Source organism: Argiope bruennichi, chromosome 11 (assembly GCF_947563725.1).
Source record: "Argiope bruennichi chromosome 11, qqArgBrue1.1, whole genome shotgun sequence".
Taxonomy (NCBI): Eukaryota; Metazoa; Arthropoda; class Arachnida; order Araneae; family Araneidae; genus Argiope; species Argiope bruennichi.
Window position 1 is genome coordinate 50,801,120 of NC_079161.1, and position 576,716 is coordinate 51,377,835.

At 30.2% G+C, this 576,716-nt stretch overlaps 2 protein-coding genes across 4 annotated transcripts; both read right to left on the minus strand.

Annotated features, from left to right (window-relative positions):
• Positions 1-51,619: 51,619 nt before the first annotated feature.
• On the minus strand, positions 51,620-114,062 carry LOC129957166 (hemocyte protein-glutamine gamma-glutamyltransferase-like). Its single transcript, XM_056069347.1, has 15 exons — positions 113,922-114,062; positions 83,426-83,616; positions 82,271-82,474; positions 79,341-79,613; positions 78,060-78,178; positions 71,599-71,706; positions 70,671-70,854; positions 67,570-67,708; positions 66,275-66,378; positions 65,108-65,276; positions 62,108-62,205; positions 58,448-58,750; positions 56,499-56,659; positions 56,092-56,228; positions 51,620-51,877 (listed from the first exon to the last, which is right to left on the minus strand). Exons 2-15 carry the CDS (start codon positions 83,565-83,567, stop codon positions 51,736-51,738), a joined length of 2,283 nt encoding a protein of 760 aa, XP_055925322.1. The 5' UTR covers positions 83,568-83,616; positions 113,922-114,062; the 3' UTR covers positions 51,620-51,735.
• Positions 114,063-121,873: 7,811 nt separating this feature from the next.
• On the minus strand, positions 121,874-451,384 carry LOC129957034 (cell adhesion molecule Dscam2-like). Of its 3 annotated transcripts, none has more exons than XM_056069149.1 (26): positions 451,230-451,384; positions 348,407-348,733; positions 320,700-320,861; positions 298,310-298,459; positions 228,741-228,858; positions 217,709-217,887; positions 215,199-215,468; positions 199,958-200,365; positions 191,445-191,606; positions 183,277-183,564; positions 181,976-182,101; positions 156,105-156,278; positions 153,304-153,451; positions 152,261-152,409; positions 147,885-148,016; positions 144,338-144,508; positions 144,039-144,109; positions 141,317-141,554; positions 140,832-140,930; positions 138,527-138,712; positions 136,913-137,209; positions 135,796-135,963; positions 128,460-128,555; positions 125,273-125,331; positions 123,875-123,950; positions 121,874-122,114 (listed from the first exon to the last, which is right to left on the minus strand). In XM_056069149.1, exons 1-26 carry the CDS (start codon positions 451,273-451,275, stop codon positions 121,960-121,962), a joined length of 4,455 nt encoding a protein of 1,484 aa, XP_055925124.1. In that variant the 5' UTR covers positions 451,276-451,384; the 3' UTR covers positions 121,874-121,959. The 3 variants fall into 3 exon arrangements, with proteins under 3 accessions (XP_055925124.1, XP_055925123.1, XP_055925125.1); XM_056069148.1 differs by having other exon boundaries at positions 144,338-144,511; XM_056069150.1 differs by lacking the exons at positions 136,913-137,209; positions 138,527-138,712; positions 140,832-140,930 and having other exon boundaries at positions 144,338-144,511.
• Positions 451,385-576,716: the final 125,332 nt, after the last annotated feature.

Below are 576,716 nucleotides of genomic sequence, written 5' to 3' on the forward strand. Positions count from 1 at the left end.
ACCTTTGAAACTGAAAAAACCCAACTCGAATATAAAATAATGTGGATATGATGGTTGAACATTAAACTTGTGCAAATATTCATCAGTCAATTTTTATCACGTTTCTTGGATTGATTGCTTTCTAGAAATGGGCTGTAGTGGTTGTAATTCCCTCTATGCTTGCGTTGAATAATTGAGAATGATGGACCAAATAGATGGCCGATATAATGGTCACTTATTGTAATCAGGGTGTTTAACGATTATAAATGGCCAAGCAATAATTAACGAAAAGTGTGCCTTTCTATTTTCATGTTAGAATTTTTGTATGAGTATTTGGAACACTAGATTATTTAATTTTGTTAGTATTTTAAACTCTAGATGGCCCTGCAATTAATACAATTATGCTTTAAATTATGTTTAAACACTAGATGGAACTGCATTAGTCAAAGTAAAGACAGATGTATCGATTTTGTGGTTTCTTTTCTATTCTTTAGAAGCAGTGCTATCAATCAAATGAAACACTTTATTACTGACTTCTAATTATAATTCTGTTGAATATGTTTCTGACAAATGAAAAAAAAAACATTCTTAAAGCTTTGAACAGGGAATGGTATTAATTTTTGTGGTTTTAATGATTGTATTTAAAGAAATCAATAAGCAATGGATACAAATTCAATCCATTCCACATAATAATCAAAGGATTGTTAGTTTATGGCTTTAGAAAAGAATTAACTATTCTTTAAAATAGTAGCCTTTCCCCATTACGCAATTCTATCTAGCTTTTTTTTGTTTTACTTTATGCAAGCCATATTAGTAGGTTTTATTAACGAATCTTAGAATTTTTAAGCTCTATTCAGAAATAAAATATATCAATGCTTCTATCGATTTTAAATATCATTCAGGAAGCAAATTTTTAACATAAATAAGACAAATGTTGCTGTACTGGATTTTAAATTGACCGATTAGATGAGTAACAATTTTATCTCAAAAATATTGTCTGGTAGATGAAGTTAGCGTAGGTAAACTGTGTGGTAACTAAAGTCAAAGATAACACTCACTAATCTCAACACGAGACTTTATTTAAGGAACTAAACATTACATCCGTTTTTATCCACAAGACGAAATGGCTCGAATCGTCCATATTTAGAAAGATACAGAAATTATAAGAAGATTCTAGAACAAACGAGAAATAACAGGAAGAAAATCAAAATATAACAATTTTAGGCTACTTGCCGGCAGTCAGATGAGAACTTCTGAACTGTCTCTTTCAGTTCATTGCATTCTAGCACTGAGCCATTCAGTCCGAGCCAAGGTAGAACACGTTTTTTTTAACAATATTTATTTAAAAGTAAATAATCGAGTTCTTGAAAATTATTACTAAAAAGAATACAAAGATAAAAATTATTCCAACCAATTCTTCGGTGTTGGTTATAATTTTATAATTAGACAAACTGTTTTTCTCAAATATCTAACATTATCTATTCTTAAACAACAACCCTTTTGAGATATTTCACTGAAAAAAGATTTTACAAACTGTGTTTACGTGAGGCTTGCTTGTAGATTCAAAATTCATTAAATATTCAAGTTTGCCCCAAGCTCTTAAAAATACGCCATGTTTATGGTATACTTTAATTCTTGTTCTATAAAAATATATATTTTATGTGAATAGTTTTTTGTACAGATAGAATAAAATTAATCATATTATTCAGTTTAAACATAAAAATTAATTATTAAATTTCAATTAATTCATTGAGTAAGCTTTAAATAAGTACATGTTTCTTAAAGTGCAGAAGCAAACACTTCAACTTCATCAAATAATTTCAAATAACGGAGGAGTTACTTTATTAATTTTGTAGTTTGAACATTGTTTATTTTTCTACTCAGGCTGTTTGTTTCCAGTGATTTTTGAACAGAGACTTTAAACTACCTTTGAAAATTTGCATTTAATTAAACATTTAAGATTTCGTAAACAACTTCTCCAAAGAGACAAGAAAATGAAACTGAGCACATATAATGTCAAGAAGTTTTACTCACGTGTAACGTGAGGAATCAATTCTATGAACTGCAAATTTAATTCAGATAGCACTTTTGGAAAATGTAGTGAACAAAACAATTTTTCATTAAGCCTGTTGTTATATGCAAGACGTTGAAATAAATTAATTACGTTTATTAAAATTTAGAATAAGCTAATTAACAAAAATCAAGTATGTATGAACATAACAACTTCTTGCTAATAAATTTAATGGTTTCTTTATAATAAAGCATTGTCATTTCTGTCAACAAGTTATTTTAGTGCTTTTCATTTATAAGGCAGCAGCCATTGCATTAATTTTATTACAGTGCAATAAGCTTAATTATGTATGATTTCACATTGCAAGTTATTTTATACTGAGAAGTGGCGCATCCTTTACTGTGTTATATTTTCCTCCCTGTAGGACTCTTAAGTTATTTTGAAATTGAATCGGCACGATCTGGTTCTAGTTTATCATGTAGAGATGCATTTTCTTCCCTTATTTAAAATGTAATTGTCACACTCTGCGTATATTTGGCATGCAAAGCATAAGTATAAATAAATTAAATGACACAATGTTAGATTTTTTTGTATTTCGTTAAAAATAAAACTTTTTTTCTGGCTTGCCTATTTTGAAACACTTGGTTTAAAATTTCAATTTTTTGTTTGAAATTTAATTAATTTGAAGCGCAATTTATTTTTTTTTAAATCAACCATATTAGTTTTATTAAAGTAGTAGCTTCTGATTAAAAAAATATCCTTATTAAGGAAACAGAAACTTGCCAGAAAATGTCTGCGTATAAATATACAATACACATTCAAGAGCCAACAAAAGCACACTGCAGTCGCTATATTAATTTTATTTTTATTTAAAGTATTTTTTGAAAAATGTTTTAAATGTCAATGACAATTTCAGAAATATAACACACATTGTTTTAAAGTAATAATTTAAAATTACACAAAAAGTTATCAGAACAAGTTTGCGTACAGGTACAAATTACAAAGATATTTGCAAACTAATTTTCATCTTTTAGCCAACATAAAGTTACATGAAGTGGAATATCATCTGCATTTATTTTTTGCTACTTATTAATTCTAACTCTGGTGGCAATACAACAAATAAAATTTAAAAAAACATAGTTTTGTTAATATGATACACACTTGCAAACAAGTATTTAGTTTTGTAAACTAAAACCGTTTTAAGACTAAGAAAACTCTTCAAGCAATTGGAAAGATAGTTGGAAGAACTTATTCTTCGATCCAGAAAGTGATCAATAATTCCAAGTCATCGAAATCTGTTATCTGAAATCCATGTAGTGACAGACAATCTAAGTTGACTTTAGGAGAAAAGAGATACAAACTGAAATTCATGCGTTTAAATCCAAAGATTTCTGCTTCTCAAATAGTAATTGATATAAGAGAAATATTTAAAAAATCTCGAAATGAAGGCACTATACGGAAAATACTGGAAAATGGCTGACTGTCATGGCCATATAGGTCGTAAAAATTCACACATTTCAGTGGTCAATAAGAAAAAATGTTTAAATTTTGCCAATGAATATGTAAAGAAATCTCTCGAGTTTTCGAAAAACGTAATATATAGAATATGCCAAATTAGTTCTTAGACATAAAGATTATCCTACCAGATATTAAAGTTTAATTGACAGTCCAAGGAAGCTATTTTTTGAAGACTTTCTTCATCTGTACGAAAACCGATTCTGATAACTTTTTGTGTAATTTTAAATTATTATTATTTCTATAGTAGTCGATTGCAGAAAAGAATTTCTGTGTCAAATGGTATCTGAATTTTCACGAAAAAGGTTTGAAGATTCCTTTGTCATTATTTATATGGAAGATTTGTTTTGCTCTTTCGTGTTATTGTCTTACAATCCAGAATTTTTCCAAGTTATTTTATCAGTAACAGATGAAAAAAATTTCTTTCTTATTTAAATAACAAAATTATTGAAAGTTTCCATAATAATATACTTTCCCGATAAAAGAAAACCCAATGAATTTAAAAACATTAAATAAAAGTTATTTTATATTGCTAATGGCTTTGAAAAATTAATCAAGATATAAGTAACGTGTATCGGTATGAAAAAGTCATAGATTCCTTTGCATTTAATTTGTTCGCTAATTTGAGCTAGCTGATGGAGATTTTCAGTTCAACTATGCACAAATATCGATCTTCCACCAGTAAGATGATTGATAGCCATGTATTGGAGATAAGTTATATTTTTGCTTTGAATTATCACTGAACAACGGGTTATGCACACTTCCTTATATGGAGATCCAGTCTTGTACTCTTGACCTGGACAGATGAGATATTAAAAAATTATGTTGTTATTGTTTCTTTTGGCACTTGTCATGTCAGCGATTTTAAGCCGAAGATTTTAGCGTCTCTTGTTCCATTACCGCCATCGCGCCAAGAGTACGACTTAGCTACTTATGCGTCACAGCCCTTTTTACGTAGCGGAATTCACTCATACATTTCATTCACTCATCTGAAGATCGTAATTTAGACCTGAATCAGAGAACGATCACCTCTAAACCAGCACCCCCAGTGGTATTATCTCGACTTGGAGGACTTTGTGACCGAGACACATTTATACGTGCACCAGCCACCTTATACAAAAAGAATTTTTGGTACATGGTTGGAACTTACTATCCCAGGAATGCAAGTCCAACGCCCTACAAACCAGGCTTTTCTGGCCTTGGTTTGGAAAAATCATTATACCAGGTTGAATAGCATATCGACGCTAATTACATTATAAGAGTTAAAATAGCCACTTAAAAAATAAGGGTATTCGAAATATATATTCCAAAACTTTCACTTTAAAGGACATGTAGCAAGCAAGATAAAATACGTTTTTATTGCTAATGACTCTTTGTAAAGAAGTAAGTCGGCGAATAATCAATTTTATATCAGAGAGCCGGATTCGAATATGCTGTTTCGAAGGAAATTAGTGTACAAATTGTATAAAAACTAAATGTATCAGTGAATGATTCATCATTAAAAAGAAAAATATATATTTGATTTTGGGAAATAGAAATTAGATTTGAAATTTTAAAAAAAATAAGCAAATTTTTATGAGTTTGCAAAATGATTTTATTTTATCACTTTCTAATTTGTATTCTTTACTATATCTCATTATTGTAAAAATAAAACCAAAGTTGTTATAGATGGCGCTACATGAGTAGAAAAAAATAATCTAATTAATTGATTCAATGATAATGCAGCTTTCGCAAAAAAGCAAACTTTCACAACTGTTCCACAAAAGGAAGCCAGTTAAAAAATATGTTGATAAATTTCACCTTTTTATGGAACGACATGTAAAACACGTCAATTCAAATAAAAATGTATTAAACGTAGATTATAATTGATATGATAGTTTAAATCGTTGATTACAAATTTGATTCTGAAGACGATGATAAGAAATGTAATAAATATTCATCAGTTGAACATGCTAATGGAAGTTAAATTAAATCAATTAAAATTACATTTTATATTTCTGAAGAAAAGTGCTGTCAACGATGCAAGCGTGATACACAAATTGCTCCTTAATCTTGGCCCAATACTTAATTTCTGTATCCAGAAAAATGAAAGTGTCATAACTCTTCGTATTTACAAAATAGAACATTGATTGTTCTATCCGTAGAATACGTTTCTAAAACAAAAAACAGATGTAAATTTCTGCTTGAAACTAATTGTTTCTACCATTTGGCCACATGATGGCGCTACGGTAAGTTGGCAGGTTCATTTCATGATGTACTATGAGATTACGATGATGAACTTGTTATAAAGGATCATAGTAATTAATCAAAAAAAAATCTCGTATTTGCATTAATTGTTAAATTATGGAAATTAATAAATTATCACATTTATGATGAATTTTTTTTAATGATTACCACGCTAAAATTATCAAGAAGTTATATATTTATTTGAAGCTCGATTCTATATTGCATGTTTCTTCAAATATCGCAATTCCACGGCTTTAATGAGAAAAGTTTTATAACTACTTTGACTCCGAAAAGAGTTAATATGAGGATAATTAACTCTTGATTTTAAATATAATTTTCCTTCGGTTGTATTTAATACTTAAATCAACTGATTGAAACAATTTTCCCTTAAAATTAGAAACGCAATTTTAAAAAAAAGGCATTTTTTTAAGCACTTAAAGTAATGTTAAAAGCACGGATTTGTCTAACAATCCTGCATTTAACGAAGTATCAGAGAAAAAGGGGAAAAAAAGTGCCTAATTAAGTAAAATTTAAGGCTCGATTAGCTTTACTATCTCAAAAGACATTATAATGCAAAGCAACAAAAAGAAGAAGAAAAAAAAAAGCCAAGGGAGACTTTTTCGGAAAAAAGAAGTATCTGATATACTAAATCTTGCAAATGTTTCGCCGTTTTCCTACATCTGGATTCTTATGTCTTAAAGAAAAACTGTAACCTTTCTTCAGTTAATTAACGGAAGAAAGGTGCTGATGAAAACAGTGTTTCGAACACACTGAACATTCATTGTTCTTTAAATATGTTTTGCTTTTATGACTGTTTCTTTGAAAATAATTAACGTTTCCATGAAAAGAAGAAATCTGCAGAAATGAGGTGAATTTGACTTTAAAAAAAATCATGTAGCACTTTGTTTTAAAATATTCAGAAAGCTCTGTTTTTTGTCATGTTAGTGCCGTTTTTTTTTTTTTTTTTTTTTTAACTTTTAAAAAGAAAATGTGACAATTGGTTAGAAAAATAACAAAGAAGAGTGCACATGGAACTGTAAATAACACATTTAAAAAATGCTTTTAAGTCTAAAATAGATTTAATTCAGACAAAAAGAATTTTAAATTTAAACACAGATTAGCAGAATGGTGTGTGTCTCACTGATTTTTACTTTAAAACATTTTTTTTAAACAAACAAACAAAAAAGGATTTTTAAGGTTTGTAAAAAACGCAATTCATATATAATGAATTATATGAACTTACATGAACATGAAAGTAATATTGAATCTATCACTGGCGGATATTTCTCCGTAAGCATTATATAGGACTAAATGGTTTAAGACTCAAAGGAAGGCTAATTTTGGCCAGATTAAAATTCCAGACGATTATATTTAAAAAAAAATGCCTTTAAAAGCTATAATTTCAAAATAAAGCGCGTAACTATTTTTTATTTTCGTTATATAGCACTGATTCGGTAGCTAATTAGTAATAACGCGAAACAATGAAAATGGACATTCAAGATCATTTAGATTTCTTGTTGTTTTTATGGTTCTTGTCACGGACAAGCCCGCTGACTGAGTCAGCGGTTTTATTAAGCCGAGGCTTTTAGCACCGTTTATTTTAATAGCACCATCTAGGGTCAGGAGTACGACTTATCTCGTATTTGCGCGTAACTATTTTTTATTTTCGTTATATAGCACTGATTCGGTAGCTAATTATTAATAACGCAAAACAATGAAAATGGACATTCAAGATCATTTAGATTTCTTGTTGTTTTTATGGTTCTTGTCACGGACAAGCCCGCTGACTGAGTCAGCGGTTTTATTAAGCCGAGGCTTTTAGCACCGTTTATTTTAATAGCACCATCTAGGGTCAGGAGTACGACTTATCTCGTATTTGCGCGTAACTATTTTTTATTTTCGTTATATAGCACTGATTCGGTAGCTAATTATTAATAACGCGAAACAATGAAAATGGACATTCAGGATCATTTAGATTTCTTGTTGTTTTTATGGTTTTTGTCACGGACAAGCCCGCTGACTGAGTCAGCGATTTTATTAAGCCGAGGCTTTTAGCACCGTTTATTTTAATAGCGCCATCTAGGGTCAGGAGTACGACTTATCTCGTATTTGCGCGTAACTATTTTTTATTTTCGTTATATAGCACTGATTCGGTAGCTAATTATTAATAACGCGAAACAATGAAAATGGACATTCAAGATCATTTAGATTTCTTGTTGTTTTTATGGTTCTTGTCACGGACAAGCCCGCTGACTGAGTCAGCGATTTTATTAAGCCGGGGCTTTTAGCACCGTTTATTTTAATAGCGCCATCTAGGGTCAGGAGTACGACTTATCTCGTATTTGCGCGTAACTATTTTTTATTTTCGTTATATAGCACTGATTCGGTAGCTAATTATTAATAACGCGAAACAATGAAAATGGACATTCAGGATCATTTAGATTTCTTGTTGTTTTTATGGTTCTTGTCACGGACAAGCCCGCTGACTGAGTCAGCGATTTTATTAAGCCGAGGCTTTTAGCACCGTTTATTTTATTAGCGCCATCTAGGGTCAGGAGTACGACTTATCTGCTCATGTTTTACAATCCGTTTTACGGGGCGGACTTCATTCATAGATTATAATTTAGATCTGAATCAGAGGATGATCAACTCTGACTCAAAACCTACAGTGATATTGTCCCGGTTTGGAGAACTTTATGACTACGACAGATTTATACATGCATCAGCTACCTTATACACGAAGAGACTTTGACCGGTGAGGTTCGAACTTACTGCCCAAAGGATGCAAGTCTAACGCTTTACCAATCAGACTATCCAGACCTTGAATAGACTTATTTTGTAAATATGTGCGTTTAGGTATTAAAGTGCATTTGGATACAAAAACTGCAATTTTTCAGATTTACTTTCTGTGATCGATACAGTTCAGCCTTTCACAAAATTCTCAAATTTATTCAGATTTAATAAGAACTATTTGTGAATTTAAAATTAAATGAAATTTGAATGCTTTTATAAAACCAAAAACATTATGAAGTAAAATTTATAATTCTATAGCATTATTATGCGATATGTTTACATTATTTTTTCAAATTCATTTTATGTAATTGATATAAATATAATATCTTTTCAAAATAGTATATTTTCACTTGGTGTTTTTAGAAGAAAAATTTCATAGGAATAACAACTACTTTGATAAAAGCCAAAATATATTTTAAATAGCTAAATTTAAAATTTGAAAACAAAAAAGTGAATTTTAACTTCAATAAATTTCAGAATTGATGAAGTGCTTTCTATCTAAAATGTTGTTTTACACGAAAATATAATTACGTTTTACGCATTATAAATTCATCAAATTTTCGAAATTCTGCCCAGATTTTTAGTAGAATAATTTCAGCTTTATAAATGCATTTTAATTTAACAGTTAGTATTTTTTTTTCCCTTCTCAGGTTATATTATTATTTGTCTTCTATTAAGGAAAATATATATATATGCAAATTTATTTAAAATTATTTGTTTGCTTTACTGTATCATAATTAATGCTTTTGAACTTTTGAAGTAATGAAGCATTAGTATATGATGTATTATACAGCAACACGTAGCATTTAATGGTAAAGAACATTAATTACTTACTAAATTTTTAAAAATAAATATATTGCTGATTTAAAATCAATCGGTTGTTCTAAATGAAGTCATACCCCCTTGAAAATCTCCAAAGTCTTTCTCATGAATAATTTTCTAAATTTTCTTAAAAATCAAGAAAAAATTTCGAAACCGCAGGCATATATTTTGATGCTGGTGAAATTTTTCAGTTTCGAATCGCTTATGACTGTCTCACATTTTCCATAGTTATTATTTTAGAAATTTCATATTTTTTCCAAAGCTCTTACTATAACTGAAATAGTCAATCATGTTTTATTCCAGGAAATAATGATATACGACAAAGAAGGTATTTTTTGTTTAAAATTTATGATAAATAATGTTCCCTTCAGAGGCTATGCATTCTTCAAATATAAATCCCTTCCTCCGTTTTTTTTTTTTTTTTTTTTTCTTATCTCTTGCGTCGATCGATTCAACCATTTTTATTATTATTTTTGCACCTACTTTTTTTATTTAACGCTAAGTGAAGTTTCCATTTGCTTCTAATTTTCCCTTTTGTTGTATTAAATTCAAAACTTCCCACTTCTAGCTTTTTTTATATATCATCCAATTTTTCACCGAAGAAGGCACCTAAACAAAAATAATTTTTGTTTGTTGATTGATCGCTCTGATAAGTTTCCACATATAAGATATACTTCGGAGAAATTATTCATTTTAATTAATTACTTATTTACCTGCTTGATCCTCTAATACATCTTCGAAGATGAAACAATATGAAATCAAAGTGAAAATCAGTTTCCCCACCAATCTGTTCCACGTCAAATAGCAAGTGAAAATTTCAAAGAATAAAAGGAATTTGAATTTGAATTATACCTTAAGCTAATTGGGGTGCAAAGACGTTAAAAGATAAATCTTTATGTATTACGAAATTTCCCAACAATTTCTCTTTTTTGTTATTCTTCTATGTGAAATTCATTCTTGCTACTTTGAAATGCCAATGAAAATAATATTTTACTATGGGTCTAGCTTAATATAGGCCTGCTATAATTAATAATCACTATTTTTGATTTAACGACTCTGGAATACTAACAGAAGAAATGTTAATCAAATCAGCACATTATATGAAAGTAGAAGAATTTATCAAAAGCTAATTAAAAGTTTTATTTAGTATAAAAACGATTAGCAATTATATAAGAATCCAAAGACAATACCAATGACAAATTAGCTGTGAACGGAATAATATTTCAATTTTCTCAATCAAAATATGTATTATAAACGTCTCTAAAAAGAAAAGGTGTTAAGTGACACATGGATTCATTTTCTACGTAGACGAATGATGCATCAACAAAAATTACATTGGTAACAGCGTATAAGAATACATATAGATAGACAACTTGCTGTCTGACAACTCGATTCATGCTTGACAAAAATTACATTGGTAACAGCTTAGAGGAATACGCTGTATACGTATAGGTATACTCAGACAACTAGATACATGCTAGATAAAAATTACATTGGTAAGAGCTTAGAAGAATACGTATAGATATACTCAGACAACTAAACTCATGCTTGATTCCTATAAAAAAGATTCAAAGTATAAGTAAGGAAATAATGTAGTAATATTTATGTAGTGGTAGTGTTGATTGAAGGATAAATTTTACCCAAAAGTAACTCACATGTCAGAAAACCGTACGATGTAACTAAAAAGGTAATTAATAGTTACTTAATAACTTATTGCTAAGGCCTAATCATTTTTAGGTTCAGTTTATTCTTGAAATGACCCTGTAATGGTCAATTTAGCTGCCTTCTCATGAGAGTCCCCGTCTCTTCTAAGAGACAGAAATCTTAAATCTAACCATCCGGAAAGTATATTATATATTTTCAGGTCGAAACAGCTTGCAGCGTAATCGGATCTAACATAATATAATGCTCCAGGGGTATGTGGCCACACAACATTCCTACAACTATTTGTATCAAACTCGTATTGTATCGTACCTTGTTTATTGCTACTATTTGTATCAAAATCGTATTGTATTGTACCTTGCTTGTTACTACTATTTTGGTATTATGACGTTTGTGAATAAAGATTCGCTATTCTAAATGGCTAATCCACCATCTACATTAGTGACCAAGTTTCTTTGACTGTTCTTGCTGTGTGGATTAGGTGCTCACTCCAACCTCGACTCTGCTCATGCCTCATTTTCCCTGACCGCTTCTGTATGTCGTTACCACCGATGCAGCACTCCTCTCGGCTAACTATGCACTTTTATGACTCGTTCTGGACGACATGTAAAATGTATGGACTTTCTGCGCAATATTCCTACCACTATTTATATCAAACTCATATCATTTATAATCACTATTTTTATATTAAAGAATGACTCGCCATTGAATAAATAGTTGCATAAGTCGAGAGGAAGCCAAGGACATAGGATGAAATGTCTTATTTCCCAGGACCATATCAGATCATGACTACGATTCCTCCCCAGTCTAAAGCTAGAATAGAATGGGGAGAAATAGTTGTCCCAAAGCAACAAGCTAAAGATGTATACATGTCATTCTTTTGCCCAATATCAATAACGCTGCCATCACGCCGGGCTACAACCTTATGTCATGTGATTGATAGAACATTGATAGTTGGCTGTCGTCAGAGCAACCTTATTTCACAGAAAATTGCTTTTTTTGCATGATTTGTTATATTTATGATTTTATTATTTCCTTCGATCAGAAAAAAAAACTGAATTATGCAATAATTTCTTCAATCTATTAAAAACTTCGTAAAACTTACTTTACTTAAAATAGGTGAGGACTTCCAGCGCTTGGTAGCCATTCAGAAACTTTAATGTCATAAATTTGTATACCTATGTGAAATAACAGAAGAGAAACACTTGTTGATTAAATCATTAAAGAAAAAAAAATTACATGTGTCTTATATCTAAATGATTGCTTTTGAAATTAGCATTCACGAATTAGTATTGAAATCCAATTGTCGGTCTCAAATTTAAATAATATGACATGGCAATCAGGGATTAGTAGTAAATTGAGGAATTTTAAAATGCAATATTCTTCGAAATTTCAATTTTCTGTACTTCCCATCGTATGCCGTCTAAGAAAATGAGACTTGACTCACGACGAATTAAATTTCCTCATCAAATATTTCGTAAATGAGGATTTCACCACCGTATACTGGAAGGTGACTGAATAAACTGAACCGAAAAACAACTGATGTGTTTAATGGTTTAAATTAATTTCAAAATGATATACCATTGCTATTATCTACTAGAAATATGAATTTCCAGATTTTGTTTAATTAATGTGTTCTTGTATTACATGAATAACATTTATTGATTTAAGTTGAAATTATTATTTATTTTGATATTTTGAAGTCCAATAATATTTGCATTCAATGATGTGGAGCTTAATATGAGAAAAAAGTATAATTTAGAGCTGTTTACCACTATTCAAAAATCTTGATACTTACAATGTTTAGAATCGGATAAATAATTAATGTATTGTTCAGCTCAGGAATATGTCTGTTAATAATAATTATTATGTGAATACACACAAAAAAAACTTTTTGGTAAACGCATTACGCCGTACATGATGACCATATCTCGAGAAATGAAGTGCTCGATGAAGGAAATAAAAAATTGGAATTGACCTATCAAATGTCCAACGTGGATATTTTCATATGAGGTCATAAGACATGTGGCGAACCTTCATCCATGACGACAGTTTTGCATGCTTTCTGGAAAACTACCCGTTTTCTTAAGCTTCAAACTAAAGCTAGCAGAGCATCTTAAATTCTTAAAACTAAAACAATACTCCAAGCAATTTAGAATTCCATCGGCTTGTTTATTCTTTCAACTTAACAGCGTATCTTACAAACATTGCCAGATTCCAGAAGGTTGACAATGGATCATCAGCTATTATACAAAAAATAAACGAAATAATATTAATAAAATATGTTTATCAAAGAAAAAATCGTTTGCTTTCACTTTTTAATAATATTTTAACTGAAATACAAATAGTAGCAGTTATAAAATGTCTGAAATGCAATCGTCTGCTAAATGTCAATTAACATATTTAGATTATGATATTTACCGAACACGACAGGCTCTTTGATTCTGATGAACATTTGGTTTCTAGAATTTCTAGATTATATTAGAAAATATCTGATGTTTCTCTAAATAAAAAATATGCAAATGGTTAAAATCTGTCCCAATATAGTGTACCATGTATTTAATAAAACTATGCCAAGTTTATTTACAGCCGTTGGAGTTGGCTTGAAGTTTCAATGTTATTTGTTTGTAAGCCTCAGATTTGCAGATGAACTTGCCAAGTAATCAGTATTGTTTAAGGTTTCATTTAGAGGGTTATATTATTAGAAATAAATATTATATAAGGCTTATATTATTAGCAAGATTTATTGCAAGCTGCAAAATAATGTAAAACAGAAATCCTCAAAATTGTTGGGGATTTTCAGGAATCAACTAGAAATCATAACGTATATAATAAAATTTTGTTGGAAATTAATATTGATTTTTTATAGTATAAAATACATTTTTAAGCCCCGACATATATATATTTTTAAGTAACTAGGCAAATGCAATGTACTATATTTCATTATATTACTCACAAAAAGTTTTAAACTGTGATACGAAGTTTGACAAACTGAAGGAGCTGAACTCTTGTTTGTAGTTCAAACTTTTCTTCTTCTTTTATTTATATAGTTCACTCACGAGTATCCGGTTCGTGACTATTTAGCTTCCGTACTATCCGGCCTAGTTTTCTTTTGTTGTAATTAAATGAAGAAGGTGCAGGTTGAGGTTCGAATCCCAACGTTAGGGTTCATAGTCGAGTAACATAACCACTAGACAAAAGAGTACTCTCTTCTCCGGAAGTTGTTATCTGGCTTATAATATTACCACCACAACAGTCCCCCACCAGTGAGTCGGTAGAGTTTATCGCGCCAGTTATGGCGAGCGACGAACGTGATTATCGCGCCAGGCGTTGTGGCGAGCGACGAACGTTGATATCGCGCCAAGTGTTATGGCGGGCGACGGCGAGCGTGTGTGAGTGGTTGCTGCCGGTAGATGGAGCCACGACAGCAGAATGAAGGATGCGGTTGTTCAGAACCAGGGTCACCAATGTGCAGGTTGAGGTTCGAACTCGCAACGTTAGGGTTCATAGCCGAGTAACATAACCACTAGACAAAAGAGTACTCTCTTCTTCGGAAGTTGTTATCTGGCTTATAATATTACCACCACAAAGGCAAGGCTTGCATTAGCAACATTATCAAGGCATTTTGACTACGGCGTCTGCTACGATCCTCCTGCGTGTCGTGTGCAAAATACAAGTTGTGACAGGAAAAGAACAGCATTCCACTCGTTGTTCATTACTTCGTAATTTGTAACGGACTTCAATTGTTGCTGCTGTATAAACGGTATTTATTAATTGTTCTTCGGATATGCTTACAGTTTTTTTTAAGTATACCGCAGCGAAGATTTCAAAATGAGTGATAATCGAAAAAGTTATAGTGACTATGGAGGAGAAATAATGCGCCATATAGCGACTAAACCCTGCTATAACAGCAAAAACCGGCAATTTCTTTTATGATTCATCGGGCTGCGTTCACATTCTACTTGGCTTTAAATACATGGAAGGCGTAGCACTCAATAAGTGAGAAAATACGCATTATAACAGGGAGTTTTGATATAAAAACTTTATAATCTGGTATTGGTGGGCAAAGAATTCAGTTTATAGAGCTCCGGAATTTCCGTCATTTTTGTTATCCGGCGTAGCCTTCCACCACATTAGAGCGAATACTCAGAAGTATACTGTAATTAGAAGCAAGTGCATTATGAAGAAAATATACCACGGAAAAAAAGATAGAAAAAGATAATTATGACAAATTTATACTTTGTGTGAGGTTTTAAACATTTAAACTTTTGTTTGAAAATTGGATTGATAAATAAATTACTCTTATAATTTTTACTTGATTGCATTTTTTTAGAATGCTATGTTTTATTTATATAATTCTTTAAATGGCATCGGTATTAAGATTTTTAGACCAGCTTTCAACAAGATTTTTTTAAATTTAAAAATACCTTATTCCACCTACTTTCCACAAAAAAATAACCACTTGAATTTTCATTAATTTTTTTTAAAGTACTCCAATTAAAAAATGCAAGATTTTACCCACAAAAGAAGAAAATAAACATTAAAACACCAGATAAATAGCCAAATGTATTAGATGTCTTACTACTTTCTTCAAAACATGGTTTACAAGAATTAGACCTCTTACTTTGATTACAATTCCCTATTGTTGCAAAATCGCATTTAGGAAAGGGGAGGGTTTTATTTATTTTTGCAGGCTGTATTTTAAGAAAATAACACTGCCCGGATAGTTTTCGGGGAACATAAATGCTGGAAGGAAAGAGATATTTCCTAGGATTTCACGCCCAGTCCTGCTTTTATTTCTTTTCCCGCTTGCGGCCGAGTGTGAATTTTTGAATCATTATGAATCGGAAAGGAAGAATATTTTCTTCCGTGTGTTTACTATGGCGATCCAGTTAAAGTAATTTTCCAGTGAATCTTTTCCGCTTTCCCGCAATAAAACTGTAATGTGTATCCTCATATGTTTTCTGGAATGCTTTGCTATTAATTGTCTTGGTTTAATAGAATATTTCACTTTCTTTCAAACCCCAATATTTATTTATTTTAAATCTGTTTTTGTCTTTATTCCAATCACCGTCAAGGACATTTCATCGAAATTCAGCGAAAAATAAATAAGTTAAAATGAGAAAAAATAATTAATGCATTCTTGTTCTGAAGCATCATCTTTATAGATGAAAAAACTTGCATATCAATGATTGAATTACAGTTATTATTATACGCTGACGATATATTGATATACGGGATTTTTCTTGATATTGTTCGAAAATTTCTACAGCTCGAATCGAAGGTTGAACGTTAAAAAAGTACAACAGGTTCAATAGCAAATAAATACACTATATTCTGTACAAAAACGCGATACACAGGTTATAAAGCACAGCTGAAGCGTACAGAGAAAAATGTTTGCAGCAAACACAAGCATAAGAGTAACAAATCAGTAATAAACAATAATAACAAAATAAACATCATACTTGCTTCTTTCATCGATTCTTCTGCATACTTGATTGGCTGACTGACTTTGTCACTCAGGATTATTTAATTTTTATAACAGGGCGTCGGAAGTTCTAGAAAGACAATGCTAGAAATCAAATTTAATTAGGGCTATCGTCAAGGTTCTTGAATATTCGAGATCCTTCAATTTCTTCTTCAAAGTCGAAAAACTTATCACCAATTCGTCAAATAATCGACAATGCTTGTGATTACTGACTGGTCTTCTATTAAACAGTCATTACTATACCAGCAAAACTATCTTCCTTCCCAGCAGATATAATGCAGAGAAAAGCAATATTACAAATTCGTAACAATACAAAGATGGCATTTTAAAACAGGAACAATTTTCTCCTATCCTTTTGATGCCCTTTTCAGCAATAAATCGATTTATTAATTCGCTTCTATGCTTTGTAGCCGAATTTTTATGTTACTTCTAAAAGAGTTTAATTCTTTTTTTTTCGTCAATTCCATTTTGACCTGTGGAAAGACAGCCTTAATTTAAATTAATCATTAATAATAATTAAAAAAATTTCATCTCTTTAATTAGACATCCAAGATAATCCACTATATTCACTTTCGGATGCAGGATTGAATAAGAAAGGGGAAAGGTGGAAAGAAAATTGGACTTGCGGTTTACCCTTTTAAATTTTGTTGCTAGTCTAAGAGAAAAAAAGTTGTACAAGAAAATTATAAATATGAATAAGTCGATAAAATAAGCCACGAAAAATTAAGATAACTTATCTAGGCCAAGATTGGATTTTACAAAAGCACTTATTTCGGTTCAGTTCAGTTATGTTAACGTCTCGTTTAAGGCAACACTAGGGCTATTTTGGGACGGACCTCGTAATTTTGAACCTCGGTCAGATGACGAACACGACCTTGAGCTGGCACCTCTCTCTCCACAGCGCGCCACGCCAGCGGGAGGACCTTTGGTCATAACGAATTTAATGTGCAACAGACCCCCTTCCACGACGGTTCTTCGGTGGAATCGGGACACGAACCTGAAACCCTCCGGTTCCGAAGCCGAGACCTTACCACCAGGCCACCGCGGCCCCACTTATTTCGGAAAATATAATTTTTTTTTTTCTAATTCCGCTTACGTGGTGCACAGGAAAAAGTACTACCTGCTAAAACTTTCATATAAATACTTTCATCATTTTAAAATAGTTCAGCTTTGTCAGAAAATATCTAGAGATACTTTTCCATGCATCAGAATTCTCGAACCAAAAAAAAAAAAAATGATAGTGGTTTTTCCAAACATTTCTGGTGTACCCTAAAAATTTTTTTTCTCTAATTAAAATTATTTTTCCAAATTTACACTCTTTAAAAATGACCTACTTAAGATATATTAATTTTCTATGACACATTTTACTGTCTTCTCATTGCCTTTATCTTATTTATCTAAACGCTTTCTCCCTGAATCATAGTCATTTATTTGAATGTGCAAAAATTTGCATCTTCTTATCATCCCGCCTTATTCTGCATGATTTTGCTTATGTGGTGCAGTGGAGAATGAATTTCAAATTGCCTTTTCAATTATTTATTATTAAAAGTTATTTGTTATGATTTTGCTTATGTGGTGCAGTGGAGAATGAATTTCAAATTGCCTTTTCAATTATTTATTATTAAAAGTTATTTGTTATGATTTTACTTATGTGGTGCAGTGGAGAATGAATTTCAAATTGCCTTTTCAAGTATTTATTAAAAGTTATTTTAAATTATATACAATATGTTCAGTAAATTTACTTTGGTAGCAAATTATATTACTTCTACACCTTCCATCCGTAGGCTCCTTAGCGGTTACACCATTAATGCAAGGTTTTCATCCAATGTTGGACGGTGTTCAACAGCGCCATCTGGAGGAACAGAAACCTGTAACATACGATAACATGACCAAATATAATTGTGGGTTTTGGATAGCTAACTCAATAAATAAAAATAATGTTTTTGTTTATCTTCCCCTCATTTAATTACCCTTTGTGATATTTCGACTCAAGTAAATAATGCAGAATATTCACCTTCAAAATGGTTCCTACATTTCGCTACTTGAGGGCGCTGTAGTAAGTACATAAGTATATATGATAATGTTAAGTTCTCTAGTAACCTTACTTTAGTTATTACGCATTATTGCAGTGTCGATCCCTATATATATATCTCTAGTACCACAGCCCGTTGCACAATATTGTGCGATATTATATGATATTAATCAATAGTTCACAATATTATACAATATTGCGAATATTGGTCAGTGTATATAATATTGGTGTGTTACTAGGAATACTTACTATGACGTAATGATAATTTTCGTTAAATATTTCAAACAATATTGGCAAAACAAACCTCAAATACTCTGGGTGAGATGTCCCGCTGTCTACCAATTACAAAGCCTATAAAATACAACGGCCTACTTAAAAAAAAATTTATATGATATTTACCAGAATAGTTATTTAGTAGATTGTCTTTTGTAAGCTTAATAATCGAAACAGTTTTTGATTCAATACAAACAAAATAAATTGAACTAGATCGTCATAGTGAGGAAAAAACAAACAAAGCAATTAAATATATCAACTGGAGTAACGAAATCATTAAAAAACAACTAAAAATCGCAGAAATTCATATAAAAGTAATTTACCAGAAAGATCAACATTTCATAGAGCACTCTATAAGAACAGATCGATTATTCGCAAAACAAGTATTTAATGACTGTTCATTTAAATAATTTCATATGTAAAATAAAAATAAATATTTTAACATTTAAAAATTTTCTTAAAGTATATTATCTTCTCTATAAATAATAAACATTCAATAAAAATGATTATTAATTATTTTCGAAATTTTGTGTACTATATTAGTAAAATGTGTTTACAAATCATGAGAAAAGTTCTAAAATATCTCTTTTTCGAAAAAAATTTACTTTTCTCGTCGTTCAGGTAAACTAAAATTCATTATCTTTAAATTATGTTTGACCCATTTCAGTGCCTCATTAAAATGCATATGAGAAATGCGGAATTTTATATTAAAAACAATAGTGGTAATCTACAACATTATATTTTTGTGAAATATTTTTATGTTAATAACAAAAGTGTAATATGTAACCTTATATTTTTGTGAATAATTAATATTAATTTAAATTGCTCGTCCTTGGGTGGAATCAATACAAGATTTATTTTGAAATTCAAAAACAAATGTTAAATGCGTAGTCTTCTGATATCTGAAATTATTTCTATTTGTATCATTTATCTTAATTATAATAAAATTAGATATTATTTGTAATATTTGAAATTTTTCTAAGATATTTTGTACTTATGAAATAAGAATCAATAAATATTAAATGAATATTTTGGAACATTAATCAGAACACATTTTATTACAGAAAGGTTATCTTTGCTATTAGTTTGTACATTTGTGCATCCAGTGTTCACTTATGCTTCTATTAATATATAAAGTATTCACAAATGAAAAGGAAACCATAGCTGTTAACAACAACAACAAATGAAAAGGAAACCATAGCTGTTAACAACAACAACAAATGAAAAGGAAACCATAGCTGTTAACAACAAGAAATGAAAAGGAAACCATAGCTGTTAACAACAACAAGAAATGAAAAGGAAACCATAGCTGTTAACAACAACAACAAATGAAAAGGAAACCATAGCTGTTAACAACAACAACAAATGAAAAGGAAACCATAGCTGTTGAAGTATTCTATCAAATCCTAGTGAGTTAATGTATTAGCCGATAGATGGTGCGGTGATACTGCCAATTACATATGTTATATCTTTAAACGAGAAATTCTTGTGTGTATGTATATATATATATATATATATATATATATATATATATATATATATATATATATATATATATATATATATATATATATATATTTCGTGTATCTCGGAAACGACTCTAACAATTTCTATCAAATTTTACATTTATATAAGGTTTTGGTTTTTAAGTTTATCCATGTAGATGTCTTTCCTGAAAAAAACGCGATTTTACACACACACACACACAAAACATTTTTTTATAACTAATAGAGTCCAAGCCCAGACGTGTGTTGCAGGTTCTCGGTTCGGGTAGAGCTTTTTGCTTTTTATTTTTACTTACGCATTTATATTTAACACTTTTGTTTTTATTTTAACCTAAATAGGTGTCTTTCCCGAAAAAACATAATTTTGCACACACACGCACGCACACGCATACACACACACACAGAAATTATTTATAACTAACTGTTAGAGCCTTTTTTCATCTGCTGTAATATTGAAGCGCCATCTAGCACCCGATTTCATTTTGGTGAAACAGAGTGTAAGTTCATAAGTAAGTAATGATAGAATAAACTGTAAAATGAATGCTGTAAAATATAGCAGATTGCTTTTAACAGCATGTTAAACTAAGTGCTTTCTTGTTTTTTTATTATTATTATTATTTAAATGACTAGTTCATATGCATGTAAGACTGAAAAATATTGATATGTAATCAGTTTGCGATTCATATATAAACAGTTTCTAACCCCTTCCCCCTAAAAAACCTGCCGAATGAAACTTGATATTCCAGATATTCTGTAATTAAAAGCTTCATATCAATATCTGCATTTCTGAAGAGTTGTTTCATCAATTCATTGTATCATAGATTCCTCCAGATCAACACAAAGAGTAGTTATTCAATTTCTACGCACCAAGAAAAGCATCTCTGCAAATTTATTGCAGGATTAAAGATGTGTAAGAAAACAGTGTGTCATATTCCGACATGTAAGTTCGCACGGCAGAATCTCAAAATCACCACAAATATCTTTTGAACTGCCGATAAGCAAAGGAACTGTGCATCAGATAATATACAAAAAGCTTCGTAATTCAATAATCATATAATTCGTCAATATTTTAATGTTAATGACTGACTTATTTTTATAGAGCTCCACACGAACTATAAAATATAGCATAAAAGCTTCTTTATATGCCACGTAGATGAATTGCGTTAACCAAAGTCAAAGTTAACACTCGCTAAGCCCAATTCGAGACTATTCAAGGAATTAAACCTTACGTCTGCTTTTTATCCACAAGACGAAATGTATCTAATCATCCGAATTTAGAAAGCAATAGAAATTATTCGAACTTAATGGAACAAACCGAGAAATAACAGAAAGTAAATCAATAACAAGACAATTTCCAGACAACTTGCCTGCAGTCAAACACGAACTTGCAAACGGACGCACCCAGTTCATAGCATTCTACCACTGAGCTATTCAGCCTGCGCAAAGTGCACACAAATTTCTTTACAATATCTAACTGTAGACCCTTTTTCATTTAGGCGCACCAATTAATGTCATTACCGGCGTCGTGGACTAGGGGTAGCGCGTCTTCCCCGTGATCTGGGCGTCCCGGGATTGAGTCCTAGTTCGGGCATGGTTGTCTACTCTGTGTTCTATATATGAGGTGCGTGAATGATCCCCCTCTAAAAAGGGATTGTGCAAGCGAGTGCGTGTGTGTGCTGCCTTCATATGAGCTAGAAGTCAGACTTCTGCCTTCGGGTGTTCAAGGGTCTTTACCTTCAGAAGCTACTGCTCTTGGCTTAAAATAGACACACAACAAGAATTAATATCACTATATTAAATTTACTATCAGAAAAATTTTCTTTCAAATACGCGCTGTTATAAAAATGATTTTAGACTTTCAGCTATTCAAAAGTTTTATAGGCACTTTCAAAATGAAATTTTAACAAAAGTAAAAGCATTCAAAAAAGAAAAATGCGAAGCAACCCATTTACGAAACGAAGAAAACTGTTAAATATTAATCTTGAGATTATTGCCATTTAGCAAACATATTCTCTTAGGTTTTCTTCAAAAGTCGCTGAAATACTAAATGGGAAATTTAATGCCCTCGTCTTGTGGAACCTTTCTAGGCAGCTTATTCATCATCGTCGCTTACGACACTTCTAATTGTTTTCGTATGGGACCCTCTTTAATTTTTTCCCACACATATTCAATCTTTTTTTTTCTTTTTTAATTAGCTATCGTCAAATGAAAAATTTTATACTTTTTAGCAGCATCAGCTTGTTTTAATCCTATAATAAATCTCAGAAGTATTTATACAATTTCTTCAAACAATGTTTTACGTCCCTCTATAGAAGATTTGAAGGGAGAAATGCTCAATCCGGAATGCTAACTATGTTTTACGTCCCTCTATAGCAGGTTTCAAGGGAGAAATGCTTAATCCGGAATGATAACTACAAATGAGTAGACTTGATATTGCAAATGGAGCCAAACCAACAAACACAACAAATATTTTTGGCTTTTCCAATTATTAGCCACTTATTTAAATTTTTCTGTTAAAATATGCCCTGACTTTTTAATTATCTTCCCGATTTCCTAATTATCTTAGATTTTGAAAAAAATGTTTTGATCTTTTTTTTCCAAACATACTTTCTATTCCAAGGGAAAAAATTCTAAATACTACTATACTAACTTTCTAAAATTTTAAAATAATCCCTCGGAAAGTGAAATAAAAAGGCAATTATCGCTAGATAGGCCAAACACATTTTTCTTTGCAAGGGAAAAAATTCTGAATACTACTATACTAGCTTTCTAAAGAGGCAAAATAATACCAAGGCAAGTGAAATTTTAAATTCAATTATCGCTAGATAGGTCAAACACATTCTGCTACCCAAGGGAAACAAATTCTGAATACTACTATATTTTTCAAAGTGGAAAATAATCCCTAGGCAAGTGAAATAAAAAAAGTAATTATCGTTAGATAAGTAAGTCAAACGCATTCCAAACGCATTTTTGCATCCTAAGGGGAAAAAATTCTAAATGCTACTACACTAACTTTCTGAAATAGTAAAATAATCCCTCGGAAAGTGAAATATAAAAATCAATTATCGCTAGATAGGTCAAACACATTTTCCTTTGCAAGGGAAAAAATTCTGAATACTACTATACTAGCTTTCTAATAAGGTAAAATAATCCCTAGGCAAGTGAAATAAAAAAGCAATTGTCGCTAGATAGGTCAAACACATTTTGCTACCCAAGGGGAAAAAAATCTGAATACTAATATATTTTCCAAAGAGGTAAAATAATCCCTAAGCAAGTGAAAGAAAAAAAAGTAATCATCGTTTGATAAGTCAAACGCATTCCAAACACATTTTGCATCCCAAGGGAAAAAATTCTGATTACTACAATACTTACTTTCTAAAGAGGTAAAATAATCCCTAGGCAAGTGAAATAAAAAAACAATTGCCGCTAGATAGGTCAAACACATTTTGCTACCCAAGGGAAAAAATTCTGAATATTACTATACTAACTTTCTAAAGAGGTAAAATAATCCCTTATCAAGTGGGAAAAAAGCAATTATCGCTAGATTGATGAATTCAAAAACAATTGTTAGACAGGAGAATTTAACCAGCGGCAGTGGTCTTAGAAAAACAATCGCGTACTCTCTAATATGCTATGTCAGAGTACACCAATTACGAAACATCGTTGAATTTCTTTCTGCTGTGGAGGATTGTTAGGAGTGAAGATAGAAAGTGAGACCTTGTGGTTCGCAGTGCATTAACAGGACCATGATACAAAAACAAGTGCTCGGGTAGCGTAGTTGTTAACTGGCTTATAAGCTTTCTCCACAGACTATTACTCCAGTGAGTCGGAGGTGAGACGAACGATATGGCTTTTGAGCGGTAATGTATTAGCAGTTGATTGTAATGCGTCTGTATCCATTTAAGTAGCGCCAAGCGTTATGGCGAGTGTCTGTGGGTGAGTGGTTGCTGATGCGTTTGCTGCGTCAAGTGAGTCTGACGACTTTGCTTGCGGGTAGAGGGCGCCACAACAGCTGTACGAAGATTGAAGGTTCATCGTCCAAGGTCACCAATGTGGAAGATTGTGATGAGCGAGGATAAAACCTGGGACCTTGTGGTTCAAAGTCCAGTAACATGACCATGATACGAAAGCAAGTGCTCGGGTAGCGTAGTTGTTAACTAGCTTATAAACTTTCACCACACTGCCAAAGTGAACCAAATTCTTGATTCAGGAAAAGTTTCGTATTATTATTATTATGAAAGAAAAAAAACTTAAATATTCTAAGCAGAAAGTTGATCGCACGAAAACATGAAATGTCAAAACTCTGCAAATCAATTCATGGAATGTAAAATAATTCTTATCGTCCTTTTACATTTCTCTCTTAAAAATATATATTTGTGAAATCGAAACAGTATACTTCTGACAAAAATTGAAACAATGCGTAATACAGCAAATCCTTAATGAATTTTTAAATATAAAACAACTTTCTTTGCATTATTTTAATTTTTATAAACTATTTATGTGGCCTTTGGCTCACTATGTAATTTGGAAAAATGCCAATTCTTTCTGCTTTCTACCAATATGCGTTTTATGCTCAATCTATTTATCAATACCATTTTATCTTTTTCGCATATAGTTGAGAAGGGCGCGCGTAACAGGTTGAGACATGCTGTTCCAAATGACAGCCGGATGATGCTGAGCCGTATTTTTTTTCCCCTTAACTGTCTGACTAATGCACAAAATAAGTTAAAAATCTCATTTGTAAGAACGAATGACTAAATGTGCACAATCTAAGAATGAATGTTAAAATAAAAGTCACTAACGTAAATCCCCTGATTGAAACAAGTAGATTCAAACTCCCACTCATTCTGTCACGAAGCAATGCCATTGTTATTAACTGTACAACATACTAATCCGAGCACTGCAGGTTTCTAAGCACTTAAATGATACTATTCCAACCTACTGCAAGATTTAAATTTCAAACAACTCATTTTGGCTTTAATTATACATATTTATTATAAAAAAGTGGTACAAATCATAAGAATCTATTTTCACATTCAAATAAATATAGCTTAAAAGTAAAGGGATTGGTACATTAGGATAAAATGCAACATATTCGCTTGATTCACTTATTTCATTAATATTTGATATTCATACGGCTGCACGTTCAAAATTTATTTGAACAGATACAGAATAAAAATACCTCAGAGCTTTGTTTCCAAAGTTTATTTTCTATGCAGAAGATACGCACTAATTTGAACGCTGTTGTTGTTACTTATGGCACTTGTTATAATCAAACCGGCTGACAAAATCAGCGATTTTAAGCCCAGTTAGTACAGTAACTTCTGGGGGTACAGGACCCTAAGCACGCTAGGATAGAAGTCTGACGTCTAGCTCATATAAAGATGATACTCGCTTGCACAACCCCTTTTTGCAGGTGGTCTCTTTCACACAACTCACATATAGAATACAGGGTAAAGAGCACCCGAACCAGGACTTGAACCCGGGACGCTAAGAACACGGGGAAGACGAGCTACCCCTATGCCAGGACACCGGCTACAAATCAAATCATGTCCAATTATTGAGTACCTAGCATATTTATTATAAACTTACAATTGGACTCATTTTAACTTTTAAGTGAAAGCCCCTTTTAAATATAAAAATAGTTTGCTAAAGAAATAGTAACATTTTATTTATATATTATTTGGACGTGGAATATCTTAGGTTATATATTGAAGTTATTTATTATGGAAAATATATCATAGAGAGAAATTTGGCATTTTATATTTCCAATTGGTTATTTCAAAATGCTCTATTTTTTGTCAGCATTCAAATTTTTTATTTAATTGATACTTTTAACGATCATCTGACAAGTTATGATCCCAATATAAAGTATCAAACCCATTGCCCTAAGGAATTTCCTTGTAATCCAGTAAATACTAGAGAGTAAATTGTTTAAGAAATTTCCCAACACAGAATCTGAAATTTCTCTTTAAACGTAAAATATACATAATCCAAAACGTTACACAATAATATTTGTATTACATCATTGTATATTTGCTTCATTCACTGTTATGAATAGGTTTCGTTAATACATATATTGATTATAACTTTTAGGATACTTTTCAAATATCAAATAAATAAATGAAAAAAAAATAACTACGAAAGCGGGAGTTAGTGATGTTTCAGTACCTACTGAAACTGATACCTACGTGGAAATTTTCTCGAATGCTGAAAAGCAAACTAAAACCACTTGGCGTGTCTCACCAGTACATCACTGATACAAGAGTAGGGGGCTTTCTGACTCTTGATTGTAGTAGGCAGGATCGTTTCAAAATTCCGTTTCAATGTGTTAGTTTCATTATTTTGAGACGACCATTTTTCGACGATTCTACCTCATTCTATTCGACGATTCTATCGCGGAAGGATAAGCGCATTTGTTGCGATGCGATAAAATATAAAACTTTCACAGAAACCATCAAAAAACTGTCAACTAAATTTTACAATAGCATGTGCAGCAATGAAAACGAAGCAATAGCCAAAATTGGCAAATACACAACAAATATTAAAATTTAAAGACCCCGTAACGTGCTACTTCTCCAATAACCCACCTAAAACAAATGCTCAGAGTTCTCATGTCTAGCTCCACCCACCTCACTAAGAAACGAATCTGATTAGCCCACCAGGAACAATAGCCTAGTCTCAGCAAAATACATCTTAACTGCCAAATAACAACACTCTCTTGGGTATCACTACTCCACAGGCTGACTCCACCCCCTTCCTGAAGAACGGATGACCATTGAATGCCACTGCTCGCTCCCGCTCCTACACCCTTGTTTCTGGAACCGGCAAAGATCCGTACCAATTTTCCTTCATTAGCCTCAGAAGATCAGGGCAACTATCAACGCCAGGTCCTAAAAGCACCGTGATCATGGAGATAGCCTTGCTCCGCAAAGCGGGTGCTCCAAATAATCTTCCACTTCCAGGATAAGCGCATTTCCGAAATTCTACCTCATTCTTTGGCCTTGATTTCCGCCCTATTAGATACTTTTTTGTTCATTTTTTTCATGTTTATATGAATCTCTAGTCGTTTCTGATCGTATTATTTTAATTCAGTCAGCGTTTAATCCGAGTTTATTTTATTGTTAAATGTAAACATCCCCTCCTTTCATCTTTCTTCTCATCCTATTTTGACGAATTACACCCATCCTAACGCAAACGCAACACCACGAAGGGTTTTCGTATCCGTTGTCAACATTTCTTACTCACTTTCACAATGAGCCTTTTAGAGCTATGAAATAATCTGGAGGTTCTAAGCGTTTTGAATTTTGCCCCAAGGATTTTTAACAGAGAATAGTGGAGATTCTAACTATTTCAATATGGAATTTATCCTGTTTATATCGTAAAAAAATGGCAAATATTTCTGGGTGCTATAAAGTAAAATTTATGCACATATAAGTTTTTCATGACCAGTTTATTTATGATAATAAAAAATTGTCGTCAAAAATTTTAAATTTAAGACAATTAATTTTAAAATAATAATTTAAGATTTAAGTTAACAAGATAATAATTTTAAATAATTAACTTTAAATTTGGACACGACACCTTATGCATAAAATTAATACAAAGTGGAAAATATCTGAATATTATAGCGTCTAAAAATAAGAGGAAAAAAAAACTGAGACAATGGATACGGTCTGAAGTGTTTATCAGAGATTATCTTCCGGCAATGATTTAAACCAGGGATTTTTTTCATCTCAGAACAATAGCAAATGGGGTGAAGTCTTATCAAAACCCTAAATTCATCATTGCCTTATCCCTTTTGTCAATGTTCTGAGCTTTTCCAAAAATAATTATTTTTTAAAGTGACAGCACTTAGAGTCTAAATTGTGTTTTTTTTTTCATGAACTGTTTGACAGAATAATTTGAAAATCTCATTAGTAGAAATGGAAAGTCTAATTAGCACAAGCTAAGAATTGCACTGCATAGCAAAACAGCCTCACTCCTCTCCAGAATCGAATGAACATTTTTGAAGGTAAAAACTACATTCCAATTACTCAGTCAAGCCTACAACACGGCCAGAACATAATTAACTTTAATACATACTGTATTCAATACAATGCTCAATAAAATCACGAGCACTTATATGAGACGGTCTGACTAAAGACAGCGATAACAAGAACATTTATAATGCATATATTATAGTACATGTTTAATATAAAAAAGTGGTAAATACGATAATCTTTTTTTTTTTTTTAAATTCAAATAAATTTGAGGCAGAAACAAAAGTACTGGTACTTCAGAATATAATGCCGTATATTCGCTTGATACTCTCCTTTTCTTAATTATTAATTTCATTCGGCTATACTTTGGAAATCCATTTGCACAGTTAAAGGATAAAATAACCTCTGCACTTTTATTTTCACTGTCGTAGCTCTATATGAAAGCTACGCACGATTTTAAAAAATATTCTGTCTCAATTTTGCGTCTCTAATATTTTCATTAAGGATAAATTATAAACTAAAAATTTGTCAGCTTCTCTTTATGTATCGAAATAGATTATAATGAATAAATAGTAAAATATTTACTTATATATTATTTGGACATGGAATATTATATGTTATATATCGGAGTTAATACATTATTGGAGTTATATCATAGAGATTGATTTGGCATTTTATATATTGAATAAATTATCTCCAAATTTTCTTAATTATTGTCAGGATTAAAATTTTTATATATGTTACATTTTTAAGCCACCTGACAAGTTATGATCTAATATAAAATTTCAAACTGATTGTCCTAAGGAAATTCTATGTAATCCGACAAATAATATAGAACAATTTTTGTATAAATTGTTCGGTAAATGTCATAATCTAAATCTGTTAATAGACATTTAGCAGACGATTCCTTTTCAGACATTTTATAAATGCTACTATTTTTATTTCAGTTAAAATATTATTAAAAAGTAAAATCAAATGATTTTTTCTTTGATAAACATATTTTATTAATATTATTTCGTTCATTTTTTTTGTATAATAGCTGATGATCAATTGTATACCTTTTGGAATTTGGCAATGTTTGTAATATATGTTGTTAAGTTGAAAGAATTAACAAGCCGATGGAATTCTAAATTGCTTGGAGTATTATTTTAGTTTTAAGAATTTAAGATGCTCTGCAAGCTGTAGTTTGAAGCTTAAGAAAACCGGTAGTTTTCTAGAAAGCATGCAAAATAAATATTCTAAATTAGTTTTTATAATTTCTGATTAAACATAATTATTAATAATAACCCACAACGTTAGATAAAAAAAATTGTGTTACATGGAAGCATATTTTCTTCATCCATTCTTATAAAAAGGAATCGTTAATACATGTGTTGATCGCAACTTTAAGGATACTTTTTAACTATCAAATAAATAAATAAAAAATAGAGTACAAACATTTAGAGAAAAGATGGACGATCAACTATTTAAATATGGAAACTATCTAATTTATATCGCAAAAATAAAATGTCGCACTTTCCAGTAAGGTAAAGCAAAACTCGCATCGGAGACAAATTTTCCAGGAGAAATTAAAAAATATTTATATTATTGGAAATTTTAAATATAATGTAGTTTTAAATATGAAGATAACCACTTATGCATGATTTCAAGTAAAAAAAAATTTGAAGATTATATTCTGATCTTTTGATTCTGAGTTGTATTTTTTTCAATAATTGTTTGATTGCTGTTTAAAATAATTTTAAAATCTCCTTCACAGAATTGAAAATTTAATTCGGCACAATATAAGAATTACATTCTAAAATAAGGAAAATTCACTTTCCTTTCGTCTAAAGGAACCTCTTTTCCTTTACAATCCATTTTAAGTTCAAATACAATACGTACTATCTTTCAAAAATCTTCAAAATAGAATTTTAAATTTACTTACAAAATACTTGTTTGCAAGTATGTATCATATCAACAAAACCATGTTTTTTTATTATATTTTTTGTATTTCCACCAGAGTTAAAATGAATAACTAGCAAAAAATAATGCAGACGGTATTTCAGTTTATACAAGTTTTTAAATTTAATTTGCTGTTTGATTTGAATGCAGACGTTATTTCGTTTCATACAAGTTCATGTAAGCTAAAAAATGAAGCTCAATTTGCAAATATCCTTTTAATTTGTACGCAAACGTTTCCTGATAACAGTTTGTGTAATTTTAAATTATTATTGTTATTACTTTAAAACAATGCTTGTTATATTTCTGAAATTGACATTTAAAAAATTGTTCAAGAAATACCTTAAACAAAAAATAATTTAATATAATCTCTACAGTTCGATTTTGATGAATTTTGAAAGTTTATTGTGTACCTGTATGTAAACATTTGCTGTCGCTTCCTTGAGAATACTAAGCTCAACATCCTTCTAAGCGATTTAATGATGTAATCTAGAAAACAACTATCAAACTAAACTTTGAACAAAAACTTTGCTATTTAATTGCATTTTTTAAAAGTTGTATGAACGGTACGAATTTCTTTATTTTAATTTAAATATTGCGAAGAAACATAAGTACTGGTACTTTAGAATAAAATGCAGAACATTCGCTTAATTCATTAATTTTATTAATATTTGATCTTTACTCTGTTGCACTTTGAAAATCAATTTGTACAGTTACGAGATAAAGAAACCTCTCAGCTTTATTTTCAAATTTGCTGCTCTGTATAGGCTATAATGAAACTAGGCATCATTTGAAATGATATACTGTTTCTTATTGCGCACCTAAAAGTTTCATCAAGGATTCTTTATAAATTTAAAACTGCTGTAATTTTAAATTCAAATTAAAACCGTTTTTAAATATAATAAATAAACAAAATATAAAATTAAAATAAATAACTAATTAATAAAAAGTAAAATTTTACATTGACATTAAATATTTTAAATTATATATTGGAGTTAATATACAATTGGAATTTTGTCATGGAGAAAGATTTGTAATTTCATATTTTCGATAGATTACCGAAATTTTCTTTGGTCTTGTAACCAATAAAATTTTTTTATAAGATGCTTTTTAATCATCTGATAAATTATGATCCTCATATAAAATATTCACCTCGTTGCCTTAAGGAATTTCTTTGTGATCCAAGAAATAAATTAGGCATTTTTTTAAATCCCAAATTTAGTTTTTATAATAACTAATTAGGCATAATCATTAATGTGGGAAGCGCTGACAGATCCCGTATCCTGTATGGCGCCATGCTGGCCATGTTGCGTCACGTCATTAATCACGTAATGCTTTCCCGCCATTATTGGCAGACGAGAGAGGCAGTGAGACTGCAAGACGTGCAGCTCACGCTCTTGAATCTTTTATGTTCTATGTAGTAATGTTTTGTCCTTTGTACTTTAATCTTAATAAATATATTTCACATATTAATGCTGGTCGTTGCCTTTTCCCACATTTTGGGGGGCTCGGCCTTTCTCGTGAATACCCCTAGCAAATCCCGCCAAATTGTTGAAAAAGCTGTGGACGTTAGTACAATTTAAGACGTTAAATTGATGCTAAGAATTTTGATAAGAGTAGATTTTTGCCGTGGATATTTTACTGGACTGGTGAATGGAAGTTAGTGCACGTTTTGGATGGATATGATTCAAGTGAAAACGTTAAAGGTTTAATTACTTCGTGTTCTTGCGCAACTGTGCTGACATATACTGGCTGCTTTAAAAAAAAGGAACTTTTAAGAGTGAATAATTCGACTGCTCCCAACCAGGTAGGCGCAATTTTACAAAGTAAGCCAATAATAGTTTTATTACATTTACGAATATATCCTTCCTATACTGTTAGGAATAACAACCGTTCAGGTACGTGTTGATCGTAACTTTAAGGTTATTTTTGAACTATCAAATAAACAAATAGAAAATTCTATATCAATGTCTAGAGTACAGTAAGGATATTAAATATCTAATTATAAAGGCCCGGTTAGCCAGCTTAGTAGGGCGTTTTATTCGAGTGCTTTGGGTTGAGACTTCGAACCCCGCCGGCCGAAAACCCTTCTTGTGTGTGGTGGCTGGCGCACGCATAAATATGTCGTGGTTACAATGTCCTCCATGTCGAGAGCAATGCTACTGAGGCTACTGTATCAGGGGTGACCGTTCTCTGATTCAGGTATAAATTAAGATCTGTGGTAAAAATTCAAGTCTAAATTACGATATGTGGCTTCATTTATGTGAAATACATGAATGAGGTCCACCCCGTAAAAAGGGTTGTGATGTGTGCGTAGTTAAATCTTCTGTTCGCGCTTGATGGCGCTACTGAAAAACAAGATCGAACCCTTTGCTAAAAATCACTGACTTCTAAAATCAGTGGACTTGTCTTTGACAAGTGCCATTAGAAACAACAACGATATCTAATTATGGAAACTATCCCATTGATATGTAAAAAAAAAAAAAAAATGCCAGACATTTCCCAATAATAAAATGTAAAATTTGTGCCACTAATAATTTATTCATTAACAGCTTGTATATAATACTTAAAACTGGAAATTTTGCTTCTGTTTTGAATAGGTAAATACACATATCGACAGATAGATATATTTGTGAAAATAAAGAAAGGCGACGATTATAATGTATAAAAATAGGAGGAAAAGCTTAAAAAAATGGGTAAATTGAGACTGTCTGTAACACTTAAGCAGTGTATATCCTAAGGCAGGGATTCCAACCAGAGAATTTTCAACTCTAAACAAATGGGATGAGGTCTTATCATAACTCAAATAAAATAAGCTTGACCTCTTTTTCAATGTTCTCAGCTTTTTGATAGATTATTTTTAAACTCTTCGTGAATTCCCTAAATTTTAGATGTTTGTGTTATTTTTGTTATTTGACGTTTTAAATTCCTTAATTTTAATTTTCAACAACTTCTTTGCTTGGTTCCGATAATTCTTCAATTTTCTTCTTCTTTTTGAATATTGGTTTCTTTTCGTTTTACGTATTTTTCTAGTTTTAACTCGACTCATTTTTTTATTATTTTTTTTTTCCTGATTGCACATGTTAGTATTATATATTATTAATTTTATGCTACTGTCACATGGAACATTTTTTTTATAAAAATACTACATTTTTTTTCAAGTAACTGTGTCTATATATATATATGCGTTAAGACCACTCTGAATAAAATTTTTGTAAGCAAATAATCGTCGCTTTACAAGGAGTAAAATTTCAAAAATAACAGAAGGATTAAAGATTGAAATTCAAAATCCATTATTTTGTAATATTCTTGCCTTTATATTAAAATATTTTCCCCTGTTATATTTTTTTCAGAAGGCAAAAATAGAACTCACAAAAATTTTAATGCAGGTTTTAGTAGAATTTCTTTAAAGGAATCATAATTATACAGTCACATATTTTACTGTAAAAGAAAATTCCATGTTAAGATATTATTGACTACTTAATCATGATTTTAAATATATGTGAGATTGCTTAATTATGCACACCATGCAGAAGTCGTCCGCATGTCATCATTATACAACATTTAATGTTCTTTCTTCATGAAAATTTAAAGAAATTATTTTATATATTTAGAAAAAGGAGCGCAAAAACTTCAATATCAGAAGATGATGCAAACATAAAATGTTAAAACTCTCATTACAAAATGCGCACGACTTTGCACTATCAATTATAGTTTACTTTAGAAATACACTTTGTTATACCAGATTCTTTGTGTTCAATCTATTTATCAGTGTCAAAATTAACTCTTTTCCGTGTACCTCCCGAGACCATATCAGGTACTACTAAGCGTACACGTATCACAGGTTCGAAAATGCTGTTCTAAGTGATGGTTCAATGATGTTTAGTTGTATTTTTTCATTCATTATTTCACTGTTGCTTAAAATAATTTTAAAATAACCTCAGTAGGACTACAAAGTTAAATCAGCATAACCTAAGAATTAAATTGTAAAATAAAAAACTCTGATTCTCATCAATATCTTTCGAAAGAAAGTAACCCAATGAAACTCAAGAGGATAGAATATGAAGTTAATAGCCACATCTACAAACAATTCCAGAAAAAAGCGCGTAACATGACATCAAGCGCTTCCAGAAACATGAAAACTAAATACTAATGAGATCGCTTGTATCTCTCATAATAATCATTTTATAAAAAAAAAAAATTCTATTTTAAAAAAATGGTAATAACTAAGAATCCATTTTTTTTATATTCAAATAAATACAGAGAAAAGTTAAGATAATACCTTATGCTTGAAATTAATTCCAAGTGAAGAAAGCTTAAAGATTATAGTGTCTAAAAATAAGAGGGAAAATATTCAGAGAATGAAGAGGTCTGAAAGGGATCAAATTTGGGCAGTGATTCAAACCAGGATTTTTTTTCATATCTTCAATTTTCGGCAACGACAAATGGTGCGAAGTCTTATCAAAACCCTAAAATATCATCCCTTTGTCTCTTTTGTCAATTTTATGAACTTTTTGAGAACTAATTATTTTTAGAAGTGACAGCACAATGAGTCTGAATTGTAACTTTATTCATTAAACATTTGACTGTTTTTCGAAATAATTTTAAAATCTCATTAGTTTAATTGGCACAATTTAAAAATTACATTGTATAATAAAACGCACACATATTCCTTTATAATCGAATGAACATCTTTCGAATGGAGAAACTACTTTCAAATCTCTCACTCAATCTGTTACAGCGCAACCATAACGTAATTGGCATCAATAAATACTGCAATAAACTTACTTACTGCAACATACAGCATCTATCACAATAGAACGCTCAAGAAATACTTCAGCGCTTAGTAAAAAACCAGATCATCTTTGAAAAATCAAAATACAGCGGCATGTAATGCTTATTTTATAACAATTATTTAATATAAAAAAGTGGTATATATGATAAAACTCTATTTTTATATTCAAATAAATTTGGGGCAGAAACAAAAGTACTGGTACTTCAGACTATAATGCTGCGTATTCATTTTATACTCTCATTTTATTAATATTTGATTTTTATTCGGCAACACTTTTGAAATCCATTTGTACAATTAAAGGATAAAGACACCTATCGGAGCTTTTATTTTCATTGTCGTTGCTCTATATGAAAGCTACGCACGATTTTAAATAATATTCTGTCTCAATTTCGCGTACCTAATAGTTAACGAAAAATTTAAGTCAACGGCTCTTTATATATCAAAATAGATTACTGAAAAAATTGTAAATTTTTAAAATATATTATTTGGACATGGAATATGATATATTATATATTGGATTCAATTCATTATAGGAGTTATATCATAGAGAGATTTGGCATTTTATATATTCAATTAATTATCTCGAACTTTTTTTTGTTGTTGTCGAGATTAAAATGTTTATTTATGTTATATTTTTAAGGTACCTGGCAAATGATGATGCTATATTAAGTATCAAACTGATTGCCCAAAGGGATTTCTCTGTAATTCCTCTGATACAAAAATCTCCCTACAAAATACGTGCGACTTTGCACGATGAATTATAGTTTACTTCAAAAATACCCCTTGTTATAACAGATTTTTTATGTTCAATCTATTTATCAATGTCATAATTAAGTCTTTTCCGTGTACCTCTTGGAACCATATCAGGTACTACTAAGAGTACACGTTTCACAGGTTAGAAAATGCTGAAGTGATGGTTCAATGATGCTTAGTTGTATTTTTTCATTAATTATTGCACTGTTGCTTAAAATAATTTTCAAATCACCTTAGTAGGAATACAAAGTTAATTCAGCATAATCTAAGAATTAAATTGTAAAATAAAAAACACTCATTCTCATCAATATCATTCGAAAGGAAGTACCCCAATGAAACTCCCACTGATTTCAGATTCCATGCAATTGGAAGATGGAAATCAAAATTATTCGCCACATCTACCAAGAATTCTATTAAAGGGCGCTTAGCTTGACAGGAAGGGCTTACAAGAACACGAATAATAAATACTGAATTAAACGCTCAGTTTGATGATGGTAAGTTGTCCGGAGCACCCGCCTTGCGTAGCAAGGCTATCTGCATGATCCTGGTGATGAAGGCCTGGCGTTATGGTATGCCATTGACTTTAGTAGCAGATTGTGAGCTGTAGCAGGGAGCTAGTCGGGTAGTCGTTTGCATTGGTCTGTAAAAACTGTGCAGAAATAGTATAGGATCAGCTATCCCCTGCAGGCCTTGCCTCCTCTAGGAGGTGTCTAATCACTCATATTTAAACGCTAACTTTTCTCATAATAATCATTTTATAAAACAATTTTGTTTTATAAAAGTGGTATATAATTATGAATCCATTTTCTTTATATTCAAATAAATATAGAAAATAGTTCAAATTCATATATTCAAATAAATATAGAGAAAAATATAATACAGCATATTCACGTGATTCTCTTATTTTAATATTTTTTGTCCTTCACTCCGTTGATTTTGAAATTCAATTTGTACAGTTAGAGGATAAAAGAACCTCTCAATTTTATTTTTAAATTCCTTTATGTGAAAGCTATGCACCATTTTATATAATTTTCTGTCTAAATATAGTGTACCTAACATTTTCATCAAGAATTAATTATAAACTTAAAAATGCATAAATTTTAAGACAGCATATTTTTTTAAATATCGAAATATATGACTAATGAATGAATTGTAAATTTTGTGTTAAAATATAATTTCGTCATGGAATATTATTAGTCATATTTTGGAGATCAAACACTATGGACTTTTTATCCAACAGATTATCATTTCATATTTTAGTAGGATTATCTCCAAATATTCTCTGATTTTGTCAGAATCAACTTTTTTAAAATTTATGTGACAATTCAAAAGGCATCCAACAAGTTATCAAAATATAAAGTTTCAAATTGATTTCCCTTAGGGATTTCTTTGTAATCCAGCAAATAATAGAGAGCAAATTGTTCAGATGACTTCCAAACACGGTATTTGAAATTTCTTTTTAAACATAATTATGCGTAACAACCCACAAGTTTAGACACTATTATTTATATTACATCATTGTATATTTCCTTCATTCATTGTTATGAATGGTATTCGTTAATACCTATATTCATTATAGCTTTAAAGGAACTTTTTACTATCACCTCGAAATGAAGATAAGATGCTTCCGGCATGGTGGTTGGATCTCGACACCCTGGAGGTTACATAAATAGGTAGGGGATCGGACTTCTCTCATCGATGCTGGGACGTACTTCCTTTGGGTAGTGCTGTACCGTAGCCGGTGAAGGCTCTTAGGACTCAACCACAGTTCCCGATGATGTTGATGTTGCGGCGGTCCGGTCATTCAGCCTAATGGCTTAGATCCATGTGCTTTCGTGGTGGGTTGGAGAGTCAAATGGTTGGCTTACTATCAAGTAAATAATGAAAAAAACAGTACCTAAGAAAGCGTTAGCTAGTGAAGCCTCTATACCTACAGAAACTCATATCTACATGGACATTTTCTTGGGAGTTGAAAGCCGAAATAAAACCATTCGGCGTGTCCCACCAGTAATTTGATGGTATAAGAGTAGTCGTCCAGGGGACCCTCTGACTCTTCACAGTATTAGTAAGAAGTATCAGACTACACTTACTCACTTTCTCTGTGGGTATCTTAGAACGATGAAATAATTAGAGGGTTCTAAGCGTTTTGAAATTTGCCCCAAGACTTTTAGAACAGAATGGTTGAGAGCATAATATTTCAATATGGAATCTATCCTATTTATAACCTAAAAAAATGCCTAATATTTCTAGGTACCATAAAGTAAAATTTATGCGAAGATAAATTTTTTGTGACTAGTTTATTTATGATAACAAAAAAAAATCATAATTTGAAATTTGCGGATATTACCTTATGCTTGAAATTAATTCCAAGTGGAAAATGCCTGAAGATTATAGTGTCAAAAAATAAGAGGGAAAATATTCAGAGAATGAAGAGGTCTGAAATGGATCACATTTGGGCACTGATTCAAACCAGGAATTTTCTTCAATTTTCTGCAAGGGACAAATGAGGCGAAGTCTTATCAAATCCCTAAAATATCATCCCTTTGTCAATGTTCTGAACTTTTTGAGAGCTTATTTTTAGAAGTGTCAGCACAATGAGTCTGAGTTGTAACTTTTTTCATTAAATATTTGACTGTTTTTCGGAATAACTTTAAAATCTCATTAGCAGGCACAGAGAGTTTCATTGGCAAAATTTAAAATTTACATTGCATAAGCAAACGCACTCAAATTCCTTTATAATCGAATGAAGGAACTACATTCAAATTTCTCACTCAATCTGTCACAGCGCAACCGGAACATAATTGACATCAACAAATATTGCAACAAGCTTATTTACTGCAACATATTCCATCTAACATAACTCAACGCTTAGAAAAATTCATAAGCGTTTAGAATAAAAAAAAAGTCATCTGCACATCAATGAAGAATCTGATTCAGCAGCATGTAATGCTTTTTTTATAACAATTGTTTAATATAAAAAAGTGGTATATATGATAAAAATATATTTTTATATTCAAATAAATTTCGAGCAGAAACAAAAGTATTGGTGCTTCAGACTATAATGCTGCGTATTTGTTTAATTCGCTCATTTTATTAATATTTGATTTTTATTCGGTAACACTTTTGAAATCCATTTGCACAATTAAAGGATAAAATAACCTGTCGGAGCTTTTATTTTCATTGTCGTTGCTCTATATGAAAGCTACGCATGATTTTAAATAATATTCTGTCTTAATTTTGCGTACCGAATATTTTTAATAATTATTAATTATGAAAGAAAAATGTAAATCAACAGCTCTTAAAATATCAAAATAGATTACTGAATAAATAGGAAATTTTTAAAATATATTATTTGGACACGGAGTATTATATGTTATATATTGGATTCAATTCATTATGGGAGTTGTATCATAGAGAGATTTGGCATTTTATATATTCAATTAATTATCTCGATATTTTCTTTGTCAGGATAAAAAATTTTATTTATGTTATATTTTTAAGGTACCTGGCAAATGATGATGCTATATTAAGTTTCAAACTGATTGCCCTAAGGGACTTCTCTATAATTCCTCTTAATCAAAACTATCCCTACAAAATACGTACGACTTTAAACGATGAAATATAGTTTATTTTAGAAATATTTGTTATTATAACAGATTTTTTTTTATGTTCAATATATTTATCAATGTCATAATTACGTCTTTTCCGTGTGCTTCCTGAGACTTTTTCAGATAATTTTGACAGTGCACGTATCACAGGTTCGAAAATGTTGTTCTAAGTGATGGTTCAATGATGCTTAGTTGTGTTTTTTTCATTAATTGTTCCACGGTTGTTTAAAATAATTTTAATACTTTCAACGCTACTGACGAGATATCTCGTCTTTCAGATATTTCCATTGATATTTGTTTTTTCATGAAGTTTTTATCTAATTCATCCTTAGCGATGATTGTGTTAAGATTAAAAAAATAATAATAATAATCTTTTTAATGGCGACAATTTAATTAGAAGTAACTGAAAGACGAGATATATCGTCGGCAGTGTTGAAAATGTTAAAATCACCTCAATAGGAATAAAAAGTTAATTCGGCACAATCAAAGACTTAAACTGTTAGAAGAATCAAATTTATTTCTAATCATCTTTCAAATGAATAAATTGCAATCAAACTCCCGCTGACGTCCGTTGGAATACAACAGAAAAATAAATAACAGTGGAAACAATTCACCATACAGACATGCATTTCTATGAAAGAGCGCTCAGGAACCTAGCAAGCGCTTACCCAACTGCTAATTAAATAAAGACAGAGCAGAATTCACCTGCAATAATACACTTTTTATAACCAAATTCTATTTTTAATAAGTGGTATATATGATAAGAATCAATTTTTTTATATTCAAATAAATATAGAGAAATGTTCTGGTTTTTTAAAATATAATACAGCATGTTCACTTCATTTTCTGATTTTATTAATATATGATATTCACTCGGTTGCACTTTGAAAGTCAATTTATACAATTAGAGGATAAAAGAGCATCTCAACATTATATTTAAATTCATTCCTTTATGTGGAAGCTACATATTATTTTAAATGATGTAGTGTCTAAATAAAGTATACCTAACATTTTCATCAAAGATTCCTTAAAAACTTAAAATTGCACTAAATTTATGATAACACACTTTTTTAAATATCAAAATAGATTACTAATGAATAAAGTGTAAAATTTTTGATAATATATTATTTGGTCCTGGATTATTATAGGTTTCGTACTGGAGTTCCTACAGGGTGATTATAATTAAACTTACAGTATAAACAGCATCCTACAACACAAAAGGGTGAACGGATTGCAATAAAATTTGTAATTTAGACTATACATAAGATGCGCTTATGGAATTTTGGGAAAAAAAATTAGTTTCAAAATGTACACCAGAGGGCGCCTTTTCCGGAAAAGCATCAAATTTCACACCATAAACGACCAAAATGGAATACAGAAATAATTTTAACATTCCATAACAAGTATTATGAGTAATAAAATGAAAAAAAAAAAATAAACAAGAAATGCTGGAAACTCCATAACGTTTCATGGGCGAAACATCACAATGGATCAGTTATGATCTACTGTTGAACACATTGTCCACCGACTTGAAATTTTGCAGGTGAATGAGGGTGCATTGGAGCATATTTCCTTACATCGTCCTGGACACGGTTAATAACTGTTCCTCTTGTGCAACTTCGTCCTAATCTGTTCTTGTTTCTGAAAACTGAGCTGACAGTTCAGTTTTCAGAAACAGCGTTCTCTCTCAAACAGCGTTCTGTTATTTTTTCCTTAACTTTACTTAGTGTGGCTCGATGACAAGGTTATCAGAAACTAGTCGATAAATATTAACATTGTTTCTGTATTCGGTTAATGTCTTTTATTGTATTAAATTTAATGTATTTCCGGAAAAAGCGCCCTCTGGTGGAAATGTTGGAGTATTTTTTTTTCGAAACTCAGTGAGTGCATCTTGTGTACAGGATATATATATATATATCAAATTTTGTTGCAATACGTTCACTCATTTGCATTGTAAGATGCTGTTTATAGAGTAAGTTTAATTATTACCACCCTGTACAGTACGGGAGTTATATCCAAGAGATTCGGCATTTTATATTTTCCATCGGCCATCTCAATTCCAGTCAGTGCTGAAATTTTTATTTATGTGACAATTTTAAGACATCTGGGAAGTTACGTTTCCTGTATAAAGTATCAAATTCATTACCCAAATGAATATATTTGTCCTCCCACTACATCTCCTGCTGATACTACTTAAAGAACTTCCTTGGACTTTTTCGAAGAAGATCACGCAAATACTGAACGCAAGGTTCTTGGCAAGTCTTTTCATTTACCGGAGATGAATCCCCAACCCTACGAGCTAGGCGCTCCATTAAACATATCATTAACCCAGATGAATATATTTGCAATCCAGTAAATAATACAGAGCATATTTTTTTTTTTAAATTTCTTAGCACGTTTTTAAAATTTCTGATTAAACATAATTATTAACATCATCCTACAATGTTAGACAGTAATAGTTCTATTGCATCGACGCATATTTTCTTTTTATTTGTTATGATTATGAATTGCTAATATTTGAATTAATAATAATTTAAAGGATACTTTTCCACCACTCATTAAGTAAATGAACATTTTCATACCAACGTCTAGAAACTAGTGAAACTCTATCTAAATATGGAGACTAACCCATTTATATCATAAAAAATTCCAAATATTTCCCATTAACATGAAGCACAATTTGTACCACACATAAAGTGAGCAGTTTAGTTATGAAATAAATTTTAATTTGATGCTGCTTGAAATGTGGAAGTAACGACATACATGAGACAGATTCGAAGTGGAAAATGCCTGGAGGTTATAGTGTATAAAAATAGGAGATAAAAAATTGAGAGTTTGAAAATGATCTGAAGAGTTTACAGAGTTCATCTCTCGGCAAACATTCAAATCAGGTTTGTTTGTTTTTACACAGTACAATAAAAAATAAGACGAAATCTTACAATAACCCTAAAAAAATAGATACACTTCTTTTATCAATGCTCTGAGTTTTTTGATGGATAAATATTTTAAAACTGTTTAGGAATTCTCTAAATAGTGGATGTTTATGTACCTTTAGCGTTTAAAAATTCTTAAATTTTGTTATTATAAGACGCAAGGACGAGACAGTTATAAAGAGAGACATTTTTAATATTTACAGTTATTTACAAATAGTAATGTGGGGAAAGAAATTAAAAGAAAACATAAGCTTTACCAAAGGGTCGGCCACAACACAACATATTGTATCCTTCGTCTAACATTTTCTCTTACACTCAACTTTCAGTACTGCTCAGAGTTCTTTAATTCTTTCTGATGGCAGCGCCACCTACCTGCAGTTCAGAGTTCGGCAAAATATATCTGTCACAATATTTAAGGGTTTTTCTTTTTGATTCTAATCCTCTGTAATATTTTTAATTTTCCAGTTTCTGTTTTTTATTCTTGGTTTTTTTTCTCCTTTTTTCTTTTTTTTCTCCTTTCTCCTGTGTATCCCCCCTCCCCCCAATTTTTATTATCTTGGGATTTTCGGGACACGTGGTTTTTATTTTCGAAGAATTTTGAGACCATTCAATAATAATAATTTTAAAAAAATTAAAAAAAAAAACATTGTTTTATTTTTATCTCTAAAGCTGACCCTTGATGAAATTTTGGGGTCGATTTGTTTTTTCCTTATTTTTTTTTCTGCTTGTCCTATACATAATAAATTTCATGCTATTTCCATTTGGAATAAGTTGTGTGTAATCTTTATTTATTTATTAAATTTTAATGCTGCAGATTGTGCGCGTTCTAATTGCAATGTTTTACCTCGAACTCTTTTCCTAATGATTTCTATTATTTTAATGATTATTTTTAATTCAGAGCGTATTTTTTCGATCTACATCTACTAAATTCAATACTTGGATCGCTTTAAGAAATGTATTTTAAAATTTTAATTTACACTTTTCATTTAAAAAAATGAATGTAAATGCTAGTATTTTTCCTACGTCACTGCATAAAAAAACCCGTTTTACTCTAATTTATAATTTAAATAATTAACACGTTTAGAAAAAATATTTCTAATGACATCGAGCTATTCTTTATAAATTTTACTGACTGAAAATTTTTTATGTATATTTTTCCATACATTTCATTTTTTCAGTTACCGTGTCTATATACATGTGCTTTGCGACGAAGTAAACAATGCAAATGCACATTTGTATGCACTCTATAGACACTAAATTAAGGATCAAAATGTGAAAAAGTAACCGAATGGTGAATGATTCAAATTCAACACCTTATCCTTTTGGTTTGTTCTTGCTATTCTCTTAAGATTTTTATTTCCTTTTTACAGTTTTTTTAAGAAGGCAGATATAATATTCTTCAGAACTGTAATGAGATTTTTAGTAGAATTTTTTTTAAATGATTGATAATTATTCAGACACAGTTTTTTCTAAAAAAGTGTTTTATGTTAAACTATTATTTGTTATTTAATCACAATTTCTATTAGAGGGAAATTACTTAATTATGCTATCTAATTACAAGCCCTAAGCATTTCTTCTTTATATAGCATTTCATTTTTTTTTCCATGAAAGTCACTTTTTCATGTTAATATTTTGCATGTTGGAATTTCCAAAATATCGAAAGAAAAAAGACAGTAAAAAAAATGATAAAGAAAGTACCATTTTCCATCAATAGATGGCGTTGTGCTGGTACCTAACGTAAGTCGATTTTTCCAGATTGTTTCCAGATTTCTAGACTCCACGCTTTGTGAAAAATATTAGTTTTGGAAGGAAACTCTCTTTCCGTAATATTATTTCATAAAATTAACAACAAATCAGTGTACCGGAGCCAGAAAAATTTTGCACACACATGTACGGAGACATACACACACATGCACAGACACACATACACACACATGCACAGACACACATACATGCACGGACGCATGCACACGCAAGCACGCATACGTGAGCATACCTGAAAGTAAAACACATACACATACACACGTGCACATGCAATCACATACACACATACAATCAAATATACACATACACATACGCACATACTAATACTCATGTACACATATAATCACACACACGCACATGGCACATGCACTCACACACACACATGCACGGACACGCACACATGCACGGGCACATACATGCAATGAAACACACATGCACGGACGCACGCACACGCAAGCACGCATACGTGAGCATGCATGCACGCAATACACATATACACATACTCATACACACGTACACACACATATGCGCACATACACATACTCATACACACGTACACACACATATGCGCACATACACATACTCATACACACGCACACACACACATACATACATGCACACATACACACACGCACACAATTACTTTTCAAAGTATTCCTGGCCTATAAGGTAGCATTCCTGGTCTATAATTCCCTTCTATAATGTAGGTTTGTGATTGTATTAAGGCAGATAAAGTTTTTTCGCTCTCGCATTAGATTCTACTTTCTTCCATGAAGGTAATAGCAGTTTCAGAGGCCAACGGGAGGCTTTAAGGCAGTTAAAAGATCGACTTTGGTATACCTATCTATTTAGGAAATTAAATAATAATAGTTTTAACTAGCAGACTTAACATATCAGCCATAATAGGATCCTGAATAAAGAATTGGGTGTTCAGATGTCAAGCGAACCGATTACTTCAAAGTAATATCACAATTCAAAAGATCTTTGCATAACAAAAGAGTAGAATATAAGAAATAATATTAATTTGGAGAGTAAAATAAAATATTTCAAAATAAAACTTCACCATTTTTATCCGCATTAATTTTCTTTATTTAATATTAATTTTGTGTGTCATTCCTCAGTTTATGATAAACAGTTGATAGTAATTTTTAACTCAGCTTCGTGATCCCGAATAAATAGATTGATGAAATAGGTATTGATAACATGTTATAATATTTTAATATTCGACTCGGTTAGCTATTCTATTAGAAGCGGATATCGAATTTTGTTCTTGTAAAAGGAGCAATGGCTCGAATAAGACTCGGAGCGTCTGACCTATATGATTTATAGTTGGATGCAAGGAACACACACAAATTGATTTCATGCGCATATGCTTTCTCTATGAAAGAAACTTCACATCGTATGACTTAAGTTTAATTTTAGTTACATACTGTTTTAACCCATTAACCGCTGGTGTTGCGTTGACGCAACGTTCTATATAAATAAATATAAAAAAATAACCATTAAACAAATTTTTGAATAAATTACAGTTTTATGTTAAAGAATAGCACTACTAACAAATCAGTGAAAAAATTGACTTAAATAAATTATTTTACACCTAGTAACCGATGTTTTACTTTAAGCATTTTTTTTTTGTTCAAATTTCCAAACTCATTATTTCTCAGAAAAAATAAAAATTAACAAATTGGGATTTGTTTGTGAAATACATTAGTCAAGGTCACTCTTTGTCAGTACATTCCACAAAGCAGGTGTTTCTGTGGGGGAGGAGGGGAAAGTAAAAACAGGTGTTGCGTTCGCGCAACGTCAGCGGAAAGGAGGTAGACTGTTATCCTTCTTGAAAGATTTCATTTCAGTACTGTGCGTCTTATTGGTAGCAACTTTTTTTATCCTCTGTGGATTAAAATGGGTAGAACAAGATATCTTACGTTAGAAGAAGTTTTGGAAAAAAATTTCGAACGAAATTCCGATGACAAAGATGCAGATTGGACCGATATTGTTCTCGTATCTCCAGAAACAGCAGATGCTAGTGATGAAGAAGAAGGTAATGAAAATATTTTAAATAACGATAATGAAGTTTTACCTAGAGATACTGCAGGGGAAGTTGAAGTTCATGTAAAGAAGTTAGATACTCCCAAAAGTTCTGTTAAAAAAACGGAAAAAGGAAGAATTACGATTCACAAGAAAGGAACCAATTGATAGGCCTCAACGAAAAAATGAAGAAAAAGCTTCAATTGATCGCATCAAACAAATCATAGAAGATAAAACTAGTGCAGATATTTTCAATGTATTTTTTTCAGTATGAAAAAAACAAAAAAATACTTGTTCGGTGGAACGACAACTCTGTTGTGACAATAGGGTCAAAGCTTGAAAACAAAATTGAACCACTAAAAAATGTTTCTCGATACTCTAAAAATCAGAAGAAGAAAATATTAGTAGCCCTACCTCACTGCATTGAGCAATATAATCAGAAAATAGGTGGTGTAGATTTGTGTGACAATTTTGTTTCCAATTACAGAATTAGGGTCCGTGGCAAAAGATGGTGGTGGCCGATATTTTCCAATTTTATCGATGTTGCACTAACAAATGCTTGGAGAATATCAAGATTTTCCGAAGGAGGAAGTAAAAAGTCACTGTTGGATTTTAGACGAGAGGTTGTGTTTCATCTGTTACAGACGCCCTTGGATAGTGAGATAAATAATAAAATATCAGCTACAGGACGTCCGAGCAAATTCAGCCGTACAAAACCAATATCCGAAGGACATTTTATTGTTAAGTCTACAGACAGTAGAAGACTACGTTGCAAGTATTGCCACAGCCAAACTATTTATCGCTGCAATGTTTGTGAAGTTGCTTTACACCACAATTGTAGTGAAGCATATTATACTTGAAATTTATATCATCTTATTCTTACATAATAAGCTTGTCAACTACATTTATTTGTTAGTTTTTAATAAATTAAAATTTTCAAAGAAGTGCTTTGACTATTTTACACACTTTAATAAGCTCACAAAAATTTCTAGTTTTTAAAACGTGAAGAAATTGCGGCGTAGTGCTCGATGATAACGATCAACATTCGTACTTCTTTTCCGCTGACGTTGCGCCAACGCAACACCCTATATTTTTAAAGGGAAGTGCAGTTTCCTTATTTTTACATTAAATTACTATTATAAGCTGTCAAAATAATAACTTGTATTGTTTGCATCGAAAACAAATAATGATTTTGAGTTTTGGCGTTTAATGGGTTAAGGCAACACTAGGACTATTTTGGGATGAACTTCGTAATTTTGAACCGCGGTCAGATGACAATTACGATCTCTGAGCTAGCATCCCAGCTCCAAGTTTCCACACCAAACAAGCGGGAGGAGGGGACGGTTTTAGCGCTAACCAAATCCGCTTACACGACGGTTCTTCGGTGGAATCAGGCCTTGAATCTGAAACCTTTCGGTTCCGAAGCAAGCACCTTACTGCTAGGCCATCGGATTCCTTATTATGCGTTTAAACCTTTTTTAAGGCGGTGGTGAATATTTTATCACCACCTTAAAATATCTTGCAAACATTGTACATCAAAACTAATCAGAAACGAATAAAAGGCTCATGTGTAAACATGAAGTGTAGTGTGCAGATCCTTGTTTTATGTTGTTTCACCAGAATAATTAAAAACAAGTAATATAAAAATAGTTTTTTTAAGTCTATTCCTATTTCGCAAGAATTGAACTCGCATTCTTCACTTTCACGAAGAATATTGTAATCCTTGCATTTTAACCGATTGGGCTACTTACTGCCTGTTGATTTCAATTTTCATTACAAGCTGCTAAAACTTAATTTAAAGTATAAAAATTAATTAAATTTAACAGCTAATGAATTAATATTTGAAAAAAAAACTGTATTAACATCAAGTGTCATCCACCACAAGTTTAAAAAAATGTATTTGAACTTAAGTGGGTGAATAAAAAGTATTTTCTTAACGATTGAAAATTTGAACAAGATATATAAATATATATAGGGAGGATGTAAACAAATAATAGGAATTGAGTAATGCATTTGGTAATTTACATTGTATTTGGTTTTTCTACCACTTATTTCATGTTATTTAATTAATATATTTTAAATTTCGAACTAACTAATAGTAAATGGTTTTACAAAAACCTATATTTGTTTGTAAATGTATTTGTATTTCCTATTTGTTCTACTGAATAAATCAGTAAATTATCATTGCCTTAAAATGAGTGATAAATATGTTGCCACTCATATTATAAACAACAGTCGCAACAAAATAATTAAAAAAATGCTTTTATTGGTTATAAATGAGGTTCTTTTCTTTGAGTATAACGTAAAGTGTAAAATTTGAAAGAAAACGGTTTGTGTTCGTTAAAGAGTTAAAGTTACGAGGCCGTTTAGTTATTCTTTTTACTCGAGCATTATCTGGACAATTTATTACTTTTATGATTTTTCTAAAGTTCCATTCTCTTAAATGCTCATTAAAACACATTTCTATTCCTTTAAGAAAAAACATTAGAACTTCTCTTATTCAATTAAAGCTTAATTTTCAGAATTAAAAAAAAAAAAATGCTAACTTCAAATGCTTATTTAGAAAACATTCAGTAAAGTAAATATCTTTTCTTTTAACTTATTTTAAAATTTTCGAATGAAATCTGAAAATGTTTTACCAATTAAAGCTTTCAAAATGTCTTTTTTTTTCTATTTAAGACTTAGCTTTTCCCGGCCATAAGAGAAAATTCTTTGAGTATTATTTTTTCAGAAGACTTTTCACTAAGATAAACAAAATCATTGCAAAAAATGGGAAGGAAAAAAAGAAGTCAAAAATTCAATAAGAAAGAAAGTACTTTCTAGGAAAGTTTCCAAATGTATCTTTTAAAAATCAATTACTGATTTTGCTAAAAACTCTTGAAGATAATGCAGAAAAAGATTCTTGCTACATTCACGCCTTTTTATCCAATATTGTCTATTTTCTTCAAAATGTCTATTTCATTCTCCTAATCCATTTTCAAAGCTGAAAATATTTCAATAATTTTTTTCGCTAGTGCATTACGATTCAATACATATTTTCGGCTTTTAAAAACCTTTTAAATGTATCTACAGTCTTTATCTCTGTGAATTAAAAATGATGTATGCTTTTTTTAATCGAATGAATGCATTTTGTGACATTTTACTGTACCATTTATACTTTGTAACATTAAGGATATGATATATTATTTTATTTTTTTCCTGTTTAGCACTGTCATTTGGAATTTTCAAACAACGGAAAATTTTAATGGTGATTTCCATACCATTAAAATCTTGAAGAGATATATTTAGCTGCTTTTCCTGTCTCTCTTACCATCGGTAGGAGGTCGTGGTGACCTCTTGGTAAGGTCTCGGCTTCGGAACCGGAGAGTTTTCAGGTTCGTGGACCAATTCCACTAAGCAACCGTCGTTTAAGCAGGGCCTAGTCCACGCTAAATCTGTCGGGCCAAACGTCCTACCACTGGCATGACGTGGCAGTTTGGGAAGGCAGCTGCCAGCTCAGATGTCGTCCTCATCATCTGACTGCGGTTCAAAATTACGAGTTTCGTTCCAAAATAGCCACAGCATTGTTTTAAAATAGGACGTTAGTGTGACCAAACCAAATATGCCATCTTCAGCTTCAATATAAGTCTAAAATGCCATCGTTTTTTTTTTTTAATCTTTATTATACAGTTACTGACTATATGAATTAAAATTCAATTATTTTGCAGATAGATATAAAGACCAAAAATATAAGCATCTGCATAATAATAATAAATACAATTTGCATTTTCTAAAATCAGGTATTCAAAACATATTTAATATTTTTTCTTACATTAATTTTCTTATTTCTAAATAATTTTTAAAATTTAGTTGACTTATTAATTACGAAAACAATCACTCATACAGTTATTACAAATTCTAAAGGCTATTTCTTATCAAAAATTGTATTAATTTTTTTTAATTCGAAGTTGAAATTTTCAAGGAATTATATATAAAATTGAATTTTGATGGAAAATAACATGCAAAAGTAATTAGAATATTTTTTACCCAAAAGTCAAGTTTGGCTATGCTGTTCTCAACATATTTATTCGTATTGAAATAAAGAGCTTAGTGAGAAGGGTGAGGAATCAAAGGGTTCCAGGTGCGAAACCATATTCCACTATACTCCATGTCGGATACATTCTAGAATTGACAGCATATACAGGGAAAACGCTTTCCTTCTGGTGCGGCTTAGAAGCTAGGAGATTGGGTGCCATATCAGGCATATACTTCATTATCTGACCATAGCTCGTTCCAAAATAGACGATGAGTTGCGTTTACAAGGGATGTTAATACAATTAAACTAAACTAGTACGGAATCAATTTAATTAAAGTAATGATTAACAGACAAAAAGGTAGTGAGAAAACCTCTGAAATACGGCGTTGCCACAAAGAACGCTAAAATATATAAAGTTTAAGAACTGTAGAATATTAGCGGATGAATAAAAATTTAGATTACAATCCAAAAAAAATTAAATAAAATGAAGAAAATATCCTTATTGAATATACAGCAAGATTCATAATACTATCTCTAATCATCTTCCAAGTTGTATTTAAGTTAGAAAATTAGGTTTTAACAATGAATCTTCAAAAATGCGCATTGTAATGTAATGTAGGAATCATCCCGTTGATGTATGGTGATAAGTCCAATAAGTTCAGTAGCAGACAGTAACACTTTATTCCACAATTAAACGCAAAGCGTGGCAGAAGCATATGTAAAATCAGTACTTGCTAAGGTCAATAACAGAAGCAGGTAGAGAGTTCGCTTCGCGATCAATATTCGACCGACATGTTTGTAGTTGTCTCAGGTTTTATAATATCAATGATAAAGAATCGAATATGAGAGAAGGAACTACAAACTTTGAGTCTTAATGGAGTTATTGCCAAAATTCCTGCTGTTTCTAGAATATTCATTTTTATAACAAAGGTGCTAGGGGTAATGATCTGAAATCTATTGATTAGATATATCTGCACAAATCTCTTCCTTGCTGTGAAAATAGCTTGGTACAGAAACAACATAACAAAGTCAAAGCAAACAATTTCGGAAAATTGCATAGCCCAGACTGCCATCGTGAGTGATTTTTTTTAATGAAGATTTATCAATGATGGCATGATGTTAAAAGTTCTTTTTCGTAGAAAGACTTCGAAAATTATTCATTACGAATATTTAAAAGAAGTTTTTCAAAGAAAACTTTGAAATTCTTTTTGAAACTGAATACATTTTTTTCCAATCCATCACATTTCATATCAGTCACTATGCTTGTAGATAGAGTGTAGGAATAGTTAACCAGGATGGCGCGAAAATAATAAATTACTTTTCAATTACGGAAAGATATGCGAATCGGAGAAAAATAAGACTAGTATTGCTTCATAAGATCTATCAGTTGAATCATCATCAGAGTACAATTGCAAAATTAAACATAATTATTTCAATTGCCTTCTGATATTTGTATGGTGCCATGAGAAATATAAGTGCCATATTGAGACATTCAAAAACAGTTTGATCATATTTTATTGTATTCAATGCAATATTATAACAAATTAATGTAATAAAAATTTATTTAAACTTTGAGATATGACTGAGAGAATAGTATCAGTGGACGAAGTCTCTCAAGGTACAACATTGACGTGCTTCGAACCGAGCACTTCGATGAGCTGTCTGGAACTGAAGTTGACCACGATTACTCGCTTTCCGGGCCGCTGTGGTACCAAACGTTCGACGTGAACTACAGATTCCAAGGGAGAAATATCTCTGCAAGAAATGACATATTTAATGGATTAAAGGAAGGATTTTATGGATTAAAGGCACAGATTAAACGGATTAAAGGCATGTATTTAATGGATTAAAGGCACAGATTTAATGGATTAAAGACATGGATTTAATGGATTAAAGACATGGATTTAATGGATTAAAGGCATGGGTTTAATGGATTAAAGGCACAGATTTAATGGATTAAGGCACAGATTTAATGGAATAAAAGCATGGATTTAATGGTTCAAAAGGCATGGATTTAATGGATTAAATGCATGAATTCAATGGATTAAAGATAGAAAAGATAATCGTGTTTATTTCATTTTTTCCACAAAGGCATTGCTTAGCATTTTGACATTATTCCTTTTATTGATTTTATGTTAGGAAGTCACATACAATATATCTTTTATAAAACAAAGATCTTATAAAATCAGTTAGGAAAAAGGATTTGTGTAAAACCCCATGATAAACGAATTCCTGTTAGGAAAATTTTGATTTTTAAATACTATACTATTATTTTTATATAGTATTTGGGTTCAATTATTATACTACTGTTTTTAGATAGTAGAGCTTATAGTATTTTGGTTTGAATACTATACAACTATTTTTAAATAGTATTTTGGTTTAAATACTATACTACTATTTTTAGACAGCATTTTGGCTCAAATATTATACTTCTATTTTTAGATAGTATTTTAGTTTAATTACTGCAATACTCTTTATTGATATTATTTTGGTTTGAATACTATGCTACTATTTTTAAATAGCATTTTGGTTTAATTACTATACCTTTATTTTTAGACAGTATTTTAGCTCAAATGCTATCTAAAAATAAGAATATGTTTAGTTATCTTTGGTTTATAATACTGTTCTGCAGTTAATTTTATTTACATACAACACTGATACAATGCCCTCTCTAAATATTTTAAAATTATAATTCGTTTAAATGAATGTTTTAGTCACATTCCAAATAATGTAATTATTTCATTTAAAATAATACAATCACTATGAATAAAGACAACTGTAATATATATAAGATTCAGAACATTTAAAGAATTACTTTGCTTACGCAGAGCAGTACCACTAATTTTATTACAAAAAACTTCAAAAAAGACTCTAAGGATTTAATTCTGCTTCCCAAAATAGCGCATTGCCTTCAATGTGCCATTTCATGAAGTAAAATTCGGGAAAGGGCAGCTAAAGAAACGGCTGTTAGCATTCCTTGAAGATAGTCTATAATTACTCTTGAGAAAAAGAAGTGAAATACCTTGGACTGAACCTAAATAATACACTCACTTCTAAAAGTCATATCAACAACAATGAGAAGAAGTTCTGGATTAAAATTATCTTCATTATCCCATTCACTGCCAAACGTTTCCCCCCTTTACTAAAGAATCAAAAGTTATTATATAAACACGTTTTAAGGCCTATCCTCACTTATGCTGCTCAAATTTGTGAACTCGCTGCTAAAACAAACTGTTAAAAAATCCAAGTTTTACAAAATAAAATATTTCGCATCATTCTCGATGTTCTCTGGTTTATCCAAAATTATATTTTTCACAGAGATCTTAAAACTCCAAGCTAGATGATTTCACCAAAGAACGTTAAAGAAAGTTTATTAATCAACTCAAAACTTATGAAAATTCCACAATCAAGGAACAAATTAACAATGGAAAATACGCCTTTCCTTACCCTTACTGAATGAACTTTGCCACTTAAACCTCCGTAGTTTCTTCAGACATTTAAATTGCATCTAAAAAACTGCTTCAATTTTCACCTTAAGCGCTTTTAAGCAATATTGTTTCTACTCAACTGACGGACCAATGATACATCATTTATGTTTATTCCCTCTGCTACTAACTATCTCAAACTGAGTAGAAGTGCCCAGGCACTAAGGTTCTTCACGCATCTAATTCAAGCAAATAATTGTTTTTATTTCAAAAGTGATGGATTGGATTGAAATGGCTCATTTATTTCTCTTTGTAAGTACTTCATCAAACTCAGAAGGAAATCGATCTTTTTCAATATTAAATCGTTAAACATCCTCACGAAAAAAAATTAGCAATGTCCTAAAAAACAGAAGCAATAGTATAAGAGAAATATATTTCATATCAGTTGCACAACATTTTTTTGTGTGTGTGAATTGCTGTTTTAATTTTACGTTATGTTTTAATACGTTAAAACGCCTGTTTCCACGAAACGTTTTTCTCAATATCCTATTAATTTTTGCAAAATATTTCTCTATAGTTTTACGCCTCTCAATCAGAATTTTTAAGGTCAATTCCTTCAATAGGTTAAAAAAGAAAACCTAAATGTAATTTTCAAATGCAAGGCGGAAATCTTAATTTTAACATTAGTACAAAATATACTACTGAACAAACAGTATAAATACATCAGTTTTATGCATCGTAGATCGGAAAAAGGTGAATTATAGTTCAGAAACTATCCTCTATCATTGATGGCTCAAACTGCTGGAAAGGTGTGACACACTCATTGACTATTTTAAAACGGCATACAGCTCCATAAAGAGCATCTAACCAATCGACAATATGATGTCAAAGGCACATTTACTGACAGACTTTCAACATAATAGATAATAAGAATCATTAGAAAGTGGATAACATCGTAGATCGAAAAGAGGTGAACTGCAGTTTAGAAACTTTCCTCCATCATTGATGGCTCAACCTATGGGAAATGTGTGACGCAGTCATTGACTATTGTAAAAAGGCATACAGCTTAGCTCCATCAATAGCCTCTAACCAGTCGACAATATGACGTCAAAGGTACACTTACTGACAGACTTTTCAACATAATAGATAATAAGAATCATTAGAAAGTGGATAACATTGTAGATCGAAAAGAGGTGAACTGCAGTTTAGAAACTTTCCTCCATCATTGATGGCTCAACCTATGGGAAAGGTGTGACGCAGTCATTGACTATTGTAAAAAGGCATACAGCTTAGCTCCATCAATAGCTTCTAACCAGTCGACAATATGACGTCAAAGGTACACTTACTGACAGACTTTTCAACATAATAGATAATAAGAATCATTAGAAAGTGGATAACATCGTAGATCGAAAAGAGGTGAACTACATTTTAGAAACTTTCCTCCATCATTGATGGTTTAACCATAGAAGAGAGAGGTAGTTGTTGAATGTTGTAGACTGGCATACATTCAATCAATAACATGCAACCAATCGACAATATGATTTCAAAGACACACTTACTGACGGACTTTCAATATAATATATAATGAGAATGTAGATAGGAAACCGTAGATAGGAAATAGGTGAATTAGAAACTTTCCTCCATGTTTAATAGCTTAACCATAGAAAAGATATGACTCAGTCATTGACTGTTATAGGTAGATAGATCACATAACCAATCTACAATATTATACCAAAGATACATTTACTGGCATACTTTCTACATAATAAATAATGATAATGTAGATATCAATTCTGTTTAAGCACATGTCTCTTTCGTGACGTTATGTTGGTGACTGATCATGCACGTTGCAAGCGATTGTTCTAGTACAAATGCAAATTTAGCGGAGAGTAAAAGGGAAAGAAAGATCGATTTTAACTACAATTCTATTTTATTCTTACCTATTTTTAAGAACCCCCGGGGGCACCTCGAAATGAGGAGGAGATGCTTCCGGCATGGTGGTTGAATCTCGCCACCCTGGAGGGTACACAAATAGGTGGGGGATGTGACTCCTCCCATCGATGACGGGACGTACTTCCTTCGGGGAAGGTTGTACCGGGGCCGGTGATGGCCATTAGAACTCAACCACAGTTCCCGCCAATGTTGCTGTTGCGGCAGTCCGGTCATTCAGTTTTATGGTTTAAATCCGTGTGCCTTCGTGGCTGGTTGGAGAGTCACATGGCTGACTATCTAAATTTAAGGGACGTACTTCCTTAGGGAAGAGTTGTACCATGGCCGGTAGTAATTTTTTTTTCGTTTTTCTACTGTAAATATTTTGTTACTTCAATAAAATTCGCGTAACATGCCCACCAAACCGTTCAATGACCAGAATGGTCACGTATACGGGGGTATGAGACGTCGTTCTGTTCTCTGCACCATGGCCGGTGATGGCCCTGAGGACTCAAACACAATTCCCATCAATGTTTCAGTTGCAGTGGTCCTGTCATTTAGTATTATTTATCTGTGTGCCTTCAAGTGGGTCAGAGAGTCAGTGATATGACTTACCTAAATTTAACTCTGTATGGTCCGCTGAGTCCAGGCCCTTCGATGGTGAACAAGCAGTCTGTGAGATGACGGTTGAGAGGGTTCGTCAATCGAATGACCAGTTGAAATTCGTAACTCACACGCAGAGTATCTGGGCACTGAAAGAGGTAATAGATATTGTTTATTTCTTATTAGATTTCATTTAATAACAACTAATTTTTTTAGAGTATTTGCATTACGTTTTCAGCGGGTCAAAAAATAATTTTAAAGCATAAGAGTAGTTAAGATCAGTGAATTCCTATCCTTTAATTCAAAAGTTTAATGACGAGAGTATTGTATTTTGTACAGATTGAATTTTTTGTATATATTCAGACCGCAAATGGATGGGTAATGAAATTTTAGATAGCATCCAGTAGACAGGTACAAACCTCCAATCGCAGCTTAGGTTTCTGCACTGTGAAGTCGTCTTCTTCTGCCCAGGTCTGCTGAGTTTCCTGCACGGTGGCAATGGCGTAAATTTTCATCATCGAGTAATCGACTAGTTTGTCCAGGTAATCATCTGGTGTCACAGTGATAGACAGAACTTCCGCTGCAAACAATAAACAGGTATTTCTTTAAAATGCAGTAAAAAAAATCCATTATTTTATTTATGTCTCAAAGTCAACAGTGTCAATGATATATATATATATATATATATATATACAGAAGTTGAGAAGATTAAATTAACACATATCTTATTAATGAAGTATATTTTTATTTTACTTTTGTTTTCTAGAGGAGAGTGACTGACTGCTCTTTTCCAATCCTAGAACATGAATTTTTCTTGGAAAGTTGATGGTTTCAACAGATGGCGCTACGATAAATACGGAGATTATACACTGATGTAACAAGAAGTCAACCTAAGTGAACACTAATAGAGCCAAAAAGTTGAAATGTACCGAATTTAAAAAACGAAATTCGGTTTCAGTTCTCAAAATTCAAGTAATAATTAAATGCGAGCTAGGAAGAAGTGCTTACCAAAGTAATAAAAAAAAACGTATAATTCATGCATAATTCACGTTTATTCGTTGTTGTTGCTTATCCCCCTTGAACTGAACTCCAATTCAAACCAAATAAAAAATCAGGGAAAGAGGGATGCAATAGTTTCTGAGGAAACAACTTTAGCTCATATGAAGGCGACATTCACAGACTCGCTTGCACACCCCTTTTCACAGAGGGGGGTTCTGCTCTTTCACACACCTCACAGATGGAAGACAGGGTTATGAACAACGATGCCCGAACCAGGACTCGAACTCGAGATATTCAGATCACGGGGAAGGCCAGGACGACGCCAGTTTATTCGTCCACAGATATTAGATAATATACGTTAGCTAAACGTTTTTTCTAATGTTAATGCAACCAATTACTAAGAATTTATTTTAAAAAAAGATCGATTCCTAATTGTAAGAAAATTAGATTTCATATATAATCAAGATAGTAATTTAGCAGACTTACGGTAGTTGTGGACAATTGAAAGATGTGATTTTTGTTTTGTGAAATTTTATCAATAAATCAATCAATGAAACCTCATTCAGTAACTGCTTCGACCTCTTCGGAAAACACGTATCTAAACTCTGCTGTAAAATTTTAGTGATGGTGAGTATACTAGTCAAACACAAAGTATGTGTCATATGAAATTATGTTGTAATGAAATGACTTTTGTTTTTTTTATTTCAATAATCACATCTATTTATGTGTTTAAACTAACATACTTTTTTTTGCATAGGAAAGAAAAAATATAAAAACAATTAATTTATTATTTTAATTTGCTGTTAGAGAATGGTATTGAACAAAACATGGTACATGGTTCACTGCATAATAATCTTTTATTCGCTCCTTTGATTTCGACTTGGCCTAAAAATATTTTAAGCAACTCGAAATCTATGAGTATATTTAAGTTTTTACTAAAATTGTAATTAAAACTAAAAATTGTCACTACGCATTACTCCTGACGAATAAACACGTCATAACGCAAAATACTGCACTTTTTCCATGACAAGTATACTTGTCAAAAACAATTAACTGTTTAATACCGTAAGGCAATAGTTATGTAACACAGACACTTTACTCTAATATGTATCTTAGTATGCAAGACAGCAACATTTGCAAATAGAATAATGCTGATATCATGAAAAATATATGAAACCGATCTGAAAGAAAACACTTAAAAAGCAGCAGCATCAATCACCCCCCTTTTTTTTCGATAAAATCTGTTTTTTTGTTTTTGTTTTTTTTGGAAACATTTTAACTAATTCGTAAAATTGAAACGATGATCATAGAAAGTATGTGTTAACGGAAGCAGTTATTGAGAAAATATTTCTTTAATAAGACAACTTACACTGATTGGGCTTCAGTGTGAAATTTCCTCTCTGCCTGGTGACCTTGCGCGCTAGAACTCCAGTGTAGTAGACAGTGCTGGCAGACAAGACTGCTCCCACTGTTCGCATTTCGGACTTGTTCTTGTTGCGCACCTTGACTGTTACCGAGAAAGGCTGTCCAATCATGACCTGGTCAATTTCCACCAAATCGAAATCCACATCCTCGGCCTCTGGAGGGGGCATGTCGTAAACAGCATACCGGATGCTTGGGGCGACACCGTAACGAGCAGCGTTCAAAACGGCCATTCTTTCTTCCACAGTACCTAAAGAATAACAGAACGTATTTAGGTAAGTGTTCATAATCTTTTATCTGTACAACTGTCTACATAGACCTAGTGGATGTAAGGAACTGAATATGTTCACATGTGCAAACATGTCAGGTGAATGGTCTAAAGAAAGACATGGCAAAAAAGAAAGAAAGAAAGATGAAAAAAAAAGAGAAAAAAAAGCAAAGGCTAGAAAGAAGAGGAAGCAAGCATCGTATCAAAATATCTGCATACGGCCGCTTAAGGAAAAGATAAGATTCAGTACTATTTCTAATTTTTCTTGTTTTGTTTTTTAATATAAAGATTGAAAAGATAAAATTTCTCAAGTGAAAACTTTTGAACCATATGCGTTCAAATATTTAATTGTTCAAATATTCTTAATGTTTCAAAAAAAAAAAAAAAACAGTAAGAATGCTTTATTAATAATACATTTACGTCAGAAATTCTATGCAAATTTTTATGAATTATTTTCATGATCCATATAAATGACAATAATCCTTTATCTATCCATTTGACTACATCGACCTGGTGGCTGTAAGGAACTGAATATATTCACATGTGCAAACTTGTGAGATAACTGCTCTAAAGAAAGACATGACAAAATAAAAGGAAAGAAGGAAAAGGAAAAACGTAAATGAAAGAAAAAAGCAAGTATTGTATCAAAATTTCCGCAGAGGGCCTCTTAGGAAAAAGATAAAATTTCCGATAAAATTTTTAATTTTTCTTAGTTTGCTTGTTAATATAAAGATTCGAAAGTAAAAATTTCCCAAGTTTAAATTGTTGAACTCTACGAGTTCAAATATATAACTGTAATTTTTCGAAAATTAATAATGCTTCTTTGACGGCACTTATACATTAGAAATTGTGTGCAAGTTTTTATGAATTATTTTTATGATCTATCTAAAAATCTGGTGAAATGTAATATTTTATTTCATAGCATCATCTGAAAATTAAAAAAATATACAATAAAAATATTTCAGATTTTTTTTAAAAAGCTTTAAAGGCAGCAATTTATAATAAATAAAAATATTAGAATACTGTAAAATTCTCAGAAAAAGAAAGATAACTCGTCATTGAAAAATCATGCTATAATAGAGAATTCACAAAAATCCTCAACAAATCAAATTGGTTTTCCATTAAAATCTACCTAAAAAAGTTTATTTCGGCAAGCTGGTAGGCAAAAGAAATATCTTTACATCTGAGTTACTTTTGGCAACATAAATTTATGATTATTAGAAACAGTCAAAATTAGGGCGTGAAAATCCTTTTAAGCTTATAACTTCTTAAATATTGCAGTTATTTAAAAACTTTGAATACAAAAGTTGGTTATCTTAATGAGGCGCTAATGTTGGCTAATTGGATTTATTTTTATGTCTTCAATATTAAGAAAGTTATAGAGAAATGAAAATTTCACCCTCACCATTTCCACCCCCTTTGAGCTAGAGCTAGATGGTCCATTTAAGAATTCATCCGGAGATTTTTACATTTCTAACAACATACTTTTTTAAATTCTTCTATATTTTTATTTTACTTTATAATAAATATAGCTTATTTCTTCTATATCTATTAAATTTCACATCAAATATGCAACTAAAAAAAAATCTTTTATTTACAACTGGCCTTTTGACAATTTTTATTGTCTATGACCCAGGTGCCTTCACTAAGATTTATATTATAATTTATAATGATAAAAATTGTTATGACAATTAAAATTACTTGAATTATTGAAAACATGCAATGACATTTAGTTATAAGACAACTAACTGTCACGGGTGAGAGAGTGAAATATGTCCAATTCACATTATTTAAAAATATGAATAACTGTGAATATCAAAATTCAGATATAGACTGATTTTTGCATATTAAATAGAGCGATTCCTTTTTTCCCTAATAAAGAGATTTCTTAAGTAAAAATATTTTAAGAGAAAAAGAAAGAGAAAATGCAAATATTAACGATTTTAGTTAATGCAGAGAGGGAAAAAAAGCGAATCCAATTAAAAAGAAAGGAAAAATGGTCATGAAGCGCCCATTAACTAAGCGGCCAAACACAATTAATGTGCCTTTTTTTTTTTTTTGCAAATGAATTAGTATGTACAAAACTCCTCAACAGATAAGTGTTTTCGTATAATCTTTTTGCAGAATTAGTTGTTCATCCCCATATTATTATTTATATCTAATTCTGCCTTAAGCATTTGTTCTGTAGTTATTTGAACTGTTTCTTTCTTGCTTGTGCTTGCAAACTAATTAGCAGTACAACAGCGCCTTCAAGCGGCCTAAAGTGTCAACGAATACAATTCATAGTTTGACGGCACTTGTTTAAGGGGATAAACTATCTGCTAGTAAATCAATTTTTTTGCATGGTTGTTTTGCTGTGATATATTATTTATAATTTCTTTTTTCATCTTAAGCATCGTATTGCGATATTTGAGCCGTCGCTTTCTTCAAATGATAACTCTCTAATTATATTCATTGCTTTATTATATTTATTAAAGGTAATTCTCGCTCCGTATCTTAAATCTAATACTACAAAGCATGTGCAATTGATTTTGGTATGACCTAGGATATACATTTTGTTTTTTTATATATTTAAAAATATTGCTATTTTTCACAATTAGTTTGTAGTGATCGTAGCGCCATCTTTTATTTATGCCATTCTAAAGCGCTACCTATCTACTTTCCCTAATACAATCTATGTTAATACTTCGCCCGGGGAATCCCCGTTCTATGTATGCGTGCTCTAAACAGTGATGTTCCGATAGTTGTTAATGAAATAAAGAGTTTATTTTTCTAATAGCGATGAAGTGCTTTATACAACACGTCATCGTTTTGGTGATGTTCATGTAGAGTGTTGTATAAAGCACTTCAAGTTTATTTATAGATGGTTAACATGTGCATGGAAGATTCAACATGTAATATGTTCTTATTATTTTAGGTATAATTCATAAATTCTTCATCACCGTATCCATAGGACAAAAGGATGGATTTAATTTTTTATCACCTTTTACATATCAACAAATACTCAAGGGCATGATTTCACCCATAAAATACCTATTCTTTATAAAAATAGAAATTATTTTAATTTTTAAGTATTTATCAATAATATGTTAAAACGTACAGATATTTGAACATTTTTATCTCTAAAACAAAAGTGAATGCATTTGTAATGCTTTGTTGTGCTCAAAAGAGAGGACCTGTAAATGAAATATTGTTGTATCTAAATGTAAAAATTCGTATGAGATGTAAATCTCAAGAGGGATTTATATACCTGAAAAGGTATTTTGAGAGCAATAAATATATTTTCATTCTTTTTCTAACTAAGCGGCAACTGTGCATACAACAACAACAACAAATTACCTTCTTGATCCTTATATTCGGCAACTATATTTTCAGCATCTGTATCTCCAACATCATCATCTACTCCAATTTTTTTCGTCAACATAAACTGTCCAATTCTGAAAGAGAAAAGAGTATGTGAGTATGTTATTAAATGAAAAATGAAGGGTATAAAAGTTATAAAATCATTCTGGTATTGTATATCTGAAATAGAACTGTTACAGATTTTCTTCTTAGAATGATAATCTTTTCTTTTAGAATCATAATGCTTTCTCAATTCATATAAGTGACCTAATTTGAGTTGTTAACGCCATTTGATTTGGAATAGAATATACATTTTCCTTGCAATGTTTAACAAACGCCGTCAATTGTGAATATTGAAAAGAAACAACTCTCAGAAATGTGACTTAAATGTGTACATTTATTCTTTTTAACATTCGATGCAAATTTTCATACGCTGGAATGTTTATTCTCTCTTCAAGACAAAGGAAAGAAATTTTTCTAGTTTTGAAGTTTTTTCCGAAAAGAAATAACAATATAACACTATAGAAAAATAGTTGAATTTTAATACAAATAATGACTAAGAATGACCAAAATATTTTTAATCTTAAAGTTTTCATTTGAAATGCATTATTTTCAAGCCAATAAATTAATGAAACAATTGATGAAATCTTGAAGAAAATAGATATGAACTAGAAATTAAGCAAAAATTGCATCGCTTTATACTAAGCAATGATATCAAAATGTTTTAAAACATTTGGAAGGATTTAGATTCTAAAAGTATCTCGATTTCTTAAATATCATAATTTCAACACCTATATTTTGGACAACTCGAGATATCCGAAGAATCGTGAGGTACTGGAATCTGAACAGACAATAGATTTTGATCTCTGGCGTCAGCAATAAATAAGGTTACGTCAAGCAGATGTAGAAATAAAATTATGAATAATATATATAAAAGTCATTGAATTACGGCGGCAAAAATGTACACATTTGTCCTTGATGACTGCCGAGGTCACACATCTTGCTGCACGGTATTATACAATATTGCGCAATGTTATATTATATAATTTAATATTTAACTATATTATACAATATTGCGCAATATTATATTATATAATCTAATATTTATATATATTATACAATATTGATAGTATTATTTAATATCATACAATATTGCACAATATAATATGCTACTAGAGTCACTAAGATCTGAGAGACTGCTTGAAAAATCTTGACCTTATACCATATAGGCATAATCCTGAATTCCTAAAACATTTTTGATTTTATTGTCCACAATACGAGGATTGCCTTTCAAGTTTTTACAAACGACCAATAGAAGGCGCTACTGGAATTTGTCTTAAGATATTTGTAAAATTCACATTGTTTTTTATCTTGGAATCAGTGGCATCTTAGAAATCGTCTGAGAATTTTGTTTACAGTCAGTGTTTAAGAGAAGCAAGTGAGTGAAAAAATGGAAGTAACTCGTAAAGGTTTCCATTGGAGGATTTTTTTTATGATTTTAAGAAAGGCCTCTCTCAACAAAAAAGCCTAGATTCGCTCCGAGAAACTTTTGGTAATGAAACATCAGCACAAAAGACTGTTTGCAATTGGTTTGCAGAATTTCGTCGAGGTCGTGCGCCCATCAGTGATGAATCTAGTAAAGGACGACTAAAATCAGTAGTAATTCCAAAGAACATCGATGCTGTGAGCAAAATGACTGAATATCGGCATGTCACGTATCATCAGATAGAAGCATACCTTGGCATTTCACAGACTGCCATACATTCGATTTTTCACGAACTTTTACCTGTTAAAAAGATTTGTCCCAGATGGATCCGCGCAATTTGACAGAAGCTCAAAAAGAGTCTTGTGCAAATTGGTGTAAGGAAATGCGAAAAAAAATTCTAATTGGGTGTTCCCAATTCCGTATTCCGCTAAATCCGTATTCAACATCGTTACAGATGACGAAGCTTGGATATATTCGTCTTCGGAAACTAAACACAATCTACTGTTTGGGTGTTTCAAAATGAACTGAATCCTACGAAAGTTGCTCGTTCATGAAACATTTCCAAGAAAATGATTGCTTGTTTCTTCACCCTTACAGGACATATCGCAACCCTTCCTTTAGGTGATCGAAAACCTGTTAACACTAAATGGTATACAGAAATTTCTTTGCCAAAAGTCATCAACGAAATCTGGAAAAACCACAAAATCTGGATGCCAAAAATCGCCGTAGCATTCTTCATCATGACAATGCCCGCTCCCACACAGCATGTGTAACATTTGATTAGTTGAAGGATAAAAATATCGAATTAATGTCTCATTGCCCATATTCACCTGATTTGTCACCTAACGACTTTTTCTTGTTCCCTTATGTCGAACAAAAAGTGAGTGGGCAGCTATTTTCATCACCTCAAGAAGCTGTTGATGTCTTCCAAAACCATGTTGCAGAGATATCAACTTGTCTCATTAATGTCTCATTGCCCATATTCTCCTGATTTGTCGCCAAACGACTCTTTCTTGTTCCCTTATGTCGAACAAAAAGCAGCGATTTTCATCACCTTAAGAAGCTGTTGATGCCTTCCAAAACCATGTTTCAGAGATATCAACTTCAGAGTGGATAAACTATTTCAAGAATTGGTTCGAACAGACGGAAAAGTGTATAAATCTTAAAAACGAATATTTTGAAAAGCAATAAAACAGTTTGTTCCCAAAAAATTCTTTTTCTTCCATCTTTTTGTAATAGCTTAAAAGGCAACCCGCGTATCCCCTGATGATAAAAAAAATGGAGTTGAAAATGAGATTTAATAAAATAGTTATAAATTATGGATTTGCTAGAAAAAATAGATAAGTATTGCCAATCAGAACGATTCAAAACAAGTTTAATATGACGCATTAAAAATAGAAAATAATGTTCCAACTTCGCTAGAAAATAAGAAAAATAAATTCCATATCAAGAGCAATAGCTACATTAAATTGAATTTTCGTTTTTAGCAAAATGATGACAAAAATAGTTACTTATATTTGTCGCTGGCTGCCTTCCGCCAACCACCCTCAACTGTCTCATCTCGTGTCCACTTGATAATGTCCGCATTTACCTCGGCGAAGACGAAGGGGCAGTCGAAATCGAAACCGACTTGGCCACGCTTCACGGCTTCCACAGATGCTGGCCCCATTTGGAAGACATCTAGAGGGGAAAGAAAATCAGGTCGTTTGATAAGAACCTGCGGCTGCACAACATTCTTAAAACTATTTGTAACAAAATCGTATTAATTTTATACTATGTGTATTACCACTATTTTTAATCATTTATGTTATATATATAAATGTCGATTATAAATAAGGTAGTTAATGTAGACTTGTTATATCTAATTGGAAACCACCTATTTACAAATCTTTAACAAAATGCTTTTTTTTTTTTGGCCATTTCGTTCAGGTGTTAATAATAAATAAGGGAAATTGCGGAATATTGTATGATGTAATTTTCTACATTGAAATATAAATTATTAGCGTTTAAAAATTCTTAACTACATGAATAAAATATATTTTAATCTAAAAATAACCATTCAGTCTTCCATTTCCGATCCTTTCTTCATTTGATTTATGCTATATGTAACTTAAGCCTTGCGACAATAGTTTTATTCCATCAGAATCTAGAAGCTTCAGTTTTCATTATTAAATAATAATTTTGCAAAAAGTAGAATTTTCAAAAATGGATATCGAAATAAAAATCCACGTCCCAATCCGCGTGAATGCAGATTACTCCGAAAAAAGACCATACTGATATAGGTTTTTGCTAATTTATATCATTGACTCTCCAACCCGCCCGAAGGCCCACGGATAAAAATTATGGAATAATCGGACCGCCGCTACAGCAACACTGGTGGGAACTGCTGTTAAATAATAAGGAACACCACCGGTCACGGTACAACCCTTCAATAAGGAAGTATGTCCCGTCATCGATGGGAGGAGCCAGCCCCCCTCCCCACCTTTTCGTGTACCCTCCAGAGTGGCGAGAACCAACCACCATGCCAGAAGCTTCTCTTTTTCAATTACCAGGTGCACACCGTTGGGGGGTTATGTTGAGAGGAAAAAATAATTCTTATTTCAACTACTACTCTACTTACAGAACCACGTTATATAAAAATCTACTGTTATCATTGATAAATATGATTTGCAACTCACTTCCGCTGGTCTCTTGCGGAGTCGAGTCGATCGACTGCCATCCACCGTATCCAGGTGGCAGATCTGGTCTGGCCATCCACACATCGTTCCATACATGAAAGTTCCTAAAATAAAAAAAAAGCAGCATTGATTAAATTGAAAAGAAGATAGTCAAGCGCTGAATTTAGAAATTCAAGGATTTTAGTTTAAGTGAGTTTAGTAACCAAGTATTCTTTCTGGAATAGTATCAAAGAAATAAATCACTATTTTTACATTCTTACTTGATATATCGTGGCTGTTTTCCACCAACCCCTTTCAACAGTATCTTCCCATCTATAAATCTTTGTATATGTATATTTTTAAGCCAATCAAACGGGCGGAATGAGAAATCAATTAAATATTGTGAAACGAAACAAAACAATACTGAAAAAAATGTAACATCCTTCACATTAATCTTATAACAAATTTATGCTTTATTTTAAGAGAATTTTTTTTTTCAGTTTTTAATAATTATTTTGCAATGAAAATTTCTTTGTAATCGGTTGTACAGTTTTTCTTTTTAATTTTATATTCGATCTACATAGGTGCAAAATGTTAAGATGGGAGATGTTGCATATTTTACTTATACGGTGGAGGAGTTCATAAGATGAATCTTAGAATCAATAGTTTAAATAAAATGAGTCTTAGAAGCAATAGTTTAAATAAAATGAGTCTTAGAATCAATAGTTTAAATAAAATGAGCCTTGGAATCAATAGTTTAAATAAAATGAGTCATAGAATCAATTGTTTAAATAAAATGAGTCTTATAATCAATAATTTAAATAAAATGAGTCTTGGAATCAATAGTTTAAATAAAATGAGTCATAGAATCAATTGTTTAAATAAAATGAGTCTTATAATCAATAATTTAAATAAAATGAGTCTTAGAATCAATAGTTTAAATAAAATGAGTCTTAGAATCAATAGTTTAAATAAAATGAGTCTTAGAATCAATAGTTTAATGCATTTCTATAAAAAAAAAAATTCTGTAAAAGGACAGTATATACGCTGAAGGTTTTTGTAAAGGAGAAATGAATTATTCAGAAATGGGTTTTGACAAGTTTTATATTTTGTATTAAGAGAGTAGGTAGAGTAGGCTTTGTATCTAGTTAATAAATAGAATATTGTTCTTTGGAATTGATGAATATGAATGTAAATGTAGAAAACATTATTTTTTAGAATTGATCAGAATTACAATAATTTTAATGTCTGAAAATTGCTGATTTAATGTATTGATTAAATCATCAATTATCATTTAGGCATATGTTGCATCTTACCATATGGAATCGTTGCTGACGCCTTCTATCTTTTCTCCCTTCTCGTCGAAGTACTTGTCAACTGTCAAACTGCGATCTGTGTCGTGGGCTGACACGAAATTTGTGACAGTCCGGCATGGAAGACCAAGGGTCCGGCAGACTGAAAAGAAAAGAATAAAGCACCTCTTTTTTACCTTGAGCAGAAAGCGCCCCCTTGTGGGGTTTTACAGAAGGCAAGCAGTTGAACTGCAGACCTGCTTCCTGAGGTCGACTTTTTCCCTATGAGCAACCTTTATGCTAACGCCGAATGCTTTCGGTTGGAAACGATGGTATCCCTCCACCATACTGTTTTCTTTAACCTAATTGTTTATGTGTGTTTGTAAATTTCGTAGTGTAGCTGTGTTTGTGGAAATTAAAACTAGTGTATTTAAAACCGGGCAGTTCATTAGAAAATCACAACACACTCACTATAGTATTGAAATTATTTTTATTTTGTTTGTCATTATGAGGGCAATCAGAAATATTCACAAGTTATTGCTGCAAGTTCGGTATTCAATTTATTAGGAATTTCTAAATCTTAACACAAAAAAGTGTTAAATAGATAAATAATATTCAATAGGTAAACAAGCATAAACCTTTCATATATCAACGATTTTATTTTTATTCCTTTAATTTTGCTATAATTTACGCTCAGACTAAAAAAAAAAAAAAATCTGATTTGCCTTTTAATTGTCCATGTAATATTTATAAGGAATATTTTCTGCTTATTGATGCCTTCTTCTGGTCGAGTGTTCACTGCCCTAATCCATTGAAAATTCGTTATGTTATTAAGTTGACTTTAAATAAATTAACAGATGGTGAGTTGAAAGAGTGCAGAGAATGAGTTGATAGTTAGAACTGTTCAGAATTATTACTGTTTAGAACTGTTCGAAGTTTTCTGAAATTAGAACTATTCAATGTCTTCTGTTCAAAACAACTTTTAATGTTTATTTCCCACAACAATCATAAGATGAATTTTGTATGCGTTAATTATTTTCATTTTGATTCAACGAGTTTGATAATATATATTGGGAAAAAAACCTTTCGCAACCAAAATATATTTACGAATATTTTTTGTTATTAAATTATCTCCATTCATGTTAAGTCGCGGTGGCCTAGTGATAAGGTCTCGGCTTTGGAACCGGAGACTTTTAGTTTGAAGACTTGTTTCCACCGAAGAACCGTCATGTAAGCGGGTCTAGTGGATGCTAAATCCGTCAGGGCCAAACATTCTCGTGTTGGTGTGGTGTGGAAGCTTGAGCTCAGGTGTCGTCATCGTCATCTGACCGCGGTTCAAAATTACGAGGTCGGTCCCAAAGTAGCCCTAGTATTGCTTTAAAACGGGACGTTAATATAACTAAACTAAACTCCAGTCATATTAAGTTTTTTCAAAACAATTAATGATAATTTTTTTCACATAAATAATAAGTTTTAAAATTACATGAATTAAATAATTATTAATACATATTTTTCTGACGAGTGCGAAGTTTGAAAAGAAACATCCTCTTTTGTCCCCGATTTGATGAAATTTTAGTAGAGTAATTTTTAGTTTATATGCGTTACTTGTTAACTCACTTATTTTTGTGTAAGGGATATATTCGTAGAATTAGAGTTACCTTTTCTGGTACACGACTAAAAGCTTTAAATTTATGCATTTATTTTTTGTAATAGTTATCCTATTTTATGCAACATATATTCAAGTTTAGTTTCCATTATCTATAAACAGTAAGTTAAAAATTTTTAATTTAGAAAAGAGGAAAATACTAATTAAATGGAAAGTTATATAATTTATAAGATAGATTTTATATTTTGTATCTCAATTACCTTTAAATTGTACTGTTATTTGTGCTATAATTGGTCATGTTTCGTTCTTATTCCATATGCGTTAGAGGGGAAAACCTGATCTCCACAATGCATCTTCGAGAACATTTTTAAAGCCTACAACGATCTCCCCTACAATACTACTAAAAGATATGATAAATGGCAGAAATGTTTATTCGAACAAACATTGTGAAAAAGAAAATCGTGAAAGAAGAACATCACACATATCATATTCTTTCTTTAGAAGCATCGTTTATTGAAATTATACATAAATATTGTATAATTGAACTGTATCAACTTCATTTCTGCCACTGAAGTTAGATACGTTTTTTTTTTTTTTTTTTTTTTTTTTTTGAAAATTACAAATTTATTATTTTGTTTTCTAAAGCCACATCCTAAAATGAGAGCAGATTGAATGAAATAAAAAGAAATTCGGAAAGAATCTCAAAAATTATATTTTTGAAATTGGAAAAACTGGATTCAGGAAAATAATTTTTCTTTTTGTTTCTTAGGGCACTTGCCACGGACAAGCCGGCTGTTATGAAGACAGCAATTTTAAGTCAGTGGGGGGAATGTCTCTTGTTTTTATAGTAGCGCCATCTAGGACCAAGAGAACGACTTAGCTACACACACGTCACAACCCTTTTTACGAGGCGGACTTCATTCACGCGTTTTCATTCACGGATCGCAACTTAGACCTGAATCAGAGAACGATTACCCCTGATCCAGTACCAACAGCGGTATTACTCTCGACATTTTGACCACGGCAGATTTATACACGCGTCAGCCACCAAGCACGCGGGAACCTTCGTCCGGCGGGGTTTGAACTCGCAACCTAAGGGACGCGAATTCAACGCTACACCAACCAGCCTATACTGGCCTTATATACTTTTCCTTAAAACTAGTTAATAGATGATAATTAGCAGAAAAAAATTTGTGTTACTATGTTCATAATTCAACTACAGACTTCATTCAACAGCAGATTTATAATATCCAACGAAGAGTACGCAGCACTGTAAGAATATCAATACCCAAGATAAAGGCGCGAAAAAATACATGTTGGCATATTATTAATTAGAATTCATCTCTGTTAATTTTAATATTCTATTTCTTTTTATATTTTTTGCTATCTGAAGTTTTTCGCTTCTATACTTTACTTGAACAATAAGCTTGTACAATTTTTCTCAATTGTTTAGTCAAAGTTTCGGACATTATACTTAATATCTGTTAAAATGCATTAATACCCTTTAGGATGTAATTACCTGTGGTAGCAACTCCAGCAAAGACCCAGCACTGTCCATACTTGACCGACTGCTCTCCTCCATTCTTGAAGTACTCGTCCATGATGGCGGCACTGCCGGTCCACATCCAGGGTGCCATACCATCATCATACATGCCTGACCAGTTACCTACCACGATACCCTTGTCGTCGTTCTCGCTGTTTACCTGAAAGACAAAAGAATAAATGACTATTAGTCCTTTTTACTCAGTAGATTATGACACTTTAATTAAATAGTGAAAGTTGCTGAGAATTTAAAGATTTAACTAGTTATAAGCCATTATTCAGCAGAAATCAGCAGAAGAAACTATTGTTATTAATGCGAGCTAACCACAAAGCTCAAATACTTCATTTCATTTTCAATTTAGTAAGACAAACTCAAAGATATTGCGCACACAGCCGTTGTCTAAATGATGATAAATTCTGCTACTTTGGAAGACATCCCGCTTTCGGAAACAAATAACACTACAAAACAAACTATAATGAATCATAAATTAAATAAAATAACTTTTTAAATACAAATCAGAATTCTCTAAAAATAATAGAAACACTTATTTATTTATTTTTCTAGCTGAAAATGAATTTATTTTTAGTTTTTATTTTAAAGACAGTTAATGAATAGCTGTAGAATTTCATTCTTTTTTCCAATTTCTGCACGACTTGTAAATCGCCTCTTTCAACTTATAAAAAGAAAAAAAAATGTAAATAGCAAAGATATGCGAACAAAACTGATTATATTTTTATTTAATGGTATGTTTTTATTTTAATGCTAGATTTTAAAGATTTATTTTACTTCTTTATAATATTCTTAATGTATTTATCAACAAATGTATCCAGAATGAGAAACTTTTACTTCCTTATAATATTCTTAATTCATTTGTAAATAATTGTATTAAGAATGAGAAACTTACCAGCTTGGAGATAGCTCGGGAAACGAGTATAGGACTAGCTCGGCCTGTGTAGTCTAGCTTGGAGTGGTTCAACATAAGCATCGCCGCAGGCAGCACAGAATCCGCAAACTGTCATATAAACAAACAAACAAAATTATTATCATTGTAGAAAGAATGAGATTCAAATAAAATATTTTCAATTGAAAGACAACGCCAAAAACATTTTCATCAAGTCCGTGATCCGCATGACCTTCGGAGGACTCGCAAATGACCAAAGGAAAGAAAGCACAGCCATTTTTTCTCCTCCCTGAATAGTTAAGCAATTGTTGATGCATTCACTCATAAAAAAATAATTAGAGCAGATTGTACTTGGTTATGATAAAATCAATCATAATTTTGTATAATCTGCTCCATATTGTACAAGAGTATGATAAAATCGATCATAATCTTGTATAATCTACACTAGATTGTACTAGATTATGATAAAATCAATCATAATCTTGAACAATCTGCTCTGTTTCTTATATTAATTAAGAAACAGAGCAGATTGTACAAGATATTTTTTTGTTTCTTATATTAATTTTACCTATCGACTTTTGTTATTGGGGGAACATTCTTAAGTTAATTTTACAGATTCTTGTGGAATTTCCTCGATTTTCTACACAACGACTTACTTTTTTTCAGTAATCTGACCCTAATTTGGGCGAGTTGCTTTCCCAAACTTCTCATTTTAACCTTTTTAATTTTTTTTTTAAATATTTGATTTTATAGTCATATATAAACGTTAGCCATTCTTTTTAGTACTGTTCCATACCGTACATCATTATTGCACTTTTTCCTGACACACATTTTTACAGTTTTAGACATTTGGATTTTGTAGACATTCCATATTTTGATTTTATTATTAATTGATATAAATATTTAATTCCATGAGAGTGGCTCAACTTAGCCAAAAATAGCTTTTGTGCCATAAAATGCAAGTGAACTTAAACTCATACTCATATTAATTCACTCTTTCTTATTCTAGCAAATTTCCATCTTATGCTGCCTACAGCATTAAATGAAATGTTCTCAACCTATCCTCTGCCATCGTCGCCTTAACAAGGGAAAAAATTTCAACGCCTCTGTCTTCCATAGTAGTTAATGATACCAAATATTATAATATTGTTTATAAACTATTTTTGATGTTTATCTGTTAGTCGGAAAGTGCGGAAAAATAATCAACAAATTTAGTAAAAATATGTTATTAAAAAATAAAAACAAAATCATTCAGAAATAAAAATAAGTTGTTAGATGATATAGGCTGCTCGAGTTTTAACACTTAATTAATGTCTATTTCCATTTTCTCTAACAATAGTGCAAACTGCTATTTTCAGCATGAACAATTTGTTTCTTTTAAATAAGCTTTTGAACTGAACGTTTAGGCAATTGCGAAGAAAGAAAAGCGATTAAAAATTTCTGTATTTTTGCCCCTGATTCAAGGTAGAGAGACAGTACTGATTTTTGAAGCGAAATCTCTGTATATACATTTCTGAATTTTGCTTTTAATCTTATACGGGTGGTGAGTTCTTTGAATTCCTCTTTTAAATTTTATATAGAAGATTCCGCTGTAGTTGCATTTTTGAAAGACCTCAATCTCATTTTGGTTAATTCATGTATCCACATCTGATATGTAACCTCTTGATACGCTACCCCCAAATTGAAGGCTTCTGGGGGTTTAGGTGGTATTGCCCACATCAAGAACATACAACTACGGGAATTACCCCTCTGGACACGCTATTGCTCCAATTGAAAGCTCCAACATCCACTGGGGGGGGTACAACCCACGTTGAGAACTTTTGTATCAAATAACGAGAAACATTCAAACCTCAAATCTAAAATAATGAGTGTGATCATGCATAAATTATCACGATACTCGTAATCTTGCTTTATTAAAAAACATTAATTAGTATTAAAAAATAGTCTGACTCATATATGTTTTATTTGCAAAGAACAGAATGTGAATTAGCAAGGATTTCTTGTCAATTCCGCAATGAAGACGTCATAAGATGATTTAACGTGGAAAGTACAGACGCTTCATTCAGATGTCCTACATTATGAAACCGCAAAACAAATACCGTTCGCCAACTTTCTTTTTCATTATTTGCAAGTAAAAAGATGTCAAAAGACAAAAGAATAAAGATTTAAAATTGTAGAAATATATCACAAGGACAGAAGTTACGCTGTCTGATCTATTTCTGATTTGAATACAATAGTTTAACTTGTTTTCCGGTTCATTCAAATTCAGGTCGTTTCTCTTAGAAGACTTGTTTGCCATGCATCCAAATCAAATTTATCTTTTTCATCTCCACGTTATTGTCCGTGTTGTTAGATCGGTGCAAGATATTTTAAAAAGAAAGGAAAAAAAGTATTTAATTATAAATTATTAATTTTTCAAAGGAGAATCATTAGGAATGTTAAGTGATGAAAGGCATTGCAAGCGACGTATCCCACAGTAAGACTGTTTTAATGTGAAAGTCTCTTAAAAATTATCTATTTCTTTTTCTTAATATTGTCCTAAATCAAATTAATTGTTTTAAAATAACTAGATATAAATAATTAGTTATTCATGAATTAATTGAACAAAAACATTTTCGAGAATAAATTGTTTGTGTCATTCAGAAATAATAGCACTTTCCATCTATTTTCTAGTATGAGCTGTGAATTTTTAATCTGCGGTTCCATAAAAAAACAAATTAGAATATTGTAACTCCTCAGTCTAGTTTTTCTCTATGTCAGCGAAATCCAGACTTCTGTTCCGTTTTTAGAAGCGAACTTTTAGCAATCGATGAGGGACTTAAGAAAATTTTACACGAATATAATTATAAGAACCTTTGGATTCTTACTGATAGCCGCAGCTCAATGGAACACCTTAACAATTGGACCTATGTTGCAGATAAAGCAAGTTTGTCTATTCTTCAGAAGTTGAAGCTGATTTCACTTCAACATGATATTCATTTCCAGTGGATCCCATCTCATGTGGATCTACTTGGTAACGAAATAGCAGACAGGCTTGCAAAGAAAGGAAGCAGCCTAGCGACTTCCTCTTCTGCTGAGCTCACACACTTAGAACTGTTCTCTCAGGCGAAATTCCTAAATAAGAAGAATTGGATGGTTCCCCCTACTCATAAGTGGTATAGAGCCAATAAGCCGGGGCAGTCCTTAAATCTTCCTTGTGATAGAAAAACCAACACTTGCCTGTCGCGCCTTGCCAGTGGCCACCTTAAATGTCTTTTCTTTTCTCAGGGTGAAAAGTTTTACCCTCTTTGCCCGAAATGCTGCCAGCATCAGGCCTCTGCTGAACATATTCTGGACTGTCTAGGATTTCATTGGGGAGAAATTTATTCTTCTCCCTTCCTCGTTTTTGACTTTCTTCTTGCCAACTGATTTTTGAATTTGGTCTGACTACGTCAGACCATGGAGATTAGCAACAACAACAACAAATTAGAATTATTAGTCGTGCTTAGATTGTAAAACTCAGGGTCGTTAGTCATGCTATGGCCATGACTAGATTTAAAATTTGTTTTCTTATATAAATTCAGAACATTGCTGATTAAAGAAATGAAAAGTAGGTGAGTATAATTTAAAATTCTTTAATTCCTTCCTCTAAAAACCAGTATCTCTTGTACAAGACTTCCGAAAAATTGAAACAAGCTTCTGTTTACTTAAATATTTCTGCTATACGTATGCATTCTGTTATATAATTCTATATATTAATGTTCTTTAAAATATATAGGTAAAACCATATAAATTCTGAGAACATTGAAAATTTTTTATAGACTTAAAATTTCATTCAATTTTGATGATATAAAAATACCAGTATGGAAATGGTTCCACTTGTACTCATATGTACATGAGGAACTGTACTTTACACTATTCTATTCACAAAATTTGCAAAAATATTGTGAGGGAAATTTATTGGCTTAGAGCACTAATGATTATTTCTGATTTGTATGTGATCGAAACCTTCGAGTATGTATTAGGAATAATATATATATATATATATATATATGTTTTAAAAGCTAATGGAATCCTATTAATAACGCATTGATAACTTTTATCAAATAAAATTGATCAAATAATACGTTAATTGGAATATTTTTGAAAATTATTCAAAAGGTGAACGCTTGACATTGATTACCTATTACGAGGATGGGATGAAAAGTTTCCGGTCTAACCTACAGGTGGAGCTCGCGGAATTATTTTGACTTAAGCAATTCAAATGTATCCTCTTTGTTTAATACTTCTTGTGTATTTTAAAAGATTTGTGTTTGGTTGTTTTTTTACTATGCTGTTTTAAAATTTTCTTCTTTTGTTTTTAGCCGAGTATGGAGAAAACGGAAGCATGAACTGCGATAAAATATTTTTTTATAAACGGTTTATCTCCAACGGATATTAAAACTCAGCTAGATATTACACAGGTGGAATCTGCGACAAATTTAATTTTAAAAATTTTAAAGACATAATATGCAGTATTATGCTCGGAAGTTGCTGAAGAAAAAGTATAAAATTTCAATAAATTTTTAATTTTTTTTTTTTTTTTTTTTTTTTTTTACAAAACATTTTTATAGTGTGCAATAATTTCCTATGAAGTAGCTAGTGAAAAGTTTAAAAAACTTTATGTTCTGCATTTTGGTGTGCAAGGGATGTTGAGCAATTTTTTTATTACGCATGCCGAAATTTACAAATAGATTTCAACTATTGAAGAATCCAGCTAAAGAATAGTATACTTGATTAGTAATTATTAGTCCAGTCACGGTTACTTAACCCTTAACTGGGGAGGTGAAATTTTAAGACTTCACTGGGGAGATGCGGTCTACGAGACCGCATTTCATTTACACTCAAATTAAATTTTCTAATGAATGTATTAGTATGAAAAACTTCCAATATATTTTGCAGATATTTTTCTTGATATATAGATATGTTTTAGAAATTTTTGAAAATATATTATCATTGAAAAAAGCAAATGCGTTGGAGCATACATTTTCTTCTCACAATACATGTTACGATAAATAACATTCTTGAAAAAACATATTACTTTTTTCTTTTTAAGTCATACTTATTTTTACAGTATATGAAAGTATATAGAAGACAATATAATGTAAATTTCATTAATTATATAAAAAATAAAAAAATGGACAATGGGTAAAATTGGCCCCTTTTTTATCGGCTTATGTGACTTTCATAGCACGGTTTTGTAGGACATTTTAAACATACAGGTTAAGAACAGGTTATATATATGTGTGTGTGTGTGTGTGTGTGTGTGTGTGTGTGTGTGTGTGTGTGTGTGTGTGTGTGTGTGTGTGTGTGTGTGTGTGTGTGTGTGTGTGTGTGTGTGGTATATTTATATATTTTATAAATTTTTCAAAATACATTATCACTAGAAAAATGAATTATGTTCGAACATACATATTAGAATCAGTTGAATGCGAACTTTCATCGAAAAACTCTTCTGTACAATTATCCTTATCACTAAAACAACTTTCTGCTTCACTTAAAAGTGTCTGGAACATTGCTTCATAATAGGATCAGTAAATTGGAAAATATTTTGGGGCCCAAGTTTTAGAGCCATCCACTAAGCCTTGTTTATCACTGGGACACTAACAGGGGGGTGCGGTCTTAGAGACCGCGCTAAAAGAAATAACTGAATTATTTTAAAAATCATCCGCTGAAGTCGGTTGTAAAAGTGCACGTGTATTGAAGGTCACAAAACAGGAAGCTACAGGATAAAACCATTCAATTGAGCTAAAATTGGAATCGCTAGCGGTCTCACAGACCGCACGTCCCCAGTTAAGGGTTAAAGATATCATTAATTGATAAATATCAGGATATAGTATTTTTTGTTTTAAATAAATTTGCAAATTTATAATAAATATCTCTATTTAAATGCTTTTAAGTCACTTTATATTATAAATAAACACATGTAGGTATATTTTGCAGATAGTAGCATGAGATGCAATCCATTTATTTATGAGTGCATGAGAAATATTTAACAATTCAAGCTTTAGCTGTATAAGAAATCACATAAAAGAATTCAGGTTTTGAAAAGAATTTTATCATCGATATCCAAAGAAACCAAAATGTGTTCTTACATTTGTCTCTTTAATGAAATCTTTTTGCATAGAAGAATAATGTAGGTGCAATACTTAATGCGCTGAATGCATGTTCTACATTTGGGGGATATCCTATATAAAGTACAGAATTAGACCAGTTTGAAACTCTCGTGAAAGGCTTTTGATGAAGTATGTGAAATATTTTGGATAATCAAAATATTTAAGGAAATAAAAAAAATTCCCAGAGAAAAGAAGATTTAACACATACATGCATGTACGTAAATACAGGCATGTGCGCATATGCTTTGATAAAAGATGTATTTTGATGAATGGGATGTCAAAAATAATAAATGATTTTCTATAATAAGAAGAGAGGAAAATGAGTTTTACCTGACCATAAATCCACCTTCGTCCTCTGGGTTCTTTTTGTGTGCCAACAAAAATTTTTCCGACATCATTCAAAACATACTCTCTCCTGGCGTCTTCCCTGTCCAAAAACACGGTATCCTCTGAAATGAAAGGGCATTTAAGTACGTTGTTAAGACGCAATTAACTCATTTGAGCTATGGCAGGTGAACGTTTCTTGAATACTTGCAAAATTAAACCTACAAAGTAGGTAGCTATGTAGTCATACCTACAAAGAATTTTATTCCTTTGTATAATGAAAGGTTTCAAGAAAGAATGGAGAAAAAAAGAATAAATATTTGCTTTAGAAATCTGCTGAAAAAATCATAGCATAAACATGAGATGACATTTTATAAATTAAAAAACGCTCTCTAGGAATCAGTTGTCAAAAAATACTGTCTCTTTTAGTGTTAGGTGGCTTTTAGCAAGGTCTATATTTGTACGCCACCTTTTCAAAACGTATAGAATTTATATACCTGGCAAAGCATTAAACATGTAAATATTCTGTTTCAAAAGAGTGCTTACTTGTCCTTACAAACTCACCTGCTTACTAAGCTTGCCCATTCTAATAAGAAATTAAATCTCACACCATCGAATGGTAAGAAAGGCATTTAAAATGTCTGTCTAATGATCAAAAATATATTTTATCTCAAGACCAAACTCCATGTGCATACAAGAATACACAATCCTCGCTCATCTAAGAAAAAGTTGTGGTCATTGGGTATCAAGTTTACATTCGGATATTATTAACATTTCGTTCGGAAACGTTTTTCAGTGATATTTTATTGTGAAATCACTCACAAAAAACGTTTTAATGAATAGGAGATGAAACTATGATGCCACTAGAGTTCTTACTATCGAAAATAAAGGAACTTTAAATGTGCAGAACAGAAACAACCACTGTAAGAAGGAAACAACCATTGCAATTCACAATCTAAGCGCATAGTTTAGTTTTCAGAAAACTACGCTCATGCGAATGGCGAAGCACTATGACATCTTCTGAATAGTCTGATATTCATAATAAAGCAAAAGCTGCTGGATTCTACATAAAATTATCAAAACAGAAAGATCAACAGCAGAAAAAACTATGTTACTAGAAAGATTTTGATTCTGTTGCACCCATGTGATGCAAGAACAAATGCCTAATAATCTAAGTTCTCATAACATGGATTGTAAAACTTAGGGGAAAACAAGTGACCAGACATTTCTAGCAGTTTCAAAATAATCTTGATTTGCATTTAGAGAAAACAGATGTGAACTTTTTACCTTTGCTCCAGGGATTGAAGAGTATATACACATTCTGTGGTATTTCAAAGACAGCCGGTTCAATGCTCATGTTTCCGGGTACGTATGAGTATATCTTCATTTTCCAAACACCGACAGGAGCTGTGCCAGCCACCTGTATATCGAGAGTGATAAGAGCCCCTTCATGCTGGTGGGTACGGATGTCCCACATGGCCTTTTCTCTAGTGAAGGCAGACTGATTGGTGATAGGCAGACTCACTAGGTTGCCCTTTTGCATGAGGTACGGTGGAGGACCTGCGCATGGAAATTTAATCAGTCACTGAAATCTAAGTTTTGTCAGATTTCTCTTAAAGTTCAAACACCCCTATTATATGAAATTACATGTTTAAAATAGATATGAATATAGCAATAATATACATGCAAAAGAATAATAATAATCAAAAAAGAAATTAATGTAGGATTTATTTTCGTTATATGTGCATCATAGTTTTTAGTACGAAGTAAAAACAAAATTGCACAAAATACATTGTTCCAAATGATTAGGGCAAACGAGTTTTTGATATAAACCATTGACGACATAATTCTTTATTGGTTGATGCATGAGAAAATCTAGAATTAAAAAAAAAATTTAAAGACGAAAACTTTAAAACAAATGAACGATACCATTTGTTAATAAAAAATAAGAAAATAAAACATTTTAATTTTTGCCACGACAATGAATTTTTTAGGATTACAATTTACAATAAAAATCTCTCAATTTCTCTGCCAATGGAGAAGTGGCACTTAAGGTTCTAGGTAGAGCAATGGCTTATGAATAATCAGTGTGCTGCTCTTCGCTGTCTTGCGAAATGCCAAACACAATTCTTTTTTAACCCTTAACTGGGGAGGGTTAAAAACTGGGGAGGTGTGGTCTACGAGACCGCATTTCATTTACACTCAAATTAAATTTTCTAATGAATGTATTAGTATGAAAAACTGTAAATATATTTTGCAGATATTTTTCTTGATATATAGATTTAGAAATTTTTAGAACGTTTTAGAAATTTTTCAAAATATAATTGAAAAAAGTAAATGCTTTGGAACAAACATTTTCTTCTCAAATTACATGTTATAATGAATAATATTCTTGAAAAAACATATTACTTTTTACCTTTTAAATCATATATATTTTTACTGTATATGAAGGCATACAGAAGACAATATAATGTAAAATTCAACAATTATATGAAAAATAAAAAAAAAATGACATAGGGCAAAATTGGCCCTTTTTTCATCGGCTTATTTGACTTTCATAGCACGGTTTTCTAGGGCATTTTAAACATACAGGTTAAGAACTAGTATAAAAATCAACCTATAAATTCTGCATAGATATATATCTTGGTATATTAATATATTTTATAAATTTTTCAAAATACGTTAGCACTAGAAAAATTAATTATGTTTGAACATACATATTAGAATCAGTTGAATGCGAACTTTCATCGAAAAACTCTTCTGTACAATTATCCTTATGACTAAAATCACTTTCAGCTTCATTTAAAACAGTCTGGAGCACTGCTTCATAATAGGATCAGTAAATTGGATGATATTTCGGGGCTCAAATTTTAACGACATTTGCTAAGCCTTGTTTATCACTGGCACACTAACAGGGAGATGCGGTCTTTGAGACCGCACTCAAAGAAATGACTAAATTATTTTAAAAAGCATCCGCTGAAATCGGTTGAAAAAGTGCACGTGTATTGAAGGTCACAAAACAGGAAGTTACAGGGTCAATCCATTCAATTAAGCTAAAAATAGAATAGGGGTGACCGAAAATACATCGCTAGCAGTCTCCCAGACCGCACGTTCCCAGTTAAGGGTTAATATAAAATCGTATTTGTTGATTACTATTATAAAGATATTCTTTTAATTATCGTATTATTTTAAAGGTGTGCTGTTATTGGATACAAAGAATGGCAATTATAATCATACTATTTTTGTTTTACATATTTAGCAAATGGAACACAATACAGCATAATATATGGAACACAAATAATAAATGATCCTCTTTTTTTGTATGTTTCTACACTCTTTCCACGTTTACCCATTCCTGCAGCTCTTCTCCATGGTTGACGAATAATTTACAAGCCAGATTCAAGGAAATGTCACTATAATGCAAGGAACACCTTACAATTCTCTATCATCCCATAAATTCGGAGATGTTATCAATAATGAGAAATGAATGTATTGTTACGAATCTGTAAGGCGGCTTCCCAGCATAGTTGGTTCCATAGGAGGTCCCAGAGCTTGGCGACAAACTTGGCGACCATTTGGCGACTTTGGCGACATTGGCGCCAAAATAGATTATACCCGAAACATTGAGAATTTTCCCGATCTGACCAATAGGACCTGAGAAACGCCTCGAACGTTCCTGATTGGTTGAGAGGTTTCTAGCCCCGCCTCCTAAAACCTATAAAAGGAGCTGCAGCTGCCGGGGAGTAGACGGTGAGTGGAGTAGTGAACCAATGGTGAATTGAGTAGTCCGAAGAGACAGAGAAGAGTGGTCGTGGACCAGTGGAGTCGAAGAGTAGTCGGAGGCGACGGTGAAGAACTCGTCTTCCAGGGACTAGCGGAGCAGCGACGGAGTAGAGCTGCTCTACTGTGTATACTATTGTATGCTGCACGTCCTGGCTGAAGATAATCGTCTTCTGTGCTGTATTTAGTTGTCGTCTTTGTGCTGTCCTGTGTGTCTTCGTGTAAAAAACTTCGTTGTTTTATTTTCTACTGCTTCCTGGTGATTGAGTGTTCTTAACACCATATAACCCCCACTATCCAAACGAACCCCCGGAAATTTCGTAACAGTATTTTCAAATATATGCAAGAATATATTCATGTACATAATGCGACTGTATAAAATCATGCTTCGTAGCATGAATAATAATAATCATATGCCATGAGAGAAAAATGCTTACCGAATTCAAAGTGCAGGCGAACCGAATCGAGAACGGGGTTGAACGTCTTTTTGAATCGAACTGCCATGTAGAATGTCTGTCCCCTTCGGATAATCAGGGAGGAATCCTTGCCGTCCAGCAGTTCATACAAGTGGGTATTGTGGAGTTTCGCATTCTCTCTGGGGTAGAGCTCTACTCCTTGCACAAGAATGGGTTGAGGTCCCACTGAAAGAAAGTAAGATTAATGTATTCCACCTTTGCTTAAAATACTTATGTTTGATTTTGTGTACAAATAAAATAAAAACGCTATTTCAAAATTTTCCAAGCCATTTTAAATCTAAGCTTTATAAATCTTATCGAATATACTCTTTTGAATTATAGCGGATTGTTAATACATAATATGAAAGAATAATTCCTTTAAATACAGCAATATTTTCAGATTTATTATTTGTGATTTTCACTATCTCAACCGAAGTATCAAACTGAGAGCCAAATAAATAAAGCCTTGAAATCCAATTTGAAATATTTTTCCAATTTTTTTTTTTTTTTTCTTTTTCTGGCGGTTGACTCAGTCAATTTCAGAAGTCAAAACTCAGAAAAGTTGAAGGAATTTGAATTTATAAATATTTGCCAAATAGATTTGGTAACATTTATCAATATGAAATTTTCCTTACGAATATGAAATATATTGTTTCTTTTAGAATTCCAAGTATACAACATTTTCTTTACATCAACTTCTTAAACATTAAGATAAGATTTCTCTCTTGGTTATTGAGGAAACATGCAAAAATCAAAAAAAAAAACATTATCATTATATTAAATCGTACTTTTAGCCAACTAGGTCCCCACCTCGAGTACAAGAATAGGAAATTATAGAGAAAATAAGTTGTCTTCATTTCTGCTATAAATAAAGCTGTGTCGTGGCTCACTGTTTCACTACAGATGGCAAGGGTCATCACCGTTTTAAAGTTTAGTATGCGAGAAGATCTATTTTTATAATTTTCAATATCTACATTATTGTATATAATGGTGACATGACATGCTTGCGGTTTATTTATTACTATACAGAACTTTTAAAAACTAATTGAAGTTTACATAATAAATGTGAGCAATCTGTCGTATTTTTGAGCTCAGATTAAATTTTTAAAAAAATGTGCCTATAATGTTTTAGCTTACCTCTGAGGCCGGGCTGGGGAGCTACCTGCCTCCGAGTGCGTTCGATGTCTTCCCTTAACCTGTCATATTGCTCTCTCCGATAGGTTTCTTCATTTGGGGCATCAATAGGTGTAAACCTCCCGATGAGATTCGGTCTAGACATGATTGAATTTGAATATCAATTGGTGATAGATCAGGTCTCTCCACCGTGCCTGGAAAAAAAATCGGAATTAATGAAAAGCACCAAGAAAAAATAAAATAAAATCTTTAAATGATGATTAGACAATATTTCCAACAAGAGAGCGCTTCTGTTTCTTACTTATAGAATGTTCCAATAGTTTTAAGGAATACGAAGATCATGAACCTTGTAATTTATCGTTTAGGATGCGTTTTATACGATTGCATGCTAAAATTGCTGCGACAGCTGTCAACTGTATAAAAACATTTCAATAATATTTTTGTTCATCATGATCTAATAACTCATTTTAAAATTATGTCAAAATATTTTTCTTCCCCAAAAGAGATAGAAGTGAATGAAATTCTCACCCAGTCACTGAGGTCAATCGATAGTCAATTACATCATTGATTGAAATTTTCATCTTCGTCACTGAAGTTAATCAATAGTCAATTATATCAGTGATTGAAATTTCAATCTCCGTCACTGAAGTCAATCAGTAATCAATTACATCAATGACAGAAATTTCAATCTCCGTCACTGAAGTTAATCAGTAATCAATTACATCAATGACAGAAATTTCACTCTCCGTCACTGAAGTTAATCAGTAATAAATTACATCAATGACAGAAATTTCACTCTCCGTCACTGAAGTCAATCAGTAATCAATTACATCAATGACAGAAATTTCACTCTCCGTCACTGAAGTTAATCAGTAATAAATTACATCAATGACAGAAATTTCACTCTCCGTCACTGAAGTCAATCAGTAATCAATTACATCAATGACAGAAATTTCACTCTCCGTCACTGAAGTTAATCAGTAATAAATTACATCAATGACAGAAATTTCACTCTCCGTCACTGAAGTCAATCAGTAATCAATTACATCAATGACAGAAATTTCACTCTCCGTTACTACTACTCTCCGTCACTTATCATACCAATATTTATAAAAATTCAATTTAGTTGATAAACCAGAGTTGCACGTGACCGAAATTTTCTCACATGTCCATTTTCTTTTTTCAAATAACGTCTCTAATTTCCTTCAATAAGATATATTTCATTTTAATTCTTTTTTTTTCAAATAATGTCTCTAATTTCCTCCAAAGAGCATATATTTTACTTAAATCCCTTTTCTTCAAATAATGTCTCAAATTTCTTCCAATAAACATATATTTCATTTTAATCCCTTTTCTTCAAATAATGTCTTTAATTTCTTCCAATAAGCATATATTTTAATTTTAATCCCTTTTCTTCAAATAGTGTCTTTATTTTCCTCCAATAAGCATATATTTCATTTTAATATCTATTCTTCAAATAATGTCTCTAATTTTTTCAAATAAGCATATATTTCATTTTAATCCCTTTTCATCAAATAATGTCTTTAATTTCCTCCAATAAGCATATATTTCATTTTAATCCCTTTTCTTCAAATAATGTCTTTAATTTCCTCCAGTAAGCATATATTTCATTTTAATCCCTTTTTCCTGAGTAAAAATTCTTAAATGTAACTTGAGAATGGACTTTTTAAAAGTTAAATAGTTTCAAGAAGCAAAGTGATTTCATTTTCCGTTGGTGCAACATATCTGAGTACTCTAAGGCATTTTTTTCGCATTGCAAAGTCGATGAATTATTAAAATTGATTTTGCACACAATGCTTTCACATCTATAAGCATAGATGGAGTTATAAGCATTCATTCTTTTTTCTACAGCATTTAACGCGTATGAGTTTCTCTTAACAGATGTTCTGATCTTTTAAATTACGTTGCTTTTCAGTTTCTAGCTCATCTTTATCATTTCCCTTTTACATTTAAATCTTATCTTCCTTTTCATCTTTCTGCAGATTCTCGTTTTTTACTTTCTATCATACAAAATATTCAAAGAGATAGTAATGTAAGCTCGTTAAAAAAATTCGAATTTGTGATTTTGACGAATCTATATGTTTGAGACATTAATGGGTACACATTTACAAAATTATGTATGTCTTTCTGTGAAAACTCAAAAACACTTTAAGCTAGATGAATGAAATTTTGTATCGAGTTCTGAAATAATAAATTTAACAATCTTTAGAACGAATGAAACATTGTCAAAAAATTCATTCTATATACAATGCTACAAAATAAAATGTCTAGAGAATTAGGATAAAAAGTAATAAAATAAAACAGGAAAAATAATATACCATCTCTCTCGCAACAAGAATTATAATTAAGTTAAAATCGTATGACACTTGACATAAATATTAACAGAGAAAAAAATCTGGCAGACATCGACTGTTGATAGTTGAATGAGTTTGAAAAATATTATTTTAAGAATAATTTCCGTCTGTTTCGGAATAAAATAACTCAATAAAGCTTTCAACTAGATAGATTAAATTTGGTATATTTTTTTAAATTTCGAATTTAGAGATTTTTATTACATTTTTGAACGAAATCCATTCACAAGAAATCTCTTTGCCCGGCTCCCGAATGTAAGTTAGCATGCCAACTATAAGACGAAGACAACTTATTGGATAAATTTTGATACATTGGATAAAATGTTGGATAAATTTTGATACATTGGATAAAATGTTGGATAAATTTTGATACATTTAACATTTACAATGTATATTTGTATGAAATTTGTTATCAAATCCGTTAAGAGGTTTAACCGTCTTTTGATCTGTAGTTTCATAAGCATGCAAACGCGATAACTCAAAAATGCAATAAAATTTGGAACGTAATCTTGAGACTACAATTGTAGTTCTGCGCCAGATTTCGTTTTCATTCTCTCTCTCTCACTCAAAAAAAAAAAAAAAAGCATTCATAATATTGGTGCTTATGTAATGATCGCATTCCAACAATTTATGACCCCCCCCCCAAAAAAAAATCGCCAAAATCACAATTTAATAGGTTTTTTCCTAACTATTGTTCGCCAATGACATGCGCTTAGTAATATATAAATATATTTTTTAAAGGAATGTATGAGACCATTCCCTCAAGTTTTAAATTTAAATTACATTTTAGTTTATAAAGTTTCTTTTGTTTTCCGTTTATACTCTTTTGAGGCTCTTACATAAGTTTTCATTAATGACTTGCGGTAACGGCCACTACAGGAGAAAGTTTTTTAAAAATTTCATTCCATCTGCTTCATAATCAATCAAAGTTGTTATTCAATTAACATTCTTTCATTTAGTTGAAAAGAGGCCTTATGCAACTCCGCTTCTCTGACCATTTAATAATGAATTACGCAACGCATTATTTGAAAAGTGCCGCTTGTCGGCTTGAAAGATAAGTAACTTATTTTCGCAATAATTTTTTATTTATTTATTTAAACAGGAAGAAAGTTTCCTGTTAAGCCATTTTTACTGAAGAATAATTACTCTTTATATCTTAATTTCCATCTCCTTGACATATTGTGCAACTTTTTTTTGAAATACCCACTCGTGAGACAGAGTTGTTTCAAGGCATGATCTCAACCACTCCCAGATCTCCATTTACTAACCGCGAATCCGATTTCATCCCATTCCTTTAACTATGAAACTATGATTCGTCGACAGTAAAACGAAATTTGTTTCTTATGCTTTTCAAAAAATTCATGAATTAAACAAGATTTCTTTGTTCGCAAAGCAACTGAGCGTCCTTCAAACAACAACAGTCTCATTTCCGCATTTTCCTCTTGCGTAGAGCGGGCAATTTCGAACCTTGCTGCTTTGACCTCGGGTCAAGACGAAAAAAAAATTAATGCCCCAGGCAGTTCTTTGATGTAAGTTGAGACGCCGGCTATTTTGATATTATTTTCATTGTTTAAAGATATAACTTTCCATCTTTCTTCTTTTTCGATGTAAAATGGAACGAAAACTGTGGTAATGAGAGCGATCTTTTATTCGCTTGTGCAAAAGGGGTTGTAAAAACCCGTTAATGAGGAAAATCTTACTTTCATAAAACCTGTGACGCATGGGATTTTTATGAAAGTAAAAAAATATAATGTAATGAGAGGATTGTTTTGAAAAAGACTGAAAATATTGAATTCGAAATTTGGAATATTCGAAATATTTCGTGGAATATTTCGAAAAGTGCCTTTTTCCCCCTGGAAAACCAAATAAATGCACTATTTTTATAAAAATCAGCAGAAATGCTTTGGAGAGGGGAGTGCCAGCTCAGATGGCGTCCTCGTCATCTAACTCGGTTCTAAATTACGAGGTCCGTCCACAAATTCTAAAACAGGACGTTAATATTACTAAACTAAACTAAACAGGCGAGATCCAAGAAAATAAAATTTTAGTTTAATTGTTTTATTATGTATAATAGCTTATGTTGCATTGCGTTTTCAGCTTGTTAATGCGAAACGATTTGCAAAAAAGTAACAGGAGGGTCATATTTATTTTTTCAATAGAAATAATTCCTTCTATACAGCATGAATGGTTCAGGAGTAATACGATTTTATTAAAAATTATTTATTTTTTTATAAAATAATTTTATTTTAAAATGTACTGGTAAGCAGTTAAAAGTAATAAATATATTTTCATCAGAAAGCTTCTTAAAATTAATTGAATAATAATAATAATAACATGACATTAGAGTTTTTAAAAAATAAAATATAAAAATAAGTTTTTGAATTTGAAATATAATTTTGCTTTTTGTAAATCTAGTCTGCTCTCACAATTACTTTTTTCTTGAAATATTTTAAGAGAGCTTCTTTATATAAAACAAAAATATCATCAATTTTACTCTTGTTTCATATCCACTTAGTTTTCATTTTGGTGTAAGCCAAAGATTTTGCAGAAAATATATAATTTTATACAAACTATCCATTTTTCGACTTCGGACTAATTTTTGGCCTCATTATTGTATAAAAAATCAGGCTACAAATAGATTTTCAATTCAATGCAAGACAAGAAAACTGACACTCAATCCGGAAATATATTTAATATATAGTTTTGCTGATTGTAAAGAACTGTAAGTTCATCATTTACAGATATACACCCCATTGTTTACAATTTTAATGCTACCAAATACGAAATCAACCGCCGCAAATAAACCCTGCATAGTATTTGAGTGTTTAATTTGAATTGATTCCATCTAGTTTATTTCGGATTTTAATGCATATCATATACGCTAAAGTTTACCACGCATTTTTTTCAACTTCAGTTAATCCTTGAAAAAATACATGTGGTTTAAAATCGGTAATTTAGGTACTAAAAATTGCATTTCGATTGCATTATCATTTCCAAATCAAAAAAAAAAAAATATGCTGTATTGGAATGAAGATCATTGTGATCCGTGCAGCGGAAGCGAGAGGACCCATGTTTTTGAAAACATTTCTTTAATGATCACATTTTGCACAAAACACGGAAGACAAGCGCACACCTTAACAGAACAGCATCTTTACTCATTATTACAATCGCAATGCATTACGGGATGCGTATCTAATTAGGTGTCGCCATCTATTATCCAAAAGAGAAGATAAAATAATGCAACTGCTACAATACAGTAATTATGCAGTTATTTCATGCTACTGATGAAGAAATGCGCAATTTTAAAATGGAATTCGGTATGGAACCTCGTAGCTTTACATAAAACAGTGTATGATCGATATTTTTCATATTACTGCGTTTCGACTTTGATTCCTTTCTTTTCAAAGCTGGAAGTGGATAAAAATTTCTTTCTAATAATTTCGCAACCAGAGTCTCTTAAAGAATTTCTCGCGTCCAAAGCGTTATTCACCTTTAAAAAATATTCTTTTTAAATGATTTTAAACAAGGTAAAAAAAAAAAAAACAACAAAAAAAAACAAGGTACATTCATTCTGATAAGAAAACACATCCTGCTGTGTTTGATGTTTTTGCCAAGGGTTATATTAAATGGATTTGGCTCATAACTTGCATGATTTGAAGCAGTAGAAGCAGTTCCCTTTGCTTCAGTGATATTTAAAGAATAAATACTTATCTTCAGACTAAGATCCATTCATCTGTAAAAAAAATTCAGTATGGCGGATTCACGTGTGCCTCTCAATGTAAGTGGTGCCGGGCATTCAGTGCTTTTACAATATTGAATACGAAATATTGTTGTTAGGGAAAGTACGGTAACCGGAAAAAAAATCGGACTCCTTATTTTGACAATTTTTACATTTCAATCCTTATTTTAATTGAAAAATACATTTTTGAATATATGTCTGTCCGTCTTCTGTCTCTGTCTGTTAACTTGATATTTCAAAAATGCTTCAATCTAGAATGATGAAATTTTGTGCGGTATCTTTACGACCAGAATTTAGGGTCATGGTGGCCTGATGGTAAAGTCTAAGTCTCAGCTTCGGAACCGGAAGGTCTTAAGTTTGAGACCCAATTCCATTTAGCGGGTGTGGTGCACGTTAAATCCGTCGGCTCAAACGTCCTCCCGCTGATGTGATGCGGAAGTTTAGAGAGAGAGGAGTGCCAGCTCAGGTATCGTCCTCGTCATCTGACCGCGGTTCAAAATGACGAGGTCCGTCCTAAAATAGCCCTAGTGTTGCTTTAAACCGGGAAGTTAATATAACTAAACTAAACTATGACATAATTTTAGACTTCTCACAAATTTTCAGCAAAATCCATTCACAATATGTTTGCCTCTTATAATAAAAATGAACATGATAATTATAAACACTTAAATATTGGACAAAAAAAATTTAGTATACGGGTTTAACACTTTAAAGGGCCATTTTTTTCTAGTCATATTATGTTAAAATATTTTTAGGCTTGAAATTAGAATAAGAAAAGGGGTTCATTTAACTTATTAGATAAATTTTATTTGATTAATTCATTAATTTGGTTAATTAATAATTAAGTAACAGATCAAGACACACCATTTTGTGTGAGATAAAGAACTGAAGCATCTAAGTTTCTGTCTTTCTAAAAAAAATTTGTCAGAACTGATGCCAACCTACATAATTTCATACAAAGATTGATAAATTTGGTAGGAAGCATACTTCCTACGGCCCTAGAAAGGGTTAATATATAAAATGCAAATATACTGTATTAAATTTTGCATCAAAAACGTATAATGATCTGTTCTTTCGCATGCATATAAATACGACAACTCAGAAATGTAACGAGTTGGTTAAAAATTGAATTTCGTACAGCGTTCTAAGGCCTAAATTGTAGATCGTATCAAATTTCAAATGAAATTCGTCGAAAGATTGGTCGTTTGTTGATCTGTAATGCATGTAAGCGCGACAGTTGAAATTTAGTTTAGTTCTATTAACGTTTAAAGCAACGCTGGGGCTATTTGGGGGCGGATCTCGTAATTTTAAACCACGGTCAGATGACGAGGACGACATCTGAGGTGGCACAAACTCTCCAAGCTTCTGCATTATACCATCGGAGGACTCTTGGCCAAGGCGGATTTAGCGTGCACCAGACCCGCTTATACGACGGTTCTTCTGTGGAATAGGGTCTCAAACTAGAAACCTTCCAGTTCAGAAGTCGAGACCTTACCACCAGGTCATTGCAGCCCGCGCAATAACTCAAAAACACAAATGAAATAAATAGCAGCTTTGTGTCAAAGTATGTAGCCGACTACGTTCGAAGCAATATTTTTCAAAAATTTGATTTTTTAAAAACTATTTATGGTTTTTAGATGTATTGTCAATTATAAACACTATATATACAAAAAAATTATTTGGAAATATAATATATTTTGAGAAATAGGAAAATTTGTAGTAAATTTTAATGAAATTTAACCTAAACGGCTAACACTCTACACAAAATTGTAATGCAGTTATCCTATTTTTCTTTGTACACAAGTTATAGAATATAATGATGAATGAAATGAACCAAAATCTAAGAAACATTTTGAGATGCAAAGAAATTATGGGTAAAAATGTACGTATATATACATTTTTTCCATAAATTTACAACTTAATTTTTCTAAAAACACCTATAAATAAAAAAGTATTTCACCAACAATAAAACTTTTGGTTCATTTCATTGCCCACAGTATTTAAAACACACGCTGAAATTTTTATGTAAATACCTCTATTAGTTTTTGAGATATCATGTTAACGGTGGAAAATTTTTATAAAAATTAAAGTTTAAGAAAATTGAAGTTAAAGAAATATTTTAGCTAAAAAATTGTTTAAAATTATCCTGGATGATAGATCAGACCTTCCTTTTCCTAGAAAATACTATTTTGGAAAGAGGAAAGCCTGAACTACAAGAAATAATAATAAAAGAAGAATTCGCCAATGTGGTCGAAAACCAGTGTTTTTAACGTAGTCGGACCCCTTAATTTCAATTCGTCGGGGGAAAAAAGCTCCCAAAATGAACATTTGATTTTTTTTCCCCTATATTATTAAACACAAAATTCTTAAATGCAGGACTTTGGAAACAAAAATTTGGCCCCTTATAGCTTTCACAGCCTTTCCCAAGGTCCAGAATTTTATGTGAAGGAAGGAGTAAAGATAGCTTTATTAGAGTGTGTACGAGAAAGTTTTAGGTTTTCATGCTCAGCTGCTTAGTTTTCATGCTCATGCTTAGGTTTCCATGCTCTAGTTTTTAAAGTTTTCATGCTCAGCTGCTAAATTCCAAGTATAGATCATTTCCATTCACATTTATTTGAAAATAATGGATATAATAATGCTTAAAGGGACAGCGGACTTTGAAATAAGCAAAAATGAACGAAAACGTATAATTTTAATTTTATCTTTTCATCACCAAAATATGTATTTATATTCAACTAAAATAGTGTTATAAAATGTATTGTTCCATAAAATAAATATTTGAAGAGTTAAGAGGGGAAAAAGTACATCTTAATGACTTTTCTCAAAATGATGTTATTAGATTTAAATATATTTGAAATGCTCCAGGTGTCTTAGTTTTTGAAGAAATTAAATGAAATTGATAATAAAGATTTCAATCAAATATTAAAGGAAAATGGGGTATGCATTTTATGTCTTCGAGTTTTCTCAGATAGTTAAAAGTTAATTTCAGTTCAGAAAAACATACAATTTCTATGAAAATTCAGTTAGTGTGCAAAAAAATATTTCTAAAAATTTAGCATTTATTTGGAATTACAAAAGCATTCGCTGTTTTGTTCCAAATAAAAGAAAAAAAAGAAAAAAAAATTAAGACGCCTGGAGTATTTTGAAATTTTTTAAAAATTACATATCTTTGAATTTTTTAAAAAAAATAATATATTTTATTTTAAAATGTTTTTTTAAAAGAAATTTGACGCATTTATATTTTAATAAATATGCGTAAAAAATTTCATAACTCTTACTGAATAATTCACAAAAGCGTCTAATAGAGGATTGTCCACTGTCCCCTTAAGTAACATTGCTTTGATCACAGACAAATGCATAAGGTAAAATAAGATAGAAAAAAACATACAGTAAACAGTGTTTTGCATTTTATGTAAGTTTTATCACAATTTTATATTAAAATTTGACATTGTAATTCGCTCCGATGCATTTTTGTGCAATTGGGGTTTTAAATAATCCTGATTCATGCACAGAGGTTTGAAATACTTTTATACCTAAAATGAGAACACGGGAGAAAATGAACCCTTTTTTTAATAATATCATAGGGGTAAAAGAATTGGAAGAAAATGGTTACCCTTCCTCAGTTCCTTGGCTACAAAAGAATGTATTAAAAGCAATGCAATTTGTCTTTTGAAGGCGCACCCCAAGAACGCCTTATTTGACAACCTCGTAAAATCGAAAGGATGGCCCCAGGCACTGGGTCATTGACTTAACCCCACGAAAGTGACAACATCCTCGCAGACCGAACGAGCATCCTTTGAGTGCCGAGCAGAAGAGGCATGTCTTCCAGCTTTAATGACCTTGGTCATATCACCTCGATGAATGACCTCGTTGGTTGCGAAGCTGGGATTCCCAGGTATTTCTTGCCCTAGGTGCCTATGTGGCAGCGAAAACAACTAAAAGTTGAGTATTGACGTATGTGACGTAAATTACCACATTTTATTTTTATTTTATTACTGTTTTTTCGCTACTGGATAAAGAAACGATTTTGAAACTACATCTCCTGTTCCGTTATCATCTTGCTTCTTTATCTATGAATTTTTGATCTTAAATACCTGTAATATATTTATTTCTGATTGTATAAATTTTATTGTTGCAGTTTTGTAAAAAAATAAGTAGATAATTAAGTCAAAAATAAAATAACTAAAGCCATTTAAAATAATTATTAAAAATAATTTTTTTTTGCATAGATTTAAAGTTTGAAAATATAAGCATTAAGTATTTAGGAGGAAAATAATAAATAAATAAATAAAAATAAAATAATATTAAGAAAACAGATAAAATAATATTAAGAAAACAGAATTAAGAAATTTTTGCTTTGACTCATTGTTTTCACAAATAATTACGCTTTGACAATCAGTTTTAAATGATATATTATGATGCTGTTCCCACAAATATGCATCACAGAAATAAAAAAAATTTGTGCATTTCTCTTACCTACATTTTTTTAATACCCTTTATAGGATTTTTAAGGTATTTCTGTGATGTAAGTTCCTATTTGAAGTTCCTATTTTGGGTGATCGTTCTCTGATTCAAGTCTAAATTACGATCTGTGGATGACTGAATGAAATGCGTGAATGAAAGTCCTGTAAAAAGGGTTGTGACGTGTATGTAACTAAGTCGTTCTCTTGGCCCTAGATGGCGCTACTATAAAAACAAGAGACGCTTCCCCACCGGCTTAAAATCACTGTCTTCGAAACGGCGGGCTTGTCCATGGCAAGTAAGTGCCATAAGAAACAACAACAACTAGTTCATAATTCACCATTCTATAGGAAATAAATTAGCCAAATGGCGAAAAAAAAGTCGACAATTACGATTTTTTTTTTTTTTTTTTTTTTTTGCAAGTACATATAATCTAGTTTTCTATTTCTGAAATTTTGAGCATCGCAGGGGGTCCTAGGGCAATTGTTTAAAGAACTGAAAAAATATTCTAAGAATGATGCTTCTCTTTAGATCATTATTGAATTAATTTTGTTAGATATGCCCATTTTAAAAAGTGGACTTCTATACTATTTGGGAGAACAACAAGGAATCATTCAATGTTCGGATATCATTCCTAACCACTCCTTTTTCAAAGACGTCGCTTCACAGCTTATAGTAACGGACATTCATAAATTCAAGAGGATATTCTTTTACATTCAAATAAATTTTTATCAAACAAATATACCAATATGCAGTTTCAAATGCATTTAAGAAAAATAACACTAATAAAACTAATAAATAATAACTCTGCAGTTTTAGGTACTACTCAAGCTGATAAATAGCATTTACGTTTCTTCAGCAGCTGCAGTGAGCAACTATGACTGAAACTTGATTAACCTTAACATCCTGAAAATGAATACGGCAGATGAGGGGATTTGAAACAGGCATTAATTGATTTCAATATTTATGAGCTGGATATGTTTGTGTATAAAAAGATATTCTCATGAAAATATTTCTGTAAAGTGTCAGCATTCACATTATAAATAATATTATTACATTTGAAATAAAGCACTACAATTCGTAAATTGTAATGCAACCTATAACACAATTTAATAAAACGTTATATATTGTGATTAAAGAATTGTCCTATGATATTAGACAGAAGCGTGTAGCTGCTTAATTTATCAATGTTTTTAATTCAATCACATGCATAATTAATAGTTTCTTCATGAATTTTCCATGTGAAAATATTTTTTGAATGCAGATATTTTTCCAACATTCCAAAATCGATGACTGTCTAGTTGAAACATAAATCATATTTTTGCATTTACTGTATTTAAAATCATAATTAAGGAGTACGTATACACTGGAAGATTTTTTTTTTAATTTTAACTTTAAAAATCCAGTTTTTTCTCAGTAGGTCATTAATATATGTTTAAACTTGTTTCAGCGAGAGAAAAAAAACATATTACACTCACTATTAATTAATCAATTAATATTTAATGATCTAATTAGCATATTTTTCGAAACATGATATCTTAAATTCTAATTTGTACAGCCACACAATTCTAGTTGGTAATTATGCCTAATATTAGTCTTCATGTTGTCTGGCTCAAACAAGTTATAAAAATATATAGTTTTTTTAACAAATTTTTCATCAACGATGAATAGAAAAGGCGAGATTTTTTTCTGTAATTTTGACTTTTAAATAGCTATTAAAAATTTATTTCTATAAATATAACTTTGATTGAGGCACAAAACTTCCACTGTTTCAAACAGATTATTTTGATTTATAAATAATTTTATTTGGTTAATTTTTTATTGAGTTATGATTGTTTGAATGAAGCAACATAGTGTAAAAATATCATTCTTCATAAAATGAGTTTTAAAGAACCGAACCTAGAGTTTTTAGTGAAAGTTCCCCAAGAAAAATAATTATAACTCGAGAAATATTCCGAATATTGATACATTTTTGGTATCGTTTGAAAGCTAAAGGATCAGAGAACATTTTGAAGCAATAAAAAAAATATTCGATATTTTGAACGATTTTCGAGGTTTCAAGTGTGTACGTACACCTTAATTTTTTTATATAAAATTAAAATAAAATGCACCTACAAAAGTAAACTACTAGTAAAATTTTAGGTGCACCTACAAAAACCACACCCTGCAATCAAATTTGCCCTTTTGATAAGACGCCTCTTAATATACTCAAACGATATAATATTTTTTCCTCGCTTAATGTAAGGCTCAAAAACTCAATATTTCCATTTTGATGATAAAAGAAAACGCTCAAGGCTGCATTTCTTACAAATTAATTTCTGCATTATAAGTCGGTTCAACTATGTATAGAAAAACTACATTATTTACTTCCTGCATTTTCATTCGAATTCGGGAATTCTTCCCGAGAGAGTGGCCTTCAAGCCCAAATCATTGAGACACGTCCACCGCCTTGACACCGCACTTGCAGCTCACTTTTATTTATGGAGTAACCTTCAATGTAATTCTGCATTTATGATTAACTGCATATTATTTATTATTAATAATGACTCTTCGATTAAGAAGTTTATTTTCTTTCGGAATTCCCTGACGAAGATTAGAATTCCTAGAATTCCCCCTAGAATGTTTTACTCTGGAAGTGAGCTGGTATAGATTGTGTGTACCACAACTCTACTCCCCTGAAATCGAAATTATGCATCTACCTGGATACAAACTTATTTAATTTTACACCCAAATAGCAATGACTATATTAATTGATAATGATAATGATTGATGATTAATTGATAATTGATAACGATAAAGAATATGAATTGTCCAAAAAAAGGACCATTTTGCCAAATGAAAAAAAGACCCCCCCCCCCTTTTTTAAAAAATCTCTTTTAATTGTTCGTATATGAAACATACGTAATATTGTAATTGTATTGAAAATATTGTAATTGTAAAAAAAGAAAATTCAAATTCAAAATTGGTTTGAGCTATATGAAAGAAATTGGTTAAATAGATTTTACGCCACATTTGTAGATTTCTAAATATTTTTTGAACAAAATCTATTCAGAGGGAGTCTGTCTGTCTTGCTATTCGAGTACAAGCGAACTCAATAACTGCGAAACGTAAAGAGTCAGATAGATAAAATTTGATACATGTGCTAAGCATGCCAAATTTAGATTCAAATGAAATTTTTAGCCAAATTAGTCAATAAGTAATAAGTTTGTATATCGATTACATCGAAGTACAATATCGATTTGTACTTCGCATGAATGTAAAGGCAATAATTGATAAACATAATGATTTGATGAATAAAATTCGGTTTGTGATCTTATGACTATAATTGTAATTGTAGTTCCTTGTCAAATTTTGTTTCAATTGATCAAAAAGAAAAAAGAAAAAGAAGGGGGGAAAAAAACTCGCCAATGATTACTAGGTTGACTCAATAAAAATGCTAGATTCACGCCAAAGAATAATATTTCGTATCTATTTTTCGCCAGTGCTATGCAATGCATTTGTAACCTAACCCAAGATCCATATTTTTATGCGAAGGGAGTGGGTAAAAGTTTTATTAAAAGGAGACAGCACCCCCACTAGATCAGTTGTGTCATCTAAAAATAATATACTTTGCTTCTTCTCGATTTTTTTTTTCTTTCAACAACACTTCCCAAATGTATAGAAAATTTATTTCTGGGTAGGAGAAGAACTTTGAAATAGCATTGAATTCAAAGTCCTTGTCAATTGCTAATAACTAAATTGAAATATCGGTGCATAACAGACATTTGCTCCTTCTAGTGTCTTTCACCTGGTAAATAATAGAAACTATTTTAATAATTTTGCTTTCATTCATCTTTTTATCTTTATATTAATTAAAAAAAACATTATATAAAGTTTTTTTTTTTTTTTTTTTTTTTTTTTTTTTGTAAAAATTAATCCAAACCTAGTCGGATACTTTACGTTTTCAAGACGTGCGGGGAAAAATATTGCATATTTGACTGCATTCTTTCCGTAACTCTAAAAAGTGAAGATATGCGCTAAATTAGGAGTTAAAGAGATTAGTTTCACAAAAATAAATACATAATATAATTGTTTTTAAACTGAATAAATACAAACTAAGAATTATTTCAAAAACTTTTTTTCCCCGCAATGTTTGAAAAATACTAAACGCACATGGAGAGATTCCTAAATTGAACTGATAAATTTTTTTTTAAAGTTAAGTTTCAGAGATAAAATTATGAATTTCAAACAACTGTGACACTTGGTATTTGTAGGAAAAAGGAATTGTCAAGACATTGTGTAAAAAAAGAATTGTTTTGTCAAAAAAAGGACTCAAAAGAAGAACGAGACTACTTCTTGTATAAGACACATAAATGGAATTTGTCAATTGAGTTTGTAGACGGTCTATAGGCCCACAAAGATCTTTCAGACACAAATAGAACTAGTCAATAAAATACACGAAAAAGCGCATTCCATAAGAAGAGAGAAAGCATAAATTTTAAAATTCAACATTACAAGTTCGCGACGAATTTTATTCTGGAAATGACATTATCAAATGCAGAGAGCGAATCCCTTCTACTTGTCACAAACATAAAAATCCAGAATATAAATGAAAAATACATATTAAGCCAAAATTTCATTTTATCTAAAATGTGTTAAGGATTTATTTAATTAATTTCATTCAACTAAATAAAAATTATAATTTAATATATATATATATATATATATATATATATATATATATATATATATATATATATATATATATATATATATATATATATATATATATATATATATATATATATATATATATATATTGCTTAAAAAACTTGCTCCTAATTTATTAAATTATCCTATTAAATTTCCACAAGTATCTGTCAGATTTATAATTAATTGTTATTTAAAATTGGATTTTATATTCTTGCGTCAAAAAAGTAATCTTTCTATTTTATTTTTTCTGTGCAGCAAATTCCGAAAGATTAAACAAGGTATATGAAAGATTAAGAGTGGCCTTTTTCTAATATGATAAATTGTAGGTCAATCAAAAAGTTAGTTGCCTTCTGTAAAAAGTTTTGTTGAAAAGCTATTCTGATGGAACTTTGTGGCAACACCTGAGATACTTATTTGTAACATGTGACGTAGCGGCTTTTAATCGATAATTACAATTTGTCTGATAATGAGTCATAAACAAGTCTCAGCAGCCGCAAGTGGAGTTCAGATTGAAACTGCTTGCAATGATTCGCTTTTTTTTTTTTTTCGGGCGAGAGAAATTAAATTTATCGACAATTGCATGAAGTGTACAATGGCGATACAATGTCACGCCAAGCTATCGCGTTGTGGTGCAATGTGTTTGAGAATGAACGTGATTGAAAATCTCTAATTTCGACAAATTCTGAGACTCGCGTGAATGACGTTAGGTAGATTTCTTCGCAGGCGATAATGACAAACTTGCGCCAAGTCACTCCAAATGTTTAAAATATGGCGGTAATCATAGCTAAAAGTGGATTTTTCATGAAACTTTCAGATACAAATAGAGTTATAGTAGAATTTCAATCCTGTTTTGTTTTTTTAAGTAACTTTCCTTACTGGCCTTCGTAGTTTATTAAAATAAAAACGCCACATCGAATTCCAAGATTAAATGCTTAAATTTTTGAATGGATTCACACCTTTTAACAAATGTTTTGAAATTCTTTTATAATATAAGCAATAATATATATTTGTTAATCGTCTAATTCGTTTATCATTATTTTTGTAAAAATTCGGTTAAGGTATTTAGTTTGAAAATTTTTAACTTTGTTTAAATATTCGTTAAAAATCAAAAGAAGTTTGTTATTCTTAATTTTTTTGCAAAAACAGGCTTTTTTTTGTCCATGTTTCCCACAATGCATCCATATTAATACAGAGAAATCTGTTTTATCTTTCGTATTTCAAAAAGAAAGAAAAAATGTATTCTCATTTGTTTATTTATTTGATAAAAAAGATAAATTCATCTCTGAAAAATATCATCTGAATATTTCATGGAACTAGGCTAAACAATAACTATATTTGTTGTTTTGTACTCTTTGAAGATGCCTCTGTACTGTGCTGGCATTTTAAAAAAATGGCGAATATAGGATATAAAAATTTCAATTTTGGCAGGGGATGGGGATGGAGAGGGTCGAATTCGCGAAAAATGTGAAGAATTTGATTTCGAGAAAGTTTGTTTTTTCTGGTAATGAGGGTTCAAATATACCGGTAAGAAATCGATTAGTTAAGATGAAAGCTAAAATAAGATGCCGTGAAAATCTGGAATTGTAGCGAATAGGTACAGAACTAGAAACTACACTGAGTCGTCGGTTTCACTGACGGAGACATGTGTCAAAACAAATTCACCTATAATTGATTGAAGTGTTCCGTTACCTCAAACTCTCTACTTCTTGCCTTCTGATCGTTTCTCTAAGTAGACCACCAGTAATTTATCATGCGGTCGAGTTAACTAGTAGATTTAGACCTACCAGGAAGAAAGGAGGTGGGGTGTTCCAGCTGCAGGAATGAGAAACGCATTTCAGAAGTTGGTTTTCGCTTCTGTTGTGAATATGGCAATGTTATGGAGAGCATGTAAGGAAGCCGTTGACGAAAACACTCGGAATCAAACCGGAACGCATTGTCGCAACAAAAGTCAATCAAATTACCGTGTGAGCATCTATAAGTTGAGGATACCTTCTTCATGATAATCAACAAATTTTCGCTTACCACAACGTGCATTGCTGAAACCGTTTTTCAGTATAAGTTGTCAGTGACTGACTGATTCTATTTTAACAGCCATATTTTTTTTAACTTCCACTATCATATTAAACCCCCGCACCTTTTAAATCTTTCAAAATGATGCCAAACACTTTTATTTACTGTTGCCATAAAATTTTGATAATATAAATAAATATTTGACAAAAATATAGATAAAATAATAATTGCAATCATATTAAAAAAATTCTACAATATTTAAAAACAATGAACAAATGATAATCTATTTTTATTCATTTCTGTGCGATAATATATTTTTAAGAGGCTATATATAATGTAATATACAATATATTTTCTTAGAAATTTCAAGTTAAATTCACTGTAATATGTCCTAACTTTAGAATGTTTTTTTTTCCAGAACTTTTTTTCTAAGAGTACCGATTTTTGATTATGAACTTGAAAATTATTTCAAGGCAATGCATTTTCGATTTACTATTAAAAATAACTTTAAGAAACAGATATTTTTACGTTGTTTTATAATCGAATAGTTAAATATTTTCATAATGCTAAATCTGATTTAGATATAATACTTAAATGAAAAAAAAAAAAAAATCCCTCAATTTCCAATTTAAACTGCGACGTTTTTATTTGTGGAAACTGACCCAATCCGCTTTCATAAAATTAATTTTGCTGTCAGAAATTTAATTACTTTACTTTAATTAATTACTTTACTAAATTTAATTACTTTACTAAATTTAATTACTTTACTTTAATTAATTACTTTACTAAATTTAATTACTTTACTAAATTTAATTACTTTACTTTAATTAATTACTTTACTAAATTTAATTACAGCATGCTCAATAAACTTCTGAAGTTCCAGCAAATAGCTTCATATATTAACTTTAGTTTTTCGTAACCTACTTTTTTCTTAAAGACATTACCCCAAACCGTAGTCATTAGATTCTCTTCTGTTTAACACACATTTATGTATGTAAACACATGTAATAACTAAAAACGAATTAACCTTTTATATCCCGGAGGCATTCAATTACACCGCTTTAATTATACTTATTTCTTTGTGATATTAAGGTTTTTCTTGACTGGTATTCACAGAAACATTTTAACTGTTTGGTCTTCCCAAAAACTTCTTCATATACTCTCTCATAAAGTTCTCATCCTTGTCAAGGCTTTACATGCCATTAATTTACAATAGTTACGAAATTTTGACTTTTGGCTTTAATTTAGCATTTTGGTTCAATCTTTCGTATCATCCTTGGCGAGTTTTCTGGCGATCAAATCTGTGGCATGGGTTTAGTAGTATCCAAAAACCAAATTTGTGTTTTAAACATGTTTTTCTCAAACCAACTGAAATCAAATTTTGGCACAAGATTGCTCTCACACAAAATTCCATACCAAATTTTATATATTTTTATTCCGTTTTTGAATTACCGTATTTACGTGTTTCTAAAATTGCAGACCGGCAGACGATCAACCCCTTTTTGGATTTGGCTCAAAATTAAATTGGTGTCTACACTATAGATGCTATATCTGTATACCGAATCTTATCTATCTAGTTGTCTTCGTTTTATAGTTTTGTTGTTAAATTATATTCGAACAACTGGACAGACAAACTTCCTTTGATCTGATTTTGCTCAAAATTTGATAGGAATCTGCAAATTTGGTATAAAGACCGCATACCAAATTGCAGTCGTGTAGATCAAAAACGTTTTCGAGTTATCTTTATCACAGATAGACAGAAAGACATTTTCTAAAAATGTGTTTGCAGAAAACAGAGAGGTTTAAAGCATGCTTTGTTAAAATCTCGTGTTCAAATTTCTGACGATTAGTATACTATCACTATACTGCGTATAAGAGAAAGTAAAAATGGTGTTTCAACAGCAAACAGTGCATAGGTTAAGGTAGAAATTTAATTATTTCAATTATTAATTTATTTTATTAAACAATTTTTTATTTAAATCGAAAAACTCCCTCTTTACTAGACTTTTTTTTGCGTAGAAAATTATGTACTAATTTAAAATCAAAATTTAAGAACTATTTAGTAAATTATTTCAGAATAAAATAATTATATAATTACAAAACCTAGAGTATCTGAGACGTTCTTTGCTGACCTCTAAAGGAGAAATCAATTATTTTTATAGCATCATGCGATATAAATAAATAACGATACAAAAGTAGTTTTTTTTAAAATTTCTAATTGCTCTAAATATCTAAAATAATAGAAAAGCACTAACAAACCTAAGGCAAATGCACTATCTATTTTCACATCACTATTTTTAATTTTTTAAGGAAAGTAAAGGAGGGGGGGGACTCCATTTCCCCTAAACGAGATATGAGAGATTGTACACCTGTGACTACATATTTACAAATTAATTTTTATTCTTAAAAAAAACGATTAGTTACAAAAATTTTTTTATAAAAGTTAAAACCTTATTTTAACCAGTGAATCAGACGTACCATGTTTTTTTTATATAATTTTAAAGAATATTTCTTTCAAAATTTTCAAATAATGAGTAAATGAGATGGAATAAAAGGTGTTTTTTTTCTTTTTATCTAAAACGATGGATTTAAAAGAAAAATAATTAATTATAATAACGACGGAAATTTGGTGAAAGTAAAAATCTCTAATTAGAGACAAATCAGATGCTTTCTGTTGCATAATAAAAGGTAACAATTTGTAGCTGTTGCGTAAAAAGGTTTTACAAAATTATTAAATGAAATCTTTAAATAATACAAAAATCTTTAGAAAAAAAATAAAAATGTTACCAAAAACATGTGAAAAATAAAATATCACAAACTATAAAATAAATTAAATCAAAAATGATTCGTTGTATCTTGGAAGCCTAACATATTATCTCGTAATTTTTTAAATACATTTTAATATCGCGAGATTCATATTATATCAAATAATTTGATTTTCATTAACGTAACATCATTGTAAATTATAAAAAACTGTTGTTCCTAAAATTGTATACAATCAATTATGTAAAAAATAAACCTTCTTTACCATTAAACAGACGACTTTTTTTTTTTTGGTTGAAAAATATTTTTAAAAAGTGTTGAGAAAAAACGCCAACATTTTGCTTAGTTTTTAATTAATTTTTGGAATAGTTAGACCAGTTAAAAGAATAAAGATTTTTAACCACTTTTTTCATTAGATCATTGTAAACGAAGAAAATTATAACTATGAAAATCTTTCAAAAACAGAATAAATTTGTGATGGTGAATTGGTTTTCACTTACCTTACTTTACCTTAAACACACTTGAATTCAGTTTCTACTGAAGTTCGAAGTCCACAATGTGATATTTAATTCTCAAATAAAAATTTGCAATAATTACAATACTATAGCTTTCTTTAGTTAATTATCAAACATAAGTGGCCGAATAACTAACACAAACTATCTATTTTTAATAGTATTGAATAAAATGACGGATTGAATGAAGAATTAAAGAGTCATGCAAAATTCTCGAAATTTACGAATACGCGTTTTAACGGTAAGCTCTTCGAATAATTGCCGCAGAATTAGCCGTAAATTTATAACAATCATTCATCCTTTAGTTGCGTATTGTTTGTTTCCTCAGAAAAACAAGCATTTCCTGCGCTATGTAACAGATTTCGATATTTCCGGAACATTTTTTTTTCGTTCGGCGTCTGACAACGAGGAAGCAGATGAGGAAATGCTTCCCTAATCCTACAAGTTACATGTTTGCAGGTCTAACCTGCGGTTAAGAATAGAATTGACCTTGTTACAGAAGAGGTGTCGTTGCATAATCTTCAGGTGGGAAATCTTTCTCCATGTCGCCTGTTTAGGTAAAAATGGCTTCTAGAAAGCGACATTTTGAACGAGTTTGGGAAGGATTACATTGGGCTGTAATGGAAAGAGGAGAAATTCGTGTAACAAAATTAATATACTTTTATCAATTTGTTGTTGTTTTAGCGATTATTGTTAGCGCCAGATTTTATTAATTAATAGTTATATGTATCGCACCAACACACACGGTCCCTCAATGTGTGTTTCTTATATAAAACCAGTTTTTGTTCAATATTATTAGATTGTTGTTAGTTCTATATTTTATTAATGATTATTTATACACATCACGAGAAATAGAGCGTCCCTAAGTGAGTGTTTCTTATATAAAACTGCATTTTTTTGTTTAATTTTATTGGAATTATTATTATTATTATTAGCCTTTATTAATTATTATTTATATATATCATTCCAAAGCAGAGCGCCCCTCGGTGCGTGTTTCTTATATAAAACCAGTTTTTGTCCAATATTATTAGATTGTTGTTAGTTCTAGAATCATTATTTATATATATTACGAGAAATAGAGCGTCCCTAAGTGCGTGTTTCTTATATAAATCTGCAGCTTTTATCCAATATTATTGGACTGTTGTTACTTTTAGATTTTATTAATTATTTTTTATATATATTCTTGTATAAAACTGCAGTGTTTGTTTAATTTTATTGGAATTATTATTAATATTATTAGCCTTTATTAATTATTATTTATGTATATCATTCCAAAGCAGAGTGTCCCTCGGTGCGTGTTTTTTATATAAAACCAGTTTTTGGTTTATTAGATTGTTGTAAGTTCTATATTTTATTAATGATTTTTTTATACACATGACTAGGAGTAGATCGTCCCTAAGTGTGTGTTTCTTATATAAAACTGCAGTTTTTGTCCAATATTATTAGATTTTTTCCAGTTCTAGATTTTATTAATTATTCTTTATATATATATTACGCCAAAGCAGAGCGTCCCTCGGTGCGTGCTTATATAAAACTGCAGTGTTTGTCGAATATTATTGGATTGTTGCTAGCTCTAGGTTGTATTAATTATGATGATTTTATTGCACATGTAATATAGAAAAGGTATCTTCAAAAAAATTGAACTCAGAGGTGCCATGAATCTTCAAGTTTTAGAACTTCTTGAGTTCGAAAAACTCCTTTTAATAATAATATTAATAATAAATTTAAACCATCTCACTGACTATCTGTGACAAAGATAACTCAAAAACCTTCGAGTTAGATGTTTGAAATTTGGTATAAGATCTTTATACCAAATTTCCAAATTTCTTTCAAATTGTCAGTAAAATCTGGTCAGGGGAAGTTCGTCTGTCCGACTATTTAAACATAAGTTAAGACGATAACTACAAAATGAAAGAGAGCTAGATGGATAAGATATTCGGTACACTGATTTAAAATATATCGTGTGGACACCTGTCAAATTTTGAGCCAAATCCAACAATGATCGGATTGTCTGTCGGTCTGTACTTTCAGAAACATGCAAACGCGATAATTCAAAAACGGAATGACTTAAATATATGAAATTTGGCGCTGGATTTTATGACTACATGTGCATCTTAAATAAATCTTCGTATAAATTAGTTTAGAAAAATGTGTCTAAACTATAAATTCGGTTTTCGTATACTATTAATGGCTTGTTAAGGATTAATCGTCAAAAACACACCGAGGAATGACGTAATAAATTCAGTGCAAATGCTATGCAAGGCGTTCTCTCGTATGACAAGTTTATTAGAGAGTATGCGAGAAAGTTTTACAGAGACCACTCCCACTTGTTTATATATATCAGACCAAAACAGAGCCTCCCTTAGTGCTGTTTCTTATATAAAAATTCATTTTTGGTTCGATATTATTAAAATTTTGTTAGCTTTAGATCTTATTAGTTACTAGCCGCCTTTGGCGACCAGCCGGTTCGCCAATCTTAATGCTCGTTAACATTTTAATAATTAAATATTTTATGTAATTCCTACTTTAATAGCTTCTTCATTAAAATATTTTAAAACTTCAAATTTCAATTCACTCATAATATTATAAAGGCCTTCAGTCATAACGTAATCTGTATCTCTCTAATTTTCTGCTAGCTCCCGTAGAATTTATGCTTTAAATTAAAGTGTAAATGATTAATCTGCAATTAATATAATAATATTTTTTACTGAAACAAAGCATTTTTTTAATAATATGACTACTGAAAACAGAGTCACTGAGCATTTAAACCTTATGGGCACTAATTAATATCTTTCTTAATTTATGAAATATCGCAAGAATCTGTCGACAAAATTTTTTTCCATTTCATCATGAGCAGGTCAATTAATTAACAATGTTTAATTTTAAATGTATCAAACACTAAGAAAATAAACAGAATCTTTTAAAATAATCGGTCGAAAACAGGTTAAAAGCATTTCTTAAAAAATGATGAACTTAAACTAATATAAATACAATTTAATTACAAAAGCACATAACTAACCTAAAAATAATTTAAATCAAGTTCGCTTCCGTTGAAAATAGTTGTAAACAATCAGAACAGAATGCGCATGCGTGAATTTTCAACGCCAGTTATGGTGACGCAAGTCCGTGAATTTTTCTACTCCAGTTGGGATAACGCTATGCAGATTAGAAATTTTTAATTTCCTTTATTCTGTTTTATTTTAATTCAAAAGTACTTCAGAATGAATATGAAAGATCGATTAGTTACCTATGTTTAATTTTAAATGCATCAAACATTAAGAAAATAAACAGAATCGTTTGAAATAATCGGTCGAAAAATGTTAAGCCTAAGCATCATTAGCGTGGGAAAAAATGCTGAAGCCTTACTCATTTGGCGGTGGGGGAATTAAGATTCTTTTTTGGAGGGAAAGTTAGTTTTTAATTAATAATTAAAATTATAATTAACATTTCAAAAAAAGGGACCCCAGGTGCACATTCCCGACCTCCAAGGTATACATGTACCAAAGTTGGTAGCTGTAGGTCAAATGGTCTGTTGAGCGCCAATACACACACACACACATTGAGCTTTATATAAGTATAGATTATTATGACGTCTAGGTAAAGTGTTCCTCAGTGTGTATTTCTTATATAAATCTACAGTTTTTGTCCGGTATTATTGGAATTATTTAAAAGTGTTCTTCAAAACGATGCAAAGATGACTGTCAAATTTTCAAAATCCAGAAGCTAATCGTGATATCATTTATCAGCCCCCCCCCTAAAAAGTATATTTGTCTAAATTTTGTCTAGGACAAATTATTATTCTACAGAGCAGAAAAACACACACTCCAACATTACAAGTAGAAATTGCAGGCTGATTAATTTATGGAGAAATTAACTATGCTGATTAATCAATTTAAATCATTCATTTATTTTTTACTTGTTCCCAGATCATACTTTTTCGGTCCCCGTTAAGCCTTCTACAGTCAGAACTAAAAGCAGAAAAGCATTGGAGAAAAAAAACATTACTCTGAGGATGCCATTTGGCCATGAGAGATTTAAGTATGGTGATTTCAATGTAAGTGCAAAATTTTTCAAGCTTTTAATCGCAATTCGAAGAAATTACGAAATGATAAATGCAGATGAAAACATGAAAACATGAAAAAAAAAACTAGTCTTTCTTAACCCTTTACCAGCCGAGGATAACTTGCGAGATTCGGTTCCCAGTGCCACTTATATATATATATACGTATATAGTTGCGAGACGTATATATACGCCCGCGGCAGGCAAGGAGTTAAACTATCTGGGTCATTTAGTGAATATATTTAAAATCAGATTTATATTCACTTGTCTTCACATCAATGGCAATAAATAGATAATTTCCCGTCTTCTCTAAATTGAGATGATTGCGCTCTATAATTAGTAGAAGCTGAGAAAGAGAATTCTTCAGAAGCTAAATTTTTAAAGTGAAATATAATTGATTTTTTAAATTATTTTAATGAACTTTTTCTTCATACTTAATACGGGTCGATATATCTTGTGAATGTTGCTCATTTTAATATTTACATATGAAGAGGAAATTTTAAAAAAATAAGAAGAAAATGTTTAAAGTGGACAAAACCAATTCAATATCAGCATGAATTGTGTTAGACATTGAATTTGAGAATGAATATTTTATTACTATGCATATTATAAATTTGATATATCATTTACGGATAAAGATAAAAACTTGCTTTGCGCTGTAAACCCTGGTGTTTTAAGTTTAAATATGAAAATATATTTCATATATCATGTACTTTTTATACAATGTCATTGACAATTCGGCAAAATAAGACCGATGATTTGTTTCGAATACAGTGGATGCCACATAATGTAATATTGGTTATTGTTATCATTCCGTCTATGTTATCAAAATACTCGGGCCTCAAACCGATGGCTCTAATGCACTCAAAAACTCCTTGAATGTTATCAGATTTGAAGTAGATTATTAACCAATAATTTATTTTTGATCAGCGTTAACATTGATTTTCGTGGAATTTTTTGCCCTTCTTTTATGGAAGCATCTCAAAGTTATCTTTCAGATGGTTGGTTCACTTTCCTTTGTCTGGACTAGAGTGATTTAGATCTGTTTAAATTGTCAATTGAGCTACCAGATCTAGCTTGAAATCTGTTGAAAAGTCATAAGCCTCTGTCACCTGTGATTGAATTGTGATAGTAAAAGGGATTAGGAAAGAGGACTTATTTTAGTCTTAAAAGAGAAACTGAAGTTATTAACAGTGATAAAACTTTAATTAAAACGAGTGAATGCCACACTATAGCACAGCTGATATTTTCAATGTATATGTGCTCTTGTAAAATTTTGAGGAATTGAGATCTTTGTGAAAAAGTTCAAATGATAAGCGTTGATGATTTCGACGGGGACGAATGTGCCGAAGAAAATTCTCTAACGAACGAAGGAATGAGTTACGCTCTTGATATTTTGAGACCTGACAAACAGAAACCCTCCCCCTCCCCCCAAAAAATAATAGTAAATAAATAAAAACACTAAAAGTATGACACAATATATAAGTGAGTCATTAAGGAATACTTATCACAGCAGTTATAGAACATTTTCAATCGATACACCCGATTCGGTTAGTAAATAATTAACGAAATTTTTACGTCTTGAAGTGATGGTATTATTGGTATTTACTGCATTTTATTTCGCTCTCTTTAATGGGAGAGGTATTAAAAAAATTAATTTAAACAGAAACCGTTATTTTCACACGTATGATGATAACCCAAATGGGGGATTCCACCAGAAAATAAATAAATCTTCATTCCTTCTCCTTTCATAAAATGTGTATCTCAGACACCCAAAGGTTGCATATCTATATGAAGATTAATATCTGTATAACAAATCTTCAAAGATATCGTTCCCAGTGAATTATATATCTGTCCTTTGTAACTGTGAATTTTAAGAATTCACAATCTTAAATTTTTTGGGTATCCATACTGTCTCAGCGAAATTATTTTCTGTTTTTTAGACTGTTTTAAAAACGCAGTATATTAATTATTTTTTTATATTTTTTTAAATTTTAATTATGATTTTCAGTTTTTTAGTCTTGTGTATATGAAAGTGTACATTTTTTTAAAAACTAGTCAGCCCATAAGTTACTCCTGAAGACAAAATTTTACAGAAAAAAACATCAACAAGAAAGCTTGTTAATATTGCATTGTCATCCAATGCCGAGCTATGTTTCTACTTGGCCTATCTAGCTCATCAGAAAATTGCATATTATTAAACTGTTTTCAAATCGATTGTATAATTTGCATCGAACAAACAAACAGGCAAACAGAAAGACAGTTAACAACACATTGTCAATGGGTTCAGAGCATTGTTTAAAGTGTAATTTTTTTGCTCACCGAGAAGTTAGTTAAAAATTGATCGCAAAATTTGAACACAACATACAGACTTTAATGTGAGCTAATAAAAACAAATTAAAATAGATTCAATTATACGATTGAGAATCTTTTCCAAAATATACAATTTAAAATAGGTTAATATTCAGTAAGGAAAGCATAGATGTTGGAATTTGCCATTTTTACAGCTAATAATAGAGTATATGGGTACATTTGGGCATGTTTCGAGATTTTGGAAATTTTAATTATAATTTGAAATAATTAAAAATTAAAAGGAATGTATCACCTTTTTAAATTTATATATATTCATACTTTCAACACTTTTTTAAATGAATTTTTAAATTTTTTAAAGCATATTTTACATAATTTTCAGCAATGCATTTCATTGTTGCCATAAAATTACAACTTTATTAATCGTTTTGTTAAAAATTTAACACCATTACATTTTTTACCATTGTTGAAAACAATGGAAAAGTTTCTCTATTACGTGAGCAATTCATATGTTTAATCACAAGCATGAAGTTACAATACAGTGAAAGAAAATGTGCAATGAAAAATAGATTAATAACACGGTGAAGTCTCGATTTCATTAGGAGGGTTCATCTACATAGCAAGCATAAGACATGAAATGCCCTTAAAACAACATGATTTTATTGTCTATACTTAGTTTTATGCTTAAAAATAATTTGTAGAGAACTTAGCATAGCAAGCATAAGACATGAAATGCCCTTAAAACAACATGATTTTATTGTCTATACTTAGTTTTATGCTTAAAAATAATTTGTAGAGAACTTAGCATAGCAAGCATAAGACATGAAATGCCCTTAAAACAACATGATTTTATTGTCTATACTTAGTTTTATGCTTAAAAATAATTTGTAGAGAACTTAGCATAGCAAGCATAAGACATGAAATGCCTTTAAAACAACATGATTTTATTGTCTATACTTAGTTTTATGCTTAAAAATAATTTGTAGAGAGCATAGCAAGCATAAGACATGAAATGCCCTTAAAACAACATGATTTTATTGTCTATACTTAGTTTTATGCTTAAAAATAATTTGTAGAGAACTTAGCATAGCAAGCATAAGACATGAAATGCCCTTAAAACAACATGATTTTATTGTCTATACTTAGTTTTATGCTTAAAAATAATTTGTAGAGAACTTAGCATAGCAAGCATAAGACATGAAATGCCCTTAAAACAACATGATTTTATTGTCTATACTTAGTTTTATGCTTAAAAATAATTTGTAGAGAACTTAGCATAGCAAGCATAAGACATGAAATGCCCTTAAAACAACATGATTTTATTGTCTATACTTAGTTTTATGCTTAAAAATAATTTGTAGAGAACTTAGCATAGCAAGCATAAGACATGAAATGCCTTTAAAACAACATGATTTTATTGTCTATACTTAGTTTTATGCTTAAAAATAATTTGTAGAGAACTTAGCATAGCAAGCATAAGACATGAAATGCCCTTAAAACAACATGATTTTATTGTCTATACTTAGTTTTATGCTTAAAAATAATTTGTAGAGAACTTCATAAATACGAATTAAAGCATAATGGATGTAACTGAAACTAAACATAATCATTGTTTTTACGAAACAGCTAGTCATCAAAGAGGTTTGTAATTAATAATTATATTAAAGTTTATATATAATGCAACGGTTTTTTCAAACAACTCATTTTTGAATAGCAATACATTCACTTTTAAGAACACTTTTTTATTATACAAAAAAAAAAAAAAAAAGAATAGAAAATTAGAGGCTTCCGTGCATACCGAATATTTTCATCGATGATGCAAGCAACACACGTGTTAGAGACGTGTCACACGTGCTGTTGGGAAAGGACCATCATAAACATGAAAATTTGCCTTCATTATAATTAATACATAAAAAACAACCTCCAATTTATAAATGAGCGATGGTTTTTGCATATATATATTAATTACTGGACTATAAATATTTTTAAATGAGTAATTTTATGATATATTAAGGAATATGTAATATCTGTTTGGGCATACATATTGTTAATTACCGGAGTATATGTATTTCCAAAATAATTAAATTTATGATATTTTAAGGATAATGCAGGATGTATTTTTGCATACATCTGTAAATTACCGGTACATGTATATTTAACAATAATATATTTTTTCATATGTTTAGGATCGCCATTTAAATATAATACTAAAATAAATAATTCATTCAAAATTTAAAACTGGTAATTTCTAAATCTAAATATATTTTGCATTTTTCTTGTTAATATAAAAATCTGAAAATCCTCTGATCAAATATAAAATGATCGCTGCCTTATTTGACGTTGTTTCAGGTTATTTACTGACAAATGGACGTTGTTGACTTCTTTTCTTTTTTTTTTTTCTGTTTGTAAGTCGTAAAATATAAAAACCGCCCGAAAAAGTTATTGTTAACAACACAGAGTGAATTTTGTCTGTAATTAATAGCTATGAAAATCAGTAAACTTTCACTAAATCCCTTAAATAAAGAATTAATTCAAAAGATAAAGCTAGTAATTATTAAACATATATTTATTTTGCATTTTTCTTGTTAATATAATATTTTCTGATCAAATTAAAAATGATAGCTGCCTTATTTGACGATGCTGCAGGTTATTTACTGACAGTTGTAATTTACTTGGTTTGTAAATAAGTCGTAAAATATAGAAACTGCGCGAATAAGTTGTTGTTAACAACATCGAGTGAATTTTATCCGTAATTAATCGCTATCAAAATTGGTGAACTTTCATTATATCCCTTAAAATAATATTCCTGATCCAGAAATCTTTCACCTTCACATCTAAATTAATTAGAATTTTGGGAATTAGAATATGAAATGAAACTGCAATACCAATATCAGTATTCCACAAATACATTTGTGCAATAGTAGCAATTTTCCAGTAAAAAATAAAAAAATTAGTCGTGAACTTAATATTTCCAAAAAGAATTAAAAAAATAATAATTTAAGGGTGTAAGAACCCAGAGCAAAAGATTGATTGGAGTTTTTTTCGGGTTATTTATTGACAGATGGACGTTTTTGGCCTATTCCCCTTGGTTTGTTCATAAGGCATAAGTATAAAAACTCTTAGAAAAAGTTGTTCTTCAGATTGCCGAATGAATTTTATTTGCAATTAATAATTATCAAAATTGGTAAACTTTCATTAAATCCTTTAAAATAATATTCCTGATTCAGAAATATCGCACCTCCACATCTAAATTAATTAGAATTTTTGGAATTAGAATATTAAATTAGGCAGTAATGCAATTATCACTATTTCATATTGTATTCTGCAAATACATTGGTACATTAGTAGTAATACTCAGTCAAAAAAAATTCGATCGTGTAGTAAATATTTCCAAAAAGAACGAAAAGATAATAATTTAAATGTATAAGAGCCCAGAGCAAAAACGGAATGAATAAATAATTCATGCCAAAATTAGAATTTTTGGAAATACTTTTAAAAATATAAAATATTCTAATTACAAAGTCTCATTAATGACCGATTTGCGCGATTTTAAGTCGAAACAATTTAGTAAGCGACTTACCTCGGCGAAGAGCCACTCAGATGAAGATGCGCGAGCTGTGAGGGGAAAGAGTGACTTTCCCCAATTAACGAGACGTCTTTCCTACTCAAAAAAACATTCCGCCAATCGCAAGCTTGCGGCCAGAAATACCTCATGGAACCGGTTCCCCTCATCGGACATTCGTCCGACTTTACGCAAAAAAGAGTTTCATTTCAATCCAAGTGGACTAAAAAAAAGATATTAAATGTATTTGTTTCTCTCCTAGTTGCCCCCGACATAAATTAGAAAAAGAAAGAGACAAAACAAGAATGATCGTAACCAAATTCTAGTACATTTTATAGTTAAAATTACAGTTATGATAAGAAAATAAATATCAGTTCAAAAGTCGTCAGAAAATGGTAGTAGATTGGAAATCGACAGTAGCAGTAGCCTGGTAATCAGGATATAGTTTGAATAGTTTAATCTGATTGAAATAATTATTTAGATAAATATAGCATTATTTCCATATTCTCCCCCCCCCCAACAACAACAATGGCGTAACAATTCACCCCTTCCATGAAGTAATTTTTGACCGTGGTAATTCAGAAAGCATAGATGGCATTAATTTTTGTATTTATTAGAAAAAGGGACAGATAAAAAAAATTATCATACATATATTGTAATGAATTTTATTGTTAAACTTACAGCTATTATAAAGCAGGACAATTAAAGTAAGTTCGCTTTGCTACCGTTCACAAGTCTTCATACAGTCATAGTGGCTTACAGGCAATAGTGGCAGTGGTTTGGCGACTATATTATGATTATTTTAATCTCTCCATCATCGATAGTTTAACAAATGTGAGTGATGCAAGGGGTAAATTTAATCCTCCACCCACCAGCAGTGGCGTAGCGATTCACCTGGGGCATAATGTAACTATTTTCACACCTAGTGCTCATCAGAAGTATTTTAGTCAGCATGGATGAAATTATTTTTTCGGATATATTAGAAAAGTGGAGAGATAAAAAAAAAAAGTAAACATTTATCGTAATGAAAATCTACTATATTTCATAGTTATAGTTATTATAGTAAGAAAATAAAAGTCATTTCATTTTCCTAACTTTCACAACTCGTCAGGCAATGATAGCGTCAGTGGCATGGAGACCAGAACATAGTGTGGTTATTTTAATTTCTCCATTATCGATAGTTTAACATATGCAAATGATGCTAGAAGTAAAGTCATATCACTGACTCTTCGACCCTCCAGAAGACACAAGAATAAATAATACTAAATGACCGTACCACCGCAGCAGCAACTGAGGTTGAGTCCTAAGGGCCACCACCGACCACGGTACAAACCTTCCCGAAAGAAGTACGTCCCGTCATCGATGGTTGGAGCCAGATCCCCACCTATTTATGTACCCACCAGAGTGGCGACATCCAACCACCATACTGGAAGCATCTCATCCTCATTTCGAGGTGCCCCCCGGGGGTTATGCTGGGAGTAAATATAATCCTCACCAATTGTAGTGGCATGTTAGTTCTTTAACCCCTAGTCGTCATCAGACGCATTTCAATCAGCATAGATGACATTTTTTTTTTCTGAATATATTAGGAAAAGGGAGAGATAAAAAAGTAAACATATATAGTAAAAAAAAATTCAAATATATTTTATTGTTTTTACGTTTATTACAAAGGAGGAGAATAAAAGTCAATTCGGATTGTTAGCGTTCATAAATCACCAGTCAATAGTAATGGCTTGCAAGCGATAGTGTCAGTGGCATGGTAACCAGAATATAATTTTTTTTTTAATTTTAATCTCGCCATTATCGATAGTTTTACAGAGGCAAATGATGCTAGAGGTAAGTCATATCACTGATTCTCCGACCCGCCAGAAGGCACACGGATAAATAATACTGAACGACCCGACCGCCAGAACACCAACACTGACGGAAACTGTGGTTGAATCCTAAGGACCACCACAGACCACGGTACAACCCTTCCCGAAGGAAGTACGTCCCGTCACCGATAGGAGGAGCCAGATCCCCCACCTTTTTGTGTATCCTCCAGGGTGGCGAGATCCAACCACCATACCGGAAGCATCTCATCCTCATTTCGAGGTGCCCCCACCGCCTCGTTTTTTTTTTTTTTTTTTTTTTTTTTTTGCTATAGGTAAATATAATTCCCGCCTCCCAACAGCAGTGGCGTAGCAGGTCACTCATGGCATAATGTAATTTTTACGTCCCTAGTCGTCATCAGACGCATTTCAGTGAGCATAGATGAAACATTTTTTCCCCGGATATATTAGAAAGGAGGTGAGATAAAAAAAATAAGCATTTATCGTAATAAAATTCTAATATATTTTATTGTTTGACTTATTATAAAATAAGAAAATAAAAGTCAGTTCACGCTATGGACGTTCACTAGCAAACGGCCAATGGTAGTCGTGGCAGTGGCATGGTGACCAGGTTATAATATGTTTATATTAATCTCTTTATTATCGATAGTATAATAGATGCAAATGATGCAAATTTGGGGGAGGTAAATACAATTTTCTTCCCCCAAACTACAGTGGCCCTGCGGATCACTTAGGGAATCATGTAATTGTTTCCCACTTAGTTGTCATCAGACATATTTCAGTAAGCATATATGACATCCCTTTTTCCGGATATATTAGAAAATGAGATAGATAAATAAATGAAAGTTTATAGTAAAAATATTCTAATATATTTCAATGTTATCGTTATTATAAAGTAGGAAAATAAAATGTCAATTTGCTTTGCTTCATGAGAGCATGATTCAAATGCTAAATTATAAGAAATCTAAAAATTGAATGCATTTCTGTTGTAATTTCAAAAATATTTACAAAAAAAAAAAAATGCAAAATGTACCATTGTTGACCGGTAACGTCTTCTATACCTACTTGTTGATGGACCATATATTATTTCTAATTGTTTATATCGATTTACTCGTCGTTGCGAAACAAGAGTATTGAAACTGGTATTATGAAACCCATGTTAGATAATTTTTAGAGGAGACAATTTTAATATAAAATGAAATTCCCTTTCTTATAAAAAATAAATCTATTTAATTTGTTGAAATAAAAGTTGCAGAACTTCAACAAAAGTAAAAGGAAAGAATAAATGTATTTAATTCAATTTAAGAGTTGCCGAACATCAACGGCAATAATAGGAAGTAATAGATATATTTAATTAGTTGATATAAGCGTTGTAGACCATTAACGACAATACTAGGAAGGAATAAATACGTTTAATTAGTTGACATAAAAGTTGAAGAACTTCAACAAAAATAAAAGAAAATAATAAATGAAATAATAATTCAATTTAAAAGTTGCCGAACATCCACAACAATAATAGGAAAGAATATGTAGATTTAATTAGGTGATATAAGAGTTGCAGACCATTAACGACAATACTAGGAAAGAATAAATACGTTTAATTAGTTGACATAAAAGTTGTAGAACTTCAACAAAAATAAAAGGAAAGAATAAATGTATTATTTCAATATAAGTGTTACCGGACATTAATTAGTTGATATAAAGGTTGTAGAACAATAAGAGGAAAGAATAGATATATTTAATTAGTTGATATAAGAGTTGCAAACCATCAACAACAATAAGAGGAAAAAATAAACATGTTTCATTAGTAGATATAAAAGTTGAAGAACATCAACAACAATAAGAAGAAAGAATAATTATTCTGTAGAAAAATGGTTTTTAAGAAGTAAAAAGTAGTAGAAAATGGCAAGAAAATCAGTTTGTTGCTTAATATGCAACAGATAGCAACATGCGCATGAAAACATTACGCAACCGATAGCACGCTCATATAAAATAAACCCTTCCTGATGTTTTTGAGGTATTTGACCTTATTAAGTGGAAGATTAGCATAATGTTTTGGCTACTGTGGTTTCCCACTTTCAGATGTTTATCTTACTGTCTGAAGAAATTATCAACTGAAAACGTGAGGAAAATAAACAGGTTGCAATTCCGAACTTTCTTCATCGTCTGAAAATAACGAGTTGCCAGGATTTCGAAAAGCCTCATCTGGTCAGAACTAGTTTAAAGATCGTCTTGTCTCTAAGTGAGTGAGTGACCTTTAGCTGCCCGGCAATATCGGTCGAAGGGAAGGTTTCCATTTAACACATCTTCACATTGAATTGAAGGAGACAATTCAATGTGGAGACGTATTCGTCACACCTCAACTATTTAAGGAATAAAGTGTTATAAATTATTTTGAATTTTAATCTAAGCCACTTATCTAAGGCGAATAGCAGAGAAGCTATATATGGTAAAATATTGAATATAACAAATAAATAAACAAATTATTTCAGGCATAATGAAATACGTCATTATAATTATTTTTTCTTAAAATAGTAAGATACTACAAAGAAATAAATATTATATTTTTATTATTATTTTAAAGTATTCAAACAAGACTGAGTCATCCATATACGCTAAGGCAGAATGACGGAATTCTGCATATGATGAAAGCAGAAAAAATTAATTTTTCAGAAACTATCCTTTTTTACAAATGGATTTAGTTAATACATTGAAATATGTACTTATATAATGAAAAATCTCGAATAATATGAGATATTTAATTCATATTTTCATTAAGAACAAAAAAACTTGGATTTTTTTTTTTTTTTTTTTTTTTTTTTTTTTTTTTTTTTTTTTTTTTTGTTTAAAAAGATGTCAGGTCACTTTATAAGTGGAGTCATGGAAATAGAATTTTGAATAAAATTGCTTAAATAGTTAGAAATATTCACAGGCTTAAAAAATATTAGTAGAATATTCATATGGGAATATTCGAAAGACTCTAATTCAATTTCAGCAATTCGAGTTTATTTATTTACCTTGTTCTTAATTATCTTTCGGTTGATTGATAAAAAATTGAAAAGGTTCTTAAGATTAAAGAATTTTTAAATCCTTGCAAGACCAGACAGTTGTAAAAGTAGCTTTAGTTTAATTTAGTTATATTAACCTCCAGTTTTAAGCAAAACTAGGGCTATTTTTGGACGGACCTTGTTCAGATGACGAGGACGACACCTGAGCTGGCATACCCCTGTCCACACCACGCCACACCAGCGGTATGACGATTGGCCCTGACGGATTTAGGTGGAAAGTCCCCTTACACGACGATTCTTCTGTGCAATCGAACCTGATACCCTAAGGCTCACGAGCCGAGACCTTATCACCAGGCGACCGCTGCCCGAGAAGAGATAGATGTAAAAGTCACAATTTAAAGTCATGAGGAATGAAAAACTGTCCATCAGTCTACCATCAACATGAATCCAACTGTATATACAATCCATAAAATATCTGTCCTTATTTGAAGGCGCTTGCAAATTAAACTAATAAACAGAAAGAATCCAAATTTTGTAAGCAAACTGCAAAATGCATGGCGAGATGAAATTTGAAATAAAAAAAATGTATTAAAAGTTGCTATCGTATACAAGGGAAGGTATCGTATGGATTGAAGATGTTATTTGTGACGAGAGTAATACCACTGGGAGTACTGAATTAGAGGTGATCGTTCTCTGATTCAGGTCTAAATTACGATTTGTGGTTGAATGAATGAATTGCATGGATGAAGTCCGCTCGTAAAAAGGGTTGTGACGCGTGTGTATCTAATTCGTACTCTTGGCCCTAGATGGCGCTGCTAAAAAACAAAAAACGCAAAAAAAAGGCTTAAATTTGCTAACATAGTCAGTGGGCTTGTCTATGATAATTGCATCAGAAACAACAACAAAAAGTAATAGAAGTTACAATTAAATGTGAAAACAATAATGATAAAAAGTCAAGATCAATTGAATTATTACTGAGTTATATTCATTCTTTTAAAATCAGCGTGATTGAGAAGAGATATCTTCGTTTGTTGATTTTGCCAACATCTTTCCCACTCATCATCTTTCCAATGTTCGGAAAAGTCAGGCAGTTAGTTACAAGCAGAATTGAAAAGCCAGTATTAAACTGTCGAAATTAAGAGAACATTCCATTCAGTTTTTCGTCGTATTGTGCTGTTAGTTGATTCAAATAAATCAGATCACGGTTAGAGTAAAAGTTATTTATTTAATCATGCTGAAAAGAAAAATATTATTATAAATAATGTGACTAAAGATAAATTTCTGAATCCAGTAATAAATCTTGGTAATTATAACGATCATAATTACTAGCTTCCAATTTTAATATTAATATATAATTATTGTGATTATTTAGTACATGTACTTGTTTCTACTCTTAAAATTATCGACTTTTTTAAAAAAACAATCATTTTAATTATTCTTTAAATTAATTAATTTTAATTTTCTTTTATAATTTATTCTTGCTTATAATTGTCAAGAGCAGGAATTTTTTTTTTTTTTTTTGGTATATTCATATTGCTCTAAGCAAATTCCTTTGAAATTTTAATCAGGTTGAACATATGTAAATCTTACGCATATTGCTTAGATGTATGCAATCACTGTATATTCATAAAACCAATCCAAGAGCATTTTTCTAACTTTATTTCCTGTTCCAATGTAAAAATCAAATAATTTGAATAATACATATTATTTGGCTATCAGTTGCTTTATTTCTTATTTTTTTTTTCTAAAAATAAGAAATATTTATTTGATCTTCTTTTATCATATATCTTCTTCTATACTGTTGAGTTTATTATGTTTTAGTACATGTTTATGTCTATATTTTTCAATATTTTAAAATTCATTCATTCTTTGAATCGAACAGTACGTTTGAGCTTACTGATCACCTTTTGATATGGTTATTTACATATTTCATTCCATCAGGAACAAATCCTTAGAAATTATTTTTTTTAATTTTAAACAGTTCGTTGAATTTTTAATGAGGTTGCACATATGTCAGTCAGTTTTGCATAAAAATATGCAATCACTGCATATTCTAAAAATGTATTTGAATTCTCGTGTTTGTGTGTTTTTCTTACTTTATTTTCTGTTCCAATATAAAAATCAAACAATTTGGATAAAATATATTATTATGTACGAAAATATTTATTTAATCTTCATTTATCATGTCCTTTTATATAATGTTGAGTTTATTTTATTTCAATTCTAGTAGTTGCTTATAGTTATATTTTTAATTGTATTAAAATTTATTCATTTTTGAATTCGAATAATACGATCATGCTTGATAATCAAGTTTTGATGTTGTTCCTAGCATTTTGTTTTATTTTTTACCAAAAAGAAAATTCTAGAATATATATATATTTTTTAAATTTTAAGCAGTTAGATGTTGACTTAAAATAGATCGTGGCAGCAATCAAACTAGTATATTCCGAATGTCTTTTTTTTTTTTTTTGACAAAGCACTTGAAGCGCATTGTTATTTTCAAAATTATATCACTTCATATATGCATGCGTATATAGAATTAAAAATATTTACTAAAAGTTGTCATGGTAATAATTGATTGATCACTGATTCTACAATAAACGCTTAACGCCGGAGGTTATTAATCCGTTTTTGTTTTGTTTTTTAACTTGAGTCACACGTACAAAAACAAACGAAATGTGGTTTTAACACGTACATACAGTTGCCGTTTTGTAAAAAGTGAACCAACTGCACTGAATTTCTGGAATTTATTATTTATTGAATCATAATTCGAAGAGCTTACTGTAAATAAAAAAAGAGTCAATTGTATATTCATGTTGACTTATATCTTTTTTCTGTCATTTTGTGGAATTTCGACATCAGTGATTGACGCGCCACCTTCTATAGTTTAATACATTTAAAAAAAACGTCAATATAAAGAATGAATAAGACAAATATGCTTTGTATTATTTGCTTGATTAGTTAGAAATTATTTTTTGTTTCTTTCAGCTGTTGATTTAACCAATAAAGACATTCAAACAGCAATTCTGTGTTGGAAAAATAGATCGACAAAGAAGATTTTTAAAAATACATTTATTTCATCATAATTTATCGTAATAGTTTGATTAAGAAAAGTAAAAATTCGGTTTTGGCACGGTTTTTCACACATATCCAACGAATGTTAAAATTCCAATGAAAACTGTTTACATGAAATGGTGAAAACATCAATAAAATTTGTCATCGTATAGGGTTGTGGCCAATGTTGGATTGACTGCTCTTGCACCATTTATTGGTGTCTGCAAGATCACTGTTTTTCTTATTTGGGACTTTTTGTTCAGTAGCGCCATCTTCTGGTGGGCATTGGAAACTGCCCTCGTGAGATTGAGAAATTCCTGCAAGAAAAATGACATTAGTTAATATATAGTGTATAACTCATTGAATTACACAATTACTTGCAATGCAAGACATCCAATACGTAACTGAAAATTGAAATGAATCTTGTAACTAACTGTACGGGAATCTAATTTCGCAGCTCGGCTTACAGATGATCAGTTTTGTAATAATTTGAACGAAAATAACAGCTCCAAATTGTATATAAAAATTGATAATACAATAAATTATGCAAAGTTATATGTATGCACCTTCCAGTTACAACTCAACTCCAAATGGAATAATTCAATTCAGATTTGTTTTTGTCGATGTAAATACTTTATCAAAATTTTTTTATCTAAATATTCGCACTTAAACTTTTCTCTCATGTCATTATCCTTAATTATACGTAATCACTTATTTATTACGTTTACCGTAACATATATAAGAAAAGCATTAGACATCAAAATCTAAAATCGACCGGATTCTAATAGTGTTTTTATGATGGCTAAGAAATAATCTGGCCTTGCTCCAAAGGGAATTTCCATTCGCCTTTCATATAATTCAAGATTTGCCGGCGTCTTGGCTTAGGGGTAGCGCGTCTTCCCAGGATCTTAGCGTCCCGGGTTCGAGCTCTGATCGGGGCATGGCTTTTCTCTACCTTATGCTCTATCTGTGAAGTGTGTAAAAGAGCTCCCTTGTAAAAAGGGGGTTGAGCAAGCAAATGTGTGTGGCATCTTCATATGAGATCGAAGTCAGACTTCTTCCCTCGGGTGCTCAGGGGCCTTGCGTCTTTAGAAGTTGCTGCACACACGGCTTATATCGCTGACAGTTTGTCAACGAGCTTGTAAAGTGCCATAAGTAAAAACAACAACATCATTTAGGATCGGGTAATAAAATAGTATTTTTTTATATTTAAAAGTCAATTTTTCATTATTCTTTTAATTAACTGCAACTTTCTTTGACATTATTTTCTGAGTACCACAACGTTTTGGTGTCTGGTGTGTTAACCGTCATACTATAATGCTTTTAGGCATCACAATTAAACATGGAATCACGACTTCAAATTTAATTGTCGTAATATTTTCTTGACTCACCACAACTTTTTCTCACTTATCTCAGAAATGAAAAGACTGCCGCTTACTCCAGAAACTAAAGAAATATTATTCTCCCTCAAATTTACGTTCATTAAGAAGGAAAAAAGAAACATTAGACATATCAAAATCCCGCCCATCCATTTTGGAATAAAATAAGGCTGCATGACCGAAAAAAAGCCATTAATTAGAAACACCATCGCCAATATGTCGCCAAGGGTGTCATGAATCTACCTATCTTAATAGCAACTTTTCACCCCGCATATTCACCATTTCCTCCAGGCATGCCAATTTTTCAAAATCGTGTTCATCCATTTTGGAATAAAATAAGATTGCATGACTGAAAAAAACCCCCACCCTCAATGATTAAACCAGCTTTGTAAACTGTGCAAAAATAAAAGAAATAAGAGCTCTATTTATAAGAGCTTAAAGTGTTTTAGGTAATAGAAATTTCATAAGAATATACGACTCATCATCAGCATTGATTAGGAAAACCAGCTTGAATATGTCGCCAAAGGTGGCATGAATCTAGCTATCTTAATAGCCTAATCGAATCCACATATTCGATTAGGCTCTAAGAGAAGGTTGTATAAAACAAAATACATGCACATTCAAAGAATTTAACTTAATGGCAGAAACATTTGTAATTCTCCCTATTTTCAATTAGCCTGTAATAAACATGAACTTACCCTTGTTATAAGATCCCGATACATAGATTGGTCTGGTGGGACAACGTTTAATTGTAGCAAAGAGCTCATCTGATGCCTGAAATAAAATATTATTCTGATTAAATAAATATCTGCTGAACATTATAGGAAAAATTCCAAATGTTAGTTAACAATATAAAATATCACATAATCGAGAATTAAATTTGAAATTTCTTATTTTATATAACATGGACGGAAAAATTGTATGACATGAGAGGAAAATGGTATGCAAAAATAAAATAGTTCAAATATGATTTTTTTTTTTTTTTTTTTTACTAACTCCGGATTTCTGTGCATTTTTATTCAGCATTTAAATCGTGACAAATTATTTAACTTTTTACTTGATATATTTACTTTAGTAATTCAATATCTCATTTTTAATTAAATGGGGTATCAGAATTCAAACATTTTTTCCCTATTTTACAGGCAATTTTTCAATTCTATTATAACAGAAAAAGAATTAAAATATATTAATGAACTCGAGAAACACATATCACTTCGAAAATTTTATTACTTTATAAATAGGGTTTAAATTCTTAGTCATCAATATATATATATATATATATATATATATATATATATATATATATATATATATATATATATATATATATATATATATATATACAACTCATAAACGATTTGGGCTAGACGGTTAAAATTTGATATATGGTATTTGCACCAAATTAACAAATTTCTATCGAATTTTGAGTGAAATTGTTCAGAGTAAATCCATCTGTCCGTATGTTCGAATATAAGTTAATACGATAACTACAAAACGAAGAGAGCTAGATAGATAAGATTTGGTTCCCTCATTTAATATCTACAGTGTACATACCTTTCAAGGACAAAACTACTACTGGTACTTCCCGGAAATTACTTAACTACGGGTTGATAGTTTGCCGGTTTGTACTTTCAAAAAAATTAATATTTCGTGCTTATTGTACGCCATTGCCGTGCAAGGTGTTCTCTGGCATGACAAGGTTGTTAGAAATTATGCGAGAAGGCTTTTTGTTTTAATTATACGGTTATATCGTTTTAAAGCAGAGTAAATAATTATTTATTCAGTTCCTTTCTTTTCAGGAAATTAATACGCCTGTTACAATATTTTAACTATTTATATATCATCTTAAGTATATAGATAAAAATAAAGCGTTAAAAATCTCAGAATCTGCATACAGACATTAAGGTAGTTTCAAGTATTCAATTATATTCAGATTAATATTTTAATTCGAATTTTATGAATGGTCGATAATGTATTCAAAAATCAAACCAAAATGTTTTAATTTAATTTCTGTGGTTTTCGGTAAATGCATTTTACTAATTTTTATTTTTAAATGCGAAAATGCATCACATTAATTTAGAAAAAAAATTTCTTACCTGCCTAGGTGAAACTGTATCTATGTAAGTGTAGGGCTCTGTGTATTCACCCTTTTTACCTAAAAAAATAAAATAATCGATAATAATAATAAAAGTAAAATGATGTATAATGTGTATGATGTTTTGAATAAATGATGTATATAACGTGTATAAATGTGTATATAAATGATGTATTTAACGTGTATTAAGTAGGTATATAAATTATGATGTAATATGCATATAAATGACACGTGATATAAATAAATGATGTATATAAATTATGATGTAATATGTATATAAATGACACGTGATATAAATAAATGATGTATATAATTTGTATGATGATTTTGCTTCTTTTTAATAAAAAATCAAAATCATCATACACAAAATGTGATTGATATTGCGAAATTTGGACTTATTTAATTGTGAACTGGTCTTAATTGAAAAAATCTTATGAATTTGGTCTTAAGAATTTATGAACTACGAAAATCATATGATAAATTAATTTAGGAACCTAATAGGAATATAAAGTTTCAACAGAAACATGAGAATCTAAAGGAAACAACACGGTTTTCATCTTTATTGTATTTTTATTTTCTTCAATTACAGACGAAAATAATTAGAAAATTAAGATGAGTGGCATGAAGGTTTTATGAAGAATATGATCTCGGTTCTCATCCTACACATTTTCAGTAAAGTATACTTGTTAAAAGAAAGTTCAGACACTATTCATCAACTTTTTTTTTCTCATCGTGTAAGTTTTCAATTGAGTCCAAATTAGAATCCAAGAATTGAGAATCAAAAACTCCAAGAATTGAGTCCAAACATTGCTTATCCATTTTTGTCTCCTCCTACACGCTTTCATTAAAGTATGCTTGTCAAAATAAATGTATTCAAACATTATTCATATTTTTCACCCATCCTACACGTTTTCTTTTAAACATATTTGATATTTAATATTGGACTCAGAGCGATAAAAATAAAAAGACCAAATTAATGGAATTAGATACATCATTCAAATAATTCGTAAATTATACTATGAAGCGGAAAAAGCATGATTGCATATAATAAGTACAATGTTTTAAACATTGTTTCGCTTCATTAATGCTTGTAAAACGTCTAATACGTTTTCGACAAATGTATATCGTATTGTTTATGCTTATTATGCTAAAATAGCAAGAACCGAATAATTTTTTTAATTACTTTTGCCTTGCCACTTTTCTTTAAAATATATTTAATATTGGAGATAGAGAGATAAGGATTAAAAGACCAAATTAATGGTAATTAAATACATCATTCAAATAATTCGTAAATTATACTATGAAGCGTAAAAATCATGATTGAATGTAATAAGTACAATGCTTCAAACATTGTTTCGCTTCAAAAAAATTTCTTTTTAAATCTAATACGTTTTCGACCGACATTAATCGTGCTAGTAAATGATTAGTAAACAAAAAATGCAAAATTGAATGTATTTTTAAAAATTAATTTCACCCTACACGTTTTCATTAAAATATATTTTATATTTTATATCGGACTTCAAACGATAAAAAAACATTACTCCACAGAATTTTATGCACATCATTCAAATAATTCGTAAAATATACTATGAAGCGTAAAAATCATGATTGAATGTAATAAGTACAATGCTTCAAACATTGTTTCGCTTCAAAAAAATTTCTTTTTAAATCTAATACGTTTTCGACCGACATTAATCGTGCTAGTAAATGATTAGTAAACAAAAAAATGCAAAATTGAATGTATTTTTAAAAATTAATTTCACCCTACACGTTTTCATTAAAATATATTTTATATTTTATATCGGACTTCAAACGATAAAAAAACATTACTCCACAGAATTTTATGCACATCATTCAAATAATTCGTAAAATATACTATGAAGCGTAAAAATCATGATTGAATGTAATAAGTACAATGCTTCAAACATTGTTTCGCTTCAAAAAAATTTCTTTTTAAATCTAATACGTTTTCGACCGACATTAATCGTGCTAGTAAATGATTAGTAAACAAAAAATGCAAAATTGAATGTATTTTTAAAAATTAATTTCACCCTACACGTTTTCATTAAAATATATTTTATATTTTATATCGGACTTCAAACGATAAAAAAACATTACTCCACAGAATTTTATGCACATCATTCAAATAATTCGTAAAATATACTATGAAGCGTAAAAATCATGATTGAATGTAATAAGTACAATGCTTCAAACATTGTTTCGCTTCAAAAAAATTTCTTTTTAAATCTAATACGTTTTCGACCGACATTAATCGTGCTAGTAAATGATTAGTAAGCAAAAAATGCAAAATTGAATGTATTTTTAAAAATTAATTTCACCCTACACGTTTTCATTAAAATATATTTTATATTTTATATCGGACTTCAAACGATAAAAAAACATTACTCCACAGAATTTTATGCACATCATTCAAATAATTCGTAAAATATACTAAGAAGCGAAAAAATCATGATTGCATGTAACAAGTACAATGCTTTAAGAATTGTTTTGCTTAATATTTTTTTTAAAAAACCTAATACATTTTTTATCGATATAAATCGTATTAGTAAATGCTAATTATGTAAAAATTGCAAAATCGAATATTTTTTTAATTAATTTCATCTATAAAACATTTTAATTGTTGACATTATAAAAGCTTTTTTTACAAAAAACAATATTTTTTTTTCTTCGAAATGCGGGTTATTTTCACAAATTTACCATTTTATAAGATTTTTTTCATCGCTTTTATCATGCATTTATTTAAATTTTCTAACTTTACAGGTATTTTTTTGAATTAATTGCATTTAATAAAGATTTTGAATTTTGGCATTATTAAAACTCCTGTAAGAAACAATTTTTTTTTTCAAAATACAGCTTCCCCCCCCCCCAAATTTGTTATTTTATCAGATTTTTCTAAAAACAAAACCATTTTTTTTTTCCTAAACACAATTTTTTTTTAATTTGCTATTTTATCAGACATTTACAGTTTTTATCATGCATTTATTTATAAAAAAATAGCTTTAAAATTTTGAACTTTACAGATAGCAACAACAGTACAAATCAAATGAGCTCTCATCCTTTATTTTGTTGCAAATGTTTTAAACATTTTTTAAGTCTTAAAAACAAATAATGGCATTTCCGATTAAATAAACAAAGAGACATATAAACAAAATGACGTATTCGCTCACCTGCTGGACACGTGTAATGCGAAGGCTCGGCTGGTTTCATGTTCATTTGTTTGTTTAAATCCTTCATCATTATGCCATCTTTCCTATTTTCATAATCTTTAAAAGTAGACAGTTATCATTAGTATAGTGATTCAACTGCAATAAAGTGAAATATTCAACTGCATAATGAAAAAGTATTGCAAAAAATGTTTTTAAGGATGATAGTTTTTAACTTTTGCTTATTTCACGTAATTTTGTTGACAGATGCATCCAAACTCAAGCTTTTTGAGAGATCATACATTCATTTTTGATAAAGTATTTAGCAATTAATCTGCAGTTACATTGATTTTTTTTTTACAAACCATAAAAAATTGTTCCCACTTCTCATGAAATTCAAATATTGGAAAATAAATAAAGACAACCATATAAATACAGCTAATTAAAGATAGATACCAGCTTGGAATTTTTATATCACCTCATTTCAATTACCAAATAATGGACCAATTTATACATAACTTGTTTCCAATTATTTGAAATCATAGATTATTTGAATCAGTGGTAGTTTCAGAGAGTACCAATTTTAATAATGTGTTTGTTTAGTTTAGTTTAGTTATATTAACGTCCTGTTTTAAAGCAGCAATAGGCTACTTTGGAACAAACCTCGTAATTTTGAACTACGATCAGATGACGATGACGATACCTGAGTTGACACCCCCTTTTCAAACTTCAGACCCACATCAGTGGAGGACATTTGGCCGAGACGGATTTAGCGTGCGCCAGGCCCGCTTACATATCGATTCTTCTGTGGAATCGGGCCTCGAGCTGAAACCCTTCGGTTCTGAAATCGTAATCTTACCACCAGGCCACCGCGGCCTGGTTTTGATGAGTGATGAAGCGAACTATCACTTTGAAAATCGTTGGAATATCTGTAGTGAATGCCACAAGTTGATTCCTTTTACTTTGAGACCAAATAATTATGAAAGGAGTGTAAAGCAGCTTGGAATCTCAGTGAGAAAAAATTTGTCACCAGCTACTATCAAACATTTCCAAATCTTAATTTGATGATCTAGTTGTCACAGACATCAATAGAAATGATTCTCTTGTAGTATGCCATAATTGTCACACCGCTTGAAAAATATTATGTATAGCACTATTGAAAATTGCAAAACCCAAATCGTTTGAATTTTTCTGTCATTTAAAACGTAAAAAAGCTATAAATGTATCGAGATAGTAGTTATGATGGTTCATATGCAATGATCAAGCTGCCACTATGGAATTTCCAACCCTTGTACAAATGAATGACATGATTATTGTAGATACAATATACGTGGAAACAATAACCAACTCCATCGAGTACTAATCAATCCTTAAGGCGGATTGATCTGTTAGGTAAGTGTCCATGCACAATTCTGCAAGACGCACTCCACTATGAAGATTCCCAAAGCGGGAATCTTCCTAAGGCGGTAGATAGTATCACCATAGGGAGGTTCGTCATCAGTAGACAGATAATGAACCTACAATGTAAATATGTCGTCTGGAGATCCAGAAACCTGATCATTTAGTCTTCGATCTCCCCTCCTTGTACGTGAGAGAGCTTTACGGCAGATGACTTCATAATGAAGTCAAAAGAAATTCTACGACAAGCTACAGTTTCATACCTACGCAATTCTCAGCACTGCTGCATCTGAATATAAATCTGTTAAGAATAAGAATTGGATCAATAACAAAGTTTCAACAGTCGATGGTAATTTTAGTTGACATCAGAAGCAACAGAACAATCATGAATGAATGTATGGCTGCACAACATTCATACCACTATTTTTGATGAACAACGTTCTTACCAGTATTTATAACAAAATTGTATGTATAATTTTGTATTTTATACTTACCACTATTTTTATTTATTTATGTTGTATATATAAATATCAAATGTAGGCTTAAACTTATCTTGCTTGAATGGTAATGGCTACCTATGAATGATGTAATGTGCGTTTCTTTCATTGGAAGAAATTGTAAGAAGTAAAACAATTTCATTCAAAATAATGAGGTATATTTTACAAAAAAAAATTATTTGAATTTTAACGAAATTTATTATGATCATTATTAAAAACATCTTGCATTGTTTGATGAATCATCCAAACCTTCTTCATACAGATAATCTGAATTGTCATGAATTATAAATCATTTATTCCCGATATTGAGGTCTAACGACAATTCCCTCTACAAAAGAACTGCCTGGGGATTTAGGATAGTCTGGATGACAATTTCCGTGATAGTTAAATCTGAAGTAATGATGTTATAAGGTTAAAACATTAGTCGTCTTCACCAGCCACAGCTCTATACATTCCTTGTGAAGCACACTCCTATGCAGCTACAACATTGCTAGTTTAGTTTAGTTGTATTAACGTCCCGTTGTAAAGCAACACGAGGGCTATTTTGGGACGGACCTCGTCATTTTGAACCGCGGTCAGATGACGAGGACGACATCTGAGCCGGCACCCCCCTCTCCACACCACACCAGCGGGAGGACGTTTGGCATGACGGATTTAACGTGCAACAGACACCCTTACACGACGGTTCTTCGGTGGAATAGGGTCTCGAACCTGAAACCCTACGGCTCACAAGCCGAGACCTTGCCACCAGGCCACCGTGGCCCCTATAACATTTCTATACCTATGAAAGAAGCAAGGTCAAATCCCTGAACATAAGATTTCTCATCCTCATACTTGACGTGATCGCTTTCAAATTCCTTATCCTAGTAAATTTAGCGTTCTATTTTTATGTAAGCCAATTGTTCCAATGGAATTAATTTATCTAAAAATCAGATAAAAGATGCCCATATAAATCTCTTACACTTTCTTCGCTAACTTCTGAATGACAACATGTATAGTCATGAAAATGGTGTCCAGGAATAAATTCCAATCTTTCATGTCATAAAACAGCTGTGCAGTGTGAGATGAGACTGCTTGCAGAACCATCTGAGGAAAAAGTTTGGAATTAACGTTCTGAGCTCGAAAGCGATACAACCTAGGAGGGGGAGGGGCGGATGTTAATTACTAAGTTGTAGAACGTAATCAATTTAGAACAAAAAGACACCACGTTCCTTTTAGTTCTAAGAATGAAACGGTAAAAAAATATATTTTTTACTCGCTTTTCCGAGATCGTGACGTCACAAGATATAAATGGGAAAGAGCTACTTTTAGCATAAAAAAATTAACTCAACCTACTTTATCCTGTGGAAGTAAATCAAAAGCAAGTATATGAGATATTTCTGCCAACATTGCAAGCATTTCGATGACTCATTATTGCTGCTTGTATTAACACACCAACTAATACGGTAAAAAGCAAGCAAGGTGAAATTCAAACAATAGTCCAAATCTGTATTGTGGACGAGGTAGTGTAGTTTGGACAACGAAAATACAGGTATTTAAAAGTACTGTGATATTAGTTGGCTCTTTATTCTTTATAACACGTTTTGTATGGTCACAATTAGGAAAACTGCGCACGAACAAACACATATTCTGAGCTTTTGCTTTTAGAGTTACTGCACTTAAGATGCCTTTTTATACCAAAAAGAAAGCGCTCAATATGACTTTATAATTCATATTTTACCCCTTTCATGTACCCTTTTTTGACAAAGAACCGTTTATAAAGGACTTCTTACAGCAACAGGAAACTGAAAATTTCCGAGTTTTTCAATTTGTAATATGTAAGCAGTCTCATCACATAACACATAGTAAGCGATCTCATCACATAGCCATTTACTATGCATATACACCTCTTTTATGACTATAGATGTTGTATTTCCTAAGTTAAGATGGATTTAATGAATTTCATTGAGTTCGCATTATATTTTTGCATTCATCGGAATATTATGAAAAATTAATACCACAATTTCTACAGTAACAGAGCCTCAGTTTCAAATAAAAAAAAAATATTTATTACTTTTTAACCAAGTAACCTATGACTGATTACAGTTTTCAAAATTCTATTCTTATGAATTCCTCAATCTTAATTTGATTTATAAATTAAGTCTCAGAAGAAATCTAAAATTTCCTTTTAATTAGAGATTTTAAGATAAATTCTTTTTTTAACCCATCTTTTCAGTATCATCCTTCTAGCTTTTGTATTCATTCGAATATGAAATTCATCTCGAATTAGAACGCTTTTAAATTTGCCTTTTCTTGTCTTCTCCGTTTTACCTCACAAAATGTGATGGAACAAGCAAGTAACATTAGGGATGACGAATATTTTCAGAGCGGTTATTACGTAACCAATATCAAAAAGTCACAAATACAAGTGATCAATACTTTTCAAAGAGGGGTGTGATTCAAATCCTTGATACGATCTTACTGATGATATTTCGATTACAGGTTTGGATCACGATAGAAAGTAACAATCGATACGATATCACTGAATTTTGCCGGAGCGGTGACTTTACTGGAAAGTAAGAATTGATACGATCTGTCCAATGGAAGCTCTCGAAAGAAATCTGTGATTGGATTGAAAAGTGAACGGACCGGTTATCGGAATTATCGTATCGTATCATTGAATTGCATATCACTGAAATTTATCGGAGCGGTGATTTCACCGGAAAGTTCGAGGCTTCACTGGAAAGTGCGAAGTCACCGCTCCACTTTACGGGAGTGACCGATATTCGTATTTGATGATGCGCTATTCCATACAGATCATTTTTAATTGCTCCTGACATGATTGACTTTGATAACATGTACTCTGTTTACTGCTGGCGCCATCTATTGGTAGAATATAGGACTAAAGTAAACATTTTAAAGAAATGACATATATATTTAACTCATCTTTTCCAGAAAATGGTTCACTCTAATAAATAAATTAAATAAATAGTTTTGAGAAAAAAATAAAATTTAAGAAGTAAGCTGAAACAGATAAATTAATTCAATCACACGTTAATTAAATTAGTAAATTAAGTATTAATTACAATTAATAAATTTTATATTTAATATTAAGTAATAATTTTTTATTAATAATATGATTGAAATAACAGATATATTCCAAAAATTGTGGATTATGCATCTCTAAGTAACATTACCTGTAGTTTACCTGAAAATCTAGATATTAAAAACGAAAGAAAAAAAATGGCAATTCAACTCACTACGTATAAAAGAACATTTCATTTTATTCGATTCCCAAGCTTTTTGGGGAATTGCTTTTCTTCTGGTCTGCAATATTTTAAAGAATGATTATCCATGCTTATGAGCTTATAAATACACTCATTTTGCGACATCCGAAAAACATTAAATATTGATGGATTGATGGCAATGAATAAGACAAACACTGGGTTACAATAAATGGAAGGAGATTATAAAATATGATAGCAACCAGCAGAGATAACAGCAGCTACTGTTCTCGGATTAGAAAACCCTTTTTGCGCATGCGTTAGGATGTGTTCATTTAGTCAAAATAGGGGTGAGATTGAAAGATGAAAAGAGATTTTTATATTTAACAGTGAACGCGGTTATTCACGGATTCAGAAGGAATACAAATTGAGGATAACTCGTAATATTGGCGGGAAAGAATACAAATTCACAATAAAATACACCAGAGCAATTTTTATTTATATTAAGAGTTGAACATTAAATTATGATGAATAAATGTTAGATTCCTGTTCCAAAAATTTAATAATTCACTTTTTGCAAATTATCAGTATTTTTTTTATTTTAAAACATTTTTTTTATTTATTATTGAAATTTTTGGTAGTATTTTGAGATTAACATTGGTATATAATTTCTGTCATATTTAATGATATTATATAAAATATTCTTCTGCGAATCATAAAAGCTTTTTTGCCACTTGAACTAGTCTTTAGAAGCAATTAATATGCAATTTTTAGTTAAATTAAAGCAGCGCGATCAGAAACGATACGACAGTTACATATACTTGGCAAAACTACAACCTTAATAATAATTTTTTAAAAAAAAATTATTGAGGAGAAGATCAAGGTCGAAGAATGACGACGAAATCCGTAAATCCGAACAATCCGCGTCTCACCCCTAAACGAGGTAGAATCATTGAAAAGTGATAATCTCGGGATACTGAAACTAACAGTAATTAGGTATCCCACAAATGGATTACGGATGGAAGGAAAATCCATCGCAACAAATTTCATTTCTACTGTTACAGAATTAGAAGATATTTATTTCCCTAAAATCTGCAAACAAAATTAAATTTGGAAACAAAAAGTTTGATGAGTTATTAGTTGTACAGAAGGTAAATGATTTATTGGCACAACCGTTATTAGAGATTTATGCTCCTCTAGGTGGCGATGTTCAGTGTCGTCTTATAAATGATGTAAGATTTGCCTTATTTTTGTGGCAGACTAATGAAAGGCGGCGGAATGGCATAATAATTTATTTTCGAAATCAAACTGAAAATAATGTTTGCAATTTCAAGTAACTTTTAAGAATAAATAATTGAAAAGGCAATTAGAAATTCATGATCCACTAGAGTACATTGCAACAACCGTTGTGCTCCTCCAGGTGGCGCTACTGAGTGCGGTCTTATAAGTAATGTAAGCTTTGCCTAATTTTTGTGCCAGGCAATGAATTGTAAGAATGAAAGGCAGTTGAATAGTCTAATAATTTATTCTCAAAATCAAACTGTTAATAATTTATACAATTTGAAGTAACTTTTAAGAATAAATAATTGAAAAGGCAGTTCGAAATTCATGATCTAGTAGACTACATATGCAACAACCATTGTGCTCCTCCAGATGGCGCTGTTGTCATCTTATAATTGACGTAAGTTTTGTCTTATTTTTTTGGCAGGCAATGGAACGTATGAATGGAAGGGGGCGGAATAGCCTAATAATTTATTCTCAAAATCAAACTGTAAATAATTTATACAATATCAATACACTTTCAAAAAGAAATAATTGAAAAGGTAATTAGAATTTCACGATCCACTAGACTAAATACGCAACAACCGTTGTTCTCCTGCAGATGGCGCTATTGAGTGTTATCTTATAAGTAATGTAAACCTCGCCTTACGTTTGTGGCAGTCAAAGGAACCTAAGCATGGATTGCCCCAGAATATCCCAATAATTTACACTCAAAATCAAACTATAAATAATGTGTACTATTTCAAGTAACTTTTAAGAATGAATAATTCGAAATGCAATTTGAAAGTGATGATTCACTATACTACATATGCAACAACCATTGCGCCAGTTCATAAACAGAGGAATTAAAATCGCCTGTAAACAAAGATTTAAAGTAGAAATGCGATAATTTTTTTAAAAGGGTTAGTATCTTTAACCGAAAATAGAAGTAATATGGTAATTTTAAAATAATTATTATCATAAACAAATAGTATACTTTACCTAATCTTTCCTCTCTGTCTTCTGAATGCTTGCGGAGGCACACAACCACAGTAAATATAACTATAATGAGAACTAATGATGACACGACAACGGGGATGATTAGGTTGACGTTTTTGTAAAATGGTAAATCTGTTTCTCTCTTTCCAAACGCTGGCGAGGATGTTGGTACTGAAAGAACAATATAAAAAAAATGGTCTCTGTAGAATATAACTAGAAACACACGATTCAATGGCGTAAATTTAGCAGCAGGGCTTCTTTTAAATTTCTAATATGAAAATGACCCATAGTTGCATTTTTTTAATTGAAAATATTTCATTCAATTCACAAAATATAAACATTACAATTACGGCTAATTCTTTTAAAAATTTATAACCATTTGTAATAAATATGAAAAATTAGGTTTCTGAATTCATTTATAATTGAAAGAAGCACTGCTTTTTACAATAGCACGACCGTATTCATAGAAATGCTTATGGTTTATCATTATAGATAGGAATGTAATGGAATAAGATACTTACTTTTTAATATATAATGAATCGAAATAAGCTTTCCGTAATAATTATGAAGAAATATAAAAAAAAAATAATATTTAATACTTTCATTGTGTGTAGTTAGTAATAATTGAAAATGATTTTATTTATTGTTGAATAACAAATAAAATAAATAAATATTATTACTCAAACTGGATATTAAATACAATGTAGGACGTTTTAAAAGAATTTATTAAAAAAAATTTACGCTAGAAATTTTTTCCAAAATTCCGATTTTTTTTTAAATTTTTTTTATAAGAATAAGCAAAATTTCAATATTTTAATTTCTCGTTTTTTAAATGTAAGTTAAAATAAATAATCTCGCATTTAAAGATCAGAAGATATAAATTTTGATTTATTTCAAACATTATATTAATTGAAAAACAATAAAAATCAAACTTCTAAAAATATTAATCCTTTTTATGTTTTAACAGAACGATTAATAAATTTTAAAAATGATATTTTTAACTTAGCTAATCAAAAATCTTAATTTAGTAAAAAATTCAAATCTTTTAATTATTGCATTAAAAATTATAGAATTATTCCAAATAATTCAAAGTTTTATAAAGCCTGTCTGAAAATTATACCTATTATTGCCACAGGCAGTGTTCTCACTAAATATTCAGCTTGTGTAAGTCCAGCATCGCTATGAGCTGTTACCAATATAACATAATCTCTATCAGGAGCTAGATTTCTAATAACATATGTGTCCCTAGGCATGTCCAGTCGGTCAGTGAGGGTAGTCCACGTGTTCAAGTAATTTGGTCGATACTGGACAACAAAATGCTTAATTGGGCATCCGCCACTTTGCCAGGCAACTAAGTTCAAAGTGACTGATGTCATGTTTGGTAGTAGAAAAGATGACTCATGAGCTGACATAGGAGCTGCGAAAAATAGTTAAAAAAAATCATTAACAGTATTTTCAATAAATACACAATTTTTAAAGTAAACCATTAAATAATAAATAGGGCACTCATTGCAATAAGAGGTATGAAATATAATAATAGCTATAAAACTGAAAGAGCAAAGAATTTATTAAACAGAAAGATAATTATGTTCGTAATTACATTCAGAGATTTATTATATCATTAGATATAAGATTTTCAAAGTAATTCATTAAATGTAAGCTTATTTTCCATGAATCCATTAAAGAAAATTTGGCATTGTTATTAATTATAAGATATAAAACTAATTTTCTTATTGTTAATTTTGTATTTGATTAATTTCATTAAATCATAGTTATTTCGAAACTTTTTTCAATTAGAGGTCTCGTCAGGGTGTAATATAGGTCATAATTAAAAGTTATTTGAGAGATAGATATTTTAGAACATGACATTAATATAAAAAAAATTATCATAAACAATTGCAAATAGGTAGAGCTTTAAACAATCGCAAATACGTGGCGCTTTAAATAATCGTAAATAGGTGGCGCTTAAGATTAATCAAAACAGATGGCGCTTTAGATTAATCAAAATAGATTTTGAAAAACGGAAATATTCGGATTTGTATATTTTTGTAGAACGTATCGCTGACACTCTAACAAAACAATAATTTTTAAAGCCTTTTTTTTTTTTTTTTTTTGTGTGCATAGATCGCCGATGCATTTTCTGCAGCAATTATTGCCCATATTTCATACAATTGTCTATATTACGCCATAAAAGGCATTTAAGTTGCGCAAATTTAATTCCGTCAACCTTATTAATCAGGACATATTTAGTTAAAAGTTCTACTATCTCTTATTTTAAAAAATAAGAATAATCAATTGTGATTCTATTCTATATAATTTTAATTGGAATTCCTAAATTTTCAAGAATTTAGTTCTCCTCTTTAATGAAGAATATTTCAGTATTAAATCAATCCTTGCTTTAAAATGAAAAAAATATGTATTATTTCAAAATTATTATAATTTCAAATAGATTTATCAATGCTAATACCGATAATCAATTGTTTGTATAGACTTTTTTTTAATATATCAGTAGTGATAAATCAATGAAAATTGGCTTAATATAAAATTATTAAATTATTTTTCAATTGCACTGTACTTTTGTTTTTCATTTTTCATTAATTTATGTGTGTTTATTAATAAGATTTCTATTCGAAATACCATGCATTATGCAACATTAGTGAAAAACTGAAATTTAAAGCCTATGCAATGAGCAAGCTAGCATTAATAATTTTTCAGGTTTAAATAGCAATATTACCCGCTCCAAGTGTTCTGGCTGTCACTTGTTCACTTGGTTCACCGGTTCCTAAGCTGTTAGAAGCAGTCATGTATAAGTGATACCTGGTGCCACATTTTAATCCATCTAAAGAATAATGATCTTGCTTCTTATTTAATCGCAACTTTTCCCAATCTCCATTGTCTGGTTTATAGTGGAGCATATATTCTACCAAAAATATAGGAAATAGTTTAATTTACTATGGAGCTGCAGAACATCAATGACAATTAATTCATATTTATATATTAGATATAATAATTTTACTATGCCATTAACTTTCGCGCAAGTATAAGCAATAAGTTGGCAAAGTTTTATTGCAATTGGATGAACGATGCGGAAGTGCATAAGATACAAACAAAACTTGCCTATAATCTTCGCGACCTCTATGCAAGCAATAAGTTGGCAAAGTTTTGTTGCAATCGCATAAACGGTATTGCCGCGTATGAAATACGAACAAACAACTTTCATTTTTATATATTACTAGCCGCCTTTGGCGACCAGCCGGTTCGCCAATCTTAATGCTCGTTAAAATTTTAATAATTAAATATTTTATGTAACTCCTATTTTAATAGCTTCTTCATCAAAATATTTTAAAGCTACACATTTTGATAGTCATATAATTCACTCATATTATAATGGCTTTTAGCCATAACGGAATATGTATTTCTCTAATTTTTTGTTAGCTTCCGTAGAATTTATGCTTTAAATTAAAGTGGAAAAATAGTTAAATTGCAATTAATATACGAACATTTTTTTACTGAAATGAAACATTTTTTTTAATATGAGTACTGAAAAAAAAGTCGCTGAGTATTTAAATATTATGGGCACTAAAGAATATATTTCTTAATTTATGTAATATCTCAAGAAGGTTTCTACAAAATTTTTTCAGGTTCATCATGAACAGATGAATTAATTAATAATGTTTAATTTTAAATGCATGAAACTCTAAGAAAATAAACAGAATCGTTTGAAATAATCGGGCGGAAACTATTAGGCCCTCAAAACCAAGTCAGTATCCGTTGAAAATAGAGTTGTCAACAATCAGAACACAATGCGCATGCTTGAATTTTCAACGCCAATTATGGTAACGCAAATGCATCAATTTTCTACGCCAGTTGGGGTAAAGCTACTCAGATTAGAAATTTTTAATTTCGTTTATTCTGTTTTATTTTAATCCAAAAGTACTTTAGAATGAATCTGAAAGATAGTTTAATTAACAATGTTTAATTTTAAATGCATCAAACACTAAGAAAATAAAATGAATCGTTTAAAATAATCGGTCGAAAACAGGTTTAAAAAAACTATTTAAAAAACGATGTACTTAAAACTATAAGCATATACAAAAAATATATATAACTAACATAAATACAATTTAATTACAAAAGCATGCAACTAACCTAAAAATAATTCAAATCATTGAAAACAGATTAAAAAAACTACTTAAAAACGATGTACTTAAAACTATAAGCATATACAAAAAATATATAACTAACATAAATACAATTTACTTACAAAAGCATGCAGCTAACCTAAAAATAATTTAAATCATCCGTTGATAATGGTTGTCATGGCAACAATCAGAACATAATGCGCATGCGTGAATTTTCTTCGCCAGTTACGTTAACGCAAATGCGTAAATTTTTCTACGCCAGTTGGGGTAACGATATGCAGATTATACATTTTTAATTTCCTTTATTCTGTGTTATTTTAATTCAAAAGTACTTCAGAATGAATCTGAAACATGGATTAATGAACAATGTTTCATTTTAAATGCATCAAACATTAAGAAAATAAACAGAATCGTTTGAAATAATCCGCCGAAGAATGTTAACCCTAACCTCTTTGCTGTTGGGAGAAAAAAAAACTGAAGCCTTACTCATTTGGCGGTGGGGAAAATGGAAGATTTTTTTTTTGGCGAAAAAGTTGACGGTGGGGAAAATGGAAGATTTTTTTGGCGGGAAAGTTAGTTTTTAATTAATTATTAAAATTCTAATTAAAATTTCAAAAAAAAGGGACCCCAGGTGGACATTCCCGACCTCTAAGGTATACATGTACCAAATTTGGTAGCTGTATGTCCAATGACCTGGCCTGTAGAGCACACACATTCAGCTTTATTATAAGTATAGATAAATATAGATTATTATTATTATATTGGAGAAGTTGGAGATTAATTAAAAAATTATTTCTTCAAAAAACCCAAATATACGGCTTGTTTTGTGATATATTGGTTTTTATGACACATAACTTAAATGAATTCAAAATATTTATAATATAGATATTCATTTACCTGTGATAGCTGACTTATCCTTGGGGTCTTTTTCCCATCTAAATTCAATTGAAGAAGAGGTTGTTGTTAAAACCTGAACTATTGGAGAAGTTGGTGGAGCTAAGAGGTGCAAAAAAACTTAGTAAACTTACTTTTAAGCATTTATGAATGGGCTGATTTTATATAATGCTTTTTATTGTGATTTATAACAAAAAATTAAATTAAAAAAACAGGAAATATCATGAGGAATATAAATGTTATCCTAAATAAATATCAGAATAAATGGTATAACATATGATATCATGAACTGTTAATCGATATTGAAAATATTTTTATCAAGTTAGAAGATATTGGATTATAGAATGAACCATAAGCAGTAAACAGAATACGATCGTGCTATCAGAAGACTAAAAAAAAAAGATTGTGATATATTGGAAATGCATCATGGGAAATAGAAAAAAAGAAAGAAAGCGTTGTCGAACAAAAAACACATTTTAGATAACTACCTGTTTCTAAAGTCTTTCCCATTATTGGCGGAGATTCAGGGCCAGCGCCAGCAGAATTGTAAGCTTTGATTATGATATCATATTCCGTGAAAGGCTGTAAACCGGTAATATACGTGGACTGCTGTTCGGAAGTGGATTTTTCAACTTTTTTGAAAGTATATTTATCCTCTCCTGATGACATTTTGTATCCAACATAATAACCTTTGATGTCACCATTTCTTGTTTCTTCAGGAGGGGCCTAGTAGAATGAAAGAAAATTATTCTTTTTTTTTTTTTTTTTCCAATGCGTGAGTGAAAACACGAGAATTGAAAAATTGATGAACTTAGTTTATGTGACAAAATATAAAATATTTTTCATATAATATTTTCGCTATTTTTTTCAATTTGTTTTTTTTTTAAAGTTGGTTGGTATTATTTAATTTTCATATAAAAATTAAAAATTATACCACTCATTTTAAATAAGTGGGGAACAAAATATTATCAGTATCTCGCATAATTTTTATTTATGCAAAATTATTATATGTAGGAAATGCTCGAAGATTTCCTGAACAGTAATTTGATTTCTCAAAATTGTTAAGCATCCCACTAATATAGCTCGAAAACTCATTTACCATTTTTGATTAATTGAAATTTAATTTCTCATTTCAAACTAATTGAAACGTCATTTCACATTTCAAGCTAGTCATTTGATTAAGATTCACAATTTCGAGACCAATCCTGAAATAGCTTACTGTTTCTTTGATACCTGATGTTTGAATGATTTTAAATAATACAAAGTTTGTTACCATCTTAAGTAATATATTACCACAATACAAATTTCAAAATAAGCTTTCTAATATATCAAAAGCCCATATATATCAAAATAAGGCATTTTAAAAAATAATAGTTTGTATCTGTAAACCCTAAGATATCTGTTGAAAAAAATTACCTAGTACATTCAAAGGTAATTTTGCATGCTTTCTAGAAAACTACCCGTTTTCTTAAGCTTCAAACTATAGCTTGCAGAACATCTTAAATTCTTAAAACTAAAGCAATACTCCAAGCAATTTAGATTTCCATCGGCTTGTTTATTCTTTCAACTTAACAGCGTATCTTACAAGCATTGCCAGATTCCTAAAGGCTTAAAATTGATCATCAGCTATTATACAAAAAATAAACAATTAATATTAACAAAATATGTCTATCAAAAAAAATCGTTTGCTTTTACTTTTTCATAATATTTTAACAAAATAAAAATAGTAGCAGTTATAAAATGCCTGTAAAGGAATCGTCTGCTAAATGTCTATTAACAGATTTAAAATATGATATTTACCGAACAGGTAAATAAATATCTTTAAATAATCCATTATACGTTAAAAATCAAATAATTATTTAAAGTGGAAAAAAAAGACAATAATTTTTTCTATTTATTTAATATATGCTTGTTCATCAGATCGAACAGAAACCCATATTTTTTATTAGTTAATTTGACGATTTTATTACTTTTTTGTTCAAAATTGTTTTTTTTTTACTCAGAGATGGAAGCGAATAATTATTTAGAATTTTCAGACAGGGATTATAATATAAAGACCGAGTAAGACAGATAAAACAGATGTTTTTCAAGGAGAACATGTTCAACTTTGAAGAGAAGAACAGGTATTAAGGAGATGATATTCTTTTCCACTAATTATTTGTATTTCAGTTGTAATGTGATACAGAAAGATTCAAAAGTTTAAAGACATTTTAAAACCGATAATCCGTCAACGAATGTAGAAAACCAAATTTACACAAATAAAAGGAAGGAAATCAAGGGTTTGTTTTTGCGAATCTGGAATTTATATATAGCAACATTTAAATTTGCCTGCGCTACATGTTACATAAAATAACATAATGATGAGAGTAATGGCCAACTTATATTCCATGAGTCGTATTTCTTCCAAAAGCCCAAGTATCAGACGAGAAATCTGGTTTACTGACATTAATCATTATTTTTGGAATATGGCATTGTATAGCAGAATATAATGAATAAACTTGTTTCATTTTCCTAAAATAATTTTTTGTCTGACAGCTGAGCGCTTGAATGGATTTGTATTTCGAACATTTAAAGACATAATTCCAACCATTGTCTTATTATATATAATTCCTAAATCTGGTAGCTGTAAAATCTTTGATTGTTTCAAATTGATGATAACATGCTATAAAAAATAAACCTTTTCTCTATCAATGAAAATATTTTTTTTTTATTTTGTCATATTAAATGGATCCTTTAATCATTATTAATTTAAGAGCAATGGATTTTTCAAAATTAATTCTGAATTTCTCAGTTTTTTACAAAGGATAATAATTTAGTAAAAAAAAAAAATCATGATACTAAAATTAAGTAAACATAATGAATGTGTCGTCTTAAAAAGATAAACTGATTTTTTTTTTTTTTTGTAATTACATGAGCTTATCCGATACTTTGGAAATTGTCACAACTATAGAAGAGGCGACATCTAAAGATGGAAAAATGCTCGCTTATTTTTGCCATATTATCAATGCATCATTTTACTTTTGGCAGGAAAAATCTTTAATTGATAATAAATTTAGCTGTCTGGAAGTGAAATTCTATTTGAAACGATAAAAGATCAGAGTTAAAACTGTTTCTGTAGGCTAAACATGCAAAAAAAAAAAAATCTTTTAAAAAGGAAAATATAAGGAACAATACTAAAACTACATTATAAGAAAGAACCATTTCAATTACTTTCCACATCACTTTCATTGACTGAGCACCCGTTGAATGTACGTGCACCTCCGTGGGACTTCCAGATGGAACTGTTGAGGATAATAAATATAAAATCATGTTTAAAAATTCCGGTAAGAAATTAATTTTTAAATAAATTTTACAATTAATAAGTAAGAACGAAATGGCTAAAAAATTCAATTGGCAACAATTTATAAATTTTCATATAGCCTTTATTGATAAATTATTTACAAAACTCAAGAAACACTATGTATATAAATTACAACATTTGGTAATATATATTTATAAATATTTTTTACCTTCTTCTTTTGTTGTCACTTCAATAACTTCGCTGGGTTTGCTTTTACCCAATGCATTTTCAGCTATGATTCGAGCATAATAAATCGTAACGGGAGTTAATCCACGCAAAGTGGCAACGGTCTCGGCACTGGAAACAATTAGCTGAGACGTTTGGCCATCCCAGTCTTTGTCTACTGGTAGTAAGAGAATGGATATTAATACACTGATTTTGGTTAAAAACTAAAAGCTTATGAAATTTTAATATGAAATATTTTATAAATATTGATATTATTTTTGAACTTAGTAAAAAAAATGAATGAAGGAGTTTAGTTTATACTGCTTGCGAAAGTATCTTACGAAATCTTACAAATGCTTTTTCTCAAATTCTACACTAGATGGCGCCACACATATGTAATAAAAATCCAGATAATGTCCGGATTAATTGATAACTAGAAAGAGAAGGGTACGGGTTTGGGAAATTCAGTAATAAGACTGTCTCGGCACTGGAAATAATTAGCTGATTTGTTTGGCCCAGTGTTTGTCTATTGGTAGCAAGGAATGGATATTAATACACTATTTGGAGTGATAGTTAAATGTTTATGAAATTTTAATATGAAATATTTTATAAATGATATTATTTTTGAATTTAAGTACAAAAAACGAATGAAAGAATTTAGTTTATAATGCTTGCGAAAATATCTTCCAAAATCTTGAAAATGTTTTTTTCTCAAATTCTACACTAGATGGCGCCACACATATGTAATAAAAATCCAGATAATGTCCGGATTAATTGATAACTAACTATAAAGGGAAGGGTGCGGTTTGGGAAATTCAGTAATAAGACTAAATTCAGTAATATTTATCTAGGATGAACACAAAATAAAAAATTAATGTGCAATTACCAGCTTACATACTATGAAACTTTGTCGTGTATTTCCGAATGGGCTGCCTCAAGCAACTGCTTAGTAAGAATAAGAGGAGGAGGTTCCAAAATGCCTTTTAAAGGATTTCATTTTCCCAATTACCAAACAATTAGGATCGTAAAAAATACGAATTCTATGAATCATAAAATGTTAAGATTATATTAATACTTCATCAAGTACAATTTATGAGGTTCTAGTATGTTTCATGACATTCACTATATTAGAATATTTATAAATAGCAAAAATTTGCATCATTAATGTTTAGAAGAAAGGGTTATGCAGGGATGACTGAAGTCATAAAGGATAAATAAAAACAAATACGTTCCCACAAATTTTATATAATAAAAATCATCCTAATAAAACATTAACGTGTTGAAAATACGATGAAATGTGAAATTACTTTGACCAGTTTATTAAAAGTATGGGCTCATGACGTGCTTTGTCTAGAGGCGCAAAATATATTTTGAGTGGACTTTATATATAAGTCCACTCTGTTCCTGTTTCTCCGCAGGTTGGTTTGGTTATATTAACGTCCCTTTTGAAGCAACACTAGAGCTATTTTGGGACGGACCTCGTAATTTTCAACCGCGGTCAAATGACGAGGACGACACCTCAGCTTGCACCCCCCTCTCCACACCACACCACACCAGCAGAAAAACAGCATATGTGAAAAAAAATGAAGGAAGGAATTTAATTTTCGCTGCCTGTAAAGGTATCTTAAAAAATCTTAAAAATATTTTTTCTCAAATTCTACACTAGATGGCGCCATACATATGTAATAAAAATCCAGACAATTGCCGGATTAATTGATAACTATAATGGGAAGAGTGCAGTTTGGCAAATTCATTAATAAGACTTTCTCGACACTGGAAACAATTAGCTCAATGTTTGGCTGTAAGAGAATTAATATTAATACCATGATTTTGAGTGAAAACTGAATGTATATGAAATTATTTTATAAATATTGATATTATTTTATATGCTGTTTTTCTCCGCAGAAAAACAGCATATGTGATTGCGTTCAATCGTGCATGGAGTCTGCTTAATTTTCAAACTAATGAGTTTAATTTAAGTATTTATAAATATTTATATATTACACATTTTTATCTACAAAATATCTTTTTATTCATATAATACATGAATTAAGATTGAAATTTAATTTTTAAGGAGGTTGATAATATTATGTACAGTTTTAATGACAATAAATCATAACCAAAGTGTTATAATCATTAACATATTAGAAATTTAGATTAAACTACTTAAACTTTTCTTTCTAAATTTATGGAGTGGTTTGCAACAAACGAGGAATGGAGAGCAATTGCATCTATTAAATACATAGGCAGGAGATAGAAAATATAAAATTTGCTTTTCTACAGTTCTTTTGATACAGCTTTTCTCTTGTGAATACGCAGGTTATTAACCGTACAAATGTAATTGTTTTCGTTTGTTTGTTTATGTGTTTCCGATATTTTTAAGATCACTATAATTCTGTTCTTAGTTTGCTATTAAAAACTTACAGATTCTGAAATAATTTCTAAAATTTATGAATAAAAAACCCTGTTCGATTTTTTTTCAAGGTGAGAGTAGCAATAGTTATCATTTATCTCCATTAAAGTTGTATTTAAAATTATTAATCTGCTTAATGATTTTATTTTAATTATTATTCAAATATCATAAAATGAGTAATTATTTTATGCTCAAAAATGAATAATATTTCATTAAAAATATCTTCAGTGCCCGCTTAAATTTGAAATTATTAATTATAAAGTATACCGAAAGAAATCTTATTAGGCGGTAGGCGGCTACCTCTCATGCTGCGTTACCATTATTAATATATAAGTTATGCTTGGAACTAGTTAACTATTGCGCTTTAATAACTTTTATGAATAACTATTCTATGCACCATTAATATTTCAAGACATAATACGAATTTCCTACACCTTGCCCTTCCGTTGTAACTTCTGGAAACATTAAATTTGTTTGTTACTTGTGGCGGATTGGGATGAGCGAGGATAGAACCTGGGACATTATGGTTTGCAGCCCAGTAACATGACCACGATACAAAGGCAATTGCTCCTGCATCGAAGTTGTTAACTGGCTTATATGCTATTCACTACAGACTCTCCCTCCAGTGAGTCGGAGGTGAGACGAACGATATGACTGTTGAGTGGTGATGTATTTTACCTGTTGTTTCTAATGCGCCTGTACCCATTTGAGAAGCCCCAAGCGTTATGGCGAGCGTGTGTGGTTGCGTCAAGTGAGCCTGACGGATTTGGTTTACTGCGTGTAGATGGCGCCACAACAGCTGTACGAAGGTTCATCGTCCGAGGTCACCAATGCGGCGTTCCTGATGCGCAAAGATATAACCTGGGACATTATGGTTTGCAGCCCAGTAGCATAAACACGATACAAAGGCAATTGCTAGTGCAGCGTAGTTGTTAACTGGCTTATATGCTATTAACTACATGCTAAAGTATTTCAAATTAATTTATTTTTATTATGTAACTTAAACCTTTAAGATTTTTTAAAATTTTTAATTACATTTATTTAAATATAATTTTTTAGATATTCTGTGAGTTGATTTAAAGAAGTAAAGATGCTAGGAATATAATTAGGTCAAGAATTGGATGTTTCTTTGGCTTACCTGTATGGGTCTGGTATTGGACTATACTTCCTGTAATGTGACTGTTTCCATTGTCCAAAATTTCCCAATGCAAGGTGAAGGACCTGCTCGTTATGTTCATCACGGTTACATTGGAGGGTGGATCAGGTATTCCTAAACAATGAGAACGATGTTTAGGAATTGAGATTGAATTTAATATTTGAGAAAGATTTAAACAATTCTTATTTGAGATATTGAAAATAATTTCGAGTATATCTATCTATTACTATTGCCGGCGTCCTGGCATAGGGGTAGTGTGTCTTCTTTGTAATCTGAGCGTCCTGGGTTCGGGCATGGTTGTTCTTCATCTGTGTTCTATCTGTGAGGTGTGTGAATGTACCCGCTTGTAAAAAGGGGTTGTGTGAGCCTCAAGACAGACTTCGGCCCGCGGGTGCTCAGGGGTCTTCATTCTCAGAAGCTACTGCAACCCCTTTCCGTGGTAACGCGGACACTACATCATCTCTTATTATTAAAGTGGATAAAATGGGATTTTTAGCAGCAAAAGCTGTCATCCCTTAATAAAAGAGATTCTGAGTTAATAAATATCAAAAAACTTCATTGAGCGACGAAGAAGTTGAAGAAAGCGCTTATGGAAAACAGCTTTTTTTTCGATCAAAATTTTAAGACACGAAATTTTTTGGAGGTTAAAAGAACTCTTGCTCCAAAAATATATCTATCATTACATATATATATATATATAAATTATGTAAACATTGCGTCTTATTCGCTTTCTGATCGGTAGGGTGCAAGTCACGTGATTTATGACATTTGAGGGGTTTTTTTTTTTTTTGGAACATTGTTTGAAATGTTTAATGCAAATAGTTATTGTGTCGTATTTATTTTTTGTTACATTTCAATTGAAATAGTGAGAAAAAAAAAAGAAAAATAAAGGTTTAATTAAAAACAAATCATAAGTAAATGAGTTTAAAATAATATTTATTTGTTAATTTTACAATTAGACACGTCGTTTGGAGTAACACTCATGAATTACTTTCCGGTTTGTTTATCTTCGTTGAGTGATGGAAAATTTTCATCTCTCGGTTATGAATATCTAAACAATACACTTGTTGACCCTGCATCGTGTTTTTTAAATAGTAATGAGATATGCAGCGATATCAGATGAAAACAAATTGCGGAAGAAGACCGAGTGACAGTATGGCAAATTGAAAAATAAAACTACTAAGTTGGCAGAAAAATGTGAAAAATTGATTCAATATTTAGACATGGGAGATATAAGCAAATGATGTTCTCATAGTGAGGTTTTAAGTTTTGAATCGGAAGTAGGCTGATCGGAAAATATATGTTTCTTCATGGAAAGATTAGGCTTCCGACACTGAATGAAAGGCCAGTGGAGTTTAAAAGTTTATTAACTTGAATTGATGCACATCGGGGTTGTTGAGTAAAAGCGAGCAGAGAACAAAGCCCCCTTGTCTTAATTAAAAAAATATATATTCAAGACTGATATCTCTTGTCTACGAAATTGAAAAGATAAAATACTTCTACCACAATGTGAATCTTGCCGTTAAAGATTTTGAAATATCAAGTTTAAGTTAAATATTTTTTTTATTTTTATTTTCATGAATTCAACTAGAAATTTTATTAATTTAAATTTAACTTATACTAAATTTTCTTATATATTTTGCAAAAGTGTGGCGATCAAATACTGATTTTTAAAAAATAGGGTTTAGAATGCTTGCTAATATGTACCAAGTGTTATTTTGCACTCGAGACAAAATTATTAAATAAATATTAATCTTCAATTAAATGGCATACTTCTCGAAGCAGAAAATTAGCATAAGTTTTGTAGTTAGTATTTTCTTTTTGAGGAAGCGTATTCATCAATGTTTTATTCCTTTTAAGAAATGGTCAATTCTACCAGTTAAACATTTTCTTACTCAACAATATGTGGAACTATATTAATAAATTTCGTATTCAACAAGCGCACATACATAATTAGAATGGAAGTCACAACAGCCAAGCCTATATTACAGGGTGTGAAGTCCTATCACAAAGGCTTGGAATAGAAACCACCCACCATCATACCAGAGGCATTCTGGAAAATCCGGCGCAAATAAGCAGAGGGTACACAAGTAGAAATTATCTAATCTGGAAGCAAGTGAATTCATGAGCCGTAGGGTGCAAAAAAGTATTCCTCGCTATTCTCCGAGGCGGATTTATTAAGTCATTAAACTATACATGCATTGCCTTGAACAAAGGAAATATTTAACTATATTTAATGTTAAAGGCAACTGTTGAATCCATTATAATGAGGAGAAAGAATGTCTCCAATTGTTGTACTCGCCAAATTTGGCGAAAATCTTCCCATAGTTTTCTTTAGAATCTTATAATAGGTCTTCCGATGAATAAAAGAATATCTGATTGAAACGCTGAATACTTATAATGACTGATATAATGACTATATAATGAATGCTTTATAATGACTCTCTCTCTCCACTTTTACCGTAGCATAAAATATAATTTCTGAATCTTTAGAGATATACAAATAGTTCCATTTGGAAAAATCCTTTAATATAACGGGAAAAATTTTATTTTATGTTCTTTTAGTCAATAAATATATTTCTCAAAAAAATTATGGAATCCAATTTTTTATACAATTCCTTGGTCCTGTCAATTTGGCCTGGTTTAGTTTTATTAACATCCCGTTTCTAAAGTAACGCTGGGGTTATTTTGGGACAGAGCTCGTAATTTTGAAGCGCCGTCAGATGACGAGGACGGCGCCTGGTCTGGCGCCTCCCTCTCCACACTTCCACACCACACCAGCGGGAGGTCATTTGTCCCGACGGATCTGGGGTGCACCAGGCCAGCTAACACGATGGCTCTTAGGTGGAATAGGGTCTCGAATCTCAAGGCATCCGGCTCCGAAGCCGAGCCCTTATCATCAGGCCACCGCGGCCCCCTGGTCTTGTGAAGCATATTTAGTAAAATATTCTTGACGATGTAACATTTTAAACGAAAAGAAAATAAAATTCCTTTTTCCGAGACAGAAATTGATCAATTTATGAAAAGTTGGAAATCACAATTTTAAAAGATTTTCAAATAACTTATTAGCTACGATAAAAATCTGGATTGTTTCGCTTGTCTGCAAATTGAAATTATTGCATGCTTGTGCAACTTTTCTAAAATTGTTGCTTGAAATAGTTTTTTATACAGTTATAACACGGTCAATTAAATGGTATTTTTTAAATAATATATTTTAAAGTGTCGATTATTTTTTCTTTTGCTAAATAAGACTGATAGGACCAGGAACCGTTTATAAGTTATATTTTATAATTTTTCGAGAACAATATTTGTTGACTCAAATAAAATAAAAGACAATTCTTCTCGTCATTTTGTGCATATTTTTCCCGTTGGCTTCTGGGCCACAATAAAAATGGGCATACTGTATGCATATTAATTTCTATTCTTTGATTTTATTGTTATGGAAATCATTCTGAGTCTGCAAAATTAAACTAAAATCGAACTACTGGTTCGCTGTAGTGGGTATATGGTGACTCAGTCTATTGGCATCAATAACAAATAAAGATGTTTATTAATTGAAGGCACGAATACGCACCAAATGGTAAGAAGACTAAACACAGCCGTACACAAGCAATAAACTGCATCACTTCTTGCAAAAATACTACGCTAGCAGCAAAACAATGGCGAACATCTCAAAGTGCTCAGAGAGAGAACTCTTTCAACTAATAACTTGAGCTGAACTCAAGTGTCTGATTCTATTTCTGTCTCACGGCTTTTCATAGTTCCCAAGACATGGCAGTTCAATTTAGTTTAGTTATATCAACGTCCCGTTTTAAAGCAACACTAGGCTATTTTGGGACGGACTTCGTAATTTTGAACGCGGTCAGATGACGAAGATGACACCTCGGCTGGTACCTCCCCCCCCCTCTCCACGTCACACCAGTTGGAGGACGTTTGCTCCGGACGGATTTAACGTGTACCAGACCGGCTTTCACGACGGTTCTTAGGTGGAATCAGGTCACGAATCTGAAACCCTCCGGTTCCGAAACGGAGACATTATCACCAGGCCATTGCGGTTCCGAGACAAAGCAGAGAAAATTCTTTAAAGATCACATTAAAACGCATCTTAATTAATCTATCACCCAAATTCATGAAAATTATAAAATCTTTCATTTTTTCGCCAAAGTCGCCAAGTTCGAAGGTCATTGATCTGGCATTCCTACAGCAACCGATAGAACTATCTGTCAAACTGTTTACCTTGCTATGGAAATATCTGAGCAGGGAAGCAACATTAAAAACTCGTAACAATATTTATTGTCATAAATTTGATTGCAATTCGATTATTATACTTATTCGATAAATAAATTTGGCTTACTCACCTTGCACAATGAGCTTTATTACAGCTTCATCGGCACCAATATCGCTTGTTGCAGAGCAAGTATAAATTCCTGTGTCCTCCCTAGATGCATTTAATACCTGGAGCTCCGACTGTGTGAGCGTATTTGTAGATATCTCCTCAATTGTATATCTGCAAATATAAAAATAATGTTTCAATTAATATACAATATGCATTTGGAATAAAAAAATCACTGAGCGCTGTTTTATTTTAAATTTTTTTAAAAGTTGTTAGCCGAAAACGAGTAAAACAATCAACCCAATTTAAAAAAATTTCTGCAAAATATGCTATATATTTGTTTTGAATAGTTTTTTAATTATCAATTATTATTTTATTTCTTATTTTCCAATTTGCAACGGAAATGACGATTAACTGAACTGAATGAACGATTGACTGAATCCCCATGAAGATATGCACGACTCAAACTATGAATTGCGATCTGATTTGGGATAAAAACATTCTCATAATTATGTTTTATTTTAGAATTTTATAAAAGTCTGCTCGGGGAAAATTAATAAAGCAATTTAACTCACCTTGAAAGTTTTCTGTAAAACATGCTATATATATATATATATATATATATATATATTTTAAATGGATTTTACTTATCCTTTATTAATATTCCTTTTTTTTTTACCATTTTGTCAATGAAAATGTGATTTCTAAAGTCTTTTTTGTTTAATAAATGGTTTGGGAGATAAATACTCAAGAATTATGATGTAAACATTATCACTATTATTTTATTTGCAGTTCATTTTAAAAAAGAAATTTTGAGCCACTTTTAATTATATCAAATAAAATTTAGCTTATTTGCTAAAAGCTTTTTAAGATGTTCAGTTATTCAGATATTAAACTTATTAAAATGTTCAGTTATTCAGATGTTGAAGCTTATTAAGATGTTCAGATGTTAAAGCTTATTAAGATGTTCAGATGTTAAAGCTTATTAAGATGTTCAGATGTTTAAGCTTATTAAGATGTTAAGTTATTCAGATGTTAAAGCTTATTAAGATGTTCAGTTATCCTTACCTTTGATTGGTCTTAGCTTCCAGTATCGATTTGTTCTTCATCCACTTTATAACAATTGGAGGATCGCCTACAGTACTGCATGCTATACTGATGTTGGTCCCTTCAGTTACTGTTTTGCTTTGATAGGGGTCCTTGAATCGTGGGGGCACTGATGAAACAAATCAAATTATTATTATTTGGTTTGCATACAAATAAAGTGCTTAGAGGAAATCAGATATTATGCATCCAAACTTTAATTTATTTCCCCTATTCTTCTTTGGATATTTAGTATATTTTTAGGATTTTTTTATTGATTAACTGTTAAGCATAACTTTCTCTGATAATCTCAGAAAATATTACTATGCAAATAAGATTTGCAAACTATATAAGAATTTAAGCAATGTTATTTGATGATACCAATTTACCAGGGCAATTTTAACTTCTTTCTAAATTTTGACAAATATTTTGAAAAGCTGTATTTGTATAATTTTTAAAAATAGTTTTCCTTGTTATAATAATATTTAAACCGTCTTTATCGTTTAATAGAATATTTAATCACTTGATATGCTTCTATTATTGAAAGTTAAAGAAGATCGTTACCTGATAAATTTACATGAAAAGTTAAAAAAAAAAAATGAACTTACAGCAACATAAAATACAACATGTAATTTGATGATAAGTTAACTGAGCAATTAAATGGCGCTATGGTGCCATTTATTTAATTCTATTAGGAATATACATGTACAGAATAAATGAAATATATGTAGTAACATGGTATTATTATTTATTACAATTTGATGCATAAATACTTGTTTAGATAATCATTATTATCAAGTTATATATAGGAGATTTAATTGAAATTAAAAACAAACAATATTATTTTGAACCAATTGGCAAAATCTTAATAATTAAAAATAAAGGAAAATATATTAAATTATTTGGACAGTTTCAAAGCAAAAAAAGTTACTTTATTCCGTAAATTTTCCCAAATAACCAGAACCAGCATGAAGCCGGAAGTAATTTTATATGTTAGCAAATATAAATAGTACTAGGATATAAATTTATTATACCAAACGGGTAACACTAATATGATTGAAACGTTATTTTATTCTACTCTCTGAAAATGGTGAAAGTATTAATAAATTATACTGCATAATAAACAACTGGTACATTCGGAATGAATTAGAAAGTGTCTTCAGAAATTTTCGCAGTCATTTACTCACTATTCTTGCCGTCCAACATGTTAAAACCCCAAGAGATATTATCTGCAGTCATACTAAATATATTTAATGCAAATTATGAGGTAAATGACAGTTGCTTCATTAGTATTGACAGTCCATCTATAACGGATGATATATTTACATCCAACTGAAGTGTAGATGACTTTATGACAATTAACCATGGCAAACACCGAAATCTTGTCAAAATGATTTATTCCCATTTTCATAAACAGTATTCAGCAACAAGGGTAAACTCATTAACTATTTTAATGGAATTATGTCAAAAGAATGACAAATTTAGATTGGTTTTACTTGATGGCATGTACAATGCTGCTTGGTTGTAGAATTCATAAAGGTTTACAAATAAATGAAATGTTTCGAATATTTGTTCGCTATTTAATTGGTTGAAATTAATTTAATTTATTTTGTGTAGATGCTTGAAGAATACATTATTCAAGACATTCTACAATAAAATCCTAAAAATTCTTTCATATTTCACCTGTAGCTTCTCCTTTAAATTTTCCTTTTTGTTCATAGATATGCAATTGCCTTAAAATTTCATTATAATAAATATACTTTGTTGTTTTTATAAAATTAATATATTTCAATCCTATTACTATGAATTTTTTCTCCTCAGGACTATGCATAAGTGAGAATGAAACACAGAGTTTATAAATTAATTCTGATAAAGGTGATCTGATGTGGTCTAAACAAACTCCTTTGCAGTTTACTGGGGCAAATTATTAGGATTTGGGCTTTGATAAGATTAAAATATATAAATTTAATGGAATAATATTTAAAGTCAATTGCAAGTTATCAAGCGTCAAAAAAAATTATATACCACGAAATAAAAACTAAAGTTAAAGTTTTACTTCAGAGTTTAATGCTAAAGAAAGAAATTTTCACACTTGATAATAAACCCTAATATTTGTTTTAAATTATATCCTAATATTATAAGAATATTATTTAATTATATAACTTAATACTAATATTTATTTTTAAAATATTGTTCAATGATTTACTGTAATAATGCAACTAGTTTAAATTTCATTATAGTGAAACAATTCTACAGAAATTAAATTGAAAAAATTACTATTAAAATCATAAATTTCTAGATTATTGCAAAAAAAACCCCACCTATTTTGAGATAATATATTAGGAAACTTGTTGAAAGCAGAAAAAACTTGCTTAATTTTTACTGTAATTATATTTTAATTAAGGTTTGTACTTTTAGAAGTCACAATGACCTTCTTCCTGTTTTGAAGGGCAAGTCTGAAAGATTTCATAAAGAAAACTGCAGGTGTGGATAAAATGCATTCAAACAAGCATTCATCTTTATATATAGATATTTAACGACTACATACTTTATTCTAGTTAATAAGTATTTTTTATTTGTAGATATGGGATTCCTTATTATTCAGTATTTCTTTAGTATATTGATGTGTAAAATTTTGCAATCGACAGAAAGCCGAACATTTTCAACGCATTTTTTATTAAAATTATATTTATTATTAGTATTTTTATAAAAAAAATAACTTCCATTTAATTTTGTTCACAATTTTAACAGTATAATATTATTTATTATTAATTAAAATAAATTACCTAAAACTTTCAGGCCAATAATTTTGCTCAGGCCTGATCCAATGCCATTGCTTGCTTGACACAAATAAGAGCCAGAATCATTTTCTTCCACGTCAGATAGAACCAGCGTCCCATTGTTGTAACGATGAGCGCGTGGGCCGGAATGAACGTAGGTAAAATCACCAGCTGTGCTCTCTGCAAATAGAAAAAAAGAATATCAAAAATAATAATAATGAGTTGATTGAAAATTAAAATTTGAAGATGTAGAGGAAAAAAGCGAAAAACCCAACTCCATTACCATGGTACGATAGTTAATTAGTATTGTTATTACGAATTTGCAATATTAATTACTGTTATGTTGCTGAAGTCGCTGAAAAGAGAATTTAACAAATATTCTAATGGATGGCAGATTAATGATACCGATCATAACAACAAATTTAGTTATTTGGTGACAAAAATGAAGGTTCTGTAAAATACAAGAAATATGGCGATGTATCTACGGGGGTCCGAGATCAGAAAGTCCTTCTAGATAATTCCATACCTATAACAGGCAAAACATTCACAAGTGAGAAATAGACCCCCCCCCTCGGAGTTTGATCTCCAGAAAGCTAACTAACACTATGCTTGAAAAACTATCTAATAAAATTTAAGTAACATTATCTTACCAATATATAAAATTTTAATGTTTGAATAAAAGCAAGTGTATAATAAAAATTATGATTTTTTTCAAAAAATTCGTAATCTTTTTTTTCAAATCTAAAATAAATTATATCTCCCAAAAGGAGAATAGAGTGAAGCATCCTTAAATACGATGTTAATTTGTCAGTATTAAATCATTAACAATAGCATCATATTATAAAAGTAGTACTAGTTTCCGTACTTTTGGCTGTATAATTCTTAAATAACTAATGAATTTTTTCATATCTAAAAAAATTATATCCCAAAAGAATAATAGAGTGTAGCATCATTAATAACTATATTAATCTATCAGTATTAAATCATTTACAACAAAATCATGTTATAAAAATAGATATTATATTTTGTGTACTTTTAGCTATATAATATTAAAAATATTCCAACAAAATATTGCAATCGCGATAAAAACATATAAAATTGCGACACGTTAACCGTTAATTTCATTGCAATAACGTGTAAATTTCTTTGTAATAAGGTTAATAATGTAGGTTTATTCTTTTTTTAATAACTTTAAGGGATTTAAATTTTTAAAAAACTTTAAGGAAAACAAACAAAAAAAAATAATACAGAAAAATGTATTGTTAATTACAGCGAGAAAATTTTTTATTCCCAAATATATTATAAAATAAAATATTTCCAGAGGAAAAAATATTTCTTATAAATTTAAATTTATTATGAATTGCTAACTCCAGCATTCCATGTATGAGGAATTCAGGTTGAATATTGTATAATTATGAAGTAAGTAATTTCTCTGCAATTCTGCGATTAAGACACAAGTTTTAAAAAATTATTCGCTTTAGAAGGTAGTATGTAAGATTATTTAGGAAAACAAATCTAATTAACATCTACTGAAAATCGTTTTCAGTTTTGTAATCCATGGAAGTTCTCTTGTAAACTGATAATTACTTTTCTGCGTTTCTTTGGACGAAAAGAAATGATTAAATTTTAATTAAAAATCAGTCTCTCTACTTCTATAATCATGCTTCATTTACAAACCAAATCACGTAATTTTTTTTTCCATAGAAGCGATGTAGGAGTATTAATGAATTTAATACAGTTCGTCACAGTTACAATTATTTTGAAGCGCGGAACATAGAAATAGTTGTGAAAATAAATGAAGAAAATGAGCATAACAATGTAAAAACTAGGTGAGGTTTATACATAAAAATAAATAATTAAATTGTGTAAAGAAATTTTCTTTATTTTACCTCAATTAGGCATTTGGAACGAAATAAAGAAATTTGTATATTCGTAGAGATGGAAAAAGCCATTAATTTTTAAGCTTTTTATTTTTAATATATTTTTTTATTAAAAGAGAAAAAGAACACTTGTTTTTTTTCTTTTCTTGAACTTTTCTGTTTGAATTGACTAATGTAATTTCATTCAGAGGAAGTATTACATACCGAATGTAATCTGTTTTTCTGTTAAACCATCTTCTTTCTTTCTTTCTTTTTTTTAAAGAAAAAGATCAAGATTTATTATTTTTTTCTCTATTCCGGAGTGCTTATCTCATTGAAAATTTTATTACTATTGACTAACTTCCTAGAAGACTTAATCATGTTATTAAAAAATAAGTTGTTTGTTTCTCAAACAGACGTAAAATATTATAAATATTTATTATCTTCAAAAGCAAGTTTAATTAGAATTTTTGTTTATCTAAAGTTAATAAATTTTAATGATCCGCAGATACGAAGAATAATTGAACATTGTGACAAATGTAAAAATTTAATTTGTTTAGAATACATTCTGCATTCAAAATTGTATGTTCCTCCATTCAAATTTAAATTACTTTAAACAAAATAACGCCCATGTAATAAAGTAGATACAATGATTAAATTCTTATTCAATTCAGAAAAGAGTTTTAATAATACATTGTAATTTATAAGCATGTATAAAATTAGATATTATTTTTTAAAAAATATATTATTATATTGAGATGATAGTAATTTATTTATTTTTCTAAAAATAAACAGAAAATACTTGATTATGTTTTAACCCAAGCAATACGTTTTATCAAAATCTTATTCGAGATATTTGCATATTAAATGAAATAGAATTCAAACAAGCTTTATTATCTGGCTTCACGCAGAATTCAGATTCATACTCATTTATTATTGAATAATCATTTTTATTTAAGGCTTTCACAAAAACCTTTTCCCCTGCGTTCTTAAATACATTTAGAAATAATTACATTGACAGTTAAAATAGGACATTTCAATTTGAGATGCGTCTTAGAATGAGCAAATACAGTGCGTAAAATATGCGGAAGAAATGCAATGCAATATGAAAATTACCCGAAGGTAATTGATAATGTTTAGCGATGATCTATGATTTTTAAAATGCATTTATTGTTTAGAGAATTCTTAGGAAGAGGAACAAATCTATTATTTAAATACTTAAAACTCTACGGTATATCTGAAAAATTCAGTATTTATCGCTCTTCTACATGATTGTAATTTTCTTAATCATATTTGCCTTTTAATATGACTTCATAACATCTTTATTATATCAAAAATGAATTTTTTCCGGGCGCAAGCCTTTATCATTTATAATTGATGTGTTATTTAATATGAAAATATAAAAAGAAAATCATCTACTTCATAAAATTGTCTTTTTTTATCATGTGAGAAGATGGCGTTGTTTTGGTTAGAGATTTTTGAAATCTCAAAATACACGGCCAGAAAATCAATGATTTATTGCTTTTGAGGCATCAATTTTTCACTTTTAGGGCTATTAGAAAATGATAAAGAAAGTTGTCCTATTTGGCGACTTATCTCTAAAAAAGTTACAACTTGGCGCGAATGTCCGCCATGTACCCAGTTCTACTTCTGGCTAATAAAGGGCTGAGTCGTAAGAAGTTAACGCCAGAAAAAGCATAGAGAAAAAAAATGACAATGAGAAAAGCGAGGATATATATATATATATATATATATATATATTGGCCTCGAGAAAAAATATTTAAAATTCGATTGATTTTATGATGGTCAAAAACCAACACTTTTCTATATGTTGGTTATTACGAAATATGAATCATGTGAAAACATGATATTTCTCTCTCGGACTAATACCACCTGATTTAAAAAAAATAATGTTCTGAAATGATAATTTGAAATTTGAGTATCAGATTTCAATTATTTTTATTATGATAATTGTGTTAAGAAGACACATCAAAAATTCTCTTTTAATAAATATGTATAAATTTAATAGATCTAATAAAATACTTATTTTCCTTTTCCTTTATTTGTGCCTTTAAAATTCGATTTGTGAGTTTTTCCCATTATTGAATATATTTAGTAAATGCGTACAAAATTAAGAAAAAAAAAATCATTTCAAAGCCAACAGCTGTTGTTTTTTACTGATTTAAGTTAAAGTATCAAAAGTAAATCCTTTAAATTCTGTTATGATCATTGATTCCTTATTGCTCTGTTAGGACGCAAAGTGTCCGCTTTCCAAAGAGAAAAGCGAGCAAATTTATATGTGATATGAATCTGCAATAATACCTTTCTATATTGTAAGGAATAGGAATTAACATATATTCTTAATAGCTGCTGAATGAATGCCAAATTAATGATCAGTAAAAGAATTTTCAGGAAAATTGAAGGTTCTGGAAAACGCAGGAATTTTGGTGATATTCATTTTAGAACTCGAGATCAACAAAATGTTCTAGAAAATTCTATGTCCTAGCAGAAAGCCTATATAAACGGGAGAGAGTTAAAGCGAGCCAATTCACTGAATTATCTCTGAGTGTTGATTGCAAAGCGAGTCTCCCTTGCTGCATTAACAGCGCATTTGCTATTTGAGAACATGTTGTTGATTTCCATAAATGCTGTTCTTCGCGGATGCCTCTACTGTGTTTTTGATACTTTTGTTTCTCATTTTTCTGAAATAAGGCTTGTTTTCCATTATTTAGCTTCTTGAATTTTTCAAGATACGTCTATTAGACAATTTCTGCAACAATAACAAATCTGGCAGGATTAATTAGCAATCCTTAGCAGGACGAGCGTTAACGAACAGGGAAATAGAGCCATATAGATAGCCATAGATCTTAGAAGAAAGAAACACAAGGAAACGAAGATGGATTATTCGTCTCAGAAATTCTTTTCTGCAACAGCAGCGTTGCCACTCCCATAAGATTTTCTAGAAGAGTGATTGTGATTGCATTATATTTTTCTATAATGGTAATGGGAAACCGAATTTTCCATTCGCTTTTCCAATACTTTCTTAAAGAAATCATGTGACTTTTGGGGCATTTAATATATTTATTTTCAGAAACTACGAGCCATTCTTCACAAATATCGAGTCAATCAACAATATAAATGAAATATCAAATGATCTTGGGTATTAAACGCAGGCATTGAACGAGCTTTACGCTTAATGCATATCAGTTGCGAACATAGCCAATAGTTTAACAGGAAATCTTGGGTGATTTAATCACTGCATATGGTAAATGTACAAATGCCTAATTTAACAAATATCGTTTCAATTAATAATATACGTACATGAAATATTCTTAAATAAACAATTAATTAAAATATACTCTACATAAAAATGAGGATTATGGTATCTAAAATTTTTAAAAAGTCGATATAATATTCAAATATAGTTTCTAAATTTTTAATATTGTTTACTTTCAGTAATTTCATTGAAATAATATATTTGAAACTATCCTAAAAATATGCACATTGAATAACTGATTTAAAAAAAAAAACCATGAAATTTTTGCAAAAGTCTTATGTGGAAAACATGTCGAGTAGTTCTCGATGAAGTCAGTTTAAAAATATAAAAAGCTAAACATTTAATTATGCTAGGTATCAAATGAGAAACTTCAAAATATTTTTAACTGTATAACTCTAATTGTTAATTTATTAACATAAACATACTCCATTACCTATTTAATGCGAAGAAAATTTGAATAAAAGTAATTTCCATTTTTGCCAATACTCGTAACGTTTTGCATCTATTTGCTAGTTTGCTAGTTCGTTAGTTAATTAAAATGAATAAATGAAAATAAAATTAATAATTGAAATCTGCTATGGCAAATTTCTAGTTATCATATGATGACATGGTTTTTTTAAAGTCATATAGTATCAATCCGACAGAAAAGCATCATGCTCACACATGATTTATATTTCACAAACGTCTGCATTTAGAAAATCCATGGTTTTTGACCATTTCAAAATCAATTGAGTTCAAAAATTTTTTTCTCAAGTCCAGAATTTTTTGCAAAAAAAAAAAAAAAAACAATGTAAGTTTTAAACAATCACGGGACTACCAGATTACGCATGTGTCAATATCTTGGAAACGATTTTTTTCCCTATTTCAAAATCAAGCTCCAAAACATTTTTTACCAACGAAAAAAATACCTAGTTTCATGCAAATTTATAAAAAAAAAATTATTTCATGCATATTTGCTATTTTATTTTTATCTTATGGAAATAATATTTTATATTTTTAAATACATATTGCAAGTAATTATTCCATTTTATTTTTAAAAATACATTTTTTTAATTTCTGGAATTCTGCAGCTAATACTGAACATAAATTTCAAATTGCTTTATTGAAAATTTAATCATTCCTCCAATATTCAATTCCACATATGAGCCTCAATTAAAGTAAAATGTTTCAAGAATGTGATCTTTCAATTATGAAAATAATTTATTTTTTTAATCATAAGAATGGATAGCCATATGTAAGCATAAAAATGAGGATTACAGGTTTCATTCTAATGGTGATGACATTTATAACATGAATGATACAATTACCATATGAATGGGTGATACTATTAACTGTTAAATTTATGCTTAAAAGTATATTTTCTTTTGAGATTAAGAATTTCCAAGTGTGCTTCATTCGAATTCCAAATTAATTCAAAATGAATTAGTTTTGTATCAAAAACATAAATTTTGAAAAAAATTTCTAACTAGTGAAAGAAAAATAGTCTTTGGATTATCGAGAGAAGGGGGCTTTAATTTCATCTTCAATATGTTATTTTCTCGAAACATTTTAATGCGTGTTAAAGAAAAGTATCATATAATAAGCTGAATTGGAAACTAGCTTCTTGTAATTTTCAAATAGATTTCAATCTTAGATGTAATTTCAAACTAAGTGAAAAATATTAAATATCTGTAATATATTACAAAGAAAATTTTTCAATCCTTATTTATATAAAATATTCAAATAAGGCATCGTCCTTAGGATTTGAGCAACAATTCTTTAAATTAAAAAATGGCTTAATAAACAACTTTTAAATGAAGATATCTGAAGAGATTTAAAGGATTATGATTTCATACAATGAAATGTATCCTTTATTGAAATTCAGTATTTTAATATAAACAACTGCTAAATTTATTTGATGAATGTATATACGTATGAATTAAAATGTCACAAAAATTCTTATAATATTCTTTCTCTGGGAAAATGGGAATTCCTTTTATATTTCGGTAATAAATATTTAGGCACTAGAAACAAAGTTTTATTATTTTTGATCTATTTTTTCTGATCAAAAACTCGGAAAACAAAACATGATGATTTTTTTAAACGCCATTTGGGTATTAAAGTACTTGAAGGGATGCATTTTCTTTTCACTAGGGGGGGAATTTTTTTTTTTTTTTTTTTTTACTCCTAAAAGAAATATGATTCATATTCTAGAAGTAAAAAAAATCCCGAAACAAAACAACATGCATTTGTGTAATAAGTTAGACGTCAATTTATTTAATCTAATAAATATCTCAATTTTTATGCGCAGAAAAAGATAAAAACAAAAGCAAAAAAATATATATATTTCATATATATTTACAATCCTCTCTTTGAAAAATGTTTATTTTATTTATTTCAAAAAAATATATTTATCTGGAAACTTTTTTTTTTTCATTTTCTTTCTCTCTTATCTGTTCAAATTTGCGCCAATTCAGAATGCTTAAAACATCCGATTCTGCTTTTTTCAACACTCTGTTTTTTTCTGTGTGTTTTTTTCTAAACTGTCCCTTTTCAGAATTAAATTATTCTCTTCTGATTAGTCATTCGTTAGAGGCTAAACTGCATAAAAAAAAGTCTTTAGCGTAACAAAAACAGATGTAAACGCTGAATTCGTAACTTTTAATGATGAGTAAAAGTTTCCGAGATAAGCTTAATTGCGAATTTTAGAATCAAGCAATTAAAACGTTTCCTTTCTATCCTTTTTACTTTTTTTTAAAAAAATTCACTTAGCCGTGTTCATTAAGCTAACAATGTCATATTTACAAAAGTGAAATAATATATGTAATAAAATAAATGTTTGAGACAGGAAAAACCATCGAGACAGCATGTTTTCCAACTCAAATTATTTCTTCTGTCGTGAAATTTGGAAGGCTGTGGTGGAATGAGGATCATTATGATCCATGCAGTGAAAGCAAGATGGCGCATGTTTTCGGGAACATTTCTTTAATGATTACATTTCATACAAAACAAACCCAAACACGAAAGACAAAACATTAACGCGCTCATACCTTTAACAGAACAGCATCTAATCATTATAATAACAATCGCAATGCACTGTGGGATGCGTACCTAATCAGGCGTCGCCATCTATTATCCAAAAGAGAAAATAGAGTAACGCAATTGCTACAAAGTTCATTATTTATATAAAATTTTTATGTCTTTAAAAAAATTTAATACGTTTCTTTAAAAAAATGTTAGACATTTAAACCAGTGGGATTGATTTTCATAAAACTATTCGCATATTTTCCAGTAAAAGTCATATCTCCTTTCATCCTCATAAAATTGTGGACCTTGGGTACGGCTGTAAATTTTTACATGGCTTTTGGCGAACAATTGTTGAAAAATGTAGATTATTGGCTGAATCTAGAATTTTTAGTGAATCTATCGTGCATTTTGGACACCCTTTGGTCGACCGATTGAAACAAAAATTTGGCACACAACTGCCGTTGTAATCACATGAGAACACACCGAATTACATTGATTTAAGTCATTACACTTTGAGTTATTGATGCAATCGAAAGTACATATTGGCAGATTGACTTCAAAACTGGATAAATATCTATATTCTTTGTGCTAAACCTGTATGGAAAGTTCTTTGGGTTTTGTTTTATCGAGTTCACTTGTACTCAAGGAATCAGATAGACAAAATAATTGTGAATGGATTTGGTTCAAAATTTGATAAAAATTCTACGAATTAATTGTAAGTCCTTATTATCGTGTGACACATGATGTTGTTTTAGTTTAGGGTTTTTGAAGAGTCCAAATGTACTTGCAGAAAATAGGCGATTTATCGCTTTTGGAGCATCGATTTTTCGCATTTAGAAAATGATGAAGAAAGTTGTTACATTTGGCGACTTATCGCCAACAAAAAATTACAACTTGAGGCGAATGTCCGCCGTTCTTAGAAATGTCCTTAAGATAAATATTTAACTTGGGACTTAAGTTGGTTCTTGCAAATTTTAAGACATTTATCAACATTTTATGTATTTAAAAAATATATAATGCATCATCAAATTCCAAGACAAAAAAAAATCAACTAACGAGTATTGTCTCCGCAAAACTTTATCGTATATTTTCTAATACAAGTATTATCCTGGTCACTCGACACAAATTTTGAAACTTTTGTAAGGTCTCAATACTTTGCATGATAATGGCGAATAATAATACAAAATATTGATTTTCGGAGTGAATCCAGCATTTTTATTTGACCTATCCTGTCATTTTTGTCGATTAGTCGCTGAAATACAGTATTAATACTCAAAATTTAAATTTGTATTTTAGGAACTTCTTTTTCTAACAAAATGAAGCCAAATTCTGGCTCAGATTTACAATTATAGCCCCGAAATCACATACCGAATTTTATATATTTAAGTCATTGCATTTTTAAGTTATCGTTAAGCTGACCGCCAAAATGTCAATTCCTTGACAAATTTGGTTCCAAATTTAATACATTTGTATATTTTAGATACTAAATCTTTGCACCAAATTTTATCTATTTAACTCATTTTGTTTTATAATAATCAATTTTTGCCGAGACAATCGGGCGGACAGATTTCCTTATGAATAAATTTCGTTTAAAATAAGATAGAAACATACAAATTTGGCATAGAAATCATACACCAAATTTCATCCGTTCAGCTCGAAGCGTTTTTGAATTATCTTTGTCACTGACAGACACACATATCGACATGCGTAATGCCAAAAATGTGTTTTGAACTAGAGGAGTTCTAAAACGTGGAGTTTAATAAAAATTTTGAGCTTGAATTTTTTAATGATTACTATATTTTCCCTGTATCTTGTACATAAGGATGTAGAGATATGTAATTATTTTTAAAATATTTGTTTCCGAAAATAAATTTTAAGAATTAATTCTTTAACTCAGAAATTTGAAGTTATTGCATAAAATCAGATTTAGATTCTTTCCGAAATTTTCGAATAATTGTATTTGTCTGATATAAAATGGCGAAGCAGTCGATCATTCACCTTAAAGTATCCTTGTAGGCAGCGGAAATTAAGAATAACTTTATATCTCTGAATTGCTTAACAAATGAACTTATCGACTTAATAGTGGATGACTGCCACAGAGAAATTTCTCCATTAAAAAATCTTCATAAAATTGAAAAAAAGAGAGGATAAAATATTTATTATCAAAAGAAATGCTTTTTTTAAATTGGTGAGATTTTCAAAATAATATCTCAGTTCCTGCAAACTATCCTAATAAATGAGAATGCTAATTTTCATTTTTCATTTAATACACATAATCGTTCCCCCCCTATTTTTTTCCTTTTTCCGGCATTTTATTACACACATATTTTTATTTCTTATATTGAATTAAAGATATCGTTTTCTTTCTTCTTTTAATTGCTTTACAGACCGCGATTTTTTTCCTTTACGTTTTTGTAGGTATTTAAACCTCTTGTTCTTATTTCCGGTTAAATGTGGTTTATAAATTTGAATATCTGTACATTTTTTATTTTTTTATTTTAGCAATCTATAAATTTTATTAAAAAATTGCTTATTATCTTGTTTAATATTATGTATGTTTCATTTATTCAATATTGCTTTACTATAAGTCAGGGCTGGGCATTAAAACGACCACGATCAACCGGTGGAACACTAAGACATTTTGAGGTGACAGCTTTTACTAAGACCTAAGATGCCAATACTAAAAGAAACATCTATGGAAATTGTGTTAAGGAAAACAAAGTTTTTCTCCTTTAAAACGACATAATTTCAAAAGCACATTGTTCAGAATCTAAGAATAAATTTTGGAATCTAATGGACGTATCCTAATTTTAATATAATTTAACATCGTTCTTTGGTTTTACCATCTGTGTGAATCTACATTTTCAATGATGTATATAATTAAGATAATATATCGTTCGGGTGTCTCAGACGACCATTTAAGATCTAGTTCAAGATTAGCAGTTAGTAATCATATAATGAGATATTGGCCGAAGTCTCCGACTAAGTATAATTACGAGAACTAACATTAGATGAAATTCATGTTTTTTTTCATTTTTCTGTTTCAAAATATTGTGTTATTTAATTTCCTTCCATTTGTGGTGGCTGCAATATGTTTATTCAGAACGTTTCCTTTTCTAATTGAGGCCAAGCTTTCACAGTGGTTTATATAAGTTGTGCCTGATTAGGAAATTAAAAAAAAAAAAAAAAAAAACTTAAATACCATTGTTATTCGCATCGTCGGATCATAATGCTGCATGCTTGAATACAGCTTTAGGAAATAAAATTCTTAATTATGGTCGACTTTGAAAGAAAAGAAATTAGAATTTTTGTGAGAGACATATTTCATTATTGACAAGAATTATTTTTTCAGAGGAATATCAAAATTCTGAAAAAAAAATACTGGAAATATATACAACCTTGGATCAAAATAAACCGTTGTACATTTAATGTATATTAATTGTAACATTGCAATTAGGTTTTATTTACAGAAAAAAAATCCAATTATAATAGGGAAATGCAAATAAAAATAAACTCAGGGGCAGCAAATAAGCAGAAACAAAAATCCCGAATCATTAACCATCAAATGAAGAAGACATCATGGTATTGATACTTCAATGGAAATCTGGAGTGAAATTGGCTCCAACTGCATAAAAACATTTTATTATGAAAATAGTTACCAAAGTTGAAAGATATCCTACTAAAAAAAGCTATTTACTTCATTCAAATACAAAACAAGTATCGTTTAAATTAAAATTTTCATAAAATTAAAAATTTGAATTTTCTTAGCAATTAGTCTTTCATGTCTAGGCTGCAGCTTCTTTTAAAAAAATTATTTTCCAATTAAATTGTCTTTATTTTACAAATCTGAGCTATATTATAATTAATCACATCTCATAAATTAGATTTATATAAAAAAGGAGAAAAAATTATAATTAAGCTGTCTTTATTTTACAAGCGCTGAGCTACAATATGATTAATCACATTTAATAAATTAGATTTATGTAAAAAATTAATTTAAATTGTTTTTGTAGTATAAGCACTGAGCTACATTATGAATAATAATATCTCATATATTGGATTTATATACAAAATGAGGAAAGAAATTCCAATTAAACTGAGTTTTTTTATAAACGCTGAGCTACATTATGAATAATCACATCTCATAAATAGGATTTATAGAGAAAAGGAGGAAAAAAATTGAAATTAAACTGCCTTTATTTTACAAACGCTGAGCTGTCCTATGAATAATAATTGGATAAATTGGATTTATATACGGACGGAGGGAAATTTTTTTTAATTAAACTGTATTTATTTTACAAACGCTATGTTATGATTAATTATATCTCCTAAATAGGATTTATATAAGAAAGGAAAAAAAATCCAATTAAATTGTCTTTATTTCAAAAACGCTGAGCTACATTATGAAAAATCACATCTCATAAATAGGAATTATATAGAGAAGAAGGAAAAAAAATTCCAATTAAACTGTTTATATTTTATAAATGCTGAGTTACATTATGAATAATCACATTGCATAAATTGCATATGAAAGATTTTTTTTTGAAAAGCCAGTCCTTTGATAGCTATTTAAATTCTATTTTTAAAAATTTTAATTATGAGCTTTTTACCTGTGTAACGCCACTTTTGGCATGAACCGTATCTTCATCAGAATACAAGAGGAGGAAAAAATTCCAATTAAACTGCCTTTATTTTATAAATGCTGATCTACATTATAAATAATCACATCTCTTAAATAGGATTTATATGCAAAAGGAGGAAAAAAAATGTTCACCAAAACTTGGAAATTAATAACAAAAAACTATCAATCTAGGAGCACTTAAGAAAAAATGAATAATAAGTTTTTTTTTTCTTTTAATGATTGAATATTGGCCAAATTATTATTTTCTATTAAATGTTAAATTAAACACAAGCAGAGTAAAATTATGATAAACAACAAAATAAATGAAAACTAGATTAGTTTTTATATAAGGGTTAGAAAATAACTTTGTAAGAAATTTCTATTCTCATCAACCTTGAGAATAAAGCAGAGTTTCGAAACGCCAACGTAGGTTACAACTACACGCTATCATCGGAAAACGGTATTAATATATTATGAGAAAGAAGATTACAAACGGAGACGCCGTGTCACACAAATGCTCCAAATGATGACAGCAGCAACATAATAGAATGGATTTTATCATTAACGTCATGAAAGAGATAGCTGATCCTTGGCGAAAAACTTTTGTAATGGCTTTCAGGATATTCCTTAGAAAAACTGTAGATAGAGGCAGACTTTTAAAGCTTCCTATTTTCGAAAATATATTTTCTGGGGCAAAGTAATATAGAGAGGCTGTTTTCTTGTAGCCGTATAACAGAGATTTCATTCTTTATAAAATTTGTCAATTTAAATTTCATTTTAATATGAAAAAGGGCTTTCTGAAACACGCGTATTTTGGCTTATTTTGATCTATGAAACACAGGTATTTCTTTGAAAAAAGGAAGCTATCGACATGTTTAATTTCAATCGAATGAAAAAATGAGAAATATTCGAAAATTGTGACAGTTTCCTTGTTTCATCAATCATAATCCATCAGACATTTTTCCTGATTTTCTATACAACAAATATAGTTTATCGCCTTCGAAAATATTTTTAGAGAGGTGTTCTTTACTTTTCTTTTTAAAATCAATCTGCGCAATTATTTAACATATTTCAAGCTCATATACCTTTAAGAGCATCTTTGAATTACATTAAGCATGGCTGATAAATATTTTTAAAGTTTTAGTATTAGATGATAAATAATAATAGCTCAAGGAGTTTTGTTTTCTTATTCTTGCTTTGTTTTGTCTGATGGAGATAAAAAAAGAAGAAAATGTATTTTTTAATTCCCGCCAATTAAGATATCTAAATCAATTAAAAGAAATTATTTTATTTTCATTTGAGTATATTCATATCTAAAAAAAATATTCAAACTCAAAAAGAAGAAAAATTATAGCATAAACCAAATTGCATTTGAATAATGAACTCGACGTCAATTTAGTTAATCTAATAAATCATTTGTTTTCCATATCTAAAACAAAGAATTTCTTATAAGATTATTTTTAAACCTCTGCTGAAAAACATTTTTTTTGTATTTATTTCGAAACAAAAACTTCTCTTTTTTTTTTTTTTTGTTATCTCTTTGCAATTGTGTTAATTCAGAACCCTTAAAATATCATATTCTTTTTCAATCTAGCTCTTCTGTTGTTTTTCTCCTAGACTGTCTCTTTTTAGAATTAATTCTCTCGCATACTTTTAGTCGTTCATTAGAAAAGAAAACTAGATAAAAAAAAAACTTTTTTTTGTCTAATAATACCGAATGCAAGCCCTGGATCCGTAAGTTTTAATGATCAGCAAAATTTTCCTAGATAAGCTTAATTGCGAACTTCAGTCATGAAGCAATTAAAATATTTCCATTCAATATTTTTGTGCCTTTTTAAATTAACTTAGTTTCCCTTTTATTAAGATAACACCATTATGCTTAAAGAAAGGAAATGTTATAAATGGTGTAAAAAATAATATTGGAAATAAAAAAATGCGATTCAGAGTTTCGTATATCTGGCCCTCCCCCCCCCCTCTAAATGCCGTGTTTCTTTGCCAAAAAAAAATTATAGATTAATAATTTTGGCGAGACATTTCGGCTATAAACTCTTACACAGATCTAGAACATACAAAAAGAATTTTAAAAAGAAACGAGAAACGTGAAAATGTAGCATCATTACAAGATAAATAATAGAAAGAATATAAAAGATAAATAAAAGAAAGAACATATGTTATTTCTACTCTCTACTTTCTAGAGATTTCATATGTTAGTTTTATTTAGCCTTAAAGAATATATACATTATTAAATATTTATTCTGTAAAATAATATTTCACAAATTTCGGTTCAACTCTAAATTTTAAGAAGAATCTTTTAAATCGTTGGGTTTTATACAGGATAAGTCAAATGAATGCCTCGCTTCCATACAAGCAGTACGCAAAATGTAATAAATGCATTCATTAAAAATGTATATGCATGCAGAGGTAATAGAAGCAGTTTTGAACGTTCTGTTTTTGTTATACGGCATACATCAAGTCTGCAATATAATTTTTGCCTAACAATTTGTAGCATGCCGGCATCGATGCTGGCGATAGCAGCTGTGATATGGGCTTTCAAATCAATCATGATCGTTGGATCTGGAGCCACATACATTCTATTTTTCACGATTTAATGGAACAATTAATAATAAAGAACATTATTGTTACGAAATTTCCGGGGTTCGTATGGATAGTGGAAGTTATATGGTGTGAAGAACGCTCAATCACCAGGCGGCAGTAGAAAATAAAACGACGACGTTTATTTACACGAAGACACACAGGACAGCACAAAGACGACAACTATATACAGCACAACAGACGATTATCTTCAGCGGAGATGTGCAGCATACACAGCAGCATACAAAACAGCATAAACAGCAGCATACAACAATTCTCTACTGCAAACAGCAGAACACAGCTTAGTTCAGCACTAGCTTCACTCCGTCGCTGCTCCGCTTATCTCTGGAAGACCAGTTCTTTAGCGTCGTTTCCGACTACTCTTCGACTCTACTGGTCCGCGACTCCAATTCACCACTGGTTCACCACTCGACTCACCGTCGGTTCACACCACCCTCGGCAGCGGCAGGACTGCTTCCTTTTATAGGCATCAGGAGGCGGGGCTAGAAGCCTCTCAACCAATCAGGAACGTTCGAGGCGCATCTCCGTTCCTACTGGACGGATCGGGAAAATGCTCGATGTTTCGGGTATAACCTATTTTGCCGCCAAATCACCAAATGGTCGCCAAGTTTGTCGCCAAGCTCTGGGACCTCTCATGGAACCAACTATGCTGGGAAGCAGCATTACAGATTCGTAACATTATATTACTTTCAAATGTACAAAATTAGCACAAGCTAAGTCTGTGATTTTTAATAAAACTGTATGCAATGAAATTATTAAAATTATTTATTCAGTTACTAGACCCGAAAATTTATAACAAAAAAACTCTAAATAATGTATGGCAATATTTTTGTTTCAGACCTGAATCATTTATATGCAAGAAATATTGAACTGATATTAGGAATATATTGTTTTATATAGGGATTCAAAGTGTATCTCCTCGTCAAAATAGAGTACTTATTTTCTGAAACGAATAAAAAATAATGCTTGCACATTGACAGTCTAAACTTTTAACTTCCACACAAGTTAATTTTTATTTTTATTAAATAAAATGAAAAACTTGTAAAGGAAATTGATGTAACCAACATTCTAAAAATCTAAATTTGCAGTTTTTTCAAACATGTTCGACAAAACAGTGTATCTATAGAGTATGATTAAGACATGAATACTGGGAGTTAAACAATGAAGCTTAGTTCTAATAAAAACGGAAATAAAAATAATATTTATTGGTTTATTAACATTTGTCTACATACATTAAAGCCAAAACCCTGTCTTGGCTTTAAGCCAGGATAAAATATCTATATATTTGTTTTTATAAATTACCAATAAGAGGTTAGAAAAAAATTCAGATTAATATTCACAGAATATTTTAAAAATTCAGAGTAGAAATTAACCATACGCATAAATGTGACAGCATTAAAATTTTGCTTTCGACATTTCAAAAATCAAAGCATAGCTACGATTGAAGAGACATTATTTTCGACTTTCGAATAATAAAATTATTTTTCCCCACTCACAGAGAAAATAATCGTAGAAATGTTTAAAAATATTTCAAATGAAAAAACTATATTGTATTAATTCATTTTTCGTTTTCAGAATGGAAAAGATCGTGAAAGTTTTTCCTATTTTAAGCGATTAAGAAAAAAAGAATTAGAATGAAAAAAAAAAAACAGATTTCAGAATGTTTGCTGAAAACTCTATAATTAATTTCCTAAAGATTAATTCTCCATTGTTTTCCCCTCTCTAAAAGCTTTTAGTTGGTTTGCAGATTCGTACATTGTTTTAATATTTTTCGAAATAAAGTTCCCTTTTCTCTTAGAGTCTTCATTATTTTCCAAATAACTTTTATTTGTGACAAAACACATTTATAATGATTACATTCAGCGATGCAGAAATTTCAATACATAATATATAAAAAAAAATTCAAAACAGATATTTTGAAAGAAATAAAAGATAAAAATCAAACTAGAAAAACATTCCGAGAATTTTCTGAATGCTTTTAAAAGTTTATGATTTGTTAATGTTTTGCAAATGTGCTTTGAGAGTTAAATTTCTTTTTCCGCCAAATCAACTCTGTACTTTTTTTTAATTCTCATGCATTGTATATATTTTTTATAGTTTAGCCCTATCGGTTTATGTCTTCAAACAATAACACAAAAATTTAATTGTAACAAACGTTTGAAAAGGAAAAATTTATTTTGATATTCGATGAAATTTTTTCATGACTTCAGCTCATAAATCTTAAGAACAAATAGTGTTATTGTCATGTTTGCATTATTATTTGCATTTTTGTTTTTGTAAAAAGGATAGTACTTAATTTATTAAATAAAATTTATAAAGAAATAAATTAAAAATAAAATAAATTGAAATTTTAAATTTTTAAAGGGTTATATACTAATAATTTGATCGACTTATTGATTTGATAGTGTAAATAGATGTGTCATTTTTTTATTTAAAACTAACTCCCAAATCATCTATTAATTAATATTTTTTTTTTGAATTTGGCAATAGACCATGGCATTTCAGATTGTTTATGTTTTGTTTCTGGCAACTGTAATTCAAACTGGAATTATTTTAACATTTCGTCTTATGTTTTTGTTTCATCTATACAATGTTGTTTCTTCTTATCCGATAATTAACACTTCTTTCAATCCATAAAATTATTATAATTCGATATTGAAATTTAAAAGGATTCTGTGATTATGTAACTGTTGTCGAGTAAGTTAATTCAACGTCGGTATATATGTGAAGCTTATAAGGGAGACTCTCCTATTACACGACTTATTATTATTCTGATGCTGTATTCTGATGATTATTTCAGATTTATTTACATTCTGATGATGATTAGGTGTGAACCAAAAGTGGAGTTACACCTACAAAGAGCTCATAATTAAAAGAAAATAGAATAAATAAATGTCAAAAGACTAGCCATTCAAAGAAAAAAAAAACACACGCTTTTATGCTCATGTGTGTTAACTGCAAAAGAATCTAGATACAGCCAAATAAAATAAAAAACGGAAAGAAAATTGCTGGCATAAAGATAAAATGTGGAGTAGGATTGAATGGCTACTTAATAATACGTAATTTAGTATGTGTTTCTTCATATAGATGGCAGCTCAAAAAAGAATGTTTTTTTTTTTTGCCAAGTCATGTGATCTTCTCTCATACCAATACTTTTCTTTCGCAATTTGAATTAGGAAGTGAACAAAAGAGACCATGGTTCGATAGAGAGTTAAAGAGGTAGGTTTAAATTTAGCAAAATAGCTAAATTATTGCGCTGAAAGTTTTAATATACCCTGTACAAATAAAAGCTCTACATATTTCTAAGGAAATTTATCTGTTTAAAAGAAATTTAAGGCATTCAAACAGAAAAATGAATGTGAATTTCTGATCCTTAGATAATATATCGAGAATAATGTTTTTATTTATAATAATAATAATAACATTATTAATTACAATGTATATTGTAAATTGACATAGACATATTAAGTCATTTTGATTATTATAGCAACGATGTAACAAAGTTTACGGCGGCTCAATAATCTTTATTGATACAAGACAACAGAAAATTATTTACTTAAAATTTCTCGAAGACAGAGTGATTATGAATATGCCCAGAATTCATTATCTTCATTTAAATAGTATTTAAGTGTTTAAAATTGTTTAAATTGAAAATTTTTCTAGTCGGCTGTGGCTTTTAATAGTGATCACATTTTGTTTAAATTACTATCAACTGATAAGGATGTAGCGTCTTCTCTAGTCGGCTGTGGCATTTAATAGTGATCACTTTTTGTTTAAATTACTATCAACTGATAAGGATGTAGCGTCTTCTCTAGTCGGCTGTGGCATTTAATAGTGATCACTTTTTGTTTAAATTACTATCAACTGATAAGGATGTAGCGTCTTATCTAGTCGGCTGTGGCTTTTAATAGTGATCACATTTTGGATAAATTACTGTCAACTGATAAGGATGTAGTGTCTTATCTAGCCGACTGTGGCTTTTAATAACGATCACATTTTGGATAAATTACTATCAACTGATAAGAATGTAGCGTCTTCTCTAGTCGGCTGTGGCATTTAATAGTGATCACTTTTTGTTTAAATTACTATCAACTCATAAGGATGTAGCGTCTTATCTAGTCGGCTGTGGCTTTTAATAGTGATCACATTTTGGATAAATTACTGTCAACTGATAAGGATGTAGTGTCTTATCTAGCCGGCTGTGGCTTTTAATAACGATCATATTTCGGATAAATTACTATCAGCAATGAGGATTTAGTGTCTTATCCAGTTGGCTGTGACTTTCAAGATCTCAAGAATTTTAATATAACAGGAATCCATAGCATTTCTAAGCCCTCGAAAAATATTTTATATTTATGCATGGATCTATATGCACTTACTAACTTATCAAATGCGATTCAAAAATTTTTTAATAAAAGTCGTTGCCATTCCGGATACTGCCTAGGGCTCAAACTGAGAATTGAAAATTAAAAAAATTGTAATTGAAGAATTTCAAGGCACAAGAGAGATATCGCAATCTAGTAATATTTTCATGAACATGTCTGCTTAGTAGTCCGAAAGATTGCTGGAAAAAAACTCAAACTCAAACTTTTAAATTATTTTCAAGCATTATACATTTACAGAAAGTAATAATGAATATAAATATTAAATATTTCCCTTCTACTTTACACAATTACATAATTCATTTAAATCAGATAACAATACAAAACAGATGAAATAATCATCTCCAAAAATAAAATACTTTGTAATTAATAATTATTAATTTGTGTAGTTAATTTTCTAATGGCTCTACTCTGAGTTTCAAATTACTTAGTTATGTTGTTGTTTGAATTAGTGTATTTTGAATGTCTATTCTCTATATATACCTTCTGTATGGCTTCGTTTGAATGTTTTAAAAATGTTCAGATGGGACATTATTATTATATGCTGACTTTGAAAACTAATCCTCAATGTAAGTAGTTTTATTAACGTTATAACAACAAAATAACTTTTATTGTGAGGATTTTATCAAACGACCCGTCTTCATAGAGTAATTTTTAATTTTCTTAAGTATTGGCATATTATATAGAAATACAAGTTTAAAAAGTGAGAATTAAAAAATTCTAATATTTCAGGGAAAAAACTAAATAATTTATTCAGAAAAAAGAGAAAAAGACCATTTGAAATTTTGCAGATATATATATATATATATATGCAAAATTATAAAACTCTTTTCAGTGGTTCCTCTGTTAGAAAATAATAATTTTTCACGGTTTTGAAATGTAATGTAAAAGTTTCCATAATTTATCTCTATAAGAAATTATTTTCATTCCTTCCTTTAAAAAAATTAATTTTGAGAATTTTTATGTGTCTAAATTTGCCTGATGATATATTCTTTTTTCCTTTTTGATATACGGATTCTAAATTCAGTCCATACCTATTTTTAAAAATAACAGTGAATTGATTTTTTCAAAATTTAATCAAAGAAGTTTAATTTAAAGGAAACAATTTTTTTTTCTATTTTCAAAGATAGTTATATAAAATATTAAGACTGAAAAAAATGATACTTAAGTCTATTAAACATTAAAAAAAAAATGACTTTTCTTAAAAGCAATATCTTTTCTAATTGAAAACATTTTAACTAATTTTAAATTTTATTTAAACTGATATTTTTCATTGCTTTAAAATAATTTTTATTAATTGCACTAATTCGCATGAATTTTAATTATGTGTCTTCCTATGTTGCTTTAACTTCAGAGAGGGGGGGGGGTGAAACTTTTATAGATTTTCTTCTCTAAAGAAAGACATAGCATGTAATAGATGATTTGATAAATTTATAGTACGGTTGAATACTGCCACAAAAATAATTTTTTTAAAAAAAATCAAAGTTTTTTAAGTTGAAAAGTGTAACATTTTTTTTTCCCTTATCGTGCAATCGCATAAGGCCTGCCAAAATATCTAGTCGACTGTAAAAAAATAGCTATTTTTTTTTAACATCATAATGTCTTTATCGCATATTTTTATTTAACCAACGAGAAGGAATGAATTCTAATTTTAAAAAAATAATCGACCAATTTATTCTTAAAATATCGCGCTGAATACGACACCTTCAAGTGCTTTGATGCTATTTGTCAAATTTCGGTTTCTTTCTCTGTGTCTTAATTTCTAATTTTTATAATTAGAAGGGGAAAAAACCATTTTTTTATTTATTTCAATGATTTTGTAATCCATTTATTTTTTTTTCAAGATTTTTTTATTCTTTTGCTTTTTCACAATTTTTGTTTCCTTTATGTTATTGATATTTCCAGCATTTGATGAAGTTTGTCCTCTTCGTAAATTATCTCTGTTTATTATAATTGGGAGGGGGGGGGGGTTCGGCGTCTGCTCGCTTTCGTTCGCTAATTTCGATGTTGTCTGATGCTGTACACGATGTTAATTAGTGTTATATTTCGCAAATACGTTTTAGGAAAATGATATTTCATATTTATTTAATTTGCACTAATATTTAATTATATATTATTATATATAATACAATATATATTAATATGTATATTTATTTATATTATGTTTATATAATATTTAATTATATATTGCACTAATATTTATATTTTAATTTGAGCTTTTGCCAATGTGATGCAACTCGTTAATAAAAGCGAATTTTCTGCCATTCACGCATAACGTTCTCGTGCAGATTAAATTATATTTTTTTTTATTTCGTGCGAACTAAATTGCTGATAAATATTGTTAAATTATTTTTAAAAAATCCTTAAAAATAGAAATTTAATTTGTTGGTAAAACATTAGTATCGTTAAAAAGCTAATTTTTTGTTGATAATTCTTCAATATTGTTATATTTACTCTTGTAATTCAAAATTTTAAGTGAATGGCAACGTTGTTACAATTTTTTTTCGTTTAGAGAAATTGGCAACGCTGTTGTAATATTCCACAAACAAAAAGATGTCGATTAATAAAAAAGGTTGTTAGCCTCTTACTTTTATTAAGAATATCTACTTTATTGCGTAGAATCTGGGATTCAAATAAAATGAGTAACATTAGCAATCAGATAATAGCAATCAAAACATACACTTTATTTTGAGATAGATAACGTACTTTTTTTGTGACTGTTTAGTAAACGACGTTTTCGATTTTACGTTAAAATTAGTTCCAGTTAGCCAGTTTTTAAACTCCACTGGTCTTTCGTTGAATACTGGAAGCTTAATCTTTCCATCATGAGATTATACATTTTCAGATCGGCCAACTTCCGATTTAAAGTTCAAAGTCCCAAAATGAGAACATTCTTTGCCTACATTTACAATATCTATATATTGAATCAGCTTTTCTTATTAAATTGCTACATTCTCATTTGATCTTTCTTCGCTTTCTTTTTCATCTGATATCGCTTGATGCCCCATCTGTGGCGAATTTGCGATGATCGGGGATGGAACCTGGGACATTGTGGTTTGTAGCCGAGTAACATGACCACAATACAAAAGCAATTGCTCGTGTATCGTAGCTGTTAACTGGCTTATAAGCTTTCACCACACATTATTATAAAAAAAAATGCAGGGTTAAGACAGTATTGCTTAGATATTCAAATAATTGTTAGCCGAGAAATGAAAAATTCCCGAGAAATGAAAAATTCTTTTTCTACTCGAAAAAGTTATTCATTAGTGTTGCCAGAAACGGTTTGTCTGAAAAAACAGAATTAACAAATAATATTGTTTTAAATTTCTGTTGTTGTGAATTTGGTATCAATTAAAGCTTTACTTCTCCTTTTTTTCACCATTTCCATGTTAAGTGTAGCATAAATACTATAAAGTAATAATAATTTTCATTAAAAAAATTAAGCAATATTGATTAAAATATCAATTGTCATGGTTCAAGTGACTCACTATCTATCAATACCAAAGCGAATAAAACGCAATATTTCCATTAAATTTTTATATATGCATACATAGTATAAAATGAAGTCTCCTGAAAGCGTCTGTACGTTTGAAAGAGAAAAACTCGAGAAATGCTTTACTGATATTGGAGATATATGTATCATTTTGTAGGGCATTTATTGGGGAAGTTTTCAGTACATTGAAGTCATATCGAAATTAAAAAAAGGCGTTTTACAATCGCGATTTTAATTACTTTTCTACTACGATTCGCGCATGCGCAAAACAGCAGTATATGTGCTGGGCACTTATCCGCGCATATGCGAAAACCTCAAACTGCGCATGCGCAAATAGCAAGAGCTGTGGTATGCATATGAGAACCATTTCTTTGTTTACGGTTGACTTTAAACAGTAATTTAAAACTCATTATGTCCACAAAAAAAAAAAAAAAGGAAAAAGCAAGAGGCATTAATGTCTGTTTTTCACATGTCCAAGGTCATTCTGGCATTTTAGGGAATGAAAGAGCCGATTGGCTTGCAAAGCAAGCTACAAAGCTAAACATCATTGATCCTGTGATCTACCCCGAATCTCATATTCGTAAATGAGAATCCCAAAAAGACCATTCTCTTATGGAATGAGCTGTACCAGAATTTATCAACTGCCTCTTTAACTAAATTATTTTTCCCACAATTTCTCAAAGGTTAAATAACAAGCATTTCTTCAATGATTTTCACTTAACAAAAATTCTCACTGGCCACGGTAATATGAATTACTATCTCAAGAATCGACAACACCGACCCACATGTGTATATCGATGCCTGTAATATTAAGTTTCCACCTTCGCTTCATATTTTGGTCGACCACAAAATGGCTTTTTTCCCATTCTGTAAATTTATTGCCTTTGCTGCTTCAGTTTTTAATAAGTCTTGTTTGCTTTTTTGATTTGTTTTTTTCCATTGTTTTTATCTTTATTTTTATCTGCTTTTATCCATGTATGTTGTTGTTTCTACTTACTTCTGTAAGACTTGTGTTGTACTTTATGGTGCACAAGGATTGACTTATTACTAATAAAAAGAAACTGAACATATTAAATGCCAAAACACTTCGTTTGTTGCTCGATAATGAAAATGTAGAGGAAAGAAACGGCCGGTTAGTGAATATCAGAGAAAGAATATCCACACTTAGGGAAGGAGAGGTTATGCCGCGGGCAACGATGTGCGGGTACTGCAAGTATATAATAGATAAATGCCATTATGGACAGCTGGTGTATATCCCCCGCGAACTTCTCGCCGAATTCTCTCTATCCCGCTGATCGGAAATAACTAAATATTTAGCTGAATGGATCAGTATGGCTTCTGTTTTATTCCAATAATCTTGGAAAAATCCATCCCAGTTTTCTTGTAAATTGATCTCATCGCAATCGTATTATTTCCCAGATCATCGTGAAATTGGGGGGGGGGGGGAGAAAACCTTCTGATTTATGCAATCTTTTAGAATCTCAGTGGGAATTCGTTCGTTATGATAAATTCAACTCATATTTAGCATGCAACTTAAACCAGTAGGAATGGTCTCCCAAAACTTTCTCAAAATATTGTTTGATAAACTTGTCATGCCGTACACACCTTACATGACATTGGTGCACGATAGTTACAAAATATTATTTTTTGGCGAGAATTTCACATTTTTACTGAATTTGTTGTATTATCATTGGAGTGTTATTTGGCGATTAATCTCTATGGCATGCGATTAATAGTATCAGAAAATAAAATTTTCACTTTAGACAAATTTTTCTTAATCGATTGAAACATATATTTAATACAAAATGTACTGATAGTTACAAAACCCCATCCCAAATTTAAAATATTGAACTCATTGTGTTTCTGAGTTATCGAGCTTATATGTTTCTGGAAGTACAGACCAACAGACGGTCAACCCCTCATTGGATTTGATTCAAAATTTGACAGGCATCTACACTATATATGTTAAATCTGTATACCGAATCTTATCTATCTAGCTGTCTTCATTTTGTAGTTACCATGTTAAATTACATTCAAACAGCAGGACAGATGGACTTCCTGTGAACGGATTTTGTTCAAAATTTGATAGAAATTTTAAAATTTGGTGTTAAGATCGCGTACCAAATTTGATCCTTCTAGCTTAAAGCATTTTTAGAGTTATCATTGTCAGAGACAAATTTATATATATATATATATATATTTTAAAGTGTTTTTAGACCTTAGGAAGGTCTAAAATGCTTTATTCGCTTCGTCGAAAACGCTTTATTTGATTCGTCAAAATCTTGAGTTCAAAATTTTTAACGATAGCTGTACTTTCTCTGTATTGCGTATACAAGAAAGTAAAAATTTTGACAATAAAGGCGCTAAAACATCTTGGCATAACAGGTGGGTGATTTCGGAGATTGAAACGGCAGCTTCCAAAGAGTGATTAAAAGGTGATTAAATGGGTAGTTTTTTTTCAATCCATGTGACTGAATGAAAACTAAAACGTACAAAATATATTGAAGCGATATGAGAGATTATCCTCTTTGATGGAAGATTAAATATCCCGACATACCCCATGATTAGATCAGATGCAGCTGAAAGCGACAGGTTGAAGTAACAGTAGAATCAAACAAAAACTTACCAGTGTATATCATTTTCTTCCACAAAATATTTGGGGCAGGAAATCCTACAGCAGCGCAGTCCATCCAAACGGTATTACCAAGAACCACAGAAATGTTTTGTGGCTCCACTGTCCATTGTGGAGGCACTGAAAAAATGTAAATAAGAACTATTTAATATTTATTTTATTTTACATATCTTAAATATTCCATCAGATCAAATTTAGTTATCGATTAGTCTTTATTTTCTTGTCCAGAATTATAAGTCTGATTTTTAAAAAGGTAAAAAATATAATATAGAAATACTTTGATTAATCGCCATTTGTTAACGCTTAGCTGGGGAGGTGAAAATTTAGCACTTAACTGGGGAGGTGGTTCTAGGAGACCACCTTTTCTTTACACTAAAATAAAATTTTTTAATGAAAGTATTATTATGAATATCAGCCAATATATTTTTCTTGATATATAAATATGTTTTAGAAATTTTTCAAAATATATTATCATTGAAATAAGTATTTGCCTTTGAACGCACATTTTCTTCTCAAATTACATGTTGCAACACGTTACTTAATGAAGTTTAAGTGAATTTCGTAGATGTCACTACGCAGATAATATTTCATGGATCGCTTTAAAGTTACGTTTAAGTGAATCAGATTTCACTTATATATACCCAGTTTTTAATTATTTTCTTTATTTTAATATACTTTACTATTGAAAGCTCATTACTTCTATCATTTCATTAGTGAGTCATATTTAATTCATTGAATGAGTCATTTCCATTAAATATATCTAATATTTACCATTTACTACTAGCTGTGTTATCATATTAGTCGAGGAAGCCATATTAAATGTAATTGGCATGTGTAATGTTCTGTTGTTGTTTCTTATGGTACTTGCCATGGACAAGCCTGATGTTACGAAGGCAGCGATTTTAAGCCGGTGGGGGAGTGTCCTTGTTTATTTTAGTAGCGCCAACTAGGCCAAGAGTACGACTTAGCTACTCACGCATCACTCATTCGCTTGCACAACCCCTTTTTACCGGAGGGCACATTCACACATCACAGATAGAACAACGGAAGAACAACCATGCGAACCGGGACTCGAACCCACGGGGAAGACGCGCTACCCCTATGCCAGGACGCCGGCCGTGTAATGTTCTTTGTCACTGGACCACACTTCTTTTGAAAGTTAGAATTGACCAATGATTGACTATCCATTTTTTTCAGTGTACTTTATTACTGAATGCTCATTAGTACTATTACTTAATGAGTCATATTTCATTCACTGAATGAGTCATTTTTCATTAAATATATCTAATATTTACCATTTACTACGAGTTGTGTCGTCATATTAGTGGAAGATGCCATGTTGGATGCGACGCACGTATAATGTCCTCTGTCACTGGACGACACTTTTTTGAAAGTTAGAATTGACGAATCATCGAAAGTCTGGACCGTCGTGTCACCGTGAGCAATGAAAGGTAATCCGTTTTTCAACCAATGAAAGCGAAGAGGCGGGTCTCCTTTCACGACAAGACACATGAATTTAGCACGTAATCCTTCATCTGTAACTACACTATCTCGAAAGAAGTGGGGGTCTATGACCGGTGACACTGGAAAGAAAGAGAAAAAAAAGACAGCAAATTAGAAAATAAAATGTTTCATATATCTTAATTTGAAAAATAAAGATCATAAATAATTTTAAAAATGTACAAATATAGTGATGCTGTACAATGTATGGTATTAAAAAAAATAAATTGACAAATAAACGCAATTAGAAAAAAAATCTTCCATTGTATGTGTTTTTGATCTATCAGCAGCATAAAACGTAGCGAAACATGGAAATCTCGTGCTTAACTTTTTTAATAAAAATATAAGAATGGTGATATTTTTTTTCAAGAAAGTGAAGCTGCTGCTTTGTGTCATATAAGTAGAAGATCCTCCAGTAATATTTTATTCGGTGGTAAAGGAACATAAAACAAATTCGATTTTCTTTGAGAAACAAGTTAACATCAATTTTCTTTACGTTTACGCGAGAAAAATATTGACAGGAATTCCTTAGGTAGCTTTGAGGAGCATATGAAGTAAATAAAGTAAAAAAGGCTCGCTATCCAATAATTGGATAGTGTTTTACTTCGACATCACCTGGTTGAGCGCTTTTATCCCTCAAGAAAAAACGGTCCCTTCGCTAATACTTTATTTCATATAGAAAATGAAAATAGGCTAGAAGAATATATACCACTGAAATAGCATTTTAGTTATATTACAAATAGTTCTTTTTGTGTGTGTGTGGTATATCGGTATATTTTAAAAACATCACATAATATATATAAATATTTTTATATTATACAACATCGGTGATAAATTCAGTGGGGGGGGGGGACTTCTTTGAGAAACAAGTTAAAATCAACTCTCTTTACGTTTACGCGAGAAAAATATTGACAGGGATTCCTTATGTCGTTTGAAGAGAAGATGATGCAAACAACGTAAAAAAAAGGCTCACAACCCTATAATTTGATAGTGTTTTACTTCTACTTTACCTGGTTGAGCGCTTTTATCTCTCTAGAAAAAAATGGCACTTTCGCTAATACTTTGTTTCATATAGAAAATGAAAATGGTTTAGAAGAATATATATCAGTGAAACAGCATTTTGAGTTATATTACTAATAATTCTTTTTTATTTTGTATTCCAAAAGAAATATCTGTATACTTTAAAAGAATCACATAAGATTTGTAAATATTTTTTACATTATACAACATCAGTGACAAAATCAATGGAAGGGGGTGCTTCTTTGAGAAACAAGTTTACATCAATGCTCTTTACGTTTACTTGAGAAAAATATTGCCAGGAATTCCTTAGGTAGCTTTGAAGTAAAACGAAGTAAATAACATAAAAAAGGCTCGCTATCCAATAATTGGATAGTGTTTTACTTCACCTGGTTGAGTGCGTTTTCCCTTCTAGAAAAAATGGCACTTTCGCTAATACTTTGTTTCATATAGAAAATGAAAATGGTCTAGAAGAATACATATCAGTGAAACAGCATTTTGAGTTATATTACTAATAATTCTTTTTTATTTTGTATTCCAAAAGAAATATCTGTATATTTTAAAAGAATCACATAAGATATGTAAATATTTTTATATTATACAACATCAGAGACAAATTCAGCAAGGGGGGCAGAGACTTCTTGTGTACAGCTGACCACTCCGCCACCAATGAGCAAAGCAATATCGCCAGGATTTGTTGTGGCAGAGGAGGCTATTGTGCTGCAATTTCCCCCTAAAATAAAATTATAATTCTTGATTTCTTTAAAAAAATGATTACATTTGTATTTTCTTAATCTTTTTTTAAAAATTGGCTGTATAGTTTTCTGACTTTGCAGACTTCTCAACTTGTAGTCATTCTATTCGTGAGAGTTTGAGAATATTTTTTTGACAAATTATTCCATCATTTTTTTTTATTAATTATTATAGTGTCCTCTATGATGTTTATTGGCAAAGTGCAAATGGTCTGTAAAGTGTTTCGACTTATATAAGCCATATGGTTTGATAATCGATAGCTTTGGCATTTTGGTTTTGAGATAAATATTTTGCCAAATTTTTTATAGCGTTTATTGTAATGGATCAAAATTTTATTCTTTTACAATTCGCTAAAATGCATGATTTATAAATTCATGAAAGTCGATTAAGAAAACACCTTTGCTGATTGCTGTAAAATTTGGTGACAACAGGAGAAAATATGATTTTTATGACTTCAGCCCTTCCTCCTGATTAAATTCCTTGATTGGTCATAGCACAATTTACAGAAAAAATGTCAGAGTAGAAACATTATTATGTTAAGAAAAGTGTATGTGGAAATTCTGCTTTGGTATTAACATAAGACAGGAACAATTTTTTTAAATCGTAATAACGTAAACCATTTTGAAAAACACAACGGGATTCAAAGATTAAGTCAATAATGATATTGGCCTTTAATTCCATTACAACAATTAAAAGCATTGTAACAAATAGTGTTAAGAAATATTTTTAAAAAAATTATTGAAATTAATAAAAAAAATTCAAAGTAGTGTAACATTCCCCGTTTCCCAGTAATGATAAGACATTGTGTTGTACTGATTCATTGTGTCGTCGCTGTTACTTACTCAACTCCTCGGGATAGCCAGATGGTGGATCTTTCCACCTGGGTGGTCTCGCATCTGCTCATTAGCAACTACGATGGAAGACCACATAGGGAATTCCTCGTCCAAGAGGTATTGATAGTACCTTCAAAGAGAAAGGGGTGTCCAAGCATCTGTATGCTAGATGTTTCTCTTTATGAAAGGACCTTCCCACGACCCACTGGCGCCACTGAGAGAGAATATGGCTGAACCCCGATTGGCCGAAGGAGAGCTCAAATGACCAATGTAAATTAAGTGGCGGATATTGTCGTCAAAATAAAGCGCATAATTTTTTTTTTCTTTTTAGAGGGGAGAGAAGAAACGAATTGCAGAGGACGGTTAGACTACGCCCACGAGTTCGGAGTCTCAGAAACTACCCCTGGAGTTCTGGAGTTCGTGTTGCCATGATGGAGAACTGAGTTCCAAGAAAAAACCTTCGAATTTTGCTATTGTTTCTCCTACTACAGGTGTAAATATCTATTTATTTAACCAAGATTAGAACAAGTTGTTCTTTGTATATATAGGACTGTAAAATAAAGAATTGTCTGGAAATTCTGCTTCGTTATTTGATCAGTCTAGATCAGGAAATTACAGTAGCTAGAAAAGATTATTATAGAAATAATAAATTAACTTTTTGTAGTATTGTAAAAGTGGATTTTGTGCGATTATATGCACTAAATTGTTGTAATTACCAAAAATTATTACAATTTTGATTACTTTTTCATTAATTAAAAATCTTATTGAAATTTCAGAAATCCTGTTTTTAGTGAATGTTTACTTTCCAATAAATAACTGCATTATTATGTAGCTTTAGATACAGTAGTCTGGTCTGTAGAGAATTCTGTTTCAAAGAAAATGGCATTATCTAGTTTACAAAGAAACATTCCAAATTAAAAACATAATTAAAATCCACTTTCTTTTGAATTTTATAAATTTACCAAAGCAAATTCAGAAATCTAAACAGAAAAAAAATGGTAGTTAATCATTGCAACGTATCATTGGTTTTTTTTCCATGGCATGTGAAAAATATTTTTTTTATCTTAAGATTTTTGGAAAATTGTACTTTTAAACACATTTTTTGAGTATTTCAGCTTCTAATTCTGAAGTTAAAAGTATAATTAAAGCAGATGTAGAAACGAAAAAATACTTTTTTTTTCACGGTCCATTATTTAAAGGTAAAAAGGTTGATCGATAAAGTCTTGGAATGCATTCACTTTGAGCTTTCGAGTATTCATTTTTCTTCCATTTTCAGCTACTTTTTATTTCCCCTCTTTACTTATTTCTTCTTTTAGAATAAATCATTTTTCTTTTCTTTTCTTTTATACATTTCTCCGAGAAAGGGGCAATTCCATCAGTTCTACAAAAATTCTTCGTTTAACACCTTCTTTTTTTTTGGGGGGGGGGATAAAAGAGAAGTAAAAATTCGGTATTTTTCAAGACCTATTCATTGATTTTTTTATATTTATTTCGTTTCTGTCATTTTTGCAAGGCAAGTAAAATGCTTTTGATCTGGGTCTTGAAACGTCTCAGTAACTCGGATAAAAGGAATGACAATTTATTATCAGAAAATTTTGGAGTTTAAAAGCGTTCTTTGAAAATTCCAAAATATAGATTAGACTTATATTCCTGCGTTATTTACCATTTTTTAATATTTTTTGCCATTTGATGTCGAATTAAATTCGAGATTACTTTTTATAAAGTTTTTAAAACTTTTTGTAAATTTCTCTACATTGAACATTATTTTTCATTCATTTTATGAATATATTAGCATGAAAATTATTATCATAAATTTCTTTACCACCTATATTTGAATTAATTTGGAAATTTAGATTCTAGAAAAGAAAAGAAAAATCATATTCCAGATTAAATTTATTTTAGATGGTTTAAAAAAATTTTAACACTGAAAAAAAGTAACTATCTTGACAATTATTGCCTCAAATGTATAAATAAAAACATCTTCATATACTTCAGAACATTACGGTATAAACAGTTTTGATACAGAAATACAGTTTTGGATAAATATTTTTTTCAAAAAATTCAATTTGCTCAGTTGATAAGATTAATTCAATTTGTTAATTAATTAATGTATTTCTGATTGCTTCTGTGACAAGATAGTTAGAGTAATCTTTATACTGTTCTCTAACGGGTTTTCAAACCCTCCGTGCTTTTGCGCATGCTTTAGGATAGGTTTAATTCTTGAAAACAGGGGTGAGATGAAAGATGAAAGGAGGAGATGTCTATATTTATCAATAAAATAAACTCGAATTACTTCCGAAATAAAATAAATAAATTTTGAATTAAAATAAAATGATACGGTCAGAAATGACATGACTCATGCACACATGAACATTTTAAATGAAATAATATCTAAAAGGGCGGAAATCAAAGTCAAAGAATGGCGAAGAATTCCTGAAATGTGCTCATTCTTCCGGTCTCACCCCTCAATAAGATAGAATCGTCGAAAAGTGGTAATCTTAGGATACTGAAATGAACAGTATATATGTCAGATCTGCATTGAAATATGAATCAAGCGATGTACATCACAGAAATATGAGTTATGATGCGTTAGGTTGGTCATTTAATCAACTGTATTTACATGTACTACTAAGCATTCAACAAATAGTAAATTAACGACAGCAATAGAGGATTTTAACCCTTTACCTGCCGAGGATAACTTGCGAGATTCGGTCCCCAGGGTCACGTATATATATACGTATATAGTTGCGAGATGTATAAATACGCCAGGGGCAGTTAACACATTGACTTCGGGAGACGTATATATACGCCCGCGGCAGGCAAGGGGTAACTATAAACCAATCTTAGCTATTCATTAATTTACATTTTGCCTCAAAAATGTGAAAAGTTTCACAAGGAAAATGTCTTTTACATCATTAACCTTCAGAACAAACAAACTATTTTTTTTTAATTTGAAGATCACAAATTTGAATAATAAATAGTTAGAATCCTTCTTCTTCTTCTTTTTATTTGTTTGTATTTGCTGCTGCTAATGAATTAATTAAGCTTATAAGCATAGATGATCTTCTCAACACTTAAAAATCTATTTCTTAGTTTCCATATTTTCTGAAAGACTCATTTAATTGATAAAACAATTGATAAATTTTGTAACATCCTGAAGCAGAATGAGAAATAAAACATGTCTGCAACTACTTTAAGCTCATTTAAATGTTTACACCTCCTGGAAAGCACAGAGTATCATTTATCTATTTATGAAATTTGACGTTGCAACAGTTGCATTTACTCTATCTTCTTTTTTGGTTAATTGATGGCAATACCTGATTAGGTATGCATTCCACAGTGCAGTGTGATTGTTAATAAGGTGATGAGATGCTGTTCTGTTAAGGTGGGTGCGTTAATGTCTTGTCTTGTCTTCGTGCTTTGCGTTTGTTTTGTATGAAATATGATCATTAAAGAAATGTTCCTGAAAACATGGGCCCTCTTGCTCGGATCACGGATTATAATTATCTTCATTCCACCACAAACTTTATTGCGAATTTATTGATTATATATATTTTTGTACTACGATTTCCTGCAAGATTAAATTCTACTTGTAACTTAAACATGCATTTATAAAATTTGAAACTGGCCAAATTTTCCTTGTTGGGAAGAGTTAAACACTGAATTGTGCACCCAAAACATTGCCATGTAAGCTGCTCATACAAACTCTATGCTGGCAGGCCAGTTTATGTTTTGAACAAGGGGTGTAGGATACAAAAAGAGTTATCACCAATTATGTTCTCATCCTGTCCCCATCGTTTGAAATAGAAATTGGCCCGCTTGTATAGAATTTGCACGGTCAATTAGGCCGGAGCACGGGTGAAAGAGTTAGGCAAGAAGATGAAGCAATATTAATGACAGTTAGTGGAAGATTATATTCTCAATTTGGCAGAATTCCAAATTCTGTCTCACAACGATACAATACAATCAGATGTGTTCATTCAAAAATTAAAAAAAAAGAAAAGAAAAGAATTTTGCATTTAAAGATAAACCGCGTTTGTCAGCAGATCAAAGAAATATTGTGCTTCATCATGGTGAACAAAGCTTCATGTATCCTACGACATTAGTAAAAAGACTGGAACTTATTACTAGAACATCTTCAAAACTCGTCAGAATTTGGTAATTAAGTCATTTTATGTCCACCATAAATCTTGACATTTCTCCATCAGATTACCATTAATTTTTATCTTTCCAAATTTTTTTGAATATTTGAAATTTTAATACTGATGATAGGGTTAAGTTCAACTTCAAGAACTAAATGAACCAAACTGTGTCTTTAATAAAAAACCGCCAATAATAGCAAATCAAAGAAATAATGTGCTTCATCATGATGAAGCGAGTCCTCATGCATCCTATTTCAATGGCGAAAATACTGAATGCCAAGCTATCTTTAAAATTCTTTAGAACTTGGTAAGGATGTACTTTAATGTCCGCCATGAGTGTCAATATTTCTCCATTAGATTACCATTAAGTCTTATCTTTTTCAAATTTTTTTGAATGGTGAGAATTTTATTAAAGATGAATTTGTTTAAATTCCTCTTCAAGCGTCTTAAACTCATCGTGTCTTATACATCTTACGTTATTGGTAAAATCAGTGGAACTTAAGGCGAAAACATCTACAGAAATCGTTAAAACTTCCTAGGGATGTGTTTTTATGTCCACCATAAGAGACATTTCTTCATCAAATCACCATTAATTTTTATCTTTTCATGGTTCACTTCTTAAATGGTTGACATTTATAAATGATGATTAATTTAAATACAACTTCAGGAATTAAACAAACTTTACATTTATCAATGGTGGCAAATCAACGTATTATTGGATTCCATCACGAAGATGCGTGACTCATGCATCCTTTTTGACTCATGCAGTAAATGTTACTGGAACCTAATGTGAGGCCTTCAAAAATAGCTAGAGTGCGGTAAGAATGTATTTTTTATCCAACATAAATGTTGATATTTCTCCAACAGATTACCATTTATGGTTATCATTTCAATATTCCTTGAATGGTTGGAATTTTAATAATGATTATTAGGTTAAATTCAACTTGATTTGAATCCCCTCCCCCCCCCCCCCCAAAAAAAAAAAATTAAAAATTTTATGTACATGGGGTTATTATGCTACTGAAAAATATATAAATTCCATAGACAAAAGAAAGACTGACTCTAGGGAAATAGATAAATGGTTTGGTAAATTTCAGTTCATGAAACAATAACTATATATTTTGATTTAAAAAAAAATCTACACTCATTTAGTGACCAAACCAACAGTTTTTCTGAAATAAAATTCTTCACAAACTGATGGCAGAATTTGTTTCTTACCCACGACTGATACATGTGTTGATGCAGTGGCAGTCTCTCCTTTGTCATCCCTTGCCATACAACTGTATTCGCCCTCATCCCCCTTGCGCTCCACACTCTGTATAGTCAGACTACCCCCGTGGCTGATCTTTTGACGGTGGTTGAGTGGAAGATAAGCAACGCCTAGAAAAAAAGTAGATAAAATTAGTGGCAAAATAATTTATAAAATAAATCAATCTGAAATTTTCTAATGGACAATTAGCAGAATGTAGAAAAAAATCTATCTGAAAGTGCTTTTAAGTATTAAAATTGTTTGTAACAAGCTTCTGGTAAAGTCTGTTCTTACGAGTAGGCGATTGTGACTTAAGAATTACATGGCATCAGATAAAACTACTTTAAAATTAGAAGACGAATTTGAACCAATATCTGCTAAATATGGTCGTGTTTCTCTCCTTCCTAAGAAGCGACTGGCGACGCATTAATAATGAAAAATAAGTCAAAACTGCGGGGAACTCAATTCCAGCGTATTTAATATGAAACTTTTAGAACTATGCGACTCGCTCTTTGCTTAATATCTTTCTTCCTCTCTGTAAATTCACTCGTCTGCTTTTGGTCAGAGCTCAGAGACGACTTACCAGAGCCTGATGTGATCATGTGCTATCAAATTTTAGCGAACATAAACAGGATGGCTTAGGGAATTTAAATAAATTCAAACATCAGTAACTATCAAATAAATGAAGATAATGTTATAGAAAATTAGCGCAGTGAGATAAAGTGAAAAGTTTTGCAGTAAGCAGCATTTGCAGAAAACAACAGCGCACAAGCAGCAAATCTCTATTATCAATCTTAATAACATAAAGCCTCCTGAGAAAATTCGTCGAGGATCAGAAATCCAAAGAGAGAATTCACTCGACTACTCGCTTGAGCTCAACTTAACTATTACTAAATCTCTTTTTTTAGCTCGAATCAGTTTTTATTATTTTCGTGACAATGCAATAAATGTTTTAAAACAAGCGCTCAAACTCGAGAACTAATGGATTCAAGATTCACGAATATTATGGATCCTTCATTTTTGTAGCCATGTTTATCCCAACACCAGTGGTCATTGACCCGGCATCCATTAAAGCTAAAAATAAAACTATTTCCCTTTTCAAGAAACTAATTCGACAGTGAGGCAATATAAATTGGTAACAACAATACATGCCAGGCTTTTTAATCTATGCCGTGCTTTTAACACTTGCCGGGGTAATTTTCTATTCGTACGGCTCCATGTTAACCCTTAAAGGATGGAACTAAACTTTGGCTTTTTTACCGTGATTTAAAAATGAATTTTTAATCTTGAAGCTATCTTTGTAAGGGTTTTAAATTTTATCATTTGGCATAATATAATATATAATTATGCCAAATATAATATATATTTGAAATAATATATAATTTCTTCTTAGGTTATAGATGTTCACTCCGAAATGATATTTCGAAATTTTAATTGGATTTTTAAATTAAAAATCACTGCAGATTGTAATATATTTTCGATTTTTTTCGATGACATCGAAGCATATTACTGAACAAAAAACATTCTCATATTGCTTTAAAAATAAAAATAAATAAAATAAATTTTCTCCGTGCTTTTTATATCTGCTATGAAGTTCTGCATTTAATTTACGGACTAATTTTCATTCATTTTAAATTCATATTGTTACTTAAGTACTCTATTGTGGAACTCAATGACACCCACAAGAAGTAGAGCTAAGCCAATTTATTAACTCAATTCTGAACTGAGAACACAGTGACTGACAGATCTTAAGCTTTTATACTAACAGGGAAAGTTCCAGAATACTTTTCTGGAGACAGTAAATAAAGTTCAGTACACTTATCTGGTAAACTAAAGAAAGGTCCAGAATCTTCTGGAACATGAAATAAAGGAAAACATTAAATCAAGGAATTAAATATTTACACAAACTGTGAATCGCATTGTCTCTGGCGGGATTCGAACGTACGATCTCTTGATTATGAGATCAGTGCTATGTCCATTCGGCCATGGTGAGTCGACGGCCTTTGTTCTATGCGGCATTATTGGCTTTTCTATTTTTTATTAAAAGATTTAAAGCATTATTTCTTCAAGATTTTGCGTTTTTGCTTTGAATTAGTCACTTCATTTGATACCCAAATGCACAGAATGCACAAATTATTTATACGAATCATCAGATTTTGTTTATACCATAACCGCAGCTGATATGTAGATCCACTAAATGTTAGCAGATTATATATGCTTGTCTTCACTATGTATCTTGAGGTTGTGTATGATTATGTGCCTATGAGTGTTTCTATTACTGTAGACATAATGATACAAATATTCAGTCTGTAAGGTGATGTTATAATTGTAAATATTTTCAGAAGGTGTCTTCATTCTAATAAAATGTATTTTAATGGGGTTTTTTCCAACCATGATAAAATTGAATCGTTCTATCATTTGTTAAAATTCCAAGCAAGGGTTTGGAAGTTTTCAGCCTATTATTCAATAACAAGTCTTTCAGTAACATAATTATAAATCAAATTGCATGTCTGTAATATAAAGATTATGACCCTTTGAGATATAAATAAAATAAACGTAACCAAGAACTTTAGTCATCTCATTTTTCGTCCCTAAAAGTATCCATATATTTTTGTCTAACCTTAATAAATTTTGCAATACATTTTTAAGCATTCTTTACAGCTATGCTTCCCTTGATTAAATAATTCCGCTTATACATGCCCGCCATACAAAATTTTTATGTACATTTTTTTATGCGCACGTTATTGATAATACTATAAAATTAAAAGCAAATTCTTAAAAGTAAAGTAAAGATAAACGAATCAATTCTAAAACATTGTCATTGTCCAGATTAGAATTTAGACTATTGCTTTCTCTCTTTAATTATTTATTTTTGCTAATTTAATTTTGTAGATTTATAAATTATTCTTTTATTACATGTTACTGGATGAATGAATAATTCGAACAAATAAGTTACGAAGTAATGGTAATAAGTGCTTCTACAGTTTAAAATGTGTGTAGAATTTCCTAATCTTTATCGCTAAAGTGTATGTCTTGTTTCCTTGTAACTATAATGTTTTAAAAAATGTCAGTTATAAAATATAAATGTAATTGGTTAGAATCTAAATGTTTGGCGCGCTGTGTTAATCGCCAACGTGAAAGACTAAACAATCGAAATAATAACAGGATTAGCAACTTCTTGATGTAAATGTTGGCGTGAAAACATTTCATTATTGAGCTATTTTCACATACTATACTAATCTCATTAATTAGTATAGTAATTAATGAAATTAGTACTAATTGATGAAACTAAACTTAATTAATGAACTAAAATTAAAAAAGAATTTCTATGCAAAAATTAAAGAAACACTTTTTTTAAATTAATTAATTTCAAATTACAAAGTACGAGAAAAATTATCGTGGAAAAAATTTTCAAAATGATTTCGATTTATCCATTTATTTTGTTTCCTTTGTATTTAAATGGAGAATTTTTATTGGCTCCGAGTCTTAAAATAATTTATTTTTCTCGAGTTGCTGAAAATCGTTTGGTTTTAATACGCCGTTTCATTTTCCGCTCTTGTTTGATTAAAACAATTTTCATTCCTCTTTGAGAAAAGATGTTGAATGAATGAAAGAAACTGATAAAATGATGAGAAAATGCTACTAATAACAAAACTCAGCTAGTTTCTTTTCCTTTTGGTTTTTCATTTATTCTTTGCGATTTTTTCTTCAAACTCATGGCTTTCAATAAGTTAGGTACACTATTATATTCTCATTACCTCGTTATAAAAAAATGTTAAACAATTTTTATGTTTAAAAAAATCTGCTCGGTTTTATCTTCAAATGCTACAAACATTGTAGTCTTTACCGATGCTCTTTATAACGGATATTAAGGAACAATGATGGCCTTTAGAAATTTAAAATTAAGACTAAGTAAATATAACAAGCACTGACGATAACGGTTAATAAATAAATATGCTTTATTTGCGTTAATTTTTAAGCAGTCAATTTTTAAATACATTATTTTGGTTGCTTTATTTACATTAGTATCTATTTTCTTCTTAACATTAATGATTTGGCATTGTTTGGCGAAATGAAGTGAGAAAGATTTGCAGACTTTCCTCCTTTCTTGTTAAACAAATAATTCTGCAGATGCAAATATTTGTTTTTCGAATTAAAATCAGACCTGATTAATAGACACAAAGGCTTCGCCATTTTATTAAACAAACATATTTATTATGTGTCTCCTTTTAAGAATTTTTATTTAAACTGTGCAGCAATTTCATTTTCTTTGCAGATAGTGACAATAGATGATCAAACAATTTAGCTCAAAACAGTGCGTTGAGAAATCATTTTCTAATAGTAAATCCAATCAAATTGTGGTTAAATAGAATTTGAAATATTTAAATAGAATGAAAAATTATTATATAAAAGATTTTATAAAATCATTTTTTAAAAATATTTTTATTTCTTTTAATACGTCGAATATACCGAAATTGGAATTGGATCACGAAATAAGAGAATATTTTTAGAATGAAGTTACTATGGGCTAAATTAGGAAAAAATATCTTGGAAATTAATTAAATTGAAATTAGAATTAAAATATCATTACACACACACACACACACACACATATATATATATATATATATTCATTGGACCATTCAGATCATAATGGTTCAATTCATTGAACCATTATGATCTGAACACGCAACCATCTGAACTAGAAGAAAAACAGTGTTTAAAAAGGATTTTTAAAAAATATTTTCTCTTATTCGTAGTATAAAAAAAGTATAGAAATTGTCAAAACAAAAAGAAAAATCAAACTCGAGATTTTCCCGAGTTTTCACGGTTCAGATTTCCACGAGTTAGAAATGCGCACTTTTGGAAAAGGCTCATATGTCTGTCTGTGGCAAATAGATGGACTCAAACTCATTTTGAACTAGACAGACAAAATTTGATATATGGCCTTTACACCAGATTTGTAGAATTTTCATTAAATATTGAAAAAAATCCGTTCAGAACAAGTCAGTCTGTCCGGTTATTTCAATATAAGCTAACACGATAACAATAAAATGAAGAGAGCTAGATAGATAAAATTAGGTTCCTAAATTTAATATCTATAATGTAGACTTTTATCAAACTTTGAACCAATTCCAAGAATGATTTTACTGTCTTCTGATCTATATTTTCAGAAACATACAAAAACGATACTTTAATATAAAAATAAATACATAAACTTAATAAAAAGAATAAATATATAAATTTGGTATGGAATTTTCTGACTATAAATGCAATTTAGTGTCAAATTTTTATTTCAATCAACTTCGAATTTCGTACATTATTACCCTCATGCCAAGGATTAATCGCCAAGAAATTCACCAAGGATTCATAAAGACGCCAAAGGTTGATATTTCGTGCGCCAATATTATGCAAGGGGTTCACCTTTATTATAGAGTATACGAGCAAGTTTTGTGGTGACCACTTCCTCTGGTTTATTGAATGATAAATTTGTGAAATTGGTCATTGAATATATCATAAAAAATCAAATAAAGTTATTGTTTGTTCAAAAAAAAAATGCTCATCAACTCATTATTTTGGACTTTTTTTCTTTGCGCATGAGTATGTACTTGTAATGTGCACTTCGCAAAGAAATCATAAATATGCACTATTCCAAATTTATTTCAGATTTAACTTAATTTTTAATTTTGCCACGCTGTAACATGATTAGCTTTGATAACAAATATGAAAAGGCGAATATCAATTAATGGAATAACCAATAACCTTCCAAAATTAATCCACCAAAACAAAGGCGATAGCTAACATAACAACTCACTGTACAAAAAAATAACTTTCCATGCGAAAATAAACATCTGGAAATATAAAAGTAAAATTTTCAGCAAGGAAAACAGTTTTGAAACGATAATTAAATTAGGAAGCCATGAGATGAAAAGATTCACTTTTATTAAGAAGTAGAAGAAAAAAATTCGTTTGGCTTTGTTTTAAAGAAATTTAATTTGAAAGCTCAAAGAAGCCACGCAATTGCTTTATAATCTTTTTTAAAACTGTTAGAGGTGAGTAAATTCAAAGAATTTTTTTAAAACGAAGACATAATTCTGAAATAACTTTTAAAAATCTTTATTCTAATGATTTCGTGAAATCATTAGAATCAGTGTTTCACAACACTAAAAATATCTGATTTCTAATAAAGTAAATAAAGTTGCAAAAATTAAAGATATTTGATGGTTTGAAAATATAGAAAAAAATTATAGCCCGAGATCCTTTACTATCATTTTTCTGATTTTGCGTAGAAAAATTCATGTTTCGAAGTATCTTAAGAAATGCTTAAAACATACTACAGCTGTATTTTAATTCATGAAGAATGATAACAGAAATGTACACTCTTTTGCTTTACTTTCAAGATACTAAGATGTTATGATATTTTACTTAGACATTTTTTTCTGCAAAAAGTCAGAAACAATATCTCCTAATAAGGAAAACTACTCATACGCATAAAATTCGGATAACTTTGGTGGAATTTTAAATTTGTATATATGATTTTGATATATATAAATTTAAATTCGGATAATTTTGCTGGGATTTTAAACATATATATATATATGTATATATAAACTTGATATATATAAGTTTAAAATCCCAACAAAATTATTCGAATTTTATGCTTGTGAGTAATTTTTCTTATTATGAGATACTTTTTCTATTTTTTTGCAATTCCAAATATACATATTTGTCTACTTGAATTAAAAATATTTTTTTCTTCTAAGCAGTATAAACACTGTAGCTTAAAGAGTTTTCACTGTGGAATTTGGAAGATCTTTCTACTTAGAAATACTTTTTTTTTGCGTTAGAATTTCGTTCTTCTCAGCGAACAATTCTAGGTGAATCTTTAATTACCTCATAGATATTTTCATCGGCTAGAATTCTAACGAAAGTGAGTCGATATGAATAAGCAGAGATATTCATTAAGGAAAGCTGTCTACAGTTGGTAACATATCATTAGGAAAATATGAAAAAGGTTTGAATTATTTAATTCCTCTCAGCGAACAATTCTATGTGAATCTTTAATTACCTTGTAGATATTTTCATCAGCTAGATTCCTAATGAAAGCGAGCTGATAAGTATATGCAGGGATATTCAGTAAGGAAAAATCTCTACAGCGGTAACAAATCATTGGAAAATTATGAAACTTAATAGATATAATAAAAATATTCAACGTATTAAATACTACAACTAGAGATTGTTTTGCTGTGCAAACTAACTGTATTAGATATTCCTTTTCACTGGCATGCAGTTGATGTCATAAAACATCAAGTCATTTACGAAGCTTATGATGGATACCTATGCTGGCCTGAAAGTTTGAAACTTTATACTCCTGTATTTGAATTTTTCCTAAGTTGTCTATAGCGGTAGCAAATCATTAGGGAAATATGGAACTTTGTGGATGACATAATAATAATAATAATAATAATAAGGCGTTGTTTCTTTGAATTTCACTTTCATTTTTCTGTGTCCTTCAGTAAGGATTGTAATTGTTGAGAACTAATCAACGGCTAGATTGCTAACGAAAGCGAGCCTATAAGAATATGCGGGGATATTCAGTAAGGAAAGCTATCTATAGCGGCAACAAAGCTTTAGGGAAATATGGAACTTTATGGATGACATAATAAAAATATTCATTGAATTAAATACCGCCACTAGAGATCGTTCTGTTGTGGAAATTAATTAAGCAATTTATTCGAATTCTTTTTAAGTGGAATTCAGTTGACATTATTAAATATTAAAGTCCTTTTCGAAGTTCATGATTGTTACCGATGCTGGCCTGAAAGTTTGAAGCATTATACTCCTTTATTTGAATTTTATCGCTTTTTCTACCTAAAAAAATATTTCTTCACTTTTAAAAGCGAATAAAAAAGACTAGTTTCTTCAAATTTCACTTTCCTTTTTCTATGTCTTTCAGTAAGGATTGGAATTGATGAGAAATAATCAAAGTCAAAAATTTGCACTGAATATTAGTGCCTAATCAGTTTCTCAAAAAAAATCAAACAAACGAAAATTGGCCCGTCTCACCGTGAATATTTGTTGATATGGAGAAAAATATTGAGTATACACTCTATGTTTTTGCTGTATTATACTCTCTGGATTCCCAATTTTTAAAAATATTTTTTTATTCTCTTAATGTCTTCTAATCACTTCATTAAGTTTTTCACAGAGATCTACATTCCCTTGATGACTGGTTAAGGATAAATGGTTACAGCGGAATTTGCGAACTTTAATTATGGAAACCCTGTACTTCTTTCTTTGATGATCAAATAAAGAAACGGAATATCTTTGATTTAACAAATACGATGATGTCGGAAATATTCTTTTCTCTATCTTACCTGTCATTAACTGTTCAGCAAGATCTCTTGAAATTTCATATATGATTTTTCGAAATCTGAGCAAATTACATTTTAAAAATTTATAATTATATTGTGTTACCTACCTTTCAGCCATCGTATTCCTTTGACTGGATGTCCACCATATGGACACCTCAATACCAGATCTTCACCAGATATGGCTGTTATGTTCTTCATGCGTCTTATAAAAGGAGGACCATAGACATTCAGTCTGTTGGAGTGGTACACAGAACCGACATCATTTGTCACATGACACTGGTACTCCCCACTGTCTTCAACCAGGATGTCAGTGATATTCAAAAAGCTGGTAACGTGGCCAATGTCACTGGCGTAGTCACCAGCTATTATTCGTGGATTCTGACCCAAAATTGAGTCATCTAGATACCACGTAACACTTGGGATTGGATTGCCGGTAGAGATGCATTTTAATGATATCGAATCCCCAGGATGGACTGTGTGTTCCGAGAATACTGATATGAAAGTAGGAGCAACATCTGAAAAGAAATTTTCAACAATTATAAGAAATAAATAATCTGATTTGTTGTGATATCAACACATATAGAACTATAGCGTTAAATTTAAGCTTACTTAGAATAGAATTTGAAATACAAGTGTTTGTACTGAAATTTGGATAAAAATAGATTATGGTGTTTAAGCTCGCGTTTATAGAAGATGAAAATTTTGAAAGATCCTGAAAGAATACATTTTGTATACCGTTGTTGTTCATGAAGAGAAGAATAGTTTTGAATATAATTTTCATCAATTTAAAATCACTCATTAAAAAAAATGAAACTCAATATTTTCGTCGACGAATACTTAATACTGTAATTGTAGTAGAAAAACAGAACAGATTGTAGTAGAAAAACAGAACAGATTGTAGTAGAAAAACAGAACAGATTGTAGTAGAAAAACAGAACAGATTGTAGTAGAAAAACAGAACACATCTTTTTCCCAAATGTATAGTAATTTAATATTACTTAAAATTCTTCTATGTCAGTCTGTTTAAAGCTTTTTTAAATTTCAACTTGTCTCTTTGTTAATCAGAAGTAAGATGGTAAAAGTGAAAAAAAGCAATATTCTGATATTTGTCTAAACAATTTTAAAGGGGAAAAATATCCGATTGTCAAAATTTAGTTCAAGAGAATCTATGTCAAGTCTTCAGAAAATTCAAAGTGAATTTATTAATATCAAAAATATTAATATTTTTTCCTTTTTCTAAACCTTTAACGTACATCTGTCTTATGCATCAATATTTATTGCTGTCCACGAATAAAACTTTGGAAATTAACAGAATGTCAAAACTTTGAGTTTCTGTTAATTTCCAATATCTTTTTTTTCAAAAATGCTGGTAATCCTACAAAAAATTAAAAAAAAAATGCTGGTAATCCTACAATTTTTTAAAAAAAATGCTGGTAATCCTACATTTTTTTTAAAATGCTGGTAATCCTACAATTATTTTTAAAAAATGCTGGTAATCCTACAATTTTTTTTAAAAAATGCTGGTAATCCTACAAAAAATTTTTAAGAATGCTGGTAATCCTACAAAAAATTAAAAAAAAAATTTAATGTTATGTAAAACTTGGTAAATAAAAATTGGATGAAAAATTACGCTGGAGTGAAAATCAGAACAAACTCCATCATTTTCATTATAAGAATATTATGAAGCAAGGTTATTTAAAAATGATGATTCACATATAATTATAATTCTCTATTTTATGCCAATAAATTTGAGTCATTCTATATAATAAAATTAGTGCAGAACCCATGGTTTGTTGAACAAATGATTGTGTCATGTCTTGAACCATAGATGATATTTTCTACTTTTATAGATAAATGTTAACAATATTTGTTATATGAATTGCAATGGAATGAGTTACTAAAATTTGTAATTCATAATAATTAAAATCTTTAAGAAAAAGAAGTCGAAGTCAGTGCAGAATATATATGGTACGTGTCTAGATTGAATAAATGCGAGAAATTTAGAACAACATCTTCTTAAAATAAGAAAACATAATATTGGTAGAAAAAGTTTTTTTCCTGATGTTGTTTGGATCTAATATTCCATCAATTGAAATTTTCTTGATTAAGACTCATTAAAGATGAAATTTTCTAAAATAAAAAAGCCTTATTACAAAAAATGTCCAATTTTATTATTTGATTATTAATGTAGAAAGCTATAAAATTATTAATATTAATAAGAAGACGTTAATAGTTATTAATTACTGGTATTTTAGTAAATTATTGGCATAGCTTATGAAATTATACCAATTTTTTAATAATTTAGCCCTGTAGATAGAAGACAATAGACCCCTATAGACAAGAATAATACAGATATAACAACAGATATATAAAATACGAAAAAAGGAAATGCTTTAACATATAGCAACAAACTTAGAAATGATTCGCTAAGATACGATAATCAGTAAACTAAGAAATTCACTGAACTTGAAAGAAAGGAATAAAACACTATTTTTATTTCTAAATATATATTTAATTTGCAATTGAATTGTTTATTGTTTTGCCAACTGATATTTTTAATGCTTGTAGAATCTTAGAAGAGGCAATCAAATTAAAAAAGCAGCGAAGTTTATTCGGAACTATGAAGGCACTTAGAAACATGATGTTAAATGTAAGAAGTTTAAAATATTACTTTTGCTTTTCTTAGAACAACAAAGAGAAATATTGTCACGAAGATTGGAAATAACAAGGCTGTTAGGTTGAACAAGTAATCAGATTTATTCAAGCAAAGTAACTCTCAAGCGTACAGGACCGATAACTCGATCACAACTGGTGACACTTGACTTTATATACACTCTCAGAATGTTCGAGAAACATCCAGATAGAACATTTAAAGAAAGATCTAGAATCAACTAGAAACTAGAGAAATAATAAATAACATTTTAAATTAAAATTCCAGTCTTTGGATAAAACTGACTTGGCTGGTATTCGAACCTGGGTCGTGAAGGTCTACAGTCTCGTGTCTTGCCAACCAAGCCACAGGAATTGATATCAGTAGTTCATTATGCGGCATTACTCCCCTCCAAAGAAAGACAGCGCCCCGCTGTCAATCAGGTTAAGGGCTTTTACTCTGGAACGTGTCATGGGACCCTTGTAAATTTCTTGATTTTCGGCAGGTACGACATTTTCATTTTGACTGTCCTCAATTTCAATTTGCTTGTCGGGATCATGGTACGGTTTCATTCGCAGTACATGGACAACGTCTCTTGGTCGTCTTCTTCGGGATTCAGGGTCAAAATCTTGCACCTCGTATGTTACGTCTGATAAACGGCGTAAAACCTGGTAAGGCCCAAAGTACCTCCTTAAGAGCTTCTCGGAGAGTCCAACTTTTCGGACTGGAGTATAAATCCATACGAGATCTCCAGGAGCATAAGATACCATTCGGTGTTTGGCGTTGTAACGTCGACGGTCTTTATCTTGGGCACTCAGGGTTCGCACTCGGGCTAACTGTCTTGATTCTTCAGCCCTGGCAACCATCTTAGCGACGTAATCATCATCTACATCATTGGGAGAGAATGGCAACATTGTATCTAACGTCGTTTCGGCGTCGCGTCCATGAAGTAAAAAGAAAGGCGTAAAACCTGTCGTCTCCTGTTTAGCGGTATTATAAGCAAAGGACACAAACGGTAAAATTTCGTCCCAATTTTTCTGCTCTGTATCCACATACATGGACAGCATGTCGGTCAAAGTTTTATTAAAGCGTTCTGTCAGTCCATTTGTTTGAGGGTGATACGCCGTCGTGAAACGATGATCGATATTGCACAGGTCAACAAGGGTGGAAACAAGTCTTGCTCGGAAAACGGCTCCCCGATCCGAAATAATTACTCGTGGAGCTCCATGCTTTAGAATAATTTCTTCGAGCAAGAACTTTGCTACTTCTTCGACTTCGGCGGTCGGCAGGGCTTTTGTTATGGCATATCGTGTCAAATAATCTGTGCAGACTATGATCCATTTGTTTCCCCGACCAGATTTTGGAAATCTTCCGAGGAGATCAACCCCAATGCGATGGAAAGGTGCTGTAGCTGGAGGGATGGAAACTAATCGTCCAGGTGGTCGTTGAGGAATAGGTTTTCGTCTTTGGCAATCCCGACAATGCATGACATATCGGACAACATTTCGGTACATCCCTGGCCACCAAAATCTTTTGCGGATTCGGTCGTAAGTTTTTGCGAAACCAAGGTGGCCTGCCGTAGGAGCGTCATGGAAGTGTCGAAGTATGTCGACTCGTAGATGTTTCGGAATGACTGGTAGCCATTTTTGTCCAGCTGGATCAAAATTCTTTCTGTATAGAACCCCGTCAATTAATTCAAATCCTTTCTTTTCTATGGATCGGCTGTTGTTGTCAATGTTAATTTTTACAAGGTCTGGATCTTTTTTCTGTTCTATTGCAAGGTTCATACTCGTGGTAACGGCTAGGGATTTGTCTGTTGTATGAGTCTCATCTTCCACTGGATTTCTCGAGAGAGTGTCGGCATCCCTATGCTTCTTACCGGTTTTATATTGAATGGAAAAATCATGTTCTTGAAGTCGAAGGGCCCATCTTGCAAGCCTTCCTGAAGGATCCTTTAAACTCATAAGCCAGCACAACGAATGATGGTCGGTTTTAACTGTAAAATGTTTTCCGAATATATATGGCCTAAATTTGTTGATTGCCCACACAATGGCGAGGCATTCCCGTTCGGTAGTGGAATAATTTCTTTCGGCTTTTGTCAAAGTTCTGGAGGCGTATGCGATTACTTTTTCAGCTTTATTTTGGATTTGCACCAAGACAGCTCCAATACCATAACCACTGGCATCCGTATGAATTTCTGTAGGGGCATTTTCGTCGTACATTCCTAATACAGGATCAGACGTAAGCGCTTTCTTCAGACTGTTAAAAGCTTTCATTTCTTCATGACCCCAATGAAACTCCACACCACCTTTTAGCAGCATCTGCAAGGGTTCAGCGAGATAACAAAAGTTCTTGATAAATCGCCGGAAGTATGAGCAAAGGCCAAGAAAACTCCGTATATCATGTGCGTTTTTGGGGGTAGGAAAATTGCTAACGGCTTTCACTTTGTCAGGATCAGGACGAACGCCACTACTAGATACAAGATGGCCCAGTATTTTTACTTCTCTGGCCGCGAAAAGACACTTCTTCGGGTTGAGTTTAAGACCAGCATCTTGAAGGCTTTTTAAAACAAGTCTTAATCGAGTGAGATGGCCATCAAAAGTTTCCGAGAACACTATTATATCGTCTAGATAACAGAGACACATAATCCATTTGAAATGGCGCAACAAATTGTCCATCATTCTCTCGAATGTCGCGGGGGCATTACAAAGTCCGAACGGCATGACTTTAAACTCGTATAATCCTTCGGGTGTTATAAATGCCGTCTTTTCACGATCAGCCTCGTCTACTTCTATCTGCCAGTATCCGGAGCGAAGGTCCATGGAAGAAAAGAACTTGGCTCCCTTCAGACAGTCTAATGTATCATCGATACGAGGAAGAGGATACACATCTTTCTTCGTGATCGCATTGAGCTTGCGATAATCAACGCAAAAACGCCAGCTTCCATCTTTTTTCCTCACGAGTACAACGGGTGAAGACCAGGGACTTTCAGACGGCTGGACGATATCGTTATCGAGCATCTTTTGAACTTCTTCACGAATAATGCGTCTTTCGGTCGATGAGACTCGGTAGGCTCGTTGGCTGATTGGAGTATGATCACCCGTGTGAATCCGGTGTCTCACATTCGTCCGTGCAGCTGTCTGCTTGTCAGTCTTCGTGAAGATTGCCGTAAAACGTCGTAGCAGTTTAGCTAGTTTGTTTTTCTGTTCATTGTTCAACTCTGGTGACAACATCGGTGAACAATCCATTTCGACGTTTGGCGTCTCTTGCTGTGCATCGATGTCATCTGACTTGCTAGAAATTACACATAAATGTCCCCCATCCAGTGGTTCGGCTTGGCCTATGCACATTCCTCTAGGGATTACTCTGTTCGTGGACTGCAAGTTGGCAACCCAAATTTCACTTTTCCTGTTATGGTATAAGGACACCATGGATGGCACGGCGATGTTTCTCTCAAAGAGCAGCTGCTTATTACCATCAATGACTACGTTTAGGTCTCCTTGAACATGGTATCCTGATACTGCTACCTTTGTCACAGAATGGGGTTTAAGTGTGCAGTCTTTTGTGGCATACAATTTCCATGTGTCTGGTGTGGCAACGTCTTGGCAAATGTCTTCTACGTATAGTTCACTTTGACCACAGTCGATCACGGCTTGCGAGGCTTTTAAAAAGTCCCATCCAAGGATTATTTCGTGACTACAATGCGGCACAACAATAAATTCAAACGGCAGTTCTCGGCTGTTTATCCGAACACGCAGGATACATTTTCCGATCGGTCGGATGAAACTTCCATCAGCGACTTTCAGTACAAGGGTTTTGGTGTCAGAAAACAAAACCTTCTTTAACGACCGTCGATACTTATCGGAAATGATCGAAAATGAGGCTCCAGAATCGACTAGAGCACGTATAGGTTTCTTATCTATAATGACGTCCAGTTGATTTCCCGTCATCTTGGCGGCCGATGGAGGATTTCCGTTGCATGCGGCCTCACCTCCTAGGAAGGTCGCTCCGTTCAGTTTTCCTCATTTCTGCGGCTTGGCGACTGACTGGATCGACGATACGGTGACGGTGATCTGAAACGGCGTGTAGGGGATCGGCCTCTAGATGGACTGGGTGTGGAACGGCGGATGGTATTTGGTCGGCGGTATTCTTCTTCTTCAGCGTCAGTTTTGAAGTTCTGTTGGCGGCGTCGATAATTGTCAAATACAGCTTTCCGTTCTCTGCAATAGCGCACAACATGTCCTGGACGGCCACAGTGGAAACAAACTGGTCTATTGTCGGCAGTTCTCCAAATATCAGTTTTTCTTGACTGTACGGGCAACCTCTGAGCAGGGGCTCTGGTTCGTCTGGCCACAGCTGCATAAGATGGTCTTGGTCGAGGTTCGATTGGTTTTGCTGAAACCGGTGCCAAAGCTTTTACGACTTCGTCTTGCACCAGGTCCTCTAACGACTGGGAATATGGTTCCGAAGGTGCTTTAAGTTCGGTAACCAACCGCTGAACTTCCTCCTGCACTATTCTGCGAATGAGGGACGTCAAATCTGGCTCGTCCTCCATGGATGCTACAGGTACGACGTTTGGTAGCCTCTCAAATCTCTGTCGTTTTACTCTCTTTTGCTTCATATCCTCTATATAGTTGCACCATTTTGTGAAATCAGCTATAGTGGTGATTTCTTTCATTAAAAGGGCCTGATAAATGTCTTCGGCAATACCTTTCATTAGGTGTGACACTTTTTCGCAGTCAGACATCGATGGATTAACCTCTAGGCAGAGACCTAATACGCTCTGAATATAGGACTGCGTACTCTCCCCTGGGCGCTGGGCTCTGTATTTAAGTTGTTCTTCGGCTTTCTTGGTGTGTTTTTGACGGTCACCAAAAAGTCCTAGTAATCCATTTTTAAACGCTTCCCAGGAATTCAAGTTGTCTTCGTTGTTTTCAAACCACTGCTTAGCAGTGCCATCTAGGAAGAAATATACATTGGCGAGACACACCATGTCATCCCACTTGTTGAAATGGGCAACTCGATCATACTCCTTTAGCCATTTAAGAGGGTCCTCTCCAGGCGTTCCGGAGAATGTCGATGGGCTCCTCAGTTGTTGGGGCGTAGGAACAGTCACTACTACGGGCTTGGCTTCTACCGACATTTTTGTCCTTTTTCTGCTTTCTGGAGAGTAAAATCCAAATTCGGGAGATAATCCTCTCAATCGAAGGCTCCTCCGTAGGTTTTCGCTATCGTCCACGGTTGCAGGAATAAGTACCCGGCGCCTCCACCAAACTTGTCACGAAGATTGGAAATAACAAGGCTGTTAGGTTGAACAAGTAATCAGATTTATTCAAGCAAAGTAACTCTCAAGCGTACAGGACCGATAACTCGATCACAACTGGTGACACTTGACTTTATATACACTCTCAGAATGTTCGAGAAACATCCAGATAGAACATTTAAAGAAAGATCTAGAATCAACTAGAAACTAGAGAAATAATAAATAACATTTTAAATTAAAATTCCAGTCTTTGGATAAAACTGACTTGGCTGGTATTCGAACCTGGGTCGTGAAGGTCTACAGTCTCGTGTCTTGCCAACCAAGCCACAGGAATTGATATCAGTAGTTCATTATGCGGCAATATTTACTAGTGTTCAAATAAAATATTCCTTTGATATTAAAATGAGATATTTTCTACTATTTAAAATATTCAAGAATTAATTATCATATTCATTCTTATTATATAAAACAACTTTTAATGTCCAGATAGTATCAAAATTCCTCTTAAGTCGAAAAACACGATGAATGTAAGTGCTTTATAAAATATTCAAAATATATATAAAGAAGTTACATTAAAAGAACTTTTCACACTTTCTTTTAAAATGCCGATGAAAGTTAAAGGCAATAGCAGGAGTTTATGCTCTGTTCCAAAAGTACTGAAAGCTCAAGCTTAATTCTATACTTGTAATTCAAATAAAAATTTATACATTTAAAGTTCTAGCAAAGTCACTGGAGTGGGAGGGATCTTTTAAGATTAATTTAAGCACTTAAATTCATCGAAGGGACTTTAGAAAATTTAGTTTAACTTACCGAACCTCTATGAAGAGGGACTAATAAAATCTTTTAAATTAGTCCTCACTTAAGCAACTTCTGTTGAAAAGATTTAATTTAGCATTGGTAAAATCTCGTTTTCTATAGATGATGTACAACAAGTGAGGAGCGACGGAGAAAAGTCAAGTTTCGAAGTGCATCATTGGCTTTTAAAATACGTCATGAACTCCCAATCTGTTGCAACTTTAAGTGTTGTTTAAATGAATTGCGAAACGATTTGGCGAAATTTCGAATTATTGATTGTTAAATTTTGAATGCTAGATTTATTGGTGTAGAATTAAATTCTCTCTCTAATTCTTGCTATTTGTAGGGGTCATTGAATTTCTTAATAAGAATTGTTGAATCTATTGATTGAAATTAACTCCCGATTTTGTTAAAGCTTAAGGTAATTTTGTGCTCCCAGATTAATTTTAAACAGGTTTATGATGCACGCTTAGTAAGAATTCAGCTACATGATGAAGAAATTAAAATTGTAATGATTCAAAACAATTTCGGATTTTATTGAAGATAGATGAAAATGCTCCTTACATATTTATTTATAATATTATATTGAAAAGAATTACTTATTGATTTGAAATGGTTGATTAAAAACTTAACGTTGAATGAAACTTAAAAACTTGATTCATTATATTTTTCATTTTTATATTTAGAATTGTTTTTTATAAAAATTAATTCATTTTAATTTTGTTATTTGAAGCATTTGAAAATATTTATTTTATTAGTTATTATACTGTTAACTTTTATATTTTGTTATTAATATCTATAATTTAACATATATTTAAAATTGATAAACATATTTATTACATTAATATTATTTTAAATCTTATTTTATAAATAATGTTCATGATTTTAAATTTAATGATTCAATTTTTTTTAAAAATCATAAATTATTAATAATATTTTTAGTCTGTACCAATGCTTTATGATGTGATATATCACCTGAATCATTTTTTCAACTAGGAACATACAGGATTCAATCGATGACATTTGAGCATTCAATTTTAATTAGTTAGTTGGTTATTTCATGCATAATATTCGTTTTTCATTCAAGATTTTATAAATTTTATTACTTTTCAAACAATTAAAATCAAATGAGATACACATTATTGAGAAAAAAGGTATTGAATTTTCTTGTAAGTTATTTTTAATTTTTTTATTAGTATTTATGATTTAGTAATTAATTAAATAGACTTAGATGAAATATCATTGAATTAGCAATCGAAAGAGTTTTTAGAAAGAGTATAATTATAATATTTTTAGTTCATCATTACTTAAAAATATAATAATGAAAGTAATTTTAAAATGTATTATTTTATTAATCCACTTCAAATTAATTTATGATATTTTTAGAACAAAGCAATTATTTTCTCCTTCTCCTAGGAAATAACTTAGCCAATTTAAGATACACAAATGAAAGGAATGCAGCAGTTTTGTTAATATTTTTGATTCAGTAATTGATTAAGGTGTACGTACACACTTGAAGAATTTTTTTTTTAAATTTTAACTTTAAAAATACAGTTTTTTCACAGTAAGTTATTAATATATGTTTAAAATCATTTCAGTGAGAAAGAACCATATTACACTCATTATTAATTAATTAAATAATATTTAATGAGCTAATTAGCCTATTTTTTGAAACATGATATCTTAAATTCTAATCTGTACAGATACACAATTCTAGTTGGAAATGATGCCTAATATTAGTCTTCATGTTGTCTGCCTCAAACAAGTTATAAAAATGTATAGTTGTTTTTTAACAATTTCTTCATCAACGATGAATAGAAAAAGCGAGATTTTTTCTGTAATTTTAACTTTTAAACAGCTATTAAAATTTTATTTCTATAAATATAATTTTGATGGAGGCACAAAACATCCGCTATTTCATACAGATTATTTTGATATATAAATAACTGTATTTGGTTCATTTCTTGTTGAGTTATGATTGTTTGAATGAAGCAACATAGTGGAAAAATATTATTCTTCATAAAATAAGTTTTAAAAACACCGTAACTAGAGATTTTAATGAAAGCACCTCAAGAAAAATAATTATAACTCAAGAAATATTTCGAATACTGACAACATCTTGGTATCGCTTGAAAGCTAAATTATCAAAGAACATTATGAAGCAATAAAAAAAAAAATTCGATATTTTGAACAATTTTCGGAGTTTCAAGTGTGTATATACACCTTAAATAGACTTAGATGAAATATCATTGAATTAGCAATGGAAACAGTTTCTTTATAATTACAATAATTTTAGTTCTTCGTTACTTAAAAATATAACAATGAAAACAATTTTAAAATGTATTATTTTATTAATCCACTTCAACTTAATTTATGATATTTTTAGAGCAAAGCAATTATTTTCATCTTCTCCGAGGAAATAACATATACTTAGCCAATTTTAGATACACAAATGCAAGAAAAGCAGTAAAGATCCCATTTATTAACAAAATCCGCCATTTTTCAACTTTAATTAGCAATACCCTTCAAACTCTGTTCTAACTTAATTCCCAAGATCCCTGTTGTTTATATTCCCAATTCTCTTTTGTTCATGTACTTTAATCTTGATTCATCTTCTCATTTATCAAAGAATTTTTTTTTCTTTTTCCAAACTGTGTCCTCAATTCAAAATAATCATAATAACCCGAGTTTTCATTTCCTTTATAAGAGTTATTTTATGAGACATCGATTTTTCATTGTTTTGAAAGTTGCTTTTGTTTATAACATGCAAATCGGAAGTCTTTTATTTCATTCAGAATTTATACTCACTACAAATATTAAATTTCGCTTTTACTCATTTCAGTTTATATTGTAAAGGGTTGTCCCAAAATGAACACAAGATTTGAATTTCCCTCTTTTTGTGCAGTAAAGTATGGACAAAACTGTTAAAGAAACTACTTGGCAAATGATAATTTTAGGTTAGTAAAAATATAGTTTACACGATAGAACAATGTGTTTTCATTGTTTAACAATATATTTTTTTTTGAATGAAAGTCTGGCAGCCACAGTATGAAAATTTGATAATTGGCACCATAAGATTTGTTTTAGGGAGTTATTTGAAGTTAAATGTATACGCTAACAACCCACAAGCACGCGTGAATTAAAAGAAGAAATTCAATGCTGTATCAACGAAATTTAAACATATTTATGCAAAATGGGCATGGAAAATTTTGACAAAAGAATGAGTAGATCCCAGAAAAGCAGTGGAAGCCATTTTCCCTATGTGTTATTATATATATAACCCTATCCTATGTATTTTACGATTCAATAAAAATATAACAATTTAAAGAAAAAGAAACTGCATTTTTTATTTAATTCAAATCTAGTTTCACAGAAATAAAACAATAAATTATAACTATAATAAATATAAATTGTTTTATTTCTGTGAAACTAGTTTTTCTCTACGGTCTCAATTTCAGGGGATTTTCGGGTCAATACTTTTGGACGAAAGTCAGACGCCTCACAGAAAAAATCCCTTGTTTGAATCCCTGCCTGAGGGTGACCCTTGAGAAAGTCTTCAGGCCAGATTCGTCATTTCTTTTCCTTTTTTTAAAATTCTTTTTTCTTATATTAACTTAATATTTTTACTAATATGATATTAAAATGCTAATTTGATTGAACTGAAGAAATTGTATTATTTATTTATTGTTGAACATTTAAATTTTTTTCCCATTTATAATCCGAAAAGAAGTTTCAGTATTCCACCCACCACTGTATTAGTTTTCGATTCAGCGCTTTCAAAAATAACTCAAACTCTGTATTTTTCATTAAAATATTTTTACTTCAGTTTCACGGGTTTTTTATTTTGCATTTTTTTTACGTTTTGCAAATGAAATGTTATTTTAACTATTTATATTATATTTTAAAGATTCCTTTCATGTACTTCCAGATTTTATTTGCTTGTGTAGACATCTCCTATTCCTTCTGATAAAAATGTAACATTAAATTGGAGAAAATAGTCATTAAAGCCTATTGACAAAACCATTTCAACTAAAATTATCAAAATAATAAGGACAGAAGACTGATAAACCTTCATTTCAAGATAATGTTGAATTTTTAGGCATCAAATAAAGCATAATGAACTGAGAATTACTCGATTGAAATAATAATTTGCCATTTTGTATAAAAGATATAACAAGACAATTTTCTTCCTTTATATTTTGTCTGAGAATCAAATTCCTAAAAGTAACTCTAAATGTGATCAATTAGTGTCAAAAGAATTATAATTGACTGTCTAGACGAGTTTCTTTTATACGAGTTTCTATAGTTTGATATCTCAATATAGAAGCCCATATAAAGGAGATATTTAACACATGTTTTTCTATTTAACTAAAACGCGAAAGCTTTTTTTCGTTGTCAAATTCTAGTATCAACTTTCAGATACTATCAGAAATCATCAAATACTATCAGAAATTTTTATTTAAAAATAATTTGCAATGTCATTTATTCTTAATTTGTGTAATGTAATAAATAAATAAACAACATTTAAAAAAAATCTCCCATGAATTATTTTCAGGTGCAACAATATTATTTATCGTCTGCGATTGAAGCGTTATAAAAATGAAATTGGTATGCGATATAGAAATACATATAATGATAGAGAAATATGGTATTAAAAAATACAGTACAGAAAAAAATATAGGTAATCTAGAAATAAAATTGCATTAAAATGTATATAAATTGAGAATGCTTAAAATTAAAGCTATCAATATTAAATTTAAATAAATAATAAATAATTAAATATAGTTGTCTTTCAGAAGTAGTGAAATTTTTAAATTTCGGACGAAATAAATTCCAAATAAAACATGTCATGTGACTAAGCTTATTTTGCAATAAATATACATTTCTGAATATTTGCTTTTATATTAAAAATGAATCAAAACAATTGAATTATATTTTTTTCTTCCCTACAAACTGTCATTGGGTAACTTTGTATTGATTGTTAATGTTTTATTTATATTACATTTTAAAGATTCCTTTTATGCACTTCCAGATTTTATTTGCTTGTGTAGACATCTCCTATTCCTTCTGATAAAAATGTAACAATAAATTGGAGAAAATAGTCATTAAAGCCTATTGACAAAACCATTTCAACTAAAATTATCAAAATAATAAGGACAGAAGACTGATAAACCTTCATTTCAAGATAATGTTGAATTTTTAGGCATCAAATAAAGCATAATGAACTGAGAATTACTCGATTGAAATAATAATTTGCCATTTTGTATAAAAGATATAACAAGCCAAGTTTCTTCCTTTATATTTTGTCTGAGAATCAAATTCCTAAAAGTAACTCTAAATGTGCTCAATTGATTGTTAATGTTTTAATTTTCACAATAAAACAAAGCTAAAACTAATGAATTTTATGATATAATTTTAATTCCTTATTTTTGTGTTAAAAGAGTTTTATTTATTTTTTATATTTATTTTTCTAATATTTTCATACAAATATTTCACAACAGTGTTTGAAATTACTAAAATGAAGATCTGCTGAAAAAAATTAAAACATAGATATCAATATGGTTTTGAATCACTCGAAACTTCTGAATAATTTTGTTTAATTTTCTCTAAATTAGTAATTTTTTCATAATTTGAAAATTAGTGGGAATTTCAAATCATGTAAAATTTAATAGAGTTTTTTCGTCGTTTATAAAATTTGTATCACTTTTACAGAATTGTTTTCAAATTATCTTTTCTTATTCAGTCTAGTGTTGTGAAATTATAACGAACTAATTAATTGATTCTTTGAATATTTATAGTAAGAAAATCGTTAATAATGTCTTTCTCTTTTTAATAATAATAAAAGATAAATGAAATTATAATAATAATAAAAAGAGCAAGTATTATAAAATTTAAACAACTACTTTCAAACCTTTTTATGGCAATATTTAAATTGTGTTGTAAAATCTGAAATAATATTTGAGAATGCGGTATCAGGGTAAATCGGTATCGAATTTTGAATAAAATTATATAGCTTACTTACATTTTTATAAAATTGTTATTCGATTCATTATTGTTGGATTTGCTTCTGGACTTCAAGAAAGACCAGTAATTTTTATACATTTTTTTTTCAATTCACCTAGATTTTACTTCGGAATCTCAATAATATTTTAATTGTGTCCAATTATTCACAAATATATTAAATGTTTTGCAATTACTTATCTGCATCAAATGTTATTATTGTTTTCTATTAATTAACATTTACAACATATTTATTATAAAAACAAAATTTAAATTAATGTGAAACACATTCCTTAACATTGCAGTAAAGGCTATATCGCCCTTAATAATGCACGATAACTCTCCAGTCAGCCGGAGTCCTGCCCTAGGGGTAGCACGTCTTTCCCGCGATCTGGACGTTCCGAGTTCGAGTCCTGGTTCGGGTATGGTTGTTCTTCTGTGTTCTATCTGTGAGGTTTGTGAATATGCCACCCCCCTATGAAAAGGTGTTTTGCACGCGTTGCTGGAAAAACAAGAAGCACTCACTCAGCTTAAATCGCTCACAGAAAATTGTCAGCGGGCTTATAAAGTACCATAAGTCACAGCACAACTCTCTGATCAGAAATCACTGATAATCCACTTTTGTAACTGAAAACCATACCTGATATTTTTAGCTCTCCAGTTCCTTGAGCTCCTTCTTGATCATTGAAAACGAAACACTGATACATTCCCCTATCTTCTCTGCGCACCGAGGATATGTGAAGCACATCACGTGAGAGCAGCCTTACTCGACTAGAAGGGGGAATCTGACGTTGATCTTTTTTCCAAGTGACCGTATGTACTGGGTAACCAGTGACGTTACAATTGAATGTCGCCTCCTGTCCTATGTTTAGTGCTTGATATGGAGGCCGGAGATGTACTAGTAAAGGAGCTGGCATATAGAGAAATGAAAAAAAAAAAAATCAGTCATTTTAAATGAATATTATCTATATCTGGATTTTGTACTATCATAATACATAGTCTATACATACTAGAAAGAATTTATATATGTGTCAGCGGTGATTATGCCCAAGTCTATTATATTGTTAAGAATATATAATATTGCTTCTCTACGTAGTTAGTCTCATAGAAAGGAAAATAATTTTACAAATACTTTTAATAAATATTTAATGGATATTTGGTCTATGATTCCCGAATTTTGCAATAAACTTTATGTCTATTTTGGGATTTGGTGTCAAATTTACAGATAAAAATGAAGGTTCTAGAAACTGCAGGAATTCTGGAAGTATCTCTATAAAGATTCGAGATCCACAGATTCTTCTATAATACTCTATTCCTACCAGAAAATAAAACTACCAGATAAGAGTGAAGGATCTAGATGTATTACTAAAGCAGTTAGAATATAGAGAAATGAAAAACAAATTCAGTCAATATAATTTATATTTGAATTTTTATGTTATCACAGTACAAAGACGAATCTATAATATTGTTAAGAATGAGTAATATTGCTTTCCTGCGTAATCACTCATATTAAGGAAAAGAATGTCACAGATACTTTTAATAAATGTTGCATGGATATTAGATCTACGATTCTCAACCTTGGCAATACACTTTGTGCCTATTGCGCAATTTGGTGTCAAATTTGCAGAAAAGGAGCTAAAATATAGAGAAATGAATAAAAATCCAATCACTTTAAATGAATATTATTATATTTGGGATTTTATAATATGATAATACATAGTCTATATAAAAAGAAGCATTTATGCTTGTATTTGCGATTACAAGACGAATCTATCGTATTGTTAAGAATGTGCAATACTGATTCGCTACGCAATAACTCATAATAAGTAAAAGAGTTTTACAAATACTTTTAATAAATATTGAAAGGATATTGGGTCTATGATTATCAACCTTGGCAGAGAGCTTTGAACCTATTTCGCAATTTGGCATCAAATTTGCAGATAAAAATAAAGGTTCTAAAAACTACAGGAAATCTGGAATTATCTCTATAAAGATTCGAGATCCACAGATTCTTCTAGACTAATCTATGTCCTACCAGAATATCTATATAAACGCTAGAAAATTAAAGCGCGTAAATCGAGTCGAGAATCGAGTTCTCCTTAGAAAGTTGATCATGTAGTCTCTAGAAGCACTCCGAGCTCTATCTTGTTGTTGCGATTGTATAAAAATAATTTATTGCCTGCTTGTGCGTTGTTAATTTCTGTAAGATTTGTTTTTGTACACGCTTCGTTTATGCTTCACTGCATGTGTTTTCGTTTTTACTTGAAGAATAAAACATCGTTCTCCGTTAGTGAATTTTTGTACGTCTTGTTCTACTCATATCTACTTCAAATCTCAAAATTGGAACAAGAATCATTCTTATTTAATGTATTACGTTATTTTCGGTAATTTTTAGAATGGATATGCCAGTACTATACAGTGATAGTAAAAATAAAAATGCAACAAAGGATAGAATGAACAGTTTTCTGTCTAATAAAGATTGTTTTGAAAGTTCAATGCGATTTAGTGTATTTTGAGAACCTGTTAAAACAGATAGTTTTCCTAAAAAGTTTTAAGAAACTAAAATGATTCCATTTTACATAATTGTTTTCTTTTCATTTCTTTATCAATTTTTTGATGATTAGGGTTTTTACTATTTTTCCCTTAATTTAAAGCGTGTAAACAATTTTTTAAAAAATATTTCAACTTTAATTTTTTTAAAAATATTTCAATTTTGAAATATTTTTATAATTGACTTTAACATAAATGTCGTTCATGAAAGAGTCTAGATATTTTTTTGCCGTGGATATATGATAACAAGGGATAACATAGAGTATTTCGCTTCTTTAATAACTTGCCATGGAGCCAAATGACAAAAAAAAAAATTCTAAGAATCATAAAAAACTTATTTTGCACATTTAAATTTATAACTGCATCCCTTGCAGTAACTTCTAGATTTATTTGTTTCATTTTTAAATATATTCAGTTTACAATTAATTGTAAATATTTCTATGACTTGAAGTTCAATAAACAATACCAGTGTCCCGAAAAAGAATAAATGTCCAAATTAATTATTAGAACATTTATCGTTTTAATTTTGGGTAATACTCCTAAGGTCACAAACAGTGCTCAAACCATGATCTAGTGTACTGTAAAATTTTGAAAACGTACCTGAAACAATCAAAGCGCTTTCTATCCGTCGTTCTCCTATGCTGTTACGAGCAATGCACTGGTATTTGCTACCATCCGAATGAAAGACTTTCTTTATGTTGAGAGTTCCTTGACTGATCCAGATGCGAGCATCTTCTTTCACCGGCTTCAAAATACCATTTGATCCTTCTTTCATCCATCTGAAAGAACCAAGAAGAACAATAAAGTTATGTTCAATACTAGATTGACTCGATCCTTGATGTTTAAAACAACGATTGCAAACGGTATTGAAAGTTATTTTAGACTATCTGCATTTGGAGATCAGATGTTTCACCATGAATATTGGCCGTTTCAGTTTGAATTAAATGTCTTGCGCATAATTTTTTGTTAATTGGAGACATTCCAAATTATCAGCCAATTTTTAACTAACAAGATCCTACTTCATATTTTAAAACACACTCCGAGCTGCATATTCACACCCTTCAAAATTTATTTTTGCCGTATTCGGTAATTATTGTTCAAACGGTCTATTCTCTAGAGCGTCACCGCAAACGCTCTCATACACATTCTCTAAAACCTTTTTCTCTATGAAATAAACAATTGTATTATTTGCCAACCGACTCTAAAACTCTCCGCGTTTTTGCGGAGGCGATAGGATGGCGTAATGTCTTGATCCTAACCTATCAAAGAGATAATTTCTTTGCTTACAACCTTATATATGTACACAAAAACAACTTGTTCTCATCTAGGTTATTATTATTTAAAAAATTCACACAACAGTTGAAGGTTAGTCACGAAATTGTTCCTCTATCAATTCGGAGAATAAACACCACGACTTAAGACTATTAGCTTAAACGGTTACTCCAGGGGTAGCTCCAAAAATCCACCGATCTTTATTGGGTGGTTCTTAACATAAAAGCCCAAATCACAGGGAGTTTCACACAAAATCAGGAACACCTTCCAACACTCACGTCTCTCCGACTGCACTTTTTAACGTCTCTCAATGTTCACTCCTTCTCTTCAAACAATACCGTATTTTATTTCCATCAAATCTCCACCTCTCATTTTCTCATTGGTGCACTTCACCCAACAGCTGTTCAGCAATGCTTCCTCAATGGTCTTCAGTCGATAGTGGGTCCTCCCGCCTGAGTGATGTGGAAGTTTTAGAGAGGGGGGTGCCAGCTCAGGTGCCTTCCTCGCCATCTGACCACGGTTCAAAATTAAGAGGTGTGTCCCAAAATATCCGTTTTAAAATAACGGGATGTTAATGTAATTAAACTGGACCTATAAAGAGTATCGAATTTATATCTCGTGTAAGTTAATTGCATGCAGAAGGGATTAAATACCATTTCGCTAGGATAATATGGAGTTTGAAAAGGAGACAATTAGTTCAGGCGTCATTTTCGTCATCTCACCATGTGCAGAATTAATCTAGAGCAATTTCTAAATGAGGCATTAATCTAAACTCGATGCCCTTTTTTACATGGACGGATAAAAGCTTTATCAGATAACTTCTGCCCCTTTTGCTTCTACATTGTTTAAATAATTAAACCTTCACCTGATTAGGAACTAAAACAACCTCATAATATTATCTGAAATAATAATATCATCTGCCACTTCTCTAATTAACAGACAGAGTACTTTATTTATTTTTAAACTATTCAGACACCACATATTTTACAGATATATTGAAAAAAATATCAATAAAGGATATCCTTATTGATTTAGTTTAATTTTCAAAAAATTTAATCTATATAAAAATCAAAAGGTTCTACATGTGTTATTTACTTATTATGTGAAATGTTCCATTTCTTCTCCAGATAATTCTAGCTTTAAAAGATTTTTGAAATTTTACCTAGATTGCAATTTAAAGATAAACTATATAACTTTTAAATAAAAGTTGCTATCTCTTTATTTAAAAGCAGATACAATGCATCTTATGATTCTTCATGTTGTTGTTTCCAGCGAAAATTTCGATTCAAACAAGCATTGTCTCTGCAATGTATAGAACTTCATTATAAAAAAATGACTTCAACTCGGGAATACATTTATAGAAAGGCAGAGTTATTTGTAATAGAAAAATTTATAACATATTTGTTCAATCGCTTGAAAACTGTTACTTTTTATTTACAAAATATATGATACACTCGTTTATAATGAAGATAAAATATTTTGATAGCTAATTATAAATTGCACCAAATGAATTTTTAAAAATGTCGAAATCTAATATTCCATGCTACAACTCATTTTTTAGCATTAGTTATTAATTTATTAGGAGGCAAATAAAGAAAATAATTCAAAGTTTATTTATAATAGTTCATTGCATATAAATGATAAAATTTAAGATTCAAAAATAGATGTGGAAACACAGATTTTAATTTTTGAAAGTAATTAATTATCACAAACATTGATTAATACTTCATTATGTTTCAAAATAATAATTAAAAATATTTCCTCTAATTTGGGCTTCTATAGTTCTTCGTTCGAAACATTTATAAATGATTACATTTATTTGTACACATGTTTTTGCATGCTTTCTAGAAAACTACCCGTTTTCTTAAGCTTCAAACTATAGCTTGCAGAGCATCTTAAATTCTTACAACTAAAATAATACTTCTAGCAATTTAGAATTCCGTCGGCTTGTTTATTCTTTCAACATAACCGCGTATTTTACAAACATTGCCAGATTCCAGAAGGTTTACAATTAATCATCAGCTATCATACAAAAAATAAACGAAATAATATTAACAAAATATGTTTATCAAAGAAAAAATCGTTTGCTTTTACTTTTTAATAATATTTTAACAAAATAAAAATAATAGCAGTTATAAAATGTCTGAAAAGGAATCGTCTGCTAAATGTATATTAACAGATATAGATTATGATATTTACCAAGCACATGTATTTATTTAAATTCCTGAAATATGAGGAAAAATCGCCGAAAAGATAAAAGAAAATATATTTCTAGAAAAAAAATCTGTCACATTTGAAAAATTCGGAGCTACATATAAATAGCAAGCATAACATATATTTCTTCCAGTAAAAATACGTTTTTATTCAATAACTTACAAATATTTCGATAAAAAAAACCTATTCAGTACCATACATCCAGTGAATATTCTATTTACATATTTTAGCCACATTTGAATTTCATATAAACGAACAGGCTTCATCCCTGCATTCCATCTTTACGTGTTGGATTTTCTGGGACATATTTATCTTATGTGATCCTACATAAAGAATACACCATTTTTTGCATTGTCTCAAAACAACAATGATATAAGACATCGTCATTCATATCTTATGCTTCCAAAGATTTAATATTATTTTTATGTTAAAGGTGGATGATATTCTGTTGAATAGAATTCAAGTTCTTCATGAATCAAAACGAATTATTTTCGAATCTGGCATCAGCTAATTACCACAAACTGATGAACAGCTTTTATATGTATCTGGCAATGGTGTAAGAAGGTCTTTCATTATATTAAGTCATTTAATTAGTTTTTAAAGGCAAGCTGATGTATGCTATTTATGAAATTCGAGCAGGGAAATTCTTATTATTAAATTATTTTTTACTATTATCATGGTGAATGAAAGTGTGTTTTCTTTGTAAATTTTTAATAGTCAAATTTGCCTACATATGTCGAAACTCCAAGAATTTTTCAAAAATTTTAAAGTTATTTAAAAATTTAAAGCATGAAATTAAAAATAAATTATTAATCACATTTTATATGATAAAGCAGAATAAACATTGAAGCTTTCTTTGTATTTGTTATAAGATTTAGAAAAGCATGAGGCATTAAAAATGAAGGGATAGCATTGTCTCATTGGATATAGCACTTTTTCTAAATAAAGTGCTATATCCGATGTTGGTATAATGTAATCTAATAAGTTAATGTTAAAGTTACATTTCAAATTTCATTTATCTAGATTATTACATAATTTTACTATTATGGTGCTCATAACTAAAAGACAGAATAACAAAACAGCCTGCTGATAGACGTATTTCATCCAAAGATCAATATGCATCTACAATTTTGGTATCAATACAAAATATTAAATCTCAGCAGTATATACAATCTAATGCAGGTACACATTGTTGCGAATTTGTAATATTGTTTCGTAGAGCAGTAAGCCTCGTCGTAAAGAAGATAGTTTTACAGATAATTCTGATGAATATTGAATGGTGCTGATTTAATAACGCCCGGCTTTGACTGAAAACGAGACTGAAAACGAATCTGGCGACTTTAGTGTCAAAACAAAAATTCCAGAAACAACAAGAATTTTGATGTTAGCTTCATTATGATGTGGTTTATGTTGATTTATCAAGAAAATTCATTGCCCAGTCACAAAATTTATAAATTGTCGAGAAACAAAAAATGGAAATCGACCAATAGTGAGTAGGCAGTTGAGTTCTTCTCAAGCGAGTAGACAGTTTTGAGTAACAGACGATTCGAGAGACCAGAGTATTTAATCGAAGTCTCTTTCCTTTAAGTTCTATTTTACCACATTTTGTGCTGTAACAATTATTTATTTTCGATTTGCTGCTGCTTACAACAAATGCTGATTTTGTGTGTACTTCGCCTTTGCTTTGTTGCCTGTGTAGTCACGTTTTTGTATAAAATAAAGCAGCGTTATTTGCTATTGAGTTACTTTTACTATATTCATTGTACCTTCTCTGCTTCAGACCTGAATTTAAAATTAATATCCAAGAACAATATATAACTTTGAAAATATATTTGTGGGATCCCAAAGGATGTAAAATGGTTTGACTGATTAAAATGCCAAAATCAGACTTCAGGATAGTTACGATACTTTTTTTTACATATGAAGATATGCAAACATTAATTATGAATTACATACAATAACTCATTCATCAGTTGGTTTCTATTTTTTTTAAACTAATACACAACTCGTTAATCGAAGGGAAACAACAATAACTAAATTAAAAGTAAAGAAGAATTTAATAATTCTACGTTCCATTAAAATTGATAACGATAGAAGTCCCCCCCCCTTTTTTTGCACAACTATTAAACTGAATGAAGTAACCTCGGGAACTGTTGAATATTTAGGTTAACACGCATGCAATGAATTTAATTCAAATTTAGCGTGACATTTAAACTTTTAGTTGAATGCGTTTTCCGAATAAAAATGAAGACTGAATTAAACTGGAATTTTGTAGTTTTTGCAACAAGTCGCTTTTCTTTATTTTGATTATAAAAGTTAACACTTTTGACCATATTTCCTCCAATTGATTATCGGAAATTCATTAAATATTTTTATAATTTTCTTGAGGGATTTCAATAAAAATGTATTTTTAATCAGAATTTAGTATATTCATAAAGAAATATTTTCTTCAATCATATTATAAGCGTAATTAATTGTTTTCGAAAATTTACTATTGTTAAACTGAAATCCTGTCCTCTGTTCTCGGCAATAACGACATTTTAAAAGAAAAAAAATAATAAAACTTACATCACTTTCAAATTATAGCGCCAAAAGGTGATATATACAACTTAAATTTTATAAAGAAGATATTGATTTCCAAAATTATCTAAAAAGATTTAAAACAAATGTTTGCCAACTGCCAACATTTTCCTCACAGTCAAATGTTGCACAAAGACAGTTGACATTGCACACATTGACACATAAAAGATAGTTATAGACACATAAATAAATTTAGAATGGTAAAAATTTGTTTTAAATTTTAAATCTGTTTGCATCGCTTAACATATAGAACAATGTGATATGTGATCATAAAAAAAGAGTTATCTTTTCTCAAAGAAGCTTAGTAGCTTCTAAGCTAATCGCTTAGTATCTGCAATCTTCTGAAATGGCAATCAATATTCTGTGTACAGTAATTTAAAAGAGATAGTTCTAAGAAGAGTTATATATTCTTTATCAGTTCACTAGTCAATGCATTACAAGTCCACCCACATGACCAGGAGATATTCTGGCATATGGTCTGCTATCAAAGAGAGGAAAAATGAGAAATGAACGTAATAAACATGTTGTCTCAGTCATTTATACAATTTGATTTTACCGCCATCTATCGGTAACGTAATAAACTAATTTAAGAAAAGAAATATAGCACAAATGTAACAAAGGTTGAAGTCAAGGTTACTTGCAAATAGTATGATTATATTCACAGCGAGCGGATGTACAGATGAATTCAGATTGGTAAAACGCTTTTTTACCCCAATCTTACATAAAGGAAAAAAAATTATTTATTGAGAGATATTTTAGCAACATGAAACCTTTCTTTAAGCCAGATTATACTATTGAAACGTTGTTAAAGATTGAGGGAAAATGAGAAATGAACGTAATAAACATGTTGTTTCAGTCATTTATACAATTTGATTTTACCGCCATCTATCGTTAACCCAATAAACTAATTTAAGAAAAGAAATATAGCGCAAATGTAACGAAGGTTGAAGCCAAGGTTACTTGCAAATAGTATGATTATATTCACAGACAGCGGATGTACAGATGACGTCAAATTGGTAAAACGCTTTTTAGCCCCAATCTTACGTAAAGGAAAAAATTATTTATTGACAGATATTTTAGCAACATGAAACCTTTCTTTAAGCCAGATTTTACTATTGAAATGTTGTTAAAGAGTCGCACATTCTGAAGTAATAAAAATTTCAAATAATTAATACAAAATTCTAATAAAACTCTGTAATTTCTCTTTATACAAGAAATGGTGAATTATAAATATTAAAACTACCTCTAGTTTAAACAGTGAACTATTATTAAGAAAGCACCCAATTAGGAATAATTATGGGAGATTATATGATATACATTCATTTAAATAATAATGACTCTCTTACTTTACCGAACTAATGATGAAATAAACTATTTTGAAAGAATTCCTAAAATTAATTTATAATTTATGAATTAGCATGAACCAAAATAGCCTTTATATATATATATATATGATTTCGTCATAAATTTGTTATTGAATTATGCACTTATATAATACATATATAATTCATAAATATTAAATTTTCACACATACACAAGATGTCTTGATATAGACTGAGGATTTCCAAGAATTTATAATAGGAAAATTTTAAAGGTTAAAATAATTATTATTGTAGCAAATTCATTTGACAGGGCACAAGTTTTTCCTCCAAAGTTTTTGGTTGTATTTCAAATTTTTTTCGATAGATGGAGCTTCAAGCCCATTTCATTGTACTTCACGCATGCAAATAATCAAGATACATAACTTCAGAATTCATTATTGTTTCGACTTCTTCCTTTGGATCAATTAAAAGATACTGTGCGCCAGACAAATCCCAAACACTTGAAAAAAATAATCAGTGAACATGTGCAGTCGTTCCATTGTCCACTTCCCAGAAAATAAACACTGATTTCGTACTCCTATTGCGACATGCGATTGCGACTTATGGCAGACCTTCCGAAACTATTTTATTGCGATTTTCATTTATTAAAAGATTTCAAAAAATTATGATGTGATTTTCAGTTATTTCTTTACTTGCATGCATGCTGTCAGCAGCGCCATCTATTGACAACTTTTCTAAACTAAAACTAAAAATTGTGGGGGAAACACACACACACACACACATATATATATATATATATAATTTGAAAAATTTTGAAAAGCATAATAAACAGCATTTGTACTATAATTAAATTATTGTAACAGTCATTTGAACATAATAACTTTTTAAAAAATATATTAAATATTGTAATCACATTTTGGAAGATAAAAGATATGAAGCATTTCGCTTTTTCGCTCACTTTAGCTATTCTCTTTGAATTTTGTTTGCACTGAGTGTGGCGTTTAACCAATAACCCGAAAGAAATTTCATGATCTTGAATAGAATTTACTTATTAATTTTAAAATCTGAACAATAGAATGAAAGCCTATATTGTGATTATCTTTCTGATCGCTGGATATTTTAATATCGTAATTCATTTCATCAACACACAGGTCAAAAATTCATTAAATTTAAGAAGCCTGAGATTTCATGCAATGTTTCAGATCGATATTTAAATATATATAATCTTCTCCCTTCTTTTTAAAGTTCAACCGCATGAGAAAGGGAATCCGAGAATATCAACTAAAACTGAAATGCCAACCAATCAAATTTCCAGATCTCGAAAATAATCGTTATTGTTGAAATGCAGAAAAAAAATTCAAAAATTTTCAATATTAAAGACACTTTTCTTCCCACATTTCAAACTACAAATTTTCGTAACATCGGGGTTTTTCAAAAATGAGTTGAAAAAAAAATATTTTTGTCTTTCAAATTTCTTAAATGCTACGAACATTTGACAACAGTAACATTTGGCTTTTTATTAGCTTAAATTTCTGCAGTAAAACTATAACATTTTACTGTGAAATAAGCCGTTGTTCAATGTTTATATGCTAAATCTGTGAATTAAATTTTATCTATCTAGCTATTTAAGTACAGTAGCTGACATGTTCACTGTACTCCGACAGACAAATGAAAAATTTCTTCGCAATAAAAAAATCTCTTAAACTTTGACTGCTTCGATTATTCAATCCATAAATTTGGTATTATGAATATCTACATTCATCTAGCTCAGCTCGTTTTTAAATCATCTTGTTCATTTATGAACTTGCATAATTTCAAAATTGTGTTTTTCGAGATCAAAGATGTCTGAAACGTAAAAAATCATCGAAATTTCGAGGTCTTATTGTTTGACGTTTATAATCCTTTGTTTTCTTTGTATATTCCTTGCACGAGAAAATAACAAGTAACAAGCTAAAAACCCGGATTAATGGTGTAGCGGTTTGGGATGAGCGAGGATAGAACCTGGTGGCTCACAGCCCAGTAAATACGAAAGCAATTGCTCGTGCAGCATAAGTATTAACTGGCTTATAAGCTTTCACCACAGACTCTCCCTCCAGTGAGTCAGAAGTGAGACGAACGATATGGCTGTTGAGTGGTGATGTATTTATTAGCTGTTGAGTCTAATGCACCTGTACCCATTTGAGTAGCGCCAAGCGTTATGGCGAGAGTGTGTGGTTGAGTCTTTGCTGTTGCGTCAAGTGAGTCTAACGACTTTGGTTGCGGGTAGATGGCGCCACAACAGCTGTACGAAAGTTGGAGGTTCATTGTCCAAGGTCACCAATGTAGCGGTTTGTTAGGAGCGAGGATAGAACTTGAGGCCTTGTGGATCGTATCAGAGTAACATGACCATAATACAAAAGCAATTGCCCATGTAGCGTAGCTGTTAACTGGCTTATAAGCTTTCACCACAATAGTTATATGCAAAATCTTGTCTAGGACTCTCAAAACTCCACAGCAGACAATTCTGTCTCTCAAACTAATCCCACTGTCTAATCGATTAAAGAGATCATGGGGCTTGTTATTAAGACTGCAATGACAAAAATGGAATTAGCTCTTCTATATGCAACCATTGTATGTAAGTTATACCACATTATTAAATTAAAACTGAAACCCATTATTGGTTTTTTTAAATAAAATTGTAAATGAAATTTTAGCTCTTTCATTGTTGTCTCTTAGAAAATAATTCCACCATTACTCCATATATGTCAGAAATTTCCACATTGACGCAAAAACCCCACAAGCAAAGTTATTGAGCGAAAATTAACTCAATGTTTTGATTTTTCTGCTTTATAAACACATTAATTTGAGACCTGTTTATGGCAGGAAAATGGGAAAACAAATCATGTTAATACAAAATCAATTTGCAGAGTGCATTAAATTTCGCTCATCGGTTGAAATTAAGGGAAAGTCTATAAGCATTGTGGGGGATTCTCTTTTACGGAAGTGATAAACTTGTGGTAAAGAGCTTCGTGCCTTTAGGCGACTAATTAGGAAACACAGAAGATGAGATAAAGTGTTTAATAAACTTCTCTTTAAACCCTCGAAGTTCCCAAAGAGATTTATTGTGCATTTTTTTCCCCTTCAGTTTCTGCAAAACACTAGATTTCAATCTTTGTAAGAGATTAGTGAGAAGTTGTGGGTGATTTTCTTTTATTTTCATAAATTTATAATGAAGCTGGAGTTTTCTGTTATCTGAGCCATAATTTAATCGTTCCTTCAAAGTTTTCAAAACAAGCATTATGCATATTTGCTCGTGAAAACGCAAGAAATTTTACCCTAGAATGCATGAGTTTTTATTTTTCTTTTATAAAAGAAATATATGTGTTTTGAATACATGCAAATTATTTAGGAAAATTAATTTAAAAAAATAATTTTTTGTGAACTTTTTCTTATTAAACTGTGCGAAATGCCTACATTATGAATTATAAAATATCACAATGACACAAATCAGCTTATAACTGTTCTGCAATAAAAATAATAGTTCATTTCTGCCAATATATTTTTCCCCGGGGGGGCACCTCGTAATTAAAGATGAAAGGTTCCACCATGGTGGTTGGTTCTCGCCACCCCTGTCACTATACGAAAGGATGGGATCTGGCTCTTCCATTGATGACGAGACGTACTTCATCAGAGAAGGGTTGTACCGTGGCCGGTGATGGCCCTTAGAACTCAACCACAGTTCCCGCTAGTGTTGCTAGTTTGGTTCATATATATATATATATATATATATATATATATATATATATATATATATATATATATATATATATATATATATATATATATATATATATATATATATATATATATATATATATATATATATATATATATATATATATATATATATATATATATATATATATATATATATATATATATATATATATATATATCTATATATATATATATATATGAACCAAATTTGATAGACTTCGTATTAATAAAACAAAATATAGTAATATTTTAAATTACACATGCACAATAAGCATAAAGCATTCTGATTGGCTTGTTAACCGACTGAAAACTTTGTACACTTGTAACTATTGTACTTTGTACCCGTATATAAACGAACAGGAAAACTATAAAACTTTATAACAATTTTTAATGTATTGTTTATCATTTCTTCAATCTGAAATGAATTCACAATTGGTGAAATTGAATATGTAATATTAGGGAAACATTTTCTATTCCGTATCACATACCTGTAAGTCGGGGGTGGATTTCCTTGAGCCACACACGGTAATTGAGCGGGAAACCCTTCTTCATATCGTACCTGGGCCTGGTGGAAGGTGATTCTGGGAAGGGTTGACGCATGGGATTCTGAAAAAGACAAATAGGAACGGTGAGTAATTTGCTAAATTTCAATAATTGATTAGTTTACTGTAAGGACTCACCAAAATTTATTCGTAAATATTCCAATAAAAATGATATTCTCCTTTTCTTTCGCAATAAAGTTGTGTATTGTCCATTCACGAATTCCAAAACATTTCCACTTTTTTGCGCATGCGTTAAGATGCGTTTATCTAGTCAATATAAAGGTGGGAGGAAAAATGAAAATAAGGGATGTTTATATTTACTAATAATGTGAACTCGGATTATTTTTGAACTTATAAAAGCGAAAAAATTGTGAGTAGCTTGCAATACAGAGGGAAAAAGATTCTAATTCACAATAAAATATTTCAGAACAATTTTTATTTACTGTAAGAGGCCTTAACATTAAATTCTGATAAATGAATGGAAGACTTATGTTCTAAAAATTGATAATTTTTTTTCTTTGCAAAATAATAATAATTTTATATGTTCAAACACTTCTTTTTTTTTATTTGTTATTATATTTTTGATAACATTTTGAAATTAACAATGGTAAATAATATCGATCACATTTAATGATATTATATAAAATATTCTTTGTGCCGCTCCAGAAAGCTTTTTTGCCGCTTGAACCATGTTCGTCTGGAAATATCACCCAATGGCCTTGCTTGAACTTGCCATATAAGCAATCAATACGCAATTTTGAGTAAAAATAAAATGGTACGATCAGACACGACACAATACTCACATGCAATACTCACATGCAGGAGAGGAAAAGAACTGGACGGTAAAGTATCTAATGAGGTGGAAATGAAGACTATAGCATGAGGAAGAATTCCGTAAATGCACTCATCTTTACGCGTCTCACTCCTTATCAAGGTACAATCGTCAAAAATTAAATATTTAAAGGAGCAGTACCTTGAGCAAAGCCATAAACACCATAAATGCTGAAATCCACATATGAGAGTTATGTGCTTTGTAGCATAGTAAAGAAAATGCATATTTATGTATTGATTATTTAGCACTAGCCAATATAAATTATGAAATATCCATTTACGAATATCCTACGAATATTATTACGTATATACAATTTTTTTATGAATCTTCCTTTTTTTTAATTTTTTTTTTTACATAATCTCTTACAGAGCATATATTGGATGATTTTATTTTTTATGATTGCTTACTTGCATGTATGTATAAGTAGTACCAGAAAAAAAGTAGTACCAGGAATAAACAGTTCAGTATGTAAAGATCACATACTGAATTTTGTCCATCTATCTTAGAGCATTTTTATGTACCATTTTCACAGGCAAAAAGATGTACAGACATCTGTTTGTATATAAACAGTTCAGTATGTAAAGATTACATACTGAATTTTGTCCATCTATATTAGAGCATTTTTATGTACCGTTTTCACAGACAAAAAGATGTACAGACATCTGTTTGTATATAAACAGTTCAGTATGTAAAGATTACATACTGAATTTTGTCCATCTATCTTAGAGCATTTTTATGTACCGTTTTCACAGACAAAAAGATGTACAGACACCTGTTTGTATATAAACAGTTCAGTATGTAAAGATTACATACTGAATTTTGTCCATCTATATTAGAGCATTTTTATGTACCGTTTTCACAGACAAAAAGATGTAAAGACATCTGTTTGTATATAAACAGTTCAGTATATAAAGATTACATACTGAATTTTGTCCATCTATCTTAGAGCATTTTTATGTACCGTTTTCACAGACAAAAAGATGTTCAGACATCTGTTTGTATATAAACAGTTCAGTATGGAAAGATTACATACTGAATTTTGTCCATCTATCTTAGAGCATTTTTATGTACCGTTTTCACAGACAAAAAGATGTACAGACATCTGTTTGTATATAAACAGTTCAGTATGTAAAGATTACATACTGAATTTTATCCATCTATCTTAGAGCATTTTTATGTACCATTTTCACAAACAGATATACAGAAATCTGTTTGTATATAAACAGTTCAGTATGTAAAGATTACATACAGAATTTTATCCATCGATCTTAGAGCATTTTTATTCATCGTTTTCACAGACAAACAGATGCATTCCAAAATTTGTTTTACGGATTAGTTCATTTATATTGACGTCCCATTTTAAAGCGACACTAGGGCTTATTTGGGATGGACCTAGTAATTTTGGAACCAGGGACAGATGCGAAGACGACACTGGGGCTGGAACACACACCCTTCCAAGATTCCGCACTACACCAGCAAGAGAGCGTTTGGCCCCGACAGATTTAACGTGATCTTGACACATTTAAACGACGTTCCTCCAGTGGAATCGGGTCTCGAACTTCCAAATCCGAAACCTTACCACCAGTCAACCGGGGCCCCGAATTTTGTGGATTTAGGGCGGTATAAAATGTGAAGATTCCTTAAAATGGCAAGTTCATTTTTCGGCAATTAAAATACTTCCTTTTTATATTATATCGCATATAAGAAAGTAAAAAAGGAATGATAGCTAATCTGAAACAAATTACTGATCAAAATACTTAAAATGAAAGTTGAGGAAAAAATATTGTCATCATTTACCTAAAAGATGATGCGCGGAAGTCATACAATTACATGCATGGTAGTACAATATGAAGAAGGGATATATGCTATTATGAAAATATTGCTGCTTTATGAAAGAGATATTAAAAAGCGATTTTTAAGGCTTGTAGAAGTGCATTTAATGGAAACTTGACAGTAAAAAATTCGACTATTAGGAATTTATTCAATATTAGAGGTGGGTCGTTCGCGAATGAACGGATCGAAACGAACGGGTTATCTAAGCGAACGAATTTATTCAGATCGCCATTTTCTATAAATGCCGTCGTTCGCGACCGACTGTGTGGACCCTACTATTCCCATTCTCGAGCTACTGTGTGGATCCGGCTATTCCCGTTCACGAACTACTGTGCGGACCCAGCTATTTTCGTTCCCGAACGACTGTGTAGATCTCACAATTCCCATTCTCGAGCTACTGTGTGGATCCGGCTATTCCCGTTAACGAACTACTGTGCAGACCCAGCTATATATCGTTCCCGAACGACTGTGTGGACCCTACTATTCCCATTCTCGAGCTACTGTGTGGATCCAGCTATTCCCGTTCACGAACTACTGTGCGGACCCAGCTATTCTCGTTCCCGAACGACTGTGTAGATCTCACAATTCCCATTCTCGAGCTACTGTGTAGATCCAGCTATTCCCGTTCACGAACTACTGTGCGGACCCAGCTATATATCGTTCCCGAACGACTGTGTGGACCTTACTATTCCCATTCTCGAGCTACTGTGTGGATCCAGCTATTCCCGTTCACGAACTACTGTGCGGACCCAACTATTCTCGTTCCTGAACGACTGTGTGGACCCTACTATTCCCATTCTCGAGCTACTGTGCAGATCCAGCTATTCCCGTTCACAAACTACTGTGCGGACCCAGCTATATATCGTTCCCGAACGACTGTGTGGACCCTACTATTCCCATTCTCGAGCTACTGTGTGGATCCAGCTATTCCCGATCACGAACTACTGTGCGGACCCAGCTATTCTCGTTCGCGAACGACTGTGTGGATCCTACACTTCCCATTCTCGAGCTATGTGAACCTTTCTACGATTAAATCGCAGTTTGTATGCAGGAGGGGAATAGCTGGAGTACTAATGATTGCAGTAATTGCAGTACTAAGGATGAGAAAGAAGGAAGGTCGCAATGTCGCTCGGCTAATGATGGACAGTTGACCTTGATAGATAAAATGACATCGTAGGAAGGATTTTCTAGTGATTTATGTTTAAATAAAAATAAGTTTTAAGTAAAATAAGTTTAAGTAAAAATAAGTTTTATCACTTTTTTTGCAACAGAGAGGGAAATTGATTGATTAGATCACTTTAATAAAATATCTGGAAGCTTACTTTACAACGAAATAATAATATTCATGCATTACCCTATTACTCTCAAATGAGTAACATATATATTTTTCCTAATTTTTTTATTTCAATAAAGCAGCTTCAGAATGAAAAGATTTAGAATGTGTTTTCTATGCAATTTGAAAAATTTATTTTAACATTTGCTACTAATTAAAAAGATGTTGGAGTTTATTTTTAAATGCAATGTAAATATTATATTAGAAGAATTTTAAAAAATATATATATTTCTCTTACAATCAATTATTTTTACAGTATACTATTCTTGGGGAAAAAATGATTAGAAAAGTATACTCATTTAAACATGCATGCAAGTTTTATTTAGTAAGAAATTGTTTTCTACTTTCTTGTGATCTATAATTTCATAAAGAATCATTTACATTTTCATCTATTTATTTAATTGAACAAATATAATGAAATAAATCAGAATTTTTTTCGAGTAATTATCTTTTTGATGCGATATCTATTTTTTGTATGCAAATATATATCAAATTAGAAGCAGATGCCCAATTTTTTATTTAATTAACATGGGAAAACGCAGAATATCAAATGTTGATTTAATATCATTATTAGAGATAACATATTACGTTCTAATATCTGACTATGTATATATTAGCGGTTATCATATATGTTCTTAATTTGTTTGTAGATAATTTCTGTAGGGAAACGACTATATTTAATTAATGTTAAATACGCTGAGAAGTACAGAGAAAAAGAAGCCCAAAGAGTTTATTTTTTCAAGTTCCTTTTTATTTTCGAAAGAAACATGAAAAAGAAAGAAGGAAATGATATAGTTTTTATTTTCTCGCATACTAAATTTTGATAAAAAACATTTGCCAAACAATTTAACAAATTTTTTTGACAATTGAACTTTTTAAAAACTTTTAAAAAGCTTAAGGAATCTCTTCATCCTCCTCCCGAATAAATAAATAAATAAATAAAAATCACTTTCGAAATTATTTCTGTCTCTCATTATAACTACAAACAAAAAGAGAAGAGCTAAATGTATGAAATTTGGTAGGCAGTTTTATCACTAAAAAAACACAAAATTTACTTGTAAATTTTGGAACTTTTGGCATATTACTTGATAAACCATGTCATGATATTAACAAATTTATGGGGTTTTATAATATTATTTGAATTTTAAAGTGATATAGAATAGTTTTGTGAAATAATAATATTATTAAGTAAAATTAAAAAAATTTTATTAATTTTATTTCATTAAAAATTTGATTTATATTCCCAAAATATCCATTCCTAGCTTCAATTCCTGCCTTCAATTATCTGTGAATGGGGTCTGCCTTCAATGTTTTGAATCATTTTTGTATCACATAATTTATAGATTGTCTTTTTATAAATATTAAACTGTTTATAAAGATGTATATTTATCATGCATAAAAGATAGCAAATAAGAGTAGCAACACTTCAAAATTAAAAGGAAATTCCACTCACATATGTTACAATTATTAAGCATGCAAATACTATTCTTATCTTATATTAGATGGAAAATCAGCCATCTAACTCTCCAACTCGCCACGAAGGCACACGGATTTAAACCATAAAAACTGAATGACCTGATCGCCGCAACAGCAACATTGGCGGGAACTGTGTTTGAGTCCTAAGAGCCGTCACCGGCCACGGTACAACCCTCCCCGAAGGAAGTACGTCCCGTCATCGATGGGAGGAGTCAGATCCCCCACCTATTAGTGTACTCTATACTAGATGGAAAAAAAATCAGAGAAACAATGCCAGAGAAAAGCTACAGAATTCTATACCCAATTTATTTTTTTAAATATTTATTTATATTTCTATTATCAATTTATTTTTTAACATTAAAAATTCTAACCGAAAACGAAGCAGTTTGCTTACTTCATCTAGACTGTAATTGAATAGAATTGTAGTTAATCTACCTGATTAAGCTATACCTTCGCCTAGACAGATGGCTGAAAATCCGATAATGGACAAAGCATGAAGATTTATGTCCCGGATTAGTCGCTGAAATTCAGAGATACTCCAAACAGCGGTTAACTGGTCCCAGGAGTTCATTCATCTATCTAATCTTTATCGGCAGTAGTCAAGTAGCAAGTACTTAAAAGGCGATCAGGAGGGATCAGATTGTAGAATTTCTCTGATTACTTGTTTTATCCTATGTGAGAATTCTTGACAATGGTCTGTAAGGTGTTTCCTACTTTAGGTAAAATAAATGTGTATGACTGAATTTACATTTTATTTCATGAATGACCGAAATATTGATCCATTTTTAAAGATTGCCGAGACAGTAGTAAATAAATATTATACTTTTTTCTTATAACAATAGTTTCGGAGGGTATCGTAATCTATTAGAGAAAAGAATACAAGCCATAGTCGATTTGATTAAAAAAGTGGATATAATTGAAAATAATTAATACAATTGCATTTAATTGATAATTTATCTTAAGCAAATTGATTTTAATATTCGTTTACATTTTATTACTATTCATAAAATTTACATAATTTGCATAAAATTTTAAGGCATCTTTAATTTTAAATTTACATAATGTACAAACATTTATGTATCTGTTGTATTTTCTTTGTTCAATTAAGAATTCAGAATTCAAGTGAGAACTGTAAATATATTATATCTGTTTGAATCATCCTTTTGCTTTAATGTACACTTCTTACAAATTTAAGGCATCTTTAATTTTAAATTTACATAATTTACATAAATTTACATAATTACTATTCATAAAATTTACATTTTATTTCATGAATGAAAGAAATATTAATCAATTTTTAAAGATTGCCAAAACAGTAGTAAATTAATATTATACTCTTTTCTTATAATAATAGTTTCCAATAGTATCGTAACCTACAAGAGAAAAAAATACAAGCCATAGTCGATTTCATCAAAAAGTGGATATAAATAAAAATAATTAATACAAATGAATTTAACTGATAATTTATCTTAAGCAAATTGAATTAAATATTCATTTACATATAGTGTTTCTATTTTTAGTAATTCTTTCAACTTATAATACATTTATATAAGATATTTGTCAATATATCTATACAATAATCTATAATATATTAATTTCGATCAGTTTACGACAATATACTCGTATCTTATTATACAATATATGCAATTTATAATATTGTAAATTGGGTTGCATGCTTTTGTTGTGTCACCAAGAAGTGTTTCATGCCTTTCATCAAGGATTTTCAAGAATATTTGTTTTCTCACAAACAGGTTGTTACCCCCTTTCTTAAAATCAGAGAAGATGCTATACTGGAACATTTTTCTTGTTGAGTACAATAGTGGTCATATGCCCTTCAATGAAAATGAATTAATGAAAATTCTAACTACAATAGAATCTTCCTTAATCGACATTAAATAAACCTTCAATGATGGTGGAAAAGAAAATTATTCCGATAGTTAGATATATACTTATCTTTATCAGTGTTAAATAATGCTATACTTAGAAACTGCTGCATTAGAAGCCTTGAGGGCAACGTTGATGGATTTCTTCTTCATAATGAAATAAATGACATGGAAAATCACACACACACACACACACACACACACACACACACACACACACACACACACACACACACACACACACACACACACACACACACACACACACACACACACACACACACACCTAAAGAATTCTTTAAAAACGATTCGATCGAGAAATGTACCCTGATATAAGCGGGAGCATGAAACAATAAATAAAAATACCTAACGTTATAAAAGACTTGTTTTTGTTCAAACTATAGTCCATTTAATAAGTCGGAACAAGATTAATTTACGTCAATAGTCAAAAAATGAAATTTATGAAGGTCAACCTAACATGATGCCATCTATAACAAGAGTGCATCGTTGTTGCATAATGTGTAGAATTATTATTTGAATAAAGATCTAATACAGAGCTATACCATTATACAAGCAGGTACATGACACGGTGAATAAAAAACTTAACGTTATAAAAGACTTGATTTTATTCAAATGGTAGTCATTTCAATACGGCGAAATATGATTAATTAACGTCAATAGTTAAAAAATGAAATCCATGAAGTTTAATCCAACATGACATTATCTATAACAAGAGTGCATCGTTGTTGCATAATGTGTAGAATTATTATTTGAATAAAGATCTAATACAGAGCTATACCATTATACAAGCAGGTACATGACACGGTGAATAAAAAACTTAACGTTATAAAAGACTTGATTTTATTCAAATGGTAGTCATTTCAATACGGCGAAATATGATTAATTAACGTCAATAGTCAAAAAATGAAATCTATGAAGTTTAATCCAACATGACATTATCTATGGCAAGAGCGGATCTTCACATCATCTGAAGAATTCTTTAAAAAAAGGATTCAATCGAGAACTGTACCCTATACAAGTAGGAGCATGAAACAGTGTATAAAAAGAATTAATGCTATAAGAGTTGATTTTGTTCAAATTGTAGTCCATTTTATACGGCGGAACAAGATTAATTAATGCAAAATGAAATCTGTACAATTTAACTCACAGAAAAATATCTGTGTTTGCTTATAAATATCATGGAATATACCTAAAAATTAACGTCGTGTTTTAGAATCAGCTAACCATGAAATAGCAGATCAAATATCTGCTTCCATAACAGAGCAATATATTCTAAAGAAGTCGAATTTCAAAAATAGCGTTACCCATTTTCAAACGAATTGCATTGATCAAAATTTAAATTCTCCGCATTCCAATTTATCGACTCTTTAATTACTCTCGGGACAGGAAACTAAATTCCTCAGGGCCAAGTTTCTATTAAAAGATCACGTTGTCGGAAGCAGTTGTTGCTCTGAGCTCATCAGTTGTTGGGATTTGGTTTCAGAGCCGACGTCGGCCCGCTGTACTCAATTTAAACTTCAACAAATCTCACAGCTATGCTTTCTGTCAGAGATGCGCAAACAAGTGCTTTCATGGGGAAGTGTGGTGTCCTGTGCTTGGAGATCAGCTTCAGGCTCTTGTATCTGGAGTAATCCTTTAAAGGTAATCCGAAACCGTTTGATTAAATAGAGACGCCATTAAATGGGGAAGAAATAATGAATTTACTTTCGAATGAGTTGATCTTTCGAGCAATAAGTGTGATAGTTTTGATAGCAACTCTTCCATCAGCCTCAGGCATTAAACATGTTCAATTATAAGTATTTTAATTAAAGCACTTTTCTACTAGCTTCATGGATGAGACATATGCAATAATAAACATTTTAATTAAAGTACTGTGGTAACTATGACAGTGACATTTCGCTTACATGCATTTCGTAGTGAAGATGTAATTGCTTTAATTTGTTCTGTCTGTTTAATTTTAATCAAAAATAAAAATCAGTAAATAAATATAACTAATTTTCTGAGGGAAATGAAGTAATCGACTACTACTGTATTTTTTGCATTTTAAAATTAATATCTGAATGAAATTAATACCAAAAAGTCAGTATTATATTTAGAGAAAATATTTAAAAAAAACACTCTTAGTCCGTCCCATTCTAATCGGTACCACGGGGGGGACCTCGTAATTGAGGATGAGAAGCTTCCGGGTTGGTGGTTGGTTTTCGCTACTCTTGTGAGTACACGAAAAGATGGGAATCCAGCTCCTACCATCGATGTCGGGTCGTACTTCCTTACGGAAGGATTGTAACATGGCTGGTGATGGTCCTTAGGACTCAACCACAGTTCCCACCAGTGTTACTTCCGCGGCGATCCGTGATTCAAGTTTTTCTGTGTGACTTCCAACGTGTCGGAGTAGTAAGTTTGCAATTCTCATTCTAATCTTGTGCCTTTGCGATACTTTGCCTTAAATTGTGAATTTTTTCAAACATTTTCAGACTGATACATTTTTTTAATTATTTTTTCCGCAATAAAAATAAATACAAATTTTAAACATATTCAAATATTTAGAATTTGAATATATAATTGTATAATTCTGTCTATTCTCCTTGTGAATATGAATTTAATTGAATCTTGGCATTTTTCTTTTAAATTTCCATAATTTCTTTTTTTTTTTTAAATTTTGAAAATTTTTTTAGTTTTTCACTAGCCGTTTTATTATGAGATTTTCTAACATTATTGAGTGATTCGGCTAGTTATCTCTGCAACTTACTTACATAAAGAACAAGAAAAAAAAGATTTTTGTTCAAAAATTAAATTTAAAAAAATGAATTAAAATTAAATAATTTTTAATTAAACTAAAAATGATTTAAAATTAAATTTAAAAATGAAAAAAGCATTTTTGTTCTAAATTTCCCTAATTTCTTAAATTTTTTTTTAATACTCTTGAAAATTTTTGGTGAAAATTATTGTAGTAAGCAGACTATTCCTATGCTCTTTCTCAATGGGTACCTTAGAAAAATTTCTAACATTATTGAAAGACTCTTCTAGTTTTCGCTGCTATTTACATGAAGAACAATACAAAAATATGATTGTAGTATACAAGATCAGACTACTCTTACGCACTTTCTCAGTGGTTACCTAAGAACATTTTCTAACATTATTGAAAGATTCTTCTAGTTTTCTCTGCTATTTACATGAAGAACAATACAAAAATATGATTGTAGTATACAAGATCAAACTACTCTTACGCACTTTCTCATTGGTTACCTAAGAATATTTTCTAACATTATTGAAAGATTCTTCTAGTTTTCTCTGCTATTTACATGAAGAACTGTACAAAAATATGATTGTAGTATACAAGATCAGACTACTCTTACGCACTTTCTCAGTGGTTACCTAAGAATATTTTCTAACATTATTGAAAGATTCTTCTAGTTTTCTCTGCTATTTACATGAAGAACAATACAAAAATATGATTGTAGTATACAAGATCAGACTACTCTTACGCACTTTCTCATTGGTTACCTAAGAATATTTTCTAACATTATTGAAAGATTCTTCTAGTTTTCTCTGCTATTTACATGAAGAACTGTACAAAAATATGATTGTAGTATACAAGATCAGACTACTCTTACGCACTTTCTCAGTGGTTATCGTAGAACATTTTCTAACATTATTGAAAGATTCTTCTAGTTTTCGCTGCTATTTACATGAAGAACAATACAAAAATATGATTGTAGTATACAAAATCAGACTAGTCTTACACACTTTCTCAGTGGTTACCTAAGAATATTTTCTAACATTATTGAAAGATTCTTCTAGTTTTCTCTGCTATTTACATGAAAAACAATACAAAAATATTATTGTAGTATACAAGATCAGACTACTCTTACGCACTTTCTCAGTGGTTACCTAAGAACATTTTCTAACATTATTGAAAGATTCTTCTAGTTTTCTCTGCTATTTACATGAAGAACAATACAAAAATATGATTGTAGTATACAAGATCAAACTACTCTTACGCACTTTCTCATTGGTTACCTAAGAATATTTTCTAACATTATTGAAAGATTTTTCTAGTTTTCTCTGCTATTTACATGAAGAACTGTACAAAAATATGATTGTAGTATACAAGATCAGACTACTCTTACGCACTTTCTCAGTGGTTACCTAAGAATATTTTCTAACATTATTGAAAGATTCTTCTAGTTTTCTCTGCTATTTACATGAAGAACAATACAAAAATATGATTGTAGTATACAAGATCAGACTACTCTTACGCACTTTCTCATTGGTTACCTAAGAATATTTTCTAACATTATTGAAAGATTTTTCTAGTTTTCTCTGCTATTTACATGAAGAACTGTACAAAAATATGATTGTAGTATACAAGATCAGACTACTCTTACGCACTTTCTCAGTGGTTACCTAAGAATATTTTCTAACATTATTGAAAGATTCTTCTAGTTTTCTCTGCTATTTACATGAAGAACAATACAAAAATATGATTGTAGTATACAAGATCAGACTACTCTTACGCACTTTCTCATTGGTTACCTAAGAATATTTTCTAACATTATTGAAAGATTCTTCTAGTTTTCTCTGCTATTTACATGAAGAACTGTACAAAAATATGATTGTAGTATACAAGATCAGACTACTCTTACGCACTTTCTCAGTGGTTATCGTAGAACATTTTCTAACATTATTGAAAGATTCTTCTAGTTTTCTCTGCTATTTACATGAAAAACAATACAAAAATATGATTGTAGTATACAAGATCAGACTACTCTTACGCACTTTCTCAGTGGTTACCTTAGAACATTTTCTAACATTATTGAAAGATTCTGCTAGTTTTCTTTGCTATTTACATGAAGAACAATACAAAAATATGATTGTAGTATACAAGATCAGACTACTCTTACTTGCTTTCTCAGTATGAACCTTTGAAGTATGAAATATTGTGAGAGTTCTTTGAAGTCTTTGAGGTCTGCCCCAAGTGTTTTACGACAGAGGCGTCTGATCACGTTCTTATTTGTGTAGGCCACTCCAGGCAGGATCGTACTGACAATCCATTATTAGTATCGGACTTCTTCAGGGTGCACAATTTCATAGATCTGTTGTTCTTGGGAATGTGCAACAATACCAAGAAAAAATATATATCACAATAAAGGTGATATAAAATTGGAAGCAATTTAACGAATTCTGACTTAACCCTTTCGCCGTTCTTTCTTGTCTACGAAAAAATCTCCCCAGCGGTGCTCTAGATTTTACCGCTTTAAAACAAAAATAAAGATTCAAACATTTACAAATTATTTTAAATGTTTAAATGTTAAAATGTAGAAGAACGCTTGAAGCTCGTTATGGTTAAAGAAGTAAAGAAAAAGAGGTTAAAGAAGGAAAGAAAAAAGCAAAATAAATATAGAAAAGAAAAAAGTCAGAAGAATGTATTTTAATTCCAACATTTTCTCTTTTTCTCTCACGCTCCGTTAACATAAATTGAGTTTTTAAAATTTCATTATATAATGTAGCATTAATATTTTCCACGCTAGCGACGAGATAGCTCACCTTTCAAATACTTCCAATTAAATTGGAAAAAAAATTGGAAATTAAATTGATACCATGAAAAAGATTATTTTTTTAATCTTAACACATTCATCGCTAAGGATGAATTAGATAAAAACTCCATGAAAAGACAAACATCAAATATCAATAGAACTATCTGAAAGACGAGATATCTCGTCGGCAGCGTTGAAAGTGTAAAATATTTTCTATGTTCATATTATAAAAGAGAAATAATAATTTTTTTTTATCTAATTTAGCTAAAACCTAGTGCGAAAAAATAATATCACATTAAATGTTTCTTTTTTCAATTGCATGAATAAATTGTTTTGCTATTGAATGTTATTCTTTTTCAGTTGAAATAAATGTGCAATTTTTAAGCCTCTTCTGTCATTACTTTCATATATCATGAACAAAAGTATCGATATTTTATTCATTTCGCACAAAAGAAACATAAGGATATTTATCTCAGCTAACAAATTTTATATAATCATTTTAATTACCATGAACAACCCTACATATAACTTTTTGAATTGCATTAGTTTCACTTTGATTTCCAAATATTTAGAGTAATTTAAAATATGTAAACCAAGACAAACTGTTTAATATCTGCAATTTAAATTAATTTAAACATATAAATTACTATATAATTCTTTAGCTCCGAACATTTTTCAATTAAATTGTGAAATTCAAGAAAAAAATATAATCCAAACGAAGAGAGCAATCAGTTTGCTCCTCTTTCCGAATTACATGCAGTATTAGAAGATATTTTTAGAATTTAATAAATTAACTTCCTAAAAGGTAGGATTAAGGGATTTCTGTGAAAACTGGATTTGTTATCATTTCGGTACATGCAAATGGGTTTTAGAGAAATAAAATTCTAAAATAAATTTCGAAATAGGGCATTCATCTTCCATTGTCGTAAACAACAATAGCATAATTTATTTCCTTACATAGCTGATACGTTAAGATATAAAGATTGATTTCATTAGCATTTATTCTGCAGAATAAGAGATTTAATCAAATACCTCAATTTTCATTAACATTCTCTATTCCTATACTTGTTAACAGCCAAGTTATTATTAGTTATTAACTATTCCAAGTTATTAACTATTCCTACACCAAATTTAATTCTAAAATGGCTTAAAAGAGCCTCGTCCTAGCCGAAATTTGAAAAATAATAAAATTTATTCTTCGGAACAAATCACTATTTCTTAAACAATCCTTCGTTCTATACAAAAGACAATGTGAATATCTTTAATAATTCTATTCCTTTGTTCTTTCAAAAGAAAAACTGTCCAATAGAATCATGCATTCTCAGTAAACATGTTTGTTCGTTTCTTCCCCCTCTCCCCCTCTCTCTCTGAATGAGGTGTGTGTGTCTGTGTCTGTCTGTCTCTCTCTGTGTGTGGTATATCTCTCTCTCTCTCTGTGTATCTCTGTTTCTCTCTTCTGTTTGTGTGTGTCTCAATCTCTGTGTGGTTTGTCTCTCTCTCTGTGTATGATCTCTCTCTGTATGTATGGTCTCTCTCTCTCTCTCTGTGTGTGTGTATGGTCTCTCTCTGTATGTATGGTCTCTCTCTCTCTCTCTGTATGTATGGTCTCTCTCTCTCTCTCTGTATGTATGGTCTCTCTCTCTCTCTGTATGTATGGTCTCTCTCTCTCTCTCTGTATGTATGGTCTCTCTCTCTCTCTCTCTCTGTATGTATGGTCTCTCTCTCTCTCTGTATGTATGGTCTCTCTCTCTCTCTCTCTGTATGTATGGTCTCTCTCTCTCTCTGTATGTATGGTCTCTCTCTCTCTCTCTCTGTATGTATGGTCTCTCTCTCTCTCTCTCTGTATGTATGGTCTCTCTCTCTCTCTGTATGTATGGTCTCTCTCTCTCTCTCTCTGTATGTATGGTCTCTCTCTCTCTCTGTATGTATGGTCTCTCTCTCTCTCTGTATGTATGGTCTCTCTCTCTCTCTCTGTATGTATGGTCTCTCTCTCTCTGTATGTATGGTCTCTCTCTCTCTCTCTCTCTCTGTAAGTGTGTGCGTCTGGCTTTCTCGCTGTGTGTGTCTGTCTCTCTCTCTCTATATATATATGAGTTTCTTTCTCTCTCTCTGCGTATGTGTCAGACTCTCTTTCTCTGTGTTTGTGTGTCTGTCTCTGTATGTGTGTGGGCGCGCGCGCGTGTCTGTCTGTCTCTCTTCCTCTCTGTGTGTATGTGTGTCTCCCTCTCTCTCTCTGTGTGTGCTTGTGTGTGTGAACACATGCGTATACATGCTCACATGTGTTCTACTTGAATCCCAGAACAGAGAAAATGAACTGAAAAATATCAGCTGTAACAGTCTTATGCTTTGTTTTTATGTTACCAGGAATTGGGCAGCTATTTTTTGTGAATGACGAATTTTTAAAATATACTTGAGAATTATCATTTGAACATAACTTTCATTTTTGTATATAAATATGTAAATAATTTTTATTTATTTTCTTCTTTTTAAAATCTAAACACCAATTTTTCTAAATTAAGTTTTAATATTTATATATTTTATTTTTTAATTAGTACTTTCCTTAACTTTAATGCTTTAAATAATATACATAATCTTATTTTTTATTTAAAATTAGTGTTCTATTTTCAGTGTAAAAATTGTAAAGAGTTACAGATTTTTTTTCTGCATGGATAATGGTTTATTTTCTAATTTTATAATTTTTAGAGCCTTTGATTTTTGTTTGGTTTTAAAATAACTGCATCAACATAATCATTCAAAGGCTTTCTTTCCATCTGTATTTCCTAAATAGCGTAATAACAAGTATGCTTTTTTTTTGTATGTGCGCATTTGCGAGTTGTTTTAGTTGTTGGATTTATTGGCGCAAGATCCATTTTTGGCCATACTGAACCAACGTCATATAAGGTTATAAAATATGTTTTAATTAGAATATAAAATCATGCGCTCCAGTGAAAAAAGGCAAATTTTGATGAAACAGCGAAGAATAGTTAAAATGCATTTAAAAATAAGAAAAATCGATTCAGGAAAATCAGAGGAAAAAAGTGATGCTTTTCAAAGGATGACACGCAAATTGAAACAAAAGGTAAAATATATAAAATGAATGTTAAAAAGAGTATTTGTGTGCTGGAAATATACTGTAAAAAACTTTTTCTTACAGTTAATTTAATAAAAATGTTTTTTAATTGTATTTTTGATAAAAAAACATTGCAATTAGAAGCGCATAAATCTGTTGTTATTTTGGAATTTTTCTCTTGAGTACTTGAATAAACAAAGGGAGCATAGTATAAATTTAAAAACACCAATTAGTAAAAATAATTTTTCTATTTTAAATTCATTTCTTTCTTTCTTTTTATATAAAGCTTCATCTTATAAATTTAGATACAGAACAGAACGCTGCATTCTGGTCACTAAACGGTTTGACGGGCATGTTACGTTAATTTTGTTAAATACCAAAAGATTTACATTAGAAAAAACAAAAATAATTATACACAGAATTTATAAACGTATAAGAAATGATAATAAAATGAAACAGTTTACAAGGATTTTCAATTCTGAAAAATTAAAGAAAAATATTTGAAATAATAATATTCAGAAAGATAAAATGTATGAAAACACACATGAATTCTGTGTTCACTTGTTGTCATGACGTTGTAGATGAAGGTGCAGTTATAAAAATCTAATATAAAATAATTTGGTTAATGGTAACAAAGAAAAACTGTGTTTGATATTTATGAATGCAAATGTATGAGAAGAAACTATGGTACTTTTTTCCCCTTTGTGTTTGTGAATATGCCACTTGATGTTGAGAGCTAGGGAGACAAGAATAGATCTATCGTACATTATCGTATATTATACGAATATATTACATTATATATATTGCATTATCGTATATTAGAATGAAACTATGGTGCTTTTCCTCCCTTTGTGTTTGTGAATATGACACTTGATGTTGAGAGCTAGGGAGACAAGAATAGATCTATCGCACATTATCGTATATTATACGAATATATTACATTATATATATTGCATTATCGTATATTAGAATGAAACTATGGTGCTTTTCCTCCCTTTGTGTTTGTGAATATGACACTTGATGTTGAGAGCTAGGGAGACAAGAATAGATCTATCGTACATTATCGTATATTATACGAATATATTACATTATATATATTGCATTTTCGTATATTAGAAAGAAACTATGGTGCTTTTCCTCCCTTTGTGTTTGTGAATATGACACTTGATGTTGAGAGCTAGGGAGACAAGAATAGATCTATCGTACATTATCGTATATTATACGAATATATTACATTATATATATTGCATTATCGTATATTAGAATGAAACTATGGTGCTTTTCCTCCCTTTGTGTTTGTGAATATGACACTTGATGTTGAGAGCTAGGGAGACAAGACTAGATCTATCGTATATTATCGTACATTTGAGTTTTTTGAATAAGAGTATTGTTTGATTACAGGCTAAGTTCTTTGAATTACAATAAACATTTATTTTAGAAACATCCCGTATATTCTATTCCGAAATGTTGTGAACAAAAATATAGATAATTCAAAAATTCAATTCCAATCGAAACTGATAAACATAGAGCCAATATTTTCTCCATTTTTCATTTTACTCCGAATTTCTAGGTAAACATTTACATTTTTGAAAACATCCTTTATTCCAAAACTTTTCTAATCTCATTAAAACAGTTTCGTTTTCCCTCGTCTTTTCCGACATCAATACGGTTCGATTCCGCATGCTAACAGCAACGTAAATGAAACCAACCAAATAAATTTGGATATAATGCTTCGACTTTGTTCCATAATTCAATTATACGGCAATTCTGAACAAATTGAATATAATACGTGGGTTGAAATGACGAACATAATTATTTCGTTTCGCTGCTCAGTTGTTCATCCAGTTTTGGGGTAGGGGTAGGAGGGATTTAAGAATTAGTCTACTTACCCCTTTGAGATAGAAAATTAATATGATCAAAGAAGGAAAATAACTTCCTCATTTCCCAGAACTCGTTGGATCAAAGCGAAACTGAAGTGTTGATTGGGAAAATAACGCCAGTGGGTTTTTTATGCATCGTTGCTTTCTGATGAGAATTTTCTTTTTCGGTTATTTTGAAAGCAAGATTTCTAAGTCATTTTTAATAAGAATAAAGAAGATTTTAAAAGGATATTGACAGAATCAGATAATATATTTTGAAAAACATATTTTCTTCATACTTTATGTACAGAAGTTCAGGTTAGTTATTACTTTTCAATTTTTATGATTTTAAGCAATATAAATATATATAATCCCTAGAGAGGTAATATTTAGCCATATTACATATTTAGCCCATATTGACTTCACTCTAAAATGTTCTCTTATTTCCTGATCCAATTCCATCTTTTTCTATTTAATTTCTGCTACACGGGTTCTAAAACAACTGACAAAGACAGGTTCCCATTCTCCAAGTGAAGGGACAAATATATGTCGATCTGAACAAATTATTTTAAAATATACCTAATTTCCCCATATCTAAATCAACACGTGTAAAGAAATCCCTATCAGAATCTCATGGTAAGTATAATCATCGGGAAAATATTTCTGTTTCTCTCTGTGCTCTTTACGCTTTTCTACTCTTGTACGCTTATGAAAGGACGTTATTTCGCCTTCACTTCTTGTACATAAATTATGCCTCCAGAGACAGAATAAAGTGAAATTTTAAAATTAGAAAAGTGTTTTAACTCTCTCTCTCTCTCTCTCTCTCTCTCTCTCTCTATATATATATATATATATATATATATATATATATATATATATATATATTTCGTGCATCTCGGAAACGGCTCTAACAATTTGGACCAATTTTTATATTTGAAAGATGTTCTGCATTTTAAGACTATCTATATAGGTGTCTTTCTTGAAAAAGCACGATTCTACACAAAAAGAATTATTTTTAATAATTAACAATTAGAGCTTTTTTTTTCTATTTGCCTTTATGCCGACAATATCTTACAGCGCCATCTCGTGAATTTTTGTGGTACTCGTATTATTGCCATGGGATGATAACCTGTTGGTTCTTCAAACATTTTGTGAGATGGCGCTATATGACATTATCAGAGTAGGAACACGTTCGACTCAAATCCAATAGCAACAATGCTATTATTGTGTTAAGCAATTCCAAAATAACATGTTAAACTAAGTGCATTCATGATATTTTGTTTTTAAATGACCGGTTCGTATGTAGGTAAGATTGAAAAATATTCATATGTTATCAGTATGTGATTCGTATCGAAATATTTTCTCCATAAAACAAGGTTTTACCAAAGAAAAAAAAAACGAGCGAAGCTTAGTATTCCTGGTATATTTTATAAAATAGATATCAATTCTCAACATGCAAAACTGTTGACTGAATATTGAACTTTTGAATTACCGTGTGTGACAGAGACATAATTCTAGAAACGACAGAAAAAAAAATTCTAAAAATGTGTTTTTCGGACTCATGGAAATATGGAGATGTTTCGTATCTCGACATTAAATTCTTTTTGCCGATTACAATACATTTTTCTTGTATTTTATATACGAAAAAGTGTAACGGTACTTTTATAGAACATTATTCTATACTCGGGCACTAACTACTTAAAAACTGACAAGTCTAGAATCTCCATTATGATGTCAGCAAAAATACTGACCAGAGAACTTTTAATCAAAATCACAGAGTCAAATATTTATTTCATTTTAAAATTTAAAAACCCTTGAATTTAAATTTTATTTTATTAAAAATCAAAATATGTCCAATGTTATTCAATGAAAACAGAAATATGTGTTGAGATTAAGTTGTATTTTAATGGCTGCGCTCTGATATATTCCTTTTATTTCGGGCGAAATTTGTTGGGGAAAACAATCAATCATTCTACTGCAGAAAAGACTGTTTCGTTAATTTAGTCCCAAATTCCTAGTGGAAATAAAAGGCATCTACAAATGAACCTCAGGGTTGGTACATTACGTGACAGAGACGGATTCTTTAGCAAGAAATTTAAATATAGGCAAATGTAAAAGATCCTCTTGTTAGCATCAAAAAATAATGTTATTAATCTGATCTTCAGTCCTTGTAGTTTATAATATTACAAATGACATTAAAATTACCAGATTGTGAAGCATTTTCACTATATAGTATTATCTAACTTGAATTATTTCAAGTTTATAGAAAAGGAATTATTTAATCCATTTTTGTTTGAATCCATATGAGCAAAATTTAAAACTCTTATATATTCTCGATGACAATTACCAAATATGATATTTTTAGCTCTTGTTTATCAACTGATACATTATTTTAATTAAATTTTGTTTCTATAAATGTATTATCTCTTGGTATTGAATGTGAGAAAATTTTGAATATTTCTTAATGTTTATAATATACAATAAATAAATTAAAAATTAAAAAGCAAAAAATAACTTAAAATGTTCTATTTTTGACTACATTATAAAATGAGTATTTTTTGAAAACATTTTTAGTAAACATGAATTTTTTACTTAAATTAAACTTCTGGGAAATATATGGTTACCTTTTCGGCTTCTTAAATGATGTCTCTCCCCTTTCATGAGGTGGTTAATAAGAAACAATCTTTATGCAAATCAAGTAACTGAGAAAATCTTCCCAATACAATGAGCATTTGCCTGCTCAGATGCTCTAAATCTGCTATATATATGCACAAGTACCAGTAAAGATAGAGACATGGGGAGCATTACGTGTCTCCTCCGGAATCCCATGGTGGATTGATTACTTGCTCAAAGTTCTCAGCTTCAACATCCAGTGCCGATTGTACCTGTAGACTTCCTCTACCAACCATTAGTTGCCTCAATATTTAAAATAGAGTTTACATTCAGCCAGCTCCATTCATGTATGCATAGATACAGCAGCAAGACATGTTCCGCCCAGAGACGTATTTGCTATTGTCCGCTTTTTCAACGCATGCACATTTTTCTTTCTGCGCATCCTTTATCTCACTGGAATATTATAACTCGCTTAGTATAAACCCACCTTCCCCATTGAAGCCTGTTGAATACGTCATAAAGCTCCTCAGTCGTCTGCACAACTTCCCGGATGCCAGCTAACAGAACCTCTTTGAGTTGCATGATAATTACGATAAAAAGAATATTGCTATAGATATCTATATCTGGAATCGTCTGCTTTTTTTCCCTTCAAAATGTTGAGGTATTTATATATATATATATATATATATATATATATATATATATATATATATATATATATATATATATATATATATATATATATATATATATATATATATATATATATATATATATATATATATATATATATATATATATTATTATTATTATTATTATCTCGTCCATATTTCTATGTGCCCACAGGGGCACATAGAAATATGGACGAGATGCTTTCAGCATGGTGGTTGGATCTCGCAACCCTGGAGGGTACACGAAAAGGTGGGAATCTGTCTCCTCCTAACCATGACGGGACGTACTTCTGTAGGGAAGGGTTGTACCGTGGCCGGTGATGACCCTTAGGGCTTAACCACAATTCCCGCCAGTGTTGCTGTTGCGCCGGTCATTCAATATTTATTAGTTGTGTGTCTTCAGACGGGTCGGAGAATTCAGTGATATGACTTGTGTGTCATTCTGTAAAGAAAAGTTTATTGTTCCGATAATAACCTGTTTGGAGTTTTCACTGACAATTACTGAATGGGTCAAAAATATGAGAGGACCTAACGTACAACCTTTAACTCCTAATATCTGGAAAACTAAGTTTCGCTTGGCAGTTTTTTTATTTATTTATTTTGTATAATCGTGTTTTTTTTGGAGAAAAAATTTAGATACGAATCACATATTGATAACATATGAATATTTTTTAATCTTACCTACATATGAACCGGTTATTTAAATAAAAAAATCATGAATGCATTTAGTTTATCATGTTATTCGCAACAATCTGCTATATTATAGCTTCATTTTACAGTTTATCTATCATTACTTCTATTTTTGAATTTACACTTAGTTTTACCATGGTGAAAAGGGTTCCATGATGGCGCTATATGATAGTGTCCTCATGAGAGCAGATAAAAAAGGGCTTGAACAGTTAATTATGAAAAAAAAGTTTATTGTTTATAAAATCATGCTTATTCAGGAAAGACACCTATACAGTAGATAAACTTAAAAAAAAATATTAAATATAAATCAACAAATAAAAAAATAAAGCAAAATGCGAGACTCGAGCCGTAGAAACCCAACATTCTTGCTGTTCTGATCACTGTACTGCAACACCAATACTTCGAAGCGGGCGTTCAATATAAACGTTATGTAAAGAAGGGAAGTTATAAAAAATTGTTTTACAAAGTCGCGTTTTTTTAGGAAAGGCATTTATATAGGTAAACTTAAAAAACAACATCTTATTTGTAAAATTTGTTCCAAATCATTAGAGTCGTTTCCGAGATACAGGGAATAAATTTATATATGTATAAGAATAACTCATTTAAAGTTAAAAGGTAAGTATTTTAAATTAAAGTATATATACATTCTGAATATATAAATCATATTACTGCAAATATCATTTTTGTTGTCTTTTAAATCCTCACATTTTTCTGAAAGCCTCTCATGTTGACATAACATGAATTTAAAATTATGTTAGTATTTCTGAATAACAACAATACTTATAACGTTAGCTGACAATCAAATAAAATCTCACTCATGCAAATTCTTTCAGTTCGTAAAATATAAAGAAATTATCTGCTGTATTTGACCCACATAAAAAAATTTCAAGCTAAGCAAGATACCATTATCATATAAAATGCAACAAAACTACCTGAACAAGCCCTTTCCTGCACGGAACTGAAAATATTTCTCCATTTGATAATGGATTAAATATGAGAATTTATGTCCAGGTTTAGTCCCAAAATTGCAGGGAGACGCTGTTTGCAGCGGTTAACCGGTCTCTAGAGGTCATTTATCTCTTTAATCCACATTTGCGGGGAATAGTATCAGGTACTTAATGAGCGATTTAGAGGACAATGGTGGTAAAGGATTTAGACGAACTTGTCGGTTCCACTTGATAAATGGATTTTAAAATTGTTAACTTAAACGGTTTCCTCGGTGTTCTTTAAAAATATCTATGATTAAACTTATATCTTTTCAACGAAATAAAAGTAAATAATGGGAGATCTGTCTAATTGCTAACAAGACAGAAACATGGTGATGAATTTTCTTGATAATGACAATGATTTTAGTTGGTAGGACGTTGGGTTTGCATCCCTTGGGCTGTGAGTTCGAACATCGCTGGTCGAAGACTCTCTGTGTACATGATGGCTGGTGCACGTATAAATGTATTCTAACCACGTAGTCGTCCAAGTCGATACAATGCCAGTGGGGGTTCTGGATCAGAGGTGATTGTTCTCTGATTCAAGCCTAAATTGCTATCTGTGAATGAAATGTATGACTGGAATCCGCCCCGTGAAAAGGCTGTGACGTATGAGTAGCTAGGACGCACTCTTGGCCCTAGATGGCGGTGCTGAAAGAAGAGACGCTAAAAAACGGCGGATTCGTTAGCGGGCTTGTCCATAACAAGTGCCATAAGCGACAACAACAATCTGTTTTTAATTAATCAATCGCCATCTCTGAGACAAGAAATCAATCACAACAAGCTACAGCATAGTACGGTGTCAATGCAGATGTTGTGCGATGGGCACGACACTCCATTATGCTACGGAATCCATGTTTACAGTCTCTTGGCATATGAAAAAAAAAAAAAAAAAAAAAAAAAACATCGTCAAGCTTTGAATAAGAATGGTTGAAAAGAGTCACCAAAATTCTCTTCTCCTGTCAAAGAATCGATGAAATTTATCATTGAAAATAGAGATCTCTTCTTGGCCTCTATAGTCTTCAACATCAAGGACTAAGGGGGGAAAACAAATTTCTCCATAGTTTCTTTATATTCATATGCATCTCTAAATATCTTTTTAACAAAGAGTTTCTTTGTAGTCATTAAACAACTATTTTATATTAGGTTTTTTTAAATGCTCTTCATCTATAATGTTATGATAACAGGTGCAATAATTACAGAACTCATGCGTTTTTTTAATTCATAATATCTATTTGCTTATTACTATTCTAGATAATTTTCCTGTCCTATTTTAAAGTACAAAATCGTATTAAATTGTTTCATATTATTATAATTTTTTTAGCCGGCGTCCTGGTATAGGTGTAGCGCGTCTTTCCCGTGATCTGGGCGTCCCGGGTTCGAGTCCCGGTTTGGGCATGGTTGTTCTTCCGTTGTTCTATCTGTGAGATGTGTGAATGTGCTCTTCTGTAAAAAGGGGTTGTGCAAACGAATGAGTGATGCGTGAGTAGCTAAGGCGTACTCTTGGCCCTAGTTGGCCCTACTATAAAAACAAGAGACGCTCCCCCTCAGGCTTAAATCGGCTGTCTTCGAATGGCGGGCTTGTCCGTGGCAAGTGCCATAAGAAGCAACAACACAATTTTTTTTATATGTTTGCAAATTTTTACGAACTTATTTCTTTTTATTTTCTGTAAATATTCTGGTGTTTTATAAAATTCTCGTGACATATCCATCACACCGTGACCAAAATGATTACGTACATGGGAGGGGGGGGGTATGAGGAGGCATCCTGTTCTCTACTTGTGTGTTATGCGCCACATACCACTGGTGGACATTAGTTACGCAAGAGTCTAATAGGGAGAAATATTTGGTGAATTTTTTTGGCAATTGATTACTAGGATGCTTTTAATACGCCACCGAGAGTGGTCTCTGGGAAACTTTCTCGCATATTCCCCAAAAAACATCTTATCCTTCTGTCTAGTAGTAAATTGTGGTCTTTGGGTGATGATGTCGTGTCCGCGTTACCATGGAAAGGGTGCAGTAGCTTCTGAAGGTAAAGACCCCTGAGAACCCGAGGGCAGAAGTCTTTACGGGGGGGGCACATTCACACACCTCACAGATAGAACACAGATGAAGAACAACAATGCCCGAACCGGGATTCGAATCCGGGACGACCAGATCGCGGGGAAGAGAGGTCTTTGGGTAAGGCTACGAATACCTTCCAAGGCATTGGTGAACGATATTTACAAAATATAGATTTTTCGAATAAATCTAATAATTTATATCGAATCTATAACGGGAATACGTATTTTACACACCTTTTGGCCAGCCGATTGACACTAAAATTTGACATAATATTACAGTTGTAGTTATAAGATAACATGTAAAATTTTAATTGATTCCAGAGCCGGCGTCCTGACATAGGGGTATCGCATCTTCCCCATGATCTGGGCGTTCAGGGTTCGAATCCCGGTTCCAGCATGGTTGTTTTTCATCTGTGTTCTATCTGTGAGGAGTGTGAATGTGCCCCCCTGTAAAAAGGGGTTGTGCAAGCGATTGTGTTTGTGACATCTTCATGTCAGTTAGAAATCAGACTTCTGCCCTCGGGTGCTCAGGGGCCTTTACCCTCAGAACTACTGCACCCACGTTCCGTGGTAACGCGGACACGACATCGTCATCATCTTATTTATTTCAGTAACTGCATTTATATGCATTTGGAAGTAGATCGGGGATTGTCAACTCTTTGATGGATTTGCCTCAAAATTTGATATGTAGATTTTTGATTAGAACTTGTATCAAATTTTATTTATATGATTCTTTGCGTTTTATAGTTATCGAGTTCATATTGACAATGGAATCAAATCTGTGATGGATGTGATCATATTTTTTTTCATGCTGTGAAAATTTATCAAAATGAATTTTTTAAAAAATCACAATTACAAAATTTCAGGAAAGCTTGTGTAGAGTTATGAATCATTATAGTTTTTAAGAAACATTATTTTATTTTTTAGTCCCTTTTTAAAACGTGGCCTGTTACGTTGAAATAATTATTGGGACTATGATCGTCTGTTCATTGCTCTTCTATCTGTGACTGCGATAATTAAAAAATATTTTGAACTGCACAGATGAAATTTGGTGTCTTAAAAATATATAGATTTCTATAAAATTTTAAACGTAATCCATTGGCAGGAATTTTACTTATCTAACTCTTCGATTACAAGTAAATGAAATAACTACGAAACGTTGAGAGTTAGGTGGTTGAAAGATTTTTAACACGTGAAGCATTTACGGTGTAAATAGATATCAAATGTCGAAAAAAATCATTAAGAGATTCCTGTCTTTTTATATGTACTTTTAATGCATGTAAACATGATAGATAACGCAAAAATGCAGGGCCTTTAAATAAATAAATTTGCCATCTGTTTTTGTGATTACAATTGCATTTTAGTACCATATTAGGGTTTCGATTGTTCCAAAAATGTGTCCAAAATGTATATTTGTCTTCATTTTACTACGAAGCACGAACTGGTTTCTGAAAATAAAAATATGAGCACTAGTGAAGCTCACGGCCTTGCCCAAGATGAAATATTTTAAACGGAGGAATGGCAGATGCCATCTTCATTAGAGAGTATGCGAGAAATTTTCGAGGAGACCATTCCAACTTAAATAAGTATGACATTTAATTCCATGCCAAATTATGGTTTCGATCGTTCCAAAAAATAGGGTCCTAAATATATAGTCATATCATATCACTGACTCTCCGACCCGCCCGCAGGCACAGGGATAAAGAAAACTGAATGACCAGACCGCCGCAACAGCAACAGTGGAGGGAACTGTGATTGAGTCCTAAGGGCCATCACCGGCCACGGTACAACCCTCCCCGAAGGAAGTACGTCCCGTCATCGATAGGAGGAGCCAATTACCCCTCCTTTCTGTGTACCCGTCAGGGTGGCGAGATCCAACCACCATACCGGAAGCATCTCATCCTCTTTTCGAGGTGCTCCCTCGAGGTGTCCTAAATGTATATACGGCTTTACCTTTTTACGCATTATGAAACTCTCATATACTGGACTCTGAAAATAAAAATATCAGCACTCGGAGAACTCACAAAGATCTACTATTTTAAGTGCAGGTATGGGAGATAGCCCCTTTATTAGAGAATATGCGAGAAAGTTTCGGGGAAACCATTTCAACTGATTATAAATTTATTTGATTCATTGTCTTCACGCCTAATTTTCATAAAAGTAGAATTAATGTATGCATAGAAAATGGATTTTAAAAATTAGTTTGAATGAAAATATATGCTTAAAATTTAAACCTCTTTGAAGGGGAAAAAACACTGGTGTTCTTGATGACAAAATATGCTTCAAACTGTACACAATGTCTTGATTGTAGCTACTCAGAGAGATTTCAACAATAGAAGGATACAAGCTCTTTAAAAAGAAGATTATCCTTTGAATATATCAGTTTTCTATGTATTATATATTCTATCACTGCTATTTGCAAAATTATTTGTATTAATCAAAATTTAAATCCCCTAAATCCAATTTCTTAGGACTTTAATTACTATCGACGTTAGTTACTGAACTCGTTCAGAATCAAATTTCTAGTAAAAGATCACGTTTCCCAGCATCATTAGTTGCCTCAGGAATCATTCGATATAGATATTGAGTTCAAGAACCAATATCGACTACCTAGAAGGGTTGAAATTTCACAAAATATTTTCAATATTTATTATCAGAGATGCACAAACAAGTGATGCATATATGAAAGTTTTAAGTCCTGTACTTTGAGCTCATTTCGATGTAGTTGCATCTAATTTCTTAAAGATAAATCTAAATTATCTAATATTTAATGGCAAAGTGACTTAGAATTACAGAAATAATCAAGTAACTAAACAAGTAACTAACAAGTAAAGCAGATTATTGCAAGTAATTAACAAATAATAAATTGATTTTTCGTGAAATGTGGGGAGTAATTTTTTTTTTTTCATAACAGAAGTTTCTATATTGAAAGTTATTGACTAATAAATGAATTTAATTAAATTTAAATACAGTTGTAATAATCTGATTATTTTCTATTAACGGAATTGTAGCGAGGTAATTATTTCTATCCCTGTTCAAGATTAATTTAAATGACAAATAATAACTAAGCAAATTTATTTTTGTGATAAAAATTTTATAAAGTATCCATTTTTTAAATTAAATGACAAGAAATAATAAATCTATTTGCTTATCTATAATTTAAATGAATTTTTTGCACTTTAAAATAAGAGTGTGTATAAAAATTGTCAAGAATTAAAAGATTTATTTAAATATTTTTTCAACAGAATTGCTTCAAGGAGGATACATTTTTTTTTCAGAGAAGTGCATTTAAAAAAATCTTCAATTATTTTGATTGGAATTTTTTAAGTTATATTATTGTTTACAGATAGTGTACCTAAAAATAAAACATTATATCCATGTATGGAATTTACAAATAAAATAATTCTATAAATAATTTAAATTAATCCTTGATTTTTATTTTTAATCTCAAACTGAATATCATTATTATTATGAAGCCGTAAAATCATATTTCTTTCAAATTCATTACCAGTGAGTTCAAAGTCTCAAATGTGTCACCAAAGAAAATTTAGTTAATCTCATCGATACGATGCTACTTAAATTCTAAAATTATTAACATAAAAATAATTTTCTCGAGAACACACAAGTATACAAAATTTCATCATTTAAAAGGTCTGTGGAAAAGTTTTAAAAGTAAGAACAATTTTAGAAAGTAAGTAAAATTTTGATCATAAAAATCCATTCCTGCAAACATAGAACAAATCAAGTCAAATAAAAGTTCGATTTGAAATAAATCAAGAGATAAATATTACGAAATCTTATTAAAAAGCCATTTTGTCTCAGATTTAAACAATTATTGAATGTGATATTTTAATTTTTTATTCCTTGAAACATTTTAAATGCTTAGAAATAAGAGATGTTTAAATTTATAGATTGAATTTTATACTGCAAATAGCTACTTTCTTAATGCACATTGTTGTTCAAACATCACATTGGAATTTCAAATAAAATGCGATATTCCTCAAGAATATTAAGCCTCGTATAATATGTAATAAGATAATATATGGACGTAAATACTTTCAAACATAAATCTTTGTATAAAAGCATGAAAAAAATCAAGTCAAATAAAATTTTGATTTGAAATAAATCAAGAGATAAATATTGCTAAATCTTTTAGAAAGGAATTTTATCTCAGATGTAAACAATTATTGATTATATTTTATTTATTATTCCTTGAACTATTTTAAATGCTTACAAACAGGAGATGTTTAAATTGTTGACTTCTTAATGCTCATAGATACTTCTTCAATCAATATCTCCTTTTTAATGCCTATGGATATTCAAACATCGGAATGAAATTTTAAAGAAAATAGCGATACTTCTCAAGAATGTTAACTCTCTCATATAATATGTAAGAAGAAGAGACTATATACACATCTTACTTTCGAATTTAAATCCTTCAGTATAAAAATCTGAAGCACATCAAGACAAACAGGAGTTTGATTTGAAATAAATCAAGAAATAAATATTAGTAAGTCTATTAGAAAGGAATTTTAGCTCCGATTTACACAATTATTGATTGGGATATTTTATCTCTTATTCCTAGAACTATTTTAAATGCTTAGAAACAAGAGGTTTAAAGTTATAGATGGCATTTTATACTTCAAACAGCCACTTCTTAATGCACGTGGATGTTCAAACATCACGAGACATTACATTGGAATTTCAAATAAAACAACGATATTCCTCAAGAATGTTAAGTCTCTCATATCAAATGTAAGAAGAACATATATGCAGACTAATACTTTCGAACTTAAATCTTTCAGTACAAAAACATGAAACAAATCACGTCAAACAAAATTTTGATTTGAAATAAAGCAAGAGATAAATATTAATAAATCTTTTAGAAAAGAATTTTATATCAGATTCAAACAATTATTGATATTTGATTTCTTATTCCTTGAACCGTTTTAAATACTAAGAAACAAGATATGTTTCAATTTATAGATTGCATTTTATAAAGCAAATAAGCTACTTCTTAACGCACATGGATGTTTAAACATCACGAGACTATCACATTGGAATTTCAAATAAAATAGTGATATTCCTCAAGAATGTTAAGTCTCTCATATCAAATGTAAGAAGAACAGACTATATACAGACTAATACTTTCGAACTTAAATCTTTCAGTACAAAAACATGAAACAAATCAAGTCAAACAAAATTTTGATTTGAAATAAAGCAAGAGATAAATATTAATAAATCTTTTAGAAAAGAATTTTATATCAGATTCAAACAATTATTGATATTTGATTTCTTATTCCTTGAACCGTTTTAAATACTAAGAAACAAGATATGTTTCAATTTACAGATTGCATTTTATAAAGCAAATAAGCTACTTCTTAACGCACATGGATGTTTAAACATCACGAGACTATCACATTGGAATTTCAAATAAAATAGTGATATTCCTCAAGAATGTTAAGCCTCTCATATCAAATGTAAGAAGAACCTATATGCAGACTAATATTTTCGAACTTAAATCTTTCAGTACAAAAACATGAAACAAATCACGTCAAACAAAATTTTGATTTGAAATAAAGCAAGAGATAAATATTAATAAATCTTTTAGAAAAGAATTTTATATCAGATTCAAACAATTATTGATATTTGATTTCTTATTCCTTGAACCGTTTTAAATACTAAGAAACAAGATATGTTTCAATTTACAGATTGCATTTTATAAAGCAAATAAGCTACTTCTTAACGCACATGGATGTTTAAACATCACGAGACTATCACATTGGAATTTCAAATAAAATAGTGATATTCCTCAAGAATGTTAAGCCTCTCATATCAAATGTAAGAAGAACATATATGCAGACTAATATTTTCGAACTTAAATCTTTCAGTACAAAAACATGAAACAAATCACGTCAAACAAAATTTTGATTTGAAATAAAGCAAGAGATAAATATTAATAAATCTTTTAGAAAAGAATTTTATATCAGATTCAAACAATTATTGATATTTGATTTCTTATTCCTTGAACCGTTTTAAATACTAAGAAACAAGATATGTTTCAATTTACAGATTGCATTTTATAAAGCAAATAAGCTACTTCTTAACGCACATGGATGTTTAAACATCACGAGACTATCACATTGGAATTTCAAATAAAATAGTGATATTCCTCAAGAATGTTAAGCCTCTCATATCAAATGTAAGAAGAACATATATGCAGACTAATATTTTCGAACTTAAATCTTTCAGTACAAAAACATGAAACAAATCACGTCAAACAAAATTTTGATTTGAAATAAATCAAGAGATAAATATTACTAAATCTTTTAGAAAAGAATTTTATATCAGATTCAAACAATTATTGATATTTGATTTCTTATTCCTTGAACCGTTTTAAATACTAAGAAACAAGATATGTTTCAATTTACAGATTGCATTTTATAAAGCAAATAAGCTACTTCTTAATGCACATGGATGTTCAAACATCACGAGACTATCACATTGGAATTTCAAATAAAATAGTGATATTACTCAAGAATGTTAAGCCTCTCATATCAAATGTAAGAAGAAGAGACTATATATACGTAATACTTTCGAACTTAAATCTTTCAGTATAAAGACTTTCTCCCCAATTCATTATTTACCAGAGAAAAACCAATTTGAGTAAAAGAGAAATCACATTTTGTACGAAATCCCTCTTGAATTATATTTCACAACTCCTTAAAAGTTTAAAGAATAAGTTCAATGGCTGCACAGCGCTAAGAAATCTCAAGTGGAATCGGAAAGATTTTTACACAGAAGAATCTTATCTAAGTTTCACTTTAATGCTTACAGATACACTTTGGAAATTCTCTACAATATAAAATGTGCTTTTCTCTCTTCTCTGAATATTTTAAATAATGAATTAAATCCACTTCGTTAAGAATAAGATATTAACTTTCTTAACCCTACTGGGAATAAATGCTAGGATTTGGAAAGCAAACAAGTTGATGTTGCAGCCTTTTCTTGTATTGGGCTTAATATAATAGAATTCTATTCTCAGCTTTGGAATAATTAACTTAAGAGTGCTCTTTTCCATCTTCAAACTTATGATTCATGCTTCTCACATCAAGAACTGTAGTCTTGGGTAAATTTAATATAAATAAATTTCAATATGAGTTAAATTGTCAATGGCCCGAAACAGCTAATCGGAAAGCAAGAAATTTATAAAGAAATTTATTAAAATAAATCAATTTTACAAATTTCTCTGATAAATGTATTATAATTACTAAAATACCTTTTTGTATATCGCACATTTTCCTTTCTCAAAGAAAATATTTATATAGAACAAAGATTTTTAAATGCTTAATCATTATTTAGTCAACTTTTTGAAAACCGAATCTAAACCAATCAGCTTCATCCTTGGAAAATTAATTTTTCTACGAAAACAAAGAGCATAAAATGTTTTCAGAAATGGTTTCATGGGTTAAAGAGGCATTTTCACGAAGAAAAATAATATTATTACATATAATTTTAAGCAAATCTTATTTTGCAAATTGTGAAAAAGTACATATTTATTTAAGAGCTTGTTGTGAAATATTGTTTAACTCTTATCGTGGCAAGACTGCTTTTTTGAAGAAAAGCAAAAAAAAAAATGTACATAGGTAGTTTCTTTACGCTATAAAAAAACATTAAAAACATCGTGATATGATATGATATGATAAAAATTCTAAATTAAAAATTATTTTATAGTGGTAGTATATTTTTATAAAGTTGTATGTATGGTATACTATACAAAATGAACATAAGGGTTAAGGATTTCTGGTGGTAACATCATAAGCCAGATAACAACTTCCGGACACGAGTAATTTCTTTTGTCTAGTGGCTATATTACTCGGCTATTAACCCTAACATTGAAAGTTCGAACCTCAAACTTGCACAAATGCTTGGTATAGGCATTTTATTTATATTTAACATAATAGGTAACTGCTTCTGATGAACTGATATGTGTAACCTCACTTTTAGTATATTTTAAAAAAAGAAATTCTCAATTGCAATGCTTTATGCTTATACATATAATTCATATTTTGGTGGAATGAATATCATTATGAACCGTTCAATGGAGGAAAGAAGACGTATGTTTTCGGAAACATTTCTTAATGATCCATCCCATTTGAACAAAACACGAAAAGACAAAACAAGACATTAACGCGCGCACACCTTATAGAACAGAATCTTATCTCATTTTAATAACAGTCGCAGAGCACCATGGGATGCGTACCTAACTAGTTATCGCCATCTATTGTCCAAAAGAGAAGATAGAGTAATGCAACTGCCACCTGTTATAAATATATCACAAACATATTTTAATACATATGGATGGACGAATCAAAATATTTGCAAAACTAATTTCTTCTCGTCAGACTCAGTACTTAAATTTTCTTAATAACATTGAATTTTTTATTTTATTTATCTTTTTCAAAGCCACAGTAAAAAAAAAAATTATATAGGAGAATAACATGGTGTAAATTCAAAATGATGCTTTTTAAAGATAAATTTCCTTTTTTAGTGTATAAAATTTGCTTTCTTCTTTACTTTTGTTCACTTTCCGATCTTTAAATTGACAAACTAAAAAAGGATGAATTTGAAAGAAAAAAAGTGTGATAGAGAGAGTCGGATATCTATTTTATGATTTATGAATGCACAAATGCCGAGTTTCTTTTAAAAAGGACGAATTAAATCATTATATTTGAGTTTAGTTTCTCAAATTTCGATTTCTTAAGTTTGCTTAAAGGTATGCAGTTTCTTTCGTCTTGTGTTATTTATGTAATCTTCAACTAAACCATTAAATTATGATCAGATATAGATTGTTTTAATATACTTAAGTAACGCAAAAAATGCATCATTCTTATGAAATTAAAGAAAGCAAAAAAAATGTATCATTCTTATGAACTTAAAGAATGCAAAAAAATGTATCGTTCTTATGAACTTAAAGAATACAAAAAAATGTATCATTCTTATGAACTTAAAGAATGCAAAAAAATGTATCATTCTTATGAACTTAAAGAATACAAAAAATGTATCATTATTATGAACTTAAAGAATGCAAAAAAATGTATCATTCTTATGAACTTAAAGAATACAAAAAAATGTATCATTCTTATAAACTTAAAGAATGCAAAAAAATGTATCATTCTTATGAACTTAAAGAATGAAAAAAATTTATCTCTTACAGCAAATGAGAAGAATAAATGGCAAAGAATACATGGATAAAAAGACATTCTTTCTCATTGTCAATTATCTTCAGCAACCTTTTGTAAAAGAAAATATTCCACTATTTCTTTAAATATTATAATTTATACAATGTTTAAAAACTTTTATTTCAATTTCGTATATTTCCGCACATATTAAAATAAATACATTCCAGATCTCTAGTTCATTATAAAATGGGGTTTATAAGTTAAAAGAAAATAATTTCTCGTATCAAAAGATTAATTTTATAGCATGGAATAGAACTTTAAAAAGAAATTATGATCAGATAGAGATCATTCTAATGAATTTAAAGAATGAAAGAAAATTGTATCTCTTACAACAAATGATAGGAATAAAAAGCAAAGAATACAAGGCAAAAACATCCTTTCTCAAGGTCAATTATCTTCAGCTACCTTTTGTAAAAGACACAATATTCTGCTTCTTCTTTAAATATTAGAATTTATACATTGTATAAGACACTTTATTTCACTTTCGTATATCTCCATACATATTAAAATTCAGAATCTCAATTTCATTATAAACTGGAGCTTATAAGTTAGAAGGAAAAAAAATGTTCTCATATCAGAAAATTAAATTGGGTGGAAGAAGTAGAACTTTAAAAAGAAATTATATTTTCAATCTAATTTGCATCTTTACCAGCGTAGAATTCGTAAAAATATTCAATTTTAGAACTTCGACATTAATTCATTGCATGCTGATTTATTCCTAGTACAACAAATATTTATTTTCAAAGCATCTCGGATATTCATTTTCAGAAGTAGCAAACACGGATGTCAACATTTCAAGTAAATGACTTCACCCAAAGCCGGAAAAATTTGAAGCACTCGCCTTTCAACATTTTTCTGACTCAAAAGTTTCATGTCAACCCTTACATTTTTGTAAACATCTTTTATCCTTTGATATTTCTTACCTCTTTAATATCCTTTCGCTTTTTCCTCATCTTTTTTTGAATAATAAGATATGATAAGTACGCTGTCTTCAATTTAAATTAATCCAACCGTATGAGTCTGGCACTAATGCTTTAACTTCATGCTATAATTCAGTCAGAGTGTGTTTCTTTACAAATTGGATGTGATGCGTAGGCTGAGAAGAGAAAAATAATTATTTTGTTTCATTACTCGGTATCTCATCTAATCTTGGAAGAGAGTTTAAGAATTGGACGTCTAATACCTTCGAGATGTTGAATTAAGGGATGTAGATAGACAAAAATAAACTTTCTTTTGGTGGATGTACTGCTTAGATCAAAAGCGAAATTCGAAAACAACTGGTGAAAAATAATGAAACCAGAATTTTTTTGGTGTTTGCTTTTCCAAGAGAATTTTCTTTCTCGGTGATTTTTAATGCAGAGATATTCCAAACTTTATATTATTCTGGAGATGCAATTCTACGTTTTGAGAATGCGTGGGAAACGTTAGAAAATATATTATTGAGATTAAAAATTATGTTGACACTATGTTAGCCGATGCTTCAGTTTGTTTTTATTTTTCTGGCACTCTCTAACATGTATAAAAAAATAATCAACTCCAGGAGTGATATTCTGCATGTTATGCATCTTAAACAAATTTCAAACATAATAATAACAATAAAAGGAATCAATAACAATCAAATTATTTAAAACATTGTGGGGGATATCAATCAGGATTTATATGCCCATCAGGAATTGTTAATAGCAAATAGCGCCGTTGCAGAGTTTTTTTCATATTGTTACAAATCTGCAATGTTGCTTCCAAGTATGGTTAATTCAATCATTGGAAAGACCATTTTACGATCAGCTCTTTTGATGCTGATCGCATGCCGAATCAGTAATCTCAGGGCTTGGCGAGAAACGTGGCAACAATTTAGGTATTTGGCGACAAAATAGATAACATTGAAACTTCTAGAATTTTAGCGATTAAGCCAATAGGAACCTAGCTATGTCTGATTGTTCCAGAACCTTCTCTGCCCACCTCCAGGAACTATAAAAGGCAGACAGTCCCGAAGACAGTCGTGTTTGAATCACAGAAAGAGTCAACGGCGAATAGTAGGATCAGTCCAACGAATATCAAGCATTACGCGGAGCTCAAGCGATGCTGAATTGAGCTGTGTACTGAGTTCTGGTGCTTATTGTGGAAGCAGCATCGAGTCGTGTGAGGAGTAGCCAGTCGTGTAGTAGTGAGTCGGCAGTTGAATACAGCTAAAGTGAGAAGACAGTGGAGAATTGCAGGTGTTTGGAGAAACGTAGATTGTAGCTACGTAGATTCCCTCCTCCTGCTGAATTCTGTCTGGGCGCTGAGCTGTTGTTGTTATTACTACCGATTACTACTTGTAGGCTGCTGTTTGTTGCCTGTGTTCGTCTCGGCTGTGTATTCGTCTCTGTGTGTTCGTTTATTCTTGTTTAATAAAAGTCGCTGTTTGTTACTGAGACCTGTTGATTGTATTTCTTCATCGACCAATAAATGGGAAAGAACTCCCGAGTTCCGTACCAATATTCTGTCTCTTCTTTCACTCATATAGAGAACAAGCTTTCATGTTCGACTGAATAAAGCTTGAAGAGATTTAATACTGATATGTGCTAAATATGTATTAAAGATTTTTATATGCGTTAAAAAAACGTATAGTATGTCAAATCTGGTCTTATGCTTAAAGTACAAATCAAACTTTACCTTCCAATACAATCAATCTTTACGAATCATGTTCGTTAATTATATAACATGATGATTCCGACTAAAATAATGTAATAATAATTTTTTTCATCTACAGTTTAAATAATGAAAATAGTGATTAAAATTAAATGACTGAATCAATTCTCTATTTATAATTATAATATAATAAGATTATTTTTTGTAAATTATTTTTTTGATTTAAATACACAAAAAGTAATTAACTTAAAGACATAGAAAGATCTAAAAGAAAATACTTATTGATGTAAGCCTAAAAACGTAGAATACTTTTTTCTTTCCTTTCAAGATTTTTACATGGCATGAAATGAATGCAAATGCAAATGATTATAATGTTACTCAATGCAGACACAAAACCTTATTACATTAAGTTGCCATCCCTTTTCTGAGTTCGTATTCCCACTGTTTTCCCACTGGTAAAATTTACTCTGGAGTGCAATCAATCATTGTCCTACAGAAAAGGATTGTTTCGTTAATTTAGTCCTAACTGTCTGGGAGAAGAAAAGGACAACTGCAAACAAACCTTGGGGAAGGGACATTACGTGATGCGGATGGATTGTTCTGCAGTGAAATAAAATGTGGATGTATGAAAGTGCTCTTTTGTCTTTGTGCTAAGAATTTTTATTAGCTCGTAACTGCAATCGTAATTTACTGTCTGATCGAATTCATTTGGAATACTTTTATTACATACATTTTCCACTCTCTCATAAATGAACTCCAGATTTTATGAATCTCCATGTCTTCTGATATCCTTGTGTCTAAAAAATGTTTGTCTCTCTGTCCCTTTATACCTCAATAATGCTTTGAGCTAGACAGATGAAAGTTGGTATATAGTCACTACTCTAAATTTACAGATTTCTTTCAGATTTTAAGCGAAATACATTCTCAGAAGGTCTATTTGTCCATCTGTCCGAATGTAAGTTAATTCGGTGACTACAGAATGAAGGTGGCTAGAAATAAAACATCTAAAGTGCAGATATTCATCGAATTCGGGATCAAATCTGTCAAGAGGCTGAACCGTTCAGTTTGTTACTTTTGCATGCATGTAAGACTAGTGTTACGTGAAGCATTTATCTTTGGAACTATTATTATTTAATACCACGCAAAATTTCGTGGCCTTACCCAAGTACTTCAATTCCATGTGAAGGATGGGGATAAGACATTTATTACAGAATATGTGAGAACGTTTCGTGAAACCACTGCCATCGGTTAGAATAATCTTTGTCTAACTACGCAAACGATAACAATTAGAGCTAAAAGGTGAAATTGTATTTATGGTTTTTACATTAAATAAATAGATTTTTATCGAATACTGAAGAAATACATTGAAAGGAAATCTGTCCGAGTATAAATAAATATGAAAAATATAATACGCTTATAAAATAATGGATAAAATATATAAAAGCTAGATAGATGAAATTTAAATAGACAGAACACAGAAAATTTGACACACTGGTTAGCACTTATCATTTAGATCAGCGTCAAATTCTGAACCAAATCTGAAGAAAAGTTTACTGTCTGTCGGTCGGTCATGTAATGCATGTAAACACGATAGCTCAAGCACACAAAAATAAATGGAATTTTGCATTTGGTCTTGTAATAAAAATTGTACATTTGTGTCAAATTTTAGTTTCTGTAGGTAGAAACATAGCATTCAAAATACATATTCGATCTCCTGGAACTTGCATATTAATTGCACATCAGGATTAAACGTCTAAAAACAAAGCTCGCATGCTAGATTCAGTGAAAACGCTAGATTAAAGCCAAACATCGTTTTTTTTTTTCGTAGATATAGCTCGGCATGCAGTTAATGCACAAATATCAGTTTTCTCTAATATTCTACGAAGCGCACAATTTTCATGTATACCTGAAAATAAGAATCTAAGCACTTGTGATCAAGGTGCACAATTTTATGGGGAAGAAGATAGACCTCTTTTATTTCAGAATATGTGAGAAAATATCGGGACCATTTCCACTTTTGTTTGCTTGCGTGTACACGTTTTATAGAGCAAAAGTTACGCAGCGTTTGCATTGTGAAAATAATTATAATAAATCAATGTACATTTAAAAGAATTAATTCAGCTTAATTAATACGTTGATGTTCATAAATGCTTCTCTTTATGCTTAACTTTAAGGATAACCCAAAGTGCTTTTAAAACCAAAGTTTTAAAATGTGTTTTCATGATCTGTCGCTTTAAAATAATCATTAATTTCCGATAAAAATTTGTGCACGAATCATTTTTCAAAAAAATATGTTGATCTCATAAAACTAGTTTTATATTTAAATAGTTACAATTTGCTGCTAACTTTCATGACCCAGAGCTTTAACAATTAATGAGTCATTGATTCTAGGCAATAAATCGGAATTTATGGTTTCTAGTTTTTAATATTATTAATGAAGCATTTAAAAGGGTTCAGTAATAGATAATGGAAAGTAAAAATTATTTCTAAGTCTATATCTTGAGCGGAAAAATGCATTATCTTTTATTGCATATTGTGTATGATGATAAAATTAATTTTGCTCGATTTTAATAAAATTTAAGTTTTATTGAAATTTTTACGATGTTAAAATAATTTTAATAAATTTTATAGTTTCTATATGAGCTTAGAAATATTTCTCATAAATTTTATTTTGACTATATAAGTTCTAAATAGGTATAAAAATTCCTGAATTTATTTTGATATTTCAGAAATTATACATTTTTTTAAATTTTATTGTAGTCTCATTTATTAAGGGATTCATTGTCTGCATTGTTTTGAAACTGCATATAAATTTATGATATATGCGAGGAAAAAAACATTATCATCCGTTGCATATGGTATTTGATCGTAAAATAAATTTTCGTTAATTTTAATAAAATTTCAGTTCTATTTTAATTTTTACAATGTTAATTAAATTTTATAGTTTCTATATAAGCATATAAATGTTTCGTATAAATTTTATATTGGCTGTATATATTCTAAATAAGTATATAAAGTCATGAAATTATTTTGATGTTTCAGAAGTTACACATTTTTTTTTGTTCATTTTTTGAAGTCTCTTTTATTAAGCATTTGATTTGTCTGCATTCATTTGAAATTGTATATAAATCAATAGTATATATTACTTATTAGAAAATAGTATAAAGGATTTCATTTACAGTTTAAAAGGATTATAATATGCTCATTATTTTAACGACACTTCTCGTCAAAATATGAGATAAATTTCTTAACGTATTGAAGAATTACAATAAAAGAATGGCAACTAAAATGATGGCCTATTTACCAGGCATGAGTTGTAAAGATTTCATGATTTATAAACGCTACATAATTTCTTTCCTATAAACACTGGAGAAAAATTTGGTCCAGGTTTTCCAATATACTAATAATAATAAAAAAATTTATTTGTAGAATAACAGAGAAGCTATTAAAGAAATGAAAATTGAGAATTTAAAATTTTAGTTAACGTTGTAAAAATCTTCGATTTCATATTTCATGATGAAAAGTGTGACTGATAGATATTTTTAGCATTCATATTTCAGTTCTTTTTACATCTTCCAGATATGAATATCTTGAGTTTTACTTAAGTGTTAAAAACTAGCCCAAATATGTTATATGACTACATAGAAGAGAAACAATTTCAAAGTGTTTCAGTGATTTTTATCTAATAATAAAATTATATTTCTTAATTTTATTATTAATTGATTAATTAATAAAAAAAGATTATTTATATGGCTTGTAGCAAATTCTTCATCATCTTACAATCCAAGCGAAATGAATAGATCATATATGTCAGATATTATGTTGATGATTTTTGTTTTCAAATGTATCATTTCATAATCTGAAATTGCACGAAATTGAAGTAGATAAAAACTCATATATTTGGAAAAAAATGTAATAAATCTAAAAAAGAAAATATAAGACTTCGAAGAGATTTTTAAATTCCCAACAATTCTATTCATATTTAAATCTATACATATTTAATGCAGCAGTTTCAATGTCATATAAATTAAATTTGGATTCTTTACTTACAACATTGAAACATTAATAAAAGTTTTTGGAATTATAAGAAATAATTAAATTCTCAAGGAATAAAGAAATGACACTAAATCCATATGCAAAACTTTTCATTCTATGTTCCTTTACTTATTGGATCAGTTACTAAATAGTACCTGATAGAATACGTAAAGCTTTAGCTATTAATTTGATAACGTAATCTAGCGAAATATAAGAAAAAATGTATAGCTAATCTATACTTATAATAAAGCTCAATGTGTGTGTGTGTGTGTGTGTGTGTGTGTGTGTGTTGGCGCTCTACAGGCCAGACCGTTTGACCTACAGCTATCATATTTGGTACATGTATACCTTAGAGGTCGGGAATGTGCACCTGGGGTCCCTTTTTTTGAAATTTTAATTAGAATTTTAATTATTAATTAAAAACTAACTTTCCCGCCAAAAAAATCTTCCATTTTCCCGACCGCCAAATGAGTAAGGCTTCAGATTTTTTTCTCCCAACAGTAATGAGGCTAGGGTTAATATTTTTCGCCGGATTATTTCAAACGATTCTGTTTATTTTCTTAATGTTTTATGCATTTAAAATGAAACATTGTTAATTAATCCATGTTTCAGATTCATTCTGAAGTACTTTTGAATTAAAATAACACAGAATAAAGGAAATTAAAAATGTATAATCTGCATAGCGTTACCCCAACTGGCGTAGAAAAATTCACGCATTTGCGTTACTGTAAAAGGCGAAGAAAATTCACGCATGCGCACTATGTTCTGATTGTTGGCATGGCAACCATTATCAACGGACGATTTAAATTACTTTTAGGTTAGTTGTATGCTTTTGTAAGTAAATTGTATCTATGTTAGTTATATATTTTTTGTATATGCTTATAGTTTTAAATACATCGTTTTTTAAGTAGTTTTTTTTAAACCTGTTTTCAATGATTTAAATTATTTTTAGGTTAGTTGCATGCTTTTGTAATTAAATTGTATTTATGTTAGTTATATATTTTTTTTTGTATATGCTTATAGTTTTAAGTACATCGTTTTTTAAGTAGTTTTTTTAAACCTGTTTTAGACCGATTATTTTAAAGGATTCATTTTATTTTCTTAGTGTTTGATGCATTTAAAATGAAACATTGTTAATGAATCGATCTGTTCACGATGAATCTGAGAAAATTTTGTTGACAAATTCTTGAGATATTACATAAATTAAGAAAGATATTCTTAAGTGCCCATAAAGTTTAAACGCTCAGTGACTCTATTATCAGTATTATATTATTAAAAAAAATGCTTTGTTTCAGTAAAAAATATTATGATATTAATTGCAGATTAATCATTTACACTTTAATTTAAAGCATAAATTCTACGAGGGGTTACAGAAAATTAGAGAGATACATATTACGTAATGACTGAAGGCCTTTATAATATTATGAGTGAATTATATGACTATCAAAATTTGAAGTTTTAAAATATTTTGCTGAAGAATCTATTAAAGTTGGAATGGCATAAAATATTTAATTATTAAAATTTTAACGAACATTAAGATGGGCGAACCGGCTGGTCGCCAAAGGCGGCTAGTCAGTAATAAAGAGAAATATGTATGTGAGCTGAACAGATCAAATCGTTTGACCTATATAGAATAATCAATGTAATGCTTTATGCATTGAATAATGGAGTTGTTCACATTGGGAATATTATTTAAAATTATAATTAGAATATTAATTAATTAAAATATTTAACATTTTCCCATCATATTTACTAAACATGTGACAACAAAGAAACAAATTCTGTATCATCTTAAAATTAAAATTATTGTTTTTTGATGAAACCAATTTAATTACCATAATTTTTTTGTCTACTTTTTAAATTAAATTTAAGTTTATTTTTGTACAATATAATTTTAAAGCACACTCACCAAATAACAGTTTATATCTGGTGAAAATATCTTCTCTAAATTAAAAGCGTTTACACTTTCTCAAATCTGTAATTACTCTCGAATCCCCATAGCCACATCATGCGTTGAGCACCATTCGGCATTCTACTGAGTGTCGTTTGACGACACCCATTTGCATTTGTAATGAGCTTTGTAAATTAGCTCAGCCAACGTTCGTTCAAAGTAGTTTTAATTTTCTCAAATTTACACAGTTCCTTCAATGAAAACATCATGATCATTCCGCCTAGAACCGCCTGCACTGTTATACATGAAGACTTTTATGTTCAGTATAATTCTCTAAAGAGATAACACTTCTAACTCGGAATTGAAGTGTTTAATGTCTTTGAAAAAAATTTGGATTCTTCTAATGAATACATCCGGATTTCTTTAATGTAGATGTTTTTTTCTCATTAATTTGATTTTTTCGGATCGATGATGAAAAATATTGAGTTAATACTTTAACTTTATAGTTACTAACCATTTCGCCAAATCAATATGTATAATTAAGTCATTGTTTTGAAGATACGTCAATATTGTCTTTTGACGATTATTGTTTGAACGAATAGGCATCTGACTCCTCACTTTACTCCTTAAACATTCATTTTACATTAAAATGAGAACCTTTGATTCCTGAGATTAGATTTAATGCTCACCAGGCCAACTGTGGAATCAAATCTCGAAATCCTGATCCTCCGATTCGGTAAACGAAACCATCTAACCTTGCTTATGCAATTCGCTATTACATTAAGATACTAATTAATTTGAATTGCTGAACAAAATGTCAGTTAATAACCGTTTCACATATATGTAGGATTAATTCACTGTTTCAAGGATACGCCATTACTGTTTTTTTATGGATATTGCATGAAGGAATTGACTTATGGCTCCTTACTTTACTCCTTAGATTTTCATTCTACATTAAAGTGAGAACGTGTGATTCTTGAGATCAGAATTAATGTCCATCAGTCCAACTGTGGAATGAAATTCTCGAAATCCTGATCCTCCAATTCAGTAAACGAAACCATCTATCCTTGCTTATGCAATTCTCTGTTGCTGAAAGATGCGGTAGTTTGAATTGCTGAATGAAATGTCAGTTAATAACCATTTCGCCAAGTCAATATGTAGGATTAATTCCCTGTTTTAAGGATACGCCATTACTATTTTTTTATGGATATTGTATGAAGGAATTGGCATATGATTCTTCACTTTACTCCTTAGATTTTCATTCTACATTAAAGTGAGAACGTTTGATTTTTGAGATCACATTTAATGTCCATCAGTCCGACTGTGGAATGAAATTCTCTGAATCTTGATCCTCCGATTAGGTAAACGAAACCGTCTAACCTTGCTTATGCAAGTTAATTTAAATTGCTAAACGAAATGTCAGTTAATAACCATTTCGCCAAGTCAATATGTAGGATTAATTCCCTGTTTTAAGGATACGCCATTACTATTTTTTTTATGGATATTGTATGAAGGAATTGGCATATGATCCTTCACTTTACTCCTTAGATTTTCATTCTACATTAAAGTGAGAACGTTTGATTTTTGAGATCACATTTAATGTCCATCAGTCCGACTGTGGAATGAAATTCTCTGAATCTTGATCCCCCGATTCGGTAAACGAAACCGTCTAACCTTGCTTATGCAAGTTAATTTAAATTGCTGAACGAAATGTCAGTTAATAACCATTTCGCCAAGTCAATATGTAGGATTAATTCACTGTTTCAAGGATACGCCATTACGGTTTTTTTATGGATATTGCATGAAGGACTTGACATATGGCTCCTTACTTTAATCCTTAGATTTTCATTCTACATAAAAGTGAGAACGTGTGATTCTTGAGATCAGATTTAATGTCCATCAGTCCGACTGTGGGATGAAATTCTCGAAATCCTGATCCTCCGATTCAGTAAACGAAACCATCTAACCTTGCCTATGCAATGCACTATTACTGAAAAATGCAAATTAATTTGAATTGCTGAATGAAATGTCAGTTAATAACTCTTTATCCAAGTCAATATGTGGGATTAATTCACTGTTTTAAGGATACACCATTACTTTTTTTATGGAAACTAAACTCCTAAACCACTAAACTCCTTAAATTTCCATTCTACATTGAAGTGAGAATGTTTGATTCTAGATATCTGATTTAATGGCTGACTGTGGAATCAAATCTCGTAATCCTGATCTTCATACTCCATAAACGAAACCATCTAACTTTGCTTATGCAATTCTATATTGCTGAAAGAGAAAATTAATGTGAATTGCTGAACGAAATGTTAGTTACTAACCATTTCTCCAAATCAATATGTAGAAATAATTCATGCTTTGAAGATACGTCATTGCTTTTTGACAGGTATTGTCTGAAGGAATAGACGTCTGTCCCCTTTCTCTACTCTTTAAATTTCCATTCTACATTGAAGTGAGAATGTTTGATTCTAGATATCTGATCTAATGGCCGACTGTGGAATCAAATCTCGAAATCCTGATCTTCCTATTCCGTAAACGAAACCATCTAACTTGGCTTAAATAATTCTCTATCGCTGAAAGAGGCAAATTAAAGTGAATTGCTGAACGAAATGTCAGTTAATAACCCTTTCCCCATGTCAATATGTGGGATCAATTAAGCCTATTTTGTCAGTCTATTTTTCTAAACTGAAAGTATGAAAATTTTTAATTCTCAGTGAGTCAGAATAATACTAGTAATAATAATAATAAAAGAGACACAATTTCCATTTCACTTCTAGATGGATTTTCCACTCTAAAAAAATTAATCAACTAAAAAAACAGTAAAATTTGGATTTTCTATATTATAAAAAGATAAGCAATATAGTGCTCATTGTTATTGCTATATTCACGATGAAAATAATTTATTTTTCTAACTTTAAAAAGTAACTTCTGAGTGATAAAACGAAATTATAAGTGTGAAAACGTTTTGACGAAGCCTCGAATCAATGCATTTAACAGAAGATTTGGTGAAAGTAATTTTCAGAAAGAATGGTTAATATTTGTTTCTGAAAACTTTGAGTTAAATTAATACTATTAAACTATATGTAGAAAATCTATATTGTACAAAAAAAGTTTTGAGTCAATAAGCTCAATTTAATAAACTTTTAAGTCCATTAATATTTTAAAAACTAAATTTATGAAAATTCCAAGTGTGTTGATTTTTTTTTCATATATTTTGAAAAAAAATCATTTAAAGATGGCAATTGAAAAAGATTGAAATCGATAAAAGAATTTTAAGCAGAAATTTTCAAAAAAGAATTACTAGAAATAAATAAATTATATGAAACTGAAATTTTACATATCTAAAGAAATAACATGAAACTGAAATTTTAAATTATACAATGTGTCGTTAAAATATTTTTTCATTATTTGTACAACAGCTAAAATTAATCATTTAATGAAAATTTCTAAATATTAATTAAGGACAGTATAGAAGACGTAATCCTCAATCGAAAAATGGTAAATATTTACAATAAGCATACAAAAAAATGGAATATCCAAAATTTCATTTATATCCATGTATGGATAAATGACATATAGTATAAAATTCAACGAAAATGATCTGATTAATCAACTTAAATAATCTCCTTGGCTGTGACCACCCTGGTGCAAAAGAATTTTCTGCACCTTGTAAGGTGCTACTTTGAATATTTGTAACATTTTCTATTATTACATCCTTTAATGTTTTCGTTTTCTGCCGTTTCTAACATCGAAATATTTAAATTATACCTTTCAATGCTATTACATATATTGGTCTTTATAAAAACTGATTTAATTTATAAAGCTTTCCAAATTTCCTAAGAAAGGTTATACAAAAAAAATACGGTACAATCGCGAAACTGTAATTTTTCATAGGTGATAATGGCATGATTTGGTAAAGGTAGGCTGAAATTTATAATTATTTTCTTTAATTTTACACTTATAAACCACCAAAGCATTAAACTTTCTTGTGCACAATAAGCAAGCTCGTGCAATAAAAGTACGCTTAGATAAAGTGAGACGCGCATGAAGTCAAAGTCAAAGTCAATCAAAGGACTATTAATTGAATGTTAAAGCTCACCTATTCCAAAAGGGACGTGTGACGCTGTCGCACGATCATAGACAATTTCATAATATGTGCAAGATAGCAACGTCAGAATGTATTCTATTGGCAAATTTTGGAACTTTTTTATAATGATTTGTATTCCCATCGTTTTCATAGTCTATATGTTAAACGTGGTTCCATTATATTCATTAATTTTAGCTACCTCCAAATAGACAATTATTTTATGGCAATCCTGCGTTAAATTTAATGTAAAAATAGTTTACAGGTTCTCCATGAGTTACAACCGAGTTTTGCACAATTTACAGATAATGAATTTGGATTCATATTTTTCAATTTCATTTTCATTCAAATGGGTTGCATAATTGTCCATAAGCACAAATAATATATCAACGTGAGGGTCATTTCTGGAAATATTGAGTAAAATACAAAATTAGTACCTCACAATATAACTTTAGAGGTTAAGGACGCGCTAGGATAGAACCTGGGACCTTTAGGTTAGCAGTCCAGTAACAAACCGATTTTGCTAAAACAGCTGTTCGGGCAGAAGCGCTGTTACTGGCTTATATGCGATTCACCACAGTACTCTCCCACCAGTGAGGCGAAGGGGAGACGAACGATATTGCGTTGAGTTGTGATGTATTAGGTAGTAGCTGTTGTCTTAATGGGCCGTACTCTTATTGGAGTAGCACCAAGCGTTATGGCGAGAGTTTGTGGGTGCTGATACGCCAAGTGTGTCTGGCAACTTAAGTTGCGGGTAGATGGCGCCACAACAGCTGTACGAAGGTTGAAGGTTCAGCGTCTGAGGTCACCAATTTAGAGGTTAGGACGCGCTAGGATAGAACCTGGAACCTTTAGGTTAGCAGTCCAGTAACAAACCAATTTTGCTAAAACAGCTGTTCGGGTAGAAGCGCTGTTACTGGCTTATATGCGATTCTCCACATTACCCAAATAACCATATATTTTTATTAATTATTTTTTTAGTAGTAGTAGTAGAGTAAATCGCATAGATCACATTTTTGGGTAAAGTGAGTAAATGTTTAAATCTTGTTTAAGGATTACTTTTGCATAAATATTGAAGTAACAGCCATTAGAAAAATAAATCTATTATTAACGCACAGCCAATATCACTTTCGCCCGTTCGTTGAAGTGAGAGTTCTTTCGTACGATTACATCACATCGGGGATTCCCCGGCAGAGTATAAACAGAAAGTAGAATATGAGAAGTAGAGAGGTAGATTTTGTGATTCATTGACTGACATGAAACACAGATGTCGCTACGATCACTACAATCTGAAATTGTAGAGACAACACTCCCTGCTGTTGACCTTCATATTATGTGCACCTTTTTATTGTGTCACAGCACATTTTTATTGTCTCCAGAGGTCTTGAAGCGGTATGGGACGCATGAGGATAGAACCTGGGACCTTTAGGTTAGCAGCCCAGTAACTTAACAATTATACCAAAACGATCGTTCTGGTAGAAGAGTTGTTACTGGCTTATATGCGATTCACCACAGTACTCTCCCTCCAGTGAGGCGAAGGGGAGACGAACGATATTGCGTTGAGTGGTGATGTATTGAGTAGTAGCTGTTGTCTTAATGGGCCGTACCCTTATTATTTGAGTAGCGCCAAGCGTTATGGCGAGAGTTTGTGGGTGCCGATGCGCCAAGTGTGTCTGGCGACTTAGGGTTGCTGCGTCACGTGAGTCTGACGACTTTGCTGCGCCAAGTGAGTCTGGCGACTTTGGTTGCGGATAGATGGCGCCACAACAGCTGTATAAAAGTTGAAGGTTCAGCGTCCGAGGTCACCAATGAAGAGGTGTTGCGTGTTCAAATCACGTCCGGGTCACCATTTGTGGTGATGTTCATGTAGAGTGTAGTATAAAGCATTTCATCGCTATTAGAAAAATAAACTCTTTATTACACTAACAATTATCGGAACATCGCTGCTTAGCGCACGTATACACAGAACGGGGATTCCCCGGGAGAAGTATTAACATAGATTGTATTAGGGAAAGTAGATAGGTAGCGCTTTAGAATGACATGATTAAAGATGGCGCTACGATCACTACATGAACATCACCACAGTCTCAAACATACGTTTATTGCACGAGGTATTTACAGAAGTGAGCAATGTACAAGAAAAAGTATATAACAATATATATAAATGAAATTGTATACAGACAGCGCCACCTACTATTTAGACTCTGTAATTTATAATAAAAATCAATGTTCAAATATTTTTATATAAAAAAAATGTACATGGTTAGATAATGTTCAGTAAATGCACTGAAAAATTTAAGCAATGGAACAAGTTATCTCTTTTGGTTAACTTTAATACAGATATACAAGCAATACTATTCCGAAAATACTTCTGTATTTAAATATTCGATGAACTTAATATTGAAGTTTCTGCTAACTATTACAGAAAATCAATTCTAATAAACGGGAACTGTTCTTAATTCTGAATAAATCCCACTTGAATAGTACATTCCGAATCTTTAAAAATTATGAGAGAAAATTCGAAGCAAACATCATCCCCAGAAACCTCCAGAGAAGAATCGGTAAAATTTTGATTAAGAATCTTAATCAAGTTTCACTCCAGAGCTCGAAGATATGCTCAAAGAGCTTTTAACAATGCAAAATAAATATATCATCCTCTCCTAAGATTCGAAAATATTGAAGCTACAAAGATAAATCAACTTAATTAAGAATACAGAGTGTTTATCTTCATATTCCTTAAAGGATATAGTTCATGAAGAATCACTTTGCCTTCATTTCTTAGTTTATTTTAACAAATTTGCTATTATCTGACTGAAATATTTAGTTAGAGAGATGACATTTAAGGTGCTTAAAGCTGTAAGTAAGGTTATTTTGCTACTCTTGTGCTACAGATTTATAATTTAAATTTAAATTTTTTGGAAAACTATATCGCAAAATCCAAATTATTTGTATTTTTCATTTTAGTGATATATAAATATTAAAAATGGATAAATTGGGATAATGGAATTTAGTTCAATTGCATTTCTAAGGTATAGCTCACATTTTAATACTCTGACACAAAAGAGTTTGTTCTTTAGAATGTATTAGTTAAATTCTAATGGATAAAATGCAGTATTTTACCCATATACAGGTTTGTTCAATAAATATGCAAATAATTTAATACTTCAAGAAATCGGAAGGAATTGGTGTATTTCAATGTGAATTGCAATAAAGTTATCCCCATGAAAGGTGCCAGAAAAATTTAAAGGTCAAGAGAAATTTAGCCAAGAAAAGGAAGTATTTTAAATTTTAATTAATGAATTGCATTGCGTCTTTGTTTTTGTGAAAGAAAATGTCTTTGTTTTTTTAAAGTAGAATTTATTAAACTCTAATAAAATAAGGACGAATTTTGCGCATGTACTGCGCATCCCATAATTTTTAAATAATTTAAAAATTCAGAAAATTGGAAGGAATTAATGTAAGTTTATAAAATGTAAGGTTTTTTAAATCACGAAAATAGTTGAAATCTTAGTTGATTTATTCCATTGCATGCAAGAAAACACTATTAATATTCAAATCAATGAGCTGATAAGCGGACATAAAATTTATAATGCAAGCTTATCAGCTCATTTATGGTGGCTCTATTATTTGTGTACATATAAGATATTGACTGAGTGGGTGACACTGGTGAATAAAACCATAACGGGTAAATTAATTTATCCTAAACATAGAAAATCAGAGAAACTTTTACAAAGGTATCATACAGAAAAGGAATCAGAGACTGACTACACCTCCCTGCCGAAAAGGCATACGGAAAAACTTGAACGACCGGACCGCCGCGACAGCAATACGTGCATGAACTGTGGTTGAGTCCTAAGGATCATCACCGGCCACTGCATAACCCTTTCCTAAGGAAGTAAGTTCTATCATTGATGGGAGGTAGCCACCCCTACCCTTTCGTATACCAAAAAAAGTGGCGAGAACAAACCACCATACCGGAAGCCTCTCATCATCAATTAGAAGGTGACCCCCCCCTTCAAGGGACTTACAGAGAAGGGATTAAAAAACATGTTCAGGTTCAATTACTCCTGCCGGTTTGTTGCCGGATAATATTTATTGTTAGATAATATTTCACATGTTGTGATATTATTTTGTTCAACAACAAACCACAAGTGCAAGATAATCTATCGCAATTACAAGATGCTATATTTTTATTATGTCCATATTTTGTATATAGAAATGTACCAGTATGTTCTGAATATAAATGGTGTCCCAAAATTAACTCACGATTTGAATTCGCCACTATTCGTGTAGTAAAGTGTTAGCGACCCTATTAAAAAAACATTTCACTTCTAATAACTTAGGTTTAGTAAAAATGGAGCGTTACACGATAGAACATCGCGTTTTCATTGTTGAACAATCTTTCCAAAATAATTAAATCCTGGCCGCCACAGTTCAAAAATTTGAGGATTGGCCTCCTTGATCATGTGATTTAACACCACTGAGTTTCCTTTTATGGGGTTATTTGAAGTCCAAGGTCTATGCCAACAAGCCCGAAAGCACATGTGCTTTGAAGGAGGAATTTCAACGGTACATCAATGAAATTCTGTCACATTTGTGCGAAATGATCATAGAAAATTTCGACAAAAGAGGGCTATGTGCCAGCAATGCCGTGGAGCCCATTTAACCCATGCGTTAGTTATTCAATATATAACCCTATCCCTTGAACTTTACGATTCAATAAAAATATAACAATTTAAAGAAAAAATCTGTCTTTTTTTGTTATTTATCTCATATTTTGCGTTAACACGTCGTTCTATCGTGTAACGCTGAATTTTTACTAACCCTAAACTATCAGCTGCCAAATAATTTTTTTAATAGGGTTTCCATCACTTTACTGCATGAATTATGGAAAATTCAAATCTTGTGTTAACTTTAATGTTAAACTTGTGTTAAGAATAATGTTAAAAAATATTTCTCATCAAAATATCCAATACTAGGTTTATTAAACGAATGGTGGCAAATTCAAATATTGCGTTTATTTTGGAACGCCTTTCAGTTATGTGTATGCAAGTAAATGTGGAGGTGTTGGCAAAAAATATGACCCATAATTTGGATAAGTTTTTGTTCTTTAATATGCAGGATAGTGTAAAATAACTATAATAAAAATTTTGAAATAGAAAAAAAAATCCAAGCATAATGCTTGGTAAATGAAAATACTAGTATCCACTTTCCATTCATATATCCTCTGTACGATCAGTAAAGAATGTTAAAAACTAATCTTGGGAAATTCAAATCTTGCGTTAATTATAGGGCGTCCTTTTAATATGTAAGTAATTTTTGAGTGTTGGCAAAATATATGACCTATCATTTGGATAAGTTTCTGTTGTTTGATATGAAGGACACAGTGTGAAATAACGATAAAAATAATTTAGAATTAAAATAAAACATACTATCATATTGCTTGGTAAATGAAAATACTAGAATCCATTTTGTTACTGTATCTATCATATATCCTCTGTACGATCAGCAAAGAATAATGATAAAAATATTTCTCATTAAAATATTTGCCTTTGTCATTTTCATGTTCCATAATCAAAAATATCAACATTATATGCATTTCTGCTAAAATCTGAAAGGGATAAAGCACATGTTTTGCAAATCATGTTTTTCTTCCAAAAATAATTGCTTAGTTAAAACGATTATTTTCATAAACATCTTAATATTTTTAATCCCATGAATAAGCTTATTTTTCTAATATTCGCTGACTTCGACAAAAGAAGAAAGGAAACTTTCTATCTGCTATCCCCGATTCAAATGAACTCAACTGTATAAAATGAGTGCCAGAGTCTCAAATACTTACTATAATCCAATTATAGTAGGACTTATAACAAACTGAATAAAAAGTAGTTCGGGAAAGTGAGAGTAATTATTTCGCTTCACCGCATAATTGAGCCAGCGCTCTAGAGAGAAATTTTAAAGGTTCGGCATCTTATTCCACCGAGATGCGGAATTAAGGAATTTATAACAAGAAAATAATCTCTCTTTTGCTGGCTGCAGTATCGAATCGAAACAGATTTGGGCGACAATGGTATAAGTGAAATCACAAACTTGTAACCAAATGAATAAAGGATTTGTTGGTATAGAAAGAGCAATTATTGCACCCAGCAACATTTGTGCTATCGGAAGACATTTTTAAAGTTGGGAATTTTTTATATCCTAGATATACAGGAGATTTGATAATACAGTAGTTTATTAAAAAATAACTCTTCTACTGATAACAATGATCGGTTAACGAATGTTTGTATCGATACCGGTATGAGACCAGATATTAAAGAGTGCCACATGTAAAAACCTGTATGAGTGGCCTACACAAAACGTTATTTTATACTCTTTAATAAGCTTTTCATGTTAAAGAAAGCCTTGCATAAAATTGGAATACAGTAGTTATGAAATATTAAATTTTGGAGGGAAGTTAGCATTTTTAGTGAATAGATCGTGGAATCCTTGGCGAATTATTTGGCGATTAATCTTTGGCATGCGCTAATAGTATCCGAAAATCAAATTTGTACTTTGGACACATTTTTATCATTCGATTTAAACAAAGATTAATTTAGTTTAGTTATATTAACGTCCCGTTGTAAATCAACACTAAGGCTATTTTGGGATGGACCTCGTAATTTTGAACCTCGGTCAGAGGACGAAGACGGCACCTGAGTTGACAGCACGCCACACCACACCAGCGGGAGGACGGTTGGCATGACGGATTTAACGTGCATCAAACCGACTCCCTTACACGACGGTTCTTCGATGGAATCGGGACTCGAACCTGAAACCTTATGGCTCACAAGCCGAAACATTATCTCCAGGCCACCGCGGCCCACAAAGCAATGTTCTTTCAGTGAGTATTTGGATCAATAATGGTATAAGTGCAGGTATTAAAGTGTGCCACGATATTGGTAACATATAAAATCTAGCGAAAGTAGTCTTTCTAAAACTTTCTTGTATTCTCTCTTAGAAATTTGTCAAACCAGATTCACGCATTGCATGACATTGGCGTAAAAAAATTACGAAATATTAACTTTTGACGTGAATTAAGCATTTTTGCTGAATCTTCCAGTAGAAATCTATCGAGATATCCTTGGCGAATTATTTGGCGATTAATCTCTGACATGCGTTGATAGTATCCGAAAACCGAATTTGTGCTTTAGACACATTTTTGTCGGCCGATTGAAACAAAGAATTGACTGCAATGTTCTGTCAATGAGTATTTGGATTGATAGAGCTATAAATCCAGATATTAAATTGTGTCATATTATTGGTAACATGCAAATTCCAATGAAAGTGGTCACCCCCAAACTCTCTACACTTGTCATATCAGAGAACGCCTTGCATGGCATTGGTGTATAATACTTATTAAGCATTTTTGCTGAATCTATCTTGTAAAATTCTATCGAGATATCCTTGGCGAATTATTTGGCGGTAAATCCTTGGCATGCGTTAATAGTATCCGAAAATCAAATTTGTGCTTTAGACACATTTTTATCAATAGATTGAAACAAAGATTTGTCATAAAATTCTACTTGTATTTATGAAATCTCAAACCTAATTTAATATATATTTAAGTCATTGCCTTTTTGAATTATCGCGTTATAATGTTTCTGAAAATACAGACAGACACTCAAACCGTTGTTGGTTTTATCTCAAACTTCTACACATGTCTATACTATAGATATTAAATATGTGTACTTAATCTTATCTATCTAGCTCTCTTCGTTTTGTAGTTATCGTGTTAACTTATATTCGAACAGTTGGACAGATGGATTTCCTCTAAACAGATTTTACTCAAAATTTCATAGAAAGTTGCAAATTTGGTGAAAGAATCGTATGCCAAATTTCAATAATCTAGCTTAAAGCTTTTTTTTTAGTTATCTTTGTCACAGACAGATGAACATATTCCAAAAATGTGTTTTTCGGACTCAAGGAAGGTCTAAAACTTTTAGATTAGTCAAAATGTGTTCGAATATTTTGGTGATTACTATACTTTCTCTATACTACGTATACGAAAAAAATCAATCTTATACTACGTGTAAAATATATTTTTTCTCTATACTACGTATACGAAGAAAATCAGTCTATACTACGTGTAAAATATATTCTCTATACTACGTATAAAATATATAAGTCGTAATGAATTTAAATTGCCAGCTTTGTTTTTATCATTAAATGTTTCTATAATTAATAAATAAAAAATAAATTGTTTGAAGAAAATTAAAAGAGATCCACACCTTTAGTATGAAAATCATAGCATGATTTATTTAGTATCTGTCTATTTTTTCTGCCAAATTCATTTTTAATTTTTTTTTAATTACACAGCAGCAACAAAGTGAACATATAAAAATGTATTTAAAATTACGGATACACGGGTAAGTGTAAATTAAGCAACTAACAAAAAAAATTGAATAAACTCTTCCCTTTATCCTTACAGGGTATTATTTAATTGTTGTTGTTTCTTATGGCACTTGCCACGGACAAACCCACTGTTACGAAGACAGAGATTTAAGCCGGAGGGGGAGCGTCTCTTGTTTTTATAGTAGCGCCAACTAGAGCCAAGAGTACGACTTAGCTACTCACACATCAGTCATTCGCTTGCACAACCCCTTTTTACAGGAGGGCGCATTCACACATCTCACAGAGAGAACAACAGAAAAGCAACTATGCCCAAACAGGGACGCCCAGATCACGCGGAAGACGCGCTACTCCTATGCCAGGGCGCCGACATCATTTTATTGTTGAAAATTAGTCTGGCCTTTCATTGATAGTTCTGTAGAAATGTTTCTCTTATAATGGGCGAGTCCATTATGTTTTCGTCAATAAATAATTATTACGATAATAATATTAAATGTATTTTTGGTTCATAGAGTGTGTCACACAAAGTATACAGCTTCTAATATATACAGATTCGGATAGAGCTTTGATGTATTAACATGTGGGATCCTCGAATATAACGCCCTAGTCTCATCACACGAAGAACGTTTATTACAAATACGACAGTTTGTATTTCTAATTACTGATCATACGACGATTGCACAGCATGGAAGCTTCCCTAGGTGACTATGTAAATTTGTGGCAACCAATGAGAGGAAGAGCGCGTCTGAAAGTGAATATGCAAATTCCCTTAACGGTACATAAGGCTAGAAAACAGGTTTAATGAGATTGTGTCGGGCGTTACTTGCTAAGAAATTACTGAGTACTGTACGTAATCGTTGTGGTTCTGAAAGGGTTTATGCAAGATGGCGCTGGACCTCACCGTATTCAGCGAAACTTCGATCTCTTAGCGGAACATTTTCAAAATAGACTTATCGGGTTGGATTCCATTATGAAAACAGGCAGTTGCTACCTTACTCCCCGGATCTTTACCCATGCGACTTTGTTTATGAGGATGTCGGAAAGGGAGGTGTATCTCACACAACATTCAACTCAGGATGATTTGAGAGCAGCAATGGAAACCGAGGTCAAGGAAATTGGAAATATTTTGCAGAAAACAATTGCGAACTTCGAATCCAGATTTCGAACGGCCAACATTTCGAAAATCTGTTGCATTGAAGGAGCATCATCTCTATAAACTCTGAATTTTACCTGGATGTTTTCTCCTTTCTTGAAGTTTTCATACCACAAGCTTCTTCACCTTAATTAGGCTATGACGCTATAAATGGAGACCCCACATGTTATATATCAAAATACTCGTCTTGACGTATTACATCCGAATCTGTAAATGTTAAAAGCTGCATACCTTGTAGAACATCCTGTACATTTAAGCTTAAGCTTTAGTAAGCTTTTTTTTTACAAATTATGTTTCAATGATGCTGTTGGAATATTATGTAGACTCTTCTGCTTGGGCTATTTAGACCTCTCCACTTTTTCTTTTTTATGCCTACTATTTTTTTACATTTTTTTTCCGTTGGCTGTTTTTAGCTTCTAGTACACAAGATTTGAAAAAAAATTGAATAGCTAGTCCTTTAATTGCTATTTAAATTCGATTTTTTTTTAAATTTTATTTATGAGCTTTTACCGGTGTAACGCCACTTTTGGCACACACCTAATCATCATCAGAATACATTTTCCTTGCTATATAGCTAAGAATAAATTCCAGAAATTAAAATGAAAATAAAATTTTCAAGTTTGAAACATTATCATTTTTCGATGTTTAGTTCTAAATGTTCTACTTTGCACAATTTTTCTTTATTTCATATGCTAAAAAGGAAGAAAAAGCTATATTAATTGACAGTTATATTTAGCATTAGGGGCCTTTGGCAAGAAGCTAATTTTGCTTCTATATATCTATTTCGCTGATTATATTTATTTCCAATTAAATAGTTTATATATGTTTTTATTTAGATATACGTTATGTTAATTCTGTACATGAAGTTTTTCAATACATCGTGCCGCTATTAAAAGCATAAATGTCCGGTTTACCTATCTTCTAAATTTCGCTGTATTGTAACATCATTCTAATCATCATTGTAACATCATTTTTTTTTTATTCGTCCTGTAAGCTACTTAAATATTAAACAGAATTCTACGTCTTTAGTTTTTAACAATGGACAGATATCATGCGATTAAATATTTGATGGAGCAATAAAAACCGTTTGGATTTCAGAGTAAAAATATATTCTATTGTTCGAAATTAGGCAACAAAAAAAATGTACACATTTTAATTTGGTATTATTAAAAAGACATTTATTAAATTTGGTAACGGGGTGAAATTCCTTTTGTGCAATTATATTCTTAGAAATTATAGAGAAAAAGCTTTAAAATTCAGCTTAATTTCTAATTGATTAAAATTCTAATTAAAATTTCAAAAAAGTCGCTCCAAGGTGCATATTTTCACCATCCAAGACACGCACATCTTAATTGTATGTAGAGATAAAAGCTGTATAAATTTGCCGCAGCTTAAATATCTAGAATCTATTAAACTTTACAAGCTATTTTCTGTCATACATGTCTGACATTAAATGAGAATTTAATTTGTTTAATTTTACGCAGTTCATGTTCCGTCTCAGACCGTTCTCCATTCACGTTTTACATTGCCCCTATCTATCCGCAAATCCACGATTACAAATTTCATTTACGCGACAATTACTTTGTGGGGACAAGCGACTCGTAACTTCAACCGTAATCGACTGGACAATGGAGATCTCAACAGTGAATTCCCCATTCACCAGTCCCTTCAACTCAAAGTTCATGGGCAATTAACCCACCAGTTATACGAAGCACTGATTCTGTTAAAGGCAGTGAATTTGACATTATCCATGTAATTTATTATATCCAGCCCTCTGGATATGACTGCTAGAATGCATCTAATTCTGAATTTCTAAAGGGATATTTACCAGATAATCTAGGTTGATCAATAATGTTAAAGCATCGTTCAGCCAATGATTGCAGATCATTGTGTCGACATTCAAAACAAAACCATGTATGGGTTTCATTGAGATTTCTGAATGAATGGAATATCTCTAATAATTAATAAATCGCCAATAACAGTTTAAAAAACCGAATCCTTCTCTTAAATAGTTATTGGAAAACTCACTTTCAGTCTGAAACAGGTTTTTTTCTATAACCAATTACAAGTTGTGCTTTGCAATAAGTTTACTGTCAGAGAATACTAATTATATTTAATATCAACTAATTAATATTGTTTTTTTCTCTTAACATTTCTTTTAATAAGGTATTCGAAACTTTCTAGATTACAGCAGGATTTTATGCCTACTTATTTTGTTAACTCTGCTGGATGGAGACAATTTGCCGATTTGAAGTTGAACGTCACGGAGTTCTTGAACTCAAGGTTGTTAACCCCCAGAAGCCTCTCATGCATTTTTATTTTAAGAATTTAATTGAATGGGCACAATTTGCCGATTTGAGGAGAGTGTCACGGAGTTCTTGAACTCAAAATTCTTAACTTCCAGAAGACTCTTGTGCCTTTTTATTTTAAGAATTTTGTTGGATGGACACAATTTGCCGATTTAAGTTGAATGTCAAAGAGTTCTTGAATTCAAGGTTCTTAACCTCCGTGCATAACAGATATAAAGAGTAATGGCATGACAATGAGATGCGGTTATACTAAGATAAAAAAAAGATTTATTCAGTAGATAATTTATTAATAATAAATCAGAGGACGGATCAAGCATAGATATAAATATATGTCTGTGGATGCACATAATATACACCTGCTGATATCACATTAAATTTTTATAGCGTTAAATTGGAGATCTAATAAAGTGTAAAGCATTAGTTTTCGCTCTTTCACATTTCATTGAGCAATCCATAGAAAATTGCGATAACAATAAAAAAAGACCCATGTAAAAGGAAATGAGTTATTTATGATTGAAATAATTCAAATTCAGTTTTCAGGCGAGGACGTAAAATCTCTTTTTTAAAGCATTCAACAGAATGGAAAACATATTTTTTTTCCTGAAGAATGAACTTACGTACCTAATTGGTATTTGTTATTGTTAGTCTGTTGAAAACGTTTTGCTTTAGTGATGGTTAAATAAGTTCTCAGTGTATTTTCCATATGAATAAAGGTTCAGCAAATATGCTAAACAATAACCATTATCCCTAAGGTCGACTGCTTATTAAATTGTTTAATCAGCAAGAATGTTTTTAAACATATTTTATGCCAAATAGAACACTTTTTAAAATGAAAATGGAGCGTTAGATGATATATATTTGAAACAAAGTAGTAATTACATTTTTTTTTTTTTACTTAACTTTAAAAATATTTCGAAATATTTCAATTTATGCATGAAGAAAACATTTAATAGAGCATAATATTTCAAAGTCAATACCATTCATACCATCCCACAACTTTCAAGTAAACAATTTTCTATTGAAATTTTCAACACAAACATTTATTTATTTTTCAAGTCACTAAACAAGGAAAACAATTGCCGGTTTGCTTGCTTTAATTTATTATAATGTCTAATCTAATTTTTATTGATAAATGTTGATTTGTGCTTCACAATCTAATATTTTAAAAAAAGCATATCTATACAATTTTAACTAAAAAATATTTCGATTTTTCTTTTCATTTCATTTTATTTAAAACAAATACACTAATTATTCACGCAATATATGTAACATTTAACCCTTAACTGGGGAGGTGAAATTTTAGGACTTAACTGGGGAGGTGCGGTCTACGAAACCGCATTTCATTTATACTCAAATTACATTTTCTAATGAATGTATTAGTATGACAAACTGCCAATATATTTTGCAGATATTTTTCTTGATATATAGATATGTTTTATAAATTTTTCAAAATATATTATCATTAAAGATATGAAATGCGTTGGAACATACATTTTCTTCTCAAATTACATGTTACAATAAATAATATTCTTGAAAAAAATATTACTTTTTAGTTTTTAAATCATATTTATTTTTACAGTATATGAAGGTATACAGAAGACAATATAATGTAAAATTCAACAATTATATGAAAAATAAAAAAAAATGACAATGGGTAAAATTGGCCCTTTTTTTATCGGCTTGTGTGACTTTCATAGCGTGGTTTTCTAGGGCATTTTAAACATACAAGTTAAGAACTAGTATAAAAATCAACCTATAAATTCTGTATATATATCTCTTGGTATATTAATATACTTTATAAATTTTTCAAAATACATTAACACTAGAAAAATTCATTATTTTTGAACATACATATCAAAATCAGTTGAATGCGAACTTTCATGGAAAAACTCTTCTGTACAATTATCCTTATTACTAAAATCACTTTCTGCTTCATTTAAAAATGTCTGGAGCACTGCTTCATAATATAATCAGTAAACTGGATGATAATTCGGGGCCCAAGTTTTAGCGCCATCTACTAAGCCTTGTTTATCACTGGAACACTAACAGGGAGATGCGGTCTTAGAGACCGCGCTCGAAGAAATAACTGAATTATTTTAAAAAGCATCTGCTGAAATCGGTTGAAAAAGTGCACGTGTATTGAAGGTCACAAAACAGGAAGCTACAGGGTCAATCCATTCAATTGAGATAAAAATAGAATAGGGGTGACAGAAAATCCATCGCTAGCGGTCTCACAGACTGCACGTCCCCAGTTAAGGGTTAATATTCGAAAAAAGAAAATTCCCGAAAATATATATCGAGTTACTAATTTCAGATTCTATAAAAGATCGAATCACAGGAATTGAGCTTTAGTTGTAAGCATTTTGTATAATTTCAACTAAAATACTGCCTCAAGTATTACACGAAAGCTACAAACTACAAAAAATTTATTTTTTTACATTTTAATAACAAATTCAATAAGCAAGTTTTAGCTCATAGCAGAGTTCCAAAATTTCAGGAAAATATAATAACTTTTGTTAGAATATAAGTGATAAACTATGCAAACGCCACAATTATTCGAACATGGTATTTACTCGTTAAAAGTGGAATTTCAGAATGGCCTATAATGCGAGGAAAGTAAAATTCTTCTGATAGTCAAAGTGGACTGATTAAAAAGTATTTCTGCTATTTTCTAAAGCTTTCGTTTTACAAATTTACTACGTTACCATTACCAATAATATTACGTAACACATTATTTTTTAATTGATAATTCAGAAATGGTTAGAAATACTGATGTATTGGACTGCGTATGTCGTTAAATATCTCAGTTAATACATGGGCCCATTCTCTTTGAATTATTACTTATGTAAACCATTTTGGCTGGTTTTGGTTTTTAAATTAAAATTAGAAATGGAAAAGACGATGAGTGTCAAATAGCTAATTTCTTAAGAGAGCTAAAATTAGACTGCACTTTTCGTTTCTGCAATTACGTTACAAACGATATCCTCCAATATCGGGCCTTGGAGGCTAGCTGTAAGATGAGCCGTAGGATTTCAGGTTCGAGACCCGATTCCACGAAAGAACCGTCATGAAAGGGAGTCTGTTGCATGTTAAATCCGTCAGGACCAAACGTCCTACCGCTGGTGTTGTGCGGTGTGGAGAGGGGAGTACCAGCTCAGGTGTCGTCCTCGTCATCTGGCCGTGGTTCAAAATTACGAGGTCCGTTCCAAAATAGCCCTAGTTTGCTTTACAATGGGACATTAATATACATAAATTAAACTAAACCTCCAATATGTCTCTCTACTACATATAGCTTTTTAGAATTTAGCGTAATTGATAAAATTTTGAATTGGAATAAAGAAAAGACACAAAGAAAATAAAGAAAATAAATAAATAAATAATAATGAAAAAATAATAAAGGGAATTCCAATAATAATAAAAATAATAAAGAGGGGGAAAAAAACGAAGAAATTTGCTGTACTGCATTTCCAACTTATAAAGTCACTGATTTCAAAATATTAACATGTAAATTTTATGGCCTTTCAGGAACCTGACAGTTTATCCATTCTTGTCTCAGACCTTGCGCAGTTGCTCCAGCTGTTAATTGAGATCTTCCAACACAGCAGAGGAACTAGATTTGCTTACAGGGTTCTTAGATTGTTAATAGATTGCTTCCGGGGGTTAGAATGAAAACGTAAGAGCGTTACAATGTAACCTTTAAACGGAACGATTTCCAAAAAGAAAACCGAAACCATTAAATAGCTTTCACAGTTTGGATCTATTGTTAAATCTAATGAAAAAATTAAACCTAATTTTATATATAAACTGTGATGGATATTGGAAGATACATTTCGTGCCAAAAAACTAATGTCACGGAGGCAATATTTTGTACGTAGGGAAAGTCAGTACATGTTGCACGAAGACCAAGGACTATTGATAATTAATAAAAGAATACATTCTGTATGTTATCTAGATATCTGTCACCTTTTTATATTCACTATTTGAATAGTTAGGAAATTAAGATAAACACATTTTCCATGCGTTCAATTTAATTCAGAGTTCATTTTTGTTCCGACAGTGCCACCTATTGGCAATTTTTGCTACTATTTCTTTTTTATGGAATTCATCTCGTATCTTTCACAGTCTGAATATAAAATTTGGTTTCATTATATATATATATAGCTGCAGATACCTGCAAACAGAGAAAGTTATTTCATGTTCAGCCCATATTTCATTAATCAGTATTTACCTGCAAATGGCAAAAAAAAAAAAAGTTGTCAAATAATGCAATAAATAATTTAATGTCAAATAATTTATTTTTATCTGACAAAAATTCTCTACTCCTTATTTAGATCAATTATGCAAAAATATTATTCTTTAAAGCATCCTAATCCTTATAATAACCTTTACATTTACTAAAATTCCGAAATTTCAGACGACTATTTAAAGAAATATCTTTAATCCCTTACTTTAAATCATTTTACACATAACAAACAGCTTCCTAGAACATACTGAAAACACCGAAGCACATATCATGAATCAAAATCTCATACTACTGACAACATATAGCATATTAGCATAACTAAACCATTCTACCATTTATCATGAGCGAAAACGCTCATGCTATAGGTGCATGAATTGCCTATAGCAGTTGCTGAAATCAAGCAAGAATTTACCTACAAACCATTTCCGCTTTCCATTTTTCTGATATATAAAATAAATTCCCTGGTCTTTCTTCTGCACTTAGTCAATTTAGATCTTAATTATGGTTTCGGATGTGAAAATAGCTTCCTGTATTTTCTTGGTTGAAACGGAAATGACGGGTTTTAACGACATCCGGTTCTATTCGGGGGGTTATGTATAGAAAATTGCATTTTCTGGTGATAAAGAGGGAGCTATTTCCGCGATATTGTGAAAAGGGAGGAAGAATCAATGTAAGAATATATTAGATTGTGTCATGAGAATTACGTGTCTTTACATCCAAATAAAATATGAATGTCTTTAGAACGCTATTATATTTGTTTGTCGCTAGCTTTTATTTAATAATGCTTATAATAATATTTCTGTATCACACAAGAGAAAAAATATTAAGATAAATCCATTTTATTTATGTTTTGCAATTATTATATATGAAATGGTACTTGCTAGGATAAAAGTAAATGGTATTTGCTACGGCGCTTTGAAATGTGCTCGAATTCTCACTCGGTAACAATATTTCACAGCTGTAAATGTTTATTAAAAATTATTTCAGAGCATTGTGAATTCAGTCTAATCGTATTCATCAGAGGATCATAAAAGTGAATCACATTCATATAATTATTATGAAAGAGTAATATATATGTTAAAAGTAAAACAAAATAAAAAATCTGTTCTTTTCACTTAGCTTACATATTTATTTTTGATAAGGTTTCAATACTTGGCAAATGTTGATATAAGATGTTTAAGTGCAAATTAAATAAAACACTTAAAAGAGTATAGGAAAGTCTTGTTTTACTCTGATAAAAAAAATCAATAGAAGTTAAATAAAGGAAGTCTAATAAACTGAAGATTTAGATTAGTAATAAATAGATGCAAAACAAGGCTAAAAAGTCCAATCATATCTTAAAATTGATTTTAGTATCTTATATCTTTAAACGAGCAATTCTTGTATTTATTTCGTGTTTATCGGAAACGGATCAAACGATCCAGATCAAATTTTATATTTAGATAAGGATTGGTTTTAAATTTTATCTGTGTAGGTGTCTTTCTTTAAAAAACGCGATCACAAAAATATATTTTACAAATAACTATTAGAGTCCAGAGATGGCACCACTAGTCTAAGCAGAATCTAAATAAACCAAGGTAAACATCCGAGCTTTAATAAATATATATATGTGTGTGTGTGTGTGTGCATTTTACTTACCTTCAAAGTTTTCCCCGTGGATTCAGGGATATCCTGCATATCTCTGATTAAACCATTTCATCTCAAGAGCAAAGATGAAAAATTCTCAGTCAACTGATTCTGCTTGTAATATTGAAAGTTGCTAATTTCATATCACTTGATTTTGTTGCAACTAATAAAGAAGTCTTTCAGGAAAGGAAAATGCCCCAGAGAAATTTTTAAGTACTTTTTTTACGGTAATCCAATGGACAATGTGAAAGATTGGGCATGAAATGGCATGTGAAAGAATGGGTGCGTGTGTGTGCATAAAATGCTTTGTTCATTCTATCTTGTGAATTTGGTAAGTAGAGCAATTTTTATTGCAATTAAAACAAAATATGATTGAATGTATGTGTGGTATGCAAATATTTTGGGGTTAGAATCTCTCTCACCAAGTTTAATTGTGTAGTTAGTTTCTAATGAATTTGAATGCAGCTACAAAGAAATAGATGGATTTCTCCTGAAAAGCCCATACCCTGTTACATACTTTAAAACGCTCCTAGCTTTGGTAGACATTTCATACAGGTTTGATAATCGAAATTGTTTAAGAGTAAGTGGCTGAAACACTCGACTGATTTTTAACTTAGGTTTATGACATTTTTTGGAAATATTTCATCAACTGCAATCTTTACTATTCCCTTAAAATATCACGCCACTTAAATTATTATATTGTCTTCTGCTTAATGGCAGAATTTTCTCTTGTGCCATATTATATCGTCTCGACGATGAGGCATGGTATACAATATTAATGACAATTTAAATTATTTTAAATCATTCGTATATTAAAAAGACGCTTTCATCTTCTTTAATCTTTTCATTTTGTCATTAATTATTAATTTTAAAACAAATAGGAAAATATATTAATTAATTGCAATTTTATATACATAAATTGATGTAGTATTTATACATAATTGAAAGAATTGATACCTGTATCCATCATTCGTTGAAAGACATCATGAATTTGAGATACGTCTCTTCGCTCAGTGCTTCGAACAAAGGATCTTTGTCTTCTGCTTGATGGCAGATTTTTCGTTTATACCATATTATATCATTTCCTCGAAGAGGCATGGTATACAATGTTAATAACAATTTAAATTATTTTAAATCATTCGCATATTAAAAAGGTATTTTTTATCTTCCTTAATCATTTGATATGCTCATTAATTAATAATTCCGCAACAAATCCTAGAGAATGTATTTAATTAAATGCACTTTCCTATGAATAAATTAAGGTAGTATTTATACATAATTAAAGGAATCGATACGAGTATCCATCATTCGGTAAAAGACACCAAAAATCTGAGGTACGTCTCATTCCGCATTGAAGTGTTAATTATGTGTGGGTAATTTGGGATAATGTTTTCCTCGGTTTCGTTATTTGGATCGAAAGTAATTACAGAGTAATTATTTTTGAAGTAACAGCTCCCGCAATTGCTTATAAACTCTGAAGGAGTTTTAAGTATTTGGATTACCTCTCATTTTCAAAATTCATTATGCCTTGCCACAGCGAACCCATTATTGCCATGATGCATGACCTTTCTTTTGAAATGTAATGAAATAAAAGATATTCCCCGTACGTGTTTCCTAAATGTAGAAACATTAATTAAGTTTGGTTTCATCTAATTAAAGTGAATATGAAAACATGCAGTGGAAATTGAGTTTCCGATTTTCTCAAGTTGCGAAAGACTGATTATACAAGTATAAATACGGTAGTTCAATTTTTGCATTATGTTGGAAGTTTATTTGAATCTCTTTTGTGTCATCTATGAATGTATACTTGTTTATTAGAAAATTATTCGCAAATAACTCTTGTTAGGAACATGTAATAAATAGAACTTAAATACAAAAATACATTCAATTTCTGTGCATAGAATTCTGAGAACGTTGCCTGCTTTGACAATGGTCGCGGAATTATTGAGTATGGTCCTTGGTTTAAAATCGGATTCATTCATAGATTTTAAAACATTATAAAGATTTAATTGAGAAAAGGTTTTTAATATCAATAAATAGCATTCAGTATTGAAGATATTAGGTTTTTCTTTCTTAATTTTGGTCCCTTGGGTTTTTTTGTCCAAATTTATTAAATGTTATAAGGTAATAATATATAATATAAAAGTTTTCTTTTTAAATTTATAAGTGGCTTCATAATTCCTCAAGATGGCAATTACAATTTTTGACGCATTTCTGTAACAGTAATTAATGACTATAAATGACTTTTACGCCGGGGTCCTTGCATAGGGGTAGCGCATCTTCCCCGTGTTCAGGGCGTCCCGGGCTCAAATACCGTTTCGGGCATGGTTGTTCTTCATATGTGTTCTATATGTGAGGTGTGTGAATGTGCCTCCCGTGTAAAAAGAGGTTGTGCAAGCGAATGTGTGAGTTTCATCTTCATATGAGCTAGAAGTCAAACTTCTTCCTTCGAGTGCTCAGGGGTCTTTACCCTCAGAAGCTACTGCACCCACTTTCCGTGGTAACGCGGACACGTCATCATCTTCCTTAAATGACTTTTACAAATATAGAAACCACATTTAAAAAAATGATAGAAATGTTTCCTATACAAAAATAAATGCCAGATTTCTATTCGACTACTAACTATTAAAAAATGATACGAAACCTTTTACTTAGAAATCATTAACTTAAAATAAATAGAAACTTTTCGTACAGAAACTATTTATTGAATTAAAGTGCTTTTCAAAAACGTCCATAGAGGCAAAAATGATAAATGAGTCGTTCCCAACAGAATTTTAATTCTTTTCCTTTTTGCTTACAAGTGAATTAGTTATGATCTGCAGGTAGATTCTTAACAGCACGACTGTTTTCAACCTTATACTTGCGTAATTTCCAAGATGGCCGTAAAATAATTGAGAATTTTTCACTTCGATTGTAAAAAAAAGAGAAAAAAAAGAAAAAGAAAAAAATGCACGATAAATCCGTCAGGGCCATATGTCCTCCCGTTGGTGTGGTGTGGCGGGGAAAGGGGGGTGCCAGCTCATGTTGCACGATAAATCCGTCAGGGCGATATGTCCTCCCGTTGGTGTGGTGTGGTGGGGAGAGGGGGTGCCAGCTCAGGTGTCGTCCTCGTCGTCTGACCACGATTCGAAATTACTAGGTCGGTCCCAAAATAGCCCTAGTGTTGCTTTAAAACGGGACGTTAATATAACTAAACTAAACTTTTACTGGCTTACGTATTCTTCAAATACTATACCAATTTTTTCTATATGAAGAGATAATTACATAATTACACTATGCTTTTATAAGTGGCTATTTTGTTTTCCAGGCCTGGATTTGTGAGTTTTGATAGTAGAATCATCTAAAAAATGTGGTTTATTGAGATAATTTTGATAATCTAATTTAATTAGATGCGTGAAGAGCCTTAGTGCCACCGCACTTCTACTGAATTTGAGGTAATAAGTGACAGAGGAAAAAAACATAAGTAATGTACCATTGGTGCGTCGATTGAGTAGAAAAAATATTGCTTAAAAGCGCTTAAAGTGAAAACTGAAGCAGTTCTTTAAATGCAATTTAAATTTCGGAACTTTTAAGTGACAAAGTCCATTTAGTAGTAGAATAAGGAAAGGTATATTCTCCATTGCAAGGGGAATAGTTAATCTGTTCCTTCATTATGGGTTCTTCATGAGTATTGAGTTGATTAAAAAATTTTTCTTGAAAGTTCTTTGTTGAAATCATCGAGGTTTGAATTCTTGAGATCTCTATGTGAAATATCATCCCGTATAAACCAGATAGCATTGGTAATGATACGAAGAATTTTATTTTGTAAAACTTGGAGTTTTGTTCTGTAGCAGCAAGTCCTCAAATGCGTGCATCATAGATGATGATAGGTCTTAAAACTTCTTTATATAATAACATTTTATTCATTAGAGAAAGGAGGGGCGCCTACCAAAGAGTGGGATAATGAGGTGAACTTTAGCCCATAACTTCTTTTTATTATTATTAATAAGACTTTTAAAATGAATTTATCGTCTAGGATCAACCCAAGATATTTCACTTCTTTTTCCCAAGACAGATTATCGTCAAAGAATGCGAGTATATGTAACAGTTTTTTTAGCTGCCCTTTCCCGAACATGACAGCATGAGACGGCAATATGTCACTCTGCGCACCAGTTTTTTTCAATCTTCAACCAGATTTCAATTCATTTTTGAAGTGTATTTTGTGACAAAATCAGTTGTACTGCATTGCATAAGATGTAGCCGTCTTGAAGCTTCGCATAAAGCTTTAAATTTGATAAGTCAACCATTAGTACGGTAGCACATGTGATTAAGACAATTCATATTTTGGAAAGAGAATAGAATTCGTTGGACATATGTACAACGATGGTAAAAAAGAAATAATTGGAAATTTTTATTTCTTAAATTTTTCCGATTGGTTAGACAAATCGCATGAACAGTCGCACAGTTGATGGTGAATTCTTTTCTTCATATAGTTCAAAATCCTATGATTAGAATTGTGCCGAAATCATAATTAATAGCATCTAGACCAAAAAATATCTAACAAACGAATTTTTTCAAATATAAATTTTGGGCTATATTATAGAATACCACCAAAGTATTGGGAATAATATTTAAATATTCTGTGTTGTTAATGTTTAATGAAAGATAAAATGTATTTTTTAATATTCAGCATAATTAAAATTGTGTTTAGATTGGATTCACACTAGATTCCTTCTCTTATATAAGTTCTAAGATGGCAAAAAAAATGCCATAATGCCTACTAATGCCATAAATGCCATAAGAAGAAATGCCATACATTTTAACCATCCAATGGAATGTACGAAAACGGTTCTTACAACCAATAAGGTTCCAAAAGTTAGAACAATACAAATTACACCACATATACATATACAGGTGATTATAGTCATTATAATATTAATTTTAAATTAAAGAGTTTATTTTCGCATTATTTTTGTGATAAATATATAACAATTTCTTCTATATTTAGAGCAGAATGAGATATTACATCGTTGCTTTAATATATATCTAAAAAATTCTTACCTGTGACAACTATTTTTCCAGAGCTAACACTTGTCACCATTTCCCCGGTGAGCCTATGTCTCGTCTGACAGCGGTAACTCCAATTGGAATCCTTCTCCTGGATTTCGTGAATCAAGAGCTCGCCGGATCTCAAAACGGTGTACGATCGAGCTATAAAAAAAGAAATGAAAAAAGTTAAGCACATTGGTGATGCATGGAAACAGTAAACAAACTTGAAAGGAACTGGCAACCCTTTATCTGAGGGAAAAGTATTTATAAAAAGATTTCCTTTAAACGCAACATTATCTGCTGTGAATTGTTTTTTGACAATAAGTGCAAGATTCTCTTGGATGAAATGTGACGTTCAAAAATATAAAAGTGCCTTATGTGTTTTATATATACATGAATTTATAAAATTCTATTGGCATATCAAACTGTATGAGAAAGAAGATTATATTTTTATTTAAAAATATAAATATATTTTTCATTAAAATTATGAACATATTTTAAACCATGGCGGACAGATGCTACTGAAGAAATGTAATTGATGTTTAATAAATCGAATATTTTATATACAAAAATTGATACGTGTGATTATTTTCAATAAAAAAAAATTTAGACATCAAATAATGATAATAAGTAAAGTCGTCTTAAGAGACTTTCTTTTTCATCCTCAACTGACCCTTTTGTTGCCATATATTTGTTAGCCACTTTTATTTAAATTTTAAAGCTATTATCACGTTTATTTTATGACTATATACATGCATATGGGTGACCAAAACAAGTCATGAAATTTTAAGGATTTAATGTTAAGGATTTATTTTTATTAACGGATTTGTAGATTGATTTCATCGCGGGGTCATAATTTGTGCCAAAGAGAAATCATGATAAAATAATGCCTGTTTACATCGCGATATAAGAGCAAAGTGAACAAAATTTTTCCTTTCAGTGATTCTGATAGGAGATTTCTTTGCCATATGTCAATTTAGGCAAGAGAATTTTAGATATCTTGTTAAAAAAAGTGTGCAGGTGTTAAAGATTTTTATTTCTCTGTTTTTGGTGTGGAAATGAAGAAGCAAGAATTTTTTTTTATTTTTTTTTATGTGCGTTAGAAATAACTAAATAACAAATTGAAAATTGGATCAGGAAATAAGAGAAAATTTTAGAATGAAGTTTAATATGGACTAAATTATGATAAAAATTGGGAAATTAATTAAGATTTAAATTAAATATATATATATATCATTGTTGTAAAAAAAGTCAATATATATATATGTACAATAAAATACTATATATATACAGGGTGGTCAAAAAAAGCTTCCCCTATATATGAAACCCTAGCGGCCTATCCGCTCAACCAATCGAACCAAAATTTCAGACATGGTTGTTTGAAAGTATGCCCTGGAGATTGTGATGATTCTAAACAACACAGGGTTCACAGTTACGGTTACAGTGAGAGAATTTTGAAATTTTCGAATGGCAACACCCACATTTTTATTGCGCAAATTGATCAGCGTATTGAAAAATCACAAATGGCGTTGGAACGATTAGCGTGTGACGAAAATTGCCGCCGTAAAGCATATGCAAAGAAGAGCATTATAAAGGACTAATGACAACACGGAGAGGAAAGAGAAAAAAAGTTTTTATTGGAATGGAAAGTTATAATTACAGGTTTTCAACGTTTTCATCTTCGCAGGCGACAACGCATTGCATTCAGGAGATTGTGGACAACAATGCCGAACGTAACATTCCCAAATTTCCCCAATTTTCCCTAAATTTTGTCACTTTATTAAAAATATTTTCTGATATTTTACAATAGATTACATTTTTATATTGAAAAAAATCGTTTTCATTGTTTTATTAAAAGTTTAATACTATGATTTTACATCACTATTGAAAGCTAAGAAGATAGGATAATATTTAATATCTGTACACTTTACAAGGTTAAATTACAATGTTAAAAGTAAAATTACAATGTTATAAAATTCCGTGACAGATGGTGATAGATGGACTAGGTAATTATATTTTTAATAACACTATGATATGATGGAACTAGCTTCCAAGTGGAAGGTTCATGTACGCAGTAAACTGATGTAAGGCTCTTAAAATATACCTGTTTAAATGCCTATAATCATTTGATGATGAAAAATAATTTGTGGATGGAAATATGGATATGTAATTATGTGCCATTGAAATGAAATACAATCAACATCCTCAGCTAATCAATTGATAGCTAAAGACGGCTAATGTATTAATAAAACCAAAAACTTTATTTGTCATTTATACATTTAAAATAATTAATTACTGGTAAGTGTTAAATATTATATAAGTAACATTGGAATTGCGGAAAATTAATGGAAGATACAGCAATAATCAAACGCATATAATATTTGTACAATTATTCAACTGAAAATAAATAATTCCTTCTGAAATTTACACTGAAATACCCATTTTCTGGAGCAAAGTATTCATATAATTTATATTATTCCGCCAAGAAAGTAAATAGGCTTAATACCGTGTATTGCTCTATCATGTAATTAATGTAAAATTGGAATTCGTTCTAATCAGGGATAATGCTTCGATTTGTAGATTGAATTATAAACTAACATTTCGTGCCCTTTTAGGCAACATTCTAATGCAATTCAATTCTATCCATATTTATATATTTATTTAATAATTTGTAATCCTTTAAGTGTATTTCCTTATGATTTTTAAGCCTAAGATTGTTGGAGTTATATATTCAAAACATTCGGGATATCTTCGTTTCGATCTTCTCTAACGCCATCCCATTAATTATGTAATTTGTAACAACCATTTGAAAATTGTTATGCCAATGTAATCTTCATACAAATTAAAATAAGCACTCGAAATAATTAATTCGTCGCAACATCTGTTTGTTTGAACATACATATGTATACATTTCGAATCATTTAAGACATATTGGATTTTGAATTCAGAGCAGAATTTTGTCGAAAGAGTTTGCTTTTTCTACATAATCCCTCCTTCACTACACATTGAATGAGAATTATTATATCTGCGAATTTCTCTTACGAAAGCACTAGTAATCTAACAAATTGTAACTAGACCTGGACTATATTTCTATTATTTGGATATGATAGAAATATAGTTGATTTTAATCTATTCGGATAATGCTATCAAAATTCAATTATGAAATCACTTACTAAGCACATTAAACGTTTGTATAACTATTGTATAAACTTTGTATTGTATAAACTATTGTAAAATATTGTTTGTATAAACTATTATATAACGTTTTGTGTTTCTCAGTATGATGAAAAAAAAAACCAGCGGGAGTGGTCTCTTGAAAACGTTTTCGCATACTCTCTAATAAAGGTTTTATTCCAGAGAACGCCTTGCATAGCATTGGCGTGAAATAGGTAAGAAATATTAACCTTTGGCGTGAATATAGCATTTTTTAAAACTGAAGACTCTACTTTGGCGATTTGCTTGGCAATCAATTTTGGTATATAGTTAATATTATCCGAAAATCGAGTTTGTGATATAGATGCGTTTTTCCCAACCGATTAACACACTTGTAGTTAAAAAAATCCCATACCAAATTTAAAATATTTAACTTATTGCTTCGCTGTGTCTTCGCTTTTATATGTTTCTGGTTCAACAGATCGACAGACTGTCAATCCTTCATTGCTTTTGGTGCAAGATTTGTTGTTTCTAACGGCAACTGTCATAGACAAGCCCACTTACTTTAAGAAGTCATTTGTGGTTTTAAGACAATGGTACGTCTCGCTTTTTTTCAGTAGCGCCAGCTAGGGCCAAGAGTAAGACTTAGCTACACACACGTCACAATCCTTTTCAGAGGTGGACTTCATTCCTGCATTTCATTCACTCATCCACAGATCAAAATTTAGACACCTGAATTAGAGAACGATCACCCCTGATCCATACCCTCAGTGGTATTACTCTCGACATCCAGGACTTTGCGACCACAACAGATTTATACTTGCGCCAGCCACCACACACGCGAAGAGTCTTCGGTAGGCGGGGTTTGAATCCGAAACCCAAGAGAACGAATCCAACGGCCTACCAACCAGGCTATCCCAGCCAAAATTTACAGGCGTCTTACACTATAGATGTTAAATATGTGTAATGAATCTTATCTCTCTAGTTGTCTTCGTTTTATAGTTGTCTTGTTAAATTGCATTCGAACAGCCGGACAGATAAACTTTTTTTAATCTGATTTTCCTTAAAATTGATAGAAATCTACAAATTTGATGTAAAGATCGCATACCAAATTTCATCCTCCTAGCTCAAACAGTTTTTTTAGTCATTATTGCCACAGGCAAACGGACATTTCCCAAAAATGTATTTTCGAACTCAGAGAAGTCTAAAACATGAAAATTAGTCAAAATTTAGAGTTTGAATTTTTTAGTGATTATCATACTTTTTTTATACTACTTATACCAGATATTAAAAAACGGACGTGAATTCAGGACCAATTCAGACCAATAGAGTCGAAATTTTAATTCAATTCCATTACTTTGAACACAAAATGACAAAAATATTCTATATTGAGCTCTTGAATTAACACTTTCACATGACGACTTATAAACCAGGAATCAGATGGTCATCATATTGATAGATTTGATCCAAAAAATTTTCCAATAGATTTTTTCCAATATAGATTTTATCCAATATTTTAAAATAACAAAATAATAATTTTTAATAACAAAACTATGTAACTACCTTTCCAATCTAAAATTTTCAAAAATCTAATTTTCTCAAAAGTTAACAGGATCAAAAGGGTTTGCAATAATAAAAATTCCTATATTGAAGCATCAAACAACCTCATTAAAAATTTAATTAAAAATGAATTTCCTAGAAATTACTGTAATGTAAATTTTTTAATTAAACAAGGTATGGTTTGGGATTAAACCTTTGGCTTGAATAAAAATAGATCTTTCCTTGCATATTAGATCACTCAATAGATGGCGCTGGGAGCCTACAATTTCTTACCTAATTTACCGTTAGTGTATTTTAAAAAGCGGGAATCGCAATCGATAGCTTAAAATTTCCTTGACTGCTGATGGTAAGTTCTTGCCTTTTCGTTTTCCCGTTAGTGATATTTTTGTTTATATTGTTATTTTTGTTATTGTATTTTTACTTTGTAGTGGTTATTTTCTTCTAATTTGTTGTTTTGCATTTTCCTTTCTGTTAAAATGGTATATCTCTTGGGCCTAATTTCATAGGATTTTCGGGTCACGAGGAATCATTATTAGACCTTTGTCTGGATTTCCTAAAAGAAAAAATCCCTTTCTTTGAATCCCTGCCTCAGGGTGACCCTTGAAAAAGTCTTCAGGCCGGATTCTTTCTTATTTGGTTTATTTGATTTTCCTATTAACTTGATTTTAATACGTTTGTATCAATTCATCTGTGTTTTAGAAGTAGCTGAAGTTGCGCTCTCTAAATACTATGAAGTTTCTTTCCTTTTCCGGTTTTGGTTTGAATAGGTAATAATTTTTAATTGAGATTTCGAAACTGTTTTGTTTCGTTTTCAAACTATTCTTACTTTAGATTGGTTACTTATATATATATATATATATATATATATATATATATATATATACACACAATCTATAGGATGAATGAAATGTCTCGTCTCAAACAAAAAGATGAAGAAACCGTACTCAATGAAATGAAACACAATCAATCCAAAGAAAAAAGGAAAATGCAATGTTTTCTTGAAGCAAAAGTAAAATTTAAAAATTGATAGAATTTTAGAAAATTCAGACACCATTCAAAACTGATGATCCACGAATCATTTTGTCTTTTTTTTTTTTAATATTTATCTCACAGAAAAAAAGGAAAGACATGTACCATTCTCACTTTTTGAATGGATTTCAAGTTATTGCCTGTAATCCATTTTCTAGAAAGGAAACCAAAACATCCGTAAGTCTTTAAATGTGAGAAATGCGATATAAATCGCGAAAAACAAATCGTTCTTACGTTTCTTATCGCTTAGTGAAATAAAAAAACAAAAGCAAGTCATTTAATATAAGAGAATATTTAAAATTATATGATAAAAGAAAAACATAAAGATTTATTTCATAATTGTGCTATTTTTTTTCAAAGAATATCGGAATTAATTATATTTTTTAATGAAAATCATTAATATGTTAAATTACATGATAAAAGAAAAGCATAAAGATTTATTTTAAAAGTGTGCTATTTTTTAAAAGAATATTAAAATTTATCAAATCTTCTTATGTTAAATCATCAATAGTTTTCAATATAAAATGCGATTTAAAACTAATATAACTGATTGTACATAAAAATATGTGATGAATGCTGTTACGTTATAGACCGGTTTTTTGTTTTAAATTTTCAAAATATAAATAACGGCAAAAATAACTAGCAATCACCGTGGCTCCTTTAGCAGAGCATTTTAGTTATGTTGGTCTGTGGTTTGAATTCCAGGCAACGTCTTTAACCAAATACTAAAAATCGTTTATTTAAAATATTATCTAAATTCTGGAAGATTCCAGATCTTTTTAAAGAAGATTTTTTTCGAAAATTCTCTCCATATATAAAAAATGAGTCCCGTCAATGATGGGTAAATTTTCAATTTCGTATTGTTGTGATTTGCTAAGTCCTGATAAATCTATTTGTGTGTTTAAATTAACAGCGTATTTCTTTACATCTTCATGACAAAATGTTAATTGTAGATATTCTCTCCATATATAAAAAATGAGTCCCGTCAATGATGGGTAAATTTTCAATTTCGTATTGTTGTGATTTGCTAAGTCCTGATAAATCTATTTGTGTGTTTAAATTAACAGCGTATTTCTTTACATCTTCATGACAAAATGTTAATTGTAGATATTCTCTCCATATATAAAAAATGAGTCCCGTCAATGATGGGTAAATTTTCAATTTCGTATTGTTGTGATTTGCTAAGTCCTGATAAATCTATTTGTGTGTTTAAATTAACAGCGTATTTCTTTACATCTTCATGACAAAATGTTAATTGTAGATATTTTTAAAACCTGCATCCTTTGCTGACCAGCTGATTCTACCCGTCTATTGATTTTGTTTAATTTCAATTGTATCTTTTCTAAATAATTTGATAACCATGATTTTCTCATTAAAGAATTTTCAGCATCAAATTGTAGCAGATTTCAATTAGTGCTATTTTAATATATTTTCAAATGTTTTATTTATAATACCTAATAATGAAATCGAACCTCTTAATATCATAGAGGCGTTAAAAAAATTAAATATATAAGTAATTTATTTTAAATTACACGTTATGTTTTGCGATAATACAGGTTCACTTTCTGATTCTTTATGTAAACTATCATGCTATGAATAATAAGTTAAGCTTTCTTTTTTAGCTTTAGCGATCGGAAGAGAATCCCAAGATTAAATAATTAATTAAGTAATCAAAATGTTTTAAAGTTTATTGCTGCAAAAGTTATCAAATTTCCGACTGAATCCTAGTATTCCGTAGCCAATACACGGAAAGTATTTACTGAAAAAAAAAGAAAAAAATTAAAGAGTTTCATAAAACAAATTTTTTACAACTTGCAAAAAATTGTTTAAAAGAGAAAATTACATCATTTTTATATGATTATATTTAAAATAATAGGGATTTCTTTTGCTTTTATCCTAGATAAAGACCCACGGGACATTAAAGAAAGTCATCAGCATATAGAAGAAATAATTGAAATAAATTGCAATTTTCGCGCATTATTTTAAAATATTACCTCGATATTCAATCTCCTCATATAAATATCTCCTCAATATTCAGTCTCCTCATTTAAATGTATCTTCAATATACAATCTCCTTATATAAATATGTCCCCAATATTCAATCTCCTCATATAAATATTTCCTCAATATTCATTACCATCTACTTAAATAACTCTTTATGACTCGAAATAAAAATTCCATGGAACATTAGAAAAATTCATGAGCATATAGAAGAAATAATTGAGATAAACTGAAATTTTTGCATATAATAACTCCTCTATATACAATCTTCTCATATAAACATATCTCCCAATATTCATTCTCCTCATATCAATATCACCTCAATATTCAATCTCCTCATATCAATATCTCCTCAATATTCAATCTCCTCATAAAAATATTTCCTCAATATTCAATCTCTTCAGCATTCAATCTCCTCATATAAATATCTCTTCAGCATTCAATCTCCTCATATAAATATTTCCTCAATATTCATTAACATCTACTTAAATAACTCTTTCTGATTGAAGATTCCTAGTTTTTCTGATGCAAATAAAGGGGCATTGAAGAAGGTCCTTACTTTCATCTGGCTTTTTCTTTAATTATAGCCTCCATGAAAAACTATTAATCTTAAATTTAAAAATTGTTGACAGTAGTTTTTTTTATCTCAAAATGTGGATGAGATATGAAAATATAATGCTTTATGTTTTAGAGTAACTCCTTATTTTTTTATTTTTTTTTATTTCATTATATCCTATCAAGCAGTTCCTTTTATTTTGGAGATGCTATTATTCTGGAATGTTTATGGTTTTCACGTAACTATTGAATTTAATTTATTAATCACATTCAACATTTTTATTGAATTTAATATCCCATTAATGATTAATTATAGATCATAAATATAAAAAGGAGATCTCTTTTTATAACTAACAAATTTCTTTTAAAAAAGATACCAAATTGAAAAGATTTATTTCTTCCTTTCTTTCATGTAAATGAAAATCGCTTTTATATCAAATCAATAAAATAATAAATGTAATAAAATATTAATTAAAGGAAAAATATAATTACTGTATAAAAAGTATGTACTATTAAATAAACAATATACTTTATAGGGAAAAGTATGTAATAAGATTTTCCATTACAAAGTTGTGAATATCGTGTGATTTTGAAATTTTAGCTACTATATATTCAGAAAAAAAAATTTTAATAGAAATGTCTGGAAAAACCGATATGATATATACATAAATGAAAATAAACAGAATATAAACCAATAAGATATCTTAGTATCCATAAAATGATTCAACAAAATTAAAAAAATATTAATTTTTTTAGTAATTAATTAGTAATTTTTTAAAATTTTCTTTGCTTGTATTTTGATCAAAACTTCTATTAATTCTAAATTCTTTTGTTATTTTAAATTCATTTTTGCAATTCTAGAATTTCACTTTCGGAATGCTGATTATCTTTATTTACTTTATTTTAGCTCCAAATCTTTTTTTTACATAATTTATTTTCTTTGAATAAAAAAAAGAATTGTTACAAATTTCTTTTAAATTAATTGCCTTAGCAGTGAAAAATAGAGAAAAAAAAATTTGAACAATGAAATAATTTTATTCGTGAAAAAGGAAAATTGTGGAAAAATAAATTACATTACAAAAATTCTCCAGTGGTTCCAATGCGCAGAAAATAAAACAAAAATTAATTTATTTATTAAAAATAATACTTAATTTAAGGTGCGAAGTTCATTTGTATCGTTTTCTACAGAATATTGATTTAAATAGCTCGTTGCTATCAAGAATTTATAATGTATGCCAACAATTACATCCATAAGATGATTATAATATGTTACGTTTGCTTTTAGTTTAAATTTTAAACAAAAAATATAGTTTAACCTAAATTAAATATGCTATGCAAAAACTGTGTAAGATATTATGTCTATTGGCGTCATATTAATCTTTAGTTGAATGGCATTACAGATAATACATAGGATATAAAAAGAAATAGAGAAAAAGTAAAATATATATTAAAAATCTCAAAAATGGGAAAAAAAAATATTCAAAATTATAAAGATATAAAATTATTAAGATCAATCATAACAAATAAAAATACAAACAACAAAAAAAATTCCTATTTTAACAAGGCGCGTATTTTTTTAAAATTTATACGTTATTCATATTCTTTAGGTAAAAAGGGTAAAAAAAAAATTCTTCCTCAATTTCTTTTTTTTTTTTTCATAATTTTATTAGCACTTGAAATTGTATTATTTCAAAGAAAATTTTCATCAAATAATTCTTTTAATATACAAAGATAAAAATTTTAAAAAAAATTCATGTCTAATTTATCTCAATTTTTATAAAATTCACGCAACGCATAAAAATTTCAAAATTGAAAGATTCAAGCCTTTGAGCTAAAACAGCTGAAATATGGCTAGTATATTAATTGATTGTTTGAATTCCCATAGTGGTAACAAAATTAAGGAAAGAATTCCAGTTAAGGACCCAAGGGTTACCGAAAAAAATGTTTATAGTTATAGGTATAATTGAGAAATAATCTGAAATTTAATTCAACAATTTTACTCTATCTATACTTAATCTTCTGCTTGACAAACTCTAAAAAGAATTAAACAAATGTAAGATTTGAATATTTATTATAAAATGCCAACCGTCTTCTAGAAATATAATATCTATATTGGAGAAATGAAAGATTTTGCAAGACTAATTTTAGATGTAAAAGATGTTCCAAAGCAAATCAAGCAGTAAAAAAATTGCAAATGTTTCCAATTTAATATTTACTATCCCCCTTTGGTGATGATTCTCCAGTATTATTGGGTACTAAAAATTTCAATTAAATAATTTATGTGACTTGTGTTATTGGCTTCTTCAACAAAATATTTTTAAACTTCAAATTTTAATAGATAATGAATTATATTATTTCGAAAGATTCTTATTTTCTGTACAAAGTGCCATAAATTTCCCTAGTTTTCTGTTTATGTCTTCATACATCAAAGTATATTATAAGAACGAATATCAGCATTTTAAAATGGTAATCAAAAAGTTTCCTTAAAGGTTATTTACATTTTAGATTATATTAAATAATAATTTTTCAACATGGCAGAAATCAACAAATTCTTAGAGAGTATGCCAAATTTCATCCATCGATTCAAAGATCTTTCTGGTTATCGTGTTCACAAAAAAACTGAAATATTCCAAAAATATATGTGGGGAGGGGGAGTCGGATTCAGGAAACTTTAAAAAGTGGGGATTTGTCAAAGTCCCGAGTTTAAATATTTTGGCGATTATATTCGCTTCATATACACTGTAAATTAAAAAATAATAATAATAGGTTATTTATACAAATCAATTTTGAAGTTATAAATTAATTTTGATGATTGGATTAAAAAAAACTATTCGCTTTTTTTATTATTTTCTTTCTCAGAAAAATTAATAAAACTAATTTAAATATTATATGAACACTTAATAGAGAAGTAGTTATAGCATCAGCAGCAGATGAAGGAATTTAACATGGTCTATTGATTCTTATCGAATCAGAATCAAAATATATTACGAAATTCGTAACACAAAAATTATTATTCCATTAATAAATAACTAAATGAATTTAATACCAAGTGACGTATAGATACATAATTACAAATTGACTACTTCGATCGGTTTTGAGGCACACGGAAAAACACTAAATGACCCTACCACATCAAAAGCATTGGTGGAAACTGAGGGTGAGTCCTAAAGACATCCCCGACCACAATACAACCTCTCCTATTGGAGGTTTGTTCCTTCATTGGTAGGGGGTAGCTGACCTAACATTATTTCTACACCCACCCGAGTGACGAGAACCAACTACCATACCGGAATCTTCTCATCCTCATATCTGAGGAGCCTCCTGGTGGGAAATACAAATAGATAAGGTATGCACAAATGAAAAGAAAATTACAGTAATGTGTTAAAAAAATTACTAATGAAATTATAATCAGAGTTCATATGGAACAATATAGCTATCTAAATAACCGCTATTTACATTGAAATACTGATCGTAGCTGATAGAAAGGAATAATTGCTACAGTTTGAAAACTCTTGGGTTGATGACGTATCTAGTTTCCAATGATGTCCTTCTTCCAATTTGCCATAATCAAGGGTTTTTTTTAAAAAATTATGTGGTCTAAAATTTCTACGTTTGTCGATAATTCAATAGCAATTTCACCTGTGGGGATCCGATGATTCTTCCAGTTGAGCACCTTCGTAAATGAAAAGTGGCATTGTTTACAATGCGTGTCTTCTCAGGGCTTAGCCAAGGAGTAGAAATCTTAACTGAATGGGCGTGGCAAGTTCTTGATCTTTAAACGTCCCGCCTCATAAACCTGACATCACAAAAATATGGTACACATTCCGAGATACTGTCCTCCGCTCATTTTATTCATCTTGCAATAAATTCCTTCAGCGTGTAGAAATTGGATTACTATTCTTTTTCTTATTGTATTCTAATATGATCCGGAGAAAATCCATCAAGCAGTGGATTGTAGAAATAACTTTCCAGAAATGAGGAAATTCGTTCAAAACTGTTAACAACGGATTTACAACTGGGAAGATCGCGGTGCCCTTTTGGTAAGGTTTCAGGTTCGAGACTCGATTCCATCCAAGAACCATCGTGTAAGCAGGCATAGTACGCGTTGAATCCGTCGGGGCCAAACGTCCTCTCATTATTATGCTGTGGAAGTTTGGAGAGACTGATACCATTTCAGATGTCTACCTCGTCATCTGACCGCGGTTCAAAATTACGAGGTCAGTGAAAAAATAGTTTTAGTGTTGCTTTAAAAAACAAAACTGTACTTTAATAATACTATGCTATGTACAACTGGGAATACCCCCACGCCATTTGTTGAATACCGCGTTAACTTCTTGGGATTGTATGCAATTCATTAACAACTTAGATTTCCTTTTTATTTCGACACACATATAAAAATGTAATGCAATAATTTTAGTCAGACATGCTTTATTTAAATAATAAAACATATGGCCAATTATAAATTTTATAGCAGCATATGTAAAATTTAAAAAAATCATTGGTTTGACATAATTTCCTTAATTCTTTCAGAAATCAATAAACTAATTTACGTTTTACATAGAAATTTAGCAAAAGAAAAATATTGCTCTCAAAGATCACTTGACGACAGAATTTTCAAATGCTGCTGGCTCTTTACGAACTATATCATGACACTTTACGAAACAGGTATCAGAAGATTATCCTTCAGCTAAAATAATTATCCTGCTAGATCTAATACCAAGACAAGCGTTCATGCGATTAAAAAGAACACCGGAAAATCTTATCTCTTGATTGTGAAACTTCTGGATATTAATATCTTTTATTTTAAGCTTCCGGGCGAAGACATCCATTTCGAACAAAAGTTAATTAAGTTCCCTTTCATAAATTGCTGCTATTTTTGGCCGAAAAATAATAGCTTCATTATCGAGATATTCTGCTTTTTAAGGCTGAATGTTCTTTGAAATAAAATATAATATTTTTGCTCTGCCATATATGCTTACAAACCAAAAATAGCATTTAATTCGTAATTGAATATCAACTGTATAATAAAAAACAATGGAAAATTCACAAAACAAACTACAATAATATACGGAAACAAAATTCTACTCCTGATGGCTTTGTAATAATTATTTTTTTTAACTAGAATCAATCTGGATGTGAACAATAAATATAAAAAGTTTCTCAAAAGGAAATGCTATTTTTCTCTTGTATTAGATGGATTGACATAAACAATTTTGTTAAATATGTTTTAAAAAAATGCTGAAATGAATGCAAAAATTAGTATAATATAAAATTAGTATAATGAATGCAAAAATTAGTATAATATAAAATTAGTATAATGAATGCAAAAATTAGTATAATATAAAATTAGTATAATAAATGCAAAAATTAGTATAATATAAAATTAGTGTAATGAATGCAAAAATTAGTATAATATAATATTAGTATAATATAAAATTAGTATAATGAATGCAAAAATTAGTATAATATAATATTAGTATAATATAAAATTAGTATAAAATAAAATTAGTATAATATAAAATTAGTATAATGAATGCAAAAATTAGTATAATAAATTTGTATTGAAAAAATTCTTACAACAATTGCAGTTATTACATAAATTGCATTATTTTCGTATCATTGAGGAATAATCAACGTGTGTATATGTTGGTATTGTACAGAGAAAACTGTCTTGGATACAATCATCAAATCCGCCACAAATATGCTTTGGTTGCTGTTGTTAGGTTTATTGGCACAAGAACCATTCTTGGCCATACTGCGCCAAGCGTAACAAGCAACAACTGTAAATGTAAATAAGGATTTTGTATCACCGAACAATTTTATTAATTTATTTTGAACTTTTAATTAGAAATTTTATTATATGAATACAATTAAGAAATATTTTGCAAATTTGCAATGGGGAATTCTAAAAGTAATATATATATATATATATATATATATATATTTAAAACGGTGATATATACCACTTTAAAAATTTAATATACATATTTTATTCCATAATTGTAATTTGGCTTACGTTTAATGTTTTCCTGAATTTTCGCAATTTTTTGATACATTTTCCAAAATTATTTAACTTATTACGTCAGAAATTTAGGCACATATTTTATTTTCCTTTGTTGATAGTTGAAAGAGAAAAATTCTGCATATTATCTGCGCTATAAGCATAGAAAAAGAAATGTAGAAGCAGTACATTGAAAGACAATATTCAGTTTTCAGATATATTATCAATACATTTAAGTTATTAGTGACATGATATCATTAGGAAGGTTTAAACGTATCATAAAACGCAGGAGTAAATCTATTAATTTAAAATTATTTTAATGTCAATAATAATTTAATGCTTAAAAATTTTTAAGGGGAGATTAATGAACATCAAGTTATGCATAAGAGATATAACTGAAATGAATCGCAAACAATGTAGCCACGAACGATCTGGTCATTAAAAGTGACTGGCTATATCAATATAATAATATATATAACTGAATGAATGTAATGAATCAATTTCTTCTATGCCTCTAAAAAATTGATCAGTTTAATGAAACTGATTGATATCCTTAAAAGTAATTAAATCAAGTATTATTCACTCGATTATGAAAGCATATTTGCCTTTCTGATCATTTTCATGAAGGTGCTTTTTATTAATATTATATTTTAAATTGTGTTTACTTTTTCTAAAAGATAAAAAAATAAATAACAAAAACACCAACTAACTATTTATTTTCTCTTATACAGAAAGAGAAGGCATTATAATTATAAAACCAGATCTTCCGACACTTTATCGCTTACTCTCAAATAAAATCTTATATCCATTTCAACATAAAATTGTGAACTTTGGATAAAGTATTGTACGGCTTTAAAGAGTGATAATCACAAAATGCAAATCTTTGGTGTAAATCTAGTATTTTTACTGAATCTATTGTACTAATATGTATATTGGACGCCTCTTTTCCTGTTGATTGAAATCAAATTTTGAAACGAAACTACAATTGTAGTCACAAGATAATATACCGAATTTCACAGACTTAATTCATTACATTTTCGAGTTACTGCGTTTACAAACTACAGGCATTAAAAACACTGCGTTTACAAAGTACAGTGAAGTGCAGTTCTCTTTCTGTATAAAGTAATGCATTAAGAAGACACAAGGTTTGAAACTTAGAGAGCTGTCAAAATCTCGAACTCAAATTTTTTGACGATTACGATTTTTCTCAATATTTCGTATAAGAAAAATAAAAAAAATGGGCCTCAATTCTCATGTGAGACTTTCAAATCCTTTTCGAATCGAAAAACAAATTCTAGAATTGTGACTGCAAAACTGTAAAAAGAATAATAAAAAATATAACTAGTAAGAAATTTAGCATACTTTCAATCCAAAATTATGGATTTCCGCAGTATCTTTACAAATGCTGCTTACTGAAAATATTTGTCTATCCATGGTAAAAGAAACTTGATAAAAATACTTCAAAAATGGAAAGAACTAGATATTGCTACTGAAGTTTTATTGCAACTACAACTGCGTTCAAAAAGCTCCAAAACTTAAAGAAGTATTCAAATAAAACTTTCAGATTTCAAATATTTATTCCTTGTGAATGAAGATTGGAAATAATATATTTTAGATATCATTAGAAAAGGGGTGATTCGAATTTTATTTTTGGGCATTGGTATTATCCGTGTAAAAGTAAAGCTATTTATGTGAAAATGGCAATGGCTCAGAGAAAAAAAATCCTTTTGTTCGTTGTAGTGTTAAAAGCATAAATCTATCATTGCATTGGAGCTTTAATGTCCGTTGCAAGTTCGAAAAAGAACGGCCTTGTCTCAAAGAAGCTAACAATTAGTAACAGAAATTTGTAGATTACATGGGCAAAGAGGAAATCACTAATCGTTTTCGTAGATTCGTATTGCAGTACTGGTCATATGAAAATAGTGAGCTTATCTGAACTGCTTCCGACAGTAAATAATGGAAATTTACAAGTAGAGAAAGCACAGGATTTTTGAATGTTTAAACAATGCCATAGAGAGTGTTCTAAACCAATATAAGGTCTGCTTAAACGAATAGTCACCGCAATAAGTTCAATGACCAGACACCAGCTGATGCACATGTGGCAAGAAATGGACTTCTGATTCACCATTTGTAGCATGACATCATGCATTTGTAGCATGCATAGAATCAAACGTTCAGATTTCCTGCATTCAACGATATAACGTGTATGTCTCTATCTATTGTTATTAATTAGAAATATATTTCGTGATATATTACCTTTTTTCGAATTATGAATTGCATTTAAAAATGTGTACTATGAATAATTATTATAATATAAAACACAACACATTGCTAAGAATATAAGAAAATCAAAGAGATCACACTCATTGTGGTTGAAAAACGAACAAAAGCGAAATAGCATCTGATTACTAAAATCTATTTTCTTTTAAAAAGTCTTTACACATTTGCTAAAAAACACAATTTGATAAAAAGATTACAAATATTAACTTGGATTTGATCATATGCTTTTACACAAAATGGCAATGATCATTTGCTTCCTAAATACAAGATTTCCCCTTTGTTTCAAATTGCATAAATGACTTTGCAATGAGCGTATGCAATTACTAAAATAATTATAAATGAACAGCTTAAAAATGTCTAAACGTTTAACTTGTTTATGTAGTTATATTGATTGTAGCTGTATGTATAGTCAATAATTTATTATTCCTTAGGGTGATTTTAAAGTGATGGCAAAATATCTAAAAATATCACAAGCATTTTTTTTTTGTACAAATCATAGGGTGTTAATTTCAAATGGGTACTCATACAAGCACCATCTGTTCCAGCGGGTAAATTAAAAGCAATAAATACGTCTCATAAAGGTTAGAAGCGGGAAAGCGTAAAATCGCAAAAAACAAAACAAAACAAAAAAAAACCTTTTAGAGAAAATATAGAAACAAACACTTTTGCAATTGAATACATGATCCGAAGTGACCTTCAAAATATTAAGTTGGTACACACAAAAAATGAAATATAAGGGAAAGAAAAGCATTGTTTTATCATATTTTCTCTCTTTTCTCTGCTATTCCATCCTTTCTTGAATCATTTTTCATGCTTCTACCATATCCCGTCATTTTCAAACATACATTATGATACACATATGCACACACATACAAAAAAAAAAAAAGGTTCATTTTAGAAAGCTATATTACTCTTCAAACTTTTTCTCATAACAGAGCCTTGTTACTGTTTAGACAGAGCCTATATGCTTTGTATTATGCTTCAGTTCCTTTTTCTTCATTCACTGGAAAAAAGGGCGCTAATAGCAGTACGGCTTTACGTTTGTTCTCCAGAAAACTGTTATAATAATTATTTGACTGAATGGGTGACTTGTTACATGGTTTTAGAATTGTATTATACAAAATGGTCAAAATAAAAACGCACCCCTACTCTAAGCTCTCTATACAGATAACTACTCAATGAAAATGCTCCAAAATTCTTGAACATACTATCCAAGACATGAAGAGACGGATTGCGAGAAAAAAAATTATGCTGATAGATAAACACTGTGCAACAGCAAACAAACATACTAAAAAGAAACAAATATTGACAAAAAAGCACATGTGATAAGGAATTTTCCTTTCTAATTTCTATTGCTGACATGAAGAAAAAGATAAAAAAAATGAAGAAACTGAAATCGTCATTGTAACTACAACTTCGCCCTATAAACACAAAAATTTGCATAAACCCTTGATTTTTCTGGTACTATTCTAGGAATTAAAGGTTTAAAGCTGGGAAGATGTCATTCTCATCAGCGATGGCTTCGCGCTTTGCTTGTGAAGTTGTTTTATGAAAACAAAGGAAATGCTGCAGCTGAATTTCCAGAGTTTCATCGACTTGAGAATTTACGCAATGAACCAGGAAGTATCAAAACATCTCGAAAATTTTATTATACCTCAAACGCCAATGTCTTGCTTCAATTACCTTTATACAAGATGGAGCGACCCCATATATTGGACTCTGTGTACAGCAGTTTCTTATGCAACATTTTACTAATGATAGAGTAATTAGTCATGCGTTTCAGGCAACCAAATCATTTTGTTCTGCACATCTTAATCTCTGAAATTTTTGGCTTTGGGGATACTTAAAAAATGTTGCTTATCGAGAACGTCTGGTAACCTTGGCAGATTTGAAAAATAATATCACTTTGCATGTGCGAAACATCTCAATCGACCAGTTAGATCCACGGTTGTACAAGCTGTCCACAGATTTGGTTTGGTTTTTTGGCACAAGGGCCATAGATTTGGGAAAGCAGACTTTACATCTTAAAGAAGGGAACCATATTAAGCTATTTCCCTTGAATTGATAAGATCCTTGTGATTGAGTTTCATTCGTTCGAATAAAATGTGTAACAAATGTGTATTTTGAATCTTTTAGCAAGTTGTATAACGCCATCTAACAGTGTTTCTGGAATAAGTTTTTTTTCACGTAATCCGTCTACCCATGTCTTGAATAGTATGTTCATTTTTTTTTTTTTAACATTGAGTAGTTTGCTGTATAGAGAGCTCAGAACAAGGCGTTATAATTTTTATCATCTTGTACATTATCCACCTTTAGCAACATATTAATTCACCGATTATACTAATTGTCTTTAATTTCCTTAAATCTCTCGTGCATAACGTGGTACTTATAATTTCCTCAAAAAAGTGTCTTAAGCTTTAAACTAAAATAGATGTAAAACCCATGTTAGTTTAATTGCTATACATTTAGTGGTATTTATTTTGTTATTGTAATGATGATTAGAATGCAGTCGAGTCTCATGACACAATAGTGCCATTAAATGCAAAGTTCTGGATCATCTATTTCAAACTGCAGGTTCTTTTCAGAGAGTAAATGATTTAATTTTCTGATATCTGATAATTAATGAAATCTTTCTTCGCTATCTTTTAACAGTGGAAGAAAATTATAACAATATTAAATAAATACGAAACTGTTATCAGAAAACTGGAAGTTCAGTGCAGCTTATACCGAAATTCTTGCAAAAATGTTTTTTTTTTTTAAATTGCCAAATGCTTGGAAACAATTTCATGGCAATTAAATTAATGTTCCAAAAGTATGTAATTAATATTAATTTTTTGACAATTAATATTCATTCTCTGATTAATAATTCATTTTATGACAATAATACAATAATATTCATTCTCTGATTAATAATTCATTTCTGATAATTAATATTCATTCTCTTAATAATTATTTCCTAATAATAATAACAATAATTAATATTCATTCTCTTAATAATTATTTTCTGATAATAATAACAATAATTAATATTCATTCTCTTAATAATTATTTTCTGACAGTAAGATAATTAATGTTCATTCTCTTCTTAATAATTATTTTCTGATAATAATAAAAATAATTAATAGTCATTCTCTTCTTAATAATTACTTTCTGATAATAACAAAGATAATTAATATTCATTTTCTATTACTTGATTAGTGTCAATTTCCTGATGCCTGATAATTAATGGAATCTCCCCTAGTTGTGTGGTGCGGTGTGGAGATGGGGGGGGTGGCAGCTCAGGTGTCGTCCTCGTCATCTGAGAGCGGTTCAAAATTACAAGGTCCGTCCCAAAATAGCCCTAGTATTGCTTTACAACGGGACGTTAATATAACTAAATTGAACTAAACTCCCCTAGTTTTTAAAAGTGGAAGAAAGTTACCACAAAATTAAATAAATGTGAAAATATCAAAACAGTTGGAATTTCAACGCAACTTATATCGAAAATCATGCAAAAATGTTTTTTTTTTAAATTGCCAAATTGTTGGAAGCAATTACATGGCAGTTAAATTAATATTCTAGAAATATATAATTTATATCCTTTTTCTGGTACATAATATTCATTCTCTGATTAATAATTCATTTTCTGATAATAATAACGATAGTTAATATTCATTTTCTGATACTTGATAACTGTCAGTTTTCTGATACCTGATAATTAATGGAATCTTTCCTAGTTTTTGACAGTGGAAAAAAATTACCACAAAATTAAATAAATATGGAACTGGGAAAACAGATGGATTTATTGCAATTTCGATATCGAAATCTGTGCAAAAATGTTTTTTTTTTTAATTGTTAAACGGTTGAAAACAATTACATGGCAATTAATTTAATATTCCCGAAAGATAACTTTTTAGACATTTTAATGAAATAAAAATTGGCCTTTTTCAGAAATATTTTCAAGACATAACGTGGAAAAATGCCAAAATGTTATTAACTTTTTAATGAAAAATGGCTTTATCTAAAATTTTAATGAAGTCGCCCTGAAATATATATTCTCTCCCTCCAAGATATATATGTAGCAAATTTAGTAACCAACACTGAGACATACTTCTCCTTTATCTTTATTAGAGAATAAATGGCATCTCGCCATACAGGGGAATTATAATTAAAGCGACCCTACTTAGACCAAAGTAGAAACCCATTCTGCTTGACTTACTACAGTGAAACTTTGTTCAGGTGGTATATGGGTTATGGGAAAAAGAACATTGTAAAAAGTAATAGTTTATATATCAACCGCTAGATGGCGCTTTTAACACTAAATATAAAAGACAAAGAGCACTTGAAAATACCAGTGGTTTGTGTTGTAAGATTATTCTTCCCCATGCCATTACCTCGAATTTTCCTGAGCGAGTTGTTTTATCAGAACAGCAGTAATCGATTAGTTGCATTACAATAAGGACATATGTTGAAGAATGGATTGGAAAATATCATTATTAAATTTGAAGAAACTGGAATTGGGTGTACTGCCACAAGTTTTTATAGATTCCAAATGCAAATGTGGAAAATTTCCCTATTTTTAATGCTTAAAGAGAGGTCGGTTCCCAATATCCTTCGACAATTTTCGCTTTATTTGTCTCTTCTTTGATCTATGATAAGAAAAGTTTTTTGATCCATTAAAAGGTCCACATGATGCCAAAACTGCACCCGAAGACTTGGAACAATGCATTGATTTAGCTTCCAGAATTTTTAGCATAATCATTGGCCATGAGTGGCCTTAAAACAATTTGTCGTCAGATAAGGCGCCTATTACCATAGACAAAGCAGTGAATACTCAGAATTGTCTCATATGGGATATGAAGTTATACATGAATCTCTAAACTTAAATCTACATCCTGATTGGTGTGTGATAATTGTGTAATGTGGTTTTTCAGCTAATTTCCTTCTTGATCCCTTTCTAATTAATGAGAATAATGAAGTTACTACGAACTTCTACAGCACCAAGTCATTCCTGCCATACAAGAACATAAATATTTCGGGATTACTTTCTTCGCTCAAGATGATACAACGCCCAATAAGTAAAGGAAATACTTTGGAGATGATCGCATTATCTTCGAAACATATTTTGACTGCTTAGTCTCTGTTCACCAGACATATATCCCTATGATTTCTGGCGGCAAAGACTTCTGAAATCTCATGTCTAAGGAAAGAGCATGCATATTCCGCCTAAGTTGAAAGTGAGGACAACATGTCATGTTACTACAATTCCTCAAAAAACAATTCGAATACGTTATAACATGTTATGAAAATGAGATATTCATGCAAATGAAATGCATATTGAACAAAAGATGTGACAAAATAAAGTTTTGTGTTTCTATTCTTCATGCGCTAACTTTTTGTCTTTATATTATCTCCTTTTTCAGCTACTTCTTTACCTTTTCATTAAATTATTATTTTTTTTTCAGATTACTTTTCTCATGGTGAAAATAACGTATATACCAAGATATAATGTGTAACTTATATACGCAAAAAATACAATAGGGTTATTTACATTATAACCACTCTTTCTGATGTTTGGTAAAACCGAAAGTTCAACCTCTCGTCCTCTTCAAGATGCATGTAGTTGACCTTGACTCTTGAGTTTTACAATGATTATTGATAACTGCAGATAATGATACTTAAACTAGTTTTTATCTGTTCTAGAAGAACTGCCTTTTGCTGTTACCTTGTGTTTCAAAATTATTTGTATGTATTTCAAAGTCTAATAAGTTAAGTTTATTTCCGCTGCAAACCATCAGATTAAGATCAAAATACAAAATAAGTCATATTGATTAGAAAGCTCACCTTTGTTTTCTGTTATCTTCAAAATATGTCCATCATTTCGGATCCAAGAATCAATCACAACGTATTCTCTGACGAAAGATGGCAAGTGGCATTTTAGCACTGCAGTATTCCCTTTTACAACGAAGTCATCAAACACTTGAGGAGTGAAATGCTGCTTCATCACTGAAAATAAAACGATATTTGTTGTTTTTATTTCTGAAATATAAAACTATAAAAGGCAAATATAATTCATTCGCACTTTCAAGTTTCTGTGCGCAAACAGTCAAATTGTGCCTCCGTTTGCGAATGAAAAATATAAACAAAATAGTTCTGTACACATTTGTTCATTCACAGGGTATCCAAAAACGTCGCAAGCAAACTTTAAACGTAGATTAGGCATGATAAAATAAGTTATTTTCATAGCAGAATATTAACATCCCAAAATCAACAGGTGACTGTTTCAGGAGGTTTTCTGTTAGCAAATCAAGTTATGCTTGTAAAATCTGTCTGTCGGAAAAGTATCAGTATAGCCACTAACGTAAATTTAAAAGTATAATATGTACAATACTGGTTTAAGCAATGTCTCTGATTAAAATAAGTATGTCTGTGTTATGTCGGACAGAAAATGATCAGTAAAGTCCCTAAAGCAAGAAGTGAAAGAAAGGAATGCTACAAGAAAAATTAAGTTAAATACAATGAAATTATTATTTGCGATAATAATTTTATTCTTTTTTGTGTGTGTTTTCACATAATTTAAATGAGCTGTAAAGTGCGCAAAACTGAGTGTTTTCTATATTATTTGTTTTTTACATTTATTCGAAGTGTTATCGAAGCTACGCATGTTACTTGTGTTATGTATATTCAAAGTAATTATTTAAAAAATGAGAAAATAAAAAAAAAAAACTATCCCAACATACGGGACCGTAGCTATCAATAAAACGGAATAAAGTCCGTTTAAAACGGAATAAAGTCCATAAAGTTTTAGTCTGTAACGGAAAGTCTTGTTCAAGGTATTTTGAGGTATGCGCTCAAAAGTCATATGAAAAACAACAGTTAAGGTTACAGTGAAAAAAATTCAAAATTTTCAAATGGCAGCACCAACATTTTTTATTGGAATTGTTCTCCATAACGAAACACAATAAATAGCATTGGGACGGTATCTGTAGCACGAAAATTCAACAGCGCTATGTAGACTAAGAAGAAAAGAGAAAGCAACTGTGGTGACAGCGCTTTCTCCTTCAACAGAGACGTTATTTTCAACAGATTCCTGTCGGCACGGCACGTGCTTTGGTTCTAGGCACCATCTGCCACATGCGAAGTGACATTATAGTTGAAGTAGGTCAAGTAGAAAATTTGTGAAACGCAATAAAATGTGTGCACACAATAATATATATACACACAAAATAATGAAAAGCGATTAAACCAACTTCTTCATAAACGATCAGATCATTTTAAAAAATAAATCTGAAATTTTCCGATGGATATTGTTTTCAAAATAAAATAACCGATAACATATTAAAGCATGAAATTAATTACCAATCAATACAATTTATAAAGAAATGTTGCTAGCATTTTTGAATAATTGTAGATCTTCCAAATAATTGCAGAATTTAGATCTTCCAAATAAGAGGTGCGATCTTATTTTTTATAATATAACATAGCAAAATTTCTTGGTAGAAATTTTTTCTTAAAAGAAAAATTGTAGTAATTTCTAGCATTTTATTTTTCTTATCAAAAAAAAGAGTAGCATTTTGAAGATATTTGTTTTTTTTAAGAACTTGTTGCAATTAATATAATTATTTTTTTTTCTGAATAATAAAAGTAAATCCGAAAATGAACAAAATTATATTCAGTTATAAGCTGTATAAAAATAACGATGAAAGCTCAAATTTCTTTTGAAACTGGAACTTCGATATTATTGACATGCATTTATTGGAATTTGGCGAATTTAAGCTTTTTCCATTCAAAATCATTGATAAATCAATGAACTTTAATTACCAATTCAAATTACTTGGTGCCTAGAATTATTTATCAATTAAAATTAATTATATTAATTATCAATTCAAATTTTCCTGGTGCCTGTAATTTTTTATTTGCTCTCTTAAAATAGTATCTATTTTAATTTATTTTGATTCATTCAAGCTCAAAGACAAGGGTGGAAATCGAGTTTCTGAAAATTTTTATTTTTTATATACTTCTGTATCTTGTGTTTACATTTATTGTGAGGGTGAAATATTTTAAAGCCATCTCTCAGTCGATGCCTTCGATAATTTAAAGTTTATACATTGAAAAAAGAAAAGAAAAAAATCTTAATTTATAAAAGAAAAAGGTTTCATACACATCACATGTCCATTGTGTTTTTCAATGTGATGCCTCAATATATCTGCTGCAATCGAAGTGCTCTTTGTTTTTTGTTTATAATGATTACTTTTTTATTAAAATTAGTGATTTTAATACTATTAAAAATGCATTAGCTGCAATTATTTTTATTTCATATATTAAAAAAAATTGAAGGTTTCTTTTTAATTATATATTATCTGCCAAATGTCCTAAATATTGAATATGAATATTTACTATTCTCTTCAGTTCAAATAAAATATTCTTCCTTCGTTCTAGATTCATCTTTAGATTCAGTTTTATTTCATTTGAATTTCTGGATTAATTCGAATTTTTATACTATTCCCTTCAGCTTCAAATTGACACAAGTTACATTCTATTTACTTCCTTGACTATGGAAGAAAAAGTAAACCATAACTAAAAAAAAAGGATAACATCATAAGTAAAAAAATCTAATTTTTTATATGTTAGCTATGCGGACATTGTGCAATGATGAAACATCCATTAAAGTATGTGACTACGTTCAGAATGAATTTTTTGATAAACTTTCGAAATAAGTTATATATTTGAATATTTGCTTAAAAAGGATTGAAAAACTATCTATTAATGTAAACTATACCAGTTAAGCGCCAAAAGTGTTTTCAAAATTGGATAAAATGTCTTTTTTTTTCTTGGCTAAAAAGAGGCATAAAGCAATACTCTTCTAGTTTAAAGGATTGTACTTAGGATTGTACTTCTAGTTTAAAGGATATACTTAGAATTTTGCAAATAGCTTAAAAATATATATTATTTAGTTACTGAACTATAAAATAAGCTGTATTTTTATCCATTCTTTAAATATTGGGATTAAACTGATAAATAATACGAAATTTTCAATTTTTTCATATTGTGAAGCACTAAAACAATTTAAAAATATTTCTAAATGAATGGATTACTTATACTCTAATTCAGGAACTGCAGAAATTATTGATAAATCCTTATATCAAATATGAACAAAGAATATACATTAGATAATAATTTATGAAATTTTCTGTAAGAAAATTATATCATATTTTATATTCGATAAATAGTATCTAAAGATGTAAAATAGCATTAAAGCATATGCAAATACAAATATAAAATCAGCGTAAACACCCAAATAATTAACTTAAAAAATAAATATCTAAAGGTTTTATTTAAAAATAAATGTTCAAACATTAATAAAATTAAATTTAAAAAAATCATAATTTTGGGGAAAAAATCGTCTTTTCTACAGCAGTAAACACATTCCATCGAATATACATTGAGGACAATCCAGCAAGGCGCCGAGTACAATCTCAAATTGTTATTCGATGGCTTGCAGAGACACAGGCACAAGATAATAGCTGCATTAAGAGACTATATGACTTCATGACTAAGAACTGTTTCTGCAATCCTAATAATGATGTTAGTTCCAAGCAGTCGAGCAAGCCCAAATGGGGCTCTATTCAATTATGGCAGATTACGGTCTGCAGATCGCAGGAATGGGTACTTAAACTAGTGTTTACCAATATATTGCTATCTTCGCAGAACCAATTGACATCGCTTCGTTTATGGCAAACTATTAAGCTATTGTAGTGCCCACAGAATCATTTACTTACTTTTCTAGGATTTTTGCTGTCAAAATAATAAATACTGGTGAGAATGATTAAATAATCTTGGAGCACCTATTTCGGGGGATATCTAATATGAAAACATTTTAAAACGTTTTTGTGAAATACGGAAATTTTTTAACTGTCAGATGCAACAGAAAATCCTGGAGACAAGATTAGGAAACTTGCAAATGCATAGGCAGTTGTGTAATATAAGGAATTTGCTTTAGAGTTGGATTTCGTTCTTTTGGGCGTTTATTGTAAAGATATGAATCAACAAAATATTGCGATTTAATAGATATTTCTTAAATTTTATTTTTCAGATTGATTTATTCTTCAATACTAAATTTGTCATTTTCAAGAAAATATTGGATTGAAAATGATATTATTTTTAATTTTCTATTTCACTTTTAACATTATTCCATTAATAAAGATTATCTATAAATAGGATATCTACTCTAACTGCTACCCAATAGTTAATATTTATCCTGTTATAGATAGGCATATAGAAGTAAGTGCTCTAACTGATAAAAAAAATGTATATATTTTACAAGATTTGAATCAATAAATATACGTATCAAAAAATTATGAAGTTTAAATTTGAATACTTTCCACCATTTCCATTGTTCTTATTCAATAAAATGTTCTTGGGAAAATAATGTTTTAAAGGAGGGGAAATTCCATTCTTTGGTGACTAAAATGGGTCCAATTTTGAAGTTTTAAAAATTATGATTATTTTAGACCAGTTCAGTATTCATTACTAAGAAAATCCACTCATCAACGTGGATAAGGTCTTCAATGATCGTTTCAGTTTTTTTCTGAGGCTACTATTGATTGGTCTGAAATATAAAATTCAAAGCTTCATGACTTGATCAAAATGGGTCGTAGTAAAGTGGATTTATTTAAGGTTTAAATTAATATTATATTAAAAATATTTTAATTAAATATCGTCAGTAGAACAAGGGTATAAAAACTTATAGTTCGTAATTTCTTCAGAATTAATTTATTGGCTTGAGCAATATAAAATATAATTTTCATTATTTAAAACATTATTCTAACTGGAACTGAATAAATGTCATAAATCACTGGATTCTTTTTTTTTTATTTCAAAGCATCAATGGAATGCATTTCTGTTAAAAATCTAAATATGATAATTAGATGTCTAACATTCAATTAATTATCCTTAATAGCTCAGAAATATAATGTCTATGATTAAATATCATTTAAATTCAAAAGTAGTAAGTATGACTATAACTGTCCACTCACAGAGGAAACGGTTTTCAAAATGACATTAAGATCCAGTGTTTATCATTAAATTTTAACTCCCGGAAAAGTTTTCAGAAATGAAACACCAATGTGTAGAGATCCTTGTGTATGCTATATTGTTATATTTAATTTTTAGATTTGTTATTGAATTTATTTAATTTAAATTAATTTTGAAAAATGAACAAAAACTGCAGAAGGCAGTTAGAATTTCTTAGAATTCCTAATCTTCCTGGTAATGATTTATGCAGATTTTGACTTCATTTTTGATGTGTTGATTATTTGAAAATTGTAGTTTATGACATTTTAATTTATTTCTAAACTAAAGATGCTATTAATAAAATTGCAAGAGTTATGGAATATAGCGATCCGCCTTGTCATACTATAAAATGCAAAATGAATCTTCAACTTTAATGTAAGACTTTACTGAATTTGAATTCCGAACAATTCTAAGTTTTCGAATTCAAACAAATCGAATAAAGTTCTTTTAAATTACCTTAAATAAAGTGATAAATATGTGTACCAGTGAACATTCGATGATATTTTTAACCTTATTACTTAGTGGTAAGTATATTTACCACCTTCAGTTTCCCTGAATAATATTTGATAAATATATTTACCACCCCTTATTTCATAAATTAAAGATTAAACGATAGAACCTCTTCGAGCGCTAAAAATATACGCACACATTGTACTTTATTATTCGTAGAAATACATTTTAGAATAATGATGGTAAATAGAACAAACTCGCATTAGTTCTCACTACAATAAAAGCATGTTAAAATCATTTCAATGTCCAATTACGTAATTTATTTACATGATAAAATTTAAAAGAAAAAATACGGAGCCGAACAATTATTAGAATTTTGATTATTTTCTTCCGCTAAAAATCGTCTAATTGCGTGACGGAATACATTCACGCTTTTTATTTTCTAGAATGTTTATTTGTTTTCGTTGTCATGGCGAACTCCCCCTTTTTAAAATATTTTGAATAGATCAATAGAAAATCAAAGATTTACATACCATCAAATTAACATTACTTTCAAATTAAAGAGTTTCTTCAGAACTGAATGTAGCATTGTTATTGATTATTTGGAAAATTCCCTATCTTTTTGTCACTTGTTATCCAAACTAGGATAATAACCATGTGTTATTTGAGAATTAAATTACATATTTCAATAATCATGTAATAATTTCCATATAAATCTAAAAATCGCTTTTTTTAAAACAGAATGAAATTCTGCTTAAAATCATTAATTTTTCATATTTTATAAAGGAAATATGTTTATATTCCTTTATAAATTAATGAAACATTTTTTTTTCACTTTACAATGAATAGTTTCGAATGAGATTTTAAATTATCCAACTATTATTTCTTTTTCAGACTAAATATTGAAAATGTTTTTTTTTAAATAAAAGTATTTTTCTTAAAAACCAATATACTGCCATTTTCTTCTTTATAGACTTATATATGACGAAGAGAATGCAATGCACGTGCTAAAAAATTCAATGACGAGATTTTGAAGCATCTGCACATTTCAGACCACCATGAATCCAAAAAATATATTTTTGATAATATGCATGTCTGTTATTCTGTCAGTCTGTGAAAACGATAAATGAAAAATTTTTAAACTATCTAAATATTTAAAATTTGAAATGTTATTTTTGCGCAAGTTTGCATATTTTTATCAAGTTTTGCGGGGAATCATTTCACAGAAAGTTTGTCTCTCTGGACGAATTCAAGTGGACTCGACAATTCAAAACGAAAAGAAATATATCAATGGAATTCGTTGCATATTTTTAGTGTTTAGTATTCATACAAGTGTTATATTTCTGCAAGTGTTTTTATAAATTATTTAGAAATTTATGTTGGCAACGAAATATTCAGTAGTTTCATGAGATTTAGTGATATTACATTTTTATCTCCTACTTACATCTTATTAATAGACAAAACAATTCATAATAATAAATCTTGCAAATACCCAAAGCTCACAGTATTAAAATAATTAGCTTTGTTTAAATGGTTAACAATATTGACTCATTATCTCATAAGCTAGGCCAAAAATTTAACATTGTACTCGATGTAGCTCGCATATTATCCAAAATTGATTCGAGTTTGATAATTGTGTGGGCATATCATATGCAATGGATCTCTTCACTAATTTTGATGCCACGTTTGATCTCTAAACTGACAGGCATAACTGAATATAAGCGGAGATATCTGTTATTGTCAGAGCATGATTTGGCTATAGCAGAGTCAGGTAAATAGCTTGCTGTTTGACAGAATGAGCTGGCTATTAATATTTACTCGCGCAGCTATTAAATGTGAGTTGCAAGTAGCGTATAAATTACAAGTTATAATTTTAATAGGCTTAACAATTCATGTATTAGCTCTCTTAAAATCGCATTTATTGTTCGTTTTCAGATTCCGAGATTCAAACATCAAGGATTGGACAACGCTGATTTTACCCAGGAAATAAAATGAGCACATTTTGGTGGTCATTTATTAATCGTTGACAATTCGTTCCATTAAATGTCTTTCTTTTCATTTCCTCTCCCACTCCCCGTTTTGATTTTCGAATGCATAATTTTTATTTTAAATCTAACTTCATCAATCAATTTTTAAATTAAATCAAAATTTTTATTTTCATAAGACAAGATTAATTTTGTGGCGATCCGCAGCTGATATATCAATTAATTTCACTTATAAAGGTTTATTGCATTGAGAAACAGAACAGAACTTCCTCTGAAACCCTTGCATCTATAACCATTCTGGTCACCGAACTGTTTGATGGGTATCTTATTGGAATCTTATGAAAAACCAGAATAGCTATGTACAGAATTTATAAACATATAAGAAATGAGAATAAAATGAAACAGTTTACAAGGATTTTCAACTTTGAAAAATGAAAGAAAAAATATTTGGAATAATAATATGCAGAAAGAAAAGAATGTATGAAAAACACATGAATTATGTGTTCACTTGTTATCATGACACAGAAGATGAGGATACAGTTATAAAAATGAAATGGAAAATACTTTTGTTAATGGTAACAAAGAAAAACTCTGATTGATATTTATCAATGCAAATGTATGTGCCTTTTTTCCTACCCTTAGTCTTTGTGACTGTAACACTTGATGTTGAGAGCTAGGGAGGCAAGAAAAGTTCTATATTTTCACTGATAAATTTAATTATCTTACAGATTTTTTGCCTGGTGTGGAAGTTGCTGGTGGCTCTTTTCAGCCATTTTTGTTCAAGGCTCGGTTATGGTTTTTTTGTGAACATATCTTCTACCATCTTTCTTCTTACTTTTATTTTGGTGAAATCAATTCAGTTCGGAGCATGCATAAAAGCGCTGATTTTTTTTTTTAAATCTGAGAATAGATAGTGACTTGATTTGCTTAAACAAATTTTATTCAAAAAATTTAATTTTATGAAATTTCTTCAAAGTTTTATTAGATAATATTTTCTAATTAACTGCAAAAAATAATATTTTACCCATACTTTACTTAACTACATTAGAAGTTTATTATTTATAATACTGCATAATTACACAAAATCATTCTTCAAGTCTAGGGATTGCAATACCAGACCAAAATTTCAATACCGGTATTCGGTATTTTTTAGATCTTAATACCGGGATAACGGTTTTAATACCGGTATTAGAAATTTTAGAAAAAGAAAGAAACACAGGTGTTTCTTTGTTTTATTTCCCAGTTTTATTAGAGAGTGTAAATATCACAAAAAATAATTTCTAACCTATAAATTATGACAGTATATAAAGAATCACAAAAAAGTAAAGGAACATCTTATTTATTTAAATCACAAAAAAGTGTAAATATCACTATTCAATCTGTGGTACTATTACAAATTTTTGAAATGTGATCTTAAAAAAACATAATGCGTCAATTGTATTATCATTAAGCCAGAAAAGTTATTTTGTTCAAAAATTACCAGTTGTCGAAAACGCTCTTTTGGCATCTACGCTAGTTGGTGGTACAGTTAGCAATGCGCGATATACTTTTTCCAAGTATTTACCTCAAAATCCCTCATCTTCAAATAAAGCGATTTCTTGTCGGATGGTTTTGGATATAGCTGATTTCTGTATTGTATTTTGGTTCTTGAATTTTTTTTACTTATCGCTAATTCTAACTTTTGTTCAAGAGACAATTCCTTTCACTATCGACATTAGTGTCATCATAATCTTCGATAATTGAACCGAATTCTTCTGAATGTGGATAGGTTTGTGAGTAAAAAATTTTAAGAAAATTTACTATAAACTTAATTAGATTTGAATTGGTTATTTTCTGCTTTTTCATTTTCATTTTTAAAATCATTATCATTATGTAAATACCATAATACATTTTCTATTTCGGTATGCCTTTTTTCTGCGCGATTTTTCATCGTAATATGTAATTCTTCAGATAGTGGCGTGTGCTGTTCTTTCAGTGAATGCAACACGAAATTTATTGTTGCATGAGCTGTTAATAAATTATCATTTCTCCGACATAATACCTCAATAGTCAGTTTTATTGGAAGTAGAGCTGATACAGTTCTCGATATTAAGTCGAATTCACTATCTCAAAAACTAATTTGCAGGTTTAAGTCAATTATTGCTTTTTGGATTGGATTTGTCAGTTTCAAAAATCCTTCCATCATTAGGAGTAAGCTGCTCCAACGTGTTTTAGAATCTAAAATTAACATATATTCTGTTTCATTTTCAGTTAGTATATATTTTTGTAATATGGCATTTTTTGTATGGGAACGTTTAAATATATTAACAATTTTTCGAGCTTTATAGGAAGCAATTCTTGATGAGTTAATATTTCTTCCTCATTAGCGATATCTTCTTCAACAATTACATTGTCATTATCTTCATTGTCAATATCACTCACTCTCACTCTTATTCTTTTCATAGTTGGAATCCGAAGTTTCTATATTCACAGTATTTGGATTCTTCTGTCCTTTATTTTTTTGGTATAATACATCTATTATCCTAATTGAATTCCATGTGCATAGCACAACTGCTGATTTGCACCAATCAACTTTCCAACTTTTTTCATATCTGTTGCTCCATCAGTCGTTATGGATACAATATCTTCTTTCAGGGATAATCCATGTTTCGCTCATTTAAATTTAAACAATTAATTAAGCCATTATTTAGCTAATTAATTTCGCCCGTTAGGGAGACATAAAAACAAAATCGTATACTATTTTGCTATGTTGGCAATCCTTGAACATATAGTGGAGACAATTTTAAATATTTCTAGTAAATATCGAAAAACGGTATTTAAACTTGAGAATACCGGTATTACAAAATTGCACAATGGCTCAAAATACCGGTATTCGGTATACCGGTATTGCAATCCCTAAGTTTAACATATTAATGGTTTGAAGAAAAACAATAAATGAAATAATGTATGATGTTAAATATTTAAAATCTTATATATTAAGATACTTTTAAGAGTTTGTAAACCATAAAATAGAGACATTTCCTGTTGAAGTTATTTTACAATTACAAATAATGGAGATTTCTTAGAATAGGTTTGAGGAAAAAAAAAATTCAGTTAAAAGGCCAAAGTGGGATAATTTAAGCTACATTAGCAGCTTATTATTTATAATATTGCATAGTTACACAAAATCAGTCTTCAAGTTTGAATAGATGAAATAGATAGAAATTGAAATAATAAATTAAATAGATAAGAAATGAATAGAATATGATGTTAAATATTTAAAATCTTATATATTAGGATACTTCTAAGAGTGAGTAAACCATGAATTAGAGATATTTCATGCTGAAGATTTTATAAGTTATTTTACAATTACAAATAATGGATAGTCTTTAGAATAAATTTGAGAAAAAAATTATCAATTAAGATGCTATACTGGGATAATTTTAGATCCTGTAAACCATTAAATAAAAACATTTCGTGATGAAAATATTTTAGGATTACGTCATATTATAATTGCAAATAATGGGAAGTACTTAAAAAGAAAATCCTATCTTAATAGGTTAATTTTCTGATTACAAAAATTACTCTATTGTGAGAAAAATTCTCACATCAAAATTTTTTTAAGTAATTTCGCTGTATTAATGTCCCACCTGGAAACAATACAAGGAACTTCTTAAGGTAGTTTATGCTATTCTGAGCAGGAATCAGATGACAAAAATGCCATCCTTCTCTGCTAAGTTTCATTCCAAACAAGTAGAAGAATGCTTGACTTTTAACGGCGCATTTTGGGTTCATCATATATATCCAACAGATAATAATGAAATCAAGTCTCAAAATTGGGGTCATCCTAGTTAAATCCGTTGGAGCCAAACGTCCTCCCACTGGCGAGGTGTGGAAGTTTGGAGAAGGGGTGCCAGCTTAGATGACGTCCTCGTCATATGACCGCGGTTCAAAATTACGACATTCGTCCCAAAATATCCCTATTATTGCTTTAAAACGTGATATTTAATATAAATGATATTTAATATAGTGATCGTAGCGCCATCTTTCATTCATGTCTTTCTAAAGCACTACCTATCTACTTTCCTAATACAATCTATGTTAATACTTCCACCGGAGAAATCCCCGATCTATGTATACGTGCACTAAGTAGTGATATTCCGATGGTTGTTAGTGAAATAAAGAGTTTATTTTTCTAATAGCGATGAAATGCTTTATACAAAACTCTACAGGAACATCACCACACTAAAACTAAATTGGAGTCATCCTAGATTAAAGGATTTCTTATTTAAAACCGAGCTCTGAGATTCAATAGTACGACGCCCGCTCTGTTGATGCTTCAAAAGGGGACATTAATATGACTAAACTAAATTCAAGACCGAGCTAATTCATCTTATTTTAAAATAAGGACATTTTTATTGAAATGTAAAATTTTATTCATCATAAAATATAAAGCAATTGCCAAATTAAAATTTTTATAAACAAGTAATTCAGATTAAGAGAAGAACTTAGGAGAGTAATCCTACATAGAATTATTTCTCCTAATTAAAGTATCCTATAAAATTAAAAATCATAAATTTATGCATATATTCCGAATAGTCGTAAGATAGAGCGCGATTCAACAGAGTGTGCTGTCGTGGTAAATTACAATATATTATTAAAGGACATTAAAATGGCAAAATTATTTTTAAAAAATCGATTTTTTTGTCACTTTTTACTTTATAAAATGGAATATATTTCACAAATCCCAATACTATTGAACGCATATAGGTTTGAAAAGACCAAAGGTGATAAATTAGCTTTTAAAATAAAATTTCGATATCACATTTTTCATACTTCCAGATGCATTTTTTTATAGTTACTGAGGAAAGAAAAAATTTTTGTTAAATCCAAACAAGATTTATTTCATCATAAATTTAAAAATAAAATAAATAATTTCCAAAGTAATATCACATGCGATTTCGAATATATAGTAGGTTATTGAAGTATTCAGACACTTCAGACAGCGAAATAATGATCAAAACCTTTTTTTAGCATGTCTGTCTTATCCTCAATCAATTAAAGAAGACATTAGTTTCCCAAACATGGGTTATCTTTTGGAGATCAGAAGTGCGGACACACAATGAAAGAAAAGGCCATTAAGTGACAGACATTAAAGTAATTTATCGTAGCACTAAAAAGTTTAAAGTAGTTTTTTTAAGCAAAGTTAGTAGTTTTTTTTATTTAAAGTAGTTTTGTAAAGTAAGTTTAAAGTAAGATTTGAAGTAGTTTATAAAGTAGTAGCCACAATAGAACAGCAAAGTGACTTACTTTAAAGTAATTTTTAAATAAAATACTAGATAAAATTGATACCAGCTGTTTTCTTTTTATTTTAGGTTGGCATTTTATTTATATTTTGACATTTACATATTTGATAGTTTATTTTTAAAATATTTTATATATCATTAAAAAAAGGACTCATAAGTTCAACGTAACTAATTTTTTTTTCACGGTTGTGAGATCCAGTACATAGTTTTGTTTTGTTTCTTATAAATTGGCGGTCATATTATCCAGTTTCAAAACATGTTTTTTTTAAAAATTTAAAAAAATAAAAATATCACATTTTTTTTTTCTCAAATACCTAATGAATTATATGTCTCAATCCTAAAAATAAAGAACAATTAGATACTTAATTCGTGAAATTCAGAAATTTATGATGTTTTGCAATTTCACAAATCTACTTAGTATAATAGATTTAAAAAATCATCCTTTTTTAAAACAATGTAGCAATATAAAAGACTGGAAGTTAATTTCAAACTTTTTGCAAAGTAAATAAAAAAATTACACTACTTTTTCCACTAGTAAGCTATTCTAAATTAGAAAATAGGTTATTAGCAACAAAATGCTCTCTTTAATTTTAAGTAAACATTATTACTTTTTAAAAATTTCTTAAAATGGTAACTGAAAACTTTCACTCCAATTAATATTTTAAATTTTATCCAGAACTTATACATTTTAAAACCATTCCACACAAATTTAAAAATAAAAAGCAATAAATGTTTTTATGTTCACTAAGGATTGCAATTCCAACAAAGAAATAAATCTTTTATCAAGTTTTATTTTTATACTTCGATTTTTCTTCAAGCAATTTTTGAATGATGCTTCTTTTTGTATCTATGTGATATATCACTGAGATATATATTTTATTTCATAGATACATGAAACTACTTTTCTGAAGTATTATCAGAACTTCTGGTATTGCAAAGTCATTTCAATGTTTTACGAGACACAAGATGATATTCGTATGGAGATATTCTCTTCTTTTCTTCTGGCACAAGCGATTAATCACTCCAGTCTAATATTCGACTAGAGTATACTAAGCGATAACTTTTTTGGCCCAAAGGCAAATGCTATAATTCATGTTATTTCTTGTTAACTTGATTTCTTATCTGATTTCAAGAGACTATTGATCAGACTGTAAGGAAGATTTATGTGGTTTGAATTCCTGATATCGAATTCCGCTACAATCACATCGATTTTTTTTTTTTGCAGTTTTTTGCTGAGAGTTATGTAGAGTTAGAAAATAACTTCATTTTTCTAAATTATTTTATTTCTTGGACCAAAACGAGATTAAATTAAGACTTTTATTTTTATTTCGTGTTTTATTTTTAAAGTATCCAGATTGTTTCTGTTTCGATTTGAGATTTTTTTAAGACATGTAAAATAGAACAGCAATATTAGATGGAATTCAATAAGTAATCAGTAAATGTGGTTTCTCTTATATTCCTTGTATATTTAATTTCAGTTTTCATATTCAGAATCTATATAAATCGAACGCCAAAATTCCAGTTATTAATAATAGTTGTAAAATCCTGGGACATATTAATGAGGAGAAGTCTCAATAACCATAGCTATCTCTGACAGAGTGAATATATTATCTTATTTTGCATTTTTTTAAAAAATATTATAAAATCAGTTAGATATTATTTATCCATTTTCATTTCTAAAATTTCAATTAAATTGAAAATATCTGAGATTCAAATTGTTTAATTTTTTAACATGGTTTTGATTTTTTTATAAGCTATATTTAAAAAATTGTATTTTATTGTATTTTGAAGATTTATCTTTTTGATAAAGATACATCTTTAAGAGTTCGAATAATTCAAAACAACAAATAGAAATCATATGAATAGAAATAGGGTTTTTAGTTTTCGATAATACTAAATTTAAGTAGCATTGTTTTGATGAAAATATTCTTTTCTTTAATTTCTTTTTTGTATTTAAAATTCTTTGATGTATTATACTTTGTTAAGCATTCTTTCTGTTGTTTCACTTTGTCATTTGTTTTTACAATTTTTGTTCATATACAATAATAATTTTTTACATATTGCTTATACAGTAATAACACTCCTTTTTTCAACTTTAAGTGGCCCATTTATTTTTCTCTTCCCCTTCCCCACCTACTAATTAAAAAAAGAACAAAATGAAATATTGAAAAATTCTATTTTAAATGGTGTTTCCAGCATGTACGCACTTATAATTAAAATAACGTAAATTTAATGCGTATGTATGAAATTTTTACTTATCATGACTAAAACTGTCTAATTAAAACGCCACATTCAATTTTGGTTCCTCATTTTTCAAGCTAAATATATTAAGAAATACGAAAGGTTTTATAATATCGTTTTTTTTCAGTTTAGTTAATATCATTTTTCAATACAACAAACTAGCTTAAAAGGATGCTACTATCTTCAAACATCTTTTCTAGCGTTTTTGGTTACTAGTATTTTACTTTTCTGTCTATAGATATTGGCAAGGAAAGTCTAAAACTTATCTTTCTTTGTCAGTTTCTACGTCAGAGTTACAGACGATAAACACCTCTATAAACTTCCTAAGCACTAATATCTCAAGGTCAGTTATTTTCCGTTCTAATATCTCGTGTTTTCCTCTACCATTTGCAGTATTTTGTTTTCAAGTAAATGTTTGTTGACTACCGATCAACTGCAAGCGACGCTACATCACCATCTTTTCTGCTACTTCGCTTTTTCATCCTTCCATTATAGAAGAAAAGAATAGCATTAATGCTAGGTTCAATGAGGGAATTTTTCATTGATTCTTATGCTGCAATCCAGATGATGGGCTAAGGAATTAATTTCATGAAACATTGTGCAGAAAGAGTTACTTGTTCATTCTATGTAATCCAAAGAAAATAAAAAGATACACAAAAAGCTTAAGAAAGGATTTCTGGATCTAAGAATTCCTAATCCAAATTTCAAGACTTAAGGGAGAAGGAAAGTGAATTTTCTTTCTTAATCAAATGAGAATTATTTTGAGAGCAATGTGAGGATGCAGAGAAATTGAGAAATACTTTAATTTTACTCTCTTGTAATCTATATATATAGCAAAAAAGTATTGTGTTCATGAAATAATTCAACTTCAAATTCTTCAACGACATTTAGATATCCTGGATTTATAATAAACAATTTTTGAAAATAAATAGATTCTGTTCCTTGATCAATATATTTAATGCATTTGCAATTTAGATCTCACTAAATTGTAGAAAAAAAACTTTTGAAGTTAAATATGCTTATCACTAAATCAATTTGCAGTTACGTGCTAAAAAAACTATTTTTAACAATAAATCTATCTCTCGTAAAAACAATAACTCAAAGGCCCGGCCAGCTGAAAAAGTGAAATCCTTTATTCTTCGCTAGTCTTTACTTCAAAATATCATATCTCTAGATGACTTGGAATCACATCCGTCAAGGGCTTTTTACCTGTCACGATATTTCAAAGCAGCAACGAAATAATGTAACAAAATGTATCATCTTTTCTCGATATAAAACTTGTGAATCATATTCATATGTTGCATTTAATCAATTATAAGAAAGCAATAAGATTCTCTGGAATAAATTTCGACTGCAAACACGCTATCTTGTGTAAGGGTATAATAAAACTAATAAGAAAACATAATTGCTAACTGAGTGGAAGATGATAGTACATGCTTGATAAAGGTTTAAGTTTACATAGCACCACCTCGACTTTTCATCTTGTTAAAATATTACAATTTAATACTAGTTGCTTTGTGCACTGGTATCTTAGCCTAATGCCTGAAGGTATATTGGAAGCAAACCACATAATAAATTTTACAGTGCAATCCACCAATTAATAGAAGTTAGATGCGGTATAGGTACTTTCTGAACAGGGCATCATCAAAATGCTCAATAATGTTCATGTCTAGGGATTTGTGTTGAAAGCATATAAGCAGTTACCAGCTACGCTACACAAGCAATTGCTTTTGTATCATGGTCATGTTACTCGGCTACGAACCACAAAGTCCCATGTTCTATCCAAGTTCATTCGCAAATTCGCCACACTGGTGACCTGGGACGATGAACCTTCAATCTTAGTACAACTGTTGTGGCGCCATCTACACGCACCCAAAATCGTCAGATTCACTTGACGCAGCAACACAAAGTCGTCAGTTTCACTTGACGAAGTAACACAAAAAGGGCGCAGCAACCCGAAGTCGTCAGACTTTCTTAGCACATCAATCACTCACCTATACACGCTCGCTATAACGCTTGGCGCTTCTTAAATACTCAAATGGGTACAGGCGCATTAGATTCAACGGCTAATACATCGCCACTCAACAGCCATATCGCTCGTCTCACTTCTGACTCACTGGAGGGAGAGTCTGAGGTGAAAGCTTACAAGCCAGTTAACGCCTGTGCTACACGAGTAATTGCTTTTGTATTGTGCACTTTTGTTACTTGGCTGCGAACCACAAGGTCCCAGGCTCTATCCTCGCTCATACCAATCCGCCACAGATTTAAGAGACAAATGGAAATATCTAAAGTCAGAAAAGTGTTCCGGGGGGCGCTCAGTAGCAATTCTGAACGAATGTTGTCGCAATTCTTGATTGGCATAAATGGGTGTAGATGAACAGATAAGATACTTACGTACAATGATGACTAGTCAAAGTCCTCAATTAAGATATAAGGAGTTCCATATCTCATTAACTGTTCAGCCTGAGGGCTCCACCAGATTGAATAGTTCCTTGCTGCCATGTAAAGTCCATAGATTCATGTCCATACACGTCTATCAGCAGATATAACTGGAAACGAAATTCATCAATCAAGGCAACGTGTTTCGAGCCATCAAAAGTCCAATAATGGTGTTGGCAATCCCAAGCAAAGCATACATCTTTGTGTTGTGCAGTCAAAATGGCACTTTTGATGGCAATGAACATTTGATTCTAAAATCCTATATCAATGATGGTCCGTTGAATAGTTCTTACGCTGACATTTGTTGATGTCTCAGCTCAGAAATTTGCAACAATCTGAGGAAGAATCACTCTTCTATCTAGTTTAAATGCTCTCATCAATCAGCGATAGTTCCGGCTTGCAAATTCTTTTTCCCGACAGCATCGCTGTCGGAGATTTGATGTTTTACCGAATATTCTATATTCACAGCACATTTGTGAAATCGTCATATTTGAAAATTCGAATTTCAAATTCAGAACCTCGGATGCATTATTCCATCTTCATCTTCTTTTTCCATTCTTCAGAAATTGCCTTTAAATATTTTACTTGTAAATTAGTTCATCCAAATGCGCTGGAAATAAATGTAGTTTTCGAGTTTTCCAACAGAAATGCCAAAAATAAGCAAACTACGATTGAGTTGAGTAGGTAGAGAATTAATATAAACATATCCAATATTATATTGGAGAATTTTACGGTAAAAATGAAGTAAATCGCTCATTTTCAGTTAAAAATACCACTGTTTCCGATTTCATTTTTATTTGTTGTGTATTAATGAAACTACTGTACCTAATGTCCTGTCTTACATATATTAAAAAAAGCCTGTTTCGGAATCTACGAAGCTTGGAATTTATTTCCAGATCATAAAAATATTTCAAAATTTTCTGGAAAAAGCATCTTCACAACCTAGTCGGATACCTTAAATGTTTTCAAATTTCTAATAATACTAAAAATACTGCATCGTGATTTTACACAATCGAGTGTCGAATTTCTTATTTAGACAAAAGTCACGTTCAGAGTCCTTCAGATCAATTTAAAAGTCAACATAAACCTTTCAATTCTTAAAGACAGGTTGAGAACTCTAAAGTTAACTTCAGCACAAACAAAAAGCAATTTAAGGCGATATATTATATAGATTTATTTCAAAGTCTTTCCTAGAAAAAGGAAAGAAAAAAAAAGAGAGAAAGAAAACAATTTTTTTTTTAGATTACTGACATGTCCAAAATAAAATAAATTCCGGTCACGTTCAAAATCAAGTGTGTAACTTCCACCGTTCGATAAATAAATGGAAAGAAACAAATATCTTTTTCTACAAGATGCTTTTCTCAAGCGTTATGACTTGCCTTTTTTATTATTTTACAAGCTTGAGTGAATGAGGTATGCTGGGAAATTAGATTATAACATTTCTGAAGACAGGATTTCGAATTTCTTTTGGAATGTGAATATAAAGTAGTCTCAAACTTTTAGTAAGGATTTAGGGGAGTAGAAAAAAAATGATATTCGCTTAAGAAATGAGATTAAACATGGTAACTTTTTATTAATATTATTTGAAAGTCTCAAGTCCTGCATATTTTGATTACCTTTCTCTTCCTTTTTTGAAAGAAATCACTAAGTTATTACGGTCTTGGGATCGTTTTTACGCCTTCTTTTTTTTTAAATAAGAATTCAGGAATGATAAAAATGTTAAGATAAAATTTTATTGTAGAGGTCGAAACTTTCATCTGATAAGTGGAATGCAGAAATTGATTTTCCAGTCTGTTTATTTCGTAAATATATGCAAATAAGCAGACGATAAGTATTACGACAGTTTCAAGCAGATTTTCTTTTTTTTATTTTTTACTTAGCCTTCATTTTTACTTTTTCAAACCGAACATAAATTGAATTTTATACTATGTTTAAGCACCTTATAACATCAATTTGTAAAAAAGAAGTGAACAAAAAGTAATTTTGGGTATAAAAATTTAATATTATGTGTTGCATTTGAAGGATTTTTTTTAAATAAAAAAAACTAATTTTAGAATGACATATTGCTATATAGAACGTTTTTAATTTTATACTCTTCTGTGGGGAATTTAGGAATTTTCTGTTAACTTGAAATTTTTATGTCAATTTCGCTTTTTTTTATTGTTTTACTACATTTTTTAAGAGAAAAAGAATCTTCTCACAGAAGTAAAATGCTCTTTTAATTTTAAAATTTACGCTTGAAAATAAAAATACTACGACAAATTTTTCAACTTTTCTTATTTTTTTAACTTCTAAATAATTGTTCCTCAATTGCGAAGATAGTAATTTTAAATATCCAGTGTTTATACCAAGCCAACTTATTTTATTGTAGAGGTCGAAACTTTCATCTGATAAGTGGCATTCAGAAATTGATTTTTCAATCTGTTTATTTCGTAAATATATGCAAACAGGCAGACGATAAGTATTACGAAATTTTCAAGCAGACTTTCATTTTTATTTTTTGTTTAGCCATCCTTTATATTTTTTTCAAACCGATCATATATTGAATTTTATCGTTTGGCTAAACATTTTTTTTTTTTGCTTATTTAACATCAATTTGTTAAAAGAATGAACAAAAAGTAATTTTAGGAATACCTATTTAATATTTTATATCACATTTAAAGTTGTTATTTTATAAAAACTAATTTAAGAATGATATATTGCTATATAGTACGTTTTTAATTTTAAATGGAGAATTTAGGAATTTTATGTAGACTTGAAATTTTTAAGTCTATTTCTCTCTCTCTCTCTCTCTCTTTTTCATTGTTTTAATACCTTTTAAGAGAAAAAAAATTGCTTCCAGAAGTGAGCTCTTAAAATTTACTCTGAAAGAATAAAAAATATGAGCAATTTTTCAACTTGCTTTACCTTTTTAATTACTAAATAATTATATAGCTATTACGAAGATCGTAAATTTGAATATCAGTGCTTATATCAAGCCAACTTGTACGCATATCAAAAGAAAAAAAAAAGAATAATAATCATATTTTCAAGTTAGTTGTATATGGATTTAAATATATTTTGTCTCATCATAATAGAAAATAGATTCTTGATTAAACTTTTTAAGCAAATTTCGTTTTGTTATGATCAATCTGTAAATAATTCGTAATAACCATTATTGATTATTCTATCATGAGTGGAAATTAAATTTTGTTAATACAAGAACTTCTTCCATAAAAAATATAGATTGCATTAAAATATAAAATGCTCTTTTGTAATTTTGAAGTTTATAGTTTATTATCGTTAAAACATTTATAAACTTTTGCATTTCTTGTCTATTTTTTTAAAAAAAATATTGTTTGATTTTCTTCTTCTATATTTTAAATATGAAGAAAGAAAATTACCGCTATACAGAAAAATTTTTTTCAAGCATAATAGTTTTTTCTTTCATTAAAATTTGCAATGATATGTATTTTATTTTAATTTGCTTGTAAAAAATCTTTTAAGCATCGCATTAATTATCGTCTGAAACTCGAAATTCCGAAAATTTAACTCCAACAATAAAACAGTTTGGATTCGACTAAATTCGAAAAATTAGGAAAAGTTAAGAAATAGAATACGGTTCTTCACTAAAAGAAATCACTAAATTAATATCAAGTTTGTTTTTAAGAGCCATAATGATCCGGTATGACCTATGCTGGATTTCACTTTTAAAATTCCAAGGCGTAATATAACCGAAGTTTTCATTTTTTTTAAAAATCACTGTTTAGGAAATAACTAGAAGAGGAAATTTATTAGAAATATCAGTAAATGTATTGTTTATAATTTCTGGTATTTCAGTAATTCATACCATTTATTAATTTGTTTTGTTTCAATCTCACTGGCTCAGATAACGCCAAAAAGGTTTCTGTTGCCAAACACATTCAATCACAAAATTATTATATCAATAAAATATTGCATAAGTTATTCGGAAAGGTAAGGTAATCCTAAGATTTCGTATTTATGGAAATTCAAAAATGCTTTTTAATGGTAAGCTTTTTTGATACATGGCTCTATAAGCAATACATAACTTAAATTTCTAACTGTTGTTTCTGTTGCTAATTTTAAAAATCATTTGTTTGGTTTCAGATTATTATTTCGCAATCAAAAACAATAATTTTTATAACTATGCCTTATTTCACTGCTTATGTTTATCAAAATATTTCTGAAATATACAGGGTGGTTGTAATTAAACTTCCCCTATAAACAGCATCACACAACGCAAATGGGTGAACGGATTGCAGCGAAATTTGGTATACAGGCTATATACGAAATGCGCTCACGGAATTTCGAAAAATAAAATTTGTTCCAAAGAGTCCAACAGAGGACGTCTTTTCCTGAAAAACATTCAATTTAACACAATAAACACACAAAACGGAATACAGAAACTACATTAACAATCCAGAACAAGAGTTATGAGTAAAAAGATGTGAAACTGGGAAAAGCTGTCAATTCTAGGGAAAAAAAATGTCGAGATTTGCATGCTTACGAAAAAGATGAAGCTTTATGAAAAACAGGTAGGAAAAGATACCTTTGCAGTCATTGTCATGTTTTATGTCGATGTTTCCGGCTCTAATATTGGCAGTATCTTGTTGCCGCATTGAAAAATTTAAAGAACTCCATAACACTTCATGTGCGAAGCATCACAACTGATCAGTTACGATCTGCTGTTGAACACATTGTCCATCGACTTATGAGGTGAATAAAGGTGGTCACATGGAGAACCTTTCTCAACATCATCCTGGAAACGATTATAGTCTGTGTATTTTCTGTATGCGGCTCAAGGTCACATTTTCTATCTCGTTTCTGGTTGTCTGACTTGCAACGCTGAGGCAGATAACAGTGTCACTCTTTTTCTTTTTTTTAACACAGTTGTTAAGGTATTCCGAAGGTAAGGTATTCCCGAAACGTACTGGAGTAAGAAAAAACAAGCTTTGTCGAAACCATGGCAACGGAGAAGGAGAAAAAGTGAAGAGCAGGGAAAACGAGTGTCCTTGAAACGCCTACAGAAATTACACAGACTATAACAACTGCTTCTCTTGTGCAATTTCGTCCTAATCTGTTCTTGTTTCTGCAAACTGATCTGTTTTTCTCAAACAGAGTACTGCTTTTTCCTTTCCTTTACTTAATATGGTTCGATGACAAGGTGATCAGAAACTAGTCAATATATGTTAATATGGTTTCTGTATTTCGTTTTGGTCGTTCATTGTGTAAAATGTAATATTTTTCAGGTAAAGGAACCCTCTGGTGGACATTTTGGAACCTTTTTTTTGTGTTCTTCGAAATTCCATGAGCACATCTCATGTATAGTCTATATACCGAATTTCGTTGCAATCCGTTCACCCGTTTGAGTTGTGTGATGCTGTTTATAGGGGAAGTTTACTTATAACCATCCTGTGTTGTTTGGAATGAATTGGTAGCGGGTTTCTAATTTTGAGATAATAGAAACTATCCCTACAAAAAACAAATGAAATTTCTAAGGAGAAAAAAAAGATAAAACATATTATGCTTAACATATAGCAAAAAATGGCGATCCACTCATGTAATTAATTTAATTAACAATCGGTGTTTACATCGTCTGTAATTTGCCTTATCGCTTCCAAAATTCATTTTACCTCCCACCGTTGAAGCTCAATAATTTCTATTGCTTGCCCGAAGGAAATGAAGAGAGACAAAAGAAATCCTTTCCCGTGAAATATCTGCAAATTCTATGATATCAAAAGTTAGCGTAACTATGGTTACTTCAGAATTTGTTGCAGATTGTAATGACCCATAGTTTGTCCTATATTCTGTAGATTGTTTGTGATGTGCAATTTCAAGTAATAAATTAAGGAATGAAAAAAAAATCTTTTAAGGATTTGTATTTGTCAAGTACAATATTTTTTGAAATTGAATCAAAGTGGACTGTTTAAAATGTTGCTGATTTCGTTTGAAATTTCCATATTATTTAAAATTACTATATATACTTGCAATATGAATTTGAGGTGGCTAAATTCGGAAAAAGCTGTTTTTACTTTCTCCGAAGTATGGAGAATGTATTGGTGATCATCAAATAATTCAAACTCGAGATAGTGACGTATCTCCGAGTTCGAAAAACATATTTTTGGTAATATGACTGTCTGCCTTTGAACACGATAACTCAAAAATGCTTTGTGTTAAATAGATGAAATTTGGTATATATACTTTATATCATGTTTGCAATTTTTTATCAAATTTTGAAAGCATTCCATTCAGAAAAAGTCTATATGTCTAGGGGTTCTCATGCAAGTTAACTTTATAATTGCAAAACGTAAATAGATACATAGATAAATTTAGTACACAGGTTTCGCATCTAAAATTAAAATTCATATTAGCTTTTGAACTAAATATATCAGTAGGTTGGCCATCTGTCGGCCTGCATATTCGTAAATGCAATAATGCAATAATTCGTAAATACAATAATGAAATTCGTTATGTGATATTATGAACTCAAATGTAGCTCTGTGTCAGATGTTAGTTTCTATCAGTTGAGAAAAAATCGTTCACAATATACATTCGCTCCAATATATTGATTAGGTTGGCCATCTGCATATTCGTAATGCAATAATGCAATAATTCGGAAATGCAATAATTCGTAAATACAATAATGAAATTCGTTATGTGATATTATGAACTCAAATGTAGCTCTGTGTCAGATGTTAGTTTCTATCAGTTGAGAAAAAATCGTTCACAATATACATTCGCTCCAATATATTGATTAGGTTGGCCATCTGCATATTCGTAATGCAATAATGCAATAATTCGGAAATGCAATAATTCGTAAATACAATAATGAAATTCGTTATGTGATATTATGAACTCAAATGTAGCTCTGTGTCAGATGTTAGTTTCTATCAGTTGAGAAAAAATCGTTCACAATATACATTCGCTCCAATATATTGATTGAATATGTTAGATTTAAGCCAAATATCTAGCAAAAATTAACTAACATCCCACAATTTTGGCGGGGGCAGGGGGATAAAAGCTTTATTGGAGAGAAATCAAGAAAGTGTTGAGAAGCCAACTTCCCCTGTTTCTTGAAATATCATTTAACGATTTCCCCCAATATCATTTAACGACTATTGAAGGGTTTAAACTGTTTTTTATTCAAGTAGTAAACTTGCACGGTGATAACAAACATATTCGACCAGCATGTTGTTCAGGCATTCTAAAAGCTAAATATCATCATCGTTTAAACTTTTAATAATGTTTTAAACATATATATAAAATATTCTAAAACAAAATCTTAAACACATTATATATTTTCAAAAAAAAGAATTCAAACTTATTATATAAATTTATTTATCAAATGCACGAATTATTTCTAATTTTGAAAGTTAAGTATCACTCAAATGGGAAGGATATTTTATAAACACATGGCTTTTAAATGTCGACTAAGCAAAATCTCAAGATATGTTTCAAATAATGACCTAAATTTTGTACAAGTGTTTCCATATTCACATTTTACTTCAAATCAGTATCGTCATCTTTCAAATGATCTGTTAGGTACAATATCTTTGCTTAAACCCTATACTATGTGTGTAATCCATCAGATAATTTTAGCATAATTTTGGTTCCTAATTCAAATGAGTTAATATTGATTCGGTTTCTTTTAATTTATTTTCATAGACCATCTAGAAGTAGGAATGGACGTTCTTGCATGAATCACTCATTTGGGAAAGATTGGAGATTCTAAACTCATTATCTCCGATAACCATAAAATTCTTCATTTATTTCTTTATATTTTATTTTTATATGTTATATAGTTGCAAATGTTTTATATAAAATGGATATAAAGTGATGAATGAATTTTCTTTTTGCAATTCTGAAAAATTGTCTAAAATCTGGACAATCTGATGTTAAAACTGATTGTCTGGTTTCATCATGGTTTTCGACTCCAAATTGACATTATACAAATAAAAAAATAGCATGCTATATGGAAATACTGAGCTATCATGTTGCATGCAAGAGCTATGTTTAGCGAAATATTATGAATCAGTCATATTATCTTTTTATATGTTATCAGATTCTTGATATTCTGATATAAAATATATTTCAGAATATTTTATTTTTATATGTTAGGTAATTACAAATGTTTTATACGAAATGAATGTAAAGTGATGAATGAATTTTCTTTTTGAAACTGAATATTTTTCTAAAATCTGCACAACTGAAGCTAAAGCTTATTTTCTATTTTCATCACGGTTCGATATTCTACAATTAAAAAAAGAGCATGCTATCTGAAAGTTTCAGCTGTCATGTTGCATATACGAGACATGGGTAGCAAAATGTTACGAATCAGTCATATTATATTTTTATATAATATTAGATTCTGATATTCTGGTATAAAATATATATAAGAATATTTTATTTTTATATGTTAGATAATAGTAATTATTTTATACAAAGTGAATGTAAAGTGATGAATGAATATTCGTTTTGAAATTGTGAATTCTTTTCTAAAATACCCATAACTGATGCTACAACTTATTTTCTGGTTTCGACACGATTTTCAACTCCAAATTGACACTGTAAAAAAAATAGAGTATACTGTTACGGATTTCCCTCTATCACTATCAATCCGCCGGGGTCGTTTACTTGTGTGTATTTAGTGGTTGTGTATGGTATGAAGATAACACAACGCAATGATCAGTCCTTTCAGTAGATGAACACACAACACGTTTATTGACACTATGACACACAGGAGAGCACAAAGAGGACAACTATATACAGCATAGAGGAGACAATTATCTTCAGCCGAGACGTACACACAGCAGCACACAACAAGACTCTACTGCAGACAGTAGCGCACAGCTTAATTCAGCACTACCTTGACTCCGTCGCTGGTCTGCTAATCTCGGAGAGACCCGTTGTTTATCGTCGATTCCGACTACTGCCCCGGCAGCTGCAGACTGCCTCCTTTTATAGGTCTCAGGAGGCGGGGCTAGAAGCCTTTCAACCAATCAGGAACTTTCGAGGCGTATCTCGGTTCCTACTGAACGGATCGGGAAAATTCCCGATGTTTCGGGTATAATCTATTTTGGCGCCAAAGTCGCCAAATTCGTTGCCAAGTCGCCAAATGGTCGCCAAGTTTGTCGCCAAGCTCTGTGACTTCCGACGCGACACCCGGACTCCGTCCAATAATGATGACTGTAAAACAGTCTTTCTGATGATGAAACCAACTATGCTGGGAAGCAGCATCACATATTCGTAACAATACTATCTGAAAGATTGAGCCATCGCCATCTTCTTGCATGTAAGAACCATGTTTAGCAAAATGTTACGAATCAGTCATATTATATTTTTATATGTTATCAGATTCTGATATATATATATATATATATATATATATATATATATATATATATATATATATATATATATATGTGTGTGTGTGTGTGTGTGTGTGTGTGTGTGTGTGTGTGTGTGTGTGTGTGTGTGTGTGTGTGTGTGTGTGTGTGTGTGTGTGTGTGTGTGTGTGTTAGCTAATTGTAATTGTTTTATATAAAATGAATGTAAAGTAATGAATGAATTTTCTTTTTGAACTTGTGAATATTTTTCCAAAATTGGCATAACTAATGCTAGAGTTTATTTCTTAGTTTCATCACGGTTTTTAACGTCATCTAAAATATACAATATTAGCTACGTACATTTTGGGAGAAATCCAGGACACCCCTTTGCAATATTATAGAAATAAAAAAACGTACAAGAATGAATTAACTCAAGAAATTTAAACACAAAAAGCAAAAAATGGCATACCATAGATAAAAAAAAGAATTTAAACAATGCTATCTGAAAGATTCAGTTATTATGAGGCATATAAGAAACACGCTTAGCAAAACATTACGAATCAGTCAAATGGTCACATATATGTGATACTACAAGAAATTTGAGCGTAATAATGTTCTGCTAGATCATTTGGAACCTTCAATTAATCGGGAGTTCATATAGAGGAAATAAATTTTGATATTTTCTTGGCTCGGAATTTCCATAAACTCTAGAAACACATTAATAAATATATAATTATAAAAAAAATACTAACCTCCTCTGACATGAACTTCTCTACTAAGTATGATCCCAACATTATTGGATGCCACACATTGATACACCGTATCATGCACTTCCTGCCTGTAATCGGATTTCGAAAAAGGCGGGAAAACTAGTGTACCATCTGATCGCATGTGTCGCAGCCCCGGCATGTCTCTACTAATGGTACCATCTTTGGTCTGCCATGAGATCGTTGGTGTCGGTATGCCATCTGCATTGCATCTGATCTCTGTACCGCTGCTGTTGGAAAACTCAATTCTGGAAGGAGGTTCGTTTCGGAAAATGGGACCTCTGGCATCTTTCCTAGCTGAATCACAAACACCTGAAACAAATATAATATCATGCATTTCCAAATACTACTGACTTCAAAACTAATTGTCGTAATCATTTTTCCTACAATGAACGAAGATCAATTTAGATACAACTATGTACTTTTAAATGGGTTTTTAAACTATTAGTACTAAAATATACTGATAATTTACCAACTAATGTTATTTTTTCACCTGATCATAAATAAATAAATACAATAAATACGATTTTATTGATACTCTGATGTTTAATATCATTTGTTTAAGATGTATGTACACACTTAAAATTCGAAAATCGTTCAAAATATCGAATATTTTTTATTGCTTAAAAATGCTGTCTGATCCTTTAGCTTTCAAACGATACCAAGATGTTGTCAATATTCGAAATATTTCTCTAGTTATAATTATTTTTCTTGCGGTGCTGTCATTAAAAATCTAGTTACGGTTTTTTTTAAATTCATTTTATGAAGAAAGATATTTTTCCACTATGTTGCTTCATTTAAACAATCATAACTGAACAAGAAATGAACCAAATACAGTTATTTATATATCAAAATAATCTGTATGAAATAGAGGATGTTTTGTGCCTCAACCAAAGTTATATTCATAGAAATAAATTTTTAATAGCCATTTAAAAGTTAAAATTACAGAAAAATTCTCTCTTTTTTTTATTTGTCGTTGATCAAAAAATTGTTAAAAAAAACTATATATTTTTATAACTTGATTGAGGCAGACAAAATGAAGACTAATCTTAGGCATCATTTCCAACTAGAATTGTGTGTCTGTACAAATTAGAATTTAAGATATCATGTTTAAAAAATAGGCTAATTAGCTCATTATATATTATTTAATTAATTAATAATGAGTGCAATATGGTTTTTTTCGCACTGAAATGAGTTTCAACATATATTAATGACCCACTGTGAAAAAACTGGATTTTTAAAGTTAAAATTTTAAAAAAAATCTTCTATTGCGTAAGTACACCTTAATTAATTCTTGATTCTAAGTTAATAGCTTAGTAAAGGTTAAAAAAGTTGGAAATAATTTTAAAATTTTAATAAATGAAGTCTTTTAAAAGAATATATTGTTAAAGAAATAATAAAGAATTTAAGGGTGAAGTTTTGATTATTTTATATTTATTTAAGTTTTTTCTAAAGATACTAATCGCCTTTTCGTATAAAAGCAAATAATGAAATCCTTTTATGCAGTCTAAATGAGTTTCTGGCAATTTTCAAATGGTTTTATAAAATAATGCGCAATTTTTTTTAAAAAAACGTAATGATGCTAGTATAATTAGCGAGAAATAAAAAGAAAATCCCAACATTATTACAAATGGTACACTAAAGTGGAATTAACGAATTTTAAATCCATATCTAACAATTTGATTGTAAAGTGCATTAAAATCCCAAAGTGTTAACATTTTGTCCTCATCTGAATAATCAGTTAACATATTTGATTAAAGGACCAGTTTAGAAAAATAAAACTTTGCACTCGAATCTCTGAACAACACAGACGTAGACATACATACTCCTTAACTACGTCATGCTATAAATTAAAAATTTGTATTCCCTTTCCATATATGCTTTACTCTTTCATAAATTGAATTAAAATGAAATTATATACCGAGAGAACAGAAATTATAGTAAGAAATTTGGAACTCTATTGCAAAACCTCTGTTCGGATGAAAATGTAACCAGATTTGCTCTATATAATTTTTCTGCTTATGTAATTATTAATTAAATGAAAAATAAAAGCAATTTAATAAATAAAGCAATAATATTTCGCTAAAAAATGCAATATGGCGTTGTACATTCACCTGACCAAGTAAATTAATCAAGAGAGATATAGAAATTATGTCAAGTATAAATTAAATCCTGACGTCGTTGGTACATTCGTTTCAGTACCTCTGAAAGTTACTTTTCGCAAACATGTATTCTTTCGATGCATGCTCAGCCACTGAATTCAGCATCGATTTATAAGAAGTGTAATTTTCTCCATTCTTTGTTCGCTCTTAAAATATTAATTTAAAATATCAATGTTCCCTTTGTAGGCTGCTTTATCCAAGATTGATTATTTTGTTCTTAAGAATAAACAACGTTCAAATTCACGATATGTGTGTCGAAGCTGCCATCCTCAGATTTCCGGGCTATTTCCTTCATGAAAGTGACTGAACCGTTGCTTTTAGTAAAACATCATGAACAGGGAAAGAGCCCTGAGATGGTAAAACTTCCTGGTTGACTTCTAGATAGGCAGCTGTGTAATTGGCCGGCTTCTTGATGGTAATTAAAAGAAGCTATCTTCTTGGTTGCTATTTGTAGTGAGAGTGTGAGGGAGAAATGCCGTGAGCGAGAGAACTCTTAACATAAGATTTCAAAGCTTGCTATTTACATAAATTTATCATCAAATTTATTAGCAGTAGATGGCGTTAGCAGTTAATTTTGATATTAATTTAATTGAAAGGGTTTATTGAATGGTTCTGAAGAGCAATATATTTCGAGGTCTTTTAGGTCTAGGTTGGAATTATATTTTGGAGTATAAACAACGTAAACTCACTGAATCATATGCATCTTGCTAAAATATAACGGTAACTATGACTTCTATAATTCTTTGCCTTGGATAACCGCGTACACAGCGCCACAGTGCATTGGTGGCAACAATAGGAACTTTCTTTGCATAAATTGAAATACATAGAATAAACAGAACATAGCAGCTGAACACATAGAATAAACAGAACATAGCAGCTGAATACATAGAATAAACAGAACATAGCAGCTGAACACACAGAATAAACAAATAAACAGAACATAGCAGCTGAACAGATTTTTCTTTTCAAACATAATTCCCAGCATCTGTCATTTCTTTTCTTGCTTTAAAAATGTATTTGTTCAAGTGTTTTGTTTTGAATCCTTACTTTAATCTCTTTCTCTTATCCTTTACGATGTAGAAATTTCATTTCAAAACCGTATTCGAAGATTTTATTGAATGACTATCAATATTTTTACCTTACCTCTTCATATTCTTTTCTTCTTTAATTAGAAAAACTTGTAATTAATTCTTAATATATAAGCATTACTACTGATCTCTTGTATAATTAATTTTCTTATGTTATCTATTTCAGACTTAACATTAAGATTCTAAAAAATGTCTGGAAAGCCGAAATTCGCTAAGCAGTTTTTTTTTTTGAACAAAATATTTAAATACGATTTATATACTAATAACATGAATATTTTTCAATCTTACCTACATATGAACCGGTTATTTAAATAAAAAAACGTTATGAAAGCACTTAGTTTTGCATGCTTTCTAGAAAACTACCCGTTTTCTTAAGCTTCAAACTATAGCTTGCAGAGCATCTTAAATTCTTAAAACTAAAATAATACTTCAAGCAATTTAGAATTCCATCGGCTTGTTTATTCTTTCAACTTAAGAGCATATCTTACAAGTATTGCCAGATTCCAGAAGGTTGACAATTTATCATCAGCTATTATACAAAAAATAAAGGAAATAATATTAACAAAATATGTTTATCAAAGAAAAAAATCGTTTGTTTTTACATTTTAATAATATTTTAACTGAAATGAAAATAGTAGCCGTTATAAAATGTCTGAAAAGGAATCGTCTGCTAAATGTCTCTTAACAGCTTTAGATTATGATATTTCCCGAACTTATTTTTTGGTATGATATTTACTTATATTTATTACTTATATGATATTTACTTATATTTTGGAATTTACACTCAGTTTTATCATAGTTAAAGTGAGTCCTAGATGGTACAATATGACATTGTCACCACGAGAGTAGATAGAAGAAGGCTCTAATAGTTAATTAGAAAAAAAAAATTGTTTTTTACGTGTGTAAAATCATGGTTTTCCGAATAGACAACTACATAAATAAACTTAAAAAGCAAATCTTACATAAATATAAAATTTGATACTTTTTTTATTTTATTTTGCACTATTCAAAATCCTGAGATTATTAATGAATAATAAGTGATAGAAACTAATTTGCCGAGTGGAAAATTAGGTAAAAGCTTCACGTGCTGATAAAGTGTTATGATTACCAAACTCTGGTATCTTCACCAATGAATAACATTTAATGATTGTGGGTTTAATCGAATACCATGATTAGATTATAATTCATTCATAAAATAACTTTCAGAACTACAAATGCAATAGAATGAATAAGCAGACATATAAATCTGCAAGCATGCATAGACTTTAATTAGATGGTTGATTAACTCATGAATCACAGCGCAAGCATCAATCTGCTATAACCCAAGTTATAAATGAGAAAACCATTATGAATGCTCCAAAGCATGAAGCTTGGATCATTTAGATTTTAAGATGGCTCGCAGTCTTACACTAGTTCATCAAAGTTCGATTTCTAAATAGCGGAAGTTGTCTTCCCAAAATTTTCTCTCAAACTATCTAATAATCTTGTCATGTTAGAGAACACCTTCCATGACACTGGCAAACAATAGGTACGAAAAATTAACTTTTGGTGTGAATTTAACATTTTTACTGAATAAATCATTCATCATTTAAGAGTTATTTCACGAATTAATCCTTGGCATGCGTAACTAGCATCCGAAAATCGAATTTGCGTTTTAGACGTATTTTTCGCAACCGAATGAAAAAATAATGTTACAAAACTGCACTAGCACTCACAAAATCACACACCAAATTTGATATATTTAAAAATTGATAACAATAAATTAATAGCAAATAAGTAAAACCCAAAACCATTGTCGTTTGCATAGACACTTCGCATGTTCACCAATAGATGTCGCTGATTAAAATATATGCAAGCATTTAATATTTTAAAATCTTTGCGTTTAATGTATTTCACATCTTAATAATTTTCGAATTCTAGTATTTTCACATCACATTCTTAACGACCTTTTAGGATTTTATGCCGCATGTATTAATCTTACTAGCAAATTATTTCTGAAGAATAGTTAAAGATACATTTGTCTAAATTTCGTATTTTAAAGAGTGATAATATTTTAACTTTAAAAATAATTGCTGAAAATTAAAGAACAGCTGTCGTATTTTAGCAAACATTTTATTAATACATTAAATAGCAATATTGTTTTGAGATGTGAATTTCAAAGACCTGTTTCAGTAGGAAGAAATTATTGAACAATTAGGTCATTTTCAATTAAAATTGAATTTATAGTTTTGTATAGTTTAAAAATTACAAAGTAATATATATATATATATATATATATATATATATATATATATATATATATATATATATATATATATATATATATATATATATATATATATATATACAGTGGCTCAAAAAATTGAGAGTACACCTTACTTTTACTTCATAAATCCGACTTTCAATATAAATAACACATTAACAGGAAGTGCAAACATGTTTTTATTTTTACACACAACAAATGGTTTAATTTAGAGTAAAAATAAAGAAAAATCAACGAAAAATTTCTAAATTGAAAATTTTTGGAAGCATTTTAAATAAACATACGCAGAATTTTGCCTCAAAAAATTGAGAATACACCAATGAAATTTTTGCAATATCACGCATAGAAATAAAGTGTCACTATTAAATTGCATGTCTTTTGGCTCTTATAATGGCCTCTAAACGTCATGGTACCGATTCGACCCATTTTTGGTGGTATCTGAAGTTATTTTACCCCATTCTTCTTGCACCACTTGTTTTAAATGGGTTTTATTTCTAATTTTGTATTTTTGAACCACTTTTTCGAGAATCCCCCACGAATATTCAATGGCATTGATGTCAGGGTACTGTGGTGGTGTGTGTAACTGTTGTTTACAATTAAAAAGACATCATATTTTGACGTTACGTGCATTCTGTTTGGAGTTGTTGTCCTGCTGGAAAATGGAATTTCCATCTAAACCCAAATTTTTAACACTTTCCTTTAGATTGCTGCTACCATATGGTTCATCCAACTTGTTGCAGAAACTTTTCAAATCATAGGCAGAAGTGTAAGTGCTGAAACTGTGCTAAATGTCATTAAACAAGCTGGATATAAAAGTAGCATTGTTAGAGAGAAACCGTTCACCAGCTTGCAAATTCAGAAAAAGCATTTGAAGTTTGCAAAAACTCATCAATTGAAGACCAATAACCTTTGGAAGAAATCTATATTTAGTAATGAAAGAAACCTCAACAGTTTTGGCAGTGACAACCATCTTACTGTATGGAGAAAGCCTAATACTGCTTTGTATCCAAAAAAATTTATGTCCTACAGTTAAACATGATGGTGACTCCGTGATGATTTGAGGTTACATGGCTTCATTCGGGGTAGGAAATTTAATTTTTAAAGATGGCATTACAAATGATACGGTTTACTTGGATATACTTCACAGCAATCTAAAGGAAAGTGCTAAAAATTTGGGTTTAGATGGAAATTTCATTTTCCAGTAAGACAACGACCCCAAACAGAATGCACGTAACGTCAAAATATGGTGTCTTTTTCATTGTAAATAGCAGTTACACACACCACCACAGTACCCCGTCATCAATGCCATTGAATATTAGTGGTCCATACCCAAAAAAAAGGGGTTCAAAGACACAAAATTAAAAACAAAACCCATTTAAAACAAGTGGTGCAAGAACAATGGGGTAAAATATCTTCAGATACCACCAAAAATGGGTCGAATCGGTACCATGACGTTTAGAGGCCATTATAAGAGCCAAAAGACATGCAATTTAATAGTGACACTTTATTTCTATGCGTGATATTGCAAAACTTTCATTGGTGTATTCTCAATTTTTTGAGGCAAAATTCTGCATATGATTATTTAAAATGCTTCTGAAAATTTTCAATTTAGAAATTTTTCGTTGATTTTCCTTTATTTTTACTCTAAATTAAACCATTTGTTGTGTGTAAAAATAAAATCATGTTTGCACTTCCCGGTAATGTGTTATTTATATTGAAAGTCGGATTTATGAAGGAAAAGTAAGGGGTACTCCCAATTTTTTGAGTCACTGTATATATATATATATATATATATATATATATATATATATATATATATATGCACTTATGTAAACAGAGGTAGGCACCCAGCGCCATCTATTGAGTGATCCAATATGCCAATATGCAAGTTATTTTCTATTTTTATTTAAGCCAAAAGATTAATCCCAAACCATACCTTGTTTAATTAAAAAATTGACATTACAGTAATTTCTAGGAAAATCATTTTTAATTAAATTTTTAAGGAGGATATTTGATGCTTCAATATAAGAATTTTTATTATTGCAAACCCTTTTGATCCTGTTAACTTGTGAGAAAATTAGATTTTTGAAAATTTTAGAGTTTAGATTGGAATGGTAGTTACATAGTTTTGTTATTTTAAAGTTAAAACCATCCCTTTTATCGTATATACCAACTATTGTTTTATCATTAGCAATTTCGATTTTTAAATCCAGAAAGGTAGCCTGAAGTTGATTTATTCTAGATCTTATTAAATGTAAACTTAACATTGGAAAAAACGATTTACTTTTTAATAATAAAAATAATGTTTACAAAGAATACTGTGTGATTAAATTCTTGGATATTTACTTCGAATATCTAAAATTACCCAAAATTATACATAATAATAATATATTTTTTCCTCTTGCAGATAAAACTAATGTATCAATAGCGTTTAGTTACACTTCAACTTTAAAGAAAAAAATTTGTAATTATAATTACTATAGCAAAAATTTAGATAAAATAAATAAAACAGATTGTTACTGTAACAAGGAAAAATATAAATATTTTATAGATATTGATAAAGGTCATATTATTACAGGTAATTTAAAAATTATTGAATCCAACTCTTTAAGAGATTTGATGGGAAGAGGAACAAAATTTAGATTAAGAGAAAAAATAAACCATAACAAAATTTTGATTTCTATTGGTAATGATTTGGATGTTTTTATTGCCAAATTATCTAAAAAATACCACTGGCCTGCGGAAGGTTTCGGGGAATGGAAAGTGAGAATTTTAAAGGAAATTAAAATAAAATTGAATACTGATTTTGACAGATCTAAAGAACGTGGGATTTATTTTAGTAAAACATTAAAAAATGAAATAAAAAATTTAAAAGAAAAATTTGTTATTACAGTAATAGATAAATCAGCAAATAATTTCTGTTTAATTTGTAAATATTATTATAAAGAACTTTTAATTAATGAATATAACTCTAATGCAACTTATATGTTAAAGAACACCGGGAAAAAGGAATTAGATAAAAGAATGCTAGCTTTCGCAAAAAAAACCAAAACTAAGACTTGCTCTCTTAACTATCCTTATTTATTCCCAACAGTTAAATTTCATAAAAATCCATTAAAATTCAGATTCGTAACCTGTAGCACTGGTAGTTATAATTACTATACGGGTAAACATTTCTTTAAATACTTAAAAATTATCCTGGACAAAATAAAAAATGAAGACAACTTTATTATTTCTAGTAACAAAGAAGTATTGGATTTTCTTAAAGATAACAACATTAATAAACTTAATACTTTTGATTTCGAAAATTTATACACTAATCTACCTCATGAAAAATTAATAAAGGTCTGCACTTTTATATATGACGAATATTTAAATGAAAATATCATTCCTAAAAATAACTGGCTTGAGTTATGTAATTTTAATATTACTGAAAATTACGTGTTTAATGGTATTAATTTTTATAAACAAGTCAAGGGCATTCCAATGGGGACAGCTTTCTCAAGTGCTTTAGCTAATATTTTCCTGCATTACTATGAGAAAAAAATAATTAAATATAATTTAATAAACGGGTGGAGATATATTGATGACCTACTTTTGATTAACTTCGACAATACTAATATTATTACTAATTGCTATCCAAAAGATTTAATTCTAAAAGATACAAATATAAATCAACTTGAGGCTACCTTTCTGGATTTAAAAATCGAAATTGCTAATGATAAAACAATAGTTGGTATATACGATAAAAGGGATGATTTCAACTTTAAAATAACAAAACTATGTAACTACCATTCCAATCTAAACTCTAAAATTTTCAAAAATCTAATTTTCTCACAAGTTAACAGGATCAAAAGGGTTTGCAATAATAAAAATTCTTATATTGAAGCATCAAATATCCTCCTTAAAAATTTAATTAAAAATGATTTTCCTAGAAATTACTGTAATGTCAATTTTTTAATTAAACAAGGTATGGTTTGGGATTAATCTTTTGGCTTAAATAAAAATAGAAATTTACTTGCATATTGGATCACTCAATAGATGGCGCTGGGTGCCTACCTCTGTTTACATAATTTACCGTTAACTTTCAAAAACAGGAAATCACAATCGATTGTTTAAAGTTTCCTTCACTGTTGGGTGGTATGTGCTGGCCTTTTCGTTTTTAATTTTAATTTTAATTTTAATGCTGTTTTTGTTTTTATTGTTATTGTTTTTATTGTATTTTTACTTTGTGGTTTTTTTCTAATTTGTTATTTTGTATTTCCTTTCTGTTAAAATGGTATATCTCTTGAGCATAATTTCGGGGGATTTTCGGGTCACGAGGAATCATTATTAGACTTAATGTCTGTATGTCCTCACAGAAAAAATCCCTTTATTTGAATCCCTGCCTGAGGGTGACCCTTGAAAAAGTCTTCAGGCCGGATTCTTTTTTAATATTTTTTAATAATTTTTTTGGTTTAATTTTTATTTGATTTTTGTTTTTCCTATTAACTTGATTCTAATACTTTTGTATATATATATATATATATATATATATATATATATATATATATATATATATATATATACCGATAATAGCAGATTAGAGTCAAATTGCCTAGATCTGCTGTTCTTGATATATGCTATCTGCCGGCCTATAGAGCAGTATTACATTCATATTTATTATTAATAAAGAAAAAAGAATCGATGCTCAGGAGACAGATCATTAGAATGAGAGTTACTACATCTGTGATAGATATTTCTTAGAAGATGAAAATATGCATCGGCAAACGATTTTTTTTTGTGTGTGGAAATTTTGAATACGATTATTAATTAAAAATTCCACAAAATATCGATATCCTCCAAATTATTCTTGTACAAAAATGATTTTTACAAGATTTCAAAATTCCAAAAGTTAATTTTTAAATTATCTATTTTAATTGCTGTTCAGATATTTTTTTTTTTTTTTTTTTTTTTAAATAATTTTTAAAAATATTCTCTGCGTATATAGTGACAATATATTTCATTAGCGTGAAAAAATTCAAATCGTTTTCATATTCGATGAACCACAAAACTACTTCAGCTGTTTCCTGCAATGATGATGTATTTATGACAAGAGAGGCAATATCGTAAGAATCCTTATCCAATAATTTTTTTTAATATTATATGCTTAAATTTTTATGACAAACGGAAGAATTCATTGATTTTAGTTTATAATTGGTAACTTAATTCAAAAGTCGGTTTTTTGCCTAATATTCTTAATTTTTTAACAGTTTTTTTTATAAACAGTTTGAATTTTATTTCTAAGTTCTATGTTTTTTATTTTTATTTATTTATTTTTTTTGGGGGGGGGGAAGTTGCATTGATTTTTATACTTGCATTTACATAAGTTTTAATGCTATTTTATATATTTAGATGCTATTTTCTCAAATTCTTATCTTTAGTAGAATTTTCTTACGCAAAACCTCACAAATTAGGATCTAATTCAGATTTTTTTTTTTCAAATTTGGTATGATAGTTTCTTAATATGTTCTGCAATTTCTGAACTAGAACTTAAGTAATTCATCTATACATTTAGAAATATTTTATAGTTGTCTTAGTGTTCCACAATATAAAAAAAATTTAAAATTTCTTGTTATTTATAAGAGAAATTCCAATATTTAAAGAATGGATAGAAATACAGCTTATTTTTTTTATATCAGAAACAAGATAACGTAGTTCTTAAGCTATCTGCTAAATTTTAAGCAAATCATTTGATAAACCCTTAAACTAGAAGATTTTTGCTTTACTCCTCCTTTTTAGCCAAAAAAAACTGGTCCTTTTCCCCAATTTTTACAAAACATTTTGCAGCTTAATTGATATATTTGCTTTAATAGATGTTTTTTCCAATTGTTTTATGTAAAAATTTAAAAAAACTATTTTAGAAAGTTTTTCAAAAAATTCTTTACTTTAATTAAAATCAAGTGAAAGAAATATAAATAATTTTTATTCAATTAATTTATAATAAAAAAGCAATGCATTTTACAGAATGTCATACGGCAAATAGCAAAATTCTTTACTCATCCAGAATCTCCAATCCTCATTTAATAATGCAGAATTAACTGAATTGAATATTCTGCCTAATTTCTTATTCAATCATTCGCACTAAAAAAGCATTTAAGCCTCAGTAATGAATGACAACAGGGCGAAAAGTGACATCTCTTTTGTTAAGGCAAATTTAGAAAGTAGGTGTCCACTTTAAAAGATCACTGCACTCAGACACAATTGGATTACTTGAAGTGGAGAAAACTGATTTTATGGCCTTCCGTGTGCCTCGAGCTGCTATTCAAGACGTGGGACAATGTGGAGCCTCAGAGCTCTTCATTACGATTTATAACAGCTTTGAGAGCAAGAAAGAAAAAAATGGCTTTGAAAAAATATCGGCAAAAGCTCTTTTGAAGAGAGACTAATTAGTGAAGAGCTACCACTATCGCTAAATTACGAAAAGAGGATTCTTCAGGTACGCTTTAGCAGAAAGTGGAGTATTTGTTTGCGTTGGTTCTCAATAAAAGTGTTTCTGAAAGACGTTGATACTCACATTTGGCCCCAAATTAAATATTTTCTTCCCATTTGTCTATTCTGGAAAAAGTGTCAAGCGAATATTTTATGTTAGAGAATTGCGTTGTATTATTCTATGGTTTTTGTGCTTATTTTATAGCTTTAATACAAATTTAAATATGAGTTGTAATGGCAAATGATGAATAGTTTTTATAATTTATACTCCAAAAGTGTAACTTATCACTTTATGTACAAAAATTGGTCCTTTTTAGTTTCAATCTTCACAATGAATAAATTAAGTTTGATTTTTTTTTAAAATCATTCGGTAATTCAGATTTTACGTCAACGAAATGAAGAATTTTTATATTCTAGATTAGTGCTTCATTGTTATATAGGAATTCTTCATAGATTGTAATGATTAAGTAAATAAAGTCGGAATAAAATATACATGCGATAATTCATATTTATGTCAACGGAAAAGAGAATTTTTATTTTCTAGATCATTGCTTCATTGTTATATAGGAATTCTTCATAGATTGTAATGATTAAAGAAATTCTGAATAAAAAAAAATTGCTTGTGGTAATTCAGTATTTATGTCAACGTAAAAGAGAACAAACATGTTATGGTCTTAATAATGAAAATGAAAAGTTATGAAAAAGAAAGGGAAGAAACAATTATATTATAAAGAGTATTTTCTTCACTATATAGACAAAACTTTCGACAAGTCAAAACAAACCTTTATTGATGCTTACAGTATATTAGTTTAGTTATATTAACGCCCCGTTTTAAAGCAACACTAGGGCTATTTCGGGATGGACCTCGTAATTTTGAACCACGGTCCGATGACGAGGACGACACCTGAGCTGGAACCCCCCTCTCCACACCTCACCACACCAGCGGGAGGACGTTTGGCCCAGACGGATTTAAAGCGCAACAGACCCTCTTACACGACTGTTCTTCGGTGGAAGTCTCGAACCTGAAACCTTACCAACAGGCCACCGCGGCCCTACAGTATATTAATACCTGTTTATAGTATATTCCGCATGTATTGATGTAATAGGACGTGTGTGTCTTTAATTCGAGTACAATTAGTATTGAGCGTGCTTCTTTAACTTTTATTTAAAGTGGTATTATTGATTACATACGCTTCAGCGTCTTAAATTCGAGACAAAAATAAGGATGATGATAGAAAATATGTCATTTGCTGTGTTGAGTAAATATTTTGCTTTTACATATTATTCGGTGTAATATTAATTTTAAATGAAAAAGGAGTGCATTAAATTTTTTTATACAAACAGCACCAATGATTTATAAGATTGGTATGATTTATGTTTCTTCAGAAACTTGGGGAAATATTATTTGATGAAATAAAATGAATGTTTCAAAATGAAACATTCATTTATTGAAACTTTATATAAAACACAGCATTCAAATACTGTATAAAATCTTTACAACATTTTCAAAGCTTTGCCATTTAAGCATTTCTTTTTATTTTTGCATTTTTTCAGAAAAAGGCATCAATTTTAATCATGAACCAAAATGAAGCAAGGATACTTGCTCGTATGCTTCATTAATAAGTAGATAAATGGAAGCATCACTACTTATTCCAGTATCTACATCACAAATATTTTCTCCATTCCCTCAGCATAAGATGGTTGTTTGAATTGTTCTCTAGAGGGTACATTAAACTTGATTGATGGTTATAGGAATAGGAATGATCTTGTAAACTCTAAACGTTTATGGTGGTTATAAGTGTGTGTGGTATGTAATGAAGTTTAAGTGCCTGAGAACAGGAGAGGAGGTATATTTTATAGAGACGTTTCTGGACATTTACAATACACGCAAAGATTTAGTTATTTGTAGTTAGATAGAAAGGTGCGTGATTTGGAAGAATATATTGACAGGAAAAAAAGGATAGAAAAATTGTTGTTTTGGAATTGTGCTTCAATAAAAGAAGCGTGCAGAATTTTTTCAAAACATTCTGATTATTCTTTTTGGGAAAGAGGGTGGAGTTACAGATAAAGAATATATTCTATATACTAAAATATATATTAAAACACAGTTTTATTAATTTGTTAAAAAGTTTTAAGTAGTTTTTTTATCAAAAATCTGGAAGTCAAATTAAATTGTAAAATCGTGGATGAAAATACTGCAGTATAAATGGAACTTTATACACATTTATAATATAATTTTAATTTTTGATAAATGATCTGTAATTTTCTTCCTTTTGATACTTATTGTGATATACTTTCTTACAGTATTGCTTAGGATTCATAATTTTAGTTATTTATTTATTTATTTATTTATTTTTTGAAAATCAGATTTTTAACAAAGGTCTGGCTAAACACAAATTTTTTTTTTTTATTACTTAAAATTTTATTTACCTTTTTTATTTTGGACTCATTAATCTTCTTATATTTTTCATCATTCATTAATAAAAAATATTAATGAATTTTGAAGGGAAAATGTTATCAATTTACTACCAGATGGGGAGTTACTCAGTAATTAGAATTAACGTAAATTTAATCAATAAATTGATGATAATGTTCTGGAAATAATCCAGTATTGTAGATCTTAGGAATATAAAATCATATAAGATTTCAGAGCATTAAGTTTTATATGTTTAGAATTCATTAATAAAAATGTAATTGAATATTGAAGAATTTTTCTTTTATTAATTTACTACCATATGGTGCGTTAGAATTAAAATAAAAGTTATCAGCTAATTGATGATAATGTTCTTGAAACAATGCAGTTTTATATGTAGGCATAAAAACATATAAGATTTTATAATATTAAATCTAATATGATTTCATATAATTTATATGAATCAAATGATTTACGATCTTTCAATACGGATGAAAGCTAATGAGGGAATATAATTTTCCATTTTTTAAAAAAAGAAATCATTAATTAAAAAACTGAAAGCAGAGCTTATTTTTTATGTTTTTGTAAAAACAAAGTCAAGCTAAAAGCTGAGAGCGTTGTTTTCCGCTTTCCAATCTATAAGTACAACTGTCCACAGTAAATGAATTTTTAAATTTTCTAAAACTATGCCATGTGATGCGGCACGTGTAATTACACTTTTGAAATGTATATAAAGATTGTTGTTATATATTTCTCTATTTGAATGTGAAAAGTATCAATAAAGATCTTATTAGTTCAAAGCTCTATTTATAAGGCTCCAATAATCTTCAAGTAACCTAAAAGTAGAAGCATCAATCAAGAAAGCAAATTTGACTATCAATTAGACTATCAATCTAAATGAAATCAGATGTAAATAATAAATCAATCCCCATCCATTTAAATATACTTTTCCTATTAAATATGGTGAAGCCAATCAATGTGTAATCAATAATTCAAAGGCAGAGTGATTCAAAAACTCTGGTATGTAAAATTACAATCATGTTAAACTCTTTTAAATTAATAAATATTACAAAACCGCATTTTGACGTATTTAATTATTTTAATTTTCTTATCCTCATCAACTTCATTTTTTATTAACTCGCTTTCTGATTTGTCTGTACGATGTAAATTTTACAATCGATTTTAAACTAATTTCCCAATGAGTAGAGATTTGAAACATAGTTCAGAACTGGATACGATATTAACTCATTTTCTTGTATGCTTATTTTGCACATATTTTGCAATCGATTAAAACTTTTCATTTCCGATAGATGACGCCAAAGTTAATTTAAATCGCCTAGTTAAAATCGATTATAATTTTACGAGTGCAAGACTAGTAAGACGTACAAGAAAAGCAATATTCAGATTAAAAAAAATTATTATGAATCTTTTCTACAGCAGACTAAAAAATACAAAATATTTTTACACCTTTCTGCATGGAATTATAAATCTTTTAGGCTAGGAAACATTCCTTTATATTCCATTTGTAATACCTAAATATTACAAAAACCATATTTTGAATTATTTAATTATTTTAATTTTCTTATCCTCATCAACTTCATTTCTTTTTGTACTCGCTTTCCGATTTGTCTGTACGATGCAAATTTAGCAATCAATATTAAACAAATTTTCCAATGAGTAGAGATTTGAAACATAGTGCAGAACAGGACTACAATGCAATATTAACTTATTTTCTTATATGCTTATTTTGTACAAATTTTGCAATCGATTAAAATCTTTCATTTCCGATAGATGGCGCCAAAATTAATTTTAATCGGCAAGTTAGTTTGAAATCGATTGTAATTTCACTCATGCAAGATAAACCATAATTTAGATTTTAAAAAAATATTTTAATATAAAACATTTTTACAACGGACTAAAAAATTTAAAATATTTTATACCTATCTACATAGAATTAATTATAAATCTTTTTAGGCTAGGAATTTTTTTATATTTCTCAGTCCCTTTTGAAAACGTATTATATTAAAAAAAATTATTTCAGTAATTATTTCCGTACAGCATACCTGGATCCAATCCAACATCTTTCAAGGCACTGGTTTCCCATGAAGCGAAACAAAACGCGACAACTCGTAGAAACTTCCACACAGGCGTGATTATCACTGAAGCATTTAAAACACACAGCTGAATTATTTTTACTCACTTCTGAGAAAATTAGACCACTTTGTGCATTCCAGAAGAATAAGTTATGCCTCAACTATTGTTAGCCATGCCTCGTCATTTGTTAGTACAGATTTCTTTCCTCCCGAGTAAGATTAAAGCCGCAGTCTTGGCGACGGGTAAAGGAAGGCTTATGATTAATATTTCCTGAAAAGTTGTTTGGGCATTGTCTCCTTATTATAAATGTTATCCCTGTCTTTTCCAGTGATTGTTAAGAACTTTGCTTTAGGCGAAAAGCTTTAATTTAGGTTTGTCAAACAATTTAGGAAAAAAAAATGACAAGGCAGCTGCAAACAATTCCGAAAATTATTGCAGAATGTAAACTTAAAACTTTCGGTTTATGTGGACAAGTAAATGTTCAGCTCATTTGGAAATAAAAAAATAATAATAAACTTAAACTTCTAGTTCTAGATTCAGGTCCTTTTATGACTATCAAGCGAATGTTTAAGTAAATAACTACTTTGCAATGTAAAGTTCCCTCCAGTTTTATGTAATAAAAATGAGCTATAAAAGACAAGTTTACTTTTGCATTCTTAATACGGGCCAAAAGACTTTAGATCATTTACTTTATCATTTAAAATATAAAATAAAGTTTCTCTAGTATTAAAAATTCAAATTGAAGAACATAGATGACTAATGGTCACTGTATATAGAAATAATTACCTTTCTACGTAAAGTTATTCTCAAACATATCTTTGCTAGATTATATTCCATAAGAGCAGACTTAGATTACACATTCTAAGAGTAGGTTTTGATTAGAGAGTGACCTGAAATTGAACTGACGATTTTCAAAAATGCATTTCAGGTTCGTGACCCGATTCCATCGAAGAACCGTCGTGTAAGGGGGTCTGTTGCACGTTAAATCCGTCATGACCAAACGTCCTCCCGCTGGAGAGGGGGGTGCCAGCTCAGGTGTTGTCCTCGTCATCTGACTGCGGTTTAAATTTACGAGATCCGTCACAAAATAGCCCTACTGTTGCTTCAAACGGGACGTTAATATAACTAAACTAAACTTTCCAAAATGCATAATAAGAAAACGTCATCGATAATTTTTTGTACTAAAACCAAAAACATTGGGCGGGGGGGGGGAATTTATGCCCTGTCTCACATGAATTTGAAACAAGTCTTTTTTTAATATTAACCGTTTTGTTAATTCGCATGTTATGCATTTTTGAAAATCGTAGGTCTATTTCAGGAAATCCTGTAGTTTTGGAATAGAACAAAAAAATTGTAAGTAAAATTATGAAAACAAACTTTAGACTTCAGTGTATAACTTTTAAAGACGGTAATTACGCTTTTTTTTTTCTTTCTTTCGAATTAGAAAGAGCAAAAAAGCAGTCATATTTAGTGAATTTTTTTACTTCGGTTATAGATGCATAAAGTCGATAAAGATCTCATGTAATTATAATTCTTTAATAAATAAGTAAGTTTAAAAAACCTTGATATTGAATGCTTTAAATTAATAACCATTTTTTTATTTTAAATATAATTAATTAATAGGATTATAAATTTAATAGAACTTTAACGACAGTTTCGATTAATTTTAATAGTTTTTCTAAGTTTTCTATATTTTAATATTGGATCTAGGAACTTTGAACCCAATGAGTAATTTTAAAAAGTTGCTTAAATATTTAAAGGATTTTCCTGTTTATGATTTTTTTTTAAATAGAATAAATAACTGAAAAGTGAAATGTTGTCTCGAAAAACGACTGAAAAAAATATGACATCTCAGTACAGAAAATTTATTAGATTTAATATAATATGAGTTTTTTCGTTCTTTTATAACAAGGGCATCAAGTAAATGGACTCCATTTTATAAATTAGATTCTTGTCTTAATTCATCTCAAATTAAATTTTCGTTCGTTGAAGATAAATTAATCATTATTTCCATAACGTTATTGAAATTCAGAAACCTCGAATGGGAGGCAGAATAAAATTTGCACAATCATAATAGAATCAACTCAAAGTCTCGTTCATATAAAATTTTGAGAACCCTTTTCATGTATTTAACAAATTTAATTTTCTCACTAAATATATTATTCAGTTTTCGCTTTGATAATATATTCAGCTATTTCCTTTATACAAATTTAATTCTTCTTCTATCTTTTTAACTTCATCTCGCATTAGAAATTAAATTGTCTACTTGTATAATTTAGCAAATAACATTTTCTTTGATTAGGATGAAAATTACATCTTTCTAAGGTGCTGTATTAAAATAATTTAAATGCAGTGTTTATTAGATATTCATTCTAATGCAACAAGAAATTACTAGTAATAGCTTTTTGGATTTCATAACAAATGTTTTCTACAGAATTAGAAATGAATCTTTATGAAAAAATTTTGGAAAGAAAATATTGACTTAATATTAATTTTCTTTTTTCGTAAAAGTAAAATACAGGAGAAAAATAAAGCTGATCCAAACTACGCTAATGCAGTTTCTAATGCCCAAATTTCTCTAATAAATAATGATTTCGTTTAATTTTGTTTTGAATCTATAATATTGCTTTCCTGCGTAACTAGTCTCAAAGCGGGGAAGAAAGTTTTACACGTATTTTAATGGTTGCAAAATAGATACTAATTCAATAGTCTTGGATTTTGGCAACAAACTTAGAGACCATTTGGCAAGTTGGCGATGAATTTTCGATTGGGGAGATAAAAATGAAGGTTTTAAAAAAATACAAGGATTATGCGGATATCTCTATTAGATACGATAAACTAGAGATCGTGTGGCGAGTTGGCGATGAATTGTCGACTTGGGAGTAAAAACGAAGGTTTTATAAAAGTCCAAAAATTAAGGCAATATCTCTATTAGGTCTCAACATTTAGTGAGATATCTAGACGATTTGATAACCTGCCTTGGAAACCATTTAAACGGAGACTCTCAGTGAGTAATGTGAATTATTTCTTTGCGGGGTCATTGTAAAGCAAGATGTCTAACTGTAGTCAGGAAGCATTTGTGTTGTGTTTTTATTTGATTTCTGTGTTGATATTTCTGATTTGTTTCTGCAAATGTTGTGTATATGCTTCTACTATGTTTTGCCATTTGTTTTTCACGTTTTCTTGTAAAATTAAACCTCGTTATCCATTATCGATCCCGTTGAACTTCTCGCGATCTTATACTTAATGGGTAGATTTTCCATAACAATATGGAGAATCAGGAAATATTAGTTAGGGAATAAAATCCAACGTTTTATTGATTATAACCGATTGATTTTTATTTTATTATTTCTGAATGCCACGTAATATCATTAAATGAGCATCATTAAATATAATACAATACCTTTTCTATGAATCTAAATAATGGGTTATTATATAAAATTTTCGAACGATAATACAGGATTATTAAGAAAGAGTCATACAGTTTCATAATTCTATATTATTAAATCACGAAAAATAATAATTAAACAATACCAAATCTTTTCGCTGTTCATTTGTGACTTTCAGCCGAAAATTCATTCACTTTAGCTCACCACTAAGTTTCGATACTAACAAATTTTGTTATTTATTTCATTTTCAGAACTAATTTCCCTTCAACGAACAAAGCTGAGAAATCCTCAATTCTCGACTATCATGATCTGATTTTTTCCTCCTCGAGCAACTTTCTTTCTTTCTTGCGCCACTGAATATCTCCGAACTTTGAATCTCTAGGATTCTCTCTGCTGACAGGATATACGTGGAAAGATTCATTAAGAAGTGAAAAAAAAAATAATTTTACTTACGGTAGACAGAAAAAATAACTTTATAAAATATTATGATGATAAATGCAGTGTTCGATGGGAAGTATGATTATGAAATTCTGTTGAAATTTATATATCCTGGGGAAGGGTTTGATTGAGGTACGAGACGAAAATTTATTCAGGGCTGGTTCTGTGGAAATCTATTCCTCGTTGTCTTGCTGGAACCGCTCAGGATTTCTGATTTTGATTTCGGACATCTTGTTTCCCATAACGTTGGTTCACCAGATTAGTACGAAGTCAAGTGTGTTGAGATGGAAAGATGTGGTGAGAAGGCAGCTAGTGGCGTAATGAAGAGGATCGCCTATTTCACCACAGCCACATTGATCCGATCATTTAATGTTAAATCGCTTGAAGTACGAGCGGAAAGGGTCATGGCCAGTTGTAAAGATAATGTCTAGCCTGTTCCAAGATAATGGGTTAAAGGAGACTTTGGAGATAAGTTGATAGATGTTTCTGCCAGTTGAGCCATTGTCCCATTCTTCTTGCCATCGCTGTAGGCACAATTTAGAAAAACTCTTTTACTTTCTCAAAATTCTATGAAGATACTTCTGGTTAAGCCTCCCTTTTTCGGTTACAAGCAATGCTGAACTGTATTTTCAGAGTACTCTAAACTCTTTTGTGAAAGAGATTAATTAATGGACTTGCGCACTGTATCTAGCCAGCATAAACTTAAATTAGGACTCTTTTCTTTTCCTATTATGTATTATTTATCATTGTATGTTGTTTACCTTGTATAATAAAAAATTTTGAAATCGGATGATTCATTTTGAATAATTTAGTAAAACTCAAAAATAATAATGTAGAATTTAATATCTCTATGGTATTGTTGTTTTCGATAAACATTTGAATTCCTTGAAAAAATTTTATTATTTGTACTTCACTCTGTTTTAGATATTTTAAACTTGGATTGGTAAACTCAAGCTATGTTTTTGTTTACAAGCAAACATGAATATGGACATCTATCTCTGTTAATAATAAAGATAAGTGTGGGTATGAGTGTTGGAGCTTATAGACCTGGCTTTTCACGCAGAAAACTACCAAATTTGGCAAAATATATTATAGAAGTCAGAAGTCGGTGCAGAAAATTGTGGAGTGATTTTTTTAGAAACTTTAATTAATTGAAAATTGCGAGAAAAGTCGACGTATTTTCACTATACTTTTCGCAAATGTTATTCAGTATCACAGAATGGTGCAATAATAATGGTTTTAATATTTCTACATCAAAAACTGCGGGAGTTCACTTTTGCCGTAAAAGAAATTTACACCCTAACCCAGAAATCAAATTAAATGAGGAAATCATTCCATTTTTAGACGAGATCCGCTTCTTAGGTGTAATCTTTGACAAAAAGCTAACCTTTCTCCCTCATGTAAAATCATTACGGAAAAAATGCGAAAAATCTTTGAATATCGTAAAAGTCTTGTCATCTACATTTTGGGGAGCCGATAGAGACTCTTTGATAAAAATATATAAAGCCACGGTGCTCTCTAAGTTGAATTACGGCAGCGAAATTTATGGATCTGCCAGAAAAAGTGTTTTAATTAAACTGGACCCTGTTCATCACACAGCACTCAGACTTTGTTCTGGAGCATTTAGGACATCCCCTGTGAAAAGCCTTTACATCGAAAGTTACGAACCTTCCCTTGATGTAAGAAGACGAATGCTGTCTTTGAATTATTATTTTAGAATTCAATCAAACATGAATCACCCATTTTATGATTTTAAACTTCGCCCTTACTTAGCTAGACTGCAAGAGGCTAGAAAGTCGTCCATACCAGTGTTTTTTACAAGAGTCCAAAACTTCCTTTCAGAAAACCTACTTAACCTACACGTTACTCCACAGCTGGTAAATGATTTTCCACCTTGGAAAAATCTTAATATGCAATTTTTAAACCCATTCAACACTTTTAACAAATCTGAGACAACAGAAGTTATTTATCAGCAAATTTTCCTTGAACACAGACAGCAATACAAAGACTTTCTTCCAATTTATACCGATGGGTCAAAATCATCTAATCATGTCTCTTTCGCTGTTGTCTTACCAGATACAGTCATTTCTTTTACACTTCATTCCTTTTGTTCAATTTTTACGGCAGAAATAACTGCGGTTTTATATGCATTAGAAGAAATTTCAGAGAGACAGACAAAAAAGTTTATTATTTATACCGACTCTCTAGGTGTGTTACAATCACTAAAATCATTTTATCTTCGTCGACATAATCATCCTTTGGTTTTCAAAATTCTAGATATTTTTAACAAACTGATTTCTCGGGATTTTACTATTTTATTCTGTTGGGTACCCTCTCATGTAGGAATTCTGGGCAATGAAGAGGCAGACAAGGCTGCTAAATTGGCAAGTATTCCAGCGTTCACATCTATTCCTGTAAGCGACTTAAATAAGCACACTAAAAGGCTTCTTTATTCCAAATGGCAAGCTCAATGGGACCTTGAAACTAACAATAAACTACATACTATTAAACCTCATGTACAACCGTGGTCTTCATTACCTAATCGAAAAGCAGACACAGTATTAACCCGTTTACGTATTGGACATACGAGATTCACCCACCGCCACTTGTTACTAGGTGAACAACCACCTCTATGTTCCCAGTGTGACTGTCAAATGTCTGTCCAACATATATTGTCAGAATGTCCAAATTTCAATGCTCAACGTATGCACTTCTTTCAAAATACGAACACTCCATTACCTTTCTTACTTGGTAAGACACCACATGTTCAAATTTTTGCATTTTTGAAATCAATAGGTTTTTATCCACATATTTAAGTTTTCATCTTTCTCAAAAGTTTTCATTTTTAATAGCTGAAATTTTATAATTTAATCCTGAAAAACACAGTTTGGCGCAGCATAGCCAATATCATGGCTCTTGTGCCAATAAAATCCACAAAATCCAAATCGCAAATGTTATTACGCAAAAATGATTTTTGCAATTACATACAAATAAATACAAAAATACAAAAAAATGAATTCTTTTTAGTGATACTAATTTAATAGTAGTACAAAATTTTTCTGAAATCTAATATTTTTTTTTTAAATTAGTTTTGATTATTTTCAGACAATACGGTGTTAACATAGTTTTCATTTTTTCATCAAATATTTAATCCCGTATTTTTCTTTCCAATATTGAAATTTTAAGATTTTTTTTTTTAATATCATGTCGTTTTTTTTAACATCACTAAATATAAAAGAATAAAGTTACAAAGTCCAGTAACTTGCATGATTGATGAAAAGGACAATTAAGTTTTGAATAGAGCTTTGATGCTGTTAAAATGCTCTCCAATAGGAAAGTTCATTTACAAAATGAGCAGAGCTTATATAAGTTTAAAAAAATAATACCGCTTTAAAGCCTGACAATTTGAAATTATCATTAACACAAACTATGACTAGGCAATTTAATTCAAAGTAAATATAACCATTATCTCTGGCAAACCATTTGGTCGTCAGAGGATACAATAAATTCTGAGATTTATCGAGCGCTTCAATGAATACTTGAAGTATATTAGTGATTTCTTGATATGTTTTATCCATAAATTCCTAAATTTGAATATACATTTTTTACATCGTGATTTTTTTTTATTTGTCAGTTTGACTTTCTCACCAAAATTTGGCGGAAAACTACTTTTTTGTAAAAACGTCATATACCAATTTTATTCAGTCTTACTTGCTGTTTTTGTGAATCACGTGCTCATAGACAAACTAATACGAATTTCAAGTAAATATTTATCGCTAATTTCGATGATGTTTAAGATACATAACTGCTAAAACTAGACATTGATTTTCATTAAAATATCTACATCGAATTTTTTTTAACAGTTACAATGTTATTACTCTTTATATTCTTTATATATCAGAAAATAATTTTTTTGATTAAAGAATATTTAATTAAAGATAAAAATAGGATTTTATTACGTCTCAAATCAGAAACGAAATTTATTGCCTCTTACTATATAAACTTCAAAAAACAGCAAATTCATTTCAGCAACCGATTTCACCAATCTAAATCCATAGGAAAATTACAATCTTTCCACATTTAAATTCATAATAACTTCAAATGAAACATTCCAAACCAAACGTAATGACGGAAATGGCGAACATACACACAGTCGATACCCGTGTATCACAATCAATACCCATGGAAACTATTTTGAATTAAATTACTGTTCGTTATCGGATAATTTTCAATGAATTTCCATTTAATCTCAATCGATCATGGTGTCTGGTTCCGGATAAAGAGCTCTGAAAGTCACAGAATATAAATGCATTTAATGAGGTGGTTTCATCTTCTGAGACACCAATTAAATTAGATCTAATAGCATCTAGTTAGGATGCAGGTAATCCACAGGAAGGCTACTTGGAGTGGAAAGTTCTGAATCAATTCATTCGGGGGAGTTTTCTGGCTATGATTGATGCGAGGTGCTTTATGCGATAATGGATTTCGGTGGATATTTTGGCCGTGGAAGAGCTGTCTGAAAGATATTTCTAGATGCTTCTTCATACAGACTATGTTAGTTTATGAAGTTTATGTTAGTTTCAAGCAGCTTAGCGAATGCATAAAATTTTAACTGAAATGTTATATCTAAAATTAGGAAGCATTAATTTTAAGTAAATATTCGCGAACTCTTTGAATATATTTATATAAACATAATTTTTGAAGCAGAATTGTGGTCGAAGACAGTGAATACACTTTGAATCTTTAACTTCGTTTTATTTCCATCCCGGGAGGCACGATTTTTTTGTACAAATAAAAGCGACGAGCACAACACAGAACGACACAAAACGAAATGAGGAAAAGCTAATGAAAATGTTTACCCTTTGAATATATACTGTGAGATTTTAATAGGAATTTCCTACATGTGTTGACCATAGCCAAGGGCAAAACAAGGGATCATAGATATCCTTTAGAAGAATTTCCTTAAGTCTGGAATTTTTTATCCCTTCACTCGGAGATTTGGAATCGCTGACGAAAGCAATTTTGCAGAATTTTTTGTTGCATTAATTAAATAGAAAAAGAGGAATATAAGGAAGGAAATAAGAGAATATTTTAGAATGAGAATAATATGTGTTGAATTGAACTAAAAATTTAAAAAAGTGCATAGGGAAAAAAGGCTTTGTTCAGTTTTAAAGAGGAATAAAGCAAAAATCTACTAGTTTAGAAGATATCAAGCAATTTCCAAAACATTTTGCAGGCAGCTTAATAAATTAATATTTTATCTACTTCCTGAACTAAAAAATCAGATGTGTTTTTTTATCAATATTTTAAATATTGGCTTTCGACTGATAAATGACACGAAGTGTCCAATTTCTTTCAAATTATGAAGCACTAAAATAACTATAAAATATTTCTATATGAATAGATTACTTAATATTTAGTTCAGGAACTGTAGAAGATATTGAGAAATTATTATACAAAAGTTTAAAGAAATTGTGAATTAGATTTTAATTTATGACGTTTTTCCTAAGAAAATTCGATCATATTCTATATTTGAGAAAATAGCATCTAAAAACGTAAAATGCCATTAAAACGTAATAAATGTAACTTCCCCAAAAGACTTAGAAATAACTTTCTTTTTATAAAAAAAAACCTGCTGAAACATTGAGAATATTAAATAAATCAAAATTCATAGTGTCAGAAGAAATCAACTTTTCACTGCAGTCACCTATCTTAATTCAAAGTATCTTTCATTGTGATGCAAGCTCTTATAACCGTAGAATCGATTATCATTTACTTTTATTATTTATGTTGATAACTTATTTTATGAGAGTCTTAGTGCTTCTTTTCTACTTTTATAGTTGATGGAAATTCGGTAGATAAAACATTTATGAAGAACAATGTCCATTATTAAAAGAGTTATTGTATCTGAATAATCATTTTATATTCGAGAATTGTAAAGCTGCTTTCAAAAACGAAATCAAGTAATTAAAATATGATATAATACAAAACTAAAACAGCACAATATAAAACTGCTTGTTAAATTTACAATAACATTAAATTTGCAAGAAAATCAAATAATTTGTTACCTCATTATTTAAAAAAAAATCTTTTGTCCAGGAGCATTTTTACCTTTTAATATTCCTGGGAATCTCCAAACAACTATGAATTGCAAGAAATTCTTTTAAAACTAGTTTCAACCTTCGCTTGTTTTAACACTAACCTTTTCTTATTACGAATTTTCATACGCACATTTTGTAGAGTAAAAAAAAAAAAGATAAATGAAAACAATATTGTTGAAATATTTGGAAATGTTCGATGCATGAAAGTATCTGATACATTTCGAAAAAAAAAAGTTGAATTTCGTTTTTTAGATTCGAAATGCTTTTTCCTGTAAATAAATATGCTCCTTTTTTTTCGATCAGAAGATAAAAGAGACGCGAAAGCAAGTCAAAGCCTAGGAGAATTGATTTCATTTTTTTTTTTGTTTCATCTGAAAAAAGTACTCTATTCTCCGTTTTTTATCTTGGCTTTAAACCTTGCTTCGATATGTTCCTCTTCAATTGAGAAAGTATAAAAAAGCTTTTCAAAAAATATTCTTTTTCCTTACTTTATTAAAAAATTTCATGCGGAGTATTATTTTAAAAGAAAAGCTGCTTTTCATGAAAATATGGCGAGAAAGTCAGAAACTTTACAGCTAATGAGTAGTCTGAAGCCTTGTAGTCGGATAGGAATTCTGTATATCAAATATAAAGAACGTGTATAGTTTTTGCTTTCCCGTATACGTAGTATAGAAAAAAAAATAGAAATCGTCAAAAAATTTGACTCGACTCCAAAATTGTCAAAAAATTCGACTCCAAAATCGTCAAAAAATTCGACTCGACTACAGAATCGTCAAAAAATTCGACTCGAATCATAAAACGAAGAGCGCTAGATAGATAAAATTCGATATATAGAATTAGCATCTGTAGTCTAAAAATGACTACAAATGTAATTTTGTGTCAAATTTTTGTATCAATTGGATGGAAAAAATGCATCTAAAACACAAATTGGATTCTCGGATACTATTTACCGCATGCCAGGAAGCAATCGCCAGAAAACAATCACCAAGGATTACACGACAGATTCAGTAAAAATGGTTAAATTCACGCCAAAATTTAGTATTTCGTAACTATTGTACGCCGATGCCATGCGAAGTATTCTGTGGCATTACACCTTTATTAGAGAGTATCCGAGAAAATTTTGGCGAGACTACTCCATCTGGTTTCTTTATAAGTCGATTTTACAATGTCTCAATAACAAATAAACGAAAAGACATAGCATACGCTCTAGTTCATTTTGTATAAATGAACCATCAATACATATATTTCAAAGGGACAGTGCTCTATTAGATACTTCGGGGAAATAATTCAGTCAGTGTTATGAAACTTTTTTTGCATATGTATTAAGATATAAATATTTCAAATTTCTTTTAAAAACATTTTGAAACGAAATATATTGTTTTTAAAAAAATTAAAAGACATATAATTTTTAAAATTTTTTAAATATTTCAGGCGTAATAATTTTTAATTTTTTCTATCGTTTTTTTTTCTTATTTACCAATGTAAATTTATTTGGAACAAGATTATGAATGATTTTATAATTCCAATTAAATGCTAATTTTTTAGAAATATTTTTGTACACAGTTACTGAATTTTTATAAGAACTTTTTATTTTTCTGAACTAAAATTGACTTTTAACTATCTAATAAAAATTCGAAATATAAAATGACCATCCTATTTTCTTTTAATGTCTAACCGAAATCTTTATTATTAATTCTATTTAATTTCTTAAAAAAACGAAGAAATCTGGAATATTTCAAAAATAATTAAATATAATTACAATATCATTTTGAGAAAATTCATTAAGATGTACTTGTTTTCCTCTTAATCCTTCAAATATTTATTTCATTGAACAATACATTGTATAAAAGTTGAATATAAAAGTATATTTTGGTGATGAAACGATAAAAATTAAATTACACGTTTTCGTCCATTTTTGCTTACTTCAAAGACCACTGCCCCCTTAATTATAGTCACTCAGTGAGAGAAAATTTTCTACATAATTATTAAAATGATGTTGAAACATTTTATTGAAATCTTGTATTTTAGAGTAAAATAAAACAAATGCGATATATTTTCACATCTGAAACATAGCTTTTCATATATTTAATACTTCTTCCAAATCTTTCTAAATGTAATATTTAGTTTTGTGAAAATCTGCATAGCAAAAGAAAATTATTCTCTTTATTCTAGTCTCACTAATGGATATGAAATCCATATAAAAAAACACAGACACAACAAAAATCTGACAACTCATGAGAATCACAAACGAAAAGCGAACACACACTTTTATAAAACATTACTCCTTTTTCTCAAGTGCAGATATATTTGTAATGTAAAATACACTTCATTTTTACCCCCATCAAAAGAGAATAAATATGAAAGAGCATTAATAATTCGAACAGAATAAATCTGAATCAATATCTCTAAAAATTGCGCTACAACTAGACTAAATTTTATTTGCATTTTCTCTCGAAAATCGTGGAGAGAAGAGTATAAATTTACAAAACGAGATGCATAATGAATATTCCCGATAAGTGCTCACGGTTGGTTCCATTCGCGTGGCTGAAACTGCTCAGTTCCCGGATGCAAGGCGGGAATAAATTGCACTCTTTTCCCCCAAAGCTTTTCCAACAAGAGGGAAAATTGATCATCGGGCGGATATAAATGATGATAATAAGGAAAAAAAGACCGTGGTGTTGATGAGTGGGGGAAGAAACATACAATAGATTGCTGGAATCCTCGTAATATTATTCGGATGTTTTGGCAGCTGGTAAAATTCCAGAAGAACGAAATGTAGCAGAGGTGGTGGAGAAAGAATTGGAACGAATGTCTATAGCCAATATGAATGGTAATGGTTATATTGAAGGGCGTTGCTTTTCAACGAGAGCTGTAGAACTATTGATGGGAATAGAAGATTTATTTGGAAGAAATTATTGGGGCGATATTTTCTAGTCGATAAGGTGGATTTTCTTATTCCAATAAATGATTTTTCGGTGCATTCTATTATGAAATAATATTAAGGACTGAATAAACTCGCACACCGCACTTATGGCTTGCAATTGTTTGCTTATAAAATAAGAAGCCTTATGTGACTCGTTACTATTTTGTTTTTAAATTTTTTTATTATGTTGTTAAAAATGGTGATTAAACCCAGATTAAATATTCCAAGGTATTAATGATAAGTGCTATGTCTTCAGATTCTTTTGTTTTTCTTTTTTCTAACTTTTTAATACTGATGCATGTGCGCTCGAGTCCCCAGATGGATTCGAACAAAATCAAGAATTAAACGCTGCATTTGCCGGCGTACTTGCATAGGGGTAGCGCATCTTTCCCATGATCTGGGCATGAATCCCAGTTCGGGCATGGTTGTTCTTCTTCTGTGTTCTGTCTGTGGGGTGTGCGCATTTGCCCCTTCCCCCCAGTAAAAGGGGGTTGTGCAAGCGAATGTGTGAGTTTCATCTTCATATGAGCTAGAAGTCAGTCTTCTGACCTCGGGTGCTCAGGGGTCTTTACCCTCAGAAGCTACGGCACCCCCTTTTCCGTGGTAACGTGGACACAACATCATCATAGTTGCATTTTTTTCCTTCCTTTTACACGTTTATAAACAAAAAAATATAGAAAGACGAGTTAATTAGGGTCCTCGGGAAAGACTTTTTGATGAATCCACAACAGAAATTCAATACAGTAAGGTAATGTATTAATGTTTGATAATGATATAGCTGAATGGACACGACAAAATCAAAGGCATAAATCTCCCGAAAAGATTCACATTTGGTCAGTCTTGCTGACCCTCATTTCTAATTTCGGTCAAAATTGTCATCTATTCGATATATATATACTGGTTTAATTAGGACACTCAACAAAGTTATTTATGAGTCTATAACACAAATTCTAATAGAGAAAAACGATGTAAAATAATGTTATCGCTCAAAGGATGCTACGAAATCATAAACATAAATCTCCCGACTACGTCCCCATTTGGACAGTTTTTAAGGACTTTTATGACTCATTTCAGTCAAAATTGTCATGGACAATTTAATTTGAGCACTGAGGAAAGTTTTTTTATGAGTCTGTGGCGGTTTGGGATGAGCGAGGATAGAGCCTGGGGCCTTGTGGTTTGCAGTCCAGTAACATGACCAGGATACAAAAGCGATTGCTCGTGCAGCGTAGTTGTTAATTGGCTTATAAGCTTTCACCACAGACAGCACGTCCGGGTCACCAATGTGGATGTTGTCTATAATATTTAAATTGGATGATAGCGTAACAAAAATAACATCTTTATTTAAACGAAACATTAAGAAGAAAAAAAAGATACAGGTGCAGCATAATAAAATGCAGTAGAAAAATATCGCGTGCACGTATAATAAATCCGCTTGCAGGATCACGCAACTTAAACTGTGGCGTCATTTTGATGAAAGCAGGTCCAGCAGGTTAGCAACTACGCTACCCGAGCAATTGCTTTTGTATCATAGTTATATTACTGGACTGCAAACCGCAAGGTCCCAGGTTCTATCCTCGCGCATCTCAAACCGCTACAAGTCTATACCACAAATTCCAATACAGTAAAGGTATGCAAGATAAATATTATCTATCAAAGAATGCTACGAAATCATATGCATCAATCTCCGAAAAGAATTCGCATTTAGCCTTGTTGAATCCTCATGACTATATTCAGTCATAATTGTCATGTATAGTTATGTATATACATGTTAATTAGGACACTCAGGAACGTTTTTTTTTTGATGAATCTATAATACAAATTCCAATGCAGTGACACGATGTAAGATAATGTTATTATTCAAAGGATGCGATAAATTCATATGCATACAACTCCTGACGGCATTCATATTTGGTCAGTCTTGCTGACTCTCATGACTAGATTCAGTTATAATTATCATGTATGGGTTATATATGCAGGTTAATTAGGACAATTAGGAAAGTTTTATGATGAGTCTATAACACATATTCTAATAGAATGAAGCGACATAGAATAATGTTATCTCTCAAATTATGAGACAAAATCATAGGCGTAAATCACCGAATAAAGTTTACATTTGATCATTCTTGTTGATCCTCATGACTAGATTCAGTCATAATTGTCATGTTTGGGTTATAAATACAGGTTAATTAGGACACTAAGGAAATTATTTTGATAAGTCTATAAGACAAAATCTAATATAGTAGAGCGACATAAGATAGTATTATTGCTTAAAGAAAGCGACTAAATCATAGGCATAAATCCTCGACGATTTTCACATTTGGTCAGTCTTGTTGTCCCTCATGACTTGCTTCGGTCTTAATTGTTTTGTAAGGGTTATATGTATGGGGTAATTAGAACGCTCTGGAAAGGTTTTTGATGAGTCTATAACACAAAGTCAATATAGTAAAGTGACATAAGATAATATTATCGCTTAAAAAACGAATAAATCATAGACATAAATCTCCCGACAATATTCACATTGGTCAATCTTGCTGACCCTCACGAGTCACAATGCTTGGAACTGTCCAAGTGACATACACAGGTTAAATTAGTAAGGGTGTTTGATGACAACACAAATTCTGTTGTTGTTTGTTTCTTATGGCACATGCCATGGACAAGCCCGCTTTTACGAAAACAGCGATTTTAAGCCGGTGGGGGAGCGTCTCTTTTTTTATAGCAGCGCCATCTAGGGCCATAAGAACGACTTAACTACACTCACGTCACATCCCTTTTTATGGGGCAGACTTCATTCACGCATTTCATTCACTCATCCACAGATCGTAACTTAGATCTGAATCAGAGAACGATAACCCCTGATCCAGTTCCCCCAAAGGTATTACTCTCGACATGGAGGACTTCTTGACCACGACAGGTTTATACGCGCGTCAGCCGCCAAGCGGGGAATCTTCGGCCGGCGGGGTTCGAACTCGCAACCTAAGGGACGCAAATCCAACGCTCTATCAACCAGGCTATTCCGGCCTCAATGCAAATTTTAATATAGTAAAGCGACATAAGATAATATTACCGCTTAAAAAAACGACTAAATCACAAGCATAAATCTCCCGACAACATTCCCGTTTGGTCAGTCTTGCTGAGTCTTATGACCCATTTCGTTCATAATTGTCATGCATGGATTATGTATATGGGTAAATTAGAACACTCGGGAAAGTTTTTTGATGAATCCATAACACAAATTCCAAACATAAAGCGATGAAAGATGATGTTAATGCTTAAAAAATGCGATAAACTCATAGGCAAAACTCTCCCGAAGACTGTTCCATTTAGTCAATATAGCTGACCCTCATGACTCGTTTTGGTTATTATTGCCATGTATGGGTTATATATAGAGGTTAATTCAGAGACTCTAGGAAAGGTTTTTGATGAGTCCATAAAGAAAATTCCAATACAGCAAGATTATATTATCATTCAAAGGATGCGACAAAATCATAGATACATTTGGTCTTTCTTGCTGCCTCACGTGACTCGCTTCGATTATAATTGCCTTGTATAACTCATTTATATAGGGTTACTTAAGAATCTCAGGAAAATTTCTGATGAATCTATAATACAAATTCCAGTGCAGTAAAGCAATGCAAAATTACGTTATCACTCAAAGGATGCGATAAAATCATTGCCATAAATCTCCCAAAGACTTTCACATTTGGTCAGTCTTTCTAACCGTCATGATTCGCTTTGGTTGTAATTGGCAACTTTTCATGATACTTCCCTCACAGCTTGGGTTTGACTATTATTACTTATTATTTCATAGTCGGTGTGGGGAAAATTTTTAAAGAATAATAGGGAAAAAATGATGGTGTATCTGCATGTTGGTTATCCCGCACTTAAAACTCATGCTTGACAGTTTTAGATTAATAAATTATTACAGCATTCTGAGAGTGATGAAATAAGAAAAGTTATACATTATATCCTACAAAATCATCCAAAATAAAGTAAGGATATTTAAAAAAATATATTTTTTTATCAAATTTATTTAATTTTTATTTCGTATCCATTTATTTAAAATATTTTAGGACCCTTCCAAATAATTCTTGTTTCGGCACCTGGCTTCTTTATGGAGATGTACACCAAACATCTGACTACCTCTCGACAGTAGAAAGTCTTCAAAAACAAATTTGAAAAAACATCAGCTTATTATTACAAGTCTTTAAAACCCATTTGACCCAGATATAAGCTATTCAACAGTTCGTGACGTATTGTAACAAGATTCTTGTTTTATTATCAGTTAAAAGTCGAAGTTTGAATTTTATTGCAAAGTGAATTCCTTAAAACAATTATCACACATGTAAATTCTTTTTGCTAAGATGAAAGAAATAATTTTTTAAATAAAAGATTAGCAGTAAATCACGACTTACGTTAATGTAACATTTCTTTCTCTATCATTAAAATTTGAATACAAAAACGTTTTTAATCAGCGGGAATTGTTCCCCCCCCCAAAGCTTTGTGACATATTCCTTAATACACTTTTCATACCAGAGAACGCCTTACATGGCAAAATATTACAATAGTTTCAAAATATTAACTTTTGGCACGAGCTCATTATCTTTACTGAATCTATCGTCTTATCCTTGGCGAGTAATTTGGCGATTAATCCTTGCCATGAGATTAATAGTATCCGAAAATCAGACTATTTTAGACACTTTTTCCTAGCCGTATAACATAATTTCACTTGTAGTCACAAAATCCCATACGGAATTTGATATATTAAGTCATTGGGGTTTTGAATGGGGTTTTTTTCACATATTTCTAAAGGAAAGGCCGACAGACAGTCAACCCATAGTTGGATTTGATCCAAAATTGGATATGCGTTTACAACATCGATGTTTAATCTATGTACCAAATTTTATCTATCTAGCTTTATTCCTTTTATAATCATTGTGTTAAATTATATTCGAACAAACGTACTTCCTCTAAATATATTTTGCACAAATTTTGATAGAAATCTGCTAATTCTGTGTAAAGACAGTATACCAAAATTAACCCTCTAATTCGAAGTGTTCTTGAGTTATCTTTGCCATTGACTGACAGATAGACATTTTCTTAAAATATGTTTTTCGAACTCAGGTTGGTCTAAAACATGAAGATTCTGAAAATCTCGACTTCGAATTTTCTGAAGATAACTATACTTTTTATATAGTGTGTATATGATAAAGAAAAAATTGTATACTTGCTTTATATTTGATGTACAGATTTCTTATCCCACTGCAAGGCTTCAATGTATTCATCAACTGTAAAGTTTCTGACTTTCTCGCCATATTTTCATGAAATACAGTTTTCCTTTACAATAATACTACGTGTGACATTTTTTTAATAAAATAAAAAAAAATCTTTTTTGAAGAGTTTTTTATATTTGCTCAATTGAAGAGGAATATATCGAAGCAAGGTTTAAAGCCAAGATGAAAAACGAAGAATAGAATACTTTTTTCTAGATGAAATAAAAAAAATGAAATCAATTCTCCTAGGCTTCCACTTGCTTTCGCGTCTCTTTTATCCTCTGGTGAGAGAAAAAGGAGCATATTTACTTACAGGAAAAAGCATTTCAAATCTCAAAAACAAAATTCGACTTTTTTTAAAATGTAGAAGACACTTTCATGTAACGAACACTTATAGATATTTCACCAATATTCTTTTCACATGTCGTTTTTTCTCTTTATTCTACAAAATGCGCTTATGAAAATTCGAAATAAAAAAGGTTCTTTGTGTAAGTGTTAAAACAAGTGTAGGTTGAAACTAGCTTTCAAAGAATTTCTTGCTATTGATAGTTGTTCGGAGATTCTGAAAAATATAAAAAGGTAAAAATGCTCTTGGACAAAGGATTTTTTAATAATGAGGTAGAAAATTATTTGATTTGCTTTGGAATTTATAGTTATTGTAATTTTAACAAAGCGTTTTTATATTGTATAGTGTTAGTTTTGTGTTTGTATCATATTTAAATTTCTTGATTTCGTTTTTGAAAGCAGCTTTACAATTTACAAATATAAAATGATTATTCAGATACGGTAGGTCTTTTAATAATCGACATTGTCCTTTATAAATGTTTTATTTATTATTTTATTTATCTATTTTTTATTTCCATCTTTATCTATCTATTATTTATTTTTATATATTATTTATCTATTATTTATTTCCATCAATTATAAAATTGGAATAAAAGCACTAAGACTTTCACAAAATCAGTTATCAACTTAAATAATAAAAGCAAATGATATTCGATTCTACGGTTATAAGAGTTTGAATCACAGTAAAAGATACTTTGAATTAAGATAGGTGACTGCAGTAAAAAGTCGATTTTTTTTCCGAAACAATGAATTTTTATTTATTTAATATTCTGAATGTAGTGACGAGCTGGCGAGCGCCATCTGCTGGTTGTTAGACGGAGTTGACGCTGGTTAGACGGGGAGCAGATCAAACGGATCTGGACGAGAGTAAAGACGTGTCAGATCAGACGGATCTGGACGAAAGTAAAGACGAGATGCGACGTATTCGACGAAATCTACTGAATGTTCAATTCTTTTATGTTAATGTATATATATCCTAAATGTCCTAATCGTCCTAAATGTAATTAAATGTGCGTTCTAAAATAGTAGTGATTTCTGAGTCCTACAAATATGGGGGCTCGGCCGGGATATTAATGAAGAGCCAAACAGGAGTGAAATTTGACGTAGAGCAATTTGACGTGCTACAATAAACCTTTTGGATACCAACTCCTTGTGGACTGACGCAGTGTGGATCGACGTTGAAGAAATTGTGAGTACAATTTTGATTTATTCTCAAGTATGGCATTTCTTACACGAGCACGAAAGAGCGACTTACTAACTTTAGTAGACGAATTAGAACTAACGGCACCACAGGATGCCAAAGTGCGACAGTTAGTTACAATGATAACAAAGTCGAAAGACTATGACGAAAAGTTCGTAAAAGATTTACTTTTAACTATCACTCAGGAGCGCGAAAGGTTAGATGCTGAAAAGGCCAAAGCCGAAAAGGCTAAGGCAGAAGCCGAAAAGAATGAGCGTGAATATACTTTGAAAAAGTTAGAACTTGAGTTAAAAAGTAGAGAAAATACTTTAACTGCATCAGATATGCCTAAGACTGATATATTAAAATTGCTAAAGAATTATGATAATAGCGGAGACATAAGTGTTTACCTTTCGTTATTTGAGAAACAAATAAGTAGGGCTAACATTGCAAAAGAAAACTGGATTTCTTATTTACTCGGGTTATTACCATTGGATATAGTCAATTTAATTGCTCGCGAACCTGATCCATCAGCTAATGACTATGATTACATAAAAAAACTCTTGCTTAAAAGATTTAAATTAACTTCCGAGCAACTCAGGCAGAAGTTCTTTACTCACAAACGAGATTCTTCTTCATCATGGCGGGATTTCGGTTTTGAACCAAAAATTTTTTTGGAGGAATGGATAAATTGTTTAGAAATAACCGATTTTGAAGATTTAAAGCAGCTAATGGTCGTTGACCAGTTAAAGAGTAAAATACCAAATGACGTACGCGATCATTTTCTCGACGATTTGCCCAAAATAAAGAAAGTAGAAGATTTGGTTAATAAACTGGACGAATATGAAGCTGCACGAAGTCACCTTAAAAAGGAAACAAACAGAAATTGGCGTGTTTCCGAAAACAGAAGTAAATTTGATATCGCGAAAGAAGCTAAAAATTCACCATTGCCGTTCGTTCGTGCTCAAAAGAATTATGCTGATGATAATTACTATAACAAGAGTAATAATAAATGTTTTAATTGTAATGAGACTGGCCATAAATCAACTAATTGCAAGTTTAAAAACAAAGGATTGAAATGTTTCCAATGTGGTAACTTTGGCCACAAAGCCAGTAACTGCCCGCAAAGAGATTTTAAAGTGTCTCTCTCTAATAAAGTATATACTCGTAACTCTCCAAAAACTGTAAATAAGCTTAGTAAAAATGTTGAAATAAATGGTGTAAATTGTGATGCATTAATTGATACTGGAAGTGATATTACTATGATTAATTATGATTTTTATTTGAAAATTGGTAAACCTAATTTAACGACTGATAATGTGAAATTAGCTGGTATAAGTGGAGATAGCATTACTCCTCTAGGTTTTTTTTATTGTGATATATTAATTGAATATGTAATATCAACTAATGTGTATGTGTTAGAAATAATGCCGAACGAAATAATCATTGGCATGGACGTATTAAATAATCTAAGCTTTTCATTTCAAGAAAATCAAATTATCATTCATGAAAAAAGAGCCCAAATAAATTACACCCGGCTGGTGAGAAACGAGGTCAAGGTCGTATCACTACGTTCCTCGGAGCTGAAAAGAGACAGTCAGGCACCTATTTTTGCTGAGACTGGCAATAAAATAAATACACATCCTCTCCCATACTTCATTCATTTAACGGATTCGATAAACTATGATGAAATCGACATGAGTCATGTAAAAAAACCGTTGAGACAGGAAATAAATCGTCTTTTAAATAAGTATTCGCCAAACAAAACAAAAAGTACGGATTTGCAAATGAAAATAATATTGAGCGATGATATTCCGATTAGTCATAACCCTCGAAGGCTGCCTTTTAAAGAACAAAAATTCGTTGAAACTCAGATTGATAAATGGTTACAGGAAGGGATAATAAAACCCAGTAGTTCAAATTTTTCTTCACCCGTGGTTTTGTGCAAGAAGAAGGATGATAGTTATAGGTTATGCATTGATTATCGTAAGCTAAATAAAAAGATGATTAAAGATCGGAACCCTTTACCCCTCATAGAAGATTTGCTCGACAAACTTGAGCAATCAAAAATATTTACTACTTTGGACTTGAAAAACGGATTTTTTCATGTAGACGTAGAGGAAGATAGCACAAAATTTACGTCTTTTGTAACACATCATGGGCAGTGGGAATTTCTTAAAGTACCATTTGGACTTTCCAATAGTCCGAGTGTATTTCAGCGTTACATTAATGTGATATTTAGGAATTTGATGCTAGATGGAACTGTACTGATTTATATGGACGACATTATTATACCATCCAAAACCAAGGAAGAAGGGCTAGAAAAATTACAACGTGTTCTGAAGGTTGCATCAGAGTACGGTTTGGAGTTTAATTTTAAGAAGTGTCAGTTTTTAAAACCACAAATAGAATTTTTAGGCTATAGAATCCAAAACGGAACTATACAGCCCTCTGTATCTAAAACGGTAGCTGTAAAAAAATTTCCACAACCACAAACTGTTAAACAAGTACAAAGCTTTTTAGGCCTTACTAGTTATTTTCGGAAATTCATACCCCACTATTCAAAAATCGCAAAACCGCTTAGTGATCTACTAAGAAAAGACGTTGCATTTAAGTTTGAATCTGAACAAAAGGAAGCTTTTCAAAAACTCAAAGATATTTTAACTCAGGAGCCAATTTTGCATCTCTATCAACAGGGATCAGTTTTAGAACTTCATACAGATGCTAGCAGTCAGGGGTTCGGAGCAGTGCTGCTGCAACAGGGAACCGACAATAAGTTTTATCCTATTCATTATTTTAGTCGAAAAACATCTCCACAACAAGAAAAATATAGTAGCTATGAATTAGAAGTTTTGGCTGTGATCGAAGCGTTAAAAAAATTTAGACATTATTTACTGGGTTCTAAATTTAAAATTGTGACTGATTGTTCCGCTTTTCAACAAACTATGAGTAAAAGAGATCTTACACCAAAAGTTGCAAGATGGGCTTTACAATTAGAGGAATTTGATTACCAAATTGTTCACAGATCAGGAAAACAAATGGCACACGTAGATTCTCTTAGTCGAAACGCAGTACTTGTTGTTACTCGTTCATATAGTGAAGTGACCACTAAAATAGCCAATGCTCAAAATCAGGACGAATTCCTTAAGAAATTAAAAGCTTTGATAGATAAGCAAGAAGACGGTGAACACATTGTGAGAAATGGAGTTTTATACAAATACGATAATGGTAGAGAATTGCTCATAGTCCCAGAAGCATTACAAAGAGAAATTATTCGAGAAATTCACAATAAAGGACATTACGCTGTGGCTAAGACGGAAGAAATTTTAAAGCAAGAATTTTACATACCAAAGTTGAGGTCAAAAATAGAAAGTGTGATTGCCAATTGCGTGGAGTGTATTCTTTGTAATAAGAAACGTGGGAAAGGTGAAGGTTTCCTTAACCCCATCCCAAAAGAAAATTTGCCTTTAAGTACATATCACATAGATTTCATTGGCCCTATGCCTTCTACAAATAAGAACTATCAGCATATTTTTTCAATAGTCGACGCTTTTACAAAATTTGTCTGGTTGTACCCGGTTAAATCAACATCTACTCAGGATGCAATAACTAAACTTAAGCTTCAACAATCTACTTTTGGAAATCCGACAAGAATAATAACAGACAGAGGTTCAGCTTTTACCTCAAAAGAATTTGAAACATACTGTCAAGATGAAAATATTGAACATTTCAAAATTAGCACTGGAATTCCTCGCGGAAATGGACAAATTGAAGTAATGCATAAAATTTTAATACCCATTCTATCAAAACTCTCAATAACAGACCCTACCAAATGGTATAAACATGTTGCATCAGTGCAAAAAATAATCAATAGTACTGTTTCGAGGAGTACAAAGTTTACCCCGTTTGAGCTTTTAACTGGTGTAAAATTAAAAGATACAACTGATTTACATTTAAAGGAAATATTGGAACAAGAATACACAAAAGCAATGATGGAAGATCGAAATAATATGAGAGAAGAAGCAAGGGAAAACATTTTGAAGATGCAAGAAGAGAATCGGAAAAGTTTCAACAAACGAAGAAAAGTGGCGCGCATCTACAAACTTGGTGAATTAGTGGCCATACAACGGACGCAGTTTGGAACTGGACTCAAACTAAGACCAAAGTTTCATGGACCATATCGGATTGTTAAGGTCAAACCTAAGGATCGCTATGACGTGGAAAAAGTTGGATGTCATGACGGACCAAATACAACTTCCACAGCAGCCGATTTCATGAAAGCATGGTCTTCAGACTAAAAGAAAAAAAAAATGTTTATTGTTTTATCCAGATACTGTTTTCTTTTTTTTTTATTCTTTCAGATTTTTCTACTTTAACTTTCGAGGACGAAAGAGACGTCAGGATCGCCGAATGTAGTGACGAGCGCTTGTTGGCGAGCGCCATCTGCTGGTTGTTAGACGGAGTTGACGCTGGTTAGACGGGGAGCAGATCAGACGGATCTGGACGAGAGTAAAGACGTGTCAGATCAGACGGATCTGGACGAAAGTAAAGACGAGATGCGACGTATTCGACGAAATCTACTGAATGTTCAATTCTTTTATGTTAATGTATATATATCCTAAATGTCCTAATCGTCCTAAATGTAATTAAATGTGCGTTCTAAAATAGTAGTGATTTCTGAGTCCTACATTAATGTTTGAACAGATTTCTTTATTAAAAAAAACGCTGGAATTTTGATTCCAAGTCTTTTTAGGAAATCGCATTTATTTTTATATTTGCACTTGCATATGTTTTAATGCTTTTTTACATTTTTAGATGTTAATTTCTCAATTATAGAATATGATAGAAATTTCTTACGAAACAATTCACAAATTAAAATCTAATTCACATTTTTTTTTCTAATTTTGTATAATAATTTCTCAATTTGTTCTACAGATCCTGAACGGAATAAAAAATAAATAATCTATTCATATAGAAATATTTTATAGTCGATTTAGTGAGTCACAAGGTGAAAAAAATTGAACATTTCGTGTCATTTTTCAGCCCACATCATGGTTAAACATCGTGTCGAAGACCGATATTTAAAGAATGGATAGAAACACAGCTTATTTTTTTTAGTTCATGAACTATATAAAATATACCTTACGCTGTCTGCAAATGTTTTTCAAATTACTGGATACACCTGCAGACTAGAAGATTTTTGCTTTCTACTTCTTTTTAACCCTTTAAAGGGCCATTGTTTTCCAGTTATATTATGTTAAAATATTTTTAGGCTTGAAATTAGAATAAGAAAAGGAATTCATTTAGCTTATTAAAAAAATTTAATTTGGTTAATTAATAATTAAATAACAAATCAAGACACATCATTTTGTGTAAGATAAAGAACTGAAGCATCTAAGTTTCTGTCTTTCTAAAAACATTTTGTCAGAACTTATGCCAACCTACATAATTTCATACAAAGATTGATAAATTTGGTCTCAAGCATACTTCCCACGGCCCTAGAAGGGGTTAACCAAAAAAAAGTCACTTTTCCAATTTTTAAAGAACGTTCTGCTCTTAATTCGTATATTTTGATTTCATAGATGTTTTTTTTTTATCTTTTTTATGCAAAAATTCTATAATATAGTGATTTTCGAACTTTTTTTAAACGGTTCATGCTCGACGTATTCGCATACCTTAAAAAATTGAAAAAAATCTTTTCTTTGAGGCATTAATATCTACCAAACTACATTTCGTATACTGCTTATGAAAACAACAGTATTTTTCGACATTTGATTTTTGCCTTGATGCAGGAAATGATTGCCTGTAGTTCCATAATTCTCTCCAAGAATAAAATTACCATCGTGTGTATTCTCTCTCTCCTTCTCTTTCTATTTTTTTAATTTGACGTGTAGCCATTTATAAAAGGCAATCCCAAAATCAAGTTACAAACTGCTGGGGGAGGGAGGGGGAATAGAACGCATAAAAACAAGCCAGAATCACTTTGAAGGACTGAAAGCGCCTCGTGGATTATATAGACTATGTATGTAGATTTAGAAGTTGCACACAATTCACTAAGGGTTTGATAGTTTTTCGTTATTTTCCCTTATTCTTGCCAATTTTATAAATTTCTCAACATATATTGATTTTCTTGTATTGAATCAACTAACAATGTCTAGATGTAAATGAATAAAACAATTACTTTTCTCCAAAAATTATCTCGGTTATGCTAAATTAAATTGAGAAAAATAAATTTTATTTTCAAAAATATATTTTAAATTGATCTAAAAAAGTTTCAGACTTTAATTACACAGTTTTCTTTGTTTTCTAATTAAGTTGCTTTTCTTCTTTGAAAATTGTCAAATTGCTCGGTTTACAATTCATAAAATGTTTGTGAAGGTAGTCCTTTTGCTCAGTCAATTGTCCAACCACTTTTGTTAACTGTCAACTGTTTAATTTATAATTCATAGAGATTTTATGAAGGTATTCCTTTAAATTTAGAGATAAAATTGAGGATGTTATTGATGGTGAAATTTATATATTAAGAACTTTATTTGATTTTGTTTAATTGCACATTTTAATAATTCCTGTCATTTTCTTTAAAATGGCGGTTTGTAAGTTTTGTAAGATATATTTAAGTCCCAAAAATATATCTATTAAAGTTAAATTTGAAATCGTTTATTTTTTGCCACAAAGAGCCCTTTTTATATTATTTTATCTCTTAATATTTAGGTTTAAAAATACCGCAGAACATATGTGGCTGCTGGTTTGATAAATGTTATTTATTCCAGATAAATATTTTCGGTACGAGAGCTCAAATTTGGAGGTTAAATGCAATCAGTTCATCAATGTAATTAAAAGCTGAATCGATTTCTGAAACAAGAGTTTTTTCAAAGAAATGATGAAATAATTGACCAGTAGAGAGGAAAAACTAGTTCTCTGCGGGATACCTTTGAAAATAGAATTATTGTGTGAATGCAGTTGATGGTCAGATTTTTTCCAGTAAAGTATTAAAACGTCGAATAAGGTTTTTTTTTCCCCCTTGTTTGCCAATAACATAGCTTACTACGCCAGAGCCATTTATTTGCTATTTTTTGAATTATTTTACACTATCTTAAAAAATTTCTCTTGGTCTGGAGATACTAACTTTACAAACTATTTTTTTATTTCGTTTATTTTTCCGTTCTTTCTGCCATTTAAAGTTTTGTATGGCCTTGTTCTTACACTGTATATATCATATATATCATATATATATATATATATATATATATATATATATATATATATATATATATATATATATATATATATATATATATATATATATATATATATATATATCACCAGACTAGCAATTAAAGGAGAGTTTAGTTTAGTTTGGGTTTAGTTATATTAATGTCCCGTCTTTTTTAAGCATAGCTAAGGCTATTTTGGGACGAGCCTCTGAATTTTAAACCGCGGTCAGATGATGAGGACGACACCTGAGATGACATCCCTTCTACAAACTTCCACACCACACCAGCGGAAGGACGTTTGGCCCCAACGGATTTAACGCACACCAGCCCCGCTTACAGATGGCTCTTCGTTGGAATCAGGTCCCGAACCGGAAATCGAGACCTTACCAACAGGTCACCGTGGTTCCGCAGATGGAGGAGAGAGTAGAGTTAGAAGACGTTGAAGTCGTTGGTAATGTTAAGCTTGGTTTATTAATTTGTGTAAATGACAGCCAGCCTTGATCTTTTTGGTTTCATAAATTGTTTTCATGTTCTAAATATTTGTGTAGTTCTAATAATTTTCAATTAAAATGGTTTCAAATACTCTATTTTTCGTTTTTAATCGGCTTTGTGTATCACACACAAACCCACATACATATATTTATATTATTGTTTCGTCACAAACCGTTCATTTCGAATTATAAAAAGGAAGGTAAAGTTTCTCCCTGCCAAAAGAAAACCCCACCCCTATCTTTCTTCGTATGTAAGGTGCAGAAAATGGAGTTCATTTTACGGAAACCTGCAAATACCAGCAAATATTTTTACTTCTTTGAAGAAAGTAAATATTGAAACAGATTTCATATACCCCAAAACGTTCTTCTGAAAAAAATAAATATAACGATTCTGTGTAAATTCCCAGAAGTTATTTTTAGTATTCCGTTCAAGTATCCATTTTATTCTGCACAAAGATTTAATGATGGCAAATCTCTTTCGCTTGCATCAACATATAATACAGATACGTCATTACTGTTTACTTCTCGCTGTCTATAATGAGTGGTATCAGTGGACAATGTTAAAGGAGGCTATTAAAATCTGGAAGAAATACAAAAGCTTCTTTTTCGGATAAATTTGTTTTAAGAAATGTTTGGAAACTCATAAGAAAGGCAAATGTTTCCTAAGAGCAAACAATGTTAAAAGTCACCTTGAAACAATTCACTTTTTTGTTGTGATTGATCGAAATAATTCACATGAGGTTTTTTTCTAATGTGAAAAAGTTGATTTTAAATAATCAATATTCTGTCTAAAAGTCTTTATGCACTTAATTTATGGTTGTTTCTACTTACTTTTATACGAAGCATTCAAAGAAAAAGTAATGTTACTTTTAATCAGTTCTATTGAAAATTTTGTTTTAACATATGTATGCAAACTGATAAGAAAAGCAACTGTTTCCTAAAAGCAAACAATGTTAAAAGTCACCTTGAAATGATTCCCTTTTTTGTTGTGATTGATCGAAACTATTCACATGATCTTTTATAGTGAGAAGAAATTGACTTTAAACACACAATATTCTGTCTTAATATCTTTATGCACCCAATTCATGGTTGTGTTTCTACTTTCCTTTATATGAAGTGTACAAAGAAAAAATGCTGTTACTTTAAATAGTTCGATTCAATTTTTTTGTTTTAAGAAATGTGTGTAACTGATAAGAGAATCAACTGTTTCCTAAAAGGAAACAATGTTAAAAGTCACCTTGAAATGATTCACTTTTTTTGTTGTGATTGATCGAAACAATTCACATGATTTTTTTTATAGTGAGAAGAAATAGACATTAAACAAACAATATCATGTCTTAAATTCTTTATGCTCCTTATTTATGTTCATACGTACTTTCCTTTATTCGAAATGTGAAAAGAGAAAGTATTAATACTTTCAAGTTCGAATCCAAAGTTTCGTTTTAAGAAATATATGGAAACTGATGAGAAAAGCAACTGTTTCCTAAAAGCAAGCAATGTCAAAAGTCACCTTAAGATTATTCACTTTTTTTGCTGTTGTTGAGATTGATCGAAACAATTCCCCTGATTCTTTTTTATAGTGGGAAGAAATCGACTCTAAACACATAATATTTTGTCTTAAATTTTTTATGCGCCCTATTTACAGAAATTCCGACTTTCTTTTATACTAAATGTACAAAAAGAAGTACTATTACTTTCAAATAGTTTGATTGCTAGATTTTGATCGCTTCCACATTTTAAACTCCTACCATTTTTTTTCTTTTGGAAGTTTCCTTGCTTCGATCCTATCGACTTTCTTTTAGACTTGAAACTGCATCATGTGATTCATTGGAAACTGTTTTATAGGAAACAGTTACCTTCTTATTTTTCTTTTTCCATTTTGTTGATGCTAGAATGTGGTCTCAGCAAAATATTTGTCATGTCTTGTAACTCTACTTTTATTTTAGAATTAGTTTATTTTTGCACAATATAAGACAGAGAGTTTATGAGGCTATTTACATTTGGATGATAGAAATTGGTCAAAGTATTTATAGATGAAGTAGATTTAAATTGATAAAATGATCCGTACATCAAACAGACGAATACCTAACGTAAAAATTCTTTTTTAAAAAATAAACACAATTCTACTTGAATCAAAACTGGGTTGCCAGATTCTACGTTGGAATAAGATGCAACGCAAACTCCCAAATGAAAAAAAAATACAGGAAATGTAAAACCTATTACGAGTGGCAACAATATTACTCCGTTTACGGATAAACTATTTAAAAAAAATGAAAGTCCTTATCAAAAACAGAGTGGAATTTAAAGGCTTCAACTTAATTATGCCGGGTTTACATTGGACAGTTATTCCAGTAGGCAGCATATGCGCAGAAAGGAATTGATTTATGTTCACCACAATTTTATAAGATAGATTAACGCATTACATGCTTGGCTAATTGGCTGTTTTGGCGTCCCTGAATTTTTCACTGCGTATCGTATTAAAACGATTTATATTTACGTAAAAAAACACGATAAAATAAAATTAAAGGTAAACATACCTAAATTTGGAAACTTATAGAAAAGAAATGGCAAATAAAATGGTAAAAAAATCACAACCTTGCATCAGAAAAAGCAAAGAGAAAACACTGTCGGAATTTATCTATGATAAGTGATCAATTTTTTCACGCCAAAAATACCGCCAAATTCTACAAAGGCCTGCGCAGTAAGAAAAAAATACAAGACAGCGACATGTTGTTGTTCCTGCGGGACTATTACTTGCCATAGACCGAACAGCATATTTCAGCTTTTCTACGCATGCGCTGCGAACTAGCCGTCTTATAACTGGCAGAGTCTAACCGGCATTAGTCTGTATGATTAAATATGAATTTTTATTTAAATATTTACCCTTACTTATGTAACAACAATAATGCGAGCACTAAAAAATATATTTAATATCATCATAATGTGCATTTATATAAATATAGTATCTAAAATAAAGAAAAGGGCTATTATAAAATAAATGTAAAAATATTTCTGAAAAGTTTATTAGAATTAGTGAAAACATTGCAAGGAGAAAACATTAGTGTCATTTAACATTCAATCATTTATTACTCTCATTCAAACGACGAGAAAGTTTTGACGCCTTCAAAAATTTCATATCTCGGGGTTTTGACGAATCTACACATTCGAGGAATCTACTCATATTTTTTATTTGTCTACACATATTTGGTAAACACATATATGTCTGTCTCCTAAGATACAATAATTCAAAAATGCATAAAGCTAGTCAGATAAAGTTTGGTACAAGATCTGTACTTCAAATTTGCACATTTCTAATAAACGTCTGAGAGAAGTTTATTCAGAGAAAATCTATCAATCTAATTGCCTGAATATAAGTTAACATGAAAACATAGAAATGAAGAGAGCTGGTTGGATAAATCTTTGAATATATTTTTAATATCAAAAGTATCAAATATGTTAAATAATATAATATCTATCATATGTTTAAAAATATATAATGTATCAAATTTGGAAACAAATCCATCGACAAGATGAATCGATCTATTTATCTGTACTTTCACAAGCATGTGAACGAAATAATTAAAAAAACGAAATGAATTCAACATGTGAAATTTTGTTTATTATTTTGTGATTAAAATTGTAATTTTGTGTCAGATTTTGGCTTCAATTGATTGAAATAATAACGCCCAAAATGCACATTCGTTTTCCTGATATTTGTGTAGTAATCGCATCCCAACGATTAATCGTCAGAGGTCGCCTTTTAATAGGATCTTACGTAGCTGCTGTTTGACAATAGTATTTTGTTATTAATATAAAGTACATTTATTAGAATTAATGCATGAAAATTTCCGTGACTAGTTGGTGATTATTTGAAAAATAATTATATTCGATTCTACTGAGTCTTTTTCTTAATCAAATCGTAGCAAAATAGTTCTTGGGACGCAATAATATATTCCGAAGGTATAGAGAAGACACTTAAAGTATATGACTACATCCGGGATGATTTTTTTTTTTAAATGTTTGAAAATAGTTATATTTTTGAATAATGGCATGGAAATTATTATATGAAACCAAAATATATCAATTAACTGTCAAATGTTTTTTAATTAGAAAAAAAAAGCATTTTGGGGGGATAAAAAGAAGTATAGAGTAAAATAACTTCTAGTTTTGAGGTTTATCGAGTGATTTGCTAAAGATTTTGTAGATAGCTTATGAAATATATTATCGAGTTCCTCAACTAAAAAGTAAGCTTTATTTCTAGCTATTCTTTAAATATTGGAATTCGACAGATAAATAACAAGGAGATTTCAATTCTTTTTCACATTGTGAAGAATTAAAACAGTTTTGAAATATTTCTAAATGAATAAATTACTTATTCTCTAGTTCAAGAACTGCAGAATATATTAGGAAATTAGTATACTAAATTTGAAGCAAAAAATAAGCATTAGATTTTAATTTAGGAGGTTTCTTCATTAGAAAATTCTAGCAAGGATTAAAATTTGAAAAAATAGCATTCAAACATATATATGTGTATATATATATGTAATGATTTTCGATTCCTGTCGGCTAAATAATATGTAACATTATTTTGGATGAAGTAGAGTGCAGGTTTGAAGACATAGACGTGACGTTGTATTTTTAATTCTCTTTAATATCCATCTCGGGAAAGCAATTTTTTTTTCAAGCAGACGTAGTGCGGTACAAAAGCAGAAGTAAGAAAGCAAAAAGGGGCCGAAACAAATGATCACTAGTCTTATATAACATAAGATTTTTGACCATGCTCAATTCAATTCAATACACGTGGTGACATTAGACACCTTTTCAAGGGTACCTAAGGGGTCACTTTCATTTGAGACGTAGTACTGACGGCGCCTTATTTTTTTACAGAGGAATTAATTAAACCGAAAGTGGAATTGGATCACGAAATAAGAGAATATTTTAGAATGAAATTACTATGGGCTAAATTAAGATAAAATCTTTGAAATTAATTAAATTGAAATTAGAATTAAAATATATTACATATATATGCAAATATAAAAAACAGTATAACTTCCCCAAGAATAGACTTAGAAACAAAACTCTGACGTATTTTATAAAGAAACCTTTTCGAACATTAAGAATATTAAATAAAAAATTCATAATTCCTCAAATAATTGACTTTTAAACATACTCAACTAATTTTTAATTAAAAAATTTAATTATATAATTTATGGTTATAAAGTAGTGTCAAAGATATACTAATAAGGTAAACATTTCTATTCTAAAATTCTGAGTATTTTCTTAAAAGTAATGACAGTAAACATTAAAACTTTTAGCGGTTATCGATAGATCAATGACTTTTATTTGCAATTGTAAACATCGTCTCTTGGATACAAAATCTAATCATAAAGTTAGAATCGAGGCTTTGTTAGTCATAATTTAGTACTAAAGTTAATTGACAAAAAAAGCTTGTGAAAATCCAAAATGAGTTAAATATTTGTTGGTGATTTTCAACTAAACTTGTATGTATATATTGCAAATAAAGACTTGTATATTCTTATGGAAATTGGTTGGTTTCTGAGTGGCAACCGAAAAGACTGGCGTGCTGTTCGCAGATTAAAACATCGAAAACCGATAACAAAGAGTTTTCGGTTGGTCTTTCGTGCAGGTATTCATTAGATTTAAACAATGGCAAATCGTAATAATTTATCAATCCTCATAAACTGTAGGAAATGTTATTGTTCTTTCTTTTGACGTATTATTTTCAGCTTCAAATGAGTCATAAATGAATTCAAGTTTGTTAAAAGAGGAATTAAATATTTATGATTCATTTATAAAGATTTAAATATTAAATTTGTATTCCTAATTCAGCAAAAATAAAAAACACATAGACTGCTTTTGAAATTTTTTAACTAAATAGAAAATACTAAAATACATGTTTCGGAAAAATAAACTTATATCATTTATATATATATAAATTAATGATATTCTTTAAAATGTTCCTATTTTGCTCTTCAATAGTTATTACATAATGGACACTAAAAATGTACATTTAAAATTTATCTATCACGTACAAGCCTGTACAATCAGGTAGTTTTTTTTTAAATAATTTATTCACTATCCAAACGGAAATTATCGATTACTCTCTATGATATACCGATTGATAGCTTTTCACTTCTCTCCAATGTCTGATGACAAGATTTTTTGGTCACGAAAATATAAGGAAATCAAAAATATATTTTAGAAATGACATTACAGATTTCAAAGTTTGAAACTGAAAAACAGAGAAAGGATTTTCCCACTTTTCAAGACAATGATTTTATTTGAAAATCATTTTATCCTATTGCAATCTGGTGTTAAATTATTTAATTGGTGTGTGAGCATTAATAAGGAATTTGTAACAAGTTATAAAAGTTAGAAAAATTCAAACTTCTAAAATAATTATTAAATATAATTTTCCTGTAGCTGAAACCATATGCATATTGAACAGTGTGATTTTCTTTGAATAAAATTTTATTTAGTTACAATATTTTAATTATATTTAAGATTCTAAAATTGATTCACTTGTTACATGAAATAAGTGCATCAATACGGTTTTAATTATGAAAATTAATACATTTTTCTTCTAGGTTTTTTTTATACCTTTTTAATCTTTTTCTTCAGGTAGAATCAGTTTTATATGTCTCCCTGGCATTTTTTTTATTTACCAAATATTAACACTTTTCAACTTTATGTTTCTAAAAATGTCTTTTTTTTAAGAATTAAAAAGTTGCATGTATCCGTTAAATGCCAATATAACAAATGGAATTGTATGCGTCCGATATAACAAATCCGATATAGCAAATGGAATTGTATGCATTGCATTTGTATGTCAACATTTATTTTCGAGTGGAGAATGCAGATAAAGATCCGATGTTTTACTAAATAATTTTATTTTTGAAGCTATGAATATCATTAATGACATTGCAATCAGTATCAATGGGTAGATTATAATCCATGTTCAACAGATAATTGTAGAAGAAATCAAGCAAAGAAAATAATAAAAAAAATAATAGTTTAGTTAATAATAATAGGAAAAAAATAATAGTTCAGTTAATAATAATAGGAAAAAAATAATAGTTTTTTGGTTGTTGTTGTTGTTTCTAATGGCACTTGTCATAGCCAAACCCACTGACTTTAGAAGTCAGTGATTTTAAGCCAAGGGTGCGTCTCTTGTTTTTACAGTAGCGCCATCTAGGGCCAAGAGTACGACTTAGCTACACACACGTCACAACCCTTTTTATAAGACGGACTTCATTCGCTCATCCGCAGTTTTTTGCAGGATAGATAAATAAAATTAACAGTTAAACCTAATAAATACTTCGCTGAAACAATTTTAAATCAAGAATTAAATGAAGTATTACAAAAATGCAAAAATTTTTAACTTAAATTTTTAAACTACTGTAAATTAAAAATGTAAGTTTGTGAAACATCAAGTAATGTCGGTTGCTTGACTTCTAGCAATAAAAGCAACATAATGAAAGCTATATAATTTATCCCTCTAATCTTTTTCAAATTTCTTATACAATTAGCTGCTTTTGATGACTGCCTTATTCAACTAGAATATTAGTAGCATTTAATTTCATTTAAATCTCGCATGCACAACTTCATGCACACGATCATTTTTAAATATCAAATCATGATAGACATTAAAACCATGTTATTTTAATAGTCTTTTACCTGTTCTGTTTATTGTATACATGAACCATTCATATGGTGTCATATCCTATGATATCATTGGCATTACAATGAAACAGTTAAGATAATTTATTTTATTACTATATTGTTTTTTACCTTGTAGGTTATAAAAAGTGTAATGTAATGCAGGTTATAAATGGTGTAATACAGAATGAAACATTCTGTATTACACCATTATTCTGTATCTGTATTTAATAGCAAAAGAATAAATACTTGAAAAAATAATGAAAAATGTTGAAAATTAGAAACAATTTCTTTAAAAAATATTGTAAACAAAAGTCAAAAATGAAAGGACACTTCTTGTTCTTGTTCTTGCGTACAGCCGAACAAGAACAAGAAGTGTCATTTCATTTTTTACTTTTGTTTACAATATTTTGAAATTTATTAATATAAAATATTTTATATATATAAAATAAAAATAAATTTATATAAAAATATTTTATATAAAATATAAAATAATAATATAATAATATATTAAATAATATATATTATATAAGTATTTATATAATATATATAATTTATATAAAAATATTTTACAATGAAATTGAAGTTATTGAAAAAAAAATTGGTGATTTAAAAAAAAAAAAAAATTAATTACTCCGAAGATAGTACTGGACAAAAAATAATAAAATATTTTTTTTACAGCAATATTTTGAAAGTTACCCCTAAAATCTACATTAATTTTTAATTAACTAGAATTCTAACATTTTTTTAAAAAGATCCTTTCGAGGTGTATAGTTTCCTTCCACAAATTATATTTGTTTCAAATTTGATAGTTCTAATTCACACAGCATGATAAATAAAGCTGCAAAACACACACTTTCCGTTTTATTAGTAGTAGTAAATTTCATTGAAATCAGAATCAGGCACACCCACTCCACTACGACATCTGTTATCAACTGAATACAAAGAAATGAGAAAGGAATATTGTTAGTAATTTAGTGATTTTGCAAAGCTGGAAAAAATTATTTTATTTCAGAATATTTCCATTTCTTATCCTCAATCGACACTCTCATATATTTTCCCTCTTAAATTTATTTGAGAGAAAAAAAAACTTAAGTTATTATCCTTATGCCTTATCACGGAATAAATATCTCTAAAAATTAAATTTTTGCTAAATCATCTATGATTTGGAGTGTTAAGGCTGGTATAGAAGGGAGGGGGGGGGGGAATATCATTTTCTAAATTGCACATATCTCTAAAAATTAAATTCTTGCTAAATCCTTTATGATTAGGAATGTTAAGGCTAGTATAGAATAGAGAAAAAAATTATCATTTTCAAAATCACATATTTATTATTGGAATAACATATAGAACAGCATTTTAATATTAATTTCAAAGTTCAAATTTTCATTTCTTCCATTATTAATAGAGCAACGAGTAAGAGAGATATCTAAGGAAGATGAATAAAAAAGAAACGTGACTCACTTTCTACGGCAATTATTGAATCTAAACAACATGGACAAAGCTGAAGTTAATCTAAAATTGTTTTTATATTTTAATAAGAATGTGTTCCAATTTTTGTTCATTTTATCAACAATTCATATGTGAAATATTATTTATTAGCAACGCATTTTGTTTGTTTCTTCAATAATCTCGCCAGGGAGCACATCAATCATGACGTTTTGAAACCGCCCCTGCTACCCTGTCGGCAAGTAAAGTGGTGTGCACTGTTTAATGATATATTTCCCGACGACAGAGCAAAACACTCAACTTGGGATTTCTGCATGTGGCGCTTTCAAAGATGTTTTGCTGAATCTCAATGATTGTGTTTTTCCTCAAAGAATCTGTTTTTTCACTTATTCTTGTATTATGATCTAGTGCTCGGACTTGCCGAAATCTTGTAGCTATTTATTTTTCTTATTATTTTGAGCCAAGTGCTGTGGTAAAAGTTTCTGTAAAATATTCTTAATCCCATATTAAAAAATAAGAACAAACCATGAAATAATCTTTATTTTTCTTTCTTTCTAAAAATTTCATTTTTTTATTAATTCAGATTCCCATTTTTGTCTGTCAAATACTTTTTTATTTCAGTAATAAAATAACAAAAAAAAAAAAAAAAAACAATTTTATGTCATAAGATAATATTATTAAATTTCAGTAATCTTCTAGCTATTTATATTTTTATTATTTTGAGGTGACTGTTTTTAAAACTTTTCTATAAAATATTCTTGATACTATTATATTGATTATGCTTTGTGGAATAAAAACAGTGCATGGAGTAATTTCCATTTGAGTCTTTTCCAAAAATTCCATTTTTGATTACTTTTTATTCACAATTTTTGTCAAATATTTTTTTTTATTTCAGTAATAAAATATTGAAGAAGCAATTTTATGTCATAAGATAATATTATTAATTTTATAATTCTGGTGGCTATTTATTTTTCTTATTATTTTGAGGCTACTGTTTTTAAAAAATGTCTGCAAAATATTTTTGAGGCTTTACTATTTCTTATACTTTCTAAAATAAGAACACGCCATGAAAAAATTTTTATTTTCCTTTCTTTCAAAAAATTTCATTTTTGATTAATTCATATCTAAATCTTTGTCTGTTGAACTTTTTTTATTTCAATAATAAAATAATGGAGAAAAAAATTTATGTTACAAGATAATATTATTAATTTCATTTATCTTGTGGCCACTTATTTTTCTTATTATTTTGTTAATAAAAATGTGTTTTTAAATATTTTCTGTAAAATATTCTTGATACTATACAATTTCTTATGCTTCTTACTGTACAGTCCATGAAATAATTTCCATTTGTCTCTTTTCAAATATTTTCTGCAAAATATTCTCGATACTATACAATTTCTTATGCTTCTTACTGTACAGTCCATAAAATAATTTCCATTTGTCTCTTTTCAAATATTTTCTGCAAAATATTCTTGATGCTATACAATTTCTTATGCTTCTTACTGTACAGTCCATGAAATAATTTCCATTTGTCTCTTTTCAAATATTTTCTGTAAAATATTCTTGATACTATACAATTTCTTATGCTTCTTACTGTACAGTCCATAAAATAATTTCCATTTGTCTCTTTTCAAATATTTTCTGTAAAATATTCTTGATGCTATACAATTTCTTATGCTTCTTACTGTACAGTCCATGAAATAATTTCCATTTGTCTCTTTTCAAATATTTTCTGTAAAATATTCTTGATGCTATACAATTTTTTTATGCTTCTTACTGTACAGTTCATGAAATAATTCCATTTGTCTGTTTTCAAATATTTCATTTTTGATTATTTCATATACACATTGTTGTCTGTCAAACATTTTTTATTTCAAAAATAAAATAATATGGAAACAATTTTATGTCATAAAATAATATTATTTTTGCTTAATGCAAACAATATTTCGTAATATGCATTTTATTTTTATTTTTATTATTTTTCTTAATATTTTAAAATTTTTATCTTTGATTTATTTTAAACGAAATAAAATACAAAATTATCATTATTTTTAAAGTAAAACCTAAAGTACTTGAAATCTTAGTTTTATTTTTGTCTGTACAAATCCACATTTTTCCTTGTTAAATATTTTTTTTTTTCATTTTAGTAATAAAATAATAAAAAGCAACTTTATGTCATAAGATAAGATTATTTTTATTCAATGTAAATAATTTTTAATATGTATTTGATTTTTTATAGATTTGAATATTTTAATTCAAAAAATAAATTAAAATCTCTTTCTCTGATCTATTTAAAAAGAAATAAAATCCAAGATCATAATTATTTTTAACGTAAAACTTAAAATTCTTGAAAAAATATATTTATTTTTAACTATTACAGAAATAATCAACTTTGCAATTTCATAAACAATTACTTTAAAATTGCTATCAAAGTTTAAACTAAATTTTTCATGTCTTGCTCCAACAATCAGATTTCTTTTCGAAAGCGAAACTAACGATAAAATATCAAATAAACATAACTTATTATCTAAATCTTTTTAATAGGTTTTAAAACAAATAAACTTAAAAAATATAATAAAAATTCAAAAATTCCTTTTCATTGAGCTTTAACCGGCTCCACATGGATGCCATTTTCTAAAAGCATTAAATTCCAAAACTACATTGAATTTTCTTCCCCTCATTTTTCATCAAACAGAATGGCAACAAAACGAAAAGAAAGTAATAGACAAAGATGATAGAAAAAGTTATAGTATTTCGAACAAGCCGCTCTTTTCTCACGGGGAATAGAACTGCAGACTTCAAAAAACTTTTTTCTTCGGAAGATTAAACTCCTTCAACTGCCTTTAAAATAAAAGCTCCTTACTCAAAATTCTAGAATCTTTTGTGCTCTTATTCCAAACTTTGCTCCTGGGAATGGTAAAGATCTCGATTTGGAATTAAGTTTATAAAGGTGAAAGGAAAGTACGCTCTTTCAAGAAGAAAATGGAAGCAATGGAAGAAGAAAGGAAAGAACATGAAATTATCTACTTTTAGTAAGCTTTAGAAAAAAAAGGAAGGGGGTTCTTATGGCTGTCAAAAATTGAAAAATGAACAGACGAAAAGTTTCAGTAGTTTTTATTTTTAATATTTTTTTTCTTAAGTATCAGTTTATCACATTTTACAGTGTCCCAAATGGTTTAAGTAAATATAATGTAACAATAGCAAGCATCAAAGGAACCTATAAGTTGAAAATTTAATGTATCCTTTTTATACTTCTTTGTTATCTAATAAGTTATAAAAACCACAAATTCCATAAATCTTTTTTATTCCAAAATCGGAAACTGGAATTTTCTAAAATTACACACAGTTTTAGTCTGCTTTCATACTTTTTGCTTTCCCGTGTTCTTAGAATAGAGAAATTATAGTAATAGTTAAAAAATTCGAACTTGAGATTTCGATGAATCTCAGCATAATAGGCATCCTTGAGTTGAGTTGAGGTCAGTCCTTTCAGTTTTTTTTTTGTTTTTTTTTGTAGTATGTGTCTAGCTCAAGGCGTTTTTTAATTATCTTTGTTACAGATGGACATTTAAAATGTCCATCTGTCCAAGGACTGACCTCATAAATAACAAATTATTTTTTTACTTTCTGATATAAGTAGTATAAAGAAAGTAAATTAATCGTCAAAAAATTCGAACTCGAGATTTCGATGAATCTTCGCATTTTAGACTTTCCTGAGTTAAAAACATATGTTTGGAAAATTTCCGTCTTCCGACTATGACAAAGATAATTCAAAAATTATTTGAGCCATTCTAAAATTATATGAGCTACGTCTATTTGGCATTCGGACTTTACAACCAATTTGCAGATTTCTGTCAAATTTTGAGTAAAATCTGCTCTGTAGGAGATCTATTCATCTGTTCGAATATAAGTTACCATGATAACAACAAAACGAAGAAAGCTGGATTGATGAAATTGTGAACACATATTTAGCATCTATAATGTAGAAACTTGATCAGTTTTGAGCCAAATACAACAACGGTTTGACTGTCTGTCTGTCTGAGCATTCAGAAACATGTAAAAACGGTAATTCAAAAATGCAACAATTAAATATGTCAAATTTCATGTGGGATTTTTGTGACTACAAGTGTAGCTTTGTGTCATATTTTTGTTCCAGTCGTATGAGGAAAACCTGTCTAAAACACAAATTCGACTTTTGGATACTGGTACGCATGCGACGTATTATACTGGTAATGAATGTGAAGGATTTATCTCCAAATAAAGAACTCGCCAAGGATAAAACGATAAATTCACGCCAAAAGTTAGTATTTCGTAACTATTGTACGTCAATGCCATGTAAGGCGTTCTCTGGCATGACAAGTTTACTACATACTTGGCGAGAAAGTTTTCCGGAGACTACTACCACTGGTTAAAGCCTTAGAGGAACGTATTTGTAAACAGCAAAAACGTATAATCGAGAGGAAATTATTTACATGAGCATGAGCAATAAAAAAATGAAATTAACATTCAATAAACATTTAATAATAATATTAAAGATTATAACTAACTCAGATGAATATTTAGTTAATTGCTGATATTACTTTGTCTTTGTAATTTAATCTATCTACTGACTAAAAGGAAGGTAGGTAGAATATTTTATTATATTCCAATTTGATTATCTTTTATAGAATGGGCTGGAATTACGCATTAAAAGATCTTTCTCTTCATACCTCTCTTAATAACAAGTATTATCTTTATAATACTTGTTACTATACAATATTTTTATAATATCAGCAACCATTTATTCCAGAGGAAAATAGAATTGTTGCGCCCTACCAGAATATGTAACTCGAAACTTATTTATACTCCCATGTTTGTTTGTTTCCTTATTGTCTGCATTTGTTAATCAAGATGATGGAGTTTAATTTCATATTGCTGTATTGATAATGCGTTGGTTACACGAAGATTCCAGATTTTATTATAACATTATTTTATTTCAAACTTCCAAACATGTTGTAAAAAGAAGAAGGCACAACATTTCGTAAGCATTTCCACAATGTGTTTAGGCATAATATCAATGCATTGTAGGATATAGGCAATCTGAATGCACCATATTAAAGTACTGTAAACAATGAGAAAATATTAGAGACAAGAGCGTGAAAAGTAGGTAACTCTATATATGTAAAGTTTTTACTATTGAAAGGTGTCGTCCTCTTCATCTGACCATGGTTCAAAATTACGCGGTCCGTCCCAAATTAGCCCTAGTGTTGCTCTAAAATGGGATGTTAATAAAACTAACTAAATTTTACTTTTGAGCCTTCTGTATTTATACAAGTACTAATAGTACATTTAATTTAGGAGGAATAGTTATCTTAATTTTAAAAGAAAGTATTTGTTCAAATCTAATGAATAATTAAAATTAAAATTTTACAGTTTACATTCATTTTTCTGTTTTTTTTTTCTTTTCTTTTTTTCTATTTATATAAGAATTTGAAGAAAACTCTGTCATTCATTCTAAATGAACTTTTTTCCATAACAGAAACATTTTTGAATTTTTTAAAGTACTTTTTCTTTCTTGTAAAACAGAGAATAGCTCTAAAAGCTTTCTAATATTAACATATATTTTAGGCCTGTTAGAATTAGTGCAACAGCGGAAAATTATAAACAAACAGTAAATTATTAAATATTTCATAAGATATGTAACAAATATTTTTATATAAAAATATATGTGTATATTATTTGTTATACATGTGACAATTATATAATAAACAAATGTATTACTAATACTAAATATATATTTATTGCCAAACAAATACTTTTATATAAATCTCTGAATATAGAGGATATAAATATAATAAAAATAGTAAAATTCCAATTTTGGTTTGATTTTTATCATGGCTAATTTGAATTCTATTGAACTGGATATTTATTATCTCAAAACATATCCAGAATTTAAAATGTCCTATGAGTGTAGTGTAATGAATGGGAACTCATCTTAATGACATGAAAATCCCACTATTATTCTTAAACTCTACTAAACAAGCCTCAGCGTCCTGTTAATTATTTGATTAACAGGACGTTAATCAAACGTTTCTGTTAATAATTCTTGATATTCCATTAAATTCTTAATTTAAAAGTAAGACTGAATATTATAATTCTTTTTGTATAGAAAATATGCGTTCACAAAGAAACAAATGATGAAAATTATTGGCCACCAGAAGCTTTTTAATTTTGGTATTGAAATAAAATATCACAAGTTGGTAGCAATTTTCTTTTAATTTTCAAATAAAACTCTTAACATAATTCATAAATTAAAACTAACAGGCATTTCCTTGTATGCATTTTTATCATCAAAAATTATTTACAATTACAAATTACAAATTAGGATTATATAATAAATCCATGTCATTGAGAGGGAAGTTTGTAAGTATATTCAATCAATTAGAGCTTCAGAATTGTTAAATTAAAAATGAAAACAATACATTGTTAAAAGAGAAATCAGAAATGGAACAATAAATTGTTAAAAGAGAAATTAGAAATGAAACCAATGAATTGTTAAAGGAGAAATTAGAAATGAAACTAATAAATTGTTAAAATAGAAATTAGAAATGGAAACAATACATTGTTAAAAGAAAAATTAGAAATGGAACCAATAAATTGTTAAAATAGAAATTAGAAATGGAAACAATACATTGTTAAAAGAAAAATTAGAAATGGAACCAATAAATTGTTAAAAGAGAAATTAGAATTAAGAACATTAAATCAATCGTTTCTCTCAATTGTTTCTCTGATAATTTATGAACTAAAATTGTTATTTTCGAATAAGTTTCCTTTATGTTTTTTAGACGAATCTATGAAATAATTGCTCTCCTTGAATTTACCATAAGATACTGACTGAAAACAACCCATAAACAATCTTGGGCACAACTACAGAAACGTATTACTTGATCATTAAATGATTGTCCTTACAAACAGAAAAAGGGCCACAGACAGACAATAGTTGTATTTCCTTTTCTGTCTTCAGTATAATCAAATAAAGAGCAATATCAACCTTTTATCACAATTACAATAGGCGATATGCCAGAAAAGTTCTATTCCAAGTTTGATTTGGTTACAGAAATACAATTACTTGAAATGTCACATTGTTCTAATTTCAGAGCATTCACAATGTTTGGCTAGCAATGATTTTCGGTTCCATTATGCTATTCATTCTGAATTCTTCTATGGAATCGCATTTTAATATATTGTTCACAGCAGTACATTAAAAGAAAGAATTTCTTTCTTCTGATTATTGTTACAATCTGTAAGAATAACATTCCATTTAAATTAGATAAAAATTTTCTTTTTTTAAAAAAAAACATTTAAAAAATTTAACCCAAATATTGTCTGAAGTAATTTTATATGTAAGTTGCACAAACTCAAAATTTAATCTATTTCGAATTATCAGGAAAGGAATAAAAGATTCTTCATTCCTTTTAAGATTCACACCCAATCAACTAATTGCTTTGACTGTCTTAATATTAAACCAATGAAGTTCAGCTTTAGAAAGATAAAAAAAAAACTTTTAAGAAGTGGAAGAAAGTAGAAAACTTATTTAGGAAGGCTAAAAAGGGTAAAAAATCTCATCTAAAGAACTGAGGAAAACTAAAAGCCAAAGACACACAAAAAAGTTTTATTAGAAGTTGGGACCCGCAAACTGTGAATAAAAGTAAATGGCTCGAAAGTCAAAGAACTAGAAAACGCGATTACTGCGGGGACTGATGCAATCGAGGAGGATATACCATACAAGAAGAACCCTCTGATTGCCTTGGAAAACTCCTTCGGATTTCTCGTACTAAAAATAAAGGCATTTACGCTTGGGATCTATCTTAAAATATTGATAATATTCACAGAAATGAGAATTTTAAAGAAAAAATATTTAGTATTTCAGATGGAAATTAAATTCACATCGAAATATTCAATCTGATTAAAAATAGAATTTTTCTTACCACTGCAGTTTTTTATAAAATATTAGGTTGTGGCAAAAGAAATCCGTTATTTTCTTTCATAGATGGCTGTAGTGATTTATATCTCGTAATGTATCGATCAAACAATTTTAGATTATGCTGATTGGGAAGGGAATATTTCGCACTAAAATAATTCTTTTCCTGTTTTTAGTTTAGTCCATTTAAGTTGTGAATTACAGGGTGTTAAAAATGAATGTCAACAGAGAGAAAATTCATTTACATTTTACATTTTTTCTTTGATAATGATGAAAATGCAAGCCAGGCGGCTGAAATTTTGAATGGTGTGTATGGTCCCTATACTTCAACAGCCAATTACGTGCAATTTTTGTTTCGTCGATTCTGTTCAGGTAGGCCCGTCGTCGAAAATATCGATAAAATCACAAAAGTAATAAAAGTTGGCAGACATGTTAGCAGTCATAGCATCTCCCAGGTGCGAAGATTGACCATAAAACAGTTTTAAACCGTTTTCACAAAGTTATATTCAAAACGAAGCTTGATGTTTGTGTGCCACACCAATTAACACAAAAAAACATGATTGAGCGAATTTCCATTTGCGAAGCTTTGGCCAAGCAAAAAAAAAAAAATCGACCCATTTCTTAAACGGTGGCCAAACCACGACTAACGGCCAGGAAGATTCTGCTGTGCATTTGGTGAGGCTGGAAATAAATCATTTACTATGAGTTGCTTCCATATGACCAAACACTAAGTTTGGATCTCTACTGTCCAAACTGGACCGTTTGAAGGTAGCGATTGACCAGAAACGTCCAAAATTGGCCAACAGGAGAGGTGTTTTGTTCCATCAGGACAACGCCAGGCCACGTCTAAATTGACTCTTCAGAAATTATGGGAGCTTGATTGGAAAGTTTTGATGCCTCCAACATGTCGTCTGGATCTGCCACCAAGCGATTACCATGGTTGCCTTGCATTACGAAACTTTCTTAGTGATAAGAAATTGTCATCAACAGAAGATTTTGAAAATCGATTACTGGAGTTTTTCACTTTTTCACCAATGGGGCCCAAGACTTATTTGAGACAGGCATTGTAAAACTCCATTTGAAAGGGCAACAAACTATAGAACAAACTGGTGCATATTTGTCCAAAATTGGTAATCCGAAATATATTAAATAAAGTCATGAAGTTCATGTAAAAATTATGGATTTCTTTATCCCCAACCTGATATATTATTCATGTTTCGTCTATCTTATTGGAAAGTATTTCACCTTTGATGAGGTTTCTATTTTTATTCTAGAGCTGAATATAACAGAAGTTGATAAAAAAAATCAATCCAGAGAAATATAAATAACACTTAGGATTTACCGTTCGTTTCAATATCCCATCACTTTTCGACGCTTCTACCTCGCTAAGGGTGATATGCAAAACAATGAGGGCATTTCCGGAATTTTTTTACCTTGATTTCCGCTCCATTAGATTCTTTTTTGTTCAGTTTTTTTTTCCAAGTATATGTGAGTGCCATGTCATGTCATTACCGCACAATTTTATTTTAACTTAAAATTGCGTATTGATTGCTTGTACGGTTAGCTCAAGAGACAAAAAAGTTTTCTGGAGTAGCATGAAAAAATATTTGATATAAGATCATAAAAATATGACCAAGGTTATCTACTGTCGTTCATCTCAGAATATTATCAAAAAATTCAGAAATTTTCTATTTACTCAACTTAATTTAATGCTTCGACCTCTCTACAGTAAATAAAAATTGGTCTAACGCATTTTTGTGCGTGCATGTGTGAATTAGTACTTTTACGGATAATATTACAAGTTATTCGCAATTTTTACGCCTCCCAAGTTCGCGGATATTGCGAGCGAGTTCGCGAGTTCACCTTATTGTTATATATAAGCATCTCCTTTTATCTTTACTTTTACCTCTATTTAGAATAGATAAACACATCTTGACGCATGCGCAAAAGCGCGGAGAGTTTGCAAATCCAAGAACAAATAGTATACATCTGTTGTTGGCACTGTTTTCTCATTAGTTCATAATTCCTTTTTATTTATCATAATGAAAGGAAAAGAAAAAAGACTCTAAGCAATAGTTTTCAGATATATATATTATATATTCTAATTTATTTTATGCATAACAGATGGCAGCATATGTCTCCTTCCTCTGCTCTAAATTACGTAAATGCAGTTTCAGTTTACGCTCTTAGAAATTGTGGGCATTAGAACGTCGGGAATAATGCCTTTTACCTTTCTGCAAATGATTTATTTTAATATATAAGAAATTAAGATTAATTTTGTGAAGTTAGAAAAAAATAATTGACTTTTTCCAAATGTATCCAAGTTTTACTGACACTTTACGGAAGACTGCAATTTTCAAGACATTTATTTTTGTCATTAAGATAAGAAAACACACTCTACTTTATTTACATATGATTAAATAACTCACGTTCAGTATGAGTTATCTAAGACTCAGTTTAATCTATGATTTGGATTTGAAAAAAAAAAGACTCAACGGCTCAGGAGATGTTGATATGAATATATGCAATGAGGGATAGAAAATATAAAAGAAAATTGTTTAACATCACTTCCACTCTTTTTCAAAAGGTTTCCCAAGCTTTCGTTTATAGCTGAACATCATACATTTCTATTCTTAATAATAACATATGTGTAGCGAAAAGCCAAAAGTAAATATATGACGTGATTTCAATATTCTTAAAATATGAAACCAGTGGTGGAAACGCAAGCTGACGCTTACTAATACCTAAATGTATATTAGTATTGACCTCGTTATTCAGAAGATATTGCTTGTCACATTGAACAACGTATCTTTGCTTACTTTATAGTTAACAATTGATATTTGCGCTGCGAAAATCCCAAGCAAATGTACTACGTGATTTCAATATTCTGAAAATATGAAATTCACAGTGAGTTTAGAATTTAAGCTGATGCCTACAAAAACCGAAATCTATATTAGTAGTGACCATCTTATTCACCAGATATGGATCCCTAGTATTTCTATATATGCAAGAAAAAACTCCTGTATAAATCTTATTATTGATTCCTTTTCAATCATGCCAAAAAAGTAATACTTTAATCTATAATTTTTTTATGTAACATCTGAAAATTTCCACTTCGAAAACTTATTCCTTTTTTTTATTTTTTCTATTAATTTAAATTCCTTTTACGTTTTCTCTTTAATTAAATGAAGTTTGTACTTCTTTCTATCTGTAAAAATTTAAATCTTAATTTCAGTTTTAAATATGTGGTTACTTTAAATTCACCCTAAATATATTTGTTTTGCTTATCAAATAATCAAGCAACAGATGTTGTGTGACGGCGTCCTGGCTTAAGGATAGAGCGTCTTCCACTTGAGCTGGACGTCTCGGGTTAGAATCTTGGTTCGGGGATGGTTGCTGTTACCCTGTGTTCTATCTGTGAAGTGTGTGAAAGAACCCCTCTGTGAAAAGGCGTTGTGAAAGCGAGTGTCACCTTCATATAAGCTAGAAGTCAGATTTCTGCCAACAGATGCTAGGGGCCTTTATCCTCCGAAACTACTGCGCAAGTGCCATACGTAACAACAACATCTGTGTGAAATATTTATCGCATAGAATCTGTTTTAAAATGCTTAATACAAAAGCAATTTCCGAAAGCCATTCAATCTACTGCCTTTAATATATCTTAATATTAGTTATCTTTGAAAGTTTATATAAATGCTGACTACATTGCCTTTCCTTAATCAACGAGAAAAAATAAATCATTCTAAATGTCTAACTAAGTTTCATTCGTGTTTCTGAAAATTTCTGTCTTGTTTCCCATAAAAGTAGAAAGAAAATTGTAAAACAAATGGATGTTTATCTCTGAAAGCGATAAGACTTGATAAAATAGGTTCACTGTAGGGAACAAGGGAAAGTTTCTTTCTCCAAATAACACAGACATGGCGTTACCTCCTGTCAAATATTTTATCTTCCATAGGCTGCACTCGGGCGAAAAAGGTTCTAAATAAAGAGTTTGGTATTGTTTCCCTACTATACTCTGCAGATTGGTAGTTGTTATCAAAATCATTTTTCCACCAAACTTTTGAATGTCGCAAATTACGTCGGTTGTCTGTCATCATCATTAAAATCATCATTTTTACTTTCCTGTATACGGAGTATAGAGAAAATATAGTAATCGTCGAAAAATTCGAAACTCGAGATTTTGACGGATCTCCATGTTTTAAACCTCCCTGATAGGAGAATGTCAGTCTGTCTGTCTGTCTGTGTCAAAGATAGCTCAAAACCTCTTTGAGTTAGACAGATGAAATTCAGTACATTAGCTTAAATCCAAACTTATAGATTTCTGCCCAATTTTGAGCAAAATCCATACAGAGGAAGTCTGCCTTTCCGACTGTTCGAATATAAATTAGCACGATAACTAAAAAACGAAGCTAGATAGATAAAATTCGGTACACAGATTTCACATTTTTAGTATGAATTCCTACCATATTTTGAACGAAATCCAACACGGGGTTGGCCGTTAGTCTGTCTGAATTTTCAGAAAAATGTAAATTAGATTACTCAAGTGCTTAAATATACCAAATTTGGTATGGGATTTTTTGACTTCAAGTGAAGTTTCATGTCAGATTTTCATTTCACTTGGTTGGAAAGAACACGTATGAAACACAAATTCGATTTTTGCACACTTTTGACCGCATGTCCGGGACTAAGCGCCAAAACGCTCGTCAAGGTTCACACGATGAACTCAGTAAATGTGCCAAATTCATGTCAAAAGTTAATATTTCGTAACTATTTTACGCCATTGCCATGTATGGCGTTCTGTGGGATGATGATGTCACGCCTGCGTTACAACACAAAGGGGGTGCAGTAGCTTCTGAGAGTAAAGACCCCTGAGCACCCGAGAGCAGATGTCTGACTTCTAGCTCATTTGAGGATGACACTCTCTTGCAAACCCCTTTTTACATGGAGGCTCTTTCACACATCTCACAGATAGAACAAAAGGTGAAGAAAAACCACGCCCGAACCAGGACTGGAACCCGGAACGACCAGATCAGGTGGAAGAAGAGTCGCTAACCTTAGGCTAGTACGCCGGCGTTCTGAGAGATAAAATCTTTATTACAGAATTTCCAAGATTGTTTTTTGGAAACCATTCAGGCTGGTTTGACATGAAGCGGCAGGGGACGTTTCATGTTAAAAATGTATGCTGTTAAAAGGTGATAATTTTCTACAAATGGAAAAATATTGTTAATAATGCTCAATATTCCAATGATTTTCACTATTATATCTAGGAGAAAAAAGTTGAATTTTTTTGAGCTTTTCTAAAAACTTTAATGAGAGTTAATTATTAAACTGCAGTACGTTACTGTAAAAGGTTATGTTACTGCATTGTTGAGATGAGTTTAGTTTAGTCCTTTTTAGAATTAACGTGAGGGTTATTTTGAGATGAAGCTTGTAATTTTGAAACGAGATCAGGTAACAATAAAGGTACCTGAACCGTTTGTTCCTCTCCAAATCATTTGATTGGAGATTTGATCTTCCATTATAGACTTCGTAGGCGTTTGGGACCACATTACGCGATGTATTTTGAATTGTATCAGGTTTCAAATTAAAGCGTGGCGCTGGAGGAGGCGGAAGTCTACAACTAGGAATTGGTGGTCCGTTAATGAGGAGTTCCCTATTTATATTAATTTCATTAATCTCTAAATATAGAGCATTCATTTAAGTATTTCATATTATTGGATTTAATCTAGTTTGGGTACTAGAAATATTAGAATCTGAACGTTGAGGAATGATGCATTGAAGGTTTACATTTACAACACATTTATCAACATTTACATTAATCAACAGTTACATTTACAACACATTTATCAACATTTACATTAATCAACAGTTACATTTACAACACATTTATCAACATTTACATTAATCAACAGTTACATTTACAACACATTTATCAACATTTACATTAATCAACAGTTACATTTACAACACATTTATCAACATTTACATTAATCAACAATTACATTTACAACACATTTATCAACATTTACATTAATCAACAGTTACATTTACAACACATTTATCAACATTTACATTAATCAACAATTACATTTACAACACATTTATCAACATTTACATTAATCAACAGTTACATTTACAACACATTTATCAACATTTACATTAATCAACAGTTACATTTACAACACATTTATCAACATTTACATTAATCAACAATTACATTTACAACACATTTATCAACATTTACATTAATCAACAGTTCTAATTACATTAATCAACAGTTCTAATACTTTCGAATTCAGCTCTATCCACGCATCTTTTTCAGAATCAGAAATGAAAAAGTATAAGACAACAAGACAAAAGTATAAAGTAAAGACAATTCCGAATAAAAATCCGAATTGTCTAAGGCATTTCGATAGACTTTAATTTTTCTGATTTGCAGGTGATAGATTTTTGCCCATTTGAAATTTCAATTATTACTATTTTATACAAAATTACTCTTGTGATTATGCAATTAAACGTTTTATCCCGCATTGTCGATGCTAGAAAATATGAAACATTATAAACATGAGGATATTTTTGTATAAAGCTTTACTAGACATATATCACAAAAAATAAAATACATATATAGATTCGAACTTCTAGTTTGAAACGCCATAGCATTGTAACATTTTTGCCATTTAGTTTATATCATTTTTTCATTCTGTGTGTAACAATTTGTCCAATATATTGCCGGCTAGATGAAATTAGCGTAGATAAACCATGTGTTAATTAAAGTCAAAGATAACACTGGCTAATCTCAACTCAAAACTTTTTTCAAGGAACTAAACCTTACATTTGTTTTTATCCACAAGACGAAATGACTCGAGTTTTCTAGATTTAAAAAGATACAGAAATTATAAGAAGATTCTAGAACAAGCGAGAAATAACAGAAAGTAAATCAATAACAAAACAATTTTTAGGAAACTTGCCTGCAATCAGATACGAATTGTCGCTTTCAGTTCGTAGCATTCCACCACTGAGCCATTCAGTGCTCGCCAAGTTAAAACAAGTTTCGTTACAATATAATTGTACCAATTTTAAAAATAATAAATATAGATAAAATAATTGAATTCAAGTTTTGAGGTGTCTGTACACACTTAAAACTTCAAAAATCATTCAAAATATCGAATATTTTTTTTTATTGCTTAATAATGTTCTCTGATCCTTTAGCTTTTAAACGATACCAAGATGATATCAATATTCGAAATATTTCTCGAGTTATAATTATTTTTCTTGAGGTGCTTTCATTAAAAACTCTAGTTACGGCTTTTTTAAAACTCATTTTATTAAGAATGATATTTTTCCACTACGTTGATTCATTCAAACAATCATAACTCAACAAGAAATGAACCAAATACAATTATTTATATATCAAAATAATCTGTATGAAATAGCGGATGTTTTGTGCCTCAATCAAAGTTATATTTATAGAAATAAATTTTTAATAGCTATTTAAAAGTTAAAATGACAGAAAAAAATCTCGCTTTTTCTATTCATCGTTGATGAAAAAATTGTTAAAAAAAACTATATATTTTTATAACTTGATTGAGGGAGACAACATGAAGACTAATATTAGGCATCATTTCCGACTAGAATTTTGTGTCTGTACAAATTAGAATTTAAGCTATCATGTTTAAAAAAATATGCTAATTAGCTCATTAAATATTATTTAATTAATTAATAATGAGTGTAATATGGCTTTTTCTCACTGAAATGAGTTTAAACATATATTAATGACCTACTGTGATTAAACTGGAGTTTTAAAGTTAAAAATTTAAAAAAAAACTTCTAGTGTGTACGTACACCTTAAAACCGTGCGTTGGAATAACGATGAAAAAAACATTGTTCAAAGGCAAATTTTAAATATTTAAAGTGTCTTTCGATTCCAATTATTATAGTAAAATAGGACAACTTTTATTTTTCAAGTTTGGATAGACTATAAGAAAGAGATGTACAGAGACTAAAATGGCTTTATTACCAAAGGTTATGTACAGTAATGATTATTCGCAAACATAATCGCCGAAAAGATTCAGGCATTTACCATAAAGTTCCATCGGGTGTCCTCTGATTTTTCTAAAAAAAATGTCGCCGCTAATGATGTGAGATTGCCCTAAAAGCTTCTTTAAAGCTCCTCATTAATTTGGAAGCTCTTTTAAATATCTTTTATGGAAGTACATGGAACAATAGATATCTAAGTATTCATCCCTCAAATTCGCAGTTTTGGTATACTAGTTGTCCAGTCCACTAACTGCAATTCCATCATCTCCTATTTCATCCGAATGACTTGATCATCTCATTGAACAAAATCATCCGTTGCGATAGTCTTTCAAATTTTGTATCCTCTCGTGCAGAATGACGCTGAGAGGCTACTGATTTTCATCTGTGAATTGAAAAATTCAGTAGCTAAGATGCCAAAATAATGATTCCAGACTAATGAAAAACCTTGAAGAAATATCATTGCCCATCTCACATCATTGGTGGCAACTGTTTTTGAAAAGATATAGAAAACCTGATCCACATACATAATAAATACCTAAATCTTCTCCTGCTATTATACCGTAAAGTCATAATCATAAAAAGCCAAAATAATGATTCCAAGCTAACAAAATTCTTCAAAGGAAAATCAATGAGTATCTTACATCACTGGTGGCAACTTTTTTTCAATAAGACATAGAAAACCTGGTCCATCTATTTAATAAATACTTAAATCTTCATTGCTTTGTTCTGAATAGTAACCATTATAAGATGCCAAAATAATTATTACAGATTAATGAAAATCCTTGAAGAAACAGCATGGCCCATCTTATATCATTTGTGGCAAATGCTTTTGAATAAGATATAGAAAACCTGATTCACTTATATAATAAATAAATAAATCTTCATGAAGATTGCGTCAACAAGTGACCATGATAAGATGCCAAAATAATTATTTAATAATAGTTAAAAGCATTGAAGAAAAATCAATGCCAATCTCACATCCTTTGTGGCGACTGCTTTTGAATAAGATATAGAAAACCTGATCCAGCAATATAATAAATAATTAAATCTTCATGGCAATTTCACCAAAACTTCATTATGATAAGATGCCAAAATAATTATTTCAGGCTAATGAAAAGCCTTGAAGAAAAATCAATGCCCGTCTCACATCATTTGTGGCCACCGTTTTTGAATAAGATACAGAAAGCCTGTTCGTCTTATATAATAAATACCTAAATCTTCACAGCAATTGTGCAGAAAAGTAACCATGACTGTAATTAGCTCTTGTAAATAAATTCATTTTGTTCTCTTGTCTTTTTTTGTGGTCTATCGGAACTTAAAACAAAAACTGGCCTTTTTGTATTAGGTAGATTTCTGTAGTCATACCACTTGTTACAAAGGTTCTCTTGCCACGCTTTCAGAAAAATTTCTGCATTGTTTCTTGGTCATTAAGTGAACTCAATAATTAGAGTAATTTGGATTATATTTGAATCGGCGAGTGATATTTTGTCTCAAAGGTGAAGATTTCACTCGTTCGTAAATTGATGATGTAGTTCGGATAGAGTGGAAGTGGTGGATGGTGAAGTTTCATTTTCTATCACTCCATTGGATTGAAGACAAAAAGATAATTCAAGTTAGTTGAATCATCACTTAATCTTAATGAATAACTCCTGTATGAAAGTTTTTTCAGTAGTTGTAATTGCTTAAAAGTTCGGGCTTAAAAACTGATTTTCATAGCCTTAATTTTAGTGCTTTTTAATTTAAATCACCCCCTTGCTGAAATTCATTTATTTGATTTGTTTTCTTTGATTCTCCAAGTTCCAATTCTCATGAAATTAGAAATGGAAATGGAAGGAAAAAAGGAAACATTTTTTTTATCCTCATTGACTCTACAATGTTTATTTATATGCTTATACATGTCATACAAATGTTCTCAATGTAATTTATCAATTTTTTTTCAGTTAGTAATCTCGTTTCCCTGTAAGTTGAACCTATAGTGACCATTTGTTTAAGTTTCCTTGTCCCCTCTATTCGGTTATTACGTCACCAAAAAATTAAATACAGTCGTGTAGGATTTGACACCGATGGGATTCTCTCTGGAGAACCCTGGATGGTCTGTCATTTCTTTCTTTCTACCAGCAATTTCTTTCTTTATTTTTTTTTTCCTTCCATCTTGTGCTCATCCAACTGGTTAGATAACTTAGTGTTATAGGCACCGGGGACACAGGATGGCGTTATGTTATGTCTTCGAAAACGTTTTTCAAAAAGAATATCTTTGACAACTCTTTTGAAGAACAGACACTTTTATTTTTGTAAGCAAAATTTTTTTATTGAAATAATATTATATATTGTAATGAAAATAATCCAAATTCATCCAGTGATTGTATAGTGAAACATCAAACAGGCTCAACAGCATATAACGACGTTTTATTTTAAAAGGAAATATGAGTTCATATGTAATAAAGCACAGCCGGAGCGTAACCAAGAACAATGCTTGCAGTAAACAGCAGCGCTGTAGCAATAAATCGGTAATAAACAACTGCAATAGCGCAAAGCACTCAGAAAAAACTCCTAAGAAAGATTTTTGTCAACTAATTGAATCGACTGATCGAATTAAATGACTTCCGCTCTGTCTCTCAATGTTAATAGCTTCCATGATAAGGCTTAAAATGTTCTAGAAGGATATCGTATCTTCATTCCTAATCGATATATCGCCAAAATGCCAGCAATTTCTCGAACTATTTTTTGTTGCCAAAATCATCAAATTTTCGCCAAGGCCAGGAATTAATAATTCAGCGTTTATCAGAGATATCTGTAAAACTATCTTCCTTACCAGAAGATATACTGCGCTAGAAATTAATATGATAAATTCGTAACAGTATATTGTTACGAAATTTCCGGGTTCGTTGAATAGTGGAAGTGATATGGTGTGGATAATGCTCAATAAGCAGGCGGCAGTAGAAAACAAAACAACGTTTATTTACACCAAGACAGGACAGCACAAAGACGACAACTATGTGCAGCAAAGACGAACACAGTAGACGACAGTAGCATACTTCAGGAGACAGCAGCACACGAAGCGGATAGACAGAATCCAGCAGGAGAGGGGTTCCTGGGAGCTTCGCTCTATCGTCTCTCCAACGGCTCAATTTCTCGCTTTAGCTGCCGACTCGCTACTTCTCACACGACTTCACTTACACCACTACTTCTTCCTCGCAGCTTCAGAGTGCTCGTCTTTTATAGTTCCGGGAGGCGAGCCTAGAATCTTCAGATCAATCAGGACGTCTCCGGGTGTATCTCGTTTCCTACTGGATGGATCGTGAAACTTCTCGAACTTTCCAGTATGATCCATTTTGTAGCCAAAGTCGCCAAATTCTTCGCCAAATGGTCGCCAAGTTAGTCGTCAAGCTCTGAGTTCATTGACGCTTAGCACGCCCAGAACAGATCGTACACCCTGGCTTTCTTATGATGACACTAGTAGTACTGGGGAGCAAAATTGCAAGTTTGTAACAATATGTATGCTTAAAGTATTTTAAATTTTGGTCCTTTAAATAAAGAAAAGAAATAGAAAATTGCATCTGAATTGTATACATGAAATCTCCAACCAATACACAGAATAATATATATTCCAATAATTATAATATAATTATGATAAATGTTTAATCTTTTCTTAACTTCAAAATGCCAATCTATTGATAAAGGCTTCCTTGAACTTTACTGAAAGTTTCCATTGCCTGCCAATCAGGTATTTCTTATATTCAGAAATATTTTCTATAAAGATTGGCAACAAACATTTCGAAATCACCCATCAAACAGTTGAAATCTCACATCTTCCGTTTGCAACCACATTTCAGCAGCAGTTGCCAAACGACCCAAACAAAAAGGAATTGTCCTAACAAAATACTAACTGGCAGAAGATATTTTCTTTTCGGAATCGGAGAAACGGACACACGTGCTCACAGAAAAACAAGACCTAAGATAAGCTTCGAGACCAGCCGTAATTACTTAGATAGAGCTTTTGTAGGATGAACTGTTTTTTTTTTTTTTTTGGACCAAATGTTATTTCCTTTAGGGTTTTCTCTGTTTCGACATATTTACTTCTTTTTTTTTAGGCTTAAGTCTTCTTCTTTTAATTTCTTTTTTTTTTCATCATTTTATTACTGATTGATTGGATGTTTTTATTTGTTCCTAATCGCTCGAACTCCATTAAATGTTAAAATATATAAGGCCCTTAGAATCAAATTTTTATCCATTGAATTAAATCAATAAAAACATTTTTGATGATAATTTTATAACGTGAAATGCATTTGCAGAATTTGGATGAAAACACTCTCATCTAGGTTAATGCAAACCCTTTTATTTATGGTTTCATAACACACTTATAAGAAATACATAAGAAACATTTTCACACAAAATACACACACACGCACGAGGAGGAAGTTCTTTCTTAACGTCAATGCGACACCAGGTGGCGTTAGTAGTTCAGTTAAAATTAAAGTCAAGCGAACTGTTACCATCACAGTTTTATATTAGAAATAAAGACATAATGGCACCTTATCTTGAATAAGCAACATGTCAACTGTTTGTTTCAGTATCCTGAGACTACCACTTTCCAACAACTCTATCTCACTGAGGAGTGAGACATGTAAGGATAAGCGTGTTTACGGTACTCTTCGTCATTTTTTGACCTTGCTTTTCGCCCTATTAGATGTTTCTTCGTTCAATTTATTTTTCACGTGTATGCGAGTATCTTATTGTTTCTGACCGTAAAATTTCATTTTAATTCAGTTTCCGAATTCACCTTATTGTTAAATGCAAATATCGCCTCCGGTCATCTTTCCTCTTACCCCTTTGAAGAATTAAACCCATCCTAACGCATGCGCAAAAGCATTAGTTTTAGAATCGTTGGTAAACAATATGTTTAAGTATGTGAGATTTTTTAGGTGCATATTTATTCAATATTTTCGCCTGATTTGTAATTAATTTTTAATTTCATTTATTAAAAACAATTTTTATTCTCCACAAAAAATAACGGGCACGAAATAGATATCACGGAAATTCAAAAACTTTTTCTTATGCAAGTAATAAAGAAAATAAAATACAATGAACTGACAGATTTGTATAATTGTATTAGCAAAAGTTTTAGTAAATTTTACATATATATATAATAGAAAAAGAGCTTAGAAGGAAAAAAATTCAGGCACCATGTAATTTTTGTATTAAAATAAATTTGATGAATTAATTGACTTTTTTTATTGTTTCGATAATTTTAGTTAGGTATTGATTAAAGAATTATAAATTCGAAACCAATGGCTTGATAGCAAACTTTTTGTGGTATATTTTGCGCACCTGATAGAAAAATCAGGATTTTATCTCACGTTTGAAAGTACTTTATAAAATATATTGAAATGGAAAAATTATATTTTTTATTGTTTAAAGAACAAGATAAATTAAAATCATATCATGATCAGTTTAGAAGAAATAGAACACCAGTTTTAAAAGTAAATATGCATTAATTTCTGCTAAATAATCTGTCAAAATTTTGTGTGTGAAAATTGCAGCATAAGTTTAGCTGTATTTGATTGATACAAAAATGGATGTAGGATTTTAAATGTTCTTTAAACATTTTAAATTCTACATATTTTAAAATTAAGTAAAAAAAAAGCTTTCTTATGTATAGTTTAAAGTAACAAATAGATCGATTTGTTCTTCACGTATTTATACAATATGGAATAAGATATTATCTGTCTAACTGTCTATTAATTTATATCAGATAGTCTGTAGTAGTATCCGATATAAATTAAATTTCTGTATTTATTTTTACAAATATTCAAATTAAATTTCTGTAAAAATCCTTTTTCAGATGGCGCCATGCTTTTGTAATTCTAAATTTAATAAAAATAATATAATAAATAATAATTAAGTTCTGAAACTATGAAATTAATATATTGTCCTGAAGAAAACATCAGAAAATAAATAAAGAAATCGACTTTAGAATTCTAACTTTATTAATTTGAATAATTATATTTAATGAAAATAAATATTAAGATAATTTAATGAATAAAGCGACGGTAGAATTTCAATGTATCTTTGCAGAATAAAAGATAAATTGGATGAATTTGAATCTATATATCGAAGAGGAAACTATTTAGTTTTATCATCTTATTAATCCAGAACCTGCTGTTATTTCTCAGTGTATTTATTGAAATATGAAACTGAAATCTATCCTATTTCAGGCAATAAATGCATCTAACATTGGTATCTTTCATAAGCATTGTTTATTTTATAGACATTATGTTTATCGGAATTGCTCTGCAGATAAATTAGTTTAAATGTACGAAATTCTACTGTTTCAATAGGAAAACGATAAATTCATTTTGATGTTCATTGCAAATTATAACTAATTCTCAGTTCGTATAACATCCATCATCCACTACTATAAATTATTAAAAGCTGACTAAATTTCAACTCAAACGAAGCATTTCAAAATGAACCACTCCTGCAATTCAAAGTGCCAAACGATTTACCGAAGTTATTTAACTTTGATCAGAAATTTGAAGCTGAATATGACTCAGCCTGAATTGAGCAAATGTTTATACAGGAAGTTTTCTAATTTATCATTTTAGAAAATTGTTTGGATGCTTTGAGGGCTAAGTGTATATTTGTTTAAATAACTGTGAATGAAGGAATGTTTGCTTTATACAAATGTATATGAAGATGTCAAACTATTCGTTTCGTTATACATTATTTATTTTATTCAATCATCTTAAATTATATGTTTATGATTCACAGATAGATATATTTCGGAATATAAAATTCCCTAAAAAAACTGTCAGTGTCTGTGATAAAATATAAAAAATTAAAAATATTCAAACCTAGGGCATTCAAATTTTAAATTAAGCCCCATCATCTGACAAATATCGATTATATTTTTGTACATTAAGTAACGTTTTTATAAGGATTAATTAATTTTTATGCGTTGAAAATAGTTAACATTTTACTATGTGAGCAATAATAATAGTTTCGAATTACATGCGCTTATTTTTTTTTTTAAATGATTAATATCAGTATAACAATATCCACATATTTTATTAAATAGCGAATGTAAAGCTCTTCGAGAAAGTGAATCCTTCAAAAGAAACAATTATTATGAAGCACAGTCTTTATTTCAATTTTTTAATGCTGATAATTTATATAAAGAACATTAATTATATTTAAATCATATAAGGAAGCACAGGTAACGATGATGGAAACAGGACAAACTATTAATATCAGTGAAGTTTTGACAAGTGGATTATTAAGAAATTAAAATAAAGCTTTGCCTTGAAGTGACGCTACGTTAACTTTAGCTATTAAAAATGTTTCTCAAATTGCTTATAAAGAAAATAAATTACTTTTCTCATATGTTCTGATCTCAATTAATCATTCATTGTATTTTAAATATTAAGATTCAATTATATTACTTATTAAATTAACACTCCGCTTTCAATTTTCATGTACATTTTTCCATGAATAAATTATTTTCATTAAATATAAATATTTATACTCAGTGGAAAACGTATAAGCGTTGTATCCATTTAATCTATGAATGGATCTGCAAAATCAAAATTTGTGCGTTGAAAGTGAGTCAATAGCAGCACCTCTAGTGACTAAATATTAATCTAATTTTAAATAATTCGGTGATAACAGAAAAAATTAATTAAAAAGTAGTTTAATGTCTTCAATTTAGTAAATAAAGTAACGACTCCTAAGGCCATAAACGGCCGGAAACGAAAGAAGAAAGTGCGAGATTTAATTTATTTTATTATCGATTAGACTTGTTTTGATTTCGTAATAGATGAATTTTCCGTATGTAAGATGTATACTTTCATGTTGGAATAAACAAGTAAATTATACAACCAACCTTTACAACTGAGGAATTTTCATTCAATGGTATTACGATGCCTAAAGTTTTCTTATGCACTAACATTTCATACTTAAAGGCAAAGCGAAATCAACCTTTTCGTTTCCATATTTTCAATAAGGTTTACCATGGGATTGTAAAATTCCGCTTTTAGCCATAACTAGCAGTACCCGCCGTTGCCCGTGGCATAACATCCAAGAGGAAAAATTAGCTTTAAACTTAAGGTTGGATTTCCGTTTTTTAGAGGGGTTAATGAACTTTCAATTGAACTGCAATTGAAAGATATATTGAGAATTAATGAAATATAATAATGTTTATTCACTTATTAATTTCGTATATCAATAAGTAAAAAAATAATAATAATCTAATTAGCTGAACAATAAATGATGTTACGATTTTTATTTCTTTCTTGGTGTCAAATCAATCAAGTCTGCAAATTAATTTGATATAAACCATCAATAACAAAGAATACAAAAAAAAATCTTTTACACATTTTAATAATAATAGAAAAGAAAAGAGAGCAGAAGATACAGAAGGAAAAGAAAAAGAAAAAAGTTATTGCTCTTTAAAATATTGGAATAAATTAATGTGATTATGATAAAGTTCAAATAACCAATATCTTAAAGATAATTCTATATTTTAACGGAACAAATCATGAAATCTAGAAAATGATTGTGAATGTGCGTATTGAAATGGGAGCATTAGAAACTTTCAAATGGTATGCGCACTTCCTGTACAGAGTTTGAAGTATATTTATTTTTTTATTGTTATTTTGTAAATTTCTTTAAAATAAAATAAATTTACTACGCGCAAATCTTGTTTTTTACTAATTGCAGTCACATGTTATCAGCTATTCCTTCAGCTGTGTTTATATTAACATAAACAAACTTTATTTCTTAATAAAACTGTAAATACAATTTGTCTAGACAATTTTATCGTTTTACCAGCATATGTTACAGCAGACAACCACAAATAATAAAACTACCAAATCCTAAACATGAGACAAATGGGATAAGAGATGAAAAAAATTGAATAAAAATCGATTACAGATGTTCCTATGATTTTGCTGTTTTGAAATTTGCAATACCAGTCAATCTTCCCGGAATTCGGAGACTTATGTAAAAGTGTAGAGTTTGAAATTTCTTACTTGTTTTTATTTACACTGTTTTAAAAAAAATTGTTGCTTAAGAACCGTATCAAAAGCAATTTAATATTGTATAAGATATATGTCTAGGTTCTGAAAACAATTTGAAACTTTAAAAATATATGTTTGCTATTCCTATGAGGGGGTTTTTTTTGTAGCATAATCAATGCCAGTTATATAACTGTTTCCAAATAATATTCTGACTAAAATTTTACTATAACCTTAATTCTTTCACTAAAAATTGGACAAACTTGACCCAACATTAAAAAAAATTTAAAAATTAAACTAAATTATCTTTACTCTATTTAATAATTTTCAATAATTAATAAAATTAGTTAGTATTTGTCTACTTATATTAGTACATATTTATGAAAAAAAATTTAATCAATTCATTAAATAATCTAAGTAGCTTAGAAATGAAAGTGATTAGAAAAATGAAAATTAAATGAAAAAATAGTGGTTAAAATAAACGATTTAAAAAATACAAATGAATTGATTGAAAAAAAATACAATTATCATTACGAATTATAATGTGAATTTCAGTCAACTAGTCTAAAGCGAAATACCTTTCTAAACGTTGCGAATAATATTAAAGGAATGATCTCGAATATGAGAAAACAATTTAATGGATAATAATTTCGAAATATGAAAATTCTGAGAGACTTTACGAAGTTACTGTAATTCAAAACAAGAGTTAAAAAACTCTCACTGTATACACTTGCAAATAATAATCATACTATTCTATTAATTATTATTAAAAATTGAAAAATACAATGAAAGCAATATTTATTTTAAAAACATTATTAAAATCAAGGACTGCATTTCACCGCTTAAACCCAATCGTATTTTCAGTGTGAATAATATTAAAAAATTAAACACCCAAAACTCTTTTATTTATTTTTTATTCTGTTCACTTTTTTCAATGGTTTTACCTAAACAGCTTCATACGGAACCGATTGTTCCTTTTACAATTTTTTAAAGATATAATAAAAGTAGTTTTCAAAAATTCTCTTTTATTAGGTTATAATTTTAATGTATTTTATTATCTAATACATAAAGTCCGAAAAATACATTTTCGGAATTGTTTCTGTCTGCCTGTGAACACTATCGCTCAAAAGCCCGTTGATTTAGAGAAATAAAATTTGGTACATGCACAAATTTTTTATCTCACTGATATTTATTTAAAAATAAACGACTAAATTTAAAAATAAACGACGTTCAATTGCATTTTTTAAAATTTCTATTGAAATCGGACGGTATCAATGTCAATCATTTCTGTTTGTGTAAGCGAACATCCATCAACATTTATTGAATATTGATGAAAATTATCGTTACGGTTTGAATCAGTTGCTGTTACAAACAAATTGACAGTTATAAACAAATAATGTTTTTTGAATAGGATTTTTTTTTGAATTTTTTTTTACTTCTTTGATTTTTTAAAGTAGGAAACTATATCAAAAAGTCGATTTTTGGCAAAATTCAGATTTTTTTAAATTTAATATATACTTAATTTTAGAGCGAGTTTCTTTATAAAACCGTTAGAATTTTATTTCTATGGCTATTTTTTGAGAAGTAGAAGTTGTTTTTATATTTGTATTTAATGCGTTTTTAATTCTGTTTTAGATGCTTAGATGCTGTTACTCAAATTCTAATCTTTGACAGAATTTTCTTACAAAAAACCTCACAAATTAGAATATAATTTATATTTTTGGTTCGAATTTATGAAAATTATTTTTTAATATATTCTATAGTTTCTGAACTAGAAAAGAATCAATCTGCTCGTTTAGAAATATTTTATAGTTGTTTAAGTGCATCATAATGTGAAAAAATTGAAAATTTCTTGTTATTTATCAATCGAACACCAGTATTTAAATACTGGATAGAAATGCAGATTATTATGTTTTTATTTTCAGGAGCTAGATATATATTTCTTAAGTTGTCCGCAAAAGTTTAAGCTAATCATTTGATAAGTATCTAAACTAAGGAGATTTTGGCTTTATATTACTTTTTAGCGAAGAAGTCCCTTCTTACTAATTTTTAAAATCATTTTTGCCACTTCACTGGTATATTTTAGTTTCATAAATATTTTTTTACATATTTTTAACGCAAATATTCAAAAGTTTAACTGTTTTCGAACCTTTTTTTTTTTTCAAAAAATTCACCCTGACCTTACTCGCATACCTTAAAAATTAGATTATAGTTTTGATCAAAAAAGAATGGAAATCAGAACATCTAAATATAGTTGTGGGGAATAATCCATTAGAACACAAATGAAGCATCCTGTCACTAACTTCAATAAAATATCGCTAGTATGAGACTTGCCAAGGCCCGGATAGCCAGGTTGGTAGGGCGTTGGAGTCACGTCCCGCAGGTTGCCGCCGACCGAAGACTCGTCATTTGTGGGTGGTGGCGCACGTATAAATCTGTCGTGATCACAAAGTCCTCCATGCAGAGAGCAATACCATAGGGTGTATTGCTGGAACAGGTGTGATCGTTCTCAGTTTCAGGTCTAAATTACCATCTGTGGATGAGTGAATGAAATGCTCGAATGAAGTCGGACCCGTATAAAGGGTTATACCGTATGTGTAGCTACACTCAAGAGCCAAAACATTATGACCACCCCTAGATTTTGCAATGAACTCGCCTGGATGACGTGCAAGGCACGTGATCAGGTGGAAGTGGTATTTAACTGCTGCTGGAGAGTCTGAAGAATCATTCTTTCACTTACTTCTGTGTGTGATGGGAAAGACTGCGGATCTAAGCGACTTTGATAGAGGGCAGATTGTAATGGCTCGAAGGCTCGGAACAAGTATTTCCGAAACTGCACGACTCGTGGGTTGTGCGCGATCTACAGTTGTTAGTACTTATGCAAAGTGGGTAAATGACGGTGAAAGCAACAGTAGACGACATGGTGTTGGACGTCCACACGCTATCAAAGAAAAAAGTCGTCGGAGACTGTCTCGCATGGTGAAGCAAAACCGGAGACAGACAGTGGCTCAGCTGACAGCCCAATACAATGCAGGGCCAAGTAAAATAGTATCGGAGCACACTGTTCAGCGGATACTGTTGGATATGGGGCTACGCAGCAAACGTCCCATTCGTGTGCCTTTGCTGACCAAGCGTCATCGCCAACTGCGCATGCGCTGGCTCCGGGAACATCGCGACTGGTCCATGGATAAGTGGGAGAGAGTTGCCTGGTCAGATGAATCACGGTTTGTCATGCATCACGCCGATGGCCGTGTCAGGATACGCGGTCTTCCAGGCGAACAGTTGCTCCCTCAATGTACAGTAGATCATACACAGGCCTTTGGTGGCGGTATTATGCTTTGGGGGGCGTTCTCTTGGGCGTCTCTGGGACCCGTGGTTGTGGTAGAGCATACTATGAATGCTACAGGGTATCTGAACATCATTGCGGACCAGTTGCACCCTTACATGGCCTCTGTTTTTCCAGCTGGAAATGCAATGTTCCAACAGGACAACGCCCCGTGTCACAAAGCTAAAATTGTGTTGGAGTGGTTCCAGGAACATGATGCTGCATTCCAGTTAATGTCCTGGCTGCCTAACTCACTGGGTCGCAATCCGATAGAACACCTTTGGGATGACATGGGACGGCAGCTCAGAGTTCAAAGACCATCAATTCGCAATATCTCGGATTTGCGTGACCGTTGCTTAAATATTTGGTACAATCTGTCTCCGGCCATCTACCAAGGACTTGTGGCATCCATGCGAGTTCAAGCTGTGTTGCGCGCCAAAGTTGGGCCAACTCGTTATTTACAGGTGGTCATAATGTTTTGGCTCTTGAGTGTAAGTCGTACTCTTGGCGCTGGCTGGTGCTACTGGAAAAACAAGAGACGCACCCAATTGGCTTAATCGCAGCCTTCGTAACAACGGGCTTGTCCATGGCAAGTGCCATACAAAACAACGAGACAAGGCATTTATTTATTAATATCCTTGAAGCAATTCAGTATGGTAATGTATTAAAATACGTTCAAGCTTATCCAATATTCCTACCTTAGACTTCCATTTCATGCTCGTCCATCTCTGTTCCCAAAATCAGTATTCATAATTTCTTAAAAATAGTGTTCCAAAGAATAGCATTAAAACTCCAGACTGTAAAGCTTCGCAAGAAACTTTGTTTTTGAATTAAGAATAAATTTGATTGATTTAGCAGCGCAAAAGTCAGATTTGACTAGACTGTGTCACATATATGGTTAAAAGATGAATACTTGTTTTTGATATCTTAAAATACTTAAATTGAACTAAAATTTTTTTACCTAAAATTTGGGTGATAAATGATAAATATTAAGTGATAAATATTAAGTGATTATCACCACTTAATACCAATGAATTATACCTTAAAATAAAATTAGAAAAATCGATAGACGTTAAAGTTTAGAAATAAGCCTTTCAAATGGTTATTCTTTCGTTAGACTATATATATACACAGGGTGTTGCCGAATTCGACCGAATGATTCAGAGGGGTCATAGTAGGCATCAAGAGGATAAAGAATCACCATACAACATGGGGTCCTAAACGATGTTTAATTGGTAAAAATCGCAAAAATATAGAAAGTCGCAGAACAGTTGGAAACAGTAAAAAATTAATAGAAAAATAATAAATGGTATTTCAACTGTGAATTTTTTAAGTGAAAGAATACTCTTTAAATTTTTTTTCATGCTGGTAACATGCGGATTTCTTGATCTAGAGGGGTGTAAATTACTGAAAACGAAAAAGTAATTCAGAACACATATTTGCAAAATTATTAAAACTTGAAAAAAAACTAAAAGCTTGAAAATATAAGGAATTTTATATTCTACAATTTGATATAAGCGTGTAGAGAGAAAACTAGGGAGTTTTAAAGATATTCAAGAAAAACTGAAATGGAAACCAGAAAACATCGCGGCAACATCCGTACCGACGTTCGCAGAGAGCTTTGTCTAAAGACAAATTCAGAGAAAGGATAATAGGCATTACGTAGATGAAAAATTAACATATAACGTTTAAAAATCACCATAAACACAGATAACGTTTATGCAGTGAAAATCGCAAATCGGGAGGAGATCGCGCGCTGGATGCTTGATGCCACACACGAAGATGCACACTTTTCTGCTGGAGTTTTATTCTCAGATGAAGCCTGCTTTACGATAGAAGGTGTCTTCAACAATTACAATGCTAATATTTGGTCATTCGAAAATACCCACATCACTATGTCGTCGAACACAAGTTTGATATTAACATCAAAACTCAGAAAGCTCAGCTAACCAATCAGAATAAGTTACGTTTGTGTTTTGTATATTAAGATTTTTAATTTTAGATTTTTTTTTTATTTTCGAATTTATTTTCTAAAAAAAATTTCAAAATGAACAGTACACGCTAAAAAATACACAAGATCAGGGAAAATACATTCTTCGAATTCGCAGAAAGTATATTTATTCTCTTTGAAATAGTCACAAAAGAGTCTTTTAATTGCTAGAAACATCCCCGGCAGTGCAGTTTAGTTGCAACGAGCAATTATTTTTCAGTAAATAAATTATCTAGATAAAATTGTTCTCAGACTAAGAAGCTTAGAATTTCCTTTTTGTTCCAGACAATGTAGATGTTTTCGTAGAAGAAAGATACTATTCTTTTATTGTTTTAATTCCATTGCTTCGGACAATAAAGCAGTAACATAGCAATTATTTTGAAACATTTTTGTGTCCTCCTTGATTTGTGTGAATTAAATAAAATCGGTATAAAAAGTACATAAATAGAAAATTCTCCGCTACAAAATAATTTATATATCTTTATCAGACGATTTATAAATAGTGATTAAAAAACATCGAGATGGAACAGTACCTGGCTCTTTTTCGAGAACACGATTCCGCTAAAAATCTCCCTCTTTCTAACATCAATGTTTATAGCTCATAATTTTTAACTATAACCGCAACCATAATTATGTTATCCACCTTCCGGATGCTTATCATTTATAAGCCTCCGATGTTTGAAGGAAGACGTCGTCGCTACAACAAGTCCGCAAAATATGGTTGAATTCCAGCTCTTCAAATGAAGATATGTTCTGCCATTGGAATGGAAATAATTCGATCCTGAAACAGTGATATATCTTCTAGGAAATTTCCACTAAACCAATAACATTTCATCCAAGTCTTCGAATGGTGTCTTCGAATTTTGTTCAATTATCGTAAAAGATTGTAGCATAGCTTATTTGCATATAAAATATGAATAAGTAAATACCAATGTGTTACCAAATGGTCATGGATCCATTACGATTAACTAATTTTGTTGAATTTAATAGGTCCTTTAATAAACACGAAACAATAGACTGAATAAAGGGATTCCACCGAGAAAAAGATCTCATCACAAAGCTCATAACCACTTTAATATGCCTGAGAACTATTTATATGGTTATAGTTGTCGCCATTCTGAAGGTTCAATGCAGAGGCATTCAAAAGTTTCCTATGCATAGTTCAAAACAGTAGAGGCATTTCAAAACTGATGTCAAGATACTGAGTTCAAAAAACAATGATACAGAAAATGATGAGCTATCTTGAGATTGCATGTGGAATCGCATACATAAATATGCATATGGATATTTGCTAAAACTTTCAGTTTAAGATTTTGTGTAAATTGGTCTGAAAAAACTCTTAAAAAAAGGTGCACTTTAAAAATTTTTTTGTCGTTTCTTGATTCTGAAATCAAATTTTAATTTACATACAAAAAAGTTTTAAAAAAAGCATTTGTATTTACATAAACCTGTTCATGGAAAAATAAACCAAATCTTTATATCTTAATCATCAACAATGGTTAAAAAATGTCAAAATAAAATATTAATAACAACAATAAAAGTACTTTGAAATTCATTTCAACAATAAAATATATTATAAAATACACGTACATTATATAAAAAAACATTTTTTTAAAAATAGAAAACAATTACACGGTAAAATCCTTGATATCATTAAAAAGATAATATTTTTCAATTTTAAGATGAAATAAAAATTATTTTTGTTCTAATATATTTTTCCATATAATTATTATATGGAAAAATAAGCCAAATCTTTATATCTTGACCATCAACAATGGTTAAAAAATGTCAAAATAAAATATTAATAGCAACAATAAAAGTGTTTTGAAATTCATTTCAACAATAAAATATATTATAAAATACATTTACATTATAAAAAAACATTTTGTGTTAAAAATAGAAAATAATTACTCGGTAAAATCCTTGATATCATTAAAAAGGTAATATTTTTCAATTTTAATATGAAATAAAAATTATTTTTGCTCTAATATATTTCTGTAATATTTTCGGCAGTTAAAAAGGCGAAAAAATTTCGCTTGATTTTTAATTAAAATTCCAAAAAAAAAGTCATCAAGTTGTCATTAACCCACCACTAAAGGGACATATATATTCCAAGTTTGGTTCTTCTAAATCATACGGCCTGACCTACAGAACACCAATACACACAGAGAGAGAGAGAGAGACGCACAAATTCAACTTTATTATTAGAAAACCGAAATCGCGAGAGATAAACACACAGCAGGTATATATCTTCCGAAAGAACTCATAAATTTTGAAAAGTTTATTTGTTTATTTATTAATAGAAAACTTGAAATCGTTTCGGATACATTTGAAGGCATCGTTGTTGGCTTTAGAAATGTTGTTCACGTATTTCCAGGAACAATGAACTGTGACAAATGTGTGTATCCTCTTCGGCTGTGACAAATGTATCCTTTCAGCTTATTTTCGGATACTACCCAACGAGCTGGAATCACCTCTTTCCTATCTGTTTGGAATAGTTTTGTTAAATATTCTGGAGAGAGTTTCTGAACTATAACGATAAATTTTGGGAATGGAGGATTTATAGTTGTCTATATTACTAGTCTACTGCGAAGTTTCGGCTTGTATGCGAGTCCAGAGGGAAATGTTATTCAATAAATCTGAAATTTAAAATGAGGCAGTAAATGCATCTGATTTATAGGTTCTGTAATAATAAATGGGCATAAATGTAGTTAAATATGGAAGTTTTGTGACAAATTTTAAGATTTTTTTTTTATAATACCTGAATTTGATATTCATATATGCTTTAGTATATATGAATTAATTTTAGATGGCTTATTTTTTAAAAAATTAATTGTTTTTTAATTGAGGAATTGCTATTAAACAGATATTTGGTGATAGCGAATTCAAGTTCTAATATGAGAAAACCGGAGGCGGATATCTGATGGAAATAAAATGCGGTATTTTTTTTTTTTCAAGAGAAGAGAAGGTCTTCGAAGGATAGGTTAGTGATAGAGGCTTCGAATTAGAATTCAGACAGACTTCGGAAAGGCGGAAAATTTGCTCCTGACTTTTTGAGAAGCTCCGTGTGATTCAAGCGTCTGTATTAGGGTTCACCCGATAATGATAGTTGGGAGGGGGAGGGGATTAGAGCGGCCCTTGTGTGGCTGTTTGGGGCTATCAAACTAATAGTGTTTTTTTGTGTGTGTGATTTATTCTCCGATTTAATAGATGAGCCATTTCGTTATTTGAACTGTTATTTGATTTCTGTTAATAATATTAACCTAGATGAGAACAAGTTGTTCTTATAAATATATAAGACTGTAAATAGAAGAATTATTTTACTAAACTACTCTTTTATTTGGTTGGTCTTGGCCGAGATATTACAGCCTTAAATTCAAAATTTTTGACGATCACAGTATTTTCTAAATAACTCGCATTCGAGAAAGTAAAATAGTGATGAAAATCAACTTTTTTCATTAATTTTAGGAATTTTATAACTTTTTTACCTGTCTTTTATAGAATTAGCTGTTAAATATTCATCTTCTTAAAAGTAATAATTTTTTGTAATCATTTTGCAACAAATAAATTTTTATTTTTATTACTATTTCAAAAAAAAATTTATAATTTTTCAAACTAAAATAACCAAATACGTAATACAGACGAAAGAAATCTTTAATATCCTGCTACTTTTGGAAAGCACTTTTATTGGAAACCGAACTCAAAACTTCTTTCATTTTTCTTTTCAAAAAATCAATGATATTTTTGACAGATGCATTCAGAGAAAAATTTTCCCTATGATAAATCTCCCCATTTCTCCTTCCTGAGCGAAAGTCTGAAGAATAGGTCCTACCTCTTGCGAGTATGATGAAGTTTTAGGTATGCAAGTGGAAATTGAAAAATCATGAGGGGACATTTGAGATATTGAAAGCGAGAAAAAGTTTCCTTTATTGTGATATTTCTTTACAAAATGAGAAAAAAATTTTAGGGGAAAACAAGCTGACAATATCTAGGATTTATTTTCAATCCACTTCATAGGTAGAAAAATGAATATTTTTTATTAAAAAATATAATATATCTTTTATCATTTTAAGTTCAAATTTAACAGTTTTAAAATCAGTCTTCATATTTCACAAACATTATATATTAGATGTTTTTTTTGTAAAATTTGTGGGGTTTCTTTCGCTTGATAATGTCTCAGGTCGAACGAAATTGTAGTGAAAAACACGCGGATATTTAGGATTTATTCTTATTACACTTTATGCGGACGAAAATAAATATTTTTTTTTTCGAAAAAAAATGATCTTTTCATCGTTTTGGGTTCAAATTTAACAGTTTAAAAATTAGTCGTCATGTTTCACAAACATTATATATCAGATGTTTTTTGTGAAATTTGTGGTGTTTCTTCCAGTTGAAGTTCGGTTTCTTTAGGTTGATAATGTCTCAGGTCGAACGAAACTGTAGTAATAAACACGCTGATAATATTTAGAATTTATTCTCAGTTCCATTTATACGTATGAAAATGGATATTTTTTACAAAAAAAAAATCATTTTGGGTTCATATTTAACAGTTTAAAAATTATGCTTCATTTTTCACAAACATTTTATGTTAGATCTTTTGTATAAAATTTATATGTGATTTTCAGTTTAAGTCTCTATTAGGATTGGCAATGTCTCAGGTCGAATGGTTTTTCTGAATTTACAAAGTCACATTTTATTTTTTAACCCACTTTAGAGCTCACGAACCCTCCCTCTCTGCAAAAAAAATTCCCTTTTTAAAAATTATGTTTACGTATGTAAAAAGCCATAAGGAATAAAAACTAGTGGTGCGATTTCTTGTTTCTGTTAGACATTAAGACGCCTTTTTTCCTAAAAATCATCTTAAGACTCCGACCTGCCAAAGAAAAAAGCTCTTAAATTGTTACTATTGAAGGGGATCACCATCTCTTGCAAGAGTTAAAAGATGTTTTATTTTTACATGTTATTTTTAATTCGTCATGCACCTCACTCCTCATCTCCTGTCTGTTCCTGTAACCCAGTTCATCGGACTTTTTTGCGAAGATGATCACGTCAACTACTGAAAGCCAGGTCTTTTAAAAGTTTTCCATCTACCGGAGATTAAGCCCCAACCCTAGGGGCTAGGAGCTCCGTCAAACATATCATTACCATAACATGTTATTTTTAACTGTACAAACATGATGAAATATTCATATGGGTTTTTTTACAAATAATTCTTACGAAACAAACATGAAGTCCAGCAAAAATAAATAAAATGGCTAATTTTTGCCTGCAAATTATAAATATTCATTCAAATTTTCTTTATAAAATTTACTAGCACATCACATACTTTTGTATAGAAAAATTAAAGATTCAAAAATTAAAAATATGTCATTAAAAAAAATTGAAAAAAAAAACCGTAGAATTTTCTGCATGGCTACCTGAGGTAACGGAATTGTTATTTTTGGAAGAGGTTAATAAAAAAATGACACTAACAAATTTTTTATTCTTATTTTTTAAATTAACTTTTGTAATATTTTGTTAATGGACTGAACATTCAAAACAAGTTTAAAAAATATTATGAAAAAATTTTGAATATATAAAATATTTACTTATATGCTTTGCTTTATTTAAATAAAAAAATAGCAGCTGCGATGTAATTATTTAAATATTTATTTATTTAAATAATGATCAAAAACAAATAATCATCATTTCTCTCAATAAAGTAAAAATACATATTTAAAAAAACATTTTTAAGTTTCAGTTCTTATACATACGAATAAAGTTTAATGCTTTTAACTTGGTTCAGAAACAAGTATTGGGTGCAGTGTCGAAGCACTCTTCAGTATAAACGCACTTTTTAAATCCTGAATAAGAAAAATCTTATTTAATAAACAGAATGCAATTTTCAATTAAGCCTTGTACGATAGTAGTAGAATTGTTAGTAAGTAGAATAGATAGTATTGTTAGTAATAAAAACCAAGTTAATAGGAAAAAAAGTATCAATATTAAACCAAATAAAATATGAATCCTGCCTGAAGACTTTCTCGAGGGTCATCTTCAGGCAGGGATTAAAAAAAAAAAGATTTTTTCTGTGAGAAATCCAGACTAATTTGTCCAACAGTATTGCCTCCTTAGGACCCGAAAATCCCCTGAAATTAAGCCTAAGAGATACACCATTTTTACAGAAAAGAAACAAAGCAATAAATTAAAAGACTACGACCACTAATAAGCAAAAATAAAATAACCATATAATAACTCTCATAACCAATCATGAAAACAAAAAGGAAAGCACATATCAGCAGCACGCAAAAAAAAAAAACTTTACATGCGCTGTCCTTTTTTTTTTTTTTTTTTTGCCTCTCTATTTCTATAATAATTTATACTTTTCCTATTTTGTATCTCTATCGAAAATGCAAATGAAATTCAAAAATGCATTAATTTAAATTATTTAAATGTTTCGGAGATTATGTATTATATATTTGCATTATTTTATTAAATCGTACAAATATTTATGACAAAAATTCTTTAGAAATATGCTTTGCGTTCTAAAAGTGCCTAGAACTTATTTCATTACAATCTTCAAACAATTTCATTCTTTGAAGTTTACATAATAAAAACTTCGGCAAACGATTTCGTTAGCATAAAATCTACATTGAACTTTAAAATCAATTTAGTTTCAGAATTGTTAAGCAGAGATGGTTTCTCCTATATCTAGACATCTCTGAAGAAACTACAACTTTCGTAACCATGGTGATGCATTCCTTAAAAATAAAGATACGCACGAACATTTCTCGTTATTGGCAACAAGATATTTGCATTCCGGATTTTTTTTTCGTAATTTTTTAAGGAAAAAATTATTTTAAATGCTATTTTGTAATTTTAATTTTTATGTTTAATTCTTTACGTAGTTGAATCTTAATTACGTTTTATACGATTTCATAAGAAAATTATCTAAAATGAGTAGAAAATATACTTTTTTTTTAACAAATTATTTAAACAAATTTGTTGATATATGATTTTTTTGTTTAAAAAGTATTAATTAAGAAAAACAGAATCATCAGATCCATTAAAATTTTCTTGATGATTTGAAAACATTATTTTAATCCGATGAAGGTGGCAACATCATTCATATCGTCAGTTTTATATCGAAAATTCCAGAAAACTGGAAAAAGTCAAGTTTTTAACTTTTACAGGAAACAAAATACAAGTTTTCTGTAAATTGATATTAAGAATTGCAGAATGCATGAACATGCAGTTCTGAAGGAATCTTATTTTCGTTTCTTATCGTTTTATGGTATTATAAAAAAACTGCATCAATCACCAGAGGAAAATAAAACCCCAAAATAAATAAGTTAATAAATATTGATTCTCATCGTATCTTCCTGAGATCCTTCATATTTAAGGTAGGCGACTACGTTAAAAATTCAATTTTTTTTTTTACGAAATTATGATTTTTTTATTTTATTATCATAATGTTTGGACAAGTTTTTTTATAAAACCATTACATTTTTTTTATCTAAGTCTATTTTTTGGAAAGTTACACTTATTCTTATATTTACATACATTAAATATGTTTTAATGCTATTTTACATTTTCAGACGCTATTTTCTCAAATTATAATCTTTGATAACATTTTCTCAAAACGATATAAATTCAAATCTAATGCATGTTTTTTGTTCAAATTTGGCATAATAATTTCTTAATATGGTCTGTAGTTCCTGAACTAAAGAATAAGTAATCTATTCATTTAGAAATATTTATAGTTATTTTCCAGCTTCACAATGTGTAAAAAATGGAGAATTTTGTGTTATTTATATTTCGAACACCAATATTTAAAGAATGGATAAAATTACAGCTTATTTTTTAGTTGAAAAACTAAATAATATTTCTATAATAATCTTCAATATATTAGATAACTTATTACCTGCAAAAATTTAAGCGTATCATTTAATAAACCTCTAAACTGAATTTTTGCTTTATACCTTTTTTTCAGCCAAAAAAAAGCCATTTTTTCCTATTCTTTAAAGCACTTTTTCCAAATATATATATATATATATATATATATATATATATATATATATATATTTGTTAATGATTGAGAAATATGAGTCATGTGTAAATATGATGTTTTGCTGTCAGATTAATACCACGTGACTTTAAAAAAATGTTCTCACATGATTTGATAATTGTGTGAAACTCGTGGTCGCAAATTCAAATTTGCAATAGCAAATTTCAATTTTTTAATATTGGCATATTGGCAGTTTTGGCATACGAATTTTTGCACAGGAAAAGACGATATACATTTTCCCTTGGCGACGTTTTAATTTGGCGAGCTCAGGATTTAAAAAACAGAAGCTAAATGGTTATCACAATGTTCTCATTAAACGATTTCTTATTTATTGTTTCATTTACTTCAATGTTAAACGAACTAATTTATATATAGTTAACTAATGTTTTATATATGAGAAAAGCAATTGTGTTTTAAAGCTTAGAAATTGAAATTATAATAGTATTTATTTTTAAATTAGGAGCTCAAAACCGAATAATCCACATTTCAATAAACAGAGCTGAACAATTTATATTATGGAGTTATTATAAGCAGTCCGACTACATATTTCGACATAGCATTTCGCCAATGATCCCAACGAATTGCAAATTGCTCGATTCTCCTCTGTACCTTGTTAATTACCTTATGAAATATCGCAATCACAGGCTCAAATCGGTCCACTAATTGCAGTGGCACTCCTATTCTCATTAATTTTATCGATCGAGGATTCAGTTCGTTTAGAAGCATTGGTATTATTATTAGATTTATGTTTACATATATAGACCAATATCCGTCCACGAAAGACTGGATATTAACGGGGAAACCGTCCACCAACATGCAATGACAGGCAGAGAACATCATTATATTCTGTTGTAATTTAAAGATCGATTTATTGAAAACTGTATCTTGATTTGAATTGACAGAAACGGAATGAATTATGTACCTGATAAGAGATGCATCAAAGATTACACATTCATAATGGCATTCGAAACATCTTATTTCTAGAAAATATTATCTGAATATATATCAATTTGATATCAGGGCCACAAATTATTATAATTGCTTATTTAAAATGCCATAGTGGTTTGATTTGGTATTTATTTAAACCAAAAAAAAATTTCTTAAAAGGCTAATTTATGTCAATATATATAATTATATTTTACTTCCAAAAAATTGTTAAAAAGTGCAATGATCTAACGGTTGGTTCAATTCCGAATAAAAGATCCCTAAAATAACAGAGTTAATTTAAAACCAGGGAGTAAAAATAAATTTGTAATATATAATTTACTTTTTAGTATATTAATTTCTACACATAGCAGGGATAAAAATTATTACAAATGCTTTTTTTTTTTGTAAAATGCCATAGTGGGTTGATTTGGCATTAATTTAAACCTAGAAATATTTCCTAAAATGCTAATTTATGTTAGTTTATATTAAATTCAATTATGTTCTGCTTCGAAAAAACTGTTAAAAGACATGCAAGGCCCTGATGGTTCTATAAAAGATTACTAAAAAAAGGTTTCAAACCGGGGAGCAAAAATAAATTTGTAGTGTATAATATTTTTAGCAACGCATTGCTAACAAACTAATATTTAATGGTAATAATCCTCTAATCATATATTACAATATGCCAGACCTTATACCTGAATTACAAGAACATTATACCTCCAAAATATAGAAGAAAATTGCAGATTAAAAGAACTTTAGAAAAAAATTTATTTAATCTGAATTTCTTTGGGAAGAAAACAAAGGAAGTTTGAAGCACTCAGCCCAACCTAAGTCAGCAATTCATTGCTAATGTTCAGTATGGATTAACCACAAAAAGATACCACCACAATTCCAAGCTGGACTAAACAGTCAGGCTGCCACGACAATAAATCAAGAGACTCAAAATAACTCCTCTTTATAATGCAGCTTAGACCCGACATTAGCATGAGTGCATTATGGGCTATTAATTATTTTTTTAAAAGACGGTGTACACAGATAGAGGATAGAATCCATGACCTCTTTAGATTCTATCTATAGCCTCTTTGTCTAAGTACAAAATTGAAATGAATCCGTATGAATAATTAAAAAAGTTGGCATGTACCTTATTTCCCAAATATTGACAATATTGGGAAAAAATCTCAATTTTAAACATTCTCAAAAAAAATCACTTATAAGTAAGTTTCACCCGTAAAAATATTGGATACTCGGAATTGATTGAAGAATTTAAAAATCATATTTTTTGCTAATTGCATCTGGAATACAAAAAATATCATACAGAATAGTTGCCATTCACATTTCCTTAAGTGCTTTTAAAATAAATAGCAAATCGTAATTTTTTCTTATTATTATTTTTTTTTTTTTTGGTATTTCTCTTTCAATGCTTGCATCACTATATCGTATTCTATGATTGATATGTTATCTTCTCTCATAAACCATTTCCAATAATTATACTCAGAAATTAAGTATATCTGAAAGAACATCTGCTGGCCAGATTTCTGCAGCTGCCTTTTCATAAGACATCAAATTGTCATTTTCTAATTCTTATTCGTCTCGTTTAGCCAGTAACATCATTAAATCGTTTCTCATGAATAAATATTGCCGTAATCTCTGGCAATATTGTCACATAATTACATTTAGGAATTAAATAAGATCTTGAAGAACACTTACTATCATATTTATATAACTGCTATTTTAAAAGATACCAATTTTTCATTTTCTACTTCTTCCTCGTCTTGTATATCTACTAACATTACTTATTTTTTTCCATAATTGAAATGTTGTCCTAGGTTCTGACAAAGTTACCACAAAATTACAATCAGAAATCAAACAAGATCATGTAAAACACCTCCATTTTTATTTTTATAACTACCATTTTAAAATATACCATTTTGTCATTTTTTACTTCTTACTCGTCTCGTATATCCACTAACACTACTAATTTTTTTTTCCATAATAGAAATATTGTCCTATGTTCTGACAACGTTACCACAAAATTACAATCAGAAATCAAACAAGATCATGTAGAACACCAATCATCTATATTTCAATAATTACCATTTTAGAAGAAAACAATTTGTCACTTTCTACTTCTTACTCTTCCCGCATACGCACTAACATTACTTATTTTTTTCCATAATTGAAATATTGTCCTAGGTTCTGACAGAGTTACCACAAAAAATTACAATCAGAAATCAAACAAGATCATGTAGAACACCAATCATCTATATTTCTATAATTACCATTTTAGAAGAAAACAATTTGTCACTTTCTACTTCTTACTCTTCCCGCATATCCAATAACATTACTTATTTTTTTCCATAATTGAAATATTGTCCTAGGTTCTGACAGAGTTACCACAAAAAATTACAATCAGAAATCAAACAAGATCATGTAGAACACCAATCATCTATATTTCTATAATTACCATTTTAGAAGAAAACAATTTGTCACTTTCTACTTCTTACTCTTCCCGCATATCCACTAACATTACTTATTTTTTTCCATAATTGAAATATTGTCCTAGGTTCTGACAGCGTTACCACAAAAAATTACAATCAGAAATCAAACAAGATCATGTAAAACACCAATCCTCTATATTTCTATAATTACCATTTTAGAAGAAAACAATTTGTCACTTTCTACTTCTTACTCTTCCCGCATATCCACTAACATTACTTATTTTTTTCCATAATTGAAATATTGTCCTAGGTTCTGACAGCGTTACCACAAAAAATTACAATCAGAAATCAAACAAGATCATGTAAAACACCAATCCTCTATATTTCTATAATTACCATTTTAGAAGAAAACAATTTGTCACTTTCTACTTCTTACTCTTCCCGCATATCCACTAACATTACTTATTTTTTTCCATAATTGAAATATTGTCCTAGGTTCTGACAGCGTTACCACAAAAAATTACAATCAGAAATCAAACAAGATCATGTAAAACACCAATCCTCTATATTTCTATAATTACCATTTTAGAAGAAAACAATTTGTCACTTTCTACTTCTTACTCTTCCCGCATATCCACTAACATTACTTATTTTTTTCCATAATTGAAATATTGTCCTAGGTTCGAACAGCGTTACCACAAAAAATTACAATCAGAAATCAAACAAGATCATGTAAAACACCAATCCTCTATATTTCTATAATTACCATTTTAGAAGAAAACAATTTGTCACTTTCTACTTCTTACTCTTCCCGCATATCCACTAACATTACTTATTTTTTTCCATAATTGAAATATTGTCCTAAGTTCTGACAGCGTTACCACAAAAAATTACAATCAGAAATCAAACAAGATCATGTAGAACACCAATCCTCTATATTTCTATAATTACCATTTTAGAAGAAAACAATTTGTCACTTTCTACTTCTTACTCTTCCCGCATATCCACTAACATTACTTATTTTTTTCCATAATTGAAATATTGCCCTAGGTTCTGACAGCGTTACCACAAAAAATTACAATCAGAAATCAAACAAGATCATGTAGAACACTAATCATCAATATTTCAATAATTACCATTTTAGAAGAAAACGATTTGTCACTTTCTACTTCTTACTCTTCCCGCATATCCACTAACATTACTTATTTTTTTCCATAATTGAAATATTGTCCTAGGTTCTGACAGCGTTACCACAAAAAATTAAATCAGAAATCAAACAAGATCATGTAGAACACCAATCATCAATATTTCTGTAATTACCATTTTAGAAGATAACAGTTTGTCACTTTCTACTTCTTACTCGTCTCGTATATCCACTAACATCACTAAATCATTTCCGATTATTGAAATATCGTTTCAAGCTCTGGCCTCAATGCCATATAATTACTCTTAGAAATCAAGTAAGAACTTGTAGAAAATCTACCATCCATATTTCTACAAGTAACATTTTAAAAGATACCAATTTGTCATTATCTACTTCTGACTCCTCTCGTATATCCATTGCCATCACTAAATCTTTCTCCGTGATTGAAATGTTGTCCTAAGCTCTTACATCCTTTTCGGGAGAGATGGGAGAGGGGGAGGTATGTGGTCGATAACTCTCTCTACGACCAAAAATAATATCTCTCTGCTCGCTTTCTGGTTGTTTCCTGGTCCGGAGGAAGTTCAATAGAGCATGAAATTTGCTGTCAGTGGAAGAAATCGTGTTTTGCTGGGTTCACATTTGGCTGACCAACATTTGTATGAATTGCTCTCTTTTGTAGATTTACCTAAAAAATACCACTTAGAAAAAGAAGATAAAAATATTTTCTAATCTCGATCACATCCCTTTATTATATTTTAACTTTAATATTGGTATGCCGACGTTCTGGCATAGGGGTAGCGCGTCTTCTCCGATATCTGGGTGCCCTGGGTTCGAGTCCTTGTTCGGGCATTGTTGTTTTTGTTCTGTTTTCTATCAGTGAGGTGTGTGAATGTGCCCAGATGTAAAAAGGGGTTGTGCAAGCGAATGTGACGCATGACGTAGCTAATTTCGTACTCTTAGCCCTAATTGGTGCTATTGAAAAAACAGGAGACGCTCACTAGGCTTGAATCGCTGACATATAACTATCAGCGGGCATGTAAAGTGCCATAAGTCACAACACAGAATTGGTATAAGTTATCCCTATATATTAATCGTTAGCTGCATCTAATTCTTTAAATTAGATATATCTTAAAATTTATAATTATTAATATCAAATCACAGTGAGAGGATAAAGTTTATTGTTAAATAATCCCTTCTTGGTGGAAAGAAGAAATCAAAGAATTCGCCGACAGGGAGCTTACTTTCTCTTCCGAAGCCTCCGTGCATGAAATGCTCATGATCGGGTGAATTTTGAGAAGTTTTACTTATTCGCTTTTTCCATTAATCAGATCTTTCAACTTTATCTATTGTCTAAATTATGAGTGGATTTGTTTATACATAAATTAGGTTACACGAACTAGCATACCAAATATTGACAATATTGGGAAAAAATCTCAATTTTAAACATTCTCAAAAAAAATCACTTATAAGTAAGTTTCACCCGTAAAAATATTGGATACTCGGAATTGATTGAAGAATTTAAAAATCATATTTTTTGCTAATTGCATCTGGAATACAAAAAAATATCATAAAGAATAATTGTCATTCACATTTCCTTAAGTGCTTTTAAAATAAATAGCAAATCGTATTTTTTTTCTTTTTTTTTTTTGCTATTTCTCTTTCAATGCTTGCATCACTATATCGTATTCTATGATTGATATGTTATCTTCTCTCCCAAACCATTTCCAACAATTATACTCAGAAATTAAGTATATCTGAAAGAACATCTGCTGGCCAGATTTCTGCAGCTGCCTTTTCATAAGACATCAAATTGTCATTTTCTAATTCTTATTCGTCTCGTTTAGCCAGTAACATCATTAAATCGTTTCTCATGAATAAATATTGCCGTAATCTCTGGCAATATTGTCACATAATTACATTTAGGAATTAAATAAGATCTTGAAGAACACTTACTATCATGTTTATATAACTGCTATTTTAAAAGATACCAATTTTTCATTTTCTACTTCTTACTCTTCTCGCATATCCACTAATATTACTTATTTTTTTCCATAATTGAAATATTGTCTTACGTTCTGACAGCGTTACCATAAAAAATTACAATCAGAAATCAAACAAGATCATGTAGAACACCAATCATCTATATTTCTATAATTACCATTTTAGAAGAAAACAATTTGTCACTTTCTACTTCTTACTCGTCTTGTATATCCAGTAACATCACTAAATCATTTCCGATTATTGAAATATCGTTTCAAGCTCTGGCCTCAATGCCATATAATTACTCTTAGAAATCAAGTAAGAACTTGTAGAGCACCTACCATCCATATTTCTACAACTAACATTTTAAAAGATACCAATTTGCCATTATCTACTTCTGACTCTTCTCGTATATCCACTGCCATCACTAAATCTTTCTCCGTGATTGGACAAAAAACGTTACCATATAATTACACTCAAAAGTCAAGTAGAATCACGTAAAGCACGTACCATCCATATTTCTATAATTACCATTTTAGAAGACACCAATTTGTCATTTTCTACTTATTACTCATATATCCACTGGTATCACTAAATCGTTTACCATGATTGGAATATTGTCCTGGCAAAATTCACCACATAATTATAATTAGATATCAAACAAGATCATGTAGAACACCTCCCATCTATATTTTTATAACAACCATTTTGTATCTACTTCTTCCTCGTCTCGTATATCTACTAACATTACTTTTTTTTCCATAATTGAAATGTTGTCCAACGTTCTGACAACGTTACCACAAAATTACAATCAGAAATCAAACAAGATCATGTAGAACACCAAACATCTATATTTCTGTAATTACCATTTTAGAAGAAAACAATTTGTCACTTTCTACTTCTTACTCCTCTTGTATATCCAGTAACATCACTAAATCATTTCCGATTATTGAAATATCGTTTCAAGCTCTAGCCTCAATGCCATATAATTACTCTTAGAAATCAAATAGGAACTTGTAGAACATCTACCATCCATATTTCTACAAGTAACATTTTAAAAGATACCAATTTGCCATTATCTACTTCTGACTCTTCTCGTATATCCATTGCCATCACTAAATCTTTCTCCGTGATTGAAATGTTGTCCTAAGCTCTTACATCCTTTTCAGGAGAGATGGGAGAGGGGGAGGTATGTGGTCGATAACTCTCTCTACGACCAAAAATAATATCTCTCTGCTCGCTTTCTGGTTGTTTGCTGGTCCGGAGGAGGTTCAATAGAGCATGAAATTTGCTGTCAATGGAAGAAATCGTATTTTGCTGGGTTCACATTTGGCTGACCAACATATGTATGAATTACTCTCTTTTGTAGATTTACCTAAAAAATACCACTTAGAAAAAGAAGATAAAAATATTTTCTAATCTCGATCACATCACTTTATTATATTTTAACTTTAACATTGGTATACCGACGTTCTGGCATAGGGGTAGCGCGTCTTCCCCGTTATCTGGGCGCCCTGGGTACGAGTCCTTGTTCGGGCATTGTTGTTTTTGTTCTGTTTTCTATCAGTGAGGTGTGTGAATGTGCCCAGATGTAAAAAGGGGTTGTGCAAGCGAATGTGACGCATGGCGTAGCTAATTTCGTACTTTTAGCCCTAATTGGTGCTATTGAAAAAACAGGAGACGCTCACTAGGCTTGAATCGCTGACATATAACTATCAGCGGGCATGTAAAGTGCCATAAGTCACAACACAGAATTGGTATAAGTTATCCCTATATATTAATCGTTAGCTGCATCTAATTCTTTAAATTAGATATATCTTAAAATTTATAATTATTAATATCAAATCACAGTGAGAGGATAAAGTTTATTGTTAAATAATCCCTTCTTGGTGGAAAGAAATCGAAGAAAAGTCGCCGACAGAGAACTTACTTTCTCTTCCGAAGCCTCCGTGCATGAAATGCTCATGATCGGGTGAATTTTCAGAAGTTTTACTTATTCGCTTTTTCCATTAATCAGATCTTTCAGCTTTATCTATTGTCTAAATGATGAGTGGATTTGTTTATACATAAACTAGGTTACACGAACTATCATTCAAACATTCTCTAATCTCTCTGGAGAGAAGAAATGAAAGTAAAAAGTGATAATAAAAAGTAGTACTTAAAAGGTAAATATATATTGGAAGGAAAATTAATGTAATTGACGTAATTTCTTTCCGTTAAAGCTAATTAAGGATTAATATGGCAGTCTAAGAAAGAAAACCCTACAAAATATTTTGAATCTTTCGAATTTAGTTTATTACTTATCCTCTCTAACGAATGCCTGTGGTTTTGTCTACTATTGTCATTCCTCCTGAACAATCAATGTATTCATAACTCTAGGCAGGTGCAAAATAGAAAGGAAACAAAATTATTTACAAGGTGATTACAGTTCTCAACGATTGCCTCGAGTGAAGAATGAAAGATTGATATACCACGTTTACTCAGAGGAAAAATTATAAGTTTTCACGTCCGCTCACCAATGTGGCAGATTGTTATGAGCGAAGATAGAACCTGGGACCTTGTGGTTCGCAGCCGAGTGACAAGACCACAAGACAAAAGTAATTACTCGTGTCCCGTAGGTGTTATCTGGCTTATAAGCTTTCACCACAGTATTAAACTTGCATAAAATATTCTTAAATGCTACATATATTTTATACATGTATTTATTATATAAGATTTTTTTTAATTTTTACTATTATTTATTTCACAATAATAATGCTTTAGAGTGTGATATTTGGTAAAGCATACTCACTTGTGCAATGGTATTCGGTATGATTTGCTGCAGTGTCTCGTTTTAAGACAATAAGGACCGCTCACGAATTTTCTCGTGTTTCGTGTCCCATCTGTTACGGACCGCTCACGAGTTTTCTCGTGTTTCCAGTCCCATCTGTTACGGACCGCTCACGAGTTTTCTCGTGTTGCCTGCCCCTTCTGTTATTGCATCATAACTAACAAAGTTATCATGAATTTAGAACGTACAAGTTTGCCCAAAATCGTGCTGTCCCAGCCGTATGTCTTACAGATTTCTTTGCGGATCTTAATGTGTTAAATATTTGCTTCTGGTTGGTTATGCATCGATTCAGTCGGGAAAAAACATGAAAAAGAGATATTTCGTGATTCGGTCGCAACGTTCTGCTTGCTATAAACGAGAAATCTCGTAACCCATACGCAATGTGTTAAAATAAAAGAAAACACTTTCGAAATCCCAATGGATGAGTATTGTAACTGTAGCAGTCTTATTCAGAGGAATATATTTAATGGTACAGTTATATCTTCAAAAGGTAAAAGGTTTTTAAATTCGTACAATTGTATATAATAATTGCAATAGATATGTTTCGAGTTATTTTTCTGGTACAATTTCTGTATAGAATTATGTAAAAGCAGTACACACTCTATAACAGCACAGATAAGTATATTTAATAACCTCCTACACACAAGAATAATCTATCTGCGACAGAACATCGTAAGGTAGAAAGAATCACAACCTTTTTAAATCTCAAAGCATCAATTGTTGTGATATTGTTGCTCTAAGAAGAATCAATAAACCAAAGATTTAATTTTCAAACATATAAACACCAATAAAATCATTTAATCAGATATTATTCTTTATTTTTTTTTTGTTCCACTTTTTAAAAATTAAGTATCTGACATATCTTATGAATTCTTATCTAAATAAAAAATTGGAAAATATTCCAAAGAAAATACACGATTTAAATGAATTATAGAAAAACTTTAACTGCAAAACTATAAAGTTAAATATTTAATCCTTATTCTTAACACTTTTCATACTGACATCGACCGTTTCATTAAAGTTTTATGTACAACTCAGAGTTCAAGAAATTGTAGACTAAACTTTCCCAGAGGGCAGCACTGTCTGATCCTTTTGAATATCAGACAAGAAAATGTTAAAATGTTTTTTTGAAATTCTTTTCAAAGAATCATGCTTTTTCGTACGTCCAAAATATCAAGTTCTTTCAGAGATTTTAAGTCATCCAGATATTTTTGAATAAAAAAAGGGTTGCGATATGGAGCTAAAGGATGTATAAGTTTTTATAAAGTACAATTTATAATCTTATAATTTTAACAAAATTCAAATAGAAATTCAGTCAGTCATATTATAACAAAATTGTAGATCGCTTAAGTAGATTTATATATAAAGTAAAATAGATTTATGATTTAATAATTCAGTTTCATCTAAACGTAAAAATTGTAACCCTAAAGGCACGGTTTTTATAGAAAAAATTTTAAGTGCATTTATTTTCACTTTTTAAAATTAAAGGTGCGCAGAATTTGAAAGCGTGATAATTCTCGTTTTAGAAATGTCTTGTTAAAGCAAATTCTTTATATTACTTACATTTTTTAATTAGGAATTTTTTAATATCTGGTATAAAATTTGTTTTTTTTTTCACAGCTAGAAATTATTTTTAATAATCAGATAATAATTACAACGGAAAACTTTTGAAAATCAGAAGATATTTAGAAATGAATAATAAAATGTTAATTAAAAAATAGTAATCAAGAATTATGGCAAGGTGAGTTTAGAATTTGTCCCATTCAAATAAAGGTTCAAATCCAAATTAAAGTTGATTTTAAATATTCTAAACAGCCAAATGCAAAATATTCAGGGTTTTTTTTTCTTATTTCGTAGAGGATGATTTATGCTTTTTCTTCTAAAAAATTTCTTGAGAAAAAAAAAGGTGAAATATTTTGTCCAATTATATAGATTCAATAACATTGCATTTAATTATACTTATGTTTTGCTCTTACTTTTTTTTATTTTTTCACAATAGAATAAATTACTATTAAAGGTAAAGTAATAAAATTTGCATATTTCAAGTATATTCGGAAAACTAACCTATTTTTTCAAAACCCATATTATTTAAATAAAAAAATTCACAAAAATATTTTTTTCTACAATAAGTATGTTAAAACTACTTACCTTGTCTAGCAAAAATGATGAATAGGGCATAAATTACGACCAACATTTTTTTGGACAGTCCACACACTTCAAAAAGTTTTTTTCAATTTTTATCTGTAGTTATTTAATCACTTGTGATATCCATATCACTATCACAATTCACAATCACTTATTTAATATCTTCTTTCTTTCTAAATTCTAATATAATGATAAATTTCATATCCATTATGAATTCGGAGATTTGACTTATATTGTCTTTTAGTACCACTTTTATTTTTAGTCTTTTAGCACTACTTTAATTTTAAAGAAAAAAATAAAACATCGCTTTACCAGTCTTATTTATGATTTTAATACTTTAAATAAACACCTTAGAATTTTTAACCGAAATTAAATAACACGCTTTGACTGATAATCAACGATGGATAATCTCAGTTTTGTAAACAATTACTGTCTAATATAAATCATTTCAAAAAATGAATATTTTAAGAATATGATCATAAGGTACCTTAAACCATTATTATCATTTTTGATAAATATACATTAAAATTACCAATCAAACTGTTTATTCAATAATGAGAAAATTTTTCAAATGTGTCTGCTTTTCTCAAATGCTGTTTTCATTTCTTTCAGAATTTTAATTAAAAATTCTTTTGTCTGATTACCAAACAAGAATTAGTAAATTCACTTTCTCACACCACTTTTAAATATTCTTTTTTGAAAAACAGTCTTTCCATTGGTTAAATGTCCATTAAGAATTGCCAAGATCCAAAGATAAAAAATTCAGCACCAGTTCCAATTCCGACTTCGTTACGCAGCAGAAGTTTGAAACTTTGAAGCCGAAAACGAATACTGGCTGCACCGTTTGTTCCGCGACGGCGAAATAAGCGTCCGGCTTTTCCGAAGTTAAGATCCGGAGTGCCGGACTCGCGGAAAGAGTATGTGAAGTACGGAGCTATGAACTGTAGTAGCGCTGCTGTAGTCTGGCTGATGTGGAACCGTCGAATCAGATAACAGCATCGAAATCCCTCTGTATTTCTAGGAAGGTGGAAAATGTACCTCTTATGCAGGTAGTTCTTGGAACAATTATAAAAACATTTTACCTAAAATGTAAATAAACGTTTAAATTTCCCGATTTATAAGAAAAAAGTTGTATAATTTAATTCTAATAATTCTGTTATATAATTTAATTCTAATAAAATTTGCTTCCTTTCGTTTAATATTCTAAAGATATATTAAACAAATTGATTTTTTCTTCCAAATTTGATCCATTACACAATTTTTTTTTTTCTGATTATATCTATTTAAAAGTATAGCAAAGAATTTTCATCAATTATAAAATTATATTTATAAAAGATTGGTAATGGAAATTAAAAAAAAAAATATTTTAATGACTAGTACTTTTTAAATGAATGATCATGAATGAATGGAATTTTTATTTCTACTTTGATAGAGCAATTAAAATGTTTTAAAATTTTGAAAGTAAATGCTGTAAAAAATTTAAGCATAAACGTAATAAATACCTTCAAAAATCATCTCATTGTGAAATACTTATTGATCAATATAAACATACATAATGTATGAGAGATTTTATTGAAAAATTTTGAAACTAAATGTCCATTGCCTGCCAAGTATTTCATATTGTAAATTATTTATTACGGTTTAGCTAAAAACTGAAATTAGAGTAAATAATTCGACAATGATACCTTTTAGAAATAAACGGAAATTCAGAAGTTCTTCTTTTCACCTAAAACACAACGAGTAAAGATAGTCCAAATTTTACTTATTGATGATTAAACGATGTTTTTTTTTTTACTTTTTCTAGATTTTGATGAATTTTCACTTTTTAGATCTCCCTGATGGCTTTGGCATCTATTTTTCTGTGAATACGATTCACTAAAAAATATTTTGAGCTAGAAAGTTCAAATTTGGCATATAAAATAACGATTAAATTTATAAATTACTATCAAATCCATTCGCATAAAATCTGTTTGTTAAGTTCAATGGAAAGTGAATTCTGTAACTATAAAACGCAAAGTGTATATAAAGAACATCTGGTACACGGGTTTAGCATTTCAAATATATTCTTATCAATTTTGAATTCAATCTGTCAAGTGGCTGTTCGTCTATCCGTCTGTACTTTCTCAAGGGTACAAACGTAATGGTTAAAACTATTGTTGATTTCTGTCAAATTTTGAAGGAAACACATTCAGAGGGTATATCCAGTGGTCCGAAAACATGTGAAGAAAATAATTACAAAACGGCAAAAGTTAGATATATAAAAATTGGTACACGGGTGTAGCATCAAAAATGTATATTACTACCAAATCTTGGAACGAACTTTCAAAGGGCTGTCTGACATACATGTTTGCATGGATTTCAACGCGATAACTCAAAAAAAAGTAATGACCGGTATGCTATCTTATGTCCACAATTCTAGATCTGTCTCATATTTAGGTGTCATTAGGCCAAAAAAAGACGTCCAAAATACACATTTGATCTATAGATTCAGTACAAATACTAGATTCATATCAAAACATTTTCTACAATCATTTTTTTACAATCATTCATGTCAAAACATTTTCTATAATCATTTTTTACAATCATTCATATCAAAACATTTTCTACAATCATATTTTCTACAATCATTCATATCACAACATTTTCTACAATCATTCATATCAAAACATTTTCTACAATCATTTTTTTACAATCATTCATATCAAAACATTTTCTATAATCATATTTTTACAATCATTCATATCAAAATATTTTTTACAATCATTCATATCAAAACATTTTCTATAATCATATTTTTACAATCATTCATATCAAAATATTTTTTACAATCATTCATATCAAAACATTTTCTACAATCATTCATCAATACCATGGAAGATATTGGCGCCCTTACCCAAAGTCTGTATAAATTTATTCGGGGATGGGAGGGGGGGGAATATATATTGGAGACTATGCGAGAAAGTACAGAAAATGCCACTTCCCCTGGTTATTTAATTATATTCATATTTCCAGAATCATTCAAGCTTTTATAGTTTTTGTGCTAAATTTTCACATTTTAAGAATTTTTTTTCTTATTTCAAGATAAATAAGAAAGTTTTAGTAATTATCTGTTAAAGAAATCCAAAAAAAATTCCTCATTACAAAGCCAGTGACTGAAAAATATTGCTTTTTCATTTTTAATATTTCATATAGGAAATAAGGAATGTAATCGACAAAGAATTCGATATTTTTATTTCAATAAATTATATATATATATATATATATATATATATATATATATATATATATATATATATATATATATATATATATATATATATATATATATATATATATATATATATATATATATATATATATATATATATATATATATATATATATACATTGATCAAAATAGCTTGGAAACAAAATCTAGATGCATTATATTAAACATGCATTTTTACAATGAAGTATAAAACATCTTACATTATTTTATAGTCACTCACCTTTTTCTACAGCTTATTATTCACTATTATGTAGAAAAGAGCAATACAGGATTTCAAGAAAAGACATTTCCTAAAAATAGATATATATTCAACGAATATCTATATATTATTTATATTCGAATATATTTACTTTGGATTTATAGATAAATGTTTGATAGAACATTATTGGAAAACATTTAAATTGGATATCCTGTTTCATAAGATTCAGTATTCTGTCTAAAGCGTTTTATTCAATTTCATAAAGATCTTTCAAATTCGTAGAAATATATAAAACATCATGAATTGCTGATGCGCCCATTTAGAGATACATGCAGACTGCATATGGTAAATTTCCTTTTTGCAGAATTTCGGTTACTTTTATAGAATAATACAGCATTTTGATATCTTAACGTTATCAAATTTTTATTGAGATGTGATTCTAAGATTATTTTAAAAAATATAAATAGGAGCATCTCGAGACAGGGTAGTACATGCAGCCAATAAAGATTTTAAAAAGTCTTTCAATAAAATGTATATTAAAAGATATTTGCATATTATTTATTTTTATATATATTTGCTATAAGTATACGCACAGTAGTAGAAAAAATCGAGCCAATTGACTACATTAAAAACATTCACAGTATAGACTTATAAAACGTACCATTTGAAATGAATTGGTGATTCTTTAGGGGATTGCAATTTTGGAGCACAGACATTTCTATAACACAAAGTAGAGAGAAAAAAACATTATCACGATTTCATGCTTAAAAATCAAGTTTTAATTATCTCGAATGTCAATAAATTTTAACTTATTATGTTAATCATAAAATATAATTTTCAAAAAAAAAAGAAAGATTTTTTTTTGATAAATTAAGAGCGATTTTGTATATTTAAAGTGTTTGTATCAACTAGTTTTTCAAAATATCATTTAAATCTCCAATCAATATTTGATAAAAAAGAAATTTTAGGCATTGTTTTCAGGTTATAAATTGAATTTTAAATTTATAAACTGTGATTTAAATGCAAAGCTCTGAAATTGATTCTTAAATTTTAATCAGTAAATTGCATATAAAGGCATTATAGTTTTCTTTATTACATGTATTGTTTTAGCTATTATATCAATTTTTTATTCACTCAGAAAAAGGAATTTTGAAATTAGCAGTGTTAAGTTATTAAAAAAATCCTGCAAAACATCATTTCTATTAAACCAAAACCGCCATTATTCATCTGAATCATCATTTGTCAGGAATTTTTAATCCTCATGATAAAAATAAAAGTTCATCAAGATTATTAATTTCATTATCATGTCTAAAACAACACAAAATTTGACTTCACCTAATTGGTTGAGTTTTATTGTTTCTATTGATCATCTTCATATATGCTCTTCTAACATAAATCTCAATATAATGTCTCTTAACAATATTGTTACGAATTTGTAATGTTGCTTCCCTTCGTAGATATTCTTATCGTAGGAAAGACAGCTTTACAGTCAGTTCCGTTGGATACTGATGGGATGTCGAATCAATGATCCCTGGGCTTGGCGACAAATCTAGCTACCATTTGGAGACTTGGCTTCGAATTTGGTGGCTTTGGCTACAAAAAGGATGATAGTAGGAACTTCAAGAATTTTGGCGATAATTCCATTAGGACGCGGTCTTGATTGATGATGATCTAGATGATCTTAATCTTCTCTGCCCTATCTTGGGAACTATAAAAGGCTGTAAGACTGAGTAAGAGGCTGTCATTTGAGTTAGTAATGTTGTTGTGACTGTTGCTGATCCCCCATGGATAAAACTCCAACTCAAACCAAGTCCGAGGGAACGGGGAAAGAGGTATGCAATAGCTTCTGAGCTTAAGGATCCCTGAGCAACCGAGGACAGAAATTTGACTTTAGCTCAAATGAAGTTGGCACTCACACACTCGCTTGCGCACCACATTTTTACAGAGGAGCTCTTTCACACACCTCACAGGGGGAACATAGGGTAAATAACAACCCTATCTAAACCAGGAGTAGTACCCGAAACGCCCAGATCATGGGAAAGAGGCGCTGCCCCTAAGCCAGGAAGCCGGTAATTCAGTAAGTTATTAGTTGAAGGAGTTCTCTCTCTACAAGCTTCGAGCTACTTATCGTTGTTATACTGCTTGCTTTCTGCTCTTTGCTAGTACTGCTGTTTATTGCTTGTGAACGTCTCGACAGTGTATTTGCCGTCAGTATCCTCGTGTCAATAAACATCGTTATTTGTTACTGAGACTTGTGAATTGTATCAACATACACCCACTACAGGAAACCCGTTAACTTTATGGACTTAATGGAGGAATTTCTATAACAATATTGTAACATGTAATTAAAGACCATCAATGAAAAGGTTTTTTTCTTTTAAATAATATTGCTGGAAGTATATTGGAGCGTAACTCTATAAAAGGCATGAAAGTATAACACATAAATTCAGCCTTCTGCCATTAATTTTTAATCAATAATGACATCAATAGGATAGTATCAAATAATCAAAATAGAGAGAAATCCATTCCTCTAAGAATTGGAAATTGCATGTGCAAGTTTTTTACAATTGCCTACTTTCTTACGCGAATCATAAAGTAAAATACCTTTAGTAGGCTCATTATTATCATTTCTACAATCCCTGGGCTTGGCGACAAATTTGGCGACCATTTTGTGACTTTGGACAAGAAGGAACGATAAAATTGGGCACAACATTTGCGATAAAGTTTTAAGAAATGTATGGTTATTACAGGGTCTCAAACCTTGTGGAAATTTTACGGTGCATGCCTCCTTATTGTTACTTCCAAATCATTATTTCAAACCAATTAGTTTTGTCAATTTGCTTAATCAGCAACTGGAAATGAAAAACTGATCCGGAATCCTAACTATGTTACTTCTAATGATCTTTTTCAACATTCTCGTTTCTTCGCTTTATTATTTTCAGTCTGGGAATTCGAGAAACATCTAGAAACGATGCTAACGTAGTTTCATTAAAAATAATAAGCGGCTTCGAATCTACTTTTGATATATTGTCATATATTTGATTACAATTGTTTATCTGTCAAGTTCAGTTACCGTCTTATTATTCATAAATTGATGCTAAGAATTTATTCGGAATTGTTGAAAAATAATTTACGTTCATACATAAGTCATTGACTTAGGTTATGACATAAGTCAATGATTGCGACGATTAAACTTTTATTCTGGTTAATAAAATTCTAAGTTTATTCAGTCCATTAACAAATGAAATATTAGCAAACAATTAATGAAAAAAGAAATATATATTATTCAAATATATATATAATTCTGAAATATTATTAAAATGCTGTAAATGCATGTAGCATACTATGCACTAATAAAAAAAGATTTCGTTTACAGCTAAATGATATGTTAAATATACATACAATAGCCTAATGATATTATGCAAAACATTAGTGTCTTATGTAAATACTTTTTAAGAGAATAGATTTATTAATACAAGGTCACTAAATGCAGAATAATTGCTCACAACAAATGCTGAAATCAAATCACAGAGATTAAACGATAGTTTTTTGGCAAATAGCCAAAGTACTATCTTACTACTCAGATAGGATGGTGCGAACATCGAATAAAATATTGTCCATCGAAATGACAGGTTTTTCGTTCAAATAAAAAATAACATAAATACATTACATCTCAAAAGCCACTTTTAATATTTAAGAATTCTTATCCTTATTATAAGAATTACAATTTAAAACAAAAATAATTATAATTTAAAAATGAATAATCTTCAAAATTTTAATTCCAACATAATTTTTAGACATCATTTTGTAATGAAATATTCTTTCATATTTTTATTTAAAAAAAATCATTTGCCTTTACGAAAGATTCAAATACTCGTAATTTCTTTATAAATGAAATATGGAATTTAAAATTTCTGATGATTTGAAATAGGTTTTGGTAGATTTTATTTTATCCGTTTTAGTGCACGACATGTAACCAGAGATATTCTATGATTTGAATCAACATATTAACTGATGATCTTATATATTCAATAGATACTCTAAAATATCGTTTCAATATCGTATTCAATAAATAATCAAAAATATCGTTTTCAGTATTTTTTCTGTGTTTCTATAAAACTGATACATATATTTATTACTCTTTTTTATTTTATTATATATTTTTTTGTTATATTATTTATGCATTATTATTTTATTCAAGACATCAAGCAATTTTGCAGTCTACCAGAAGAAAATTAAAATGTGCAGTATTGTTTGCCAACGGATTCTAAAACCTTCCGCGCTTTTGCGCATGCGTTAGGTCGTCTCAGCATATTGAAACGAATAGTATTAATATATTTGCACGTCTGAAATAAATATTTTTTTAATACTTACAAGTAATAAAAATTATTACTAAAACATTTTTTAAAGAATTAATTTTATTTTCTTCAAAGATACAGGAACACAAAAACAAGAAGCAATAAGTGATGCTTACATAATTTGAGTACGGTTTATTATGCAACAATTCTAACATGTGTACATCATAGCATTAAAAAGAATTTTAAAATGACGCATAAATAAATATACAGCTGATGATGTCTGTATTGATAAAATAATTGTAATAACAGAATGAATGTAACATTGAATTTAATCGAAATATATATATTACATTACATTGATTAAAGAGAACTAAGAATCAATAATATAATCATACATTGTTTTAAAAAATTTTATTCCTCAGTAAAATATTTATAGAAAAGAAAGTGTTGAATAACATGACTTAAAAGTGCTTCAAAATTTCAATGGAATAAAATAAGACATGATTGAAAGTTTTTACAAATTTACTGTGATTACTTCTTTGGCAGTAGGTGTTCTGTAAGAAAAGATACTTCGAAATTAAAGTTAAGAATTTTAATTTTTAAAAAATGAGACAGAATTTCCGTTTTACTTCTTTAAACTTTGGAACATGTTGATATAAAAATGCATTTATACATCATTTTAAAATTTAAAAAATATTATTGCATTGTGTCTATGTTATTCCCTTGCAATTTTTTCCTTTATTTTAATATTTTTTCTAGATTTGAAAACATATTTTAAGACCAGAGGAAACATCGAAGAGAAACTTTCCCCTGCTACGGTGTCACTCACTTTATACTTATTTCATGGTATTAAATAAATATTTTCTATATAATTAAGAGAAAATTTTATAAATAAAATTTAGATAGATGAATTAAACGTAGAATATTATCAAATTACGATGTTCACCGCATAGAAAAATCAGAGGTTTCACTCTGAAGTTAGATACCGATCGCAGCGCTCCTAGCTTGGACATGGGAATTAATCGTTTAGAATACAGCCATTTCAAATGAAAACCAACCCTAAATGACGCCATATTGATTAATTCTTCTATACTATAAATAAATGCATGGGAATTTTGTTGCTGCATATTTGGTATTCTTATTCAATCTAATTTCACTTATTTTGATGTTAAAGAATAAGTACGTTAGTAAGTTTATATAAAACAAGATTGTTTAATAAGATCTTTGTAAAATGACATTGAAGATTAGCAATTATACAAGATTTTCGATATTAAAACGGTTAGTTTTAGATTCTTTTCAAAACTTTTTTCAAGGATTTTTTTTTAAATAAAAATTCTGTAGCTTTTAAAAATTGATTTTCGCTTTTTTTTAAAAATTAGTGAACCTTTGTTTTATCTTTTACAATTATTGCATTTTAAAATGATTATCAAATGGAATATTCTTATGCAGTATGGATTATTTCTATAAAATCCTTAATGCATATTTCTATATTCCTGTGATTTTGTATTATGACAGACTTTTTTTCTGCTTAATACAGCTAGATAATAATAATCTTATTCTCTTTGTCGATGATATTTATTACAAATTGCTGATCGATAAATTGAACCCAGATAGCGAATTTATGCCAATATTGAAATAACACAATAAATTATAAATTATGCATTGGTGATTAGAGATATATATTTATATTATTAAAACGTTTCAGATTTTTTTGGATTTTAAAGGATTTTTGTAGGATAGGATTTTACAAAATGAATAATATTACTATAATTTGTGTTCAAAATTCACGAAGTAAATATATGAAGTTGAAATAAGTATATGCTGTTACACAGCTTAGTAATATCTGATATAAAATTTTCTAAATCTCAAAAGTTCTTCACAAAATAAAAAGAGCTAACAGGTAAAAAATTGTGTGATCTTATTTCTGTTATTTTGTGACTATTTTGTAAAGGATTCAGAATAAATAACAGATTTTTTTTATATAGATTACAAGTTTTTCCTCCAAGATATAAATTGAAATAATCAAGTTTATTTGTATAAATAAATTATTTAATAACTGTAAAATAATTAATAATTATTTAATTATTATATTAAATTATATAATAATTTTATTAAATTATATTTAATTATTAAAGCATATTTAATAATCATACTATATAATATTTTATAATGAATATTAAGATATTTTGATTAGGTTTTAAGGAATGCAATTTGACACAAGGGAATTTGTCTAAACATTAATGACTTTGTAATTATTGGTTATTAACAAAATCTTTTGCTTCAATTAGATATGTGAAAAGCCTTAGTGTCTACGCAATTGTACTTAATTTTAGGTAACTAGGAGCAGATTTAAAAACAGAATTAATTCACCATTGGTGTGTCAGCTAAGTAGAAAAAGAATATGGGCTAAAGTTGGAAATCGAACCAGTTCTTTAAATGCAATTTAAATTTCGAAAGAAATTATTAAGGTAATTAAGGTAATTAGTAGTAGAATAAGGAAAAGCGTATTTTCCATTGCAGTAGGCACAGTTAATTTGTTCCTTTATTGTGGGATTTTAATGAGTTTTGAGTTGACTAAAAAATTTTCTTGAAAAGTTCTTTGATGATTTCATCGCTGTGCAGATTGAGATCTCTGTGTAGAAAATCATTTCAGAAAAGACAGGGAGCATTGGTAATGATACGAAGTATTTTATTTTATAAAACTAGAATTTTGATTCGATTGGTTTTAGCAGCCAGTCCCCAATTCTGTTCAGCATAAGTGAGGATAGGTCTTAAAACTTGTTTGATAACAACATTTTATTCTTTAGAGAAAGAAGAGAATAACTGTCAATGATTCGGATAAAGGCGTGAACTTTAGAACAGAACTTTTTTTGTTGTTGTTGTCATTGCTGATATGGTTTTTACAGGTGAATTTACTATCTAGGATCAACCCAAGGCATTTCGCTTCTATTTCCCAAGTCAAATCATCTTCCGAGAATGTAAATAGTAGTTTCTTCAGCTACCGTTCCAGACATTTTGGGTAAAAACTTATTCATACAATAATTCTTGAAAAAAAAGTGGTGTTTTTTATAAAAAAACGATTAATTTTATAAAAATTGTTACTACAATAAATTTAATTTTCTTTCATATATTCAATCATTGTTGCAGCTTCTATGTATATGGGGGACCAGGAAAACAGAAAGAACAATTAAAATTCGTTTATTTGGCGTTTTTAAAAAAAAAATACTGTAATAAATTGGTCCTTCAATAAATTTGTTTTTATTTGAGGTACTCAAACATTGCTACAGCTTTTCTGACTACCGAACACTAGGAAAATAAAAAGATCAATTAAAATCTTTTATTTGTCTTTTTTATTTAAAGAAATACTATAAAAATTAATACTACAATAAAATTGTTTTTATTTCAGGTATTTAATCATTGGTGTACCTTCTCTGTCTATAGAATACCAGGAAAATAGAAACAACAATTAAAATTCTTTTATTTGGTTTTTTTAATAAAAAAGACACTATAATAAATTGGTACTACAATAAATTTGTTTTCATTTGAGGTACTCAAACATTGCTACAGCTTTTCTGACTACCGAACACTAGGAAAATAAAAAGAACAATTAAAATCTTTTATTTGTCTTTTTTATTTAAAGAAATACTATAAAAATTAATACTACAATAAAATTGTTTTTATTTCAGGTATTTAATCATTGGTGTACCTTCTCTGTCTATAGAATACCAGGAAAATAGAAACAACAATTAAAATTCTTTTATTTGGTGTTTTTAATAAAAATACTGTAATAAATTGGCCCTTCAATAAATTTGTTTTTATTTGAGGTACTCAAACATTGCTACAGCTTTTCTGACTACCGAACACTAGGAAAATAAAAAGAACAATTAAAATCTTTTATTTGTCTTTTTTATTTAAAGAAATACTATAAAAATTAATACTACAATAAAATTGTTTTTATTTCAGGTATTTAATCATTGGTGTACCTTCTCTGTCTATAGAATACCAGGAAAATAGAAACAACAATTAAAATTCTTTTATTTGGTTTTTTTAATAAAAAAGACACTATAATAAATTGGTACTACAATAAATTTGTTTTCATTTGAGGTACTCAAACATTGCTACAGTTTTTCTGACTACCGAACACTAGGAAAATAAAAAGAACAATTAAAATCTTTTATTTGTCTTTTTTATTTAAAGAAATACTATAAAAATTAATACTACAATAAAATTGTTTTTATTTCAGGTATTTAATCATTGGTGTACCTTCTCTGTCTATAGAATACCAGGAAAATAGAAACAACAATTAAAATTCTTTTATTTGGTGTTTTTAATAAAAATACTGTAATAAATTGGCCCTTCAATAAATTTGTTTTTATTTGAGGTACTCAAACATTGCTACAGCTTTTCTGACTACCGAACACTAGGAAAATAAAAAGAACAATTAAAATCTTTTATTTGTCTTTTTTATTTAAAGAAATACTATAAAAATTAATACTACAATAAAATTGTTTTTATTTCAGGTATTTAATCATTGGTGTACCTTCTCTGTCTATAGAATACCAGGAAAATAGAAACAACAATTAAAATTCTTTTATTTGGTGTTTTTAATAAAAAAGACACTATAATAAATAGGTACTACAATAAATTTGTTTTTATTTCAAGTGCTCAAATATTGTTGCAGCTTCTGTGTATACAGGACACCAGGAAAATAGAAAGAATAATTGAATTCCTACATTTGGTCTTTTTTAATCAAAAGATATTATGAATGTTTAGAATGTAAAATTATATTTGTGGAAGATATAATACATTTAAATAACCGAGTTTTAAGGTTGGAGTTCATATCAGAGCAATAGAAAAATGACCTGAGTAAATATTGAGAATTGTATTTTAAAATAACAATAAGCGGAAAAAAATTTCATTTGTTAGAATTATGACATAAAATCCAGCACAATTTCTAAAAATAATAAAAATGTTTATAATTCTAGGATTCGATAAATAATTTCTTTATATTTAGACATTCACGTATTTTTTAAGTTTTCATTTGTATTGGAAGATCAGTTCATGAAATGAAATGTTACATATTTTACATGTATCCTTGGGAATAGTAAAAATAAGTTATAATGCCTCATTTGAATCAATCTGATAAAATTAAGATTATATTTTTTTATATTTTATGTACTTTCATTTTTATTTAAATCAACTCATTTTTTCACATAGCTTATTTATATTTATTTCATATGATCCTATTAATGATAGTCTCAATAAATTGTTTAATAATTTAGTATTTTCTAACGAATTTACAATTTGATAAAATAATTTGGGTTTACAGATATTGTAGTACACTTTGTATTCTGATAACTATGCAGTATCTTCAATTTTCGCTACCCATTTTATATTGAAAGCTGTTATATTATTCCTTTATTTCCCTCACTAATAAAATACCATAATCCTTTAGTTAATATAGTGCTTTTAATTTCTTTATTCAACAATATTTAAAATTTCTCTAACTTGATTTAGTTTTAATTTATTACCTTTGAAGAAATCCAAACATCTGTATGAAATTATTAATATAGAAAAAAATTTCCATTATATGCCATTTTTAATATACAATAAATAGGAACTGAATCTACTTTATTATCTGCGCACTTAACTGCTTGTTGCCAATTATACTTATTTAGATACTCAATGCTGCTAAATATATGGTAAGATGCACAGCTCGTTACAAATATTATTATACTTACTAGTTAAACCAAACTGTGGATCTATTTCCCCTAAAAAGCTCAAACAATGGAACATATCCTCAAATATACTAACTTAATCTCTATTCTACCTCATATCAACCTGGATCGTTTTCACCAATATACAATACTTTTTTACAACAAACCTCAAATTTATGAACTTTAATAGACATAACACATCAGACAATTACAAGAACTATCCTTACTTAGATTTTTCACTTTTCATTAACAAGTTAGATGTTTTAAAGACTAACATTCATTCGTCGGTAATCAGTCCTCAGGATAAGATGAAGCTACATCAATTTAGAATAAAACGTCTTTAAATGTTTTTTTTTTTCATATCAGACTGGTTGTTTTTAATTAAATAATAATTAATAGGGTTATGAATTGAGAGTCTTTATTGCAAATTAGTAGGCTTTAAGTAGAAATTTGCTAATAAAAAATTCATGATGTCACATTCTCAAGTCACATTTAAAGCATTCGAAGTTCTAACGAATGAAATCAATAAAAAGAAAAGTATGAATTCGATGAAAAGAAAAGTTAGAATATTTTCATTAGAAACATTTTTAATCAAAGTAATAAAACTGCTAAAAATTGGAACTTTGAATTCAGCTGCGTTACCGTATTTCTTAACCTTTTCAAGATAGGAATGCTAGTTCAGAATTTCGCCGTTAGATGGCACATGAAGTTGTGCTTCAACATAGAGCAATGCCATTTTACTATTGTTCGGTTCGGTATTCTGAGATGACCACTTTTAGGCTGTTCTATCTCACTAAGGGGTGACACATGGATGGATGTGCGCCATTTCCGGAATTTAGTGTTAAATGTAAACATCTCCTCTTTTCTCACCTCCTATTTTGCGAAATTAAACCCATCCTAACGCATGCGCAAAAGCGCGGAGGGTTTTAGAATTCGTTGGCAAATAATATAAATAGACGTCAGTGTTTTAGATAATTGCTTGTTACTGTTGTATTTGAATAACAAGGGAAATTGGTTACTTTTCAATTCTATATACTAAAATCCTTGGAAAGCATAAGTGATCGAAACAAGCTTTTTCAAGTCTTTGTACCAGTTTTTAAATATACAATTTAACTTATATAAATTTCCAAGTGTGATATTATCTTATATAAGCAAAAATGTTATGCAAAAGGTTTGAAAAATTGGTCTAATGATATATTGGACTAACAAAATTTCCGAAGTTTGTTTCTGGAGTTTCCCGCCATGCGTTAGATGTGACGACAATTGTTTTGTACAGACATTTGGTTAAAATTTTTATTGCCTTAATCGAAGGAAGATATGAGTGGCCTATGCTGGGCACCTGTTTAGTAAACAAAGAAATTGTAACAATGACTGGATATTATTTTACGCCATAAAGGTTCAACTTTAGCTATTGCCGAATGCTCGATGAATCCATAGATTGTCAAAATTTATTATCGAGGAAAACGAGATATTTTTACCATAGTCTTAATAAATAAAAAATTTGTAAATGAGTTATTTAGAAAATATCTTTTGATATTGTTACGATGTTGAATTATATCTAGTACAGCCTATTTAACAACAGATTTTGACTTATGTACAGATTTGAAATTGCACAAAGTCTAATATATTATTTTGTCATATCACTAATTACAAAAACCTTTCATATGAGGTAAACATTTATATTATGGTATTTTTGAATTTAAAAAAAATTCTATTTCATAAAAATTACAAAATTTCACTTTTTATACGGTGTTTTGCTTTCCATATTCATATTTAGTAAAATTAACACATATCACAACAAATAAATGTCAAAATTAGCACAAGATTTGAATTTCCCACCATTTGTTTAGTAAAATGTTTGCAACCCTATAAAAAACCATTTGGTAGCTAACAGTTTAAATTTAGTAAAAATGGAACGTTATACGATAGAACAACTAGTTAACGTAAGATTTGAATTAAATAAAAAAAACACAGTTTTTTCCTTTAATTTGCTATATTTTTATTGAAACATAAAGTACATTGGATAGGGTTATGATTGGAATAATACATAAGGCAAGTGACGAAAGTGAGTGTTGACATGTATGCACTCTTCCATGACCATTTCGCATAAAAGTGGCAGAATTTCGTTGATGCAGCATTGAATTTCCTACTCCAATGGGCGCGTGCTTGTGGGCTTGTTGGCACAGACATTTAATTTCAAATAACCCCATAAAAAGAAATCCATTTGTGTTAATAAATTGGTAATAAATCCATTTATCTAGGTGGCCAATTCTCAAATTTTTGAACTGTAGCAGCCAGACTTTCATTATTTTTGAAATATTGTTAACAATAAATTCACTTTGTGCTATCTTGTAACGTTCTATTTTTACTAACTCTAAATTATCAGCTGTCGAATGGTTTTTTACTAGGGTTATCAACACTTTATTGCGCGAATGATGGGAAATTCAATTCTTGCGTTAATTTTGGAATACCCTTGTAATGGCTTGATCCTGACCTATCAAATAAGAGAGCAGCATAACAAACAATTCCTTTATTTACAGCCTTATATATGTACACAAGAGCAACTTGTTCTCATCTAGATTAATATAATTTACAAAATTCACACAACAGTTAAAAGTTAATCATGAAATAGTTCTTCGGTCATTTCGGAAAATAAACACCAAAAAAAAAAACTACCACATTTTATTTTTGTCAAATCTCTACCTCTCATTTTCACATTGGTGCAATTGAGTACCTTATCAGCCAATAGCTGTTCAGCAATGCTTCCTCAATGGTCTTCAGTCTATCGTGGGAATGTCTATTAATGATTGATCTCTGTGACTGACCCTTCCCAAACACATGTTAATTTTAGTCTCTTCATAATGGAAAAAAAGCTTAACATCTGAATAGTTTGACGTCTTTCTTCCTTGAAGATATGATGGATCTGTTTGAAACGACGAAACGCACATCTACGGTTCTTTATCTGGATACGACTATAGTCTGTGTATTTTCTGTAGACGGTTCAAGGTCACATTTTCTACCTCGTTTGTGGTTGCCTGGTACCAGTAACGCGGTAGAAAATGTGACCTTGAACCGCCTACAGAAAATACACAGACTATAATGACCAGACGCAATGACTCTACTTGCGAAGGGGATGCAGTTCAGACGTACTTAACAATATGTGGTGATAACAGGTAATGTTACATCTGGCCGGAATCCCAATTATCAGGTGAGGCAAACGGAGAACGTTACACCCTATATAATACAAAAAGTTTGATTTGCTGTAAAACAATTGACAAATATACAATTTCATCTTAAAGTTTGATCTGACTGATTTTATATGTACCTGTGGTACTATTTTAATTTTTATAATTCCGATTAACATACGTTATAGCAACTCTAGTTGTTTGTATTCTGCTGCCACTTAATCTGTTCTTCATTAAACTTTTTGTTCAGGATACGGATTAATTACTTAACTTTAATCGATTCAACAAACACAGTGCAATCTGATATCGAAATTCACATAACCTGTATCAGTTCAATTTTGGATATGAAATATCTGTGTCAGTTTTACACAAGTGAATCTATTTTTGTTACATTCATTAGGATACATGTAAACGCTTGCAGAAGATAAATTTATGAAGCAGAAAACTATATTAACGTTCTCATTCCTAAGATCATTGGAGTTCAGATACTATGTATCAACATATGCATGATCATACATCTTTTGAGAGCACTCAGAATTTCTCCCAGTTTCCCGCAAATTCATCTTGGCGAGCGTCTTTAATGAAGAAATTTCGTGCCATGAGTATTCAATCAATCACACTTAAAAAAAGAGGTTTAAATTTTGCGGGGACATTTAAGCATCTCGGGCGCTGGTAGTTTCGTCAAACAGGCGTTTGGGACTTTTCAGTACTGAGAGAGTTAAAAATTACAATTCGTAATGCTATAATTTTTTTACTCATATCATAGCATGAATATTTACCTCATTTGAAACTTTTTTTGTGATTGGAAATATATGTCTACGATTGATAATCTCAAAAATAAAGGACGGGTTATTAAAATTTTAAAACAAGTCTAGAATAAAGTAGATTCTAGCAAATAATTTGACCGGAGTTTCTGTGATTTTTGTAGCTGCTAATGGCAGCCCAATAAGTCCGCTGACAAACTCAGATTTTAAGCATCTCTTGTTTCAGTAGCGCCATCTAGTGCCAGGAGCATGTCTTAGCTATTCATGCGGCAAAGCTCTTTTTAAGGGCGGGCATCATTCATACATTTTATTCACAGATCGTAATTTAGACCTGAATCAGAAAGATGATCTGATCCAGTACCCCAAATGGTATTGTCTCGACTTGGAGGACTTTGTGGCTACGGCATATTTATACATGCATCAGCCACCATGTACATGGAGGGTCTTCGACCGGCGGGGTTCGAGCTCACAGCCTAAGGGATGTGAAGCCAATGTCCTACAAACCAAATTATCCAGTTGATCAGTTTACATTGTCGAAGCGTTTTGGGCCCACGGAAGTGCAACAACTTCTAAAATGTCCCGCTGGCACATTTTTCGACTTACTTTAACGTCCTCATCCCTAAAAGCCAGAGGTGTTTTGCCGCTTGCGCAAATTCCGCTCCAGATCATGACCGATTTTGGATGTTGGCTTTTTTCAAAAATTGCCCAGGTACTTGAAACGTCTACAGACTATATTCCCTTTTTCTGGGAGCTACGAGCTTGTTGAATGGTAAAGTGTCTCTCATTAGTGAAAAGGAATATCTCCCAGCTTTGAATTAAGGCCCGTTTCAAAAAATTTCGGCATCTTTGGAGACACACGATTTTTTTTCTCACTGAGCAAAAGAACTCGTGAGTCTCCAAAGGAATCTCTCCCAGCTTCGTTCATCAGTGAGAAACTGAACTTTTTGGAACTTATAAGGCTTCAGATCAAGCTCTGTCGTTGCCCTTCGCTGCACTGATCGGTCTCTTATTCCCATTTCAAGAGCAACCTATCTCAAGAAAATTCTCGAATTTCATTGAACTCTGTTTTTGATGGCTTTACGATTATTGAAAATGTTCACCACACATTTTTTTCCACTTCGTGGACATGAACCATGATTGTAAAGCTTCTTTAAACAACAAATTGCTTTAGACACTGTCTTTTCTTTCACAAACAACTCTAAAATTATAGCTCTTTCACTTAGCAATACAAAAGCACCAACGAAACAAAATGTAAACCAGAAGACATATCATAAAATATTTTATAATTGAAGTGGTAGATAAAAAGATATGAACGCAAATTAAAAAGAAATTAAATAACTTTCAATTCTATGATGCAATAACTTTGTCCGAGTGTTTTGTCACACCCTGTAATTATCAAGAATAGGACAGAGAACTTATAAAATTTGATTTTTCATAATTTTAGCAGTATATTTATTGTATCAAACTGAAGCGAATTTACTTTCTTATTGTTTAATTTTTAGCACTTTTCCAATTAAAACTTTATATCTATCTGTAACGATTTGAAATAAAATCTTTGCCCACGATTATAGTCGACACCCTATTTCAGTCATGTGCAATTAATAAAAAATACACTTCATCTGCTCATCATAAGACTGTTTTTTCGCTAAAAAAAACAAGGACGTTGAAACTTTTTATCATTTTTTTTCAATAAACAAGTAAAAAATAACTTGCTTTGACTTAGTAATCATCTAAGCGAAAGCAATAATTTAATGGATTCAGTTTCGAAGGATCGCAAAACTACTCACCTTGATTCGCACCGTTGAATTTTGTTTCGCAGTTTCATAAAAAAACATTAACCATTGAGAGATTCAGTCGAGGAATGTAGAAAAAAAACTGACAATGATTCTTTTCTTTTTAGAAGGAATTTAAATTTATAATGTTATTCTCTTCCTTATTATTTCATTGGGATAACTGGGTTCAATTTTTTAAAAAAAATCGATATTTCTCTGCTTTATCGAAATCCTATTTATTGTACAAAAAGGATTTCAAATGAATCTCTTTGTCTGAAAATGTCCATTGCATCTTTACATTACGTATAATGTTTTTCTATTTAAATAAGACCAAATGTATGACTAAATATTTTAAAAATCCTTTATTATCTCTTGACTTCTCTGTGTATAAGATATGTTTTAAAATATAATAACTATAAAATTAAATGCAGCCCAATTTTGTATATCATTTTGCAATAAAATATTTTTGCTTCGCTTGCAAAAGCTTCTGGATGTTTCTCTCTTTTTTATTATTATATGTAATAACTATATTGATTTTTCAAAAAAAAATCGATATTTCTCTGCTTTCCCGATATCCAATTTATTGTATAAAAAGGATTTCAAATTAATCTTTTTGTCTGATGCTTTTCATTAGATTCACATTACATTCCAAATAATGATTTTCTATTTAAATGAATGCCAAATAAAAATAGCTTAATATTTTAAAATATAAAGTCATTTATAATCTCGTCTTCTCTGTGAATAAGATGCTTTAAAATGCAATGATTTAAAAGTTAAATGCATCTCTATTTTGTATATCATTTTGTAGTATATTTTTGCTTCACTCGCAAAACCATTTAAGTTTAATTTTTTAATAAATTTATTCTAGACGATATTAAATGGAATGGAATTTATTATTTTAAAATTCGATTTGATCGGCTTCTTTGCACCACTCGAAATGTAAAGAAAGAAAGGCTTAATTCTGTTTTAAAATAGCGACATGTTAATAAAGCTAATTAAATTAAATGTTTATGAAAAGTATATTAAATTGCTCGTTTTCGTAAGCATTTAAATTAAATATTCTGACGTTATGCTTACCATAGTAACAATGCTAAATATGCTGTATTAGATTTTTAGCAGGAAGTTTTAAGCACATAAAAACGAAAATCCTTTAATTCTACAATTAGTTATACTTTTATCATCAAAGATAAACCTTATAGAAATGGTATAACTAAAATAATAATACAATAGTAAATTACAAATAATATCGTTACTATTATATTATAAATACTAAAGCAATATGCGATGCCTTTTTTAGACTATTTTTATTTTAAGAAGTATTTTCGTGATAATATTTTGCTATTTATAAATTATTACTATTATTTGTACTCTTAGTTAACAAAATTTTGCTAAGTAAATGTAGTTACACAAAGAAATTCTGACCGATATAAAGTTTTCTAATTCACAAATGACATAGAAATAAATTAAATTGGACTAACTTATGAAGAATCTTCGTAATATGGTTAATATGTTTTATGTAATGTTACTGACTATTTTATAAATAATTCAAAATATGTAACATCTTTTTTTCTAATGAAATTAATTCCTTGAATTGAATTAAAAGAGTAAATGCAATTAAATAATTTGAAAAATACGTTATAAATCATGCATCTACAAATATAATTTTTACCACTTCAGAAGAAGTGAATCAATTCTTTTTTTTAATATTCTAAATGTTATACCAAGTAATTTTTTTTAATTTATGTAATATAAAAGGACAATTTAATAAGAAAAAAATATCTCAGAATTTAAAAAATGTTGAAAGGTAAAATTAATTTTGTATTTAGGGAAATTATTCTCTTTTACATTGTATAATATTCTAGAAAGACGATGTCAACAACCTAAAAATTGTTGACATCGTTTTATGACAACAAAAATAGTTGTTTCCTTTACGTCAATGTGATACATTTCCCGTTAGTTTCATTTCCCAGAAAGGTTTGCGCAACTATCTATGGGAAATGCAATGTTAAATAAGTGTATATATTAATGTCAAGAGAGGGAAACCTCTGTTTCTTTCTATGTGTTTCAGGCGAGAGGTTCGAATCTTTATAATTTTTTTTAATTTTATCTCTGAATTTGTTATAAATATTTTATTGAATGTCTCATTAAAATTGTAAGCTTTATATTAAACCTGGAAGTTCTGATCTCGAGGCATTTTGAATAATTTGCTAAATATTTAACTGGTAATAAATAATATAATCTTGAACAAATGTGAATTAAAATCAAATTCAAAGCGAAATCCATAGGCAACGAATTTCCATCTTGTCAATCAAATGCTATTGTTATCGTTAATCAGACGATGAATTAAAGCCACCAACATTTATATGCGAAGATCAACGAAAGCATTTCATTATTCTTACCAATGCTGCTTTTATCTTATTAAAATTAAGCACAGCTCTTTCGACGTTTTGTTGAAAAATGGGTTGTTTTGCATGCTTTCTAGAAAACTAACCGTTTTCTTAAGCTTTAAACTATAGCTTGAAGAGCATCTTAAATTCTTAAAAACTAATATAATACTCCAAGCATTTTAGAATTCCATCAGCTCGTTTATTTTTTTAACTTAACAGCATATATTACAAACCATTGCCAGATTCCAAAAGTTTACAATTGATTTCATCAGCTATTATACAAAAAATAAACAAAATAATATTAATAAAATATGTTTATCAAAGAAAAAATCGTTTGCTTTTACTTTTTCATAATATTTTAAGTAAATAAAAATAGTAGCAGTTATAAAATGTCTGAAATGCAATCGTCTGCTAAATGTCTATTAACAGATTTAGATTATTATATTTACCGAACAGGTTAAGTTTTAATATCTGATAAGCAGCGTACACCTGTCATTGAGGGTTTAATTTTGTAATTTATACTATTTACTTTTTCTAGATATAGTAGTTATTAATAAATGCATTTAAATAATTGTTTTTTTATTTGTATTGAATGCCACTATTATTATACAAGTCATCTGAAACATTTCTTCGTGAATAATGAGTAATTTTACGTAGTCTAAGATTTTGTTTAATCCAAACTCAGTATTGATAAAAATTATCAGCATGATACACTGCCATATGCAAGTTAAAAAATTACAGACCATATTTAATCAAATTACAAATTGTTTGATTTTCGATTTGTAAAACATATTCATGTTAAAAGCGTAATTTAAAACAAAAAAAAATTGCCTGCTTTGAAAAGAATTTGAAACTATCTAGGATATTTTTTATAAAAAGATACTGATTAGTTCATATATTTCTAATAAATATAACAAAGAATTCCCAGACATATAACTTTGTGTGCTTGCTTCAATCTTCAAAATTAAATACATCTTAAAAAATTGCTAATATTTTCGTAAAAAAAAATATATGAAATGTTAATAACTTTAAAAACTAATTTTAACCGATGCCTCTGGCACAGTGTGATCAGAAAATGGCTCTTGTGCCGTTATATATCTTAGAAACCAATGTTTCGAAACCCAAATCCTCTTCATTTAAATACAAATATTGAGTGCCACGGTCGGTAACCCAACATAGTGTGAGTCCTCCTAAAAGTTCCTACATAAAGTGGTCATATTAAATTTGCCGAAAATAATACTTTAAAAGGCCTCTAAACTTATGCCAATCAGTTACGCTTGTAATTAATTACCATTCTAACACACAAATTTCTGCAACCTAACTTCGTTTACAATCGATATTTTTATATGTAATATAAATGATTAAAAATAGTGGTAAATACAAAACACAAAAGATAAACAATATGATTTCGTTATAAAATAGTGGTAAGGATGTTTGCATTAAAAGTAGCGGTAAGGATGTTGAGCAGCCACAAGTTAAAATGTAGAATTATTTCCCTAAATTTTAAAGAGATTGTGATTTGAATCGTTCTAAAACATGTTGTTACACTATTTAAGGGGGCCTTTCAAGAAGAGCCTATTTAGTGCCAATATAGATATAAACGCATCTCCAGTTATTGTGTGTGAAAAATGTTTGACATTTCATAAAAACATTGTAGTTGGTTGGAATATGTGAAAACCCTCTTGAAAATATTTTCGTAAATTACTGTATTGTTTCTATTTTGAGATAGTTTTGTATTGTATCATTTATGAGGTAACTATAACGATATAGGGCATTTGGTATTATGCATAAGATCTTTATTTGAGGAGTTGGACTTTTATATTAATGAGTCTTTGCTGCAAAATCCCGAATTTTTGACGCATAAGTGAGTTTGAGAAGAAATTTGTTATTTAGTGAAAACTGAATACAATTAACATAACTTGCCACTTCAAATTAAGGTATTTAATATATTGTTGAATTCAAATACATATTGAATTCAATAGTATGCAATATTTATATACAATTGACTTTGTATCGTGCCTACATAAATAGTTAAAAATTACACCTAATTTCGCCCCTACTTGTTGCTATTTCTGCCAATTTTGTATCATTTTAAGGTTTGCAAAGTATGTTTATTGTAGAGTTCGGCGCCATTAGATTATATGAAAGCCCACAAAAATTCTAAATAATGCATTTAAAACTACTCTGTAACTTCTAAACTAACAGATGCACGAAGCTCAGTTTAAGAAACAGTAAAATAGATAATGTTTATGAAAATTCAAAAAAATATGCCTTATATTTCAATAGATGTAATATACATAAACTATTCTCAGCATTTCTCTTATAATAATTAGCGAAAATTCTCTGCAAGACCGTTCTCTGAAGTATAAGAATATATATATTGTTACAAATCTGTAAGTTTGCTACCCGGCATGAATAGTGTCATCCTGAAACAAACCGTTAAAGCCTTTGTAAGATCTGTCATGTGCTTGCTGCATTTGGCGACTTGGCGACGAATTTGGTGAGTTTGGCGACTAAATGATATTACTGGAAAGTTCGAGAACTTTCACGATCCATCCACTAAGACCCGAGATACAGCCAGGTACGCCCTGATTGTTCTGAAGTTTCTAGCCCCGCCTCCCGTAACTATAAAAGACGGGCACTCTGAAGCGGCAGAGGAGTTGTGGATTATAAATAATGTTCATATATTAACAATATCTTGTTATGTAGTCGGAAGTGTGTGGGTGAACCGTAGGAAATCGTGGTAGAAGTTGTGCGTTATGGACCTCGACAACATGGATCCAATTGCCAAAAGCGACGAAATAAAGAGATGCAAAGATGTTATATTTCATGGGAAGAAGAAAGTAACAGAAGTCCGCTACATGATAAGAAAGGACCCCAACAGCCGGGTATTGGCCGTCCTAGAGAAAAAAGCCCAACAAGAGCTTAATGAACTCTACGAAAGGCTCCGAATCCCGACAGTAAATCAACACCAAGGACCAAGGAATGACCCAGACCAGCCTGCTCGTAGACCAACCACCAAATCCGTTGTTTCCGCGGACTCATCACCCGGAAAAACTCCACAGAAAAACACAGATGCCACACAACCCGATGAAGATATGAATGTCGACGACTTCATACCAGTATCCCCAAGAAAAACAGCGAAGAGAACTCTCTCTACAACTAATGAACCTGATATTGAGACTGCGAATAAATAGGCCCTCTTGGAAGACGATAAAAAGCAAGAAATCACACACTCTGAAGATCCCAAAAAGTCAAAAATCCCAGCCATCAATCTGAAAATATCCGAAAACTACAGCATTATACTGCAAGAAATCTGCCGACAATTCCCAAGAACCGTCAACACCTTCAGAAATAACTTTATCCAAATCTCGCCATATGCCAAAGAAGAAAGAGATAAGATTCTCACCCTCCTAGATGAAATGAATCAAGAATATGTTCTCTTTGAATCTTTTGAAGACCGCCCGCTTAAAATCATCATCAAGGGACTCCCAGTCAACATGGAAAGTAGTGTAGTTAATGAAGAACTTAGAGAAAGGAACTTCCACCCATTAAGAATCTCCCAGCTGAGAAATTATCGTGAGAAAATCCTCTACCCAATTTCCATGGTTGAACTAAAAAGGACTGAATATGTTAAAGATATCTACAACCTGAAATAAATAGCTTTTCTAAAGATCAGAGTTGAAACCTACAGAAAAAGAAACAAAGCCATTATGTGCTACAACTGTGCTGGTTTTTATCATAGTGCAAGAAACTGTAAATGCACCCCCAGATGCATCAAATAGATGTGACATAAAAGAAAAGATAGAAGAACCTGTCTGTATTAACTGCCACCAAGCTGGACACCTCGCCTCTTGGCGTGGATGCAAATCCTACCCAGTGATCAAAATTAATCCGGAGCTAAGAAAATCCTATGCAGATGCTGCAAAAAACAAGTTCAGTAATCATCAATCGATCGCTCCTGATCCACCCAAACAAGGAAACCCAACCACCCCTGAAAACATGCCTATTCAAAATCTCTTGGTTTCACTAAGAGAAATCAAGTCTATGCTGGCGGAATTTCCAGGCCTTCTCAATGCAGCGAAAAAGATCAAAGTGGCTAAGACAAAAGAAGAAAAGAAACTCATCTTAATTAATGCTCTGTTAGAATAATCACCTAGCTCTTCTCTCTTGCAGCGCTGTTACGCCTCCCTTAACCTCGCCGTCTCCTGATTGGTCCCGACAAGTTTCTCCCAGTATCCTGCACCTCATTGGCTCCTGGCTACTAATCTGAACCCCGAAAACCAGTGCTCCCTTCTCCTGGCCTCACTCCTGTGGTGTCATCTTAATAATCTCTCATCATCTACTAGTACCTTGAACTAATAAGAACATTTTTATTCACCCCAAAGTTTTATTTCTTGTTAAATTTACGGATGGTGGGACCTGTGGCCCCAATGAGCCGTAATCCCTCTCAACAACTCAGAGGAGTTGTGTGGATCGTCAGACAAATGTGTGAGAAGAGTCGGAGTCGCCGAGACGTAGAGATTTTTGGAAAGAATTAGACAGCAAGCAAGCAGCTGAACTATAGCGATTAAATGTGCTGCGTCATTACGATTAATTGACGGTATTTCTTGTAGAGAAAAATTTTTATAACAATATATATATAGGAAAAAAAGAACGGACATGGTTAATTAAAAATCAGATGTTTTTCTTCATGATTATAGAAAGATTTTAATTTTTAAGATATGTTTGAAAAATACATGCAGTTGGTGAAATTTTGTTTTTATAGATTAAAATAAATTTGCACCTGCACATTTAATTTAATTAATTTTTGCTCAAATAGTGAATCAATTATAATCGTCGCAATCATACATTTAATTACCAGTAACAGAAGTAAAAACAGTTAAGTGTATTTCATTGTAGTTGGTGTCCAGGTGACTTCTCTATTGTACAATTCCTTTACGATTTATTGTAAAAAGCGGGTTCTATATAGAAACGCGTGTCAAGAAATTTCTAAAGTTTTCCTAACTACTTTTTTATTAAAAATTTAAGAGTTTTAATTATGTAAATTTGAATAGCATTTTTATAAAGAGTCAATGCAAAGATTTGATGTATTCATTTTCGCAAATCTACATGTATGAAAAATCAATCGCTTAAGTAGATAAATGACAAATAATTCACTTGCTAGGAAATGTTTGCATACAAATGCACAGTAATCATTCTAAAGTGAATAAAAGTACATTATAGTGACAATATTAATTTAATTTTTATTTAAAATATTTCTTCAACAATTTATTAAATATCAATATCAATTTCAGAAATATAATACACATTGTATAAAAGTAATAATAATAATAATAATTTAAAATTTCTCAAAAAGTCAAGAATTGTCTCTTACCTCAATTTTTAGGAGATATCGCAAAATAAAATTCTGGCATCCAACACCAACAACTGGACCGATTTCGCAAGTTAATTTCACAAATGTGTCAACTAGTCAGTGCGCTCTGTGATTATTATGCAGGTGAATTTAAAATGGTACCTTTCTGATAAGATGTTTTGTATTTAATGAAAGTCGTTTAACAGGGCTCTTTTTAAGACTATTAATTGGTTCGTAAACGACTCGTTGCCGAAGGCGGATATTAATAATAAAATAAAATTTCATTTTTAAAATAAATTTGGCAAAGTCACACTTTATCATATAACTTTATTGCTGTACAATCTTGGAAATTTCTACGAACCGAAGAAATCTTACTGAAAAAAATGTTTGTTTCGCTAACTGAAAACAAAGAGCTCATCGCATTTATTCATTCTTGTATGCAAAATATAGAGACAGTACTGTAATCGTCAAAAAATTCGAACTCTGGGTCTCCAAGCTTCAAACTTTTCGAAGGAACCAGAAACATATTTTTCGCATTATGTCTGTCTGTCCATTCATTCATCCATCTGTTTCCTGTGAACTTCCATTCGAACTTTAAACAAAATTTGTAAATTTCTATCAAATTTGAACAAACTTCATTCAGAAGTCTGAGAGAAGTGTTTAAAATTTGGTATACAGGCTTAGCATCTAAAATGTTGATTCTTGACAAATTTGAACGAAATCTGTCGAAGAATAGAAAATCTGCTGGTCTACATGCATATAAACGTTATAAATGATAAATAGAATGGTTTAAATAAATGAAATTCGGTATGAAAACTTTTACTACACCTGTAATTAAGTATATTTTGGTTTAAATATCCAGGGAAAAGGCTTTCAAAATACATATTTATACGATAAGATTCAGAAAAAATGCAAGATTCATGCCAAAAATCTACATTTCGTAGCTAGGTTTAGCTATTACCACAAGACTTCTTCGTGTATTTACCTAGCCTGGTTGGTAAGGCATTGGATTCGCATCCCTTGGGTTGTGAGTTTGAATCAGCCAGCTAAAGAATCACCGTGTGTGGTGGTGGCTGGCGCACGTATAAATCTGTCGTGGTCACAAAGTCCTCCAGGTCGAGAGTGATACCACTTGGGGAACTGGATCAGGATGAGATCGTTCTCTAGTTCAAGTCTAAATTATGATCTGTGGTTGTATGAATGAATGAAGTCCGCCCCGTAAAAAGGGTTGTGACGCGTGAGTAACTAAATCGTACTCTTGGCACTAGATGGCGCTACTGAAAAACAAGAGACGCAAAAATTTCAGCTTAAATTCGCTAACTTAGGCCTCGGGCTTGTCTATGAGAAGTGCCATCAGAAACAACAACAAATCAAGGTCCACAATTTTATGTCGGAGAATGAGATAAGGCCTTTTCCGGAGAGTGTGCAAACAACTTTCAGAGAGCTTAGTTTAGTTATATTAGCGTCCCATTGTAAAGCAACACTAGGGCTATTTTGGGACGGACCTCATAATTTTGAACCACGGTCAAATGACGAGGACGACACCTGAGTTGCCCCCCCATCTCGACGCCACGCCACACCAGCGGGAGGACGTTTGGCATGACGGATTTAACGTGCAACTGACCCCTTTACACTACGGTTCTTCGGTGGAATCGGATCTCGAACCTGAAACCCTACGGCTCACAAGCTCAGACCTTACCACCAGGCCACCGTGACCCCTACTTTTAGAGAGACCATTCTAGTTAGTTTTTCCTGATTTCTGGTGATAAAAGTAAACAAAAACATCTAACCTATTAAATAACATGTTTACACTAAAATCTTTAGCTATGTTAACTTTGAAATACTTTTAATAATTGTGAAGAAGACCGTCCACGTTTAAAAACGAACTGAAGTGAACGGACTGTTCACGAGCCTGCGCGCTCTTGTTTCATCATTGTAAAATATGTTTCGTAACTGATTGTACATAAGCCTTGTATATAGCCGTGTTTTGTGTGTGAATTGATAAAAATATGTTGCGTCTAAATCAAATAAATGTTTTAAAATGCAACTGACTCTATTTGCTGAAGTATTCTATCATCATTTGAGTAATTCACCAAATTAAAGAAGAAATCGGGTAGATTTAAAGATCCTGATATATCGAAACACTTCTGAAACGAAAGCAGTTGTAATAATAATGGTGCAGTATTTTAACATTTACTTGCTTAGTAAATCCATGGATGAAATAAATTTCGTACGGACATGATTCTTTCCGCATATGGATAATCTCAGAAAAATGTATAGATAAACGATAAAACCAATTTTATCACACATTTGTATAGACTAAAATCAAGACTTCCTTTTCAAGTGAATTTCTAATACACTAGCACATGCTGCAGTGAAAATCTGATCCTAAACATTATTTTACATCAATGATTGTATTTTTATTAAATAAGCCATCCATTTTTCTTTCGATTTTACTAATTTTTTAATGAATGAGTTTGAATTAAGTCGAATCAACGCCAGGAATCCCATTGATGTAACACCAAGAATCTCAGATCTTCAATAGAAAGACTTCAATACATAGATACACAATACAATTATCAATACATAGATACACAATACAATTATCAATACATAGATACACAATACAATTATCAATACATAGATACACAATACAATTATCAATACATAGATACACAATAAAATTATCAATACATAGATACACAATACAATTATCAATACATAGTACACAATACAATTATCAATACATAGATACACAATAAAATTATCAATGCATAGATAAACAATACAATTATCAATACATATATAAACGAATATATGTAATAAAACAAATTTTATTACCCAGTTGCATAGAATATAATTAAAACTCCTTTACCGAGCGCCTTTCTAATAACCAAGTGCTTGGTGCACTAAAAATCATTATAGACTAAAAAAATATATAATTGGTAAGTAGTTGGGTTTTTTACAAGTAATCCAATTTTCTTTGGCTTTTATTAATTTTTTTATTAAATAAGCCCTATCTAGAATAAACTCAGATCGAAGCCATTGATATAATGCCAAGTATACTCAGTATAGAATTATTTTTTGTGCAGAGAAAATTGATAGTATCCGTTTATAGAGAAACAAACTTTTATTCCTTTGGGAACATTCTTTAGCCTGTTTTGCTAACTAAAGATCTTCTTCTTGTAGAGATTGCCCACCACGATTTGAAATCGATAGTGTGACCTCACCTTCCAGTTTTTCTACAATAAACTTTTAGACTTTCTAGTTAATTAAACTTGTATATTGATCCAAGGTTCTCATTCTACTTGATAAATCTTTTTTATTAGTGTGAAAATCTAACACTTAAATAAAGTAAAAAATGAATATGTGCTGGGCGTCAGTCTTTTAATTTTTTTTTAATTCTCTTTTTTTTAAGGTTTTGGAGGCGAGAATAGACCTTTTATATTCTAAAATGAAATTCTCGCATTCCTATCATTAAAATCGATAGAATCTCAAAATCCAAAAAACAGACGAAGCTGAATGATGGAAAATTTCAAAATTGATATTTTGACGAATTTTTAATTTTCTAAAGTAAATATCGTTCCTAAAAACACATTTTTGAAAATATATCTATCTTTGAAAGCGATAATTAAAAACTGCTTTCAGCTAACTGTTTTTCAAATTATTTCAAATTTTCATTATAAACTTTACACCACATTTATAGGGGTTTTTTTCAAATTTTGAATGAAATCCACTCACAGAAAGTCTGTTTGCGTGGCTTCCAAATGTAAATTTTTACTATTAAAAAATGCAAAGAGCTAGACAGGTCAAATTTGGTCCGCAGTTTTAGCATTTAAAGTGTAAATTCCTATCAGATTCGAACCACATTTGTCAAAGGGTTGACTCTGTTGAAGGGTTTCACGCAAGTAAACTCAATAATTGAAGCACTTAATGAGATTCATTATGAAATCATGTTACTACAATTATAGTTCTAATTCAAAAAATGTTCTATGCATGGCATTAATCACCAAAGACAATACCATAGATTCAGTAGAAACACTAAATTCTCACCAAAGATCAATATTTCGTAACTATTTTTCACCAATACCATGCAAAGCATTCGTGGTCTTACTAAAAATCTACCATTTTAATAGAGGAATGGAAGATAGTTCCTTTATTAGAGAATATGAGGGAAAATTTCATGAAGACCACCCCTTTGGCTTACATTTGATGACTTTTGCAGATAGAATTTGTTCTGATCAGGTTTTCTTAAGAGAATATTTATATTAATAGCCCAGCAAGCACTAATAATGTTCTTTTCTCAAGATGTTGCTTATCAACTCATTTCACCAAGTAATCAAAAATATTTCATCGCGAAAAATTTCCATCAATTCATTATGGTAACTGTCATACGTTCTAAAAAAAATTTTTAATCAGTTGAAAGAATTTGTTTCTTTTTACAGTTTTATATCAGTGATAATAAGTTACGTTCAATAAAGATAATTAAAGATAATTTACTTTTAGAAACTGAAAAATATCCATCGCATTAGCTTCTATAGAAAAAAATGTTAAATGAATGTTAATGTTTTATGAAAAAATTTGAATTGAAATAATTTTTGGGTTCAGTGCTTAAATATCTAAAGAAAAATGTAATTAAGTGAAAACTAATATAATAAAATTTTTAGACAATAAATATCACAACACAAATCCAATTTTGTCGACTGATTCCAGTTTCTAATATTTCATATCTACTATGATGTTGTTAACAGAGCCGATAATTTAGCACCACTGATAAAAATTTTCGAACCGACTTCACTCTGGACCGATTTTGCCAAAAAAACACTTATGTAAAATCTTACCTATTTCATTTTTTTTTCTCTGTCCCTATTTCTTTCGAAATATTAGTTATAATCAGTTAGTGCTCCATGAAAAATATTCACCTTCATAAAACACAACCCCTTGTTGAGCAATCTCAATACTATGTTTATACTCATATCGTATTTTCAGTCCGGAAGTTAAGAAACTTAAATTCAAGAATTCTGTGATACGCATGGGTAACTAAAATTTTCTTTCTCTGTATTTACATATTGGTAGATAAATAGCTGGACAAAAATTTCTTTCTTTTGGAAAGATCTACGGTTAATATAATCTTTTTAATTAAATAAGAATAATTTTATTTCTCTATCCGACTACATAATTACATGCATAAAGTTAGATGTCCCACCAAGGAATGAGATGCCTCCAGCTATTTTAATGGAGAGGTCGATCTTAGAATAGGATGAAAAAATGGCAGAACTGTGTTGCATCTCCTCCAAAATCATCTTTTTGACATTTTCTAACGCCTCCAGAAGAATACATGTTATTATTTTAAGATATTTTGCCACTTATAGATTGACATACTATTTCGTTGCAAGGTCAGAAATATTAAAAAATATTAAGAATTTTTTTACTCAGAACGTGATTTTATCAAGCAAATTAATTATCGATTATATAAATGTAAAAATGATAATGGATTAGCTTACTTCCAAAAAATTGCTTTAACTTCTTGCTAAATTTCTCAATGAATCAGAAATTTACTTGTTTTAGTTTTCCATCACGAAATGCTTTAATTTGATGTTTAATGAAATTACTAAACAAATAAGATAAATTATATCTAAAAAGTTGAATATATTTCTTCCTAAAATCTTAATCCCAAAAAAATTCCAACATGCTGAGATAAAAAAAGAAGGTTATTTTAAAGGATTGACCTTGAAATTTAAATACTAATACGATATAACCATTTTTCCGCTTACCAGTATTATACGCCAGAAATTAAATATATAAAACGACAAAAAAAAAGTGGCATTTGATAACAGCGAAAAAACCGTTTAAACTTCTTCATTCTTCATTCTTCAGTTTCAAGATTGGCAAGCGTATTTTCTATGTGCTTGCCTCATGGTTGATAAGGCAGAACTTTTTCTCCTAGATGTTGCTCTGCATGCGATATTCCTAAAAGCTTTTAAAATATTCATTTACCTTTTATGCGAAATCTGCCAATTATTAATCAAAAATTTGCTCTAAATTTCCATATTTCAACTACAACTCTCCGAAAGCAACCATTCTATGATTTCAATATAGGAACAGAAATCTAAGTAAAAATACTATTCCAAAAGAAACAATAATTTGCTCCCACCACCACGATTAATATCCCAAAAGACTTGATTCAATCATTCTGACATTTCTGAAGCATTAACAGACGTTTGTAAAAGTGTAGTTGTGTGGAAGAACGTGAATAGTTGTGTGAAGTCTCTTTTCCTGCTGAGTTTTGTCTGAGCGCTTTATGTTGTTGCATTGATTTAGTATCGATTAGCTACTTGTATGCTGCCGTTTATTGTAAGTGTTGTTATTGTTTATGCTTCAGATATATTTTGTTGCATTTGTGTTTATGTCTTCGTGTTGAATAAACGTCTTTATTTATTATTGGGTTTCGCAAAACCCGCTGATTGTCGTTGATTTTCCGAATTTTCAGAATATATATATATATATATATATATATATATATATATATATATATATATATATATATATATATATATATATATATATATATATATATACAGTTCACTCCCGAGTATCCGGTTCGCGACTACCTGGCCTAGTTTTCTTTCATCGTAATTAAATAAATGAGGTAGGCAAGGCGTTTACTAAGTCATCTATTAAAGATTTTTTCAAAACCTAAAAACTAAGTTTTGACCCTTATCTTAGATTTATCTTTTCATATCTCTGTAATCATTTATCAGCGAAAAATAAAATCAGCCCGTTTTCTTAACAATTAGGTCTACGACTTAAATTAATGTTTTGTTTATGTTTCCTGAATTTAAGTTGGACATTACAGAATTTATGTTAAAATGTGAACAGTTCATACCCTTTTACATACTTTTTCTCAAATAAATTCTGGAAACGTTTGTTGCAGTAATTAAACATATATAAACTACCAGTACAGTCTTCTATTCTAACTCGACACGTTACTGCAACTGCTTCTGTGGTTCACTGAGCCGCGGCTGCCCTCACAATGAGATAGATGGAGGGTTTAGTACTCGAAAAGAAGTGAGAAAATGAATGTTATAACAGTAAGATTTGGGTAAAAACTTTGTGTTCTGATATTAAGTATTCAAAGAAATGAATTCATCGAACTCCGAACTATCCGGCTTTTTTTGTTATCCGGCCAGTCCTTCCACCACATTAGGCCTGATACTCAAGAATGTACAATATATATATGAAAATTTTTACAATATTTCGTGATTCAAAAAAATTTCTACTTGAAAAACAGTTTATAAACATATAGATTTCATTATATATGATTTAAAATTTGTTTTTAAGATCTGACTTATCACCTTGTAATATAATGCACTGATTCCCCAATATTTCAATAAGTGTAAACGCCACTTTTAATAAAATGCAAAAAACACTTCTTTTTCAAACATCGTAAGAAAGCTGCAAACTTACTCCAGAAATATCGAAACTTTTAATTCGTGTATCTCAATCGCGATGCGCCACCTGTCGCCAGATTCTACCCAACAAAATGTTCTTCAGGCTCCTACTAAATCCTAATATCGATAAGCTTCTTCAGTTCAAGAAGTTCTACGAAGGTATTGCGGATGGCAACAGATGGCTGTGGACGAAGGCATTATGTGGGCTCCTAAATTCTTTCGGAAAAGTTTCACTGTATATATTTATAAAAGGAATTTAGTAGCGTAACCAGAAGATATTCTAGAACGATTTGAGGTGTTTCGAACAAGAGTGAAACAATGTACAATTTGAACTTGACTAAGAAATCCATGATACAATACATAGCAAATAAAATTCTTGTCAAATTCTGCTATCTATCTTCAAGGTTATTCATATAAAACATAATTCATTCAATGAACGATAACATCGCAACCTAGCGACACGAAACTTGGCACACAGATTGGCCAATCTCTTTATTAAATTTTTTTCCTTCTTTTTTAAGCCACCAAAACACGGAAGAATATTATATTATGGAAACAAAGTGAGTTAGATGATTTGGAATGCAGTCATGATTTTCGATCATGAAAAGCAAATTTTTGAACTTTCTACTGTCTCAAATATAGACCTGTCCACTTGTCGCCATACTCTAAACAACAAAATGTCTTCAGGTTCCTATTAAATCCTAATATCGATAAGCTTCTTCAGTTCAAGAAGTTCTATAAAGGTATTGCAGATGGCAACAAATGGCTGTGTTCGAAGCCATTTTGTGGGTTCCGAAATTCTTTCTATAAGGTTTACTGTATATATTTATAAAAAGAATTCAACAGAATAATCAGAATTGATATTTTAGAGCTATTTGAAGTGTTTCGAACAAGAGTGAAACAATGTAGAATTTGGATTTTAAGGAGAAGTCTGTAGTACAATACATAGTAAAAAAAATTCTTGTCAAATTCCGCTATTTTTCTACAAGATTACTATTCATTTCAATATCCTGATACGACGATTTTTCGACAATTTTGTCTCATTGAGGTGTGGGACGCTGAACTATGTGCGCATTTCCGAATTCAATTTATTATTAAATGTAAATATCTCCTCCTTTCATCTTTCCTCTCACCCCTATTTTTTCGAATTAAACCCATCCTAACGCATGCGCAAAAGCGCGGAGGGTTTTATAATGGTTGGCAAACAATATTCACATAAAACATTATCCAATCTATGAGGTTCAATGAAGCGATAACAGCGCCACCTAGCGACATGAAACTTGGCAAACTGATTAGCCAGTCTTTTTCTTAGATAATATTTACGCCATCAAAAAGCAGAATAATACAAAAAATAGAAATTTTTGCCTGTAAATAACAAATTTTTGAACTCATTAGACATTTTACTTTCTCGTATTTGGAGAGAAAGAATTGCATTCTTTAAAAAATTCAACACTATTTGTTTTACATTTATTTATTTATCTATTTTTTATGCAGATTGCTTCACATCATATTATCTTCTTTTTTTCTGTATTGTTTCAACCCATAATTCCGAATCTAGAACTTTCTGAATTAGCTAAATTTTCTTTCAATCCTTAAATGAAACGTATAGATATGCATCGTATGTTTAAAACCTCATATCTTTTTATGTAGCAACTTTTGTATAGTGTTTTTTTTTTTTCTTTTTTTTACCAAAACTATTTTATCGTTTTCGAACACAATTATAATCTTTGACAATTTATTTCTTTATCAGTGACAATTTTCATTATTGGCGCGTAGTCTGAGTACAATTAAATTTTGGTGGGTGTTACAAATTACGATTATTTATATTAAAAAAAGTTATAAAAACAATCAGGAAAAATTGTTTTCGAAGGTAAGAGTAACGAATATTATTTATATTTTTGTATATACTAATAAATTTATGTAGAAAATGTAGCTTTTTGTGATGTAAAAATACATCAATATGCAAAATCGGTTCACTAATCCTGAAGTTATTTTGTGAAACATTTATTATTGTTTTTATAGGTGGAGGAATTATTTATGTTTAATATCTTTATATGGAGGTACTATTTATGTTTAATATCTTTATATGGAGGTACTATTTATGTTTAAAATCTTTATATGGAGGTATTATTTATGTTTAATAACTTTATGTGGAGATATTATTTTTATTTAATATCTTTATGTGGATGTATTATTTATGTTTGAAATATAATATTATTGTATGCAGTAGATTTATAAAACTCGAGGAGCGAATATTCATGGTAATGTAAAAATACGTTAATATGTTTGCTTGTTTGCTTTTCAAAAATTAAAAAAAAAATCTTATGTAGGGTTTATTGCATTTTTCCCCTTAACTACAGCCATTTCCTTGCTAATTTCAAATTGTTTTTATTAAAAATAAATATTCTTGCATTTAAGGGTTAACAACAATGACTTGATTTATTGGGGCTATTTAATTTTTAGCTACGAATGATATCTTCGCATTAATAAAAGTTCGCAACAATGAAAAATGTTTTCCTGGAATAAATATATTAATTTTCATGTTCCAAAACTATCTTTCTAATTTTGAAATCTGTATAAAAGTGATTAAAAAGCTAGATTTGAAATAATTATTGAAACTTCCCAAACTATTAAAACATTTCATTAAAATCGCCTGTCAGAAAAACGATTCTAAAGATCCCACATCAGCATTTTTCGAAAACAAGTATAATTTTAATTCATTTCTCCCTTTGCTGAATTGTCCACCCCTCTGTCCAGTTTATTTTATTTGAATCTCAAATTAAATTTAATTGACATTTCCATTAATAAAGTTTCATTTCCGTGCAACTCAATATCAGATTTAGAGGAAGCTCGTTTCTTTTCAGTTCCCCTTACAATAACTTCACGATAATCCAATTTAGAAAGAAGAAAACGATGCTATGAAAGCTGACAACGAAAGCAGAAAAAAATGGCGGCTTAATTTAAATACAGGTATATAAGATTAGATAGTATAAAAATAAAACAAAATCCAGAGGACAATTTAAACGAATACAGCCTGTTGAAAGACTGCAAAAAACTATAATTACCTATAATCCTCTTCTCCAATGGGGGTGTCGGATTACAGCGACATAAAGGATTATTTCCCAATTCCATATTTCAAAAATTAAAAGTGATGTCAGCTCAATGAGTTGATGGATGAATGTATAAAATACATGAAATGTTAGACCCGAGTGGTATTTTTAAATTTTACAAGGAAAAGTAATTAATTAACTAATAATGATGAAAAGTTAGTCGTGCTAACAGAAATAGTTAAAAATAATAATAAATAACAATATTAGTCTGTAACTAGGTTCTTAATGTTATATATATTATGATGAAATTAAAACTCGTTCTTCAAAACATTAAAAAAATGCTTTTACTTGCTTTTTGTTAAAAATAATATTTTTTTAAAATTATTTTCTTTGAACTTCAACTTAGAAATAGGATTTTCATTTCGTAGTATATATATATATATATATATATATATATATTTTAATTTGTATTCACAGTAATTTGTTGCAGATTGATTCAATTAAATTCATGTTTTTCAGTGGTATTTAAAAAAATGAATATAGAATAAATTTTTTTTAAAAAAAACACACATTTTATATCTATTTTATGACAGTCAAAAAAGTCAGTAAACTGAGCAGATAAGCTGGTCCCCAAAGGCGGTGAGTTGTATTTTGATTCTCTAATCGGTGCAACATTGATTTAAACTTACTAAATCAAGTAGATTATTGGGAAATAAGAACTCTATCAATTTTTATACATGCATATGATATATTTTATCATTTTAGATAAGTTATGCATAAAGCTATTAACTCATAAATTGTGTTTTTCGGATTTTTCCTGACGTTTAAAATATTTCATTTCTAATTTTGTGATTTATAATATATCTGGCTTCAGTGAATTTCTGTAAATTTTATTTTTAAAAACTGCTTATATTTGAAAATATAAAAACTTCTTTTTTCAGGTATTTTACATAATTGTATTTCTTCTAGAGCTATACCATTTCTTATTATGTGAACTTTGAAAATTTTGAAATGATAGTTTTCCCCATTCAAACAAATTCATCGTTTTAAATAGCAGCGCTTTATATCGTAAACTTCTTTTAAAATATCATTTCATTATAAATCAATGTGGTGTCAGACATTTTCTTTACGATGATCACAATTAGCAATTATCTAACTACAAAAAAACATTTTTTTTTCATTACTATACTGAATATAAGGGCAACATAAATATCCACCCCTTCTTCCATTTTCAGAGAAATGAAAAAAAAAATTCCAAGTAAATATGAAGAACGACGCTGAATGGAAATTCTAAACTTATCCCAAATTTATCATAACGTATCTTAATCGTAGTGCTCTACCATTGCAAAATTGTTTCCAATAAAATGTCTTTCGGTTTGTATTAAATCCTATTATCCATAAGTCACTTCCGTTCAGGAAATGTTATAAAGATGACGAAGATGGCAACATATGGCTTCGAATACCGCCGCTACGCGAGTTCATAAATTCTTTCGGAGGTTTTCCCCATATATATATTTAAGTAAGGAATTTAATACGGTGGTCGGAGTTGATATTGTGGGCCTACTTGAGGTATTGAGAGCCAGAATGAACCAACTCACATTTGGGCTAAACGGAGAAAATATCATATCTAATATATTAGTTTACTCAAAACAATTGCATTGATCAGAAATCATTAAAACTTCCTAGATAACTACGATAGAAAATAAAAATTGAACACAATAAACTAAAGAACTCAAAACTTTTGTTTGTGTACATAATAATTGCATTTTGCAAGTATATATTGATATTCTTGGCCTACTTGAGATATAGAGAACCAGAATGAGCCAACTCACATTTGGATTGAATGGAGAAAAACAATATTTAATATATTGGGTTATTCAAAGCAGTTGCATTGCTCAGAAATGGTTAAAACTTTCTAATCAACAAGGGTATAAAAAAAATTGAACATAGTATATATCAGAGAATTTAAACGTTTGTGTACATAATAATTGCATTTTGAAATGATATAATGATATTCTTGGCCTACTTGAGTTATTGAAAGCCAGAATGAGCCAACTCATATTTGGACTGAATGGAGAAAAATATCATATCTAATATATTAGTTTACGATAGGAAATAAAAATTGAACACAATAAACTAAAGAACTCAAAACTTTTGTTTGTGTACATAATAATTGCATTTTGCAAGTATATATTGATATTCTTGGCCTACTTGAGATATAGAGAACCAGAATGAACCAACTCACATTTGGACTGAATGGAGAAAAACAATATTTAATATATTGGGTTATTCAAAGTAGTTGCATTGCTCAGAAATGGCTAAAACTTTCTAATCAACAAGAGTATTAAAAAATTGAACATAGTGTACATTAGAGAATTTAAACCTTTTGTTTGTGTACATAATAATAGCATTTTGAAATGATATACTGATATTCTTGGCCTACTTGAGATAATGAGAGCCAGAATGAGCCAACTCACATTTTAGCTAAATGGGGAAAAAATGTCGCATCTAATATATTATTGGATTATTCAAAGCAATTCCATTTGTCAGAGATGGTTCAATTCTCCATGTTAACAAAGATAGGTAAAAAAATTAAACACACTGTACACTATAGAATTTAAAACTTTTGTTTGCTCACATAATAATTGAATTTTGCAAGAATATATTAAACGACAAAAAAAATGCAGTATACACTAGATACTTTAAATCTGTTATTTTTATACATAACAATTGTATTTTTAAAGTATATATTGATATTCTTTGCCCATTTGGGATATTGCACCAGAGTGGGGCAATTCACATTTGAGCTAATTGGGGAAAAATATCATATCTAATTAGTAGAATTATTCAAAGCAATTGCATTGGTCAGAAATGGTTAAATTTTCCTATTTAACTACTCTAGGGAAATAATTGAACACAATATACACTAGATAATTTAAATCTTCTGCTTGTGGGCGTAATAATTGCATTTTGAAAGTATATATTGATAATATTAATATTCTTGGCCTATTTTATAGACTGAGGGCCAGAATGAGGAAACTCAATTTTGAGAATAAGCAGAGAAAAATATTGTATCTAATATTATATAGGGTTATTCAAAGCAATTACATCGATTAGAAATGGTTAAAACTTCCTTTAACAAAGATAGAAAATAAAAATTGAACACAATACACTAGAGAACTGAAACAATTTTATTAGGTACAAAATAATCGCATTTTGATAGTATATATTGATATTCTTGGCTTAGTTGAGATTCTGTGAGTCAGAATGGGCCAACTCATATTTAGGCTAAAGGGTGAAAACATCAAATCTAATATACTGGGTTATTCAAAGCAATTTAATTGATCAGAAAAGATTAAATAGGTCTTGTCAGCAACAATAGGAAACAAAATGAACTCAATACATTACAGCACTTAAACCTTTCGCATGTGTTCATAATAATTACATTTTGAAATTATATTTTGATATTCTTGACCTACTTGGGATATTGAGAGCCGGAATAAGCTAACTCACATTTGAGCTAAACTGATAAAAGTATCACATCTAATATATTGGGTTATTCAAAGCAATTGCATTGATCAGAAATGGTAAAATATTAGTAAACAACGGTAGAAAAAAATTAACACAATACACTAGGGAACATATGCCTTTTGTTTGTGTAGATAAAAATTGAATTTTGGAAGTATATATTGATATTCTTGGCCTATTTGAGATATATAGAACCAGAATGAACCAAATCACATTTGAACTAAATGGTGATTTACATAATATTCAATATATTGTTTTATTCAAAGCAATTGCATTGATAAGAAATGGTTAAAACTTCCTAGTCAACAACAATAGAAACTAAAAATTGATCACAATACACTAGAGAACTTAAAACTTTTTATTCTGTGCATAATAATCGCATTTTGAAGTATATATTAATATTCTTGGCTTAGTTGGGATACTAAGATCCAGAATGAGCCAGCTCGTATTTAGGCTAAATGGTGAAAAACATTATATCTATTATATTGGAATATTCAAGTTAATTTTATTGATCACAAATGGTTGAATAGTTCTAGTCAACAAAGAATAGGAAAAAAATGGAATACAATACATTATAGCACTTAAACCCTTTGTTTGTATACATAATGATTGCACTTTGAAAGTATATATTGAAATTCTTGGTCTGCTTGAGATATTGAGAACCAGAATGAGCCAACTCACATTTGGACTAAATGGAGAAAAACAATATTTAATATATTGGGTTTGTGGTGAAGAGTTTATAAGCCAGTTAACAGCTACAAAACACAGGCAATTGCGTTTTTATTGTGGTCTTGTTACTCAGCTGCGAACCACAAGGTCCCTGGTTCTGCCCCCGCTCATAGCTATCCGCCACAGGTTATTCTAAGCATTTGCATTGTTTAGAAATGGTTAAAGCTTCCTAGTCAACAACTGTGCGAAAAAATTGAATTCATAAACTAGAGAACTTAAAACTTTTGTTTGTATGCATAAAAATTGTATTTTGAAAGTTTACATTGATAACCGTTTTTGCTCACAAAAGTAGTCCTTCAATAACTAAATGCGCTTTAACAGTTACATAATTGAAGCACATTTCAAATTATTTACATTAATAAAATATGATGGCTAGGTCAATTTGTTGAAAGTTACAGAATACTTTCAGATTTATGTACCACTTTTTCTAAATAGAATTAAATAGAATGCCATTAATCATTATTTCTTTTATTGGGTATGCTAGACTTGCTTTTTTTTTCTAATATTCAAAATCCGAAAGTACTCAAAAATGTATATTAAACATCGTCACATAATCTATTTTCCAAGATTAATCTATCAGCAGAATGTATTATTTCTGAATTTTTACACTCTTGTTTTCGCTTCGCTGAATTTTAACACCTGCCACGGTTATTTTCTTTCTTTCTTAATCCTAAATTAAACTGACATCTCCCTAATAAATTTTCATCCGATAAAAATCAAAACCAGATTGCGAAGATCAGACAACATTTTTTTTTCTTTCCGCCATTTTCATTATAATCAACTGAGTTGGAGGAAAATGATCTCACGAAAGTGAGAACAAAACAAAATGGCGACTTAATTTAAATAAAGGCATATGAGACTAGATGGCGTAAAAATAAAATAAGGCAAACAATTTAAAAGAATAGTTCCCTGAAAAATGACACGAAATCTAATTGCCCATAATCCTCTTCTATTATCAAAATGTCGAATTAGAGCGACACAGTGGATTACTTTCGAATTTCAAAAACTATGTATGATGTCAGCTTAATAACATATTGATGATTGTATAGACTAGTTAAAATGATAGAGTCAAAAATATGTTTTTAAACGCTCTAGATGTTGTAAAAATATTTTATCTTAATCGAATGTGTGTGCATTACGGCTTTTTTAATAAACTGTAATTCAATTCTGAGAATATAATCTCAAGTAAAATCAATGAGTAATATTTCATAACATATTCATATATTCCCAAAATATAAACCAGTTCGTGTTTAACTCTACTTTATATTCAAAATTAATAGAATTATGAATGACTTTTTAAGCAATACTAACACTGATTTGACCATAAATTTAATCGTAAATTTCATTCTAATAAATGATTATGTTGCCAGGATCTCATAAACAACATAATGAATAAATTTATAAATGCATAAAAATTCGATAAATTACGAATGGAATTAATGTTATCAGTGAAATTGTATGCATGTTTATGGAATTTGAAATTGTGATATCATAACCCCATTAATGTTTTTCGAATGAAATGTTTTAATTAAGAAAAAGAGGTTTTGTATTTTAAATCTGATCCTTAATACCAGTTATTACTTTTGGCTTCAGTAGAAATATTAATGATTTTATTAGAAGCATATCCTAAACTTTATGAATCTTTTTGTAAAGAGTGAATAACCACATTAACGAAACGTTCCTAAAAATTCGACGAATTTTCGAAATCTTTAATTTTTTAGAATTTTTAATCCGTTCCTTTTTTTTTTTTTTTTTTGGTTAATTATTATCCAACAGTCTTCTTCTTACCTACTAATATAGATAATTTGCTTTAAACTTTCATAAAAAAAATTGAAATGAGACAGCTGACATCAAAGGAACATTGAAACTTTTGATACAACTAAATCACATGTATCGTCATCTGATATCAGTTATTCTTTCGAAATAAATCTCATTATGCGAGTGAAATTAAAATTGGAGTTAAAAATTTAATTATTTTTTTTAAATTTTAACGGCTTTGTCTTATTTAAATTTTGTTTATTACGTATATGAACCTCTCTGTTAAAGACAGCAACTTTGTAAAAAACGTAAAAATTCAGTTCACATATCTTCTAATTTTCGCGATATTATAGCTTCGCTTTTTTTATACGTCTTGTAAACCACACAGATATTAAATGGAATACTTCTTCTTTAGCTTTCAACAATGGAAAAATAACTCGCAATTAAATATGTTAGGAAGCAAGAAAAATTGTTTGAATTTCAGGACAGCACTATAATCTATCGTTGGAAATTAGGCAAAAAATATTTTTTTTAAAAATTTCCGAAATTGGAGAAAAATTTGCACTATTAAATTAACATCATGCAAAAGACAATTCTTTAAATTTTGAAGCAGTACAAAATTTAATTTTATGAAAAATTATTTTCAAAAGTTATTGTGGGAAAATACCAACATTCAACTTAATTTTTAATTAATTAAAATTTCAAAGAAATCGTTCCAAGCTGCATATCTCCCCTTTAAATGTATAGATGCGCCAAAGTTGGTAATGGTCAGTTAAGCGATCTGACCTGTTGAGAGCCGACACACACACTCACACATTCATCTTTATTATAAGTAGAAATGAAATAAAGTTTGAAAATTTTAGATTATTATGATGGTAAGAAACTATTTCGTGATGCGAAAATTGCTGCAATTAATTATTCTGAAAGTAAGTTATACTATATTCATCTATACAACATGAAGAATATCCTTCCCAATATTATATATATTAAAAATGATTTATTGTTTAATAGAATAATATTTGTAAACTAGATAGAGAATTTTCTTAAACTGTATCTTGAAATTATTATTTAAATTTAAGAACAATTTTTCTATAACTCGACCTTTAACATATATGAATTCATTGTAAAATCTAATAAAGTACAGCTGGAAATTGCAGAATGTATTGTTATCTTTCCTTCCAATTTCCATTTTTGTTTTGTTTTTTTCATACAATATATATATTGAAAATTGAATTTTCTCATTTACTTGACATACAAACACAGACTTTTAAAAAATTATATCAACTTATTTTATAAAAATTCGCTGCAAATGTAATGTCACATTTTATAATCGGGTTACTTACAACGCCTAAAATCTACATCGTCATTGTTTCTTAACTGTTACTAAAACTGCTTCTTAGCTGTATCGTTCTTATAATGCAATTTATACATGTAATTAATAAAGTGGTAATTAAAAGCTATTATAATAAGTGAACGAGTTTCTGATGAAATGCCGTTTACATCTGAGGCATTTGCATTGTTGTTTTTAAAAAGTTAAAAAAACTATTCTGTGGGAAAAGGCAACGACCAGCATTAATATTTGAAATATATTTATTAAGATTAAAGTACAAAGGACAAAACATTACTACATAGAACATAAAAGATACATGAGCGTGAGCTACACGTCTTGCAGTCTCACTGCCTAACTCTCGTCTGCCAATAATGGCGGGAAATCATCACGTGATTAATGACGTGACGCAACATGGCCAACATGGCGCCATACAGGATACGGGATCTGTCAGCGCTTCCCACATCGGCCATCATGACAGGATAGGCGACCTCGCCTTATGGCATACAGTACAATGAAGTAAATATATAAAACAAACAGCAAATACAGGGAAATAATTTGTAAAATTGAAATATTCACAAGATAAAACAAATAAAATAGTCATACCATCCGTGACAGCATAAGTATATAGCAATACAATAGCGTGCACTGGAAATATCGAATAACTAACTAAAAATAAAAATAATATTAATGTTGAGCATATAAAAATATAAAAACACAAAATAAACAGAGAAAAAAAAATCAAAGTCTATATCGTCCAAATATACACACACAAAAAGAAGGAAAATAGTTCTCTTTCTCTTTAAGTAGTGTTCAGTGTTTTCTTTTGAAACACAATTCAAGTGATATGTTCTATATTGCTGGACCATGGTTTCATATATTCTGCACAAGTTGAAGTTTTTGATGGTCCATCGAAGAAATCATACTTTTCAACATCGTATGTGTCGTTTGCTTTAATTTTGATCACTTTATATGGTCCGAGAAATTTTTGTTTCAATTTCAGACCAGGGCCAAATTGAGTGCGCTTGATTGCGACGAGATCATTCAATTGAAATTTTTGAGCATGTTTCCTACGCAGATTGTAGGGACGGCGATTTTCTTCTTGGATTTTGAGGATTTGTTGTTTTGCATCTTTACGGAGCTCATCACGCTGTTGGAGAAATGCAGACTGGATCTCTTCGTTGACGATTTCGAGGATTTTTATATCATGCTCAGATTTCATTTTAGTTCCAAACAGAATTTCGAATGGAGTAGAATTGATACTTCGTTGAAATGTAGAATTAATAATTTGCTGAACGGAAGCAACATGGCTATACCATTTCTCAGGGTTTTCTATGGATAGCTTGGAGAGTACAGATATGATAGTAGAATTAAGTCTTTCTACCTGACCGTTTGATCTAGGAAGTCCAGCTGTAATAGCAATGTGGGTGATATGCTGATGTTCACAATATTCTTTGAATGACGTAGATGTGAAAGCGGTACCTCTGTCCGTAATAATCCTTGAAGGATTACCGAAAACTGATCTTTGGCATTCGAGCTTATTGAGAACTTCAGCGGTGTCGGTGGACTTGGTCGGGTAAAGCCACACAAACTTCGTAAAGGAATCGATGATTGCCAGAATATGCTTATATTTCTTAGAAGTGCTGGGAAGAGGACCCAAATGATCAATATGATATGTATGAAAGGGAGTATCGTCTTTGTCAAGTGGATGCAAAGTGCCATCTAATTTGCCACGTTTTCTGTTATTTAGAATGCATGTTACACAGTTGCGTATGCATCGTTCAATTTTCTCTTTCAAGTTCGGAATAAAGAATTCTTTGTTTAACATTTCCTGCGTGCGTTTTACTGCAAAATGGCCTCGTTCATGACAGGATTTAATAATGTTGGCCTGCATATCATCAGGTACGACAAATAAATCGATTCCGTCTAAGTTCTTATATAAAATGTTGTTTTTGACTATGTAGTTCTCGTAAGGTGCATTTTGAAGTAATGCTTTTATAGCTGTAATATGCTCATCTGTCTGTTGAGCTTTGAAAATTTGAAGATTGACACAGTCTTGAATGATCATGCAGCATGGGCTTCGGCTAAGAGCGTCGACATGAGTCATCTTTGAACCGGTTCGATGCTCTATTTCGTAGTCAAAATCCTGAAGGTATAATGCCCATCGCGAAATGCGGGAATTCATTTCTTTTTTATTTAACGTTTTGACGAATGAATTACAGTCAGTGATAATTTTAAAGTGTGATCCGAGGATGTAAATTCGGAATTTTTTAAGAGCTTCTACAATGGCGAGTACCTCCAGTTCATAGCTGGTGTATTTTCTTTCGCTGTCAGACGTTTTCTTGGACATATAATACACTGGATGGAATTTGTTATCATCTTTGGATTTTTGTAGTAGGACTGCCCCCAAGCCATCAATTGACGCGTCTGTATGAATTTCAATGGGACTGCCTTGATTAAAAATAGTTAAAACGGGTTTATCAGAAAGTAACTGTTTTAAGCGTAAAAACGCAGTTTTTTGCTGAGCTTGAAATAGAAAGGGGCTGTCCTTACGAAGAAGATCACTAAGTGGTTTTGCTATAGTAGAGTATGAGGGAATAAATTTTCTAAAGTATCCCGTAAGACCTAGAAAACGTTGTACGTCTTTTGCATTTTTTAACTCAGGATAATTAAGAACGGCTTTAGTTTTGGAGGGTGAAGGGAGCAATTTGCCGTGTTCTACTACGTGACCCAAAAATTCAATCTGACTATGCAAAAATTGACATTTTTTAAAGTTTATATCTAGTCCATAATCGCGAGCTACTTTTAGAACAGTGTTAAGTCGTTCGAGAGCCTCAGATTCATTATTTGCGGGAATGACGATGTCATCCATATACGGGAGGACAATGCCTTTTGCAATAAGATCACGAAAAACGGCATTTATGTATCGCATAAAGACAGGAGGACATGAACTTAAACCGAATGGCATATAACGGAATTGAAATTGACCTGTATTTGTGACGAAACTGGTGTAACAACGACTTTTTTCTTTTACCGGCACATGAAAAAATCCGTTACGCAAATCGAGAGTACTGAAAATTTTAGCATTTTGAAGACGATCTAAAATGTCATCAATTAATGGTAGTGGATAATGGTCTTTAACTAATTTACGATTTAATTTTCTATAATCTATACAGACTCTATGTTTTCCATCTTTCTTACGAACTACGACAACTTGACTAGCATAGGGTGAAGAACATGGTTCTATAATTCCATTTTTTAACCACTCGTCTATCTGCGCATTTACTATATCACGTTAGGCAAAGGGTAAACGTCGAGGAGTGTGGAAAATTGGCTCATCGTCAGTAAGCGTTATATCAAGTGCGATGTTCGTGGTTTTAGTTTTGTTAGGTTTATAGGCTAACAAAATCTGTTCAACCTCATTGCGAGTTTGTTTAGAAATATTCGGACCTATATCAAACGTGGGAGTTTCGGCAGAAATAGCCATTATAAAACTGTCAGATTCAACAGGATCATCAGATTTAGAAATTTTGGAAAATACAACACCGTCAGGTTTAATTGTCAAATTTGCCTGATTTATTACGTCGCAACCTATTATTAGGTCATAAGTAGTACAAGTATTAGGTACCACAGAAATAAAAACAGGAAAACTTTGTTTGTCAATAATAATTTCAGATTCAAAGGAACCTATTATTTTAGTTTGGGAAAAACCGAATCCAGTTAGTGTCATCTTGTTATTCGTCAACGGCGGCGATCCTAGTTTAATCCATGCAGAATGTTTGAGAAGTGCCGAAAAACTACCAGTATCGACTAATCCGGAAAATGTATTATTAAGAATAACAACCTCTTTATGCATATTCGACGAAGAATGCAATAAATGTAAAGTGTTGACATTATCCCGTGGGGTAGAACTGTCATTCCGAGTAGTACGATGACAATCGGAAGATTTATGTCCGAAAAAATTACAAGAAAGACATTTAGGACCACGATTACGATTAGGGCAAGACTTTGCGATATGTCCAAAATCGTTACAATTAAAACAACGCATGTTACTGTTAGTCGGATTACTAAAATTCGATTTTGATTCTCTTTGTTGGGCAGGGATTTTATGTATTGTATCACGTCTTTGGCCGTCATTAGCATATCTAGAATACGACATCTTTGAATTATTTGCGTTCATTGCACTTACGATAGTTTCGAAAATTCGTAATTTTTCTTTAAACTCAGAATAACATTTTGCACCATAAAGAATAATTTTATCAGAAGGGGAACCCTGTATCCCATTTATTGTGTATTGAATAACAGAACATTCATCAATAAGGGTTTCTGACTGATTCGCAATTTCACGCATGGCAATAAAATATTGCATAAAAGTTTCATTCGAGCGCATTTTACGTCTTTCTAGTTGTTTATGTATTTCAATCGAAGTTACTTTATCGGAAAATTCATTAATGAATGCACTTTTAAAAGCATGATAGGAATTTAGATTTCTTTGAGAGAATAAAAAAGATTTAGCTGCGCCGGAAACTAATCTCTTTACAAAGATTAATTTTTGTTGTTCGCTTAAAGAAGGAAAAAGAGAAAAATTCTCTTCAACATCATAAAAAAAACTTTTAATCGAATAGGAATCATTTCCTGTGAAGTTTCTGCTACTACCACAGAGATCGCGTAATAAAAAACAAAACTGAAGGTTTATTTCATTCATCGTTTGTTTATTCGAGGGATCATTTTCGAGTGATTCCCTTTTGGCGCCAGTAATTAATGCCTGACTGTTATTTATTAATGTTTCGTCTGAAGTTACGGGGATGGGGAAGGAAGAATTATTACCCGTATTACTCATAGAGCTGTTATTAATAGATGAAGTTTCGGTTTGAGAAACCTTTTGAGGAGACAAAGGTTTTTCTTCTGTTTCCGATAAAAAACTAATATCTAGCGAGTTCTGAAATTCATTTAAATTTGTTAGGGCTTTAAAAATATTTTCACACATAGCATCTTCGTCGGTCTCAGTTACTTCTAAGTGTAATAAATTAGAAACGGAGATAAAATCAGATAAAGAAAAAATCTTCAGCAATTCTTGTTTATGTTTTTCTACATCTAAATTTTCAAATCTTTCAAAATTTCTCATTCTTTTTCGAGAAGAATGGTCAAAATTACTGTAACCTAACACAGAGTTAAGCAATTTTACGGAATTAGTTTTTGCATATTTAAGGGAGTTAGCGATTAATTCAATATCGCCTAGTTTTAAAGACATTGTAATGAATTAAAACAGAACTAATGCACATTCACTCGGGATTAAAATTTAAAGGGAGAATGGAATAAAGTAACGTACTATACTATAAATTACAAACTTGGGAAAAAATTGCGCCTACCTGGTTGGGAGCAGTCGAATTATTCACTCTTGAAAGTTCCTTTTTTTTTAAAGCAGCCAATATATGTCAGCACAGTTGCACAAGAACACGAAGTAATTGAGCCTTTAACGTTTCCACTTGAATCATATCCATCCAAAACGTGCACTAACGTCCATTAAAATATCCACGGCAAAAATCCACTCTTATCAAAATTCTTAGCATCAATTTAACGTCTTAAATTGTACTAACGTCCACAGCTTTTCAACAATTTGGCGGGATTTGCTAGGGGTATTCACGAGAAAGGCCGAGCCCCCAAAAATGTGGGAAAAGGCAACGACCAGCATTAATATTTGAAATATATTTATTAAGATTAAAGTACAAAGGACAAAACATTACTACATAGAACATAAAAGATACATGAGCGTGAGCTACACGTCTTGCAGTCTCACTGCCTAACTCTCGTCTGCCAATAATGGCGGGAAATCATCACGTGATTAATGACGTGACGCAACATGGCGCCATACAGGATACGGGATCTGTCAGCGCTTCCCACAATTCTTAGACATTTGATTTTACAAATAGGGATTAAATTAAGAAAGTGTCAATATGATTTGTCATATTGTCACTTTCAGGTTTTACAATTTATTTACCTTTTTTAAAATGAATAAAATTTTATTGAATTCGAGTGGAAAAAAACATAATTACACTTGTTGACGTGCCACTAAAAATGTCACCAATATCAAAGTGGCATTGGATATACAGTGGCTCAAAAAATTGAGAGTACACCTCACATTTACTTGATAAATCTGACTTTCAATATAAATAACTCATTACCGGGAGGTGCAAGCATGTTTTTATTTTTACACATAAGAAATGGTTTAATTTAGAGTAAAAATGAAGAAAAATCAACCAAAAACTTCTAAATTGAAAAGTTTCAGAAGCATTTCAAATAAACTTACGCAAAATTTTACCTCAAAAAATTGAGAATACACCAGTGAAATATTTGCAATATCACGCATAGAAAGAAAGTGTCACTATTAAGTTGCATGACTTTTGGCTCTTATAATCTCCTTTAAACGTCATGATACCAATTCGACCAATTTTTGGTGGTATTTAAAGATATTTTACCCCATTCTTCTTCCAACACTTGTTTTAAAGGGGTTTTGTATCAATTTTTGTGTTTTTGAATGACTTTTTCCAATATGGCCCCCGAATATTCAATGGCATTGATGCCGGGGTACTGTGGTGGTGTGTGTAACTGCTGTTTACAATGAAAAATACACCATATTTTGACGTTATGTGCATTCTATTTGGGGTCATTGTCCTGCTAAAAAATGGAATTTCCATCTAATCCCAAATTTTTAACATTCTCTTTTAGATTGCTGAGACCATATGGTTCATCCAACTTGTTGCAGAAACTTTTCGAATCATAGGCAGAAGTATAAGTGCTGAAACTGCGCGAAATGCCATTATATAAGCTGGATATAAAAGTCTCATTGTTAGAGAGAAACCGTTCATCAGCTTTCAAATTCAGAAAAAAGCTTTTGAAGTTTGTAAAAACTCATCAATTGAAGACCAATCACCTTTGGAAGAAAGCTATATTTAGTAATGAAAGAAAACTCAGCAATTTTAGCAGTGATAGCCATCGTATTGTATGGAGAAAGTCTAAAACTGCTTTGGATTCAAACAATTTACATCCTCCAGTTAAACATGATGGTGACTCCGTCATGATTTGAGTTTGCATAGCTTCATCCGGGGTAGGAAATTAAATTTTTATAGATGGCATTATAAACGATATGGTATACGTGGATATACTTCGCAGCAATCTAAAGGAAAGTGCCAAAAATTTGGGTTTAGATGGAAATTTCATTTTTCAGTAGGACAACGACCAACAGAATGCACGTAACGTCACCAGAACCATAATGCACGTAACCTCAAAATATGGTGTCTTTTTTCATTGTAAACAGCAGTTACACACACCACCACAGTACCCCGACATCAATGCCATTGAATATATGTAGGACGCACTCGAAACAGTAGACCAAAAACACAAAATTAGAAACAAAACCCATTTAAAACAAGCGGTGGAAGAAGAATGGGGTAAAATATCTTTAAATACCACCAAAAATGGGTCGAATTGGTATCATGACGTTTAGAGGCCATTAAAAGAGCCAAAAGATATGCAACTTAATAGTGACACTTTGCTTCTATGCGTGATATTGCAAATCTTTCATTGGTGTCTTCTCAATTTTTTGAAGTAAAATTCTGTGTATGTTTATTTAAAATGCTTCTGAAACTTTTCAATTAAGAAGTTTTTGGTTGATTTTTCTTCATTTTTACTCTAAATTAAACCATTTGTTATGTGTAAAAATAAAAACATGTTTGCACTTCCCGATAATGTGTTATTTATATTGAAAGTCGGATTTATCAAGTAAACTTAAGGTGTACTCTCAATTTTTTGAGCCACTGTATATCGGAGCTATGTTATTTATACATTTATGATGGCACTGTGATCTGCGAGAAAAACAATTTTTATCGACTTATTCTCCGGTCGCAAAAAGTGAAACCTTTGCTTGTCCTTGATCCATATGTAACGGCCATACGGCAGATTATTAGCCTGTAACATTAATTTTAAATATTAAGTTTTGAATAAAATTTGTCTGAAATCGAGTGGCAAAAACATAATTACACTTGACGTACCAATAAGAATGTCACCAGTGTCCGTGTCGCATTAGAAACTTGTCAGAGATATGGCATTTATCCAACTACGATGGCGTTGTGATCTGAGAAAAAATAATGTTCATCGAGTTATTTTCCGGTCGCAGAAATTGAAACTTCTGCTTGCCCGAAACGAACCAACTATGATGGCGCTGCGATCTGAGAAAGAAATCATGCTTATCGAGTTATTTCCTGATCTCAGAAAGTGAAACTGCTGCTTGTCCAAAACAGCCCTTGATCCATGTGTAACGGCCATACGTCACATTATCACCATCAATATTATTTTACACTTTCACTCCACATTCTCCAAAGAGATATGGTTAACAAACAAGGATAATGCATAACAATAACTTAACATTTGATTATTTGTAATTTTATATATAATCATTTTTTCAAATCATAAAGTGGTACGTAAAAAAAAGCTATTCTAATGTAAATTTTCTGCATTTATTACATGGGATACAAAGTTTCGGACATGAGGAGTTGAATACAAACCGGTGCAAGTTAAGGAATTAACACTGCTGTTAATATTTGGAATAGCATCTTTTTATTGTTTACAAATATTCTGTACACTTTACCACCAGCAGCCCTAGCTATTGCTAGTCAATTTTTAAGATATGTTTTTAGAAAAAAAATGTTTTTTTTTTTTTTTACCATTTCTGCTTTTAATGAATAATTTATAGAAATTCATTTATTTGCAGACGATTTCTTTCTATCTAGAACTCGACTAACAAAAATCAGGGAATTAAAACTACAAGGAATTTCACAAAACTTTGAGAAGATAATCTTAAGGAAAAAAAATGCAACTCTAAATTTAATAAGATTTAATTGTGGTATTCATGCTCCAACAAGGCATATAGTAGCAGAAGATAAACAAATTTTATTGAAAGTAATTTTGATAAATTGATTAAAGATTATTAATCAATTTATCAAAGTATCGTAGTCTGTACAGTCACAAAGAAACTGGCCGCTATAAATAATAATGGAGCAGAAAAACGTTGTGAAACTTTTAACGAGATACCCACAGAAAATTTCAAATCAGTAATCATTGGATTCTTGATATTTAACTTATTACACAGTATTGCAACTGATTAATTGCGCATTAAAGAGTGAATCTGTAATGGGATCAATTTTAATAACATGAGTTCGTTGTAATAAAATAATCATATAATAATAATACAATATTCCAAAAATAGGTGATTAATAAGAGGTAATTATTTTAAATATCCTATTTATGGTTAAGTTAATTAAAGAATATTCATTTTGATTCATAGTGCGTCTCTGAAAATTTGCATTTTGGTTCATGTGCTCATTAAAATAAAGTTTTTTTTTTAATGTGGTTCTTTATCACATCTACAAGCTAACTTTCTTTAAATGAATTTAAAATTTAGCAAAAATGATATACATATAAAGATATCAATTCTTTAACATCAAATATCAATTTTAATTTGATGTAGCGATTAATGCGTTTAACCATTCATTCGATTCAAATCAATTTAACAGTAGACCTCTATTATATTAAAATTCCTTTACAATAATATGTTACTCTTTTTATGCGGTTTCCCATGCTAAATAATAATTACTTTTAACTCCTTTAAGTGACTTTGCAATCAGTAATATATATAGATTGCGGCCATTGTGAATAATCGGCTATTATTAATACTAACCGGTCATCTATACTTATATAAAGCTCAATGTGTGTGTGTGTGTGTGTGTGTGTGTGTGTGTGTGTGTGTGTGTGTGTGTGTGTGTGTGTGTGTGTGTGTGTGTGTGTGTTTGCGCTCTACAGGCCATACCGTTTGATCTACAGCTACCAAATTTGGTACATGCATAACTTGGAGGTCGGGAATGTGCACCTGGGGTTCCTTGTTTTGAATTTTTAATTACAATTTTAACTATTAATAAAAAAACTAACTTTCCCGCCAAAAACTCTTTTCATTTTCCCCACCGCCAAATGAGTAAGGTTTCAATTTTTTTCCCACGCTAACGAGGATAGGCTTAACATTTTTCGGCCAATTATTTCAAACGATTCTGTTTATTTTCTTAATGTTTGATACATTTAAAATTAAAAATTGTTAACGAATCGATCTTTCAGATTCATTCTGAAGTCCTTTTGAATTAAAATAAAACAGAATAACGGAAGTTATTAATAATTATCAAATAAGCCAGTTAAGGAGAATAATTTATGAGCATTTTTCACAATAAACTGTTATTATTAATAATAATCAATAAAGTTTGGTCAATGTCAGTTTTTCGAGAGGGTTTGTGTGTATGTTTAAATTCATCCAAGGACATAAATATGGCGGACCCCCCCCCCCCCAAAAAATCGTTTTTGGGATTTCCGCACCTCTGTACCACAGATTTCTAAAACCCAGGGACCGTGGTACCTCTGTAAAACATTAGAGGGAACATTATTGATCCCTCCCCAAAAAAAAAAATTATAATGTACTACATCCACCCGTTAAATCCTTCATTTTGTTTTTTAATGATACAAAATATATTTTTTTTCCTTCGACATATAGATATTGGAATTATTCAATGACCTATCCCCCCCCCCAAAAAAAAGACGAGACTAATTAATTATGAAATAAAGGAAATGAAGTTAGAAAATATATCATAGAAAAACTTCATAGTTAGTTTTTTTTTAAAAAACATATACAAAGAGGCACACCCATGTACCAATCCTATACAAACCGTTTAATCATATTAACCTAACTTCATTGAAACTTATTAATAATAACTGGTTAAAGTAAATAATTTGAGATATTTCTCACTTTGACCAAAAGAAGCGGTTATTACCAATAATGATCTGTTAGTATTAATAATAACCGATTATCCACTTTGGCTTAGCATATGCGTAATCGCTGCTGCCGTCAATGCCCTGGTAATTCGATTTGAAGAAAATCTTTAAAGTCAAACTCATCTTTAAAGGAAATTAGTATCACTGAAGAGCTTCTTTTTATTCAATATTAAATTGGTGTAAAAATGAGTTTTGTGCACTTCAGAAGCTTCATATGGGAAGACGACCATTCTACGAGTTTTTAATCTAATACTGTTTCAACAGCTTCATTCTGCATCAGTTTTTTCAGATCACTGACACTGAAGTTTAACTGCACTCTCATCACTCCTGCAAAATAGATCCATCCTGTTTTTCAAGTTCTTCATCTCACTGTGGGAGGAAGAACTTGAAAAAGAATATCGTTAAAGGGTAGCTCAAACTACCCTTTATCATTTCGGTTTTGTATAATAACATGTTCTGAAGTTATTGAATAAAAATTTTTACATTTTGATACGCTTTTAAAATATTAACCCAAATGATTTCGTTTCTCTTTAATTGCAATGGAATAAAATCAATTTTTATTACAAATTAATTTTTTTAAAAAAATAAGCTTTCCTATGATACTAATTTGGTTTCGTGTAATTTTCTCTTTAATTAAAAAAATTCATTTTGTTCAAACGATCTTATTTAAAGATGTTTTTTCATGTGAATAAACGGTAACATGTGTCAACAAGCATTTCCTGCTCAAAAGAAAGATTTCTTTTTGTTAGCAAGACTACAAGATTGTGAAAAATCCATTTACATACATAACAGCTCTTGAACAATTTAACACTCATTTTGTTGTTTGTTTGTTTGTTTCTTATGGCACTTGCCACTGACAAGCCCGCTGTTACGAAGACAGCGATTTAAGCCTGAGGGGGACGTCTCTTATTTTTTATAGCAGCGCCAACTAGGGCCAAGAGTACGACTTTGCTACTCACGCATCACTCATTCGCTGGCACAACCCCTTTTTACAGCAGGGCACATTCACACATCTCACAGATAGAACAACAGAAGAACAACCATGCCCAAACCGGGACTCGAACCCGGGGCGCCCAGATCACGGGGAAGACGCGCTACCCCTATGCCAGGACACCGGCACACTCATTTTTAGGTTTATTACTAATAAATGTATCAATATACTCCAGAACATTTTTTTTAACATGATAACGTATTTATGCTGAGAATAATAAATTGATGCAAAATTCTTGTGAATACAAGAACTGGTGTAAGTTTTTTAATATTTTTAAAAATCTTAAAAAGAAACACAAATCTGTATTATAATCTGAAAGTTATAATCTTTTGCTTTTTCCTTTCTTGCACTCAATTTAATTTAAAAGAAATTTGAAAAAGTTTTTCATTTTTAAAAAATGATTGCAACCGAGTTATGAAGTGTTTTGTGTATGTGCATTAAAATAATTTCTCTTTATGTATTTCGTAAATGAGAAAATACTAAATAAAATAATTACAAATTATTCAATATTTTAACGTATGTTCAAATACTAATTAATTTGCGACGTAAAAACCTAATACCATTCTGACAGTTTCATCAGTACAGAAACAGTCCATTCAATGAAACACTACGACGATTTAAGAAAAATAATTGTAGAAGCGATATATTTTACCTCCAAAAGACATTGATTATGTTGCTGCCTTATGTTTTAGCAGTTCTATGACAACTGCAATCATTCCTCAAAAATATTGAGTAAAGTGCACTTCTAACAGGTGAAAGTTCAGAAGTATTGCGCTTGAAAATTTCATTATTAAAAAAAGAAGAAGCAAAAAATAGTGGTAGGAGTTTTTTCTACATTTTTGGTCAATAATGTTGATTTTATTTCATATTAAAAAATAGTTTCCTGGCATGTTTCCTTCCACAATAAATAAATAAAATTGAATATTTTCCAATAAAAAAAAGACAAACTCGATTTTTAAATTATGAATTTCCTCGTAATTACAATTACGCTGCAATACAGAAATTACTTTAAAGACAAGAGTGTTTCAGTTGAATATTAATGCTTTTAAAGATTGTATAATTTGCATTCTTTTATAAATATATTTACAATTTACCAATGCGATTGTTGAAAAATGAAAGCATAACAGTGCCTTTTTTTTAGCATTGGAGAGCATGATGTTGTTTTCGTTTGAGGTTTTTGAAGCCTGAAAATGCATAGGCAACAAACTGTTGAAGCCTGAAAATGCGTGGGCAACAAATTGGCGATTTATCGCTTTTGAGACATCAATTTTTCGCTTTTAGGGCTTGAAAATAATGCAGGAGAGAAGTCTCATGATTGTTTCAAACCGATTTAAACTGGTTAATGACTTGAATAATGACTTAAAAAATAATAATATTTGCACATGATAACTTGAAAGTGGCTATCGCAGATTTTATTTTATTATTATTTTTTTCTTTTTTAAATAAATTTTTTCTGTAAGATTAAAAATATACATAAATAACCAGCGGGAGTGGATTCCACAAACTTTTTCGCATGCTCTCTAGTAAGTTTGTCATGCCAGAGAACGCCTTATACAGCATTGGCATACAATAGAATCCGAATTAATAGAATCCGAAAATCGAATTTTGCTTTTAGATGCATGTCTCTCAACCGATTGAAACAAAAAATGTGACACAAAACTACACTTGTTGTTCGGTAAATATCATAATCTAAATCTGCTAATTGGCATTTAGCAGACGATTCCTTTTCAGACATTTTATAACTGCTACTATTTTTATTTTGTTAAAATATTGTTAAAAAGTAAAAGCAAACGATTTTTCTTTGATAAACATATTTTGTTAATATTATTTCGTTTATTTTTTGTATAATAACTGATGATCCATTGTAAACCTTCTGGAATCTGGCAATGTTTGTAAGATACGCTGTTATGGTGAAAGAGTAAACAAGTCGATAGAATTCTAAATTGCTTGGAGTATTATTTTAGTTTTAAGAATTTAAGATGCTCTGCAAGCTATAGTTTGAAGCTTAAGAAAACGGGTAGTTTTCTAGAAAGTATGCAAAACTTGTAGTCACACAATCACATGCCTAATTTAATATAATTAAGTCATTGCGTTTTTAAGTTACAGCATTTACTTGTTTCTGAAAGTACAGATTGACAGATAGTCAAACCCTAGTTGGTTTTTGTCTCAAATTTTGCCAGATGTCTACGTTACACATATTAAATCTGAGTACCTAATTTTCTCCATCTAATTCTCTTCGTTTTGTAATTATTGTTAATTTATAGTAGAATTTCCGGACAGACGAACATCCCCTGAACAGATTTTACCCAACATTTGATAGAAATCTGCAAATTTGGTATAAAGACAGTATACCAAATTTTAAACGTTTAACTCAAGGTCTTAATGAGTTACTTTTGTCACAGACAGACGGACATTTTCCAAAATGTGCTTTTCGAACTTAGGAAGCTCTAAAACGTGGAGATTTCGTCAAAATCTCGAATTCAAACTTGTTGACTATTACTTTACTTTCTCTATATTATGCATACGAGAAAGTAAAAAGAACTTACATATATACTAGTGGAGCGAAATGTTGTTTTATAAACAGAAAACAAGTTTGTTGAAAATTGTTTTATGAGAGCAGCCACAATGAATTTATTCTAAACGACTATCATGCACTAGGTGGCTCTGTCCATTGCTTACAAATGCCATCTAGTTTCCAGTAGGATTACTATGCAAATTTCTCTGTATCGCTGGCTGCAATAAGGATGCTGCGTTTCATAAGCGAACAGGTATTTTACGGGGCCTATTGCCTTCGTCGAATTCCTACTCCACAGAGTTGATGCATCGTTCAGCTTGACCTTTGGTTACTTGGTCTGCATTTGTCCATTTGTCGGCGCTTGTCAAGGAAGGTAGGTGGCTGGCACTTACAGAGTCCCTTCTTGATTGGAACATTACTGGTGGTGCAGGGATTCAGAGGTGAAATGAGTAGAGTAATTGCATGGGATTACTGTTTTCAGTATTAACTGCATCGGATGGTGAGCTGCCCATGGGAATTACACCGACATACTCTTTGAATTTTACATTTTTTTTTTATGATACTGTTGGAATATTATGTAATTTCTTCTGCTTGAGCTATTTATACTTCTCCACTTTTTCTTTTTATGCCTGCTCCTTTTTTTTATTATTTTTTTGGCTGTTTTTAGCTTCTAGTACACAAGCTTATGAAAAAAAAATTTGAATAGCTAGTCCTTTGATATCTATTTAAATTCTATATTTTTTATTTTAATTATAAGCTTTTACCGGTCTAACGCCACTTTTGGCACATACCTAATCATCATCAGAATACTCTTTGAAATGAATTCTATTGAGTAAAGAACCTTATTTTTAATAGCATTCTTTTATGCCCGGGTTGTATTTTTCTGTTTGGTATTCATTGCTCACTCTGTGCCTCTGTGCACGAAGGGTTTCGTAGCACAAATAGTGTGTGCGTGTGTGTGTGCGCGCGCGCGCGCGCGCGTGTGTGTGTGTGTGTGTGTGTGTGTGTGTGTGTGTGTGTGTGTGTGCGCGCACGCTTATAAATGACATAGCAACCTCATAAGGTCATTAATGTTCAAACATCATTATACAAACTAAATAAACAACTTGAAAGAAAAATGTTGTCTCTCCTTTATTATGAATACATTTCTAAACTTTCTTATTGAATTACTTTGATTGTGGAAATCTTTTTCTTTTAATTCTTGGATGATATTTACAACTTGGGTGGAATTCATATTTAAGTCATATAACAAATAACTCAAATATGATACGAGCTAAAAGAGAAAAATATTTTTATATTTTTTCTGAATGCGTTTCTAATCTTCATTCGTTGATTCTTTTACAAGTTGAATTCTTTTTTCTTTTTCTTTTTTTTTCAATTCTTTGGCACTGTTTAACTAAATAGCTGAAATTCATATTTCAATCATAGAACAGATGGATCAAGAACCATTATAGGAACTAAAAGAGAAAATTGTGACAAAAATAATCCTTTTTTTCCTGAATGCATTTCTAAACAGTTCGAATATTTTCTTTGATGCTTCGAATTCTTTTTCTTTCAATTCTTCGATAGTATTTAACAGCATGACTGCAATTTATATTTAAATCATAGAATAGATAGCTCAAACCATATCATAGTCGTTTTTTAACATTTAAAAAGTGAAATCGAACAATTTTTTTTCTAATTTTGTTTTTAAACAAACAAATAGACAAATTCGAAGAAAGGATTATTTGGATTCGGGAGGTCTGAAACGAAGAAATTCGTCAAAACCTCTAGTCCGAGTTGTTTGACGATTACAATACTTTCTTTCCTTATATAAGAAAATAAAAATGCAACAATTAATTAGTATAATTCAGCTCTTTGAAGTGTTTAATACATAATATCAGGATATGTATGATATTTTAATTTTCTCTTTAATTTGTATTGAAACAAATAATGCATTTTCATACAAATTCAGTAGGCTTTGTCAGAATTTCGCAAAAGGAAAAACTTATTTACTGATTCTTTCTTTAATGCTGTAAGTTTTGAAAACGCAATGTTGACAACATAAATAATTTATAGGGTAAGAAAAGGCTAAAACACAGGATTTTTGGCTTTTTTTCATTATTTTCGCATTAATCTGCTCTGAATAACATAAAAATTAGCATATAAAAAATACTAGATAAGTAGCAAGTGTATAATACAAAAACTGGTATATGCTTATAGTGAGCCTTTCAACTTTTAATTTAACAAAAATAAACATGACTTATTAAACAAGAGATGTTTAACAACATTTGCTATGCTTGAGAAATTACCAGACGACAACACTTTGTTCAGTTATGTAATACATTTTGATAAAAACTATTATCTGTGTGAATATGCAAATGTAAGAATAAGTTCACTTATAATAAAACAGCAACGCAGATCTTGCGAATGTGCATATTTGATAAGAATAAAAAAAACTCTTTGCTTTCAAAGTTGTAGGAAAATTTCCTTTTGATAAGAATGATTAATCTCCTGTTCAATGCCAATTATGCTGTGAGTAAAAAGAAAACAAAATCGTATTTTCTGTGAAACGTAAAAATTGATATTATGAATGCTTGACTTCATTCACCCATTGCATAATATTAACTCGAATTAAAAGAATATTTCAGTAATTAGTGAATATTTTCGAGAATTAATATCAATAGGCTGTTTTTATAAAGGAAAGGATATGGAATTTCAAGGTTTCCATTGGATCTCCTTTCAAAATTTTGTGTATCATTAAACTTTGAAAATAAGGATGAGAAATCAAAGCAGCAAATTTCTATTCGCATGAATAAATCTAATTTTGAAATTTTATTTATTATTTTTATTTTTTTTACCAGGTCATGTTTCTTATCAAACAAAAGAAGTGCTCATAAAACGTTTGCTTAGCGTTGATTGTCGGAAGATCTTGGAGAAAATTGCAACTTTTCTAACATGTATTTAACTTTCGATAGCTGAAAATGAATCTGAAAATTTGCTGGTTTCAGTTTCCAAAAGAATTAATGAAAATTTTCTCTGTTGGTGGAAAATAAAATATTTTCTAAAACTTTTTCATTTATTCGTCTAGCGTTAATATATCTGTATTTTCACTGGTAACGAAGATGGTATTTGCTTGTTTGTGTGTGTGTGTGCGTGCGTGTGCGTGTGTGTGTGTGTGTGTGTGTGTGTGTGTGTGTGTGTGTGTGTGTGTGTGTGTGTGTGTGTGTGTGTGAGTGTGTGAGTGTTGGCGCTCTGAAAGGCAGATTGTTTGATATATAAGTATAATCAAACGATCTGGTAATACTTCAGTATATATGTTCCATGTTTAGTAGCTTGATCGTTTACTATAGCTACTAAACGTGGCACATATATATATATACTTTGAAGAATCGAAATATACACATTGGAAAGATTAGAGATAAATTAAGGCACATTTTTCTGTGATAATTTCCGGAAATGCACACATCGGATTTTTACATAATTTTAAAATTTCAAAAATAATCTTTTCAATAATTTCAATGTTTTCAACATATATATTGATTTTTTTTTTACTTTTAATCAATTAAAAAACCATTTTCTGCATATTTTCTAACAATAGATTCCACCCAAAATAAAAATAAATTAGCTTTTCTCAACGTGTTCCCATCACACTGATAAAAACTCAGATTAAAAGATTAATTGAATTCTTATTGAAAATTAAGCCAAGAGAAATGAAAATTTCATCACGTGTCTGTAAGAAAAAAATAAACATGAAACATGATATTTTCTAGAAAGTTAAATTCATTCTTTATCATTTATTCAATATTCTGTAATATTTAAAGTCAACATGGTTTATTTTATATGTATATATATATATATATATATATATATATATATATATATATATATATATATATATATATATATATATATATATATATATATATAAGATGCCCACTTGAATTGGGTTCCAACATTTAACTTCTAAGTATTTATTAAGTATGTACATATAATTAAAAAATAATCTAAGTGAAGTAAAAAATATTAATTTATGTCATTTCAGTCAATGAATGTTAGGATGGCAGGCAAGTTTTATTTTGCTATGCAGGCTGTTAGTTCTATGAGTCATATTTAGGAAACCGTTCTTGAGACACTAATATTTTAAATAAAAAAAGGACCTTCCACATCACTGCGACTAAACCTGAGGGAAGTATGAAAATTTTAACGTTACTACCTCATAGAAACAGTGATTTTAGGCCATTCCATTGGCCATTTCAAAGAGGGTAAAGCTTAATAGCGCCCGGAGTTCCTCCAAGACTGGCTAGCCTAAAATTTTAAAAATGTTCATTGTCCTAAAATAATGATATTCAAAATTTCATTACTCACACAAATTCGGTCGCAGAAGATAGAATCGTATTCATGATTTCAAAGTTGGAATGCCAAGGATATTTTACTGAATATGATACCTTAGGATCAAAAGACTATTCGTCATTTTGTCAGGAGTACATTTATTAGCTGCAACAAAATAAAATATCATTTTTTTTCGTCATTTGAATCCTTTTAAAAGTAAAACTAAAAACTGCATTTTCTAATTCATCAATGAAATTTTTATTGAATAATTCTTTGACATACAGCATAAATTATATGTGCAGCATCTCTTTTTCCCCTTGGGCAGAGGGCGCCCCCTGGTGGCGTTTTACAGGAGACAAGCAGTTGACCGGGAGACCTACATCTTGAGGTCGACTTTCTCCCTATGCGCAACCCTTGCGTTAACGCCGAATGCTTTCGGTTGGAAACGGTGGAATCCCTCCACCATGCTGTTTTCTTTAACCTAATTGTTTATGTGTGTTTGTAAATTTTGTAGTATAGCTGTGTTTGTGGAAATTAAAACTAGTGTATTTAAAACCGGGCAGTTCAGTAGAAAATCACTACACACCCACTATATAAGGAATATTCTGCACTGCTTATAAGACTTACATGTTGTACAGTTCTGCTTCAGATTTTTAAAAAAGCGTGTTTGTTTTCAGCAAAAAATGTTGTTTTAATTGCAGTTAAATCACTTTAGCTTCAATTAATAATCAAATTTAATGGGAGCTGACCAAAAATTAGTGATATATACAGCACAATGAGCAGAATGGCGTAAGGCTTCTATGATAGTAATATGATTATCAAAATTTGAAGCTTAAAAATATTTTATTAAATATGCTATTAACCGACCAGGCTACATAAAATATGTAAATGAAAATTTTCTTCTTCTTCTTTATTGACGTGGCAGCATCGGATTGGCCCTGGCATTTGTGGTGAAAGCTTATACTCCAGTTAACAGCTACGCTACATGAGTACTTGCTTTTGTATTGTGGTCATGTTACTGGGCTGCAAACCACAAGGTCTCAGGTTCTCTCCTGGCTCATACCAATACGCCACATTGGTGACCTCGGACGATGAACCTTCAACCTTCGTACAGCTGTTGGGGCGCCATCTGCCCACAGCAAAACCAAAGTCGTCAGATTCACTTGACGCAGCAACACAAAACCCTCAGACTCACTTGGCGCAACAGCAACCTCTCACCCACACACGCTCGCCATAACGCCTGGCGCTACTCAAATGTGTATAACAGCCGTAGCGTTCGTCTCACTGGAGGAAGAGTCTATGTTGAAAGCTTATATGCCAGTTAACAGCTACGCTACACGAGCAATTGATTTTGTATTGTGGTCATGTTACTGGGCTGCGAACCACAAGGTCCAAGGTTCTATCCTCGCTCATCACAATTTGCTACGCCTTTCTCAGAATTTTATTCCATGTCGTCCTACTATTGGCTAAGATTTCCCAATTTGTCACCTTTATAGTTTTCAAATCTTTTTCTAGACAGTCAATCAATTTAAATTTTGGACCCCCCTCATTTTCGAGTACCAATAGTTCAGCCAAAGAGAATTGAAAATTTTAACGAGCATTGATTCCTGCAAACCAGTTAGTCACCAAAAGAAGCTAATATTCAATAAATACTTCCTTATTTGGGAATAACATAGATAATTGAAGATATAGGAACTGAGATTTTATAGTTGAATTTTTCTATCTTGGAATTTTTCTTAGAAATTTTAATTCAAGCACTCTATAGTGCCATACACCGTTTCATAAACAATTTAGATGGAAAATAAGTAGGGAATGCTCTTCCAGATAATTTGCATAATTTTTATGGCGACCATCTAATCCAACCAGCCAAATTATTTCCTCCTCGGCTTCATTTTAAGATGGATTTACATTAAGCTATTTATAAGATTCCGATGGGATCAAGAATGTGTAGTAACTTTTGCTGTCGAGACAAGCACTTACTATTGTCACTCTTTCAGCATATGTCCAATTTTAATTCTACGCATACGTGATCTTGCTGAAATATTATTACTGGCTTTGTGTCGAATTTGCGATGCGCGAGAATAGAACCTGGGACCTTGTGGTTCGCAACCCAGCAACATGACCACAATACAAAAGCAATTGCTCGTGTAGCGTAGCTGTTAACTGGCATATAAGCTTTCACCACAGACTCTACCTCCAGTGAGTCGGAGGTAAGCCGAACGATATGGCTGTTGAGTGGTGATGTATTAGCTGTTGATTCTATTGCGCCTGTACCCATTTGAGTAGCGCAAAGCGTTATGGCGAGCGTGTGTGTGAAAGTGGTTGCTGATGGTGTTGCAGCGTCAATTGAATCTGACGACTTTGGTTGCGGGTAGATGGCGCCACAACAGCTCTACAAAGGTTGAAGGTTCATCGTCCGAGGTCACCAATGTGTGAATTGAGATACGCGGGGATAGAACCTGGATCTTGTGGTTCGCAGCCCAGTAACATTACTACGATACAAAAGCAATTGCTTGGGTAGTGTAGCTGTTAACTGGCTTATAAGCTTTCACCACAGCTTAATGTAACGAGGGGGGGCATTACGTCCTCCATGATTAAATATTATAACATTGTTTTTCATCTTCATAAATATGTTATGGATGTATTAGACTACGAAATTTCTAAATAGCCATAGCCATATTTAATATTTTTTTTCAAATCAACACTTTTTTTTGACAGTTCTTACTTAAAAATTTCATTTAATTCATCATTTATTTACAGGAATTATCTCTGCTAATTTTCTCATTGTACAGAACTAATTTAAACGCTTTGATGCCACTTCTATGGAATTTGATGTTCAGTTGTTTAATATATTTCAAGCGACAGAAGTGCAGGATGAATGCATAGGAGATTGAATATCGCCCGTGTGTTTACATATATTAATTAGTTTGTTTGTTTTTTTGCAATTTGATAATTTATAATTTTTTTTTTCTATTTTCTTCTTCCATTTTATATTTTTTGTATTATACACACAATTATTTGATATACTTATTTTGCATTTTGCATTTTTCAAATTACCACTCAAATTGCAAAATAATAACATATTATTAATACAAAAATAGTACATGACACTATTCTTGTTAATACTTCAAAGTCCCTAATTTTTTTCCTCGTAATTAATGATTTTTGTTAAAAATTGTGCTCTATCGAATGTTCACTTTCATTTAAATTTAGTATTTAAAAGTTTAGCAAAAGCTTTAAAGTATTTAAGAAATTCGGTAACCAAAGTGTTAAATTTTTTTGGTTCAGTAAAGTATATTATCTACAATTTTCTGCATATTGTAATTAATCAGTTTTCAAAACTTCAATTCATATTTTAATTATTTTAACCCTTTCTAGGGCCGTGGGAAATATGCTTCCCACCAAATTTATCAATCTTTGTATAAAATTTTGTAGGTTGGCATAAGTTCTGACAAAATATTTTAGAAAGACAGAAATTTAGATGCTTCAGTTCTTTATCTCAATCAGAATGATTGTCTTGATTTGTTACTTAATTATTAATTAACCAAATTAATTAATGAATCAAATTAAATTTATCTAATAAGCTAAATGAATCCCTTTTCTTATTCTAACTTCAAGCCTAAAAATATTTTAACATAATATGACTAGAAAAAAATGGCCCTATAAAAGGTTAAAATTCTTTGGGGAAATCTACTTCAGGAAGCATCAATAAATGATAAAAAAAAAACTTGTAATTGCTTGGTTATAATCAATGGCTTGGTTAAAATCTAGAACCTCGAAAATATAGGTTACAACATTTGATTTAATTACAACTAATTTTTCTGCTAATTACTGCTGAAAATATCGGTTGGGGCGAAAACTCACTAATAGCACACACATACTTTGCTTACTTTACATAAAGAATTAGGCTTGCATAATGTGGACTCTGGAAAGAAAAAAAAAATATTACTTTTGTTTATCATATACAGGATAGTTATAATTAACCCCTTGCCTGCCGCCGGAGTATATTTACGTCTCCCTAAGTCAATGTGTTAACTGCCCCTGGCGTATATATACGTCTCGCAACTATATACTTATATATATACGTGGCACTGGGGACTGAATCTCGCAAGTTATCCTCGGTAGGCAAGGGGTTAAACTTCCTCTATAAATAGCATCCTACAACGCAAACGGATGCATGGATTGCAGCGAAATTTGGTATATAGACTATACAAGATATGTGCTCACGGAATTTCGCGAAAAAATTTTAGTTCCAAAATGTCCGCCAGAGGGCGCCTTTTCCTTAAAAACTTTAATTTTAACACTATAAACGACCAAAATACAATACAGAAACAATATTAACGTTTATTGACTACTTTCTGATCACCTTATCCCGAACCACATTAAGTAAAGATAAGGAAAAAATAACAGTACACTGTTTGAAAAAGGAAAAAAAAAAAAAAAAGAAAGAAAAACAGTTCAGTTTGCAGAAACAAGAACAGATTAGGACGAAATTGCACTAGAGGAGCAGTTGTTAATCGTGTCCAAGATGATCTAGGGAAAGGTGCTCCATGTAACCACCCTCATTCCCCTGCAAAATTTCAAGTCGATGGACAGTGTGTTCAACAGCAGATCGTAACTGATCAATTGTGATACTTCGAATATGAAGCATTATGGAGTTCTTTAAGTCATTCAATGTCCCAATACCGTCACAACAAGGTACCGTCATCATTACAGCCGGAAACATCGACATAAAACATGACAATGTCTGCAAACGTTTCATGTCCTAACCCATTTTGCATCAAGCTTCCTCTTCTTCGCAAGCATGCAAATCTCGACATTTTTTTCCTAGAATTGACAGATTTCCACGGTTTTTCATTTTATTACGCATAATTCTTGTTCTGGATTGTTAATATTATTTCTGTATTCCGTTTTGTGCGTTTATTGTGTTAAATTTAATGCTGAATGGAGTGAAAAGTACATCGTCCTTTTCAGCATGATGGTTGGAGAAAAATTCAGTATAAATTTTTAATTTTTTTCAATTGGAAAAAAGAAAAAACATGTAACTTTCATGCAGCGATATTTTTACTCTTCTTAAACTTTTTTATTCTCTGTTTTTTTTTAAAAGATAAATTTAAATTAAAAATTTGGAAGTTTTAAATGAACAGAAAGAACATATTCATTCATTGCATCTTAATATATATAAAGAAGTGAAAATTAATAAATAATTAAATTTAATATTTTATATTTACATCAGGAGCACATACATTTTATTTCAAAATAGAAATTTAATCTCGTCCTTTTATCGTTTAAAAAAAACTTATAATAGCATAAAATAAGATAACAATTTTCAGAAGAGATCTCGAAAATTTTATTAACTTAATCATAAAGTTATTTATTTACAGCATTTCTGTTCAATTGAAAGTAAATAATTTAGTAAACAATCTTAAATAAAAGTTACCTTTTTATATCATAATTTAATCAATAATTAATTTCAAAAATAATTGTTCTGCTTTTCCCACATTTTTTTACACATTCTGAGCAGTATACAGTTAAATATTCAACTAAGGCAGTTTTCAATTACCTAAAGTGAAACGGAATCTTAAATTGAAATCTGAATTATTAAAATGCCGAGAGAAATATTGAGTTCATGCAGCTGCGTGCTTTTATAATGGCTTTATTTTTTTATATTGAGGATAGAATAAATCCGTACTTGCAAATAAACATTAAATATGGAATAATGACAAATCTTTAAAATGGAATGATTTTTGTTTGAATGCATATTTAAAACTGAATAATGTGATTCTTTTTTCTATCAGCAAAATCCCGTCTGAAACATTCATAGTTTTTTTGCGCATTTGTGTTTTTAACTCGAAATCTGAATTATTTGATCAATGGTTATTTTATGAATAAGGGACCATAATTAGATTCGTTTTGAAAATAAATGATGTGATTGTCTCTCAAAGCATAAAAATATGAATTTCTATTCTATTTATTTCGATAATATTTCATAGAAGTTAAAATAACATGAATATTGAAATTTTTTGTGTACAAAAGATTTGATTATCTAAAATTGTTGGAAGAAATTACTTTGAATTTATAAAGGATAAGTTATTTGACTTTTCGAATATCGTATCAAGTTGATTTAACTTCAAAAAATTATTAATAATGGTAAAACATGTAGTAGAGAGAACATAAGTTATTTTCATTCACAATTAAATGGGATACTATAAGGGGTTTTCTGGAAAAACTATATATATATGGCATATCCCAGTTAATTTCATTAATGAGCTGCTTTGCATTGATCTACAGGGAAAAAGACGTTGTCTCATAAGCAGCAAAATTCGGTCGTATGATTCAAAACAATTTCTTAATGGAAAAATAGGAATTCTTTTTAAAGTTTCTGGCATCATGTTTGGCAATATTTTTGGCGATTAAGTGACAGACTTGGCGATGAATTTGATCACTCAGAATTGAGAAGTTTTCCCTCTATTCTAGAAAATTTAGAAATAAATTTTCCGTGAATATATTGAGTTCTTATTGCAATTTCGTATCAATTACTGTTGTACTTTTATTGAATTTAAGTCACGAATTTTGACCAAAACAAGCTGTTGAACTTGGTCGAAAAATTAAGTCGATTTATCACGTAGCATTTTGAGTTTTTCTCTACTCTACGAGTGAGTTACTTTAAATTGCAATAATATGTTGAAAACTAAATTTTGGTTTTATCAATTATATATATTTGTTATTAAGAGCTACAAATAAATTTCTATTTGTGCTATATTAATTAAAATCCATTCAATCCACGAACTCGGCGGAACCATTACAATTTCATTTAATTTTCATTAAAATGATAATAATAATAGTGTATATTAATTTGTACATTATCGTAATATAAATTAATTATGAACTGTTAACGCAGTAGGAAAGCAGCAGTTCGAAAAAATTGTCATAAGCATATAATTATCCATTTAATTAATATATATATATATATATATATATATATATATATATATACAAAAATAAGGTATAACAAGTTCTAACTTGAAAACAAGGACAAATCTCAATGGAAAGCATCGTAGAACATTATGAGACAATAAACCAAAAAAAGAGAAGGAACATCTGTTAAAGTTACTGATTTCTAGCAATCAGGGAGTTTATCAGGTAAATTTGTTGTATTTCATTTCAAATAAATCACTTATGTATAAGGTGAATCTCCAAGATTCCTAACAAAATATTTTTAAGCATCAATTGAAATGCCTTACATCTGTTCTGCAGAATGTGCAACGAAACATTTCTTATTGAGACGTTCAATAGTGAAAGAAAATCACACTGTCACATATTTGATGAAACAATGAAAGTGGATTGAATTTCATTGGAACCATGAAACGCACTGTTGAAATATATTTAAAAAAATGTTCCTTTTTTTTAATTACCAAAATTAAGATATTTAATTAATATCATCATAAAAACATTTTTTATATTTTCAAATTGGTGTAAAAATTGTTGTTGAGTAATTATATTTTCGGAAGTTAATATGAAATTTTACTTAAATTTTAATGAAATAAAATTCAAAGTAATCGCATCTCTGCTTTCCAACGTGTACTATTTGTGATAAATTTGATAGCTTTAGCACAAATGGCCTGGTTTATAGAGTACTAACTGACAGAAAAACATACACAGTCGAAATTATATGTATTTAGTAAAATGACATTCAGATGTTTATGAAAATTATTGGTCCCATTTCGTTCTTTTGAAATTAACAATTTTCAATTAATTTCAATAATGGCTAGGTTAAACAATTATATAAAAATGCTGAAATTATGTTTATGTTTAATGTTTAAGAACTGTTCGGCTATACTCCTTTATCATTCAGTTTTAGAACTCTTTAGCGTCACTCATTTCTTCCAAATTCCATATATCACCAAGATTGAATAAATCACGGTACAATCACCTTCATCACTGAGATTTCTACAAAAAATATTTTTCTATAAAAAAGTGCTTACAATACCGCTAAACTTCGAAGAAAACTGAACCAGACGCTTATTTTTGTAATAATGCTAAGACGTCATGTAACTGGTTTCTTTTAAAAAAGCTTATGCTTAAAATGAGCAACACCTACTTAAGACTATTAAAATAGAATGACTTTTAAGATTATTAATAGCATGACTATAATACCTATGACAATTTGTTGCTTAAAAGTTTTTGATGACAGAATCATGGACATGATTTTATCTTTAATAGATTTAATTGTAATTATATACTACCTATATCTCCGGCGAAAACACTGGCCGCCAAAGGTAGCTGGTATTTTTATAACGATTGAATTTCCGAACGTCATTAATTTAAAATATTTTACAAAATCTGAACAATGTTGTAGATTATTCTGTGCGCTTGACAATATCGTGAAGACAATGTTGCTGAGCCTGCTGTGTTAATAAGAATTGTTATCTGATATTGTTGAGCTGATGTTTTATTAAGAATTGTTATCTAATGTTATTGAGCTGATGTGTTATTAAGAATTGTTATCTAACGTAGTTAAGCTTGTTCTGCTATCAAAAATTGTTATCTAAAATTATTGGGCCCGTTGTGTTATTAAGAATTGTCATCAAATGCTGTCGAATCTGTTGTGTTATTAAGAATTCTTATTTAATGTTGTTGAGCCTGTTGTGTTATTAAGAATTGTTATCTAATGTTGTTGAACCTGTTGTGTTTATTAAGAATTGTTATCTAATGTTGTTGAGCCTGTTGTTATTATAGATTTGATATCTAAGTTTTGATACGTTTTTAAGTACATAAAATGTATCTATCTCAGATTCTTCAACATTAGCATTTTTTTTTTTTTTTTTTTTTTTGTAAAAATATGTTTGCTAATGTTACGTTCATGTTTAAAGTTTAAACTACTTTTATCAGAATAAGGAAAAAGAAGAAAAAAATCCTTTCACCAGTGCATTTTAATTTATTTAGAAAGATTTATCTCCCCAAACTATGCTCCTAAATATCTGTTCATCTAGCAAAAGGAAAAATATACTTCTTCCATTTTCTGAAAACTTCATTTTAATAGCCCTGCGGTTGCAGTTTTTCTGTCGCTCTCTTTTTCCTGTTATTTCAGTTATTTAAGTAACCATTCATTCATTTTCGAAAAATGTAAAGGAATAAAAAAAATATGCTTTCCCGGTAACTTTTAATTTGATTGAAGTTGAAGGAGGAAAGCGAAAAAAATTGCACCTAAAAGGCAAGCATCTTTTTTTTTTCTCTCCCTCATTTCCCCTAACTTCATGAATAAAACATCATTTTCGTCGTTTTCTTCGTACACAGGTACGGTTTTAATGCTTCAAACCTGAATACCAGATCTTTAAAATACGGAAGAAAAAAAGCAGTGGAATTTTCCGTGATTTCATTTAAATTAAGTTAGTAAATAAACTGTGGCAGCATTTGAGCTGCAGTGTAATGAAAAATATATTTTGTTTCTCTTTTTTATGTTATTTATTTTTTTTAAATAATTTTGAAATAAAAGAAGAATGTGCTTTTATACATTCAGACTTTTTTTTTCTTTTAATATATTAGAAATACATTAAAAGTAAAAAGCTAAACCTAAAGGCATCAGACTAATGAACATTTCTATGCAACAATGGGGTAATTTCCCAAAACCTTTCTCACATATTTTCTAATAAAAATGCGTCCTTTTCTTTCGGCGGAAATTTGTGATCTTAGTAAATCCGCCAAAATCTTGCATGGTATCGACGAACGATAATTATGAAATTTTGATCTTTGGATGAATTATACATTTTTACCGAATCTACCTCGCGATCCTCCACGTTTTCTTTGGTAATTAATCTCTAGCGTTTAGCAATACGTCCTGAAAATCAAATTTGTGTTTTAGACACGTTGTTTCCACCTAAATGAAATTAAAATTTGACACAAAACTGCAATTGTAGTAGTTTCTGATTAATTTCTGACATGCGACTAATATACAAATCGAATTTGAAAATTGGGCAACATTTTCCCTGCAGATTAAAAGTATAATTGTAGTTACAAGATGACATACCAGATTTCATGGATTTAAATTTTGCGAATAAGTCGAGAAATACTTTTTCTACTCATCTTTGCCAATACCCATTGATTAAAAATCTTCATGGTTTTAAATACAGTGGTATTAAATTTAGTCAGAGGAATCTAAAACATCAAAATTTATAAAATAAATCTAAATTTTGATGGCAAATTTTTTAACAAAATCCCTTTTTTCGTTATTTTATATACAAAGAATAGAAAGAAAAATGAATCCTATATATATTTTTCCATCTGAATTGCTAAAAATTTTTATTTCGTTTATACATTCTTAATATGAATGAATTAATAAATTTTCTTAATATGAATTGATTAATAAATTTTCGTAATTACTAATTTAAATTTGGTTTCAGTTTGCTAAATTTGCTGTCCTGGATTTGATTTCATCGCGATTCACTCAAAAGTGCCAAATTACAAAATCATGCTCACTTTTGCTTCTCACCAAAAATAAGTCTTCTTTTTACCTTTTCGAAAATATTTTACTTCTATAAAAATTCGTAAAATTTGATTGATGTTTTATTAATATTTTGATTAATCATTAAATTTCCACTTAATGCGAAATATACATCATTGGACTTTGTCTGTAAAGGAGTTGATGATTCAAAAATGTTTTGAGCTAGAGGATAAAATTTGTACATAGACTATACACCACATTTGTAGATTTTTGTCATATTTTGATCAAAATTCATACAGAGGAAGACTCTCTATTCGGTTGGCCGAGTATAAGCGAAAGAGATAGCCACAAAATATTGCTACGAAATTTCCGGGTTCGTTTGGATAGTGGAAGTGATATGGTGTGGAGAACGCTCAATCAGCAGGTGGCAGTAGAAAATAAAACAACGACGTTTATTTACACGAAGACACACAGGACAGCACAAAGACGACAACTATGTACAGCAGAAAGAACACAGTTAACGACAGTAGCACACGAAGCGGAAAGACAGAATCTAGCAGGGCAGGGGTCCCTGGGAGCTTCGCTCTACCGGCTCTCCAAAGGCTGATCTTCTCGCTTTAGCTGCCGACTCGCTACTTCTCACACGACTTCACTTACACCACGACTTCTTCGCAGCTTCAGAGTGTCCGTCTTTTATTATTCCGGGAGGCGGGGCTAGAATCTTCAGACCAATCAGGACGTCTCTGGGTGTATCTCGGTTCCTACTGGATGGATCGTGAAACTTCTCGAACTTTCCAGTATGATCCATTTTGTCGCCAAAGTTGCAAGTTAGTCGCCATGCACTGAGTTCATTGACGCTTAGCACGCACAGGACAGATCGTACATCTTGTCTTTCTTACGATGACACTAGTCGTACTGGGAAGCAAAATTAAAGGTTTGTAACAATATGAAGAAAAAGATAAATAAAATAAGATGCACTACGTGCATCTATAATGCAGGTTCATATCAAATTTTAAATCAGATCTTACAAGGGGTTGACCACCTATCGATCTGTATCTTTGCATGCACGTGTTTTAGTATCTAAAATGTAGATTCTTATAGGATTCTGAGCCAAACTTTCAGAGAATCTGCGGTCTATCGCTCAGTAAAACGCCAAAATTTAGCTTAAAATTCTAATTAAAATTTCAAAAAGCAATCGCTCCGAGTTGCACATTTCCACCTTCCTAGATATACATGAGCCAAATTTCGTAGGTGTAAGTCAAACCTTTTAACCCGTAGAGTGCCGATACATATACATTCATCTTTATTATTAGTATAGTTATAAAAAAACTCATTTAATTCAATGAAAGAACATATCATCGATCACGTGCGTGAAAATGTTTTATTGAATGCGCAGAGATGTTAGAGAAAAATAAAGTTATCTAGCCAATCTCAAATCAACCGAGTGAATGAAAGCAATCCGAGAAACCGAAAAGCTAAGCTGTAAAAAAAAGAACTGAAACCATGTAGACAGAGAAAAACTAAAAGAAATAATACTGGTTAGAAAAAAAGACTTATTCTACAAAATCTCTATCTAAGTAATTACGTCTAGTTTCGAAGCTTTTCCTAGAACTTGTTTTCCTTCGAGCACGTGTGTCCGTTTCTTCGTTTCAGAAAAGAAAATATCTTCTGCCTATTCCTGTTTTGTTTTCGATAATTCTTTTTGTTTGTTTGTTTGTTTCAGTCGTTTGGCAACTGCTGTTGAAATGTGGTAGCAAAAGAAAGTTATGGGATTAGTGTTGTTTTGGGATATCGAAATGTTTCTGGGTTGAAGAATATTTACGAAAGATATTTTTGCTTATAAAAGATAGAATACATTGACCTTTGAGGCTTTCTTGTCTTTGGAGATATTCAAAGTACACGAAGAATTTAGAAATTTATGTTATTTAAACTTCGTGAGGTCAGTGTCTTTATACTAAAAAAGCAGCATTTTATTATATTTATTCTTTTGAGATTATGTTTGTTATAATATTTCTTATCTAATTTATAACCTAATTTATTTTCTATTTTTTTATCTTAAATTAACCTATGTTACTTTATTCTACATTTTTCTTTTATTTCCTGTCCAAAATTCCACAATTTTTATTTAATTAATTCTAACACGCCCTCTAAAAAATTGCCTTTGCTTTAATTCTCACGCTCCAAGTGAAGAGATATAGATCTCTAACGCTCAAGCAATCCTTCCAAAGATACTTAAGATTCTCTTTCTTAAATCAACAAGTATAAAAAAAATTCCTTGCAAACATCTCTTATAGGAAAATCTGTACAGGAAAAACTCCATACATTTTGCCTTTGTGTTCTCGTGCGAACAGACATTTTCAGACTTTGGTCCCCATGTACAAATCATGCTCTCCAGTAGAAAAATAAATGCCGCTTCACTTTATTGTATTTATTTATGCATCGTTAAATTTATTATTTCAATACAAAATCTAAAATACTTTTCTATATTACTTAGGACTGAAGAATATTCTAAGAAGATTGCACAAATATTCAGTTATTTTAATTATTTTCATTGAAATGTATAATTTTAAAGTGAGATATAAACAAGATCTATAATTTACAAATAATATAACAATATAAAACAGTTTAGAAATTTTAGTAATAAAAGTAAAATTAATTTAAGCAAAATTTAAATAATAAAGAAAATTGTCTGCTTTCCTGGCTTTCAAAAATAAACACAGATTTTCAATTATTTCTCATGCTTCAAATATAAGTGTAATAATTTTAATAAAAATTATAAATTACGCTTGTATAAAAATATTTTTTATTGCATATATAAATTTTGTATTTTACAAAAATTAAATTTGAGCTTTTTTGATTACATTTATAGAAAGGTATAATTTTAAAATGAGATACAAACAAAAATTACAATTTATAAATAATGTAGCAAGATATAACAATTTGGAAATTATAGTGATTAAAGTAATATTAAATTGGGAAAAATGAAACAATAAAAAAAATCGTCTGATTTCATGGCTTTCAAAAATAAACAAACATTTCTTAACTATTTCTCGCGTTTCAGGTGCATGTGAAATATTTCTAATAAAAAAATTTAAACTACATTTGCCGAAAAATATTTTTATTGTATATATATATATATATATATATATATATATATATATATATATATATATATATATATATATATATATATATATATATATATATATATATATATATATATATATATATATATATTTGCTATACAAAAATTGAATTTTAGTTATTTTTATTGTTTTTGGTGAAATTTATAATTTGAAAGTGAAATATAAATAAAAAATCACAATTTACAAATAATATACCAAAATATAAATGCTTGGAAATCATAGTGATTAAAGTGATATTATTTGAGGAAAAATTAAAATAATGAAGAAAATCGTCTGCGAAATCGTTTAAAAAATAAGCAGATATTTTTTAATTGTTTCTCGCTTTTCAAATATATAGTGGCTCCCAAAAGTGTTCGTACACCAACAAGAATCAATTAAAAACCTCATTATTAACCATTATATATTCTTATTTTTACATGAACATTTTTTCATAGCATATTTTTACAGTTCTTAATAAAGAAGTGAAGAATAAGTTTTAATTACGATGCAAATTATTTTTTTAAAAATGACAATAAATAAAATTGCACAAAAATAGGACACAAAAGTGATCCTACACTTTAAAAAAACATCACTAAATATGAAATTTTCTAAATTTTTATAAATGTTTAGTATTTAGTAGGATATCCTTTATTCTTTATAACAGCTTTTAAACGTTTGGGCATAGATTTAACTAAACAATCGGGTTACTGCACCAATCTTGTTCCATTCTTCGATAATTACTGCTTTCAGTTGAATTTTCGATTTAATGTCGTGACTTCTTATTCGCACCTCTAATTCTTTCCAAATATGTTCTATAGGGTTTAAATCCGGTGATTGAGCTTGTGTTTTAAGGGTTTGAGGGCAATGATAGAGGCAAAAAAGACGAACATTCATGGCCGTGTGCTTAGGATCGTTGTCTTGGTAATACACAAAGTTGTTTAAAATGCCCAATTTTTGTGCTGACACTTTTAAATTATTATTGAGAATATTTGTATAAACTCTATGATCCATTATACCATCAATGAATACAAAATTGCCTACTCCAGCCGCTGACATACACCCCGAAACCATGACACCTCCACCACCATGTTTTACTGTTCCAACTAAATTCTTGGGATTAAGTTCTTCGCTTTTTTTTTCTCCATACAATGATTCTCCCATCCGACCCAAAGATGTTAAACTTACTTTCATCTGCAAATAAGACACGATTCCATTAGCTCTCAGAATGGTTTATCATAGATTTGGCAAATTTAAGCCTAGCAATTCTGTTCTTCTGACTTACAAAGAATTTTCTTCGTGCAGAGAGGCCATGCATACCAGCATTCCGAAGAATTCTACGAATAGTTTCACAGGAAATAGAAGTTCCATTTGATTCATTATATTGTGAAGTAAACTTTATTGCACTCAGACGTGGATTTTTTAGAAATTTATTCACAATATTTCTTTGACTTCTAGCTGACAGAATTTGAGGGTGACCATTATGAGGCTTGTTTGCAATCCTTTTTCCCTCTCTGTAACATTTTATTATGCTTTGCACAGTTGAATGAGGTAGATTAGTTATAGTTGCAATGCCTCTAATTGATTTTCCAGCTTTAAAATGAAATATAATTAATTTTCGTACGTCTAAACTCGTGTTTCTTTACGAATGCGCGTCATATCTAAGAATAAAGTAAATAGAATAAATAATTGTGATATTAAATACTGAAATCAAACGATTTTAGTGTATTTTTCAATTAGAAGAAAATAAACCGCAAAAGATATTTTTATGATGAATTTAAATAAATAATGTTTGGATGTACGAAGACTTTTGTGTTCTAATTTTGTGACATTTTTTATTTATTTATTTTTTAGAACAATACTACTTGATTTTTTATAAAAATATTTGTTCAGTTTTATTAAGAACTATTTAAAGATGCTAATTAAAAAAACCCAACTAATAAAATGCTTTATTAAGAAGTATAGAACACAATTTCTGCAAATTTCTTTAGTGTACGAACACTTTTGGGAGCCACTGTATGTACGTGAAATAATTTTATTAAAAATATAATATAAGCTACATTTGCAAAAAAAAATATTTTTTTGCTATATAAATAAATTTTGCATTGTACAAAAATTGAATTTGTATTGATATATGTATAAAAATTGAAAATACATATAGAAACTACATTAATAAATGAATACCACATTAAAAAAGCAAAGCTGTTATAATTTAAGTAAAAACAAACACAAAGTTTCATTTTAACATACTGCTAATATTTTCATTAAATAATACTAGTTTTTGGGGGCGATAATTTTGAAACTGAAAATTTGAATCAATTTTCAAAAGTAAAATCTATTGAAGTTTACTTTTGATAACCGAAATTTGTTTCAGAAACTGAAAAAGAAAATAAACATATAGAACATTTTGGATAAAATATTTAATGATGTTTACAATTAATATGATAATTTGCATGAACTATTATAAAATAAGAATTGATAAATATCATGTTTTCTTATGTGAAATGAAAATATATAATATGAAATCATATCAAAATTTGTGTCCTTCAGTGTAAGTCAAAAAGGATTTCATCATATACTTGTAGAATATTTTGAACAATTTATATGTTACAATTATCAATGCTGCATAGTTTTAAAAATACAATGTGTTTGTGTGCGCGTCTGTCTGTGTATGTATTCAGAAATTTTTGCTGTATCAATTTCTTTTGGATTCTTAATTACCAGCAGTCCTAAATGCATATGGTTTATCATTCAAATTTTCCCATCAGTTTCCTAATATACTATTTATAATGTTTATATTTTATTTACAAATTTTATTCTCTTAAATATTCTTTTCTAAGGAACTCTTTGCGATAAAGAGTTAAATATCAAAATGTATGTTTCGGATTTGGTTAAAAAATTCATAACTTTCATTAGTTCACAATTAATAACAGAAAGAATACTTTAAAAACATATGCAAAGTGTTCGGTAAATATCATAATCTAAATCTGTTAATAGACATTTAGCAGACGATTCCTTTTCAGACATTTTATAACTTCTACCATTTTTATTTTGTTAAAATATTATTAAAAAGTAAAAGCAAACGATTTTTTCTTTGATAAACATATTTTGTTAATATTATTTCGTTTATTTTTTGTATGATAGCTGATGATCAATTATAAACCTTCTGGAATCTGGCAATGTTTGTAAGATACGCTGTTAAGTTGAAAGAATAAACAAGCCGATGGTATTCTAAATTGCTTGGAGTATTATTTTAGTTTTAAAACTTTAAGATGCTCTGCAAGCTATAGTTAGACGCTTAAGAAAACGGGTAGTATTCTAGAAAGCATGCAAAACAAAGAGCTAGTTAAAATCTGTTAAAAATTTATTTTAATATCAACTTCTGTATGTCTCCCTGCTCGCGCGAGTGTGTGTGTGTATTAAATAAATTATGCTTTACTCGGTATCTTGTCTCCCTGCTCGCGCGAGTGTGTGTGTGTATTAAATAAATTATGCTTTACTCGGTATCTAAATAAGAATATTGAAAAAAAATTGATAATTGGAATCCAAATTTATTTTAATGCAATATGATAAAACTGTTAACAAAAAAATTTTTTTGAAATAAATGAAATTGTTTGTTATTCAAATGTAACTCATTCCATTAATGTAATATTTTCAGTCACTTTATTATTGTTTGGCAATATTTTAATGCAATTTTAATTTTTTATTTTATATAAACTATTTTAAAGTTTGATGATGAATTAATTTTTTCCTATATATATAAAATAATTCAATAAGCAACATAATAAGAGCAAATGAATGAACAGTAATGTTTGAATAGAAGTTTATTTCAACTTAAGTAACAAATACAATTTAATTGCTCTAACATTTTAAGTATACGCAATGAAACATTTGATAAATTTAAAAAGCAATTATTAGCATTATGCAATAAGAAATCTCAAAATATTACTAGGAACAAACATATCTTACTGAAAATCATTCATATGCGACAATTATTGGGAGGAATATACATAACTTGAATGACAGGTATAGCGTCATATTCTAAGATGATGCGGCAAGACATTGTTGTCAGATTTTGAATTATTCCTGATACGATGTAAAATCTCTTCCTCTAATGGATATCGATAGATGAATCCACTGTCAGTTTTCAAGATGATTTGAAGATTAATGTTTCAAGATTCCGCATATCCTGTCATGGACAATATTCAAATTACTGGCCAGGAGATTTCAAAATGTCAGTCTCGATTGAGTATGCAAGTTGAAATCGAATATTTTAGTTCGACTCTGGAAGCTACAAAGATCAGGAAAATGTTTAAACTCTTATCATTACACATAGTAAAGACAATAGATAAATATGTTCACAAAATCATCATTATTTTCAGATGAATCATTTTTTAACCAAGCAAGTTAAGATACATATAAAATTTTCTAAATAAATATTTTTTTATAAAAATAAAACATGGAAAAGTAAATAATATGAAACTTTGCCTTCATTTTATGCTTAAAATTTTAATTTTGGCCATTTTTTTCGATATAGGACAAGACGCTATATTATAAGCACAATTCAATGAAACAGCGCTATTTGAAATCTTAACCTGCAATATTAATTGTTTGTTGCAATATTAATTACCTGTTGAATTTCATAAGAATAAAGACAGAATGGTACATATATTTAAGAGCTACAGAATGACCTGTCAGATCAAACTGTGCTGCACATAGAGGTATTAAATTCAGCAGAGATATATAATTAGGAAGATGGGAATCTGCATCTTGGAACGATATATTTTTTTAATTTCCATTTAGTATTTTAATTAACTAAAACATTAAATGAAATTTTGGTGTTTTGTTTACTACTTCTGATAATATTACACTACAAAACTGATTTTTACATCACTTTATAACTTTTTTTTCTTCTTTTAAATGAAAACAATTTGATTGTTGTGGAAGTTTTGCATGAATTTTGACAATTTTTAGAAACATTTTTTGCATAATTTTCAATAATAAATTTGGTTATTGAACTGCTACTGAAATTATTTTCATTATTTCTTCAAAACTTTAATAGCGTAATCTTTTCCCTCTGTTGGAAAAAAAAAAGATTCTTTCAATGTCTGAATATTTTACATAAGGACGAATACATATCGAAAAGTGATAGAACCTTTAAAGTTGAGCTAGAAAGTAGATGTAAAATATGGATGAAGCAGAAAGTAGATGTAGATTATAGATGAGCCAGAAAGTTGATGTAGAATATAGATAAGCCAAAAAGTAGATGTAGAAAATAGATGAAACAGAAAGTAGATGTAGAATATAGATGAGCCAGAAAGTAGATGTAGAATATAAATGAAACAAAAAGTAGATGTAGAATATAGATGAAACAGAAAGTAGATGTAGATTACAGATGATTATGAAGCAAAAGATAGATGAAAAGAAAAACTTGACTTTATGTTATACATGTTATATATATATATTATGTACATAATGAAAAGATGAATTATGAAACTATTAAATTAACACGGTTTTAATGTCAACGACAATTTTATGCTTAAAACTAGTTTTTTTTTTACGGAATTTTTATTTCATATGAAAGTTGATGACGTCTATATATTTCATCAAGAGTCGTCTGTTTCCATTTTTGAGGGATAATACAAAATATAAGTTAATAAATGCAACCAATTTCAACAACTGGGCCACATTTGTCAGTTTTCAACTATAGCTAAAAAATCAAAGTTTCTTAACATGAAAAAAGCTTAACCATATGAACATGAAGCTAAATATAAAAGATTTAACTGAAATTAAATAGTCAATAATTCCGACGAACCAGCTGGTTACCAAAGGCGGCTAGTAAAATATATTTCATGTATAATAAATACCGGTAAAGAAAAAGGGCGTCACATAAATGCAAAGGATAAACTTCTCAGCCATAACAGGAAAACATCCATCCGCAATCCACAGCATAATCCTCCTTTACGAGATTTCAAAGTAGGAAATAGGAAATGTCAGAGCCAGATTCGCCGCATCTCGCTTCAAATTTCGTGGAGCTTCTGATGGAATTTCCGGATTCCCCACTTCATACCATTTCACCCACACACACACACACACACACACACACACACACACACAAAAAAAAAAAAAAACGAAACTACTTCGATGAAGTTTCTTCCATGAAAATCAATTTTGGTTGAAAAGTAGTATCGCGCTGTTCGTCAAATTTAAAGGAAATTGACAAAAATAAAACTAAATTTTCGTTTATTTGAGAAATATATAAAATAATTTTGCACAGAAATAGTGCACCAAATATTGCGATTCATTGATAGGAAAATGTTAAATTGAATGTCAGATTTATGAAATTTTGAAATCAATATTTTAATACATCAAAATGATTTCGTATCTTTTGCATTAAATCTTCCTTTAATAACGATAGTGGCCGCCTTTGAAGATAACATACATCTCACATCTTCGTCAAACCTTCTTTAAGTCTCATACAGTCATATTCGACTGTTCTGCAGCTTCTATGTAGTCTATGAAGGACAGTTTGGTATTTTGAAGCATCCCACGAATGTTCACTCGGATTCAAGTCAGGTGAGATAACCACATTGGCTATCCTCCCCTCCTAATTAAGGCTTTCGGATTAAATCTGATTGACCGAACCAGCAACTCTGGGGGGAACTAAGGTTTGTCCTAAGGGCAATCACCGGCCACGGTACAACCCTTCCAGTCATCGACAGGAGGTAGCCAAAACCCATCATTTCTGTTATACCAGGATGGCTAGAATCAACCACCATACCGGAAGCTTCTCATCCTTATTTCTGAAGTGCTTTCAAATGGGATAAGTGATATAACATGAATAATTCAGTTGAAAGGTATACTCTATTTTATGTATTCTAACATTAGGCAAGCCCAATACTTAAGAGTATTTTCATTAACAAAATCTAATGTAATACTTAAAAGTATTTACAAAGTCCTCTACAATTAAAGGTCTTAAATGGATATCTAAGCTATCATTCACATGTAAATCTGATGAGGTACGGATGTTCTTTCAAAATTAGGTTCCCTAATTGCATTCCAAACTACGAAATTACTTCAAAGGAAGATGGGCCTTTCAAGAATAACAGAAGAATGGTCGCCTGTTCTTAGTTCCCGTCTCATCTAAGCATGCATAGAATCATAGTTCAGGCGACATGCGGACTCCTGCGTTAACAATGTAGCAGTCTCACCCTATTCTTCTGGACTGTAATGAACATGTCAATGATATCACCTTGAACAGGCATGTATGGAAAATGAAATGAGTGTGACATAAGTATTAATTTGTTTCTCATAAAGTCCTACTTCATGAAGTTTCTGTAAAAAGCACAAAAGTTTTATTAAGTAATCCTTCCAACAGATTCTGAAAAAACTGAATGTTTGGATATTAAATAAATGCTAAGAATTGTCGAAGGAATAGATTCTAAGAACAATGCATAATATGCTCCATTATAAGCACCTTATGCACACAATCCTTATTAGAAAGAACAAAGCATTTAATTTATAAAAATAATAATATAAAAAATTATTTGTATTATTAAATTTTTAAAAATTTAACACCATTATTGTATCTCGAGAAAAGATCGAACAGTTGGTTTGAATTCCTGTTTCAGATTTAAGATTTAAAACAAAATTTTTTCGATAGCCACTATTTTTTTAAGTGAAAAATAATAATCAATTCTTATATGAAATAAGAGCAAGATTGTATTATTGTTTATTATTAGTCAATTATTATCTTATTGACTATTACTAAACAATCATTGTAGTATTCGAGAAAAAAAATCAATTATTACATATTTGGAGCAAAAAAATAATCAATTATTGCATAACTGGAGCAAAAAATAATAAATTATTATTGTATTAATTATTTTTAATCAATTATTGTATTATTAGAGCAAAAAATAATAATTAATTATTGCATAACTGCAGCGAAAAATTAGAATCACTTTTATACGGAATAAGAACAATAGTGATAAATTATTGTATAATTGATTATTATTAATCAATTACTGTCTTATTGACTGTTATTAATCACTTATTGCATAATTGGAGCAAAAAAACAATAATCTATTATTGCATTAATAATTTTTATTAATCAATTACTGCATTATTGGGGCAAAAAATACGAATCAATTTTTATATGGAATAAGATTAATAATTATCACTTATTGTTTATTGATTATTATTAATTAATTATTGTCTTAATGACTGTTATTGATCAATTACTGCAGTATTCGAATAAAAAATATCAATGAAATTATGGATGTATTGGGCTATCATTTGTCATTCACCTAATAGTTCTGCTGTAACTACTGCACTGAAATTCATTTTTATTTTCTAATTATTAGCACAAAGATAAACCTCATTTAAACATTGATCAAACTTTTAATGATGGATCGCCATTTGAAAAGAAAGGAAAGATAATCCTTTGAAATTTTCAAATAGCGAAACACTGAAATAACGGAGTAAATATCCGCAGTTTATTTGTGTTCTAAATAACAAAAAAAAATCATTCAATTTCCATTCGAAATTAAAATACTGTACTACATCTGTCGACCAGCGAACATATCCTTCGATGTAGAAATTTGATATAATTCTTTTAATGTCGTCATGAAATCTGAATAAGTTTACGGAAAAAAATCATTTCATAACACGATAAATTTACTAAATTAAAGTAGCAAAATCTTTCAGCGGTTAAAGCATTTTAATCCAAACTATTACTGGTTCACAGATTTTATGCTATTTCTGCTTCGCTGTTTCGTTCAAATTTAATTGCAATTATATTTCATGCGAATTTTCATCATACAAGACTACTAACATTTCATTTTAAAACATTAATTTGTAATTATCCAAGTTTTTTTTGTTTTGTTTTTAAAAATTAAGCAAATTTATATTCTAGAGTTTTGTACCAAAATAATGATAATAATAAATGAAATAAAATCGCACTGGGTATTTTTAAGGCGTGAAACAACACTTTAAGAAAATAAAATATTATTTTAATTACAGTTATATGCCTTTTTTATCAAAAAAAAAAACTCTATCAAATCTTTGCATCTAAATACGTATTCTGGTAGTACTTATAGCGGCATCTATTGGCAAATAATAGAAACACATAAATACAACTAAATACGAAATGCGCTTTTCTTGATATAATTTACCAATTTAAAATCCTGAGTTTGTTCACGTTATTAACTAATAGTACACCGTTAACAAAGTGCTGAAGTATAATATATGCCTAGCTGTGGAAAAACGCCACGTTCTGATTGGTTGATCCTAATTAAACAACATTTAATAGGACATCCAAACCAGTTTTAAAATTTGAAAAAATCATATAGTGCAATATTTGCTCAATAAAACTGTAAAAATCATTTCTGCAAACATAGTATAATGGTATTTAGAGTTATTTTTTGCTGAAGCGGTTTACTTACGAATTGTTCAATTTACATCTTGTCACTTTAGCACTGTTTTCAAACCAATGCACTTATTTTGTATGCATTACACAAGGTGGTTATAATTAAAGTTCCACTTTGAAATGGTCATAAAAAGAAAACTACTGGACTTAATGCTATCAAACTTGGTTATAGTTTAAAATATATCATGGGAATTTCTTTTCTGCCCCCCCCCCAAAAAAAAGAGTTCAAAAACTCACCAACAAATGGTGAAATGGCGCTGTATGCAATAATCTTAAGCAAAATAGAACATGAAGACATTGGCTTAAAATGCGTTTTATCGTGTCTGAAACGTGTTACAAACATGTTCAATGTGGCGTCCACCATTTTCTTAAAGCAATTTAAATCGCATTACTGCATTCTCAACAGTAGCTCGTAGCATATCAGGAGGAATGTTATGCACATGTCGGTGTATCGCATTTTTCACTTCCGTCAGATTGTTTAGATTGTCACCATAAACAGTGCTTTTGAGATAACACACATTGAAAATGCTTTGTAACACGTTTCAGAAACGATTAAACACATTTTAAACCAATGTCTTCATGTCCTATTTTGTTTAACGATATTGCATACAGCGCCATTTCTCCCCTGGTGGTGAGTTTTTGAACTTTTTTGCTGGAAAAGATATTCCCATGTCCTCCTTCAAACTATTACCAAGATTGTTAACATTTGGTCCAGTAGTTTTCCTTTTATGACCATTTCAAAGCGGAACTTTAATTATAACCACCCCGTATATTAATAAATTAATTAATCTGTTTCAAAAGAGCACACAGAAAAAATGTCTGAAGATAAAGACTTCTTATCATTTATTTAAATCACCAAGTTCTTTATAAAAATTTAATGTTTTAAAATTTGAAAAATGTGCATATATTTGACGTCTTTGTCAGCATGTACGATAAAACTTCTCGTAGGAGAACTTCGGCATAACATTTTTCTATCACATTGTGCAGAAGTGTTATGTCATATAAAATAGAAAAGTAAAATTTGTTCCAAGAAATATTATCTAGTATAAAAGAGTTACGTCAAAAAAAGACTTTCTTAAATCAGATAAAAGTGTCAAACTTAGTATGCAGCGAGTCTGAAATATTCAGCGTTGGTCGCGATGAGACTTTCATGTTTTTGACTAATGAAAAAGTTGCGGTTTAATTAATTGCCTCAAGAAATCCATTAAAATTTTGTTTATATTGCAATATTTTGGAGGAAAATTTTAATTATGCGTCGTATGCGAAAAAATAAAAATTTCATCAACAAATCCCAGGGCGTCCGTAAACAAACACTTTATAAATAACTTATTTTGTAATGGTAAGTTCATTTTATATAAAATATTATAATTAACAAATTTTTTCTATAATCTGAAATTTTAATTTTAATAAATAGATTTTAGAATACTTTTAAAACTAATAAAAAACATTGTGAAAAATATTTTTTAAAAACAGATAAATAAAAAAGTAAATATATTGGTCAGCATTGGAGTATCTTTAAATATCTTTACTTCAAGAACATCTGCATATATTCAAATATTTAATAAGATTTTTAAAAATTAATAAATAATGAAGAAAAGGCTTTACGAGAAATGAAATTGGTATATTAATAAGTTAAAATCTTGAATTTTAAGATGTTATTAAAATGCTTTAGGGAGTAAATTCACTCCAAAGTTATTGCGAAACAAAATGAAAATTTTCGATTAATTTCTAATAAATGGAATATTTAATTAACTTTTGCACTTTAAAAAAATTGATAGTTTTCTTTCTTTTTGCTGAAATATTAAGAGTCCTATGTTTGGTTGAATGCTGAACGCATACTCTATGATGCATAGACTCTATGACTTTTAGTTATATTAAGATAATCTGAGCAATCTATGATTGAATCGATAATATACTTCATTCAAATATTTCAAACATAATTAATATGTATTTAAAATATTTAAGAAAACAAATGAATTTGCCGACTAGCCTCAATCGCTGATCCGTTTTCGCCAATTTTTGTTTCATATGAAATTTTATTATCTTTAGATATGTCATCCATAGTTGCTTTCCTTTCTCTATTCTCCATTTAAAAAGAAATTGAAAAAATACCGATTAATGTTATTTTCTTTACGGATAAAATGCGCCACTGATAATTCACTATACTTTTTCTACAGAGAAAATCGTAGAACCGCGACTAAATTCCACAATTGCTAACTTTTTTTTAAATTATTTTATATTGAAATCTAGCACCCTCTAGTTACATCATCAGTAAACACCCACTTTCCACCAGCCGCCATTTTTAAGAAAAATTGCAAAATCACCAATTTATTGCACATTCTCTGTCGGAAAAAAAACCGTTAATTCTATCTATGAGGAAAGGCCCCAAACGTTCGGTCAATGAAACTATGGAACTCGCCCAAGTCACCTGGTTTTGGTTTGGTTATATTAACGTCCCGTTTTTAAGTGACACTAGGGCTATTTTGGGACGGACCTCGTAATTTTGAACCGCAGTCAGAAGACGAGGGCGACACCTGAGCTGGCACCCCCTTCTCCACACCACACCACAACAACGGGAGGATGTTTGGTCATGACGGATTTAACGTGCAACAGACCCCCTTACACGACGATTCTTCGGTGGAATCGGGTCACGAACCTGAAACCCTCCGGTTCCGAAGCCGAGACCTTACCACGAGGTCACCGCTGCCCTCCCAAACCACCTGGCTATCGCTACCAAATTTCTGCCCCCTTCTTTAACCCTTTAAAGGGCCAATTTTTTCTAGTCATATTATGTTAAAATATTTTCAGGCTTGAAATTAGAATAAGAAAAGGGATTCATTTAGCTTGTTAGATCAATTTAATTCACTTAATTAATTAATTTGGTTAATTAATAATTAAGTAACAAATCAAGACACGTCATTTTGTCTGAGATAGAGAATTGAAGCATCTAAGTTTCTGACTTACTAAAAAATTTATCAGAACTTATGCCAACCTACATAATTTCATACAAAGATTGATAAATTTGGTGGGAAACATACTCCTCACGGCCCTAGAAAGGGTTAAGTGTGATTGATTAAAATCTTGGCGCATGTTTTGTTCGTTAGAGACGCTCGCCCAAATTGATTTGAGGGTAAAGGAGTGTTTTCTAAGAACACTCAAAGGATGTCTCAGTAAACATTTATTTAACAACTATCAGCTAAATGGAGATGTCTTGTATATAAAACCCCTTCAGAACACAGACTACCACTGCAGTTTTTGAGGGGTGTGTGGAATTTTTCTTGTCTTTGAAAGAATAACTGGGGCGTTCCATTATTCTGAGGTATCTGGACTAAAATGATCTTAAGAATGAGAGGGTTAATACTATCTGCTTTTGGTGACCATAATATTAATCTTAACAGAACCATGCTGAAAAAAATTTGGAGAAATACAATTTATATAAACAAAAGAAAAGAAATTTTAAATTATAATCGCATAATAATGTCAAAGCACTTTGATTAGTTAGCTATAGTTGAAAAGTGGTGAAGTTAACAGATTATGAAAACTGGCGAAATTTGTCCAGTTGTTGAAATTAATTGCTTTAAATATTTATTTTGCAATATCTCTCGAAAATGGCGACAGACGACTATTGATGAAATATCTAGATGTCATAAACATTCATATTAAATAAAATTGGCGAAATCGATTCAGCGTTGTATCTGGAGGACTGGCTCTTAGATTTTGTCAATCATTCTAAATATATAGATAGTGGACGAAAAGCTAGTCGTTGATGGCGAATGATTATTATTTTTTGTTTACATTTTTTTATTTGCATGAGAATAATTGAAGTGACTGAATAGCACTAAATCAGGGTAAAAAAAACTTGAGATTATTAAGGTTTACATAATTAAAAAATAAAGATTAAAAAGAAATAGTTATTAAAGAAGAATGTCGAAAAAAATTCCATACTGTTTGAAGAAATATTCAATTAATTATTTAATGGTCTTTATTATTTCAATAAGAATGGCAACAACAAATAATGTATTTCTTTAAAATCTATCATGTTTTCCCAGCTATAATTATACTTAACTATTTTTTATATTTTTTAATGAAAAATGCATGGAAAAAAATTTAAGTATCACTAAAATAAATTCATTTTATATTTCAATCATTTTTAAGACTCTCCGAGAATATAAAAAGAAAGTTAATTGCATAAAGCTTTCATTTTTAATCGAAGTCTCTTACGATGAAATTTTTTATTGAATTAATTGCGTTAATTACGCTTAAATATCATAAAGCAAAATTGTTGCAATTAAACGTTTTCACACTTTAAAGTGTTTTTTTTTTGTTTGTTTGTTTGTTTTTTTAATGAATGCATTTCGTGTAACGGATTTTTTTTTTTGTCTTTGTTTATTAAAAAACAGCATTTTTTTAAAGCGAATTCTTTACAAAAAGGAGGAATATTGAATTCGTTAAAGGTTTGCGAATTATAAATTTTTTTTTAATTTATATTTTAATATAAAGTTTAACTTTTTTTCTAAATAATGAAATATTTAAATATTTATATAACAGCCATTTTTATCATAAACATTAAAATATATTGCTGCTATGATAACCTTTTGAATTTTAAATGCAATTCATTTTCTGTGACTTATTTTAGATTCTGGGCATTTACTTTTTTTACATACTAACATATTTTACCAAATTCAGTTTTTGGAAAAATAAAATATTTAACTTCTTTTTTGGCATTTTTTTAATCATTACTGTCTTATACTTCTTTGTATCTTTTTATTTTTTATGGTCTAAATATATTAGTTTCGTTTTGCTTTTCTTTAACCGTTTCGTTTTGCTTTCTTTAAAATCAACCATATTGCATGATAAAAAAATGATAAACTAAAAAAAGCAATTTTCATTCATAAAAAATTTAAGCTGTCGATTTCTTCATAACAAGATATGAAATATGATAAATCATTACTCTTTTTCTTTGAAAATAATCAGTTTAAAAGTTGGCAATATCCATCTAAAAAATTCTAACTTGAATTAAAAATAACTTATTATGAAGCAACATATTTATCGTGAAAATGTTATCTTTATTTTAAATAAATTATTATTTAAAACTATTAAAATTATATTTATTTTATAAAACTATTAACTATTAAAATTATGTTTACTTTATAAAGTTTATTTTGAAGTTGGTTAATTAATTTTAAGTTATGATCACTTTAAGTTTATTTTGAATAAAAAAAAACAATCAAAATAAATAGAACATATCAGTCTCTCTGATTTGCAACTCTACAAATAAAAAATATGCTTTAAATGTCATTCTATTTATCGTAGTTTTCATCTTTATTTCTCTTTTTATGTTAAAATAGATGACTCTCAAATTTGTAGTTATAGGAGAAACATTTTGAGATGGGCCTTTCTCCCCAAGCTGCCACGCTTACTAAAATAAAATCGTTGATATATTTGCAGCAGTTTTAATGAACAATCTGCCAAATGGAAGCATATTGCAATCGAAATCAGTTCTATACCTTTGGTCCTCCTATTTCATCATTACCAAGCTTCCAGACCTTTTACCACCACACTTCTGTTTATCAATTTACCTTAATAAGATTTCCGATTATCAATTTGATAATATTGATTATTTTGCCAATATTTTGATGCCAACTTCCAAGTCAAAAAATATTGACTGCAAGAAGAATTAAAGAAAGTCATTTCCTTCCCTTATAACCCCCCCCCGGGGGGCACCTCGAAGTGAGAATGAGATGCATGGTGGTTGGATCTCGTTATCCTGAAAGGTACACTAATAGGTGGGGGATCAGACTCCTCCCATCGATGACGGGACGTACTTCCTTCGGGGAGGGTTGTACCGTGGCCGGTGACGGCTCTTAGGACTCAACCACAGTTCCCACTAATGTTGCTGTTGCGGCGGTCCTGTCATTCAGTTTTTATGGTTTAAATCCGAGTGCCTTCGTGGCGGGTCGGAGAGTTAGATGGCTGACTTTCCTTCCCTTATAACTTAAAATTTCTTCCCTTTAAAACTTATTTAACTAAATAAGAGTTTGCATTAATTGAAAATTCTTTTTTTTTACACGCTTGTAAATTATTGAAATTTTTTATTGCTTTTAAAGATATTGAAGTTTGTAATCGAATATTTACTAATTTCCTGATTATTAAGATATCTGAAAGTCTTTGAAAGAGTACGTGTATATAATCATATAATCATGAAGGAAATTCAATAATTTAATGTATTAAGAGCTTCTTTAAGTATTAATAGTTTTCGCGCCAATCTTATTTACTTTCATTCTATAAACTAATCTAATAGTGAACTGGAAAAATTTTTGTACAAGATGACAAAGAAATTATAATATTGTATTATAAAATAGATTAAAAGCTAAATAACTAAGAACAATAAAAATAAAGGAGTGGGAGTTCGCCTACCCAAAACTTTCTCCCATAGCCTCTAATAAATATACCCTATAATAAATTCAGAGATTGCCTTGCATGGCATTCGAGTTCAATAGTTATGAAATATCAACGTTTTGGCGTGAATTTAACATTTTTACTAAATCTATTGTCTTGGCGAGTATTTTGGCGATTATTCCTTGTATGCCATTAAGAGTCTGTCAAATCTGCGTCCCACCCATGTTCTTTTCTCAATCGATGTAAGCCTATGTTTAGAACAAAACTGCACTTGTATCACTAAATCAAATACCCGATTTGATATATTTAAGTCATTGCGTTTTTGAATGATCGTGTTTACATGTTTCTGAAAATACAGACCGACAGACAGTCAACCTATTTTGTATTAGGCTTAAAATTTATCAGGTGTCTACACTACAGATGTTAAATTTGTGTAGCGAATCTTACCTATCTAGCTCTCTTCGTTTTGTAATTATCGTGTTAACTTATATTCGACCAGCCGGACAGACAAACTTCCTCTGAAAGAATTCTGTTCAAAATTTGTGAGAAATCTGCGAATTTGATGTAAAGAGCGTATACCAAATTTCATCCATCAAGCTCAAAGCGTTTTTGAGTTGTCGTTCTCACAGGCGGACAGGCAGACGGACAATTTCCAAACATGCATTTTTCGAACTCAGGGAATTTCTAGACCGTGAAATTCCTCAAAAGCCACAGTTCAATTTTTTTTTTAATTATTATACTTTTTCTATACTAAGTATATGAAAAGGTAAAAAAAAATCTTTTTTAGTCTTCTTTTATTCATCTACTAAAATGTTAAAAAAACGTTTTGCTCAAACTTCTGGGATGAAAGCAAAAAGTTCTAAAATAAACTATTACAAATACACTATTAAAATAAACTATTACAAATACACTATTAAAATTAACTTCTGTAGAAATCTCTAAAAATATTGATTTTTTGGTAACATTTCATTATTCAAAAAACCTATCTGCTTCAATTTTATAATCAACTACCCCCCTTTGAGAATAATGGACAAGGGTCATTTCTGTTTGGAATCTGCATATAAAGACTTTCGTCCGGCATCTCCGGTAGATTAATGAGTTGACAGAAAGACGCAGGTGGCCAGTGGCGCAAGTATTGGCTCATCAGTGACCACGTAATGTACATTTGTACAGAAGAAGCAGCATTTTCGTTGTCCAATCAATCAACATTAAGGATACATCCTGAACTAAACTGGAACACGCCTGACTTAGAATTACTGAAGTTTTCAATAATTTTTTTTTTATTTTCTTTAAAATATGAATGTTAAGAATTTGTACAAGAAAATGTTCTAGATTTAGCGTTGATGAATAAAAGAAAAGTAATTTTGAAAAAATTATGAAACAGAGTGAGAATATAGTTTTTTATTTATCTTACGTATTTTCTAAGTATTAACAAAATTGTGTAATTCAAAAATAAATTTTTACCAAATTCATTTCCAGATTCGGCCATGAGATTAAAATTTAATTAAAACAGCTGATTAACTTATCATAAAATCCTGAAAATAAGGAAATAGTATTTTATCATCAAAAAAATCCGAATGTACAGAGTTTGAAAATTCTAAGAATTAAGAAAGTTAGGGAAAATTCGAATGCACAATTCCATTTTTATAAATATGAAACTATTTTTGAAAAAAAAAGTCTAATTATGGAACTATTTTTTTTTTCTTTTGGACATTTATAACGCATAGAATAGTACCACCCAAATATAAGTAATGTGATTGAATCAATCTGATGAAAAAAATTATTGTAACAGAATATATTGCTTTTTGCTTCTTTCTTTATATTTTTTAAAATTTAACTATTAACTTTCATTCATCTATATTATTTGTATATAATGTATATCAATATTATTCGCAGATTTATATATATATTTTTTATCAGATATGTTATATATATATATCAGAAAATTTGGTCAATAAACAATTATTTATAAAAAAAAAGTGCAAAAAATGGAAAAATGATATAAATTAATACCTTTAAAATTTTGCACATTCAAAAATTAAATGGCAAAAATAATATTTTTATGTATAATTTCATGTACATTCAGTCTTTCAATTGCTGTGCTGCATAATATATTCTTTAAAAAATATTATTGAATTATATCTTTAATTATATTATACAATAATATAATATTCTTAATAATATAATTTTGGGTCCTTACTAAAAAAAAGTCTGCCATTATAAGCCATCAAGACTCAAAATCTTTTTTGTAAATATTTCCTAATGTTGGGTATTAATATATATGTATTTTATCGGAAAATTTTGAAATCCGACGACCAGGACTTACATATTTAAAAGACATTTTATTCCAAATAGTAAAAAATATCCAATTATATTGCTAATTACTTTTTATACCAAATGATATTAGTAGAAATTAAAAAAAATATTTATTTTCTTAAAAGGACATATTGATTGTACTTTCATTTTGTTTTCCATAACTTTATTTTTGTTTATAATTTTTTTTTTTTTTTGCTATTTTTAAGCAGTATATTCAATGCTAGCCTTTTATTACATTTTCTAAATGAAGTTCTGCTGAATGCCTATTTTTCAAATTAAAATCTCATCATGACTTTCTTTTCATGCTTTACTTTCAGCATGTGTCATTCTACAGCATATCTAGGTATTATACACAGTGACTAGGATAATATATAACATATTCAAATAATTCCTCTTTCCTGCTGTGCTTAATAATGTCTAGAGATTCTATTGAATGCCGTTAAAATCCATTCATTAATGTCTAAAGAGTTTCATCAAAAACGAATAAGCTATTCATTGCTTTTATGTATTTAGTAGGTTAGATAATTTATTTAAATGTTGTATGTCTTATTTTAAAAAATTGTTTGTTTTATAACCAAAAAAAAATACTAAACAAACGCTTTCTAACAATAAAGATTTGTGTTATATAATGTTTGCAGAATACAAAAACTGCCGGAGTGGCAGCGCCATCTATTGGGTGCGCAATGAGAATTATGTCGGGGAGACTAGCGCCATCTATTGATAAGAATGCTTAGAGAGAATTGTGCCGGTTCAAGTGATTTCGTCATTTCTTACAGCTTCAATGCAAGAAGTTATTCTAACTCAACGCAGCAGTATTTAGAACCGTTTCATTCATAAAAATTTTGAAGGTTTAGATTCCTTCATTAATGTATGAAAATAAAGGTTATGGATTTTTTTTATTGAAAAAGTTGTTTTTCTTATAAATAAATGATAGTTTTTTTTGTCTGAATATTCGCATTTAAAAATACCAAATATTCCATTTCGCTTTCTTGTATATATAAAGTGCGTACAAAAGGAATTAATTGCAATTTTCAAAAAAATGCGTTCGAACTTTGATAAATCTTTACTTTTAAAACCTCTCTGGATCCGAAAAAATTCCATTTTTTTAAAAAATATATATAATATCTGTGTGAAGATCTGAAAACATAGTTATTCAAAATTCTTCTGAAATAAACTTGGTCCTATAACCAGAAGGCAAAACACACATTTCCAACAACGTTATAATTTATAAATTAATTGAAAGGTGTTATAAAGAGGTTATGAGAGTTACAAAGTAATTTGAAGTTTATGAGTAAGCGAATTAGTTACTTAATAACTTATATTTGGAAAAACACCGCTGCAGAACATGATTTATACACCTATTAAAAATATAAAATTCTTCTTACTCTCATACAATTATTTATCTAGTGGAAGTGGTCCCACTAAAACTTTCTCGCATAAAAGTGATGTCTCAAAAAACACCTTTCATTGAAAATGGCGTACAATATCTTCGAAGTATTAACCTTTGTCATGAATTTAGCATTTTTACTGAATCCGTTGTCTCATCCTTGGCGAGTTCTTCAGCGATTAATCACTGGCATGCGATTAATATTTTCTGAAAATGGAATTTGCCTTTTAGATGAATTTTTCCCAATCGATTCAAACAAAATTATGATTCAAAACTACACTGGTAGCCACAAAATCCCATACCAAATTTAATATATCTAGGTTATTGCATTTTTGAGTTATCGTGTTTACGTGTTTCTGAAAATAGAGGCCGACAGACTACCACTTCTTTCTTTGGATTTGGCTCAAAATTTGAAAAATTTCTACGCTATAGATTTTAAATATATGAAACGAATTTAATCTATCTAGCTCTCTTCGTTTTGTAATTATAGTGTTAATTGATGTTCCTCAAGTGTTCAAGGATCTTTAACCTGAGAAGCTATTGCACCCCCCTTTCCACGGTAACGTGGACACGACATCATCATCAACAACAACTGTTATTCGGACAGAGAGATTTCCTCAGAACGGAATTTAGTTCAAAATTTGATAGAAATACACAATTTGGTTAATAGATAGTATATTGAATTTCATCTCCCTAACTCAAATGCTTTTTGTGTTATGTTTGTCATTGACAGGCAGCCAGATGGACATTTTCTCAAAATGCGTTTTTCGAACTTAGAGACGTCTAAAACGTGGGGATTTATCAAAACCTCGAGTTCAATTTTTTTTTTTTTTTTTTTTTTTTATGATTACAATACTTTCTCTACATTGCGTATATGCGAATCCAAATAAAAAAAGAAAATGAAAAAAAAATGACAGGGCGCAAAATAAGCCACTATACAGGCAATCATTCGTTTCCCTTCAATTGCACCAGCTGACCTTAATATCTCTCTATGTAATTATAAAAGAAAGTGGTAAGAAGGAAACATCCGCTAATTTTTTTTACCCTTTTTATTTAAAAAATATTTTCTGTTATCACAAAAATATTTCAATTATGCTTGGCTAATTTTGTTATTATAAATGAAACATTGCTAGGGCTTGTTTTAAACTGCTTATATTATTAAAAATTTGAATTCTAAGCCAGAAATTCAGACAGCCTTTTATATGAAATAAATTATTTGTAGTAACGGAAGTTAGAGTCATAAGCAAACGCTGATTTTAAGCTTTTGAGTCCAATACTTTACAGACATTGGCAAGCATAATTAAAATACGAAACTTATTTCACAATTTTATTCCAAAATACCACTAAAAATATCAGCAATATGAGGATTTTACATAACAATTAGTAAAACAACAGCCATGTAAAATGATATTTTGTCTAAATTATGTAAATTACATATAGCTACTCTAATGCAAAAACAATGGAGATAGCTACAGAAAAAATAGTAATTAAAATAAGGAAAGAATAAAAATATAATATGTGTAGTACAATATATTTTGTCAGAAAAGGTGCCATAATGAATAAGTAAATTCAGAAAAAAAAGTAACAATATAAGTACAAATAAATAAATTGTCTCTCACAAACTTGATATATTTATAAAAACAATTCCCATTCTACATATGCGAAAAAACATTACCGCCGTTAATTCTCCATTTGATTTCTTTCTCGGCGATTGTTTGAAATAGAAGTGAGCACTTAATAATTATGTTGCTCCAAATTAATGGTACGTTTAATGAATTGCTGAGTTCTACAACACAAGGAGTTTGCTGTGTTTCTAATTATCTTAATTAATTGCACCTGGTAATTCTGATTACTCGGAATAACAATTAACAACAATTCCTAAGAAATCTGAATTTTGGGGTATGAAAAAAAAAGTGCAAGCGAGTTTATTAAATTTGATTTGTAATTCGTGAAGAATATTAAAAGGTGTTTATTCTTTCAATGGCCCTAATGCTATAAAAAAAACATGTAGAAAATTTAATTATTTCAATTATTTTCATGTTTACTGAAAAAAAAAATACTATCAAGTTAGTGAGTAGTTTATATAATTATATGTGCGAAACGATTACAATAATTAACACAAAAAAAATCATTTTGGATAAAATACTTCTGAGTTTTTGCGAAACATTGCTTTTCTCTTGTTTATTATTATTTTTACAGTTCCATAAGAAACAGCATGAATTAGCACATGAAAAAAAAAGATTGACTGATATTTAATTCAATGATCTTACATTTACTGTTTTGTTCCAAGTAACAATTTGTCTACCTGTAGATTATTACTATTACACCAATATAATAACACGTTTTTAAACGTCTAATAAGTAATTGGTTACATTATTATTATTATTAATTGCTTACTCCCAAGGTAATTTTGTCAAATTAATTTATTTGTATCAACCTTAATACCTCCAGAAAGCTTCATTTTTTGCTTATTTATTTTATTTGAATATTTCGAGGTTACTCTTTAGCTACCATTCAAAATGCTCTTGCACAAAATGCATTAATAACAAACACAGATCTTCGTCTAATTGTCTAGATAATGTATCGCTGTTTTATTTTAACAGAAATATCTTTCAGTTACAAACCGGATTCCTTTTTTAAGCTTTAACCAACAATAGTATGACTTTGGAAATTTTTCATATAAATCAAAAACAAGTTTTGGGTATTTGTTTTGTGTGTAAATTTTAAACATGATCGATTTCGAATTTATGCTATAATAATTTTCTGACAAAAAAAAAAGAAATTTACACTTAAAAATTCGATAACCTCATAAGTGTCCCTGTAACAAATATCATATGTCTTATTAACTAATTATTTTACCAAGGTGTGAAATTACTGTGTACCCAAATTTATTACATCTGTTTCAGAGTAATTTCCTCTGACTATAGTGTACTACTGCCAACGCTTTTTCTAATTATCAAAATATATTTTTAAGTCGTTTTTGTAATACCCTTTCAGAGTTCATACAGAATTTTCTTTTATCCAATTATTGTACACAAAAAGCTGATCACGAAAAAGCAATTTCAGTTACGGAATAAGGAAAAAGTCACTCGGTACCATATCAGGTGAATACGGGACATATAGGACATTATTTGATAATTCTTTTGTCAAAAATTTACGAATAATAATGATACTATGAGAAGACGTATTATCATTTTGTAAAGTCCATAAGCTCTTCTTCCATAGTTTTTGCTGTTTTCGATAGAACAGCAGAACATTCAGGAATTTATTCAGTAATGTCTCTATTGTTAAAGGAATAACACTAAACCCAATTTTCTGACCTTATCTATAATTCTTAAGATAAGTCGAAGTGAATGGTCTTCCAGATCGTGATTCATTTATAACAGAGTCGCTACTTTCCTGAAATATTTAAATTCACTCAAATACTCTTGTTTCTTGTTAAATGGTTATCTTTAATGTTTCCTTTTTAAAGATTTCTGTGACAAGATTTGCTTCTCGCAAATAAATTTTAATACCTATTCTTAACTACATTATGGGAAATCGTTAGATAACATTCATATCTCATTAGAAAACAATTTATTAGCAAACGATAAAGGGAAATAAATTTCTAATTATTATGGAATGCTTATAGAATTCGTAAAAACGTTTAAAAACATTTTGAAGATCAAATTTATTATAGATGCACTTTTGAAGTATTTTAAATGTTTTTTAATCACAGTGGTATAAGTACACTTTGTAAATAAATTGTTTTTTAAACATGTGATAGTCGTCCTTGTTAATTGCCATTTATCTTCAATGGAATCTTTTATGTATGAAAGAAAATTTAAGATTCAGTTTATATGAATTAAATGGCTATTACTACATCTATTTCTATTCATTTATTTAATGATATTGATATCGATATAAAAATATTTATATACATTTCATGAAGTAGATCCACTTGTTTTATTTTTATAAATTTATATTCCATCGTAATGTATACAAGAAGTAATAAAACTATCACACATTGTTTTTATTTAACTTTTAATAATAATTCAATTAAAAATTAATGAAATAATAAATCTCTTTAAAGTTAATAATCCAAAAATAATGAAATAAAAGAGAGGGTTTCGAAGTTTCTTTTCGAAACACAATTTTTCTTACTTTTGAAAGACAGAAATAATTTTTTTTTTATTTAAGAAAACTTTTTAAAACATGATCGTACCATGCTGCTCCATAAAGATCATGTTTAATCTATATGTCCTCTTTTACGATGCGATGAAAATTTAAATCCTTCAAAGATATTAATGGATGAATAATCTTTATCTTTCCAAAAGAGAAAACATAAAAAGAGATGGATTATGTGCTTCAATAATTACGAAAGTTTGGACAAAAAAACAAATATAATGAAAATATATTCAATTTCAAAAAACTTCTTCTCATTAATAACCTCAGTTTACAGTGCTCAAAAACATCTATCTTATCAGTTAATTTTAACTGTTAAAAAAGTCCTCAAAAAATACTTTTATTCTCCTAAATTATGAAAATTTATTTTTTATTGTCTTTAATGACCGAATAATATTATTTTTATAACATTAAACTTTTTAAAAAATAATTTTCTGTATCCACTCAGTGCATCCAATAATTAACATTTATTTCAAAACAAATAGTGGATGAAAATCGATTAAAACAAAAACAAAAAAAAAATGATTCAAGTTTTTCTTGTAACAAATATAATCCTTTCTGAATTCAAAGTGTATTTCGACTTAGAATTTTGAATTTTACGGAATATCCATTGCTTACAATGAGTGACGTCATTAGGAGAATGTAAAGTCTTAAGCATTCCTTAAAATACCAACAATTTAATAAATTTACTTGCACAGCGCCAAAATTTTCTACAAAACGCCAAAATGCAAATACTTGGCTGAGATCTAGAAGTTTGTGCGTCTATGTATGTCACCAGTTTTGCAGCCAAAACAAAAGAGGGCGCTACGAACTGCCTGTTTTAATTGTTGACATGATTATTGTTTTATGTTCTTCTTGTGTGGGATACCCACTGTACAAATTTCAAATAACATGAAATCTAAAAATACTTATAAAATACTAATTTGGTAAATAATTAAAATAAGTATTTTTTTTTAATTCCTCCAAATAATTTCGAATTGAAAAGTGAATACAAATTCACTTTTCAATTTCATATTGAACGTTGAGAAAATCAATTAAACATTCAAATCAGATTTGTAAAAATAATCTTTATTATTTTATTTCTTCTACAAGTGTAAATGGACACCTTTTAATGACACCGAAAAAAATTAGTTTATATTAATTACTACTTTTATATATTATTATTATTATTATATATCATAAAATATTAAATTTGTATTTATTTTTCTTGAATTATATTAAAGAATTATTTTTCTCGAACATCTTGAAACAGTTTTATCCTATTTGGTATCTTTATTTTTCAGACTTCGTCTAATTTAGTCAAGTAAAATTTCTGATAAATATTTTTAACTCCTTCTTTTTCAATTTGAATCGGAACTTTTTCTTCTACAAATTTGGTCTGAATTTATATTTCTTTGGTCATACAACTGGTCTTATGTGAATGTTGACTGTATTTAATCTCAGTTTAATCATTTGAATATAACACCTTGTAAACGATTCTGTCAAATTGTCAGACAGCAAAGCAGAAATATTTTAATTGGCTTACATATGTGTTTTTTTGTTTGTTTTTTCATTTCTTACATGAACATCCCTAATGGAAATCAATGCTTCATAGTATTATTAAAAAGTAAATGTTTGGTTCATCCATCTTTTAAATTTCGCTTTATAGTAGCGACATTTTTAATTGTCTTATAAATTGCACATATATTAAACAGAATCCTTCTTCTGGAGCTTTCAACAATAGAAAAAATAACTCGATTATATATTTAATGAAACAATAAAATCGGTTTGAATTTCAGGTTACAATATAAGTACTCAATATAAGTACAATATAAGTAAGTATAAGTAAATATTATGTAAAAAAAAATTTTAATTATCAAAATTCAAGAAAGTTATGTACGTCAATTAAATTAATAAATTAAAAAGATAACTAAATAAATTTGGAAGTGATATAAAATCCATTTTCATGCAATAAAATTTATAGAAGTTATTGCAAAAAAAGCCGATATGCAGCTTAATTTTTGATTAATTAATATTTTATTTGAAATTTCAAAAATATAGCGCCCAGATGCACATTTCCCTCCTATAAGGTAAATATAAACCAAATTTCGAAGCTGTATGTGAAACGGTATGGCCTGCTGAGCGCCACTATATACACACACATTTATCTTTATTAGTAGAAGACATGAGCTTTGAACCCTACTAACACTAAAAGAAAAAATACAGGCTGAATCTAGGCTATTAAATGAAAATTTACTTAAATCTAAAAAGCATGCAATTCACAAAAAAAAATTCTTTGGAATCTTTTAAAAAGTTCTTATCTTTTTCTACCACTAATTGTAATAAAATCAAATTCTTTAAAACTGTCTAGTCTTTTAGCCTTTAATTACTAAATGCATTTGATAAACTAATACTTGTTTCTTAAATGAGAAAAGTTGATTATACGGCATAAAGTTTAATTAACAAATTAATGACACAAAAATAACTTAATACTTCAGTTCTTGCATCATCTACATTCAATTAGTTTTTCTTTATATTATTATTATTTATCCTTAAAAGCTAATGCGATGGCAAAGTTATTCATTCGAATTTTGAAGCATGGATAATGGATATCCTAATTCCAACTAATGCACGAAAACTTCCTTATTCTTCTATCTTTTACGTATTATTTCAAAGTACCAAAATAACTTTTACATCAAAAGATTCATAAATAAGTTTTAATCTAAGCCATAACGATGTTGCCATTAGTAAAATAAAATTTCGAACTGCTATTTTGAAGAAACTTTTTCTACTAAGTACGCTTCAGCCCGAGGATAAATGTTAAAATCATGAAAAGTAATAACTTTCTTCTAAATTAAGCAGTTTCCTGAAATATTACGCGTTATTTTATTCATTAGAATGATAATTTTTTTTTCGTAATCGAAATTCACCACGATATTTGCCGGGAGGCAAGAGTTGAGGAAATTCATTATCAAATAAGGCAGAATATTAATGTGAGATATTTTTTCTCGTGGCTTTTAGTTTTTGTCTAAGATGGTCGAATCTTTGAATAATTAAAATCTGAATTTAATCCTAAAGATATGCTATCATACTTTTAATGTTTTGTAGTTTATGAAGTACCATAAGAATTTATGCAATTAAAGAGAATAAAATGGCGAATTTAGAAAGAAAGACAACTCAAGGTACTATTATATTTTTAATTTCTTGATATTTGATTCTTTTATTTTAATTTTATGATGTGATGACATTTGGTTTAAGTTAGCGACAGGATGCAAAGAATTTTTTCCATACATTTTATTGATGAAAGAAAGGAAAGTGTGAGTTATAATTATTTTATGAACTTCTTAAATAAATATTTTTAAAAAAAAATGAATAAATAAGAATTTCAAAAGGTTTGGAAACTTGATCCACACAAGGCTTTTCAGATACTGCTTATATACCAAATTTGAGATTCTGCTCATGATACTGCTCCTGTACCAAATTTGCACTGTTCTATCAAATTTTGAATAAAATCTGTTTAAAGGAACTCTGTTTGTCCGGCCATTCGAATATAAATTAACCCGATAATTTCAAAACGAAGAGAGCTAGATAGATAAGAATCGGTACACAGTTTTAACATTTATAGTATAGATACTAGTCAAAGTTTGAGACAAAACCAACTACGGAATCGACTGTCTGTCTATCTGTACTTTCGGAAACATATGAAAGCGATAATGCAAAAGCGCAATGACTTAAATATATCAAATTAAGTATGGAATTTTTTGGTTTCAAATACACTTTAGTGTCATATCCTTGTTTCAATCGATTGAGAAAAACGTGTCTAAAGCACAAATTCGATTTTTGGGTACTATTTCCATACCAGAAATTAATCCCAAAGAATTTGCAAAGATAGATTCACGATAAATTCAATAAAACGTTCAATTCACACCAAAAGTTAATATTTTGTAACTATTGTACGCCAGTGCCATGCAAGATGTTCTCTGTCATTACAACCTTATTAGAGAGTATACGATAAAGTTTTGGCTAGACCACACCCACTGGTATATCCATTATATATTCATCTCTATTATCATATATTCATCATATATCATTCATATATATTCATCTCTATCATCATATATTCAACATCTATCATTCATATATATTCATCTCTATTATCACATATTCATCATCTATCATTCATATACATTCGTCTCTATTATCACATATTCAGACTCTTCCATTAACTGGGAGGTTCTGGATGATATTTCCTTAAGTGACCATAGATATATACAAACAACAATAGCATCCACTATAGCTAACCAGTTCTACAAAAGATACAAGACACGCCATGGGAATCATCCTAGATTTCTCAATATACTTGGTAAAGATATTTATTATCTAGAAAATAAAATAGCAACAGCAAGAAATTCCAGAGAGCTAAATGACGCTACAATAGTTCTTCAAAACTCTATCATTAATGCCTGCAACAAAACCTTTAAGATCAAAAAACAGCTTTTGTTAACGAAACCAAACTGGTGGACAGAAAAATTGGAAATTAATAAAAAGAAAGTAAGAGCACTAAGAAAGAGAGCACAGAGGGCACCAGAAATTGAAAAGCAGTGGAGATACCAGATCTTCAAGAAAGAAAAAACAGAGTACAAAAAACATATTAAAAAAGCAAAAAACACGGGCTGGAGAAATTTCTGCAGTTCAGCCTCCAACCCATATGGAAAGCATTACAAAGCCGCCTTCCGGAAATCTGTTTTCCCATCTCAAATTCCATACCTGATGAACAGTGACCCAAAAGGAAGTCTGAAGGAAGCAGCGCAAACCATCTTGGACCAGATTTTCCCATCTCCTGCTATTTCAACTAACTATAATTTAAACACTTCAACGCAGCCACTTGACCCTCCATTTTCCCCCCAAGAAATTTCTATGATTATAGACAACCTTCCGTCAGGTAAAGCTCCCGGTATTGATGGAATTGACAACCTCCTTCTTAAAATTATACACAAGCGCTTTCATAATATCTTCCCAACTCTCTTTAATAAGTGCCTAGAATTAAGTTGCTTCCCAGATTCCTTGAAAATAGGAAATATTATATTATTCCAAAAACAAGGAAAAGATCAGAGACTGGCATCTTCATATAGACCCATTTCTCTCCTGCCAACAATCGGGAAGGTGCTAGAGAAATTAATGACCCAAAGGTTAACTTATCATCTTGAGACCACTAATAGCCTCAGTGAGCGTCAACATGGGTTTAGGGAAGGTAAATCTGTAGACACAGCCATCCATGAGCTGATAAACAAAATTCAAGCTGCAAGAAGAGTGGGCAAGCATGTCTTAGTGCTCTCTATTGATATAAAAGGAGCCTTTGACAACTTGCAACACAAAGAAATCCTCAAAAGTCTGGATGAAAGTCCCTGTCCTTTAAACATCAATCGCCTCTTTTACAGTCTTCTCCAAAACAGGAAAGTGACCCTAATGACTCCAGAAGGTAGGGCCATGAAAGATCAGAAGCAAGGCTGCCCTCAAGGATCATGCAGTGGTCCCGCTCTCTGGAATCTCGTAGCCAACGAAATTCTCAAGCAGGTCTGGCCAGAAAATGTACACATCCAAGCCTTTGCAGATGATTTTGTACTGGTTATCGAAGCGGACACAAAAAATAGCCTGGAAAGAGAAACTGAACTTGCAATAGCCAAATTTAATTCCTGGTGCTCAAATAATAAACTTTCCATCTCCACGGAAAAAACAACCCATATTTTATTCAGCAAAATGGCGAGAGGTCCCAGAATCATGTGGAATGGAGACATCATTAAGAGAAATAAATCTATTAAATATCTAGGAGTCCACATTGATGACCAATTAAACTGGCTAGAACACATAGAAAAACAAGGAGAAAAGGCCATTAAAATGCACCAAAACCTCAGAAGAATCGCTGGAAGCACATGGGGAATCTCTCAGAAACACAAAAGAGTTCTTTACAAGACAGTAGTTGAGAGAATGCTCGCCCATGGTTCATCAGCGTGGTGTCTAAACCCAACATATAGAATGAAGAGGAAGCTCTCCACTATTCAGAGACCATTTCTTCTCTACATTTCAGGTGCTTACCGCACAACTCCAACAGCAGCGCTACAAACCATTCTCGGCATTCCACCCCTGCACCTGCAATTACAGTTTGAAGCCAGACTAACGACAATATATCGCCTAAGAATCCCTCTTCCTCATAATATAACAGAGATACAACCAGAAGATCTAGAGAAGAAAGCAACTGGTTGGTCTACTCACCCTTCACAGCATCTCAATCCCAACCAAATTTCATTGGAAGATGAAGGAATAAATTTATCTCAAATAAATAATATCAATATCTTCACAGATGGCTCAAAAACAGAACATGGAGTTGGAGCTGCGTTTTGTGTTCTGTTTAATGATTTCTGGTCCTACCACTGGTCTGCCAAATTGAATGACAATAATACCGTTTTCCAAGCTGAACTCACTGCACTTCATGAAGCAGTAAATTATACATCTCAGTTTTCTAACAACAATACTTTTAAAATACATGTTGACAATAGAGCTAGTATCATGGCATCTTCAAATCCAAAGAGCACAAACCAAAAAGCAAGAGACATTTTTGGTGTCCTGCTTTCAAAACCAACAATAAAAATTTCATGGGTTAAAGCACACGCGGGCAATATAGGCAACGAAAAAGCAGATCAACTGGCAAAGGACGCAACGCAAAATGGGCAATTCTACATGCAAACAAAGATACCAAAACCACATATAAAAGCCCTCCTCCGGAAAAACATGCTTGAGGAATGGCAAGGATATTGGAGCAATGGTGACACAGGCAGAAAAATTTTTAATATCTTACCTTCAGTCAACCTTAATCCCACTAACTGGAACAGAGAGGAAATTATTTTCTTCTCAGATCACGGCCCTTTTCCTGCCTACCTCAAAAGGTTCAACCTGTCTGAGAGTGACCAGTGCAGTTGTGGTGGGATAGGCACCGCACTTCATTATGCTACGGAATGCATCCTTACAATCTCCTGGCATATGAAAAAACCATCACCAAGCCATGAACAGGAATGGCTGAAAAGAGTCGCCGGCAACTTCCTTTCCAGGCAAAAAATCCACAGTATAATTAAATTTATAAGTGGAAATAGAGACCTATTCTCGCCTCCATAGCACTCAACATCAAGTCTCATACCAAAAAAGACTAAGGGAAAAAACAAGCACTGCAGTCTCCTGTCACACATTTCAATCAAACAGAGATTGTCTTCATTTCCATTTCTCAAATCATTTTCCATCTGATTTTTTTTAACTGCATCCTGATCTACTATAACATAAAAAATGTGAACACAGATTATATGTATATTTTTACAAATTTTATCTCTCAATCTGCATTATATTTCTAAGTTGGAAAAAATTATGTAAACGGTCTCATCATAATATAATTTCTTATATAATTGTAAATTTTGTAAATAGTTATTTTTGTTTCGTTTTCCTATTGTAAATATTTTGTTAATTAAATAAAATTCCCGTAACATGCCTACCAAACCGTTCAGTGACCAGAATGGTCACGGATACGGGGGTATGAGACGGCGTTCTGTTCTGTATTATCACATATTCATCATCTATCATTCATATATATTCATCTCTATTATCACATATTCATCATCTATCATTCATATATATTCCTCTCTATTATCACATATTCATCATCTATCATTCATATATATTCCTCTCTATTATCACATATTCATCATCTATCATTCATATACATTCGTCTCTATTATCACATATTCATCATCTATCATTCATATATATTCATCTCTATTATCACATATTCATCATCTATCATTCATATATATTCCTCTCTATTATCACATATTCATCATCTATCATTCATATATATTCCTCTCTATTATCACATATTCATCATCTATCATTCATATATATTCGTCTCTATTATCACATATTCATCATCTATCATTCATATATATTCGTCTCTATTATCACATATTCATCATCTATCATTCATATATATTCATCTCTATTATCACATATTCATCATCTATCATTCATATATATTCCTCTCTATTATCACATATTCATCATCTATCATTCATATATATTCCTCTCTATTATCACATATTCATCATCTATCATTCATATACATTCGTCTCTATTATCACATATTCATCATCTATCATTCATATACATTCGTCTCTATTATCACATATTCATCATCTATCATTCATATACATTCGTCTCTATTATCACATATTCATCATCTATCATTCATATACATTCGTCTCTATTATCACATATTCATCATCTATCATTCATATATATTCGTCTCTATTATCACATATTCATCATCTATCATTCATATATATTCGTCTCTATTATCACATATTCATCATCTATCATTCATATATATTCGTCTCTATTATCACATATTCATCATCTATCATTCATATATATTCCTCTCTATTATCACATATTCATCATCTATCATTCATATATATTCATCTCTATTATCATATATTCATCATCTATCATTCATATATATTCATCTCTATCATTATCATTCAGATTTTGCTTTTAATCAGAAATATAAAAAATTTCAATTACAATTAAAATATATCTCTGATATTCATAAAGATGCCTGTTTGTCTGTCTGTTAGCGATTTGCAAAACAAATCATTGAACCTAGAGGTACCAAATTTAGCATAGATGTATATACCATGGAGGATCAAATTCTCCTTGGATGAATTTTTGTCAAAATTTTTTATTATTTAAAAATTAAATCAAATTCAGGCGTCTATGGTCGCTTTCCAGATGATAATTTCTTAAAGAATTATTGCACAAAAGAGTGTATGCTCCATTTTAAAGAACAAAAGTTTATCTTTCCTATGATATTAGTTAGATAAGTATTGCAAAATGTTTAGTCCTATTTATATCGATATTTAAAATTAAAAAATTTATAAATTAGAAAATATCTCTGTTTTGTACAATAATAAAATTATGCCCTAAAAACTTTCTAAATTCACTTTTATTATATTTAAAATTTTATTATTGCAAATATTTTGAAATAAATTAGTTTATTATTTCTACCATATGGCGCTTTATACAGTGAAAATATGATTAGGATCATTCCATTAATAGATAATTGAATTCTGCATATCTTATGCTGTGATTGCAAACGCAGAGATGCATAATATGAACAGAACTATAATTGTAGTCACAAAATGAAACGCCAAATTTTATTTATTTAAATCATTACACTATCGAGTTACTGCATTTACAAGCTTGTGAATGTTCACACGGATAGACGTTCAAGATCTTGAGAGATACGGTTCCGAATTCGATACATGCCTGTTGTTGTGATTTATGGCACTTTACAACCGCTGACAGCTATCTGACAGCGATTTAAGCCGAGTGAGCGTCTCTTTTTTTTTCAGTAGCGCCAACTAGGGTCAAGAGTACGACTTAGCTACTTCATGCTTTACATTCGCTTGCACAACTCCCTTTAACAGGTGGCCACATTCACACACCTCACAAACAGAACACCCATACCGGAGCCGGGACTCGAACACGGAACGCCCACATCACGGGGAAGACACGCTACCCCTATGCCAGGACGCCGGCTGATACATACCTACGCATCAGATGCCAATTCTGTGAACCAATTTTTTTCCATCTAGATCTCTTGATTTTTTTTTTAATTCTCGTGTTAATTGTGAACTCTTGACATATCTCAGATAGATACCTTATAGCACTAAATTTCATCCGTTTATCTCAAAAACATCTTTATGTTTTTTTGAGATAAATGGTTATGTTTTTTGAGATAAAACATCGTTATGTGTTCACAGACAGATATTATTCCAAAAATGTGTTTTTTGGACTTTGGTAGGTTTGAAACGATAAGAATCGTCAAAATCTCAAGTTCGATTTTTTTTAACTATTAAATACTTTATCTTTGTATACTTCATGTACAGGAACGTGCATTTTAATATAGTGACAAAATCCCGTTTCCATAAATCCTTTTTATATTTATTATTTCCATCAAAAACTAAGAGTCAAGTTGCTTCACTTCAGTTCATTCTTTCAAAACCCTCTTCTTGTAAAATGCATAAAATATGCACTAGCATAGACTCTTGAAGAGCGAGTTTATAATGCACTCTTCTGGAAAAATGACATTTTTCCAATAATTGCGCAGCCACGCTACGAAGAAACAGCTGGCCTTCAAATAATCTGAAAAAGGCGGACATTTTTATTCGACGCCTCGCGCTTTTAAAAATTTTAAAGCTTACTTACTAAACAGGACAACAATTTTTTATGTCCCATAAAGTTAATAATGCTCCAAGCCATTTGCCATTATGCATGCAGTACGTTTAGATGAATGAAGAGCAATTTTAATCTAACGTGGTCTTAATGTATAATGTATTAATAAACACTGTTTGACATGCACGCAATGTCTTGGTATAATGTAAAGGATGTACCTACTTAAAAACTCTAAAAACATTTCAGTTTTAATGTTGCAGGATATACGTGGCTGTGCTTTCAAACAATAAAGGGTAATTTTAAAGTAATTTGTTAGCAGCTCTCCGTGTAAAGCATTTCAAAATGGAAGTCCTTTTTTTATTTTTAATTCTTCTTTGTAAATAAATGGCTAATGTTTTCAAACATGTTCATTTGAAGGGCATATTCTTGGAAAGGTAATAAAAATGCTTTGAAATGTGTGTACAGGGTGGCTTAAATTAAATAGCATTTCCTTATTATACAGTTTTAATTAACTTAAGTTGTTTGATTTATGTAAAAATGCAATTTTGTAATTGGTTTTCCATTCACTTCCTAATGGATCAAAATTTTTAACTTTAGTTAATGTATGTATTTTTGATAGTAATAATTTAATTAGATATTTTCAGAAATCAGATAAGTTAATTAAGTGTGATTCATTATTAGCGATGGCAGTGAATAGTAAATTGAAAAAGTTATTGATTTTAATAATCGATCATGTTTATTGTGATTAATTTAAAATTAAAAATAGGAAATATTTAATGTAAAAAAATTGTACTTCGTAACACAATAATTAAAGTTGATTTTGAACAATTGTTTTTTTATCCATTATATAGTTTCTAAATAAATGGCTAATGTTTACAAATATATTCATCTGAAAGAGCACATTAACGGTGAAAAAAGTAATAAGATTGCATTGAAACACTTGCTTATGTATTAGTATTACATTCAGTGCTTATTAACTAGTTAATAATTTAATTTTTTTTATTTTAAGATGTTGAAAATTCTCAGGAAACAGAAAGTTGTAAGATTTCTATACTAAACAACTACTTAGAGGACCCCAAAAATTATACGTATTCTTTTACAATATTTTTTTATTAATTTTGCATTTTATTTATTTACATGGGCTATGCACTCGAACCGATTCAAATTCAATTAAATGATAAAACATTATTCAGATATTTGCAATTAATTGCCTTCTGTTGTTTTGTTGTTACTTATGGCACTTGCCACAGAGGAGGCCGCTGACTAAATTACCTTCTACTAGTTTTATATGGTGTTGAGAAAAGTAGTGTGTGTGTGTAATTATATCTCTTAATCTAATTTAAATCCTAATTATTTTACTAATTTTCCACTTTTTTTAATTATTTCTAACACGCGCTCTAAAAAAACAGAGGATTTAAGCATTTTTTCACACTCCAAGAGAAGAAATAAAAATTCCTAATGCTTACAACAGATTTTTAAAGATACCTAAGATTCCCTTTCTTAAGTCTGCACATGTCAATGAAATCCCTATCAAAATCTCATAGTAAAATCATTTAAGGAAAAAAATTCTCTCTCTTTCGTTCTTGTGGCACGATGTAAAACGACGCATCTCTTATAACTTTTTCTCTGTACAAATTATGTACGATGAAAAATTAGACTAAAGCAGAGAACAAAATGAATTTATTATCAAAAGTAGTGGCAAATATGGTTGCTTTTCAAAGAACACTGTAGATAATGATGTGAGATAGACCTAGTTTTCTTTTTAAACTCCTGATCCATGTGGAAACTCCTTCGGTTTTCTTTTAAGGAAGGACTATGGAACAAGAATCGCTTTGAAAATTCAGGCATTTATCGTATGAGTGGACCAGATTTCGGGTCCGTTTTCCGAAGAACACTACCTCCAATCTTGTGAGAGGGGCCTTAATGTTCTTCTAAAGCTCCTCATTAGTCTAGAAGTTCATTCGGTTTTCTTTTAAGAAAGAATTATGGAACAAAATTCGACTTGAAAATTCTGGCATTTGTCGTATGAGTGGACCAGATTTCCGATCCGTTTTCCGATTAACACTACAGCCAGTGAAAGGAGAGGGGCCTTAATGTTCTTCTAAAACTCCTCTCAATCTGGAATTTCCTTCGGTTTTCTTTTAAAGAATAACTATGGAACAAGAATCGCCTTGAAAATTCAGACATTTGTCATATGAGTCGACCAGATTTCCGATCAGTTTTTCGAAGAACACTACCGCCAGTGATGTGAGATGGGCCTTAATGCTTTTCTAAAGCTCTTCATTAGTCTAGAAGTTCATTCGGTTTTCTTTTAAGGAAGGGCTATGGAGCAAAAATCGCCTTGAAAATTTGTCGAAAAGCAACTATTTTTGTATCCACAGTATCCATATTTGTATCCATGTATCCAAAGTTCGGTTTTCGGTAATGAATTCATTCTTTTCTTCACTCATTTTTTTATGCTCTATCATGGCTTTGGAAAAAATCATCTCTAATATAAGAGATGGTTTTTCTTTAAAATCACCCCTCCCCCTTTTAACTTCAAAGCGAGATATTACCAGAAATTCATCGCACGTTTGTCAAATTAAGGACAACAAAAATTAAATACATATTGAGATGTTTTTATCTATGAGCAGAATCTGCGACTATTAACCTCTAAGAAATGGCAATATCAAAAAAGCTTTTAAAACAAAAGTTAATCATCAATATTTGAATGAGCATTATCAAAAAGATTTTCAAACTAACTGGATATCAATAAGATATAGTTATTAGTCGCATTTCAAGAGTTTCAGATCTTCAATAATTACAGTTATAAAAAAAAGAAATTTTCTTCTACCGCCATCGAATAATAATAATAATAATAATAATCTTTTTATGCTAAAAGATCTTTTTCTTATTTATACTTTTTACTAAAATTCCAAATAGTCGGAAACTCTCCCAACCTGATTATTGATAAACTATTGATTGAAAAATTGTATATAATAATTACTCATCAATTTATTAAAGAGATCATTATATTTTTCGCATGTTCTTTGCTGTTTCATGTTTATATTTTATCATGTGAGAACATGATGTTGTTTTCGCTTGAGGTTTTTGAAGCCTCATTAGTCTAGAAGGCGTAGGCAACAAATTGTTGAAGCCTCGAAATGCGTAGGGAACAAATTGGATAAAATATTACAGCACAAAATTGATTTTTACATCATATTGAAATTCAAAAAATAATCGCTTCAATGATACTAATGTTTTGAAAATGTAATTAAATTTCTATTTTTAATGAATTTTTTAAAATATAATTAAATTATATTTTTCAACAGTTAATCTCGCACAAAATAAAAACAAAATTTAATCTGCACGAGCATCGCAAAAAAATTAACTTTTATAAACTTTTTGCCATCACATTTACAAAAGCTCCGATTAAAAAATACGTTAATTACTACTGCAAATTAAATCTAGAAAAATATAATTTTCAGCACGTGATTGTATGAAATGAAATAGAAAATGTGATATTTGATAGAAATGTGATAACAAATTGGCGATTTATCGCTTTCGGGACATCAATATTTCGCTTTTAGGGTTATTAGAAAATAGTGGCGATTATCGCCATTGGCACCTTTTGGCGATTTATCGCCAACTAAAGTTACAACTTGATTTCCAAATTATTCATTCTCTGATTTCTTACGAATTCTCTTAATTAATTTAAGTCATTAACCAGTTTAAACCGGTTTGAAACAATCACGAGACTATCAGATTACGAATGTATCGATATTTAGAAAAACGATGAGCTTTTTTTCATTTTAAAATTGGTCGATCCCAAACACTTTGTTTGCCAGCTAGAGAAATTAAAAATGAAAGTTTTAAAAATTTATCATTATTTATATACAGAGAGAGAGAGAGAGAAAGAGACCGATAGAGAAGTGTCGTGATAGTTTCAAACCGGTTTGAACTGGTTAATGACTTAAATTAATAAGACAAATAATGACTTAAAAAATAATAATGTTCTCACATGATAAATTGAAATTTGCGATCGTAGATTTCATTTTTAATTTGTTTATATATATTTTGATTTTTTTTATTTATTTACTATTCAATTCTTTTTCTCTTTATTTTTACTGTTTTTTGCATTCTTTTTATTGTCTATTTTTACTTTTTATTACTTATTGTTTGATTTTATTGCTTGGCATTCCGAAGGATCTAAGTATAAACGACCAGGCTGTCGGATTTCGATTTTGCGCTTTGTAGGCTTGCCATTTTCTTTGGTTCTTTCTTAACGAATGGGTCGCTTCGTGGCGACTCATCTTTTCCTCTTTGGCTTCAGCCTCACCGGAATTCGGGAGCTGTCGTGGCTTGGTGGTAAGATCTCGGCTTCGAAGCCTGAGGATTTCAGGTTCGAGACATGATTCCATTGAAGAACCGTCGTGTAAGCGGACGTGGTGTACCTAAAATCCGTAGAGGCCAAACGTCCTCCCTCTTGTGTGGTGTGGAAGATTGGGGAGGGGATGCCAACCCAGATGTAGTCCACGTCATCTGGCCGTGGTTCAAAACTACAAATTAGCTTTAGTGCTGCTTTGAAAACGGGACACTTAACTAAGCTAAATCTTCAACGTAATTTGGAATTCGCATTTCTCACCACCCTCTCTTTCTCCTCTTAGTGGTAAGATCCCTACGTGATTTTGTCTGAGACTTTTATACTTTGTTAAATAGTTAAAGCAATTCTTTTAAAAATTTTGAATCTGGTGTATTAGAACGTGGCTCAAACTTCGATGCCGCTAAATATCCATCCTGCATTCGGAATGGTTAAATAGGAATTCGTGGACTAAAGTCTTGTGGAATTTGTAGAGAGAAGAGTTTCAACTCAGATGCCTTCCTCGTCATCTGACCGAGCTTCAAAATTGCTGGGTTTCTAAGTCCCTAGTGTTATTTTGGACCGAGCTGCGACTCCCTACTAGCTTTCGAACGTTACAATAACAGAACCAAACCAAACAGACTGTTTCAGAATATGAATTCCACTACCACTTGGATATTCGATTTCGATGGCGCAGTGAATAACAATATCATTTTGTATAAGGTCTTGGAGAAATTCATGAAAAAAATTCAATTTTGAATTCTAACAAAAAGAATAGAATCTGTGGAGACATTCCAAATTAGCTTAAGAAGTAATTTCCGAATTTATAAAAACTGATTTCAATGCGATTATTTAAAAATAATATAAATATTTTCAAATTCTGATATGATGTAAAAAATTAAATTAAATAAATTTTATTAAACATTAAATTTATTCAATTTCAATAGACACATTATATTTGTACTGAATGGATAGTTTAGTTTAGTTTTATTAAATCCCATTTTAAAGCAACACTAGGATTATTTTGGGACCTACCCATAATTTTGAACCAAGGTTAGATTACGAGGACGACTCTTGAGATGGCACCTCCCCTACCTCTCCAAGCTTCCACACCACACCAGCGAGAGGGTGTTTGATCCCGACGGATTTAACATGCACCAAACTCTCTTACAAGAGGGTTCTTCAGTGGAATTGGGTCTTGAGCCTGAAGCCCTCCTGTTCCGAGGCTGAGACCTTACCACCACCGCGGCCCCTTTGTACTGAATGGAATAGCAGTGTAATCTGTCATCCAAATTCAGAGCATTTTTCATTGCTGCCATCTAGCTGGACTATAACTCAATAAAAGCTTTAAATATTGCTGACCAAACGGGAGACGCATTCTGTTAAGATGCTGAAAATAAAAGTTTGCAAATGAAATTGAAATGAAATAAGAATACAATTTATTTCCCCAACAGTGCTGAATTTCTGCTAGAGCGTTTAGCAAAATGGACAACGAAGAAGCACGAGGCAACAGTGATAACTCTGAAAATCGAAGACTAAGTATCGAGAGGTTTGCTTACGATGTGTTTTCTTATATGCTACCATTATGTGGCTTTCCAGAGACTGCTATTCCAGATACAAATTTCGAGGAGAATGTGTATGATGATGAAAACTTTGTGAAGAAAGCTGGTTTGTTAGTTTTGCTGGTATCTATGCATATGAGGGACGCGTGGAAGACCATGTTTGAAATGAAATACATGCTGACTCGGTTTACAAGCTTGGAAATGATTCAGAATTTCTTAATAAGGATTGTTGAAAAAAACGAAGCCTTCCGTGTTGCTGACGAAGCTACGAAAGTACAAGTATCCCTTGCTTTGTATAATGAAATGATACTTTTCCTCGACTACAAAAGCTTGGAAACTCATGTAGCCAGTTTGGCAACTTCATGGAGTAAATTTTATTTGAAATGTATTACAGAAGACTCTGATATTGAAAAGATACTCGAGTCTTCTTTTCTTGTTTTTCCTGAAGTATCCGAGCAGAACGGTGAGCGGATAATTGGTTTCATTAAGGAATTTGCTGTTCCTTACGGACATTTAAATAAAGTTTCACAACTTTTCGAAGATTTAAAAATCCAGTCCTCTCATGGAAATGCCGAATAACGATGCAGGCGATCGACTTATGTCTTCGAATCTAATTCCAAAGCACAGAAAAAAAATAAATCCTGTTCGGAACTATTTTGAGGCAAATGAATTTGGATATTGAACACATGTATGATAATTGACAATTTCCTCTTTATGGAGAGATAAGTTTGCTCCAAAAAATGAGTGTCTCGTGAAAATACTATCTAGAATATTTATGTATTGTTCTTGTAAAATTTTTAATCTTTGACTTCAAAAAGTTAAATTTTTAGATTATAATAAAAAGAATTTTAAATGTATGCATTTGTTTTAATATAGCAGTGTCTAAATACCGATTCCTTTTTTCAAAATTTTCTCATTTAATTGTAACATCTCGTAATCTAAGTCAAAGGAAGATATGTTATTAAAATGAAAAGGTGGTTTTGTTTTTGTTTTTTTAACTAAGCATTAAATGTCTCGGTACTTCATTGGAACATGGTTCCTTTATTCAAAAGCGTAGTCTTAAAAAAAAAAACTTGCAGTATTTAGTTTTTATCTGTTTATAATTCGCGTGTAGTCGTTTCAGTTATTTGTTGTAATAATAATAAAGAATAGAAAAGGATTTTATACAAATAATCGAAAGGATAACAAATCAATTGCTTTTAAAATTTGTCTGATTTTGAGCCAGATTCAACGATGAGTTGATTGTTTGTCGCCCTGTACTTTTAGAAACATATAAATGCAATGACTTATATCAAATTTCATATATTTGAGATTTTACGACTTCAGGTGTAATTTTGTGTCGACTATACTCGAGAAAACGTGAAACTAAACTTTTGAAAAAACGTGTCTAAAACACAAATTCGATTTTTAGGAATTATTAAATACATGCCAGGAATTAATCGTCAAATAATCTCCAAGGATGACATGGTAGATTCAGTGAAAGTGGTAAATTCAATCCAAAAGTTAATATTTCGAAGCCATTGTATAACAGTACGGCGTTCTCTGGCATGTTAAGTTTATTAGAGAGTATGCGAAATCACTCCAGTTGGTCTGTGCAATTGAAATAACTCGAGCTTGGCGACAGAATTTTTTTCTCGTTGATAAATGTACAATTATGACGATAAAGTAAATAGAGTTATTAGAAAATCCATTAGGCTTGAATATCGACAAACATTCTAGTATTTTGCATTGCTGAATTCATTTCATAATTAAGATGCAAGGTACTTCATTCTTTTTTTTTCTAATATTTCAAAATTATTTTTAACCATTCTCGATTTTTTGGCTATTGCATATCTGATTATTGCTCTAGAAGTTATGGTTAAACTACTAATTCAATAGGTAAGAGAAGAAAGCCAACCAGAAGATTCTGGAATCTAGTAGACGACTGAGGCATATTTGCACTATTAAGCAATGACAGCATTAGCTTGCATCATTATAATTTCTTCTTTAATCGTTTTTGTCTGAAGTAGGCATTGATTCCTAAAAACAAACGCTTCTGATTTCGTAAAACGACTTATAAATAAAGTAAGCGAAATTAAAATTATTTTCTGATATTTTATTTATATTTACAATGATTTTCATGTTTGTTGTAATAATACAATGCTGCAAACAATTTGTAAAAAAAATGAATATTATTAAACTTTAATTTTTGAAGTATATTGAATAAAATGTAAAGAATTTATTCATTAACAAAAAAATATATCATAGGTACATTCAACTCGGACATTTCAAATGTAATTTAAATTAATATTATTCATTATTATTTATTATTAAATTAATATTATATATTATTAATTTTATTATAATTTAATAATATCTGATATTTTATTTATATTTACAATGATATTCATGTTTGTTGAAATAATACAATGATGCAAACGATTTGTAAAAAAAACTAATTTTATTAGACTTTAATTTTTGAAGTAATATATTAAATAAAATAGAAAGAATTTATTCATTAACAAAAAAATATATCATAGGTACATTCAACTCGGACATTTCAAATATAATTTAAGTTAATTTCACTTGCTCAATACTGACATAATGAATTCTTAATTTTATTCTTCAATTTAATAAAGCATATGGTAATGGAACTAATTTGGTTAACTATTATTAATAAAAACTGTATTGATCTGCTTTCAATAAATTTATCATTGAATATATGAATTATAACAGATTTGCCTTAAAATGTCCCTTTTTTTAATACTATAAAGCATTCAGAATCATAAAATCTGAATTTTCTGAATACCCCTTGGGCAGAGGATCAGTGCGTGATTTCCACTGTTTCCAGTTTACCACAGTCAAACAGGGGCATAATGCGATTTTTAATTGCTCAAATTTTTAATTGGATGAAAACCTAGTGGGGTCAAGATAGAGAGCGCATATATCTTACTCAACAGTTATCTGACAATGTAGTCAGGACCACGCAAATTGACTTTTAATAAAGAGATTGGATTTTGGTTTTTTGGTTTAGTTATATTAACTTCCCGTTTTAAAGCTACCCTAGATCTATTTCCAGGAACAGACCTCGTAATTTTGAACCGCGGTCAGATGACGAGGACGACACCTGAGCTGGTACCCCCCTCTCCACACCACACCAGTGGAAGGACTTTTGGCCCGGACGGATTTAACGCGCCGCAGACCCGCTTATACGACGGTTCTTCGGTGGAATTGGGTCACGAACCTGAAACCCTCCGTTTTCAAAGCCGAGATCTTGCCACCGTGGCCTCTTAGAGAGATTGGAAAAGTATCGATTCGGCTTTAAATACAGAAGTTTCTGTTGTTGTGCTCATATATCCAACTGTAAATCGTTCTCCTATAATCCTACGTAGTTTATAGATAGTTGATAATAATTGATAATTGATTTATTACTTGAGATTTTTACTTTCTCCTACATGTTGTATAGAGAAAGTACAATAATCGTCAAAAAAATTAGAACTCGTTATCTTGACGAATATCCTCCACGTTTAAGACCTCTCTCAGTTCAAAAAACACATTTTGTGGAAAATGTCCCTCTGTCTGTCTGTCTATGTTTGACAAAGATAACTCAAACGCTTTTAGCTAGACTGTTGAAATTTGGTATGTGGTCTTTATTCCAAATTTACAGGTTTCTATAAAATTTTGAGTAAAATCTGTTTAAAGGAAGTCCGGCTGTTCGAATATAAATTAACATGATAATTACTAAACGAAGAAAGCTAGATGGATAAAATTCGGTACACAGATTTAACATCTATAGGGTATTAAAGTTTGAGACAAAACAAACCCTGGGTTGACTGTCTGTCAATCTATCCTTTCAGAAACATGTAAAGACGATCATTCAAAAAGCGCTGATTTAAATGTATCAGATTAAGTATGTTTTATGACTACACGTGCAGTTTTGTGTTAAATATTAGTTTCAATTCATTAAGAAAAACTTGTCTAAACTGTAAATTCGATTTTCGGATGCTATTAAACGCATACCAGAGATTAATCGCCAAATAATTCGCCATGTATTACATGACAGATTCAGTGAAAATTCTAAATTCAGGCCAAAAGTTAATATTTCGTAACTATTGTACGCCAACTGAAAGAAAACCTTTATCAGAGAGAATGCGAGATTCTGGAGAGACGACTCCAGCTGGTTTATTCGAGAAGTATATCATAATCCAAACTTCACCAATAATTAACTGCCGAATATGGTATTTCTAGGTGAATGACTTTCATGAAGAACTTTTTGAACGATTTATTCTTCAAGAATATCGTAGAACAGAATTTAAAACATTATAACTTATATTAAGCTTATAAACATTATCATGATAAAAAAAATTATTAGTGATAAAGCTTGAAAAGAGAAAAAGAAAAGGAAATTAACTATAAAAATTTGTAAAGTATAATTATATATATGTATATATATAATTTTTTTATTTGCTGATGGCTTTACTGGTATGCATTTATTTTTCTACTACATTCTCAGTTTATCTTCTACTACTTTCAACGCTAATTAAATATTCAAAAAGACAAACTTAATTTCACAAAATAAAAATTTATTTAATTTTACCTGATAAAATAAGATAGTAAATGAAGCTTTATAAAGGACCATTATTTAAAAAATATTTAAGTTCTTCTTGATTTTGCCCCTCTTTTATTTAAAATTATAATTCACGTTCAATCTGAAATATTTTCCACTTCTAAGACTATTAACTTTAAGGTAATTTGAACAAATTTGATATTCTTCAATCTAGAAAACTGCGTCCCCGGCGAAAGACCTATTCAACTTATTATCTACATAATCCCGATTTTATATCTTCATAAAACTAAAGTAGAAAGTTTTAAATATAACAAAAAAATATTAATAGCAATTTGAGTTAAGAGTTCTTTCGGAAATATCCATTTCGTTTTAATTTACTGCATAAATGGTTATCATACCACATAAACCACAAAACATTAAATACATAACCGAGTACCCTTAGGATTAAATTCAAATTCTAATTACCACAGAAGACAAAAACTCCAAGCTGTGCGTCAAAATCTCTTTCATTTATCGTCTGCTTTACTTGATAATGGACTCCTCCGCTTTCGCCTTCTGGCAACTTTTGGAAGGCTTTGGCTTAAAAAAATTATAATGAAAGGAGTAGCGTGTAAAGTTTCAGAAATGGCTTTTTTTAGCTCAAACTTATTACTTTTCAAGATCTTAACATTTATCCTAGAGCTAAAACTTATTTTATCGAAGAGGCAGCAGTTCTCTGACTTATTATACTAATGACTATGTCGTTACGGTTCAGTTTCGAAATTATTTATGAAGCCTTTGAAGCAAAAAAAACCATTTGGGTTCTTTGAAGTAATTCATAAAGGATAAAAGAATTTGTACATTTTCGTTCATTAGTTGGAATATGTATGCATATTATAACTTCATGTGAAAACTCTTTTTACTTATTTGTTTTTTAGTTGATTAATAAAAGATTAATAAAAGCAATGAACAAGATATATAGTATGTATTTTAAAAAGTATTACTTAAAGTAAGGCTACAGAATAAAATATATCATTTTTATTTTCTATGGGATTCTTTTTTTTTTTTGTCTATTAAGTTTTCTCATTCTTTGAATAAATGTTGGTTTAATAAATTGTGTGTCTTTTTTTAATTAAAAAATAAAAACGATGAATCAATGCCAAACGATTTAATTACATTACATCTGCTACTGAAAATTAAAACTTCAAATTTTGAAATATCGTTTGCGCTCTAACAAAAATTAATCTATCTTTGAATAAATTAATGCATCACGATATGTTAATTAATGCAATTTGAATGCGTTCAAATTAAATGGATATATTTTTAAATCTTTATTAGTAAAAATATAAAAATTTGAAGAAAAAAACAAAAAATATAAAGATAATTTAGTTTGAAATATGACTTTTTATTTATACATTAATCTTAAGAATTACTTACGATTCTCTTACTAGTATAACTAACTGTAATTTTATTCTTAATAATTACTTAAGCACATAACCCCAGTTAATTTGTTCTACGTAATGTACGTACATATGACGATTAGAAATAATTCAGTTCTTAAGCGTATACCTTACCTTCTTATATCATTAAATAACTTTGGGTTATTCCGAATATTTATAGTTTTTTTTATAATATTAATAATGAATTAAACAAGATTGTTTCTCATATTATTAATATTGAATAAGACATTTTAATGAAGCATTTAATTTATTTTCACATTTAATTTCAAAATTTTCCTAATTTTATTTTAAATTCATACTTTAAGCTCAAATATATTAAAATTATATTCAAAACAATTTCTTCTTGTTATATTTATTTCCGACAGCAATATTTTTTTAAAGAACATTTTATTTCGTAATTCTCGTTTGAAACCGTTACAGTTTATATTTCTCTAATGTTAAATATCTCACAAAATTCTATTAATTTTTTGAAAAGAAATTCTAATTAATTTCTTTTAAAGAATATATTTTTCAGTGACTGTATCGATGAATTTGAATTATTAATACGAAATAAAGTGTAATTGTAATTATACTTAAACGGACATCTGCGACTTTCTCAAGAAAGGGTCACTTCTTTAAAGCCTTTTTTTTCATTTTCTAAATACAATTCTATTGCTACAAGAGTATTCAATCGAAACTTCAGGTTATTCAAGATAGACGGTTTTTAATTTTAATCTTTTTAAAACCGTGGTTTGATTTATAATTACTTGTATAATCACATATCATTTTGAAACATGAAGACTATCCTGTATAATCACCATTTTGAATCCTCATGAGGGCTATGTTTTGATCAATATTTGCTTTTGAGTAGTGGCATAATGTTGAGGATAGTACCTTTTTCGGTAGTACTTTAAATTATCACATGAAATCATAGTAAAGAAGTTTGATATCTGACATAAAATTTTCAAAAAAGTATTGCATCCATATACACAATGGAATTTTGATGAAATCTTGTTTCTAAACCGAAATTTTCCGATTCTGTAGACTTCACCACAGGAAATTAACTCAAACTCTAGCAGCATAAATTATTTGGATAGCTTCTAGTCTTATTACATAGAAGATATTGTATTCAATCTGAAATTACTTCGAAAAATAAGAATTCAACGATGCCATGCAGTGTCGCAGCATCTTGCAGAGAGCTTCGGAAATAGAATTCCATCTAAATTTCTGAGTCCTAATGTCATAGTGGACATCGAATCGCTGAAATATCTTGAATCTGAAATTACTGGGAAGAATAAGAATTCTACGATGCCATGCAGTGTCGCAACATCTTGCAGAGAGTCTCAGAAATAGAATTCCATCAAAATTTCTGAGTCCTAATGTCATAGTGGACATCTAATCTCTGAAATATCTCGAATTTGAAATCCCTTGGTGGAATAAGAATTCTACGATGCTATGTAGTGTCGTAGAAAAAATGTTAACTACCTCTTCTTTTTGTCCAAGAAATTGTTATAAAAAAATGCACCCTAGAAATCATTAGGACTTATGCATAAATCTTTTGTAACACAGGGGTAATTTCTAACTTCAAAGGGGTACCATGTAACCCCAAAAATTCTTGGCATCAATCGATAATCTCAAGTGATGCCAAGTTTAAAATCGGCCAGTTATAAAACAGCCAGTAGCCAGCACATGCGCAGAAAGGCTGAAAAATGCTGTTCTGTCGATGGTAAATAATTGTACCGAAGGGGCAACAACGTGCCATTGTGTTGTATTTTTTCTTCCTGCGCATGCGTTTGTAGAATTTGACGGGTGTTTTTTTAGCATGAAAAAACTGATCACTTATCATAGATTAATTCCGACATTTTTTGCTCTTTGTTCTTTCTGATGCGAGGCTGTTTGTGTGTGTGTGTGTTTTCATTTTATTTGCCATTTCTTTTCTATAGTTTTCCAATTTTTTTTTATTTTATCATGTTTTTTTTTGTAAGTATCCATCATTTTAATACGATACGTAGAGAAAAAGAAAATGTCAAGGACGGCAATTTACAGCCAACCATGGAATGCCTGAATCTATCTTATGAAATTGAGGCGAACATAAATCAGCCCCTTTCTGCGCATGCGCTGCCTAATGGCCGTCTTATAACTGGTCAAGTGTAAACCCGGCATAAAGAAGTTCATTAGCCGATCTCGGAAATTATGGTCATTTAGTCCATGAACTGGAGTACCTCTTTCATTTCTTTCCGGCACAAGAGGTCACAACAAATTGCCATTTAGTGACTTGTTCCTTAGCTGGTGTTGAGATTGTGTCGGAATCGCATGCCTTCTTGTTGTTAACTAGTGAATTTCCTATATAAATAGAATCCAATTTCAAATTGTTTCGCACATTTACTTCAGTTTGCTAATGGAATATAGATATTTTTTCCTCACATCTATGAAGAAGTATTGAATTAAAGAGTGAAATCGTCAATGAGAAGGAAAAAGATAAACTATTTATTTGTAAGTTTAATAATTTACTAGCCAATTCACTAAGAACAAAATATAATATTTAATTGGCTGACAATATTTCTGGTGAAGAAATTTTTCAAAAAAATGGCTTTCAAAGACTACAGAAACTCTTGTAAGAGCTCTAAAGCACGTGAATTCAAT

Coding starts and splice junctions, on each gene's coding strand:
- LOC129957166 (XM_056069347.1), bottom strand. CDS start 83,567: ATGTCTAGACCGAATCTCATCGGGAGGTTTACACCTATTGATGCCCCA. Junction 67,709..70,670: donor TGCTGGAGTTGCTACCACAG/GTAATTACATCC, acceptor TTTTCTTTTCAG/TCTGCCGGACCCTTGGTCTT. Junction 66,379..67,569: donor GTCAGCAACGATTCCATATG/GTAAGATGCAAC, acceptor TTTTTATTTTAG/GAACTTTCATGTATGGAACG.
- LOC129957034 (XM_056069148.1), bottom strand. CDS start 451,275: ATGTTGGTCGTAATTTATGCCCTATTCATCATTTTTGCTAGACAAG. Junction 228,859..298,309: donor TGGAAAAATAGTTGTCACAG/GTAAGAATTTTT, acceptor TGTCTTTTTCAG/AATCCCATGCGTCAACCCTT. Junction 122,115..123,874: donor ATCGGGATCTTATAACAAGG/GTAAGTTCATGT, acceptor TTTTTCTTGCAG/GAATTTCTCAATCTCACGAG.